Here is a 460,943-nt window from a genome sequence, read left to right as displayed (position 1 = left end):
GACAGCTTTGTAGTAGAGGCTAAAGTCTGGGATGGTGATACCTCCCGTTTTGGTTTTATTTTTCAGGATTACTTTGGCTATTTGGGGTCTTTTGTGGTTCCATACAAATTTTTGGATAGTTTGTTCTAGTTTTGAGAAGTATGCTGGTGCAATTTTGATTGGAATTGCATTGAATGTGTAGAGTGCTTTGAGTAGTAATGACATCTTAACTATATTTATTCTTCCTATCCATGAGCATGGAATGTTTTTCCATTTCTTTGTGTCTTCTTCAATTTCCTTCATAAGTTTTCTATAGTTTTCATCCTATAGATCTCTTGTATCCTTGGTTAGGTTTATTCCGAGGTATTTTATGGTTTTTTGTGCAACTGTGAATGGGAGCAGTTTCTTGATTTCTCTTTCTGTTGCTTCATTGTTGGTGTATAAAAATGCAACCGATTTCCGTACGTTGATTTTGTACCCTGCAACATGGCTGAATTCTTGAATCAGTTCTAGTAGGCTTCTGGTGGAGTCTGTCGGGTTTTCGATGTAGAGTATCATGTCATCTGCGAAGAGTGAAAGTTTGACTTCCTCTTTGCCAATTCTGATGCCTTTGATTTCCTTTTGTTGTCTAATGGCTGATGCTAAGACTTCCAGCACTATGTTAAACAACAGTGGTGAGAGTGGACATCCCTGTCGTGGTCCAGATCTCTCAGGGGGAAAGCTCTCAGTTTTTCCCCGTTGAGGATGATGTTAGCCGAAGGCTTTGATGATGTTTAAGTAGGTTCCTTCTATCCCAACTTTCTCTAGAGTCTTTATTAAGAAGGGATGCTGTATTTTGTCAACTAGCATGCAAAGCGAGAGCGAAAATGAAAAAGTTAAGAGAAAATATGGAGCAGGGAGGGCAAATAATATGGAGTATTAAGTACATAAAAGGGTCAAAAAAGGGGAAAAGGAAAGGAAAAAAGAAGATAACCGACGGACAAAGAACGGTTTAAAGCATATACCTAGATTTCCCAGCTACAGTTAAATAGCCGTGTATTTGCAGTGCTGGTTGAAGAGCATAGAGAAAGAGAGAGAAGGCAGGGCGGGATGAGGCAGAATTGGAAATAGAATGAACAGGCAGAAGGGATAAGAAGCTTTTTTCAAAGAGGTAAAGGGTAGAATATGTTTGGTTAGGTGAGAGAAGGATGCTGGAATTATCCAGAGAAACTATATAGTCTAATTACTCCTGAGAAAAAGAGCTGAAAATGTCGGTAGGTGTAGAATTTACATTTACACAATGGACTCGTTGTGTTTGTTTAAGCAAGCTGGCGACCAGAGTTAGTCAGGTCAGTGTTCTGGGGAAAAAAGAGAGAAAAGAGAAAGAAGAAGAAAAAAAGAAAGAGAAAAAAAGGGAAAAAAAAGAAAGAAAAAGAAGAAAAAAGAAAAAACAAAAAAAGGAGAAAAAAAAGGAAAAAGAAAAATAAAAATAAAAAAGGGAGGAGGGCACCTCTCAGGCAGGGATGGGCGTGGCGTGATCCAATGCCTCAGGCGGCAGCTCTGCCTTGGAGGTTGTGGGGAAGAGAGTGACGGTGCTCCAGTCCCTTCTTGAAGCAAGAGCTGCACCTCGCTTTTTAGGGCGTGTAAACTCCCCGTACCGGGGGCGGAGCCGAAGTTGGTTGCACTCTTCAACCCGGGGCAGTTCCAATCTCCAGATCCCCGTCCGTGTGCCCCGCTGAAGTTGCCTTAGACACAGCTTCCCAGGCAGCCCCCTCGGGCAATTCCAGGCCCCCTGTGGAGCTCTGGGGGTGGAGTCTGAATCGCTGCTTCCTTCTCTGGGTCAGGCTGGTGCGCATGGGCGGGGGCTTGCCCGCAGGGTGTTCTGAGCCCGATTCCGCTGGAGTGAGGAATACCGGGTCCCTCTATGGCTCGTCACCCGAAACACGAACTGACAGGCTAATATCCCAGTTTTTAGTTCTCTGCCTTCCCTCTGGAGTTCCAGCCAGCCAGGAGCGCGGACGCCCGGTGTCCGCGTGGCTCTTTCAGGGGCCCCAGCCGCCCAGGAGCTACAATGGCGGCAGGCGGGCCACCACTCTGAAGTCCAGCCACCAGGAACCAGTACAAAGAAGCAGTTTGTGTGCTCAGCTCCCCCCAGGACCAGTTGGCGTGAGGGGACCTGGTGTGCAGGTATTTGGCCAGTACGGTCTTTCTATGCACCGAGCGGAGGTTTTCCCCCCTCCGAGTGGAGGTTTTTCTGTTTCGGACTCTCTCCTTTTCCCCTCTCACTCCCCGTAGAGGGTAGAGGGGGATCGTCTCCCACCCTGGAGTCTCCGATCCCGGCCTGATTTTATCTTCCCCGGTTCGCACTCACGTTAGAAGTCTCTCTCAGTGGATTCTGCGTCCTTTTTCTCCCAATCTCTCAGGTTTTGTAAGGTTTCCAATGGCTTCAGATCTTTTCTGTGTGATGTATGGGCGTGAGTGCAAGTACGGAGCTCCTTACTTCTCCGCCATCTTGCCCCCTTCACATCATGTCATTTTCAGGTGTAGATTTTCCTGGTTCTTATTATGACAGATGATTTTCTATTAAATCCTGGACATTTGGATGTTATGTTACAAGATTCCGGATTTTATTTAAATCTTGTATTTTAACAGGGCTCATCTAATACTACTTCTGTGGGTGAAGGAGGACACTGCATTCTTACTCATGGGAGCAGAAGTCTGAAACCTTCACTCTGTTTCCATTGATATTCTGGTGGTGGGGAGGCTTCTTACTGCTGGGTGGAGGTGGTAGATCAAGCTCCTCCTTAGGCCTCCACTAATAGCACAGTGCTGGAAGAAAGAACTGAGCCTTGCTCCCCACACATCCTCTAGGGGAGTTAAAGTCACTACAGGATGTTGGTGAGATTCCTAACTCTTCGCTTGGCCTCCCTGATCACCATCTCAGTAAGCAGAGGGAATATGCGTTGTAACCACGGTGGGAGTGAGGGTGGAAGTTCCTCATGGGCCTCCCCTGAAACAGCAGGCATGAAGCTTTATCACTACCCAGTGATGAGCAAAGCCCCAGCTCCCCTCCCAGGCTTGTCTGATACACCCAGTAGGAGGGACCTAAGGGAAGGTGGTGAGGTACGTTGGTACAAACTGGTTGTCTCTTTATTGGTTGAATCTTTGGTGTTTTGCTGGAGTAGAGTGGTTGCCATCTAAATGTTTCTCTTTTGGGATGCCTGGGTGGCTCAGTCAGTTAAGCATCTGACTTTGGCTCAAGTCATGACCTCGTGGCTCATGCGTTCAAGTCCCACATCGGGCTTTGTGCTGTCAGCTTGGAGTCTGGAACCTGCTTCAGATTCTGTGTCTCCCTCTCTCTCTGTCCCTCCCCCACTCGAACTCTGTCTCTCTCTCTATCAAAAATATATAAACACAAAAAAATAAATAAAAGTAGAAGTTTCTGTCCTGCTAGACTACCTCGGTTGGAAAAAGCAGGCTTTGGCTAGTGTTTTTCTCCTCTCCCCATTCCTCAGCACTCTGTTCTCTCCTTTATCCAGTCTGAGATATATGGGACAAAAAGAAACCACAAAGAATTTGCCACCTTATCATTGCTCCATTTCCTAGTTAAACTGGCTCCTTTTCATCTTTCAGAGTTGTCTTATGTCAGAGTTGTTTTCTCTATAATGTTCAGTGTTTTTAGTTTTGCTTACTGGTGGGATAGGTTAAAAAGTGTGTCCATCTTTCCAGAGGCAGAAATCCTTTCCTATCGTTTTGTTTTCTTTTGTATTAAAATAGACACACTTTACTTTGTAATGCAGGATAAATTATTTTTATATGTAATTTTACTGATCTTTTCTTTTATTTCCTATGTTTAGTACTCAGTCCGAAAACTCATTGTTTTTATAAACATCATTCTTTTGAGATTTCAGTCCTCATTTCATCACATGTATTGTCCTCAGTTTTCCTAAAACACCACTCTATAGCCATCCATTATCTCTTTAAGTGCCTTTAAATGTTCCTATTAATTACATAATATGATCAGAATGTGTAATGATTTGAACATTTTTGCCTCTAATCTCTTGTTGGTTTTACCTCCTGCTGACATTCAAATTAATAATGTTCCAGTTCAATCATTTTATTTGTGATTGTGCAAAATTCCTAATGGGAATGCATGGCTTATGCTACTGATTCTCTCTAGAATGTTCTCTTACCTACTCTGTACTTATATATGTCCTAAGTTCTGTATAATTCAACATTCCTGAAGACTTTTCTGCCCAAAGCATTTGGAAATCAGTCCCCTTTTGAACTCCTATAGTTACCACTGTTAATGTTGTTCATTTAGTAATAATAATATGTGCTAACTCTAGGGCTAGCTATAAATATATATAATTTGCAAGTTTAATTAAAAAATTACTGAAGACTGATGAGCTTGGATGGCTCAGTCGCTTAAGCATCTGACTCTTGATTTTGGTTCAGGTTATGATCTCACGGTTAGTGGGTTTGAGCCCTGTGTTGGGCTCAATGCTGACAGTACAGAGCCTGCCTGGGATTCTCGATCTCTCTCTTTCTCTGCTTCCACTTGTGCTTTCTCTCTCTCTCTCTCTCTCAAAGTAAATAAATAAACTTTAAAAATTTACTGAAGACAGGGTCGTCTGGGTGGTTCAGGTTAAGTGGCCGACTTCGGCTCAGGTCATGATCTCACAGTTCATAAGTTCAAGCCACGTGTCAGGCTCTGTGCTGACAGCTCAGAGCCTGGAGTCTGCTTCAGATTCTGTGTGTGTGTGTCTCTCTCTCTCTGCCTCTTTCCAGCTCACACTCTGTCTTCTTCAAAAAAAAAAAATGTTTAAAAATTATAAAAAAATAAAAATAAATTATTGAAGACAAATTTCTGTTTGCATTAAAAATGTCCAGTATGCGTGTCACAGTGAGTAATTATTGTCTAATCAGCAAATATGTGTATATTAGTACATTTAACATTTGTTTAAAATGAAATCACATGTATTTATACATACCTGTATAAAATTGATTTAAAAAAACCTTTAGTCCCTAAAAAATTACTTGACAAATAGTTTTCTGGGTAGTGTTACTGTAACCTCCACAAAATTTAGCACCCCAAGAGAAGCACTTTATTTTCTTTCATGGCTACTGTGGGTCAGACACACAGGATGGGCTCAATGGCAGTTTTTGCTCAAAGTCATTCAGTTGCAGTAAGAGAGTGGCTCCTGCTGGAATCGTGGGACAATGAAGCGACTAGCTTCCTAGCTTTTCAGATGAACTTCTCAAGTCCTCAGGTGTGCTGGTTTGACTGTCCTCACAGAGTGGCAGCTTCATGGCAAACTATTTACATGATAGGTGGAGACTTGAAGAACAAGTGCTACAGGTCATACGTCAGAAGCTGCACTAATCATTATGACATACCCCCAAAATTAGACAGTATCAATTGGATGACATTCTACAGATAAAAAGCATGTTAAAAAAAAAACCCTGTTTATAGCAGTATTATCTATAATAGCCAAATTATGGAAACAGCCAAGTGTCCATCAACTGATGAATGGATAAAGAAGATATGGCATATATACGACATCTTCTTTATGTATATATGTGTATACACACACACACACACACACACCAGTGGAATATTACTGAGCCATAAAAGTAATAAAATCTTCCCATTTGCAAAGACATGGATGGAGTTAGAGGGTAGTATCCTAATTGAAATAAGTCAGAGAAAGACAAATACCATAGCTGTCACTCATATGTGAGGTTTAGGAAACAAAACAAATATCCAAAAGTAACAAGAAGAGAGGAGGCAAAGTAAGAAACAGATTTTTTTTTTTAATGTTTACTGATTTATTTTGAGAAAGAGTGCAAGCCATGGAGGGGCAAGAAAAAAAAAGAGAGAGAGTGAGGCACACCAAGAAACTCACTTTTTAAATATGTTTATTTATTTTGAGAGAGAGAGATAGCCTATGAGTTGGGGAGGTGTAGAGAGAGGGAGAGAAAGAATCCCAAGCAGACTTAGTGCAGAGCCCCACGTGGGACTCGAACCTATGATCTATGAGATCATGACCTGAGCCAAAATCAAGAGTTGAATATTTAACTGACTGAGCCACCCAGACGCCCCTCGAGAAACAGACTCTTAACTGCAGAGAACAAACTGATGGTTACAGAGGAGGTGTGCAGGGGGATAGGCTAAATAGGTGATGGGGTTAAAGGACAGCATGTGTGATAAGCACCAGGTGATGTGTGGGTGTGCTAATCACTATACTGTTCACCTGAAACTAATAGTACACTGCATGTTTACTACCTGGAATTTAAATAAAAACTGAAAAAAAAAAAAAAAAAGAACTGTGAAAGTCTAAGGGAAGGAAACTAGACTCTACTTTTTTTTAAGGCTTTTATTTATTATTGAGAGACAGAGAGAGACAGAGCATGAGCATGGAAGGGGCAGAGAGAGGGGGAGACACAGAATCTGAAACAGGCTCCAGGCTCTGAGCTGTCAGCACAGAGCCCAACACAGGGCTCGAACTCACAAACTATGAGATCATGACCCGAGCTGAAGTGGGGACGTTTATACGGACTGAGCCACCTAGGCTCCCCTAGACTCTACTTCTTAAAAGAGGAGTAGTGCATGGGCGCCTGGGTGGCTCAGTTGGCTGAGCGTCTGATTTCGGCTCAGGTCGTGATCTCACCATTTGTGGGTTTGGCCCCATGTCGGGCTCTGTGCTGACAGCTAGCTCGGAGCCTGGAGCCTGTTTCAGATTCTGTGTCTCCCTCTCTCTCTCACCCTCCCCTGCTCACACTGTCTCTCTCTCTCTCTCCGAAATAAATTAAAAAAAAAAAAAAAGCAGAGTAATGCATTCCTAGACGAGCATATGGGATGGGCCACAGAGATTGTTCACTTGGTGATAAAAACATGCTGTTACTAGCACTGTTTTTTTAACTTTTTACTTTAAAATAATTATACATTTTTAGAAAGTTACAAATTCTAAATGTTTCTTCTTATGATGCAGAGCAATGTTCATCCTCAGCATTGTTATTAAACTGTAAGTTTTAGATGGTACAAGAAAGCAAGAAAAGGTAATAAAATATATAATAATCAGAAAAATAAAACTGTCCGTGTTTTCAATTTATACCATGGCTTATGTAGAGAATTCCAAAGAATCTAAAAAAATGAATCCTAAAAATAATAAGTGAGTAAAGGTCAAAGGACAGAAAATCAACTTACAAAGTTAATTATATACCTATATTGTAGTAATAAATACATGAAAACTAAAATCTTATTTGAACTGTTCAAAATATGAAATTATTATGTGTCATATAACAAAAATGCACAAAACTTGTATGCTAAGGTGTAAATAACTAAAAACAAAGAAATCAAAGTAGATCTAAATAAATGGAGAGATATTTCATATCAATAGACTCAGACTCAGTACAAGAAATATGTAATTCTCCATAAATTTATATACAAGCTTAATACAATTCCTATCAAAATTCTAGCATGTTTTAGCTGTAAACAAAATAAGTTAAAATATTCTATAGACTGTCAAAGAAACTAAAATACATAAATTAATTCTTAAATCTTTTTTAAAAATTTTAATGATTTTTTTTAATTTTTATTTTTGAGAGAGAGAGATACCGAGTGCGAGTGTGGAAGGACAGAGAGAGAGAGAGAGAGACAGGAAGACACAGAATCTGAAACGGGCTCCAGGCTCTAAGCTGTCAGCACACAGCTTGATGTGGGGCTCAAACCCACAAACGTGAGATCATGACCTGAGTCGAAGTCAGACACTTAACTGACTGAGCCACCCAGGTGCCCCAATTAATTCTTAAAAATAAGAATTAAATAGAAATAATCACTGTATTTATTTCAAGAATTATTGATAGATACAATATTAAAGAAAGTGTGTTTTTTTCCTATTGATAGACACATAGATCAATAGAGTGGATTATAGAACTAAAAAGTAGCTCCACATAAACATAGCCAGATAAGTTTTGACAAAGTTATAAAAGAAATCTAATGTGGGGTCCTGGGTGGCTCAGTACATCAAGCGTCAGATTTCGGCTCAGGTCATGATCTCAGGGTTGGTGGGTTCGAACACTGCGTCAAATTCTGTGCTGGCAGCTCAGACCCTAGAGCCTGCTTGCGATTCTGTCTCCATCTCTCTCTGCTCCTCCCATCCTTGCTCTCTGTCTTTGTCTCTGTCTCTGTCTCTCTCTAATATAAAATAAAGCCTAAAAATAAAATTAAAAAAGAAATCTAATGAAAGGATAGTCTTTACACAATGGTACTGAAGCAACTGCATATATATATTTTCACATATGCAGCAAAATAATCAAATGCAACCTAACTCTCACACCTTAAGCTTTATACAAAAATTAACTTGAGAACAAAGCCAAAATCCAGCATAAGGAAAAAAATAAATATTAGAGCAGAAATAGATTAAATAGAGACAAAAGAACATAGAAAGATCAATGAAACCAAGAGCTGCTTCTTTGAAAAGATAAATAACTGATAAATCTTTAACCAGACTCTTAAAGAAAAAAAAAAAGAGAGGATTCAAATAAATAAAATCATAAATTAAGGAGAAACAATAATGGACACCACAGAAATGCAAAGGATTATAAGATAATATTAAGAAAAATTATACAAATTGAAAAACTTAGAAGAAATGGCTAAATTTTTAGAAACTCATAGCCTTCCAAAACTGACTCAGGAAACAATAGAATTTTGAATAGACTGATTACTAGTAATGAAATTGTACCAGTAATCAAAAAACTGCCAATAAACAAACATACAGGACCAGATAGCTTCACAGGTGAATTCTCCCAAACATTTTCAAAAAAGAGAATACCTATTTCATCCTACAAACCCAGCTTTATCCCGATATCAAAAATAAAGACATCACTAAGAAAGAAAACTACAAGCCAATATCTCTGATCAACACAGATGGAAAATCCTCAAGAATTATTAGCAAACCAAATTCAAAACCACATTTAAAAATCGTTCATTGAAAAAACTTTCACTGGTAATGTTAATCTACATATTTAGGAACACCTGCTCCCAATCAATAAACTTGGATTAGTATAAATACAAAAAACCCACACCCAAACACATCATAGTCCAACAGCCGAAAGTCAGAGGCAAGGAATGATCTGGAAAGCAGCAAGAGAAAAATGATTCATCACATACAAAAAATTCTTTTTTTAATGTTTATTTTTATCATTTTTTTGAGAGACAGAGGGAGACAGTGAGTGGGGAAAGGGCAGAGAGAGAGAGGGAGTCACAGATTTGGAAAGAGGCTCTAGGTTCTGAGACAGCAGCACAAAGCCTAATGTGGGGCTTGAACTCACGACTGTAAGATCATGACGTGAGCTGAAGTCAGATGCTTAACTGACTGAGCCACCCAGGCAGGAGCCTCTACAAAAACTTTTGAATAAGATAAAGAACTCAGTGCACACCAGAAACTTCAGCATCCAGAAAACAGTGAATACCATATGTGAAATAATAAAAAGCAAAAGATTGTCAACCAAGAATTTTTTATCCAGAAAAACTCTCCTTCAATAATTAAGAAAAATTTAATATTACCAGATAATCATAAACAGGAAATGTATTGCTAGCAGACCTATCATATAAGAAATACTAAAAGGGATCATTGAAGCTGAAATGAAAGGACACTAGATGGTAACGTCCATCCACATGAAGAAATAAAGAACAGAGCACCCTAAGGTAGTACACAGGTGAATATAAATAATAGTATAGACGCATTTTTGTTTGTAACTCCTTTCTTCTACTAACTGATTTAAAACATACTACATAAAAGTAACTGTAAAACTATGTTGAGTTTTTAACATATCAAGATGTAGTAAATATAAAAATAGCTGTACCAAAGAGAGAAGGAAAGGGTCTATACTGGAACAAAATTCTGCATACTATTGAAATTAATTTACTATTAATGCAAACTGGATTGTTTCAACTTAAGACATTAATCCCCACTGTAACTACTAAAATAATGACACACATCCAATAAGAGAATCAAGAGAGATGAAACAAAAGTTCAAAAGGAATGCAATAACGTAAAATATGATTTCTGAACCCAATGGAATAAAATGAGAAGTGGATAATGTAAAAAGGTGGGGAAACATATTATTATTTGGAAATTATAGACCCTTCTAATTTCTGGGTTTTAGAAGAAAAGAAAGATTAGAGCAGAAATAAATAAAATAGACAAAAGAACAACAATATGGAAAATCAATGAAAAACAAAACTTGGTTCTTTGGAAAGGTCAACATAGCTAGACTGGCCAAAAAAATAAGAAAGAAGAATAAAATTACTAAAATGAGGAATTAAAGAGGAAACATCTCTTATGCACATTAGAGAAATGACAGTAATTTTATGAGAATACTGTGAACAACTACATGCTAATACATTAGTTAACCTAGATGGACTGGACACATTTTTAGGAAGATACAAAGTACAAAAACTGATTCAAGAAGAAATATAAATATAATTAGTACTCTAAAAAGTAAGGAAATAGAATTATTCTAATCAGATTTAATTGAATTGGAAAACAAAATTATCAAGAGAAAAGTAAACTACAAACTAATATTTCTTATGAGTAATGAATCAAAAATCCTCAGTAAGATGCAAGCAAGTGGCTTCCAGAACTATATACAAACTAGTATTATGCGACACGGTAGCTGGAAATTATTCTTAGAAGACAAAGTTCGTTTTTCTTAAGAAAACCAATTAATGTTATAAAGCAGATCAGTAGAATAAAGAACAAATAAAATCACAATTATATCAATTAGATATAGAAAAAACACTTGACTCAATCAAAAAATCATTTCAAAATAGAACAATCAACAAACTAAAAATAGAAGGGAGCTTTCTTAACCACATAATGCATATGTAAAAGCACCTATAGCTAACAACATACTTAATGCTGAAAAACTGAATTATTTTCCTCTAAGATCAGGAACAAGACAGGGAAGTTTGCTCTTTCTACTTCTGCTCAACATTTTACTGAAAGATGTAGTCAGAGAAAACAGACAAAAAAAAAAAGTCATCCAGAACTGAAAGAAAAAATAAAGCTATCCTTACAGATGTCATGATCTGATTGTCAAAATTCCTAAAGGAACCCACCAAAAAAAAAAAAAAAAAAAAAAATCTCCAACTGGTTAGAACTAATAAACAAGTTCAGAAAGGTAGAATACAAGTCCAATATTTAAAAAAAATTGCTTTTATTTTTATGCAATAGTAATAAAAACTCTACAGTGAAATCAAGAAAACAATTCTAGTTACAACATCAGAGTAATAAATATTTAAGAATAGATTTAATAAAAAGATTGAAAGATTTTTATAAAGCAAACTACAAAACATTTGCTACAAGGAATTAAAGAAGACCAAAATATAAAAATAACCAAATGTCCATCAAAAGGTAAGTTTGTAAACAAAATATTATATTTATACAATAGAATATTATTTAATAATAAAAAGGAATGAAGCCTTGAGGTGTGTTGCAACATGAAACATTGGAAACATTATTCTTATTCAAAAAAGCCAGTGGAAAAAAGAGCATATATTTTCTGATTCCTTTTATATGAAATGTTTAGAATAGGCAAACCCATGGAGGCCAGTAGTTGGTTACTAGTTGCCACAGACTGGGAAAATAGGTGAATTAGGATTGACTGTTAATGGGTCTAGAGTTCCATTCTGAGGTGATGGAGATATTCCGGACTTTGACAGTGCTGAAGGCTGTAAAAGTAAGTATATTAAATACCACTCTATTGTATGTTTTAGCAAAGTGCATTTTATAGTATTAGAATGCTACTCTAATAAATCTGTCGTTAAAAAAATCTTCATAATACTTAAAAGCATTCGAGTATGTGAAACAAGCTAACAGTTGCTTAACTAATATAAATTTATATAATTCTTAAAATGTCACCTGTTTTATTGGTGATACTATTTATTGCTTGCCACTAAAAAATTTGTATAACAACATTTATGTGGTAGAAACTTAGAGGCACCTGGGTGGCTCAGTCGGTTAAGCATCTGACTCTTGATTTCAGTTCAGGTCATGATCTCACAGTTTGTGGGTTCACCTTTGTGCTGGGTTCTGTGCTGACAGTGGGGAGATTCTCTCTCTCTCTCTCTCTCTCTGACTCTCACTCATGCTCTCTTTCTCTCAAAAATAAATAAACTTTCAAAAAAAGTTAGAAGTTAGATTTATAAACAGATGCACACACGCACGCATATCAGAAACAAAAAAAAATCATGAAAATATTCTGCTTAGTTTATAGCAAAATAAAAACAAGTAATACCAATGGATATAGATATTAAGTTCATTGCAAAACTCATGAAATCAGTTCAATACACTCTTGTTTCTGTCATTAGGTGGCATATTTATGCTGGATTCATTTACTTTAACACATGAAATAGATGCACAGCAAGAAAAATTTCTGGATCTGAGGGCTTCATTGCTTAATTCCAGCAAACATTTAAAGAACTAAAAACCAATTTTTCTCATTTTTTTCCAAAACAGTTGAAGAGGAAGGAACATTTTGTAACTTATTCTTTGAGGCCAACATTACCCTCATACTAGAGCCAAAGAAGTACAAGAGAAGAAAAGTATAGACCAACATCCCTTATCAACATACATAAAAAATCCTCAAAAAAATACTAGCAGCTTGGGGTGCCTGTGTAGCTCAGTTGGACTGAATATCCAACTCTTTGATTTCAGCTCAGGACATGATCCCAGAGTTTTTGTTTTTGTTTGTTTTTGTTTTTTGTGGAATTTATCCCTGTGTCTAGCTCTGCATTGGACATGGAGCCTGCTTAAGATTCTCTCTCCCTACCTCTGCCCCTCTCCCCCACTCACATGCTCTCTCTCTCTCTTTCTCTCTCTAAAATAAAATTTTTTAATTAAAAAAATACTAGCTACCTGAATTTAGTAGTATATTAAATGGATTATACATCATAACCAAGTAAGATGTATTCTTCCAATGCCAAGGACAGATTTAAAATGAAAAAGCAAACCAAAACCAAAACAAAACAAAAATACAAGAATAATCATTGGTAACATGTCATATTGGCAGAATGATATAAGAAAAACACAAATGATTATCTCAATGGATGCAGAAAAATTTTTTGACAAACTTTATTTCATTACAAAAACACTCAACAAACTAAGAATAGAAGGAAAATCCCTTGACATAATAAAAGCATAAGAAAACCTCATAGCACACATCATCTTACTTGTGAAAAACTAAAAGCTTTTGCTCTAAGATTATGAGCAATGCAAGAATGCTAGCTTTGTGTCCTCTATTCAATATAATACTGAAAGTTTCATCAGAGCAATTATCCAAGCAAAAGCAATAAAAAGGACCCAAATTAGAAAGTAAAATTATATGTTTGCAGATGATGTTATTATATATGCAGAAAATCCACAGAAAAAATTAGAACCAGTAAATAAATTCAACAAAGTAGTAGGGTACAGAGTCAACATACAAGAATTAATTGCGTTTCTGTACACTAATGATAATCTGAAAAGGAAATTAAGAAAGGAATTCCATTTATAGTAGTATCAAAAAGAATAAAATTCTTAGGAATTAAATTCACTGACGTAGTCCTTATCATAATCCCAATGACTTTTTTTTGAAGAAATAGAGAATCCAATCCTAAAATCCATATGGAATCTTAAAGAACCCCAGGTAACCAAAACAAATTTAAAAAAGAAGAAGAAAGCTGGATGAATCACACTTCCTGATATTTAAACTTACTATGAAGGTATGGTAATCAAAACAGTGTAGTATTGACATAAAGACAAACATATAGACCAAACATATAGACCAATGTTTAAAAAAATAAAAACACACAGGAAATAACAATAGAGGCAAAGATGTGGATAAATTGGTACCCTTATGCATTTTTGGTGGGAATGTAAAATGAGACAGCTGCTGTGGAAAACTGCATGGTTATTCTCCAGAAAATTAACATAAAACTACCTTAAAATCCAGCAATTGCACTTCTGGCTATGTATTAAAAATCTGAAAGCAGGATCTTGAAGTGATATTTGTACATGTGTATTCAAAGCAGCCATATTTACAATAGGTAAAATGTGGAAACAACATCAAGTAGTCATCAACAGATAAATGGATAAGCAAAATGAGTTATATACATACAATGGAATATTATTCAATCTTAAAAAAGAAACATTCTGATATTTGCTAACAACATGGATGAATCTTGAGGACATTATGCTAAGTGAAATAACCCTGTTACCAAAAAACAAATACTATAGGATTCCACTTCCATGAGGTACTTAGAGTAGTTGAAATTATAGAGATGGAAAGTGAGATGGTGGTTGCTAATAGCTCAGAGTAACGGCAGATTGGGGAATTGTTGTTTCATGAGTATTGTGAGAGAGGAGAAATAACGTTATTTTCCTCTCCCTTTATCCTTCTCAGTTGTTAGATGAAAGCCCTGTAATAAAAGACAAATTAACATGAGAAAAACAGAAGTTTATTAACAAGGATACCCTATGTATGCATGGGAAATACTCAGGAAAGAAAATGAGTAATTCCAAAGTGGCTTAGAAATCAGGATTAAATATCATTTTACCAGGGAAAAAGGAAGAGGAGGTAGATCTCTGAGGGAAGACGAAATGATTGGGTGAAGGATGAATGAGCACTGAGAAACACAGATGGGAGGTAACTGGGGAAGAAGTCTGTGTGGGTGTGGTGTGGACTTCCTGTCTCCTCTGTGATAGCCAATGCTGCCTGGCTGATGACTCCTGGGGGGCGGGGCAGGATTTATGACAATTGAGTGCCTTTTGGATGCAGATAAAGGCAGATAAGGGGAGTTCAGAGAAACCTCTCCCTGCATTTGCTGTTTTTCAAGTACCTACAGCTCAAAATAATCAATAAGTCAGATCGGCATATTTTAGGGGGACATATTCTGCTACTCTTCAGTACAGAATTGCACTTTTACAAGAGGAAAAGAGCTCTGGAGTTGGGTGGTCATGATGGCCGTGCTCCGTGAATATACTTAATGCCCCTGAAATATACAATGACAAACAGTTAAGATGGTAAACTTGATGTTTGTGTATTTTACCATAATTATCAAAAAATGTTTATAGGTTAATGTAACTTCCTTACAAAAAAAGAAAAGGCAGTCAGTAAAAACCATTTCTGAAAAACTGATTAATTGATAAAGTGATGGTAAATAGACTTAAACTGCCAAAACACACAAACAAAAAATTTTTATTCTGCTTAGTATGTTCCAGGCATTGTCTTTCATATTATCATTTTATCATCACAAACATCTTAGCGGTCAGATATCAGCATTCTAATTTTAAAGGTGAGAAAAGAGAAGCTAAAGACATTGAATTTGACCAAAGCCCAGTACATGACAAACCATGGCTTGAGCACAACATTTATTGTCTTGTAGTCCTTGCTCCTAATATTTACTAAATTAGTTGTTTAAGGTCAAAACAAGCTGTGAAAGAGCAGCATTGTGACCCAGGTTTGCTTTATTTTAAGCATTAAATTCAAATTGCCTCCAACGAAAAATTCAAGAATAGAGAGGTTTTCTTCTGCTCCTAGAGCAGATTTTCTTTCACTCCAGGTTAATAAAGACAATCTCTCTCTCTCTCTCTCTCTCTCTCTCTCACTGTCTCTCTGGAAGGAGGTTTGGCAGACATGTCAGCCTCGTGTATATAAGATGAGCATCTTCCTAATCTCAACTTTTCGCTCCTTGTAACATGTCCCACTGATATGCAGGCAACCCCGGACCTCCCCTCACCTTGTGGAGACCAGAGCCCTGAGAACCAACTCGAGTTGCTAACTGTGGTGATTGCTATCACTGTGAGTAATAAGCTCCTCCTGAGAAGTCTGCATGTGAGGGAATAAAGAATATATAGATAGTCACAAAGAATACAAACAGCATGGGCAATCTGACCTACCAGATAGCAAGACCTGTTAGAAAGCTGTATTACTTAAATCCTTCAAATTGGTAGAGATATGGACCAGCAAAACAATAGAGCCACACAGAAATCTCCATGTGGAAACTAACATGTGGTGATGGCATGAATTATCCATAGGAAAAGGATGGCCTATTCAAAATTGATGGAAAGGGAACTGGCTATATTTCCACATAAAAACCGATTATTTTCATGTCATGCAGTTCATAAAAATCAGTTCCATGTTCCTAAAATGAAAACAAAAGTATATAACATTTTAGGGGAAAATATTTGATTATCTTCATAACTTTACCATAGAGAACAATTCCTCAAAACCGAAAAACATAAAAGTAGTCACTGATAAATATTACCCCGTAAAAGACAAAAGCAACTGTTCACTAAACAGACATCAAAATAAAGTTACAAATAAGTCATAGGGAAATCTTTGTTTCACATATGTAAAGCAAGGAGCCAGGGAGAAGTTGTTCACAATATGAAAACGTTCCAATTAAAATAAAGCCTCATTACTGAGCAAAAAATTCACAAAACACTAAAGAGGAAAACTGGATGGTCAATAACATTAAACGCACTGAATTAGGGAAATGCCGATGAAAACCAAAATGAGTTGCTGCCAGCATCTATCCTTTGAACCAGTTTCATAGTGGCCTGCAGACTCCACACACACTAATGCCATGCACGGAATATCCCTGCAGCGTTTGTAGAAAGAGCAAATACTTTTAAAAAATCACAAATGTCTATCAATAGGGGATTAAAGGATTAAATATCAACTTTGGGTAAACTTGATAAAGTGGATTAATATAAGCTTTCTGTGCCATTTTCTTCACTAGTAAATTAGACATAATACAGATACTGTTATCATGTGACTATCTCAGAAGTGTTGTTGAGATTAAATGAGTTAATATATGACAGTGTTCTCAGTTATATCCAGCATGTGTTAATTACTCATTTGTGTGTGTGCGTATGTGTGTGTTTTCCCTTATTCATCTCTGTTATAAATAAACTAGACATTCATGAGTCAGCATGCTGTATGGGTAAATCTCAAATGTTTTATTTTAAACAAAAGCACAAGTTGCAAAATAACATATGCAGTATATATTATACTTATACAATGATTTAAGACATGTAAACCTCTAAAATATCTTAAATAAGAGTGCATGACATGTAAAAATAAAGAAATTATAATAATGAGCACAAACAGAATTGGAGATGTCCCAGATAAGTGGCCTGCATATCATTGGACTGGATACACAGAGGCTTTAACTGTATTGGGATAATATATATGTTCGCAGAGTAATGACTACAGAAGTATTTTATAAAACATTTTATTTTTATACCTTTTACTCTGAAATAATTTATAGTAACTTTAGGTTAATGACTTAGGTTTAGATTAATAGATGTTACCTATTTACTCATTTGTCTGAATATTAAAGAGTGCCCAAAATTATTTCTTGAAGACAATCTTGTTTTATTCATGACTTTTCTATTATGTATTGTGGGACAGAGGTGTGCCCCTATATGGAAGCCCAGGACTTTGTTGGCTATACATTTTTAAAAATATATTCTTTTAAAAGAAGTGGTCAGCCATTTACCCAACTAAGAATGGGTAAATGTTTTTGTGCTGTGCACTTACTGACCAACATGTACATCCTCGGTCCAGTTACCAAGCAGAAAAAAAGAAATATCTTAAAGGAGCAATCAGCTCTGACTTGTAAAAATCTTTGTACGTCTAAATGATAGATACCAAGTCTAATGATAATCTACAGTCTACCAGAGGGTTAGCCAGACTTTCGAAAGCTGTATAGATTTATCATATTGCATTCCTGCCTCTATGCCACACCTCAATTTTTTCTACATGGAATTATCCATTCTGAATGAGCTCATCTCTGTATTTAATGAAGGTTGTTTCTAGCAGTATTTTTGTTTGCTTATTTGTTAATCAGTGTCTTTTCTCAGAGGAATATAATAAGATGTTTTTTACTGATGTAAATGCTTAAAATAGTTGAACATTTTATGAGCAATTAAAATGTTGTTCTTACAGACACTACCAGTGAATAATAACCGCTCATTATTTTAGTGACTACAAAGCTCATAGCAAAATCCACGAATGAGAATATGAAAATATGCACTTACACAAAATAAAGCAAAAAAAAAAAAAAACTCTTGGGGATCATTGACAGTGTAACATAATTGATTAGGCGTATGTTTACAAACACAGAATACAGTCATAATATATGAGTAGATGGGGCGCCTGGGTGGCTTAGTCGGTTAAGCGTTCGACTTTCGCTTAGGTCATGATCTCACGGTTCCTGGGTTCGAGCCCTGCGTCGGGCTCTGTGCTGACTGCCAGCTCAGAGCCTGGAGCCTATTTCAGAGTCTGTATCTCCCTCTCTCTCTGATCCTCCCCTGCTCACGCTGTCTCTCTCTCTCCTAGAAATAAATAAAAATATTTAAAATATATATATATATATAAGTAGAATAAAGAGACGCAGTTTTTAGAAAAAAATATTAATACTGTATTGTTGTGACAATGGAAGCATAGAGAACTAGTTTTTTCTTCCCACATGGCAGATACATGTATTCCTATAATAACACTAAAAAGGTCATTTTAACTCTTCGTGTCATCTAAATTTGAAAATGGATTTCTACTTGGCATTAGTCATAAATTTGGAAATAAAATAGGTTTGACTAGGTCAGTTGGAAAAAGTGAGTTTCTTAACATATTAATATTTCAGATTGGTAGAAAATTAGAAAATATCAATGATTAAACTGTATTAATCAGAAAAGACATGAACTGAATCTAAATTATGGAAATTAAGTTAAAGAAGCAATAATTTTGTACATACCCAAAATAACTCACATCCACAGAAATAAAAGATCATTCTCAGAATCTTTCATTTATATGTTGCCATAACTTTAGGAATTCCAAAAATTTAGATTTGAACCTACCATCTGCTGAAACTATTACTGTCTGAACAAGTACAGCTGTGTGCTCAATTAGCTAAACAATCATTAAAATGAATCATGTATAAAAAATGTACTCTTTTAAAATTAAAAGCTAATTAATACAAACGCTCTCTGTGGTGGATGTTCCCTTCCTTAGAGAAAAAGATGGCTGAAAAATAGCCTGAATCCACACACGCAGATAAGAGATATCACCCAAGAATTGCTTCTCTGACTATTTCCCCAAGAATCCTTAAATCCATAATACTCTGCCCAGAAGCTGCATGGAGATATACTTCATCTGAATACTGCTCTCCATGGAAACAAGTGAACATCTGTAAAATTAATAAGCCAGAGCAAACTTCTTGCTTCTGTATACTTTTAAGATGTTCTATTTCCTTATAAACCTTTAGATCTTGTAAATACTCTGGTAAATATGAAACATTTAGCATAGCTTGTTAATGTCAGTTTCTTTCAGCTGCTGAGGGACTGATGAGATTGAAATACATTTGAATGGTTCATTCAATCAAATCAATTTCAAAGAAGGTTCACACTTGGCTTGAGGTGCTACTATTTCATTAAATATTTGTTTTCCCTGATAAGAGTTACTGAATTGCCTGAAGTAAGCATTTATAAAGTTTGACATATTTTGTAAAATGTTGCTGAGAATTCCTTCCTGGTAGTTTCTATATTTAGAATTGAATTTCACTTGGATCATGTTTTGATAACATATCTATTTTCAATGAGATCAAGAAATTATTTCTTATTGCTCACATTTGTGCAAGTTTTATAACACAAAAGAACTACAAATAAGAAGCTCACCATAAGCAACTTTTATAAAATTTATGTAGGGGAGAAATTATTCATTTGAAAAGAGTTGCATTGGACAAAGTGATATAAAGTCTCCCACATCTTTATTTCAACATTTCATTCTCAATATTTAATCAGCATATAGTACTTATTAAATTACTGTAATACATCAAGCATTGTTCTTACACAGAGGATACATTGATGTATATGAAAGGACCTCAGGATTTATGCAGTCATTAATTTCTTGCAGACACTGGCACATGAACAATTAGAAGTATATTCTACAATCTTCTGCACACCATCACAGAGGTTACAAAAGCAGGACACATAAAGGAGCTTTCAGCAGGAGTTATAGGGTGGACAGAGGTCAGAAGTGCCCCCTCAATATGTGCAACCAGCAGAGTTAACTCTAAAGGATAAGAAAGAATAATACACATAGGAGAGGGCATCCCAGACAAAGAAGATGTATGTGAAGGCCCAGCATAAAATAGGATCTGACATATCAAGTCATCACCAGTAGTTTAATCTGATTAAAATATACTCTAAAGGGGAAGAGGCGAAAATGCCAAGAGGATCCAGGTCATACAATTTTCTCTGTGTCATATTAAATAATTGAATTTAAAATAAAGGTGGTGGAAAATGTCTGAGAAGTATCAAACATGAGGCAACAAAAAGGATCTTTGTTTCTGAAAGGTTGCTATTTGCAATATGGTGGGTTTTTAGAACAGGTCAAAACTTTTAACAAAGAGACAGAACAGGGAGAAAATACATATTCTGGGCAGGAGGTGGTAGTAGCCTGAAAATCGTGACAAATAGGAAGTATGAAAGCTGATGCTTCCCTCAGATCCCTTTACATTCCTTTGACTTCTATGAGCCGATCTCATTCACTATGTACTTTTGTTTGTAAGGTTCACCCCTAACTCCTGAGGCTGACATGTTAAACAATTCTGTTCCACGGAACAGCACACGCAGAGAACCTGGGTTCGGAACCAGCGACTCACTGGTTTGGAAGTATGAATGAAATCCCACCCCCTGTCTCCAAGACAAACTAGAGCTCCCCTGTGGATTCACACTAAAGCTGAGATTTGACTACAATCATACTTCTCTTTGTCTTTTTCGTTGGCCTGTCCCACTTTCCTGATTGCCCTTCTGATTTCTCTAAATAGCATGGTCTTATTAATAATTTGCACAGGAATCTTGGTCTCAAAGTCAACTGTATAGGAATGTGACCTCAGTGTTAATATATCAATGATGCAAATTGAGTAGTAGCAAAAGAATTGATTAATTGGATTTGTGTAATGAGGTAGTGGTTGAAGTCAAAGAATAGATTGGTTTCTGCTTGGCTGAGCTGATGATATTCTTCATTGAAAGGAGACATCAGGAGAAATGTAATCATGTTGTCTCTGCCCATATAGAATATTCTTCTTTTCTCTATGTATCTATCCATCTACATCAGTGTATGCACCTCGGAAAACTGAGCATGGGCTGGAGTTTAGTCAAATACCCCTGTACATAGCATCACTTACTTCCATGAAAGCTAGCATTAAAAAGTGTGCCACTGCTTATTTAAAGATACATTATATCTAGGGGTGCCTGGGTGGCTCAGTCAATTAAACTTTCAACTTCAGCTCAGGTCATAATCTCAGGGCTCATGAGTTCGAGCCTCGTGTTGGGCTCTGTGCTGACAGCTTAGAGCCTTGAGCCTGCTTCAGGTTCTGTGTCTCCCTCTCTCTCTGCCCCTCTCCCACTTGTGCTCTCCCTCTCTCTCTTTCTCTCACCTGCTTGCTCCCTCTCATATATAAATAAACATTTAAAAAATAATAAAATAAAGATACACTGGATCTAGATTGCAAACTTTGTGAAAAATACCCCTAAGGTTCTTGATGAATTACGGTTGTCCTTGATAACAATATTAAGGTATAATTGTTAACTGGGATATATACTCAGAAAAACCAGACATAAAAACATCTTTAAAATCTTTCAGAGGGGCGCCTGGGTGGCTCCGTCGGTTGGGCGTCCGGCTTCAGCTCGGGTCATGATCTCACAGTTTGTGGGTTCGAGCCCCACATCGGGCTCTGTGCTGACAACTAGCTCACAGCATGGAGGCTGCTTCGGATTCTGTGTCTCCCTCTCTCTCTCTGACCCTCCCCTGCTCACGCTGTCTCTCTCTCAGAAATAAACATTAAAAAAAAAAAAAAACTTTCAGAGATCTAGATATTAGCCTGATTTAATTTTATAACTTTTTTCAATATTTATTTTAGTTAGTGGTCATGCTTCTATTGGAGGTCAACAAACTTTCCTAGTTTTTCTAGGAAAAGTTTCTCAAACTTCCTAGTTTTTCTCATGACTAGACTGCGTTAATTGGTTTGGGGGAGGAAAACCATAGATGTGAAATGCCATTTGCACCAGATCATATCAAGTGTGCATATACAACATCACTTATGATTTTGATCATCTGATGCAGGTTTCTCCCGCTACAAAGTTTCTTTTTTAATCTCTCCTTTCCATATTATACGCTGCTGTTCTATCTACCAAAGGAAATCACTTTGCATAGCCTATGTTCTAGCCAAGCTCTCCAGAGAACAATATCAGTATATAATGGAGATTTATTATAAGGAATTAATTCACACTATGGAATTAATTATTATGGAGGTTGAAACATCCCAGGATTTACTTTCTATAAGCTAGAGACCCAGGAGAACCATTTGAGTAATTCAGTCCATCTCTGAAGGTATAAATGCCAATCCAAAGCCCAGATAAGATAAGATGTCTCAGCTCAATGATGCAGGGGAAAAAGGTGAATTCCTCAGTCTTTAGCCTTTTGTTCTATTCAGGTCCTCATTGAATTGGATGATCCCTAAGACATTGTGAAGGGAAATCTATTTTACTGAATCTACCAGTTCAACTGTTAATGTCATCTAGAAATACCCTCACAGATGCCTTCAGAAATAAAGATTAATCTAGTTATCCCATGGTGAGTCAAGTTGACATATAGAATTTAATCATTTACTTATCTCAGTATGGATATTTATTTATTTATTTTAAATTTTTTTAGTGTTTTATTTATTTCTGAGAGAGAGAGAGAGACAGAGTGAACAGGGGAGGGTCAGAGAGAGAGGGAGACACAGAATCCAAAGCAGGCTCCAGGCTCTGAGCTGTCAGTACAGAGCCCGACGCAGGGCTCGAACCCACAAACCATGAGATCATGACCTGAACTGAAGTCGGAGGCTTAACCGACTGAGCCACCCAGGCACCCCTATTTATTTATTTAATGCATTGAGTTATAATTTGATTACTTAAGGCATTGAATTATAATTTGACACTATGTATTTTGTTGTTCAAATGGCTCCAGCCTTGGTGAATGGAAGATAATTCAGTAGGCTTCTATGTCCCTTTGACATATGCTTACATGCTTACATGCTTACATGCTTACATTGTGGCACTACAAGGTACTCCAATCTCATCTTGTAATCTCCTGTCCCATTCCTAATATTAGTCATTTCTCCAAGGATCCTGTTTCTTTTTACTGAGGGTGGAGTTAAAAATTAAGATCTGGGTGTTATGTGTGATCATTACTAGTGGAGTGTTTTTTCTCTTTGGCAATTTCTTGCTGGGACAACAAAGAAATATGTTTGTATACTATCTACTGTATACACACATATCTCTAAATGTGTAATATTAACTGATCTTTATGATCAGTTTTTTTTAAGTATTTACATTAAGCTAACTATAAGTTCTTGCCGATGTCTTCAGCTCTAACCTTCACTATAAGGGTTAGTTTAGTATCTTTCCTTGTTTGCTTATAACTGCTCCCTCTAACATCAAGAGCATTGGCTCCCACTGTTTTCCATCCACTTATTTACTTGTTTCATTCAAGCACACACATATAACAGTATCTGAGAGTCAACTTTACTTCCATGGGAAATAACATTACTAACAAGCACCTGTTTTCTTTATTCTTACAGAATCTATTCATTTCCATTTACTTAGGTCAGTACCTTTCCACACCTTCTCCATCAGTGAGGATGTTTTATACATTTGCCATATATTTAGGTGATCTTATCAACATTTGCATTGCCTCTCCTTTACCTCTGAAATGGCCTTTTTAAATTGCAGGCATGAAGGTTCATTCTTGGTCCAGTAAAGTTCTATGGGTTTTGACAAATATATAATGTCAGGTATCCATCATTTAGTATCGTAAAAAATAGATTCACTGCCTGCTCTACACTGAATGTTCATGTCTCCTCAAAATTCATTTACTGAAATCTTAACCCCCAATGTGAAGGTACTAGGATATGGGGCCTTTGGTAGGGAATTAGGTCATGATAGCAGAAGCCTCATGAATGGGGTTAGTGCCCTTATACAAGAGTCCTCCGAAAGCTCCCATGCCCCCTCCTCCATGTGAGAACACAGTAAATAGATGGGTATTTATGAATAAGGAAGCAGGTTCTCACCAGATACCAAATCTGCTGTTGCCTTAATCTTGCACTTCCCAGCCTCCAGAATTGTGAGAATCATTTCTGTTCACTATTGCCAGCCAGTTTGTGGTTTAGCAGCCTGGACAGACTAAGACAGAAACTCCCCGTGTTTTATTTATTCAATCCTACACCCACTCTGTAAACCCCAAGCAACCCCTGCCCTTTTTTACAGTCTCTGTAATATTTTCTTTTCCAGAACATTATGTAGTGAGAAACCTATGATATGTAGTCTTTTTACACTAGTTTTTTTTTTTCACTTAGGAATGAACGTTTAGTCTTTCCATGTCATTATATGGTTTGATAGCTCATTTCTTTTTATTACTGAATGATGTACAGTTGTATGAATATATCACAGATTTTTAAAATCCATGCACCATTCATCCAATGCAGGTCTCAGTCTCACAAACCAAGAGATCATGACCTCAGCCAAAATCAAGAGTCAGATGCTTAACTGACTGAGCCACCCAGGAGCCCCTGTTATGGTGATCTTTGATCAGTGATTATGACTTACTGAAAGCTAAGATAATGGTTAGTACTTTTTGGCAACAAAGTAATTTTTAATTAAGGTATATACATTCTTTAGACATAATGCTATTTCACACTTGATAGAACATAGTATACAGTAAACATAACATATATCCACTTGGAAACTGAAAACTTTACTTACTTCACTTTATTGTGATATTTGCTTTATAGTAGTATTCTAGAATTAAATCCACAATCCCTGAGGTATGCCTGTATATAAATCTATCAGGTCCATCTAAAGTGTTGTTTGGTCTAAAGTGTTGTTCACGTCCAGTATTTCCTTATTAATTCCTTGAAATTCTTTCAAATTTATATGTGCATTACTGAAAGTGGGTATTAAAATTTCCACCTATTACTGTATTATTGTTTATTTATCCTTTTAGCTGTATTAATTTTGCTTTATATATTTAGATGCTTTCATATTGGGTGCATAAACACCTGCAATTGTTATTTCTTCTTCTTCCCCTCCTTCACCTTTTACCATTTGCTTGCAATGACTTTTTCCATTTCTTTATTCTCAGTCTATGCATGCTTGTAAGGTTAAAATGAGTTTCTGGTAGGAAGCATATTATTTGATCTTGTTTAACTGTTTTTTTTTTTTTTAATTCCATTCAGTCATTATATCTTTATATTGGGAAATTTAATCCATTTGTATTTAATGTAATTATGTTAGGTAAGTACTTATTTCCATTTTGTTAATTGTTGTCTAGTTGTTTTATAGATCCATCATTCTTTGTTTCTTATCCTATTGTTCTTTTTCATGTTTTGATGTCTTTTGGTATCAGTATGCTTTAACTTCTTTTTCATGTTCTTTTGTGTAATTGCTACAAATATTTGCCTCCTGGTTACCAGGAGCCTTACATAAAATATCTTAAAATTATTACCCCATGTTTTAAGCTGAAAACAACTTAGCTTCATTAGAATTTCTAAACTTTATAATTTTACTTCTCCTCCCCTTCACCTTTTACATTATTTTATTACAACTTACATAGTTTTTACATTGTGTATATATATATTTTGTATACAGATATATTTGTGATAACAAATTATTATAGTTATGCTTATTTTTCCTGTTTTTTAAACTTTTAAACTAGAGTTGTGGGTGAATTGTGGATAACCATTACCAAATTAACAGAACCTAATTCTGATCATGTGTTTACTATTACCAGTGTGTCTAATGTTACTTTTTAATAATTTTATGACTTTTATTAACATCTTCTAACTTCCATTGAAAGACCGCCTTGTAGCATTTCTTGCAAGGCATGTGTAGTGGTAATGAACTTCACAGTTTTTGGTTTTTTTGGGACAGACTTTATAACTCATTTCTGAAGGAAAACTTTACATAGAATTCTTGGTTAACAGGGTTTTTTTTTCTTTTAATATATTGAATACAGATCTATTCAATATTGACTATATCATTCAATTCTCTCCAGGCCTGACACATTTCTGTTGAGAAATTTGCTGACAGTATTATGGGGATTCTCTTGTATGTAATTTCCCCCTTGTCTCTTGCTGCTTCAAATTTTTTTTGTTTGTCTTTGACTTTTGACAATTTACTTATTATGTGTCTAGGTGTAGCCCTAGTTAAGTTCAACCTTTTTGGGGTCCTTTTGGCCTCATGGATCTTAATTTCTCTCTTCAGGCTTGGGAAGTGGTCAAGCATTATTGCTTTAAATATACTTTCTGTTCCTGTCTTTTTCTCTTCTCCTTCTGGAATTCCCAAATGCAAATATTGTTTTTATTATGTTCCATGAGTCTCTTAGGATTTATTTACTCTTTCTCTTTTAGTTTCTTTTTGCTCCTATGACTGGATGATTTCTAATGTCCTATCATCCATGTCTCTGATGTCTTTTATTATTTTTTTTGCATGATCAATTCTGCTTTTGGAGAATTGAATTCTTCACTTCAGTTATTGTATTTTTTAACCTCTAAGATCACTGTTCATTCATTTTAATTGTTTCTATTGCTTTGTATATCTTTTTGTTTTGTTCTTTCAATTTTTTTTTTTTTTTTTTAGTTTAGTTGTCTGTGTGTTCTTATTTTTCATTACTACACTTTGAGAGGTTTATTCTAAATTGTTTTTCTGACAGTTCATAGATATCTATTTATTTTTTATCCATTTTCTTCTGATCAATTATTCCAGCTATATTAGTGTCTTTTGTTGGTGTCATATTTACCTGGCTGTTCATAATCCTTGATTCCTTACATAGGCATCTGCACATTAGAGTTAATCAGATTCCTCTTCCAGACTTTATAGATTCAAAATGTGAGGCTAGGAAAGGTGGGAGATTTTTCCACTGCCTAAGACAGTTAGATAAGACTACAGGCTTGGTTCCCGTCATGGTGAGCTTTGCAGTTGCTTGAATTCTCTACTTAGGCTTACTAGATGGTTAGGACCGGGCACTATATTCATTTGTAGATGTGGTATGAAATAACTTCCCTGCCTGGGAAGGGCACCAAGACAGGATACAAGGCCTGTATGACTCACTGGGGACCCAAATTAGGCAAGAGTATACACTAAATTTCCTGGTTAAGTGAGGCCACTAGTTTTGGTTTGTAGATGAGGGAAGACACAGCCACAGAGAAACTTTGCTCTGTATTCAAGTGCTATTATGCATAGGGCTGTTGAATGAGCTTTGTGTTTTCCTGTTTGCTCTGGTTGAGTTCCCTGGTCCAACAAGCTGAAGGCTGTATTCAATGATATACATAGCTATGAATTAGAGTCTTTGCTTAGCCACAACAGGAGAAGCAGCTCTAAAAATGGCAACACTCTTTATTGTCTTAATTCAGTCTGTACATCAAGTTACCTTACAAAACAAGGCCACTGGCTTTGCCCTATAAGCAATGGGTTCTGCCTGTCTTTCTCTTTGCTTGAGCACCACTGTGGAGTAGAGCTTTCAGGTCTTTTTATCAGCACTTCTGTCAGTGGGGCCAAGAGCCACAGAGGGTGGGGCTATGCCCCAGCACCGTTGCCTGGGAAGGAAGGGGAGGGACCACCCCTGGCTATATTCCATTTCCCAATCTTTCTCCTTTATTCTTGAAGGATATTTTTACTGTATATAGTATTGAGGATTGATAAACCATGTCTTTCACACTTGGAAAGTATAGTCCTACTGCTTTCTGGCCACTATCATTTCAGAAGTGAAATTTACAATCTTCTTAAATGGGCTTTTTTCTCCTATAGACAAAGAGTCTTTTCTCTTTTATTACTTTCATTTTCTTTGCCTTTAGTTTGACAAAACAAATGTTTTCACTTTGATATAGTCTGACTGTGATATATTTTGTAATTTAATTCTTTGTATTTATCCTATTTGGGGTTCAGTCAGGTACGTGAATCTATATGTATATATATTTTGCAAATTGGGACAGTTTTCAGCCATTAGTTCTTCAAATACTTTTTAACTCCAACATTGTTCTCCTTTCCTTTTGGGATTCCCATGACAAATATGTTAGAGTTTTTTTGTTCTAAGCCCACAGATCCCTGAGGTTCTGCTCATTTGTTTTCAATCTGTTTTCTCTTTCTTTTTTAGTTTTTGTAATTTCTAACATTCTATCTTCACATCTGCTGTCCAAATGTATTCGGTCTTGCTAGTTTGTTCCTTACCAGGCCATGTGGCTAAAGTGAACATGCTTTCCTTGGAGCCTTTACAAATTTGTGTTCATTGGCATCCTGAGTTGCTGATTTCTCCATGAGCCAGTCTGAGACACATTGAGACAATAAGAACTCAAAGATTTCACTGTCATACACTTTCTCAAGTCCTAAGTTTCCAAGCCAGTGTGCATTTTCCCCTCCATGTTTATGTAGCCAAGAAACTTGCATTCAGCCTATTTTAATTACCCTTTGCCTAATCTCATGAAAATGAGTGGGCAGTTTTTCTCAGTTTCCTTATATACCAAAAGAAGATAATGAAATGTAACTCACAGGTCTTAGTGATGGTGGTGGAAAGGAGGGGTAGCAAGGAAAGCTTCACTGAAAAAAGTGACATTAAAAATGACACCTGGAGTGAATAGAAGTTATGCATGTAAATTAGTGACTAAGTTTCATGGTAGAGGCCACCCCAGGTTCAAAGATTCAAAGCAGGAAGAAGTAGAGGACAATAGTAATAATCAGCTAAAAGAAGTCTAGGGAAGTTGAAACCAAATGGTCTTGGTACAAAAGAACCTGGAGTTGTCACAGGTGAGCCATAGAGATGAGGCCAATGTCAACAGAGGTCTTGCTGTTACAACACCTGCCACTATATTACATAGATTCTGTGTGATATATTCTCAACTTATAAACTGCATCTACTCCTGAAGGGAGTACCTGCTTTCATTTCCATACATTACACTGTGAACATGCTGGTTGAGGTTCATGAGACCTCATGCATCCTATCAAAGCATGTTGTGAACAGAACAACACTTCTGAGTGATCCACAAGGTCAAATATGCAATCATTGAGAACAATCAGGATCTTTGCTTTCATGTCAGATTAGAAACAAAAACACAAGTAAAAAGCTTACCCACTCTTCTAATACCCCAATTTTTAGGTAATTACTGGGACTGAAAAAAAATATATATATATAGATTCACTCTAACAATATTCTACTTATTTTTGCTGCTTTTGTAATTTGCTAAAGGATTAGGGAATTATGGCTCAACTCTATGCTCTTACCCATAGATTAGGGATATTTTAAAACATATCTTAAAGGTTGTAACCTCATGAAGGTTGTCATGAGGATTGAATGAGTTAATATACGTAAACAACTCAGAAGCATGCTGAACACATAGTAAATGCTATAAAAGTGTTATCAATTGTCATTAATGTCCATCAATTTGAATTCATTCTGATTTTATTCTCCAATCTGTCTCTTAGCCTAATGGAATTTAGGGAATATGAATTTTGATAAAATACAGATAGGAATGCCATAATTTTGGAGCATATTAGGTGACTCTAAGCCAGGAAGGTTTGAGAAGGAACACTAGAGCACTACATAAATTATTCACTTCATGCAGAAATCATGCAATGAGGTGCAAGAGAAAAGATGGCCCATTTTCAGAGACAAATTGTGTTCATTTAAATATTTCATAGAGGCCATTCTAAATCCGATAATGGGCTTAGATTTTTCTTCATTTCCTCTGACCCCAGCACTATTGACTTTTCTGACTGGGATTTGGAACTCAAATGAACAGAATTATTACCTTCCTTTTGTGTGTTAACAGAGTAGTTTGATATTCAACCAGAAAAAGGAGTGAACTGTTTCACACTACAACATAGATAAACCCAAAGCACATTCTGCTGAGTGAAAAAAGTGAGACACAAAGGTCACATATTGTATCATTCCATTTATATGAAATATCCAGAATAGATTAAATCCATGAAGAGAAAGTGCATATTGATGGTTGTGACAGTCTGGGGGAAGGGAGGCTGGGAAGAAATTGCCTGATGGATAATGATATTTCTCCAGTATGATGGAAATGTTTTGAAACTAGATAGAGGTGGTTGATAGCACAACACTGTGAATATACGAAATGTCAATGAATTGTTTACTTTAAAATAATTTTACATTATGTAAATTTCACATTGATAAATTATTTTAAAACAGAAGTTGATCATCATTTGCCAACTTTTTCTATAAAAAAGAATAGAGTAAGTTATACATAATTACCATGCACTAGAGTTGTAGAACATAACTGGATCGTGAAGCTGAAAGTGCTTTGTATATAGCAGATTAGAGTGTTTCTGACAGAGGTGACCATGGCAACGCAATCATTTTTTAGGAAAGACATAATTTTGTTCTACATAATCATTTTGTGGGAACTGTCATAAAGCAGATCTGCAAATCCCATTACTGCACATTCAAAGTCATTTGGAAATGTCAACATAACATATTCATGGGTATTTGACTTTGATTCTTTGGTTTCACTTATCTTATTTATTGAACGAAATCACTAACTTAAGAAAAGAGGAGTTAAAGTACTTCCTCTCATCCTGAATAGTCTTAAGAAAGCTAACTGGTTACTGCCTGATAGCAAAGACCCTTACCCTCTCTGGATGCATTTTGATTATTTTTATCTTTCCAAGTGCATTTCACAGAATTAGTAAATTGAGTTCCTCTGTACAATTTTATATCTATATATGTTTTTCATTGTTTACTATACAATGTTTTAATTTTGAACTTTTTTCTTTTATCCTTTCTTTAGAAAAATTCTCTCAAAATAATTTAATTGTTTCATACAGATATGTACTGCTCAATTTAAAATTTGAAAAATTTTAAGATGTATTTATATATGACTAGTGACAGATTATAGATTACTATTTATAGATTACTAAAATGTATGTATATATGTACATACATACATATGTATATATAACTACAAGATTTTTAAAATTTGTTTTAATGTTTATTTATGTTTGAGAAGGAGACAGAGTGTAAGTGGAGAGGGGCAGAGAGGAAGACACAGACTCCGAAGCAGGTTCCAGGCTCTCCGCTATCAACACAGAGCCAAACGTAAGGCTTGAACCCAGAAACTGTGAGATCAATGACCCGAGTGGAAGTCAGATGTTTAACCGATTGAGCCATCCAGGTACCCCAAGACGTTTTTAATAAAATGATAATACAACAGAAGGAACATCAGTTCTAAAAATTTCAAAGAGAAAAAGTACAGAGGAATATCAACTCTTGTTTTCTCATCTTGCTAGCTATTATTTATATGATTAGCAGTTCCATATAAGAGCAAACTCTCCAACTATCTTCTTAGAAACATAAAAAATCATGTTAAGATAATGACTAAAATAGAATAATGTAGTCACTTTTGTAATGTCATCTGCTTTAATTCTGAACAAAACCTCACTTTTGGTTATTGTTTTTGTTAAAATCATTCAACAGTAACACCTTTCATTAAGCACTTCTGTGTTCCAGACCTGGTATGAGGTGGTGATATACAAAGGTAAGCAAAATGGACCTAGTCTCTGCCTTCACAAAATTAGAAATTAAAGCTTGATAGGGAGGATGGTAAATTAAACTACAGCAATAGACATGGCCAAGTGTGGTAAGTACATGACAGAAAGAATTTGTTTTTTCTGATGAAGAGAAAAAGCTGCTGTAAGGGACCTTTAAGTTGCCATTTAAAGGACAGTTATGTGTTGAAATGTGTTCTCAAGGTGGATAGATTAAAATCTGAGCCCCTAGACATCACATTCTGAAGTCTAGGGATTAAGATTTTAACCTATCGCAGATGTAGTTAGTTTTCACTAACACTGCATATATAGTGAGTTAAGATGATGTCATAGTGGAGTATGGCAGACCCCCTAATCCAGTTTGACTATAATTTTTTAAATGTTTTTATTTGTTTCTGAGAGAGAGAGAGAGAGAGAGAGAGAGAACGTGAGCAGGGGAGGATCAGAGAGAGAGAGGGAGATACAGAATCTGAAAACAGGTTCCAGGCTCTGAGCTAGCTGTCAGCACAGAGCCGGATGCGAGACTTGAACTCACGAACAGTGAGATCATGGCCTGAGCCAAAGTTGGATGCTTAACTGAGTGAGCCACCCAGCCCCCCTCCCCCATTTGACTATATAAAAGGACACACACACACACACACACACACACACACACGGAGAATGCCATGTGAAGATTGCAATTATGTTGTCAAGGAAGCACCAGGCAGTGGGAAATAATCCTAGAACACATCTTTCCTTAGTGCCTTCACAAGGTGCATGGTCCTACTGGTACATTGATCTTGGATTTCTAGCCTCTAGATCCGAGCTAATAGACTTGTGTTGTTTAAGCCACTCAGTTTGTGGTACTTTGTTACAGCAGCTCTCACAAACAAATACAAGGATGATGAGGAACTTCAGGCTGAAATAGTTGGGAAGAATAGAAGCTACTGGACACTGAGAACTAAGAATCTTATTGTGCTTATGGTTAAATAAGGATACTATTACATACCTATTAGAAATACCAAAATCTAGAATATTCACAATAACAGTTGGGGAAGATGTAGAGAAAAGGTATTCACATTTATTACTGCTGGGAATGCAAAATTGGAAGAAATCTGGATAATTTCTAACAAAATTAAGCATTCTTACCATATGATCCAGCAATTATCCTTCTTGGCATTTCCTCAAATAGGTTAAAAACTTGTGTTCACATAAAAGTAAACTCATGGAACCTCTTAAGTTTAAAATAAAATTACCGCAGTATATTTCTTAACTGTAATTTATATTACATGAATATGTTTCTTTCCTTCTCTCCATACTTGCTCATGTAAGAGGTAGTACCTCTTTCATGCCTAGAAGACTCCAAGGCTGATTAGAGGCGCCTATGACAGAAGACAGAAGGGGTACAGTGGACAAAGAGCAAAGAAAGGAGAACCTTTGTGGACACAATGAAAGGATCAAGATTGGTATTCTTTTGAAGGAGAGCATACCAAAACATATTTTCTATGGAGAAGTGATCTCCCAAAAGAGAGGGAATAATATCAAAAGATGAAATATTTCACATTTCAGTTTTGAAAAAAGAAAGCTATGGGGACAGAAAACAAATCAACAGTTTACAAGGGTTGGGGTTAGAAGGGGTTGCCTACAAAGTGGTGTTTATTGATGAGATTGAACTATGCTAGGGGCGCCTGGGTGGCTTAGTCGGTTAAGCGTCCGACTTTCGCTTAGGTCATGATCTCGCGGTTCGTGGGTTCGAGCCCCGCGTCGGGCTCTGTGCTGACTGCCAGCTCAGAGCCTGGAGCCTGTTTCAGTCTGTGACTCCCTCTCTCTCTGACCCTCCCCTGCTCACGCTGTCTCTTTCTCTCTCTCTCACCTAGAAATAAATAAAACATAAAAAAAAAAAAAGAAAAAAAAAGAGATTGAACTATGCTATATTTTTATCTTGGTGGTGGTGCACAATTATATCCATTTATCAAAATGTACAGAACTCTATTCGGGAAAGTTGATACTTTTGTATTTAAATGTGAATGAATCTTTAAAAATTAAAAAAAGAATATTCTTGAGGTCCTGATCCTTTTTAAAATTTTTTTAAAATGGTGACTTATTATTGAGAGACAGAGTGCGAGCATGGAGAGGCAGAGAGAGAGAAGGAGGCACAGAATCTGAAGACTTCTCCAGGCTCTGAGCTGTCAGCACAAAGCCCGACGCGGGGCTCGAACCCACAGACCCTGAGATCCTGACCTGAGCTGAAGTCGGACACTTCCACAACTGAGCTACCCAGGCGTCTCAGTCCTGATCCTTTTAAAATATACTATGATTCTACTTTTTACTAATAGGTAGTCAACTTTTAAAAATCCACATTTTGCTATTATTGTTCATAGATTCCCCCAAAACACGGTTACCTATTTATTTTATATTGTACTTTTTGAAGGAATTTATTTATAGAAGCATTTAAATCCATGCACCTATACATCTTTATTATCAACTAATTATATTTCTCTTTGCCTCTATATAAATAAGGATGTATATATAATATTTATCTAAGATGAACTGTGTTTATTTTGTGGTGGTAAGACTTAATATAATATCTACTTTGTAATATTTTTTCATTGCTTAAATTACTTATGATGGGCACGCGCTATTTTTTCATCAGTTTTTTCTTTTCAGAACAGGAAAAGAGAATATCAAAGATGAGAGATGTTCATATAACAACTAGAATAATATAGATATGAGAATTGTCTTGAGCGATTTCTGTGATCGCTCTCGCTTATGGCACTAAAGTTACCTGACAGACAGCTGTGGTCTCGCATGACATATGTGACGCGCTGCTCCTCAGTTACAAATGGCCAGATGATGACGACTGTCAGACCAGTCCTTTCCCTGCAGACTCGGCTCTCCACGCACCACTGTGAAAATACCAAAGGTGTCATGTTTTCAAAAGCCATTATTCTGGGTGTTTAAGTAATTTGGCAAATAGTATCTTTCTTCCATCTTTAGGGCCTTTAGAGGTCAGATGTGTAATCTTGGTAAATAATCATGCACCAGAACAGATTATGCCCCAAGGGGTCTGCACCCCAAGCTGATAGCTCACATTTGTCCCTGTTCATTGTGGTTAAGTCCCCAGGATCATGCTCTAAACACACGTGAAGCTTACAGATCAACCCCAAGAAGTAAAAATACAAAGGTAGTAAAAAGTATTTGCTTTTATTTTCCAGTATGCTTCATTAGAAAAGGTACAGTTTTATCAGTAGTACATTAATGAACTGAAAGAATGAAGTGACAAGTCATTTGTCACAGATATTAATTTACATTTTACAAACATCCACCAAAACAATTAAAAATGAAATAAATATATTTACATTTCATATTTCTGGTATTTTCATTGCATTTTTAATATGTATAAAATATATAACATTTATAATATTTTATTTATTTTCAAAAGCAACTTCAAATGTGCAAATAAGTGACTTATGACTTTAAAGTATTAAGGAATAAGAATAAATCATAAACAAGAGTTTAGAGGTATGAATAAAGCAATTCCTTAGAAGAGCTCATGAGTATAGCGCTATTAAGAGTAGCAAAATGTTTGTTATTAATATCAGAACGTGTACACTTACCTTAAAAAGTTAAGCACAAGATCGTCCTTGTGCTTTTAAAGCTTCTCCACCTGCTGATTTCTAGCAGTAATTCTAACTCGTTAGAATTATTACTTTTTCACAATAATAAACCAAGCTTCTCTCAAACCCAGCATTCCATGTAAACAGTGTATGAATAAACTTTGTCATTGTAAATGAGGGAAATGTCGATCTATACACCAATGCACCCAAAGGAAAATTTCTCTGCATTCATGGTTAATATGAACTTGATATTTATTTTCAAGTAATTAATTTTCTTCTTGCTTCATGACAGTTTTGTGAGCAAAGACTTTAAAACTCTAAGTTGGTACCTGCCTGAAAAATGGGCAAAAATGATCAGGTGGTTATTTTCCCTTTAAAATAGTATTCAATGGTAAATGTTAGGGTACACATTACACTTATATTATCTTAAAGTATTTTTGAAATAAAGACTTGCTGCAGTATAACAAATTAAAAAATGTCCCTGCTTTAATATACTTCAGCTTAAATGAATTGTTATTCTTTATCAGGCAAAATACATTATTATAGTAGTTAGCAAATATTTCAAATGATATTTGAACTCCCTTCTCTGACCTAAGTACCTATAATAGAATATTCCCTTTGAGCTTGCACTATGTACACTATAACGAACACTTTAATTTGCATACATATGTATGCATACATGTGTAATGTGTACACACACACACATACACACATATCCCAAGGCACTGGAGGGGTTAACTCATAATGGAGCATTCTGCTATTAAAATGTGCTCTAGTAAAAACTAGAATTTGATGAATAAATCTCATGCACCTAACCCTAATTTACATGAGAAATAGAGATTTATCTAAGTATTTTGTTCATTTTTTATCTTTCTCATTCAAATAGCCCACATTAGAACAAATCACAAGGGCTAATCATTCCACTGTAAAGGAAAGTGTTAAATACTATTGGTAACTGATGAACATCAGAATAATATTTTTCAAATAGGTAGGTGCTCCACTAATGTCAAGTAGCAATTTAGTCCTGTTAGTTTTTTTATCAATGGTATCAAAAATAAACACAATATTGTATTATCATAAATTTTAATTCAAGCTACAATTTACAGTGTAAATTTAAAGTATATTAAATATATATATTTGAAATATATTCATTTAGTATAATTTGTGGGTGACATTTTATTATATACATATACACATGTGTGTGTGTGTCTGTGTGTGTGTTGTACAAGGAGATATATACCCATACATGTCTCATTGTGTACCTTTTCCTTCATACACATAAGCACAGGCTAGAAGATTTTTATTATATAACAAAAAGGTTTTTTTAACTAAATTGTTTTTTTGTATATTTAAAATGGAGCTTTTAAAAATCTGACATTACTTTTTAAAAATGATTACATTGCACTTAAGTAAGGTTTTAAAACTACTCCCCCCCACCCCTTTTGGGTAAGTGAGCCCATTTCATACTCCCTGTAGACCAGATGATCTCACTGTGAACATATAGATGTTGCCCCAATGTGGGGTGCTCTAAGGTCCAGCTCCAATTCACAGCAGAGACTCCATAATGAACTAGCTGGTACTGCTTCCCACCCTAAGGTAAATGCCTCCGTCTGCTAGTCCTCTAGAGGCTCAATAGGGGCTTACTGGAACCTGATTTTGATGAGCTTCTACTTTATAATGACTGTTCCATTTGTTCAATATATAGTGAGCAATAATTTCACAGTGTTCTCCTAATTATGAATATATATTAATTTTATGGTCAAAATAAATTATATTAAAACCATGTAGTGTACAATTTGCCACAATTCTTTCAATAAAGTGTTCTAGATGCAACTTAACTCTTGCCAATTACAATGAGAAGCCTTCACTTTTTCAATTTAATGTGCTTGAGAATTAACCAGACACAAAGTGAATTAATAATTTAGGATGATTATGAAATAACTTAATAAATTTTTAAGTATAGGGATCTTGTGTCCTTTTTGAAAATAATTTTATTCTTTCTTTAGTAAATTTTTTGTCCTATTTATAAAAAGAAAATCAGAGGCGCCTGGGTGGCTTAGTCAGTTGGGCAACCGACTTTGGCTCAGGTGATGAGTTCCTGGTTCGTGGGTTCAAGCCCTGCATCAGGCTCTGGGTTGACAACTCAGAACCTGGAGCCTGCTTCTGATTCTGTGTCTTCCTCTCTCTTTTCCCTCCTTCCACCTCATGCTCTGTCTCTCTCAAAAATAAACATTTAAAATTATTGAAAATTTTAAAAAGAAAATCAAACCACCTTATTACGTATTTCATCATCTTCACGAGGAAATATCCAATGTTTGATTTATTTGGGAACACATATATTAATAAAAATGTAATCTTTTTCTTTTTTTAATAGGCAGTTGGTTGTTTAAAAGCAGATCTCAGTACAGCTGTAGTAAAGGAGAAAGTTTTCCACCTTAACAAATGGCATGTAATGCCTGGGATTTGTCATGTACACATACGTCTGATGTTTTCAAATTTCCATTCCCTTTTATTCACTAAGACAAGATACCTAAAATAACCCACAGAGTTTGGCATTATATAATCATTTTTATGACATGGTAAGTTAGAAATTTAAAACTTTATTTTCATATCTCACCCTATTTTCTCATAAAATATTACTAAAATGGGAAAGTGTCATTTACCTAAAATAAGTAAAACTTTGAGACTATACCCTATGGTCATTTTAGTTCATGAATAACTATTATAATTAGGATTACAAAGAATTGTTCCACATAGCACATATGTTGATATTACTTTCTCTACAAAAGTTCTTGGGGTCACTGAAAATTTATGAAACTTTAATTTGATAAAAATCCCATTATGTAAGTATAAATCTCCTTAAATGAAGGAAATGACAAAGGGTTCATGAATATTTTCTTCATTCAGAATTAAATTAACATATTTTGGCATATTTGGATGACACTAGCAGCGATCACACATTGGTGTCAATGATTTATCGAAAAATGGTACATTTTACATTGTGACTATCATAGAATCAATCAATTTATTCTTTTGAAATTCTTAAGTATATTTGACAATAAGATAAGCAAAATTGGAGTGCCAGTGTCATATCGCGGAATGAGAACACACAGAAAAAGCTACATCAGGAAATTAAAGTGCTTTCTTCTTTGATGAAATTTTTGCATGCTTTTTTCCTTGCCGTCGTATGGTCTTTTCGCCTCCTTTATTTTACTTATAATTTAATGATAGGGCATTAGTTCATGATCTGGCCCAACATGTATTTGCCATACAAAATAATCTAAAATACAGAAATAACTATTTAAGTGGTATTTTTATTTCTAGGTAGCTTACAATTTTTATATTATTTACATACTTTGAATCACTCTTTTTTTTTTCTTCACTTTTGATGAAATACCTGTAGAAATAAACTGAGTGAGAACGAGCCATTATGTTCTTTAAGATTATTCACAAATGCTTCCAAAACAGAAATGCTTTTGAGATCCCTTATGATCTTCTTGTTTTCTGCTGAAATTTCAAATTGAATTCACTGCTGACTTGGTGATACCTTTGCTTCTCCAGGGTCTACAATGATGACTGCGTTTAGTCTGTTTATAGAGTCACGGTAAGCGGCGAAACAAAGTTCAGTGTGTCAAGTTGTGTACTTGGCTTTGCTTGTAGTAGCAGAGCTGGGAGCAGCGGAAGCAGTAGCCTGATTGCCTAAAAAGAGAGGGTCCAAACAAGCTACTTTGGCAGCAAAGAAGGAATGAATGCAGTGAAGAACAGCAAATAGATTTGAAAATTCCAGCTCCTGAAAAGGAAGGAGAAGAGCTTCAGATAAAATAAGAATCAGTTTCTTTTAAAAGTTGATAATAACTAGATGACTTGATAATAGTCATTTTTTCAAGCTCAATAAACTCAATTAGAATCAATTATATCATATATATATAAATATATATATATATATATATATGCAGGCCTTTGTGTTCAATATATAAATTTCACGTGTATTGAAAATTTACTTCAAACCGTGGCAGTCTAAGACTAGAAATACCGAGCATTCTTATTATCTTAGAAAGTCACCTCAGTATTGATAAATGCTGCATGGAATTATATTTGGTCAGAATAAGATTTTATTCTCAGTTAAGTACAAGGGAAACATGGGAGTAACTTAAAAAGTATTTTCAATCACTTTATACACATTTCAAATGATAAATTTGGATTAAAATATTTTTAAAATATTCTTCATTATTCTATAGTATAAGTTACAATTTGTCATAAAACACTTAATATGAAATGCTGAAAGCAAGGGTATATTAATATTTATTGCACTAGGAGCCAAATGGTTCAGTTCCAAAATATAATACATGATTAATTTTAAATGTAATTAATTTTAACTGTTGTATTTGATTGTTTAAATTTGTTGTATCTGCTTGTTTAAAATAATCAAACATGTGGGGCGCCTGGGTGGCTTAGTCGGTTAAGCGTCCGACTTTCGCTTAGGTCATGATCTCGCGGTTTGTGGGTTCGAGCCCTGCGTCGGGCTCTGTGCTGACTGCCAGCTCAGAGCCTGGAGCCTGTTTCAGTCTGTGACTCCCTCTCTCTCTGACCCTCCCCTGCTCACGCTGTCTCTCTCTCTCCTAGAAATAAATAAAACATTAAAAAAAAATTAAAAAAAAAATAAAATAAAATAATCAAACATGTTATTAATTGAATTAAAAAAAAAATGTTTCCCATTTGGATCCCTAAGGAAATTTGTATCCCACATTGCATAAACAAAACAAAACAAAAAAATAACAAAAAACCACACACAGAAAAGAGAGTTTTTTTGTTGTTTGTTTTTTCAAGCACAAATGGTGTCAGACTGGCTGTAAAATCATGAGGTGATGTTCAGGATAGATTTTAAAAGCTGACATCAAAAATATTTTTTATGGAAAACCATCCCGTAAAAATGTGTACTTCCAAGAGAACGGAGAGAAGACAAATACATACATGTGCTTAATGGAATCTGTATGATAAACTCATCATAAAGAGGATTAGCTAGAGGGTAATAAACCATATGGAATTGCTGACAAAGTTGTTGCTCTATCATTACATGTTTGTAATAAAGGATCCAGAATTACAATAGATATGCACATTAATAGCGTTTGCAATTTGTAGTATGTGACAATGAAAAACAATACAAAGTATCTATTCAATGGGGACATATTATAATATCTGCCATGCACCAGGAAACTATGTAAGTACAGTAATTCACCTGAGGAATATTTTCTCAGGTCATGCAGTAAGACACACTCAAGCACAACTATTAATTCATAGTTCTGTACAGTATAGATAAAATTGTTTTTTCTGTTATTTTATCACTGTATCATTGGCTTCTTTTAAGTGTGTGTGCATATAAATTTTAGTTTACTTGCTATTTTCTATATATTTAGTTATCTTATTATTCTGGAGAATATAATTAACAATTTAATCTGGTTCAAATCAATACGAATTTAATTCAACAGTCTTTAAAAATTTGTTCCAATTTACCTCAGTTCCCTTCTCCTTTTATGCTGTTGTCTTATGAATTACATCTTTATAAATTATAAGCCCAATGATAGTTTTATCATTTTTATTTTATGCAGTTGTCTTTTAAATCAGTAAGAAGAATAGAAAAATTACAAACAAAAATGTATGTATACAGTCAATTACATTTGATTATGGAATTAGCGTTAAAAGTATGCTTAATTTGGGGGCACCTGTGTGGCACACTTGGTTAAGTCCAATGTCGGCTCCGGTCATGATCTTACAATTTGTGAGCTGAGCCCCATGTCAGGCTCTGTGCTGACAGCTCAAAGCCTGGAGCCTGATTCAGGTTCTGCGTCTTTTTTTCTCTCTGCCCCTCCCCCAACTCACACTCTGTCTCTCTCTCTCTTTCTCAAAAATAAATAAACATTTTTTTAAAAAAGTATGCTGAATTTCTTCATGTGTATGCAAGGTACTATTCTCCTATTTTGCTCTGAAGGAGTCCAGGGTTTCCTGTAGTGCAAATCTCCTAGTGACAAACTCCGTGGTTGCTCAATCTAGTAGAGATTTAATTTCTTCAATTTTGAAAGGAAATTTATTTAGCTAGATGGAAAAACTATTGTTTGCTAATTCCTGTTCCAGAACTTAAATATGTCACTCCATAGCCATGTGGCCTGTATGCTTATTGTTAGAAATCATGTTACCCTTATCGTTGATCCTATGGACTGCTGGAGCCATTCTCTTGCCACTTCCAAGGTCTCTATTTGGGGTTTTGAAGGTTCAATCATGATGTTTGTTTCTCTTTAGTTTTCATTCTTAGAGTTCATGAAACTTCTGGGTTTCAGCAGTTCATGTTTTTCATCAAATTTGAAAAGTTTTCAGTTGTCTTATTTCTTCAAATCATTCTTCCCTTTTTTTTTCTCTGCTTTCCTTGGATTCCCACTATGCATATGATTGATGCTGACATACATGTAAATTTCTGAGAATGTTCATTTTTACTCAGTTCTTCATTTTCTGTTCTTTAGACTGGATAATTTCAGTTGACCTAGTGAAACTGAGATGTACGGAACTCTTCAGGATCTCTCAATTTTTGTTCAAAACATCAAATCATCCTGTTTAATTACTCCACAGAAATTCTTATTTCAGTTATTTCACTTTTATACTATAAAAATTGATTTCATTCTCTTTATTATTTCTATCTCTTTTTTGACATTCTATTTAGCATGGCTTCCTTTAACCCTTTGTACATATATATGCAGCAGACAGCTCAAAGTTTTGCCTATTAAGTCCAACAGGTGGATCTCCTGAGGGAAAGTTCCTACTGAAAATTCATTTTCTGATATAAGGGTCACCATTTCCTGATTCTTTAAATGTCTCATAACTTTTGTTTAAAACTAGATGTTTCAAATAATATACTTTGGAAATAAGATTTCATCCCTCCTTAGGATCTGCTATTTGATACAGTTTGCTACTGTTCTTTCTTCCTTCCTCATTGCGTGTGTGTGTGTGTGTGTGTGTGTGTGTGTGTGTGTGTGTGAGACCCTCCTGCAGTAATTTGTACCTCTATAAAGCCTATATTTCCCCATCAATGCTGCCAGTAAAGTCTCCTAGTGGTCACCACTCTTTCCCTGGTTTGACTCAACCAGAGCTGATACTGGTTCATACACACAGCCCTGCATATCCATATCCAAGCATGTCATTCTAGGTTCTCAGGAAAAATGTGGAGTTTTCCAAAGCCAAGATTCCTCAGATCTTAGTTTTAAGGTCTCCTTAGCTTTTTGTTTGCCACTACTAATATCACTAACTCAGGTAGCTATAATGGGCTGCTAATCGTCTCCAATAAATATCTTGGGGTTGGATTTCCCCAGTGAACCAGGTTTGAGACATGTCAAGTAATGAAAAGTACTGCACATGTGCTTTTCCATGGAGCTTCAGAAACATCAAATAATTACACTTTTCTGGGGACAGGGTTTTCTGCGGAGCTCTAAGCCCAGCCTATACCCTTCCGTGGCTCTGGGCTGCTGTTTTTCACAGCAATCATGTTTTCTAGGCTGCTTGTTTTATGTTTTTTGTCTGTAATAAATACTTTACAGTTATTGCAAACATTTGTTTAATTTCAAAGTCTGAAAAAGTGAATTCTGATCATTTTGACTGGTTTTTAAAACAATTCTTTCCCAGAGAAGCACCATTTTAGAAGACCTTATTGTGACATTCTGGAAGATGAATCCACATTCACATTTGATTTTACAAGATGCCTTAAGGTACAGTGATTTGTAAAATGTATGTGGTTTGGGTTATTGACTTATTATTTATCTTGGTCTCTTGACTTCTATTAAAAAGCTTGGTGAATAAAAATAAAAACTAATTTAATTCCCAATCTATACTAATACGCTTACTTTCAAAGTCTTAAGTACTCTTAAGATCTTGATGTAATATAATCTGGTTTAATAATATCTTGTGTCATTCCTTTAAGTGAATTAAAAAAGTAAGACACTGATATATATTAATACCACATTTATATCATTTCTCTAATATTAAGTTATTTAATAAATGATAATATGCCAGCCAATGTCTTAATACCTGGGACCATAAATTTGAAAATGACATGACTGATGCCCTTAAGAAACTCAAATGGGACAATTTAAACATTTGATCCTAATGCAAATGTAAAAAGCTATGAATAAAATATGTATATATTATGAACAATTCTACAGTACCTGTTTTCAAAATCAAATAATTAAATTTTCAACTCAAAATATTTTTTCATTTTCAAATGATTTCATGATTACTGTAATTTTTAAGCATTATTTATTTACTATGAAAGATAATATAGTACCTGATTGTTATACTCTAAGTTACTCCTTGAAAAATGCTTTCAAGTATATCATTATTTTTAACATTTTTTCAAAATGTTTTCACTTGAATGATTAAAATAAAAATGTAATTATATTTCTTCTATAGGTAAATAGTGACTTTTACTAATTGAGTCACTAATTAAGTGAAAAAATTAAAAAAAAAATCCCACCATGGACATATTCCCCTTGACAGTTACTTAGTTTAGAGGCAGGTAATATATTTGTTTTACCCTAAAGATATCAATTTAAATTTACAGTTTACCAAGTTAAAAATGTTTTGGACTCCTAACACATGAGAAAATAAAATTCAATATCCCTAAAAAAGATAATAGAAGACTTGAAAAATAAATTATATAGAAAGAAAAAATTTCTCAGTTAGAAATAAAAATGGTTCCACATCCTCAGCAATTCCAAGTTTAGAAGCCTATGCTGCCGAGATATCTCCTTCACCACAAATTTCTTTTCCTAATTCAGTCAATAGTTGTAAATAGCACTTCAGATAAAGCAATGGGTATATAAATTATATACACACACACATAACTGACTTCCATGTTTTCTCCCTGATTTACTTCCTGAGGTTTCCGTTTCTTTTACAGTTGGAAGCACTACTAACATGGATTGATGCAGGACCCGCACTCTCAGGAAGGTATCCTTGCCCCATCCTCATTCTTTTCTCCATAGTCATTTCCTGTCAATAATTTGTAGTGAAAGGAAAAGGATCTTGGAATTTTATAGAACCTTTGGTTCCAGATGCCAAAAAAAGTTTGAAATTGTGCCAAGCAGGATAGAAAGATTACCCTTCATTTCCAATGCAGAGGCAGATTCTTCATGCCAAATACCTACCCTGGCTTCCCTCACCTATGAGATCTCAATGCTAAAAATGAATTTGTTCAAATGGTCCGTCATTCTCTAAAAGGCAAACCAACACATCATGTATTCTTTAATAAGAATCTTTGACAGCCGCTTACTGAGCCTACAAAATGTTCCATCTCTTGTTATAGATTCAGTCTGTACCAACAAACCACCGAACATTTTGTCCTTTAGAGCACTTTTAAGGCAGACACTTTTATCCACAATTTATAATGACAAAAGGAAGATTTATAGAGATTAGCTAGAAAGTGGTATTACTGGAAGTCAATTCTCGATGTCTACTTGAGTCTTCCTGAAACATGTATTTGTGAAAAGGCATCTCATGGTAGCATAGAGCCTCTGAGACTGTGGAGATTATGGGTAGGAAATGGTTTTTGGGAATGACCAAATCAATGTAAAAATGTTTCTATACCCTGCACTGTTCCACTAAATAAAAAAGCAATTACTTTTTCCGTCACTTATTATACTGTGCACAAAAGCACTACCTTGGCTTCCAGACCTCAAATTTAGTAATTTAGGATTAATATACTATATACGCTAGCTTAGAAAATATTTTAAGTGTTCCCTTGGAGGGGAATTGTTATGAATTTCAATGAATAAAGCATCTTTGATGTTTTTCAAAGACAACCTATTTTGAAGTCAGAGGATTGTCTGGCAATATCACATCAAAATATAATTTTAAAATACATACACATAAATATAAAAACAAAATATTAGAAGTAGTGAGGAAAAAACATATAGCTGGAAAATTTAGTGAGAACAACTATGAGAATGTTAGTAATCCTTGATATACTAGTGTCTATATTAACATCATATATAAGCCACTTTTTAAAAAAGTTCCCAGTAGCAATAATGATTTTTTGGTAAACTGACAAATAGCTACAATATTGCTCATGACTTCAACTGGGAACCATTCCCCGTTTCTCCTAGGAAAGTTCTGAGGAGTTTAATGAGGCTTTGGAAAGCAGATGGCAAATTTATTAAGCTTTCTGTGTAATGAAGTGAGAATTTATGAGTTTCTGCTTTCAGAGAAAAATGTATAATGGGCTTTTGTATTATGACATTGATCTCATATAACGATAAACAACAATAATAACAAAAACAAACAAACATAAAACAAAGTTAGCTCCCCCAACTCCCAGGTAAATCCACATGACTTTCCAGTACTTTTGAGACCTTTTCACAACCAAAAAGTTTATTAGAACTTTTTATCTTGTAACACATATGGCAAACTCAAGCAGTCATTTCCCCCAAACAAATCATATTACTTGTTAAATAAGCTATCGTTATAATGCCTTCACCTTGTAACTGGGAATTTACATATGTATTATCAAATTAAAGCATGTTGTATCAATTATTATCTCCTTATTATTACATATTGCAAGTTATGAGTCTACTGTCTAAACTATTTTATCACTCTTTAAGTCATTTTCAAAATAAAAGAAATGCTGTAACAGCTTCCATATTTATTCATCTTTTATGACCCATATTTTAAGTTCTGGGTCACCTTCTTCTTTTATTACTTTGTACAAGTTTTTTGTGGTATCTTTGACATATAAAGTTGTATGCATTTAAGGTTATGATTTAACGCTTTGATATTTTATGCCATCCTTATCAAAACCCTAGTGAAATTATGCATATATATAGACAAAGTAATTATAAAATGTCTATGGAGACAGGACCTCTGCTTCCTCAGAACCGGCTTTGGGGGGCTACAGGAGGAGGTGGGGCCTCAGCAACAGAGACAGGAACCGGGTCTCCTCAGGACCCGCTGTGGAGGATTCCAGAGGACTTAGTGCCATGTCCACTCAGACAAAAACCCGGCCTCTTCAGGACCCTCGCGAGACGAGCAGAATGCAGAATTTGCCTGAAGGTTTCAGATGAAGCCCCAGAGCTCAAGGAAGACTCAAAGTGTGTCCTCTTCCCTGACCAGTGTGCCCAGCTGTCTGGATGCTTCCTTTGGGGTACCTTCATTTCCAAAAGTCTATATTCCTCAATTCCCAATCCCTGGGCTGAGGTATTAACAGCCTTCGTTGAATGAATTTCCATGAACATTGTTTTTGATGATCATTGTGTGGTGGTATCTTATTAAAACTGTGAGCAGGCTGTACCCCACGACATAGGACACAACAGAACCTGATCATGTGAACACAAGTGAAGGACATGGTGGGGATTTGCCACACAGGGCTACCTCAAGAAACAAGCCAAAGTACACATGGTGGAGGGTCCCAAATACCACTACGAGTAGGAAAATAAAATAACCAAGGTCTCAACAAGAAAGACCAAGAAACACCATTCAAAGAAAACTTTGTGAATGGACAGGCCCTGGACAGACAAAGAGCCCTCTTTGGTACGGCAGCACTCGCAGGTGCAGAGTGCATAACAAACTTTTAAAACTAACAAGTGATAGAAAGCTAACCAAAATGATGAAACAGAAGAACTCTCCTCCAAAGAAATTCCAGGAAGAAATGACAACTAAAGAACTACTCAAAACAGATATAAGCAAAATAAGTGAACAAGAATATTGAACAATTGTCATAAAATTAATCGCTGGGCTTGAAAAAGGCATGGAAGACATCAGAGAAACTGTTGCTACAAAGACTACAGAGCTTAATAATAGTTGTGATGAATTAAAAAATACTATAATTTAGATGCAAAATAAATGAAGGCATCCAATGCACAGATTGAAGAGGCAGAAAGGAGAATAAGTGATTTAGAAGACACATTACAGAAAAAGAGGAAGCTGAGAAAAAGAGAGATAAACTGATCCAGGAACATGAAAGGAGAGTTCGAGAGCTTAGCAATAAAATCGAATTGAATAATATCCATATCATAGGAATTCCAGAAGAGGAAGAGACAGGGAAAGGCACTGGAGGAGTCCTTGAACAAATTATAGCAGAGAACTTCCCCAGCCTGGGGAAGGAAACAGACATTGAAATTCAAGAGGCACAGAGAACACCCCTCAATTGTAACTTGAATCAATCTTCTGCAAGACATATCATAGTGAAACTGGCAAAATATAAGGACAAAGAGAGAATTTTGAAAGCAGCTAGTGAGAAAACTGCCCCAGGATACAAAGGGAAACCTATCAGAGTGGTGACAGACCTATCTACTGAAACGTGGCAGGCCAGAACGGAATGGCAGGAGATCTACAAAGTGATGAGCAGAAAAAAATATGCAGCCAAGAATTCTCTATCCAGCAAACGTGTCATTCGGAATAGAAGGAAGGATAAAAGTCTTAGCAAATAAACAAAAATTGAAAGAATGTGTCTCCACTAAACCACCCCTACAAGAAATCCTGGGGGGAACTCTCTGAGGAAAAAGATACCAGAGACAGCACCACAAGCATGAATCCCACAAAGGACACAATGAATCCAAAGCCATGTTTTTCAATAATAACACTGAATTTAAATGGATTAAATGTCCCAATCAAAAGACATAGGGTAGCAGAATGGATAAAAATCAAAATCCATCTATTTGCTGTCTACAAGAAATTCATTTTAGACTGGAGGACACCTTCAGATTGAAAGTAAGGGGATGGATACATATCTATCATGCTACTGGAAGTCAAAAGAAAGCTGGAGTAGCTATACTTAGACAAACTGGACTTTAAAGTAAAGACAGTAACAAGGGATGAAGAAGGGCATTATATAATAATTACAGGGTCTGTCCATCAGGAAGAGCTGACAATTGTAACAGTCTAGGCACCAAATATGGGAGCACCTAAATATATAAAACAGTTAATCACAAACAGAAACAGTCTTATGGATAAGAATGTGCTAATAGCAGGAGACTTTAATATTCCACTTACAGCAATGGATAGATCAACTAGACAGAAAATCACTAAAGAAACAATGGACTTGAATGACACATTGGACCAGATGGATTTGACAGATATATTTAGAACTCTACATCCTGAGGCCATCAGCCATAGCTGATGAAAATGCTATGACCAGAGGCTGGCAGGAACTCAACCCTCTATTTCCTCTACATGCAATGTTTCAATATTTTCTGAATTACTGCTCATGAGGACTTTATAGCACATCATTATCATGAATAACAAGAATATACTGTATTTATGAAGTTCTCCAGTTTTCTTCTTTTGCTTATTCTAATTTAATCTCATATTGATGAGAATATATTTTATATGATTTGAATCCATTTGGATGTATTGAGGCTTTTCTATGTCATAGCATAGGGTGTATCATGAAGAACATTCTATGAGTACTTGAGAAAAATGTGTATTCTGCTGTTGTTGGATAGAATGCCCTCTAGATGTCTCAAACTAGCTGTTTTCTTCTATTTTCCAAGTCTTTCTGTTATTCATCTTCTTCCCAGTTGTTCCATCCATAATTGTAAATGAGGTATTGAAAATTGCAAATCATATGGTTGAGTTGTCTACATCTCCCTTCAATTCTGTGTGCTTTTGCTTCATACATTTGAACTAATATTACTAGATGTATGTATATCTACAATTCCTGTGTTTTCTGGACAAATTCACTTTTTCAACACTATAAAATGCCCTTTTTTCTCAAGTAAAAATTGTATTTTAAAGTCTATTTAAATGTCTGATATTAGTATAGCCACTTCAGTTCTCTTTTATTATTGCTTTTATGGTATATATAGTATATATATATATACATTTTTCCATTTTTAACCTTCAATCTATCTGTGGTTTTGAATGCAAATCCTATCTCTTATAAACAGCATTTAATTGGACAATATTTTCATCTATTTTTCCAATTTCTACCTTTAACTGAGGCATTTAAACATTTTACCTTGGATGCAATCATTCTAAATGGAGTATTTTCATCTTCCATTTTGCTAATTTTTTTTGCCATGTTATTATTATTATTATTGATGATCCCATGTATGTGATTTTCTCTTGTCTTTGATTTTCATCAAATTGACTATAATAGTGTAGATACGGTTCTCTTTGAATTTATCCTACTGGAGTCGTTTTTTGTTTTGCTTTAGTTTGCTTTTTGTTTTGTTCTGTGTGTTTTGTTTTGATGGTTGACACACCAATGTGACAGTTTCAGGCATACAAAACAGTGATTTGACAAGTGTGCATTATGTTCAAGTGTAACTACCATCTGTCACCATACAATGATATTACACTATCATCGACTATATTCCCCAAGACTTCATTCTTATAACTTATTCATTCCATAACTGGAAGCTTGTTTCTTTTACTCCCCTTCATGTATTTGCCCATTGAATTTAGTGAATATGTAGATTATTTTTTAATTTATTTTGAGAAGTTTTCAAGTATTATTTCTTCAAATACTTTTATGTCCATTTCTATTTTTATTCTACCTCTTGGACTCTCATTATACACATGCAGGTATGTTTGCTAGCCTGCCACAGGGTTGTGAGATTTTAGTCATTTTCTTTATTCTTCATTATTTTCCTGTTGCTCTGATTGGTTATTATCTATTGGCCAATATTCAAGATTGTTGATTCTTTCTTCTACCAACTCAAATCTTCTTAAGTCCCTGTAGTAAATGTTTTATTTCACTTAATGAATATTTCAACTATAGGCACTCTGTTTTTAGGTAACCTTTCCATTGTTACTTGCTATTTGGTAAGGCACAATTGTCATATTTTTAAAATTCTTTACACATTTTTTTCTCTAATAATTTAAACTTTAAATAAATTTAAAATTATTTCTCTAAATAATTTAAATATTGATTATAGCTAGTTTAAAGTCTTTGTCTACTGGATCCAAAATCTGAGCCCCATTCAAGGTATAATCTGTTGGTTGGTGTTTATCCCGTACCCACTTTCCTGCTTTTTGCACATCTTAATTTTTTGATGGAAACTATTTTAGATAATATCTTGTAACAACTTTGGCGTTCAATTCTTCCGCTTCCCCAAAGTTTATTGTTGGTATTTTAGTTGTTGTTGTTTTTTTTCTTATTGCTATTTTGTTTTTTAGCTCTTTTTTAGATCTATAGAATTTGTGTTCTGTCTAGTGTGTTGATAAAATTCTCTGTTTTGTTTTGTTTATATTTTTTTACATGTTTAAGCCTCATTGCCTATTGGTTACATCTGGGTCAGTCAACTATTGGTCAGACATTTTCCTTATATGTTTTGCCTATAAGTCCATTACTTTTTACTAAGGAAATCTGCATAGGAAAGCACATCTTCCACTTTTAGGACATTTACAAGACAAATTTAACTTTAATCTCCTGACTGTGTGTATTCTCCAGTTCAGTCAGAGGAAGTAACTGTCATCTTTTGTTTTCCCAGGTCTTTCCTAGGCATTCACACAGCCTTGGTCATAAATCCCCAAGGATACATCAGAGCTTTTCCTAAATTCATAACCATTGTTTAGGTTTCCAAGACTTTCTTTTAAATTCCAGCCTAGTCATTTGCTTGTTCCAGTTGATATCTCAGGCTTACATGATCAGATGTTGCTGGAGTTTACTACTGTTTTAGTTAAGTCCTGGGGTAGATCCTCTATTTCCTTTTCTCCTCTCCCCCTGCTGAGTTAAACTCTGAGTCACACAGTCACTCCATTGAGAATAGAGAATTCTCAGGAAGCTGTAAATTAAACCAAATCATTGACCCTGGTCTGGATGAGGTCAGATCTCTCAATTCTCTGCAATGCCACTGGCTTTTGGCTACAAAGCCACTGCCTAGGAAGGGAGGGGTGTTTGAATATCTTCAGATTCAAACTTTAAGATGAACCTTGTTATGTTACTGAGTGAGGCCCAGTAGTTTCTCTTGGAAATTTTCAGTCCATTCTGTGATTTTGGTTATTTTTCATTTCTGTCAATTTGGCTAATTTCTGGAATGCTTGACAACAGATGCTTGATTCCAGATGCTTTGCTGGCATTTCCACTGTTTTTGAGGCAGGCCAGTTCACTGAGGCACTCCAGCCACTATTCCACTGCAATATTAAGTTAAACCTCAATGATTTAAAATTTTGTTTTATACTTGTAATTTGAAAGTTTTGGGGTGTGATGTAGTTTTTTTCTTGGCTAATCGGAACTCAGTTTTCTCTTCCACACTGAAAGCTGAAGTACATCCTCAGTTTGGGGGGATTTTTTGGTAAAGTTACTGTTTTTCTCCCCTTCCCTTACTCTCTTCTACTCCTCCTTAATGCTGGTTGTCCTTGCAGTGGATTCCAGGACTGTCTCTCATCTTATATTCTCCATATTTTATGCTAATGCATTTTGAGACAGTTCCTCAACTTTAGCTCTTTCTATTCTGCTATAGCACTTTTATTTCAAATAAGATATTCATATGTCACAAAATCCATTAATTAGGAGCTAGTTTTTAAAAAGCAGCTGCAAGTCTTTTTAAGTATTCTTTGGAGGTTAATGTATGTTCTACTTTAGGGAGCTTGTCTTGGATGATTGTTGAGGATATGACGTCGTGGCTGAAGATAAGGTGGAAGTCTGTCCTACGGAATAAGGGCTTCCATCATTTCTAGAGATTCTTGGGGCACTCAGAGGCTGATCCACACTCACAGCTTCAGCATGAAATAAACCCATTATTCTCTCTGCCTCAGAACAAGCTCATGGGGAAGAAGAGATTGATGAGCCCATAAACTCAAGAGGGTTTCCAAACAATTCTCCTGACAACTGAACCACTGTGTACTGTCAGTCCCCACTCCCTCACAATGTATACGTTAAGAACCTCCTGAGTGGGAAGCATTCAATTGAATCTTTTTTAGGGTGTTCTATCTTTTTTGGGATTATGGGTTCTTCTGTGAATTGATCCCATCTTTTTACTTCTATGTTGATGGCACAAATTCCATTTCTACTTTTTCTCTACCTATAACTCTCTGCCAATTCTAGGATATTTTAAACATGTAACAGACATACGTTGGTATTCTCAAGCCTTCTGAGAAAAGCACATGTGCTCTTATCCTTATAAAAACCACGGATTTAATACTCTCCATTTTACGCTAAAGATGCCGAGCTGGAGCTTACATAACAGCTCAACCTAGATAACAGACATCATGTTATACGTGGAAGCCTGAGTTCTTTAACTATTGAGTTCATATACTACAGGGCCTTGACTAATATAAAAGTTAGATAAACAGTAAGTGGTACATAAAGATAAGCTGCATTATAAAATTTTTAAATTTTCAATAACATATTTATTTAGTTTTGCTTTATTTACTTAAGGCAGGGACAAGTGAGGTAATAACTTATTTTCTTCAAATCTTTATTCACCAATGTGTTTTTTATGTTTAACTTAAAAAAGTTTTTGGGGGCGTGCCTGGGTGACTCAGTTAGTAGGGTGTCTGACTTCAGCTCAGGTCATAATCGTGAGTTCAAGCCCTGTGCTGGGCTCTGTGCTGACAGCTCAGAGCCTGGAACCTGCTTCAGATTCTGTGTCTCCCTCTCTCTCTGCCTCCTCTCTTTGCACTCTGTCTGCCTCTCAAAAATAAACATAAAAAAATAAATAAATAAATTGGGGGGCACCTGGGTGACTCAATTGGTGAGGTGTCTGACTCTTGATTTTGGCTCCCTGCATTGGCTTCTGCACTGTGGGCTCAGAGCCTACTTGAGATTCTCTCTGTATCCCTCTCTCTCTGCTTCTCTCTCTTTCTCTCAAAATAAATAAATATACATAAAAATATTTAACTTTAAACTTTTTATACGAAATTAATGATTTTAAGAAAATATTCAGAAGTTACTCTCAAAGATTGTAAGTTTTACAATGTACTTATAAAAGTACATGGAAGCATCTTAACACATAGCTTTCAAAAAATTTCTCAAAATACTGTGAGTAGAAATCATTGTAATTTTAATCTCTTTTATGTTAATCTAACTCATAAGGAAGCCAATCTTTATAGGTAAGATAAAGTTTTCTTCAAACAACATGGAATTTTATGTCAGTGATTATTTTTGAAACTATGTTTATCATTTCTTCTCTTTTATAAGAATATTTAAGCAAATGAAATTAGGAATATGGGTAAATATTATTTTTACTAAATATTTATTTATGTACTATCAGTCATATTAAATTTTTATTCCATGTTTTAGGTCTCTACCAATATGTCAAAAATTGTATATATGTAATTACTTTTGTAAAATAAAATATTTTTTAAATCCATGGACTAAAATATTATGAATGTTTTCACTTGTTGAGTATTTTTGTTATTTTGCTAAAATTATTTTTCACTAGTTACAATTTAATTAATTAATTGATTTTTAAATTTTGGTTACTTAGATTATGCAATTAAAAGTGTACAATTGTCGGATTGCCTGGGTGGCTCAGTCAGTTGAGCATCTGACTTTAGCTCAGGTCATGATGGTGCGGTTCATGAGTTCGAGCCCCACATCAGGCTCTCTTCTGTCAGCCTGTCAGCACAGAGCCCACTTCAGATTCTCCTTACTCTGTCCCTCATTAGTTTGTGTTCTCTCTCTTAAAAAAATCATTAAAAACATTTAAAGAAATAAATAAGTGTATACAATTGCCAATTATCATAAACAACTATAAATTTGAAGAACTGTCCAATAAAACAAGGGGTGAGGAATTTGGAGTTAGAGGAACAAAAGTAACATTCCACAAGTACATTTTGAAAAGTGCTTAATATCATGCTGATGTCTGTGATTTGCTTTAAAATGTGTCAAGATAAGATGGATTGATGGGCAGATAAAGGGATGGGGACAGATTTGTGATACAGAAGCATAGTACAATGTGAATGGTAGAATTTCGATAGTATGTATAGAGTGCTTACTGTAAATTATTAAAGTATGCTATATGCTTGAAGTTTTTCATAATAAAATACTGAGAAAAGTGCTTACAATCCTGAACTGCAAAGTAATGGTCTAGTGTAATTAGGAAATTGTTATTTTATCCCTACAGACACATTCACAAATATTTCAAAATTTTCATGGCTTTAGTTCTGTTTCTGCATTGGTAATCATTTTTATATGCTTATATTTATATTCATATACATATTCATACTGATTTATATTTATATTTCCAAAATGTTATTTTTTAATGTCTGTATATCTGTACCATTTTACTTCTGTTGAAGGAAAGTGTAAGTGAAACCAAAGCAACAAAAAATGAACAAAGAGAAATAATAATCAGAATAAACTGATTATTATCATGATAATTCAGCAGAGTTACTCACAGTAAATGCCAAATACTTCTTTAGATCTTCTAACATGCATTTATAATAGAGGCTTTCATAGTCGCTTCATATTATGGATACTTTGTCGATTTTGTTTGACTAAATTACAAAGAGATTGGGAGACTGACTACATACTAATACCAAGAAATATTCAATTAACCAAAACAAGGGGCGTCTGGGTGGCTCAGTCGGTTAAGTGTCCAACTTTGGTTCAGGTCACGATCTCACGGTTTGTGAATTCGAGCCCTACAACTCAGAGCCTGGAGCCTGCTTCAGATTCTGTGTCTGCCTCTCTCTGCCCCTCCCCTGCTTGTGCTTACTCTTTTGCTCTCTCTCTTAAAAATAAATAAGTAAACATTAAAAATAAATACATTGATTAATTAACCAAAACAACATAGTCATTACCTGTTTGCTCCCAGACAAGCATCAAGCTAGTCCTTAGGAAAAAAAATATGTCTTTGCATGTATTTAAAAGTCCTTGATCTAGTTAAGAAAGCATGCTAGTGAACAATTTCCATGCAGGATGGTTATCAGTGCCAGAATATATATACATTTAGAAGAGTTATATAATATACAGGAGACATTCTCATCCCTATTTTAGAGACAGGGGGTCAGAACAAATTTCCCACACTGAACTTCTAAAATTTAATAGAAATTAACAAGACATAGAAAATGTCCCAGGCATTTAACAGAAGACATAAACTTGAGTTATGTTATAAACTTGATTTCTTTTTAAATGTGGGAAGGACATCAAGTTTATATATGTTAATCATATTTACTTATGTATCTACTAATAATAAAAGCAGCTATATTTTTTTGGATATTTCCTTAGTCATTATGCTAGATTCTTGAATGATGAAATCATTCATCAGTGATTTTTTGAGTGTCTTCTTGTGAGTGTTTATTACTATACTTTCCCTGTGGGATAGAGGCTGTAATTTGGTGATATAATCACCAAATTATATCCAGGTAATATAGATAGAAAATGATAAAGAAGAGATTTTTAAATCAAGGCTACTTGATTTTAATTTTCCGTCCATTGTAATTTGTTGTCTATTCCCTTATTTAAGAAAAAAAAAAGTCTTCTAACACAGAAATGTTGAATCCTCAGATGACATCAAGTTCAACCGTAAGCCATCCTCATGATGGGTAAGTCCAAAAATGTTATACATGCTAGTATTCTCCTTGATGTTCTCTTGTGATGGTACTTTTTATTATTGCTCACAACTTGCAATTATAAAGGTTACAAAATAGCAATTGTACTGGTTTTAATTCTTACACAATTTCTATGTCAGCAGAGGTGGTACAAACCAGTGTGGCCAAACAATCCTATAAAACTGACTGGTTAGTTTCATCTGTGTTAAATAGTCTCTATATTTAATCAGCATTTTCAATGTTACCCTTAGAGGTGTTATTATAGCTCATTTTAGAGAAGGACATCGTGCCTTTGAAAAAGTTCTGTAACTCGCCAATGGTCATACCCTGTTATTATTTTGAAGTCTTCTCTTTATTCTATACAAAAATGAGTGCCCATAAGTTTAAGAAACACATTCAATGAATATTTTCTGAAACTAGGTCTTAATGAACGAATTTATAAAATATTGCTTAAAACATTATAATAAGGGTGGCACCTGGGTGGCTCAGTCGGTTAAATGTCTGACTTCAGCTCAGGTCATGATCTCAAGAGCTGCATCCGGCTCTCTGCTGTGAGTGCACAGCCTGTTTGGATCCTCTGTCTTCCTCTCTCTGTGCCCTTGCCTCCATTGTGTTCTCTCTTTCTCTCTCTCTCTCTCTGCCTGTCTCTCTCTCTCAAATTAAATAAACATCTTTTAAAAATTTAAAAACACACTATAACAAGAATGAGTAATATTTAGAAACAGATGGGTAACTAATAACTAGTAAGTATAATTAACTGTATATATAACATATGCCACATTAAAATAAGGTCTAAATATTATAGTTAGTCCTTACATTGCAATTATTTTTGCTTCATGTTGTCAACTAAGGACTCATTTGCACAAGAGAAAAATTAGAAGTAACATATTAAATGCTAAGCTGCTGGCAGCAGCTTGTGGTTGAGGTCCTGCACCAGTCAGAACACAGAACTGATGATATTAACAACATTTGCCACTGTTAGAATACGTTTTGAAAGCTTGAGAAACCTAACAAAAGCTAAATACAAATAATTGGGGACAACGGTAATGCATTTTTTCATGGTGCTACTAAGAACAGATTTAAAGAGCACTGTGAAAGGTCAGCACTAAGGAAATGGTCAATTAATGGAAGTGAGAGCAAAAAAGAGGAGGAGCTGGAGCAAGGGATAGAGAAGAAGGCAATTGCATAAGATGCATCTACATTTAGGGAAGAGGCAATGATGGAAATGTAGAATTGAAATTTATGAAGGAAGTTAAAGGGAGTGGCTGAAGTTATGACGGTATTTGTCTAAGTTGATGGTAAACAAATATAAGGCAAGGCCATGTGAAACCTCAATGCGTTAGAGAAATGCAGTAGGAAAAGACCCAGCAGAAAAGGGCTATATCCACATTTCCCTCTTTAAACAACTTATAGTCGGGGTGGAGATCGTAAGGTAAGTCCAATAAGACATAAATGGGGTATCCTCTGAGCAATTCAGACAAAAAGCTAAGGAGAAAAGTTAAGAGACAAGTATAAGCAGGCCTATAAGAAATAAGTCATCTTACTACAAGAAGTCATCTTGTTAAAAGAAGGGGAGGGTCTGATATGGATATAGAGCAGTATTACAGGATACATGTAGCAGGATGTCAAAGAGCATCATTCCTTCAAAGATTTTGACTGTCAGGCTGACATCTCCCCATCAATTTAAGAGGTGGAGGTATGTAACACAATTATGCTAATTTTAATCAACAGTTAAAAATTATATATGAGTTTTCATTTCTATTTCATTAATAATTTTTAACTTTGACACTTGTTATACCTGTTATTTATCCTTTTCTCCACACTGGAGTAATATATTTATAATTTATTGTACCCCAAACATTGTTACTGTGAATTTCATTGTAGAGTAACTGAGATAATTTAAAATTTGAATATATACAAATGTAGGGGTGCCTGGGTGGCTGAGTCAGTTAAGCATCTGACTTGGGCTCAGGTCATGATCTAGCGGTCCGTGGGTTCGAGCCCAGCATCCGGCTCTGTGCTGATAGTTCAGAGCCTAGATCCGGTTTCAGATTCTGTCTCCTCTCTTTCTGCCCCTCCCCCTCTCAAAACTTAATAAACATTTAAAACAAAACAAACGTGTGTAATAAGAAAAATAAAAATAAAGATAGTGAATCTTTCTGATGAGTTTAAAACAACATAGTTGATATATTTCAGAATACTGAACATTTGCATGAGCAAAACAAAATCTCATTTATTCATTTTATTAACACATAATACCATAAGGAAAACAAGAATTGATTTAAAGAATATTTTTGTTCTGGGATTTGTATTCATATCCAAAGAGGGAATAGATAATGTAAAATACAATCAGAATTTCGTTGAAAGGTTGCCACTGAAATCTCAAAGTGATTTTATTCTTTTGGCCTTGGGGGATATTCCAAAGTAAACAGATAATGTGTGTTATTGCTCTTTTGGTACCCCTAAATATTCTCCCCTTTGCTTCTTAATGGTGTTAATGTAACTGGAGGTGGTTACAGCGATCAACTTGGGTTTACCTTTGCTTCAATCTGCTTAGTATCTGGATTCTGAAACAAAAATTTGATTTTGCTTTTGCCGTCATCTGAAGAGCCCTTCAACTGAGAAAACTTAAACCTCCAAAGTACAGCCTAAGGGGAAAGAAACATAACACAAGTCAGCACAGTTTATATCCACTTTCAAGCCAAGAAATAGTACTTTTTTAAGTAGTAAAAGTTATCATTTTAAGTTAATATGATATCCCAGTATTAAAAAGTCAGTGAAAACATATTACATATTTTATATTTATATTTATACCTATTACTCATTTATATTTATAGCAATATAATATTATATTGATCAATACATATCAAAGGCTATAATTTATTATTCAACATATCCTTTAATTTCCAGAAATAACTTTATTACCGATGAAATAATTACTTCAAAAAACATATGCAAATAAATCAATTGAAATGTCTTGCTTTATATTATCATGAAATATAATCAAGCTCAGTTAAAGCATATATCTATGCTAGTGAGTAAGCAAAACATTATAATTTGTTTCCTTTTTCTGTTAATAGAAGGGATAAGGTGATTTTGAATTGATAATTCTGTAGATACTCTGTGGTATTTTCTCTTAAAGCTCAAACAAATCATCTGCAGCTTTGTCAAGATGAAAGCTTGAATAAATAATTATGACAAAAATTACATGGCATCCCCATGAGACTGAATGACAATAAGCATTTTACAAAAGTAGCCCATCTGTCTATCTCAGTCAATATGATTATTTGACTAAAAGTCTTCTTTCAATATTGCAGAAGGAAGTTTAGGTAGTATGAAATATACCTAATAACCAAAATGCTCATTACAACATAACCGTGCACTTACTGTTTGGATACTGACATGGGACTCCAATGACATGTCCACAGATTTTTTTTCGAGTGAGATGCATGTATATTTTTTATTTAAAAAATTGAGAAGCTTGTACAGAGAATTCTTATCATACAATTTGTTCTATTATTAATATCTCAAATAATATGGTACACTGTCATAGTTAATGAACCAATATTGGCACATTATTCTTAACTAGAGTCTTAAACATTTATTCAGTTTTTCTTAGTTTTAACATAATGCCTTTTTCTTGTACAAGATTCCACCCAGGAATTTATTCATTGTGCCTTAGGCTCTACTTGTCTGTGACAGTTTCTCAGATCCTTGCCAGACTGTCCATGATAATTGGAGGAGTACTGGTCAGGTATTTTGTAGAATGCCCCCTATTGGACTTTGATGTATTTCTCATAACGAGGTGGGCCATAGATTTTACAAAAATGAAATAACACTCTGTGATTTTTGTTGCTAATCCCAGTGTATATTTCTGAGTGAGATGTTACCATTTAAGATATGTTGTTACAGTGGAGTAAAGTATTAAACTTCATTAGGTGGCCTTAACATGATCAATAATTCATTTAAACATAAAGATATGTGAAAAAAAAGCGCATGGCTTTATATACGAACTCCATTTCTTATTATTCTATTATTTATTAAAGTATTTAATAATACTTTGCATGTTTTCAACCTTTTAAAATTTATTACTATGTGTTTTATATTCTTACATATGGTCTTTTCTAGAGAATGTTCCATGGACACTTGAAAAAAAATGCATAATCTGTTCTGGTTAGGTGGTGTATTCTGTGTATGTCTGTTAGATATAGTTGGTTATAGTTTTCTTCAGATTCTGCATTTCTATATTTGTCTTTTGTTCATTCATTATTGCAAGTGGAATATTAAAACTTCTAACTATTTTTATAGAATTGTCTACTTCTCCTTGTATGTTGAAAGTTTAGCAAAGTTACTACATGGCATTGCTGCCTTAGTATCCATTTAGCTTGGTCAGTGGCCTGCAGGACTCACACTGACATTAGCCCCCTTGTGCACGTGCACACCCTAGATAGCAGCCGCACAGTCAGGGACATGTTAATATCCTGATACGACCCCCCAGCAGCCTTTGTGATCAATGTAATCCCTTGTCTCCTAGGGTTTATATGCTTTGTGCACCACTTAGGTAAGACTCCTGTCCGACTTACCAAAACCTTGCTCTTTGGGTATGAATTGACCCATTCAGCCTTAGCCCAGGAACCCTCCAGCGCTCCACCCATGGGCCCTAAAAAGGCATCCCAGGTCTAGTCTCGCTGTCAGTACTCCTCTTTGACCACTACGTGTGATTCCCCAAGACATGTCATGTCTTTCTTTCAGGACTTGTGAGTAAAAACTCCTGTATTTCAAGTTGTCTTGTAGTCTGTTGTCAAAGTTGTGGCTCATCATCTGGAAACCGTGCTCCACCTAAATGTTAATTTCACAAAGCATAGCACTCCAATTCCATTAGCATTTAATATAGTTGGGGACTCTGATGCTTGCTGCCTATATGTTTATCATTGTTAAATCTTCTTTTTGAATTAATCCTTTTATCAATATATAATACTTGTCTTTGTCTCCTATAACAGTGACATGAAATCTATTCTTTCTTTTATTGGTTTATCCACAAGCTCTCTTCTAGTTCCATACTTTGCATGGAATATCTTTTTACATCATTTTTATCTTAATCCACTTGAGTCTTTAGATCTAAAGTTAGCCTCTTGTAGACAGCACGTAGTTGGATCTTTTTTTTTTTAATCCATTCTGTGCTGAGAAGAAAATGGCAGTTACTGCTTAATGATTATAGAGTTTCTGACTGGAGTGAGTATAAGTTTTAGAAACAGGTCACATGAACCAATTAATGTCATTGAATTGTACACTTAAAAATGGCTAAAATGGGAAATTTTCTATTATTTTAATACAATAAAAACAAAACTTAAAAAACTCTTTTTGAAAACAATATGTCTCCAAAATCCACTCAAAGTAAATGCTAATTAAGAAGTTCCCACTTTAAAAAATACAATGAAATAACAAAATCATAAATTCCTTAAAAATAAAGATGAGAAAATTATCAATAATAATGACACATAATTAATTTCTACAGCATCTTTTGATTCTTTATATATTTATTCCCTAAACAATTATGAAAGGTTATTATATATTAAGTATTTTGTTAGGTTTAGATAAAAGAAGAAACTGTCACCATCCTGACGACATTAATTTCTGTACAAATAAATGATTTTCCTTTCATTCTTACTATGGACTACACAATTTATAAAGAAACAATATCCAATATTATAAATTGTCTTAAATGTTTCTTTAAATCTAGTATTATACAGAATCCTCTAACAATAAAATTACCTGAGACAGTTAATTTTCTGGAAAAATAACACAAATTAAACCTTTAACTCACAATTTCCTCTAAATAAAATTCCTTATGTTTTAATGAGTAAAATAATTTAAACAATCCACATTATAAGAATATTACATAATACAAGTGAATATTGAATAACTTTGAAAAGAGGGAGTTCTAGACTTAGGAGTAATAAGAAATTTTATAGTCATTATGTACAGGTAATATATATTTACTAAAATGAAAAGGAAAGCAACAAACTTCATGGCATATAGCAGGATCTATGGTATAGTATAAGTATTCTAAACATAAAATAAAGAAAAGGATAATATGGAGAGGTCTTTCGAAAGAATGAAAAACAATTATTTTTAATAAATATGACAGCATTTTTTATCCAATTAAAGTGAAGAATAACTAACTAACCTGATGTAAATTAAAAAAAATAAAAATACAAAAGTGAAATAAAGGAAAATAATATTAAAATGATACCCCTTTTTCTGAACATTTAATAAAAATCACTGAAAATATAATAACTAAAGTTAGCAAGGTTATATTGAAACAAGCATTTGCATAAAATTGCTAGCAACAGTGGTTTGAATTCAAGACAATAATTTTTTAAATAAAATTCATTTTCAAATTGGTTTCCATACAACACCCAGTGCTCATCTGAACAGGTTAAGACAATAATTTTAATATTTATTTTAAGCTTTAAAAATAATAATAGTATTTGATCCAGAAATTCCATTTCTAAAAACTAACTGTAAGGAAATATGGTATATGAAAAACAAAGGAAAGTGTAAAACACATTAATAGTAAATATCAAAAATGGAAATTCTGAACATTTACATTAAGGCAATGCTCATGAGAATCATATATGTATACAGAAAAATGCAAAAATATTATCGTAAGGAAGACCATAAACACATGAAATATCCTTTATATTAATAATAGATGAAATAATCATATTAAAACCAAGGAGCTTGTAAAAGGGAACATGTCTGGAAACTATAGCATCTATGTGGCTCAGGTCCAGACGTTAACTTACTATTAAATCAAAACTTTATTTTTAGCTTGTTTGGCTGTAAAACGAAAAGCTTTCATATTCTCAAATTATAATTTCAAGTATATTTGAAATAATATTTCATATGAAGTGATTATAGTGTAAAACTGGAATTTACTATTTCAACTAGATGAATTTTCAAGGGGTCAAACAGACTTCAAAAGTTTATTTTTTTAAACAGAATAACAAAGTTAATCTGGGTAAAGAAGGCATATTATAGACCTATAAAGGAGTTTTGGAAACCTTTCAGCATATGGAGCATGAATCCTTGGCTGTGAGTAGGACACTCCAAAAATGAATAAAGTACTCAATGAATCTAATAACGATTGACTGAAAGATTTGACAGTTAAGAGGTAATGATACAAAGTTAATATAACAACTTCTGTGACAGATGATAGCCAGCTTTATTATGGTCATCACCACCTAATGTATATAAATGTTGGATCACACAGCATATGCCTAAAACTTATATAGTGTATGTTAACTACACTTCAACAACAACAGCAAAAGTAAGTCAGTAGCAAAATAAAGCAGCCACCTAAAACACTTTATGTGGCACCTGTTCAATCAATGTTTGTAAATATTAAACAAACAAAAGTTAATGCAGTAACTTTGTCACTTTGTGAATTGGTAATTCTCACAGAAATTCATTAAGGCCAATTTGGGAGAATTTGAATCTGAAAATACTATCAGTAAAAGTTTCACAGGCTTAATTCAAGAACTCATTGACAATATTATTTCTTATGCCAGTATTTTATTTTCAAGTTTCGGATAAGCATTATGGAAACTATGTTAAGAATACTAATAATGAGGGGTGTTGGGTGGCTCTGTCGGTTAAGTGCCTGACTTCAGCTCAGGTCATGATCTCACGATTCCTGAGTTTGAGCCCCGCGTCCAGCTCTGGGCTGACAGCTCAGAGCCTGAAGCCTGCTTGGGATTCTGTGTCTCCCTCTCTCTCTCTGCCTCACACCTGCTTGCACTCTGTCTCTCTCTGTCTCTCAAAAACAAATAAACGTTAAAAAATTTTAATAAAAAAAGAATATTAATGATGAAGAAGATGAGCAGACATCACTGTGTTTTATAACACATTATTTATATTGCTCTGGTGAGTACAATAGTAGGTTCCTTATAGCTGGCTCTGAGGTGGACTGAGATAGGATGGCATTGTGAGGTGTGTATGGAGAGTGGAGTTGTTTGTGGTTTGTGATTTGATGTTCTTAAGAATAAGGTGCTAGTGAAGAATGACAGGAGCAGGTGTTCTATGCTTCAAGACATTTCCAGTCATGACAGAAAGTAAACCAAGATGCAGTGATAAGTTCTCTATGAAATACATGCAGAATTTTGTTGTGAGCTAGCATGATGCCACAATAAAACTGAAAAAATATATGAAATTTTTGTCTCCATTTTCTGTTATTCTAGAAGACTATATATATATGCATATATAAAAAATATATATTATATTGTATTATATTATATTATATTACATTACATTACATTATACTCACAGTGTAATAATCACTAGTGACCAACATGGAATGACAAGAGAAGGATTATAAAGATTATTAACCTCTCCTCCTTAATCACTTATTTTTGGTACCCTATTCTCCATATATGGACTGAAATTCCATCACCAGTAAGATATGAAGATCTTTTCCCTATTACATGGGGCACCTGGGTGGCTCCATTGGTTAAGTGTCCAACTTCTGCTCAAGTCATGATCTCATGGATTGTGTGGTTTGAGCCTCGAGTAGGGCTCTGTGCTGACAGTGCAAAGCTTGGGCCTGCGTGAGATCCTGTGTCTCCCTCTCTCTCCGCCCTTCCCCCACTAGTGATCTCTTTGTCTCAAAAAAAAATTTAAAAAAGATATTTTCCCTATTATAATGCATATATCTCAGAAAAATAATACATTTTGTAGACAATGTACTGAAATAAAGATAAATCCTGACCTAACAGCCATAAGTATTTAAATGTAACGCAAACTTTATGCCCTACTTATAAGCCACATGACCTTGGGCAAGATTCTTAATTAACTGGAGTGTAAGTATATTCTATTATAAATGAGAAGTAGTAATACTTCAGTATCCTACTTAAAGGCTTAGTGTGAAAATAGATGAGATGATAATGTCATGAAATTGCTTTGTATATAACAGGGTTTTTTTTTTCCTATTAGTTAAAATTAGTTTAAGACAGTTTTTCCAATAGAACAGTGTAATGTGGCAAAGTTGATGTGAGAAGGCCTCTGAACACAGGTAGCAATAATGATTCTGGGAGAATATGGAAGCAGAGGTGAGAACTTCCTGAAGACAAAGACGCCTTCTGGACCTGTCTGTAGTCTTCTATGAAAAAAAAAAATCTTTATATTTAATTTAAAATTAAAAACTTATTTTATCTTAAACACAAGTCATAAAGTACATTTCATTTTGAGAAAACATGTCTCAATAAATGTCATCATGATTCCCCATTGCCATGAATGGTATTGCACAGACTCCTAGTTATTGTTATACCAGGTCTGGAAAACATCCTTCCTCTCCATCTGCCCCTATGACTTCCTTGTGTTTCTTCTTCTTTTTGTGTAAAGTTTTGACTTGTAATGACCCTAAAGTGGTGAATAATGGAAGAATCACATGGAACTAGCAAGGACAGGGATAATTTTTTAATTTTATATTTATTATTATTATTTTTAAAATTTATATCCAAGTTAGTTAGCATGTAGTGCAACAGTGTTTTCAGGAGTAGATTCCTTAAAGCCCCTCACCCATTTAGCCCATCTCCCACCCCTCATAACCCCTCCAGTAACCCTCTGTTCTCCATATTTAAGAATCTCTTATGTTTTGTCCCCCTCCCTGTTTTTATATTATTTTTGCTTCCCTTCCCTTATGTTCATCTGTTTTATATCTTAAAGTCCTCATATGAGTGAAGTCATATGATATTTGTCTTTCTGTGACTGACTAATTTCACTTAGAATGATACTCTATAGTTCCATCCACGTGGCTGCAAACTGGAGAACAGGGAGAATTTTTGACTGAGTACTCAGACCCTTTCAGAGACATGTTTATTAATTATTTTTCATTTATTTCAAAACTTTTTAAATGATAATATTTTTGTCATACTGCTTAATGCTTCCATCCAACTCTGTCCCCTAAGTAGGCGATGTACCCCGCTCCACAGATCCACACTCAACAGAGAAAGCCAAGCTTATTTTTACACCACCCTCCTTCCCACAGTTCTGCTGTATTGAAATACTGGCCAATATGGGAATGTCACACCAGAATATTTTACTGATCAGCACAAATGGCACATGCAGGGTCTTGGCTGATAAAGTTAAGGGCACTTGGACAAAGGGTTCAATAAGGACAGCTTGTATCTTCAGGTGTTATGTGGTGACAAGGATTCATTATTTCTGTGTACATGAGCCAGTTGGTGTTCACTCCTACATATTGCAACTTGTCTCCTGGTATCTGAGAAGAATAAAACTGTCAGGAATTTTGTCAGAGGGGTCAGTGGAAAATAGGAAGTTCTAGATGGTGGTACACAAAATATGCACAGGAAAAAAGAAGGAGTTCTGTAGGGTTTCTAGATAGCGATCTGAATAAATAGAGGTCTTACTTACTTTATGATTGAAAGTCTTCCCCCAACTAATTTCATGGCTGGTCCATTCTCACCATCTAGGTCTCATTAGAAATACTAATGCCTCCAAGAGCCTTTTCCCTTCAAAATCTTAAAAAGCCTTTCTGAGGTCTTCTGTTTCATAATACTTGCTCATTTCCTTCTTAGACCTAACTGCAGTCTGTGATCATCCTGCTCTATCTCTCTCCACTGTAAAGAAAGCTTCAAGTCTACAAGTAGTTGGTCTGAGTAGTTGACTCGTTCATCAGTGCATCCCTCACTTTTAACAGAGTAGCTGGTATGCAATTGACATGATGAAACTAACTTTTGTGAAGTTAGGCAGGATAACTATTAAAGGCAGAATAAATACTAAAGAAGAAAAATCTCCCTTCTCTTCCCTCTTATGTGGTTGTCATGTTATAGTAAAGTTGGGGAAAACATACCCAAATGAGAATTTTATTTAAAAATGTGAATTTTCCAATTTTAGAATTCTATCAACCAGAGATCAAGACCACCTCTTGATTTTCCAAACCATGGTCTCTGTCTTCTCTAGATAACTTTGACCAAAGGACCCTATTTGGGGTTGAAAAATTCTTGCCACCAGTTGTGAGCTTCATCTGTTGAAACTGATGGAGATCAAGTACAAAATGAGTAAGAAAAAGAAAAACACACACAAAAAACCCAAAACACTACTAGCATTATATAAAGAAATATCTGAATGTTTTTCAAATGTGGAATTGACCCAAAGACTTCATTATAAATAATCACACACTAGATTCCCACTTGCCCAAATCTTTCCATGAATCACTACTTCTACTTGATGCTGGAGAAAAAGGTCAAACATGGTCAAGTACATTTGGTGAGGTTCATTAGCTCAATAAATTCTGAAGATATTTTCAAAAATGAAACTCATTTAGCTTAGTTTAACCAGGTAGTTTTCCTCATGGAATACATTGAAAATAAAATTGCACTATAAAATAAAATGTTTAATGAATTTAAGTATTGTAATAAGATATCTGAAATGCCTTATTGTTAAAAAATTTGTTTTTAATAGTCAAAAACAATGTTTAACTCAAAATATTCTTTGATTATATGGAATGCTAAATGTAAAATGTATGTGGCATTTTGGAGGGATGTTTAAATATTTTTAAGTGTCCAGAAGCTGCAAGTAAAGTTACTACATGTATGAAGAAAGAACAGCCCGTTGAATCACAGCATTTTCAATATTATAGTGATAATAAAGTCATTGAAGACAGCCAAAACAAAAAGCAAGTAGTATGAAATATATAGTAAAATATTAATGACCAAAGTGCTATCACAATTAACGATTATGAAAAAAAAGCTCTGGAAAAAAATCACTTGCCTTTGAGGTACTCTTTAATAAATGCTAAAAACCTCTGGTCCAACCCATTTGGAGTTTATAATTTAAGGTCATTGTTCTCAAACCTGCGTGTAATCCTTATAAAATGTACCTACAGATGATAATTGAACATGAAATGTGGAACTATTATCAAGCAAAATATATCATGTGAAGATAATGAGGCACATAGCATGTAATCTATCGTTTGTTCTTGACATCGAGTCACTTGATGGGTAAATGTGTACGGATCATAAGTACTATAAAAATACTTTGCTCAGTGCCTAGGAAGCATTCTGTATGTCTGGTGTTGTAGACATATTATTACAATGAGCATAGCACTGTTCTAGGTAGGTTCTTTCATGCATTTCATCTAATCCCTACAAGAGTTATGTAATAGTCACAGTATTTCCACTTTCCAGATAATACAATCAACGAAACAGCATAAACAATCATAATATATAAAAGCTAGTAAATGGGAATCAAATCTAAATACATCATTATCCATGGTTCATATTTCTGCTTTTATCCCAAACTGCATCTTTGATCTTCTATAATTATTTGCCTAACTGAAAAAAAGCACAGACCCATTTACTGAGCATGACCAATTATAAATGAACTTTCATTGCAAATGCCTGAGTCCTGTCTTAAAGTAGAAGAGAGACCTAGAGTCACATTTGGTATAAAACACTAAACCCAGGAAAGTACTGATTTTCTCCAACATATTGTCTTTGAGAAGGAAAGCTGGTAATAGCTGCCCCCTTCCCTTTTTCTTTTTTTCACTCAAGGCCCTGCAGTCCCATCCAGAAAAAGAGGCCGATGCCTCTTTGGAGGTGACTCAGCTGGGCTGACACTTGTGCAAAATAAAGTCTTTCCTGATTCCCCAAGTCCATGTGGCTTGTCTCTTCCTGGGCATGGAGTATTTGCTGTAACATTTTTGGTGCATTAGCCAGGAAACCGACATCTGCGCAGGCCCCTTGAGCCACTGTTATCAGAGGCCAGCAGAGAGGCCAGTCATCGTGGGCCCTGCAACGGAAAGTAAGGCATGCCACTGGTGATTTCACTGGACCCCAACCCTTACTAGGCCAGAAAGAGCCATGGCAATACTATACTATGTCAGGAAATTAACTTACCCTGGCCAAGTGTACTACCCCTAGCTTTCCTCCAAATACGCCGTACACCCCAGACAAAAATAGAATACTCCCCATTTGAGATCCTACATGGAAGGTGCTCTCCACTAGTCAAATTCAAGGGAGACCTGACAGAACTAGGGAATTTAGAAATACACAAACAACTACAAGGATTAGGAAAAACTGTATTTGTGATACATAGATGAGTGACAGACAGGATACCTATTTCCCTAGGAATAACTGTGTACCCCCACAAACCTGGGGATCAGGCTTAGATAAAAGATTAGGAAAGGAACTGCCCGAACCTACTAGGAAGGGACCCTATTTACTTGTGCTCACCACGTCCACAGCCCTCAAGGTTGCAGGACTAAACGCCTGGGTCCACCATTCTAGAGTAAAGGCAGCCCACCTGTCACCTGACAACCACTTGAACCAGAAAGTGACTCTCAACCAGAAGAGTCCTCTACGGATCATTCTTAAGAAGAGAGTGGACGATAAGCAGCCTGCAGCCAACACCTGAGAACTCTCTATAACCAGAAGCTTGAGGAAATCACCAAGCAACTTAAATGAACCCTAACAAGTCATTCTCTCTCAGATTTCATTGTCACCCCTACCTATTTCTCTTTCCTTACTTGCTGCTATACTCTTTGCTGTAGGGCTAATCCAAGTTACTGCTTCAGATTGGCACCTCAGTCACTTAGCCTTCCTCTACTTACTAGTGTCAGGATACCTAATTCTCCTTAGATGTATATGATCTGAGTTATGACTGATGTCCTTCTCCGCACGCTGTTCTCTGCCTATAACCATCTTCTTCCCCAGGATGGGACTGTCCCATCTCCTGTCCCTGTGGCACATATTCCTTTTCCAAACCTGTTTAAAAAGGACTCTTCTCACTTCTGCGATGCAAATGCATGACCTATCGCTCCCTGCTTGTCCTGGAAGGTCTAAAGAGCCACCTTATGATCCCAACCACTGAACCCCATCTACTGTCTTCGTGAGGGACAAACTTATGTTACAGGCGCATGGAGCTGCACTGCCTGCTACCCTGCTCAGCCTCCTAAAGAGGCCATTCCTCTCCCTGTGCCCTTCCTGACTCTTGCTCTGACCCCTCCCCCTTTACCAATTCCGGTCTGCAGAGGTAAGATGACACTACCACCACCTACCACCATGCCCTCGTGCCACTGTGTGCCTTGTATGCCGAATAGACGTTATGGTACCGGGAAGGCCACTCCCTGTACCAGGAACAGGAAAACATATTGGACGGGAAAAATAAAAATACAGTGTTATTGGGGACTGCCTGATCCAACCTGCCCTGATGTTCCTCATGTCTGTTGTGTCACTTCTGACCTAACCCTTCAACCTCTGTTGGAACACAACTCAGAGAGACCACTTGTTTTAGATCCCCATCTAGGTCAAATGTTAAATGCAACATATCACCTCCTTAATGATACCAGTCCCGGCCTGGTGGCTCTGCGTGTCCACGGGGCCCCTCCATTACACAGCTACTCCAACAACACAGGCAACTGTGAATGCCTGTTAACTGAAGACCCAGACCCCCACATGGTGAGACTGTACTAACCAGAGTCGAACTGTCCCAAACAGCTCCCAGGTGCCTGGCAAACAAAATGGGAACCAAGCGAGTCAGCAATCTGGCCATTGGCCAATGCGACCAGACTCTTGATAGTCAGAAACTCAGTCATCTTTCTGCAACCCAACCTTGCTGTTGACCCCTTCCTGGGCTTTTCTTTGTGTGTGGGTCAGATGCCTACCTGGGTCTACCTGCCAATAGGATGGGCATCTGCATTCTGGCCTTCCTCACTCCTCAGATAAACATTGTACCCAATAATCAGTCTCTTATAGTACCCTTGGCAGCATATACTCGATCAAAAAACCCATTCAAGTCATACCCCTGCTGATTGCCTTAGGAATAACGGCAGAGGTGGGCATGGAAAGGGGAGTAATAGTCTCCTCAACCACTTATTGTCATGAGTTATCCAAGGACTTAACAGATGACATAGAGCAGGTTCGAATATCTCTGCTGCTTTTACAAGACCAAGCAGACTCTCAGCAGCAGTAGTCTTACAGAACACAAGAAGGCTGGACCTGTTAACTGCCGAAAGGGGAGGACTGTGTCTCTTCCTAAATGAAGAATGTTGCTTTGATGCCAACCAATCAGGGATAGTTTGAGATATGGTCAGCAGTTAAGGGAGCGAATCAACAAACAGGCGGGAATTAGCAGACCCACGGAATTCTTGGAGCAATTTATAGAATTGGGTCTCTTGGCTCCTCCTTTTAGCTGGTTCTTCTTTTCATGCTTTTCGTAGCCTTCCTGTCTGGTCCTTGTATCATCAATATGCTAAACAGGATTGTTTCCTCTTGCCTAGAAGCTATAAAACTCTAGAGGATGCTCCAGTTGAACCATTCTAGCTGTCACTACTGTCCTTTGGATGGCAAAGAATCCTAGCTTTCACATTCCTCCCTTGACAAGAAGAAGCCAGAATGGTCTTCACCCCTCCTCCTGTGGCAGCAAAGGTTCCCTGGCCCCCACAAACTGATATTCTCTAAGTCTGCTACATCAGCTTGAGAATCAAGAAGGGGGAATGAGAAGGAAAGCTGGTAAAAGCAAGGTAAATGGGGCTAACCATACAGCTGAGGCAGGACATGCTTTTGGCTTCGGTGATCTTGAAATAAACAGTCTTTCCTGATGCCCCAAGTGTTTGTTACTTGTCTCTTCCTGGGCACCAAGTATTTGCTATAATGTATGTTTTGAGTCATTGTTTCTTTTTTACAATACTTCGTTATTTTAAGTTGTTTTTCCCTCCTTCTACAAGTCAAAAGCTTTCTGTATGCTACTCATTTGTTTAAGACCTATTACTAGAACTGGCTTACAGTTTGGGAATGCTAGTGATGGACATTTGTATCATCCCTTGAGGGATACAACTGAATAACTCAGGTTAGTGAATGAATTCACATTTGTATAGCATCAAGAATGTCTTAGATGAAAACTATTCAAAAACATAATCCAGTAGTTACATATAAATGGAAAATGAAGCTATGCACGTGATAGTGAAAAATTTACATGTTGAACAAAAAAAAAGACAAAACCATCTCAAACACAAACTTTCTTAGTTTCCATATTTGTTCATGATTTGCAAGCATCGATTTTTCATGCCCCCAGAAAAATTCCTCTTTTGAATAATGGAAACAACTTCTACCTAAAAAGATAATGTAAGCATTGTGTCATCTATCTTATGAGAAATAGAAGTAGAACCTTTTCTAATATGGGGGGCAAAAACAGCAGAAAAAACAACCTATATGTATTACACTTATTACATAGATCATGTTAACAATTACAGTAAAAATGCTGTGAAACCAGGATATAATTTTACTCTTCCTAGAACATCAAACACTTGGCACTTGGCATTTAATTCATGTTTGCCCATCAATAACCACAAATACATTCTTTGTTTCCTTGCAAATTGTCTTGATGGGCCTTCTATTTAAGCAGTAAATCAAACTTTCCACTCAGCCTTGTTCTCATTTTGCATCAGCCTTCAACTTTGGCAAGAAGCCCAAGCACACATATCACCTCTTGCCTTCCTTCTACCCACCCTCCCCAACCCTGAAATTAATTTACAACCTTTAATGTTTTAAAAGTGGCACTTTCTTTCCCCTTGTTTCGGGTTTGTTAGCAATCATATTTGGTGGAAAACCAGAAGAAACCTCCTTAAAACTATTTCTCTTTATACCTCTTTACACTTCTCATCTGTTCTTCGTTCATGTAGATATATCTTTGGACCTAATTACAATTTTACTTCAACTCTATGTACTAATTTAAAACATTTTTAAGTTTGAACCGTGATGATAGAAGGATAAAAAGAGCAGTATCAAAAGATCACAGAATTAGATGAAAGCTTATGCCTTTTGCTTATTTCTTCAGGTGGTATCATGTTCATCAGTATATTCAGTACTAGTCACTGAATTAATTCTGTGTCTTTGAGCTGTGCTTGAGTCTAGATCAGAGATTACAGTTAATACCTCCACCAGACTTAGTAGTAATACATTATGTTAAGTGCTATGCTGGGGTGTACCTACAATTCTCTGCTCTCAAAGAAGGGACATCTAAATCAGATGGGTGAAAGAAGGCTTTCTGGATGAAGATTTGCACTCAGGGATGAATGTAAATTGTGAGAGTATTCTGTGTAAAAGCGTAGAATATGGCTGAGTCACCAAATGCTGGGGGATGGGGGTCTATGCAAGAGATAATGCTAAATTGCAGGCAGAAACTAGAACATTAAGAGGCTTCTGTACTATGCTAACAAATATTGTCTTTAAGGTGGTAGGAAGCCACTAATTTATCAAGAGAACCTGAAGACATGGCCGAATCTACACTTTAGAAGTATTATTAATCTGGCAATGGTGTGAAAGATGGACCAGAGAGGGATGCAAGTCTATGTCTTTATAAGGCTTTGGCTTCCTTCCATAGTATCCAAAAGTACCCAGTTCCAGACCTGCTTTCATTTAACTATAGATTCCTTGAGAGGAGGGACTGTATCCCTTTGTGTATTCCTAGTGTCTGTGGTCAAGGCATAGTTAAGGCATGAAAAGTGTCTGTCCAATATGTAAATTAAAAAGGACTATTTGGATGATATTGCAGAAACCCAAATGGGAAGGAATTACCCAAGGTAGTTACCAAACATCTTTTAGATTAATTTAGGAGGAGTTGTTGAGGAAGAGACAGGAGTATGGCAGATAATTCAGACTTCTTTGATAACTGAGAATGGAATGCAGAGGAGTCATATCAAAATGGACAGCAAGTTTAGGGTTGGGCACGCTGTGCTGAGATGTGTTTCACATGCAGCCTTAAAGATCAAGATGTACATTTGGGTTGTGGGTAACTGAACAGAAATTATTATCATCAGGCCAGCTACTTGATTAAGGATTGGATGGAATAGCCCAATCAAGCTCAGAGTTACTCTATCAAACATATTTCATTTAAATTTATTCCCCTTAAATGGACTCTACATACAGGGAAATCTATTAAGAACTAAAAACAATTTTTTAAAAACCAGGAAAAGTGTTTTTAAAATTCAGACTTGGTGAGTTATTTCATAATAGCTTAAAACCATCAATCTGTGAGTTGATATACACAGAGTACTTATTTTAATCAGATCTACGTAAAATTTTACAAAAGACAAATCAAAATATATGTAAGAATGTACTCATATGTTTCCACATATACTTGGACATGGTGTGGCTATTTGTTATTATTAACATACTACTTTTATTTTGAGAAAACTTATATGTCGTGTGCCTAATAAGAACTGGCAAGGGTCTTCTGATTGGTTTAGTCAGTTGAGTGTCCGACTTTGGCTCAGGGCACCATCTCCTTTGTGAGCCTGAGCCCCGCATGGGGCTCTGTGCTGTCTGCTCACAGCCTGGAGCCTGCTTGGGATTCTGTGACTCCCTCTCTCTCTGCCCCTCCCCCACTTGTGCTCTGTCTCTGTCTCTCTGTTTCTCTCTCAAAAATAAACAAACATTTTTTAAAAGTTAAAAAAAAGAACTAGTGAGAAATTTTGGTCTTGTTGGTATAAATTGCTCAGATCCTCAGGATTTTTGCTTGTTTGTTTATTGTTGTAGATGTTTTCTGGCAACATGGTAAAATTCAGCCATACTTTGATTTCATATTACCAATCCTCTATACAAATCAACTCTTTTCTAGTTATTTCTTTGTAATGTATGCACACACAGTCAGGTGCCAGTTCAGTGGATAGTAATAGCTCTAGAGAGAAAACGAAATGAGATTCCTAAGATGCCACATCCTAGGCAATGTGTCTGTTTTGTGGTCCAAGCTGTTACTATTCCGTCTCCAGGTTGTCTGCATGCTGCTCCTCTGACAGAGACAAAGCAGGTTATTAAGCACCTGCTAAGTTAACACATAAGTATCAGCATATCTTTATTTTTGGGGTAGCACTGTCCTTCACATTAACTAATTTGATTTCTAAAATTTAATTACGAACTTTATTTGTATGAATCAATCATTTATTTTTTTCTCCCTGAGCAAATAGAAAATCCCCAAATTCAAAGAAATTCATATTTCTAGAAATTGACAGTTTACTTCTTTTTAAATTTTATTAAATTTTTAAAAAATTTTTATTCTGATGGTTTACTTCTAGCTCAAATATAAAAGGCATCACTGGGAAACTATTCAATTCGTTAAATTGGCAACATAATGAATTACCTTGGGATACATAATCTTCCTCTTTTGCACTGAAACATTTCTATTTAGGTAAAAAAGCCATGCAATTTGGGAAGCAGTTGAAGAAAGTCGGAATTAGACCTGAGGACATGTGTAAATGTAATGTTTGTTTTTTTTTTTTTTAATATTTTTTATTTATTTCTAGGAGAGAGAGAGAGACAACGTGAGCAGGGGAGGGTCAGAGAGAGAGGGAGATACAGACTCTGAAATTGGCTCCAGGCTCTGAGCTGGCAGTCAGCACAGAGCCCGACACGGGGCTCGAACCCACGAACCGTGAGATCATGACCCGAGCCGAAGTCGGACGCTTAACCGACTAAGCCACCCAGGCGCCCCATGTTTTTAATGGGGCTACACAGAATGGGATATATGGAGGACCCCAGCTAGAACCTAAACGTTGTTTACACAATGAATTTGGAATAATTTCCTATCTCAGTTCAGTGGTGAGTGAAGCCTGCCTGCTGGAAATTAACTTGTATTAGAGACCTGGATGTCTCTTGGGAGAGACGGTGGTCTGAGAGGAGTAAAACCAGTTGCACAGCCTTGCATAGTACAGGGGAAAGCCATCCGAACTACACCTTGGAGTTAATTCTAAGTTCCCAACATGCATGGTCTGTGCATAATATCTGAATCCTATGGTATATCACACGACACCAAAGAGTGTTTTCCCAAGAAACTTAGAAAAGTCACTTAACTAAGGACAAATTAAGAAAGGGATCTTCTCATTTTTACAATGAACATAGAAACTCCTCAGTGCCTTAGCTATTTTCCTGAAAATAATTCAACAGATGTCCTGCAAATCCACTACTTTTCCAGTATATTTCTTTTTTTCCCAAGTAGTTGCTCAGGTCAGAAACTCTGGTGTTATACTCACCTCTATCTTCCCTCTCTCTCTAAGCACTCCTGGATATCCTTATAATGAATTCTCTGCTGTTCTGCATTCTCAAGCCTCCTCCTCCAAACCTAATCTAATCCCTTCCTTCGCAGCCTCCACTTATCTTTCTCTCCAACGCATTCTCCACAAGGGTGCCGGAGTCATCATGGCTTGCATTGTGTTACTAAGATAAACCCTGTTGGTGGCTTTCCATGGTCCTTGTCACTACTGGCATTTCAGCCCTAATTTGCATCATCCCAGTACCCAAGCTTATTGCAGTGTAATGCCGAGGGACCTGCCTTTTCATTGGTTGTGACCACATCTTTGGCCAATGCAATTTTGTGATAGTTCCAGCAGCAGGTGCTGAAGATGAATTGCATGTTAAGGTTTGTTCTCTCTGCCATCACCATCTACAAGAAAAGGATGTGCCTGGACCAACCTCCTGGTTCAGAGAATGAGGAACAGCTAGAGCAGAGTCAAATCAAATGGGTTCGAGGGACCCATCCAAACTGCAGACTCGCAAAGGAGCCCTGTATAGATCGGTCATCTGATCCCATACAAGAGTATGAGGAAAACAAATTAAAAAAAAAAAAAATTACTGCAGTAAGCCAGTGAGAGTTGTCATTGTGCGTTACAGAGCAATTTTGTGGCCAACGCTAACTGACGTGAGTACCAAATCTGTACTGTAAGGACCATGGCGTCTTACATGTGGAGCCTGACTACTTTGGACCACTGCTCTCATTCTCTCATTCTCCTGCTAATGCGCTGCTGAAACTGTCTGTCATCTCACATCTCAGGGTGTTCACATACGCTGTTTCAACTGCCCTCACCGTGTGCTTTGTTAGCCGTTCATAACCTAAGAATTTTCTGGTGAAATGTGATTTTCTCCAAGTACCACCCATGGGCCCTTACCTATCTTACAAACTTTCATGCCACCCTGAACTCCTTTTGCTAAGAACCATTACACTTAGGATTACTTGCTTAATGTCAATCTTCTCTACCAGGCACCATGAGAACAAAGACCTTCATGAAAGCAGAGACCCACAATGACTGGATTGTAACAGACAAATGTGTTGATTGATGGATCCAGGATTCTAAAAGTGACCTTTTGGGAATGGCGGCACAATAGCAAGGTGTCATCAGTGCTGGTGCCCTGCCGTTGTGACAGCTCCCCAGCAGTGTGGGAGAGATGTAAGTATTCACCTCGTAGGAAGGCTCCTCTGTCCCACTCACAATGCAACACTCTCCACACACGTTTTATTTAAACTTTGCAACAATCACGTGGAAAAGATGTCATTCGCGTTTCTATTTTAGACATGAGGAAAGCAGGCTCTAGCGTCTATGTGATTTGCAAACATCCTGGGGTGTTAAGGGTGAGAGAGGACAAAGGTGGCTCATTAAGGAGTTCTGAGAAATCTGAAATAGAAGGAGGAAAACATGATGGATTCCTGGGACTAGATGAAAAGACAGGATCTATGGTTGAGACAAAACCCACTGAAAGATGGACTGGTTGGATTAATGCTTGAGGACTTCAGAGTCTATACTTCCTATTTGACAATTTACTATGTTTTCCCTTTTCAAAAACCTATCTCATTTAATTTTAGAATAATGTTGCAACATAGAAACACAGCTATTATTATTATTCCCATTCCCTACATGGTAGTTGCAGAGGTTAATATACTATATTAACAAAACATTTCGTAAAAATGAAGGCTGATGATTGAAGAAAAGACAATCTAAGACAGAATGAGAAATGATATTCTTAATAATGAAAAAAATGAATCTAGAAAAAAACAAGATATATCAAAAAGCCCATTTAAAAATTTAAATTTTAGAATTTAAAATTTTTTAAGACTGAGGAAGAAGGGGAAAAGGATAGAAAGTAGAAAAAGTATATAAAGCATATAAGCCAAGAATTTTTTACTCTTACCTGCTTTTGTTCTATATATACTTTGAATTATAAATATAGGCAATAGAGCATGTGTTAGTTTCCATGTTACTTTATAATGTCCTTATATTGTAAGAAATGAATTAAAATAATCCAGGAGTTTATTATTCTGTTACATTTAGCTGATATACTGGCATGAAAACTTGGGTTATATTTCTCTTTTGAACACTTACTTTAGGGCTATATTTGGAATGCTTGAGGGTTAAAAAAAAATTACCTGATAGATTGTTTCCCTAAATGTCTGAGTTTGTTTTGCAATAAATGCAATGTTCTTCATTCTCCTAAAAGCAAAGAAGAAATAATTTATCTGAAGAAGAATGTAAAAACTCCATGGAATAGAATTTGATGTCTTTGTCCATGTTTGGGGGCTGTAAGTTACATAACTGGAGAAGAAAAATGACTGAAAGTTATTGTAAAAAGGAAAAATGCTAAAGTTTATATGAATATCATTGTAATTACATCATAACATATGTGTATGTAAGATTTCTACTTATGTAGGAAACATTTCAAGAAAACATTCATTGAAATAATTTCAAACTTTCTTTTTGGATTTTTAATATCAACCTTTGATATGAAATAGTTGAAATATCATAGGAAAATAGCATAAAATAGAAAAAATGAAGGTTTATTCTATTTTGAGAGATTTAACCTATGGAATTCATATGATAATTGTGTTATAATTATATAAATGCTTTTTAGAAAAATTCAAACAATAAGGAAATGTGTGTATGTATACATGAAGATCCTCTATCTTACGAGAAACAGTAGCTCAAAGATTTTGATAATTAGTGACCTTCAACTTACCCAACCTATATCAAAGACTCTTGAAAATGAAAAGTCTAAATATAGGTCACATCAACTTCCTTTCAAATTCTACCTTGAAACACTGTAGAAATCAGTGTCCACTTAAAGGTATAAATGGATTGTGTAGGTAAAGGTACTTCATGAATCAATATGTTAACAACAAATTTAATTCTGAAACACAATTATTTGGGAAGAGAAAGTCCTCTAATTTTATACAGAACATCTCAAAACCAAGAAGGAAGTGATTTCGGTTACGGTGACATCTTTTACTGCACAGACTATAAGTTCCCAAAATGCAGGTCACCATGCACATGTATGAGTTTTACAAATTTCTTCCAGATAATGTTTCCAATATATCATCAACGAGAGTTAGTAATGAATACAAAATAAAACATACAATCACTATAGTATCTTCTAACATATGATAGTCAATTCTTTAAAATGTTACCTTTTTATTTCATAATTTATCATCTGCATAGATCTGTTAGTGAATCATTATTCCAAAAATGTTTTTAATACGCTAATAAACAACCTTTGTTAGAGAAGGCTTTTAAGTATGTTATCCTAAAATTTCTCTAATTCAACCATTAAAACATTAAAAAAAAAACTATCAGACAATAGCAATTTGAGGGAACCAAAAGACTGTCAGGAAAACAGTAATATGAGTAATAATTGTCTTTTACTTTTCCCCAGGTATAAGAGTCAGGATTTACAGGGTCTCATGAATTGCAATGGGCATTTACATGGGATGAACTCCAATTATAGCCCATGGAGGCTTTGAGGTTGAGTTATACCCTGGGCTGCAGAATAAGGGGTGGGGGTGGGAGGGCTGAGGTGTGGAATCCGATGCTTTCATCTTCATTTTAACCATTAGAGTTCAGGTGTCATCTGACACAGATAAAAAGAACCCTCCTTCATTCTTTTGCTTACAAATTTTCATAGTTAAAAAGAAAAGTTTGAAAGTTGTTCTTCTAGGGGTGCCTGGGTGGCTCAGTTGGTTAAGCATCCAACTTTGGCTCAGGTCATAATCTCATGGTTCATGGGTTCGAGCCCTGCATCAGGCTCTGTGTTGACAGCTAGCTCAGAGCCTGGAGCCTGTTTCAGATTCTGTGTCTCCCTCTCTCTCTGACCCTCCCCTGCTTATACTGTCTCTCTCTCTCTCTCTCTCTCAGAAACAAAACATTAAAAAATTTAAAAAAGAAAGTTGTTCTAAATTATCAAAGGGAAACAAAAATTAATTCCATTAATGTCCATTCATTCAGTCTTGCCTCCATCCAATCAATGCAATCTGGATACCTTGGCTAAAATGACCTTTCTGTAGTTATAATCACATTGGGTGAAACATGTATTAGACCATCATCAGGGGACCCAGTTTTTCACCCCCACCATTTTCTCCATTTCCTTCCTTGTAATTATCTTTCATGAAGTTGAATACCTCTTACTTCTGTTCATACACTGATCATTTTCACCCTAACTTGTAATAGTGTATTTGCCCTTGTTAACCATGTATGCCGTTTTCTCTGGAATGTCATGGGCGGGGGGTGGGGGTGGGGGATGGAAGCCCAGAGGAGGACCGATCATGAGAATTTGGAATCCAGGGTTTGCCCACGTTTTCTCCATCTCAGTTATGCACTGTTCTACTGGGTTTCTGCTGCCAAACACACTTCTAATCATTTGCTTTCTGTGTCTCAAACCCTTCAAAGGTTCTTCTTACAATCAGATGTAAATTCTTTACTAGGATGCCTTTCATCATCTGGCTCTTGGCTACCCACAAACTTGATCTCTCATCTTCTCTGACCTCACGTTCAACGTTCTTCCTTGCAGGTTTGTCTGGATGATTTGACCCTTGGTGTCTTCATTTCTAGGAAGCTTTCCTAGAGCACCCAAGACTGATCCTCTTGTATCTTTCAATAGACAGCAAGTATCCAGTTAACTACTTACTTAATGTTACTGCTGAGGGCTCTGTTAATTTAGGAAGTTAATTAATACATATAATTCATTAATGCTTATGTGCAAGTTTAAAGGGATGTAATGGCAACAAATCTATACTCTTAGCTATGGGAATCATATTAGTACTGCACTCTCATACTTTGACACATTAGTGAGAAAACCTTTTCTAACACTGAAAAGGCTACATTTTAATCAGAATGAAGATTACTAAGAACAACCTAGGTGTTATATGGCCACACATTTCTATGAGGGAATTTCCCCAGCAACACTAAGGGAAACAAAGGAATGTATAACCTCCTATCATGTTGCCAAGGTAAACCGAAGTGTGGGAAATGCAATACTCTTTAGTGTGTTTTGTACTGTCTGGAAAACTCAGGGAAATGATTTTCCCTGGAGACCTTCATGCACGAGGGACAAATAATGATAAGCTTGAAATTCCTAGACTTCACTGCTTCCAAACCTGTAGTAGTCTACTGTAGACTGAGGTCACAGTGACTCTTCTCTTAACACGAGAGTCTCTGATCTAGTCTTCTACTAATTTTTTCAAAGTTGTTTATTTTATTTTTAAAAAATTATCTTGTAAGAAATGATAAATATGGTTGCATATAAGAATTGTTCATATATATATACATATACATATATATATATGTATATGTATATATATATATATATATATATATATATATATGCAGCAATTCTCCCCTTTGCCCCTGTACTAACAGTGCAGGACTTGCTTTACAAGGAGCTCAATTAACCACTTAGAACGCCAACCTCCTCTTTCCTGGGATCTGTGCTTTACATAAGACCTTTGGTTTGCTTCCACAGTCACTTCGGGGCTGGAGGCCCTGAGCAAGAAGCAGTGCAGACAGACAAAATGTGAGCAACTAAAGGGTATCAGTAGTATTGTTGCCGTGGCCCTTCTCGAGCCCAAACATTTAAAAAATCTTCTGTACATATATTCTTAAGGATTCTTTCCACATTCATATCAAGTAGAGAAAATGTTTTACTATCATTTAATTATTTTAATAAAATATTGGAACAAACATATTTTAATGAAGATATAAAAATTACTTTTTTTTCTTTTTGTATTTAAAAATAACTTTGGGGCTCATTCCACAAAGTGAGTAAGACCTTCCTGCAGTTAAGACCAGCCCAGTGGTTTGCCCAAGACTCTCCTGGCTTATGCTTGCTGTCCTGACATAATTATTAATAGCTCCCTATTGCTGTGCAAGTGTCACAGTTTCAGCAATGAATACTCTCTTCATTATTAGCAGACAGACTCTTTCCTTCCCTCCCAATTCTCAGATCGGCTTGAAGTTAAGAACTTCCAGTACAGTCAGAAAATGGAAAAAAGGTGATTACTACTCCCAAAAGCCTTTAGTTTTTCCTGCATCAAGCTTGTACTGACTAAAATCTCATTCTTCCTGGATGGTGTGCGCAGATGGCATCAGGACAATTTGCTTAGGGTCTCCTAACTCCTCATTCCTTCCCAGAAGGGAATACCTCGACATGTCATAAAGAACGTCCACATCTTGATTTTCTCCCTTACCACACCAAGAGACCCTTGGTGGACTCTGAAGTGGATTTGGATTATACTCGCCTTAAAGAAAACTTGAAACAGATTCAGGCTTTCAGGTCTGTATTCAGATGAATTTGATTTCCGTCTTTCTCATTTACCAGGTAGGAGACTCTTTCATGTTCATAATGAGAGTTTGGGGACAATTGTAGCTATAATATTTTCTTTGTTAAATCACACTTCAGGGGTGCCTGGATGGCTCAGTTGGTTGAGCGTCCGACTTCGGCTCAGGTCATGATCTCACCGTTCATGGGTTCGAGCCCCATGTTTGGCTCCGTGCTAACAGCTAGCTCAGAGCCTGGAGACTGTTTCAGATTCTGTATCTCCCTGTCTCTCTGACTCTCCCCTTCTCACGCTGTCTCTCTCTCTCTCTCAGAAATAAATAAAACATTAAAAAAATTTAAAAATCACACTTGAGCTTTTTTTCTACCACCCTAATCATTTTTAAACTTATTTATTACTTTAGTTTAATACTTATGAAATTGAAGAATATTTAAATTGATAAATGTGTTAAATTAATGTAATATCATGAGCCTACCCTGAGTTGAATATTTTATTCCAAAGAAAATCTTTAGTCACAGGAAAAGCTTATGGCAGTCTTATCTGAGAGCCATCAAAAGAGCCATGAAACTGAAAGTTCCATATTTAGAGAAGAATTCTTTTGGCATTAGACAAAGGCAATGCACGGACAGTGAAATCAGACCAGCTATGTGTACCACCTATTTTCACTCTGTCAAAAAAAAAAAAAAAAATTTGGCCGTCCTTTAATAATGTGAGCTCTTGTGTGACAATCTACATTGCGGGATGGTGGAAAATCCTAAGAGCTCCATATACCCCCCTGCATCATACTCGGCTTGGGCTGTGGGACTGCGGTATGGACTCCCATCTTCCCCAAGGTTCAAACCCTCCCACTTTCCATATGTTGCCTTCCTTACACATTTATATCACTATTTTGTTGTATTTCCATTTTTTAAATTGAAATTCTGTACAACCATTTATTTTAAGGTGAAATATAAGTTTCCCAGGAATGGGTTACTCATGAAGCCTTAAAATTAGTGGTAAGGAATATATTGGTTTATTTCTTAGGCCATACTCTGATAAAGGAGAAAGTGGAGTGGACCTTAGGAACTGATGTATAATGAGAGGGAAAAGTTGTCCTCCATGGGGACCAGAGCCCCAAGTCAGAAACTGCAGCAGTAACTCTAGCACTGGGACAAGATTAGCAGTGGGTAAGGGGTCCATTGTGTTTTAAGGTTTGATTGATATGACTAACTGTGAGGATGCCTTTCATCATTTAATATGCATCACTCTCAGAGAAAGATCCTTTGTGGAAAAGGCACCCAATTAGACAATACAAGACCTTACTAAGTCAAGTAAGGATGACTACCATTTACTCCCTGGCTAGAAACTCTAAACCCCACAATCCCTCCCCACACTACGATTCTAACATATTACCAATACTGATAAACTAATACACTAAAAAACAAAAAGGTTTTCCCCATTTGGATATTGGAGATGTTGATGCAAAACACTAGTAAAGAAACACTTGTTTAAAAATATTGTGTTTGGGGGAAAAATTTCCCCTCAAAGGCTATATCTTTAGTGAGAATAATGTATATAATATATATTATAAAATAGAATGTATATATGTCATACATATATATTCACTTTATATAGTTATAATGTTTTATGTAAATGTGTTTGTCTTATTAAATTCAAACTTGTTTCTCTATCATCAGAATAAAGCATGATTTATCTTCTATTAACAAAAATGAGGATCTAGAATATGATACGTGATCATCAATGAAAATACTGACAGGAGTTAGAAGTTATTTCAGTCATTCTTAAATTACAATGCCCGCAGCACATTTCTTGGAGCTGACTTTCACATTACCTTTGTTGCAGCATCAAAGCAGATAAATCCTGTGCTAAAGTCAATCGTGAGTCCCATGAGGTGACTTTCTAGCACACATGCATATGTCTTGCACTAGATAGAACAGAAAACACTGTTACTTTTTGTGTGATTGACCCAATATCATTATTAATAGCCAACATTTATCAAAGACTGTGTGATGGCTCCTGTAATAAGTTGCTTATACAGTAAACAACATAATATCAGCAATCATTGTCTGAGGAGCAAAATAATATTGACAACTCAGTGTTAATAAAACTGAAGCTGAACACTTTTTAACCTGCCAAAGGGTCTGCGGTGCCACGTTTCCAACCCTGCACCATCTGGACGGGTGTTTACCCTGGCTGCACTGACACCCTTTGCTATATCAGCAATAAGACTGCTATAAAAATGCGTAGGTGTAGACAAGGTTATGTGATGCTGTTACATTCAGAAGTTAAACACCATTGCATTTTCATTAAACCAAAAGTGAAGTATTAAAGGTTAAGGTATTAATTCAATTCTTGGCCTACCAATTTCATAGATATTATTAAATGAGAATCTCGGGCACGCAAACACAGATTCAGTAACCAAGGCAAAAAGTGTAAGAACATCTTTACCTTAAGAGTCTCTCATATAATGTTCATCCATGTGATGCAAGGTATTTCCCAAAGGCATTTACCCCTTGTTTCTTATTTGTATACAACTACTTATTCTTCACAAATCAATAGAAACTTTTAACCCAGAGATCAGATTAAATTATAATTTTACTTATATAAATATTTTGGAAGACTAATAAAATAAAGATACTTAAATTTAACTTAACAAATATGAAATAAAAACTTAGAACTTATATGCCACATGATGCATTTTTATGCCTGCAGGCCAATTTTAGTTGCATTTAATTGCAAACCGTACTGGGATATTTAAATGAAGAAAAATACTCATAATTCACAAACGAGGAGGAAGAGAGGAAAAAGAGAGAGATGGAAACTTATCTCAAGCAAACTTTCAGTACCAATACTTACATGATATTTGTTTTATAATACTCTATGTAAAAGTACACTACATGAATTACATTCTGATGTTAACGATGGCTAAATACATCAAGCTGATTTCACCAAAAATCTATATTCATAACTTTAAGCCCAATTTGCATAGGAAAGTTATAACTATGCCAAATTGTTCCTTTGGAGCAGACGCTTTCAAAAACCGGCTCAGAAAACAAACTTAATGGGCCTTGTAAGTTCATTTTTTGGTGTAATTTTGTTTAATGCATGGACATCTTCCATGAGTATATCCACCCATCACCACTTTATTATTATTATTTTTTTAATATTTTTATTTTATTTATTTCTAGGACAGAGAGAGAGACAGCGTGAGCAGGGGAGGGTCAGAGAGAGAGGGAGACACAGACTCTGAAATAGGCTCCAGGTTCTGAGCTAGCTGTCAGCACAGAGCCCAACACGGGGCTCGAACCCACGAACCGCGAGATCATGACCTAAGCGAAAGTCGGACGCTTAACCGACTAAGCCACCCAGGCGCCCCCATCACCACTTTATTAAAACTACTATCAATAATAAGAAATGTTTGGGGCACCTGGGTGGATCAGTCGGTTGAGTGTCTCACTTTGGTTCAGGTCAATGATCACATTGTTCATGAGTTCGAGGCCCACGTAGGGCTATGTACCGACAACTCAGAGCCTGGAGCCTGCTTCAGATTCTGTGTCTCCCTATCTCTCTGAACTCCCTCACTCATGCTCTGTCTTTCTTCTCTCTCTCTCAAAAATAAACATATTAAAAGAAATTCTTCAAAAAGAAATGTTCAAGCATATCTCATTCCCTCTAATTTAGATGTAAGTGTTTGGTATTCTCAATTACTGTAATTTAAAACAGTACATCAGGTGAAAACACCTTCAGTACAGAACATTGAAATTTATCTCACTGAAGTTCGAAATTACAAAGAGAATCAATTTATCAATAATTAAATTGAAACAGGTATATAAATTTAGACTCACTGAAGTTTAATTCTATAATTTATAATATTTTAATAAACCTATACAATGACTATAATTAATATGTTTAATATAATATTTGATTTACTGTTTAATTTCTACATTTATTTCATAAAGAAAGTTGAATTATAGTTAGAAAAAAGTGAAGACTACACTTTGCAATATTTTGAAAGATTTTTGTGCAATTATATACTTTTAAACAATATTTGAAGATACATCACACATTAAATATTTTTAATATGTGCTTTTGGATGACAGCTGAATGTCTATAGCTGGATAAAATACGTAATAATAATTAAAGAAAATCAGTTTTGTAAGCCACATCCTTTTTCATTTAAAGTCCTATCTTAAGGGGCGCCTGGGTGTCTTAGTCAGTGAGCATCTAACTCTTGATTTCACCTCAGGTCATGATCCCAGGGTCATTGGATAAAGCCCTGTTCTGGGCTAACAAAAGCTAAAAAGGCATTAAATGTTTTTAACGTTTATTCATTTTTGAGAGAGCAGGAGAGAGAGGCAGGGAAAGAGAGAGATGAATCAGAAGCAAGCTTGCAGGATTGAGCTGTCAACACAGAGCCTGATGTGGGGCTAGAACTTATGAACCATGAAATCATGACCTGAGCCAAAGTTGCACACTCAACCAACTGAGCCACCCAGGTGTTTCAAGGCAAATGATATTTTACTTTTCACTTGCTATATGCATGGTAAAATGGTATTGTGAGATGGTCCAAAGAAATGCATTGCTGAGGACATTACCTTAGAGAATATGAAGCCCAGAACCAAAAAAACAGTATTAAATTACATTAAATAACATAATATTATCTCATTGTTAACCACCAGGAGACTTAAAATGAAATCCTAAAACCATCAAATGGATAATGTCCATGTAGTTGTTTCCAAGTGAAGTGTGATATTCTAGGATGTGTGATATTCTATCATTCTAGGACAATAACAATTAGGAAAGCTTAAAAGTATCATTATGAATAACAAAAATGTCAACTCCTATTCAACCAACATATTTTTGTGCTTAAAATATTCTTGGGTGTTGATTCTTAAATAAAATAATGTAGAAGATTTTTCATCTTTCCTTTTTTGATATTAAAATATTTATTAAATTGAGGTTCTATACAGCTAAGTTATTTAAACAATATTCCTCAGTTACATTAGGATTTTAAGACATACGCAGATCAGCAGAGCTGCTAGAAAGGGTCAGTTGAGCAATTAAACCAGTGACCTTTGAGTCTTCTCCCTATCCTTTTCTCCTGATTGTCCTGCTGCACTGGTGGAAACTAGTATGTTCAATATTGAAGGTTATAGTCAGAAATAAAGGAAATTAATATATGTTACAAATCAGTTCAATGTGTTGCAAATATATGCAACCAAGTCTCCTAATATAGGCAAGCATTCCAGGTGAGTCAGTTACATTATCATCATTATACATTTATTTTTGAAATGAAGTGTCCATGTGTCTATTTAGGTCCTGGCTCTTTGAGCCCATTTACATGGGGCAAGGTCATCGCAATTGCTCAATTTTCCATTGGTCTCTGTCAGACTTCAGCCATAGAACCTGTATTTGGGAGCCTCTTCTATTCCATGGCCCCTTGAATTGCAGAGGCTGAAGGCTCTATGAAGCTTGATCTAGATATAACTTCAAACTTAAGAACTAAAGCTTAATAAATACCTTCTGAATACTTGCAATGTACAAAAGGCACTGTATTCAGTGGGTAAATGAATAAAATAATCCCAAGCAACCTATAAGTTAGTGTGGGGAATGACAAGCATACATCACTCCAATACAAGATAGAGTGTGAACAGACCTAGGAAAACAGGCACACAAGAGTGATATTGGTGTGCACCTATGGGACGGGTGTGAACAGGACTACTGTGGTAATAGTGGTAATAATGAGCAGACCGGGCTGGAAATCAGGAAAATCTTTGTGATGACATGACCTCTGAAAAATGTCGCAAATTTCCTGTGTGGTTTTGAAGGGTACAGATGAAGGAAATTGTTTTGAAAGAAAGAGCATTGTGAGAGAATGAAGCCATGCAGGCTGCATGTAAGGTGGTCATAATCAGAGAACAGCCAGTGGCTTTGTAAAAAATTAATTAAAAGTACAGCATTTTCTATTTGAGATTTGAACTCTAGGGGCCAGTCATTTTTGGGAGTCACAGGTCCTAAAATCTCACATACTCTCACCTGTATCCGTTCCACTTCCAGAAAGGTTGCTGTTTGGAAGGCTCGTTCCCACTGGGCGAGGTCAGAATCTAACTCCACGGAGAAGTAGAGGTCTTCCCCAGACTCGGACTGCACGGTGAAGCAGTGTTTCCGCCGGTCCAGCAGGTCACTGTCCTGATGAAAACCTGGAGTTACACAGGCTGGCATACATCAATCCATATTGCTAACGTAGCCATACCTTGAATCAATGCTGACTAACACGTGGTGGATCACCAAGGTTATAAGGATTACATTTTAGAATACCACTAAGTCTTCATTAAAAATGGTCATCACAGCCTAAACTGCACACCTCCAAGTCCATAACTAATGTGTTTCTTCTCTGTATAAAGACAGAAGCGTACTCATGAAACAGAAATGAGGGTTTCTGGCTTCTACGCTTATCAGTAACATAACTTTTAAAGTGTTCAAAACGTGAGATTCAGGTTTTACTGTATGAAGGGATAACACACAATCTTCTTTTCTTTTTCCTTACAGAGCTGCCAAGATGATGAAGTTAAGTAATACACATCGGTATATTTGCAAAGTTTAGAAAGGTTAACAAGCATTATATTTTCTATTGAGTTGATTTCTTTAACCCTTAAAGCCACATGAAATTATTCATCTACACAAGAAATGAAAAAACTTAGTCTAGGTTATCTAAAAAAAATGTATCGCTTTTAAAAAATACATATTTGCCTTATTTATGTAACTTTATTGTATTGAGTCGAGAAGACTTTGACATGGCAATTTCTTGGTTAGAAGTTTTCAACTGTGTTCACACATCAACATGTATGTCAATTTCAGAGGTATTAAAGTAAAATTCAGCTAAGAATTGATAAATAGGGTAATCCCACACAGTATGTCAGATATGGCCCTTGAATTACATGTGGAGTGTACAGAAAATGGTCAAAGCGTAAGCACTGGGGTATTTCACCATTTCTCATACAGAGCTCTATAAACGTATCATTAAACACTCGAGAATGTTAGAAGGAATTCCCTGCTCTGAAAAGTGTTTTCAAAATAATAACTATTTTATCAATAAATTCAATTTTCTGTTTTTCCTATTTGGATGCTTAAAATATTAGAGGAGAGTGAATGAATGGCAGTTACTTCTGATTTAAGAATTTAACTTTGATAACTGCTGTCAGGAGATACTCAGAAACTTAAAGAAAGTTATATTCTCTTTGTATTTACTCATTTTCTTATACTATCTTAAAGTAAAAAAATGAAAGCATAGTATTGTCAAAAATATAGTCCAGTGATAAGTAATTGTAAGGTATTTTTTTTAATCATTCAGAGCCTACAATGTCTATCTAGTGGAGTCACAAAGACAAATATTAAGTCAATTATTATAAGTGCCATTAATGGAGAATAAGAATGTAGCTCACACCAAATTGGATTGGCAAATCAGGAAAATGTCCTCTAGGGTGTAAATTTTAAGCAATGGCTGAAAGATCAGTGGAAGACTGACGGTAGATGGACAAGAAGAGAACTTTTGCCTACAGAAGCATTGGTGTGCGCAGAGGCCTGATGCAAGAGCTTCGAGTTCATCCCAGAAATCCAGAGAGCAGGTGAGAGAGAGGTTGAGAGCCATTGCTGAGACAAGAGATGGGTCACTGGAAGGTCATGAATTTTGGACTTTATCATAAGCATAATGACAATCTGTTCTGTAAAATAAAAATTAGCAAATCCTTTATTTATGTTGTAAATATTTCAACTTCTACATTACTTATTTAATTGGTAACATTGGCACAAAAAGTGTAGATAAATAGGGCAGAATTTCTGGAAGCCTTGCTAATTTTATGGTTTATTCAAGAGGTCTTAATTTTCCTTGTAATATAAAATTGCAACATAAAATAATCAGTGTCATTAATAGTCAGAAAACTGTTGATATTTTTCCTTCTCCTATGTTGCCATTAAATCTTAAAATAAACTTCATTTAAGATTTTATGTTTTCTTGGCAGCTTAACTATTTTGCTCTTTTAAATTTTTTTAATTGTTTAAAAATTTATTCTTGAGAGAGAGAGAGAGCGCATGAGCAGGGACGGGGAGAGGGAAAGAGGGACACAGAATCGGAAGCAGGTTCCAGGCTCTGATCTGTCAGCACAAAGCCCCATGTGGGGCTTGAACTCAGAAGCCATGAGATCATGACCTGAGCTGAGGTCGGAGGCTTAACCAACAGGGCCACCCAGGAGCCCCACTATTTCGTTCTTTTAAAATTCGAATTAGCATCTCCTATCACATTAACCAAGCACTGAAGCTCTCAAAGATAGAGAGTTCTCTATTCAATTCTGCAAATGTAAATTCAACACCTATGAACACTTGTGATCATTGGTTAATGACATTTATAACACACTCCTCATACACTGACTCAAGCTACAACCCCTATGGGCATCCAGGCACTTGGGCCTCACAGTTTCCTGAGGGAGACAAATATGTAAAGTTATAAAAAGCATCTTGAAGGTGCTTATAGCTAAAGTGCTTAAGGAAATAGAATAGGAGCAATTAATCATTCTTGAAAGTGGGAAGGAGGAAGTTTTGTTTCGGGAAGAATGTCTTTCTTATCTTCAAGGACAATTGGTTGCAAGCCTGAATGGGCTCAGGTGCTCCTGCTAAGAAATTCAAAAGACTGCCTGTGCCATGAGGACCCACTGGAGGGTTTGAGGTAAGAAAGAAGAAGAATCCATGGCTTTAGATAGAGAAGAGCAAAAGAGGCTGATGATGGAAAAAGTAACATGTTGGAATCCTTTTTTAGAAGTTTAGTGAAAAGGGATTATAGCTCAAGCATTTGAAAGATCTGCTTATAAAGTAATCATCCAAAATATACATATTCCTCTGTCTCCCAAGTAATTCAATTGCCTTATTGATAAGAACACAGGCAGCAGCTTCAGATGCTCTCTGGATTCAAATCTCAGCTCTTCCATTTATTGGGATGCACTAAGATAATGCATACAAATCTTAGCATTGTTTCTGATATAGAATTCTTAATTAACATTAGAAAATTCTACTACTAAAGCTGATATTCAATAAAATAAATATATATGTGGTTCCCTAATCTCTATTTCTTTAACTTGCTCCCTGTACACTTTATCTTTTGTCAGTGTGAGTTTGGCCCCAGTAGAAACAATAGCCTCCATAATACCTCTGACTCACTGGAAAGTATCATGTAATTAATGGTAATAAAATAATAGCTACAGAAATCATTAGCACTATTTTTGTGCATTGATCTCATTTACAACTTCTCCTTCAGAAGTATCTTCTTATTTTTTAGATTTATTCCAAGTCTTCTGGACACTTTCTGCAGACGAGTAGCCAAATGCTGTCCTTCTTACGGTTTGTCTCAGATTCACAAAGCAAGATTACACAGAAACAACACATTCCAAATATGTTTGCTACTAATGTATATACTTTTCTAAGATATTCAGAGGTCAATGGAATAATCAAAGTGGGTTTTTTGCTTAAAAAGAAAAAAATAAACTATGTGTTCAGAATAATTATTAAGATGGTAGGCATAACTAGCCATAAACTTTCTATTGTATTTGTTTTTTAAACTTTTTAAAATGTTTATTTATTTTTGAGGAAGAGAGGAAGTCACAGTGGAGGCAGAGAGGGGCAGAAAGAGAGAGACCCAGAATCTGAAGCAGGCTCCAGGCTCTGAGCTGTCAGCACAGAGCCCCATGAGGGCCTCAAACCCACCAACCTTGAGACCATGACCTGAGCCAAAGTTGGAGGCTTAACTGACTGAGCCACCTAGGCATTCCAATTTTCTATCATATTTAAAACATGTAAGTTTAAAGGCTGAAAAATGTGCCAAAACTCAATGAGTTATCTCTATGGCAAAATTTCTACATCTAACAATATGGCTTCTTCTCTCCTTCACACTATAATCATTTTATCTAATATTTGTTAATATGACAAGTTACTTGTTTCACACTAGTTGGCATTATGTTATTAAATATAAATTAATCTATAAATATATGACCTAACATGTTTTTGACTGCTATGTTTGCTACTGCTTTCTTTACTTGGACTCAGAGTGAATCAGGAAATCATTCAATCATTACGCATGATTATTTAAAACAAACACAAATGTAATTTTTAATGAAACAGGAAGAACAGGCCCACCAAGGGTTCTTCAGCTACCAATAATAGTTTCCAATTTTCGTGACCATTCTAATAGCTAAAAGTGAGAGGGAAAAACATAGCATCAAAATTAAATTTTGCCAATTAATTTTGACTTAGACTTTCAAGAATGACAGAGGCCCTAAAGGGGCTTATTAAATCTACATCAAGTCTTGTGCAAAAAATAAAATACTGTTTTAAAGACGTTATAATACTATTTTCATTTTTTTAGGTTCATTTATTTGAGGGAGAGAGAAAGAGAGAAAGAGGGCAAGTGCTCGAACTGACAAGGGGCAGAGAGAGGGTGAGAGAGAATCCTAAGCAGGCTCCATGCTGTCAGCACAGAGATTGATGTGGGGCTTGATCTCACCAGCCCGTGAAACATGAGCTGAAATCAAGAGTTGGATACTTAGCCCACTAGCCACCCAGATGCCCCACTACTACTTTCATTTTTATGAAATGGATTCTTAACATTACTGTGTGGTGAAAATTTTCATATAAATCAAAATATTGTTAAGAATATTTTCTTTTATTAAATTTTGTAAAAAAGAAAGTTGGAAAGTTCACTCAAAATATTTTAATTATGATTCTGTCTATCTCAGAAAAAAAATGACATTTGTGTATTATTCAGTCAATATATTTTTTAATGTTTTATTTATTTTATTTTTTTTAATGTTTTATTTATTTCAGAGAGAGAGAGAGAGAGAGAGAGAGAGACAGTGTAAGCAGGGGAAGGTCAGAGAGAGAGGGAGACACAGAATCTGAAATAGGCTCCAGGCTCTGAGCTAGCTGTCAGCACAGAGCCCGATGTGGGGCTCAAACCCATGAACCGTGAGATCATGACCTGAGCCAAAGTCGAACTCTTAACCAACTGAGGCACCCACGCGCCCCTCAGTCAATATAATCAAAATGGAAAAATAACTTTAGTTTTAAGTTATACTAGCAGTAATTACATAACTTCCATTTTCTTTATGTAGGAATACATCAGAAGTCAGTGAAGGTAATATACATGAATTTATATATTTCCAAGATAGAAAAACTTAACTTTTCTTTTAAAATATCACCTAATGCCTGTCAGAGTAATAATTATTGAACATCATCTAGCCTTTTATTATTGCTTATATATTCATAAGTAAATCTCATGATCTGAAAAAGTGCTAAAGTTAAACTTCTGAAAAAAGTAATTTAAATAAGTATTTACAATTGTTGATTTTAAAACGATTTAAAATGAAACTCAAGATGTTTTAGGTGCTAAAAATAAAATAAAGCCAAGTGAATATTCTATATATGTCAATCAATTCATTTTTTAAAATCTTAGTTGCCTTATCTGGGAAAAAAAGGAATAAAACTTTAAATTTCTTTGTTCTTCTTAGGCAATTGGAATTGCTGATATAAATGGACATGATAACACATTTTAGAAAAAAACACAATGCATATTTTTCAAATGAATCTCTACATTAATCTGTATAATAATCCATCAAAATAGGCTACCATCCTTATTTCCTTGAGGAAGCAGCTAGCTCTTGGATATATTTGTCACTTTCCCCATTTTTAGGGTCCCTGTTTGGCCCTAGGGATTATGATTCCATCAGTTTGGGAGTTACTTAGCTCAAATATGAATGTCAATTTTACCACTTCTTTTCAGCTCTCCTATAATCAGTTCATGCATGTAAAAAAAGAAAAAGCTGATAATACCTGCTTCAAGGTTCTTGTGTATATATATATGTACATGCTATGTATATATATCACTTAGGAAAGTAATGGGCATATATTATATTAAGTTCTCCATAATATCACTAATGTTACATAATATCACTAATAGTCACAATATTAGCCATCACGAATGTTAGCTATAACTAAAAATCTGGAATAGATCAGACCCAAATCCTATGTACACTCTAGTATATTATACACACACACACACACACACACACACACACACACCTTTCTCTGTAAGACAGTATAATATTGCTATGATACAAAGTAAGATATATAAGGAGAGTCAGGAACACTTCATTTTCTAGCAAAATTAACTACCAGTATTCACACTGAAAGGGAAACATGCTTGCCAGAATTGTTTATTATATAGGCCAATTTGACTCTCACCATTCTCTAGATATTTGTGTGTGATGTAGCTGCCCTTACAGGTGTGTGAATTCTGACCCAGTTTAAAATGGCTTCCTAACCATTAATTAACCCTGATCCTTATAGATATTCATTTATTGTTCCCATTAATAAAATTTCCATTTGAAAAATCTTACATATATTATCAAATTCTTTTACAGACATTATCCCACTACCCCTTTTATATTTGGGAAAATTAAAGCTTGGAAAGGTCAAATAACTTAGACAAGTATACAGTAGAAAATGCAGTGATTCTGAAACCATGCCCCATGGAGTTAATGAGGCTGAAACTAGCAGAAAGTTTAAAGCTGGTTTTTCAGAGAATGGTTTTCCCCTCTTCAGCTATTGCGTCTTTTCAGACCCCACTAGCAAACCCACTGGCTGTCTCTGAAGAAGGCTGGATCAAGGCTAACGTGGTTCCAAGCCCTTGCACAAGAAGAACCCTGCCTATGACCCCCTCCAGTTTACACCCTCCTTAGGAGCAAGTGCATGGCTCTCTCCTTGTCCTAATACAAGCTCCTGAGCTTAGGGTCTGGACTTTGTCTCGCTCTGATGTTAGGTCTCTACCTCAAAGGGAATGGTGGTATATGTTACTTATATGTTTGTTCAACCCACATGATCCGTCTTTCCTCATGAATAGTAATGGTTCTCCACCCTTTTCATCAATATGCATGTAATCTCTTACCCTGAATTTCTTCTTTAAATAGCTCTTCCCCTCCTAGCCTGGAACACGGGAGACAGTCTGTAGACATCAATCTGCCTTCTCCTCAGGCTTCTGGAATTAGAACAATCTTTTCTTTCCAACCAACATATGACTTTTGACTATTGGCTTTCAAGCAGCAAGGAACTGAACTTGGGTTGGTAACAATTCTAGGGTGTAGAGGTAATATATGTTTTTAAAAAATATACTCATGATTCACAATGTTTTTTGATTATTGGCATTATAATACATTTCTGAAGATTAGAATTCTTAGGTTGAGAAATATATGTGGTGGAGGGAGTAGCCTAAATATGGTAGGTGTTGGACACATTAACCCAGACCACATGACCCCAGCAGAGTGGCAGTCTCAAAGAACAGAACTCTCCCTAGCATGATCCCTTCTCATGGAATTAACTTATTTCAGATGCAAATACATTAACTGTTATTTTGGAGCAAAATCAAGGTTGTTTTTCTCCAGGGCTGTTTTAGGCAGGGATACAGTGACCCTAGCAACCTGTTCTTCCAACCTGCCCTTCAGTCACAGCATTTATAAGAATCCTGTTGTTTAAATCTACCCACACTGCAGGGCTTAATCTCATTCTTTGGCTTAATATGTATGAGATTTAGCTTTCTAAAGGAAACATAGGGAAGGAGAGCCCTATTTGAAGAAAAAAGGGAGGAGCATTCCAGGAAACACAACTAGCCCATGTGGTGAAAAAATGCTGTGCACCTTCAAAGAGAAAATGGTTTTTATACGATAATGTTTTTAAATTTTTTTAATGTTAGTTTATTTTTGAGAAAGCCAGCGAGAGAGAGAGAGAGAGAGAGAGAGAGAGAAAGAAGAAGCCGGGGAGGGGCAGAGAGAGGGAGACATAGAATCTGAAGCAGGCTCCAGGCTCTGAGCTAGCTGTCAGCACAGAGCCCAAAGCGGCGCTTGAACCCACAGACCAGGAAATCATGACCTGAGCTGAAGTCGGATGCTTAACTGACTGAGCCACTGAGGCGCCCCTATGATAATGTTTTTAAAAAGTGGATGGGATATAAACAGCATATGATTATCAAAGGAAATTTTTAATCTTTGTATTTGATTTGCTTACTTGATTTCTTATCTAATATACTTGAATCAGTTTTCATTACCATTTTGATTGATATCAGCATTTTCCCTAAGACTGTTCTTGAAATAAGAAAATTTACTGCTATAAACTACAGTTACTAGAACCAGAAAAGCAAACAAGCAAGAGACACACAAAACAATGTAGTTAATTTCTTACAATATTATTAAAAGAGATGGCTTTCAAAATTACCTATTGAGATTAATGATTTTAATTAACAGCTATAAGATTCATCTTCCAGATTTCAATTCTAATATTCCACTTCTGAGGACAATTACATCACACTGAAAAGAGCCATCGGCTCAGGTTCAATCTCACAGTTCATGAGTTCGAGCCCTGCATCAGGCTCTGTGTTAACAGCGCAGAGTCTGAAGCCTGCTTCAGAGTCTGTCTGTCTTTCTATCTGTCTGTCTCTCTCTCTATGCCCCTCCCCTGCTCACACTATGTCTCTGTCTCTCTCTCAAAAGTAAACATTAAAACAAAACAAAATGAAATCCATGCTTCCATTGGAAGAGTATATGGTTTTCTGGAGAAAGCTTTTTTTTTTTTTTTTATTTTGGGAAGTGGAAGTATTACTTGTTACTATAAATGTGGACATCCTAAGGTTATAAACAGTAGGAATTGTGGCTGGCCATTCGGTCTTCCAATCAAAAATTAATCCAAAACATCCCACTTTTAAATATCTTCAAAGAGGGGCTGCCTGGGTGGCTCAGTTGGCTAAGTGTCCGACTTTGGCTCAGGTCATGATCTCACAGTTCCTGGGTTCAAGCCCTGCATCAGGCTCTGTGCTGGCAGCTAGCTCAGAGCCTGGAACTTGTCTTTGGGTTTTGTATCTCCCTCTCTTTCTCTGACCCTCTGCTGCTCATGCTGTCTCTGTCTCTCTCTCAAAAATAAATAAAAGACATTTAAAAATTCTTATAAATAAATAAATAAATAAATAAATGTCTTCAAAGAATGAAATCCCAGTCCTTTGCTTTTCATACTGAGTATATAAAGATCATCTTTCAATCTTCTACTATTCCTTTTTAAAAAAAAAATGGAATCCTTCATACTGCAATTTATACTAATTTTTTCTTAATCTTTCTTCAGACGTGATTAAAATCAGGTGGTCACTACTTTTTAAAAAGTAACCTTTATATTCCTTGAGGGCAATTATCAAGTTGCCTCTTGGCATTTCCTTTATCAAACCAAATGGTGCAGATCATGTTGTCTTTCCTCATAGGTGCTATGTTTTAGCTATTTAATTATGATAGTGTCCTTCCACTGCAACCTCTCCAACTGTTTCCGAATCCCGCAAGTAGTAAAAGCCATCAAATAGCCAGAATGGACTCATATGGATCTGACCTCCATGAGATATAAGGGAACTACTGGTTCACCTAAAATTACATTTCTGTTTATATGTCCTGGTATACTGTATTAGTGTTACGTCTGGGGAGATATAAAAAGTGCAGATCATTGTGGGAAATGGTATATGGCTAGCAAACCTCTCATAAAATGTGTTCAATTAATCCTGCTCATTTTGTCAGATGAAGGGGAAGTTTTGAGGCCAAACTGCTCAATGAATACTCATGAGTATAGTAATATAATCTCACTCCTGGCTTCTGAGTTCTTTTCTAAAGAGCAGCTCAAGATAAAATAGAGTTCTATTTACATCCCAGTCTCATAAGATGTTGCCTTTTTTTTCTATTGTTTTTTTAAACAACACAAATAACTTTCAACTTTCTGAAAAGAATTCCATATTGTACATACCCATTGCTGCCTCAGAACACATTTTACTCATGGCCTATACCAGTGCCCATAGCAGATACTCAGCTGACATTCAATCAAAATAATATTGTATGCCTGCCATTTACCAGGCACTGTCCTGGTGTGGGGACAGTCCTCTGAGCAAAACAGATGACCTCTCTGCCTCATGGGAATTTATTTTGAGAGTGGATAAGACAAACCATACAGCAAACCAGAAAATGTTTAACTATAACATGTGAGAGGCTGATAAAGCTGATTAAAAGCATTGGCAATGATAACCTCAAGGGGCACTGTCATTTACACAGAATTATATATATATATATATATAACTAATTATATATATATATATACATATATATATAAAAGGAGCTCTTTAAGGAGGTGACATTTGAAGAGAGGCATAAAGTAAAAGAGAACACTATTTAAGATATTTGGGGAGAATGGCAGCCAGTTCAAAGAACCTGAGGCCGACGTGTGCCCAAACATCATGGAGGGAGTTTGTGGCAGGTAGGAGGAGACTGGAGCAGACAGGTGGGAAAGCTCAAGGAAGTACACAGGAGGTCTTACGGTCCCTGGAGTCATTGTGGAAACCTTGGATTTTACTGTGAGCCACGTTGAAAGCTAACAGGGGGCAAGGTGTTATGTTTGGAAAACAGACACAAAAAAGATAAGATTAACATGGGTGAGACATGAGCCTGACCAGGGTTGTGACAGTTTAGAGTGTATTTTGTTTGTCAGATAAGGATATGAGAGAAAGAACCTTCAGGCTGGTACTAAGTTCTTGAAAGTGAGCGATCGGAATGCCGAAGTTAGCATGGCCATTTGCTGAGGTGGGTACTTGGAGAGTGGGAGAAGAGGAGTTTGAGGTGAGTTTCAGACATCTATATGGAGGCATCTAAAAGGCAATAAACTCCTTTATTTGGAATACAAGAGAGAGCTCTCAATAACTTCATTATTATTGGGATATATATGACATCTAAAGCAATGAAATTGGCAATTGGTTGGGAATATCTAAGAAATGAGAGTCCACAAAGAAATTAGCATTACTGAATTGTTCTGAGTAATGTTTGGTCCTTTCTCGTTATTGTACATAATAGCGCAAACATCAAAACATATGCTAGGAATAGATTTTCTTTCATACGTACAAAAAGATCATTATTGACATTTTTACACAATGCTGTTTAATAGAAAACAGGTTATATATGATATATATAAGTATATATATCAATGCATAATTTAAACTATATAAAATACTGCATATATATACATACAAATGTATGCTAATGAAATGTTTTAATACACATAACATTGTTGGAAAACTGATGTGATAAAAACAATGAATATGGCATAATTCAGAGCCATTATTCATATGGGGAAGAAAACATATCTCTCTCTCCTATTGTATATAATTCTTTTCTATTCCTGTCATTTGAAAGATCATAGGACCTATAATATTCATTGTATCAGCTGATGTTTGTATGTCAATAAAATACAACCATATAACCTTCATAACTATGATTTTGTATAAATATAAAGCATGCAAGTATTTTTTGTCCAGATAATTTTTATTTCTGAAGATTGGGCAAACTCCTAGTTAATACCTACAATTGATTTATTATATAGAATTTATCGTATTCACTCTCAGATTATTAGATCAATTAATAAATATTTTCTTTGTTAATTTTTTTTTACATTTAGATGGTTATGACTTCTGTTCAGTTGAAAGCATTTTCCCAGAGACACAGAAGTATAGGAAGGAGACAAAGCAAATAAAATTATGTTTGAATATTTGTTAAATTCTCACTTTTCATGTTTGTACGCACTGTCTTTAGGGTCACTCTGATGGAATTTCACTGCAGAGAGGAAGTCTGTACCCTCTGTAGGGTCAATGCAGCCATTTACTGTCCTGAGACTCACCTGGGCTGGAGTGTGAGCTCCTACCTGCTCTGTTCTCACCTTCAGTGCCATTTCTATTCTGCAGCCCAATGCCTCCCTATCACCAGGGCCCTAGGATACTGTACTTGAGGACCATCGGTCACACTGGAGGCTGAAGACAAAAGACAGCATGTCTGGGAAGCGGGGACAGAGTGACTGCTGTCTCTCTGATAACAGTGCCCTCTCACGTTTTGGTGTGTGCAAGCTTAAATTGTCTCCAAGAAGAAACGGATAGCAATACCTACTAAGGACAACACTCCTTCATCCAATGAGAAAAGGTGAACTGATTATTCTTAGTGATCTGATGATATTCGCATAATCTTACACTCAGTATATTGGCCAACTACAGTTTCATCAGTCTTTTATCCTTCAGTCAAGAAGCTGAAGTCTATAAAGAGGTATAGACCCTGGAGATATTGCAGGTTCAGTTCTTGACCACGGCAGTAGAGTGAATATCAGAATAAAGAAAGTCAATGATTTTTTTTTTTTTTTTTTGGTTTCCCAGGGCATATAAAAGTTACGTTTATGCTATAGCATAGTCTGTCAAGTGTGAAATATAATTCTGCCTAAAAAATGGACATGCCTTAATAAAAAAAAAGCTTTACTGCTGAAACATGCTAGCCATCATCTGAGCTTTCAGTGAGTTGTAATGTTTTTGCTTATAGAGGGTCCCACCTCAGTGTTGATGGTTGCTAACTGATTAGAGCAGTGGTTGCTTAAGGTTGAGGTGGCTGTAGCAAGTTCTTAAAATAAGATAGCAATAAAGTTTGCCACATTGATAGACATTTTTTTCATGAACAATTTCTCTGTAGCATGTGATGCTATTTAGTAGCATTTTACCTACAGTAGAACTTCTTTCAAAATGGGAGTCAATCCTCTCAAACTCTGCTCCTACTTTATCAATTAAGTGTATGTAATATTCTAAATACTTTGTGTCATTTCAACAGTCTTCACAGCATCTTCACCAGGAGGAGTTTCCATCTCAAGAAACCATTTTCTTTGCTCACCCGTAAGAAGTAATGCTGCATCCATCGAAGTTTTGTTATGAGATGGTAGCAATTCAGTCACATCCTCAGGCTCCCCTTCTAATTCTAGTTCTCTTGATGCTTCCACCACATCTACAGTTCCTTCCTCCACTGAAGTCTTGAGCCCCTTCAAAGTCATCCATAAGGGTTAGAATCAACTTTTACCAAACTCCTGTTAATGTTGATATTTTGGTCTCTTCCCATGAATCACAAGTATTCTTAAGAGCATCCAGAATGGTGAATCCTTTCTGGAAAGTTTTCAATTTACTTTGCTCAGATCCACCAGAGGAACCACTTTGTATGGCAGCTATGGTTTACTGAATGTTTTTCTTAAATAGTAAGCTCTGAAAGTTGAAATGACTCCTTGATCAATGAACTGCAGAATGAACATTACGGTAGCGAACATAAATGCAATATTATAATAGTAACATCAGAGATCACTGATCAAAGATCACCATAACAAATAATAATAATGAAAAGTTTGAACTACTGTGAGAAATACCAAAATGTGGCACAGAGGCATGAAATGAGTGAATGATGTTGGAAAAAAATGGCACCAATAGACTTGTTCAATGTAAGGTTGTCAACACTTTCAATTTCTAAAAAATATGGTACCTACAAAGATCAATATAAAACAAAGTGCAATAAGATGAGACATGCCTATATTATAGAAAGATTTGCAAGTAATATACGAGGATAGTAAAAGGAGAATACTATTGGATCCATACTCTTTGAATTGTTATATTAAGCAAGTCTTTAAAATGAAATTGCATGTTACACACAATACCCTTTTTGAAGAATCTATCTGCACATCATGTCTGTTGTCCTCCTCCTACTGGTATTTGAGAAGACGGATCAATGAGTTGTAGGAATTACAAATAATGGAATCAACTACTGACCTCGAAAACATTCTTATAACTGAAGACAGTGGAGAAAGAACAGTTGGTGTTCAACTGGCCAAGGTTATATTTCCATCTCTGCTGTTGACTGTGCAATGATGTCCTGGGGAATGGATGCCACCAAAGTTCCCTATTGCACAGATAGAGGTGCCTGTTCATGGCTTCCACACAAGATATGGTTGCTGATACGTATTTTCCATTGAATACTAGCCTTATCTCTGGTCTCTGGGACACTCTTAATTTCTCTTTCTACAATGTGTAAGGTTGTAATAGAACTGATGCAACACCCAGAGAAAAGTAACCTTCAAGAGTTATAACGATAGCCAAATTCCAGCTCATCATCAAGGAGTCCATTTCCCTTAATTTTAAGCACTTGGTTAAAGACTGTCCTATGATTTCAAGGATGGAAAGGACCTCTCATTCAAATACTTATTTGTACTAACGTAAAACATATCTAGGCTTTTACATTTGCCAGAAAGAGATATCATTCAGAAAATGACTAAGGGAACTTTCATATATTGAACAAAATTAAACATACTGCCTTGGTGGATAAGAATAATCCCACGTTAGGGTGGCATACTTTTCAAGAGCAATTTAGAGATAGAAATCACTAACACTTATTCAATGCTCATTAAGTACCCTTTCTTATCATACTTATTTGTACCAATAACCTTATAAGGTAGCTATCATTATAATTCCTGATTAAAGAGTGAAGATTCTCAAATAAAGAAAATGAAGCAATTAATCAATGATATACTGCTGGGAATCATTTGATCCAGAAGTCAAGTCCAGGCAATCTGATGCTCATTCATTCTAACATGTCACTGCTGTTTCTCTCAACCAACTAATCTGGCAATCATGTTAACATGGCATATAGAAACTAAGCAATAATAGCACATAATGAAGGGCTGAAGTATAAATACACTTTAGGGAAACAAAAACAAAAGTAGTAAAATTATCTATTGAAATAAAAGTAACCATAACTCCATTCATAAGAATTGTCTTGGTTCCTATTAAGACCATTGATTGTTGTTCAGAGCAAACAATGACAATAGTAAAAGAATGAATAATTTGTATAATAATGTGACAGGAAAATTGAACTTTATTCCATGTTTTGATAAAACAAAAATATATCAAATAGTTAACTATTATTTCCAAAACATCATAACCAGTATCTCCAGAGTATAAAATGATAAAACATACTCCCCTACACATGCAAATACACAGGTACCCATGTGTGTGTTTATATATTTATATCTTTAGAAAGGAAAATATTTCACAGAGATGTACATTTTTCTCTCACACTCTGTTGGCCACAACAAATAGGAACCCTATAAAGGTTTTTCTTAATATTATTTTTTAAGTTACAAAGAAGGTCACTTTGACAAGATCTAACTATAGATAGATTTAAACCCCTTATGCTTTTGGTGGGAATGCAAACTGGGGCAACCACTCTGGAAAACAGTTTCCTCCAAAAGTTAAAAATAGAACTATAATATCATCCAGCAATTGCACTAAGTATTGACCCAAAGCATACAAAAATACTAATTCAAAAGGATACATGCATCCCAATGTTTATAGCAGCATTATCAACATAGAAAAATTATGCAAAGAACCAAATGTCTATTGACTGATGAAAGAATAAATAAGATGTGGTATATATACACAATAGAATATTACTCAGCCATCAAAAAGAATGAAATCTTGTCATTTGCAATGACATGGATGGAGCTAAAGAGTATTACACTAAACAAAATAAGTCAATCAGAAAGATAAATACCATATGATCTCAATCCTATGTGGAATTTAAGAAATGACAGATTTTAATAGATGAACATAGGAGGAAAAAAAGAGAGAGGCAAACCAGAAAATAGACACTTAACTATAGAGAAAAACAGGGTTGCTGGAGGGGTGTTAGGTGGGAACAATGAGTTAAATAGGTCACGGGTATTAAGGAGGGCACTTGTGGTGATGAGCAACTGGTGTTATATATAAGTGATGAATCACTAAATGCTACACCTGAAACTAATATTACACTGTATGAAAACTAACTGGAATTTAAATAAGAACTTGGGGGAAAAAAAGATGTAACCTCAAATGTAAAAATTTTTTTAATTTTTATTTAATTTTGAGAGAGACACAGAGAGTGAGGGGGCAGAAAGACAGGGAGACAGGCTCTGGACTCTGAGCTGTCAATACAGAACCCAATGTTGGGCTCAAACTCATGAATCGCAAGATCATGACCTGAGCTGAAGTCAGATGCTCAACCGGCTGAACCACCCATGCATCCCTCAAAGGTAAATTTTAATGCTTCTGATTTTATTATTTGAATAAAATGTGTTGGTTGAAAATATTTCAGTAATTTCAGAGCTTGGCCAAAACTTTTCTCCTTACAGATGTAACATAATTTTAAAGCTGCTGAGCTGATCAAACAATGGAATCTAATATAAGTAAATTTAATAAATCTGATTCATGTATGTCTTAAGAAACATGACCCACTTCAAAGTCCATTTTCAACAGTATATGTCCTGACATATTTCAGGTCAACATCATAGGCCTACACAGCCATTCTCTCAAGGTTGAGAGTCTAGTAAGGACAGAGAGCAGGCTGGGTCCCAAGAGATCTTCATGTGTCCCTTCTACAGCAGTGACTGAGGAGTCATCACCTAGAAATGTCTCTAATCGTCACTTCAACTTCAAAAAGTAGGGTGTGAGAAATAGGTGCAATTTATTCAATTCTTTAAAATATGCAAAGAGTAAGTAACAAGAGGTAGACAATATTCAGTGTATGTTGCTGGGCTTCTCTAGAAAATAATATTAATCATACAAGTTGATATAAATCTTGTATATCAAACAATAGAAACATATAGAAACATAACAAACAATAGAAACAAACAAAACAAACAAAACAATAGAAAAATAACTAGCAGTATTTTATTAATAAAATGTATAGTAGCAAAAATATAGTTATTAATAATAATAAAATGATATTAAAACTAGAGCTACAAATTATCTATGAAACTATATTTTATAATATTTATTTAGTTTTGAGAGAGAGCACAAGTTGGGAGCGGCAGAGAGAGAGAGGGACAGAGGATTCCAAGCAGGCTCTGTGCTGACAGCAGCAAGCCTGAAATAGGGATTGAATTCAGGAACCATGGGATCATGACCTGAGTGGAAGTCGGAAGATCAACGGACAGAACCACCCAGGTGCCCCTGATACTGTATCTTTAAAAATAGATTCTAGGGATGCCTGGGTGGCCCAGTCAGTTAAGCATCTGGCTCTTTGTTTCAGATCAGGTCATGCTATCACAGTTTGTGAGTTCAGGCCCCAAGTTGGACTTGGGCACTGACCCTGCAAGGGCCTGCTTGGTGTTCTGTCTCCCTCTCTCTCTGCTCTTCCCCCTCTCATGTGCTCTGTCTCTCTCTTTCTCTCTCTCACACACACAAAGAAAAAAAAAAGAGAGAGAAAGACATTCCCAAACAATTTCAGGGAGATTTCAACACATTTCTGCAATATTCCTTAATGGATAAAGGCCTCAGAAGGGGCTTACACCTGGTTTCCACTAGTATTAAAACTTTATTTGCATCTTTGAAAACAAATATAAGATTTTGGAAGGCCAAACAGATTTAAGATTTTGTACAATAGTAAATTTGCAAAGCATAAAATTTCTGTAAACAAAAATCCAAAATTATTAAGTCTAGAAAGATTACTGAAAAACCTAAAATATACCTGAAGGAATTTATACTGAATTCAGGATTATAAATAATTCTTTTCTTACAGGATGATTCCTTGAGATTGGCATCAAATTGATTTGGGCAACAAAATTAATTTTTCTAATTTCTAATTTATTTCTCCTTATAGAAAGGGTACGTTCTAATTGCCCATACAAAATTTTACTAACCAGAAAATTATTATAGAAGTAAGTTTCATTTATTTTAAATACTTTTAAAAATATTCAACTTTTTCATATTTTATGAATATTACATAAATTTTACCTGGAATATGTTTCAATTGGCAGATTTTCCTAACATAGTTATATTCTCATGCTTTATTAAGTCTATTGGAGTAAATTATAATATTAGGATTTAGAAGAGCAATGCTCCTAAATGCTTATTTTCAGAATTAGTCAGGTTATGGTTTTAATCAGAATGAAGGGGTATAGATTTCCGTAACATGAAGCTGTAATAATTCATAAACATATTGTCTTAAATCCACTTAAATGGGGAAGGAATGTCCCATAAATAATTAGATATTGAGAAAGAGATAGAGTGTTGGCATTTGGAAAATAAGATTAGATATTTTTTGCATATAATGTTCTTAAGGAGGAGAAATGACTAAATCCTTTTATTTCCACATCCCATTGCTAAAAGAAGATACTTGTTTCCTTCAAATAAAGACTCTAAGTTGTTTTAGAAGCTTTATGAAAGCATTTGAAGTCTATGAATTTTATTAAGAAAAAGTATAAACACAATTTGAGGAATCCAGATAGGTTATAAGAGTCTTGTATAATTATTTAAAATACTTGACAAATTCATGTTTTGTTCACGTCTGACATAGAAAAGGCAGTACTAACGGTGTAAGTTAAAGAAAAAAATGTAAGAATGTAAGAATGAGGCTGAAACATGTGTCATTACATTGGACAGATGAAAAAGGTCAGAAATCTCCAGTCTGAGAAGAAAACAAAGCAGGGAAAGAATATTGAACTATACTTTGAGCTTTTAAGAGCATGCAAAGCTCAATAAAACACATTTCTACAAACGAGACTTAGGGGCATCTGGGTGGCTCAATTGGTTGAGTATCCAGCGCTTGATATTGGCTCAGGTCGTGATCTCGCAGTTGTCAGACAGAGCCCCGGGTCAGGCTCTGTGCTGGGCATGGAGCCTGCTTGGGATCCTCTCTCCCTGTCTCTCACTGCCCCTCCCCCTCATATGCCTGTGCACACACCTGTACTCTCTCTTTTTCAAAATAAGTAAACTTTAAAAAAACAAAAAATAAAATTAAATTAAAAATGAGATTTAATTAATATCCTAGGACTTAAAGATGTTTGGGGAAAACAGTTTTAAATTTATGGAATTCTAACAGAAGAGAGAATACATGCTAAAATATTAATAAATCCAGGAAAATTCTAAAATAACAAAATAAAAGATAAAGCCATGTTTTTATCAATGATATTGTTATATTTTATTAAGAAAGGAGGCTGGATGTGAAGTAGCTGGCACTGACACTATGGATGGCAGTCACTCTCTTTGCTGTCTCTATGGCATTCCCAGAGACAGAGATCAGGATTAGAGAAGCCACAGTTCTTACCCAGAGCAGACCCCCTACCTTAGTTTATAGCCCATAAGCTTCTTAATAGTCCCCAGGAAAATGTTCTATTATCAGTGGGAAAAAAATAAAACACAGTTAAAGAAGTTTCAATTTGGGAAGTGATTTCACATTTTGGGGAAGTTTAATTCTGTAGTGATACACTAAAAAACTCAGAACCCTGGGGCGCCTGGGTAACTCAGTCGGTTGTGTCTGACTCTTGGTTTTGGTTCAGGCCATGATCTCATGGTTCTCAAATTCGAGCCCCACATCAGGCTCTGCGCTGACAGTGTAGAGCCTGCTTGGGATTCCCTCTCTCCCTCTCCCTCTGAAATAAACCTTAAAATTTTTTATTTATTTTTTTTAACTTTTTTTTAATGTTTTATTTATTTCTAGGAGAGAGAGAGAGACAGCGTGAGCAGGGGAGGGTCAGAGAGAGAGGGAGTCACAGACTGAAACAGGCTCCAGGCTCTGAGCTGGCAGTCAGCACAGAGCCCGACGCGAGGCTCGAACCCACGAGACGCGAGATCATGACCTAAGCGAAAGTCGGACGCTTAACCGACTAAGCCACCCAGGCGCCCCAAACCTTAAAAATTTTTAAAGAAAAAGACTAAAAACCCTATTCATTTGTAAATGACTTAATAAAATGCAAACCGATCAATACGTTTTTAAAGCCTAGTTATTACTCAAAAATGAAAACTGATACACATATATTCAGAAAATGCAGACACATCTTTTTTACTGAGGTAGTTTCCCTGAAGAAATAGGTTTTGTCAAAAATGGTAATTTCAGAGTCATATAGTCTCCTTTCCATGAATATATGTCATTGACATAAATTTCTACTAAAAAATGATTCTTTAAGTTATAGTCTTTGGAAGAACTTTTGTCTCTAACAAATCATTAGCACTTGCCTAATAATTTTATCATTACACTCTGATGCTACCTATTACCTTCTATATTTTGTTTCTCACTATATCTTCATTCATGTATATATTATATACCTGTGTATTATTGTATATTCATTTATCTTTGCTTTTATTTTAAATTATTTGATACAAAATTTTGAAGCAGCTCTTATCTGTTCAAAATGCTAGTAGTGAGAGTGAAAGGAATGATAATATGGGATTTAGTGCTTTGATCACCAATATAATTAACTATGAGGTTCAGTAAAATATTTGATATCAAAATACAAAGATCATGAATGAATTCACTTATTTAAAAACTTTTTATTTAATAGGAGACTAGTCCATTATTTTAAATTGATAAAAATACTTTTTCCATTTATCTCTTTATTATACTCATTTTAATAATTGTTTTTAGTTACTCTGTATGTGAGCAAAATTTTAATCAGCCTTGTTTTAGAATGCTCCTTACCAGCCAGAATGCCTTTAGGCATGATTTGTTGTATCTACTCTACATGAGGCAGATTTGTTTTTCTCGTTCTCTTTATTTAGCAAGTCCTGAAACGTAATATTTTTGTTAGAATCACACAAAGAAATTTGCATGTGAATTATAAAGATTTATTTCTTGGGCCATTTGATAATTGCCAATGTGATACCTCATCACCCTCCTGCCCCGTAATTTCCTGTGTAGTTTTAACAAAAAGAACATTAGGATATTCACCCATATAACTACAATAAAACCATAAAAAGCAAGGAATTTGATATCGTATATTGTGGTCCTTACACTTCATTCACGATTCCCCAGTTCAGAAGCATTGTGGCGTGGAGTTTTCATGGCTCTTTGGCTACCTTGATGGGAACGTGGTCTTGTCCTGACTCTAATGACTTTGACACTATTGAAGACTGCAGGCAGGTTATTTTGTAAACTGTGCCACGTGCGGCTTTGTCTGACATGTCCTTATGGTTAGAATAGATTAGATTCAATCACACTAGATTAAATTTAATTATGTTAGATTTCCCTCTTATTACATTAAATTGGATCAGATGTTTCCTCATGGTTAGATTAGGTTGATTACACAGCCACAGGAAGAATGTCACAGACCTGATTTTCTTCTAATTGTGATATTCTACTATCATACTCTCAGACATAATGCTTTTGATTTGTTCTTTAATAAAATGTTCATTTTGATCAACTTGTTAGGACTGTGAAGTACCCTGAAAAGTGACTCTTTTTCCTTTTGAAGTTGTAGTCAGTACAGTGTAAGGAGGTACTTTGAAGCTATATAAATGTTGTGCTTCTCATTAGATTTTCCAGTTATTGATTTATCTTTATGAGGATAGATTCATGGTTTCCTATTTTAGACACTGTATTATCATCCATTTCTACCATTTATTTTGAGGATCAATTTGTCCCAGATTTGCCCAAGTGTGCCCTTGAAGCAGCTTCTGCATCTTTTGACACGTCTCCATCATTCTTTGAGTACTTTCTGTTTTTCTGGGGCAATAAAATGATTCAGTCTTCTCTTTTACTTTTTGTGCTGCAGTCAAGCCATCAGTGATTTTTCTCAAGAGTTCTGGCTCTTTGTGTTGGAGGATGGTATTAAGAAAGAGAGAGCTTGATGCTGGATATGCTCTTTGCTTTGGGAGACTCTGGTCTAGGTACCTTCAGAGGGCAGGTAAGGTCTGTATGTGCACACACATACACACACACATATGCACATCTGTATAGATGTGTATAAACACATCTGCATTTATTTCTATAGCTAACTCTACACACACACACACGCACGCACACAATCAATTGCATACCAGTATTTATAATTATAATGCACCACTGCTGGGCTTATTCAACTCTGTCCTGCCATAAGTGCAACGCTCACATCTGACAGTGAGAATCAGGCTCCTGTTCCCTATTCCCCGTATCTGCCTAGTTGATTCATCCCTTCCCCCATCTCCCACCTATACACATCTGAAAGCTCTCCTCACTCAGCCCAGCCAGCCATATTTTTTTCTGAAAATGATTTTGTAAGAATACCGCTGTGACTACACCAATCACTGTGTATATTTTATTAAGAATTTAAACTCAATAAATGTGATGTTCGTCTGTAAAACAGCACCTAAAAATTAAAAGGGAAAGATGATCTTTCAAAAAGGCTTGTTTCTCCTCAGTCTAATGCTGGCTCTGAAAGGGGTAGGCTTGAAATATCTACAAACCAAGTAGTCCTCCAGCTTTGCAGGGTTTGCTAGCCACTTGATGTTGGGAGGTTCATTTCTATTAATAACAGCATACAGTTGAACTATTTTGAACTAGGTTAGATACTCCATTCACTCTTCCTGTGCTTCCCCATGCATGACCTGTTGGGAGGACAATTATTGTGCCTTCTCCAGATAGATCCTGTCATTCTCTCACTAGGAGAATCTGACCACTGGAGTTGAACTCCTAACATCAGCTGTAGGATGAGACCCAGGTTACGTGAGGAGCTGTACCTGAGCATAGGAGTCCGGGTGGCTTCCAGGGGACATATAACATAGATGCCCGGTTGGGTATGAACTAAACACAAGGAGTAACTTCTTTTTCCTATAGAAGCCAATATTGTAAAGTTGTTTCCCTTTGAAGAGATGATCAGAGAATATACCCCACAATCATAGGGGGAAAAGTGCTAAAAACTGTGTTAGATGGTTAATAAAAAAATATAATGTACTTTTACAAATTTTCCAATCTTTATGGCATTTCTCAACTTTTAAAACTATTCTGTATTCAGATTTTTTCTCATTCTAAATATTCACTTTCATGCCCAATTTTATATTCTTAGTTTTACAATTTTTTTTTTAGTAACGGGGCTCCCAAACTGAATAAGTGAGAGATTCCGTGATGTCTGGAAACACCTCCGTTGATCAGCATGTGAGGTCCTCTAAAGGCAGTGTCATCAATGCCGAGAATCAGTAAGGTGTCAGTTAACTGTCTAGAGTACTGCTTTTGCTGCTTTATATAAAGTATCTGTCGGCCATTGGTTCTTCTTCTACTAGTTTCAGAAAAGGTAACAGAATTCTAGCGTTTTTTTTTTTTCTTTTCCTTTTTACTCTGATCTCCATGGTGTTTGTTTCCTCACCAATTGTCCTTCCTAAATTTGAGACATGTAACATCTGAGATTTCCATCAAGCATGCGACTAAGCAGGTGCGGTGGGCTCTGGGAAGGACATGCACCCTGGAGGTGATCAGGGTAGGAATGCTGTGTGCCCGACCTGCCGGCTGGGGAAGTCCTTTTACATCGGAGGACACACAAGTGAGGAGAACCATACCTAGACAGACCTGCCAGTGGGTATTGGCGAAGCTGACAGGCTTTGTAAAGTAGGAAACAGGATCATCAAATAAGATTAAGACTGAGAAGTATATGTTAATTTTGAGGCTAACAAAGAAGGTTTGACCTAGGTTTTGGTAGATTAGGCAAGGGGACAGAACTCTGTGAGACAGAATTAAAGGCTTTCTTGAAGTGCAAGTCCAGAATTCAACACACAGTGAGTCACTTCCCAGCCACATTCAGCTACGCTGTCATCTTAGAGTTAGAACTCAGGCAATCATTTTGCCCAGAGTTGGATAAACCAGAGCAGTCAGAGAGGACGGGCCTCTATAGGTATGTGGCTGGCATGAGTGTAATGACCACCGCTGGCCCTGGCCCGTCTTCTCCTCTGCTCCTCTCTTTGTCCTGCACCTCTCCAGTCCACTGCTCAGGACTTGTTGGAATGCGTGTCTCTGCCCCGGGACCTTTGCATCAGCCTTGGAGCTTTCCCCTCCCCCACTCCCACCCAACTGGTGCCTCTAATCTTGTCCCTGTGGCAGTTAGGAGGACACTTGTGGGGATGAGCACTGAGTGTTATATGGAAACTAATTTGACAATAAACTATTTGTAAAAAAAATAATAATTGAGATAAAATTATTAAGGAGAAAAAAAAGAAGTTTTGAAACTTTTGAGGAAGGCAAACTCAGTCACTACTCAGGCTTAAAATCCTTTGGGGGCTCCTTTGTTCTTCTTATAAGTTTTATGTTTCTTATTATTGTCTTTTAACAGCTTTTGCCCACCCAAACGCCAGCATCAGCTTCATACCTTAGGTGAATTACAGCCATGCTGAATGCTTTTTAGTTATTTAAATGACACATAGTTATTTATACACCTGACAAATTTACATGTTATTTCCTGTGCCCACAATGTCTCTTCTTCCACTCACCAAACCTGAATCCCAACATCATCTGAACCCTTGAATAATCATTTAGATTTCAAGTTCACTTAAGGCCTCCTCCAGAATGCCCTTCCTAAATCCTTAATCAGCAAGCCTTCTTTTCCAGTTGTCCGGAATCCCTAATTCCGAGTAGAGTGCTTGGCACATAGTGAGTACTTCATGAATATTTGTAATGTGAACTAACTAATAAAAATATATAGATTAATGAATTGCTAACCTTCACAGCAACCTGTGTTTTCTTAGCGCCATTGAGAGAAAAAATTCAAGTCTAAAATGCCTAACGTATTTGTGAAAGGTAACGTATTTGGTAACAAAATTGTCATTTTTTGCCAAGACTCTTGTTTTGAAGCCTTTGTTTTCTCACCAGTACCTGACTGGCTTCCTCATTTTCACCTCTTCCCAATTTATCAATGCTTATACTGACAGAGAAAAAGGTAATATAGTATAATATTTAAGAGCACAGATTTTTGAGACAGACTACAAGATTTAAATCATTGCCTCAGACATTTACTAGCTATGATGAGTTTGAGCTATTTATTCAAACTTCCTTTGCCTTGGTTTCCCTATCCGTAAAGTGAAAATAACAACTGCCTCATAGTGATGTTGTAAAGATTAGATAAATTGTTATATCAAGAAACTGAGAACAATACCTGGCACATATGTGTGAACTGTCTATTCTGGGTAACTATTATTTAGCTTGATTTTTCTGATTCCTGGTACAGCATCATATCAGAAGAGAGAGGAGAGGGTTTTCTCTATTCATGGTCCAGGCCAGACGTTTTGTGGTTCAGATCATTAACTGTGTCTTCAAAATTGCCTGAGAGGGGCGCCTGGGTGTCTCAGTCAGTTACGCATCCGACTTCAACTCAGGTCATGATCTCACGGTTTGTAAGTAATAACCTTGCGTCGGGCTCTGTGCAGACAGCTCTAAGCCTGGAGCCTGCTTCAGATTCTGTGTCTCCCTCTCTCTGCCCCTCCCCTAGTTTCACTCTGTCTCCTTCTCTCTCAAAAATAAATAAACATTAAAAAAAAAAAAAACTTTAAATAACCTGTCTGAGATATCCCTTTCTGGAAACTGAAGTCTACAACATACACATCTGCACAGGACTGTTACCTGAGGACAGTAGGTAGCTGGATTACAGAGGACCCCACTTCATAACTGCTCCCCAGACCCAGCTGTCTGAGAAGGGGGTTCCTTGTCAAGCCAATCATATGCTCTGAATGCAGGAAAGTTATCCATTTAGCACTGAGTCTTATTCCACTTCTCTATTTTTGTGTTATATAAAATTTTCATTGGGGAAAGAATGTATGTCAAAGGTAAATGCATGAAGCACAGAACATTAGTGTTATTTGATTAATGGTAGGAGAGCTTTCTTATTTGCGTATCACAAGTAAGAGTAGAATTGTAGTTTATTGAATGTCTAAAAATATTTATCTCCAGGCCTCACTAACTTCTGTAAAAATTTTCCCAAAGCAACTAAGGAGCTTATAGAAAATTTTATGTGAAAGGATAAATGAGAAGTGCTCTTTGTTTCTAATTTGGGTAGAGTGCAAGTGTATGGGCCCTTCTAGATATTTGTATATCTTATAATGGCCGTATAAGTTGGTATGGCTTTTCTAGGAGGGAATTTAGTAGCTAAGCCTAACATCTTGAGTATGTTAAAATATTTTGCACTCAGGATTGCCAAAACTCAGATTTTTGATTAAAGGAAATAATTAGAAAGTTACATAAAACCTGTGGCCAGAGCACCTGGGTGGCTCAGTCAGTTGGGCACCAGACATTGGCTCAGGTCATGGTCCCATGGTCGATGGGTTCCAATCCCGCTTCGGGCTCTGTGCTGACAGCTCAGAGCCTGGAGCCTGCTTCGGATTCTGTCTCCCTCTCTCTCTCTGTCCCTCCCCTGCTCGTACTCTCTCTCTCTCAAAAATGAATAAACATTTTAATTTTTTTTAAAAAGTATGTGGGCAAAGATCAATTTTTTGCTATTTGTGTGTGTGTGTGTGTGTGTGTGTGTGTGTGCACATGCGCCTTCATGTTAACTTAATGCCTGTGTCACCTTAATAAAATGTAAACACTGAAACCAGGGACTTTTTCTGCTTTTTTTTTTTCCAACCATACAATGAGTGCTTAGCAGATTATCTGATATATATCAAGTATTCAACCATCATCCATTATATAAATCAAAGAGTCATTGTTGTGATGTTTGATAGAACAAATGAGGAAGTATCTAAGCAGCAAAAGCAAGAGATTGGCTAAATAAATATGGCCGAATGATGGGACAGATGAAATCCACCAAAAGGTCAACTTTTTTTCTATGTATATTGATTGATGTTTAAAAAATCTTAAGACATATTTTTACATGAAAAAGGTTACAAGCCATATAATTCTAATATTGCAAACAGTTTTTAAAAGAGAAATAAAATATTGAATGTTTAGATGGAACCACACATATTCTTACTCTCTCCTTTAAAATTGTCCTTACATTGTCCTTATTTCAAGTATTATGATAAACTGCATTGTTTTTAATGTTCAATCAGCGTTTGTTTGTTTGTTTGTTTAAGAGAGGGTTATAAAGACCATGTAGCTACTTGGAAAATGGTTAGGAAATCACTTAAGTCTAAACAAGAATACAGAAATGTGTGCTGGATTACCACTATAATAAGGATACATTAATGTGGGGCTTCTGGGTTTCTTTCTGTATCTTTTCTTTCTTCCTCTCTCCCATCCTTCCTTCCTCCCTTCCTTTCTTCCTTCTCCCCCCTCTCTCTCTTTAATTCTTTCTTCTTAATGCCGCCATTTTTTCTAAAAAATTCAATTAGAATCGCATTCAATCATATTCAATTAGAATTTCATTAGCCATTTTGGTAATTATTTTAAAAAATTGTAGTTCAGTATGTTCTCCTTTCCTTCACACACTAGTACGTCTTTTAGAAGTTGCCAGAACCTGGGGTGCCTGGGTGGTTCAGTCGGTTAAGTGTCCGACTTCGGCTCAGGTCATGATCTCACAGTTTGTGGGTTCGAGCCCTGCATCAGGCTCTGTGATGACGGCCAGCTCAGAGCCTGGAGCCTGCTTCAGATTCTATGTCTCCTTCTCTCTTGCCCCTCCCCTGCTTGCACTCTGTCTCTGTCTCTCAAAAATAAGTAAATGCAAAAATAAATAAATAAATAAATAAAAAGGAAGTTGCCAAAGCCTTCTTTACTAACAATCGAGTCAAGTAGCTCAGAGTGGTTCTTCCTCCATAAATCCCTAAATAGAACTAAAATCATACCCGGTGATGAGCAAACAACGACCTATATTTTTATTTAGCTCTTGCGACGCTGTGAATGTCAGTTTTAATCTAGGATTATTTTATAGTCAAGAACAATTATGTACTCTTTTGATGTAATCATATTTTTTTTGTTTCTCTGCCATCAGACACTTTTGATACATTTCATTTATGTTGTAAATGTTCCAGCATTTTTTACTGAGTCTTTAACTAGAAGAAAATAACTGACATAAAATGCAGGGAACTTAGTTCTCCTTGGTTACACAAACAAGGTCAACCTTAACAAGGATTTAATTTTCATCTGTAGTATTTCCAAGCTTACAGAACCCAGAGTAGAAACTGAATGCAGATTGTTATTTAGGTTTTATAAAATATTCCCGTTCTGATTCTTAAAAATGGCTCTAGAAACCATTTGAAATTTTACAAAATTCACATGACTTCTTATTCCAATACTCTTGTGTATAAGACAGGACTTTGTTTTATGTAATAAAGTGTATATTCTTTGCATACTCATAAAGATAACCTAACTCTGAGATTAAAAAAATTATCTTTCTTTGCACATGTCTTTATATTTTCTGCATTTTCTCAATCATATTGTATCCAAGACTTTTTCTTTTGTATTTTACTTAGAAAAAATATGATAATAATTGAGGCTGAAATTAGGACTGTTTTCAATTGAACTTTCTACTTCTCCCTCAATTAACTCTTCCCAAGTTCCTTCTTTCCTGTCCCCAGATCAAGGGGCTGCAGTATCTTCTTTGTAATTACCCCAGCAGATATGAGGGTGTTTATATACTTCTCTGCACTCTGTCTTTTATATATATTTTTCATTTTCTTTGTCTTTATATTTTATGTCATTGCATCAGTTGTTTTCACAAGCTACTTATGCGCTCAGAACTACTGCTAAGGAAGAGCCAGAAAAATGTTCACTACTTATTGATCCTACCTTGAGAATCTTGCACATAATCTCATAAACTGAAAATGTTTTCTCTGCTCGGGTCCAGTCCCACGTTGTCACCTTTAAAGATGAGAAACTAACATGTCATTTGTTGTAGAGAGATAACCTCTATTTCCCCTCTTTATTATACTTCTATAATATGGTACACAATGACACATTCCCATGTGCATTACATAGTCTCTGTTGTGAAGCTATTCTCATAGAAGTACAGGTGTGGCATTTTGGTTTCCTGTCTCCTAAGCTTTATTGCCATTTCTCTTTTTTTCTTTCAGCAAATGTTTTATGCTATATGTAACCATGTCCATTTGCCCAAAGTATCTACTTATTTATATAATGTATCTACATATAAATACCAAGTATTTATATTTCACATACAGTAATTTACCTCCCAGTTTACCAACCAGTTATATACAAAGAAGAATGCTAAATATAAACACTGGCTTTAATTTTTTATAAAGGCATCATTTATATCAGGAAGTTATTTAAGATGTGAACGTCTTATAACATTGTAAAGACAACAAACAGTACAATGAAGTTACTTCACTTTCTTACATTTGAAACATGTACTTGTCTGTCTAGTCATAAGAAATTATTCAGAGTAGGGATATAGTAAAATATATCAATATTAATGGCTTTTTTCTTGCCTTCTAGGTGCTTTGAACCTTGTGTAGACATAGTCATACAAAATAGCAGCAGGTCAGACTTGATATTTCCAACACCCTATGTAATATTATACCTGTAAGTGAGTGGTCTGGCAATTGATATTTATGCTCAATAAATATTTATTAAAAATCTACTTTTGTATAAGGTACATGTTTCCAGAAGAAAGACCTTAGGTGAAATAGGTACCCATACATATTTAATACAAAGCCCAATGACTAGAATACAGGATATCAAAATGCTGTTTTTTTATTTAGGCAAACCTGTGTCACATAGATAATAAACATATTTTGACTCTCATAAATGTCTAAATAGAAATGCCTTCTAGATTTTTCTGGGATTATAAAGTAAATATTTAATGCCAGAACATATATCTTTAGTAAGATATTTTCAGAAACTTTGAACTGTTTTCTATTTTTTTTTCTGTATCTTATTTGCAAAATACAGGAAAACTTTGGTTTGTGTACCTAATTTGTTCCAGAAACATGGTTGTAATCCAAAGCACTTGCATATGAAAGCAAATTTCAAGAACCATTGGCTCAGTCGTGATCATGTGACATTCGGTGTCATGTACTACGCATATTACAAGTTACTCGTCATCCAAGGTTTTATTCTGTATTGGTAATATGCTATTTACCATTATTAAATTGATGTCACTCTGTCATAATATGGGAAACATAAAAAATGTTGGACAGAAACACTTACTGGAGGGGCCAGAAACTTGTAAAGACATGATCCCCTCAGGGCTAGAAACGTTGGAGAGTACGCACGATCTTGCAGAGGATCCTGCTCCCGTGCTTCACACCAGCCCATGTAGACTATCTGCAAGAAAATTGAGTATGATTAACTGTCAAAAGAAGTCTCATTACAGATGTGTATTTTTTGTATCTTGTGTATTTTAATTCTCCCGTAAAATTATCAAATTAATTGATGCGAAAAATACATTAGCCACATATGCTTTCCAATAAGTGAAAGCGAACCACTCTTAAGAGGTTACATTTCCGCCAGCACTTATCAAGTGTTTGCTTATGCAGTCCAACTTGACATAAATTATATCTCCCACTCTCCACCACTGCTACTATAAAAATGTTTCTTCATAATTAAATGTGTTGACTTATCCTATCAGTTTCTCAATTAGTGGCATTTTACAGTGAAGATGCGCTCCCAGGATAAAATATTTAAATGGGTAAAGGAGATAAGTCAAAAAGAGGTACCCTATGTGATTACCACTGGTGTGGCATACTACACCTCCCTTCTACCTGACAGGATGGGATGATAACATTTCTTGTTTTAGTAACCAATCTAAGATGAACATAGATTATTCAAACATTATTCATATATCAAATGGCAATGATAAGAGCTCCTTTGTCTCTAGATCTGAAATATTGGTGGATCAATTTCCAAAAAGAAATAATGTGAGATAAACCACTCCTCCTTCATGCACTTGATTGTTCTGAAGCTCAAACATGGACAGAAGCATATATTCAATGAATTTTATATTCCTGACAATGGATTCATATGTCATTTCATTTATCTCTTACCACAACTTTATGTGGTAGAAAATCTGGGAGGATATGTTTCCCAGCTCATATAATTTACTTTGGTTTTATGGTCTTTCCTACTCTTACGCTTTTTTTTTTTTTTTTTGCTATGAGATCTGTTATGATTAATGTGATATTAATGCACATGATAAAAGGAAGTTGGACTTAGTATCTGTACTTCTGCCATTACCCAAGTATACCCAAGATGGAAACCTATGGAGCTGGCCAGAGTGAAACCAAGCCTAGCCAAGTCCAGCTTAGAAGCTAATTCCAAACAATTAGCTCACTTACAAAGAAATGAAACACAGAGAAATAGACTTCCTATGTTCATGTATAGAATAATTATGTTTTAAAAAATATTCCTAATATCCAAATTGACCTACAGATGCAGTACCATCCTTATCAAAGTTCCAATGCCATTCCTATGGAAGTAGGAAAAATTTCTTAAAATTCATAGGGTACCACAAAAGACTAATAGCCAAAACAATATTGAGCAAGAGGAACAAAGCTAGAGACCTTATTCTTCATGATTTCAAAAAATCTTACAAAACAAAGTAACTAAAACAATAAGATACTGGTGTTAAAACAGATATATAAACTAATGGAACAGGAAAGAGAGCCCAGAAATACATTTATGCATTTAGGGTCAGCCGATCTCCAACAAAGATGCAAGCATACACAATGGAGGATGTATAATGGCTTGGGAAAACTGGATAATCACATATAGAAGAATCAAATTAGATCCTTATCTCACACCATATACAAAAATGAATTAAACTCAACTCAACTAAAAATGAATTAAAGGCTTAAATGTAGGCCCTAAAGCTATCAAACTATAATACAATTTTAAAACATTATGCCTTTTCTGTGTATATCTTCCAAACTGCCTACAGTTAAGAAGACAGGAAGTGACACATTGTCATGAGGACATGTAGTAATGTGAAAGCTTGTGTGAATCTGGTAAGAGTCTGATTCTTTACTTCTAATATCAACTCAACACAAGTGTGTACACTTGTGCACTGAGGCGCATGTGTAAGAATATTTATGCAGTGTTATTCTTCTTAGTTCCAACTATGTATCAATAGTTTGAAATATTAATAAACTGTATACCCTCAAAATATTTTATAGATGAAAATAACAATAATATATGGTATAATAAAGTAATAGGAAACAGCAGGAAAATTAGTAAATTATAGTTATATGGAACAACATAAATGAATCTCACAGAACATAATGCCAATTGCAAGAAGTTGATATGGAATAATACATATGCACAAATTATTTGTTTCAAATAAACTAGCCTTTTGAATTGTATTTTTCATTGGGAAAAAAAAAAATACTAGAGTGAAGCAAGAAAATTATCACCAAAATTGTCAGGATAATGGTTACCACAAGCCAGTTGTGACTGGGAGAGTGCAATGTGGGGAGAAAATGTGAATTGCTAACAATCTACTTCTCTTGACCTAGAATGTAGTTATGCGGGGGTTGGCTTTTGAGTCATCAAAAGTCCACATCTATGCTTCATGAACTTTCTTTACATGCATTATGTTTTATAAAAACTCATTTAAAATAGCACTCAATGTGTATTATTGGTAATGGTTCTATATCAATTTTAAAATGACAGAGTTTTTGAGTTTTATCAAAAGAAAGTATTCTTTTTTAAAAAAAAATGTTTTATTTATTTCTGAGAGATAGAGAAAGAGAGGCAGCATGAGCAGGGAAGAGTCAGAGAGAGGGATACACAGAATCCAAAGCAGGCTCCAGGCTCCGAGCTAGCTGTCAGCACAGAGGGTGATGCAGGGCTTGAACCCACGAACTGTGAGATCATGACCTGAGCCGAGGTCAGACGCTCAACCCACTGAACCACCCGGGCATCCCATATCAGATGAAAGAATTCTGACAAACATGGTTAAATTGCACTGTCATTATTGGGCCACTGCAATGGGATGAGATTTTTGTTATTATGGATTATATCAACTTTAATCACTACATCACTTCATGATGGGTCAGAATCTTTCATTTAAACTCATTCTTATAAAACTTATCTCTATGCTTATGACTTTGTCTCTATTAGCAAGAGGAAAAAATCAAGTGGTATACATAACCACAAAAAGGAAATATTTAAGCTTCTTAAGGCTGTGAAATTTGAGTTTGTTTCCTCTTCCCACCTCTATAAATTGCTGGAAGCTGAAGTATTAAGAATGAAATACTGATATTTTCAAGAAATATTAATGAATATAATTTATTATTTTGAATGGAGAGTAGTTTTGAGGATGAGCTGAGGATATAGCTAATAAAAATGGGATTATCACATCTGTAAGGGGAATTTCTTCATGCTTGCTCTCCAGGCTAAGGACTGCCCTCATCATCTTCTGTTCCAAAACAAGGAAACAAAGTTCTTAATTGTACAGAGATTTCTGAGGCACTTTTTGATTTTCATCATTACCAGGACTCTTGTGAAATAATTGTAAGATTGAGGAGACCTAGTCATTTTTAGTAAATTCTTCCCACATATGTCATAGCAAATGATAATTCTAAAGAAAGACTGCATCACTTAATCTTTAAAAAAATTTACAAATCCAAATGGGCAATATAAGCAGGAGTATTTCAAAGGGGATGTTTTTGAAGCAAGAATAATTAAAAGGAATGGTTTTCCTTGCATATGAAATGACAAATGGACTTCTGCATGTATAATTTTAAGATAAATATTTTAGAAGCTTGCCTATTTTTCAGCTTTATTGAGGTATAAATTGACCAATAAAATCATAAGATATTTAAAGTTGCACATTGTGATGATTTGACGAACACATTTATTGTGAAAGGATTTCTCCCCTCTCCTTCACACATCCACCAGCTCATCTATGTTTGTATTTTATTTATAGAGAAAAGAACATTTGAGTTCTACTCTCAGCAAATTTCAGTTACACAATACAATGTTAACTACAGTCACCATGTTATATATTCGATCTTCAGACCCTGCTCATCTCATAGGTGAACATTTGTACCTTTACACAAACCTCTCCCTAGTTCCTCCAGGCCCTGGTAATCACTTTTTGACTCTCTATTTCTATGAGTTTGACTTTTTTAAAAATTCCACATATAAGTGACACTATGAACTATTCATCTTTCTCTGCCTGGCTTATTTCACTTAACATGATGCCCTCAAAGTCCATCCATGTTGTAAGAAATAGGATTGTCTTCTTTCTCAAGGATGAATATATGTCTCACATCTCCTTTATCCATTCATCTGTTAATGGACACTCAGTTTGTTTCCATATCTTGGCTATCGTGAATAATGCTACAATGAACATGAAAGTGCAGATATCTCTTTAAGGCCCTATTTTCATCTCCTTTGGGTATTTTCCAAAAGTGGGCTTGGTAGATCATATGGTAGTTCTATTTTTAATTTTTTTGAGGAGCCTCCATACTGTTTTTCACAGTGTCTGCACCAATTTACATTCCCACCCAAAGTAGACAAGGGTACCCCTTTCTCCACATCCTCACTAACTCGTGTTATCTCTTGTCTTTTTGATGATAGCCATTCTAACAGGTGAAATGTTTAATGACATATACCTACCATTATACTATCATACAGAATCAGTTCCCTGTCTTAAAACTCCTCTGTGCTCCTCTGCTGATTCATACCTCCCTCTACAATCCCTAGAAATTACTGATTTTTTACTGTCTACATTATTTTATGTTTTCTGGAATGTCATATCTCTAGGATCATATAGTATGTAGCCTTTTTAGATTGATTTCCTTCACTTTTTAACATACATTTATGGTTTCTCCATGTCCTTTCATGGATTGAAAGCTCATTTACTTTCAGTGTTGAGTAATATTCCATTCTTTGGATACACTGCAATTTATGTACCCATTTATCTACAAAGCTATCATGGTTGCTTCCAAGTTTTGGCAGTATGATCAGTGGTGCTATAAACATCAACATGCAAGTTTTTGTGTAGACATAAGTTTTCAGCCCATTCAGGTGTACACCAAGGAGGGTGATAGCTGAAATGTATGATAAAAGTATACTTAGTTGTGTAAGAAACTGCAAAACTATCTTCCAAAGTGGGATACCATGTTTTATTCTCACCGGTAATGCATTAAGTTCTTGTTTTTCCTATCCTTGCCAGCATTTGGCACTGCCAGTGTAGCAGGTTTGGCCATTGTAGTAGGTGTGTAGTTCTTTTTTAAAATTTTATTTATTTTATATATATTGTTGTTCTTTTTTTTTTTCATTCTGCTGCTGACATATGTGTTATATCTTTTCATATGTTTATCTGCCTTCTGTATATCTTCTCTGATATCTATTACTATCTTTGGCTCATTTTTTAATTAGGTTGTTTTCTTATGGTTGAGTTTCAAGAGTGCTTTGTTTATTTTGGATAATGGTCCTTTACTAGGTATATGTTTTGCAAATGTTTTCTCCCACTTTGTGGCTTGTCTCATTCTATTGATACTGTCTTTTGCAAGGTAAAGGTTTTAAGTTTTAATGAACTGCATGTTAGCGATGGTTTCTTTCCTAGATCCTACCTTTGGTGTCACATCTGAAATTTTATCAACATAGGCAAGGTCATCTAGATATTCTCATCTCTGGGAGTTGTAGAGAGTTGTATTTTACATTTAGGTCTATAGTCTACTTTGAGTTACATTTTTTGAGAGGTGTATGGTCTATGTCTCGATTCTTTTTCTGCACATGGATGATCAGTTCTAGCATCATTTCTTGAAAACACTATCCAGAGAGGATCCTCAAAAAGTTTTGTAAATGGATTACCTTCTGAGAATAGCAATTAGACAAAAAGAATAAAAGATGAGATACCACCAAGTCTGACTGAATCTGTGACCATAGCTCATATTCTGAAGGTGATAAGAATTTTTTTATTTTGGCTTTCTCCTCTAAACAAATTGAAGATAATGCAGTTGGATGGGTGGATTAAGTTAAGGTGTTGTTTAAGTTACAAACCCATTATTTGAGGTATTGTAATCAACTGTCCTTATCTTACAAATCTTTGCAAAACTAGAAATGCAATTCCAGAGGCAGTTAAAAGTTCATCTGTTCCTTTTTATAAATCCCAAAACATCTTCTACTTACCTTTTTTTTTTTTAATGTTTTATTTATTTTTAGGAGAGAGAGAGATACAGCATGAGCAGGGAAGGGTCAGAGAGAGAGGGAGTCACAGGCTGAAACAGGCTCCAGGCTCTGAGCTGGCAGTCAGCACAGAGCCGGACGCGGGGCTCGAACCCACGAACCGCGAGATCATGACCTAAGCGAAAGTCGGACGCTTAACCAACTAAGCCACCCAGGCGCCCCATCTTCTATTTATCTTAAAAGGCTTATAACTTGCATTCTTCCCTGTGTCTTTGAGATGTAAATGTTCTAGTACAAACTTCAGGGAGGTAATTCTTACCAGAAGAAAAACATATGATAAAAGACCATTTAAACCTAGTTTTAGCCAGTGGAATAGACAGCTTCATTTACCAGAAAAACAACCTAGAAACAACTTCTATTACAACTAGTAAAATAGAAGCTGTAAGAGCTCTGTTTAGATGTGTCTGTATGCTGAAGTGTGTCTATAAATGTGCATTGTAGATGTCTGGTATTTTCCACTGGTGGATAGTACTCCAAAATTAATCTGTAAATGATCTCTATTTAATTGATTTATACAAATAAGCTCCAATGAATTAATATTCATTAAAAGTCTCAAAATATAATAGAAACTAACCCAAATGTTTTTCAGGGTCACATGTCTTGGCACAGTTTTTGACAAATAAAAGCTAGTTTAAAAAAAAAATTAAAAAAAAATTAAAAAAAAAAGCTAGTTTAAATTTGTTGTAATTAAAATAAGCATGTATTCAGCACACCAGCAGGATATATATTGCAGACACACAACTATTCTACCAACGTTGTGTTATCTGTTTAAAAATTTGTCAGTAAGAAAAACAGCTTTGAACAATGGCTGATTTTGTTGAATTTCTCATGAAATTTTTGTGTGTAATCTAAACATAATTGTTATGAACAAGTAAATTAGATAGATGTAAGTAGGGTAAAATGTTTTTAGGTGAACTTTTTATATAGTTTCCCCAATTTATTATAAAACTTGAAACCTTAAAGTTTTGCTAAGTTAAATGATAAGTTAAATTCAATGAATATTCATTTATTTTTATTTTTAAAGGATTTTTTAAAGTTATTTGTTTATTTTGAGAAAAAGAACATGAGCAGGGGAGGGGCAGAGAGAGAGGGAGAATCCCAAGCAGGCTCCATGCTGTCAATGCAGAGACCCATTCAGGGCTTGAAACCAATAAAACTGTGAGATCATTCTCTGATTTGACATCAAGAGTCTACACTTAACTGACTGAGCCACTCAGGTGCCTCTCAATGAATATTTAGATTATTTCCAAATAGGATAAAAAGCTGAAACATAAATTACTAAACACGGTAATTTTTGGTTTCCTTTTACAGAGGAATTAAAGATACTTGAGTCTATTAGCAAACATGTATTATGCTATGCTGATGAATTTTCTATCAAAAAAGCACGTTTCTAGAAATGTTAGAAAGTATTTATACTTTCACAGAATGCTAATGTAAAAGTTAGTTCACAACTGTTTATTTCTTAAAGTTCCTAAAGGTTAAGAAGTCTAATTAATAAATGTCATTAAAGTTAGTAGGGAATAACAAGGGAAGAATTTCCATATGCAAGAAAAGTAGGATGCATGCTTTTGGCAAAAGAAAGTACAAAGTATGGAATACATTCTTGTTGAGGGAAAAGAAAGTAATTTTGTGCTAAATCGAGGCTGGTTATTAAAAGAAGGAAAACATAGGGTGAAATCTGAATGTAAAAAAAGAAAGTTGTAGAATGTGGAAAAGGAATCTTTGAAAAAGAATTTTAATGTGTAGTCAAGTTGGCTAAAATTAAAATGAATTTATCTTTTTTAAATATGTTTTTAATGCTTTTTTTCTGAGAGAGAGAGAGAGAGTGAGACAAAGAGAGACAGCTTGAGCAGGGAAGGGTCAGAGAGAGAAGGAGACACAGACTCTGAAACAGGCTCCAGGCTTTGAGCTGGCTGTCAGCACAGAGCCCGACGCGGGGCTTGAACCCACTAACTGTGAGATGATGACCTAAGCTGAGGTCGGACGCTTAACTGACTGAGCCACCCAGGTGCCCCTAAAATGAATTTATCTTATAGTAAGTGTTAGTTAGTATCAAGAGCTCACTGGTGCAGACTGGCCTCAGAGAGTATCCCAGGAAGGCAGCATTCACAGATATGCTTCTCTGGATACAGGGGAGTGGGCCAGTGCCATTTCTCTCCCCTGTCCCTCAGCGTAAACACCAAGTCCCCAGTGGGAGGCAACACAGCGCCAAGTCAGGCTGCCTAAATTCCAAGTCCCACAACCCTACACTCTGGTGGTGTTGCCCTTCGCAGGCATGTCTGCTTCAGTCCGAGCACAGCAGGCTCCCCTCCAGAAGACCAGCATAAGTCCCTGCTCACATGGCATCTCTAAAGCCTGGAGTTTTAGAGGTCAGCAAGCTTGGCTGGGATAATGCCAGGGCATCACTGTGCTGTTCCTGGAGAGGAGGCAGGCAAACAACCTGGGCGCAGACATCATGGAAACAGTGATCTGAAGAACACCTGGGGCACAGTGGGGAGATTTTCTGCTTGTCTTGGAGAGTGTCCCTGAGAGGTAGCATTCAGAGATGACTCTCCAAGACCAGGAAGCTGGCCAGTGGCATTTCCCACCCCTGCTCCTTAGCATAAACACATAGCCACCTCTAGGAAGTAGTGTGGTGCCAACACAGGCTGCCTAACTTGCCTAAACCAAACCCCACCCCTACAGCTCTGGAAAGATTACCCTTCTAAATCAAGCTTGCTTCAGTTAAGTGTGCACACTCCTCCCCCAGAAGACGAACACAAACTCCTCTCCACACCACGTCTCCCAACCAGAGAGCGAGTTCTGCAGGGCCTCAACTCTGGTGAAGGTGGTGTCAGGTCTTATTTCACAAGTAGAACAGAGCACACTTACTTAAAACTCACCACATTCAGGCCAGGACCAACTGATGCCCACAACACGCAAGGAGAGCCTCTGCATATGGCCTAAAGGATAGAACATCACCACACAACAGCAGAGCACACAAACACACACCTAAGACACCCCTGAAGCACCAGGCCTTGGGCACTACATGATCTCTTCTTGATTAAGCCATTACTTTCAGGAGCAGGAGACATAGCTGGCTTTTCTAAATAGAGAAGGTGGCAGAGACTTAGATAAAATGTAAACATTGGGGCATTTATCCCAAATGAAAGAACAAGATAAGGCCACAGCCAGAGATCTAAACAAAACAGATATAAGTAACATGCCTGATGGAGAATCTAAAGCAACAATCAGAAGGGTACTCACTGGGCTTGAGAAAAGAATAGAGGACATCAGGGAGATCCTTACCATAGAGATGAAAAGGTTAAAGAAAAATCAATCAAAGATGAAGACTGCAATAAACAATATTGGAAACAGGCTTAATGCAATGAACAGCAAGCTGGAAGAAGTAGAGGAACAAATTAGTGACCTAGAAGACAAAATAATGGAAAATAATGAAGCTAAACAAAAGAAAGAACAATTATGCAACACAAGAATAGACTTAAGGAATGCAGTGACTCCATCAAACATAATAATATTTGTATTACAGAAATTCCATAAGAAGAAGAAGAGAGAAAAGGGGACATAAAATTTGTTTCAAGAAATAATAGCAGAAAACTTCCCTAACCTGGGGAGGAAGAAAACAGACATCAAGATCCATAAGGCATAGAGTACTCCCATCAAAATGGGAAAAAAAAAAAAAAAAAAGCAGGCCAACACCAAGACATATTGTCATTAAATTTGCAAAATACAGTGATAAAGAAAAAATATTAAAAGTGGCAATAGAATAGAAATCTTTGACTTACAAGGGAAAATCCATAAGGCTAGCTGGACATTTCTCACCTGAAACTTGGCAAGCCAGAAGGGAGGGGCATGATGTATTCAAAGTGCTGAATGGGGAAAAAAATCTGAAGCCAAGGATATCTATCCAGCAAGCTATCATTCAGAATAGGAGAGAGAAGAGTTTCCCAGAAAAAGAGTAAAGGAGTTTGAGACCACTAAACCAGCCCTGCAAGAAATATTAAAGGGGACTCTTTGAGTGCAAATAAGAGACCAAAAGTGATACAGACAAGAAAATATCAGGGAAAAGCTCCAAAAACAATGGCAAAGCAAGCAATAAAATAGCAATAAATACATATCTATCAATAATAACTTTGAATGTAAATAGACTAGATGCTCCAATCAATAGGGTGTCAACAGGGATAAAAAAAAAAATAAGACCCATCTGTATGCTGCCTATAAGAGACTCATTTCAGACCTGAAGACACCTGCAGATTGAGAGGGAGGGGGTGGAAAAACATTTATCACACAAATGGATGTCAAAAGAAAGTCAGAGTGGCAATACTTATATCAGACAAACTATACATTTTTGTTCTTGTGTTGTGTTTATCCTGCTTTTGTATCAGTGTAGCTCTGGCCTCGTGGAATGATTTTGAATGTGTTCCCTCTATTTCATTATTTGTAAGGTTTTGATGAAGACTGACATAAATTATTATTATTTCGTTAATGTTTGGTAGAATCCACAGATGAAACCATGTGGACTTGGGCTCTTCTGTGCTGGGAGAGTCTTGATTCAACTTTCATTCCTGTTACAGCTCAAAGAAGGTTTCCTATTTCTTGAATTAAAGATTCATGATTCAATCTTGGAATTCACTCCTCTTTTTCCCCTAGGTTATCTGATTTGTTAAAATATACTTTTCTATAGTTACCTATTATCACACTATGTGTTTTTGTGGTTATCTATTTCATTGTTTCTTCCATTTCTCATTTTGATGTTTGAGTTTTCTCTTTTTCCTAATGTAGTTAGAAAGCACTGCCAATTTTGTTTATTTTTTGCCAAAAACTAGTCATTACTTTTAATGTTATGTTGTTCTTTATTCTCGTCTCTATTTTATTTATTTTTTTCTTTGTTATTTCTTTCCCTTACTAAATGTCAGCTAAATTTCTTCTTTTTCCAGTTCCTTGTAGTATAATGTTAAGTTCTTTAACTTTTTTTTAAACATATTTATTTTTGAGAGAGAGAGAGTGAGCATGAGTGGGGAGGGGCAGAGAGAGAGGGAGACACAGAATCTGAAACAGGCTCCGGGCTCTGAGCTGTTAGCACAAAGCCCGATGTGGGTCTCTATCTCACAGACAGCAAGATCATGACCTGAGCCAAAGGTCAGACACTTAACCGACTGAGCCACCCAGGCGCCCCTAATTTTTTTTTTTCTTAATACAAGCATTTATAGCATAAATTTCACTCTAACATCTGCTTTTGCTGCATCCCATGGGTTTTGAAATAACGTGTTTTCTTTTCCTTTGTTTTGACACATATTTTGATTTGCCATTTGATTTCTTATTCGGCCTATTGCTTGTGCAATAGTGTGTTTTTCAATATTCACATATTAAGTATTTAAAATTTATACTGTAGATTTTCCAGCTTTTAAAATTGTTGATCTTTAGTTTTGTACCATTGTGGTTGGAAAATACACTTGGTATAATTTCAGTCCTCTCACATTTGTAATATTTTTTTAAATGTTTTATTTATTTCTAAGAGAGAGAGAGAGAGAGACAGCGTGAGCAGGGGAGGGTCAGAGAGAGAGGGAGTCACAGACTGAAACAGGCTCCAGGCTCTGAGCTGGCAGTCAGCACAGAGTCCGACGCGGGGCTCGAACCCACGAACCGCGAGATCATGACCTAAGCGAAAGTCGGACGCTTAACCGACTAAGCCACCCAGGCGCCCCTCACATTTGTAATATTTTTATGTCTCTTTTTGTGTGATTTATCCAGGGGATTCTTCTATTTGTACTTGAGGAAAATGCGCATTTTATTTTTTGTGGATGGAATGATATATCTTTTAGAACCATGTATTCTGAAGTATGCTTCAAGTAAAATATGTTCTTGTTGAAAAAAAAAAAACTTTCACTGAGGGTGCTCATTTAAAATAAAACATATCAAGGGTGCCTGGGTGGATCAGTTGGTTGAGCATCTGGCTTCAGCTCAGGTCATGATCTCACGGTTCATGGGTCCAAGCCACGCATAGGGCTCTGTGCTGACAGCTCAGAGCCTGGAACCTGTCTTCAGACTCTGTGTTTCTCCTCTCTCTCTGACCCTACCCTGCTCATTCTGTCTCTGTCTCTCTCAAAAATAAATAAAAAATATTAAAATAATATAAACCATATCAGAGGGAAGGTGGGTGGGGGATGGGTGAAATAGGTGATGGGGATTAAGAGTACACTTATCATGAGCACTTTGTAATGGACAGAATTGTTGAATATTGTATACCTGAAACTAATGTAACACTGTATGCTAACTATACTAGCATTAACATTAAAACCTTAATTTTTAAAAAGTGCACTGGTGAAAACCTAGAATTTTATTTTTCTCTGCTAAAAGGAAAATGGTTTCTGGGGTGCATAAGTGGCTCATTCGGTTGAGTGTCCAACTTCTGCTCACATCATGATCTCAGTTTGTGACTTCAAGCCCTGCATAGGGCTCACTGCTGTCAGCCCAGAGCCAGCTTCGGATCCACTGCCCTCCTTTTCTCTCTGCCCCACCCCTGCTTGCACTCCCTTTCTCAAAAATAAGTAAAACATTAAAAAAAGGACAATGTTTTCTTACATTATTGGTCTCCTCTTATTAAAGCATTCTTAAAAAAGTTTTTTCTTTACCTTTAATGTAATCTCCCTAGAAAAACAAAGATTCTAAAATTTGTCTTTAAGTCATTGATTACTTGTTCAATTTTTAAATAGCTAAGACTTTTTACAAGGATTTAACTTTCCATATTTGCTTATGAAGTCTTTGATTGCCACTTTGGCTAAATAATAGCTAAGTATTGTCTCCCAGTGACCTAATTGCATTTGACCGAGTGTCCAAACATTTTGATATTGTTGACAAACTTCCCCCAGATTCATATTCTAAATAATAGTCTTTTTCACCTTGAACTTTGTTTTTTTTTTTTTCCCCTCCAGGGGATCCCTGGGCTATCTCAAAAGATTTATTCTCTTGCCTTATGAAAAGGGAGACACTAAACTAATTAGGCTTATTTGGCATGTTAACTTACATGTTAAGAATTGTGAAATAGTTGATTCCAAGCCTTCTTTACTTATATTGGTGTGGATATATGTTATAAATATAAATGTCCCAGTAACTGTAAGAAATTCCTAAAGATCTGATTGGTCCTAATGTGGTGTTAACACTTATAATTCTAGTTATTATCTTAAAATGAATTTCACTAAGATAACCAAATTTCCTTGTCAAGTGCATTATAATGAATATTCATCAGACCTTTAACCATGCCATTTTTACGTCTTTTGTCATTTACCGACAGTTATTGCTTTATTCTGATGCTTTCACAAAAAAATTTTCCTGCAAAAGTATTTCATCTTTAAGAAGATTCAAGGAAATGACTTTTGACAAGTAGTGTTTTATGGTAATTTTAAAATCATGAAATTTAACTGGGGAAAAATTTCCAGATCTGGTGGAAAAACTAGATTCAACCAGAAAAAGAATAAATAACATGGAACTGAATTAACTGAGGAAGATGATTATAATTTTTATGACCTCCTCTTTAAAACATTGTTGGTTCTCGAATATTTTTCTTTTCCAGGCTTTAGGAAACTTTTGTCTTTTTTTCTCTTAAGCTACAATCTTGTAAGACACACCATTATGAACAAAGGTATAACACTTTTTTTCTCCCTACTTGTTCTCTCTAGAATTCAGAAACTTTTAGTGAGTATTCTTATACTTATAAAAACGAATTTATAAATACCAATATAGTTATTGGCATAAGTTCACTAAGAATCTACTCTATCTTCCTTGTAAGAGAACACAATTTAAAACATTGGATATATTATCAAAGCTTTGACTGGAATATCATATTTGAGAGAGATGTGCGTACACTCAGATATGACCAGACAGTTTTAAGGAACTGAGATTGACTTTTCAGAGTCAATAAAGACTGTTGGGGAAAAAAATTGACTTGGTAATTTGCTTACATCAAAGCAAATTGTTCCAGCAAAATAATCTTGAAAAAGAACATATATGATCAGTTGTTATTCTTTCTACATTTGTGTAAATAAAACAAAGTTTAATGCAAACTAATTGGTCTTATTTTTTAAAGTGACAGTAATTATAGAGAGAAGAAATAATGTTTATACCTTTGTCTGTATTAGATCCTAATCCTGTTTTTATTTAAATATTTTTTTAATTTATTTCTAGGAGAGAGAGAGAGAGAGAGGCAGCGTGAGCAGGGGAGAGTCAGAGAGAGAGGGAGACACAGACTCTGAAATAGGCTCCAGGCTCTGAGCTGGCTGTCAGCACAGAGCCCGACGCAGGGCTCGAACCCACGAACCGTGAGATCATGACCTAAGCGAAAGCTGGACGCTCAACCGACTAAGCCACCCAGGCGCCCCTAGATCCTAAACCTGTTAATTATCTTCGAGGTTCTGTTAATATACCTGCAAATTGGACTGGATCCTGCAGGCTTTTAGTTTCCTCAAAAATCTGGCTATGACTTGCCAAATTCATGTTTCACATTTTCTTCCACTAATTTGGAATCACTAAGAACAAGGAGTGCTCTTGAATATCTCTGGAAGAGATTATACTAGGTCCCTCTCATTACACAGATGAGAGCCAAACTTCAGGTACGTAAACCTTGGATATGCATCTCACAGCCAAGAAGGCTCCATCTGCCAGCTAGTCCTGTATGAGCGTTGGAGGCCTCTCAATCAAATTGACTAGGAAGAGAAGTAGCTGCTGCTGAGGTAGACTGCTTCCTCCAAACACCAGATCAAAACTTCATACTTTAACTGAACTTAAAACCATTTGTTCCTTTTTTTCCCCTTTCCTTTACCTTGGCATTGATCTGGAAAGATAATGCCATCATCTGTTTCTCCCAAGGCATTACTAAATAGGGTAACCTTTGCCTTTCAGACTGCTAGATTTGTCATCAAAAACCCCTATCTGTCCATTAACATGCCACCTTTGCAGGAGTGATTGGTGCCTTGGCAGGATTTATCTGGGTCTGTGGTGGTCATCATTCTCCTTGGGACTTTAAGTGCCTGGGTAGCTGGTTAAGTTGTCAGTGACCCTAACTTTCCACAAACAAGATACTTCATTGACTGACTCCCCTAGATTTAGATCATTGAGTTAGAAATGAATTACCAAGAGACTTTGAGGATTTATGATTCACTTCCTTTGTGGCCATACTTCCCTGGTTAGGAGTAAATGTCTTTGAGAATATGATCTTAAACCTCTCCTAACTCTTAAAAAGATATTACAGAATCTTCTAACACAATAGCTGCCCCCACAAAGATCTTCAGACTCTGTCCAAAAATTGTTTTGTTGTTAATTAAATAATCTTTCATTATCTTTTAGCTGAGCAATAGTCTATGCTATGGGAAACACCACCTGCTGCACTTGAATTAACATTTATGATTTCTGGTCATTACTTATTCTTTCCTCCCTCCTCCATCATGGGGGACATGAGTGCTGGGAGAGGTTCTTCCCAGCACTGAGGGATAAATATAGACAACAATATTTCATGTGAAATGGACAACTTGAGGCTTCAACAATGATGGCTTCAGAGAAAAAACTGGATCAAACAGATGGAGGATAAGAATGAATAAAGGAAACCTCACTTAAAATAGAGTCAGGAAGCCACGAAAGGAGAACACACATCACATATCAGGAACAGGGAACATTCTACACGCCTCAGCAACACCACAACCTCAAACTCATTCTTGTTTAACGCAACCCTCCCAAATTTTGTCCTAGCACCTAATAAAAGCTAGCCTCCCCTCTGTCTCTCAGAACTTGCCTATGGTTTGCCATAGTTTGCTTGGCCTAAATTGCAATTCCTCTGCTATTCTTAAATAAACTCATCTTTGTTTAATTACATTGCCATTTGTATTATTTAAGGTTGACAATATGTTTTCCCAGTATTTTGGGGAGGGGGGGGACTGAAAGGGAAGGGAAGGTATTTAAGAAGATAAAATATAGTAGGTAACAACATGCTCATGATGAATAATAAAACAGAGGCAAATAGTATATTCTCACAGCAAAATAATTATAGGACACTAAATCCATTACATTTTTTAACATAAATCTGAAGATTTGTCTCTAACTTTCTCTCAGCCATCAGCTCATCTGATCTGCCTGTGATAGAGAGGTCCATGGCAGAAAGACGTGATCAGCCTGACTTTTGATTACGAGGAAAACTCAGGCGTGTGAGTCACCTTCAGTACACTTGCCCCTGGTCTCTGTCAATTATCAACCAACTGCAAAGGGGCTAAAACAGTAGGTTTCTGCATATTCAAAGATTTAAGGAAAACATGTTGGATTTCAGAGCCTTCCAAGAAAAATATTGGCGGAATACAACAACATGGGAGTAAAAATAAATGAATACTAGGCCCAGCTCATCAATACTGGAGCCTCGTTCATAAGCACTCAGTCCTGATTGAGAGAAGATAAACTATAAAACTATACTTCTGATTTTATTTTCCCAGTAATAAAAGTGAATCCTCCCTAGTGGAAGAGAGGACCTCACTCAGAGCTCAAATTGTGTCTATAATGTTTATATGCAATGTCTACTTTTTTAACCAATATGTAGAAGCCATAAAAGGATATAAGAATAAATACAATTCAGAAAACCAGGAGATAAATCAGGGAAACACACACACACACACACACACACACACACACACACACACACAGGTTCAGATTTTGGAGCTATCAGACCCAGAACTTCAAACTACTTTGTTCAAAATAGATGCTCAAAATTTAGATACCAGTTCAAAAATTATAGGAGTTAACTGGAAAATCCAAAATAATAAAATGAGTATCTGGAAATGAAAACTGAATAACTGTAACCACAATTCAGACCATGGATTTGCCAGAAGTTTCTATGTAACTGAATAGAGGAGCACAGAATTATGTGAATTTAGCAGTCACTGATCCAAAATCAACAAAACAATCAATTGTGTTTCTACACTAAAAAGACCATTTTTTAGCCTTCATGTGTATGTGTGCATACATGTGTGTACACACCTTGTGAGCAGAAGTTCAAATATTGCAACTAAGAACATCAGCCTCAGCAATCAAAAATACCTACGGAAGGCAAGAGAATAAGAATTTAAAAATTATTTACCAAGGAGTCCTGATTTGGTGGCACCCTCATCCAACACTCTTATCCTGCAGAACTTCAGAATTCATCTCAAGTCCCTAAATCAAGGGAGAGGAGGTGTATAGCTCCCGAATACAATCATCTTTATATTCCACCAGCCTCCTTTGCTTTCAGACAGCCACATCAGCACCTACCAATTCCATCTATCTGCCTTGAACAATATTTCTGGATTTCTAACAGAACCACACCTACGCCGACCATATCATGCACCACTGTAACCACTGTGCACCTCAGAGTACTTCCACCAGTATCCACTCCTGCTGCTTCTTGGAGAGGAGCCTTCCTGGGGTTGCATCACCATGGACTGGCTCACCCACCTTCTAATTTGTAGGCATCCTTAAATTCCTTTCATTGTTCTTCACACTCACAGTGGACGCCACTCTTAGGAGCTGAAGCCATTCATCCCAAGTAACAGGTCAGATTGTATCATCACAGCCTTTGATGTATTTATCTCAATAATACACTAGTTCACCCTCCCCTTCAGTCCGGGAGGCTAGCTTGCTTCCCAGTCTGTCCCATTTAGGAAATCATCCCTTTGTCCAATTTCATTGTATTGTCAATTACCTACTGTTTGCTACACATTTCACCAGGTGGTTTTATTTTTGTGGTGGCTTTTACAAGACTTTTGCTGAGTTAATGTTTATCTAAGAGAAATTGGAATAAAACGAGTCTCAAATCTCAAGGAGAGGTTTAAATGAAAAAGAGGTTACAAAATGAGCTGCATGTACCCTGAGTGCTCTGGTATAAGCAGAAAGAAGTAATCTTCACTTTGGGGAGAAGGGCGCATGGTTGATTCTGAGTTTACAAATGAACCTATTGTTATTTCTATATGAACTGTAAAAAACCATCTCCTTTCCCTCTTGCAGCTGCTTCCCTGAAAACCACTGCTGAGCCAGCAATTACTGGAGCAGCACAAAGTCCCCCAAATGGAGGAACCATAGCAATTATCCTGATTTGTCACTGCAAAGGGTTGGCTACAAAGTCTCCTTTCAAGACACTGAAATTAAGCATCTTGGGACTGTGCCAGGGTATTTTGGAGAGTAGCAATCAGGGAAGAAAAAAGAGACGCCCTTGTCAGCACCAGAAAGCAGGTAGACCAGGTGGCAGAGGCCAACTATGTTAATAGGAAACAGGATGGCTATTTCCTGCCAACTTGTCAGTGTTAGCTGAAATACATTGCTCATAGTAGTTTGACTTTTCTCTGACCATTAAAATAATTCTAGGTCATCTTGATTCACAATTAGGGAGTAAAACTCAATTTATTTTTTGGCTATGAGATTTGTCACATATAATAGCATCCAAAACTTCTGCACATAAAGGTAACATTTTCCGATGACTGATAACTTGAACATTTTCCCCAACACGCACACAAAATACAGGAGTTTGGTCAAGCCTCTATTACAAGCACTGGAGATACAGCAGTGAACTAAATACACGATGCAATGATGTAACTTAGATTCCACTTTGGAAGGCTGAAAGTAAAAAGATAAAAAATAAATAAACTCTATGTTATGTCAAGGAGCAAGAGGTCTTAAGGGAAACAAGGTAAGGAAATGAGGGAAGGGAAAAATGGGAAGAACTGGAAAGGGGCTGAGATTTTGGATGAGACTGCCAGAAGGTGTCATGGGGGTTATATCCTAGTACAGGCTTGGGGGAGCTGAGGGAGCTCCCCATATGGATGTTTTTGGGAAAAGCACTAAGGCAGAGAAGCCAACAAAGGCGAAGGCTGAAATCCAGGGCTTGCCTGGGAGGTTTGGGAGGCCCTGATGGCCAGAGAAATTTGGAGAGGGTAATTGATGGTGAGATAAATTGGAAGGTGACCTCAGATGTAATTGCCCTTAGGACTACTGTGAGGGCTGTGGCTTTTGCTCTGAGTGAGATGGTAAGTCCTTGGAGGGTCTGAGGAGAGGAGAGACGGAGTCTAAGTTGTGTCTGAGCTGGAGCACTAGACCCAAAGGGAAGGGAGGCAGGGAGGCTGGAAAGACACTATTGCCTTGACCTCGGGAAAGAGGACAGAGACTATAAAAGATGGGGAGGTCTTAGGAGATTGTTGGACTCTGATTGAATTCGGAAAGTAGAATTTCATCATAAGGTGTGAAAGAAAACTGAAGTTAAGGACGAGACAAGGTTTTTGACCTTTAAGAACAGGAGAATGGGGATGTACACTGTGAGATGGGAAAGGCTCAAAAAAAATCGTCTTTGGAGGGAAAAGCGGGAGCTCAGTTTCACACGTTGTCAGAGTGCTGTGGGCATATGGAGAGACAGAGTGTATAAACCACTGTGCGGTTTAAGGGAGCGGTCGGGTCTCCTCACGTGGGGTCCTATCTGCTTGTTTAAGACTGGTACTGAGTCTGGAAGCTGAACGGATGTGTAGGAGAGAAGAGGCCCCACGCCGGGTCTGGAAGCAGCAGGTGTTAGTATTGGGGGGCGGGGCGCACAGAAGGGGAGAAAACAGCAAGGCACAGGAGAAAATTCCTGCAGTTTTGATATCTTGAAAGACGACTGAAAAGAGAGTGAGCAGCCGCATCAAATGCCTCTGACCACTCAGATGTCAGGAGGACCGAAAAGATCAGTGATCCTGCAATACAGCGCTGCTTGGTGACCTTTGGGAAAACTGCAGTTGGGTTGGTCCCCAGAGAACATGGCCAGGCTACCTGGGGACGGTGGACAGAGCCCCTCTTTCAAGGATGTTTGCCCTGGAGGAGAGCAAAGAACGGAGCGGCCCTGAGAGACCTTGGGCGGAGAGGGAAGGGCGCATGCCAAAGGCACGTGGGCAGAGGAGGGGCTGCGGGGCTGGGGGGTACAGGGGGCACAGGGAGAGCTCCCAGCGCAAGGCTCCCAGGAGCAGCCACACAGCCGGGCTGCAGGGAGTGTGCAGATGTGCTAAGCTCTCTGATTGCTTCAATTCTCTCAGTGGAGCAGGAAGAAGTAGTCTTCTGATTCTGAGGCTGAGGGCAGTGGTTCGGAGGTTGAAAGAGATGGGGGAGATTGATTGGAAAGGGAGGGAAAGACGGGACTGGAGAAGAGATAACTGAGCCCACTTGGGGGTCAGTGATCGGGCCTCTCCTGTGAGACGTCAGCAAGGCTGTTTGACTTTCTTTAGCTCTATTTAGTTAAATGAGAGCGGTCATGGAGTAATAGGAGGGTTGGGTTTGATGTGAGTGATTTTTCCCTGACAGAGAATACAGAAGTAAGTGAGGGAATGGCAGTGCTGACTGATCGTGGGATTACATCTGTCAAGGGGCCTTAAACTCAAGAATGGCATCAAACAGTCCAAGACGCCATTCTTGTGGAGTATCCTGGAGTTTGGATGCCAGCAGGGCTGCGGTGGAAGGGTGGGAAGCTGAGAATGTTTGGAATTACCATCACATGGGAGGTGCTCACAATGGCAAGGTGCAGGGAACAACCAAGGATGCATAGTTTTGAGAAACTGTGAACATCAAGGTGATTGGTTGAGAGCAGGTCAAGTAACTGAGAGGCCAGGACACCGTCCTATATCTTTTTTCATATGGAAAGAAGTCTGAAGGGACTAATTGTGGAGATGTAATGAGCCAGGGACTAAAATTACCACCTGGCTGGGCAGGTATCTGAGAAAGTGGATGTCCGTGGAAAGAGCATTGGTGAGAGAGAGAGACAGATGGAAATGGAGACAGATGGAAATGGAGAGGAGATTAGAGGGACAGTGCAGTGGGAGCCAGCAGTTTGCCTCTTCGAGTCTAGTAAGGTGAGGAGTAGGGAGAGGAGCCAGATACCACCAAGGAGAATTACAAGATCAAACAATTCTCCCCAGGGGAGCTGGGTTTCAATTAGCACAGGAAGGAGAGACACTTAGACTAAAGAACCAGGGGAAATTTACAGAGGACTGACCTTAAATTGTTTATATAAATCCTTCCTCCTCTGTTCAGAGGTCAGAAAGTAGGAAAGGAAGAAAAAAGCCTGGAGTATAAATCGTACAGAGCAACAAAAGCCATATGCCTCTTGACAGGTGAAGGCAGAATGTATAGTAAAGGAAGTCAAATTTCTTTCTTCCTCTACATGTATTATTAGCTCCTACAGCTAAGATTTTCATAAGACAAATTAATGTGTATTAATTAAATTTTCAATATTTGCTTTTGTATTGCTGAATCAACCTCCCAAGCAATTTGCTAAATTCATCTTTGACAGTGAGATCCAAGTGTCCTCAAATCTGCAATGACAGCACGACCTCAGAAGAAGTGGCAACCACTGAAACATGAGGACACCTCATGACTAGTCAATGGAAAGTAACAAACAGGGATTTTTGAATGGGAAAGCTTCTGTTGATAAATATCTATGGGGAAGGACTCCTCATTTGAATGATTTGTTGAAAATATCAGAAGTCTTCTATCATTATACATTTAAAAGATAAGATTTGTTAATACTTATAGGTTTTCCTTTATACATAAGCCTTGGCTGGAGGTTTAATTGATACATTATTTGAAGGTATCTTTACATATTACTATAGCAGAGGTGTAATTGAATTTTGCTGTTGATACTATGTATAACTCTGCAAATAGGACATTGTAATCCTCTATAAGATTATAGAGGATTCAGTTGGGATCAGCAGTATGTGTCTTAGTATGATTAGAAAATATATACTATTTGAAATTAATATAGAAGCAATAAAATCAAATCGCACATTTTATAAGTCATTTTCATTTCATTGTTATACTGGCATGACTGTTTTTTTTTCCTCCTACATAACTTCAGAGAAGAAAAAGGCAGTAAGTTCCACATATAAAAGAAGCATATGAAGGAAATCAAATTATTAAAAATTTAGAGAGCTCAGTGAGGCATTGGCCATAATTTCCCATTCCGATAAAGGCCACTGGCTAAGAGAATGCTGTGAAAGTAATTAAACCATTGAAATAAGGTGAGAGTTTTATTTCTGAACAGCATTTCTGTCACTAACAGATTATTTTATAACAGAGAATGATTAGCTTTTCCTTTTATAGAACATTAAAGTTGCATTCCATTTAGTTTATTTTTAGTTTCTGCAATACATTCTCCTTAATATCAGGCTGTAGTTAAGTTCTCACGCAATTGAAGTGGTATTATATAGACCCCAGCAATTGAATAGTTAAAAAAAACAAACAATAACAATGAGCATTTTTCAGCTTTTTGGGCATAACAGTGATTGTTTCCCCTAACTTCAGTCAATTCAATTATGAATCTCAATCTGGACAGAGGGAATCTATGTATATAGTAAATATTTAGGACTTTGTAGACATCTGATTATTTTGTTGGTGCAGGAAAACTGTTACTATTATAGCATGCTCTATTCTAAACTCCAATTTTAGTCACCAAACTAATTCTCCATGAAATGAAATAGCGTCTAAAGTGGAAACTTGACAGGGTTTTCTTCTGTTGGAAAGTGTGTCTACTGAGATACACTATGGTTGTTATTTCCTCATCTGGAGTGGAGAAGGGTATTCATAGGATCCTAAGAAGATTCTCAGGAATAACTCAAGACCTCAAATAATAGTTGCCTTTCTTCCTTATCTGAATATATCAGTATTCGGTGAAGCATTTTCTACTTAGACTCCTGAAGAGAGATGTTAGCTTGCTCTATCTACTTCCATTGGACTACTCAATGTTCTGTCAAAGAAATTCTTGGGGCTCCACCCCTTACTTTTTAATTTCACAAAGTGTAGCAGAAGGCAGATGAGTAAAATTATTACCATCATATGAATCTTTGAATCTACACTAACTAATGAATAATTATAGATTTGCCACTTGTAGTGGCACCTCACATCTACATACCAAATCTGCATGCATTTCTTATTATAGCTACTAAAATCACCACAGACTTTGTGGCTTAAAATGACACAGAGTTATTAAATTACAATTCTGTTGGTCAGACACATGTCTTATTAGACTAAAATCAAGATGTCAGTAGGCTGCACTCCTTTCTGGGGGCCTTAGAGAAGGATCTATTTCCTTGCCTTTTCCAGCTTCTAGAAGCTACTTATACTCTGTATCATATGACCCCCTTCCTCTATCTTTAAAGTCAGCAGCAAAGTATCTTGGCCATTCTTCTGTGGTCACATTATCACTTCATTCTCTCTCTTCCTCTTTCTCTCATTCACTTCTCTGAGCCTGAAAACTTCTCAGCTTTTAAGGACTCATGATTTATTTGGACACACCTAGATAATACAGGATAATGTCCCCATCTCAATGTCCTCAACCTGTATCATATCTGAAAAATCTCTTTTTCCAAGGCAGGTAATGTATTCATAGATTCCAGAGATTAGGATATGAACACCTTTGGTGGTCATTATGCGACCCATCCTATTATTGGTAATATATTTTTGGAAAGTAGTCTAGAATAAATGTGTTGAGACAATGTTCTCAAGCAAATTATCCATAATGTATTAGTGTGGATTAAAGGAAGTATTCACAAAGAATTACACTATTTGATTTTTTTGAGAGAGAGAAAGAGAGTGTGAGCAGAAAGGAGCAGAGAGGGAGAAAGAGACAGAGAATCCCAAGCAGGCTCTGCGCTGTCAGCGTGGAGCCCAATAGAGGGGTGAAACCCATGAACCATGAGGTGACGACCTGAGCCGAAATCAAGAGTTGGACACCTAACCAACTGACCACCCAGGTGCTCCTACACTATTTGACTTTCAATTAACTCTTACACCTTAAAATATTTTAATTAGACAGCAAAATAATATTTAGATAGATAAATTTGAATAAATTATTTGAAAAACTAAACAAAAATCAATATGATGTGACTCATTTAAATACATTAGCAAGCAATCCAAATTAATCCTGGGATTTTTTGTTACCTTTCTTTCCTATGTCAATAACCTAAAGCGTTCCATTTTGTGTCTTGCTTGGATCAAAAACAAAACGTGAAACGTGTATCCTAAGTCTGATTCTAAAATTCACTTGCTCTAATGGCCTTGGGTAAGTCATTTAATCAGGGCTATATTTTTAGCTTCTAGAGATATGATAATGTATTCCCATTCAAAACAAAACAAAGCAAAACAAAAACGGTGGAGCTTATTCAAGTAAACTTGAAGATTACAAGAAATTGGAAATATCAGAGACACATGACTGCTGTCCTTGAAGAAGCAAAGGGCCATGTTGTGGAGAGGGCCCTGTGCTAGGAAATGGCAGGCAGCTCCTTGTAGCTCAGTCTCACAGTCTGAATCGAACCTCTGATGAGGACTCCAAGCCTCACATAAGATCATAGCCAGGGCCAGAACCTTGACTGCAGCCTTGTAGGACCCTGAGTGGAGGACTCACCTAAACCGCATTTGGACTCTTGATGAAAGTAACTGTGAGACAGTAAATGTACATTGTTTAAAGTCAGTACAGTCGTGGTATTTTTTTATGCCACAGTAGAACTAAGACAGATTTTGGGACCAGACGCAGAGTGCTGTTTTGATAAATCCCTAAAAGGTGGAGCAGATTTGGAATTGGGAAGTGAGTAGACAGGAGCTGGAAGAGTTTTGGGGGAGCACTTTAGAGCAAGCCTAAATCACATCGCAAAAAGACAGTCAATTTGAACTGAGTCTTAGAAGGAATGTGGACTTTAAGAATACTACCCATCAGTGAGAGCTCAGAAGGGAAAAAGGAACATGTTACTGGAAGCTGGAAGAAAGGAGATCTTGCTAGAATAGTGACAGCAAGCTTGGTGACAGTTTTTCCTGCAGTTACGGGGAACCCAAAACTTATAAAAAATAAATCTCATTAAGGGTGGCTTGGTGGCATAGTCACTTAAGCAGTTGACTCTTGATTTCAGCTCAGGTCACGATCTCACACTTTGTGAGTTTAAGCCCTGCATTGGGTTCTGCACTCTGACAGCACAGAGCCTACTTGGGATTCTTCCTCTCCTGCCCTTCCCTGCTCGTACTCTCTCCCTTTCTCTCTCTCTCAAAAATAAATACATAAACATGAAAAAAAAATGAACCTGGTATTATACTTAAGGAGATTTTTGAGCAAAATGTTGAAGCTGGTGCCTGGTTTTTGCTTATTGCAAAATGTGAGAGGAGAGAAAGAAGGGGGGAACTTGCTGAAAGACTATTCAATAGGAATTAAGCACGTTTGATGATTTTGAATATTCTCAGTTTCCCCAGAAGGCAAGATATGCCAAGAATTGGGTGGCTCCTAAAATGTTAGCAGAGAGGAAAGCCTAGGTGTGTGACTACACAACCTTGCCCCTAAGTCTTAGAAAGATGAAGGTTTCACACACAGGATCCTTTCAAGACGTTAGGAATGCTATTCAGAGATCTTCACAACTAAAGTGGAGGATCTCTCAAAATACTGAGAATGTGGTCCCCAGGCCTCTCAGTAGGAGGCCAAGATACAGAGATAATCTCAGAGATATCTGTGAAGAAAACTTATCTAATGACATGAAATCTGTGAGCATCCTCCAAACAGGAAAATCATTTTAATAGTAGTACCGCCAGCTTGAATTCTAAGAGGGACAGAGAGAACCAAAATTAAAGGAGACTCTTGGATTCTCTAAATTCCAGAAGCAAGAAGCAGCTGCCACTATGGATACTGGCATAAGATGTAACATTTTTGGTTCAGAGACAAAACTTCATTAATCATGGCACAGCAAACATCATGAGTATCTGCATATTCATGTAAGATGCACTTGCACAGACAACACATTACCTTCCATGAGAGGACTCCTGAGTTTAGGGAGCCTAACTAAATCATTTATGATGGACAGTAGGCATGCCTCCTTTTTGCTCTATTCTCTAAGCAATTCTTCCCCTTGCTCTGAAGAAAGACACTGTTTTCTAAGGCTGTTTACTATGTAAATATCCTTGGAAAAAGAACCTGAATATTAATGTTTCTCCTCAGAAGACATGCAAAAGGGCCATAGAGAAATGTTTCCAATACTTGGGTACCTTTTTGGTGATGGTCTTTCTCCTCTCTTTTCCCTGATCATACAGGATCTGGAAGCTCTATTTCTGTTATTCTTCAAAGGAAAACTGACATGGGCTACAGTCCTTATGCTAAATACTCATTTCCTTCCTATGTCACTGGGGCCAATGGATGCCTGCCATGATGATGGCTTTTCATTTGAAAACCAAGTCTTCGCCTTCATTGGTATAAAAGGTGTCTTTCCCTTACTAACGCATCCTGCTGTGTACAGTTCCTCTTCCCTGGAAGCCATTCTTCCTCATCATCCATAGATACAGAACTGCTGTGTACACACACTGTAGACAACTTGATTTCACTCTCCCACCAATTTCACTCTCTCCTTTTTGACTCCTCTCCCACCAATTTACTCAACTGACACCTTGCTTCTCATATTTAAATGTTGGGTTTTTACCTCATTTATTGTATTTATCACTTAGCAGCATTTTTCAGTAATAACTAGTCCCTTCCCTTGCTATGGGATCTAGATTAAATGGGTTTCTCCCAACCAGGGACTTGGTTTGGTGCAATTGCCACAACTTCATGTTGGGCCAGCGAGTGCAAACAAACAGTTTCAACCTTCATTTGCCATATAATCACAAATTAGTTTTGAACGTGATAGTCTTGTCCATAGTTTTGGCTTTGAGTTTGCAAATAACATACTCGTGTTATAATTCTGGCTCACTGTTATACGTGATTTAGCTCTTATTATTTCATCATGGTAATATTACACATATTTTTGAGCTAAGAGAAGATAATAAAAAGTCTATTACAAAATATTTATCATTTTATAATATATTTCCCCACTTCTCAAACTTATACCAATCTTTTATGGTAGAATATAACTGTAAATACAAATATAATTTAATAGACAGTTGTGAATTTTGAGCTGCTTTGCCCTTCAGTTAATGGCATACACCATGCCTGTGAAAAATAACCACTGTTGAAAAATGTGTTTCCTAAACAGTGCAGTATTTCTGTTTAAAGTGAGCCTGTTTTAAGTACAAATAGAAGAATCCCTGGATAAATCACACAAAAAGAGACATAAAAATATTACAAATGTGAGGGGCGCCTGGGTGGCTTAGTCGGTTTAGTGTCTGACTTTCGCTTTGGTCATGATCTCTCTGTTCGTGGGTTCGAGCCCCGCGTCGGGCTCTGTGCTGACTGCCAGCTCAGAGCCTGGAGCCTGTTTCAGAGTCTGCGTCTCCCTCTCTCTCTGACCCTTCCCTGTTCACGCTGTCTCTCTCTCTCGCCTAGAAATAAATAAAACTTAAAAAAAAAAAATAAAAGTATTTCTTAATGACATATCACTTAACAGATTAGTCATATTGTCAGAGTTCTGTTCGGATGCTTCAAATAGCACTAAAAACTAGCCTAGTAAAATCTAGCAGATGTGAGCATTGGTTTCGTGCCTACATCAACAAAATTGGTAGAATAAGGAATACTGGCAATAAACATTTGTGCAGGGTATGCATTATAGAGCATAGCATCAATCCATTAAACTCCAAATGGGATGAGTGAGTCTCTTAAACATTTCTTACTATGCTTTTCTGTGACACTAATCACTTGTCTTCCCTTCATGTGTCAGGGATATGGATCACAAGTTTGGCCAATTAAATCACACTTAAGGAAGTGATAAAGGAAGCAAAATACAGCTGTTGTCTTACTCTTACAGTATTTAAAAACATAAGCCTTTCACCTAGGGCCTTGTCTTTATTTATCCTATGCTAATTTGCATGCTTAACATGTGTTCACCCCCTTGCATAAACATTTTGTTTATGTGATTGAGACCCATTCATTGTTAATCTGATGAAGTCAATGAAATGTTAAAAGCTATTGTAAGGGGAGCCTGTTGGCTTAGTCCATTAAGCATCTGACTCTTGATCTCAGCTCAGGTCATGATCTCACGTTTTTTGTGGGTTCAAGCCTCACATCGGGCTCTGCGCAGTGTAGAGCCTACTTGGAATTCTCTCTACCTTTCTCTCTGCCCCTTCTCCACTTGTGCTCTCTCTGAATAAATGAACTTAAAAAATTAAAAAAGAAACTATTTCAAAATGCACAGGCAAGCGTACAAAAAGTGTGCCAGTTAGACTAGACTTATTCTAGTATTATAATCAGAATCATGATTGATGATTAGTGAGAAACAATGGTAGAGAAAATGTAATGTTAAAGACAATGTATTAACTTTCAAAATATTTGTGCCCACTTACCTCACTATGAAGAAACAAAACTCTGGCTTCCTAAGTGCTCTTATTAAAAACCAGAGCCTCCTGGGGAAAAGGAATGTTTACAAAAAAATAAAGGCAAGAATGTAGCCTTTACTTCTATACACAGTTCTCTTCTCTCACACCATAAGGACTAAATCTGCATCTATTTTTCTGGTTAACTGCTCTGATTTGAACTGAAATAGATAATAAAACTTTCCTTAATCTCTCTAAGAGGGCCAAATGGTTACAGACCAGAAAATGTCCCGAGACTAAGCCCCAAGGTGTGGGATAACTGAATTGCTTTCCCTAGATATGTAGATTTCAAAAAGAACACCCCTGGGCTGGCTTGATTAGTAGAGCCTGAGACTCTTGATCTCAGGTTGTGAGTTAGAGCCCCACATTGGCTGTAGAGGTTAATTAAAAATAAAATCCTAAAAAGAAAAAGACAAAAACCCAGAGTTTGGAGACAATTGTAGGTCATAAATCCAGAGACCCCTAGGGTTTATTTGGCCCTTGGAGAGAGATTTACATTCCAAAAGGTTAGGCAGAGAGCCCAGGATCTTTTCATTCTGTCCCAAGAAGATGAGTTTTCTCTCTGTCCTTTCAAGAGCAGAAGGGATAGTTTGTCTTTGGCCTGTGCATAACCAAAGAAATATTCTCTTCCAGGGTGTGCCATGAACTCAGGTAGAAAATTCCATCGGTTCTCTGGTTCTCCTTGTGTTTTGCAGGTCTAGGTGTGGTGACTGACACTCAGGCACTTCGCCTGTAGGTCTGGTTGTGAGAATCAGTGAAGGACTTGTTTCCAGGCCCAAGTGTCTCGTGTTTCCACAATATTAATATAAAGATATGTCATTAATATAAAATGACATAATCTTGTCATTGGGGTAGCGTCTCAGGTGTTTTGCAGTTCCTGACAAAGCACGTGTACTTCCTAAGTGCCAGACACAATGCCGTGCTATTTACATCTCTCATATCAAATCCTACTTTAAAACAACCCATTTATAGGTAAGGCAACAAGGAGACAGAGTTTAAGACAACTACCAAGGATGTTCATTCAGCCAGGAAGAAGTGTGGAAATAAGTTTGGTTTGCAGAATTCCAAATTCCACTTACTTACTGATGTCTTAAACATGCATGGATTTAGAAGCTTAAGGCAGATAATTTCTATTGTTTGTTCTCCTCTTAAAATCTTAAACTAAGTCTAACTCTCTGACTCTCTTTTTGAAATTATGATATTCTTCCTTTATTACCCAGTTATAGTAAGATACGGATACAGAAATAAATTAAAATTCCAAGCCACATTTTATATTTCATAATCTTACACACACACACACACACACACACACACACACACACACATGTATATATGGAATTATATAAGTAATTTAAGACTTTCATAAACCTTTTCTTGTAGAGGACGCTTTTAGACAACAGTCTTGAGCAATAGAATGTAGAAAGGACCCGCTGTCACCCCCTGGCAGAATACAGACAGGCTATCAGTGGACCCGCCTCAGAATACCCATAGGCCCTAACTGACCAATGGGCTACTTATAACCAGGCACAGTAACCAAGAAAGGGAAGAATCCATACATCACCATACGGCCTCATCTTCCCCCCACCCACTGCCTCCTGATAGTCACTCCCTTGTTTGCTGTCCTGTCCACAGCTGCCTTGCAGTGTATTCAATAAACATCCATCTCCTTTGCTCTGCCTCTGGTGAATTCTTTCACCTCCCAAGCCACCAGCTCCCATCTAATCATCGCCCCACCTTTGGGGGGGGCGCCATCCAATCGAGAAACTGTTCATTTGGACACCACTTCCTAGCTCTTGTTATCTCTGATTTCTCACCAACATGCCCAATGGAAACTAAATCTTGAAAGAAAGTACAAAATTATTCAGATATTAGAGAAAATCAACTGATTTATCAAATGAAAGAAAATCAAATACTTCCTAAGCATGGCCCTGGACTAAGTGATGAGGTCATGCATATTAATAATATTGGTAGAGCATTGTTAGGCATTTCCCTTGACACAGTAGCTAAGTCCATCAGACAATTTATCTTCCTAACATGCTTGGATAATGAGTAGTGGCAGTTACAGAACAGCAAACTAAAAAATAGAGAAAATATGGACTTTATACAGTTTTTATGAACATAGGAGATGACCCAATTAGCATGACTCTGAAATCACAAACTAATGTGTTCTGTGCATATCTTAGAGAAGTGCTGATAGCAGCTGAGTGCCAAAATGAATTTTCTATGAGCAGGGGTTTCATGCCTAATCTTAAGGACTCAGTTATTCTCTCAATAACAGGGGTGCATATTGCTGATGACACATTTAAGTCACTTCCAGGCATGAGAAGCACACAGGATTAGCAAATATTAGATATCTCCAAGAAAACAATATTGTCAAATGTTTTTATTTCATAACCAGAACTTGCTTTAATTATCTGAGTATGGTCAGTAAAGATTTGTTAGGTTACATCTATTTCAGGAAAGTTTCTGCTTGTCTGAATAGAGCTGGGTTCTCCACTACAGCCTTGACCAGGAAAAGTTCACTTCATTTGGAGAAATACGCATAGTTACTCCTTAAACTTACTATAGAATACAAGATAAAGGATGAACAGAAAATACCGTTTCAATATCAAGGATATTCAGTAAGAAATATTGCAGTAAAAATTAAATTATGATGATGATTTGCATAAATTAAAGAATTTGAGAAAACATCTCCCCTTTATGACAGGAAAACAAAGCAGACCTAAAGACCATGAGAAAGATGCTGAAGTGAAAAGGAGAAGAAAGATAGCTAGTCTATCTCAGAAGAGAAATGGAAACAAAGATTTTACAATTCACAGAAATGAAGGTGAAATGAAAGATATTATCAGATTAAACACTATTGAGAACTAAATTAAGAATAGAAGACAGGACTGAGAAAATGAGAGAAACAGGGGCACTTAGGTGGCTTAGTCAGTTGAGGGTCCAATTTTGGTTCAGGTCATGATCTCACTTCTTGTAAGTTTGAGCCCCATATCAGACTCTCTGAGGTCAGCACTGCTTCAGATCCTCTGTATCCCACTCTCCATTCTTCCCCCACTTGCTCTCTCTCTCTCTCTCTCTCTCTCTGTCTGGATCACATAAATGAAAAAACATTAAAAAAAGAAAATGAGAGAAACAAAACAGAATTGTATGAAGAATGGAAAAAGATTCACTATTCAATATCTGTGGGAGGTAAGTAAAGGACATTCATTATGGACATAAAGCTGGTGTACTTACTATGTGCCAGACAGAATACTGTACTAGTCAGACCTTTGAATAATAGAAGAATAATGAAAAAAATATATATAAAGACATATTTAAAGAAAATTTTGCAAAATATAATGTTATTTGAATCTACCAATTATATAGACACATGGTGTTCCAGGAATCATTGAACCAGAAGAGTGAATCCTGAGGCCTAAGTCAATCAAGTTGTTAAGCTTCCAAGAAAAGAAAATAATCTTTTGGTCAATTAGGCCAGGTCAATAAAGACATCTCCTAAGAGGGAAAAAAATCAATTTAGTCTGTGTCATCTTGACTGTAAAATTTAACAAGATAGTAGAATAATATTCTGAAAGAAAGAATATGTGAATATTCTTTTAATATGAACATGCTATTCAAGAGTAAAGGACAGAGTTTAAAAATTCTGAATATGAAAAAAACAAATGGCAACATTGTTTTTCTGAGCATTTCCTACAGAAAATGCCAGTAAGCAAATCTTTACCAACCATAGAAATGAGAGGAATTGAAAAAAAAAAAAAAAGCTGCAGCATCTGAGTGGCTCAGTTGGGTAAGTGTGGACTTTGGCTCAGGTCATGATCTCAGGGTTCATGGGTTCAAGCCCTGTGTTGGGCTCTGTGCTGACAATTCAGAGCCTGGAGTCTGCTTCGGATTCTGTCTCCCTCTCTCTATGCCCCTCCCCCACTTGCAGTCTGTCTTTGTTTATCAAAATAAATACATATTAAAAATTTTTTTTAAAAAAGAGAAAAAGAAACCATGTTGGTCCTGTATAGTAGAAACTATACTGTCTGTAGAAAGCAGGATTAAACTTGAATTGGCAATAATCGTTACAAAAGAAGATTTAAATGTTGCAAATTAAAATAAATTAACGGGGAAATTAAAATAGTTGAGAGTGGTTGGAGAAAGGAAACCATCAGTGGCATGGTTATGCTAACTTTATCATCCATTTTGGCCAAGTATCAAAATATATCATCCAAAGTTAAAAAATCAAGTAATAAGGAAGTAAATATTTTAAAGATATAAAAGTAATCTATTGAAGTAATGGGACATTAGGAAAGGAAAAAGGTAGAATAAATGTGTACATTCTCTTATTTTTCAAATTAGGGATTCTATAGCTCAAATCTAAGAGAGGAAAATGAGTGTAAGTTAGAAGATTATAATAGGCAAAACTTTTCAAGTAAAAGTACAAACAGGAAGTGTTAAATAATATGATTTGCTTATTAAAACTGATAAAGTAAAATATGATTATAGTATTAAACTACACATAACTATTATTTAATTAGCATAAGTGAAGTAAATTTTTATTGAAAACAGATGTCTGTCATATCCGTTCACTAAGAAAAACACAACTATGTAATATTTACAGAAATCATGTAAAGCAAAGTGACTTGGGAAAGTTGGAAACAGAAAGATGAACAAAGGCAGACAAGCTGGGTAAATGAGATAAAATGGAAGGGATACTGCTCATATCAGAAAAAATGGAACTCAAGGAAAAAGCATTAAGTAAGGCTAAGAACAACTCTTGAAAATAATAAAACATGCAGGCTACAATATCAGTACACAAATAACAAAAATCAGTAATGGAAAGAAATGGGAATACAATGAGAACTAAATGGACACTTTAATTTACATTTCTTTTCCCATGACAGACCAAATGGATTAAAACCTAAGAAATGACATAGAAGATTGTGTTCTTTCTAGTCCAGAAACATATTTTACTTAATTTCTTGAACTGAATTACATACTCTACAAGTACACTGCTGCCTTTGTTCTTTATTTCAATAGGTGATCAGGTAATAATACCTACAACTAATATGCTCCGCATACTCTTGAAATATTTTAACAGACTCTAACAAGAAATACATAGTAAAGGGAGGATTCAAGCAAAGGAAATTCAACATACATATTGTCATAAGTGTGGCAATGCCCCAAAATATATCCAAGAAGCTCCTAAATGTAAAAGAATAATTGGAAAAAACATATGTTCTCAGACAGGTAAAGCTGCATTTGAGTTCTGGTATCAGAAGAAGCTTTGAACACCTTATGGAGCCAGTGTGAAAATGTATATATAGCTGAAGGAAGGTGTAATCCCTCTCCTACAGCAACCCTGGGAAGAAAAGCAGATAGGAGATATCTGTTCTCTAAAAGAAGATTTAAAAAATAATTCAATAAATGTGTGTTCCTGCCCCATACTAGCTGTATGAATCATATCCAAACATATCAGAAACTCTAATCATGTTTAACAACTTTATGACTAATCTGGATGAAAGCAGAAAATATTCTTATCAGAACGGTAGTGGCACAAAGTTGGGAATATTAGCTAATCCACTGGAATAGAAAAGCAGATCCAAATACTTTTTGTCAGACTGAAATAAACTGATGGAATTTAAGAGGATTAAATGGGAAAGTATTCATTTACTTTCAGAACGTTAACTATGGGAGTATGAGTGCAGTCATCTATGGCAGAAACATTTTCAAAAAAAATTAGCTGCCTAAAAGATCAGTATAAGTAGATGATGTGATATGACTGTCAGTGTCTTCCACAATATTCATTTAATATAGTGCTTAAAGGGGAAGGAATTGTGATCTGCAAGGACTGCCATATCAGGAGCAATGCATGGAAAATAAATTGGGCAGGGTTGAATTTTCTGGGCCCAGCATCTAATCATGTCAATAATTAGCTGTGTAATAGGCTCAAGCTCCTTTACTTCATGAATGATAGAGTCCCCATATCGAATGAGGGGTAATAGAATTAAGCACATACTTGTGAGGAGGGATTCAGTAGGATAATATAAGTAAAGAATTTAGCAAAAGTCCATCATTACTGTCATTATTCTGCAATCATATTTTAATAAGGAAATTGACCAATTAAAGTATGCTCAAGGAAGCTTAACAGAAATGTTGAAGATTATGGAAGGCAATAGTCAGAGAAAACAGGTAACAAAATTGAATATGAGAAAGAATGAAATCTGGCCATGTGTAACAACATGGATGGAACTTAAGGGTGTTATGCTGAGTGAAATAAGTCAGGCAGAGAAGGACAGATACCATATGTTTGCACGTATAGGAGGATTAAGAGGAACTCAACGGAGGACCGTGGGGGAGAAGAAGGGGGGAAATAGTGGGGGAGAGGGAGAGAGGCAAACCATGAGACTCTTTAATGCCGAGAACAAACTGAGGGCAGATGGGGTGGAGGGGACGGGGGGGTGATGGGAATGGAGGAGGGCACTTGTGGGGATGAGCATGGGGTGTTATATGGAAACCAACTTGACAATAAACTATTAAAAAAAGAAATTGAATATGAATATGTTTAAATCACACAAGAGAAGATCTAGCAGAAAGAACACTTCTTGGCTTCTATGAATGTCTTACATGGTAGAGAGAGTAACCTTTCCTTAGCATCCTCTAGAGAACACAATATCCATTCGATGATACAGTGACATTATTGGATATTGGCAATGGATGTTGCCAGGAACGTGACTTCCTATTAAGAAAAGTTTTAAAAAATAATCTTTTCATGACTAGAAAGGACTAATTTATAAATAAAAGATTGGTTGTTGTGAAAGTAGACTGCAGAAATGAAGTGCTGGAAGTTAAAAAGATGGGATGTTAAGAAATGAGGGTCAAATTACAGAACATATGAGATCTTTCTCAAGACTAGAATCCTATTATTCAATAAAGGGAGTATCAATACAATTTTAGAATACTTAAGCTCGAACTATTATGTTTTCTAAGAGCACCACTACCATAACTCTCTAAGCTGGTGTTGACCTCATTCTCTCAGAGAATTTAGAGTATTGCATTTCCTTCATGCTTCCTCTTACTTAAGATGACCTCCTGGGCCATTTGCTCATCTTAGCAAAATTGACTACAATTGATATGTGGCCAGATTGACCCACTCAACAAACAGAAAATCCTGATGTGTGAGCAGATACCAAATAAGATTAAGAAAGCTACTCACTATTATTCATCAATAGAAGTAGTTTTCTGACAGAGATGAAGAAATAAATGATCATAAAAGGGAGAGTAAATACATGAATTCTAGTGTGAGGTACTGAAATTAAATGGGCACTAGTGGCCACTATAATGTGGCTGTAGAGAGACATTTTTTATAACATTTGTGAGGCTGATTTTGTGATATAAAACTATATACATAACCATAGCCATGAAAATCATCTCTGACCCAATAATTCTGCTAGGAGTACTCTAAGGAAGTGATCAGAAATGCATATAAACAAGGATACACAGGCTATTTATTGAATCACTATTTTAAATGTAAATAATAGAAACAATAAACTTATGTTAATAGCAGATTATATCTATACACGTTGATACAAATATTGAAAATTATATTTTAAAAGAATATGAGGAAAAGCTCACAATAAAGCAACTTGAGTATAACTTTATGATAAGAGAAATAGGATCTCCAGTAAAAATTATGTAATATATGATATATGCACAAAAATGTACTGAATTATTATTTGTTAATAACCTTAAGTAGATGAGATTAAAGTTACATTCACATGTAAGTTATTATATGTTATATTATTTACATATAATTTATAAAATTTATCTTAAATGTTTACTTATACTGTATTCTGTTTGCTAATAAAAGCAAAAATCTTGAAACTTTTGATTTAAAAATTCCAAGGAGTTTTGAATAGTAAACCTTAGGTTATAAATGTTTGTTATAAGAAACTATACTTGTAATTTTTTTAAATGTTTTATTTATCTCTAGGAGAGAGAGAGACAGCGTGAGCAGGGGAGGGTCAGAGAGAGAGGGAGTCACAGACCAAACAGGCTCCAGGCTCTGAGCTGGCAGTCAGCACAGAGCCTGATGCGGGGCTTGAACCCACGAACCGCGAGATCATGACCTAAGCGAAAGTCGGGCGCTTAACCGACGAAGCCACCCAGGGGCCCCTGTAATGTTTGTTTGTTTGTTTGTTTGTTTTTTAATTTATTGTAGAAAACTGTGTCTGTTCACTTAAAGTTTTATGTGAGACTTGCCACTTACTAAATGCCTTGTTAAAATTAACATCTTGACAGTAACCTCACTGTCTTATTTTATGGAACTCAAGAGATAAAGTACATTAAAGTTACGCTTGTGGCCTCTGGGTGGCTCAGTAAGTTAAGCATACAACCTCGGTTCAGGTCATGATCTTGCTGTCTGTGAGTTCAAGTCCCATGTCTGGCTCTGTGCTGACAACTCAGAGCCTGAAGCCTGCTCTGAAGCCTGTCTCCCTCTCTCTCTGCTCCTCCTTCACTCATGCTCTGTCTCTCTCAAAAATGAACATTAAAAATAAAATAAAATGAAATGAAATGAAATGAAATTAAAATAAAATAAAATAAAAACGTTGTCTTAAAACTATGGACATACGTAAACAAATTCCTTATAAAAATGAATCTTGTCATAAATATGAAAGCTTATATTTTTCTTCTATTCCACTGAAAACAAAAATGTATACCTTAAAGAACAAATTAAATCACAAATAAGCAGAAGGAAGGAAATAAAACCATTATAACAGAGACAAACATAATGGAAAATACAAAAGCAAACAGATAAATAAAACCAAGAGTTGGTTCTTCAGAAAGATTTTTAAAAAATAATTTTTGGCTAGATTGACTAAAAAAGAAAAGATCCAAGTAACTAAAATTAGAAATAAAAGAGAGACCATTTATACCAATTATATATAAATAAAAAAGTTAATAAGAGAACACCAAAAATAATTGTATGCCAAAACATTGGATAACCTAGATGAATTGAAATATTTTTATGGATGCCTGGGTGGCTCAGTCGGCTGAGTATCCAACTCTTGACTTTGGCTCAAGTCACCATCTCACAATTTCTAGATTGAGCCCTGCATTGGGCTCCATGCTGACAGTGTGAAACCGGCTTGGGATTCTCTCTCTCCCTCTTTTTCTGCCTGTCCTCCACTCATGTGTGTGCTCTTGTTCTCAAAATAACTAAACAAACTTAGAGAGGAGAAAAAAAATTTGAAACACAAAATTTCCTAAATCTACCAATATTGGATCTTAAAGAAACAGAAAATCTGGTGAGACCTATCTCTAGTAAGGAGAAAGACTTAGTAATCAAAACTTCCCAACAGAAAAAAGTCTAGTACTAGATGGCTTCACTGGTGAATTCTATCAAATATTTAAAGAAGAATTAATACCAACTCTTCTCAAATTATTCCAAAAAACTGAAGAAGAGGGAAAACTTCCAAACTTATTCTTTAAGGGCAACAGTATACTGATACAAATCTAGATAAAAACCCTACAAGAAAAGAAAACTAAAGACCAATATCCTTGATGAATATAGATTCAAAACTCCTCAACAAAATGCTAGCAAATAGAATTAAACAACACAATAAAAGGGTTATACACTATGACCAAATAGTATTTATTCTGGAATGCAAGGATGGTTCAACATATGAAAATCAGTCAATCAATCATAAATTTAATAAACCACATTAAAAGAATGGAAGGGAAAGCTACATGATCATCTCACTTGGTGCCAAAAAATAAATAGTTGACAAATCAAACACATTTTTATAATAAAAACTCTCAATAAACTAGGAATAGAAGGAAATTTCCTCAACAGAACAAAGCCCACAGCTAACCTCATACTCAATGGATCAGTAAGATCAGCAATTGGACAGGGTTGACTGCTTTTATCAATTTTATTCAACACATTACTGGAAATTCTAGCCACAGCAATTGGTCAAGAAAACTAAATAAAATGCTTCCAAACTGGAAAGAAGAAAGTAAAACTATCTGTTCATAGGCAACATGATCTTGTATGTATAATACCCTAAAGATTGTACAAAAATAAAAAAGGATTAGAACTAACAAACATATTCAGCAAAATTGCAGGATACAAAGTCAACCAATAAAGACCACTTTCATTTTATTTTTGTATTATAACAATAAACGGTTCAGAAAGAAAAAAAACACTTAAAGCTAGAGTTTCAAGAAATAAGTTGTATAAAACATTCTCCAATTAGTTTAGAAACATTTAAATCTGAGGAGATATATTTGCTTTGAGGATACATAATTGAAATTCTCTGAACCCTTAATTATTCAAAGATTCTTAATTTAGTATGTCCTTAGGAACTTAATTATAGTCTACTAAAGCCGTTTAAATAACAGGAAAGCAAAAAAAAAAAAAAGAGTTGGCACAATTTTTCAATATGATTTTATTTATGGTACATTATTAACTATTTTTGTCATTATAAATAATTTGCTATTTTCAGATTAATTTTTTCTTTTGGCCAGAATCACAATTTCTTTTTTTTTAAATGTTTTTTAATGGTTATTTTTGAGAGAGACAGAGAATGACCAGGGATGAGGCAGAGAGAGAGGGAGACACAGAATCTGAAGCAGGCTCCAGGCTGTGAGCTTTCGGCATAGAGCCTGATGCGGGGCTCTAACTCATGAACCGTGAGATCATGACCTGAGACAAAGTGGGACGTTCAACTGATTGAATCACCCAGGTGTCCCCAGAATCATAATTTCAAAAGGCATATGGAAATGCCATTGCCAACCTAATTTTTAAATCTGAATTTTTCTTATGCTTAATTCACAAATAATGAGACATCCTCACTATGGGACTCACTGAAAGAATGAAGTATGATGGTGAATTCCCAGGACTATAAAGACAAATACAAATCACACATTTTTTTTCTAAATTATCTGTAAAAATTAAATCTGAGGAAAGGAAATACAGATTAATATCAAAATATGTCATTGTAATAGCATTAACTCTACACAAGCTGAGGTGTCCGGAAGTAATGAAAATACAATTAGCATAATCTATGGGACATGAAGCGTTCTTTACTTCAGCAAATATTTACTCAGCACCACTTTAGCCCTTTAGAATATACCCAACAAATGTTTCTCTACTGTGTTTTTTAATATTCTAGAGGAAGGAAAAATAGTCCAGGACATGGGATGAGGTTAATCACCCAGTCAGGCAGGCTCAGGAAGAAAGGCACCTAAGGGCATATTCTTCAAGCAGATGACAAGTTGGCAACAGAGTAACCAGATGGAAGAACACTGCCGGCAGATGGCAGTCAGCACAAAGACGTAAGAACAAGAATGCTCGGTGTCTGAGGGATGGATGGCCAGTAGAGGGAGAGGCTGTGTGGCTGCCGCAGAGGGTGGCGTGGTGGAAAAGCAACTGGACATGAAATCGGAGAGCTGTAATTCATCATTTTCTCTCTCATCAACCTTAAGAGTTTTACATGATTGAAATAAGATGAATTATTTGTAGATTATCAAGATGTTAAAATTTGTTTCCAAATTAACTTCAACATCAATCAATGTTGTGTATGTGCCTGCAATTACCTGCCAATAAGTCCTCAGTGTACACTTGTCAGGGTCATTGATCAAATTAGTATTTGCTTTTGTCCTTTATGCTTTCTTAAGTTATAGAATTACAAATCAACAGCTTCTTTTTGATCAACGTTTAGGTTTCTGTTATTACTTGTTTATTATGCTCCTTATTCATCTGTTTTGTACGTTAAAAAATTAGAAAGAAATTGATATTGCATCTTTGTTTTTTATCATCTCTAACTAATACCCATTCTAGTACATTAGTAAAACCTGCTTAAATTTGTTTGAACAAAATATTTGACAGGAAATAAGGGACAAGAGCCTCCTTCCCCACCCTTACATCTCTTATATTTTGGAGGACCCGTGATATTACTACATGAATTCATCACTGTATGCCTGTGTCTTGGGCTAGAGATAGCCCCAGCCCAGTAGAGAGAATGCTTCTGAATATACGAGCTGTTGCCCCAACAGGTATGTATGTGATATAATCTGAGTCATTATCTCACAGAATGCTATATTTACCTGTATTTTTGAGAAAGAATCTTTTAAAAGTATAGAATTATGACTATCACAATTAAATACAATTGTATAGAAAGTAAAATTCTCATTAAATAACCACATCTCAAAGACTGATGTCTCTTGATGCTGACAGTTCCACTTAACACTCTGCCTTTTCATTTCAGTTAATGACTTCCAATCCCCTTGCCCTGGATTATAAAGCACTGCATAATCTAGCAGTTGCCTACCTTTCTACCTAGGACCACTTTCTTTGTCATCCAGTACGCTCTAGCCAAAACTACTTGGTTTGATTCTAGGAAAAACCCAAGATCAGTTTCCCCTGAACAGGATTGATGAGAACATTTCTTCATCTTTCAACATCTTTCCAGACTTACTCCTATGGGAGACCTTTATTTACCACACAGGCTAAAATGGCCCCCAGTCTTCTCTACAGGGACAACCTGATACTTTCCCTATAAATATCTATTTGTTCATTGTTTTCTTCTCTTAACTAAAATTATTATTTCCATTCTACAGATATGGAAACTGAAGTCCAGAAAGGGTAAAACACTTGCATAAGGCCCACAGCAAATATAACCTGTGCCAAGCATCAAATGTTGTATATGCTGTCTACTCTCAAACTTCATCATGGTGGAAAGAATTATATCTTCCAGACATGTCCATATGAATATGTTCCTTCACATGCCACAGGGACTCCACAGAAGTAATTCAAGTCAAGGACTTCAGGATACAGACATTATCCGGGATTATCCCGGTGGACTCAATCTAATCTCCTAAATCTTTAACCGTGCAAGATGGAGGCAGACAAGTCCACCACACAAATCTGGTAGAAGAAAGAGCAGAGATTCGAAGGATGAGAGGGACTCAATCCACCATTCCTGTTTGAATATGGTGGAAGAGAGTCAAGTAATATGTTGATTTGTAGAATCACAGGATGTCTCTTAGCTGACAGCCAGCAAGGAACTGGGGACCTCAGACCTATAATTACTGGAGCTGCACTCGGCCAAAAACCTTGGAAAGTTTAAGCAAGGAAACAAATTTTTCTTCAGATCCTCCAGAAAGAACACAATCCTGCCAGCATTTTAGTTGTAGCCTGATAAAACCATGTCATATTTCTGTAATCCAGAAATATGAGGTAATAAAAATGTGATGTTTAAGTTGCTAAATTTGTGTTAATTTGTTATGGTGGCAATAGAAAACCAATAAAACCACACTACTTTCCACAGACATGTCTATGAGGGAAGCTGAAGAGTATGAACCACTACATTCCAAGTAGAAACCTGTTAAATCAGGGGCCCATGAAGGCAAAAAGATAACAGGCATTTAGTAGGATGGACAAACAGGCCAAACTTTGAGCCACCACCTTGTTGACACCGTTCAGCCCAGGGAAACCCATTGTTGACCTCTGGCCTCAAGACCCATAAGAGAATAAATGTGTGTTAAAGTCACTAAGTTTGAGGTAATCAGTCACAGCAGCCATAGGAATGTCATTCATCTGCCAATGAGAAAAAGAACTATGACACATTGAAATTACGTAAGAAGTAAGCAGCAAAATCAGTTTGGGATTTATTTTTGCAGTGTTTGTGAATTTTTTATTTGTTTTTCAGGGTTTGGGAGTGAACACATACACAGGTGACTTCAAATGAATCACATCATAATGTGCTTATAAAACTTCCTACCCTAAGGGACCTGTGACTTGCTTCAAACTGATAGAATATTGGACTAGCAAAAGTTCACCTTGTTAGCACACTCTAGAGAGAATTACATACTGGCCTTGAAGGGACAAACATCATGTTGTGAAAACATGAACAGCCTATGAAGAGGGCCACTTGGTAGAGCATTGCAGATAGTTTAGTATTTGAGATCTCCAGCTGACAAGCAGGAAGAAGTCTCAGTCATAGAGCTACAGAAAACTGAATTGTGCCAACAACTTGATGAGTTTGGAAGTGTTTTCTATCTTAGTCGAGCTTCCAGATGAAAATACAGCTTGACCAATAACTTGATGACAGCAGAAGAACAAGATGAGTTATGGAGGAAGAAGATAAGTTATGGAGAAATCCCAACCTGGAGAGCCATGAGCTTATGTATTGTAAATCATTTTACGTGGCTTACTTCTGGATAATTTACCACATCAGCAATAAAAAACTAAAATAGGTTTCTAGTTCATTTTTTTGGGGGGGGAAACATTTTATCATAGAGAAGAATCTATTAAATGTTGAGAAAATAGTATGAATGTTGTATAGATTTTAAAATAGCAACCATGATTATAACAGGAGACAATGCCAAAGATATGCAGTGAACACACAGAAAATTCTTTGGTTAACAAAAAAAAGAAAGCACAAAAAATAACACCAAGTATTAATTTTTAGATTTATTTTTTTTTTTTTGCTGATATTTTTGCTGTGGTGGTCATTTTTTTTCTTTGTTGACTATTTTCCAGTTATTTGTAATTTTTTACGGTTTTATAATAAAACCCATAAAGTTGTAAATAGCATTTTAAACCTTATAACATTTTAAGCGCAAATAAGTACTCTCCTCTGGTCTCACTTTTCTTAATCAACTTAATTATGAAGTAGTTGCTATCTGTCAAACTTAGTTCTAGTATTCTGGGTACAATGATAAAAGGGTAGCAATTACTATTTTAAATTATCTTGATTTTCCCCAGCGGGCCACATTTTCAGTTGTTTCTTTGTTTCTTTGTTTCTTTTTTTTTTTTTTTTAAAGCATATTGTGAAATTCTTACTGTAACTTCCTGGACTAGTCACATTGACACTTGGGCTATTCATGCCAAGATTCATTTGCTCACTGAACAAATTTATTTTGATTCCACAGTCTGCCAGGTACAGTGATAGCTATGAGGAAACACTGGTGAACAGACAAGGCCCTTACTCTTACAAGTTTGTAATATTTCTGGTGAGGTACGTAATAAAGATGTCAGCAGATGAATAGTGTGGTATCACTTGTATAGCATAGTATGCATAGTATCATTTTATCCAGGGATAAGTGATGTGCAGAACAATAAAACAAGATGAATGGCATAGAGAACCATGGAGTGACCGAGTTGCTATATTAGTTACAATGTTCTGGGAAAACGTGCCCAAAAGTGATATTTAATCAGACCTAAATGAAGAGAGTGACTAAGCTAAGCGCTTTACCTAATAGAAGAGCATGCAGAAGGAAGCAAAAGCAAAGGCCTAGTCCTTCCATTAGGTGTGTGTTTGGGAAGTTTGGTGAGTGGCAAGGAGACAGCGCAGCTGGAGTTGCATGCAGGGAAGAATGAATAGTTGAGGAATGATTGTGAGTGGTGTCCAAAAGGCAGGCCATGTATATTTGCCACAGGCTTGTCTCAGGAGCAAGTCAACTACCCACTCTTTTCCATAGTATAGTGCCCAGAAAGCTTGCTCATCTTGACATAGTGCACGGTATAACACAGTCTACTACACTGATGACCTTATGCTAACTGGTTCTAGCTTTGTGTACTCTGGGGAGCAGGGGAGCTGAGCTCAAGAAAGAAATAACAAGGGTGAAGAGAGGACTTTGTTCTCCACCGTTTTCTGTTAACTGCTGGTGAACTTCCTCACTGTTCACGTGTCCTGTGAGAATTGCCTCAGGAAGGCTTCTTCACCTGAGCAGCAGTAATTCCCTCCTGTAACAGCAACTGCATTCCGTTTACCATTTTCCCAATATTTTCATGACGAGATTGGTGCAGCCCTTTTCCACAGGGTACCTACTCAGAGACACCAGCACTAGCCACGCAGTGCCCTCTTCTCTTCAGACATCTGAATTTCATTTCCTCAAAACACCATCTATGTTTTTATGTTTTAATTATTTCCTCCTGTGGTGGTCACTGAGTCAGGCCATGGAGCCAAATGTCTAGTCAAACATTAATCTAGATGTTGCTGGGAAGCTATTTTGTAATATGATTGATACATACAATAAGTTAAATTTTTAATTAAATTTATTTATTTATTTTGATAGAGCAGGCAGGGAAGGGGCAGAGAGAGAGAGAAGGAGAGCCAGAATTTCAAGCAGGCTCCCATACTTGCAGCCCAGAGCCCAAAGCGGGGCTCGAACTCATGAACCATGAGATCATGACCTGGGCTGAAACCAAGACTCAGATGTTCTGAGCTACCCAGGCATCCTCATAATAAGCTAATTTTAAATAAGCTGGTTACCTCCCATAATGTGTGTGAGCCTTTCTCACTAGTTGAGGGACTTAAGAGCAAAATCTGAATTCCTGGAGAAGAAAGAATTCTGTCTCAAGACTGTAACAGAAATTCTGCCTGAATTTTCTGCCTATTGGCCTGGCTTATAGATTTCAGCCCTGTCAAGCATAAAATGAACTGACTCTTAATAATCTCTCTTTATGAATAAATAGATAGATGATAGATAGATAGATAGATAGATGATAGATGACAGGATAAATTCAAGAAAGAGACGGCAAAGATGAAGAAGAAACTTAGTTGTTTGTTCTCAACTGCTTCCTATTACATTGCATGTGATACGTAATATTTAAAAATATATGTATATATATATATATGAAACATCTTATTGTTTCTGTTTTTCTAGAGTACCCTGACTCAGGTACTGCCTCTTTCCTTTTTTCTTTCAACCCTAGGTTTCTAGGCTGCTTTCTGCTACCCCTGTAACGACCCTATTAATATCTTTATTATCTTTTCAGTTAGTCTTTAATACTTCATATTTAGCTCTTTACATTAAATACTCTCCGTTCAAACAACTGGTGTGATTTCTGTCTCTTGATGGGACTCTAAATGATGCTTTTTGGTAAAGATTGGATATTAATCAGATTGATGGGAAGCTATTGGAGAGATCTTATAAACTGACAATTTCTACTCTCTCTACCACCAGCAAGTATTCTAACACCCGTCAGAGCTGTGAGATCTGTTATCCATGCCCTGAGCATGTCCATACTTTCTCCCCCATCCACTTTTCAAGTCTCCTACGAAAGGTATTGCAGAAGAACTTCTCCACACAGAAGCCCCAAGGTGCTTTAACTGAACAAAATGTCAAAATAAGCTAGGAGGTATTTATTTTTATCTTTGTTTCTCCAGCCATAGTTAATTCTGCTTCTAGAACTCCTATTAATGTATTATCATAGAATAACTAATATTTATTAACCTCTATTATGCTCTATCATTTTCTCTACAGAAATAATGGTTCCTTGCCATCTCTATCTTAAACTATTATATTATCATAAAATTTTAAGCTTTTTTATTATGTAATCATTTATATTTTAATATGTTTTGATACACATGATGCATTTATTGTTTGGCACATGGGACAAAATAGACTATGATACAGAACATAGGAAATCCAAGCAAATTTCATTTTTAAAAAATTTTACTGTTTCAGTCATTAAGACTAATATTAAGCATATACTTGGTAGTCATTCTCCTAAATCTGTCTGTTGTTGAAACTGTGTATAAAATTCACTCATGCCTCAGTGGGTAGGATTATGTAATTAAAATGCAAATTTTAGTTTAGGTCATTGCTCTTTGAGTAGTTAAAAATAACTATAAATATTATCATGACATTCTGCTGTATGCCAATATCTCAGAATATAGTTTGAGGCTTGACAAATTAATTCTTCCACTAGATTTCTAATATCATTTTTTAAGACAAAAAAATCAAAATTAACAAATCAGGAAAGTTTTCACATTTGGTGAAAGAAAATTATCTCTCAATTCCTTGTTATTGTAAATGGCATGACTCTCCATCTATGAAGATTGTAGGCACTCTAATCTGGCAAGAATTAATCTCCTTCAAGTTCAATATCCAGTGTTCCATTTCTGTATTTCAGAAATATGTTGGTATTTTTCCAAAATACAGATAAGGGTTGAAATTTACTTGACTCTTTAAAAATTGCTATGTCACAAAAAAGTATGCATCCTATCTAAATGTTCTTATTTTTATGTAAAATTAAAAGTAATATGTGATTATTTTTGTTTTATATTCCATTTTAAACTAATAAATAATATCTAAGTAAATGTTAGTTAAAATAAGTCAAATATAAAAATATATGAAATAAAACATGAAAGTGGGATCTCTTCTTCAGCTCCAGTGTCTTTTTTTAGTAAACATTCAAGGTTAACCATTTCAATAGAAACCATTCTAAAACTTAAAAAAAAAAAAAAAAAAAAAAACCTGTGCACAGAGGCATAGAAAACTCCACACAGATGAAACCACTGTATGTGTAAATGTTTTATTTTTGAACTTTTATTTCTGCACAGATAGACTTATTTGAGTATGAGGGCATTATAATTCATGGAATGATTATAAAACTTGTGTAACCATTTCTTTATTGTTGTAGCACAATTGTCTTGTCTTAATTTTTCTATTACGTGTAAATTTTTTCTAATCACAATATCCTTTTTAAAAAAAATTATTGAGCCAAATGATATGTGCAATTTACGTTTTGATACACAATACAAAACACTCTCTGTAAACTATAACAATTCACACTCTCACCAATAATATATGAGAATGCCTGAATATTTAAATGTATTAGAGTAAATTAAAATAAAAATGTAAATCTATCAGTTAATTAATGGTATATGTGCTTCAAAATTTTTTGATTTCTACATTTTATTAAGGTATTTATAAGAAAATGCATTTTCTTATATTTTCTGTGTCCTTATGTATTTTGCTTGACCACAATGAAATCATAAGTCATTGAATTCATACTTTTTCATTTGGATTTTTAAATACATAATTGCCAGTTATCATTGCCCTTTACTGGAAATACAATCTTGGTAATAAGTACATAAGCTCAAGGAAGATATTCTTTTGTTGTGAAAGGGGCTCTTTTCATTTGTTCCAAATCTCCAAATCAACATAACCTAAATGCTGAAAATTTGGAGCTATTGATACTACTCTATACTTCTCACCACAACAAGCTTAAATTCACCTAAATCTTTCATATACACTCTACACAGAGAAAGTGTGGATTTGAATCTACCAGATTGACACTTTTAGATTCACCTGAAACTTTGCAATATTTCTATCATTCCCATCAGACACCTACTTATGGATTCTAATCTTGTACTCAGATTTTGATAAAAATGGAAGATCCAACTTTATGCTTTCTAAAATAATGATGCTTTAACTCATTAACGGAAAAGTGATGGAATATAAAAGACAAGAAGAGGATTTACTAAGAAAATAAGAATAAAAAAATTAAAAAAATTAAAAATAGAACTATCCTATAATCAATAATCCAGTACTAGGTATTTGGTCAAGGAATACAAAAACACTAATTCAAAAGGATATATGCCCTCTTATATTTATTTCAGCATTATTTATAATAGACAAATTAGGGAAGCAGCCCAAATGTCATTCAGCTGATGAATGGGCAAGGAAAACAATAAAGAAAATTATGTATATAATAATATTATATAAGTTATTATGTAATACAAATATATACATATTATAAATATAAATATATAAATTAATATAAATATAAATAAGTGTTGTTTTATATAATATATATAATGTTATTGAGACATAAAAATAATGAAATCTTGCCATTTGCAACAACATAGATAGAACATAGGGAGTATAATGGTAAGCAAAGTAAATCAGAGAAAAACAAATGCCATATGATTTCATTCATATGTAGAGTTGAAGAAACAAAACAAATAGACAAAGAAAAGGGAAAGAGACAAACGAGAAACAGACTATTAATTTATAGAGAACAAACTGATGATTACCAGAGGGGAGGGTAAAAAAGGTGATAGTGATTAAGAAGTGCACTTGTCACGATGAACACAAAGTGACATATGGAAATGCTGAATTACTATATTGTATACCTGAAACTAATATAACACTGTATGTTAACTACTTAGATTAAAATAAAAAACTTTAAAATATAAAGCTCATAAGAGAGATGGAGCACATTAGAGAAAATAGACTTTAAGTGAGAAAATAAAGATAAAAGAAAACCCAGAAAGACATCATGATGACAAAAATGTCAATATCTTACAAATATGGCAATTATTAATGTATATGTACTTCACAGCAGAAACCTAGCATGGAATTAAGCTAATGACAGAACAAAAAAACACGTTTTTTTAAATAATAATGTTTGGAAATTTAGACATTACTATTGAAATACTTAATAAAACAACTAATCAAAAAGTAAAAATACAGATGACTTGAATAGCACTATCAACCTTTTGACATACCTGACATTTGAAAAATGTATTTTATCTCCAAACAACATGGCACATGAATATTCTGTATAAACACGTATGCATTATGTTCCAGTATAAATAAACTATAATATAAACCTCAGTGAAATTTAAAGATTTGGAATCACATGAGAATGTTCTGTGACTAAATCAATATTAAATTATAAATTAAAAACAGTAATAAATAGGGTAGATTAATAAATACTTGGAAATTAAACACTTCTCTAAAAGAATAAACCACATACAAAATAACAGAACACTGTGAGCGTACTGAAAATACAACAAATCAAACTGAGGAGAGTCAGTTAAGCAGTATTTGAGAAAAAATGATAACTATTAAAGTATATATTAGACTAGAAGAATAAATGTATGTCAACAACTTAGATTAATAAAATACAAGGAATGAATTTCTAGAAAGAACAAAATTACCAAATCTTACTCAAAAAGAAATAAATAGCCTGAGTAGTCCTATACTTTCAAAAGAATATAAATTTTAGTTATAAACCTACACATAAATAAAACTTCAGGTCTAGACAGAATAACTTGGAGAATTTTGAAAAATATTTAAAGAATAGGTAATCCCAGTGCTACACAAACTGCTCCAGAAAATTCAAGAAAAGTAAATATTTCCCAACTGAATTTCTAAAGCTATCATTACTCTGACACTAGATCATATTACCCTTAAATATTTAGAAATTAAACAACACTCATCTAAATACTTATGGGCGAAATAAAAACTCAATAATAAGTTAGAAAATGTCTTGAATGGAGGGGCCAAGATGGCGGAACAGCATGGAAGTTTTTTGTGTGTGTGTCTCTCACCCCTGAAATGCAGCGAGATCAACACCAAACCATCTTGCACACCTAAAAACTGATTTGAGGATTAACACAACAATCTGCACAACCTGAACCACAGAACTTGGTGGGTACATGGCGCTGAGAGGTGAACTGGGGGAGAGAAAAGCCGTGGAGGGCAGGGAGCTGTTTTTGCTAGCAGAGAGAAGACGGAGATGGGGGTAGAGTATGGGAAAGCATCCCCTGTCTGAAAGAAATTGGAGAGAAAAGAAAGCGTGGGAGGGACTGAAAAAAAATGGAGAAAAGAGAAAGGAGACGGTTTAAAGTCCATGAAAACTCTATATGCAGGGGGAGCACACGGTCTGAAACTCTGCAGTCGATACCTGGCAGTGCTCTGGTGGGAAGGGCGAATCCCCAGGAGCAGAGAGCAAGCTCCAAGGGGTCCTCGGGTCACACAGGGAGAGGCGGTTCCCCTGCTGGGAGAACATTTGGTAGAGGCTGTGTGGCCTCTCTACAGACAGAGGTCCCAGAGGACCCCAGAGAAAAACCACATTTGCTGGTACTGGAACAAGATCCGTAAGGGTGAAGTCTAGTGCCACACGTGTGTTGTGATTTTCTATAATTGCTGAAACACTGCAGCTACATGATCTTGTGAACTTTTTCTGCAGTTTCTGGGAATCAGCAGCAGCCCAGTCCTGTGAATGTTCCAGGGGTGGGCTGGCACCCGGCCATTACTCAGCAAGACCCTTCCCCAGATGGTATGAAGGGGTCAAAGCCATAGTCCCAAGAAGTGACAGGTTGGAAAACACAGCTAAACTCAGGAGGGAGGTGTGGCCTGGCAGCCTGATGGCTTGGACACAGACAGTGTAGAAGCAGAGAGTGGATGGAAGCCAGAGACAAAGGATGGGTGCACAATTGCTGGTCAGGGAGAACACAACGTTCTGATACTAGAGCCTGGGTAGCTGGGTGAAGCCATTTTCACCCCTCCTGACCATGCACATACATGCTCAACAGGCGCCACAACAATCCACCCCAGTAAGCTAAGCAGCACCATCTAGTGGGAAATGGAGCCATAACACTAAGCCCCATTCAATTGGGCCAACCACATTCTTGAGGAATACCATAAGTCTGTCCACCTGATTAGTTTACAGACTATAAAGGGCTTCATATTTTGATTTCTAGGGGAAACTAATGTAATTTTAATCGTAGGTTCGCTGGCCCATGTATTCAATTTTTTTCTTTTCTTTTCTTATTCTTGAATACAGAAAGAGAAAGAACTTATTTTTATTTTCCATTTTTATTAAACAGATTTTTCTTTAAAATTGCCTACTATATATTTTAACTTTTGTAAATTTTTCAAATTCTATTTTAGTTTCATCATTTAATTTTATTATGTTTTATTGTATTCATTTTTTTTCAAATTTGCAAACATTTTTCTTTTTTTCTTTTCTTTTTCATTTTTCCTTTTTTTCTTTCTTATCTTTCCTTTTTATCTCTACTCTTTCATGCTCCTTTCAACAACCAGACCAAAACACACCCAGGATCTAGCACCCTTCATTTGATGTCTTTGTGTTGTTTCTAACTTTTTCAATTTTAATTTTTTTACTTTATTAATTCCTTTTCTTGCTTCAAAATGACAAAATGAAGGAATTCACCCCAAAAGAAAGAACAGGAAGAAATGACAATGAGCGACTTAATCAACACAGATACAAGCAAGATGTCTGAATCAGAATTTAGAATCACTATAATAAGAATACTAGCTGGGGATGAAAACAGAGTAGCACCCCTTTCTGTCGAGATAAAAGAAGTAAAATTTAGGATGAAATAAAATATGTTATAACTGAGTTGCAATCTTGAATAGACGTCACAGCGGTAAGGATGGATGAAGCAGAGCAGCAAATCAGCAACACATAGGACAAACTTATGGAGAATAATGAAGCAGATAAAAAGGAAACTAAGGCAAAAGAGCATGATTTAAGAATTAGAGAACTCAGTGACTCACTAAAAAGCAATAATATCAGAATCATAGGGATCTCAGAAGACAAAGAGAGAAAAAGGGGTAGAAGGTTTGTGTGAGCAAATCATAGCAAAAATCTTTCCTAGCCTGGGGAAAGACACAGACATCAAAATCCAGGAAGCACAGAGGACTCCCATTAGATTCAATGAAAACTGACCATTAACAAAGCATATCATAGTCAGATTCACAAAATACTCAGGCAAGGAAAGAATCATGAAAGCAGCAAGGGGAAAAAAGTCCTTAACATACAAGGGAAGACATATCAGGTTCACAGCAGACATATACAGAAATTTGGCAAGCCAGAAAGGAGTGGCAGGATATATTCAGTGTGCTGAATTGGAAAAATATGCAACTAAGAATTCTTTATCCAGCAAGAATATCTTTCAAAATAGAAGGAGAGAGAAAAAGTTTACACAAAACTTAAAGCAATTCATGATCACTAAACAAGCCCTGCAAGAAATTTAAAGGGGACTTTCTGAAGGGAAAAAAATACAAGAAAAAATAAATAAAAGACCCAAAGTAACAAAGACTAGAAAGGGTTAGTGAACCGCCAGAAACTCCAACTCTACAGGCAACAAAATAGCAATACATTCATATCTTTCAGTACTCCCTCTAAACATCAATGGACTAAATGCTCCAATCAAAAGACATAAAGTAACAGAATGGATAAGAAAACAAGATCCATCTATATGCTGCTTACAGGAGACCCATTTTAGACCTAAAGATACCTTCAGATTGAAAGTAAGGGGATGAAGAACAATCTATCATGCTAATGGTTGCCAAAAGAAAGTTGGAGTAGCTATAATTATATCATACAATATAGAATTTAAAATAAAACCTGTAACAAGAGATAAAGAAGGGCATTATTTCATAATTAAGGGGTCTATCCACCAAGAAGATCTAACAATTGTAACCATTTATGCTCCAAAAATGAGAGCACCTAAATATATAAACCAATTAATCACAAACATAAAGAAACTCATTGATAATAATATCATAATACTAGGAGGCTTCAACACTCTACTTACATCAATGAATAAATCATCTAAAAATCAACAAGGAAATAATGGCTTTGAATGACACACTGGACCAGATGGACTTAACAGATATATTCAGGGCATTTCATCCTAAAGCAGTGGAATATACATTCTTCTCCGGTGCACATGGAACATTCTCCAGAGTAGAACACATACTGGGACAGAAATCAGCCCTCAAAGAGTACAAAAAATCGAGATCATACCATGCATATTTTCAGACCACATTCTATGAAACTTAAAATAAACCAAAAGAAAAAAGGTGAAAGATAACAAATACTTGGAGACTAAAGAACATCCTACTAAAGAATGAAAGAGTTAACCAAGAGTTTAAAGAGGAAATTAAGAAGTACATTGAAGTCCATGAAAATGATAACACCAAAGCCCAAAACTTCTGAAACACAGCAAAAGCAGTTACAAGAGAGAAGTATATAGCAATCCAGGCTGTCCTAAAGAAAAAAGAAAGGTCTTACAGTTACACAACCTAATCTTACACCTTAAAGGGCTGGAAGAAGAAAAGAATAAAACCTCAAACCAGCAAAAGATCAGAAATAATAAAAATTAAAGCAGAAATCAATGCTATCGGGACCAAGAAAAAAAAAAAAAAACAGTAGAAGAGATCAATTAAACCAGAAGTGGTTCTTTGAAAGAATTAACAAAATTGAAAAATACCTAGCCAGTTTGATCAAAAAGAACAAGGAAAGGACCCAAATAAAATCATGAACGAGGGGATAGATCACAACCAACATAGCAAAAATACAAACAATAATAAAAAAATATTATGAGCAATTATATGCCAATAAAATGGGCAATCTGGAAGAAATGGACTAATTCCTAGAAACATATAAACTACCAAAACTGAAACAGGAAGAAATAGAAAATTTGAACAGGCCCATAACCAGTAAAGAAATCAAATCAGTAATAAAAAAATGTCCTAAAAATTGAGAGCCCAGGGCCAGATGGCTTTCCAAGGGAATCCTACCAAACACTTAAATAAGAGTTAACACCTAATCTCTTGAAGCTGTTCCAAAAGGTAGAAATGAAAGGAAAACTTCCAAACTCTTTCTATGAAGCCAGCATTACCTTGATTACAAAACCAGACAAAGATCTCACTAAAAAGGAGAACGATAGATTAATTTCCCTGATGACATGGATGCAAAAATCCTCAACAAGATACTAGCCAACGGAATCCAAAAATACATTTAAAGAATTATTCACCATGACCAAGTGGGATTTATACCTGGGATGCAGGGCTGGTTCAATATCCAAAAAACATTCAATGTGATACTTCATATCAAGAAAAAACAAGAACCACATGATCCTCTCAATAAATGCAGAGAAAGCATTTGACAAAATACAGCATGATTTCTTGATAAGAACCCTCAAGAAAGTAGGGATAGAAGGATCATACCTCATGATCACAAAAGTCATATATGAAGAGCCCACCGCTAATATCATCTTCAATGAGGGAAAAACTGAGAACTTCTCCCCTAATATCAGGAACACGACAGGAATGTCCACTCTCACCACTGTTATTCAACATAGTATTAGACATCTTAGCCTCAGCAATGAGACAGCACAAAGGAGTAAAAGGCATCCAGACTGGCCAAGAAGAAGTCAATCTTTCACTCTTCACAGATGACATGATACTATATGTGAAAAACCAAAAGATTCCACACACACACAAAACCCTGCTATAACTCATCCATGAATTCAGCAAAGTCATAGGATATAAAATTAATGCACAGAAATCTGTTGCATTCCTCTAAACCAATAATGAAGCAACAGTAAGAGAAATCAAGGAATAGATCCCATTTACAATTCCACCCAAGAGCATAAAATGCCTAGGAATAAATCTAACCAAAGAGGTGAAACATGTATACACTGGAAACTATAGAAAGCTTATGAAAGAAATTGAAGAAAACACAAAACATGGGAAAATATTCCATGCCCCTGGATAGGAAGAACAAATATTGTTAAAATGTCAATACTACCCAAAGCAATTTACATATTTGATGCAATCCCTACCAAAATAACTCCAGAGCTAGAACAAACAATCCTAAAATGTGTATGGAACCAGAAAAAACCCAAAGAGCCAAAGGAATCTTTAAAAAAAAAAAAATCAAAGCTTGAGGCATCACAATTCCAGACTTCAAGTTGTATTACAAAGCTGTAATCATCAAGACAGTATGGTACTGAACCAAAAACAGACACTCAGATCAATGGAACAGAATAGAGAACCCAGAAATGGACCCACAAACTATGGCCAACTAATCATTGACAAAGCAGGAAAGAATATTCAATAGAATAGAGACAGTCTCTTCAGCAAATGGTGCTGGAAAACCTGGACACTGGCATGTCAAAAAATGAACCTGGATCACTTTCTTATACCATACACAAAAATAAACTCAAAATGGATAACAGACATGGAAGCCATCAAAATCCTAGAGAAGAAAGCAGGCAAAAACCTCTTTGACCTCGGCTGCAGAAACTTCTTACTCAAAATCTCTATGGAGGCAAGTGAAACAAAAGCAAAAATGAACTATTGGGACCTCTTCAAAATAAATAGTTTCTGCACAGTGAAGGAAACGATCAACAAAATATAAAAGGTAACCGATGAAATAGGAGAAGATACTTGCAAATGAAATATCAGATCAAGGGATAGTATCCGAAATCTATAATAAACTTATCAAATGCAACACCCAAAAAACAAATAGTCTAGTGAAGAAATGAGCAAAAGACATGAATAGATACTTCTCCAAAGAAGACATCCAGATGGCCAACCAACACGTGAAAAAATGCTCAACATCACTCATCATCAGGGAAATATAAGTCAAAACCACAATGTGATACCACCTCACACCTGTCAGAATGGCTAACATTAATAACTGAGACAACAACAGATGTAGGCAAGGATGCAGAGAAAGAGGATCTCTTTTGCACTGCTGGTGGGAATGCAAACTGGTGCAGCCACTGTGGAAAACAGTATGGAGTTTCCTCAAAACATTAAAAATACAACTACCCTATGACTCAGCAATTGCACTACTGGGGTATTTATCAAAGGGATACAGGTATGCTGTTTCAAAGGGGCACATGCACCCCATGTTTATAGCAGCACTTTTGACAATAGCCAAAGTATGGAAAGAACCCAAATGTCCATCGATGGATGAATGGATAAAGAAAAGTTAGTATATATATACAATGTAGTATTACTCAGGAATCAAAAAGAATGAAATCTTGCCATTTGCAACTACATGGATGGAACTAGAACGTACAATGTAAGCAAAATTAGTCAGAGAAAGACAGATATCATATGACTTCACTCATATGAGGACTTTAAGATACAAAATTGATGAATATAAGGGAAGGGAGTCAAGTATAATATAAAAAACAGGGAAGGGGCATAACATAGGAGACTCTTAAATATGGAGAACAAACAGAGGGTTGCTGAAGGGGTTGTGGGAGGGGGGATGGGCTAAATGGGTAAGGTGCATTAAGGAATCTACTCCTGAAATCATTGTTGCCTATATGCTAACTAACTTGGATGTAAATTAAAATAATAATTAATTAACTTAAAAAATCAAGTCAAATAGCTTAATATATAAAACATATTATTTGTATTGGCATATTGTCAAAAGGTTGCATTACCAGATAAAAATATTCTAAAAGTAGTATCAAAGAATAAATTATATATGTTCAAAAAAAAGAAACTATCTTGAGTGAAATATAAAGTGAAAATGTAGCACATCAAATTTGATTTCACATAAAGAAGAGAAACTTACAAACCAGTATATCTCAGAAATATAGATGCAAAAATTCTTGGAAATGTTTTTGAAAAATGAATCCAATAACTTGTGAAAAGTTTAAGCCATTTTGATCAAGTGGGGTATATTCCCAAAACGTAGAATTTTAATTTCTGAAAATAAATTAATGTAATGCACCATATTAATAGAATAAAAGGCATTTGACAATTCTAGTACTCATTCATGACAAAAGCTTTTCAACAAAGTAGTAATAGAAAGGGAGTTCTTCAACATGATAAAGGGCATCTATGAAAAATACACAGCCAATATTATACTTAACCTTGAAACATTTAATGCTCTCCCCCTTAGATCAGAAACAAAGTATAAGGGTCCACGCTCATCAAATGAGTTTGCATTGTATGGAAGAATGTCACAGTGCCATAAACCAATAAAAAAAAAAAAAAAGTATCCATGTTGGAAAGGAATAATTAAAAATCTATATATTCACAAACAAACATGATCTTCTATTCTGAGAAATTAGAATGATTTTGCAAGTTTACCGAACACAAAATCAATATAAAAAATCATTTTCATCTCTATTACATTAGCAAAGAAAAGCTAGCAATTGAATTTAATAAATAGTGCCATTTTTATAACATCTGAAGATTATGAACTACTTAGGGATAAATCTGATAAAATATATACATCTATACCTTAAAACATTAAAAATTATTTCTGAGAGAAATTAAAGAAACCCTAAAACATGGAGAAATATGCCAGGCTCAATCAAGGATCTCAAAACCCAATATCGGTAAATGTCAACTTTCCCCAAATTTAGTTACAGATTCAAAGCTATCCCAGTAAAAATCCAAATACCCCTAAAAATATGCATATAGTGGCAATTTGATTTTTTTAATGTAGAAATAGCAAGTGCCTAGAGTAACTAAAATAATTTTGTGAAAAATTATATAGCTAAGGGGCCTAAACTCCTGCTTTCAAGATATTAAAAAGCTATAGTAACCAAGATGGTGTGATATTAGTGTCAAAATATATAAACAGACCAGCTGAACAGAACTGAATGTCCAGAAATTGATCTGCACATGTATGGTTAATTTAATTTTTGATAAAAGCATGAAATAATTCAGTGGATAAAAAATAGTGTTTTCAACGAATAACTGGATCCAGTGGAAGAACTGGATATTCATTTAAAAATAACTTCCATCTCTATCTCATTCTTAAGACAAGCAATAGCACCAACTGGGTCAAAGGAGAAAATACTTTAAAACAAAAATATCTAAGAATAAACATAGCTGATAATTTCTGTTTTGGATTGGTAAAGTTTTCTTAAATATAATGCCGAAAGCCTGATCCATTAAAATAATTGGACTTCATCATAATTAAGAACTTCTCATTTGGGACAATGTATTTGAACAGACACTTCACAAAAGAAGATATAAGGATGGAAAATAAGCACATGAAAAGGTGTTCAACATCATTGATCCTTACAGAAATGCAAGTTAATACCACAGTGAGTGATCACCACTGGTCTATTACAATTTCTAAAATTTAAAAACTGACCATATCAGAAACTCTTTTTACACAGTTAGTGTGAATGTCAAATGGTCAAACCCTGGGGAAAACAGTTTTCCAGTTACTTATAAATTTCAACATACTTCCCAAAATTATCAACAATTCCATGACTAAGATTCAGCCTTCACCCCGCATAAACACAAATATGTTAACACAAAGACTTGCCCATAGATATTTACAGAAGCTTTATCTGTAATCCACCAGAATTTAGGACAGAACAAATGTACATTACCAGGTGAATAGACAGTCATATAAATATGATGGTATAGCCAGCAATGAAATACAACTCAGTAATCAACACAAAGATGAATTGATGCATACTGTAACAAGGGCCAAGCTAAAAATAACTACGCTCTGTGAAAGAAGTCAGACAAAAAAAATCATACGTATTGCTGATTTCATTTATATAAAAGTCTAGAAAGTGTAAGCTGATCTGTAGTGGCAGAAAGGGGGCTGGGATGGACTAAGGGTTGGGTGGAGGGAGGTCAACATTCAGCAAGTCCACTGGCTTACGCACAAGCTATCTCCTCTCAAGCCGGATTTTGTACTTCCAAAATTGGAATGTACAAGGACCTATGTATCATTTCAGGTCTGGAAAGGTAAGAGAGAGGAAGTCTTGAGGAGATTTCTTTGTGAAGCAACTGCTATAGGTGACATATTGCTGCAAAGAAAGTTCATGGAGATTTGGGCTTTTCCCTTTTAATCCTTGGGTGTAACTGCACACTTGATGCCATCCATATCTCAGTATCCCATTTCTTCCCCGTCGGCGCCTTTTCCTTAAATAAAATTCTGTGTACACTGGATCTTGTAGCTTTTTTAAATGTTCATTTATTTATTTTGAAAGAGAGAGATGGAGAGAGAGAATCCCCAGCAGGACCTCCACTGTCAGCACCGAGCCCCATGCAGGGTTCAAACGCACGAATTGTGAGATCATGACCAGAGAGGAAACCAAGAGTCTGATGCTTAACTGAGCCTCCCCCCGTCCTCCCCACCCCAGGCATCTCATTGTGTACTATGTCTTATCCTATCATCTTTCTATCCTTCTATCTACTGATTGGTCAGTGTATTTTTCCCACCAGTTAAATAACTCTCTTCCAAAATTTCTGAAACGCAGTTAGTATTACCATTATTTTAACAAAAATTAATGTTTGTTTATTTGAGAGACAGACAGACAGAGTGCAGAGCAGGAGTGGGGGAGGGACAGAAAGAGAGGGAGACACAGAATGTGAAGCAGGCTCCAGGCTCCAAGCTGCCAGCACACAGCCCGATGTAGGGCTCGAATTTGTGAATTGCAAGATGATGACCTGAGCCAGTCAGTCGCTCAACCGACTGAGCCATCTCGATGCCCCTTATCATTATTATAATATCTAATTTTATGCATAATTTGGTATGGGCTCAACTGTAAAATACTTTTTAGTTCTCTTTTTCCTATAAAGCCTCTGCCACTATCATTTCATACTGTTTTGTAAGCTATTTGCTTTTGAGAAGTTTCTCCTTAAATCATAGAATGGCAATATATTTTGTCACCAAATATAAAATGGACTAAAACAATGGCGGGCTCATTATCCCAAGATTATGGGATTCTATGGTTTGTGTCAACCTTTATAAAAATTTTTTTCCTGTTCTGTTGAAAAGAAACTGGGTCTTGAAATACAAAATAAAAACAAAGACAAATTGCCAATCTCATTATTAGAATACTTTGCTTAAAATCGACACATGGATGCACACATTTCGATAAAGCTAAAATGAATGAAAGAAATATGCATCTCATTAGACTATAAATCTTAGGCTAGCTGGTTAAGCGATGCCTGGAGTAGGCCTGAGCAGACAGACTGCACTAGGAATGTGAGCTGCCACTTTCAAGGTCAGTGTATTGCTGGAGAAAAAGAGGAACGGGGACTAGACCACATTAACATGCCGCCAAGCTCACTGTCTTACCAGGATTCAGTTGTTTTTTCTTGAATACAGGCACACCTTGTTTTACTGTGTTTTATCATGTTTTGTTTTGTAGATGCTGCATTTTTTTTAACAAATTGAAGGTTTGTGGCAACCCGCTGCTAAGCAAGTTTATCAGTGTCATTTTCAGTGGCATTTGTTACTTTGTGTATCTTTGTCAAATTTTTGTAGTTCTTGGGGTGCCTGGGTGACTCAGTTAAGCATCTGGATCTCAATTTTGGCTCAGGTTGTGATCTCATGGTCACAGGATTGAGCCTCACACTGGGCTCCCCACTGAGCATGAAACCTGCTTAAAATTCTCTCTCTCTCTCTCTCTCTGTGAGTCATGATTCCACAGTTTGTGGTTTTGAGCCCCACATCAGGCTCTATACCTATAGCTCAGAGCCTGAGCCTACTTCAGATACTGTCTGTCTATCTGTCTGTCTCTCTTGCTGCCCCTCCTCTGCTCATATACACACGCTCTCTCTCTCTCTCAAAAGTAAACATTAAAAAAATTGGTAGTTCTTGCAATATTTCAATCTTTTTAACTATTATGTTTGTTATAGTGATCTGTGATAAATGACCTTTGATGTTACTATTGTAATTGTTTTAGGGCATCATGAACTATCTCCATGTAACACGGGGAACTCAGTCAATAAACATATGTGTTCTGACTGCTCCATTGACCAGGACTGTTCCCCCATCTCTCTCCATTGTCTCAAGCCTTTCTTGACCCTGAAACACAATAATCTTGAATTTAGGACAATTAATAACCCTACAGTGATGTCTAAGACTTTAAGTGAAAGGAAGAGCCACACATCTTTCACTTTAAATCAAAAGCCAAAAATAATTAAGCTTAGTGAGGAAGGTGCATCAAAACTGGGATAGGCTGAAATCTCTTCCTTCTTTGCCAAACAGCCAACTTGTGAATGCAAAGGAAAAGTTCTTGGAGGAAACTAAAAGTGCCACTCCAATGAACACACCAATTATAAGAAAGTGGAACCGTCTTATTGCTGATATGGAGAAAGTTGTAATGGGCTGAACAAAAGATCAAATCAGCCAAAACATTCTCTTAAGCCAAATATTTATCCACAGCAAGGCCCAGGCTCTTTTCAATCCTATGAAGTGAGAAAGGTGAGGAACTTACAGAAGAAAAGTCTGAAGGTAGTTCAGACTGGCTCTTGAGGTTTAAGGAAGAAAGCCATCTCCATAATATCAAAGTGCAAGGTAGAACAGCAGTTGCTGATGTAGAAGGCACAGCAAGTATCCAGAAGACCCAGATGAGATCATTAATGAAGGTGCCTACACTGAATAACAGATTTTCAGTGGAGATAAAACAGTCTTATATTGGAAGAAGATGCCATCTAGGACTTTTATAGCTAAAGAGGAGAAGTCAATGCCTGTCTTCAAAGTTTTAAAGGACAGGCTGACCCCCTTTTAGAGGCTAATGTAGCTGGTGGCTTTAAGCTGAAGCTCGTTTACCTTTGTTACTATCCTACGGCCCTTCAGAATATCACTAAATCTACTCTGCCGGAGCTTGATCAATGGAATAACAAAGGTTGGATGACAGCACGTCTGTTTACAACATGGTGTACTGAATATTTACACTCACTGTTGGGGCCTCCTTCTCAGGAAAAGATATTTCTTTCAAAATATTAACTGCTCATTGACAATGCATCTGGTCACCCAAGAGCTCTGACATTATGACATTAATGTTAGCATGCCTGCTAACACAACATCCATTCTGCAGCCCATGGGTCAGGGAGTAATTTTGACTTTGAAGTCTTATTATTTATGAAACCACATTTCATAAGGCTATAGTTGCCATACATAGTGATTCCACTGATTGATCTGGGCATAGTAATTGATTAAAAAATTTTAATGTTTATTTAATATTGAGACAGAGAGAAACAGAGCATGAGTGGGGGAGGGGCAGAGAGAGAGGGAGACACAGAATCGGAAGCAGGCACCAGGCTCTGAGCTGTTAGCACGGAGCCCAGGGTGGGGCTTGAACCCACAAACCATGAGAGCATGACCTGAGCTAAAGTCAGACACTTAACCAACTGAGCCACTCAGGTACCCCTGGGCAGAGTAATTGAAAATCTCCTGGAAAGGACTGACCGTTCTGGATGCCATTACGAACATATGTGATTTATGGAAAGAGGTAAATTACCATCTTATAACCTTTCTTCTTGGTAATTACAGAAGATATTCATTGTAAAATGTTATTTTGTGCAAATAATGAGGTATGCTTTACAGTGAGGGAATTTTAGTTAATAATTATAAAAAATGATCAATTCAATAAATTATTACCTAAAAGATTTAGGTATATATAGCAGTATGACATAGGTCTGCTTGTTTAAATGATCTCTGATGCACTGAGTAAATCATCACATAATTTTATACCTAGCTGAGTATCACTAATTAACAGCAAGACCACTGGTTTTCAGTAAACACATGCTTCTCCCTTCCCATGCTTTTCAGTAAACATATCAACTAAAGCCAAATTTCAGTGCATTTTTTAAAAATAAATAATCCTCATCATAATCATAATAGAGAATACAGACATTTATGTTATAGATGCCTCGAGGAGATGAGAAGGTTACTCCTTACAAAAAGTGAACTAGGAGATACATAATTGTAATTTCAACTCTAGATGATTACTGAGATTAAACCAAAGCCATTGGGCTTAATACAATTCCTAACTTATTTGATTCCCAGACCTTTTAATCATAAAAATGGTTTAGAGTTTATGACGTACAATGGCATAAATAAATGGCACATATTGAAGGGGTAAGGTTTAATACGTTGTGTCATATGCATCCACCCATAAAACCATCACTACCATCAACAGAATGAAAATACCCATCACCCCAAAGGTCCATCATTGCTGTTTTATAATTTCTTTCTGTTGCCACTCAATCCTCCCATTTCCTAGGCAACTGCTGATTTGCTTTCTGATTTTGTACCTTAATTTGCAATGACTAAAGTATTATATATATATAGAAGCATGAAACATATTCTGTATTTTTTAGGGGCAGGGGAAGGGTGCCTGGTTACTTTCACTGAGGAAGATAATTCTGAGATTCACCTATGCTGTAGCATGTATCAAGAGTGTGCTTTTTACTGCTGAGTAACATTTCATTGTATAAATATGACACTGTGTGTCCATTGGACACTGTGTGTCCCAGTTTATATTAATATATAAAGCAGCTATGAACAGTTGTGAACAAGTCTTTGCATGAACACATGCTTTCATTTCCTAGGAGCTGACTGGCTGGATCATATGGTAGGTGTAGATTTAACTCTTTAGTAACTGTCAGACTATCTTCCAAAGTGGTTGTGCCATTCTGTATTCCCATCAGAAGTGTGTAACAATTCTAATTCTTTCTTGCCAGTATTTAGTGTGAGCAGTTACAATTAGCCATACTAGTATATATGTGGTGGTATTTCATTGTTTTTTAATCTGCATGTTCTTTAAGGTTGAATATTTTTTCATGCACTTATTTGATATTCAGATACTTCTCCGGTGAAGTGTCTGCTCAAATCTTGGCACATTTCTTTCATTGAGTTGTTTCATTTCTAAATATTCAATTTTCAGTTGTTAAAAAATATATTCTGGATTTAAGTCCTTTATTTGATATGGTTTGCAAATATTTTCTCCCAGTCTGTGCCTTTTATTTTTCCTTGAGTTTCTTTTGAAAAGAGAAAGCTTTAAATGTTGAGGAAGTCTCAGATTTAATCGCACTTCTTCCTTAAAGATATTCCCAAATATCTTTACATTGAGATCTCTACCAGAATCACAATTTAAGGTACCATTGTAGGAGGTAAGGATATAACAATAATACCTTTATCTTTAGGAGTTTACAGTTGAGTTTGGGCTGGGAGAGGGAGGAAGAGTTAATACAGAATACCATGAGATGTGATAAATGCAATAAGAAAGAAATGCTTAAAGTCTCATAGAAACCTGTTGTTTAGGTGTAAAAATAAAAACCTACAATGTCTAAACATAAACAGTGAAGGATTTTTTACTTAATCTTGAAATGAAAAAAAATTTAAGTACCAAACAAATACTATGATCCATAAAAGTTTCTTTTCAACTTAGGCAACATAGAAATACAAAGAGTAAATTTCCTTCATATGTTGAGTACATAGTACTTATAAATAAATAATATAGGAAGAAAATAGAAACATATTCAAAATTTAAAGACAGGCATATAAAAGTATATGCTGATGTTACTTAAAGATGCTCAACTTCACACATATTAGATGCATCTTAAATGCCAAGCACATACATTTTTCCAATTATTCCAATAGTAAAAACCAAAAGCCAGAGGGTGTTAAATAAATAAGGGAGGCTGAGTTGATTCCAATATGTAGAAATACAAACTAGAGTTAGTATCAGGAAGAACAGAATTAATACACATATGAATTCAAAACAAAACAAAACAAATGCAATTCCTTGTTACAGGAATTGAATAGGGAACTTCATCAACAAAATGAGTGGAAATTGAAATGAGAGGTTTCTCTAGGGAAAGGCATAAGACTTAAGCACAAAGGCTTGAGAATGAAATCCTCACAGTGGGAAGGAGCCTGGGCTGCAATACTTCTCAGAGGCAAATACCTTTATCAGATTCTTGTGCTCCTTCTCAAGATTTTTTTATTCCCACATAGGAATATGTATATGTATCATTCCAACCCCTTTATTAAAACACAATGGCTTCCTGTATTTCTTCTTCTTCACTTTGCTATTGCCACGTCATAAAATTTTTTGGATAACCTTCTATTCAAGTATCAATAGAATTGCTTTATCCTTTTAAAGGCTGCCTGTATTCCACTGACTGGATATCGAGGTCGTTTCAGATCCTTTGCTGGTGTGGATTTACTTCTATTTACCTTGCTCATAGGTTACTTTGTTCCTTTAATCTGAAGACTCATAGGAACTCTTAGCCATCATCTCTCTTCATACACTGCCTCTCACAGTCCTTCTGAAGATTTTTTTTGAGCTTCTCATTCTAAAGTTTATTTCTTACATTAACGTTTGTGTTTTTCACTCCTTTTTGTGTATACTGACATTTTCAGATATATTATTTTCAATTGTTTTTTATCGTCATCTTCTATTATTTAATTGGTTAATTGATTTTAATTTTAAATACACTCTTTTTAAAAAAAATGTTTGAACGCCTATTTGATTCTTTTGCAAATCCACATTTTTTAACACCATATCCTGTTCTTGACTTATAAGTACCATTTCTTTATTTTAAAAGGACATGATAATTAAAAATAATTTTGGATTTTTTAAATCTCTAAATTATGCTTTCCCCTTTTATGGCCCATTTTCTCAATAATTTACAATTTTGGATTCAAATTTCTTTAATGAGAGTGGTTTTACTGAAAGTCTTGTGGGTTCTGGACTGTGGGAGTGTCCCTACAGAAGTAAGCTCTAACACTGGCCCTGTTGGATGGTACTGATATCTTCTGCTCCCCTTTCTCCAGGTGGGTTAGCTGTTACACATAGATAGCACAATTTAGAAAACAGAATCCCACAGGAAGCAGAAGACTTCTGTTCCAGTGGATGACATTTTTTTTTTCTTAAAGACCTAGATATGCATCAGGGATATGAGGGTGCTTGAATTTCATTGTTTAACACTGGACTATTTTAATATATCTGTAAATTATTTAATCAAAAGCATATGGATAAATATATATATTTAAATCTAATCTAAGCTTCAGAGAATGTTAGATGAAAATTAAGTTAGAAAAGAATTTAAGATTAAAGCAACACAGTGTGGCTTAGTCCAAGATAATGGTTCTGTTTGAATACTAACTCTGGAGGAAAAATTAGATTATATGTGTTTTCAAATTTTTATTCATCATAAACAGGCTCACATTTTATTAAAGAGAGAATGTACCTGGGTCTCCTAATGCATTGCTATTGCATTATGCAGGTGAGTTTTCCTATGGTGTGGATATATGAATATTGAACTATAAATGAATCCTATTTTCTGGAAGTCTTCATTTCCATGATGGAAAATAGTAAGGGGAAAATCTATTAACTTTTGCTTTCAGTTTTTAGAATGCCAAGAATTTTAAAAATGTGAGATGTAAGAGATTTGAAATAAAATCTTGGTATAATAATATTAAAAGGCTAGCAAATAAAATGCTATGAATACTAATACTTACCTACATTTATTATATATATATGTGTCAGAATATTAAACAGTTTTTATTATTTATTCTATATGTAAGTTTTTACAAATTCTTATTTACTTTACCATTATTCAAATTCTAGATAAATGCAGAGTTGGCAAAAAATGCCACAGGTCATTGAAGGGAAAATGTAATGGCTGTTAAATGTAGTTGTCCTCATAAATAAGAATAGCAGTGGGGTTATCAGGGTTATGAAATATTTATAGTAATATAAATTACACTAACTATTAATAGTTTATCTGTTGAGGTTAGAAAGGGGAAGGAAGGATGGTAACACAGATCTAGAGTCATCCTTAAAGAAATATTCATCATTTATATTTTTGGCAAGAATTCTCCAAATGAATAGATCTACATTTTATATATCTGTCTATAAAATGACTACATTTACTGATGGACATTGCAACTTTCCCCGATGGCTGATTCTCCTTTCTACTTGAATAATTTCTCGTTAACGAATTTTTCCTCCAATACAGCCCTCTGAAATCGTTCAACTGTATTTCCTAAGTAATGTCCTACCAGCAGCAGAAGCACCTGGGAAGGGAGGCGAGCTACAGAGGGAGAGTCGGTGAGACTCAGCTCTAGTGAGTCTGTAGCTCTGGGCTAGAGCCCTATTCTCTGCACCCCAAACAATGGCCTCAGACATACCCACCGCTTGGGATGGAATGTGGTGAGACACATGACATGTACATCTTTCCAGCATCTGGCTCTACCTAAATCATCAGCATGGCTCAGCCGTGACAGCCTGAGGCTGGGAAGCAGGGTATGCGTAGGGCTGGGAAGACACAGCTCGGAGCACTGAGGACACACTGAGCTCTCCAGAATTGTTTTCATTAACAGTTCAATCACATATAACCTTGCAGGCTAGAATGGGCTAGTGGCATCATTAATAATATAATTTATACAGGAACATAAATTTTATGTCCTAAAAAACAAATTTAAAATTTTAACACATTAATGATAATAATGGCATATACTGAGAATTTACATTTGTTATTTTAATCTTCAAAAATATGAGGGCACCCAGGTTTAGGTAAGAAAAGTAACTTTGTTTTTATAAGTTGAATATTTAAAATTTTTACTATTGAAATTAACTTCTGATTGGCCTACCATTTATAAATAGATAACATATACATAGATATACCTATATATAGATATATGCACATATAGACATATAGATAACAAATATATATATTTGAGAGAGAGAACATGCTAGCAGAGGGGAGTGGCAAAGGGAAAGAGAGAATTTGCAATATGCTCCATGCTCTGCATTGAGCTCCATGAGGAGTTCCATCCCACAACCTTGGAATCCTGACTTGAGCAGAAATCAAGAGTGAGTCGCGCTCAATCGACTGAGTTACCCAGGTGCCTCTAGATGTTTAGATTTTGATCGAAGGTTGCACATTGACACTGATATCAAGAGTACGAAAGTCACGGCTGGTCTCTGCTGCTCTACCATCACAAAACCCTGATGCATGAGACCAAAACTGAGCCTACACTGAATTCTCTCATTGAAATGAATGTTTTTATGATGTTGATGAAGGCAATGCAAAAGTTAAGTTCAGCTTAATAAAATTATAGCTGGAATTAGTTATTATTTTCTACAATCAACTATATTATGTGATAATCAATTATTAGTCCATTAAATTGAATAAATTCCTGGCTGGATTAATCAGACATTATTATCATCCTATGCATTGATTTAGACTCATGTAAAACACACATTAGCCAATTTTGAAAATTCCTTCTAACTTTTTTTAAACATAGGTCTCCCTAGTTTAGATACAGTCAAACTTAAGATAGTTTAAATACAGTCAAACTTAAGATAGTTTGACTGTAAACAGCTCCCCTAGTTCTTTAACATTATATTCAAATAAATATATGTATTTTGTCAAATATAGCTTTGACTGAGTTTACTTAGATTAAATAATTTTTATAACTGTTTTTAATATGATTAGAGAAATAGATATATGACATAATATGAAAAAAAATCTAATATATTATGTATGCTCCTAAAGAGCAAATTAGAGTGCCTATTATTTCCACATAAAAATTAAATTCAATCAAGATTATTTTCTATAATAGATAACTGAAAGTAATATGTGATTTGTCTCTTGAAGTATGTTTTCACCTTACCTGCTGGTTTACAGGAAAGTTTCTGTTGATTTTTTTAATCTGCAATGATAAATAAATAAAAGTGAGAACAATCAACAAAGTTACACAAGAGCCCCCAAATTTTATGAGAATCTATTTTTAGTGAGTTAATATATACTGCTATTTTAAATTGACATACTAAAATCATTGCATGTCAAACATCAATTGCAAATTTTAAAAACTTTTGGCTACCAAAAAGATTCCAAATTTGATATATACACATTTCCAAAAATATTTTCTTTCATTTTTATTTTTTACAAATAGTTTATTGTCAAGTTAGTTTCCATATAACACCCAGTGCTCATCCCCACAAGTGCCCTCCTCCATGCCCATCTCCCCCCTCACCCCCCACACCCATCAGTCCTCAGTTTGTTCTCAGTATTCAAGAGTCTTTTATGGTTTGCCTCTCTCCCTCTCCCCCACTATTATTTTCAACTAATGATTTTCTCATTTATGAGAAACAAAAAGCCTGGGTGTTCCATACCATGTTAAATGACAATCTATCAAGAATATAGAACAACTTTTTGTAATTTAATTTTTCACTTTACTTTTTTTTACATTTACTTTAAGATAATTTCATGACTGACATTTCATAACATTTTAAAATAAATCTTCAGAGAAAGAATTTTATCTGTATTAAGTCATATTGATGAACTTTAAACTCCAATTGTAAATGAATATCAGAGTTTAGACAAATGACCTTATAACACAAAGTCTTTTGTTCAACAAAAGTTTACTAATAAAAACCAATTTTTATTTTTCATTGGCTTTATGGAGAAACTTAAAGAATACTAACTTTTTATAGTATAATCTCACATCAAGCTAAACACAGACTTTTCACTTAGAAATTGTTTTACTCATTTATTTGATTTTTCTCTGTTAGTTTTTAGTTCCCTTTGTCCTGTTGATAATTGTGTACTAACAGGAAATGCAATCGATACTAATCACAAAGTTGGAAAGTCATCAATTGGCTTATGTACAGAATTACTGGCAACATATGTATCAGTTAACATATACGAGAAGAGAAAATTTTGGAAGATTTATATGATTTCAACAGGGACACATACAAAAAAAATAGATCTTTCTTACATTACTACCGTTATTTTTAAATAGCTTTTGTCTCGGTGAGGAATCAGCTAAAGAAGTCTCTAAAACTACCGGTGTCTTTAGCTAAAATCAGGATAGTTTGGAGACACAAAGAGGAAAAAAAACAAACAACAGTTTCCTAAGCATCTTTTATTAATCAATAAAAAACCCATATGGAAAACCTGGCAGAACAATGCGTTTCGCTAGTTCTTACGGATTGTTATAAAAAATTGTAAAATGATACCAATAGTTTGTATGGACCTTTGTCCTCTGGCACAAAGTATCTAGTTTTGGAAATTTTGATGTTTTAACCTGAAAGAAAAATCCGAATAATCTAAGTAAACGTAACGATGCTCAGGCCACTGTGATGTACGGATGTAAATGTGCACATGAACATATATGTAAGATTCGATAAACGCAGTGGGAAGGGTGGAGACGGTCATTTAGTGTTTTCTAAAATCCTTTCAATAATCTACCAGTGTGAGTCACAGTGCTGCAAGTCCTGGAACACGAAAATGAAAGACATTCTCTTCAGAGGCAATAGCATAATGATGCTCGTTTACAGAGTCTGAAACGGCCAAGTTGCTGCAGTGTGAACGGATTTAAGTTCAGTGCAGGAGCTGCAGTGTAGACGCATAATAACTTTATCACGCTGTGCGGTCATAGAGACCTCCCTCTGAATTCAGCTGTACCTGTTACTGAATATCATTCAGGCAAGTTATTAACTACCCTATGTCTAATTTCCACCCTAAGTCAAAAGTCTTTAACTACATTAGCCACATATATTTGTTGGAAAAGTAAATGAAGTCACAAATGCCGTGAAGTTAGAGCGCAATATGTGACGATTATTAATATAATAATATTAGTATAATATTATATAATGATATATTTTATTATATATAATAAATATAATATTAATATAATAATAAAAATAATATATAAAATTAATATAAAAGAAGTCTGGATTTCCTTTGAAGACAATGAGGTTGTTTTAAAGAGGCTAAGCAATGATGGCTTTTTTCTCCTATACTTTGTAAATCCCCTTCTGTTTTCTTGTCAACTCTAGATTAATCCCTATACACCCAGTCATCAAGTGAGTGGCAAACATGTATGAACCAGCCTGGGGTCCAGAGCATAGGTTGCCAGCTGTTTACCTCCAGAACCTCAATCACTTGCAGGCATGCCCCAAGTTAGAAGGGTGAAAATCAGTTAAAGTTTCTTCAGATGTGAAAATCTTTCTTATTTGGAAACAGTATGCCTACTTTACCTAGGAATATTTTAGGAAACTTAATCTATAAATGAATATTCAGTGTGGAAAATGCTAGAAGTACTTTCTTTTAAATGACTCACTTAGTAGTCATAAGAAATTGTATCAATAAAACAGCTTAATAAAAGAAACATAATGGAAACATTAACAATAATTTAAATTTACTTTTAAAAATAAAGCTTTATGTCATACAATTGAAATAATGTTTAACTTATTAAAAGTAATAAAATATCAGGTGATAATATATTCTTTTTAAAGTTTATTTATTTATTTTGGGAGAGAGAGAGAGAGAGAGCCATGAGCAGAGGAAGGGGCAGAGAGAGAGAGAGAGAGAGGAAGAGAATCCCAAGCACCTTGTCAACGCAGAGCCCAATGCAGGGCTCGATCCCATAAACTATGAGCTCATGACCTGAACCAAAACCAAAAGTTGATTAACCAACCTACTGAGTAACCCAAGTGCCACTAAATAATACATTCTTAATGAAATGTATTCATTGAGCAAAGTTTTAAAAATTGTCTACTTTTGGGGAACATGGGTGGCTCAGTCAGTTAAGCGTTAGACTTTGGCTCAGGTCATGATCTCACAGTTCCTGGGTTCAAGTCTTGCTGACAGCTCAGAGGCTGAAGTCTGCTTTGAATTCTGTCTCCCTCTCTCTCTGCCCCTCCCCTGCTTGTACTCTGTGTGTCTCTCTCTCAAAAATAAACATAAACGATTATTTAAAAATTGTCTATTTTTGGCGACAATATTAATTCTTTTTTTTAACATTTTAGACTTTATTTATTTTTTATTTTTTACAAATATTTTATTGTCAAATTAGTTTCCACATAACACCCAGTGCTCATCCCCACAAGTGTCCTCCTCCATGCCCATCCCTCCCTCCCTCACACATCCATCAGTCCTCAGTTTTTGTCACCATTCAAGAGTCTCTCATGGTTTGCCTCTCTCCCTTTCCTCCACCATTTCCCCCTTCTTCTCCCCCTTGTTCCTCCGTCAAGTTCCTCCTAATCCTCCTATACGTGCAAACATATGATATTTGTCCTTCTCTGCCTGACTTATTTCGCTCAGCATAACACCCTCAAGGTCCATCCATGTTGCTACACATGGCCAGATTTCATTGTTTCTCATTGCCATGTAGTATTCCATGGTCTAGATAAACCACATCTTCTTGATCCATTCGTCCGTTGATGGACACTTAGGCTCTTTCCATGTTTTCGCTGCAACAATATTAATTCTAAGTAATGGAAATCCTAAATTCTCTGCATTATTTTTAAGACTGCTCTTCAAATAAGGAAAATTAAAATCTGTCGAAAAGATTTTTAATGTTAAACTTCTTAGAAACCAATGTTAATTATGTGTTATCAGAACCAGTTGTTTGTGTTATGAGAAGCCAAAAAATTAATATAATCTTGAACAAAATAGACTCAGTGTGAACATGAAGGCTCAAAGCGAGGAAAAGATATAATTGCATTCCCATCAAACTAGCTGCTTATGGAGTGGGATTACCTAAATTATTAATCCTGAGGCTGTAAAGGAAGCAGAGAGTGATTTTGACTAGGACTGCCTAAAAGTCATTCAATAAGAGTAGCAAGTGACATAGACAACTACCAGGGAAAGTGCATTTGGGTGAAGGAAATCCACATTAAGGCTTTTAATCCAAAAGAGAAAGGTAAACCTGTAAAAACTGAACGTTTAACATCATGTTGATTTAAGCTAAGAATGTAGAATACAATTAATGTCTACTTGAAAGAATAAGAGAATACAATTTGCATTGTGTATTTTTTTCAGGAACCCCTCATATCTTAACAAAAAAAAGGAAGTATACTTGAATCAATACTCATAATGTAAAGAAATGATTGAGATAAAGGAAGTAAGGAAGGGAGGGAGAAAGAAGGGGAAGAAGGGAGGGACAGGGGAGGGAGGGACAGAGGAAGGAAGGGAGGGATGGAGGAAGGGAAGGAAGAATAGGTAAATCTGCCAGGCAGAAGATTCCTAATAATTTATGTAGATATTCTATCTTGAAGGATGAGTATAGAATTAGAATTTATGTTGCTTCCTTAAGGAAAAATGTTTATTTCAAAGACAAAATTTTTATAAATCACTTTTAATCATATACCTTTTTACAAATCTGATGGAACTTATATGACCTCTTCCAGAGGATTTATAGATTCTTTAAAACTTTATAGAGACTTCTAGAAAAAAAGAGAAATTAATGAGATGGCTCAAGAGATAGAGTTGACTTGACTTTCTTGCATCAGGTAGTGAAGCATGATTGTCCTAATAGAGAGGATGACGACAGCGAAATGAGCTGGGACTGACAGTGACATGTCCACAGCAGGGTTCTTGCATCTCCAACAACCAGATCCACCATGAAAACTTTCTGAATCCTCTAGTGCAACCAACCAGTGACTTTCTCTTCAGTACTCCCTGTGGGTCTAGTTTTTTCATTGTTGTTGTTGCATGTGCTTACTGACCTCTCCATCATGTAACCCTCCATTGAGGGGCCTTTATCCTCCCCCAACAATGTGGCGGGGGGTGGGGGTGGGCAGGCAGTGCCACTCTTCCCTGGAAGTGTGTCCACATTACCTACCAAGTATTGTCAATCACAGTTAGCTATCGAGTGGGACATATTGCATGTCGCTCCTACCTTCTCAAACTTATTGATAATCCTATATTTCAATCAAAAGAATGCCAAGTGCTCCTTCTGTTGTTGCTGGTACTCTGAAGCTCATCACTAGGGCTCTGTGTGAGGCTTCCACTTCAGATGTGAAAATCTATAATTGGCTCAGCTATCCTCATTCTTCCTTAACTAGGATCTGATTTAATCTTCTTAGTATAATCTTGTAATTACAATTATTACAGAATTTGTAATTTATTGAAGGAACTCCTTTTTTCCACTTTGTTAATGATTTCCACATAAGTAAAATTAACAGAAAGGCAAAAATAATGGAAATCACTACATTAATATATATTTTGGGCTAATGAGAGCCATTGGTTTTAGGAACTGACATTCTCTCCCTCTGACAAAATATAACGTGTTTTAATTTTATCAGAAGTTCTGGAAATATAGTTTTATGACATATCAATACATAAATTTTCATTTACTTTTAATTTCAAAGCAAGTGAGGGGCACCTGAAATCTTGCTCTGGGCTCAGGTCATGATCTCATGCTCCATGAGACTGAGCTCCGGGTCAGGCTCTGTGCTCCGACAGTGTGGAGCCTGTTTGGGATTCTCTCTCACACTCTCTCTCTCTCTGTCTCTCCCCAGCTCTTGCACATGCTTGCACTTATACACTCATGTTCTCTCTCTTTCAAAATAAATAAACTTAAAAAAATAAAGTTAAACAAAATTTCAAACACAGTGAGGACTACACACAAAAACTTATTCATAAGTCCGTTATGGTTTATGGAAACACATCTAAGGACGGTTATGTTAAGAAGAATAATACTTTAATTTTGTAAATAGCTATGCAAAACCATTTCTAATGTAATTCCAATCTTTATAAAAGTAATGGCAATGGAAATAGAATAAATAAAATAAGAAATAATGATATTGGGGCATCTGGATGGCTCAGTCGGTTAAACCTCTAACTCTTTATTTCAGCTTGGGTCATGATTTCATGGTTCGTGACTTTGAGCCATGCATAGTGCTATGCGCTGACAGTGTGGAGTCTGCCTGGGATTCTCTTTCTCTCCTTCTCTCTCTGCCTCTTCCTTGCTTGCACTTGCTCTTTCTCTTAAAATAAATATATAAGCTTAAAAAAAGAAAATAATGTTTTTACATATATAGATTCAGCATTTATTTCAAATTAACAAATATCAGGATTAAAACTTAAACATATGAAATCTGTTTAACAAAAGCATATAAAAGATTGTCCTTGACATTATTATTTAGCAGTGACATTAAAACTATAGCTCAGATAATATGGTGAAAAACAGAATGTAAAAGTATGACTATTAAAAAGGGCAGAAAACATATATCACTAGAGGAAGATAATCTACTATATGATAAATACTCAAGACAATTAGATAAAAAAATAACTAAGATTTTAAGGTATTTGAATACCAAATTATATATCCAAATCAAGTCTTCTTCAGTTTGATAAAAAAAGATACAGAAACAGAACAAAATACGTTTTGATCACCCTAAGAAGAATAAAATTAATAAAAATTAACCTAATGTAAAATATTAGAAAGGATTCATTCCTAATTGTTAAATTTTTTCCAGAGTAAAATTTTTGTGTGATATTATTTAAGTGCAACTACATTTGGACCTATATGAGCCCATCAAGGATTAATGGTCAAATACACCCAAGGGTATTTAAGGTTAATCGCAGAGGCTATGCAAACGCATTTTGAATTTTAAGTTTATGCAGAATTACAATAAATAAAACAGGGTTTTACTACTGCAAAACTAATTGAGCCAATGACTTTTAACAGAAAAGTAATTGAATAAATAAAAACTGAATAACAGTATACAATAAAAACAGAACATATAAAATGTAAATAAAAGTACAAATTAAAATATACTAACAAAAATAATTGAATCTAAAATACATATTGAGGTAATGATAAAGACTGTACTTTAAATTTCAGTAGAGAGCTACAGTGGCGCTAGTGGTTAATTACTTGAAAAACTGTCACCTACTAGCTCCCAATGCTGTCCATCTTTAGTGCAGAGATTACACAAGAAATAAACAGAAATCCTTAGGCTCCTAAGTAGGATGAGAAATCATGAAGCACAGCCACCTTCCTGCTGGTAGTGACTTGAAGGGACAGGAGAACAGAGGCATGCTGGCCTGTAGATGCTGGATTGGCACTGGAAGACAGTGAGAAGCACAATTTGCCCAGACAGAGAAAGAAGGAGAGCACTCACTTTTCTCACAGGGTTCACATTGGCAGCATTTGTAATCCCTGGGGCTTTGAACACAACATTGGTTTTCACCTCAAGATATTTGCTGAATTCTGAGTCATGACAGGACAAATGGTTAAAAACAGTAATCTGAAAATCATGCAAAAGTAGACAACAGTTTTGGAAATTTGCTGTGCTGAGAGGTAGCAAGGAGGAATAAGCCAGCAGAGGAGAGCTCCCAGGAATAGAGTGTGCTCTCAGCTCAAATGCCTAGAGGGCTATCTGCTGGAAAAGAAAAAAAAAAAAGAAGTAAACAGAATCCTATAAAACTTCAACCCAGACTTGATCCAGTTGATCGGATTAAGACATCAGCCTTGGTTTGTGAGACTAAAATTGTTCATATTCTTTGATTCTTTTTCTAGATACTTCCATTAAGATGTAATCAGCAATGTTTTAACTGATTAATATGCCAAAAAATCCATAGGGCACTATTATTTAATTATATATTTTGAATGATTCATATGTCCAGTAATAATCCATTTACTAATTTTATTATATTAGAAGTGGGTGATCTCAGAATATAATTACTGTCATGGGAAAATGCTCATGATTAAATCTTAATTGAACAAAGGATAATATCATCTTTAAAATTTTTTAATGTTTATTTATTTTTGAGAGAGAGAGACACAGAGTATGAATGGGGGGAGGGACAGAGGGAGAGGGAGATACAGAATCAGAAGCAGGCTCCAGGCTCCGAGCTGTCAACACAGAGCCTGATGCGGGGCTCGAACCCACAGACCACAAGATCATGACTGAGCTGAATTCAGATGCTTAACTGACTGAGCCCCTCATGCGCCCCTATGATAAAACCAGCTTAACAAGAGGATGGTAATTTTACTTTATATGTGTCAACAGATGTACACATATTTGAACATATGTGTAATACATACTACTAATAAAAACAATAGCAATATATGTATTGTGATTACAATAAGTTTTCATTTTATAATCTTCTGCACTTTAATAAAAATCTAAAATTAAAAGCAAATGAAAAGACATTTTGAAATACATATTTTTTTACCAACTCTAATACCCCAAATGGCAAATGGGGTTTTGTATTTGATTCTCTAGAAAACAATATACCCAAGAGATATAAAAGTCAAGTAATGTACGTATACTGCTAAAGAGAGACGATTTTGAATAGTTTTTTAAGGAGAAGAATTAAAAACCCAACATGAGAAGAATCTTCATGTTTTGGATGAAATGGAGTAGAAAAGAAAGTTATTTTCAAGATTTTATCATTAATTAGTAAAACTTTTACTCACTATATGTCACCCACATATTTTTATAAATATTAGATATTGTTAGAAAAATTATGCATTCTACTATCTCAAACATTTTCACCATTTATTCTGTCATTTTTATTTTATTCTATTACTAAAGGATTTTTTTCTTGTAGAGATCTCTGCTATTGATGAAGTCTTAAGTTTAAATAAATAAATACTTTGAATCTCTATTATATGCAAGAATACATTCCTATAGTATTACAAGTTTAATTTAAATTCAGTAGCTTTTCATTAAACATTTTTCATTAGAACTTTGAATTTTGAGACTCTACTTGAAAAAAAAAACTAGAAGGACAAATATAAAGTCATTGATTGCTTATATTACACAGGTATTTCAGTAGAATTCTTATACTAAAGAACTGAAAATAATCATGGTAAATCTATTACTTTAAAATTTACCCAGCATCAAAAGTGAACTTCTGCTAAAATAAATACTATGAACTGTACTTTAAGGAATAATATTCACTTTGAGTAAATGCTGGGGGAAATGATAAATATGTGTCCTTTTACTTTGACAATATTCCTTTGAATGTTAATGATGGAAACCCTTTAAAGGAAACTTAATTATTATGGCAGATCTGTTAAATTGAGATAAGGGTAATAAACAGCTGGTATTAATAGATATCTGTTTGGAACTAACTGATGACAAATAGAATTTGGTGTAACAGAAGTATCCATTTATTTTAAATATCACTCCTATTTTTTGAATCCCTAATTTTATATATTTATTTTTAATATCATTAAATGTATCTAGAAACTAAAGCAGTAATGTTGTCTTGTGACTATCTCCTTAGACCATATATATATATGTATATATATATATATACATACACTAGGATATTCAAATATTTCTTTAAAAAATTGCTCTCTTCCTACTTTAAATGTCTTTAATGATAGGGTTTTTTTTTTTTTCCCAATCAAATGTTTGAAGATTGGTGAAGACCTTACATTAAAAGGTTTTATCCAAATTCTATTAACCTGTTATTTTTTAAAGCTCACAACCAAGTCCATTTTGGTGGCTAAAGTGGTGTTTTCCCGTGATGGATGCTGTAGGACCCTGTGAACAAAGTATATTTTCCCATGAAAATCAGTATTGAAGATTTACCAGAGGAAATCATTCCTATGGAAGCAAAAAACAATTCTCCAATTACTTTAGAGATTTGTGGCCAATGTTATTTAACAGTTGTGTGAGGACTAAGAGAGATCTTGGTTCTATAGATATACATCCACCTGAAGACTAATGACATCAGTGTGTGGGCACAGAAGGCAATATATCTACTGTGCAGCTGTTGATAAAACCCTGCCTCTACCATGTAGAGGGAAGAATTACAAAATTAGTTTTGCCTCAGGAGCCCACATTTCAGCTCATAATTTTCATGCACTTTTTTCAGGATTTGGATTCTATGTCCTTGCTACCTTGGTTATTCCCCATTGCTATGGATATAACTTTAAACGTATGCCATGTTGCTTTTAAAAACATATCCTTTGGGTTGCCTGGGTTGCTAAGTTGGTTGGGTGTCTGACCAGCTCAGGTCATGATCTCACAATTTGTGGGTTCAAGCCCCGAGCCAGGCTCAGTGCTGACAGCTCCAAGCCTGGAGCCTGCTTTGGATTCTGTGCCTCCCTCTCTCTCTCCCCCTCCCCTGCTTGTGTTCTCTCTCTGTCTCTCTCAAAAATAAATAAATAAGAATAAACATTAAAAATAAAAATTAAAAGATTTATATCAGGCTGATTAGGCATTATACGTAAATGAGTTTTCTTAAATTTTATTTTTCTTGTACAATTTTTCAATTTTATTATCATCATATTTCAGATTAGCATATACATGACACATGCCCTATATATAACACACATAACTATTTCATTGATCTAATCTTAATATGAATTAAAAGCCTAAAAGCTGAAAGTATTCAAAAAACATTCGGCAATGGGGCGCCTGGGAGGCTTAGTCGGTTAAGCTTCCGACTTTCGCTTAGGTCATGATCTCACGGTTCGTAGGTTCGAGCCCCGTGTCGGGCTCTGTGCTGACAGCCAGCTCAGAGCCTGGAGCCTATTTCGGAGTCTGTATCTCCCTCTCTCAATGACCCTCCCCTGCTCACGCTGTCTCTCTCTCTCTCTCTCTCTCTCTCTCTTTCTCTCTCCTAGAAATAAATAAAACATTAAAAAAAAACTTCAAAAAACATTCGGCAAATAATTCTAAGTATTTTTTTGGAAGGGGGCACGTGGGTGGTTAAGTGTCTGAATTTGGCTCAGGTCATGATCTCATGGTTCATGGGCTTGAGCTCCTCATCAACCTGGCAGTGTGAAGCTTGCTTGGGATTCTCTCTCTCTCCCTGTCTCTCTGCCCCTCCTCAACTTACACTTTCTCTCTCTCTAAAAATAAATAAATAACTTGAAAAAAATTTTTTTAAAATTCTAAGGTTTGGGGATGAGTGTTACAACAGGTAATGTAAGATGCTATAAAAGTAAAAAAAAAAAAAGAGAGAGAGAGGAAAATGGGTTGTAGGGTAGGTGTGTCTGCACAGTATAGGAACTATTGGCTTCAGAAACTGATGAAATTTAGTTTTTAATATGTCAGGATTAATCATAGGTGAAAACATTATGTTTACCATTGCTAAATTATTAGCCAGGACTGTTAATGAAGTAAATGCATGGTGTTGAATCTCAATAGTTCGGACATAATTCTCAGAAATGTTTGTAGCCACCTCTGCACCCCGGTCAGATATCCTCAGCTTTTAAGCTGCATTTTGGAATGAGAGGTCTTCTAAGATGTATTCAATTGAGCAACTGCAAACTCAAAATGATTTCATGCATAATTTCCTAATGGCCCTTCATCCACCTTAGGGCCTAAGGGTACTAAACTCACTTCATTTACACCTTCTCTCCCATACTGCACTCCTCAGGTAAGAATGTATCCTCCATGGAATGCTTAGTATCCTTAATGAACAGTTAGGGGTAAAAGGCATTTCCTTAGTCTTGCTTCCCTAGAAATAGCCTGAGGAAGTCATATATGCTAAACCTTTACTGAGGGAGAACGTTTAACCCCAAGGAAGGAAGAGTGAAAGGTAAAAAGAAGCAAGGCAGGACAGCAGAATGCAAATTCAAGGTGGCAAGTTGCCTGAGTCACTGAGCTGGCCTTGGCCTTGCTCCGAGAAACCTTGTTGGTGTTCAATCAAGTGTGATCCACCTGCAGAGCCTTATCAATGTCTGCATTTCCAAATAGTTCCTCTATTGAGGAAGTACAATCAAGTTGTAAGCTAGCTCCATCTTGGCCCTTGCCTCTTATTGGATAGTGTATGCGCCATGGGCACCAGTTGCTGCAGGTTCCTACTGAGTTACCATCAATGTAGGGGCAGCTGGTGGGCCCAGTGGGATCAGCTCCTGTCACATGGACATGTAGAAGGCCATCTTGAAGTCCAGCCCTAGGCATTGTGGGTGACTAAAAAGGGGTAAGTGTGTTAAGCTGAGGCCCCTTGGGAAGTTCCTATGGTTCTGAATCTATGAAAACATTAAGAACTGGGAATGCTATGGCCAGAAAGAAAGGCAAAAGAATGAGTCCTATAGGGTGATGGGGTTGGACTATGCAGGCAGAACCACGTGGATCAAGGGTGGCATATAATTGTGTCCAGTAACACTGCCCCGTTTTATTATGATTGTATTATTCAGCTAACACCAAAGCAGATGTTTGGGGTTGTGCAAATGAATATCAGCTAATATTCTCTAATATCAGAAATCTAAGAACTTTATTTAAGTTTTAGTTAGCAGTTTCTCAAGAAACAAAGTAGGCTATTTTATTGAAGTATCTCCTGACATCACATGCCAAACTAAAGTCTAGTTGTATAAAGCAAAAGTATGATTGTCAAAAATAGGCACACAGTGTAATGCCCAAACTTGCCCTTGGTTTTATTCTGAATTAAATTACTGACTCTGCAGTTGTGTGATTTCACTCTCTATGACCCATTTTCAATTGACACCTGTGTGTCTGACTTTCAGATTTTGGTGCATGAGGAAAAACAATGTAGGAAACAACAACGCGCTAACATGAAAAAGTACATCTAAGGGCTCAGAAATGTCAGCAGCTATAAAAAGGAAGAAAAAGTCGACTTAAGTGACATCCATGCCTGTCAGAACGACACTCTGTAACCCCTAATCATCGTCCTTCGTTCGTTGTCAGTAAATCTTCTTTGTGCTCAGCTTGATGTTGTCATGACTTTCAAGTCACCTACAAGCTTTGTCAAGTCTTTTCAGTGTGGCAGACACAATAGTTTTTCCTTTAGCTTTTCACAACCAACACTTTCAGGGAAAAAAAATATTCTAGTTTTTCAACTTGCATGTGTCTGCATTCAAATATTGCAGGTCTCTATGAATTAAACACATGACTCCCAAATGAATTTTGTTTTCATCTATGAAAGTAAATGTCTGAAATGTGAAAGATGAGTGAAATATCTGCTGAATCAATTCAGATAACCAATTAAAGGTGTGTGTGTGTGTGTGTGCGTGTGTGTGTGTGTGTGAGAGAGAGAGAGAGAGAGAGAGAGAGCGAGCTGAAAGACTAACTCACAAAAATCAGAGAGGGTATTGGTTATACACACATTTAACTTCACAATTACTATGTTTTAATATTAAAATTTTTAAATGTTTATTCAATTTTGAGAGACAGAAAGGTCCAGAGCATGAGTTGGGGAGGGGCAGAGTGAGGGAGACACAGAATCCAAAGCAGGCTCTAGACTGACCTGTCAGCACAGAGCCTGGCTCTGAGTTTGAACCCACGAGCCGTGAGATCATGACCTGAGCCGAAGTTGGATGCTCAACTGCCTGAGCCACCTAGGCGCTCCACTACATCTTTAATATTAAGTAATGTGGTAGATTATTGAGTTTGAACCCACGAGCCGTGAGATCATGACCTGAGCCGAAGTTGGATGCTCAACTGCCTGAGCCACCTAGGCGCTCCACTACATCTTTAATATTAAGTAATGTGGTAGATTATTGTTGGTTATCTGTCTCAAAAGCTGTTTACAATCTTCTTTTCTCAGTCATATCCCACTGTTAACACTACAAATGGTCGAGACTAACCACCTTCACATCCCTGCCCCAGCCCCCAGAATTGTCTTGGGACTGAGCTGAGGAATAGTCATGGGAATAAGAAGTGAGCAATAGTCCACTGAAGGGTTTCTGGGAAATTTTCTTTTAGCTTAATAAAAGGGGAGATATGTAACTGGTGCTACTTATCCTTCTTCCCTTTCTTTCCTGTTCCACACACTAAAGTGATGTTGAAGAACCGTTGAAGCCCTTGTGTGACCATGAGGTGCAAATAAAGTAAAAGTCAACACTCTAAAGGTAGTGGACGGTAATAATGTGTACAGCTAGAAGGTGGGTTCTTGGTGGCTACCTTGAATCACTGAAACAAAGCCAGTAAATGTCACCATCCAGAATTCTTGTCAGCTGGGGACAAAACCCAATTATTTATTCCTTCAGTAGCCACCCTACAGGGTTTCTCTTATTTGTCATTGATACAAACATCTGAGAAAAATAATATTTCTCTTTCACATAATGTAATGTGAATTATATATTTTGAGATTCTCACATGTGCAACCACATATTCTTATTTTTTTTAATGTTTTTTTAAAAAATTTATTTCTGAGATAGAGATAGCATGAACAGGGGAGGGTCAGAGTGAGAGGGAGACACAGATTCTGAAACAGGCTCCAGGCTCTGAGCTAGCTGTCAGCACAGAGCCCAATGCGAAGCTCGAACCCATGAACCATGAGATCATGACCTGAGTTGAAGTGAGACGCTCAACCAACTGAGCTACCCAGGTGCCCCAGATCATATTTTTTTTCAACGAACCTTTAAGGGTAGAAATACACAATTACCTATCCATCATCTACATGCACACACAAGTAGGTAATACATTTCAAGTGACATATTTCATTCCAATAAAGGAAATACATGCTGAGAATATATATATGTGTATATATGTGTGTGTGTGTGTGCATGTAGATGATAGATAGATAATTGTGTATTTCTAGCCTACACACACACACACACACACACACGTATATATGAAAGAAGTTAGAAAAGAAGAAGAGATTCCTTTATGTGCTGTTAACCTTAGAAACGCCAAATGAAACTGTTTAGCAGTCAGAATTATTATAATAGTATAGTAGTAGAAGGTATTTGGAAAGGTTGGATTTATGAGACACTGGCATAAAGAGAGCTATGCATTTGACCTGTCTCCTCTGTTTCTTTTAAACATGAGAGAACTGTGATGTAGACCTCTGGCTGGCCTCAAATCATAGCTGCTTAATGGTGTAGTCACTACCAGGCATTCATTTTAACCCATTATGTTCAGTTTCATCAATTTTCTGCTACCCAAACAACTGTCTTCCAGAATCTCAAATGGCTATTCAACAAAACAAAAAGATGCCACCTCACATACAATAAGCAAATCGATTCTATTATTGATGGCTTATGGATTAAATCATTATATGTAGAATGCAACTTGAGAGAGGAAAAAAATGGCAAATGTCTCAGCATCACTTAAGAGCTGTGATGTTCAAAGCACTCTCTTCATTTAACCTTCACATTGACTGAAGCTAACTTAGTGCCTCTTTATGAGGAGGTATATGAAGCCCAAACCCTGTAACTCAGGCACAGAAGCTAGGACTTCATATAAAGGCTGATGACACCAAAGCCCATGCTTCTTTCTCATTGCAAGGACTCCTCTGCAAAAGCATCCATCTTGATTGCCTTTGACTGATCAAACCACACAGTGTTTGGAAGTCATACTTTTTCCTCCGTTTAGGTCTAGCTATATAGTCTTTTCTAGTACCTTAGTCTTCTGCATTTATTTTTACTACTGTATTGTGTGTGTGTGTGTGTGTGTGTGTGTGTGGATTTTTTGTAATCTAGTCAATTAATATCACAAATGTTCTGGAGTTAGATGAGATCAGCCTTAGAGACATTTGAAGAATGGTCTTGGAGACTTTCTGAAATCCAACCTCTTCTTAATGATTTCCATCCAGCCTTTGAATTCAGTGAGTTGGGGTTAATAATTTTGAAGTTTCCGTTTATTTTAGGGCTATATCTAGACCTGTCCTATCTGGTAAGGCTCTATCTATTTCAACAATATGGACGTGTATATTTCCTGGAGCATTAAATCTTTAAAAAAAAAAAAGCTTTTAATTTATTTTTTAGAAAGAAAGAGAGAGAGAGAGACAGAGAGACAGAGTATGAGTGGAGAAGGGTCAGAGAGAGAGGGAGACACAGAAACTGAAGCAGACCTCAGACTCTGAGCTGTCAGCACGGAGCCCGACAAAGAGCTTGAACTCACGGACCCTGAGATCATGACCTGAACTAAAGTCGGATGTTTAACCAACTGAGCCACCCAGGCACCCCAAAACTTTAGTCTGGTATAATGTCAAAATATACGAATTCTTTTACTTTATTTAACATGCACATCAAATAAAACAAAACTTCTATGGATAATCATTATTTCATAAGAAAATAGGCATTTAACTCCATAGATATAAAAGGAATATATATATTTGTGTATATATACACATATATATATAATTAATGCTTTGTTCTTAAAAGGTAAATTGAGATTTATGAAAAAGTCACTTATCCTGAGCTAAACATTTTCATTTTATCTACCACGAGTGACAGCTTCCAAATTAAATGAGATTCATTGTTGTGATTAAGTCCTTTGACTTTTATCTCTTATATACATAGATACTATTATCTTTGCTTAAAAAGTCTTTATCCACTAATTTGCCTATTTTATTCTTATTCATTATTAATATATCAACTTTAGGAGATTATCCTCATATTTGTGTGTAGATACAGATTTAACCTCTCATAACACTTTTTCATGCCATCTGTGAATGTTGTTATTCCACATTTACTTGTGTGCTTATTTAATTGTTTCCTTTCCCCACTGGATTCTTTGCTCCACAAAGACAATCTATTTTGCTCAAAACTAAAGTACCAATCCCCAGCAAATTGACACTATATTCCCTGAAAAATATTTGACTAAAATAAATGGATGATTAAATCAAGGAGCTTGCAACTATCTCCAAATTTTGTTAATATCTGCTATTAATGTATATATATATAATGTAAATATATAACATATTTATTGGATATGATAACTATATATACATTTATATTATATAAATAATAATTGTATATAATATATTTATTATATTATATATAAATAAATATATATTTATATTATATATTTACATTATATATATTTATACCCACACACTTATGAATTCTTTTTTAAAATTTATTTATTTTTGAGAATGAGAAAATAGGGAAGAGGCACAGAGACAGAGAGAGAGATAGAGAGAATCCCAGGAAGGCTCTGTCCTTCAGTGCAGAGCCTGATGTGGGGCCTGAACCCATGGACAATGAGATCATGACCTAAGCCTAAACCAAGAGTCAGATACTTAACTGACTAATCCCTCCAGGTGCTCCATTTATGAATTCTTTAAAATCACTGTTTTGCTCTTGGATTAATTAATAATATGCATATTAGATTGCTTTTCTGATATATACAAGGGCATTTTATAGCTATTTGGAAAAAGCTAAATGTGATAAGACTAGAGGTATGCTTTTTAGATTAAATGGTGAGATTTAGATGAGGTGAAAAGAAATGTAATGAGTTTATCTAGATGCTGAGTTAGTTTTCTATTGTTGCAAGCACAAATTACCACAAACTCAGTGGCTTGAAAACAAAACACTACTCTCTTATATTACAGTTCTATAGGTCAGAGGTCCTAAACGGGTCACACTGGTGTAAAATCAAAGTGCTGCCAGGGATGTGTTCCTTTCTAGAAGCTCTGGAGGAGAAACATCCCCTTGTCTCTGGCAGCTTCTACTGGCCTCCTGGATTTCTTCAAGTTCTGGTCTCTTTCTGCATCTTCAGGGCCAGCCATGTCAGACCTACTCCTCAGGCTGTTATTTCCATAATTCTCTCTTTTTGCCTTCTTCCACTTTAAAGACACTAGTGATTACATTGGACATACCTGGATAATCCAGCGTGATCAATTGATTTGAAAGTCAGCTGATTAGCAAAATTAATTCCAGCTACAACCTTAACTCTTTTCTATGTGACATAACACACTCACAGGTTCTAGAAATTAGGACGCAGACATTTGAGGAGGCCATTATTCTGCCCAGCACAGATGCATAGAGTAAATATCTGATAAAACAAAACCAAGTTTAAGTGCTGGTTTTGAGCTATAGACTAAATTATATTTTAAATTTTATTTTTAGTTACTGTTTATAACTTATAAATTAAAAATTAAGAATATTTAAAATGAATGCATGTTAACCCTTTTTTGTGGGGCAGTTAACATTTTAAGGGTATATATGGAATTGGTACTGGACAGTGAGAATCTAAGAACTATTTTGGCCTTAAAGAATTGCAGTGAGAGAAGCTGATAGGTTTTAATAGCAGATAACTGCAGTTTGCTCCCGTCCTGGGGTGTTGTTGGGGAGGCATCCCAAATTCACTTAGTGCTCACTGAGTGGTTTAATGGGAGATTTCCACCTGTGTGTGATGGGAAAATGTGATAATGACCCTTTACAGGCTAAAATGAAGAGCTGCATGAGTCAGTTACTTTCCTCTTGTGATCTCACAGTCTGTAATATTTCTTTCCTTTTTTTAAAATAAATATGCGTTAACTATTCTGTGGTTCTAGCTCTGTAATTGTCCTTTTTTTTTCTCTTCAATCTCAAATGATAGCTACTGTTGATTCCATGTGACATTGACGTTTGCATTTACTTCCTTTACCTAGTGAATTAAATACTTATTATTACGAAGCAACCACCTCCATCTTTGGTAATGTATTTGCCGTAAAGTTCACCTTACCTGATAGCATCAAAGCTCCCACACCTATCTTTAATTATTGTTGGCACTGTATTCTTCTATACTCTTACTTTTCTCTTGCTAATATCTTGATTTTATACTTTCTCTTATAAGAAATACATAAATGTTACTTTTACTGATATTATTGTTGTCCAGTTGACAATCTTTATATATAACTAGACAGTTTGGTCCATTTAACTCTGTTGTAAATACTTGATATAGTTGGGCTTAAATCACCATCCTACTTTGTGCTTTCTGCCTGTCTGACTTTTCTATTTTTTTTTTCTTTTCTTTCCTTTTCTGTGGAGTTCTTTTACTGTATTTTAACAGGCTCCTCTAGAGTCTCCAGAAGCAGCCCTGATGACACTCTTATTTTGGACTTCTGACCTCCAGAACTGTGAGAAAATAATTTTTTTTTTCATTTGAAGCTACCAAATTTGTAGTTATTTGTTACAGGGGCCCTAGGAAACAGATGTCATTTGTTACCACTGGGTAACGTGTAACTCCAACACTTAGTGACTTAACAAAACATTCAGTATCTTATATTTTCTGGAGTTATCCAGGTGATGTTAGCTGAGTCCTCCCCCTCTGGGTTTCTCACAAGGTTGTAATCAGGTCAATCGAAACTGCAGTCTCTTCTGAAATTCTGACAGGGAAGCATCTGCTTCTCAACTCACTATCCAGCCTGCACATCAAGGCAGAGGGTTGTACAGGCAGGAAGTAGAGAACATAAGGTTGGAAGTAGAGAAAACAGAGAGCCATCTTTTAAAGGCTGCTAGGTGGCCCCCCATCACTCACATTCCTTCTACGTGCAAAATACATTCCCTCCCCAGAAAGGTTCCCAATAGTTTCACTCCATTACAATATCACCATATTTTAGGATCTTCAGTATTTAATATGGCTCGACCATGGAAATAAAAATTAATAACTTTCTACAGACACCTGATCATGTATTTGATAAAATAATAAAAGGTAGAAAAAGGAATTTAAGAAGTATTAACTTGAAGCAAGTACTGTTTTTTACAATTCATGAATTTTATGTTTACAAATCTCTTCAAGTCTACTTTACCCAAAATAATAGCAAATGCCCAAAGCGAGCCAGTTTTGGCCTTTCTGGAACCCAACCCAGTAAACCGTAGCCTCTGCCATTCCTTCCTTTCCAGTGTGTGAGCATAAAAGTTAAGTAGAATGAATGGGCTCCTGTGCAAGCACAGATTTAAGGCAGGTCCCTGAAGCATCTTCTTGTGCTAAATGCACTGTAAATATTTTGGAGTCACCTTGAATACTGCTAAATTGAAATAGAAAGTGTTGTCTACATATTTTGAACTATTATATTCAATGACCTTCTGAAAAAAGAACATTTTCAGATAGCAAATACAATGGGATTTCCACATAAAGCAGATATGAAAATCTTCCTATTTAACAATTTTTATTGCTGGAAATCAGTGACCAAAGAATTAGTAAATGGTTAGCACAGTGCTCTAGTAATTCCAGCATAGAGTTTGTTTGTTTGCTTTCCTCTAACCTTCTCCTACATATATTCTCCAATTAGTCCCATTACTCAAATGATCCATTATTAAAAAGTTTCTATAATAAGATTTTAATATTTCTCTTTTTTCCTTCTAATCATTATGAGTACATATGTCTTTATATTATTTCAATAGCATGATTTTTACTTTTACTTCTTAACATAATATTCATATGCATTTTCCAGTTGGTCTTTTTTTTTCAAATTTATGTTTATGCAGGCTAATTTCTTGAATGAAATTTCCTCAGATATCTATCAGTATTTTCCTTTTTGCACCTATTAATAGCAGACAACTTATCCAGATTTTACTTACATAAGCTTACACACCCTTGAAGCATTTGCAGATACAGAAACAAAATACTTCTATATCCTTCTGCCAGGTATATTTCTGTCTTTTCCAAAGTAAAAATTTCAGAGAACTGGAATGATCCGGCTATGCTGAAGAAAACCCTTCCAGCTCCTCTCAATTTGTACCATTTCTTTCTTCATAGGAACCAACCACATCAATTGTATCACCAGGGGAGCCATTGTGTTTCACGGAAGCCAACCTAGCTTTCACATATAATTATTATGCCTAATGACCTTTCTACATGTATGTTGCACCATAGAAACGTAAGAGTTCATTGCCAACAGTAGTACTTTAGCATGAGAACAGTTACAAGACCAAAAGGACATGCAGTTGGAACATAATCAAGAGAATGCGTAAGGCGAACGAAATTAATACAGCGACATTATCATGCTAGACACATGGATCACTCAGCATAGGGTGAGAAAGTCATCTCTCACAGCACGTACTTATCACAAGGGTGAAAAACAAGCAATAAAATCTGGCTTGTAATTCTCTATTCCTACAGAGAATAGAGACATTTGCATCTTCCTTTTCTTTTCATATGCTTGTCTTCTGGGTCACAGCATTCTAACTAAATGTAACATTCCGAAGAAAAAGCTTTCTTAAGAATGTTCCTGGGATTTGGGGTCATTGCAAATTTGGATCTAGTTAGAGAAACACTTTGGATTGAAAATTGAACATTCTGTTCTTTTAAAAATACTTTGTTCTCATAAACATAGGATCTTGGCTCATTTTTAGGCACTCTAGTGAAATAGAAAGTCAGCATTTTATCCCTAAAAACATTCCAAAAATGATGTAAGGGACAAATTGAGGCATGATCCTCAGAAAAGCACTGCATTTTTTTTAGCCAGTCTGAAATCTCTTGTCATCTTCTGCAACTCAGATATGATGAAACCAACAGATTGGCAAAGACTGGGTATTGTGGGGGTCACTCTTGCAACAGCCAGATATGTCCAGGCCAGGCCTCCCTGCTGAGCAATGTCCCTGAGTAAGGCTTGCTGTACTTGCTCCCATTTAGGCACCATAAAAAAAAAAAAAAAATCACCTTGCTTCATTAACACTACAATGAGACATAGTTTTCACACATACCAAGTAACCAAATTTAAAAGACAGAATGATGATGAGTGTTGAGGTGATCTATAGGAAGAGATCTGTGGTCATGAAGTGAAAAGGGCAAACTGGACAGCCATCTGAAAACCGTTCGGCATTGCCAGGAAATGCTGAACATGTACATGTCCCATCCCTATCAGTGTCACTCCCAGATAATCCATCCAACATGCACCAGGGAGACATGTGCATGGCCACACTCCTTCCGAGATTTCAAAGCAAAATCCATGCAAAGATAGTTGGGTCTGGAGGGCTATTTGTGTGAGGAGAGTTTTGTATGCCCATGAGTTCGAAAAAGAGTTACATATTTCTGCTTCGCCATTTACATAGTTGGCCTCTGAATTTTCTGTAGGACTGAAGGGCTTCAATATGGCATAGAAGAGTTGTGTTCAGAGGAGCATATAAAGACAAAAGTTTGGATGTTACCTGGTATTGTTTTTGCAATAGAATTTGGTTAAGATCAAATAATCTTTAATGACCTACATCAGTACTCAATGAAGTGAGAGTTTATAGTTTTGCATATTTTGATAGACTCTACTGCTAGACTTAAGTGGGGGGAAGGACTGATTAGGTCATGAAAGAATAGTGATGAAAAGATAGAGATAATGAAGAGATCAGAATAGAGAAAGAAAAGTTGGAGTAGAAAAATAAAGAAAAAGTAGAGAAGCCATTCTTGGTAATATAGACATGGTGCTAAGTGGAGATGTTGCTGGATTCTAAAATGCATCTTCTGACCATTCTTGTGTCAGAATCATCCCAAATGGGTACTTCAGTCTTCATGCTGACTCTTTCACCCTCCCTTCTCACCCCTTGAAATGGTTCCAGCTGCAATTCTAAAATCACTAAAGGAAACTCAGTAATGCTATCTCGAAATTCAGTACTGTTTTAATTCAGAATACTTTTACTTATATATACATATGTTTAGTGATTGCATGCTAAATATCTATTTTCACTTACTTAACTCATGTTGATGCTTATGATGTTTGTGAATAACAACCTAAATGTGAAAGTATTCTTGAACTGGATATATTGGGCTAAAACTCTCAAGATAAAGTAATTTTCTTTAAATAAGTATTCCTGAATAGCTTTCATGATGGATATAAAGTGTCTCACTTCAGATAAACACCAAGTAGTTGCTGTAAAGTTGCATATATACTGAAGACATTTACCACAGTTGAGAAACTCTATGGCCAGATATTCCTTGAATTACTACTTACATTGTGCTTTGTGAGGTTTGAAATATTAGTTGCTATTGCTTGTAGCCAGTCAATACAGTCTTCAGCGGAGAGGCACTGAATAATCCCACTGCAGACCCCGTCCACAGCAACGACTTGAAAAGCATTCTGCCTGCAGACATGTCAGAACAAATCAGATCAAAACATCATCTCATTTATCTGTTTGCAACTTGACATAGAATCTGTGGAAAGGTCTTCTATACAAATAGAGCTTCAAATTCATATTTGCTTATTTCTCTTTAAAAATATCTCTGTTTTTAAATGGAGCACCAAGTAGGAACCCAGATGACATATTTTGAATTAGTAGAAAGTTATCTTGAGATTCATATATATTTGGAGAAAACTTGAGTTGTAAAATATATGTTATATAAATGGAAGAATATTTAAGACATGTTATGATTCTTTTCCCAGTTTACCATCAAAATGTACATAGAAGTTTATCTATTACTTTGGCTGACATCATCTCCTCTTCACATTTTTCAATTCATTTTCTGGTTTACAATGGAAAGATCATAGAAAAGATACACAGATATTAAGTATCATATTAAAAAAAATAACCTGACATCACAAGCTGCATGATTTTGCTAGTTGTAAACCATGTTCAGCCCCCGTTTATTCCTCTTCTCAAAGATGATTTGGACAAGAGGTTCATAGTTCCACCTCAAGTCTAAACTTTCTCTGAATTTATGTACATGTCATGCATTCGATAACAAACAACCAGACTTCTCTTTAAAACCCAGTGAGCAGTATAAATATCCTTATGGGCTTTTTGTTGATTTGTTGTCATTGTTGTTAGAGGAAATTAAATGATGCCATCCTAAACTGTATACCAAAGTCCTATAGAATTCAAAATTGCTCCCTACAGCTTTAATGATTTTTTTTCTGTATCAAATTCTTGCATATTTATCTATGAGCTTAACAGACAGGAATTGATAAAAATTTAAAACGAATGGAAGCTAGCCAAATGGCTTGGGCTTGAGAATTACCATGTTGTGTAACATGATACACTTTGGGAAATGTACAAGCTATATTTAAATCTCAGCCAATTATGAAGAAATAGAAAAGTTCTGTAGTTCAGCATTCAAAGGCCTTGCAAATTATATACATTTATATATTTTTCTTTTAATAAATACCTTTTCTGTTTTCTGACACTTGTAGCTAGGTATTTATGGGTAGTAGGTATGATTTCACTTTCTTAAAGAAAGGACAGAGCATAGGACATAGATCTGGCTCAATTCAGTACCTGGGTCACCTTGCCTTCCTATGACTCTTGTTCATATCTCAGAACTGTGCACAAGCTACAGCTTTTGATTCTAAGGCACTCTGCATCCAAGTTACTGATATTTTTAGAGAAATATGCTCTCATACCCTTGACCAAGCACTTTCAACTGAAACAAGGAAGTGTTCCAATATACTTTATTTTTTGTTTTCTCTTAAAAATACCTGAAAAGACTTTAGAAAGTCTTTTAGAAAGTACAACTATTATCTGTCTCTTTGGAGTAATGTTCTTTTGAATTTGTGACAAGAAAAAATATGCAGGGCACGAAAAGAATATTATAACCTCACATGTCTTTCATTGCTTTAATTTTGATATTCTGCAGTGAAGAAGACGTTTAAAATATCTAGAAAGCTCAACCATCCGTGGAAAATGAGAACTGATTTGCATTTAGTAATATATATTACTTTCTGCTCTCTGATTATCATAACCATTGCTTCATGTACCAAAAATTAAAGCATATCTTGAACGTATTTGTCCTCTCTGCTTTAAATGAATCATGGCAGCTTTTGATATTTTTAGCTGATTAAAGTTAATACGCTTAGATCAAATCTGCAGTCTATCTAATCATATGTTACATAGTCCCTAGAAAGAATAATTCTGAGGGCCTAATCTTTATAAATGCAAGCTTATATGTTAACATATATATTACTTTTTACATTCTGTTTCAACTTTTTGGATTGATTTAATGGAAACCCTTTCAAGAATATAAGTATTTGAGCACTTTCTTTGCTTACATATGACCTCTTCCAAAATAGCCTGATCATAAAATTATAGTGTGAGTCATATTCCTGCCTCTGTTATTCAAATAATGAGAATATTAACAAATTAGTTCACTTAGTTGTGATACAATTTCCTCTATAGGAAAATGAGAATCATGTACTTTACAGATTTACCAAGTATTTATGGAGTAACTAGTGAGATCGAGATGATTTTCATATACCCCTGAAACTATGAATAATTTTCCTGTGAATAATCCATTAATATGTGGTTCTGACTGCAATATTTGAGAATGTTTACTGGACTTATTGCTTCATCAGCACTTAGGAAGAACTACAGTGCTTTCGCTTTTATTTTTAGCTTCTAGAAAATACATTTCTTTGACTAGAGATAATCAGGAGAAAAAACTTTTTTTTGTTTCATCTTATTTGATGGTATACGTTTTGAAATCAATAGACTGCATTAACCGCCTACTTGGTATTGTGAATCATTAAACTTGAACAATATTTGTAGCAGTCTTGAGGATACCCAGAAATAATTATGATCCTTAGTCTACCCTCATGCATGTACACACACACGTGCTGAAAAAATTTACAATATTGAGGTGAGATAACCTGAAGTTTTACATTCAGATTAATTTGTCCACTCTTTTTGCTCAACTTTTTTATATTTTTTGAAGAATTCTGGGTCATTGCTCTGGCAATGAAAAGTATTCTCAAACTTTGCTGAATTTGAATGCAGGTTTTGCTTTCTTTTTTTTTTTTATATATATACAAGCTTCGTTTTCCTTTGTATGAACAATATTCTACTGACTACAAAGTTTATACATAATTTTCAATATAACTTACACATACATATAAATTTACACACATGTCTGATTAACACTGTGAATAGTTCACATTTTAATTCACTGCTGATTTCATACCTCATGAGGGCACACATAGGAAGACATTAAATTTGTGAGGAGGGAACAGTAGAAAGCAGAGAGGGAAGGCACTTCTAGCACGAAGAACGAGAATCACAGGCACCAAAATGTAGCAGTTTGGAGCAGCTGGATTGCCACATCCAGGAGCAAGATGGCAGAAGATCAGCATGGAGTAGTAGACAGGCTCAGAGCTGGGGGGTTTTGTAAGCCACACAGGGGCCTCAAAGTCCCCAAGGACTCGACTTTCTATGGAGGGCTGTCAGTAATATGACTGCTAAACTGGGAGATGATATGGAACTGAAATAAGGTGTTCAACAGAATGAAAAATAAAACAATTATCTCAAGGGGTTTATAGAGGCATTAGAAAGAATATGACACCCTTTTTAAAGATAGAATTTGAGGAAGGGAGTAGAGTCAAAATTACTTCAAGGTTTTGGATCTCACTGGTTGAAGCTTTTCAATGGAGAAGAGAAGGGAAAGCATTTAGGTGGGAGATAGTTCATCCAAAACCAAATAGTAACATGTGGAGAGAAATGTGGGCTATTTGACTTAGACAATGTGCACTGGGGAAGTGGCAGGTCCTGAATCTGTTAAGTAAAGCTTTTTTTTTTTTTTTTTTTTTTTTAAGAGCTTTGCAAAGTATTTCTACCTAATCCTGAATCCTCAGAGGGAAGCGATGCAAAGATTCAAGGATTGGAACGAAAGCTCCTGTTTGTATCTTAGATCTCTCTGTGGTGGTTAATAAGATGGGAAAAATGATATTATATCCAACAGGGATGTAGGAGGGTATTGTGATACTCAAGATGAACAATGATATGAATCTGTTTCCAGAGAGTGGTTCTCTGTCTACGTAGGAGAGAACATTGACTCAGACGGTGTTGAAAAAAAGGCCATTTACTTGATTTGGTACTTAATTATTTGGGGAGGCAGTAAGGGAAAGGAAAAAAAATTAATTTAAATTTAAAAATTTTTAAAAATTTAAATCACTAGCCTTTAGATTAGTGATTCCGGCAATTTATTCTATTTCTTGTTGAGTTCAATTCACCTTCACCAAGTTCAGGATTATTTTTGCTCTGGGCATGCTACCTTGGTTGAATGCCTCATCAGAGCTTTTACTGTTCCAGGTCAAAACCTTAACTTTTTGGTGAAGCATGTGAACAGCTCTTCCAAACTATTTTGCTATCCATTTTCCAAGGTTTAATGCAGTTCATGATTTGAAACACAATAACTAATCATTCCCTAAACAAGCCCTGCAATTATGTGCAACTATGTTTTCCCCTCCCCAGTATTCTTTTTGTCTAAAAAAAATCCTCTATCCCACTCCATTTATTACCTGCAAAGTTATTGCAAATAACTTAATTCTAATAACTTCCTGGCCTCTAATTTCTCTGTGTGTAAAATAAAGATGGCAACATTTGTCTCTCATCTCTTGGATTTTTAAGACTTTTTTTTGAGAAGTTTTAGCTTCACAGCAAAACTGAGGGGAGAGTACAGAGCTTTCCACACACATGCCTAGCCTCCCCTAATATTGATATCCCTCAACTAGATGGCACATTTGCTACAAGTGATGCACCACTAATAACACATCATTAGTACCCTAAGTCTAAGTCCATAGTTTACATTAGGACTCACTCTTAGTGATCTGCATTCTGCGAGTTTGGACAAAGGTATGATGGGGTTTATCCATCTTTATAACATCATACAGAGTATTTTCACCGCTCTAAGTATCCTCTCTGCTCAGTTTCTTAATTTTTTCCCCTGCTTTCCCCTCCATATCCCTACCCCTGCAACCACTGATCTTTTTATCATCTCCATAGTTTTGCTTTTTCTAGAATGTCTGTCATATGCTTGGAATCACACAGTATTGTAGGCATTTCAGATTGACTACTTCATTTAGTAATATGCATTTATGGTTCTCTCATGTCTTTTCATGGCTTGATAGTCCATTTCGTTTTAGTTCTGAACAAATTCCATTATTTGGAATATATAGCTTATATATCCATTCACCTATTGAAGGATATCTTGCTTCCAAGTTTTGGAATTATGAGTAAAGCTTCTATAAACACCTGTGTGCAGTTTTCTGTATAGACAGAAGTTTTGTCTCCTTTGGATAAATACCAAGAAATATGATTACTGGATCACATGGTAAGAGTTCTGTTTAGTTTTGTAAGAAACTGTCGGGGCTAGACCATATTGAGTTCCCACCAACAGTGAATGAGAGTTCCTAGTGTCCCATATCTTCCTTAGCATTTACTGTTGTCACTGTCTCGGGTTTTGGTCATTTTGATAGGTATTCTGGTATCACATTGTTGTTTTAATTTGCATTTGCCTGATAACATATGATGTGGGGCATCTTTCCATGCCTTTACTTGTAAGCTGCATATTTTTTATGGTGAAGTGTCTATTAATATTTTTGGTCTCTTGTTTTAGTTGGGTTGTTTGTTTTCTTATTGTTGAGTTTGAACGGCTGTTCCTTCTTTCCTTCCTTCCTTCCTTCTTTCTTTCTTTCTTTTACTTTCTTTCTTTCTTTCCTTCCTTCCTTCCTTCCTTCCTTCCTTCCTTCCTTCCTTCCTTCCTTCCTTCTTTCTTTCTTTCTTTCTTTCTTAACAATCTTTTGTCTTTTGCAAATATTTTCTCCCAGTCCATGGCTTATCTTCCCATCCTATTGACATTATCTTTTGTAGGCAGGAATTATTAATTTTAATGGAGACTAGCTTATCAATTCTTTCTTTCACAGGCCATGCTTTCAGTATTATATCTAAAATCATCACCACACCCAAGTTTATCCAGTTTCTCACCATTGTTATCTTTTCAAAATTTTATAATTTTGGGTGTTACATTTAGGACTCTGATCCGTTTTGGGTTGATTTTTAGGAAAGGCATAAAGTCTGTGTCTAGATTCATTATTTTGCATATGGATGTCCAGTTGTTGCAACACCAGTTGTTTTGTTTCAACATCGGTTGATTTTATTTATGAGAGTCTATTTCTGGGTCCTCTATTCTGTTCCATTTGATCTATTTGTCTATTATTTTGCAGTACCACACTATCCTGACTATTGCAGTTTCTACTAAGTCATGAAGTAAGGCAGTATCAGTTCTCCAACTGTTCTTGTCCTTGAATATTGCATTGGCTATTCTGGGCTTCTGACTCTTTGAAAAAAAAAAATCACAAAATAGCTTTCTAGGATTTTGGCTAAGATTGCATTGAATCTAAAGATCAAGTTAGGAACAATAGGCTTTTGACAATATCAAGATTTCCTAGAGATGAACATGGACTATCTCTCTATCGATTTAATTCTCCTGTTATCACTTACTAGTTACATGAATTTTTTTGTTGGTTCATTTTTATTTTCTACATAGATGATCATGCCATCTGCAAACAAAGGGAGTTTTATTTCTTCCTTCCTAATCTGTATATATTTTATTTTCTTTCCTTTATTTTAGTATTTAGTAATTAATTGCCTTTGATAACTTAAGACCTGGGTGTCACTCAAGACAGTTCCACTCCCAGACATAAATTCTGAGGTTTTTGTTCTTTGACTCTAATCTTTTCCTTTCTATCACCACTTAATTATCTTATTCTTTTTCAGATTTTTTAGCCCTTCTAATTGTCTCTATCCATAAATCTATTCAACATATATTTGTATTCCTCCCTAAACTGAGTTCCTTGTTCATCCATATCAATTGTGGGGTTTTTTGTCCTCATCCTAGAAAATTCCTGCCATTTTGACCTCCAGCTGCTCTGCTTTATGAATTGCCAGCACTCAATAACTTCAGTTTTATTAAATGTATAGCTTTTTCTTCCTAATGTGTCAGAATTCCCTGGAGAAAGCAATAATTTGTGCAAAGGAGTCTCAATGCCATTGGTGTTTGGTTATCAGGATCCTTAGTACCTCTGATCTACTTTGCTATCTTTCTACCCTCACTACATTATATACATTGCAGATTCTCTTACTTCTCCAGCAGTCATCTTATTATCTCACACACCTGGATAATCCTATTCATTGTAACATCTCTCCTACAGTTTGTCTTTCTTCAATTTGTGAATCCTGCCTATCTCTATGTCATTCTGAAAAGATAGTCTTGAGTTCCAACTTTTGAATATATCTGGTATCTTTTGTTAAAATTTTAGGGGTCTTATAAACACATCTTTTTTTTAAATTTTACCAATCAGAAATCTCTTCTCTATGCCTAAAACTTAATGGAATTTGCTCTTTTAAGGGTTATTTCTTATTCATGTTTTCAATTTTCCAGAGATAGTCAATTTCATTGGGACTCTATTCTTCTATGGTTATAGAAAAAGTTAAAATGTAATTATTCAGTTTATATCACTGAAGTATCAATAAGTATGTCATAAACTTGAGAAATGAAGTAAGTAGAGAATATATGACAAGATAATTTTCTCTAGGCTGAAAAAAATATACAAAGTTGGTCTAGAGTTTCCCAAAGGAAGTTTGACATTTTCCAGAGAAAAGGAGAGTTATATATCTATTTTTAAAAACTTACCCATTTTATTTATTTATTTATTTATTTATTTACCTTTTCTTTGAGGGAAAGAGAGCATTAGTAGGGAGAGGGCCAGAGAGAGAGAGAATCCAAAGCAGGCTCCAAGCTCAGCATAGAGCCCAAAGTAGAGCTCTACCCCATGACCCTGGGATCATGACCTTAGCCAAAATCAAGAGTTGGACAGTTAACAGACTGAGCCACCCAGACTCCCCAAGAGAGTTATATATCTTAAAGAAGTTATTGCAATTTCTCCCTTAACCCCACAGGACAATTTTGTAAGAAGCAGTATTGGAAGGGGTAATGGAGAGGACATGATTGCCAGTTGACCCACATGCTAGACCCAGGCTATTAGAGGCTCCTTACCCTTGCCCTGTTCTGGAAAACTACATTCAGCCCACCATTCCCACAGTGGAAGCTGCTCCAGGGATATCACCTTGACAGAGTAAGGTGTTGGTGAAACTGTCTGGATGGCATGCATGACTGAACCCAATTAAAGCCTGTATATCAACTTTAAGATTCTGTTGAGTGGGTGTGGAGACCTACTCATTTTGAAGCCACCCAAGACAAACCTCATAAATAAGTTCCTTTAATATTTAAACCTGCCATCCACCAATTTGAAGTGGTCTGCCTCTTTCTTGGGTCTCTCCTTGCCCTTTATGTAAGGGGGCCCATTTGTAAACCAAACGGTGAAGGAGTACAGAATATATGAAGAATGTGCTAGACAAAGGGATACTTGTATGGCTCATGGGTAGGTGAAATCAAATAATGTCTTAATGTTATTTAAGTGAATATTCTTTGAAAAACATAGGTTGTTCCTGGTTTACATGAAGTACAGTCCTTGTAGACCTGCTGGCCTATCTGTGAAAATGGAAAAGAGTCAGACAGTTCACTCACAGTGGACTCATGTGTATAGGATCACATGTAACAGGAGAACAATGGAATAGGAAGGGTAATGATACAGCCAAATGGGGAGCTACTTCATCTCTAGCGTATCTGGTATTGACTCTTTCTCTTCAATCAGTAACGATGACTTGACCATGATATGCCTTGAATTTCATATCCCTCTTTTCCCCCTCATCACATTAGCATATCTTTTACACACTGTTTCCCTTTCTTTACTGTCAATATTCTTCTTATAACCCACTATTTTTCAATCCATTTAACTCCAAAATGATTCCAGCTTAAGTCACTTCAAAATTAATATGGTCTTGAGTCCTTTCAGTATTTCTTTTCTGTAGTTGATACAACCAACCACTCTCTTCACCTTAAAACCTTGTTTGCAATAGATTCTGTTTTTATAGTATTAAAGATAGGCTTTTTTTTTCTCATCTATTTACTTCTTTTCTATTTTATACAATCACCTGTTCTGCTTCCTCCAGAGATCCCCTAAACTATACATTCCTAAAAAGTCCCATCCTTCAATAAGCAATCATGGACTGAAGGTGGATTTGAGCTACATTCATATTTGTCTTCATTATTAGAATTCATTTCATAAGACCCTCGCATGGTGAAAGCAAGTTCTCATGGTCTCCATCCTTGCTCTCTGCTTGGATACTAAACTTCACCTATAGATGTCTAAAAAAAAAAAAGAAAAAAAAAAGGCACCGACTCAAATGTCCTCACCTCAGAAGAAAAAGGCTGAGTACTCTTGGGAAGGCACTAGGGATTCTGCTGTCATTGGAATTTCTAAATGTAACCATGCAAATCAGTAAACTTTATTTCAATATTATTAATTTCCATACTGTTTGAAAAGCATGAAGTAGATGATGGTCCTACTCAAAAACAGAGATATGGAATTCTTCCTTAATAAAACTAATTTAGGGGCACTGGGTGGCTTAGTCGGTTAGGCGTCCGACTTTCGCTTAGGTCATGATCTCGTGGTTCGTGGGTTCGAGCCCCGCGTCCGGCTCTGTGCTGACTGACAGCTCAGAGCCTGGAGCCTGTTTCAGTTTGTGACTCCCTCTCTCTCTGACCCTCCCCTGCTCACGCTGTCTCTCTCTCTCTCTCCTAGAAATAAATAAAAATATTTTAAAAAACCCTAATTTAATAAGAATTTATTGAGTGTTTTGATCCATAAAGCATACTAACCACTGAATGATATATGGAGATAAATACTATGTTTCTAAAATTCGAATATATGTATAGTACATATTACACATATAAAATTATATATTCAATTTTTTCATATAAGGAAATTTAAGCATAATAATTAAAAATAGCCAAAGTTCCCACAACCTCTACTTCCCATTTTTATACCCCAATGCTACAATTTTCTGCAACATTATGACACTTGAGAATTGAAATCTGATATATATATTTCTAAATCAGAGTCATTACCATAGATGAACATAAACTGTCTTATCACTGATAAAAATTTGTGATGTTTTAATTCATACCTACACAATAGTATATAATAATAACACAACTTTGTTGCAATTAAATATGAAAGCTATTTTATCACTGAAGCTAAAATTATGGGCTTTGGCAAAACCAACCAATGAATAACATCCTAGGTTTTGAAACAAGATGAATAATTTCTTACAGTTGTCATCACTGGCCAGTAATTTCTCCTTTATTTTTTTTTCTCCTCACGGTTGCAAATACCGCCTGTGAGATCCTTCAGGGAAAGAAGCAAACACAACACCTCCTACTTACAGGCATTAAATCAATATTTATTGAGTGAATGAATGAACAATAAATTAGCTCTTGAATCTGATTGCTGTGCAATCCACTCTGAATACTTCTATGTTTATAACTGCTTATTACTGTAATATTTATTGAGTGTAATTAATTCAACTGCTAAAAGCTGTTGATGTATTGCGGCATCATAAAAATAAAAATGTAGGGAGTCATCTGGACTCATCCAAACAAGTTATTTTTTCTCATAAATTGTTTTAGCTAAGTGATTCTACGTCATGTATCTATAATTTTTAAAAGGAAAAACAAAACAAATACATGCATTAAGATATATATCATTAATAGAAATATTAAGAGTTCTTAATGCAGAAGAAAAGTAAAATCAAAAGAAAGAAACAAATAAGAGCAGGAAGATTAAAGGTAGGATACATTTGAAGAGTTACATGAAAATAATATAATATGTTGATGAATTCAAAATACATATATAATTAAAACCATAACAGAAATATGTCCATAGATAGGAAAGAAGAAAGGAGTTAAAGTGTTCTAAGTTTCTAGCATTTTCTTAAGAAGGCAAAATTCATAGTTTTTTTATTTAAAAATTTTTTTTAATATTTATTTTTGAGAAAGAAAGAGAGACAGAGTGTATGAGGGGTAGTAGGGGCAGAGAGAGAGGGAGGCACAAAAACTGAAGCAGGCTCCACGTTCTGAGCTGTTAGCAGAGCCTCACGTGGGGTTCAAACTCACAAACCGTGAGATCATGGAGCTGAAGTCAGACGCTTAACTGACTGAGCTACCCAGACATCCCCACAATTAGTAAATTGTATTAAACGCCAACAAATCATGCATATGTGATGCTATGGTCTGAATGTTTATGTCCTCTACTTCCAAAATTTACATGTTGGAATCTTAATGACTACTAATGCGATGGCAATAGTATGTGATGGCAGTAGTGGGTGGAACCTTTTGGAGATGCTTAAGCCATGAGAGTGGAGCTCTCATGAATGATATTAGTGTTGTATAAAAGAAGCTCCAGAGGAATCTCTAGCACCTTCCATCTTGTGTGGACACAGAGAGAAGACGACATACATGAATAAGGAAGAAGGCCTTCATCAGAGAACTCTACCATGATGGTAACTCGATCTTGGATTTTCAGCCTCAAGAACTGTGGGAAATAAATTTATATTGTTTATAAACCACCCAGTTTGTGGTATATTGTTATTGTAGCCTGGATGGACTATGATATATGGTGTAATGTTTAGGCAATAACTAAAGCAAACAAACAAAAAAGATATTGTTTGTTGTATATAACAATATTATAGAGGAAATTAAAAACAATAACAATTTTCGTGATTCAAAAAGAATGTTTTAAAAATAGAGGAAATAAAATACAGGAATTAGTGTGTTGAGATGAAAAACTCTTTCCTTGAATAGAACTGAAACTCTCAAACCAGAACAGTAAAAAAAAAAACCAAAAAACAACTTAATTACAATATAGTCAAAGGAAAACAGAAACTTCACCCAAAAGGAAGCACATGAAAATAAGTTCAATATCATTAAATACACAAATTCACATCACAATGATATATTGCTACATACTCATCAGGATGAAAACTAAAAAGATGGCAACAATACCAAAAGCTGGCTAAGATCCAGAGAAACTAGATAACTCATGCAATGCTGGTGGGAATTTAAAACAATACAGCCTAAAATACAATGCACCTATTTCTTATAAAACAAAATATACTATTAGCATACAGCTCAATAATTGAGCTCTTGAGCATTTACCCAAAGAGATGAAAATGTATGTTCACATAAAAATCTATACACAAATGTTCAGAGCATTTTAATTTAGAATAGCTCATAACTGGAACAACCCAGATTTCCTTCAAGGAGTGAATATTTTTAATGTAGTATACCCATACCATGGGGTACTATTAGAAATTAATAAGAAATGAGCAATAGAAAAATGCAGCAACTTGGAAGATTTACTAGAGAATGACATTGAGTAAGAAAATTCAATCTATTAAGGTTACATGAAGCAAGATTTGATTTATATAATATTCTCTTTTTAATTTCTAAATGTTTATTTATGTTTGAAGAGAAAAGAGTCAAGACAGAGCATGAGCAGGGAAGAAGCAGAGAGAGAGGGAGACACAGAACCCAAAGCAGGTTCCAGGCTCTGAGCTGTCAGTGCAGAGCCTGATGGGGGACTAGAACTCACAAATCATGAGACCATGATCTGAGCCAAAGTTGGATGCTCAACCAACTGAGCCACCCAGGTGCCCCATTTAGATAATATTCTTAAAATGGCATAATAATTGACTTAGAGAACAAATGAGTAAGTTGTCAGAGGTCAGGGACATGGTAAAGGAGGACAGATATGACACGGTTATAGACGGGTAACAGAAAGGTTCTTCTGGTTCTCATGGAACAGTTCTTGACTGTGCCTCTAATGATGGATAAGAGAACATGAACATGATAACACATTCTATAGAACTACACACACACATACAATGATTACATGTGAATTTTGAATGAGTGGTGGATTTTATCCATTTCCTGAATGTGTTATGGTACTATAGTTTTGCAAGAAGTTACCATTTGGGTAAATGGGTAAAAGGTAAACAGAATCTCTATTTCTTACAACTTCATGTGAAAATACAATTATCTCAAGATAAAAGGTTTAATAATAAAACAAAAATCTAAAGTGTTAAACAGAAAACAAATACTAATATGGTAAATATAATCCTAAATATGCCAGTATTTACAAGTAATTAGACTAAATAATCCAACTGGAAGATCAAGATTGTTATTTTGAATTTAAGAAAGAAATACAAGAAAAAATATATACAGCTTAGAAAAGACACATTTTGTAGAGTATGACTAAATAAAGTTGAAAGAAAGGATAAAAGAATATATAATATAAATATTAACCAGTAGTTCTTTGGTGTAATTCTTGAAAGCAAGAAATAGTTTTGGAGATATAGGACATTTCATAATGATAAAGGTTTATATATCAAAAATTCATAAAGTCCTAAATCTGTTTATATCAAATAATGTAAATGTATACAGTAAATATTGACACACTAAAAAGAGAAACACAAAAAGCTACCATCACAGTGGGAGACTGAAATACACTTTCTCAATATCTCATACAATAAACAGACAAAAACACCATTAATGATAACACTATTAATGATAACACCATTAATGATACAGAGGATCAGAACCCTTAATGAAAAATATGAACTAGTTGAAATATGTATGATATTGCACTAAAGAAAACGATAATACACATTCTTTTAAATGCATATGGAATGTTTGCTGAAACTGCTTATATACTGGGTGAAATAAAGTCTCAATCATTATCAAAGGATTGAAATTATTCAGCATGAAATTATATTAGAAAGCAATAACAAAAGTGATAATTAGAAAATCCCAAAATATTCTGAAATTTTGCAATACACTTTTAGATAGTCCATGAGTCAAAAAAATAATTGTAACAAAAATTATAAAAAATTTTAAAGAATTACTAAAAAAAAAACCTTGAATATCAACGCTTGTGGACTTCCAATTCTGGTCAAGAAAGAGCAGCCCCATTCCTCCCAGATGCTCCCTAACAAACCAATGAACCTTGGATATAATCCAACAAAAGGTATGGATGGTCCATTAAAGGTAAAGGATAAGGCTGATTGTCTAGCACCTTGAAACTTGACGAATAACAAGGCAGTAAGTCTCAAGGATTTTCTTATTGCCTCCCATACATCCTCGACTGTGTGCTCTAGAAGTCTGCAATCCAGAATCACTAACAACACAACAAAATAAATAAATAAATAAATAAATCCAAGAAAGCCTGTTCTCCCTAACTGCATTCAGTCTTATTGTCAACATGCCCTAATACAATCATGCATCAATGAAGCCAGTGTCCCCTTTTCACTGGGGTTCAGCAGGGCAAGCAGGGGGCTAGCCTTCTGCATATCCTCTAATGCTCCTGGCTGGTGGAGTTCGAGGGGGCAAGCAGGAAGCTTATCCCCACCATGAAGAAGCAGGCAGAATTCCCATTTCCCTTGGGGTAATGTAAGTGGGGTCCATTAGGAAGTTTAACTCCCACACCTACCCTGCAGCAAGTAAGCTGAGTGAGGTGGTATGAGATGAGGTTAGCCAGTACTCTGCCTCACCTCCATGTTGACCACCATAGCTTAGCAGAATGCTCAGCTCCCACCTGTCATCATCAAGGTGGGGTGAGGTGATGGGAGGTGGGGCTCCTTCCCTCAGCTTTCCCTCCATCTCCTCCTCTGGGTCAGCAGGATCTCACATGGAGAGCTAAGCTCCTACCACCATCCTGTAGCTACAAAGCCACAAACATCAATCCCTACCCCCACCCTCTAGTGGGCAGCACAATCAACCAGGGAAATAAGCTGACACTCCACTCAAGGCAATGCGTGATGTGGTTGGCATCTGACTTTCACCAGGATTTAGGGAGTATGACTGAGGAGTGTGGCAGATATGTACTTTGGTCATCTTCATTGAGGAAGTATGAGTAGGCATTCAGGGAACTTGACATACACACCATCCAGCCCTCACACTACCTGTCAACAAAGCGATTGCCTGCTGTGAAAAGGAGACTATATAGAATCCAGAGTCTCATAATTTAATATCCAAAAAGTCCAGGATAAAACTTTGTTTTAAATTACTGGTTTTACCAAAGCCAGGAAAATCACAACCTTAATGAAAAAAAAAAAAAAAATCCAAAGACACCAACACTGAGAGGATTAAGATGTTTAAATTATCTGAAAAGTATCTTAATGAAGTCATCATAAAAATTCTTCAATAAGCAATCACAAGCGTTCTTGAAACAAACAAAAAATGGAAAAATTTCAGCCAAAAAAGAAAAAATATATATGTACAGACATATCAAATGGACGTGACAGAACTGAAAAACACACCAACCAAAAATTAAAATCATGCTGAATGGGCTCAATAGCAGAATGGAAACTAAGAAGATAGAATCAGAGAATTTAGGGGCACCTGGGTGGCTCAGTTTGTTAAGTGTCTGACTTCGACTCAATTCATGATCTCACGATTGACGAGTTCTAGCCCCACCTCAGGCTCTGTGTTGGCAGCTCAGAGCTTGGAGCTTGTTTCAGATTCTGTGTCTCCCTCTTTTCCTGCCCCTCCCCCACTCATACTTTGTCTCTCTCTGTCTCTCTTTGTCTGTCAAAAATAAATAAAACATTTTTTTTAAAAATTTAAAAAAAGAATTAGAGAACTTAAAGATAGATCAATAGAATTTACCAATTCTGTATAACAGAAAGAAAATTGATTTAAAAACAAAAGTATAGGAGGTGCCTGGGTGGCTCAGTTCGCTAAGTGCCCAACTCTTAATTTTGGCTCAGGTCACAATCTCACGGTTTGTGAAAACTGAATCACGCTTCTCACTGACAGTGTGGAAACTGCTTGGGATTCTCTCTCTCTGCCACTCTTCCTTCGCACTTTCTCTCTCAAAGTAAATAAATAAAGTTTAAAAAGTAAATATTAATTTTCAGGGACCTGTGGAAGAATAATGCAAGAGCTAACATAGTATTGACAAAGCGACAGGAGAGAAGAAAGACTGGACTGACACAGTATTTAAAAAAATAATCACATCCATAATTTGCTGAAAGTCATAAACATGCAGATTTAAGAATCCAAGTGAAGCCGGGAGAGAATAAATTCAAAGAAATCCATTCAAAGACACATGAGAATTAAACTTCTGAAAACTAAAAAAAAAAAAAAAAAAAAAAAAGAAAAAGAAAAAGAAAAAAAAATCTTGGAAAACAGCAAGAGAGAAAGAAAAGGGAAGCACCAGTTTGAATGCCCACAGAGGCCCACAGGCAGTGCACACCATTTTTCGGATATAAGGCAAAAATTATCAAGTCTGATTCCTATATCCAGGGAAACTATCCTTTGGAATGAAGATAAAATAAAGATATATTCTCAGAGAAAGGAAATTAAGAGAATTTGATGCTATTAAACAACCTTTAAAGAATGGCTAAAAAAATCTCTAAGTAGGAAGGAAATGTTAACAGAAGGTTTAGGACTTTAAATAACTTTCCAAATTTATTTAAGTTTTTAAGATCATTGTGATGATTGAAGCAAAAATCATACTGCCACCTAATATGGTGCTTGATATACATATAAGAAATTAAGATAATTATACTTACAAAGTAGGAGGGATTAAGAAACCTAAATGGAAGTAATGTTTCTATACTTTATTCAAAGTGATAAATCACCAATACTTGTGATGTGAATATGTATATTCAACCACTCAGGAAACTATACCAAATGATATTCTCAAAAGCAATGTAAATAAATCAAGATATAATCCTGAAATCTGTGAGTATAACTAAGGCAGGCTGGGTGGAAACGTGCACTTCTGACTACATATATTAGCAAAGAAAGTCTGAAAAATTAATGATCAAACCAAAGGTTGGCAAGCTGTAGCCTATTGATCAAGTATTGCCTGCCACCTGTTTTCATAAATAAAGTTTTATTGGAATACAGACATACCCAGGCATTTATATATTGTCTGTGGCTGTTTTCATGAAACAAAGACAAAATTCAATAGTTTTGCCAGAGATAGTAAGTCCTGCAAAGCCTAAAATATTTACTATTACTATAAACTTAACCTGTTACAGAGAAGTTTCTGGATCCCTCAGAACATCCATCTCAAGAAGATTTAAGATCAAAAAGTCAAGCTGAAGAATTTAAGGAATGAAAACAATCAAAAAAGAAGCAGAAACTCATTAATTATAATAAATACACATAATGAAAAGCTTCAACAAAACCCCAAACAGGCTTTTGAAAAAATAAGTTAATAAAAGTTACAACCCCATGGAAAAACTGACTAAGACAAAAAGAGAGAAGAAAATTCAAGAATGAAAAAGACATCACTTAGCATCTACATTTATTTAAAAAGATAGTAATATGAGAATATTATCAAGTACAGGAAGATAAATCTTGCTATCTAAAAGTACTGTACAATTTCCTTGAGTAAAAACAACTTATTAAAACCAAGATAGGAAATAAACAAAACTCAATAAATTTGTATCTATTAAGGACACTTAATCCAATATAGCAAGTTAGTAGTCGAGTCAGGGCAATAACCTAATGTTTTTTTATCATCAGATTCATAAATGTTTGACTGAGTTATACTATTTTTCTTATAGTTCTTCTTGCTGCTATTAGAATTGTGCTGAGAATAAAAAAAGGGAAGCCATATAATGTTAAAAGTTTGGTTCCAAGCCTCTTTCAGTGAACAGAAAATCAGAACTCACTAGGGTGCACTCACCGACTCAAGTCTGTCCCAGGCACATACTGAGAGAAACGTGAATGAAGCAGCGGAATCAGCCTCAGGTCACACCATCGTTTTTCCCATCTCAGGCCTGGAGATGTTGGCCATGAAGAACATGACAGTGTGTCCTGAAAACAATACAAACAATCAGTATTCTTTTTTCATTTCTGTGTTTTGAGTTCCTATGTCACAAATGCTTTTCATTTGATGGGTCATTTTTTTCCCCTAAATAATCAAAAGACATGTATAGAATGCCTCAAAAACCAATCCATATTCATCACCAATAAATTTGTATTCTTAACTTCTTTTTAATTTATTAATTTAAAATTTTGTTAGTGTTTATTTTATTTTTAAGAGAGAGAGACAGAGTGTGAGTAGAGGAGGGGCAGAGAAAAAGAAGGAGACACAGAATTTCAAGCAGGCTCCAGGCTCTGAGCTGTCAGCACAGAGCCAGATGTGAGGCTCCATCTCACAGACTGCAAGATCGTGACCTGAGCCAAAGTTGGATGCTTAACTAACTCAGCCACTCAGGCACCCCTTTATTTTTAATTTCTTTATTAACGGAATTGTATAAGAAAATGAGGAGGGAATAATAGAGATTAAGAATGGTAGGGAAAACATATGAAAAAAATGAAGTGGGGAGAAGGCAGAAAAGAAAGGGTGACAGAACTGAATTCTTTCAGGAATGGCAAATATGGAACAAAATACAATGAAGTAGTAAGTGACAAATATAAAAATAAGTTGTAGCTCATTTCATTGCCCAATATTCTCTGAGTATTGGCTAAGTGCTATAGTGTTATACGTGCTTGTAATTCATCAGTTACTTGTAAATATTTTTGAGTACAGTGAATGTTTTTATAAAACAACTCTTAAAAACTACTCAAGGAAATCTCTGTCCAGTGTTTTAAATTTGTGTTTATAAAATGTTTGTATTTTTCTATATTGCTTTAAAGTCATGTTAAATCACCCATTGCTGGTTTAAAATTACATGTATTTTAAGATTCATTAGAAATTTGGGTCTTTTCCCTCACCTATAAAAGAGACATATATTTGAATAAAATTTGGGCTTTTTACACTTGATGATGATTATTGCTTCTTTCATTATTTCAGCTTTACTTAAAAATTTCTTCTTGGCAGTGGTATCTAGAATAATGTTGATATTTAAGTTTGCATGGATTATAAGGGCCAAGGCACAATTTGGTTTCTTTGTATTCTATAATTTTTGAGTGATGATGTTAGAAAATTCTATTTTAGTCTAGATTTTGAAACTCCATTAGTCTCAATAGTATTATTAACATTTTTGGTAAAGATTTTATTTTTAAGTAATTTTTACACCAACAGGGGGCTCAAACCCAGAGCTCAAAGATCAAGAGTCCCAGGACACACTGACTAAGACTGTCAGGCACCACTAACATTTTAAGGTATTCATTGCTTCAAAATTGCTTCCATTGCTTTCACTAAAGGTTGCATGCTGTTTGGCATCATTATGTTAATTGTACCAATTTTGCCAATAAATGTCTTCTAAATCCTTCCAGTTGCAGAGAACACTGGATGGGAAGGCAAGAGTAGACCTGTTAGGACCATCCAGTGAAGGGCTACTTGTGGTTGGTTTCTAAGACACCTAGTCTTTCATGCTTCTCTTGTGACTGCAAAGGCACAAACATAGGTTTCATGGTCATCCTTCTTCTGGCCATGATGTCACATGTTATAGATGGTCAGCATGTGAAATGGGGTCAGTTAGGTGGCAGTACAACAGCGTGAGGAAGGCTCAGGCTATGAATCAGGATCAGACCACCTGGGTTCAAAACTGTCAATTTCCCAATTTACGATTCCTTTAACCTAGAAGTAATTTATATAAATTACCTGTGTTTTATTGTGCCTATCTCCAAAGACAAGGTTATCAAAAGGCTCTTCTCACAGAAGAAAAACCTAAAGCTTTTTAGGCCCATTAAATGATTGTTTTTCTACATGAAGGCACTTGAAGAAATAATGATCGTGACTGATCACACTAGGGTAAACAGACTAGGTTTCTGTGGTCGGCACAGACCGTAGGGAGTGTAAGTGTCCCAGGTCCACCAATGACTATTAAGCACATATAAGAGTATATCTGGAATCCACTCACAGGACCCATGCACCTGGTGCTCTACTGAGAAGTTTTACGGTAAATAATTGACCCAAGTCGACCAGCCTGCAAATGAAATGTGAGGCATATCCATTCAGACCTACATCTTTACGATTGTAGATCCACAAAATTTTTACTCATACTTGCAGGTGAAACTATGCAAAGAATAATTTGGATTTTTGTCTTGATTATTTCACTATTTGGCTACATGATTTTAGGCAAATTATTTAAAGATGATGGTTCCTCATCTTTCTTGAAAAGCACAAATAGCTCCCCTTACTTTATATGTTCCTTGAACAAAGGACATAGAAACCGTAAAAGAACATAAAGGCTTAAGCTATGGGTTATTGAGGACAATAATAATCACCAATACATGAGTATGATAAGTTTTACAAATTATGTTTTATATGACTTCATAGTCTTCTATGAACATATGAAATGAAATATTCAGGTATGAAAATGCATGTGATCTTTGACATATCTTTGATGTAGAACCTCAACTTGATACTTTTATGAATAAAGTTGTCATTGTCACTTTCTTTTAAATTTCCTCCTTATAAAAAATATGAAATAGGTCCCACTTCAGGGCCACCTGGGTGGCTAAGTCAGTTAAGCTTCTGACTTTGGCTCGGGTCACGGTTCGTGGGTTTGAGTCCCGTGTCCGGCTCTGTGTTGACAGCTCAAAGCCTGGAGCCTGCTTCGGATTCTGTGTCTTCCTCTTTTTCTGACCCTCTGCTGCTCATGCTCTGTTTCTCTCTCTCTCTGTCTCTCTGTTTCTCCCTCTCTCAAAAATAAATAAACATAAAAAAAAGAAAAAAGAGGTCCCAGCTATTGAACCTATCAGTGTTAATTTCATCTTACAGATCTGTTATTTATAACGGACTATCTAGTGTCCTTTGAAGATTATTTATCTTCATTTAATTGTGAAAGTGGAATATAAATTTTCTTTCTCTTCTCTCTCATTTTTCTTTAAGAGTAATCTTAGAGTTATTTTATATATGAGTTTTAATTACATATGAGCTAAAACCAACAATTTTTGCAATTTCAAGGATCATAACATTTTAAGAGCTTTATTATTCAATGTCAAGAATGTTGTTTCCCAGAATATTAATAATGTAAATGGTAAAAGTAATATTTAGATATTCTTTGCCTTAAAATAGATTCTTTCCCCAAACTTAACACATTTTAAGGCATGTTGCCATGCAATTGCCACTCAAGAATAGTCATACCAAAATAGAATCGAATACAGAGCAAAATGCTGATCCAGACTTTGTTAAGGACATGGCATAAGTGTATTCATTAAAGGTATACAATTATGAAAAATGTTATTCAGAATCTGGATATGTAATTATCTGAATTTAAGTCTCCTGCTGGACACAAAACAAATTCTTTTTCTCACATTGGATGGCCAACCAGAGGACTCTTGTATACCTGAAAATTGGTGACCTGGAGTCCTTAGAAGGATTAGACTATATTTTTAGTAAAAGGATGGAGCACTGTTAAAATATTTTCCCACATGCTTAAAATGCTGTTTCAGAAAACAAAAACTGTGCCTACTTACTCAAAATTTGCTTCAGAGAGTAATTAAGGCACAGAAATTTAAAAATGGGTTACCTGGGTTCAGGATAGACTTGAAGATTTAGACACCTGAGAGAATTGAATGTTTCTCTACAGGAGACTATTTTAATGTGCACACAGTCTGTGGAAAATGTGTTTCACAGTGCATACTTCTTTCCCAGTTTGCACTGCTCATTTATTTATTGATGGGTGAGAAGAAAGCATGCCTTTGATTGCTCCTAATTTTATAAATATTTGAGTAGAAATATCCTGTACTCTCCACACCTTATGGAGGAGAAATAGGCAAAATCCATCTGGGTAAGGCAGTACGATCCGATAGGGCCTGACACTTATCCCCTTTTAGGCATCAGAACAAACTTTGGTTTGTTGTCCTTCAATTTTTACTGAGCTCAATTAAGTCAAATATTCAAAGTCTCCAGCAGCCCTAGATATCTGATATCAGAAGGTTATATTCGTTGTTCTTTTTCTGCTTCTATAATAGTTAATTTCATGCATTTGTCTAGAGATCTGAATTTTAAACTTTTTGGGTCAGGAAACACAATTAACTTCTCCCTATGGTACCCAGAAAAGTGTTTCCACAAAGTAGGTTCCCAGCAGAAATTCATTTAATTGAAGCACATTGATTTTTTTAAGTTAATACACCCTATCTCAATTTACATATGTCTTGATTCTTATTCTCTAAAACCATAAATCTCATGAATTCCCTTTCACTTAAAGATCCTCAGCGATGTCAAAATAATGTTCAATCCTAATGCTAAAAACATAAGCAAAGGGCCTCTTGAAAATGGAAAGACATAATCCCTATAAGGGAAATTTATGACCTTTTTTTAAAAATGTTATATAACTAGGTTTACTTGGAACGGTCATGTTATAGGATTACTGAGTGATTTTCTTGCATTAATTATTCCTTTCTAAAGGAGGACATAATAGTAAGGGGCAACATAGAGGCACAGTTTATGAAACTAATTCCACACATGTGTTTGTGTATGTCAGTGGGATGAATTGAAAACAAGCCAGACTGATCCTTACCCATAGCCCATCCATGCTGACTTCCCTACGTCTCATGATCATAAAGGAATCCAAGGGTACAAGGACAAGAATTAGAATAAAAATATGATTAAAGAGCTTCCTCCCACTTGGAGGTAAAAGAGCTCTTCCTTCCTGTCTGAGGAGCAGGGCTAAGGTGAGGACTTTGGGTCCATGATATGTGAAGGGGAAGTTCTCAGGAGAAAGCTGTGTGGACAGAGAGAATCAGGATGAGACAGGGAGCAACTTTGCCAGAAATGTGGGCTCCTGAAGAGAAGCCTCAGGTGGTTAGAGTGGTACTTCCAGCTTCCCAGTCAGAGGCTCCTGACAAGACAGGTCAGCAGTGAATGGGACGGTTTGGGGGGCAGGTAACCAGCACTCACAGCACCTGGGGGCAGGTGCACCAGCCCAGAAAAGGGGAATGGAAGGGCATCGAAAGCACCAAGGGCATCTGGATCATAAGGAAACAAGGTGAGTGGTTCCTGAAGTAAGAGGTAAAGATTTATTTGTTTGGAGACTATAAGTCTATAGAACTGGGAAGTGTGCTAATGGCAGCACAAAATTTATGTATTTATTTACTCATTAGGAAATCAGTGTTAAAACCACTCTGATCGTGCCATCTTCTGAAAGATTGGTGTTTTACATATTATCTATAACGTAACAATTATTTCTCTGGCAAGGAAAAGAAAAGAGAAGATCAAAGTAAATACACCCAGATGTGCTTGGTTTATGCAGGGAGAGATATCCCTGTGTTCTAAAGAGGAACCTTTAGGATCAAAGAAACAATAACCTGTGAAAGGACTCGGGTACCTGAGGCACACAGGTAAGGAACAGTACCGGGGCACTGATGTACAATATAGGTTGGAGATGGCCAAAAGAACTACTCTGATGTAAAATGACACAATTAGGTCAAGAATTTAAAAGGGAAGATGAATCTTACAAGTCAGAAGCTACATGTGTTTTATAGCCTAATATGTAGAAATAGGAAAATAAATTTCTGCTTTGTATCAGTTCTGCTGCTTTTCAGGTCCATGATCCCAGGAAAAAGTCAGACACACGTAAGCCGAGAAAACTGCTTTGTTTTTAAAATGTGTGAATGTTTTGAAGGGTGAAATATAAGGTGTTCAAACATATTTATTTAAAAGAAAAACTTGTTTGCCACAAGTTATAAGTGGAAAAGGAAATTTAACATTTTATTAAATGTCTATAAAACAAACATACCAATTTTATCAATGAATAAATACACGTGTAGTTTAACATTCATTACGTTCTAATATGATGATAGATTTTTCTCAAATTGTGTTAATGTCCTGGTATGCCTGCAGATTGCTAAGAAATCCTACCAAAAGGAAAATTAAACAGCTACTTTCAGCTAAATGTGAATTTCAAAAGATAAAAATCATGTTAAATCATTTAGAGCATGAAATTATGTACAGAATGAATGGTTATAAAATGATTATATGATGTTATGTGTGATCTCATGAAGTTAGTCTCATTAGCTTGCAAAAGGCATAATGCAGACCTAGGTGGAGAAAAATGACATTAAAAAATAATTGACTGAGGCACCTGGGTGGCTCAATCGGTTAAGTCACTGACTTTGGCTTAGGTCATGATCTCATGGCTTGTGAGTTCAAGCCCCAAGTCGGGCTCTGTGCTGACAGCTGAGAGCCTGGAACCTGCTTTGGATTCTGTGTCTCCTCTTTCTCTGCCCCTCCTCTGCTTGTGTTCTGTCTCTCTCTCTTAAAAATAAATAAACATTTAAAAATATACAAAATAATAATTGAACTATTTATTTTTTCTTGGTTTACCCTAATTCTTTAAAGTTTACTTATTTGTTTTGAGAGAGAGAGCACGCGAACAGAAAGGGGACAGAGAAAGAGATGAGAGAGAGATTCCCAAGCAGGCTCCATGCTGTCAGCACAGAGCTTGATGCAGGGCTGGAACTCACAAACCGCAAGATCATGACTTGAGCTGAAACCAATGGTCGGACAGTAAACTGACTGAACCACCCAGGAATCCCCTGATTTATACTAATTCTTAAAGGATGAGGCAAACAAGGACTTCAACTATATCAGAGCAATGAGATTCAATAACACATTTTGCAAAACAGATACACACACACACACACACACACACACACACACACACATATTTGGCCTTTCTTTATGTTCTTTCCTTACTAATCTGAACTATGCCTTGGTCATCTTACTGTATTGTTGGGATGATAGTTGAGATGCAAGCCACTGTCACAAAGAGGAGAGGAGGTGCCACTGCTCTGGTCACTTGGAGCACCTGTGGGAAATAAAATCACAACACCCATTGGTCAGGATACCAAATATTCTAGACTAATGCACTCTACATTACATACTTCCATATACTCAATAATATCAAGAAAATCAGTTAGCAAAATAAAGTTTTACCTTACTTCTATCAAAGCCAGACTTTTGCAAGAAAGCTAAGTTACTAAAATGGGGCCCTGAGAGAGCCATGCATTTAACTTTGATTTCAGAAACGATGCAAAGCTTTATTAATAAAAACATACAACCTTATAGAACTGTTATTTAATTCCATTATCCAAAGTGACCTCTACTTATGAACCACACTTACAATTGTGCAGAATTTGTTTTGTCTACAAAGTTCTATTCATTGTCATGCTTCAACCTACCTGCTAATTATATCAGTAGATACAATAACTTTCCATGAAGCAAATAAAGTTGGCATGGACTCCTTTTGTATAAATGTTCTTGGCATGTGTTATAATTGGAAGTACCTTCACTGATACTATCTAAACTGGTGAAATTGAAACTAAAAAATTTCATAGCAGATTCCCATGAGAAACCTAAATATGAGTAATGGTTTCTTAAATTAAAATTTCACAATTCAGTAATTTTTCCAGTCAAGATTGTAATATGTATTTCTTGGTTTTTGATGAATCGCCTTATTTGAAAACATTATATATTTTGAAGGTGCAAATGTTGACAAATATGTACGATTAATATAATTGACTCCCAATTTTTATTTGAAATATTATACTTAAATTCAAACATCAGAGGTCATAGGTGACACTCTTGACATTAACTAATGTGTTGAAAAAAGTAACTGATTTTGTTTTCAGTTTTATATCACTCTAAAGTTCCATAACTTTCCTGGTGCCAAGACATAGATCACAGGATTTTCTCCAAAGTAGCATGAATATAATTTTTCTACTTTTTAAATCTTAAGCATTTCATACTTCATTTTAGCTAGTTTTTCTTTTGATGTTTACCTGCATTTGTCTCTTATGAGACAATGTTTTAATGCATAAATATATTACTTTAAAATTTATATCCATTTGGAACAGAATAAAATGATATGTCAAATTCTGTGACAGATCTAAAGCAGTTTTTTCAGTGATATTCAAAGATTTAAATAAATTCACAAAAGAAAGGTATAAAGTTAATAATCTATGGTTTCACCTTAAGAAGTTAGATATGAAAGAGAAAATAAATCAAAGTAAATAGAAGACAGTAATAATAAAAGAAGGGTAGAAAATAATAAGATTGAAACAAAAGAAGAGACAAAATTAACCAAGACGAAAATGGGTTCTTCAGGGAAAGGTTCATAAAACCCATAACAAAACTGATATAGCAGAAGAATGAGAAAATACAAGTTATTAATATCAGGAACAAAAGAGGTAGTATTAGTGCAAGCCAGCAAACCTTAAAAAGAAGACTAAAACAATATGATGAATGATTTCATGCATTAAATTCCTACGTTAAAATGGTTAAAACATTTGAAAAACACATTACCAAACCCTACAAAACAAAAAGGTATCAGAAAAAGTCCTATAAGCACTCAAGAGATTAATTCATACAAAATGAAAACTACGATTCTAGGCTCAGATTGCTTTTTGTGAATTTATTAAATTATTTAAGAAAAATATACTATTGCTGTCAAGAAAATTATTTGTGGAAATAGAGGAGCAGTTATCACTCCACAACTTACATGAAAACATTAAAAACCCTGGTACCTAAATCCCACTAAAGTATTTTAAAAAGGTATATATGGACATCCCTCATGAACACATTTTTTTCAAAAAAGTCTTAATATATTAAAAAATTGAAACCAGCATATTTTTTTAAAAAAACAATGTTTCATGCCCATGTGGTATTCAACCTTGGGAAAACAAGCTTAACTTGACATTCAAAATAAATACTTAAAAATACACCATCTCAGCAGAATAAAAAAAGATTAAAAATATAATCTCTCAGTGGATATAAAAAAATACTTGTGACAATTCAACATCAACTTATGTTAAAAAGAAAAATCCTCAGTAACTTAGGAATAAAAGAGCACTTCTTCAACTTTAATAAAGGGCATATGTGAACACATATATGAATATCATACTTAATGGTAAGAGACTGGAAATTTCTCTAATATTTGCTAATGTCTTGAGCAAAAGAAACATGTCTGCTCTCAATACTTTGTCCAACAGTTTACTGGAAGTTCTGGCCATTGCAATAGGCAAGAAAAAGGAATTTTAAAAATACAGATCATCAAGAAAGGAGAATTCAATATTTTCAGATCATATAACTGTATAAGTATAGAACCTTAAAGAATGGACAAAAAATCCTACCTAGACTAATAGGAAAATTAAGCCTATGATGCAGAATATATAAATGTATATCTATTTATTAGCAATATCTGGACATGAAAAATTTTTTAATGCCATTTATGGTAGAATAAAAAATGCTTAGAAATAAATTTAATGAAATATATGCAAGACTCTCCCACTGAAAATACTAAAATGTGGCTGAGAAAAATTAAAACATAAATAAATGGAAAGTTATATTATGTTCATAGAACTGAAAGATTTAAAGTTGTTAATATGTTAATTCTCCAAATTATCTATAAATCCAGCTTAGTCCCATTCAGAACTGTAACTGAATTTTGTAGAAGTTGACATGCTATTTCTAAAATATATGCAGTAATGCAAAGGGTCTAGAATAGCTAAATAATCATGAACAATTGCAAAATTGGAGAACCTATCCTTGGAGATTAATACTGCACTTACTGTGGAAGGATAAACACAAAAATTAATGAAAATAACAAGGAAATTTATTTTTGTAATTTTTTAAATATTCTTATTTATTTTTGAGAGACAGAGCACAAGCTGGGGAGGTGCAGACAGAGAGGGAGACAGAATCTGAAGCAAGCTCCAGGCTCTGAGCTGTCAGCACAGAGCCCAATGCTAGGCTCGAACCCACCAACTCTGAGATCATGACCTGAGCCAAAGTTGGATGCTTAACTGACTGAACCATCCAGGTGCCCCAATAAAGTAATTTCTTGATTCTAAATTCCTAGCACTGACACAAAATAATAATTCGTATAAGATGGACTCTAAACACATAAGCCAATGTCATAAAGCTTTCAGGAACATGTAGCAGAATCTCTTTGCAACCTTGGGGTAGGCAAGTATTTCTTAGAGAAGATTCAGAAAACAATAACCATATGCAGTAAGAGCGACAACAAGATGGCAAATTAGAGTTTGTCAAAATTAAAAACTTCTGCAAACCTAAGACACCTTTAAATAAAACATAGGAGCCCATAGACTGAGAGAAAAGTACTGTAATCCATAAAGCTGACAAAGATTATGTATAGAATATTTTCTTAAATCCCTGTAGTACAAGAATAGAAAGACATACCAATAGAAAAATGGGCAAACTATGAGCAGACACATTACAAAAAAAGATATGCAGATCTCCAATAATATATGCAAACACTACATGATAAGAATGAATCATAATTAGTCTTTGGGGAAATGCAAACTACAACTACAATAAGATACACTATACACTTGATAGAATAGCTAAAAAAAAAATACCTTTGACTATAAAATACTGGAATAAATATAGAACAGTTAGAACTCTCTCATACATTGCTGGAGTGGAGAGTAAGAGATTTTTAAATAAATGTCCTCTGTAGAAATACTTTTGGGAAGTTAACAAGTTACTTATACATCTACCTGATGACTCGGCAACTCCACTCCTAAGTACTTATGGAAGTGACATAAAGTTGGAAGACTTCTAAAAGCCTTGTACAAGAATGTTCATAGTAGCTTCATTTATAATGGCAAAGTACAGGAAACAAGGTGTGTTATCTATCGATAGGAGAATGATTAGCAAACTTTATTCTATTTATCTAATGGAATACTACCCAGCAATGTGAATGAACAATTGACTGAATTTATAACACAAGGATTTTTCATAGTGAAAGAAACTAGATGTAAAAGAGTAAATACAGTATGATTGCATTCTAAAAAAATTCTAGAAGAAAGAAAAAGAATGAATAGTGATAAGAAATTAAATTAATGGTTGTTTCTTGGACTGTTATGTATTGGGAAGGGCCACAGGGGAATCCTTCTGTTATTTTTTAAATTTTTTCCTTCTGTTATTTAAAGGCATATAGATTAACCAATCTGATTGTGCATTTAAGATCTTTGCATTTCATTGCATGCAAATTATGCCTCAGTTAAAAGACATACTCTTCTTTGATTTTTAGCAAAATGTTAGATAATATTTTATTTCTTAATGTACAAATTGATACAGATGTTTTAAAGTAAGTCTTATGAAAATTATTCCATTTCCACATAGACTGGTGCTTCCTTCAATGACAACTGTAAATGCTTGTTTAGCAAGTCCAGGAGCCAAGTATTATATCATTTTTTAGTTAGAGAAAATATATTAATCAGATATTATGAATGAAATTTAATAGAGATATACAATGTAGGTATTTGTTAGGATACTATTTTTAAAATAAATAATGTGTCCCCAGTTATGGGCTAGAAAATAACTGTAAATGTGCTGAATACACTCTGAAACAAAAATAACATCTGCTCCCTTTGCATAAGCAATCATAGAATGCTTTGTAATATAAAAATATTTGTATTCAGGCAGAAATCCCAATGTTAAAAAGAAATTATCAATTACTGTCAGGAAATAATGGTTTTGAAAATAAATCTGATGATGTGAGCATTTTACCTATTCTTCATAAATGCTTACATGCACAGTCTTCATTCAGTGGGAGTTTGAGGAAAGCAGGTGCTCTTTTTAAAAATGACACCGTCAGGGTCACTTCTTCTCCAGCATTCCGAAGAACCTGAACCTAAAATAAAAAAAGAGTAAAAATGATTCCGTCATCAGGATGCTCACAAAACATCTTATATGATAGCAGCACCTTGAAGTGATTGGGTGTCTCTTCACCTCTCTTTTTTTCCCTATTGGTAAGAAACATTTCATTAAAGATAGGGGGAATGAATGACGTAACATTGTAGGAATACAGCCATCACCTCCTTTCTCTTCCCACCATTTGGTGGGCCTTGTTCACTCACAATGTCATCATCTTCCATTCATATTCATAGATATCTCTTAAGTGTATGGTCTATATTAGGTGATATGAGAGATTATGGCTTCTATAAGAAGATGGGGTGCTCAAGTCTTGAGGTCATTAATTTAGTAAATATTTATTGAACCTCTATTATGAGCCACTTGGAGATATAAAAATAAACGACCCTGAAGATGTTGATGAAAGAGCTAATTCAGATTAAACAAATTGCCCTGATTCGCTCAAGCACTTTTGCAAAACAACAACAACAACAAAATACCAAAAACAAAAAACAAAAAAAACCCCAGACACCTAGGTATTCTTTTCCTGTCATATTATTGCATCTTTTATTTCTTTCTTTCCCTGCACACTTGGAGTAATGGTGGAGACAGTTATCATCAACTCTCAACATGTTTAAAATTTTAGACTAACAGGTCTAGTTTTATCACTTACAATAATGTCAAGTTCTTCAAAAATTATATCAAGATAAATGTAAGAAATAGCTAAAGAAGTACTAGAAGCCAAGGAGTTATTTGTAACAAACACAACTAGAAAAAGCATATGTGGATTTTAATTTAAAAATCTCACAACTAGGAGGGGAATTACAAATAATCAGTGAAGAGACAACTAATGAATATGGGAACACAGTTTGTTAGTAAACATCTAGAAAAAATGCTCAACCTCAAGTCATGAGAGAATTGGCTATCAAGATGATTTAGAACAACTTCTGGTCCAGAGAAAAGTGTATTGTTTCATCTTCCCTTGCTTCCCTCTCAGTAACTATAAACACTCAAGAACCTGCAAGAGATGACTGAAATGCAAGTCGACCTCTGAAAGGTGGAAGGAAGAAAGGACTCATTAGGGATCTCAGGATGGTAGGAACAGCTCAGAGGACACCCACCCAAGCAAGGAACTCCAGCCCACTGCTGGATAAAGCATCCCTTTGTCCACTTCGTGGCACCAGGGGGGGCCAGGCTGAGAAAGCTCCTTCCACTTCCTCAAATGGCATCAGCAGGGAACAGTGAGAAATCAATGAGACCAATGAAGCCAAGCAGGTTCTAAGAAGTATATTTTGAACCATAGCTTATAAAACTAGGCTAGGACCTTTGTGGTAGAATGAATTCCTGCTAAAAAGAAAAAGTTTTATATAAGAGCCACAATCTCAACATAACAAGCAAAGTAGACAGGATACAATAAAATAGCAGACTCCTCAAAGAACCAGGAAAGTCACAACTTAAATATGTAAAGATAGCTAACTCAAACTAGATGAATTACCTACTGGAATTGTCTGATAAGGACTTTAAAGCCACCTTAATAAAACTATATCAACAAGAAATTATAAATTCTCTTGAATCAAATGAAAAATTACAAAATCTCAGCAAAGAAATATAAATTATGATAAAACTCAAATGAAAATTATAGATCTAAAATGCATTAACATAATTTTTTTAAAAAAACACCTTATTGAGGGTACTGGGTGGCTCAGTCAGTTAAGTGTCCAACTTGGGCTCAGGTCATGATCTCACGGTTCCTGAGATTGAGCCCCGTGTCAGGCTCTGTACTGACAGCACAGAGCCTCCTTGGGATCCTCTCTTTCTCCCTCTTTCTCTGTCCCTTTCCTTCTATGCTCTCTCTCTCTTTCTCTCACATTCTCTCTCTTTCTCTCAAAAATAAGTACACATTAAAAATAACAATAATAAAAACTTACTGAATTGGCTCAATAATACAATGAAAATGACAGAAGAGAGAATCAGTAAACTTGATAACAGAACATTAAAATTTGCCCACTTCTGAGCAATAGTCAAGATACAGTCACACACAGAAAAAAATAATATATATCATCACACTGAAAGTAGAAAAAGTTTAAAAATGAAGAAAATTATATAATCATTTATATAGATGCAAAAAGTATTTAATAAAATACATTCGATAAAAACTCAAAAACTGAGCATACAAAAGAGTATCTCCATGTTATAAGGAAAATTTAAAAAAAATTAGAAACATCATAGTTAACAGTGATTTATTGAGACATTTCTCTCTGAGATCAGAAATAAGACCAAAAAATCCACTGTCTCCAGTTTTCCTTCATCTTTCTTCAGGTCTTAATGAAGTAAGGCAAAAAAAGAGCTAATAAAATGCATGAGGATTGAAAGAAGAAATAAAAGTTTTATTATTCAGAGATAAGATGATTTTTTATTTATATTTTGAGAGAGAGAGAGAGAGAGCATGCATGCACAGTTGGGTGGGGGGCAGGGAGAGGGGAGAATTCCAAGCAGGCTCTGCACTGTCAGTGCGGAGCCCAATGAGGGGCTTAAAATCACAAAGCAGGAGATCATGATGTGACTTGAAGTCGAATGTTTAACTGACTGGACCACTCAGGTACCTCAAGATAATTTGAGCATAGAAATTCCTTGGGAACCTATAGACATTATGCATGAGCTATTAGCAGTTGAATTACTAAGGGAGGTTAGCATGGGACAGTATAGATACAAAGTAATACATTGTTAAAAAGAAAAACTCAAGCCCCAAATGTAGTCACCTTTGAGGCTGCAGGGCTTAACACATAATCTAATTTCACTTTCAACCTCTCACAGTAATGTAGTGAGGAATTTTCTGGTCAGGACTAAGGAGGTAAACCTTCTCTGTCCTAAGGGAAGGTGACCTTGTCTCAAAAAATTCCTTCCTTCCTTCCTTCCTTCCTTCCTTCCTTCCTTCCTTCCTTCCTTCCTTCCTTCCTTCCTTCCTTCCTTCTTCTCTTCTCTCTTCTCTTCTCTTCCTTCCTTCTTCCTCTTTCTTTTNTCTTTCTTTTTTTCTTTCTTTCTTTCTTTCTTTCTTTTTCTTTCTTTCTTTCTTTCTTTCTTTCTTTCTTTCTTTCTTTCTTTCTTTCTTTCTTTCTTTCTTTCTTTCTTTCTTTCTTTCTTTCTTGTCCTTCCCCATACCTGCCTATAATAAAATCCTTCCATCTTATACAGAACCTTAGAACTCCTTTCTATTTGCTAGATGGAATGTTGCCTCATTCATAAAAGGCTTAACAAAGTGAATTCGATTTTAAAATTTACCTGGTTACTTTTTTTTAACAGCACAAAGGTCAACTGGTTTGATTCATTATCAACAAATATGGCCTTAATTTTTAAATAATGGAAGTCTACATTATGTCATGGACCACTGGACATAATACTGTGAAATGATCAATTCTCTCCCACTTTTCTGTAGATGTAAGACAACCCCATTCAAGGTCCCAATGTTTGTGGGGGTTTTTTATTCAAATTTCGGCTTAGTAGGAACTTATGAACTTGGCTTATGTTTTGCATTGACACTTAACATTGATATAATCATTATTATATCATTGTACTGGGAGTCTGTGAGTCAGTGAATAAATAATAAAAAAATTCTGTTCATTTAAGGATGAATATGAGAATAAACATGTAAGTTAATTATGGTTGCCTCAGAAATTGGCAATGGGCAAACTACTTTACATATGTACTTCAATCTTGAAGTTTTTATTCAAATGTAATTGAAAAAATAGAGAAAATAATTTTTCATTGTAAATTCTCACCCTACAGATATAATTTAGTTTTATTTTTAATAAAAGATCAAATATGAGTATCTTTGAGGGGCAAAAACAAGTTCAAATCCTTGACACATACACATTTCTTAATAACTGCAAGAATATTCATTTTTTCAGTGAACGGGATTGAGATAATGTGTTTAAAATTTTTCTCAGCTTTGCAAATATGCATTGAATGCATATTTCATCAGCCTGATACTGTCAGGCTGGAAAATATAGGTTCTACATCATGAGTAATGATGGATGTCATCTTCCTGCAAAATCAGATATCTGCACCAGTAAATCCAGCTGTCTTTTTCATTTTCATTCACATTTTATGATGCAAATCAAATGTGCATTTTGATCAGATAATGTAGTACCACGACTCTTCCATCATATTGCCTTGGGTATGTACATGAGCGAAGGGTGAGAGATTGGTGAAGGGTGGTAATCAATAAAAAAAAAGTGAGGCAGGGATTAAAATAGATATTTATAGGTTTAGTCTATTAAATCATGACAGACCTAACAACTCAATTTATGAACTGAATGTTTTTGAGTTCCACTCACCTGTTAAAAGGGAAACTTCATAAAATCATTTGTCTTCTTCACCCTTTTCTCCTTCCCCTTAGAGAATAGTCTATCTAATATGAGATATTAAGGAGGAATTTATCTATCTGCCACTGCTTTGGTATATATATGAAGTTAATTTTGCCCATAGCTTTGAAGTGGTTTATATATATTTTTAAGATTATTTTTATAGAGTAGTTTTAGGTTCACAGCAGAATTTTGGGTAAAACAGAGAGATTTCCCATATTCTTCCTGCCTCCACTCATGCACAGCCTTCCCCATCATTGACATCCTCCACTATACGGTACATGTGTTACAAATAATGAAGTGACATTGACACATTGTTATCACGCAGAGTCTATTATTTACCTTTGGGTTCTCTCTTGGTATTGTACATTCTATGGGTTTGGACAAATGTATAATGACATGTATTCACCTTATTGTATAATATAGAGTATTCTAAATGCCCTAAAATCCCTTGTGCTCTGGTTATTCATCCCTGTCTCTTACCCCAAACTTGGGGATTTTTTTTTTATGTTTATTTATTTTTCAGAGGCAGAGAGGGGCAGAGAGGGAGGGAGACACAATCTGAAGCAGGTTCCAGGCTCTGAGCTGTCAGCACAGAGCCTGATGCGGGGCTGGAATTCATGAACTGGGAGATCTTGACCTGAGCCAAAATCAGATGCTTAACAGACTGATCCCCCCAGGGATTGTTTTTACTTGATGAAAAGAAGGACTTCTGCTTTGCCTGGGCATATATTAAGCACACATCAGGAAACACACACAGATACACAGATACACAGGCACACACACTACACACACATGTACATGCACCCACACACACCTCACACATATCTTCAGTGGCAACAAAGACAGTGAGACAGCCTGTGAGGGTCACAGTCACCACCCTGGCATGATGTTGGAACAACCAAGTAAGATTTCGGTCTCCAGACAGTAAGATAAGTATTGCTGTTCACTGATGACATTGATGGAAAACAGTTACCTAGAATTTCACATTAACATTTGACTCGTCTGTCTTGACATATTGCTAAGTGCAGTACATCATTTTCTTAAAGCCCTGACTCCTGGCTGAAAAGGAAATTAAATTTGACTCTGAGGAATGATTTTAAACACGTTGCCTCACAGACAAAACAGGAGACACAATCACATGCTTTGCTGTTCATGTTAGGAAAGTAATTACATGTCAACACGGAATAAACAAACACTTTTTTATTATATATACTATTACATAATCACTTTTTGTTTATGTTAACTGTGGGAGGAAAGCGTGACTTATTACGTGTATTATAGAGTAAGGGTTTGAGAAGCAATTGTAATTTAATGGCTTTCCTAAATGGGGTCAGAGGGTCCTCTGGCCCTGTGCACCTGCCTTCATATTCAGGTTTCAAAGGAATCTGTGGAATGACAGTTGAGAGAACATATGCCCCTCCCTGTGGTGTGAGTGCAAGTGAAACATTAACACCTACAGATTGCACGTGGGCTCACAGTGGCTGCCAGGTGTCAGGCCAGGAGATAAAGCCTTCTGAAGAGAGGAACATTCAGCCAAGGGAGAAGTCTTGTTTTTTTTTGTTTGTTTGTTTTGTTTTTTAATTTTTTTAAAATGTTTTATTTATTTCTAGGAGAGAGAGAGAGACAGCGTGAGCAGGGGAGGGTCAGAGAGAGAGGGAGTCACAGACTCTGAAGTAGGCTCCAGGCTCTGAGCTGGCAGTCAGCACAGAGCCCAATGCGGGGCTCAAACCCACGAACCGCGAGATCATGACCTAAGCGAAAGTCGGACGCTTAACCGACTAAGCCACCCAGGGTCCTCAAGGGAGAAGTCTTTAATAGTCACGAGAACTGGTGCTATTGGTGGGGGCAGGGTGTAAATCAAGAGTAACAGCAGAGACTATCCAAATGGAAAATAAGGTATAGAACTGCATCTCTCGGAGGATCATATCACATCACCACCGGAAGTAGTGGGTGAACCAACAATGAGAAATCAATTATAATTTCGAATTTGGAAGAAGCAATGCAAAAGAAGAAAAGGATTTGAGATGACTTATAAATACGACCTTTCACCTTGAATTGCTATGACCAGGGGGACACAGAACAGTGCTGGAAGAGCCAGGAGCAGATGGAGTAGGGGTGGAGCAGTAATGGAGACAGAGATCCGAATTAGTATGGACAAGGCAATTCAAGAAGGGAATGTGACATTCCTGAGGATGCAGTCACTCATTTCTTCATCTTTTCTGTACTTGAACTTGTGAAAACAGTCCATATACATAAAGGAATACAACAGGAGCCTTTCTACAGGCACTTCTTTTCCAAACTTATGGTTGTTTTAAAATGAAAAGTCAGCAAAATGTATATCTGGTTTCTGTTTAAAAAAAGAACAACTGAAATTTTAATATTTTTGAATTCCCAAAGTTTCAACCTAAAGTAGTGGTGAAGGATGCAGTAATTTTTGGATTCTGGTAAATATTATAATCAAGATAAAATTTGAATGAATAAGAAATTTAAGCTCTAATAATCAGGATATAATAATAATATCAATAAATTTTAATATGCAAAAAAAACCCATTTACTTTAGTGAGGCAAAAATGTTGAAAAACTTGAGCAAATTTTCCTGGATTATTTAAAACTATGACTAAAAATAATTCCATCACTTTCAAAGACTCCACTGAAACGAGATTCTATGTAACTAAAGTGAGTGAAAAGTAGATGCTAGATGAATTGACCTTCAATGTAACAAGCAGAATACATTGTTAATTAGTTCACATGGCTATAGAAATGCTAGTACACCATTATTTTAATTCCAAGATGATTTCCTCAATAATTCAAGCAATATTTTACTTTGTCTTCTTACTGTTATATGGCCAATTGACTAGTTTATGTTCTATTAAGCAGACTTAATTAAATTTTAAAATTCATAAAAGCTTTACTTCACGAAAGGCATCAGGAACAGATGGATTCAAATTAAGTTTTATCTAATTCTTATAGAAGAAATTATTCCAGCATGGAATTATTAAAGTCTCTCCAATTCATGTTACTAAATGAAACCAAAATGAAAATGAATAATAAAGGCTGACATAAAGCATATGAAGAAACAAAAGATCACAGTTAATATAAATATAGACATAATAATTTAAATACACTCTTCACATATAGAATCCTATAAGAGACAGATGAAATTGTACTATAACCAAATAGCTTGTATTTCAAAATAGCAAACCTGGATAAATATCAAGAAGTTATTATCAATTTAATAAATTCATCAACAAGTTAAATATGCGTAACCTAATAATAATATCAATAACAGGCGAGAGAAAGAGGGACTTTTTATCTTCTCCATTAGAATCTTAAAGGGCATTTGGTCAAATTGAGCTATAATTTCTAGGAAAAACTCTAAGAAAAATAGGATTAGGTGAAAAATCTCATACTGTTTCTTGAATATCCCTGGCTGTTCCCTGAGCCTACCAGAGTCTCTCCGTAAATATTCACATGACTATTATCCTTACTTCCTTTCCTCTTACCTAAAATGTCATCCCAATAAGTCCTATTTAAAGTTACACCTCTCCACATACCTCTGTCCTCATTTCCATGTTCTACCTGTCATTTTTCATACCTATTAGCACATTCCTTCCTACCCCATAGAGTGCTGACATGTTATGTCTAATATTCTATCTCCGCACCATGAAGACATGTGCTATGCAAGAACAGCAAGCTGTATCTTTTTACGGTATATTCAAAGAGTCTGGCATAACACCTGTCTCATAAAAAGTCTTCATTAAGTAGTTTTGGGTGATTAAATTTAATACAATCATTTTAAAAAGCAAAAGAAAAAATTCTGTTTTCCTAAATGTTGAAATGGTGATACCATGTCAGTAAAAATCAGGCACTAGATAAAGATGTTCACTGTCTCCATTAGTTTTCAAAAATATTGTATGTGTTCTGCAAATATAGTAAAATAAGAAAATAATATTTTATAAATATTAAGAAAACAAAATAACTCGTTATTAAATATGTAATTGTGTACTTAATAAATTCTCCACAAAACACTAATTGGAATTTAAAACAAACGTGTTAGGATAGCTCCATTGATGATCAACTATGATGTAAAATACCTTTTTCCTAGTTAGCCATATGCACTAGGAAAAATATTAAAAATCAAGGGAGGGAAACTATCAAATCCTTAGATTTCAGGGGCACGTGGGTGGCTTAGTTGGTTGAGCTCCTGACTTTGGCTCAGGTCATGATCTCATGGTTCCTGAGTTCAAATCCTGCATTGGGCTCACTATTGTCACCCTGTCAGGGAGAGCCTGCTTCAGATCCTCTACCCTTTGCCCCTTCTCCACTTGCTCTCTTTTTCTCTCTCTCTCTCCCTCAAAATAAATAACTATAAAAAAGAAAAATCCTTAGATTTTTCAAAGCATATATTGCTGTAAAGTAATTTGTATTTTTTATTGAAGGAGAGAAACCAAAATCTAAAGCCTTGCAAGGATATGCCATATACTTGGTGAAATTTTCTATAAGAACAAATTAAGTCAACAGAAAGTAATTAAAATATCCTCCAGAATATCCAAAAATACCAAGAAGAACAGCATTAAGTTTTGGGAGGAGTGGGGTGATCCATGTCTGAATATGTTAAATCACTTAATCAAATCATATGTTATTGATATATAAATAGATGAACTAGTAGAAATGGATAAATCTACAAAGTAGATCTTAATGTATTTGAACTTTTTTTTTTTAATTTTTATTTATTTCTAGGAGAGAGAGAGAGACAGCGTGAGCAGGGGAGGGTCAGAGAGAGAGGGAGTGACAGACTCTGAAACAGGCTCCAGGCTCTGAGCTGGCAGTCAGCACAGAGCCCGACGCGGGGCTCGAACCCACGAACCGCGAGATCATGACCTAAGCGAAAGTCGGACGCTTAACCGACTAAGCCACCCAGGCGCCCCAATGTATTTGAACTTTTAATACATGATAGAGATTTTTTTAATATAAAGTGTTTAAAAGACTGGTTATAATAAATGGTACAAATATATCTGGCAACCCTTTGAGAGGCAAGTAAAATAGGACACAATTTTAAACAACATACTAACAATAAATCTTAATGAATTAAAGATGTAAAGGTAATTACTATCACCAAAATAATGTAAGAACCTATATGTGGGATTCCATGTAAAATCCAGGGGTGAGAATAACATATTAAACCCAACTATGAACTCAGCACCTCGAAGACACTGCTGCATTTGTAAAGCTACACATAGGTAGATAGCACTGTATATAAATGTACATTTTGCAGTATTTTTGCCCGTCCTTTGAATTCATCTGAATTAGTCACTTTTTTCAAATAGAATGAAGACAGCTGCTTTTTATTTTGTTTTTCTGCGTGCTTGTTTGTTTTGGTTGTAATTTTATAAGTAACTCCTAGACAGGGCCACTGTTAATTTGACCCTTAACACTGTTCTTTTGAATGATTTCAAAAGGAAACTACAAATATTTATTTATTTGCTACGACCAACCCATAAGGTGGCGCAGTTTCCAAATTCATCATTTCATTCTTGTGCTGGACAAAATAACAGGGAATAATAAGCTTGAATATTGCATCTCATTAAATATAGAAACGAAACTAGGTGCACACCCTAAAAGCTGCCTGTGTGATAGTTGGGGTATCGCCCACCGTGTCCTGACCACCACTGTCATCCTTAATGAACTGATACACACGTGGATGGTGCATTAAATACTATACTTTCAGGGGCGCCTGGGTGGCTCAGTAGGTTAAGCGTCTGACTTCAGCTCAGGAAATGATCTCACGGTTCCTGGGTTCAAGCCCCGCGCTGGGCTCTGTGCTGACAGCTAGCTCAGAGCGTGGCGCCTGCTTCTGATTCTGGGTCTTCCTCTCTCTCTGACCCTCTTCTGCTCATGATGTCTGTCTCTCTCATTCAAAAAAATAAATAAAACATTAAAAATTTTAAAAAATAAATACTATACTTTCAGAGATGATAGTGCAGCCTAATGCAATGCTGTGAAAATATCCCAACAATAATTCGTTATGACAATATTGTCTCTACTGAATATTGGATTATCTACAATATCTAACTAATAAATTATTTGGATTTGCTAATTTGTTTCTACTAAGTCTTAACAAGCAGTTGTATGTGTAATAATCCACAGTTAAGTAAATGAATACTGTGTCACCAAGCGTGCAAGCTCTAAAGCAGCCTTGGGTTTGGAAAATAAAGCCTGCGAAGTAAACAAGACAGAAGTCACTGCCTTTCTTTTTACAAATGAGAATTTGAAAACATTTCAAAGTTAAGGGACTTGCTCAAATTTAGCAGCTCAAAATGACAGACTGATAAGTCAAATGACATGTAGAAGCGAGTTCTCCTGGTTTTCCACTGGGCTCTTTTCCAAGGAGGTTAATGGCAAATCTTAAATAATTATTTAAAAAGCATATTTGAGTCTCATAGTGATTTTGAGATGATAATCACCACCTCTCAGCTTTCACATGGCCCTTATACACAGAGTCCAGTTACACTGTACCACCTCACTGCCCTAGTTCTGAGAAGGAAATAGAAAACACGGTCCCCTTGGGTTCTAGAACACAGAGTAATATGGAGAAAGTGGCTGCTCTGTAAATTGGTTAAGACACATTTATGTAAATTACTGACTTTGCATATGTTCCCTCTGGGCTTAATGAGTATGGAGTTTAAATCAATGCAAGGACATACATCAAATGTTGACTATATTAAAAACGCCACATTTTATAATACAAATCTGCAGTGTTGAGATGAAGACAAGAAAGCCCTTTAGTTCTACAGATTATCCAACCAGTGAGAAGACAAATGTTCTGAATAAAGTAAAAGGGAAACTAAGGTTATAAGAAAGGGTTTTAAAAGTAAACACCATGTGTAAATTACTCAGACCCAAATCTACTTAGCTTACCAGACGTCACAGAATTTTTGTCTAGTCGCTGCTAATATGGATAGCATTGAAGTTTTGCACACTCTTCTCGTTGCTTAGCATAACAACAGCAGACAAAAACAGGGACAGTGCTCGCCCTCACAATGAGAAGATCTCAGATGTTTTGCCATCAATCTCTCACTGGTCATACCTCAGAGATCACCAGTGACTTTGTCAAATGAGCAAGGATTCCATTAACAAACCAAATGCAATCAGCTGTTGACTGAGGCCTGAAAATATTTAAATCAGACCTTTATGTTTGAATAGCTCCCCATATTCCTTCAGTGATGGAAAGTGTATTTATAAAATACAGGCACATTAATAAAGCATATTCAGTTCAAATCTTGAGGGAAGGGAAAGAAAAGTCATCTTTAACAGGCTGACAATATTATAACTTATATTTTATGCATGGTTATAATGTCTGAGGCAGAAGAGTGAGGTACAGAGCCCCTCCATATTTATCTAAAAAAGTCCAGAGTGTTTAAAACACTGTTTCACGAAGATGACAATACTTCATAATCATGTTGGATTGAAATATCTAATGCACATATTTATTCTAAATTCGTATGAAAACCACAGCTCTGTGAATGCTTCTTTTGTCAACAGTGTTCCAGATTTAAGTCGAATGTGAAGGAAAAGGGAACTCATAATGCTTTTCCTATTCTTATAGAATTCTGCATATGATTATCTCACAAAAAGTGAATTGTTGCAATCTGAAAAACAAAGCTAAATATTATCACACCCACATTAGATTTGCAGCTGCAGTGTACAGTTGCTAAATATTTGTTTATGCATATTATCGCAACATGTTTGCGCAACATAGAATTAAGAAGTAAATATTTTACAAATGCTTGTACTGTTTCCTGCTGCAGTCTGTCATTTCAGTCTATTGCATGAATCATTTAAATATGTTATTCTAAATCTTAAATGCCACCCCCCTGTGATGCACACTGAGTACAGTATAAACACTCTGATACCATCAGCAGCATTGTTGGGGCCACCGGAGTACGCAGTGCTGTATTTCCTGGGTAACTGAAGTTTGCACAGGGAGCAACACAGCTGTCTGCTTTGGGGAACCGGTGGTTTCTCTGGGTATCTGGTAATTTCAATACTTGCAAATAGCTGTGTTATGTCTCAAATATAATATATTCAATAAAGTAGGGGAAATAATTTGCATTATATGTTGCCCAGGACGTGAAGAAAAAATACATCCGTTCTATTGCTTAATGATTACTTCAAATGTCAGCCTTCAGAGGACTCTGTCAAGCACAAAATATATTGGAGATACTACAGTTGTAAGGGCCATTATGATTATCTATCAAATTGTGCAGGATGCATGTACCTTATGAGATGCATGTTCCCATTTTACTTACATGGATATTACTGAGACTATATAAGAATGACCCTTGGCAAAATGATAAACTTACCACCTTCCTATTTTGTCATTGGAACTTCTCTCTAGTCTACTTTTCTACTTTGAACCTACTTCTTTCCCAACAGAGTCCCTAAAGACACTCTGCCACCTGGTACCTGAATGAGAAAAACAGGGTAACAGCTCTGGGAAATCGCTTTTCATTCACGCACTCATCGCCTCCTTCTCGAACTGCATCCAAAGGAAATGCGGGGAATGGAATATCAATGACAATTTGTTAGATTCTTCCCCTCATGTTCTGAAAACTGCATTTTGTCAGAGGCCATCTAGAATCATTGGATGGCCTCAAAGAAATGACTTAGCCAAGAGGAATTTAAGCTTTATCTATTTAAATGAATTGGAGTAAATTAATGCCAATTTAAAAAATCTATAGGCTATTCACTTGAGACATAAAACTGAAATGGTTTATGTTCCATTAAGAGATTTTAAATATAAATGTTCACTGAGGTTATGTGAACTCACAAATAGTACCTTCAGATGAAACAGCATTAGAGAAAACTACTGATTATAATTGTTACAAACATCTCCTTTGAAAAGCAGGTGGTACGTAGGTGAGAATAAGGGAAGCTGGGCTCCCTTCCCAGCTGGAGTATTAAACACACAAGAGCCACATGTTTTTTGAAATTCCTTTATTCACATCCCACCTGCTTTAGTTCTATGTGAAGTCCTGAGTAGGATAAGGAGTCATGTTTGTCAGTAATAAAAGGAAGGAAAAAAAAAAGTGCTCTGTCTCCATGGCAACGTGGGGCAGCAGTCCCCCAGACAGAGCTGCTCCACAGCCTAGTGAGAGCAAAGAAGAAGCATGGGAAAGGTATGTTGACAGATTGACTGGGGCCACAATTTGTCAGATCACTGGACTGGGAAATCGCTACAACAACATTGCTGACTCGGTTCCTATCGGAGCTTCATAAACTGGAGACTCAATAAATATGTGTGTAACACAGGGCACCCAGGGCCCAAAAAAATCCAAGACCAGCTCTGATCCTGCTCACCCCCTAGAACTGAAGGCCTCCGGATCATTACTGCGCAGAAATCAAAGGATGAATTAACACAACAAACACTGCATTGTAAAGGAGACCATTAAGAATAATAAAGTGTTGGGGAGCCTGGGCGGCTCAGTCAGTTAGGTGTCCAACTTTGACTCAGGTCATGATCTGACGGTACCTGGGTTCAAACCCCGCGTCAGGCTCTGTGCTGACAGCTCAGAGCCTGGAGCCTGTTTCAGATTCTGTGTCTCCCTCTCTCTCTCAGCCTCCCCTGCTCACGCTGTCTCTCTCTCTCTCTCTCTCTCACTCTCTCAGAAATAAATACAACATTAAAATTTTTTTAAAAAAGAATAATAAAGTGTTCCTTGTCCTTGGCACTGCTTTGTGAAAAAAACTCAAAGGAATTCTTAGGCATTTTCTGATGCAACTAGGAGATGTATAACCTTATTCTAGTTGTTAGTAAGAAAAATTCCTCAGAAAGATACTGTGGTTTCTGTCCCGAAGTCCAGAGTAACAGAGTAGAAAACCAACTGCAGGTGTCGGATATTAAATCTCAATGGTTTTTCAAACATAGTATACCTTTTGAATTTCACTGGATGTGGTCATAATTGTTGGCTACTCAATAAGCATAATACTTCACATTCGTTGAATAAATGAAGCATGGATAATTATAGGAAAAGAGCGTAAATGTTTCCCAATAAAGCACGTTATAAATTGTCTATTACTAGAATCTGATAATACTTTCTATGTTGTATATAATACCTTATATTGTCTGCTGTGTATAATATCATGTGTTATATGTTACATATTATACCTTATATTGTATATTGTATATAATATGTTATACTGTATGTTGTATATAATACTTGTTGTGTATAATATGTTGTATATAATAACTTATATCATATGCTTTCAAACTATTACTGCTTTGTTTTGTGGGGTTATCATCATCTTAAACTATAAGCCATTTCCAGGGAGAAACAGATTTTCTAGTATGATTTTCTTTTTTATCTAGGACTTTCTATATCTTATGTGTATATTGGATTTTCAATACAATTAGTATTTAATAAAAATAATAACAATTACAGTTTTTTGTCTCTCACACATAATTAGAACAATATCACTCTTGAAATAACTATGTACTCTCCCATTTTCACTTTTCAATGTTTTCAGTGAAATATTTTATATTGTTAATTATAGGCTGATTTATGTTGTAAAAGTAAAAATATTTTACTAATCCTTATTAGACCACATAAAGTATTCTATAACTGATCATCAAAACATAATTTTGTAACAAAAGTAAAATGCCTTTGAGTAAACTTTCAACATCGAGTCAGTGTGAAAAGAACACTGCCTGGATTATGAATCTTTTCTGGAAACTTTATGCAGTCAACATTTTTCATACCAAAAGACTATATCTCAAATCATTATTTTAGTGCTAACTGGCAGTTTATTTCCATTTATTTTCTAGTTTTTTTAATGAAGGTATATGTCAGGAACATATTAATTTCCCTGTGCAGCTTTCCAGGTAAATAGTAAATAAGTGTAAGTAAGCCAGGCATTACGGGTCCAGCTACTGAAATGGAATTAGATATACTTCTCTCCTGTATATTTCAAGGCAGTAAATGAAAGTGGCTGTGTCCATTTTAGGGGCACTACATACAACTGACCAAAGGATGGCCTGAAAGTTAATTTGTTCATGTTGAAAAAGATCTCAAGGAAGAGAAGACCATAGCAATTTCCAAAGCTATAATCAGGGCGAGTGTAAGTGTGTATGTGGTGAGGAGAAGGAGAGTGACTTACTAAAGATTGCTCTATTGAGGAGTTTGTGTTGTTAAGTCTTATGTGTTAAAAAATTATGAGTATTATATTTCAAGACACGTGACGTGTAGTTCTAGCCAGAAGTGTTCTTTCCTCGGGTAGATTAAGGTCTTATTTTTTTTTTCATCTCCATAATGAGTTATCTATTTTTATAACCTTTCCTCATCCAATTTATTATCCTAATCTAAAACCTTTCTTGAAACTTCTACAATGGAAAATGCAATCGCATTCATTAAGACCCCAGGAAATCTTGAAATATAGATAAATATCTGTAATTGTCAGGGTCTAGTCAATAGAAACTAACTTAGGCATTTCAAAGAAGAGAATTTAATCAAGGATGGGGGGGGCAGGGCGCGGAATCTCAACAGAGAAATGAGCCAATGTGTAGACTAGCTTTTGCAGAAACCCACAGCCAGCCTGATACTGGACACAAGTGACAGGGATGATGTTGGTTGGGCCCAGGAGCCACACTGGTACTCGCCCCAAGATTGGGGTCTCTGTGAAAACAGAGGAGGGGTGTCTCCATGAGTTACAACCAAGCCAGGATGTACAAATCTTATGCTACACGAAACCAAATTCTCTGCAGATGTTTGCTAAAAGTGTCATCTGGAACATTTAGAAGGTGGAGGAAAGTTGAATGAAAACAAACAAACCAACACACACAAAAAAGAATTCCACTTCCCAATGAGGAAATAGGTAGAAGACCAGCATTAAGAAATCCATTGTAAATGCTGCAGGAGAAAAAGCATTTTTCTATTAACACAACAGACTTCAGATTTGGAGCAGTTAAAAACACTATCAGCAGTTGGCATTAAATGAGATTCATATTCAACACAGAAAGCTGAATCAAGAGTTCTTTAATCCCCAAGCTCTATAACATTCCTGAATGAAAAAAATAAACCCCCAAAAAAAACAACAAAAAAGACAAAAACAGCTAAAAATTTCAACTCCCATTACATTTTGAGAAGAAATTATTGTAACAAAACCATCTCCAAACTATTAATCTAAGTGACATGTCCTTGTTAAAATTTGTGCTCTGGAGCTAGAGTCTATTAGTCTGAATTCTATTTCCACAATTCTCCAACTCTATAACTCTGGGCAACTGATTTAACTTCTCTGTGATACATATTTCTCATCTGCAAAATAATTATAGTCATCATATCTAACACGTTTTTGAAGAGTAAGTGTTTAAACAAAATGCTTAGACAAGAGCTTGGCACCATATCTACTTAATAAACGTTAGCTCACATTACTAGAAAACTATTTAGATTAAATGAAATAAGAATTCAATATAAAATGCTTCAATATGGAACTTGTATTTGTTTCTACAATGTGAGTGATTAAAAATTGTATTCAATAAATATAGGGGAGGCTCCAGTATAGACTCAGAAGTACACCTGACTTACACAGCCATTCACTTTCTTGCCTTAAAAACCCCAGGTCGAACTACACCTGACTATACACAGCCATTCACTTTCTTGCCTTAAAAACCCCAGGTCGAACTCCAAGAAGTCTTCAACATATACATAGTACAGCTGCTTGAAATAAGATGAATCCTCAAGAAAACCAAAGATAGTTTTGGCCATGTAGACACACGACTACCCTCTGATATAGACAAGGAAGGGAAAATTTGAAAACATACTTCCAATGGGTGTAGTGTACATTTTTCAGACATCCTGAAATTGGGAAAATAAACACAAACAAAACAGAAAACACCAATCGGTAATTAGGAAGTTGCTTTAGTAGTTGGAAGAGTGAAATGGCTGATAATAAGCATTCCATTTCCAAGACAGAGAAGAACTTTAAATTAAGTCTTATCAAATTTTACATGTCACTTAGAAATTTATAATTGGGACCCAGGAACAGATAAATAGAAATCCAAAAACCTGTAATTAAAGAACGGCACTAGATTAAATCCCAAAGCAACCAAATGTATTACGAATGACTTAGAGTCCAAAGAATTTTTCAAAGGGAGGTGTTCAAAATGATAGGTGAAGATTCAGCTTCTGCTGATTCATCTGTAATTCCACAGTTCTTTGTGAGAAAAGTAAAGACATATTTTAAAGCCTGTAGTCCAAGGGCTTGGTGTATAAAGCTTTCTTTTTTAAGTTGGCAAAAGAACTATTGTAATAGACAATTGAATAAAAATCTGTGAGAATTATCTTGAAAGAGTGAGAAAAAAAGAAACAAGACCCATAAGACAGGAGGAAAACCACTTCTTAGTGGAACAGCCTACTTTAAGGTGGAGAGGCCATTTCAATATTTCATTCACTATATATTTATTGACTGCTGGCATTGTGTCAGTATACAAAGCATTGAATAAAAGAAAAATTCTCACTCCCAAGGACTTGACATTCTGGATAGGAGAATGAAAATATTTTTTAAAAAAACAAAGAAAAGAAAAAAATATAAGGTTATTATATCATTGGATTTAGTTTTTTTCTAAATAAACTTTTTATGAGAACAGTTTTAGATTTATAGAAAGTTGCAAAGAGCATTCCCATATAGCGCACACCCAGTTTCCCCTACTGCTAACATTTTACATTCATATAGTTCATTCCTCAGAGGTCACGAACCAATATTGATGCATTCATATGAACTAAGTTGGCATTTTGCCATTCCAGGATTGCCATTCAAGTGGGTATATAAGCCAGACAGGCAAATGGATAATGGGGGAAGGCAGGGAACTATGCAAACAGAGTAAGTGTGTAGGCTTAGAGTTGCCAAAGCTGCTAATCTTTTCAGAAAAAGAAAACAATTCTGAATTTTTATGTAATCTCTTGATTTTCTTTAAAAATTTTAATTGTAGTAAAGTACACTTTGAATTTAATGAGTTAACCATTTACAAGTGTACAGTTTAATAGTTTTAAACATACATTGTTATGCAACAAATTTCCAGATGTTTTTCATCTTGTAGAAGTGAAACTCTACAACCATTAAAAAATACCCCATTTCCTGTCCCTGACATTCCCTGGCAACTACCATTCTACTTCCTATTTCTGTAAGTTTGACTAGTCTACATATATCATAAGTAGAGTCATACAGGATGTATTTATCTGTGTGTGTGTGACTGGTTTATTTCACTTAGCAAGGTGTTCTCAAGGTTCATTCATGTTGTAACATTTGACAGGGTTACATTCTTTATATGACTGACTACTCTTCCATTGTAGCTTTCTAGTTTTACTTTCCTTGCCTGGGTTTTTGGTGTGACATCCAAGACATCATTGCCAAATCATGTGCAAAGCTTTTCCTTTGTTTTTAACTTGCAGTTTTATAGTTTTAAGTCTTACATTAAGATTTAATCCAGGGCTGCCTGGGTGACTCAGTCGGTCAAGCATCCAACTCTTGGTTTCAGCTCAGGTCATGATCTCACAGTTTGTGAGTTCAAGCCCCACATCGTGCTCTGCGCTAATGGCTCAGAGCCTCCTTGGGATTCTATCTCTCCTTCTGCCCCACCTCTACTCTCTCTGTCTCTCAAAATAAATAAACTTAAAAAACTGATTTAATCCATTTGGAGCATCTGGGTGGTTCAGTTGGTTAAGCATGCGACTTCCACTGAGGTCATGATCTAACGGTTCGTGGGTTCAAGCTCTGTGTTGGGCTCTCTGTTGACAGCTCGGAGCCTGGAGCCTGCTTCAGATTCTGTGTTTCTGGCTCTCTCTGCTCTTCCCCTGTTCACACTCTGTATCTCTCCCTTAAAAATAATTAAACTTAAAAAAATTTTTAAAGATATCTAATCCATTTTTAGTGATTTTTTGTATATGGTAGAAGGGAAGATTCCAAAAGCATTTGTTGAAAAAATTGCCCTTACCTTATTGAAATGGTCTAGGTATTTGTGCCAAAAATTATTTGACCATGCACATGAGGGTTTATTTCTTGGCTCTCTATTCTATCCCATTAGTTTATATCTGTTTTTACAGCACTACCACATTATTTTGGCTAATGTAGGTTTGTAATAAGTTTTGAACATGTGAGGTTTTTTTGGATATTCAGAATCCTTTCATGTTTTTTTTTTTATTTCTGAAAAAAGTCATTGGGATTGTTTTAAGTTTATTTATTTATTTTGAGAGAGGAAGAGAGAGAGCTAGGAAGGAGCAGACAGACAGACAGAGAGAGATAATCCCAAGCAGAGTCTGCACGGTCAGTACAGAGCCCTATGTGGGACTCAACCCCATGAACTGTGATAGCATGACCTGAGCCAAACCTAAGAATCAATCAGACGCTTAAAGTTCTGAGCCACCCAGATGCCAGTCATTGGGATTTTGATAGAGATTGCATTCGATTTGTAGATTGCTACTGACATTTTAACAAAATTATATCTTTTTTTTCGAATGTTTATTTATTTTGAGAGAGAGAGTGAGGGAGGGGCTTCAACATGGGGCTTGATCCCATGAACCCAGAGGCCTCTGAGAACCCTGAACCTGAGCCTATATCGAGTCAGATGCTTAACTGACTGAGCCACCTAGACCCCAGAATGAAATCTTTCAATTCACAGACATGGAATGTCTTTCCACTTATTAATTTCTTCTTAAATTTCTTTGGGGAACATTGAGCCACCCAGGCACCCTGTGTTGAGTTTTTTTAATCAGAAAATGGTGCTGTATTCTGTCAAAGGTTTTTATTTCTTTTTTTTATTTTTTATTTTTTAAATAGTTTATTGTCAAGTTGGTTTCCATATAACACCCAGGGCTCATCCCCACAAGTGCCCTCCTCCATGGTGTCAAATGTTTTTCTACATCATTTGAGACAATCATTGCTTTTTATTACTGAAAAGTATTCCATTTCATGGTTGTGCTACACCTTGTTTATCCATCATATATTGAAGGACATGTTGATTGCTCTAGGTTTTAGTAATTGTGAATGAAGCTTTACTGAAAATTCCTGTATATATTTTTGTGTGAACATATGTTTCCATTTTTTTGGGAGGATAAGTACTTTTGAATGTGGATGCTGAATTTTACGTTAATATTAAATTTGTACCAAAGTGTCAAATATGGTTTCATCATTTTGCATTTTCACCTGCAATCAATGAGAATCCCTGTTGCTTCACATCATCACTAGCATCTTATATTGTTGACTTTGAATATAATAGATGGTAATTTTTAAACACATAGAACATAAGCATGTTGTAAAGGTATCAGCTCACAAAATTAAAGCAATGGGTACAGAAACATGTTCTGGTAGGAACAAGGGTATCTACACACACACACACACACACACACACACACAGTGATTTTTAAATGATGGCTTAATAATGGTGTTTATACCAGGGCTGACTAAGAAATTTACACCTCTGTGCTGGAGCCTTGACCATATTTCAATCACAAAACATAATCTCATACTAATATTTTATATTTTTTACATGCTTTTAGAGTTAAAATTTCTTCTTGGGAACCTCAAATTTGTCCAAAAGAAGTCCATTGTTTATATTCTACTTTCCAGGGAATAGAGTGAAGGAATATATATTCCCTCTCTTATTTTTTTGTTAGTCTAGCCACAGCTCTAGTTCTGAATTATTCTTGGAATGTTCCCCCTGTGAAACCAGGCAACCCAAAAGGGCAAATGACTCCTCTAAATGCAATGGAAAAGAGTCAAAATTGATGAGTGACTTAACCAGGGAAAGTCTCTGCCCAGGATAATTTTCTTCTGAGCTCTGGATGGAGGGCATGACCCACCATGAAGATCAGAGGAGACAACTGCTGGCAGACATGACAAGGGCAAAGTCCAAGGTGAATGTGAACCTGGCAACGTATGGGGCTAGTGGAATTATGTGGGGCTGGCCATGGTGTGCTAGTGGAAGACTGGTACCATAGGCTGTGGAAGGTGGGCATGCAGGTCATTCAGGCTCAGATAAATAGTTTTCACTCATTCTAATGAGCTGGAAAACCACAGAACATTTTCCACCATAGGTGACATGACAGCTGCTATGTGGCACGCTGCTCATTGTAGGGTAGGTACACATGAAGTCAGGGTCCACTGAGGTAGTCCAGGCAAACATAATAGTATCAAACACTAGGAGATGATATTTTTCACTGAGAGGAGGGAGCATATTTGTGTTTAGTCCAGAACAGTCCACAGGCTGAAAACTGTGATAGAAAAGAAAGGAATTATGGCTGTGTGTGCCTTGCCTTTTAGACTTAATAACTAAATTGAGTTATTTATAGCAATGAGGACAGCAAGAAAGCTTATTAAGACCTCTAGTTGGCTATGTTAAGTATAAAATGTGCATTTGATCTATGTGGAGGTACCAAGTTGGAATTGACAGAATAATATTTACTGGTATAAAGTTCTCTACACATATGTAAATACTAATAAGCAATATATGTAATTAAAAATAATTACGAATAATGAAAGTCTCTGCTTAATTTCTCTCTAATGTCAAAGGAAGATCTCTCCACAATTAAAATCAAAATATCTTAATCTTTATCTAATATAAAATCTTTATCTGTCACATTTATAAACGTCCTTTAGTGAAAAGATAAATAAGTAGGTCTTTGTCATTCACAAAACCTCAGACCGCAAAATTGTCGTGATACTGTGGTTTCACATGCAATATAATGACTACATGGGAGATACTTGCCAATGGAAAAAAGAATACAGGAATCGAAAGTCCTATCTCCTTTTTATGAGGTATCAATGAAGGAAATATTTATAATTAAGGCGAAGTGTCTTCTAATCACTATCCAAACTGTGACATTGTTTTCCCTTGAAATTCTGAGGAGACTCTTTTGTTTAAATAACAAGGGAGTGGGAGCCTGGCTCAGTTGTTTGGGCATCCAACTTTGGCTCATGGCTCATGGGTTCGAACCAGTGTCGGGCTCTGTGCTCAGCTAACTCAGAGCCTGGAGCCTGCTTCAGATTCTGTGTGTGCCTCTCTCTCTGACCCTCCCCTGCTCACGCTGTCTCTCTCTGTCTCTCAAAAATTAAAAAAAAAAAATTTTTTTAATCTAAAAAATTTTTAAAAATAAAAAACAGGGGAAGATGCTATTTTTTGTTCTCTAATTTATGGTAATCATTTTTCTTTCAAAACATTTATTTACTGAGTGAATCTTATGCACGATTGTTTTTTTGTAGCCTGTTGATCATAAACTTTGGAAGTAAGGCTGGATTTGACTTAATTCTGCCACCACTCAACTTTGACTCAACTTTTGGGCCAATTACACCTATACTATTTTAGTCTTTTCTCATTTGTAGAAATGAAATACTAATAATTTCTGTGTGCCTGAGATAATGGTATTGCCTGATGCATGGCTTGGCTCACATATGATCAAATGCCTAAGTAACCTGCCATTGTATAATAACTTTAATTATTTCTTCATATTCCTTGTTGAAAATTTAGAAATTATAAAAGTTCACAAAGTAGAAAATAAATACCATCTGTGATACCATATGCAAATTATGAACATTTGAGTTAATTTACTTTAAACTTTTATATTTTTATTTGTGAAAGTTAATTTAGACCAGATATATATATTCTTATGCAATCTGCTTTTAAACCTTCAACTATATGTGTAATATTTTTTTTATTTTTTAAGTTTTTATTTAAATTCCAGTTAGTTAACATTCAGTGCAACATTAGTTTCATCTGTACAATAATATATTTTAAATATTTTCTCATGTTAAAGTATCTATTTGTAAACAGACTACAATTGGCCTCGAAAAAGGGAAGAAATACTAATATATATCCAAGAAAAATAAAAAGCAATAAACGTAGACTTCAAGCACATATATCATTTACATCATCTCTACAATATCTGTCTGAAAAAATTCCTAATGAACAAAACAACGATTATCTGATTATTTTGTTTTCCATCCTTCCCAGTAAACATTTCAAAAGAGTAAAATGAAAGAATTTAATAAATCTCTTTATTTTTTCCAGGCTGAAAGGCTCAAACTTAGCAAGGAAGCTTGTACTAAAGACAGACAAAATAACATCATTCTTTTGTAGGATAAGCTAGTAGCATAAGTAAGCTATACACACACACACACACACACACATATGAATATATATAATACATATATAACATATAAAGTTGTATATAATAAGTTTCTATAAACATATATAAAATGCATTGATAGATAAAAGAGTTCTCTATTTTTATTGTAATTTCTTATATTGTTTTATCACTTATTTTCAGACTGTTAAATAATCATAAAGAAATTAAAAAAAGGGGCTCCTGGGTGGCCCAGTCGGTTAAGCGTCTGACTTCATCTCAGGTCATTATCTCACGGCTCATGGGTTCGAGCCCCACATCGGGCTCTGTGCTGACAGGTAGATCAGAGCCTGGAGCCTGTTTTAGATTATGTGTCTCCCTCCCTCTCTCTGACCCTCCCCTGCTTAAACTGTCTCTATCTCTCTCTCAAAAATAAATTAAAAAAAAAAAAAGACTAGGAAGAGGTCACAGCAAAACCAAGGCCATAAAATGTTTAAAAAAAAAAGAAAGAAAGAAAGAAAAGAAACATTTGTTTAACCTGAACCACTTCCTTAGGACTTACCTTTTAAGTCTCTGAACCATCAAAAATCATCCTGGCCAAATTCCAATATGAAGTATTGCAAACTAGGGGTGCTTGTATGGCTCAGTCAATTAAGCATCTGACTCTTGGTTTTGGGGCAGGTCATGATCTCACATTCATGAGTTCAAGTCCCGCTTCAGGATCCACAGTGACAGTGTGGAACCTGCTTGAGATTCTCTTTCCCTCTCTCTCTACCCCTCTCCATGCTCTCTCTCTCTCTCAAAATAAATAAATAAACTTAAAAAAATTTATTGCCAACTAGTGCTCAGTAAGTTAACAGAAGACTTGTTTGCAGTGTTCTCGCTTTTTTCTTCTTTAATTCAGAAAACTTGCCTGGGCTAAATATTTGATTACTTTTAAAAAATCAATAAAAACTGAAAAGAGGTTGTACATTGATGTACATTAATGAAAATGACAAACATCTACCTGTTATACTACACTGATACGAATAATTCTAGAGTCCTTGAATAGATGTTGAAGTCATATAGCCATATAAACATTTTCTGAGTATTAGGCTATAGTAAGGATTACCTACAGTTTAACCATTGCCATCAAAAAATAGCTGTATGTTTCCACTTTGAGGCTATTAGTGATATATCTTCCATAAACATCCATGCATGTTTTTTGTATAAACATAAGTCTTCAGACCCTGGATTAATCTCCAGAGAAATCCACTGGGAGAAAAAAGCAAAGCAACCTCCAAAAGGTTAGACTTTATGATCCTACTAATGCAACATTCCCGAAATGGCAAAATTATAAAAATGGAAAGCAGATCAATTGTTACCAGGTGTTCGGTAGTGAGGGGAGGAGAGAGGTAGGCAAGGTTATAAATGGGTAAAATGAGGGTCTCTTGGTGATGGGGATGTTCTCTATCTTGACTGTATCGATGTCAACATACTGGTTGTGATATTGTACTGTAGTTTTGCAAGATGTTTTCCTTAGAAGAAACTGAGTAAAATGTACACCTGATCTCTCTGTATTTTGTATTATAACTCATGTGGATCTACTTATCTCAAGATAAAAGTTTTAATTAAAATATAACTATACCTACAGTTGTGATATATTTCCAGAACATAAGGTAAAGTGATGGTATAAAATCATTGTGTACAATATCTATCCCATTATCAATGAACAATAAAGCAAAATTTTAGATGATGACTCCAGCAGAAGTGTGGAGATTAAAACTAAACTACACAGCAAATTCTTAAAAATAGGCAAAACTAAATGATATTGCATAGGGATTGAATAAAAATCACCCAAGTAGGTGATGTGAGTACAAAATTTAAGCTAGTGATTGGAAACCTATTCTTAAGTTGGAATACACACTGGGGCTTCTGAGTGGCAGCCAAATCCTATTTCTTAGTAATTAAAGGTTATTTGTTTTATAATAATTTACTAAGCTGTATATTTGTTTTATGTGGTTTTCTGTATTTGCCTTTTGTTTTACACAAAACTTAAGTGAAACTGTTACATCAAATAAAATTAGAGTAACATATAATCTATATTCAATGACTTCTACAACTGTATTTTCTTTTTTATCTAATGTCATCATTGATAAGTTATTTATAGACCCTAAAAATCACATAATTAAAATATCCAATGCAGTGGTTTTTAGTACATACATAGGATTGTAAAATGATGACCACTAGTTAACTTTAGACACTTTTTGTCAACCTAACAAGAAACCCTGTTACCTGTTAACATTCACTTTTTGTCACCCCCGTCCCTAGCCCTAGGCAGTCACTAATCTATTTTCTGTCTCCATGGATTTGCCTTTCTTGATATTTCATGTGAATGAGCTCATACAACGTGTGGTCATTTGTGACCAGTTTCTTTTACTTAATATGTCTTCAAGATTCATCCATATTGTACCCTAAATCAGTCCCCTTATTGTTTTTCTTGTCAAATAACATGCCATCATGTGGGCATACCATGCTTCGTTCATCCATTCATAAGCTGATGTGTTGTTTCGCTTTCTGGCTATTATGAATTATGCTGCTATAGCATTCATGTACGTATTTGAGTGGATATGTTATTTTTCTTGCCTACTTACTGCAGGAAATCAAACTGCAGAAAGTCAAAGACAAAGAAGAAATCCTGAAATAAGCCAGAGAGTGAGGGAAGTATTGTACTTAGAAATAAAAATCTTTATCATATACGCAATAGAGAATGAGAGTCCTGCATGAGTTGTTTTTTAAAGCATAATTAATAAAATGTGAGAAGAGGGATAATGGACTCATATAAAAAGCTTAATTTAATGAAGGAAGTAAAAATATAATTGTAGTGGAAGGGAGCAGAAACAGAACAAATGTTCAACAACTAGAAAAGTGTTGTAAATATGGTGGATATTAATTTAGTTTTATCAAAAATCAATTTATATTTGAACGTTCTAAATATATCTATTAAAAACAGAAATTGTCAAGGGGATATAAAAGATCTAACTCTAAATTCAACAAAAATATTTTAATATGAAGATATCAATAAGCTTAAAGTAAAGGCTTAGAGAAAAACGTACGTTGCTAACACCGAACAATAGAATATTAAAATATTGAGGTAAGTACTGGTAGAATTGAAAGGAGAAATAGACATATCCATTATGATGGTTGTAGACTTCAACAGCACTCTTTCAAGAGTAAAGAGTTCAAGCAGGTAGCAACTCAGTAATGGTATAGCTGAACTAAACAACACTATCATTTTGATTGATATAACAGACTTTTACAGAATATTTCATCCAAAAACAATGAAATGCATACTTTCCCCAAGCTCACATGGAAAATTCAAGAAGACAGATCAGACTGTTTTTCAGAAAACAAAACTTAACAAACTTAAAAGAAAAGAAATCATACAAAACATGTCCCCATAGAACAAAGACTTTAAAGTGGCAGTGAGTAACAGAAAAAGAGCTGGAAAATTCCCCAAATATTTGAAGGTAAAACAATACCTTTCCATATAACACATAGTCACAGAAAAAACCTTAAGAGAATTTTTAAAATATTTTGAACTCAATAAAAAAGAATACAACTCTTCAAAATTTGTGAAATGCAATGAAAGGAATGCTTAGAGAGAAATTTACACCATCAAGTGCATATATTAATAGAAGAGATTAAAATCAATGATATAAGCTTCCACCGAAGGAACTACAAAAAGCAGAGCAAAAAATGCCTAATGCACAAAGAAGAAAACAAACAATAAAAATTACAGAGAAAATCAATGAAATGGAAAACAAACAAAATCAACAGAGAAAAATCAATGAAACACTTGTTCTTTGAAATATTAACAATGATTAAATAAACTTGAACACTGGTTGATAAAATTGATAAATCTCTAACCAGACTAACCAACAAATAGAGAAGATATAAATTACTAATATCAGAAATGAAAAAGGGATCATCTCTATTGATCTCATGGATATTAAAACAAAGGTTAATAATGGAACAGTATGAACAACTCTATACACACAATTTTGATTCCTTGGAAGATACAGATCAATTCTTTAAAAGATACACACACAACCTCATAGAAGGAAAAATAGGTATTCTGAAATGACTATATATATTAAAGAAATTGAACCAACACTAATAACACAACAAAAAAGGATAAAAGATAAAAAGTTTCCTTTTTGAGTTCTATCAAATATTTAATCAAGAAATGATACCAAACCTCCATAATCTTGTTTGGAATATAGAGGCAGAGGAACCATTTCCTAAGTAATTCTTCAATGCCAGGCATTAACTTAATACCAAAAACAATTTTGAAAAGCATTATAGAGGAAAAAAATTAAGACCAATATATCTCATGAGCACAATGATCTCCAAAAAATTATTAGCACATCAAACCTAACAATCTATAAAGTGGATCATATAGCACACCAGAATGGTTTTATTCCAGGTAAGCAAGGATGATTCAGCATTTTAATTCAATCAGTGTCATCCACCATATCAAAAGACAAAGAACAAAAACAGAAGGGTCATTCAATTGAAGCAGAAAAAAAACATTTGAAAGAACCCAACATATATTCAATGATTAAAACCCTCAGCAAAGTAGGAAAATAGGAAAACTCACCAACTTCATAAAGATTATCTATAAAAACCTCACACCTAACATCATATTTAATGGTAAGAAATTGGACTCCTTCTCACTGAGACCAGAAACAAAGCAAGGACCTATTTTCTCCACAATGTCTATTAATATCATACTGAAAGTCCAGGTATGTGCAAAAAAGAAATAAAAGTTACATAGATTGGAAGGAAGGAAATAAAGCCGCCTTTATTCACAGAAATTATTTGTGTAGAAAATCCCAAAAACTCTATCAAAATCAACAATAACAACAACAACCAATTCCTGAAACTGATAAAGAAATAAAACAATGGGATAAAATGGACAATTAATGTCCAAAAGTTAACTGCTTTGCCATTTGCCAGTGATGATCAATTAGAGTTTGAAGTTATAGAAGCAATATCTTTGACTATAACACCAAAGAACTGAAATACTTAGGTTTAAATCTAACAAAATATATAGAGAGAACTTATATGAACAAAACTACAAAACCTTGAGGATAGAACAAAGAGAAGATAATTCCTGCTCATGCATTATAAGACTTAATATTGTTTAAATGTTGATTTTCCTAAACTGATCAATTTAATCAAAATTAAAAGTCATCAAAATCCTAAAAGCTATTTTGTAGATATCTGGACTTAACAGGTATATTGAGGACATTCCATCCTAAAACAGCAGAATACACATGCTTTTCAAATGTGCATGGAACATTCTCCAGAGTAGATCATGTATTAGATCACAAAACACATCCCAACAAATACAAGAAGACTGAAGTCATACCATTCACCTTTTCTGACCACAATGGTAGTTCCTCAAAACAGTTAAAAATAGAACTACCTTATGATCCAGCAATTGTACTATTAAGTATTTACCCAAAGAATACAAGAATACTAATTCAAAGGGACATATGCACTTCAATTTTGATAGCAGCATTATCTACAATAGCCAAATATGGAAGCAGCCCAAGTATCCACTGACTGATGAATGGATAGCATTCACCTGACACTGGATTACGTTGGAGGCAGCCACATCAATTCACATTCATCTTAATATGGACATAAATGCTTATCTACAGAAATGAGGTGAATGCATTTGTGCATTTGAACAAGTCTGTACACACACATGTTTTGTTGTTCCAGCAGCTGAAAGTATGTAGAAGGCACTTCTATGCCAGCAGCAATGAGCACATCTGGGAGTCAGATTTTGGTTTCTAATATATTCTCTAATCAAGGGAGCCAGGACCTCTAGGGGTAACAGCTAATGCTTGGATTGGCAGAACATATCAACAAATATAAGATGAGATTAAACACATTTTAATGCCAAAAAAGAAGAAGTGCTAAAAAAAATTCAGATGGAGTATTTCAAAGCCACATGGGAGCCACCTGTAAGAGCTCCTGAGAGCCAATGCTAGAACTTTCTGCACACACACACACACACACACACACACACAAAAGAGTAGCATTGGCTTATAATCCAAAGTCTAAATTAAACATTCACAAGTTTATGCTGAACAATCAATATGATTGAATAAACAAATAAGATGTATAGACAAATCTCCTATGTAGCAGAATCCAAAGTGTGATTGAATAAACAAATAAGATGTATAGACAAATCTCCTATGTAGCAGAATCCAAAGTGTGCAAGTAGACAGCACACCCTTTGGAGGTGAAGCATATTCCTCAATGTTTACTTGTGGGCTCTGCATAGCATCGTCCTTCCAAAGAGCATAGTACAGAAAGAAAACAAAAGTAACTTCAGAGTAGAGAAACTTGACAAACTCTATCTCAGCCAGGTGATCAAGGTTAATATTGATGCTAATAAAGTCATGTTGATAGTATGTACACTTGATATGATACGACAAAAATGCACTCTGCTTTTAAAGTCTTCCTCCCCAACACAGATAAACCAATCTAATCATAAGGAATACATTAGAAAAAACCTCCTGAGGTACATTCCACAAATATCTCACCAGTACTTGAATGGAGTGTCAATCAGACTTTCATTAATAACAGTGTGTAAATATTGGTATTATTAATTGTCAGAAATGTATTATAATAATGTAAGATGATAAAATAGGAAAAACTGGGTATAGAGAATATTACAACACTCAATACTATTTTTACAATTTTCTGTCAATCTAAAACTGTTCTAACATAAACAGTTTATTTAAAAATCAAGTATTTAAGAGGTGCCTGGGTGGCTCAGTCGGTTAAGTGGCTGACTTTCGCTCAGGTCATGCATGATCTTGCAGTTCATGACTTCTAGCCCTGCATCAGACTCTGTGATGGCAGCTAGGAGCCTGGAGCCTGGTTTGGATCCTGTGTCTCCCTCTCTCCCTGTCTCTCCCCCATTGGTGCTCTCGCTCTCTCTCTCTCTTACTCTCTCTCTCTCAAAAATGAATAAACATCAAAAAGTTATTTAAAAAATCAAATATTGAAAAATTAAAAATAAAAAACAAGTATAAAAACAATAAAATTTGAGAACTTAAAATTTTCAATTGCAAACCTTGCTGCAAAGTTACAATAATCACTGGTATGATATTGACATCAGCATACACAAACAGATTAACTGAACATAATTAAGTACCTAGAAATAAACTCTTACACTGAGCACAATTCATTTTTAATAAAAGTGCCAAAGCAAGTGACACCGGCACATCTGGATACCCATATGACCTTATCTCACACCATCTGTAAACATGAACTCCAAACTGGTCATAGGCATAACTGTAATACTTAAAATTGTGAAATCCTCAGAAGAAAACAGAGCAGCAAATCTTCACAGTCTTAGAATTATTAGATAGGACAGCAAAACCTGCAATCAAGTGATACAATTAAAATATCCATAAGCTGAATTTCATGACACTCAAAAACATTGAGATTCAAAAGATGCAATTAAGAAATTGACAAAATATGCCAAGACTGGGAAAGATATTTGCAAATTATATATTTGACTTGCAGACAGAATGCACAAAATAAACAAACTCTTCAAAATCAGTAAGTCAATAGCCCAATTAATCAAAAATATATAGGAATATCATAAACACATAAAAAGATGTTCAATATTCTTAGCCATTAAGGAAATACGAACTAAAGTCATAATATTATGCCACTTCATAGGAGCCATAGATATTTAGACATGCTTTCTTTTTCTTTTTCTTTTTTGCTTGACATTTCATTTATATTTGAAAGTATACACATCAAATCTAGATACTTCTCTTGTGTCATCCCTTCTATAACACCCAAACCCCATTCTACATATTTTCTTTCTGAAAATTGTATTATTCTTATGTTCAAATTCTTAAATAGAATATCTCTAATATTTTTCCTTTCTTATTGCCTACTTATTTGTTATTTTATTCCATTTTGGCCATTTCCCAACTTTATTTTGTAATCCTCATGTGTTCTATAGTTTTTTTCAATATTTTATCAAAGTTTTAGTATCTTCTTTTTTTAACATGTTCCTTTTATATATAATGATGGCTTTTAAAAATTATATAGTAGTCTCTGCCAGTTCTATGAAAATATTACAATATTGAGCCCTCTGGCTTTTTTTCTTGACACCTATGTTGTCTGTTTCCTTCGTTTTTTTTCTCCCTCTGCTTTAGTTTTTGTCTTTGATGTGGATGATTTTCTTCAAATATTGACGATCCTTTGGTATCAGCCAACATTTAAAAGTGAGGCACTGAAAATTGAATTGATAGCTTTGGGTAGAGGATGCATAGTTAAACCCACACTAGCCTGTATTATGGAATTATTAGTGGGAACTAAGAGTGCAGTGGAAGAGTCCAAATGTATTATTTATTCTCTTTTTCTTTTAGATCAGTTTCACCACAAATTTCACCTCCCCTCCTTAGTGGTAGGAAAAAAAAAAAAAAAAACCAACAAACAAGCAACACCTAGCTGCCAGTGTTCTGAGAGTTAAAAGAAGGAGAAAGGCAGAGAAGCTTGCTGTCCCTAATATCTACCTCACTTGATCCTCCCCCAAGCCCTCTACTGTGCCTGGGGCCAAATACTCACTTTTGCTGAATTCTAATTCAATCTTCTGTTCTTGGCTATAATACCCCTGCTTGCTCTGACTCCCATCTGATTTCTGTAATGTGAATGTCTGCCAGACATTGGCTTTTGCTTCAGCTTTCTCAGACCTCCTAGAAGAGTTCCCACTGAAGTGAAAATCTGCTTTCTATTTACAAAAAAAAAAAAAAAAAAAAAAAAAAAAATTATCAACAACTCTGTTATTGTCATTAAGCAGAGTTGCAGGAGGGAAAACACGAAGCATCCCTTTCAGCCCCCAATCTCTGTGCTTGCATGACTTGCTTCCAATCACGCACATATGGGAAGGTGACTTCGTTCCAGCTGCTATAACAAAACACCACAGACTGGGTAGCTTCCGAACATCAGGAGTTTATTTCTAACCATCTGAAGAAGCCTGATATCGGTATGCCAACATTGCTGGTTGGGGACCCGGTTTAGGGGTGTAGACTTCTTGTGTTCTCACATGAGGGAAGTGGGTAGCTGGCTCTGTAGGGCTTCTTTATGAGGTCACTAATCCCACTCATGACCCAAACACCTCCCAATGCTAGCACACTGGCATTAGAACTTCATCACATGTCTGCGGAGACACAGGCATTCAGAGCAGAGCAGAAGGCCCTCGATTTGACTTTTGATAGTTAATCCTGAAAGGGTCACATATGCTTTTTTTCTATGCTATTTCTATACCCAAAACTAGGGAGCAGAGGAAGTTTTCTAGGAGTTTGTTTATATACATAATGTCGGAACTACCGAATAAAGATAGGAGAGTTTCTATGGCAAATCCTATAGCAGGTGTTTTAGGAACTTTTGAACTTTGGAACTGCAACTAAACGTTGGGTATTCCGTTTCTGATGCCTGGATCTGTGATGCAGAGAATCACGTGTACTACCCAGCCTTCAGTGGTAGTTTGTAGCATCAGGATATGTCTCAGAACTGTTTCAGAACATACCCCTCCAGAGCTTCTCGGAAGGCTTCCAGTAGGGAACCGCTGTAGATATGATTTCTAGAAGGTTCCACACTACTGCAGGACCACAGGTTTTCACAATCTGGAGGATTCATGCTATTGTCCCTTCGTAGTGAGAGCTATCCATGTTGAGAATGACCAATGAGAGCATTTATTATTTCATTCCCCACACAACTGCAGAATCTCAACGTCCATAAAAAATCATCCGTCCCCCGATGGTTCTGACTGTTTCCCAGAAATTTAGTCCTTCCATATGTCCAGCGCTCCATCTCCCTTTCTTTCCTCTTTTCTGGCCACTTCTGTCAGATTCTCTTACTTATGGCAGACGCTGACAAGCATTATTGTTTCTGGGGACACAGCGCTGTTTCTACCAGATACCACCACCTTCACCACGTAGTGTGAGCGAGTGTTCTGAGGCACATTTTTTACAGGCAGCGAGGCGTCATCCCTTATGCCCTGATCTGTTAAAGGCATTTTCTCCAAAACATTTTTCTCCCCTAATGAGTAATGTCCCAGGGACAGACTGAATCCATGGGACTTATGGGTGTCCGAAAGGGGGAAAAAAAAAACCCTAAGCTGAGTAATTATGATAGCTCTCAGCATCATTTCTTGATTTCCACCATTTTTGATACACCTGATAGACTTGATATACACTTGATATATATATATATATATATATCACACCATTACACACCATATATATATATATATATACATTATACACCATATATATATATGGCTATATATATATATATATATAGCCATAATATTGGCATATATCCATTCATTCATGAAAGACTGCATGGAAAGTTGTTTTTTGTTCTTTTTAGGAACAAATGGATCATAAAAAGATCCATCTTTTTCAAAATGTTTTAAGGTTTACAGAAAAATTGTGCAGAAATTTCCTTCCCCATCTTCTCTCACACAGAGTATCCTCTATTACTGAGCTCTTGCCCCAGGTATGCATTTGTTTGCTACAAGTGATAAGCACATGTTGATACATTATTATCAACTAAGGCCCAGAGTTAGACCCACTATAGTTTACCCCTTGTGTTGTACAGTTCTCCAGGCTTACTAAAGTGTGTGTTCAATAAAATAATTCAATATTTTAGCTGAAAAAGGTATAAGACTGCTCTGTTTCAAACTCTCTGCCTTGCAGACCACAAAAATGAGGGCCAGAGATTTAGGAACTTTAGGAATATCCCATAGCTGAAAAGTGCCTGCAACACAATTTTTAACTCAGAACTTGAAATTTCCATTCTCCTATGCTTTCTTCTCCTTGACTTTCACTTTAATCATTTTGAAAATAAAATGTTAGTTTTGTGAAAAGTCTATAATCTGTATGACACATATCTCCTCATCATTCTCACCTGGGGAGCAGGAGTGACTGAGAAGTCTTTGCTAGAGGTGAAGAGTGGGTATCGACATGTTCGTTTCTACCTCACCAGTCACCTTGTCCCCTAGTAAAACATGGCATCCTATGCCTGCTGCTATGTAGTCTCTGTGTCCATTCCTCTAGATAAAAATTGGCTGAGGCTCCACTAAGTAATTGGTTTACCAGGATTTCCTTTGTTTCATTATTGAGGGAGTTGCAAAATTGGATCTTTGAGCTATGTTAGACAGCAAATAAGGATTTGATGAAAATCAGTAACCAGGAGTGAAGATCACCCATTTAATTAAAGTGTGGCCTGTGTTATCTATATGCATACCTAATGAGGGGACAGGTCCTTGTGTTTAGCAGAGAAGGAAGGCCTATTAGTATTAATAAAAAGCGAAGTCTAGATACCTTCTTTTCAAAATCAGAGATAGCATAAACAATACTTTGTACATTTTTGTCTTTGCATTTAATGTTTCCAAAACTAGGGGGAAATCTTAAAAGTGTGATTATTTCATGTACAGCCTCCCTTGGTAGTAGCTAATTTAAATAAAAAGACTCTGTTTTGTTAGAATTCTTAAGGAAAGTATTAATCAGTTAGATCTCAATACCTATTTACAAACTGATAACAAAGTGAGAGTTATTAGCAGTTAGGTAAAACATGATTTGCAACTCCGTTACATTTTAATCTTTTGTCAAGATGTAAAATAATGTGTGTTCCCAAATCACATCTTAAATATGTTCCTTAGTAACTCATAAAACCTCATAAACTGTTCCAATATATAAATTAATGCCTTATTTTCAGATGACAGGATATAGCCCTTATAGAGTTATTTTCTGATTAATCTAAGCTAAAAAAAAGAACATATTTTTTATTCCAGTGGAAACTAATTTAAGCAAATCATAATAATTAAAATGCTATTAAACAACATTTTACATTAGTTTTATCACAATTTGTTTTTATGGTGTGAATATATGATTTTAACTGACATAATTTGAGATACCCACTCTGCACTTATAAGAGGTATAAGAGCAGTTTTTTAGAGCTTGTTTTAAAATAGAAAATTGAGAACAAATTAGTTATTTGCATTTCTAATTATCTAATATTTTCTATCAGCAAAACCATGAAAACAAAAGGCAAATGAACCTCTTTTTTTAGAACCCATAAATCTCAAACATGAAACCAGAAATATTTAAGAAAGAAACCTCTGGAATCATCTATCCATCCATTCTGCTTCACCTAATGATGAGCTATTCTGTTTTGAAAGTCTTATTAGATGGAAATTTCAATTACACTAATAAATTCTCATTTTCAACTCTCTTTTTTGCAGACTTAAGTTGCATTTTTTTCTGCTATAGATAGATCTTATTTCCTTTTATTTCTCATGAGTATAAATAGATCCCACCGTTACATTTTGAAGACCATGATAAATCAACATGCCCTTTCCCGCTAATTTTTTGTACACTCTCTCAATTATTAAACTCTACAGAAATGATGTTCACATACCAATAAATAGAGACAAAGTTATTTATATAGTATTTCCTGTCACACAAAGGACTCCATCCCAGTCTATTTCACATAGATGATAGTCAGATTTTGATATGTGATCCGTTTATCTGTTAGTCAAAGATAGATGATAGATAGATAGATAGATGATAGATAGATAGATAGATGGCAATCAACTTAAAGTGTCCAGGGATAGGGAAAAGAATGCCAGCATGTGAAGCAATATTATTTGATGGCATAAAATAGTACATATTTTATTTACTTACCAGATCTGTGCTAGGAATTTCATACACATTATTTCCATTTGATCTTTATAAAAGTAGTTACTTTTTTTTTTTTTAAAATAAGTAAGAGAGGGACAAGCCAGTAAGTTCGTTTGCCTGAAATTACACTGTAAGCATTTGCATACGGTTGTTTGTGAGTGTGAAAGCTGTCTATACTGGACTCTGCCACCTTTCCACCAAGTCACATGCCAAGCTGCATTTGGTACTTGTGCTAATCTTTCTTAATGTAGAAACTTTGGAAACATGTCTTCTTCAGCAAACTTGCAGCAAGAGGAATGAATGCCTTGCATGGTGTGGGAGCCAGCCCTGAACTGACATACTGTATGCCCAGACTAGTGACATGAGAAACAGACAGACAAATGCTTCGAGGATCTAATTCTAGGCATTTGCCTAAAGAACTCCTTAAAGGTCCTCCTTGGGGCCACAGCGGACACTGAGATTCCCCTTCTACATGGATCAACACACACAGAGTCAGCAGGACTCCAACATAGACATTATTGTGGAGGTATCCGGAGAGTGAAACTAATCAGGGGCCAGATTCGAGATTTCTAGCAATGTCAATGAGTAATGCAGACGAATAAAAGGAAACGTCTGTGAACCACACCATATTGCCACACCTACTCAGTTTGTTTCTGAGTCTGGAACTCGGTGTGAATCACCGATTTGGAATAAGGAAAGTGGCACACCAGCAGGCTATTTTAAAACCATCTATATCCTCCGAGCTCGGTGCGGCTTTTCCTGCCCATTTGAGTCCATTCTTAAACATTTAATTAATATCTCAGCTCCACGGAGGTATAAGTCAGTCTATTTGCTTAGGTAATTAGCAATGAAGACAAAAGGCATCTAATCACTGTTGGAAAGTGAAAGATCGGAACTTAAGAATATTAGTGCCTATTTTTTCCAAAGCTGATAAGGTTAAGCCTGTCAGAAAAGAACACAAGCCTATTGTGAAGTGCCACATAAATTTGCAATATAATTCTAAATTCCTTTTCTTTGAAACAGAATGAATAGCGTAAGGAAGTGGCATTATTAGCACATTCTAATCGTTCTTGCCACACTCCTCTGTTTAATCACCGCTACAGGACAGCCTGTCTAAGCACCCAGCCCCCTCAGAAAAGCAAATTGCAAACACAGCCCCATCTCACAGCGTGTGGTTTTAAAAGCAAACGCACTTGTTTTTGCTCCCTGTATAATGAGTTTAAAATCAATTTGTATTTTTAAGCAAAGACTGAAGTTGAAATATATTTGTTTACGTGGCTCTGTTTACCATTTGCATATGAATCTGCAGAACAGAGTGCTCCGTGCTGTGCTCTCATTTGCCTAAAACCTGTTCTGAAACACTGCTTTTTCTGTATGTCTTTGTAATAAAGCTGAGACTTGAAATACTTGTATGTTAGAGGACACTCACCACAGAGTGGCAATACAGTGGCCTCAGTAAGAGTTTGGAGAAGACAAACACAAGTGAGGACTGTAACTAACTGTGCTTAGTTACCAGAAGCATGCGCAATTGAGAACTCCCCACCCCCATCACTACTCTTGGAACTGTGGCTTTTCACAAAGAACATCAACCTCCTTGGGTCTGAAACACACAAACAAACATATCAGAATAGTTTTCTCCAAGTAGCTTGGAGAGGAGTAATGCATGCAAACACAGCCTTTGCGCATAAACTTTTAAACATAATTTTTCTTTGGTCCTTTCCCTTGTGAGCTCTACAGAAATTCATTGAAGGCTCTATGAATGCTATTTAATCAGCCATGACAGATGGCTCCTGAATGCCACCACAGTCCTCTTCCTTCTGTACCATGATTTATGTCTTCTCACCGTCCCTAACAGAAGCCCTTTAACCTTCCAGCTTCTCCCCAGGTGTGGTTTACAGGGTACCTAGAGTCCAACCACTTGGGCCAGTTGTTAAAATCCACATTCCTGGGTCCACCTAAACTGACTGAATTAGAGTATCTGAGGTCTGGGCTTCAGATCTACGTATTTTACCAACATCCAAAAATATATACATAAGCAAATAACCACAGAAACAACAACAACACACACACACACAATTGGTGACTGTTCTACCCAGGGCTAATTCAGTGTACCTTAAGATTAACTCCTCTAAATTTTGTCTCTTTCTTTCTCTTTCTCTCTCTCTGTCTCTAACTCTCTCTGTCTCTCGCTCTCTCTCTCTCTCTCTTTATATGCTGTTCCAGTTGACTCTGCTACTGTGTAAGATTTTACAGACATAAATTCTATTGTTTATAAGCTTTTAAAAAATGTTGTTTTACTTATTTTGAGAGAGAGAGAGAGAGAGTGTGAGCAGGAGAGGGGCAAAAAGAAACGGAGAGAGAGAATCCCAAGCAGGCTCCTTGCTGTCAGCATAGAGTCCAACATAGGGCTTTATCTCACAAATCATGAGATCGTGACTTGAGCTGAAATCAAGACTTGTACACTTAACCAAGTGAGCCACCCAGGGTCCCCTGTTTTTAAGCTTTTAAATATTTGAAAAGTGTTACAGATGCTTTTCACCTAGAGATATATTTAGTGGACACTGACTGGCAGTGATTAATAGAAACCCTAAAAAAACATTACAAGCAACCTTCAAAGTATTTATTGGAAGTGCATTTCATCCTGGGCAGTGCTCACAGTTCTGTTTCTAATATGAAACACACACACATATAGAACAGCTAAAAGATCATCTGAAAATCTGAGCACACACTGGACCAATATCATATCTACCTAATGAATAAGCTGAACAGTGTTTAGCAATGCAGTGAATCTTCATTTGCACATGGGGAAATTATGGTATTATGAAAAAGTAAAGAAAACTCACCACTTCTTCATGTCTGCATTTTCTCACGTTAATTCCATTTATCTGCAAGGAAAAGAAAAGTGTGGGTTCAAGTGGGCTATGGTGAACTGAATTTATGTTTTGGTTGCACATAGAAAATAAGAGTAAAATGTATACCTGCAGAATTGCATCCCCAATAAAGAGCAGACCTGAAAGTTCCGCTGTGAAGACAGAAGGGCAATGATTATGCATAAACTGGTTTCTTCATACAGAAAGAGTTTTATTATTAAATAAAATCAAAATTGATACAAGGGAAAAATAAATGTTTTTTATAGATAACATCTTGAATGATCCACTAGTAACAAAAATGCAAAACAATCTTATGATTCCACCCAAATATTGAAAACCCTTTTTCCATTTAATTCTATCATTTTAGATCTTACAGTTGCTAAAACCTGGTGGCTCCTCTGGATGGATGACAAGATTTTGTCACGTACCTACAATATGCAAGTGTCTATGAAAAATTTGAATCTAGACATTCAATCGTTCAGCTATGGGATCAGCTCTGCATTTCTTTTTAAACATTACTGATTTCAGTAGCTTTACATCTGTGGTGTTTTTCTAGATGAAATTTCATGATAGACTGAGTAAACTGCATATGAGAACAAAAAAAATATGTATATCAGGAACTGACTATATTTGACGGGACCTTTTATCATTAAATGTGTGGATATGTTTGTCTTTAATGAAATAACTGAAAAACTATGCACTCCCTAATTTATAGAGTCACACTCTCTCTTATCTTTCCTCTTTGCTTTCCTGTGAGAGAAAAGCTCCCCTGAAGTAATAAAAGGAGAGCCTCAGGAATTAGACTCAGCCATTACTTCATGGTCATGGGGAACGTGGAGCTGGTCAATCATATCCTAATGTATGGTTTATAATGCAACTTATTCTACAGTAAGGACAGCTTACAGAGGAACAGGGAGTATGTAATTCTCTTAACATCTTACCTCTTTGCTCCTTGGAGATTTTTGAAATGACAACTGGAATATTATGTTCTGCTCCCCCCTGAAAAGAGAAAATCATACATTACGGTTTTTAATTGCAAAAAATAAAAATGCAGCTTTTAGTTAGAAAATCGTACATGCAATGAATAATCTGTTAATGGACCCCAGATGGAAATTAAATAAACTTCTGGAGTTTCTCTACTCAACAGATAGTGTTCCCCAAAAATATATCTACCTGTTTAGAATTTTATGGTAATATCCAATAACTAATAACAGTTGACTTTGAAAGCTTTTGTTTTCCATATAAAGATTGGAAATGCTTAAATAGGCATTCTCTTCAATGTGTGTCATGCTGTCCATTGTAGAAATTCTTTCTTAGCATTTGAACACCAAATAATTTTATGTATTTCCATTAACTGACTAAGTTGTTCTATGCTGCTGACCAACTACAGACCCCTTTGGATGCTAAGTGACTAGAGAGACCTTTACCTGCACAAAATGATACAGAAAGTCAGACTATGAATATGCAACATGGGAAAGGGGTCATCTGCATTTCTTTAATTAATAGTAGATTGCTCTTAGTGTGAAAGTACATATGAAACAATTAACAAAATAAAATAAACTGGCAAGAGCATTGTAGTAATTATTCATCTAATTGACCAAACAAGATATGAAAGAAAAAAACTGTGTGAGTTAAACTTATATCAAAGGAACTAAAATAAATGCCTGAAATAAACACATAAAACTTCAGTTTCAATATTATAGAATTGAGCAGGTTGGAGCCAATAGTTGAAAAATCAAATGAATGAATTAAAGAATAAAATATCACACATAAAAGAAGTTTAACATTTTTTAACATAAGATGTTGAAAAGACAGCCTAAAATCCCACTGGGTTTCTCTATCTTCAGAACAAGTAAACTTCCTAAACCGTTTTTATTTAAAGACAAAAATTATTTCAGAACAGATGCATTTCCATGAATATCAATTTTTAACACTGAATTGTCAATACACTTAAATATGAGATGGGCAATCATTGAGAAAAGAAATGATATTCAACTTTTTCTTAGCAAATATCTTTTTAACTTCTAGAATATTGAAGAGATATGATAAATAAAATATTCAAACAGTCTTACCCAGATTAAAATTCAAAACCAGTACTAACTCTCTTTTCTCACTATTTCCCACCAACCAAACATTCACCACTCACCTTCACTAGCTCTGTGAAGTCTCTGGCCTAAGCTACATAGCTCCTAATTGTGCTTTGCCTTTCGGTCATCAGGTCCCTAATAAGCACTAACTGTGTCTAACATGACTTCTTATCTGATCAAAGGATAGTGATTTGTGACTGATAGTTTAGTTGAAATGAATGCTTATTTAGCATACAATAAACACTGAATACAAGGTAGCTATTATCCTAATTAGTCTATCAATTAAGATTTATGATAAAATTACAGGGCATTGAAGTAGTATATAAGTTTAGCACTAATCCATTCTAAGATCTTTAATATTTATTATTTAGGGTTCCAAGTTCCCAATCCCCTATTTTTAATTCTATTCTTTCTTTACCATTTTAATTATCATCTTCCAATCTACTATTATCTTTATTCATTTCTTACATTTTTTTGCTTGCTTTCTCCTTCCTGCATCTGTAACTAGAATGTAAGTTCCAAGAGGGCATTGAATTTTTTGGTAATTTGTCTCATTGATGTAAACCCAAAGCATGGCATAATGTCTTTCTTTTTCATCTTTGAAGTGTTTGTCGATGAATGAGTGAATGAATGAATGAGATCAAAAAGTTTTTCCAGACCAAAGATAGCTCCATTCTTTAAAGCACATTGCAGAATGATTTTAAGTAGAAACCATGAAAGAGTGTACAATTATATAAATGCCCATGGTCACAGTTAGTTTCTAGAGATAACTTGGAATTTGGAAGAAATTTTAAGAACACATCTCCATTTCTAAGAAGAAAAAAACTGGTTAACTGAGATGAATCATCCATCAATGAAGTTTCAGGTGGTATAAAAAGAAGAAACAAACTCATCCAGATACGATCTGGTTCAAATATCTGGGGCAGAGAGTGACATTGTTTATATCGCTCTTTTCTGTGTGGCTGCCATCAGAGTGTTTTCCTTCAGCCATTTACTCTTCATAGTTTTCTCTCCTTGCACTATTGAATCCAAATATTTTCTTTCTACCAAAGATGTTTCATACCAGTTACTACGGTAAGCCACTGGGAAACCTCTCCCTGGGGTCTGCTTAGAGAAGACAGTTGGGATAGCAATTTCTGAGGGCCAACTCAGTAACCCTATTCCTCCCTCAATACCAGGAGACTTAGAATTATTTTTAAATGGCAGGATACAACTAACATCTATTTTGTCAACATTTTTTATATGTAAAATCTCTCCTGAAATTTGAATGATTTGAGTCCAAAGGTGTTTTTTTCATTTTGGGTCTTTTAAAATAGACTCTAAGAACTCAGAAAGAATTCTTAAACAAATTGCAGCAAATTACTATATTAATTAATTAAAGAGCACATTTTTAGACAGAACTCAGGAGATAAAATTGGAACTTAAAATTACAGTACCTTAATTTATTGGATGAAATGTGAGAGCAGTCCAGCTCTATTAAAGTTAATAAGATTTAGTTCTGGACCTAAATGGGGAAATGTAAGGTTTTCCAGTCAAGAATCAAATAATCCAACTCATCCTGTTGAAAACAGGTTATAGCCTTCCCATTACACTTAGAAAAAAACCCCCAATCTTCAGGAGCCCCGTGGCTTGTGGTCTCAGCCTGCCTTCACCTCCTCACCCTGGACATTCATCACTCTGAGTACCAGGGGATATACTATCCCCTCTGCCTGGACACTTTTTTCTTTTCCTCTTAACCTGGTAAACTCCTCCTCAAATTCAGAATTTCAGCTGAAGGACCCCATTCATCAATGTCTCTTTATATGAAAGAATTCACTTCTGTAACATGGGATCCAGGCTATGATTTACATTTATTTATGTCACAATTTGATCAATGTCTACTCTCCTACTAGATTGTAAAGGGCCTGAGATCCAGGCAGAGTTTCCTTTATTGTCTTCTCGCAACCTACCCTTAGGATAGCTTGGGTGTGTGGCTTGTGTTCAGGCTTAGAGAATAAATGAATTAATTGAACTCTGTTGTTCCAGTGTAAAATCAAGACTAGGGAAAATGTGAGGCAATATTCTACAGTGCATCCCAGAAAATATTAAAACATATACCATTCAATGCATAATTAAGCTCACAGCTAGTTTTATAGGAACCAGGATATAAAGTCCCATCTAAAACATTTTGAGTAGTATTCTATATAAGGAATTTGCCAATATAATTGTGAAATTCTACCAAATAAAACCCAGAATGTTTTTAGACCATTGGATATCTTGCCAAATAAATATTTTCAATTCAGTATTTTCATTATTCCAATTAATCAATCAATCATATTCTGGACTCTGGAGGGAAAAAAGATACATAGACCCCACCATTATATATTTACTTAGAGCAATAAAAATATTTGTAAACAGATAATAACAGCACAGTAATTAAGGTTAAAAACCCAAAGAACAAGTGTGGGAAAAGCACCTAAAGGAATGTGATCTGAAAGAATATTGGAAAATATCCTTATCTATTCAATTGCCATGCCTATCTGCTAGTATCACCTAGTTTGATTTCAACACAAATTAATGGTCCTTTCCACATACTATATGACTGCTTTCATATGCAAGTCTAAAATAGAGACTGAAAGTATACTAGTGGTTGCTTACAGCTAAGTTCGGGAGATAGGGGGAGAAGGGGGTGATAACTCAAGGATCTGGGGGAGATGAAGTGCTCCAAAATTGACTATAGTGATGGTTGCACACATCTGTGAATATAATGAAAGCCACTAACTTATATATGCGGTTAAGTTGCATGGAATCTAAGTTATATCTCAAGAAGCTACTTAATTAAAAAATGGTCTTTAAAATGACAGTAGTCAGTGATTTTTGAATTCATTCTTAGTACTAATCTGTTATTTTCAACTTAAGCTTTATTACCTGCCTGGTATCCTCTTATTTCTATGGTGGAAAGGAATATATCCATGCTGTCTGTGGTGGGACCAGAAGAATCAGACTCAAGTGAAAAGAACAGGGAACACAATCAGGAGTATGTAAGCATGTGCAAACTTGTACCAACAATTGCTATTTAAAGACTTTGCCCTGAAATCACTAATAAATTAAAAGGCAGAAATTTATTACAGCTACTTTGAAGACATATTTTATTGATAAATTTGATAAAAATAATATCAAGCCCTTGATATTAAATTCTTTCTTGATCCTGGACTTATTAATCCATTTATTTTAGTTTTGAATAAACCGTAACATAAATAATTTAGAGAGGAAACATTATTTGTGTTCCCAAATAGAGAGTTTGGAAACATTTTGGTCCAGTTTCCATATCCAGAGAGCATAGTTATTAAGAGTAAGGACTATGTCATCTGTTTCAGATGAAGTTTAGGTCCAGCTCTGCCCAGTACAATGGTGGATATATTTCTTAAACTCTTAATATGTAACTACACTGTCTATCGAGGGATAGCAATAGTTACCTACTTTGCTGGACACTAAAGGCCAAATGAAACAGGATATAAAATATTGAGCTCAGCATTTGGCACTTAAAGAGAAGTTGATAACTATTGCAATTATTGTTTATAAATTATAAAAATTTAATAATAATTATAATTTCATTCTTGATTGTTGCACAGTTAAAGCTTCCATATAAAAGTCACCTTTTATTGCAAACATTTCCTTAAGAAACAGAGATGACAGCCGTGTCTGTGGAAAAATACTCCATAAAATATTTTCTAGTAATAATATGCAAAACACCATTTCTCTAAAGGTGATTTGTTAAATGACAATGACCAGGGGCATGCTTTAACAATATGCAAATGTATGATGCTGTATTTGCAAAGATATGAAAGACAAATTAAAGGAATTTACTTTAAGGTGATTATCCATAGGGTGATTCTCAAAAGAATGAGGCAAAATACAAGAATATTGGGTCTTTTGATGCAAAACTTTGGTGATTATTAGAAATGTAGGTGTGGAGACCATGAAGTCATTTTTAGAAATGGCTAAGTATCAGGATAGTCCAGACAAAAGGGATGAGCATTCGAAAGAAAGATTCTACCAGAAGGCCAAAAGGTAGAGAGGTGGGAGAGAAAGGGGGCAGAAGCTGAAGAACTGGGACCAAGGGACAGAAAAGTCCACAGGAATTCAGGAGCTCAGGGAAACTAGACAAGAGCCCAGATCAGAATGACCTGTAGCAACAAGGAGAATATACACCAGCTAACCTAACAAATCTGAGATTTTAGGGTGTGAAAATCAGAAACAAATGGACACCAGCCTTGAAAATTCCAAGCAGACAAAACCGGTTAAGTCATATAAACAAAGTTTAGTTTAGTTTCTTTTGCAAGACTAACTTGACCCCAGTCATTTTTTGTTTATGCCTCCTGAAATCAAGCAAAACTTGACCTGTGACCTAAGGTTGACATGGATTAACTACTAACCAATTCCCTATCATTTAAAAAAATTGTAATGCATTATTATAACAACTCACTCTTAAAAACAGTCACTGCCAATAAATAAATAAATAAATATGGAAAGGAAAAAAAAAAAAAAAAAACAGTCACTGCCTTCCCGCTATCCAAGTTGCTTTATAATAATATACCCCTGAGCCTCATTCCAAGTTTTGGTTTGAGGGCTCCTGCTCTCCAAACTTTTTTTTTTTGGTGGGTGCACGATAAACTTTTATTAATTATGACTTGAACGATTCATTGTTTTTGCTTCTGTGATTTCTGAACTTTTTACAAAAGGAAGCAGTTTCAGGCTGACACCAGAGAAGAATATGTGATTGTAAGTGGAAAGTTTAGTGATCCTTTTGTTCAGTTTTTGGAGAATGATCTTTTGGAAATTTAAAAATATAAATAAGAAGAGCTTCACATTTTATCCAGTGACAAACAAACAAAAACAAATACAGGGGGAAAAACATGCACTGTTTTCTGAGGGACGTTTTAATCAAGAGAGACTGAATAATGGTAACAGACAGAAGGAATCATACGGAATTGTCAAAAAAGATCCAAAGTTATAGCAGATGCAAGAAGTGCTCTAAAAAGCAACACAAGGGTAAAAATAGCTTGAATGAGCAAGGCTTTCTGGAAGACAGCATAGAGTGAGCACAGTTCATAAAACCCTAGCACTGGTTCATGACTAAGTTTCTGATCAGAAAGCATGGCCATCATTTCTTTCTATTTTGAGGTCCTGGAGAAGGAGCTTGTGGGTGAAATGCTATTAAAGACAACCGAGAGCTGGGCCCTGTACAAAAGTGTGTACGTCATGCCTCCAAATTTCATCTTATTGTACCCTGGCTCAGTTACACATTGACTCCTACTACTTCACTAGATCTGCTAACTGGAACATGGGGCCATAAAAACACAGAAACAAGCAGGGATCCAGGGATGATCATACTCCCGGTGTTAAAAGGAATCCCTTTTATTTTTAGGAGCTGAAGACAAGCCATTTAGATAAATGGGAGGATGGGAAGACGGAGCAAGAAAGTCAGCCTTGTGTGTGGTACGTCCACCTGTCAGAACACCTGCTTCAACATATGCTGCATTAGCACAAAACTGCCATGTACCCAAAAGTCCTTCATTCAGTGGTCTTTTTTTCCTCCTTATTTAGAATTAACACGGATATATAGGTAAGTTTGGTCTCTACCTTTCATGGTAAAACACTCTTATGAAAAGATGGGATTTTAGGAATCTAAAAATAAATTTGTCTCTGGAGATAAATCTGATTTGTATATTAAATCTTAATGTGACTGATGCCAAAGGTCTTTTTGGATGACTGTGTTCCACACTGAGGGTCTAGCATCTTCAAATATGATTTAAGACAATAATTATGACTTTTCAAAGGAGAGTTTCAGGTCTTGTTAGAAAGTCCTAATTATGCAAAACTAAAATCTTCTTCAGGTGAAAATATAAAATAATAGGGGACAAGACAAAATTTGAATGGAAATGGATTAAAATTTCCTTAAACTGTATTTTAAAAAATTAGATCTTATACAATCTTTCATTTTTATTTATGATTTTCTCTTATTCTTTAGGATTTTAGGAAATTTTGAGATGGAAACTCTCCTTACTGTGCACTGCATATTATTGGCTTTCAAGTTGAGATGTCAAATCAAAGACCTAGAATCAAAATGTACAGGCATGTGACTCCCCCATTCTCCAAGCCACCTGGAATTAATCCACACAATTTTATCCCAGAAATTTCAACATTATCTCAATAATATGGTAGAGAAAATAAAAGGAGGTAAAGGCAGACTTTTTTCCCTCACCCTTATAGGGGAGTCTCTGCCTGGAGAGAATGTTGGGGAGCAAGACACTATTGTACACAGACAGGCAACATCAAGGTTTAATGGACATTGGTTGCTTCTGTGACATTATACTGCCAGTTGCCAACCATCTTTGTAACATTGGTCACCATGTGGGAAACCAGAGGGGTTGCCACCCTGTACAATGGTAACAGTTGCAAGAAAAACCCATCAGCCAAGATTTGGCAGGAGCACAGAACAAGGTCAATTGGCTTTGACTTGTAATAGCACATGTTGGAGTGTTTTAGTGTTTTCTGATAAAAAAAAAAAGTAACCATTTTGTTACCCTTTAGTCAGGCTTTTACAAATAATTTTTGAGAGGTAAAACTGAAATAGCATCACCATATGTTCTTAGTACAATGAATTTCAGGAGCACCTGTAGGAGCCTTCACTATATTGGTTTTTAATTGTCCAACATGCACTCTACCTTCTGTTATTTCCAGTTGAGATACACCAGGTTTTTAGTCAATAATTCTCACTACATAATCCCCAGTGAGTGCCAGCAGTGATTACTTAACTGAAACAAATAAGGAAAGAATATACGTTCATATATCTATGTGAATAGTTGTATTATTGGTTCAAACTGTTCTAGCAATAAGTATACCAAAAAATAAATAGAAAAAAATAAATGGTCAAACTAAAATATTAATTCTGCATTTAGGTTAAAGTGATATCTTAAACAGTTCATTTTATATATATATATATATAATATACACTATATATATAATATATATACATAATATACACTATATATATATAGTGTATGTAATTACACACACACACACACACACACACTTTAACAGAGTGAAAGATAGTTTAAAAATAAAAGACAAGTATCAGAGGTAACAACTGAGAAAATGAAAATGGAAAATCCTAAATGGAAACTCTTCAGAATGGCTGAGTAATAATCTAAATAATAAAGTTAATTTTTGTATTTCTGATTAGTGTATCAGAACTGTAAGATAATTTCCTGTTTTTCAGAATTCCTAATATATGACACAGATTATAATTCATATATTGCTTTTGTGGCTAATATTATGAATGGAAAATACACACTCATTTGATTTAGAAAATTAGTCTATTTATGTATAAGAGTTTTGTTTGGAATGAAATAATGAAAATATTAAATGGATATAATTCATTTGGAAAAATTCTTGATATTTTAGACTGTCTAGTTAAAATTGTAGCATTTTAGTAAAAATAAATAAATTATATTATTGAGTTTAAATTATAAATGGAAATAGAAAAGAAAATTTCCCTGCATAAAACTAATGTACCTCCACTATCAGAAAAAATGTCAGGCCTATTAGGTAAAAATGCTTATCTCAAATGAAACCAACTCTCAAAATTGTATTTTATTCACACTTAGCTTTTGTTGTCTCTCATGGACTTTTTACTATCTTTAGTGGTACCTTTAAATCCTTCAAGCAATCCCAATAAATATCACAGCAAAACCAAAAACAAACAAATAAAGTTTGTTTGTTGTATAATGTAATTCCCATGGCATCATTTCCACTTCTTATAACTTGTTCTTCATACCTCCCTGGTTTTAGCTGATGATAGATAAAGTGAAAATTAAATACACATTTTAAAACTAACGTTTTATATAGCAATATTCTTATCACTTGACAACACAACGTTAGTCCACACTGGTCCATTTTTCTAAGTCATTTTCAAATGTCAGCTAGAACTGATAGTCACCAAATTTAGAGTTCCACTTTCCAAGCATATATAAACTGAGTTGTGGTAAAATTTCATGAAATATATACCTGAATGTATGATTTTCACCCTACACGGACAAAATACCTAACCCAATGGTTCAAGATAAATTTCATTTATCTATGCAAAGATGTAGGTTTCTAAAGGTCATTTAAAGATAGTGGTTAACTTTTCCAATATTTATATAATTTCCCATCCTTTTAAAATTTCTGTTTTGTGTCAATGATGATAAATTGAAGGTATGGTACATCTTTACTAGTCAACCATATACACAAAAACTAGAGACCTTTAAAATTCATTAATAAATGAAAGTAAAAAGGTATGGTCATTTTAAAAATAAATCAGATGCTAAAATTCTGCTTATCCTATTTACTTGGCATTGTGACATGAAAATTTGCTGATTTCTTTTTTTAAAAAGGAAAACTAAACAAAAGAAAAAGATGAATAAAACCCTACTAATATTTAACTATTATTAGTGTAAAATTTGTTCTTATTCCATTCACTGTGGGGTGGGGTGGGGGGAGTAGCTCCTCTTCTGTCTGGTTACAGGAAGATATGCACACACCACCACCATATGTGACATTTTAGATGGTCCCAGGTAGAGAAAATTAATGACCTTTGTTCAATGCTAGGTGAAATTCCCAGATACTTTTTCTAAGAAACTTTCTAAATAAAAAGTTGGCCAAGGTTTTGTAAGAACCTACCTAATTTATGTCTTAGTCCAAATATCGAGGATTTTGCTATAGCCACTCTTGTCTAATTATTAATCATCAAAAACCAAAATACACACAAATGTAGGCATTATAGCACAGCCTTTACAGATAGACTGGAAAGACAGGATACCTTGATGCTTAATCCAAATCCTCCTACAGTTTGTCTTCTAATGGTCACCGTTCTTTCCTGAAAGACAGGATTTTAAAAGTGGTTAGCATTTTCTAATATTATACTTATACACCATTTTCCTCCTCTGGGTTCTGTTTCTGCTCCTTAAAAAAGAAATATTGTGTGACAGCATACGGGTTCTAATTCTTACAAAAAATAGAGCATTTTGTAATTTTCAAACCAAAGGTTACTTTATTTGTCAAGGTAAAAGGGTCTGTACTATTATTAAACTGCTAAACTCTCAAAAATTAAGTTCCTTTCAATGATTTTTTTTTGAAAATATTTTGGAATCTTAACCTTTCAACCTCTTCTTATTTTCACATTATATATTCTTGTTGTCTAAGGAATGACAAGTTTTGGTTACATAAAAGTAACCCAATGTCATGGTAAATATTGTCTTTGTCAACCAAGGTCTTATCTCCATCACGACCAAGTCATCTTGCTTGTGGAAATTTGAGAGCTGAGCTGGGAGGCTCCCATGTCCCAGCACATCAATGATTCATGTGCATGTCTGGGATTGAAACTGTGACTAAACCAGGTTCAAAACGATAAGAACTGATCTTACATAACCTAGCTAATAATGACAATGGAATGATCCATTTTCAAAGTCAATTCTCTTTTTCCTTCCACAATGGAAACAATAAGTCAATCGCTGGTGTATGAAATGAAAATCACAAAGATCTGCATTTGGACAAGCCCTTTAATTTCCAATAAAAATCAATCTTACTCAGTTTTGGGACAATCGTTTCTATGTTTTATTTAGAACCTTCTCCATTTATCTGTAACTTTCTAATTTTTTGCCCCCACCCCCCCCCCCGTCTCTTGCTCTACCAAGGATAGATGTTGATTATCTGGTCCCCACAAATGCCCAACATTGTGGCTATACTACTCATCTTCAAGTCTCAATACTGCTCTTTCTTACTCCATGGTTTTCGAGAGGCAGTGTGGAACAGATGATATTATTTAAAAAGAACAAAGAGAAAATCTGGAAAATGTGTGTTTCTGTTGGATCTTCCTAAATATTTTAAAATAATATAAAAACCAGTCATTTTGGCAGGTACAAGATACCTTCATTTAGTTAAGTGTTTATATTTCATAAATAAAAACAAAATTATGCTTAAAGAATAAGACCACTATGCCAGAAATTGAGGTATATTAACTGTTATTTATTTTGAACTAAAGAATAAGCTTTTATGGTTGCAGATTGGTGCATATTAAGAAAAAAACTATTAATGCAGATGAGTAGCACGTAATTATATAAATTTTCTTTTTGATAATATCCCAAGTAATTTGACCTATTTTAAAACTAAATATTTTACTTTTATAACCTATCATCCAATTATGTTTTCAAGCCAACATTAAAATTACTTACACAAATTAAGTTTATAGGTGTATTACAATTTATGTAAAGCAATATGAAATATAAAATACACTATTCATGTTAAATAATATCATAGACTCTACTTTTTTATTCTTTTTATTTTAAGTAGACTTCATGCCCAACATGGGGCCCAATATGAGCCTTCAACTCATGACTCTGAGATCAAGACCTTAGCTGAGATCAGGAGTTGGATGCTTAACTGAATGAGCCACCAAGGGGCACCACTACATTTTTATTCTTAAGCCAATACTAAATCACTCTGCACTGGGGAGTCATAAGAAGGAGAAGATCCAGTGTTTAAGAACTTATATTGCAAAATCTATGTAAATAAGCATACCTGCATGTACAAAAGCAAGAAGTGAACACATGCATTGTACACACACAAAATCTCATTTAAATAAATTAAACGTTTACTGGAAATATCCTTTTGTTGCACAGGATTAGAGAAATCTGTTAAATTAATTAGTTTTCAATGATTTCTCATTGAATGATTAATTAAAGGAAACCTGTACACTGCAAATAATGGAACTGAAATCAAAGAATCTATCAGTGACTCAAATATCTACAACTTAATATGTTTGGAATATTAGTTAAGACCTGAATCTGTTTTTCCAAATCTGTAAAATGGTGATAGATAATACATAGTAACAGCTTTGTTTTGAGGATTGATATTTGTGAAGGACCCAGGCATATACTAGAAGCTAATGAATAGTCACACACGCGTGCGCACACACACACACACACACACATACACACACATGATCTGTTATTCTAGACAGAAATTCTTACTTAAAGTCACTTAAATATCTGATTAATATTTATCCACTTTTTATTCCAATAATTAAATCACGGAGTAGCTCAAGTACTGGAAGACTCAGACTCAGCAATAGGTCAATTAAACGGTTCTCTTTACTCTTATAAAACAGACAGGCGAGCTACTTTCACAGTACTGCCTATCAAACTAAACAGGTTCTTAGATGGCAGAGTTATTTTCTTAATTCCATTTCTGTAAGGAATAAATGCTTGATTCCTTAAAATAGGATTCATCTTTATTTTCTCTAAATAAAGAATTCAGTCTTTCAGAGCAAATGCATTTTATTAGTAAATGACATCACTTAAATTTTCTACAACATCTTCAATGGCAATCATTAGCCACAAGGGCAACTTGGTGAGTAAATTCTATTAACCAGCCAAGTGTATGCTGAAACATTGCTTTCCTTTGAGGGGAATGGCAAGCATGCTTGCTGGGGTTATCAAAGGTCTATGCAATGCCTTTACTTCTTTACAAGACTGCCTTCCAATCTTTGGTGGAGAATATTTAGAACATGTTCCAAATCAAACTCAAAATTGCTGATGCAGAGAGTAGTTTGGAGAGTCTAAAGAGTCAGCAGTAACAGTTGAAAATCTCAGAGGCAGCACTTATTTTAATGTATTTTAAACACACGGGCACACACTCACGCACACGCAAACCCCAGCCAGCACCTCTATATACTATTGCTTCATTAGGTTACGTTTAAAAGGAGAAACAAGCAAGGCAAATTACTACTGTTTTAAAGCCCAAATTTTAAATTTATCAATTTTGGTTGCAGGTGGTACAGAAAGGCAAATAGCTGTTCCCAGGAGGGCACTTTGCTGATTTCTCGCCAACTGTGTACATGTTTGTGTTAGTCCTACTTTCTCCCCCCTTTTCACCTTTCCACATATGGTTCTTTCCTCCTGCCTTCCAAAATAATTTTTTAAAAGGTAATGTAATGAATTGTTTTAGTTGCTCATATTATAAATCAGAGAATATCTGGAACTTGATCTGAAGTTGTATTAGTTACATGTTGGGTATCATAAAGACATTGCCTAGGTATCAAAGCACTGTCTTTCAGGAAACCAGTGTATTATTATTTATTTTATTCTTTAAAACACAAAATCAAGAAAGGTGGTCCCATACACTCATATCTATCTATATCTATATCTATACATATACATAAATCCTTTTCTAAATCTTCCTATTCTTTATAAATTGTGAAGGATGGAGCCCAAGAATAATGTTGGATTTATAAAAGATGTGCTGTACACCTAAATAATTTACAGTAATTTTATGAAAAAATTTTAAATGCCTAATTTGCTTTATGTAAAAATCTAATTATTATCACCCCTGCCCTCTAGAATATATGTTTGAAATATGCCATATATATTGTAAACTATATGGGAACCAAAATACACATGTTACCAAACCCAAAATATTGCTATTATATCTCTTAAGTATAGAAATGCTTGAGATATGTAGGTGAAAAGAGGAGGAAGAAGTGAGAACAATGCAGAAACTAAAGAGATTATCAAATGGAAAAGGTATACAAGTAAAGAGGGAATGTCATTAGCTCTTTTTGACAATTCATGAAGAGTGAATAGACTTGAGAAAGGAATAATAATAAAAACAACATATTGGAGATCAATCCTGTGCACTGACAGGTCTCATAGCACTTATGGTTATTAAAATACACTGTGACCTTGACTTTTTTCCACTAATTTTCTGATAGGTGAACCTATGTCTCGTTCAGTCGAATACCAAGAAGTTAGCATAGGGCCTAAATTAAAATTAGGTATTCATGTTAAGTAGGGAAAAAAAGTTTTTGAAAGATTTTCTCAAGTAATCATCATAATAGTATATAGCATAGGCAATATCTTCTTAATTTGGAATGAGAAAACTAAAATGCAAAGGAGTTAAATTAACTTGACCAAGGTCCAAATCATGAATTAAATGAAAATATCTCTGATTCCCACTGTATTTTTTATAACAACAGGCCTAGGATGATGTGAAGAATTGAGATGAAAGAAACAAAGAAACTGGAAAACCAGTGTAAATGTAATAAAAACAGAGGGAATTGTGAGAAACTGAGTGCTTTCCCTCTAAAATCAGGAAGAAGGCCAGGATTCCCCCTCTCTTCACTCCTATTACATTATGCTCGAGTCCAAGCTACTGCCTATGAAGTAACAGGCATACAGATTAGAGAGGAAAAATGGATGGTTTGTTTTCATCTATGTAGAAAATCCCAAAGAATCAACAAAAACTCCTGGAAATTATAAGTAATTATAGCAAGGTCACAGGACATAAGGTTAATATACAAAATCCAATCGCTTCCCTATACATCAGCCATGAGAAATTAGAATTTGTAATTAAAATCACAATACCATATATAATAACTCACTAAAAAGTTTTTATTTTGTATAAATATAACAAAATAAGTAAAAATTTATATATGGAAAACTACAAAACTCTGAAGAAAGAAATGAAAGATCAAAACAGAGATATTTCATGTTCCTGCACTAGAAGACTCAGTATTTTTAGGATGTCAATTCTTCCCATCTAGATCTATAGAAGCAACATAGTCTCAATAAAATCCCAGCAAGCTATTTGTGTTTATTAATAAATTGTTTCTAATATTTACATGGAAGGCCAAAAGACTCATAATAACCACCACAATATTGAAGTAGAAAAAAAGTTGGAGGACTCAGGATGCCTGATGCAGGACTTACTATAAAGTTACAGTAATCAAGACAGCATGAAATTTTTAAGACCAAACACATAGACCATTGAATAGAATAGAATGACCCAAAACAACATAAAACAAAAACAAATACAATTAACTGATCTTTGACAAAGGAACAAAGGCAATTCAATGGAGAAAAGGAAGGATAATCTTTTCATCAAAAAAAGGAGAAAGAAAGAAAGAAAGAAAGAAAGAAAGAAAGAAAGAAAGAAAGAAAGAAAGAAAGAAAGAAAGTCTAGACATGGATGTCATTCCTTTAATAAAAATTAACACAAGATGGATCACAGATCTAAACATAAACACAGGGATGCCTGGGTGGCTCAGTGGGTTAAGCATCCGACTTTGGCTCAGGTCATGATCTCATGCTTTGTGAGTTGGAGCTCTGTGTTGCGTTCTGTGCTGACAGTTCAGAGCCTGGAGCCTGCTTGGTATTCTGCGTCTCCCTCTCTTTCTGTTCCTCCTTCCCTCACTCTTTCTCTCTCTGTGTCTCAAAAATAATTGAACATTAAGAAAATTAAAAAATAAATATAAAGACAATTATTATAAAGCTTCTAGAAGATAACATGAGAAAATCTATGCCTTTGAGTTTAGAATGAGCGATACAATATTAAATGCATAATCCATAAAAAAAACTTGATGTTAAAATATTTTAAAATTAGAAATTTCTACTTTGTAAAAGATACTGTTAAGAAAACAAAAAGTGACAGACTGGAAGAAAATATTTGCATAATGCCTTCTGATAAAGGACTTGTTTCCAAAATATATGAAGAACTCAACACTTAGCAAGAAAATAAACAATTAGAAAGTTGCCAACATATTTGAGCAAAACACCTCATCAAAGAATATATAGATGGCAAGTAACCATATGAAAATATGCTCAACATCATTTGTTATTAAGAAATCGCAGATTAAAACAATAATGGGGCACCTGGGTGGCTCAGTCCATTGAATGTCCAACTCTTGACTTCAGCTCAGGTCATGATCTCATGCTCATGAGGTCTAGCCCCATGTCAGGCTCCACTCGCAGCATGGATTTTCTCTCTCTTTCTCTCTTTCTCTGTCCCTCCCCCACTCATGCTCTGTCCCTCAAAATCAATAAATAAACTTTAAAGAATAAGATAACATTATACATCTATTATAAAGGCTAAAATTCCAAAACATTGACAATATGAAATGAGATATATTATCATAAGAATTGTAACTCCTTGCTGATGGGAATTCAAAAGACAGTTTGGTAGTTTCTGACGAAGCTAAACATAGTCTGAACAGATGACACAGGAATTGTACTCCAACATATTTACTCAACTAATTTTAACACTTGTGTTTACCCAAAAGCCTGCATGAAAATATATATAGCAGCTTTATTCATAATTGCCCAAAACTGAAAATTACCAGGATTTTCTCCATCCATAGAATGGACAAGTAAAGAGACAAACAAAACTGTGGTGCATCTACACAATGAAATATTATTCACTAATAGAAAGAAATATACTGTCTAGCTTCACAAAGACATGGTGAAACCACAAATGTATATTACTAAGTAAAAGAAGTCAGTCTCAAAAGGGTATATACTCTGATTCCATTTACATGCAGATCCAAAAAGGCAAAACTATACAGATAATTAAAGGGCCAGGTTGCCAGGGATTCAGGGAGAGGGAGGAAATGTTAAATAAGCAAAGCCCAGGGGATTTATAGGATAATGAAACTATTCTTTTTGATATTACAGTAATGGGGTAATTGATGTTATGCTTTAGTCAAAACACATAGAACATTAGAGAACAAAGAATGCATCTTAGCATCTCTGTGTTTAAAAAAGTCATTTAGGGAGTGAGGGGATCCAAAGAGGGAAGCCACCTATGACAAAACAATCTCAAATTATATTACAAATGTATTTCCTTAAAAGGAATAGGGGGGAAAAGTACTGACCTAAGTAACCTTGGAAATGAATGGAGTCTGTAAGACACAAATGCTAGACTAAAGACAAAAGGAACTGCGCATTGCACTGTATTCTTGTTGGTAAAATTGTTTCACATGAAGGTATGGCTAATAATTCTGATATTGCTATACATATATGTTGAAATTAAAGAATGAAGTAAGTGAATAGTGGAGAGAAGGAACCAGTTGCTCACTGTTGGAGTGGGATTTTATAGCAAGGGAAGAAGGCTAAAACAGTCCATGTGGGAATGGAAGACAGTTAAAGATAGCAGTATTAACTCTTGCCTGGTGTAATGCAGATACAGATGGTTACATACAGAAATATTTATAGATACATGAATATATACAGGTTATTTTGTCCTTTTACAAATAGTTTTACAGAGGCACAATTCATATACCATAAAACCAACCATTTAAAGCATACAATTTGGTGGCTTTTAGTATATTTACAGAGTTATACATCCACCACCACAATCAATTTTAAAACATTTGCATTTTTAAAATGTAACCCCATATTCCTCAGTCCTTAAAGCCCATCTCAGTCTTAGGTGTCTACTAATCTCTTTCTATTTCTATAGATTTGCCTGCTGTCAGCATTTCCCATAAATGGTATCACACAGTATGTAGTCCTTTGTATTTGACTTCTAACCATGATGTTTCAAGGTTCATCTATGTTGTAGCATGTTTCAATATTTCATTTCTTAATTTGTTATATAACATTCTGCTGCATGAATATACCACATTTTATTTATCCATTCCTCCACTGATGGATATTTAGTTTGTTTTACTCTTTGGCTGTTATAAATAGTGCTGCTAAAAAGTTTGATGTGCAAATTTTGTGTGTACATATGTGTGTTTTTTTCTTGAGTTTATACAAAGGAATGAAGTTGGGCACTGTTAGATTGTTTTCCAATGCAGCTGTACTGTTTGACATTCTCACAAGTAGTGTCTGAGAATTCCAATTTCACATCTTCACTGACACTTGTCTTTATCTACCTTTATGATTATAATGATCTCAATGGCTATAAAGTTGTATCACATATGACTCTGATATGAGATACACATGTATTTGACAGCTAACAATGTTGACCATCTACTCATTTGCTTATTGGACATTTATGTAAATGTTCTTTGGGAAAATATCTATTTGAATTATTCCAATGTGTCACTATGTTTTACACCTATTTTGTCTTCTAGGAGTTTTATATTTTAGCTCTTATATTTAGGGTTTTTTAAAATCTATTTTGGGTTAATTTTTGCATATGATATAAGTTTCCAAATACATATTTTGCATGTGGCTATCCAGTTTTCCTGGTGCCATTTGCTGAACAAACAATTTTTCCCTGTTGGTCTTGTCAATCCTGAAAACCACTTAACTGTAAATTTGAAGGTTTATTTCTGGACTCTCAATTCTATTTCAATTACTGTATGACTATCCATATGCCATATGTGGACATATCTCACACTGTCTAGATTACCATCTCTTTAAAACTGTTAAGTTTCAAGATCAGGGAATATGAGTGTCTCAACTTTTCAAAATTATTTTGGCTATTCTAAGTCCCTTGCATTTTGATATGAATCTTAACACTAGCTTGTCTATTTCTGAAAAGAAGTAAGTTTGGATTTTGATAGAGATTGGTCTAAAATCATTGTGGAGACCTTACTATCTTAACACATCATTAAGTCTTCAGGCCCATGAAAATAGAATGTCTTTCCATTTATTTTATTTTATTTTCTTAGAGAGAGAGAGACAAAGTGTGAGCGGGGGAGAAGCAGAGAGAGACAGTGATACAGAGTCCAAAGCAGGCTTCAGGCTCTGAGCTGTCAGCATAGAGCCCGACGTGGGACTTGAACTCACGAACTGTGAGATCGTGATCTGAGCTGAAGTCGGATGCTCAACCAACTGGGCCACCCAGGCGCCCCTATTTAGATATTCTTTACTTTCTTTCAGTCTTTATTTTTTTTTTTTTTTGTTTTCAGAATATATATTGTGTACCTCTGCAAATTTATTCCTAAGTGTTTCATTCTTATCTATTCTATTTTCAATGAATAATGTTACTTAGGGTTTAAAACTCCTTTGTTCTAAGGAAGTACCACCATTCTTACTAAGAAAGCTTAGGTATTAAACTCACTTCCCAGATCATTTCACAAAATCTAAGTCGTTAAGGGGAATACACTTTAAAATGTTCATTTTTAGGGATCATATTTAAAGAACATCTGGGGGGTATCTTACTTCCTTCACTTTAGTTGTACTCCTTGGCAAGCTTCAGAGCAAACTTCTCCTGCTACAGTGATGGTATAGAAAAAGGAGACTGACATTCCCCTAAGCCTATTGTCAAATATAATTTGTAGCCAGTCCTTCCTATCTGATTTAAATAGTTATACATGGGAGTTGTTTGAAATTTAAATATTTCCTGTTTATTTTTAAAATTACCATTGCAGGCAATGGGGAATTGTACCCTTCCACCTTCATTTTCCCCCTCCACATCTACAAAACTGAAATCTTCTGGGGTGCCTCAGTGGCTCACATCCAGTTGGTTGAGTGTCCAACTCTTGATTTCAGTTCAGGTCATGATCTCATTTTTCATAAGTTTGAAACTCTCATCAGTCTCAATGCTGACAGTGCAGAGCTTGCATGGGATTCTCTTTCTCCCTCCCTCTCTCTCTCTATATATATATCTTTTTAAAAAACCACTTGAAATCTTCTCTCTATATATATATCTTTTTAAAAAACCACTTGAAATCTTCTTATATTTATAGCTTAGCTCTTACAAATGAGCATTTATAATGTAAAAAGAGATAGAATGATGTCAACTAACTTGACCAAGGTCAGTCAGTGGTGAATCCTCTGGATTGAAATCCAGGCACTATGACCCACCACCTATATAGTGTTCCCCTACTCCATTATGTCTCCTATTTACTTACACTTATTAAGATTATGACAGCTCTGAGAGGTCCTGTACTAATCAAGTTACTTCTTTTTGTTTAATCTATTTTTTCCTTAGCTAAAAATTTGTGATGTGATTTTTGATTGATTCAGGCACATATATATTTAAAAGGTCATATGAAACAGAGATTCATTCATTTTTAATCACCTAATAAATTGTGTTTGAATATGTCATCTCCACAAAACCTCTTGGCAGATAGTAAAAAGAACATTTGAGTAAGTTATTTGTCCTAGAATATGTTTGAAATAATATGTGAAAATATATTTGAATATTTATATGGCCATTGTTTCTTTTATAATGTTTTCAATAGTCTAGTTTTCAAAGAAGGGAGGATTTATACATTTGTAAATAATGATATTAATAATAATCATTGTGATTACAATTTTGTGATATTTAGAAACTTAGTGGAATTAGCTTATAATTTTACATTATTATTATTAAATAACTTGTAATAGCTGGTTTTGTCATCATGCTGATTTAGAGGGACATTATAGGGGGGAGGGGCCAAGGTGGCAGAAGATCATGGAAGTTTTTTTGTGTCTCTCCTCTCTGAAATGCAACCAGATCAACACTAAACAATCTTGCACACCTAAAAAATGATTTGAGGATTAACACAAAATCCTGCAGAACCTGAACCACAGAAATCAGCAGATACATGGCATGGAGAGGTGAACTGAGGGAGAGAGAAGCCACAGAGGGCAGGGAGCTGTTTTTGCTTGTGGAGAGAGGATGGAGATAAGGGGAGAATATGGGAAAAGAACCCCCCAAAGCAGGTGGAGAAAAAGAGGAAGAGTGGAAATAGCCACAAGGGACTGAACAAAAAAGGGAGAAAGAAGAAAAAATAGGGCTTAGATTCCATGAAGACTCTATAAACAGGGGGAGCACAAGTTCTGAAACTGATACCTGGTAGTGCTCTGGTGGGAAGGGCAAATCCCCAGGAGCAGAGAGCGAGGTCCAAGTGGTTGTCAGGTCACACTGGGGGAGGCAGTTCCCTGCTGGGAGGATGTTTGGTAGAGGCTGTGCAGCCTCTCCACAGGCAAAGGTCCCAGTGGACCCCAGAGAATGGCTACATTCACTGATGTTGGAGCAAGGATGTTGAGGGTAAAGCCTGGAGCCAGATGTGTGTTGTGATTTGCCATATTCCATGAATGCTGCTGCTACACAATCCCGTGAACGTTTTCTGGGGCATGCTGGCACACAGCCACAGTCTCTGGGCATCAGCAGTGGCACTGTCTTCCAAATGTTCCTGGGAGTGGGCTGGCAGCTGGACATTGCTTAGTGAGACCCTCCCCCAGAGAGTCTGAGTGGGTCAAAGCTGCAGTCCCTCAGAAGTAAGGGGCTGAGAAACACAGCTGCATGTCAGATAAAACTCAGGAGGGAGGTGCCACCTGGTAGCCTAATGACTTGGTTGCGGACAGTGTAGAAGCAGGGAGTGAATGGAAGCCAAAGACAAAGGAGGAGTGTTTGATTGCTGGTCAGGGAGAGCAGAGTTCTGATACTAGAGACTGGGTAGCTGGATGATGCCATTTTCATCCCTCCACCTCATGCACATACACACCTGCATGTGTCACAACAATCCACCCCACTAAGGGAAGCAGTGCTGTCTTGTGGAGAATGAAGCTTACTGTACTAAGCTCCGCCCAACTGGGCTAACTGTTTCCTAGAGGAACACCACAAGTCTCTCCAACTGCTTAGTTTATGGACTGTAAAGTGCTTCATAGTTTGACTGCTAGGGGAAACTGATGTAATGTCAATCATATTTCATTCTGTTCACTGGTCCTTCTATTCAATTTTTTTTCTTATTCTTTTCTTATTCTTGAATACAGAAAATATTTTATTTTCAATTTTTGTTAAAAAGATTTTTCTTTAAATATTTTACTATATTTTTACTCCTTTGTAAATTTTTAAAATTCGATTTTACTTCCATCACTTCATTTGATACTATTTTATTTTATTCATTTTTTCAAATTTTCAAAGATTTTCCTTTTTTTTCTTTTTTTCTTTTTCCTTCTTTCCCCTAATTTATCAAGCTTCTTTCAACAACCAGACCAAAATACACCTAGGATCTCGTATTCTTTGTTTGATTTTTTATGTTGTTTTTAATTTTTTGATTATTATTTTTTTTAACTTTATTAATTCCTTTTCTTACTTCAAAATGATGAAATGAAGGAATTTACTATAAATAACAGATTAGGAAGAAATGACAGCCAGGGACTTAATCAACACAGATACAATCAAGATGTCTGTACCAGAATTTAGAATCATGATAAGAATATTAGATGGGGTGGAAAATAGATTAGACTCACTTTCTGTGGAGATTAAAGAAGTAAAGTTAGTCAGGATGAAATAAAAAAGCTAGAACTGAGCTCCAATATCGAATGATGTGTCACAGTGGCAAGGATGGATGAAGTAGAACAGCAAATCATCAATAGGGGGCAAACTTATGGAGACTAATGAAGCAGAAAAAAAGAGGGAGACTAAGGCAAAAGAGCACAATATAAGAATTAGCGAACTCAGGGACTCATTAAAAAGAAATAACATCAGAATCATAGGGATTCCCGAGATGAAGAGAAAAAGGGGTAGAAACCATAGCAAAAAACTTTCTTAACCTTGGAAAAGACACAGACATCAAAATCTAGGAAGCACAAAGAACTCCCATTATATTCAACAAAAACTGACCATCTACAAGCCATATCATAGTCAAATTCACAAAATATTCAGGCAAGGAAAGAATCTTGAAAGCAACAAGAGAAAAAAAGTCCTTAACCTACAAGGGAAAACAGACCAAGTTTGCAGCAGAGCTATTCACAGAACTTGGCAGGCCGGAAAGGAGTGTCAAGATATATTCAATGTGCTGAGTCAGAAAAATATGCAGCCAGGAATTCTTTATCCAGCAAGGCTGTCATTCAAAATAGAAGGAGAGATTAAAAGTTTCCCAGAGAAACAAAAACTGAAGGAGTTCATGACCACTAAACCAGCCCTGCAAGGAATTTTAAGGAAGACTCTCTGAGGGGAGAAAAAATGAAAAACAAGGCAAAAACAAATATCAAAAGCAGCAAAGACTAGAGAGGACAAGAGAACATCGATAGAAACTCCAACACTATAGGCAACATAATAGCAATAAGTTCATGTCTTTCAGTACTCACTCTAAACGTCAATGGACTAAATGCTCCAATCAAAGACATAGGGTAACACAATGGATAAGAAAACAAGATCCACTTATATGCTATTTAAAAGGAACTCATTTTAACCTAATAACACCTTCAGATTGAAAGTAAGGGGATGGAGAACAATCTATCATGCTAATGGTCGCCAAAAGAAAGCCAAAGTAACATAATTATATCAGAAAATCTAGATTTTAAAATAAAGACTGTAACAAGAGATTAAGAATGGTATTATATCATAATTAAGGGGTCTATCCACCAAGAGATCTATAAATTGTAAACATTTATGCTCCAAACGTGAGAGCACCCAAATGTATAAGCTAATTAATCACAAACATAAAGAAACTCATTGATAATAATACTATAATATTAAGGGACTTCAACACCCCATGTAAATCAATGGGCAGATCATCTAAACAGAAATCAACAAGGAAACAATGGCTTTGAATGACAAACTAAACAGGATGGACTCAACAGATATATTCAGGACATTTCATCCTAAAGTGGAATGCACATTCTCCAGATTAGATCACATACTGGGACACAAATCACCCCTCAACAAGTACTAAAAGATGAGCATCATACCTTGCATATTTTTGGATCTCAATACTATGAAACTCACAGTGAACTACAAGAAAATAGTTGGAAAGATAACAAATATTTGGAGACTAAAGAACTTTCTACTAAAGAATGAATGAGTAAACCAAGAAGTTAAAGAGGACATTTAAAAGCACATCAAAGCCAATGAAATGATAAAACCACAGCCCAAAACCTCTGGGACACAGCAAAGGTGGTCATAAGAGGGCAGTATATAGTAATCTAGACCTTCCTAAAGAAGGAAGAAAGGTCTCAGATATACAACTTAACCTTACACCTTAAAGAGCTGGAAAAAGAACCTAAAACCTAAAACCGGCAGAAGACAGGAAATAATAAAAATTAAAGCAGAAATCAATGCTATCAGAACCAAAACCAAAACCAAAACACAACAGTAGAACGGATCAATGAAACCAGGAGCTGTTTCTTTGAGAGAATTAACAAAATTGATAAACCCCTAGCCAGTTTGATCAAAAGGAAAAAAGGAAAGGACCCAAATAAATACAATCAAGAATGAAAGAGAAGAGATCACAACCAACACAGCAGAAATACAAACAATAATAAGAGAATATTATGAGCAATTATACACTAATAAAATGGGCAATCTGGAAGAAATAGACAAATTCCTAGAAACATATAAACTACCTAAACTGAAACAGGAAAAAGTAGAAAATTTGAACGGACCCATAATCAGTTAAGAAATTGAATTAGTAATCAAAAGTCTCCCAAAAAACAAGAGCCCAGGGCCAGATGGCTTTCCAGGGGAATTCTACCAAACATTTAGTAGAATTAACACCTATTATTTTGAAGTTGTTCCAAAAAAACAGAAATGGAAAGAAAACTTTCAAATTCATTCTATGAAACCAGCATTACCTTGATTCCAAAACCAGACAAAGACCCCACTAAAACGGAGAACTTTAGACAAATTGCCCTGATGAACATGGATGCAAAAATCCTCAACAAGATACTAGCCAACGAGATCCGACAATACATTTAAAGAATTAGTCACCACAACCAACTGGGATTTATACTTGGGATGCAGGGCTGGTGCAATATCTGCGAAACAATTGATGTGATACATCACATCAATAAAAGAAAGGACAAGGACCATATGATCCTCTCAATAGATGCAGAGAAAGCATTTGACAAGATACAGCATCCTTTCTTGATAAAAACCTTCAAGAAAGTAGGGATAGAAAGATCATACCTCAAGATCAAGAAAGCCATATATGAAAAACCCACTGCTAATATCATCCTCAATGGGGAAAAACTGAGAGCTTTCCCCCAAGGTCAGGAACAAGACAGAGATGCCAATTTTCATCACTGTTATTCAACAGTATGTGAAGTCAGCCTCAGGAATCAGAAAACACAAAGGAATAAAATGCATCCACATCAGCCAGGAGGAGGTCAAACTTTCACTCTTCACAGATGATATGATAGTCTATGTGGAAAACCAAAAGATTTCACACACACACACACAAAACTGCTAGCACTGATCCATGAATTTAGCAAATTCGCAAGATATAAAACCTAATGCACAGAAATCAGTTGCATTCCTATATACCAATAATGAAACAACAGACAGAGAAATCAAGGAATCAGTGCCATTTACAATTGCACCAAAACCCATAAGATATCTAGGAATAAGCCTAACCAAAGAGGTAAAGGGAAATTATAGTAAAATTAATTGCTGATTTTGATTTTTGCTTTTAGTGAGATCCTTATTCTGTGGTGTACACACACACACACACACACACACACACACACACATCTCCTTGTTCTTTCAGTTGAGAGGGCCTAGAAGAAACAATACTATGTGATATTGTTTTTTTCTTTTTTTTTGTTGCTGGCCTTGACCCAGTTTGAGGCACTGGCTAGAAGCTAGAAAGTTCCCCTCTGGAATAGCAGACCAAGTCTTCACCCAACCATCTCCCTTACCTCGGTCTCACACTCTGGTTCACTATCCACCTGCCCTAATCACCCAATACCAGGCACCAGACAATTCAGAACCAAACAGCTATGAACTGCCTATGCCTCAGAGTCTGCTGCAATCATTCAAACTAGCCAATTCTAAATCTGTTCACCTTTCCTAACTTGTTCCTTAAAACCACAATAAAGGTGATTGCCCATGTTCTAATTTTTCCTTTGCCTGTTAACCAATGCCCATTGCATACTGTGTTCTCCCCAGAGAACTGTAAATACATATAGCAAACTATGAATCTCTTTGCAGTTTCTCTCTTGATCTGCTCCCCCCACCTTACCACACCTCACCCAAGGAAGTATGATTAAAACAATTGGTGCAGTGAATAGGGTGGTTTGGCCCTAGACTTGACAGAGATGATGATGATGCAGACTGTCCATGGCTTGCTAATTATATGTGCAAAAGCAGACTCAGCCTGCTGAGGCACTGCTGCCTGGTGCACCTGCACTCTGGCCACTGCACTGTGTGCTGTTTATTTTGGGATTTGTCACCACTTGCCACCCTAAACTGTGCAACTGAAAACATAAGCTTTCCCTGAGTTTCCACCGCCTAAGACAAGTTAAGTAACCTTGTGCTAGTACCTAAGCTTAAGGGCAGTAGGGAGCTTCTGCATTATCACTTACGTGGATCTGTCACTCTCAGTCCCCAAGTGGGTCATCAGGACACACATCATGTAGACCAGTGGTCAGAATCTTATGATATTTATCTCTCTGCCCCCTAAGACCAGAGGTGGTCTCCAAGTTCCTGGATAAATGTAAAACTCCAAGTCAATGTACCTGGGGACTACCTAGTGCCAAGTGATTTATCAACAAGCTAAGAGCTTTTTTTATGATTAAAACGCTAGCAGTCCTACTTAGAACCAGAGCCACCATTGCTCTCCTGGATGCCAACCCCGACACTTTCAAGGTCAACTAAGAAACCCTGGAATGAGATACTAGCAAACATGGCCATTCAGGACCACAGGAGTTTATTCCATATACATCCAAAGAGTAAAAACAGTTGGTGACAAATAGGAGAAACAGTAACTAAAATTTTTTAGCTACGTGGAGATACATGACATTCACAAAGATTTTGTTCAAAAAGACAATAGAAGGGACTGATACTTCACACCGGGTGGCTAACTGCACTGTTCCAAGGACAGGCTGCTAAGGCTCTCTGTGTATAACTGTAGCCCCTGGGAGGTGGGGTGTAAAGCCTTAGAATAAGAAATGCCTCTTCCCCTCTCTTCTTTTTCTGTAATCACCTGAAAATTACACTGTGAATTCTCAGAGACAGAAAGTAAGAACCACAGCTTGAAGTGGCTTGAAGCCCAGGACAAAAAAAAAACAAACAAACAAACAAAAAAAAAACCACCTTAATACGGGGGAGAAAAAAGTAAATAAACTATATATAGTAAAACCTTGGTTGGCGAATGTAATTCCTTCTGGAAACATGCTTGTAATCCAAAGTACTTGTATACCAAAGAGAATTTCAAGAACTGTTGGCTTAGTTGTGATCATGGGATATTCAGTGTCATGTACTACTCATATTGCAAGACGTCACTTGTTGATCAAGTTAAAGTTTATTAGAAACGTTTGCTTGTCTTGTGGAACTCTTGCAGAACAAGTTACTTGTAATCCAAGGTCTTATTGTGTATAGAATTATACAGTATATGTGATATATATGATACACGTATATATTAAATGAAAATAAGTAATTTGACCTGATTGGAAATCCAAAATTACTAAAATAATTTAACAAAAATATGTAAATAAAATAAAAAGGACATAGGTTGGTTTTTGTGTCTCTACAACATATGTTCTAAATTAATACTTGTTAAAATTCACTAATCAATAAAGCTGTGTTAACTTAATCAACACGAGCTCAAATTATAATGGAAACATGCTATCTCCTAAAATCTTGAAAAGAAACTAAATATAGAGTAGAATAAAATTAGGTGTGCCTCACTTTAACTGCATGTAAACTTGCCTAAATTTCCCATAATGTTAGCATTCACTGCCCTAAAGTATTCCATAGTGTGCAAACTCTTTGACATAATGAATAATAAATTAAATGTAATCTCTGTCACTTATAAATTGGCTTCATAAAATGGGATCCCACAGTCCCCAAATTATATAAAAGCTAATTAATAAAGGAGTGACTATCCCCACATCCCCATTTCTTCTCCATTTGACAGCTCAGTTTTACCTGTGGTTAAACTTGGAAAAACTAAATGGCTTCTCATGGAGGGGAGGGGTCACTGCACTTTAAATCATCTGGTCCATTAGGTGTCCCATAACCAATACCCAATATTATGAAAATTACTGACTTCATCCAGTTTTGCTATTATATTTTGCTAGTATAGATTGGCTAATATGTTCTTTTTTTAAAATATAATTTATTGTCATGGTTTCTATACAACATCCAGTGCTCATCCCAACAAGTGCCCTCCTCAATGCCCATCACCCACTTTCCCCTCTCCCCCACCTCTCATCAACCCTCCAGTTTGTTCTCAGTAATTAAGAGTCTCTTACAGTTTGCCTCCCTCCCTCTCTGTAACTATTTTTCCCCTTCTCCATGGTCTTCTGTTAGGTTTCTCAAGATCCACATATGAGTGAAAATATGTGGTATCTGTCTTTCTCTGAGTGACTTATTTCACTCAGCATAACACCCTACAGTTCCTCCATGTTGTTTCAAATGGCCGGATTTCATTCTTTCACATTGCCAACTGGCTAATATGTTCTGTTCAGTGCCTGCTTCAACAGCCTCTCAGCTAACACCATATACCTTTCTGGGTGTGTCATATCACTCCTCAACAGCTTTATCATGGCACACAGTCTTTGCACACAGGATTTTAACTGCATCCAACTTTCTCCAGGAATACAAGCATGACATTCCATCGATGACATCTTCCTTCACAGAGATAAGTCTGACATACTTATTAAAGACACACAAGTCCAATATATTTTAGTCCTTTTTGAGTTCTGGTAGCAATATATTCCTCATTTACTAATTTTACTTAACCTCACTGGTATTGCTACTTACAAAGCAGCCCATCCTAAAGGGGTCTCCTCCAACAAAAGGTTCTAAGATTTGTCTAAAATAAAATCAGCAAGCCTTCCCAATAGTGCCCTTCACTAAAAAAGCTTTGATAGCTTCTTCTCATGCCTTCTGGAGTCTCTGGACAATCTATGATGGCCACAAGCTTCTCAAGGGCTTCTGATACAAGAAACTGCCCCTCGCAGCCTCACACTGTACATCATTAAACAACAAATGACTATTAACTGGTCTCTCCTGGAATCAGAGGATCTCACAGACTCTAGCCTATGGCCCTCTGCACTCAGCTGCTCATTATGCTTTGTGTCATAGAAATAGTCCCCCACAAGTTCAGCACGGCTACTGAGGCCTCCTTAAGACATGATGGAATCAAATCATGGATCTCTACCACATTCTACCTGCAAAAAGAGTAGCCTAACCTCTCCCCAGTCCTCTGCCAGATGCCATGAGGCTCAAAGAGTTCAGCCTTTTCTTAGACCTTGGCTACCTGGGGAGACTTTTAAGATTAAGCCAATATCAATAAAAGTTCATAGACTATAGTAATGACATTGCCATCTTCATTAATCATAAAGCTTAGTGGAATGTGGCTGGTTTCTATCCTCTAATCAAGATGACCCTAATAAAAGACAGGAACCAGACGCCAACACAGTTGGCTAAATTTCAAGTGGTCAACCCCTTAACCTCTTGGGGAGAGGGAAAATAGGCCCATCCACTCCCAAGTGACTTCCCTTGTTTGCTCTGTTGTATTCTGGAGAGAGCAATGTGAAGGAAAGTCACTAAGGTATTTTAGTATTCATCTTACCATTTCTACCTCCTTCACTTTTGGTGTGATCCCACTACAGCCTCACCTGATCCATAATTCCTGAGTCTCTGGTTCACCCTGTCCAAAAGCAAATTTCGTCTCTACTTACTGTTGGGATCAAAATGGGGAACAAGGAGCTGTAAGTTAATAAAAGGGAGCCAATTATTTAAAAACCCACACAGAGCTTCAATAAGTTCCTGTCTTTTAGCCCTTCCCTGCAACCAGGACTACATAGCAATCTCGGACTTTGAATTTTTGAGCTTTTTTTGCCACTTGTAGTTAAGATTTTGACTACTTTACATAGCATATGGTAGCCTTTCCAGCCCCATTTCAGGCACTGAGATCTTAGCTTTCTCTCTATTGTCAGTTGTCTCTCACCCCACCAAATTATTGCCAAATTGTTGGCAACTTACGGCTGGAATTTCTTTTCATTCTCATCTGGGTTATTTAGAAGTAATTTACAGATTGGTTCAAAAGGGAGTGCTTTGCCAGCTCACAGGTTGAGCATATGACTTGATCTCAAGGTCATCAGTTCAAGCCCCATGGTGGGCATGGAGATCACTTATTTAGATTTGCTCAAAGTAAAGGCTTCATGTGCTGAGCCTTACTTAACTGATTTCCACATAGGACACCCTTTTTTCATAGTTGAACTATAAAAATTGCCTCTGTGAGATGGCATTTTTCTGTGGCTTTTGGATGAAGAGGTTTGCAAGACCAAACGGAGAGGGAAAAAGAAATAAACCTGAATACAACATTAAAAGTTTTATGGGAATGTTAAGGGAAAAAATGTTAAGAAAGTCAAACTTTTGGAAAAAGATAATGAAAGGATAATTATTTAATATAGTTTATTTTTAAAATTTTTTTAAATTTATTTCTAGGAGAGAGAGAGAGAGAGACAGCGTGAGCAGGGGAGGGTCAGAGAGAGAAGAAGTCACAGACTCTGAAACAGCCTCCAGGCTCTGAGCTGGCAGTCAGCACAGAGCCCGACACGGGGCTCGAACCCACGAACCGCGAGATCATGACCTAAGCGAAAGTCGGATGCTTAACCGACTAAGCCACCCAGGCGCCCCTTAATATAGTTTAAATATAGAATTGAAAACCAAGACAGATGAGAGCTTCTTATTTTTTTTATTTTTGCAATGCTAAATTTGCAAATTGCTGATAAATGGCTGTCATATACAAGGCAATGTTTTATATGTTATACCTACAAAAGAGAACAAAGCTTCAAAAATCCCTGCCCATTAGGTGTTCACCTTTTTTAAAATTTTTAATGTTTTTATTTTATTTATTTCTGAGAGAGAGACAGCATGAGCAGGGGAGGGTCAGAGAGAGAGGGAGACACAGAATCTGACACAGGCTTCAGGCTCTGAACTAGCTGTCAGCACAGAGCCCGACATGGGGCTCGAACCCACGAACCATGAGATCATGACCTGAGCCGAAGTCGGACGCCCAACTGACTGAGCCACCCAGGCGCTCCAGATGTTCACATTCTAATTGGAAGGCAGGTTAAGGGCAATACGTGCTTTGTAGAAAAATAATGCCAGAGAGAACGTGATACCAATGAAACTCGTGAATAAATGATGTCTCTTTGAGATAATAACATTTGAGCACAACTGGTTTTGGCGAGAAGTGATAAGATACCCAGATAAAGGGTCTCCCAGGCATGAAGGGCCAACAAGTGCAAAACTCCTTGCACTTGGTATACCCAGGAAATATTAGGTATATTCAGACGATCATGTCATCAAAAAAAAAAAAAAAAAAAAAGGCAGGTTTCTTTCTTTTGATCTATATACTTTTAACTCCTTTTTTAGTGCCTTACTGCACTGGCTCAAACTTTCAGCATTACATAGAATAGCAGTGGTGTGAGCAGACATCTTTTGCCTTATTCACAAACTTAGGGGGTAAGCATCTAATCTTTCAGTATTAAGTATGGCATTAACTATAAATATGTGTAGAAAACTGCATAAGTTCCTCTCTATTCCTGGTTTTCTGAGAAACCAGGAATTTGTCATGAATTGAGTTCATTCATTGGTTTTTGGATATTGAATCGGCCTTGCATCCCTAGAATAAACCCAACTTGATCATGGTATATAATTCGTTTTATATATATTATTGAATTATATTAGCTAATATTTCAAGAGTTTTTGTGTCTATATTTATGAAGGATATTGATCCATAATTTTTATTTGTGTACTGTGTCTATCTGGTTTTGGTATCAGATTAGCAAGTTGGGAAAATGAAATGCTATGTATTAGCTTTGCTTCTCTTTTCTGAAGGAGATCTTATAGAATTTTTATTAATTATTCATTGGTTGAGTTCTCCAACTAAACCACCTGAGACCTGAGATCCCTTTAATGAAGTTCTTTCATTACAAATTCTATTTCCGTAATTATCAAATAATCAGTTTCACATAGCCTGTGTTCTTTGAAGAATTAGCCAACTTCATCTAATTTGTTAAACTTATGTGTGTAGAGTTCTTCATAGTACAGGCAGACTTTGTTTTACTGTGCTTTGCTTTATTGCACTTCACAGACACTGGTATTTTGTTTGTTTTGTTTTGTTTTTATAATTTGAAGATTTGTGGCAACCCTGAATCAATAAAGCTGACAGGCACCATTTGCTCACTCATGTCTCTGTGTCACATTTGAATAATTCTCATAATATTTCAAATGTTTTCATTATTATTGTGTTTGGTGTGATCTGTGATCACAATCTTTTTTTTTTTAATTTTTTATGTTTATTTATTTTTGAGAGAGAGAGAGACAAAGAGCAAACAGGGGAGGGACAGAGAAAGAAGGAGACATAGAATCTGAAGCAAGTTCCAGGCTCTGACCTGTCAGCACAGATCCTGATGTGGGGCTCAAACTCACGAACAGTGAGATCATGACCTGAGCTGAAGTTGTACATTCAGCAAATAGAGCCACCCAGGTGTCCCTGTGATCACAATCCTTGATGTTAACTATTGTAATTATTTTGGGGCACCACATACTGTGCTCATATGAAACAGTAAATTTAATCACTGAATACTGTATATGTTCTAACTGCTCCACCAACTAGCCATTCCCCCACCTCTCTTCCTCTTTTGGAGCTTCTCTATTCCCTGAGACATAGCAATATTGAAATTAAACCAATTAATAACTTACAATGGCCTCTCAGTGTTCAAGTGAAAGTAAGAGTTGCATGTCTCTCAACTTAAATCAAAAGCCAGAAATGATTAAGCTTGGTGAGGAAGTTATGTTGAAAGCCAACACAGACCAAAAGCTAGACTTCTTGTATCAGTTAGCCAAGTCATGAATGCAAAGAAAAAGTTTTTGAAGGGAATTAGAGCTGCCATTCTAATGAATACACAGATGATAATAAAGTGAAACAACAGTATTGCTGACATGGAAAAAGGTTTAGAGATCTAGATAGAAGACCAAACCAGCCACATGATTCCCAGAGCAAGACCCTAACCCTCTTCAATTTTGTGAAGTGAGAGAGGTGAGGAAGCTGCAGAAGGAAAGTTTGAAGCAGAGGTTGGTTTATGAGGTATAAAGAAAGAAACCATCTCTATAACACAAATGAAAGATGAAGCAGCAAGTAAAAGCTACAGCAAGATATCTAGAGGATGTAGCAAAGCTCATGCATAAAGGTGGCTACACTAACCAACAGATTTTCAAAGTAGATGAAACTGCCTTATATTGGAAGAAGATGCTGTCTAGGATTTTCATAGCTAGAGAGAAGGTGTCAATGCCTGGCTTGGGGATTCAAAGGACAGGCTGACTCTTATTTAAGGTCTAATGCAACCAGTGACTTTAAGTTGAAGCAAATGCTCATGCATCTTTCTAAAAATCCCAGGGACCTTCATAATTATGCTAATCTTACTCTATCTGTGCTTCGGAAATAGAGCAACAAAGCCTAGATGACAGCACATGTTTGCAACATGGTTTGTTGAATGTTTTAAGCCCACTGTTGTGACCTATTGTTTAGAAAAAACAGATTCTTTTTAAAATATTACTGTTCATTGACAATGTACTTGGTCAGCCATGAGCTCTGATGGAAAACAATGAGATTAATATTGTTTTCATGTCTGCTAACACAACACTCATTCTGCAGCCAATGGCTCAAGGGGTCATTTAGACTTTCAAGGATTATTATTTAATAAATACATTTTGTAATGCTATAGTAGCCCTAGACGGTGATTCCTCTGATGGCTCTGGGCAAAGTAAACTGAAAGTCTTCTGGAAAGTATTCACCATCCCAGAAGCCACTAAGAACATTTGTTATTCATAGAAAGAGGTCAAAACATCAACACTAACAAGAGTTTGGAATTTGATTCCAACCTTCCTGGATGAGTTGGAGGGGGCTCGAGACTTCAGTGGGGGATGTAACAGCAGATGTGATAGAAATAGCAAGAGAACTAGAATTACAAATGGAGCCCAAAGCTGGGACTGAATAGCTGCGATCTCATGATAAAACCGGAACAGACGAAGAGTAGCTGCTTAGGGCTGAGCAAAGAAAATACTTTCTTGAAATAGAATCTACTCCTAGTGAAGAGGATGTGAAGATTGTTGAAATGACACAAGATTTGGAATATTGCATAAACTTAGTTGATAAAAGCAGTGGCAGGGATGAGAAATGTGACTCCCATTTTCAAAGAAGTTCTACTGTGGGTAAAGTGCTAGGAAACAGCAGCACATGCTACTGAGAACTCATGCATGAAAGGAAGAGTCCATTGATGTGACAAACTTCATTGTTTTCTTACTTAAACAAATTGCCACAGCCACCCAACCTTGAGCATCCACCATTCTGATCAGTTGGCATCAACATTAAGGCAAGAACTTCCACCAGCCAAAAGATTATGACTTGATGAAAGTTCAAACGATGGTTACATTTTTAAACAATGAAATATTTTTAAAATTGTGGTATGTGCTTTGGTTTTTAAGAGAGAATACGTAACACACTTAAGGCACTACAGTATAGTGTGAACATAACTTTTGTATGCACCGGGAAACCAAAAAAATTCATTTGACTAGCTTCACTATGATACTCACTTTATTGTGTTGGTGTGGAACTGAATCTATATATTCAATCAATTTTCTTTATCAGTGTCGCTGTGGGGGCTTGTAAATTTTACTGATCTTTTCCAAGAACCAGGTTTTTGTTATATTTATTTCCTCTGCTGATTTTTTCCTCTATTGATTTTTATGTTTTTATTTCATTGTTTTCTGCTCTCATCTTTATTATTTCCTTCATTCTATTTGCTTTTTATTTATTTTGCTCTTGTTTTCTAGGTCCTCTGTGTGAAAGCTTAGATTACTGACTGAGACTTTCTTCTTTTCTAATGTATACATCTAAAGCTATTTCCCTCCCTATACTACTTTTACTGAATCCTGCACAAATTGACATGCTGTGTTTTTGTTTTCATTCAATTTAATGTATTTTTAAATTTATCTTGAGATATCTTATTGAACTTATTATTGTTTAGCACTGCATTGATTAGTTTCCAAGTATTTGGAAATTACCTTCTTTCTGTTTTTGATTTCTAGTTTGATTCAATCGTCCAAAAACACACTTTGCATTTCAATTCTTTTAAATTTCTGGATATGTGTTTTAAGGCTCACAGTGTGTTCTATCTTGATAAATGCTCTCTGTACATGCTGTAAACACTTACATAATCTGTTAAATGTTCTGTAAATGTTCATTAGATCTGGTTGGTTGATGGTATTATTGAGTTCAGATTTATTGTTAAATTGGCCTATCAGTTTTTGAGAGAGGATATCAAAGTCTCCAAATATAATTGTGGATTTTTCTATTTCCTTTTTCATTTCTATCATGCTTTGATTCATGTATCAGGCAGTTCTGTTGTTTGGTTCATACACATTAAAGATTGCTATGTATCTTTGATAGATTGGGCCTTCTATCATTATGTAACATATTCCTCTGCTCCTAATAATTTTCTTTGCTCCAAGGTCCACTTGCTCTGTTAGTAGTATCTACTTTACCTTAAGCCTGTTATTTTCTCAATTAATTGTTCCATTAATGGTATATCTTCATACCTTTTTCATAATTTTATTTTCAACTTATTTGTATCATTTTATTTGGTGTAAGTCTCACAGAGAGCATAGTGTGCATCTGTTATTTTAAATTTTTAAATGTCTATTTATTTTTGAGAGAGAGAGAAAGAGACAGAGCATGAGCAGGGGAGGAACAGAGAGACAGAGAGACACAGAATCCAAAGCAGCTCCAGGCTCCGAGCTGTCATCACAGAGCCTGATGCGGGGCTCAAACCCACGAACCCACAAACCACTAGATCATGACCTGAGCTGAGGTTGGACACTTAACTGACTAAGCTGCCTAGGTACCCCAATTTACTTTTTTTAAAAATTCACACTTTTAATGTCTGCCTTTTAATTTATGAGTTTGGACAATAAAATAGGATTACATTTAACTCAATACTTAATATGTTAATTCTGGCATTCTATTTTATTTTGTACTGTCTCTGGTTCTCTCTGTTCTTTGTTTCTCCCCTTCCTTTTGCTGCTTTCCTGTAGATACTTGGTTATTTTTTAGAATTACATTCTGACTTATCTACAGTGTTTTTTAAAAATGTTTATTTATTTTGAGAGAGAGTGAGAGAAAGCATGAGTAGGGAAAGGGCAGAGAGGGAGAGAGACAGAGGATTCAAAGCAGATTCTGTGCTGACAACAGAGAACTGAGTACAGGGCTCGAACTCACAAACCATGAGATCATGACCTGAGCTGAAGTTGGACATTTCACCAACTGAGCCACCCAAGCACATCTATAGTGTTTTGAGTGTGTCTCTGTATAATATATTTGGTGTTTCTACCCTAAGTAGTCAGTGCACTGTGAAGATGTAATATCACAGTCTCCTGGTGCCAATATTTAACCAGTTCAAATGAGATTAAGAAAGCCCATCTTCACGTATGTCCCTTTACTTTGCTTTATCTGTAGTATAATTGCCCTAACTATGTCTTCTAGGTTAACTGAGAACCATATTAGACAGTGCTACAATCGTTGCTTAGAACTTCACCCATAATTTAGAAAATTCAACAGAGGAAAAAGGTATCATATTTCCCATATTTTTACTCTTTTCATTGTTCATTCTTTCTTCCTTTGTGATGTTTCAGTTTCTTTCTTCATTATTTACTTTCTGCTTATAAAGTTATTTTCAGTCATTCCGTTGAATGTGTCTGCTGGCAACAAATTTTATTAGTTTTTTTCTTCTGATAATGTCTCAGTTTCCCCTTGATTCCTGATGATTTTTGACATATATAGACATTTGGGTTGACAATTGCTTCTTTTCAGCCATTGAAAAATAATGTGTTGCCTTTTTATGGGGAAGAAATATACTGTCCTTTGCAATATTGTTTCCCTCTGATTTCTAAGCAGTTAACTTTTTCTTGCTGCTTTTAAGATTTTTTTTTTCATCTTTAGTTTTTAGGATTTGACTATGATGTGTCTTGCATGGGTTTCTTGGGTTTATCCTTTTAAGATCTGTCACATTTGTTGAATATGTAGATTTATATTTTTTACAAAATTTGAGAGGGTGGGTCTCAGCGAATTTCCTTCAAGCACTCTTTGAGCTCTGAACTTCTTCTCTTTCCTGGGATCCTGATGAAATAAATGTTAGATCTTTTGTAATAGTGCCATGAGTCCCGTCATTTGTTTTTCAGCCCAATTTCTCTCTTTAGTTCAGAGGGTAAGTTCTGTTTTTCTATCTTCAATTTAATGAATGTTTTCCTCAGTCTTTTCTATTCTGCTCTTGAGCCCATCCACTGAGTTTTTATTTTAATTGTATTTCCAGTTCTACAACACCCATTTTTACTGAGACTTTCTATTTTCTCATTTGTTTCAATCCTGTTTGTAACATACACAAAACAATTTTGTGACAGCTACTTTATAATCCTTGTTAGATAATTGTAACATCTGTGTCATCTCAGGGTTGGCATCTGTTGATTGTCTTTTCTCGCCCAAGGTAAGAAATTCCTTGTTACTGCTGGTCATAGGTGGAATTCCAGCTGCTCGCCAGGCTTCCACTGAGAAGACCCTGGCTGAAGGCAGAGGAGTGTTTCATTACCACTCCCCCTTCCCAAGGGGTCTCAACTGATATCATAGTGAAGGGGGTCTCATTACCAGTGAGCTAAAGTGAATATCCTGACTTTCCACAAGGCCTCCTCATGTACCTCTCCAGTGGGATATGGAGGAAGAAAACATATTTTAAAGCATTAAATTTCTCTGTCTAGGGTACAAAACAATAATAGAAGTCCGTTCTAATGGAGAAAAGTGGTAAATATGCCACTGAAAGTGACAATTTTAATAAAAAATTTTCACTCTTTCTTATACTAAGTCATGTGGGATAGCAGTTCCACAAATTACATGGGCCTTCTTTTCACAATCTGATGCATTTCATTTCATCTGGTTTCTGTGATTCTCCATTTCCAGAACAATCCACATGTTTCGCTATCTTTCTCTACTCCATCTCATTGAAGTCGTACATATTTGTTTAAAATAAAGTTGTATAGAAGCAATACAACCTTCATAAATCTATAATCTTTATGATATCCCTAGGCTTTTTTTTTTTTTTTACCAATATCATATTAAGAACACTTTGGTTTGAAACAATAATAATGAAACTCCTTTGCATTTAAAAAGCATTCATTCATTCACAGAACATTTCTTTTGAGGTGACAAGTTTTGTTGTTTTCTAATTTTATACAGAAAGGCTACTGTATAAATTGTTCAAATTGGTCATCCAGGATAATCATTCAATATCATAGGCAAAGTGAACTACAGGAAAGAATAAATATCCAGATCAGTGTTTCATGCATTGTTTCAGGAATCAAATATGACCTCAGATAAGGTTTTGGAACTGAGATAAACATAAGTAAATAGTTAAAAAACAGAAAGTGAGAAGAAGGAAACCAACTTTAATTTTCACCTCTATCAGCCTCCAAAGTAATGCGATCTCATTTAATGTTGTCACAGTGAACTACGGAAATTAGGTGTTCTCTCTTTTTCACTCATGGGAACCAAGAATCAGAGAAGGTAATCAACTCACATAGGTTCACAAAGCTAGCGAGTGGTGAGGCTGAGATTACAAATCAGGAGTGTCTGATTTCAAAGCTAATAGATTTCCATGAAAAATACAAGCATGAGCACACTCACACACGCATACCCCCCACTCCCACCAATCTTGGGTCTGGCATGCCTTTGAGTCCAATATACTAAAATATTTCTCCATGACAGCATGCAGGAAAATGATGGATAAAATATAACAAACAAACAAAAAATAATGCCAAAGCATAGCCAGGGCAATAAGGGAAGAGGGAAACCTTTTTCAGCTGTTAGAATGATGACAAAGTGTCATAAGAAGGCTCTGCACAAGCACTGGCCCTGATTGCATTCACCCTGGGCCCTTGACTGACAAGACCCAGGCAAGGTGAGAAATGGCATGGTAACAGTGTATAAGCATGAAAAACATTTCTACCACCCAAAGGGTGATAGTGGAAAATGTGTTCATTTTGAATTCGCCTCTGGATAAAAGAATTAAAAACTAATTCTCCTGAAAATTTGTAAATGTTTATTGCCCCACAGGGTGGGTTTGAGTTGAGGTTAACACTACTTGTGTGGCCTCATATCCCCATTGTAGAATTTAGCTTACAGGTCTCTCTGGGCACCTGGGTGGCTCAGTCAAGCATCCTACTCTTGATATCAGCTCAGGTCATGATCTCACATTCATGGGATTGACCCCCACATCAGGCTCTGCACTGAGCATGGAGCTTGCTTGGGATTCCCTCTCACCCTCTCTTTCTGTCTCTCTCCTATTTGTCTTCTCTTTCTCAAAATAAATGGAAAAAAACATTTCTAATTAAAAAAATAAAGGGTATCTCATTGTTAGTATCCTGGGGAACTTGGCAAATGCAAAATGCAAATTTTATCTTTGTAACACATTATAGAACCAAGCCCAAGAAAACCCATAGAGTGCCAAAACACTTGAGCTCACAGAAAAAAGATCACAGGAGGAAATAAAGTGCAATGAGTGAGTCAGCAGAATAACAAATCAACAGACATGGAACAAATAGCATATTATGATCTACAAACACTCAGGTACTAGAATTCCAGGCAAACCACATAGATCTGATTTTTAATATGACGAAAAGAATGGGAAGGGATACGAACTGTATGACCATGATATACAATATTACATGACACATATAAAAGGGGGTGAGATAGAACTTTTAGAAGTGAATCACATCATTATCAGAATCAGAATTTCAATAAATAGGTTCAACAACAGAGTAAATCTAACCAGAGAGACCATTAATTTAATGAAGAGACGGGAACAGGAACTCTCTTAAAGATAGAGGACAGTAACTGAAGGAGTTATTGTCCATGATCCAGAGACAGATGGTAAAATATAAGAAAGTAAGAAAATGAAGAATCAAGGAAGATGATCTAACATCCATCTAAAAATTATTACTGAAGGGAAAGAACAGGGAGATTGGGAAATAGGTAGATTTAAAAAAATAATTGCTGATAATTCTCAGAATTGAATAAAAGCATAAATCCTCATACTCAAGAATCCCTATGCAGAGTAAATAAAACTCTTAAGCAAAGTAAATAAGAAGAAATCTTCATAGATACATCAGAGCAAAAGTGCAGGTCACCACAGACAGGGATTCCTAAATCCCCAAAGCATTCAGGAAGAAGGGACAGATTCCCTACAAAGAAAGTGTAATTAGATAGATGGCAGACTTTCCAAAACTCCAAACTCAAGCTCAGCATTCGAGGATAAAAAATATATCACAATAAGGCAAAAATGTTAACCTTTAAAGGTAAAGGAAAAAAAACACTAAAAAAAATAAATTTATCTATCTATCTACATCTATATATACACACATATATGATCCATATATGTAGATAAAACTTAGAGATAGATTTATATTATTTATGCGTGGCAAATAAACAAAATTAACAGGATTATAGACACAAAATGCAAATCTGTTTATCTTTGTGGGAGAAAGAGAAAGTTACCAGTGAGGGGAACACAGAGGGTATGAGTATCATTCTTCTTTTTAAGCTGATGATGGGCACATAGGTGACCATATCTTTCTTGCATTTTAAATAACAAATTATATTTTATAAAAACTAATTTACATAAATGTGATATATATGTTTGTACATGAAGGTTATAAATAAGAACAACATAACTGCTAAGCAAATTAACTAAGTATCATTGTTTTAATAAGCCATTCAGTTCTTATTTTTCAAAAGTATAGATGTGACCTACATTCTTAGTTCAACTTTGGAAATATTAATCTAGAAGGAGAGCACCTTTTTTTTTTTTTTCTCACTCTATGTACGTACTTGTAACCACCCACTGTCTCTTGAAGAACGAGTTCAGTACGTCACTTTTCATCTGCTCCTCAAGCTATTCTGATCTGGCTTCAGACTTTACCACATCTCTGAAACAGTCCTAAGAGGAACAGACTGGGGCCAGATTATAATAGTGTGAACAGACTGGCTCCTCTTCTGTTCACCACCTTGAATCAATTAGCTTTCTTTCTGACCTAAAATTTTCTATGATAAAACTCATCCCTTCACTAAAACTCCTCTCAAACAGTCTTCATGGTTGGTACATAGTAAGTGCAGGGGTTGCTAAGATGATTAAAACAAACTCCCTGCCCGCCAGGGACTCATAACCTTTGGGGAAAAACAAATACGCCAAACAGAGAACTGCAATCAATGTCATAAGTAGGCATAGAGAGACATATAAATAAGTCCAGTGGAACTCCAATCATCTCCAAGTGTGTGACGTCCATTCTGGCCTTACTTGCTTACTCTGTACTCCACACCCATGTACCCCCATGCACCACCCCGAGGCCGGTCCTCACGGGGTTTTATGTTCAGTTTTTGCTGAGTGTGCTTCAACTTCAACTCGTATCTTACTCCTCTCCGAAATCTGACATTTCTCCTCACATTCCTCCCTTCATTAATGTCAACACAACCCACCAAGCTGCTTTTCCTATGAGTTTGCACCTCATCTTCAATCCTGCCCCACTTCATTCCATAAGCAAAATGTCCCATGACTCACAATCTTTGTCTCCTGCATGTTCTTTCATAGTTTGCTAATCTTGCACGTATTTACCCTTTGATTACAAGTTCTGCTCTCCACATGTATCTTGCAACATCCTGCCTCAGATTTAAGACATGTTTCCTTAATTACATTCTTTGGGAGCAGCCCCTAAGTTAGACCTCTGTCCTCTGCTATCATCATATCTGTACATAGCTACATTGTGTCATGTTTCCTGTTCATGAAGATATTATTTTTAGCCCTCATTCTGTGCCATGGGCTGTATTGCTGGGTTACATGCATTAGCTTATTTAATTCTCACAATTACTCAGTGGAGTAGTTGCTTTATCCTCATTTAAGTGATTTACATGTGAAGAAATAAGGTAAGTCTTACTTTCCTCAGTTATATATGAGAAAACTGAAACAAGCAAACTAAGTGGAAGAATCTTGCCTAGAGTTAATCTCATTCCATCATTCCATGCTTTGTCTGTTGATATGGATACTCAATTCATTGAGCATGTGAGGCTCATTGAAGACTTGGAACAGTTTATCTACAGTTTAGTCCTTAATACCTATTCTTATGACAACGATACAGGTTATCTGGCCAGAGAGTAGATATCTTCTCTATGAAAATACATTCTCTTCTTGGATAATTTGGTAACAGACACCTATTGGGCCATAATCTAAAAGACCAGCTCTGTTCATATAAATCAAAACACTCTTCATATGAATCAAAAGTATTAAGATTAACGAAAAAATGATTTCATTATGAGCTATTTGAAACAATTAAACAAAAAATAATATTTTAAAATACACTATTAATTGGGGCACCTGGGTGACAGTTGACTCTTGTTTTTATCTTGATCTTGGTTTTGGCTCTTTGGTTTGGGTTCAGGTCATGATTTCACAGTTCATGAGTTCGAACCCTGTGTTAGCTGACAGTACAGAGCCAGTTTGGGATTCTCTCTCTCCCCCTCTCTCTGCCCTTCCCTTGCTTGTGCTCACTCTTTCTCTCTCTCTCAAAAATAAAAAACACTAAAAAATAATAAGTGAAATATACTATCAACAAAGGACATACCCAGAGTCCTTTGGTATTTGTAGGCTGATCCAACTAGGGAAATAAACTACATTTCAAGCCAAATAAATTAATAACCTGGATTTGTAAGTGATCTGATTAATGAGCCACATTTTTAAATGAAGCATAATCTATGCATTATGTATATGCTCAATACATAATATAATTATATTAATTCAACATATATTATGGTGATGACTTGTTATTCTGTTTGTTCAAGTATTTGACTCATGTTTTAAAAATGTGTTTGTTATTCTTATATACTTCTATTTCAGTAATTATGCATATCACTGATATAATATGTTCGAGCATCATTTGGATGTTTCTTACAGACTCAATGGCAATAAATTTATGTACTTAAATAAATACACAAAAGGTATATGATAAATAAATTATATGTTGGTCCTAGAAATGAAATATTAAGGACTTGTCAATATATTCATTTTATATATAAGAAAAAAAAAGCATGCTTCATGCTTCATGAAAAAAAAATGTTTCAAGCATTAAAAAAAAAACCCTTATGGTACACAATGGATAAATGCCCTTAACAATCTGCATTTAACAAAGCATTTGAGCATAACATCTATCCTTCATATGAATCATACCCTTAACAATGGTTTCATGAGAAAAATTAACTCCATTTATAAAGTGTACTTCTACCAGTGCTATTTTTTTCTTGTGTTAAGTGCTACCACTCAGTTTTCCCACCATCTCCCACTGCACCTGCTCTGTCATGACCAAAGGACTGCTAATAATCACAGGACTCACTGCCACTGTGATCCACATCAGTGTAGTTGTTGGTGATCAATCAGAACTGTTGCCTCCACTGTAGGTTGAGAGACAATGTTTTTACTCGAGTCACAATCCTCTCTTCCAGAGCTGCCATATCTCCTGAAGCTTAAGCCCTGAGAAATTTACAAACATCGTGGCCTAGTAGTGATTGTTGACTGTTTCATAAAGCAAAAGCCCCATAAGAGAAGGTTTTCCAGCACTGTCATATAAATGTAGCAAGCTCTATAACAATAACAGAAAAAGATGCCCTAGTTTTGAAAGTCAGACCTTTGTAGGTCCTTCTATAATAAAATCATAGCTATTGAAATCGTCTACCTATAACTATTTTTTTAATTTTGACAAATATTCATACACTGCTTTCCTAATCTTACTTGTAAAGACTGCCTCCCCCCAAAAGAACAGGTCCAAAAGGAGGAGCAAACACCCTCTATTGTTTCGTTCATACACATAAAATAAAATTTAAAAGGGATCAGGATTGTGTCAATAGCTTCTGTCTTAATTTTACTTACCAGTGACCCCTTGTACCTGTAAAACTAACTTGGGAAAATCATGTATTTACTTAGATCAAATTTGTTCTAAGAGGTGATTGTTGGTATTTGAGACTCTTTAAAAGTTCGAAAGATATCATGTACATGTTACATGTTAGTGCACATATGCTGATCTCTTTACTGAATGATCCTTTGCTATGGGAACCAGAAGAAAAAAAAACAAAACAAAACAATCTGAGGCTACACACACCGTCTGGTACAGGTGACCTAATAAGAATCTGTCACCGGTGAGCACGCCATCAAGCCTAGCTGCAGTCTCTCCTGATCAAGTTTTCCGTAGGTAATGAAGCTCACCCAGCCAGTTCTCATCCCGCCACCTCACCTGTGGGAGTTGGCACTAACTCCAACGCTAAAGGCAGCCGTTAACTTCTCTTAATGTTACCTTCAGGAAATCAGGGCTTCACTAGTGGGATCACTAGCTGTGTGTTTCTTCCACAGACATGACTAAAGGAAGCTGTTTTGTTTGTTTATTCTCAATTCTAATGACACCCATTAGAACTCTGCTAAGGCACTGATTGCAGCAGCGCCGCCACTTCACCTTCCCTAAGGTTTTGCTTTTCACCGTTTTCCACGGTCAACTGCCCTCAGAGAGCAAATGATCTTTCTTCTCATGTACCATCAAAAGGTCAAGAGCAGCCTGATGCTACATCGCATGCCTACGTCCTTCATCTCACTTCACCTCATCACAAAGGCATTTGATCATTTCACATCAATGCAAAAAGAAAGATGAGTACAGTATGAGATATTTTAGAGAGAGTGAGAAAGAAAGAGCGAGCCCACGTTCCCATAACTTTTATTACAGGATATTGTTATAGTTGTTCTACCTTATTAGCAGTTGTTTTTAATTGTTTTAATGTTTTATTATTTATTTTTGAGAGAGAGGCAGAGACAGAATGCACGTGGGAAAGGGGCCCAGAGAGAGGGAGACATGGAATCGGAAGCAGGTTCGAGGCTCTGAGCTGTCAGCACAGAGCCCAGCATGGGGCTCGAACTGAAGCCCCTTCGAGCTGAAGTTGGACCGTTAACCAAATAAGCCACCCAAATGCCCCTATTAACAGTTGTTGTTAATCTCTTACTTTGCCTAATTTATAAACTAAACTTTATCATAGGTGTGCATATATAGGAAACAAACCACAAGTTATATAAGGTTCAGTACCATCTATGGTTTCAGGCATCCGCTGGGTTTATTGGGATGCGTTGCCCTTGGATGGGAGGGCTACTCGTTGTTGATGCTACTTATCTACTTGGTCCTTCTACCATATCTGGAATTTAATCTCCAGGATTTTCTTCCACGGGCTGCACTTTTGAAATTGGTGTCTTCATGATAAAATACGTAGCCATCTCATATTAGCCTCAATGGCCTTCTAAAAATATTTCATCAATATTTAAAACTAGCGTAGACTAAATTTGATTTTCTTTCAGGGCAGCCCTGGAGAGGATGATATCACTGCGTCAACCACAGCCATGTCTCACGTAAGAATGGGAGGTCATTCAGAGGTTGACAGGGTCTAAATGGTTTCTAAGCACAAGGGAAGATGATTGCTTTCTTTTGTGTTAACTGAAGCTTTCGCATATCTATCTGACAACACTATGTATCATTCTGATCAGTAGTCACTGTCTTATCTCCATCTAAAGGTTTTGAGTAATTGCTGTTGGCATTTTTCTACTGTTTCCAAATTATCACAGATGGAACAGGCCTCATCTTATATGAACCTAATGCTAAAACTTCAATCATATAATCTCTGAACAAATCATAGAATGTTCAGAAAAGTAGTGAATACAAAGCTCTGGGGCACAAATCTAGCCTGTTTGCTGGTAGGAGTCGTAGTAACTGTATTGGATATCTTAGCTTCACTTCTCTGTCTGTCATTAATAATTGAAAATGTTTCCAAACATTCCCAAATGATCATCATTTTGCTGCAATGTACACATATAACTGGAATAAAAGTGTCAGATATGTAAAATATTATACCGAAGTACCTTTCCTTTGCTCCAGTCTCTGGCTCGGTTCTATTGTAAACTTGAAGCCTCCCTGAGAAGGAAGTGATGATGTAGGTTCAAGCCTCTGTCTGATGAGGGTGATTATTGTGTCCTCTTCATTATTAAGCTCCTACTGATTGCATTTCCAGAGCTCAACTCCACCTTGTTTGCTGATAAAGTTCACCAGGCCACGGTGTTTCCATCTTGACCTATAGTCCATGTGGCCTTCCCCATGGGGGCCTCCTCACCCAAACTCCACACCCCATTCTTGAAGTAAAGTCTCTTTCTTAGCTTAGGATGCTGCACTGAATGGGCTGAACGGCAGACATTTCTGGAGGCTGAAAGTCCGTGATCAGAGTGCCAACAGGGTTGAATTCCAGTGATGGCCAACTTCCTGGCTTACAGATGGCCACCTTCTTGGATTCACGTGGGGGAATGGGGAAGTTCTGCTGTCTCGTCCTCATCTTATAAATGTGCTTATCCCTTCATGGAGCTCCATCCACATCACCTCATCTTAACCTAATTACAACCCAATGGTCCTATCCCATTTGGGGTTAGGGTTTTAACATATGAAAATAGAAGATGAACATACATTCAGTCCATGACGGACTTCCCAGCTATTCCTTCACTATACCAATCCAGTATCTTCCCTGACTTCTCACAGAGGCACCTCTTCACATTCTCACGATTAATTTTCCAGTTGTTGATTTCTGTGACTGAACTAAGCCCCACCTGATGCCAGGGCCTTTGAAGAGAGGATCCAAGAGGTTCTTGTTGCCTGGGTGCCTAGGTTTTGGCCAGTCTGCCAATCCTTGATTTGCACATATTAACATTTTGCTTAACCCAAGCTCTCAAACGACTGAGCCCAATGTCTCATCTGTTGAAGCGAGCGTTTCCCCTGGGCTCATGTCTTAGTGTCTGTGCTCCTTTGTCAGTAGGCCAATTCCGGGTCCTGGGCCCCCTCCTATGTACTGCACAGACGTTCAGACATTGTCAGGCTCTGCTGCTACCTCTCCAGTTGGGGACTCATCCCATGGTGCCTCCTGAGCTTCATTGCCCAAGGGCTTTCTCCACTGGGCTGAGCTGGCCAGGAGTCATAGGAGATGACAACCCCAGTAGCAGGCCTACATAAATAGAATGGGCCTAGGAACACAAATTCCAGCTCCTCCTACCCCCCTGTCAGCGTGTAAGGAAATTTAAACTCTGAATTTCTATACTCTCTTCAGGTTTCCAGCAGAGTGGAGCTTCATTTTCCCTCACAGCTAAAGTGCCTGAGGACAAAGCTGTCATTCACTCCCTTGATGTCCCCTCTCACTGAGGCCCTCTTCCTACATTTAATATGGATTTTCTATTTCCACATTCTACACCCAGACCTTCATAACATTGCCCCCAGATTTCATACTGGCCTCCTTGCCTTCTGTCTCTACCTAATATCTGCTATACCCTAAGAATGGTCTCCTATCCTTTCCTCTAACATGAGGAGACTAAAAGTCAACAATGTTTCCATTGTTACACACAGATATGATTGTATTCTCACACAAGTTGGATCATGAACTCATTGGATGATGACCCTAATTCTCCACCCTCTCAAACTCATCACAAGTGAAAAGCCAAGCTATCATTGTAGACAGAAAACACAAAGACCATACATTGTGAAGGTCACGTTCAGAGAGGGTCTGGTTTTCAATGCAGAGGTGCCTAAGGGCTTTAGCAGTTGGGAGGTTTTAAAAAGCAGAGTTCTCCCAGAAAATAGCTGTAAGTCTGAGTGTAGGGCATAACATTCTTTCTCATAGGCTGGTTTGCTCCAAATGTCGATATAAAAGGTACAATTTCATTTGGGATGGGTCCCAAGAAGTGCTCCCAGGTGAGAGGAGGGAGTTGGAGAGGAGAAGGAAATGAAGCCAATGCAGGGAGTTTCCAGCAGGTTGCTGCTCTGTGTATCTGGCCCCAACCTACTGGGAGTCAGAATGTCCTTCAAAATACCCTCCCCAAACTGAAGAAGCTGGTGCTCACCCTCCAGCTGCTGTTGGTCACTGGTTGAAGGATATCTCTGGGGGAGGCATTTCCTAGCAACTCCCCTTGCCTAGTGCACAGGCTACTGTACTCCCACAGACAGAGAAAGTCATGAGCCCAAGTGGCTAGTGGCTGGGGAAGGAACCACCACTGTGTAGGAAGCAGAGCACCATGGTAGGGGCAGGTCCCTACAGCCCTGGCACAGCCTCCTCCGTCTTCTGGGAGGATCCACCAGGGGGTGGGATGAACAAGGAGACCTGAAATGTTGCTGTGTCCTTGACTAGGGACTAGTGACCTCTTATTTTGAGATTTCTGAAAGACAGTGGCTGAGCACACTCTAGACCTCGTTCGTGCCTATAAAAGTGCACAAAGGGAATATCTATTCCATTGTTGCAGCTGCTTTCAGAGAGAAATAACTGGACCCTCAAAAATTTTAGTGATTCTGCAAGAGTGAAAATGGATTATCTAAGTGGCAGTAGCTACCAGATGCTTTCCTGGCTAAATTCATTTGACCTGGTAAGTGAGGCATGTATTGGAAAGGAGATGGAGTCTGTTCATAACAGTGTACCAAGAGAAGATGGGCTTCCCTCCCAAGGTTCTTCCACTAGAAAGGTTTTTTTCCCCTGTTTTTAGTTTGTCAATGTCATGGATTACATTAATTGAGTTTTGAATTATAAACCAAATTTGCATACCTGGGATAAATCCCATTTGGTCATGGCATACAATTCCTTTTACACATGGTTGGATTTGATCTGTAACTATTTTGTTGATGAATTGCACACATGTTCATTAAAGATATTAGTCTATGCTTTCTGTATTTTTTCTCAGTCTATTTAATTTTAATCTGTATGAGTCTTTATATTTAAGATGGATTTATTGTAGACAACATGTAATTGGGTCTAAGTTTTTGATCCATTCTGACAGTCTCTGTCTTTTAACTGGCAGATTAATTTTATAGTGATTCCTCGTATATATAGTTGGAGTAACGGCTACCATATTTGTCAGTGTTTCAGTTTGTTGTTGTTGCTTGTAACCCACCACGCTTTTTCTTCCCTTTGTTGTTTAAATGGAGTCTTCTGCACTTTGTAGAATCATATTCTATTTTCTCTCCTTTCTTAGCATATCAGTTATACTTCCCTTTTTACATTTTTTAGTAGTTGACCAAACATTTGCAATATATACTTGCAGGCAATCCAATTCCACTTTCAAATAACACAACACTGATTCACAGGTGTTTGAGTACCTTATAACAACCAAATAATCTGAAACTTACTCCCATTTGCCTTGTCTAATTTCTGTTATTCATTTCACTTATAATAGTCATTCATAAATATATGCATATATGTATATAGTATTCATTAACACCTAAAAACATTTTTAATTCTATTATTTTGAGCTAACTTTTATCTGTTATGCCAATTAAAAATAAAAAGGATTATACTTTTCTTTCATTTATTTATTCTTTGTTGCTCTTCCTTTCTTTATGAAGACCCATGTTTTTTACCTAATTATTTTCTTCCTCCCTAAAGAAATTCTTTCATTATTTCTTGAAGGGCACATTTTCTGCCAACAAATTCCTTGGTTTTCGTGTGAGAAAGTTTTTGTTTGTCCTCCACTTCTGAAGAATAATTTTGCTGGGTGCAGAATTCTAGATTGGTGATTTTTTTTCCCTCTCAACATATTTCATTCCACTGTCTTATTGCATGCATGGCTTCTAAGGAGAAGTTAGTTATAAATATTTTAGAAGCTTATTGATTTATTTTGAGAGAGAAAGTACATGTGTGGGAGGGGCAGAGAGAGAGAGAGGGAGAGAGAGAGAACCCAAGCTGATAGCATGGAGCCTGACGAGGGGCTCGAATGTACAAACCAGGAGATCATCACCTGAGCTGAAATCAAGAGCTGGGCACTTAACTGACTGAGCCACCCAGGCACCCCAAAAGTTAGCTGTAAATCTGATTTGTGTTCCTCTGAAAGCAAGGTATGTTTTTTTCCTCTAGCTTTTTCCAGTATTTTTTATTTATCTTTGATTTTCTGTAACTTGAAAATGATATGCCAAGGTATAGATTTTCAGCATTTATCCTGCTTGCTGTTCTCTAAGATTTCTGCACCTGTGGTTTGGTGTCTAACATTAATCTGGGGTAAATTCCGTGTCATTATTGCGTCAAATACATTTTCTGTTCCGTTCTCTCTTTCTTCTCCTTATGATATTCCCACTGCACATATATTATACTGTTCATATGTGTCCCACTGCCATTAAATATTCTGTTCAGTTCTCTTCAGTCTTTGTTCTCATAATTTTTCAGTTCTTGAGGATTCCAATTATAAATCTTCCAACTCCGAGCTTCTGTCCTCTACCAATGAAGCTTTGAATGAATTCATCATTTCTGTTTCTATGTTTTTATCTCTAGAATTTTTTTGGTGCTTTTTTTAGGATTTTCATCTTTTGCTTATATTACCTATCTTTCCTCATGCTGCCTATTTTATTCAGTAGAGCCCTTAGCTTATTAATCCTAGTTGTGAGATTCCTGATCTGATAAGGCCAACATTTCTGACATGTCTGGTTCTGATGTTTGTTCTGTCTCTTCAGTTTGTGTGTGTGTGTGTGTGTGTGTGTGTGTGTGTTTAACCTTCTATGTGTTCCTTCTAAACTTTTCTTCGTTAGCTTCCCATGATGGACTCGGTAAAAGGAACCGCAGTCAGTAGGCCTTTAGTAGTTTAGTGGTACAGTTTCAGGGAAGGGGAAGCTTTCAACAGTCCTATGATTAGGTCTCAGGCTTTTGAGAAGCCTATGTTTATGGACCTGAACCCCACAAGTCTTTCTCAGTTTATTCCCACCCATTTGAGTAGAACAGGATGGCTAGAGTGTATAAGCTTTCGTTCTGGAGTTGGGTATTTTCCTTTCTCAGGTCAGTTAGTGGATGAAAATACCCAAGTAGTTTAGGCGCTGATTAACTAGCTTTCCTGAGAGCAGGCATCATTTAGAACATAGTGCTCTGGTTCATTTCAGAATGGTCCCACTTCTCCTTCTCCATTCAGCGACACCTAAGAGGATTTGCCTCCAGTTTTTTTTTTTTTTTCTGTGAAAAACTGGTCAAACTCCTGGAGGTAAATTTCACAGCATTGTGGGGACCCTGATGACTAGGTCCCCCTAAAGTTCTTAATTCTCATATTGCCCACACATGAGTAGTTAGCAATTTGTCGGTTATAGTTCAGATCTTCCTACTTTGGCCCCAGTTCCACTGTCTGATCTTGAGTCTCTGCTATGACTAGCAGCAACTCCCTGTATTCAACTGTCTTGTGTCTCCAGTTCTGAAGGTAAATGGTGGCCCTGGCTTCTCTGTCATGAATCCAAGAAGAGTTGGTGATTTTTCAGTCTGTTCAACTTTTTATTTCTGAGGAAGGAATGGTGACTTCCAAGCTCCTTACAAGCAGAACTGGAAGCCAGAAGTCCCCTGGAGTTTTGAACTCTCAGACTTGTCCACACTGAGCCTCCAGGAATCAGTTATACTTCTGGTTTTTCTACACTAGCACAGAAGGCTACGGTGGTCCCGGGGACAGGCCTCTGATTTGGTAAGCTGTGACTCTCTGTATTTGCGTGTCTGTCTCTCCAGTCTTTGGGGAAGCAGTTTGCCCTGTGTCCTTCTCTCATGCATCCAAGGACAGTTGATGATTTTCCAGTCGTTGCAGATTATACTTGTCATGACAGAGTGGTGATTTCCAAGTTCCTTAATATGTAGAGCTATAAACCGGAAATCCCTTATTTATTTTTTATTGAAAGAATAAATGAATAGAAATCCATTTTGAGAATGTACCAGAATTCTTTTATCAGTTCACAACTTGTTTTAGTTCATAACTTGCATATTCTTGTACAACTCTTTCTGTGAACACATATTTTCTTTAATCTTGGGTAAATCCCAAGCAGTAGATTTCTTCACTTAAGGGAAGGTTTATGTTTAACTTTATAAGAAACTGCCAGATAGTTTTCCAAAGTGGTTGCTCAACTGATACTTTAATGCATGTGATTTCTAAATGAACCACATCTTTGCCAAGTCCTTTTTTAAGCCATTATAATGAGTGTAAATTTGTAAATTATGAGATTTTAACCCAATCCACTGTTCCTTGATGACAAATAAATTGGACCATATTTTTATGCTCTCCTAAACAAGTTTCATATCTTATATTGAGGTCTTTTGCTCAGTCGTTGTTGTTGTTGTTTTCTTTAATTGGGTTGTTTATATCTTTTTTTAAAATTTGTGGTAGTTCTTTATATATGCTGGACATAAGTCCTGTGTCAAATAGGGAATATTTTCTCCTAATCTGGGGTTTGCTTTTTCATTTTCTTAAAAAAGGTATTTTAAAGATAGAATTTTTAAAATTTTGACAAAGTACATATTACCATTTTTAAAATTTTATTAGAATTTTTTGTCCTAGGAGGGGCAAGAAGGCAGAGAAGTCTGGAGCTCCGTACATTGCACTCGTCCCCATATCTCACATGGAAAAGATCTGAAGCTATAGGAAACCTTACAGAACCCAAGAGATTGGGAGAGAAAGGACACAGAATCCACTGAGAAAGCCTTTTAACATAAGTGCGAACTAGGGAAGATAAAATCCGGCCGGGATCAGAGACTCCAGGGACGGGGGCGATCCCCCTCTGCGGGGAGTGAGAGGGGAAAAAGAGAGAGTCCTAAACTACTCAAGACATGGTCTCTGTCACTGGGAAACAGAAAAACCTCCACTCGGGGGCACAGAAGGACCTTGCGTGCCAAATCCCTGCGTGACAACTCGTCCCAGAGGGGCTGCGCATGCGCACCGCTCCTTTGTACTCCTGGCTCCTCTGGATCCCTGGAGGAACCTTGCACGTACCTCCGCGCTCCTAGCTGGCTGGAGCTCTAGAGGGAAGGCGAAGGCCTTAAAACTGGGAGATTTGCCTGTGAGTTCGTGTTTCGGGTGACAAGACACAAGGGGGCCTGGTTTCTCTCCCTCCAGCGGGCCAGATGCACCCAGCAGACAAGTCACCGCCCATGTTCGCCAACCTGACCTGGAGGAACAGGAGAGTGGCTTCTGGCTTCATCTCCAGGGCTAGGCAAGAGGCTTGGAATTCCCCTGAGGGGATTGCCTGGGAGGTTCTGTCTAAGGCAATTTCAGTGGAGCATGCGGACTGGGACTTGGAAACTAGGCCTGGCCTGGGTTAAAGAGCACGACCCACTTTGGCTGTGACTCCAGCATGGGGAGTTTACACACCCAAAAAAGCGAGGTGCAGAGCTTGGTTCGAGAAGGGACTGGAGCGCCACTACTCTCCTCCCCATAACCGCTAAGGCAGAACTCTCTGCTGACGCATTGGATCACAACACGCCCATCCCTGCTAGAGAGCTGCCCTCCTCCTTTTTTTTTTTCTCTCTCTTTTTTTTCTCTTTTTTTTTTTTTCTTTTTCTCTTTTTCCCGGAACACTGACCTGATTAACTCTGGTCATGGGCTTGCTTAAACAGTCACATCTAGTCCATTCTGTAGATGTAAGTTCTTCACCTACCAACTTTCTCATCTCTTTCTCTCAGGAGAGATTAGACTATATAGTTTCTCTGGATAACACCAGCGTCCTTCTCTCACCTCTCCAACCATATTTCACCCTTTAGCTCTTTGAAAAAAGCTTCTTATCCCTTCTGCCAGTTCATTTTATTTCCAATTTTGCCTCATTCCCACCCTGTTTCTCTCTCTTTCTCTATGCTCTTCAACCAACACTGCATACACACGGCTATATAATTGTAGCTGGGAAATCTAGTTATATGCTTTAAACCATTCTTTGTCCATCGGTTTTCTTCTTTTTTCCTTTTCTTTGTTTTGACCTTTTACTGTATTTTATATTCTCTATTATCCGCCTTCCCTCCTCCGGCTTTTCTCTTAAGTTTTTCGTTTTCCTTATCGGTTTGCATGTTAGTTGGATTTGTTTGTGCGTTTGTGTGCCCCTGCTCCCTGTGTGTTTGTCTGTCTGTTTTCTTCTCCAGGGCTACCTCAAGAAACAAGCCAAAGTACACATGGTGGAGAGTGCCAAATATCACTACGAATAGGAAAGTAAAATAACCAAGGTCTCAACAAGAGATACCGTTCAAAAAACACTCTCTGAAAGGATAGGTCCTGAACAGTCAGAGAGTCTTCTTGGATACAGCAGTGCTCACAGATGCAGAGAGCATAACAAGTCTTTAAAATTAACAAGAGCCAGAAAGCTAACTAAAATGATAAAACAAAAGAGCTCTACTCCAAAGAAATTCCAAGAAGAATTGACAGCTAATGACCTGCTCAAAACAGATATAAGCAGCATAACTGAACAAGATTTTAGAATAATAATCATAAAATTAATTGCTGGGTTTGAAAAAATCATAGTGGACTTCAAAGTAACTATGGCTACATACAACATGGATTATAATAATAGGCATGATGAGGGGCGCCTGGGTGGCTTAGTCGGTTAAGCGTCCAACTTTCGCTTAGGTCATGATCTCGCGGTTCATGGGTTCGGGCCCCACGTCGGGCTCTGTGCTGCCAGCTCAGAGCCTGGAGCCTGTTTCAGTCTGTGACTCCCTCTCTCTCTGACCCTCCCCTGCCCACGCTATTTCTCTTTCTCTCTCCTAGAAATAAATAAAACATTAAAAAAAAAAAAAAAAGAATAGGCATGATGAATTTTAAAAATGTGATAAATGAGATACATAATAAATTAGAGGCCTCCAATGCACGGATTGAAGAGGCAGAGAGGAGAATAAGTGATTTAGAAGACACCATTATAGAAAAAGAGGAAACTGAGAAAAAAGAGACAAACTGATCCAAGAACATGAAAGAAGAGTTCAAAAGCTCAGCGATACGGTCAGAAGCAACAATATCTGTATCATAAGAATCCCAGAAGAGGAAGAGAGAGGGAAAGGTGCTGAAGGAGTCCTGGAACAAATTATAGCAGAGAATTCCCCCAAACTGGGGAAGGAAGTAAACATTGAAATACAAGAGGCACAGAAAACTCCCCTTAGATGTAATTTGAATCAATCTTCTGCACGACATATCATAGTAAAAATGGCAAAATACAAGGACAAAGAAGAATTTTGAAAGCAGCTAGGGAGAAAAGGGCACTAACATACAAAGGCAAACCTATCAGAGTGGTGACAGACCTATCTACTGAAACGTGGCAGGCCAGAAAGGAATGGCAGGAAATCTTCAATGTGATGAACAGAAAAAATATGCAGCCAAGAATCTTCTATCCAGCAAGGCTGTCATTCAAAATAGAAGGAGAGATAAAAACCTTTCCAAATAAACAGAAATGGAAAGAATTTGTCACCACGAAGCTAGCCCTATAAGAAATCCTGAGGGGGACACTCTGAAGGAAAGGTTGCAAGGAACAAAGATACCAGAGACACCACCACAAATGTAAACCCTACAAAGGATACAAAGACTCTAAACCCACATATCTCGATAATAACACTGAATATAAATGGGCTGAATGCTCCGATCAAAAGATATAGGGTAGCAGAATGGATAAAAAAACAAAATTCATCTATTTGCTGTCTAGAAGAAACTCATTTTAGACTGGAAGATACCTTCAGATTAAAAGGAAGGGGATGGAGAAATATATATCATGCTACTGGAAATTAAAAGAAAGCTGGAGTAGCTATACTTATATAAGACAAACTGGACTTTAAATTAAAGACCATAACAAGAGATGAAGAAGGGCACTACATAATAATTACAGGGTCTATCCGTCAGGAAGAACTAACAATCATAAATGTCTATGCACCGAATATGGGAGCACCTAAATATTTAAAACACTTAATCACAAACAGAAACAAGCTTATAGATAAGAATGTGCGAATAGCACAGGACATTAATACTCTGCTTACAGCACTGGAGAGGTCCACCAGACAGAAAATCACTAAAGAAATAATGGACTTGAAAGACACATTGGACCAGATAGACCTGACAGATATATTTAGAACTCTACATCCTGAGGCCAGGGAATTTACTTTCTCCTCAAGTGCGCATGGCACATTCTCCAAGATAGATCACATACTGGGACATAAAGCAGCCCTCAATAAATATAAAATAATTGAGATCATACCATGCACACGGTCAGATCATAATGCTTTGAAAATTGAAATCAATCACAGGAAGAAGTCTGGAAAACCTCCAAAAACATGGAGGTTAAAGAACACCCTACTAAAGAATGAATGGGCCAATCAGGCAATTAGAGAAGAAATTTAAAAATATATGGAAACAAATGAAAATGAAAACACAACAATCCAAACTCTATGGGATACGGCAAAGGCAGTCCTGAGAGGAAAGTACATTGCACTCCAGGTCTATTTCAAGAAACTAGAAAAAGCACAAGTCCAAAATCTAACAGCTCACCTAAAGTAACTAGAGGCAGAGCAACAAGAACGCCCTAAACCCAGTAGAAGAAAAGAAATAGTAAAACTTGGAACAGAAATAAACAACATAAACACCAAAGAAACAATTGAACAGATCAATGAAACCAAGAGTTGGTTTTTTGAAAAAATAAACAAAATTGACAAACCTCTAGCCAGGCTTCTCAAAAAGAAAAGAGAGAGCACCCAAATAGACAAAACTATGAATGAAAAGGGACTTATTACAACCAACCCCTCAGAAATACAAGCAATTATCAGGGAATACTATGAAAAATTATATGCCAACAAATTGGACAATTTAGAAGAAATGGACACATTCCTAAACACACACTCACTACCAAAATTCACATGGGAAGATATAGGAAATCTGAACAGACCCATAGCTAGTGAAGAAATAAAACCAGTCATCAAAAATCTCCCAACAAATACAGCCCTGGACCTGATGGCTTCCCTGGGGAATTCTACCAGAGGTTTAAAACACAATTAATCCCAATTCTTCTCAAGCTATTACAAAAAATAGAAAGCGAAGGAAAACTTCCGGACTCATTTTATGAAGCCAGCTTCTGATTCCCAAGCCAGACAGAGATCCAACAAAAAAAGTGAACTACAGACCAAAATCTTTGATGAATACGGATGCAAAAGTCCGCAACAAAAACTTGCAAATCGAATCCAACAGCACATAAAAAGAATCATCCACCAAGATCAAGTGGGATTCATCCCTGGGTAACAAGGCTGATTCAACATTCACAAATCAATCAATGTGATCCATCACATCAACAAAAGAAAAGATAAAAACCATATGATCCTGTCGATAGATGCAGAAAAAGCATTTGACAAAATACAACATCCCTTCTTAATAAAGACTAGACAAAGTTGGGATAGAAGCAACCTACTTAAACATCATAAAAGACATCTATGAGAAGCCTTCAGCTAACATCCTCAATGGGGAAAAAACTGAGAGTTTTCCTCCTGAGATCAGGAACATGACAGGGATGTCCACTCTCACCACTGTTGCTTAACATAGTGCTGGAAGTCCTAGCATCAGCCATCAGACAACAAAAGGAAATCAAAGGCATCAGAATTGGCAAAGAAGAAGTCAACTTTCACTCTTCGCAGATGACATGATACTCTACATAGAAAACCTGACAGACTCCACCAGAAGCCTACTAGAACTGATCCAAGAATTCAGCCAAGTTGCAGGGTACAAAATCAACAGAGAAATCAGTCGCATTTTATACATCAATAATGAAGCAACAGAAAGAGAAATCAAGAAACTGATCCCATTCATAATTGCATAAAAAAACATAAAATACCTAGGAATAAACCTAACCCAGGGTACAAGAGTTCTGTATGATGAAAACTAAAGAAAACTTATGAAGGAAATTGAAGAAGACACAAAGAAATGGAAAAACATTCCATGCTCATGGATAGGAAGAATAAATATAGTTAAAATGTCATTCCTACCCAAAGGAATCTACACATTCAATGGAATTCTAATCAAAATTGCACTAGCATACTTCTCAAAACTAGAACAAACTATCCTAACATTTGTATGGAACCAAAAAGACCCCGAATAGCCAAAGTAATACTGAAAAATAAAACCAAAACGGGAGGTATCACCATCCCAGATTTTAGCCTCTACTACAAAGCTGTCATCATCAAGACAGTATGGTATTGGCACAAAAATAGACACATAGACCAATGGAATAGAATTGAGAACTCAGAGCTAGACCCAAAGGTATACAGCCAACTAATCTTTGACAAAGCAGGAAAGAATATCCAATCGAAAAAAGGTAGCCTCTTTAACAGATGGTGTTGGGAGAACTGGACAGCAACATGCAGAAGAAGAATGAAACTAGATCATTTTCTCACACCATGCACAAAAATAAACTCGAAATGGATAAAAGACCTGAACGTGAGACAGGAAACCATCAAAACTCTAGAGGAGACAGCAGAAAACAACCTCCTTAACCTCCACCACAGCAACTTCTTACTTGACACATCCCCCAAAGCAAGGGAATCAAGAGCAAAAATAAACGATTGGGACCTCATCAAGATTAAAAGCTTCTGCACAGCCAAGGAAACAATCCACAAAACTAATAGGCAACCAACGGAATGGGAAAAGATAGTTGCAAATGACATATCAGATAAAAGGTTAATATCCAAAATCTATAAGGAACCCACCAAACTCTACAACCGAAAAACAAACAACCCAGTAAAGAAATGGGCAGAAGATATGAACAGACACTTCTCCAAAGAGGACATCCAGATGGCCAACAGACACGTGAAACGATGCTCAGCATCCCTCCTCATCAGGGAAATACAAATCAAAACCACACTGAGATACCACCTCACGCCAGTCAGAGTGGCTAAAATGAGCAAATCAGAGAACTCTAGAAGCTGGCGAGGATGTGGAGAATGTAAGCTGGTACAGACCCTCTAGAAAACAGTGTGGAGGTTCCTCAAAATATTAACAGTAGAATTCCCCTATGACCCAGCAATAGCACTGCTAGGAATTTACCCAAGGGATATAGGTAAGGGAGCACATGTACCTCAATGTTCATAGCAGCACTCTCAACAATAGCCAAAACATGGAAAGAGCCTAAATGTCCATCAATGGATGAATGGATCAAGAAGATGTCATTTATCTATACCATGGAATACTACATGGCAATGAGAAACAATGAAATCTGGCCATGTGTAGCAACATGGATGGACCTTGAGGGTGTTATGCTTAGTGAAATAGTCAGGCAGAGAAGGACAAATATCATATGTTTGCACGTATAGGAGGATTAGGAGGAACTTATCGGAGGACCATGGGGGAGAAGAAGGGGGGAAACGGTGTGGGAAAGGGAGAGAGGCAAACCATGAAAGACTCTCGAATGCTGAGAACAGACTCAGGACTCATGGGTGTGGGGGAGCAGGAGGGAGACGGGCATGGCGGAGGGCACTTGTGGGGATGAGCACTGGGTGTTATATGGAAACCAATTTGACAATAAACTATTTGAAGAAAAAAAGAATTTTTTGTCCTAAAAAATCATTGTCTACATTTGAAATAAAAAATATTTTCCTATTTTTTCCAGAAACTCATTTGATTTAGTTTTATATTTCACATACAATAAGATCAATCTCAAAATATTCATAATTCATTGTAATCTTATTTTTCCATATATTTATTGAGCTATTATGGCAGTATATATTGAAAAGATTTTTATTCCCCTTTGAACTGATATGACAATTGACCAGTGGCATTAAAGAAGATGGAGGAGGGACATCTGGGTGTCTCAGTAAGTTGAGCTTCTGACTCTTGATTTTGGCTCAGGTCATTCTCTCATGGTTAATGAGTTCCAGTCCCGCACTGGGGTCCACAATGACAGTGCAGACCCTGCTTGAGATTCTTGTTCTACTCCTCCCCCACTCATGCAAACACACACTCTCTCTCTCAAAAATAAATATATAAACATTAAAAAAAAAAAGAATGGGAACTAGGAAGCACCAAGAATCCTCCTTTCCCATTGACAATTGCACTGGTAAAATCTGCCTGGTATAATGATTTTTGAATTCTGGAGTCTACTGTAAGGGTTGTAACTTGCAGTAGAAATTTTGAATGGTAAATCATGGCTAATTTAGGTCAATTTCAGTTCTTAAAAGAGTAGCAAAACCCCCTCCCCCATCAGTCCAATGTACTTGTTTCTAGAGCAGTTTACATATGGCTTATGGGAAAGAGTTGGCAATGGGGACTATATACTCCAAATATTGGGGATCCGAGTTCTGATCACTGATTTCTACTTTTTTAAAGTTTAGTTCTTTATTTTAAGAGAAAGAATGAGAGACAGAGACAGAGAGACAGAGAGAGAGGGAGAGAATCTCAAGCAGCCAAGCAGGGTGCAGGGACCTGAGCTGAAATCAAGAGTCTGAAGCTTACCAGACTCAGCCACCCAGGCACCCCACTGATTCCTACTTCTGCTAGCAGAGGTGCAGAGAGAGACAAGCAAGCTACCATTGTTGCAATCTCCACTGGCTAAAGCAACTTCTTGGGGATTTAAAGAGCAAGACCCGTTCTTCCCCTTCATTTCTCTCTGTTAACTGTTTTGGGAGTCAGACACATAAGAAGTAAGATACTCAACAGAAACTGTATATACAGGTATGGGGGAATTAGAAAGTCACAGTGCATACCTAGGGAAAGTCACAGACTCAGGCGAGATCTGAGAAGACTTCGAGTTGACACTTTAGGTTAATCCCTGGCATAGCGATGGCCTCAGAAGTTAAAGGCTAAGAATCAAACAAAAGCAGCAAACCCTGGGAAAGGGAAGAATTTTATTTCCAGAGTTACCGCATTGTAAGAATCAAAAGTCCCGTTTTCAACAACAGCAACAACAAAATTCACAAGGCGTACAAACAGGACAGTACTGTCCATTCGAAAGCTAGCACTCTTCACAAGGGTACATGGCACACTTTCCAGGATACAGCATGTGTCATGCTACAAATTAAGTCTCAGTAGATTTTAGAAGGCATATAGCACACAAAGTACCTTCTCTGACCATAAGAGGATAAAGTTAGAAGTCAGTAACGAAGGAAAAGTGAAAGTTCACAAATTCGTGGAAATTAAGACATTTTTAAGAAGCCAATGGGAAAAGGAGAAATCACAAGAGGAAATAGAACATATTTAGAGATGAATGAAAATGAAAATACAACATATCAAAACTTTGAGCTGCAGTGAAAGAAGTGCCAAAAAGGGAAACTTTAACTGCACAATTTTACATTAAAAGAGATCTCCAACCAATAACCTAACCTAACCACTTAAGAAGAAAAGAAAAGAAAAGAAAAGAAAAGAAAAGAAAAGGAAAGAAAAGAAAAGGAAAGAAAAGAAAAGGAAAGAAAAGAAAAGAAAAGGAAAGGAAAGGAAAGAAAAGAACAAACTGAACAAAGCTAGCAGAAGGAAGGAAATAATGATTAGAACAGAGATACATAAAACAAAGAATAGAAAAACAATAGAGAAAAATCAATGAAATAAGAAGTTTGTTCTTTGAAAAGATTAACAAAGTCATAAATGTTTACCTACATTGGCTAAGAAAAAAAGAATTTTAAAGACTAAAAAAAAATGACTAAAATCAGAACTAAAGGTGAGGACATTACTACCAACTAACAGAAATTTTAAAAAAATTAAAAAGAGAACTAAGAATGAACTAGATAGTCTTGATGAAATGGACAAATTCCTAAGAACACAAAACCCACTCAGCCTGAATAATCAATAGAAAAACTGGACAGACTTAATACTAATAAAGAGACTAAATCACAATAAAAAACCTATCCACAAAGGATAATTTCACTGCCAAACTTGTCTACCAAACATTTAAAGGAGAACTAATACCAATTCTTCTCAAACTGCTTAAAAAATTGAAGAGGAGGGAAAACATCCTAACTCATTGTCTGAGTCCAGTATTTCTGGTTTCAGTACCCAAACCAGAAAGATTACATGAAAAGAAAGTTACAGACCCTTATGAGCATTAATGCAAAATCCTCAACAAAATACTAGCAAACTGAATTCAGCAACATATTAAAAATATTATATATCATGACTAAGTGGGATTTATTCCTGGAATGCAATGATCCAACACGTCAAATTCAGTCATTGTAATATACCATATTAACAGAATGAAGGACACACACACACACACACACAATTATATCAATTGATGCAGACAAAAAAAAAATCTGGAAAATTCAACCCCTTTCAACACTCAAAAAACTAGGAATTGAAGAAAAGTATCTCAATATAATGAAGCCTATATACGAAAAACCTACAGGTAAGACTGGACTCAGAGGTGATGGACTTAAAACGTTATCTCCAATGTCAAAAGCAAAGCCAGGATGCCCACTTTCACCATCTCAATTAAACATAGCACTAGAGGTCTTAGCCAAAGAAATTAAATAGGAAAAATTATAAAAAATATATAAATTGGAAAGAAAAGAGTAAAATTATCTCTGCTCACAGATGACATGATCTTACATGCAGAAAACCTAAATTTTGCAGCTAAAGTTTCCCTTCTTGGCTGCTTTCACTGTAACTCAAAAGTTTTGATATATCATAGTTTTCATTTTCACTCACCTTTATGTATGTTCTACTTTCCTTTGTGATTTCCCCTTTTACCATTGGGTGCCTAAAAATGTTTTATTTTCCACAAATTGTTAACTTTCACTTTTCCTTCTACTACTACTACTACTACTACTACTACACACACACCCATTAGAACTAAAGAAAAAGTCAGCAAAGTAACAGTATACAAAGTGAACACACAAAAATCAGTTCAACAATGAAAAGAAAATTAAGAAAACAACTCCATTTACAATAGCATCAAAAAAAATAAAATGGGTGAATTAACTAACCAAAAAAGGTTAAAGATATGCACTAAAAATCCCAATTCATCACTGAAAGAAAATAAAGATGTAAATAAATGAAAAGATATCCTGTGTAATATGGGTTAGAAGGCTCAATATTGTTAAAATGTCATTGTTATCCAAAGCTAGCTGCTCAGTCAATGCTATCCTCATCAAAACCCCAATGTCAATTTTTATGGGAATAGAAAAATCCATCCTAAGATTTATATAGAATCTCAAGGAACTCTATGTAGTCAAAACATTCTTGCCAAGGGACAAAGCTGGATGGTACACGCTTCCTGATTTCAACATTTGCCACAAACCTAAGGTAATCAAAAGAGTATGGTGCCTACATACAAACAGACATGTAGACCAATGCTATAGAATAGAGTGCCCTGAAATAAACCCTTACATACATGGTCAAACCAGTTTTGACAAGGGTACTAAGATATAATGGTGTAGGAAAGCTGGATACTCACCTGCAAAAAAATGAAGTTGGACCCTTAACTAAAATTATATGCAAAAATTAATTCAAAATAAATCAATGTACATGATGTACACATTAGAATTGAAATAGGAACTCTTAGAAGAACATGTAGGTGAAAATATTCACCACATTGGATCTGGCAATGATTTCATAGCTATCACACCAAATGTACAGCCAAGAAAAGAAAAATAGATAAACTTCATCAAAATTAAGAACTATGCATCAAAGGAAACAACAGAGTAAAAAGCAGCCCACAGGTGGGGAGAGAATATTTGCAAATTACGTGCCTGCTAAGAGATTGAACAAAAAAATGCTACAGAATTTCCATCTCATCCAGCAATTCTACTTCTGAGAATATATACAAAAGAATTAAAAACAGTGACTCAGATACTTGTGTTCCCATGTTCATAGTTACATTATTCGCAAAGGCCAAAAGGTGGAAGCAACCCAAATGTACACTGTTGGGTAGATGAATAAACAAGATAAACAAAATGTGCGATATCCATGAAATAGAATATTACACAGTCTTATTAGGAAGGAAATTCTGACACAGGCTACAACATGGATGAACCCTGAAGACGTTATACTAAATGAAATCAACCAGGCACAAACGGCTGAATATTGTGTGATTCCACTTACATTAGTCAAGGCATAGAAACAGAAATAGAATAAAGGTTACCAGAGGCTGAAGAGAGAGGGACTGGGAAATAATTAATGGACACAGAGTTTTAGTATGAGAGGATGAAAATTCTCCATATGGATAGTAGTGATAGGTTCACAGCAATGTGTATATGCTCAATGCCACTGAACTGTACCCTCAAAAATGGTTAAAATGATAAATTTTATGTTATGTGTAGTTTACTACAATAAATAAAAGCATTTGGCCATATAAGCATGGGTCTGTTTCTGGATTCTATAATGTTCCATTGATTCATATACTTGTACTTGTGACAATATTGCATTGCATTCATTATTGCAATCTTACAGTAAGTTTTGAAATTGGAAAATATAAACACTCCAACTTTGCTCTCTTTATTCAAGATTGTTTGGGGTATACTGGAACCCTTGCATTTCCATGTAGATCTTAGCAACAGCTTGTCATGGTCTACAAAAACATTTTGGGGATTTTGATTGATATTGAGTGTTTAAGAAGATATGAAAATTTAACAATATTTAGTGTTTAACTCACAATCATGTTACATTTCTCCATTCGCTTGTTCATTTTCATTTCATTTATCACAGTTTTGTAGTTTTGTACATATTTTGTTAAGTTTACTATCCTTTTGATATATTGTAGATTCCATTTTTATTTTGTTTGTTGCAAATTATGGAAATATGATTAACTTTGGACATAGTCCTTATTTCCAGAAACCTTGATGAATTTGTATGTTACTCTATTTTTGTATGTTTCTTAGAGTTTTCTACATACACCATCCTGGCATCTAAAGTGATGCTGTCTTAGCTCCTTTTTTCAACTGTTATGCCATTTATATCCATTTCCTGACTTACTGTACAACCAAATATTGCATAAAAATGAGGCAAATAATGATCTGTGACTTGCTTACAACCTCAGAGAGTATCTTTAATGTTTACAACAAAGTTAGTAAGGAGTGTTCATTAGAGGATTATTAGATTAAGAGAGTTCCATCCTCTCCAGACTTTCCTGTAAGTGTTTCTTATAAATGACTGCCAAATCCTGTCAATTTTTTTTGCATTTGTTGATATCATCATAGAATATTTCTCCTTCATTCTATCAAGTTCTTCCCAATAGCCTTTCAAAAGGGAGATTAGGTTTATGTATATTAGGTATTTTGATTGAATAGCTTAAAATCAATATTATTATTTCAATGTTGATAGTCTGGATTTTACCAAGTACAGCATTTTATTCTTCTAGGACTTGTGTAACATATTCATTCCAGAGAGTTATGTTGCAAATAATATTGCTTCACTGAAAAGAGAAAGACAAAGAGACAGAGGAGGAGAAGGAGAAGGAGAGGGAATGGGAAGGGGAGAAGGAAGGAAGGAAGGAAGGAAGAGAGAAGGGAGGGAGGAAGGAAGGAAGAGAGGGAGGGAAGGAAGAAGGAAAAAAGGAAAAAGAAAGAAAGAAAGAAAGAAAGAAAGAAAGAAAGAAAGAAAGAAAGGAAGGAAGGAAGGAAGGAAGGAAGGAAGGAAGGAAGGAAGGAAGGAAGGAAGGAAGGAAGGAAGGAAGAGACTATTGACTGCTATTGTTTAATTAACTAAAAGGAAGAAAGGACAACCCATGGGAACAATTTAATCAGTTTTGACAGCCAGACCAATGATTCAGGATGATTTAAATGGTCTGTGACAAAAGAATAGTTAACAGTCTGCAAAATGTCCATTATCTTTAGTTAGCAAAGGCCTATTGATTTATAGGACCTGGTGTGACTCCCAGAGGATTTTGGTGAGAAGCGAGATAGAAACTCAAGTTCAGCATTATTCACCACCAGCAAAACACTCCAAGGTAAGTCTGTTAATAAGCTACAAATTAAATCTTTGTGCTAAATAGCTAAAGATGTCTGGGGAATCAGGAAGCCGACTGTTTGTTATTTGCTATAATTTTTTACCAAGATCATATATGGCAACACTGTTAAAATAATGTCTTTGATGTTATTACACAATAAATGATAAACTCTAATAAAAGTTGTCCTCTTTAATGCTAAAGTTGTTTTGTGAAGTATAATCTGACTTCATTTAAGGATGTTTTCCACAGCTATACCTCAGCACCAGTTAGCTGACCAGTGGGTCTCAAGTGATCATTTATGGCTCTTTCTGAGGCTGGATTAGCTGCAAGGTAATGTGCTAACCAGCCACGGCATTAGAGGGACCTTGCCATGACCCTTAGGTATAAAACGTTTTAGGGAGGTTCATAGAATCATTCATGTACATTCCCCCAGGGAAAAGCATTGACGTTGAGTCCAGTGACTGCCACCTAAAGCCTTATGCTTCCCATTGTGAAGAATTGGGCTCTACCTTTGCACCCCCTCCAAAGTTCAATGAGATGCACCCATCAGGGTAGGAAATAATGTAAGATCAGGGTCAGAAAAACTGCCCTGCACTGTTCTCAGACAGTACTCTGTGTGAAAGCTGGAACGCACCTTCTCAAGATCAGATAATATGAGTGTCCCTGCAGTCCCCTTACAACAGCCAGGAGTCCCTGAGGTGCCATAATGTGGAGGGATGGGTCTTAACGTCTAGCTGTGGACCCACATTTGGTACTTCAAAGAGGACAGTGCTCACTTAATAATGTAAATAAAGACAACATGCAGAGGATTGACTAGGCTCTGAGGGTAAAAGACAATATATTATAAATTTTCTGGGAATAAACATTTTTATTAACAAAACAAACTTAAAAAAAAAAAACAACTTTAACAGAAGGAAAAGCTACTTACACCAGAATAGAAAGGCTCACCAGACACACATATCACATCTTGTTCCTGGATCATCAAAATATCTTTGGCTAGGTGCAGCCGGACTTTGAAAGGCTCCTGATTACCATCCTGCAGCAAACAAATCCCTGTCTTTGTCTTCAGGCAAGAAAAGAACAAACAGACAAAATAAATTATATTTAGTTTATAGAATATAATTTTGTGGCCTATTCACAGCAAAACATGATGAATAGCATTGGAGAGCTAAGGAAAATGCACTCTGATGAATCTGGAATTTAATACTTAATATGGGTGTAGACAAGGTTAACCACTTCGAGTGAGGTAACCTCAGGTAATGGAAACTATGTCAGAAAATCCGCGTAAGATGAAGACAGTGAGAGTATAGTTTATCAACTATATTTGAAAAATAATGAGTTTTGTTTAATACTTATAATCTAAATATAAAATTTTGGTAACAGATTTATTGAGATACAATAAACATACTTATAATTCAACACTTTAAGATGCACAAATCAATGTTTTTTAGTATATTCAACGTTGTGCAGGCATCATTATAATTAATTTTAGAACATTTCATCACTCAGAAAGGAAACCTATTATGCCCATCACCCCATCTCCTGCCCTAGTCCTAGGCGACCACTAACCTGCATTCAGTCTGTCATGGAATTTTAAATCTGAAACCATACCTACTTAACATCTTTTCAAACCTCCATGATTTCATCATTCCTAGTCACCAAACACAAAGACACACATACTTACACACATATACACATCCACTCACAATACACGTATACACACATGCATGCACATATACACAGTACAGGTAAAGAAATGAGGTAAAGATGTGAGGTGAGCTGTCTAAATTAATACAGTTAATTAAAATGGTGTGAGGCTTAAGACTCGAGATTCGCGATTGTCAGTCCACTGATTTGTTTCAGATTGTTTCGCGGAATTGTAAAAACAGCCTGTGAAGATACTGAACTTACACTACATAGCTTTGCACCAGCACCTCAGTAATCATAGAAGAAGGCTATGAATCCCGTCACTCCTGAAGCATGTCAGGGCATAACGTTCACCCAAAGCAACAGAAATACGCCCCCTAGCAAGCGTGAGTAAGGTTCTTATTTGTCAGAAATACAAAAGGAAATTCTTCTGAGACAGAAAATAATCCCCGGCTGTTATGCTGAACCAAAAAGTCAACAGGAACAGTCAAAGGAATTGCTCCTTTGGCAATTACATTTTCATTTAATAATTATTGAATCATTCTTAATTTGGATAAATGGATAAATACATAGAAAGACATATTTATCCTTGGTATTTAATGAGCACCAAATCTCAGGCAGTAATACCAGGCTTTCTCTTGGAATATAAATTTACATGTGGATCTCCAGGAGTCTGTTTCTTTAAAAGGATCTTTCATAATGTAAATGAAAATATACTTAGATACTGTGAGGTCTAAAGATGATGGTTTCTGTAAACTGCTTTATTCCATGTGCTAATACATACCATTATACCGTCTGTCAGTATGGCCTTATATTAGTCTGTAATTATTTTGTAAGGGTTATGATATCTTTTAAGGAAAAACAAGTTTTTTCCAGGAGTGAGAATGACGTGCTTTTCTCCTTTATGAGACTGGTGCACAGCAGGCACTCACTAAATTGTGTCGATTAATCTATTCTAGAGCATAACTCAAGTGGATATGTCTAGAGGACAAAAATATTTCAGCAAAAGCAAATTATATTTTCCTTAATATAGAACATAATTTTCTACATTTTTCACAGAGAAAAGTCTTTCATGCTTACAATGTGATATTGGCTGGGAGCCAACATCAGGACTCTCTGTGGTGGTGTGGGGAAGAGGAGGGTATAAAATAATATCAAAGCCAAGTGAACATAATAGAGCACATTTGCTGATTTTTTAATGTATGGTACATTTGGGCCAATTTTCTCCCCAAAGAGTAATGGACTAGCTGGACATCACAAATAATGCTCTGTCTCAATGTGAGGGTGAAAGAAGGGTTTTCCCTGAGAGTGCATCCATACATTATTGTTACACATCAAAGTGATATCAAAGATGATCCAGGGAACATGTGAGGGACAAAAACACAGCTATGATACTTCTCTCCTTACATCTGATGTGGTCAAAGCTCTGTCCACTCAAATAATGTATAAAATGCCCCCTAATTACTAGATACTTGTCTGCAAAACAAAATACTGACTTTGAGCTCACATTTGGGTCCTGAGAAGACACAATGAAAGAAAATAAAGAATGAAGTAACTTTTGTTAGAATGAATACACACACACACACACACACACCGATAAATAGCTGTTGGGAGAAAACAGAAAAGAAGTACTCATAAAGCCTACAACAAATTCAACTTAAAATACATTGTCTAGGGGTAAGAGATGATAAAAATATCTTATTATAAAAACTCAGCTGTGTGCATGCAAATATATTTGAAATTCCATACATACATCAGTCTTGCAAATATTTTGTAACAGTGAATCAGACGTGAACCAGACAATAGTCTCTGACCTCAGAGTATTCTTATTTACAAACAAACATGCATATATCCATAAGATGCAATGTGGTATCTGATATGGGATCAACATGGAGAAAAGAATGAAATATTTTTGAGGAAGTGAGGTGTTAAAGAAAACTTTGCATAAAGAAAAAATGTATGGTTTGTCTTAAAAAATAAGGAAATAATAATTAGAGGAGGTGGAAGTTATTGTATTCAAGAAGGAAGAATGAGTAAAGATATGAAAATATGAGATTGAATAGTTGACATGATAAAAGAAGAAGAGAGGAGCATGAAAAATGTATCCCCGATGCTAAGTCTAATGATCCAGTGGAGGGAGGAATGGGAGAGGTGCCATGTGAAGAGGAGGGTCAAGGCCCTGGTGTGATGTCCCAGGGGTTAAAGGTATTGGAGATGCTCTAGAGAAATCTGAACAGTGATTTATGCTTTATAAGTATATTTCTTATAGCAGAATAGGAGGTGGATAGGAATTGGGAGTTACAGCATAGTTTTTGTTGTCAGAAGTATAAACGTGGAGCAGAAAATATTGAGGACTGGTAAACACCTGCATTAGAATCAGAGGTGGTACAGTAGACTAAAAAGTGGGTAAAATCCATTGCAGGCCACTCTTCTGATTCAGAACAACACTGTTGGATTGGTACAATCTCTAGTGAAATGTGGTCACGTGTTTATTCATTGTTTAATAACCACTTCCATAGCGCTTACTGTGTGCCCAGAAATATTATTTCATTTGAAATATTTCATTTGAATCTCCTAACAACCCAGTGCAACTGCTTTCATAGACAGAAAAAGCACAGAGGAGCAGAGATGAATGGAAGGCGGGGTTTGAACCCAGACTGCTCGACTCCAGATGCAGTGCTCTTAGCTACTTGCTCTGGTTTCCTTCATGCAGAGATCATTTGAGGGATGCCTCCCTGATCCTCCTGTATACATAAGTGTCTCTCACAAGGAGGTAGCAAAAGGGCTCTTGGTGACCAAAGGGTCACCAAGAATTTCCTTGGGAATGCAAAGTGTTCTGAGAAGGACATCATCTTGAGCCAGCTGTTCTTCCTGTATCAAAGCAATGATGGGAAGTGGGGGGGGGGGGGCGTGTTAAGTGAGTGAGACCACTCTGAACTGCTGATTTTCCCACCAAAGACAAACTATTGAGGATGCATAGGACATTGTCTGATATTGAGAAGAGGCTTGATCTGAATGGTCTCATCCCCAATGGATTGCTTCGGGGTTAAGAATAAGAACCAGGACTGTGAGAGTGACCTCCGTTGCATCACAACCTAAGAGAATCCGGCCACAGTCTACATCTCTGCACCCAGATGGTTGAAAAATAAAAAAAATCACCTAGATCATTATTGGCTGCACATTTTAGTATAAACTGAAGACCTGCATTCATCTTCTATTTGTTTATTAACATCACCATCATTGGTCTTCAAACTGTGTGGACCGTGTATACATTGCCCATGAGTGAAGAAATGTATGGGCTCTATAGACATGTACAGTATATTATATAAATTGTAAAACATGCATAAAACTTGAAATTATAAAGGGATGATTCATAAAAAATGATGTAAATTCGAATTTTGTTTTCCTGTGCCTGATGGATGATACAATATTGCAGAGGGATTTTACAAAATCCACTTTGTTTGCTTAGAGGAATACTAAAAGGCCATCCCTCTTAATTATTTAACAGGAATACTTTTTAAAAATCTAGACATTGATTTCCTTTCTGTAAATCAATGAAATGTGTTTATGAATTTACATGGATTTACTCTGTTTTAAGCAAAAATACTTCACATTTAAACTTATGAAGAATTTTTGTTTGGCTTAAACCTACTACCTTGGAACTTTAAAAAATGGACTATAATTACTTTGACACTTAAAAGTTAAGGCCTCTTTAATTTAGGCTCTAGACATTGAAAGAACACAACATACATTTTCATGAAATTTTAAAATGTATGTTCCTTTAATCTGGAAACATAAAATTTGTGGGGCTCCTGGGTGGCTCAGTCAGTTAAGTAGCCAACTCTTGATTTCGACTCAGGTCACGACCTCCCAGTTCTTGAGATTGAGCCCTGCACTGAGCTCTGTGCTGACACTGTAGAGCCTGCTTGGGATTCTCAATCCCTCTTTCTCTCCTCTCTCTCTCTCTCTCTCTCTCTCTCTGTCTGTCTCTCCATAAACAAATAAATAAATAAACATTTAAAAAATAGAAATAAAAAATTTGCAATATTTTGGTTGTCAAATATAACTTAATTTGTTTTGTGAACTTACAGCTTTAAGTGATGTGTAGTTGCTTATACTCTACCATATCATAGCAACATGGCAGGAAATGCCATTGGATGCAATATGCCTCCAACTGCATTTGTCCTGCTTTCTAGGATCACTTACAATCATGGCCTTCTCTGTGGCTAAATTCTACCATTTGTCAAGCACTAGTACAAGACTCACTTTGCCTTGAGGCTTTCTAAGACTACCCATCCAAAGACAAGTGTTTTCTTTTCTGAACTCAGGGTTTTCGTTGAATAAATATATTTGCCTAACAATTAACCAGAATTCTATCATCATGTAGAATTCAATAACATTTCATTCTATATCACAGTATTCATCATATATTTTGTTATCATGAGAAGATCTTAATAAGTTATTACTATTTTTATAATTAAGGATTATTAATATGTAGACCTAGTATAGTATTAAATCAATAGTAGGATTTCTTTCAGTACATGCTGATTGAATCAGAATTCTATTCTGTGAGGGACTAAATTAAATTATATATGTAAGTAAATTATTGAATTAATAAATATACATTACATAAAAATATGTATTTTCATTGTCAGCAGAGATGTGGATTGTATTTTAAAGAATATCGATGTGAAAATGAAATATGAGGAATACTTAGACTAAAGACAGCATATTGGCTTCCTGAACACATCATTATTTTGATGGCACTTTTAAAAGTAGAAAATCAGTAATTATGCCTGCCCATAACATGTGACTTTTCCTTTAAATTGTGGATTTTGTACTTGTCCCAATTGTATTCTCTATCTTCACTTTTACATTTTATAGACTTCTAAATCCCAATTCCTTAAAAGTATTGCAACAATTTCTTTTTAAGAGGAGAAGCTTCTTAGTAAATCAACTTTCTTTTACAAAGGATCTGTGTTAGAAAATTAAGATATCTTAAATGGAACTTACTTGGACATACTTCTATTTCTTTTCTAAGAAGAGACTTCCTGGTATGTGCATGGTGATAATCTACCTAGATCTATCTGATGGACGAGAGTATCCGATTTCCAACTTTACTAGCTTATTAACAGTCAAGAGAAAACAAGTTTTATTTAATATGCCTTTGACTATGTTATAATTTCCAACAACATAATTTAGAGAAAGGCTCAAACTTAGACTCAGGAATTCCAAGCTCTACAGTATAGTTTTGCTTTTAGCTAATTAATTAAATGGCAGTCAGAATTTCATAAAACCTCTCAATTTCCTCACCTACAAAGTGAGAGAGTTAAATGAAATTATCTTTATGATTCCTGTCCATTTACATGTTGCAAGACTGTAAATTTCAGGCAAACTTAGTGCCCTTCTTTCCTCTGCAAGGGGATTTGATCATCTTTAGAGAATCTCACAGTTCTGTATTCCAGCGAACCCAGCCAGTGTGTGGAAGACACATGGCCACTGTTGCAGAGCAGTACCAGGACAGTTTTACTCCCCGCTGTGAAGAGTCTAACATGGTAGAGATGTCAAAGGGTTCATCATAAGGTAACAAGTACCTGTCTACAGAAGCAAGAGTAAGATGGTCGCAATGGTATTATCATTGTAAAATAAATCTCTGAACCTTAAATGGAACCTGATATATATTCCAAACCAATGAATCCAACAATTTTGTTTAAGAAAAAAGGTTGGAGAAGTCCATCTTAGCTCAGCCTCTGAAATCCAAAGTAAACCATGTGTTAAAATGGTACTTGGCCACTTTCCTGTGTCTATCACATGAATCACATGTTTTTCATTTTTATCTCATTCACACAAATATTTCAATAAGTGCTCTACTACCCAAAACATAAGAACAAACACTGTGATGGAAAGAGTAGACTTACTATATCCAAAATTAAGAGTAGGATTCTGTATTTAACACCAGAAATGGCACAGATTTAAGTTTATGTTTCTAAATGTAAGTTTCTAACTCATTCATTATTTTTTTAAAAGCATTAACTGATAGATACTGGGTTAAAAGGATGAGTAAATTATATACTCTCACCTTACAGTTTTTAGTGTAGCGTGTAAGAGAGATTTGTACATAAATAACTATAATGTAATTCTAAATGTGCTAGCACAAACAAAATCCTTTGGAAAATAGAAAGCTTAAATATTAAACATATAAAAGAAATTTATCAATTTTCTGAAGGTTCTTACTTATGTTCTAAACTTTGAACCAACTGTGACAAATACTTTTACAAAGAAGATATTTTTGCAAGAAACTTAATAAGTGACATCTCATAGTGTTTTTTCCTAAAATAGAATGGTTACATCCCCTGGGGCCTAACTCCATGCACTGTTGACTACACACCTGAATGGCCTCGAAAGAGCAACGTATCACTTTAACTCATACCCAACTGTGAGGACAGCTTCTCTACAGAGAATCTGAATTGTTATGTATCAACACTTAAATAATATTGAAATACTTAAATAATATTGGGATCATAAAATCATAGGATTTTAGTGCTGAAAGGGACATCAGATGTCTTCTAATTTATAACCATTTATGTGAAAAGAATGACTTCAACACTCCTACTACCTAAAATCATGCAGTGAGAACATAGTTTATGGAGAAGGACAGTTAAATCAAATATGCTCCAGTCTTTTTTTAAGGAAGAGTGAAAACCCGAGTCTTCCCGAGGCACTCTTTGGTTTCTTAGTCTTGCAGAAAGAGATCACACACTGGAAATGAAATGAACCTGTCACCCATCCCTCCCCTAAAAGCAGTGTTCCACTACCACAAAGGAGCCCCAAGCCCATCCCCTTTATAACCTGTTTTTCTAACTCAGAAAGCAGAAAGCCACATAACATACCTCTTCACAGGCAGTCCTGAAATCCATGTGCCACGGCACCGCAAAGGATGTCGTCTGAAAAGACAGGAAAATGGTAAGCCATCGAGCACAGCATGGAGCTTAAGAGTGGAGACTGCTAATAAAGCGTAAGCAATTATGGAGCAGCTCCTATGGGTCGACTGTGTTTATGGCCACCTGAAAGGGACATGAATTCCCGGGGTACAGTGAAAACAGAGGAAGCAAGAGGGAAAAAAAAGTCTTAACCCCTAGCTCTGTGAAGCATAAACCACTGTGATGGTTCAGTATTACCCACTCCACTAAGCATTCAGACAGGATCTACGATAGGATCAGCCTCCTCTCTCGAATGTTTGCTCATTCCCAGCATTCGTTTTGAAACCTGAGTTTGCAACTGGGAAAGAAACTTCAAAGGAGTAATTAAAAGTTGCCTTTCATTTGGTTATCTCTTGAAAAAAGGTTGACTAATCTTTCTCTTTTTAATTAAAAAGCTACATGCATGAATAATTCTCTCTGGAACTTAAAATTTTATTCACAAACAGTATGATGTAAGGAAACAAGCTATTTATCAGAGTGAATAATATTAAGATAAATCGATGTATGAAATACATAGTACAGTTTCATTTTGTGGTTATCATAATACCTAAACGGTGAGCACAGACTTAAGTGCACACACATGGGTTTCTTTTTATATGCTATTAGAGGATTTTATTTTAGTTATGGTTTTAAATCCAAATTGATACCCTGACACTACAAAAAAATTGAGTGCCAAATACAATACAATATACAATATAGCTCAGGCAAATGAGACTTCAAAGTAAAGTGTATGGTGAATTACACATTAGAAGACTAGGCTCCTCAAAATTACTCCTCCTCTCATTCCTTAAAACATTAACTTATTTTTTCCGTCTTTGTCATTTTCTGTTGTATTAGATGATAAACACTTGATCAAGTAAATGTGGGTGAAATAGAGCAAGAAGTTCACTTATGCTGTCACTGGATGATTATTACTGCCTCTGAAAGAAAAGAGGTTGACCATTTTCAATAGTTAACTGAATATGCAGCATAATATATTGAGTATTTTCCCTCAGTGAGTTTTGTGGGTTGTGGGCTGGTTCCACTTTATTGGAATGCATCAGTAGGCTGATTATAATAAGGCCAGGTAACAACAAATCATTAGCAAATGAAAGGCAACTTGAGAATAAAAATTACAATTTTATGATATAAGTTACTTAATTTTTCGATCTCCATGACAAATTGGTTGTTAGTCTTAACGATTATTTTTCAAAATTGCTCTTAAAAACTGTGTTTGAAGAAACTATAAATACCTTTTTATCTCCAACAGTGACATAAAGTTATTCCTTTACCAGAGAAGTAGAATTTCAGTATTAATTGATTATATGAAAACATAGTATCTCCAAGACCAATTTTCTGCTACTAAAAAGCTACTAGAGAAATAGAATATTTAGCCATCTGTCTAAATGTAATTTCATAGTTAGTTTCATATGCTGAATATTTTAGTTCACAGTTTTAGGTTGTCATTATTAATAATATGGCACATTGTGCCTACATCGCTACTATTTTTAACATTTTCCTTCTTTTTACTGAGCCTTCCATTATCTTTCATCAAAATATTAGGTAGTGATATCAGATGTTTCTTCAGAGAAAAATTATGAGATTTAATAACTTAATCACTAGGTAACAGTAAATTTAATAGCTATAATAGAACTATTTTCAGTGATCATAAATTTAAAAATTGGAGTAAAATCAGTTCTTTTGCTTCAAATATTTTGAGCTTTTTTTGGGGGGTATAAACTTTTATGTCAGAACAGCTTGAGATTTACATAAATATTGTGCAAACAGCTAGGTGAGTTCCATATACCCCATATTCTTTTATCCCTATTATGAACATCTTACATTAGTATACACATTTGTTAAAGCTGACGATCAATACTATTTTATTCTTATTATGTCCATACTTTATTCCAATTTTCCTGGATTTTTTTTATCTTTTGATTTTGTTTTGTTTGTTGTTGTTGTTGTTCTCATGTTCTTTTTCTGTGCCAGGATCCCCTGTAGGATACCACATTATCTTTATTTATCATGTCTCGGGCTCCTCTTGGCTGGACTATTTCTCAGACCTTGTTTTTTAAAAATAACTTTGGAAGATTTGAGGAGTACTAGTCAGTAATTTGTGGAGTGTACTTCCATTGGGATTATTCTGATGTTTTTCTCATGATTATACTAGAGCTAAGGGATCTGGGGAGGATGCCACGGAGATAAGTGCCATTTCACCACACTGTATGAGAGGTTCACACTGTCAACAGGACTTCTCACTGGGGAGGCTGACCTTGACCTCTGGGCTGGAATAGTGTTTGTCAGGTGTCCTCACTGATAAGTTACTCTTTTATCCCCCCTCTCTCCACACTTTACTCTTTGGCTGGAAGTCACTATGAACAGCTTATACTTAAGGAGTGGAGAGGTATGTTTTCCTTTCTTGAGAGTGAAATGTCTACATGAATTATATGAAATTACTCTGGATAAAAGAATGCCTCTTCCTCCCCCATTTATTTATTTAGTCAACCACTTACTGATGCCCTGTTAGCTGACAGCAAGGAAGTATACTTGCATATGATAACCCATGTTGTAAGGATGCACCACAGTAATATTTATCCAGGCAAAATTTTAGACCAAACCTCCACCTGTTCCTCCCAGTGAAAGCAAGTGTATAATTCTATCTGATCCCTTTAACCTATTCCCATTTATATAAAACCAGCATATGATGTCAGAAATAAATTATATTTAGTTGGGAGGGAGAGCCTTTATAAAACAACAAATATATCAGTAATAAAGTATCTGAGTTAGTAACAAATAAAAATAAGCTTGAAAAATAAAACACCACAGCAAAAGAATATCTTTGAGGTGAACACCATCATTTGGGTGAAAGTTATACTGATAAATGTTAGTTCTGTACAGATGCAATATAAGATATCAAGGCTATAAATAACTATAAGCTACAATATGCAAATGCTTGTGGGAGATTGACTGATTGACCCGGATTCACTCTTTCCTGGCATCCACTTCCATGCCATACATTTATCATGGAGTGTGTGGCTTTTCAATACATTGACTTTGGATTTGACCATGTGACTTGCTCCTGCCAATAGTGAACTGACTATTTATTGGATTTTTAATGGCCTCACATGTTCCCACCTGCTCTCTTGCACTTCTTGCATGAGAAGAGCTTTCTCAAGAAGCGGCATTCCACTTGGCCTGGCCCCAGAATGACATACATATAGGAAAACTTTCCTAAATGGCCCACAGAAGATAGGGTGAAGCAGAGACACCCTCACATTCTGCCTAAATAGACTTACTGACAGCCAACTTGCAGCCTCAGGAATTTAAAAAAAAAAAAAAAAGGCTTTGTATTTGTAAGAGTTAACTTTATATGTCAAATTGGCTGTGGTATAGTCCTTAGTTATTCAATCAAAATCTGATCGAGGTTATGCCATGAACCATAATCAACTTACTTTAATTATTGGTAATTATTCTTAATAATATGCATCAGCCTTTTCCAATCAGTCAGAGGACCTTAAAAGTAAAAGCTGAGGATTCTCTGATGAAGGAAATTAGCCCAAAGATGGCACTATCATCTTCTGCCTGACAGTTCCAGCCTGCCAGGCTGATGCAAAGGTTTCAGCCTTGCCAGCCACCAAATCATGTTGCCAATTCCTTAACATCTCTCATATATATATATATATGAGACACACATCTCTCATATGTGTGTGTGTGTGTATCCCCACATGCATACATATTTATATTTGTGTAAATACATACATAGGGGATTCTGTTTTTCTGGAGAATCCTAACTAATCACAGGTTCTGGATTTTAAAGGAATTTTAGAGAATTAGAACTTTTAAGGAGGAGTTGTCTGAATAGGTTCTAGGGTTTCCAAAATTGGTTCTCTTATCTGATTAGATTTAAAGGCACCAGTGACCCTATTTCCAGTATAAAAGACAACACTAATATAGCTATAGAAATATATAAAATATCAGCACTGGATACTCCTAAGCAAAATGTGACTGATGAGGAGGTAAACTATGCTGAAAAGAACTGAATATACTTTTTTTTTTTTGCAATTTATACAGACAGATTTCTGAGGAATATGTGTGGAGACAGATATTAAGTATGGAGACTGGGGGGCGGGGGGCACCTAGGTGGCTCAGGCAGTTAATCATCTGGCTTTTGATTTTGGCTCAGGCCATGATCTCACAATTTGTGAGTTCGAGTCCTGCATCGGGCTCTGTGCTGACAAACACATAACCTGCTTGGGATTCTCTCTCTCCCTCTCTCTCTGCCCCTCCCTGCTCGCACTCTTTCTGTCTCAAAAATAAACATTAGAAAAAGAATATGGGATAATGCTGGAGTCACGTAAAGTTGGGGTAGGCCGAATTTACTGACATGGCCCTATAACACAAATTCTGGATATAATGATTTATCTTGTGAGGTTAGCAGGGCTCTACCAGTTTGTTTGGCAGATTGGCAAAAACGTGGACCAAAAGATGGCCCATGTTAGTAGAGCTGGAAATGCAGTGGAATGTAGAGGAAGGGATTCAAAGGTTTAGGGAGATTGGCTTGTCAGAGTGGATTTATCACATGAAACCTGTTTGCCCACACCTTTTACCATGACTGTAAGACAGGAATTGGCTGTAGGAACCCAATACTGCTGAAGAGTCCTGTAGTCACCTCTGTAGGTTAGCTGTTACAGTGAGAAACGCGGACACTGAATTAGATCCTTAAATGCAGGGGAGTAATTGGATTCTGGGGGTTCAGGGTTATGTGGCAGCACTTACCAAAGATAAAGTGGATATGGTTACCAGAATGGGCATCAGAGTTTTCTAAGCAGAAATCAGATAGTCTGACTCTCAGAAACCTATGACATTGGCAAGCTGATTATGTGTTCCTAAAATTGAAATAGATGGGAAACCTATTTATTTCTTAACTTGAATTTAAAAAGCAAAATTTTAGGTCTAATGAACAATCTATTCTGATTCAGCAAAACAGTCATGTACCTTCAATCAATTCCCAGACTTGAACCAGTTTACAGGCCCAGAACTCCATGAATGAAGGGAGGCCAGCTTCCTTCAAAGAGGACCCTGGTTAATCTTTTTCATAGCTTTCCTCAAAAGGGCATATGTCTTTCTACCAGGATAACTGTTCATTGAAGAAAAGGAAATAATCAGACTTTCCAAGGACTACTGGATACTAACTCTTATCTGACATGACACTTAATTCCAGGAGATTCAAAACATCACACTGGTTCCTCAGTGAGTGGAAGAGCTTATTAAGGTTAGGTGGTAAGTGAAATTTTAGCTCAGGCCCATCTCACAGTGAATTCAGAGACTCCTGAACCCATCCCATGGTTACTGCCAGAGCCTCAAAATACATAATTGATGTAGACCTACTTAGCAACTGGTAGAATCCCCACATTGTTTCTTATTCTGGGGAAGGAGGGCTATTATGATAGAGCAGGCCAAGTGGAAGCCCCTACAATTGTCTCTACCAAGAAAAATAGTAAAACATTGGTACATTTCTGCAGGGATTACAGATATTAGTGCCACCATCAACAACTTCAAGAATACAAAGGTACTGATCCTCATTACATTCCCACTCAACTCCCCTATTTGGCCAGAGCAGAAAAAAATAGATGGTCTTGAGAATGACAGTAGAATGTGAGAAATTTAACTAGAGATGACTCCCAATTGCCGCAGGTATGGTTTCATTTCTTGAGCAAATTAACATGTCCTCTGGTACCTTCTGTGCAACTATTGATCCAGCAAATGCTTTTCTCTTCAATACTTGTCCATAAGCTCACCAGAATGAGCCTGCTTTCAGCTGACAAAACCAGCAATATACCTTCACTGTCCTATGTCAGGGTATATCAATCCCCAGCAATAAGTTATAAAATTTAGACTACAAAGATCTTGATCACCTTTTCTTTCCACAAGACATTACACTGGTCCTTTGCTTTGATGGCATTAGGCTAATTTGACCCAGTGGGCAGATCAGCACCTACTGTAGACTTATTGGTAAGATATATGTGTCAGATTGTGGAACACAAATCCAACAAAAATTGGTATTTTATCTTGGTAAAATGTATAGAAGTCCATTGGTATGGGACATGTTGAGATATTCCTTCTAAGGCAAAGGATAAATTGGTGTATATGGCCCCTCTTATAGCCAAAAGAGAGGCAGAATGCCTAATGGGCCTCTTTGGATTTTGCAGGCAACAGTCATCATCTGAGTGAGCTACTCCTGCTAATTTACTGAGTGACCTGAAAAGCTGCTAATTTCAAGTGAGTCCCAGAAAAATAAAAGGCTCTGCAACATGTCCAGGCTGCTGTGTGAGTTGCTCTGCACTTAAGCTATATGATCCAGCACACCAAGGGTGCCTGGAGTGTCAGTGGCCTGTAAGGATGCTGTTTGCAACCTTTGGCAGATTCCTATAGGTGAATTTCAGTCCAGGCTCTAAGTATATATATATGTATATATATGTATATATATACACATATATGTATATATATGTATATATATACATATATGTATATATATGTATATATATACATATATGTATATATAGTTATACATATGAATATATATTCTATATATCAATAATATATTAATAATTAATAAGTATACACATTCTTTATATATCAATATATTTGTATCAGATATATATATAGATATAGATATAGATATGTAGATATATAGATATTTGGATCGGAGCAGTCTCTGAAGGCACAAGTAAGTTGCATGAAGTAGTTCAAATTCCAGTGGCCCCCACTCCTGGTCCCATGTGCCTTCTCTCCCAGCCTGTATCTATGGCCTCATGTGGAGCTCTTCACAATCAGATGACTAAGGAAGTGAAAAGTCAGGCCTGGTTTACAGATAATTCTGCACATTGTGTAAGCATCACCTAAAATTGGACAGTTTTAGCACTGAAGCCTCATTCCGCAATACTTCTGAAGTTCAGTGGTGAAGAGGAATCTTCCCATTTGTCAGAACTTTAAGCAGTGTGCCTGTTTGTTCATTTTACTTGGAAGGACAAATGGACATAGTTATGAGTATGTATGGATTCATGGACTATGGCCAATAGTTTGGATGGATGGTCAGGGAGTTAGAAAATACATGACTGGACAAATTAGTGACAAGAAAGTCTGGGGAAGATTTATGGGATAGATCTCTCTGAAATAGAAAACAAAAAACCCATAAAGATAGTTGTATCTCATATGAATGCTCACTAAAGGGTGAGTTAAGCAAAGAAGATTTTAATATCCAAGTAAATAGGATGCTCTGGTCCGTGAATACCAATCAGCCTTTCCCCCCATCTACATCTGTCATTGCCCAATGGACAGATGAATGAGGTGGCATTTGTAGCAGAGGTAAAGGATATTCATGGGTCAGCAACATGGAGGTCAACCAACACCAAGGTCAACCTGGCTACAGTCACTGCTCAATACCTAATATTCCAACAACAGGGATCAATGTTGAGTATGATGTAGCCCCATTCCCTGTGATGATTAGCCACTTACCTGGTGACAAGTTGATTACATTGGGCTCCTTCCATATTAGAAAGGGAAATGTTTTGTTCTTATTGCAGTAAACACTTTGGATACAGACTTGCCTTTCGTTTATGCAATGTTTCTTTAAAGTTTATTTTGAAGGAGAACAAGTACAGGTGGAGGAGGGGCAGAGAAAGAGGGTGACACAGAATCCAAGGCAGGCTCCAGGCTCCAAGCAGTCAGCATGGAGCCTGAGCAGCGCTGGAGCCCACCATCTACAAGGTCATGACCTAAGCTGAAGTTGGATGCTTAACCAACTGATGACTGAGCCACCCATGCACTCCTCCTGTTTGCAATCCTTTAACCAAATCTACCCTTCGTGGACTTACAGAATGCCTTAACCGTTGCCATGGCAGTCCATACAGCTCTGCTGCCGATCGAGATACTCACCTAACAGTGAATGAAATGGGCAATAGATCCAAGCTCATGGAATTTACTGGTCTTACCATATGTCTCACTATCCTGGAACAGCAAGCTTTATAGAACAGTGTAATGGACTTTTGAAGACCCAATTACAGTGTCAGCTAGCAGTATCTTGTAAGACTGGGGTAAGGCTCCCCAGAAGGCTGTATAGGCTTTGAACTGGTAGCAACTATACGGTGCTCTTTTGCCTGGAGCAAGAATTGATGGGTCCAAGAATCAAAAGAGGAAATGGAAGTGGCACCACCCACTACTACCTTAGTGTCCCATTAGCAAAATTTTTACTTCTCATTCCTCAGAGAACTTAGGCTCTTCTGATTTAGAGGTGTTTGTTCCAAAAGGAGAAATACTTCCCCAGAAGACACAATGATTCCATTGAAATGGAAACGAAGACTGCTACCTAGCCACTCAGGTTCCTCATGACTGAGTCAAAAGACAAATGAGTTACATTCTTGGCTGGGGTGATTGATCCTGACTTCCGAGGGAAATTGGACTGCTACTCCACAATGAAGGTAATGAAGAATATGTGTGGAATATAGGAGATACCTTAGGGCTATGTGATTGAAGTCAATGGAAAGCTACAACAAACAACAAATAAACAAACAAACAAAACAATTAGAACACAACTGCTAATGGGTCAGACCCTTTGGAATGAAAATTTGGAGCACCCTATAAGATAAAGAACCAGAACTAGCTGAGATGCTTAGTGAGGCAATGGAGTATGCAAAGGATAGTGGAAGAAGATAGCTATAAATTAATAGCTGCAACCATGTTGTTCAGTTGCAGAAAAGAAGACTATAATTGTGTTTCTTTTTTCTTATGAATATGTTTGTGTGTGTATAATATATATGGCATATTATACAATATATATTATACATTACACATTAATGTGTTTAAATTTGTTTAAACATATATGTTTACATAATATATGTATCTGTCCGTCTGTATATATATGTGTGTTTGTATATTAAATGTCTTTGTTTTCTTCTCTCATCCTCTTCTCATCTATCATATAACTTGTTAATAATATAAACTTTCATATCACAGCAATTAAGTTACAGTATACCAAGGAGAAGAGTGAATATTGTTTAAGGACTCTGTGTTCCTTAAAACTAATGGCTAGTATTTTAGGTTGTACGAAGGATAGTTGCTTTTCTTGGTTGGAAATATGACTTTACAGATTCTATTTTGAGGTTAAGTAGGTTAAAGAGGGTGTTTGGGTGCCAAGGTGATAAGGAGTAGACTGTGATGGTTAGTTTTTATGTGCTAACTTGAACATACCAGTTACTCAATCTGGATCTCAGTTATTCAATCAAACATTAATGTTGGTGTTGCTGTGGAGGTATTTGGTACATATGGCTAACATACAATCAGTTGACTAAATAAATGAGATTATTCAAGATAACGTGGGTGAGCATCATGCAAACAATTAAAAGGCCTTACTTAAAGTCAAACTCAGATGTTTCTCTGATAAATAACTCCTGCTTCAAGACTACAGCAACAACTCCTCCTACCCAATCATTTCCAGGCTCCTAGCCTGTCCTTGAGATTTCAGACTTGCAGGCTCACAAAATAATGTAAGCCAATTCCTTGAAATTATTCTTAGTGTATGTACCCAGATATGTAGATGTGGAGCTGGTTCTGTTGGCTGGAGAATCCCAACTGATACAATAATGAATGCCAGTGAGATTTATGGTGTTACTCTGTAGAATTATTCTCACAGTAATTGATTAAAAGAGCATGTTTCTAGGTATTTCAGAAAGTGCATTAAGCGCAACTGAGAAATGCCAGCAATTTCAATAGCATGAATTTTAAATTATGTTACATATTAGAAATTTCTGATTTATACTATAAAAAACTATGAGAAAAGTATTTCATTTTGCAGTTGGCTCCTTTAACAAGATAACAATATCTTCATTGGAGATTTCAAATGTAACATTTTCCTCAGAAAACAAAAATTTCTTTTTTTCCCCTAGAGACACACTCATCATCTCCATACTATGTTTTCCTATTCACATCTGAAATTTTAAGACTTCCTTTGTATAACTGTCTTAAATAAATTGACATATATTAAGATATAATGCAAGAACAAATGTATGATTTATAAATGTTCTCACCTCTTTATCCCTCATATCTAGGGATAAAGAAAAATAAATTTATTCATTTATTAGTATCTAGTATACTTGTACTAGGAAGAAACAGTCTTTATGGAAATTAGTTTCTTAAACTATGGTTATTAGAAAATCTCACCACTTATAATATGAAGATGAGAATACAGATGCATAAATAGCTTGAATGAATTATGATAAAATTAATAATGTTAAAATTGCAGAGTCACAATATATAAATGTGACCTACTTCATTCTTGATTAATTTAGAATCCCCACAACCAGCTCAGTGGTAAGCTGTACTGCATGGAAAAGCCTTAGCCCAAAAAAACCAACTTCTTCTGTTACTACAAGAGTGACCCAACAAGTAGTGATGAAAGCATGGTCCTTGCCCAAGCAAAGAGAAAGCAGAGATGAGAATTTCTTGAGCACTTACAGTGTTCTACTTATATGGCATGGGTCAACAGACGTGGCCTCTGTCCAGAGGTCTTGCCTCCTATGGTTAAATCTATTACCTGGAAGTTAACAGGAACTATTTTGTCTTCAATTATGCTGAGAAAAGCACCAATTCCTATTGATTAAAACTAATTTTTATAACCAAACAGGAAGAGAAAACTTAGATAAGTACAGCCAAATCCATGCATGTTGCATATAAAATTTCAAAATGCTTCATTTGGCATGAGGCTGATAAAATAAAAAGAACATATCTCTAGAACAGCACACAGAGAAAAATGCTGATATGGAGAACCTAGTAGACAGTCATATAAAATAGAATAGAAAGCTTTAGTACAAAAATATTTGGACTTAAATTACTTAGATAATTTCCAGAATGCTTTATTTAGCGTATGTAAAAAAAGTCTTTATAATGCTCTGCTTACTATGACAGTTCAGTTTACTGAAGGGAAAAATGTTATCTATTTATAGAATTTGCCCAAGGCAAAATTATGAAATATGCAAAATTTATCTTCCATCTTTTTGTGTATCCCAAACTCAAACCCAGTTTATACTGTCTCCACACGCTTCCACATCTACACATGGTGCCTGACTGCAAATTATTAATTGGTCCTCCCTTCAAATTTTGTTAAACCAGTAGGATTGAAAATGATAGTTTCAGTCACTTGGGTTTCATTTTTAGTGAACGTTTTGTTCATTTAGGATCGTGTACCTTGAGGCAGCTATTTATGTATCTTTTAATCTTCTTTTCAGTTGAAGTACAATTTACATAAACTATCCTATTACTTTCAGGTGCATCTCATAGTGATTTGCTACTTTTATACATTATGAAATGATTCTCACATTAAATCTAGTTACCATCTGTCACCCGACAAAGTTATTACAATATTGTTGACTTATTTCCTATGCTGTACATTATCTACCCATGATGTAGTTTTTTAATAGTTATTTATTTCTTATTTATTTAATAGTTGAAAGTTTGTACCTTTTAATTTCCTTTACCTGTTTTGCACACCAACTCTATCCTTCCTGCGACCAATAGTTTCTTGTATTTGTGAGTCTGTTTCTGTTTTGTTTTGTTTAGAATCCACATATGAGTGAAATCATATGATATTTGTCTTTGTCTGACTTATTTCACTTAGCATAATATGTTGTAGATGTATCTATGTTGTTGCAAATGGCAAGGTTTTATTCTTTTTTGTGGCTGAGTAGTATTCTACATACATACACACATACATGCATATACATGTATATCACCTATGTATCATATATATATCTGTGAATATCACAACACACGTATATCACATCTTTTTTAAAAATTTTAATGTTTATTTATTTTTGAGAGTGAGAGATAGAGCATGAGTGGGGGAGGGGCAGAGAGCGATTGAGAGACACAGAATCTGAAATGGGCTCCAGGCTCTGAGATATCAGCACAGAGTCCAATGCAGGGCTTCAACTCGGGAATGGTGAGATCATGACTTGAACCGAAGTTGGGCACTTAACCGACTGAGCCACCCAAGTGGCCCTATATCACATCTTTTTTATCCATTCATCTATTGATGTACACTAAGGTGGCTTACTTCCTTATCTTGGCTATTGTATATAATGATGCAATGGACATAGGGATTCCTGTATTTCTTTGGCTTGGTGCTTTTGTTTTCTTTGGATAGATACCCAGAAGTGGACTTTATTGTAGATTTGTATGGTAGCTCTATTTTTAATTTTTTGGGTAATCTGTGGCTGCACCGATTAACATTCCCATCAACAGTGTGGGAGTGTTCCCTTTTCTCCACATCCTTGTCCATCCTTGCTTTCTTTTTTGATACTGAGCTGTATAGGGTCTTTATATATTCTAAATATTAACCCCTTATCAGATGTTTATTTGTAAATATCTTCTGTTCAGTAGGTTGCCATTTGTTTTTTGGGTTGTTTTTTTTTTGATGGTTTCCTTTACTGTACAAAATATTTTTGATCTGATATGATCTATTTTGTTTATTTTAAATGTTTTGCCTTTGACTGAGGAGATACTGGTAAAAAAAATATTGGGTAGACTGATCTCAGAGAACTTAACTGCCTATGCTTTCTTCCAGGATGTTAATGATATCAGGTCTATATTCAAATCTTTAATCCATTTGAATTTATTTTTGTATATGGTGTAAGACAGTGGTCCAGTTTCATTCTGCATGGGGCTATTCAGTTATTCAGTTATCCCAGCAACATTTATTTCTCCATGCATTTCTTTATGTACTTATTTCACCATATATTTTCTCTATGTATATTCTTGCCTCTTTTGTCACAGATTAACTGACCATATAAGTGTAGGTTTCTTTCTGGGCTCTCTATTCTATTCTATTTTTCTGTGTCTGTTTTTAAGCCAGTTCCACACTGTTTTGGTTACTGTAGTTTTGTAGTATAGTTTGAAATTGGGAAGCATGATACCTCCAGCTTTGTTCTACTTTCTCAAGATGTCTTTAGCTATCAGGGGCCATTTGTGATTTCATGCAAATTTGAGGGTTTGTGGTTCCATCTAAATTTTAGGATTCTTTGTTATAGCTCTTAGAAAAATACCATTGACATTTTGCTAGAGATTACACTGAATTAGTAGATTGCTGTGGGTAATATGGACATTTTATTAATATTAATTCTTCCAAACCATGAATGATGTATCTTTCCATTTATTTGTGTCATCTTCAATCTTTCTCATCAATGTCATGTTTTCAGAGTATAGGTCTTCCACTTCCTTGGTTAAATTTATTCCTGTTCTTTTATTCTTTCCTATGCAATTGTAAATGGGCTTGCTTTTTTAAAAATTTATCTTTCTAATAATGTGTAATTAGTATACAAAGATACAACTGATTTCTGTATGACCTTTTATGGTGGAATCTTTAGGTTATCCTATATATAGTATCATGCCATCTGCAAATAATGATTTGACTTCTTCCTTTCCAATTTGTATGCCCTTAATTACATAGAATAATGTAATTATTTTGACTAATTATTGTGGATAAGTCTTCTAATACTGTGTTATATAGGAGTGGTGAAAAGTGGCATCTTTGTAATGTTCCTGATCTTAAAGGAAAAGCTTTTAGCATTTCACCACTGAGTATGATGTTAGCCATGGGATTGTTATATATGGCTATAATTATGTAGAGGTGTGTTCTTTTTATACCCACTTGGTTGACAGTTTTTATCATAAACCGATGTTGAGTTTTGTTAAATGTTTTTTCTGCATCTATTGAGATGACCACATGATTTTTATCTTTCACTTTGATGAGGTGTATCATATTGATTGTTTGTGGTTATTGAACCATCTTTTCATCCCTGGAATAAATCCCACTTGATTGTGGCATATGATCCTTTTAATAAAATGTTGAATTTCTTTCCTAATATTGTGTTGAAATTTTTGCATCTATGTTCATCAGGAATCTTGTCTTGTAATTTTATTTGTGGAATCTTTGGTTTTGGTGTCAGGGTAATTCTGGTCTCATAAAACGAATCTGGAAGCATTCTTTTCTCTTCATCTTTTTGGGATAATTTGGAATAGGTAATAAGTCTTCTTTAAATATTTGATAGAATTAACCTGCAGAGCTGTCTGGTCCTGGACTTTTGTTTTGGGAGAGTTTTTAAATTACTCATTTAATTTTATTACTTGCAATTGGTCTATTCAGATTTTCTATTTCTTTGTGATTCAGTCTTAGAAGGTTGTATATTTGTGGGGATTTAAACATTTCTTCTAGGTTTTCCAGTTTGTTGTCATATAATTATTTGTTGTGGTCTCTTATGATCTTTTGTATTTCTATATGTCAGTTATAACTCTTTCCTTTCTGATTTTATTTATTTGTACACTCACTAATTTTTTCTTTATGAGTCTGGCTAGAGTTTTAATTTTGTTTTTCTTTTCCAAAAACCATCGTTTAGAGTCATTGGTCTTTTCTAATGTTTTATGGTCTCTATTTTATTTATTTCCACTCTGATCTTTATGATTTCCTTCATTCTACTCTTGCACTTTGATTGTTCTTCTTTTTCTAGTTTCTTTATGTGCAAAGTTGTATTGTTTATTTGGGATTTTTCTTGTTTCTTAATAGAGGTCTCATTATGAACTTTTCTCTTTAAGCTGCTTTTGCTGTACCTCATAAATTTGGAAATTTATTTTTCCATTATCATTTGTATCAAAGTATTTTTTAATTTCCTCTTTGATTTCTTCACATCCGTTGGTTGTATAAGAGCATACTGCTTAGTCTTCATGTGCTTATATATTTTCCAATTTTCCTCTTGTATTGATTTCTAGTTTCAAGCCATTATGGTAGAAAAAGGTGCTTGATGTTATATCAATCTGGTTCAATTTATTGTCACTTACTTGTTTTGTGGCCTAACATGTGATCTATCCTGAAGAGTGTTCCATGTGTCCTTGAAAATAATATGTATCCTTACAGTTTTTGGACGAAATGTTCCATTTATATCTTTGAAGTCCATCTGGTCTAATATGTCATATAAGGCTGATGTTTCCTTAATGGTTTTCTGTCTGGATGATCTATCCATTGATCTAAGTGGGGTGTTAATGGCCACCACTGTTGCATTACTATCAATTTCTCCCTTTATGTCTGTTATTATTTGCTTTAGATATTTAGGTGCTTCTATGTTGGATGCATAAATATTTACAAATGTTATATCCTCTTCTTGAATTGCCCATTTTATCATTATGTAATGCATTTCTTGTCTTTTATTATCTTTGTTTTAAAGTCCATTTTGTCTGACATAAGTATTGCTACTCCAGCTTTTGTTTCATTTCCATTTACATAAAATATCTTTTTGTTGATCCCTTTGCTTTCAGTCTGTGTATGTCTTTAGATCTGAAGTGAGTCTCTTGTAGACAGCATATATAATGGGCCTTGTCTTTGGTTTATTTTCCTCCCTTCATTTTTTTATTATTTCATTGAAAATCTTCTTGATGGAAATCTTATTGAGAGGATTTTAAAATTTTCTGGTAAATGAAACCTGTCATTTTAATAGGTATATTTCTTTACAATACTACCTGTTAAAGTCTGCCTGGCCAGTAATTTTCTCCATAGTTAAGATGTAAGGAATACTATGCAGATTGTACATCTAAGAGTACGAATTTTTCATGAGAAGTTGATAGTTATGATGAAACCAATTATATTAATTAAGTCTTGTGTACAAAGAGCCTGATTTGTTTTTATTAGGAGAAAAATTAACTTCATCTCTGGAAGCTTTAAGTGCTTAATTATTGTTATTTTCTTTTCAAAGGCAAAGAGAACAATCATGCCAATCAAAACAGAGTTCTATACAGAGGGTTTGGGTTCCATCTTAAAAAACTAGGCCCAAGAAGTAAAACTCTCTGGGGCTGACATTTATTAAAAATTAGCAGTTAGTACAGTTACCTTGGACATAAAGGCCAAAGCTTCTGCCTTTACATTTTCCACTGTGTTTATGTTATGATTATTTTTCCAGAAATTCTAATGCAGTGAGAAAGCCTACAGCTCTAATATCAGATTTTGCTAAGTAAGTATCATCCAATTATAACAAATGAAAGTTTCATCTGATTGCCTACCAGCTCTCTGAGAAAAGTCCTAAAGCAATGCAAAAAGTTGATATGTCATCAGGTTTCTTTATAGTTATACATATTCCTAAATATTGCCGTCACCTTCATTCTCATGCTTACACTTGGAGAGCTCAAAGGCAGTTTTATTGGTTTTACTGTTTTTAACTTATACTAGCAACATTAAAGGACACTAGCAAGTGTGTGTCATATATTCTCCAAGATTCTCGTGGAAGAGTGAACCCAGTATAAAAGCATACTCATGGAATATCTACACTGTATACAATGTCTTGTTTTTTAACTATTGTAATGTTTGTGCATTTCATTTTTTTGAACTGAATTGAATTCAGTCCAAACTAAGACAAATAAATAACGACTTTCTAATGATATCTCTATAAATTATGATTGTCTTTTTAAATCCATTTAGCCATCCTATGTCTTTTTCCTGGAGTATTTATTCCATTTATATTTAAAGCAATTATTAATACATATGTACTTACTGCTGTTTTGCTATTTGTTTTCTGTTTGTTTTGTAGTTCTTCTCTATTCCCTTGTTCTTCTGTTGTCTCTTCCATTGTGGTTTGATGGGTCTTTTTATTGTTATGATTGGGTTCCTTTCTTTATATTTTGTTTTGCGGTTACCATGAGGTTAATAGATATGTTGACATATATATATATGTGTCATATATATGTCTATTTTAAGTTCATACTTGCTTAAATTTCAGTGCATTCAAAAAACAATACATTTTTACTTCAGTCCCTACATTTTTAGGTGTTTGATGTCACATATTACATCTTCTTATTTTGTAGGTCTCTTAACTACTTATTATAGTTGATTTTATTATCTTTTCTCTCTTAACACTCATACTAGTTTTAAGTGGCTGATCCACTGCCTTTACTATATATTTGCCTTTACCATGGAGATTTTATCTTTCATATGTTTTCATATTTCTAGTTTCAGGAGTTATTAATTCCTCCAGTTTCACTTGTCTGGGAGACTCTTCATCTTTTTTTTCAGTTGCAAATGATAGCCTTGCCTGGTATAGTATTCTTGCTTGTAAGTTTTCCCTTTCAGCATTTTGAATACATCCTTCTGGTCTGCAAAATTTCTGCTGAAAAGTCACCTGATATTCTTTCAGGGTTTTCCTTGTATGCGACTGCTTTTTCTCTTGCTGTTTTTAAAATTCTCTGTTTATCTTTACAGACATTTTAATTATAATATGTCTTGATGTGGATATCTTTGGTTTTAATTTGTCTGGGGCTCTCTGTGATTTCTAGAACTAGATGTCTGTTTCCTTCCCCAGGATAGAGAAGTTTTCAGCTATGATTATTATTATTATTATTAAAATAAGTGTTCTGCTACTTCCTCTCTCTCTTTTTAGGTTCTGGGGCCTGTATAAGGTGGATTAGTACACTTTATGTTTATGGGGTCCCACAACTATCCTCATTAAAAGAACTTTTTTTTCCCCTCTTCTAATTGGGTGGTTTACACTATTTTGTCTTCCAAATGGCTGGACAATTCTCCTATATGCTCTAATCTGATTTGATTCCTTGTAGTGCATTTTTCACTTTGATTTGTATTCTTCAGCCATGATTTGTTCTTTTTTATAATTTTAACCTCTTTGTTGAAGTTCTCACTGTGTCCCTTTATTCTTCTCCTAAGTTTGTGACCTTCTATAAGACCATTATTTTCACCTCCTTATCAGATAAATAATTTACCTCCATTTAATTAGTTGTTTGGTTGTTTGTTTCTGGAGTTTTATCTTAGCAGTTCCTTTGGAACATAGTTCTCTGTTGCCACATTTTGTTTGACCCTTTCATTTGTTTCTATGAATTAGGCAGAAGAACCTAATTCTAGTACTACCTCTGCTAGTACTGAAAGACTGACCTTGTATACAAGTGTCTCCTGCATAGACTGTGTGTGCCTGGTAACTCTGGCAGGTTAGCTGGAACTGGAGGGGGTGCAGCTTTGCCATACCAGGGCCACTCTTGTGGGATGGCTAGACCCGGAGCAGGCATGCGCTGTAATGGGTACTGGGGTGTGCTGCTCTGAGGACACCTTGGTGGGGTAGTCAGGTTAGATGTAGACTATAGGGAAGATCAGGCATATGCCACGTTGAAATGCCCTAGTGGGATGGTTAAAGCTAAAGCAGTCACAGTCAGGGGGTTCCTGAGACAGGCTGTGCCAGGGCCGCCTTGGTAGGATAGCTGGGTTGAGTGCAGAATGGAATACATTGTGGAGCACACTGTGCCAGAGCTTTCTTGGTGAGACAGCTTGAGTTGGGGTGGCTATAGTCGGGGAAGGCCCTTGGGATGCCATGCAAGGTCCACATGGTGCAGGGGGCAGCTGGGTTTGGGGTAAGCCAAGAGCCTGGAACACAATGGATTGGCTCTATTAGGCTATCTAGAGAGCCTGGACCCTGCGCCTGCCTGAACTATCAAAGTGGAGGGGGAGGATATAAACAATGGTACTCACTGGTGCCTCCAATCCTGGAGAGAGTTCTAGAAGTTTCCTGGTTGGTGGATGCTCTAAGGTTCACAAATGGATTTCCTCTGTGTGCAGTCCAGTTGCCCTTTAAACACTGTTTTTTCATGGTATCCCAAAGCAGGTGAGACTATGTGCAAGCTATTTGGTGATATCCTTCCCTACTGCAAGTTGCTGCATTCAGGTGATGTTCCTGTCATCACTGAGTCTCTATCTCCCCACTCTTCTCTATGTGGCCATTCTGTCTTTCGTTGAGCAAAAGCTGTTCAGTCCCTCAGAAGGAAATCTTCTATATGCAAGTGTAGATTCATTGTGTCCATGAAAGGAGATGAGTCCAGGATCTTCCTATGCCACCATCTTGGACTACCCCTTCATTCATCTTTCTATATTGACTAGGATACTGGTTGGTTACTTTTTAAAAAATGCCAACATAATAATTGCTTAAACAGGATAGCAGTTTGTTTTTCTCTCCTGTAAGGTCTGAGCTTAATAAGAGGTGATTTCAAAGTGTCTGAAATCCATTTGTCTTCCAGCTTATTTCTCTTGCAATCTTCACCATGTGTGGTCTGAGAGAATCCACCTTTTGTTTCCATGTCCAATTTTGTGCCAGGGCAGAAAATAGGAGTTAAACACATCAAGTCCTTTCACATTTCATTCTTCACATCACAGGATTAGCACATTGAAACTAGCCGCATGGAAACTGTGGGATGCAGTGTTTAAGGGGCGGCCCTGGGGCAGGCCGCCATGTGCATCACACAGGGAGTGCAAGAGAAGCCAGCAGTGCACCGGGCCACACCTAATGTGAAAACTTCCTCTTCCCAGAGCGGCTCCTGTCACTTTTAACATTCACCTTCATTCCTTTAGAAAGAATGATACTTTTAAGAACATTTTTATAAGCTCAGAGACTATTGAGGAATTTTTATTTATTTTTTACTATTTTAAAAATTATTTCCCCCAAATATTGTATCAGTTTTGTCCAGTTATGCTTACTCTGTTTGTTTGCAAATTTGTCAAGAATTTTTGAAATCTCTGAGGGAACTTTCCAAAATCAATTTTTCTTTAAAAAAAAAAAAATCCAATCCCCTATTGATGTTGTGATAATTTTCATGAACTCAAACCTTCCACATTGATTTTATAACTCTCACATGCATATTCTGTCAGTTATGTCAGTCCCTTAAGTGATTTTGAGTTTTATGCTAAATTCATTTTCAGTCAATTAATCTATATAGTTAGATTGTTTATACTTTTAAGCAAATATAATTTAAATTATGCAATTTTGATAATACTCCTTAAAAGAAGAAAGTCTTGGGTGGCTTAGTCGGGTAAGCATCTGACTTTGGCTCAAGATCATGTCATGATCTCACAGTTTGTGTGCTCAAACCCGGCATCAGGCCCTGTGCTGACAGCTCTGTGTCTAGAGCCTGTTTCAGAATTTGTGTCTCTCTCTCTGCCCCTCCCCTGCTTGCGCTCCGTCTCTCTCAAAAATAAGTAAACACTAAAATATTTTTTAAATGTTTTTTATTTATTTCTAAGAGAGAGATTGAGAGAGAGAGAGAGAGACAACGTGAGCAGGGGAGGGTCAGAGAGAAAAGGAGTCACAGACTGAAACAGGCTCCAGGCTCTGAGCTGACAGTCAGCACAGAGCCCGACGCAGGACTCGAACCCAGGAACCGCGAGATCACGGCCTAAGCGAAAGTCGGATGCTTAACCGACTAAGCCACCCAAGCTCCCCTAAAATATTTTTTAAATAAAAAAATTAAAAAGGGTCTTTTTTTACATTTGATTCTCACTTAGAGGAAAAGAAGAAATTCTGGAAATTCATGAACACATTGCCAGACAAGCACTGCAGGCTAGTGGATTAGAAATATAGCAAATAATATGATGAAAAAGACATGCGTGCTTATAGAAGTCTTCTAAAAAGCTGAAGAATGCCCTATTTTGCACAAAGTATCCCTCCTTTGTATTCTTAAATTTGGTGGAGTCTAAAAAAGCCTAACAAATAAAAATAGAGTGAAATTGTGGTTACCAGTGGCTGAGGGGTGGGAGAAATAAGTATAAATAGATATTGTTTAAGGGTATACATTTCCAATAAGTAGATAAATAAGTCCTGGAGATCTCATGTACAGTATAGTATATATAGACAACAATATTACATTATAATCACCAGCTAAGAGATTAGATCTTTATTCTCACATCAACAACAAATAAAAATAATTAGGCAAAGTGATAGAATTGTTAACTAATGTGACAATGACAATCATATTACAATGTATAAATATATCAATCAATATGTTTACAACTTAAGCTTACAAATTTATGTCAAGTATATTTCAAAAAAAATCATGTAAAAATTATCTCCTCCTCCAAATCCAGAAAATGGGTAAAATATTTGAAATTATGCACAAACTTATAAAACCTTCCCATTGTGCACAGAATCAAGAAAGGACATATTTGTGGATATCAATATTCATACTGCTACACACTTGAGATTTTTCTTCCTTTTCCCCCCAAAGTTTTTATTGATCAACTAATCAGTTTCTCTATACCCAGATTTTACCATTTTAAAACTTCAGCATAACTCCATATACACACCTCCACAATTTCCAAGAGGCGTCTCATATAAATGTAATTATTTTGTGCCTATTACTCAGGAACATGACATTTTCATGCCACTTGTCTTGGTGTGATCATGGAGATCATGGTGTCTGGCCACAAGAAGGAACCCCCGGGGCAGGTCTGTTTCCCTCACAAGTTATGTAATTGCTTGGCACAAAGCCTGGCTCATTCAGGAGTACATTTCATATCTGCAGAAAGGACTGAGGGATCAAGATGTCTACAGGTTTAAAGTCTTAACACAAGGAAGGCATCTCTGACAGTGAGATTTTCAAGGTATGGTGACATATCTATTTTGGAGTTAATTACTTTATTGCTCTTTTCAAAACCTTTTTCCACATGAGCATGTCTATACAGCACACTGTGTGAGTCGTCTTTGTTCTCATTTTCAACAGTTCTGGATAAAAGATTTCATTTCACGGCATGAGATTTTAATCCTTTAGAAAGTAAATTCTAAATGTATATGTAAAGAACATGGGAACAATGATCGACATATGTAACTTACAATAGAAGGTGAAAACGAGTAACGCTACAGGGTAAGGAGTGCTCTTTTTAAACACTAATATATGTGTTTATTTGTAGGACAGATTAAAATGAAGCCCTAGAATACATAGAGACAGGTAGAAACAAGAATCCAATTTGATGAAGATTCAGAAAGGAGACAAGTACAGAGTGGAAAATACCAGAAAGCACTCAGGAAGCTCGCTACATCGACCATGTACTTACTTACTAAATAATGTACTCACACGGTCCAATTCTCAATGCTCTATTCTGTCTAATGTGGAAAGTATTTGCTGTCCTTCTTCTCAAGGATGATATAAGTTCAACTGAAACACAATGTGTGTAAGTATTTTGAAAAACTTATGAATTATATAAATAAGTCAGTCATGAGCATTATTACTGCTGCAAGGAAAGCCCAGGAAGATGATAAAGGAAACACTTTTTAAATTTTTTTAATGTTTGTTCATTTTTTGAGAGACAGGAAGACACAGAAACAGAGCATGAGTGGGGGAGGGGCAGAGAGACATAGAATTCAAAACAGGTTCCAGGACTGAGTTGTCAGCACAGAGCCTGAGACAGGACTTAAACTCACAAACCATGAAATCATGACCTGAGCCAAAGTCTGATGCTTCACTGACTTAGCCACCCAGACACCCTGATATAGGAAAATATTTTACCCATTCTAAGACATGTAGACACTCAAAACTCAATAGCAAGGATAAGGCCAAATTTTTACTAATTATGAGTTTTGTTTTAAATATGAAGTGAAGAAATATGAACTGAAGAAATATGAACTATGATCTGCATAGTTATAGTAATGTAAACTTCCAATTATTCATCATACTATAAGAAGGTTTGGTCAATAAGCCTAACCTGGTTCCCTTTAAATTGGGATACATTCCCCACATAAGTGCACCACTTCCCACAATGAAACCCAAACTTCTCCCTTTCCCTGCTACTGTTCTGTACTATTTGCACTTACCTTTGGTTGATTACAATTATGATTATTTAGCCCTCACTGTCAAATACCACCTTCCTGTTAGTCCTCCGATTTAGTCCCTCTCATTCACATCTCCTTCACTTGACTCCACCTCTAGTCATATTTGTTTCATGCACAAACTCTTGGCTCTGTAAGGTTCTGGGGTTTGTCACCTAGGCTGTCCTGTGACAGGATCCACCAGGTCAAGCCAGTCTGCCAGACACATGCTTGAAATGGAGGTGATGACACTAAGGACTCAAGGCTCCATGCCCACAGAAGCCAGCCTTAAGCACAGCATATTTTTTCACCAACAGGCCACACATTTCAGAGATGATTTTATGTTAGGACATATCATTTTGCCCTGCGTTTTCATGGAGCCTCTAAAAGAGTGATCTTCAGTAGCAAACAAAACACCAAATCTGGCCTGCAGACAGATTTTGTGTGTTAAATTTTCACTCTGGTAAGACATTCCTTCTTTAAAGAATTGATTACAGGTTGTTCTTATCTAGAATACATTATACCTCCATTTGTTAATTTATCTTCCAGGGTCTGAAGCACTTGGGCTGGTGACCCTTGCTCTTCACAATAAAAACATTTCATTATTGTAGAAAAAAAATTCCAACCTAAAACAGTTCTCCACCTGCTAAGAGAAAGAAAAAATCCACAAGGAATTGCATTTATTTATTCAGCCATGGGATGATGTGTTCCATCTAAATGCTATGCCGAAATCCAGTATGAAAAATGCATAATAGCTAAGCAGTTCTTTTTTGGTATGGGCAGAAGGTAGGCTCAGGTTCTCTGGTTGGCTGTCGTTACCACAGAAAATTAGACCATTTTTCTCAAACTCTGGATCTCTGCAGGGCACAGTTTAAGGACTACTGTGGTAGGTAACTTCTACAGTCCTTGACATCCTTATAACTTGGGTATGTGGTCTGAGACAAGGCCTGACACAGAGTGGCCAGAAAATCATGACTGTCTGCAAGCTTTATTGCAGCCATACTGTCTGTATGAAAATGTACCTTGCATTATACCCTAAACAAAAGATAATAGACATTTTTCCAACCCACACATCCAGATGGCCAACAGATCCGTAAAAATCACTTCCCACTTGTTATAACTGCTATTATCTAAAAGACAAGAGATAACAAGTTTTGGTGAACATTTGTTGGAGAAAAGATAACTACTGTATGATATTGGTTGCACAGTGTTGGTTATGAATATAAATTGGTTCAGCCACTACATTAAACAGCATGGAGGTTCATCAAAAAATTAAAAGTATACTTACTTTATGATCCATAAATTCCACTTCTAGGTATACACCCAAATGGAATGAAATTAGGAGTCTGAAGAAATATAAGCCCTTCCATGTTTATTGCAATGTTATTCACAAGAGCCAAGATATGGAAACAACTTAAAAGCTAATCAGTGAATAAATGGATAAAGATAATGTGGAATATATGCACAATATAATATAATTCAACCATGTAAAAGAAGACCATTTGTGCAACAGAAGATGGACCTTGAGAAAATTATGCTGCTGAGTGATTAAATCACAGACAGACAAATATTGAACTATAATCACTCTATTGAAAATATGTAATCTAAAACAGACTAAAATAGTATTTACCAGGGGTTGCGCATTAGAATAATAGAACAAATGTGGTTTAAGAGTACAAATTTGTAAATAAGTCCTAGAGATCTTATGCAGAGTATAGTGAATACAGATAACAATATTGTATTATAATCCCCCATATTGTTAAGAGACTAGAACTTATATTCTAACCATTAAAATAAATAATAATTATAATTTGAGAAAGATACTAATTATTGCTAGAGTGGGAATCATAATATAATGTATAAATGTATCAAATCAAGAGGCTTTACATATACAATGTTTTATGTCAAACACATTTCAATAAAACAACAAAAATCAAAATAAGTTACCCTACCACACAAAATACTAATACTACACTGAAGAATAAGAATGAAATTGAATAAATTTTAAAGTGCTGGTTTAATTTTATTAAACAATTTCCTTACTTATTAAAATCTTTTTCTATGACGCCAAAAATAACAACTCTGATATTTTGGCTAAGAATGTTTAGATATTGAGGGGAAATTTTTATCACTATGCCATTTAAAAATACTACCAAATTTTCCTACAGAAAGAACAATACTTTCATCAGAATGATTTTAATACCTGGCCCTCAGTTTTAACAATAATGGTATGTATTGACAGGCAATTGATTTATCTTTTCTCTTAACAACTATTAAAAGAAATCTTGTTATGAACTTAAAGATGGGAATATCATAATATTAATGGCTCTTATGAAAAAGTCAAGGACTGACATAAATTGGAAAAAAATGTATTATCATTTTTTTAAAAAGGCAAAACTTCAAAAATTATGAAGCCTTCACTCATTATGTGGCCCAAGGGAGGAATTGAGTTGTATTTCACAGATGCAATTTAAAATTATTGTGCAAAATAATGAATCACCATGGGATTCTGTTAACATGTAGGTTTCAATTCTGTAGCCCCTGGAGAAGGTCAGGTTCCCAGAAAATGGCCAAAGCCCTAGTGGCTCTCTCACCACACTTATTAGCAAGGCTACAGATTGTCAATATGACCTAAATAAATATGTGCTTTTATTAGAAGTCAAAGAAGTCTCAAGCACCTAAAAGGTGGTCCAAAATATGGCAGAATGGCATTGGCAATTTCCTTTTCAGAGTCCTTCACCATCAAAATAGGTCTTCTCCTAAGAAGCCATGTATATATATATATTTAACACAAGCAATTATCACGGTTCATAGCAGGGAACACATGTATTCAGCTCCATTTTATAAGACATAATATTATTATTCATTGATGCTATTAAAAGATACAAGATATAATGTTTAAATAAAGAAGAATAATTGTATGGTAGTAATCATTAAAATAAATTACTTTCTGTAACAGATTTATTAATAATCAAGCCTCTTAAATATTATCTCACTTTAAGCACTCAATTAGATTGACAGATAATACAATTTTAAGAGTAAGCACAACCCTGACAATCATTTTAATCTAATCTCCTCTTGATATTATTGAGGGAAGGGAAGTCCCTTTGAAACTCTGAAAATGGTGTACATTTTTTAACATCCTTCAGTTTTGTGCCCAAATTTTAAACAAAATCGATATTTTTAAAACCAAGTGGATGATTTCTCCTATTGTAGCTTAAATATTTACTGAAGCACAGTGTTGGGTTTGGTGTAAAATGAGAAGACACGTGTCACATTTGTAACTGGAAAGACAGAGCATACACAATATTAGAAAGGAAATATTAACTTTATAGTAAAGGACATTAAGGTTTGAATTAAGGCCATTCACTCACTAACTATAAGAAAATGTCAAATTGTTTAAATTCTCTAAACCTTAGTTTCCTCCACTATAATTTTCATGTTGATAATCACTACCTCCAAGGGTAAGTGGAAAAAGTTAGCACATATAAATAGATGATGCAAGTGCCTGTACATAATAGACAGTCATTAGTACTAATGGGAATGACATCTGCTTTACATAGTAACAAATACAATATATATGTAATATATCTGCTTAGATTAACTCCCAAATGGCATACACAGCAATAGATCACTGTGCACTGGAGTGATCTGAGAAGATTCATGCAATAAATTCAAGTCTCTGGATATTGAATAGTAAAGAAATTTTATTCTTCATCTCACCTCAGAAAATAGAGGCTGACACAGGGGTTACAGATCAAGTGACACCAACAAAATGGCAGAACAGGTGTTTTCTACCATCTTCTGCCCAAACACCAACTTTGACAATCACTTGTGGATGAGCATACTTTTGTGGAAATCTGGGAGTTCAGTGGAGAAGTTCTAATAATCCACTGGAGGAAAAGGAATCTAAGATTGGACAAAATAAAGAAAGTAGGAGGATGAGTTACTTTACCTATATCACACCTCACTCAAAGTGAGCAGCTTAGTTCCAAGAAAAACATTTTCAGCTCTTAATTTTTTCCATGGAGGGAGGTGAGAGTGTGTGAATGAGTTCCTGGCTTCCCCAGTGGTGTAGGACACTGCCAAAGAGGCCCTCTACTTTCTTGCCCCATAAAATACTGAGGTAAGCTGTATGACTATGGGAAAACACAGCCAGGGGTCTCAAAGAGCATCAAAGACACATGGACCCTACTAACCACTTTGCAGACTTATCAGGACACCCATCATTAGACCACTGAAGTCAATTCTCATGTGGGTTCCCCGAAATGGCCCATGAGTACCCATAGTACTCTGTGCACTTTGCCCACACAACTGACTCCTTGTATATGCTTCTGAGGGCAGTGAGTACAAGCCTTTGCAGATAGCTAGTGGGGACATGGAAAATGCCATCTCACCTCTAAAATTGGGAGAAACTACACAAAATTCAGCTTTCAGTACCACTTCATGGAAAATGAATGGGAGGCTCTGGCACCAGACCCAACTTTCCAGGATGGAGAGAAAGTATACAATCTTAAGAATTTCCCCACAAGAGGGAAAAAGAAGTGTGGAGCATGTGCACTCACATAAAAGGTCTAAAAAAACCTCAGTATCCTTCTTAAGGCTGATAAAGATTTTTCTCTTCCAAAGTCAGTCTTTACTGACTACTGATGGTGACTGCTTCTTCAAATGTGAAAACAGCAATGCAAGAAGGAACATAAAATATCAAGGACACAGGAGACCACCAAAGGAAAATAATAATTTCCCAGTAACCAATTCCAAAGAAATTGAGATATGTAAATTACATGATAACACAGAAAGAAAATTCAGTGAGATTAAGAAAACAATACATGTACAAAACAAGAAGTTTAACATATACATGAAAATCATAAAAAAGAATCCAACAGAAATTCTAGAGCTGAAGAATATGATGAATGAATTGAAGCATGGAATAGAGAGCATCAACACCATATTTGATAAAGCAGAAGAAAGAATCTGTGAAGTCAGACAAGTCATTTGAAATCATTTAGTCAAAGTAGAACAAAGAAAGAAGAATGAAAAGGAGTTAAGGATCTCTATGTGAATTACAGCTTATCACTCAAACACAAACAAAACAAAGCAAATAGACTCATTATAGGCATCCCAGAAAGAGATGAGAGGATGAAAAGGAAAGAAAATTTATTTAAAGATATAATGGCTGAGAACTTCCCCAAATCTGGGGAGCATCTGGATATCCAAGTTCATGAAGCTTATAAGTCCCTGTAAAGATATAACCCCAAAAGATCTTAATAAAGACATATAATAGAAATATCTAAAATTTAAAAAAAAAAAGAGAATTTTATAAGCAGCAAGAGAAAAAATAGTCCTCACATATAAGGTAACAATTATAAAGCTAACAGGGTTTTTATTTTTAGCAGAAACCTTACAAGCCAGGAGAAAATGGAATGGCATTCTTAAAGTGCTAAAAAGGGGGATCCTGGGTGGTTCAGTTGGTTAAGCACTAGACTTTGGCTCAGGTCATGATCTCATCATGGTTTGTGAGTTTGAGCCCCACATTGAGCTCTGTGCTGACAGCTCGAACCCTGGAGCCTGCTTGGAATTCTGTGTCTCCCTCTCTCCCTGCCCTTCCCTGCTCACACTCTGTATGTGTCTCTTTCTGAAAAATAAATAAACATTAAAAAAATTGTAAGTGTTGAAAACAAAACAAAACAACAACAACAAAGTAACACCTGATAACCAAAAATAGTTTGCCTGATAAAGTTACCCTTCAGAAATATATGAAAGATAAAATCTTTCCCAAACAAAAGCTGAAGGAGTTTATGATCACTAACTTACCTTACAACCAAAGGTGAAAAAAATCCTTCAAGCTTAAACAAAAGGACACTAATTAGCAACATGAAAGCATATGAAAATTTACAGCGAATGACATATATAAGTATGTAGTTAAACTCAGAATACTTCAATACTATATATAATATGATGACTGGAAATCATAGTTCATGAGTTCGAGCCCCATGTGGGCTCAGAGCTTGGAACCTGTTTCAGATTCTGTGTCTCCCTCTTTCTTTGCCCTTCCCCCACTCACCCTCTGTCTCTCTCTCAAAAATAAATAAACATTAAAAGATTTTTTAAATAACCACAGAGACAATTTTTTAATGGATATGTAATAATGAAAGATGTAAATTGTGACATCAAAAATATAATATGTGGAGAGGAGGAGTAAAAGAGTAGTGTTTTCATATAAATGAAATTAAGTTGTTATCAACTTAAACTGTTATAACTATGTTTACATTAACTTCACAGAAACTACAAAGAAACCTACAGTGCAATACAAAAGATAAAAAGAGAATCAAAACAAACCAGTATGGAAAATCATTAATTTAAAAGAAAAATAGCAGGAGAGGGAAAAAGAAACAAACAAACAAACAAAAAACAGCAAAATATCCAGAAAATAATAAAATGGTATTAATAAGTCCTTTCCTATAAAAAGTTATTTTAAATTTAGATGGATTAAATTCTCCAAAAAAAGGCATAACATGAATAGATGTATTATAAACAAAAAGACCCAACTACAAGCTACCTTCAAGAGACCCATGTCAGCTTCAAGGACACACAGAGGCTCAAGGTGAAGGGATAGAAAAAGATATTCAATGTAAATAGAAACCAAAAGAGAGCAGGAGTAGATATACTTGTTTCAGGAAAATAGACTTTAACTCAAAAACTGTTTATAGGAGAAAAATAAAATTATTACATAATAATACATATTTTGATTGATGGTAGCAGCTGGTACTAAGATGTGACAAATTCTTGCTAGGCCAGAATATAACATGGTGTTCTAATTTTATCAGAAACTCTGGGAATTTAATTTTAATGACAAATCTCAATATATAGATTTTTGACAACTTACTTTCAATTTCAAAGATAGTGGTGAATAAATAAATTTTAAAAAGCATATCTGTGAACCAGAGATGGTTTATGGAAACATATATATGAGATAGCATGGTAAGGAAAATAATTTAATTTTATAAATAGATATTCAAAATCACTTTTAAAAATGTAATCTCAATATAAATAAGTTACAGTAAATTAAATATAATAAGCAAAATAATAAGAAAATAGTGTTCTTACATCATATACAATTAGTATTTATTTCATATTTACAAAAATCATGATTAAAAATTGAAAATATGAATAACAACAGGAGATTACTGTGACTAATTAAGCCAAAAATTGGACAACCTAAAGAAATGGATAAATTCTTAGAAACATTCAATCCATCAAGATTGAAACATGAAGAAAAAGATAATATGAATAAGTCAATAATGAATAAGGAGATTGTATCAGTAATCAAAAACATCACACAAAGAAAAGTGCAAGGTCTGGGTCGTTTTCCTGGTGGATTCTGTCATATATTTAACGATGAACATGTAATAAGTTTTCTCCCTTAAATTTTGTAAAATTCATTTCACAAAATCATCACTGTCTTCATACCAAAGCCAGACAAGAACAACACAAGTAAAAAGATTACAAACCAGTATCGCTGATAACGTAGATGCAAAAATCTTTGACAAACTGAATATAAGAGTCTATGTGACAAGTCTAAAGGTGACATCATGCTCATAGGTAAAAAGCTGAAATTTTTTCCTCCAAGATCAGGGGCAAGACAAGCATACTCACACTTGCCATTTCCATTTGACATAAAAGTGAAGTTTCTGGACATAGTAATTAGGCAAGAAAATTTTTTTAAAAATCCAAATCTGAAAGGAAGAAATAAAATGATCTCCCTTTGAAGATGACATGGTCTTATATTAACAGAAAACTCTAAAGACTTCACCCAAAACTTGTTAGAAATAATAATTCAATTGCAGGACACAAAATCAACACACAAAAATCAGTTGTGTTTCTATGATTAGCAACAAACTATCAGAAAGAGAAATGGAGAAAATCCCACTTACAGCAGTATAATAAAGAATAAAATACTTCATAATAAATTTAACAAGGAGATAAAAGATCTGATACTGAAGACTCTGAGACCTTGATAAAAGAAATAGAGGAAAGTATAAATAAGAAGAAAAATATCTCTTGTTCATGGGTTAAAAGAACCAGTACTGTTAAAAATTCATACTACTCAACCAAAATGATCTATAGATTCAATGCAATCTCTATCAAAATTCCAATGGCATTCTCCACAGAAATAGAAAAAAAAAAAAAAAAAAAAAGAATCCCAAAACTCTTATGGAAAGACAAAAGATCCCTAACAGCCAAAGTAGTCCTGAGAAAGAAGAAAAGTTGAAGCATTATATTTCTTGATTTCAAGCTATATAACAAAGCCATAGTAATCAACAGTATGATGCTGGCATTAAAGTGGATACATAGATCACTGGAACAAAAGAGAGAGCCCAGCTATAAACTCATGCACAGATGGTCTACTAATCTTTGACAAGGTCTACAAAAACACAATATGGGGAAAAGATAGTCTCTTCAGCGGTGTTGGAAAAACTGACTGTCCACATGCAAAAGAATGAAACTGGACCTCCGTCTTCTACCAGTCTCAAAAATTAATTTGAAATGAATTACATATTTAAATGTAAGACCTGAAACTACAAAAATCCTATAAGAAATCATAGAGAGTAAGCTCCTTGACATTGGTCTTTGCAATGGTTTTTGGATACGATATCAAAATCACAGGAAACAAAAGCAAAAATAAACAAGAGGGACTATATCAAAGTAAAAAGCTTCTAAATAGCAAGTAAAAAATCAACCAAAAAAAACCCCCATGGATCTGGAGAAAATATTTACACACCATACATCTTATAAGTGGTTAGTATCCAAAATATATAAGATTTTATATAACTCAATAGCAAAAATCATGATCATCATCATCTGATTTAAAAATGAGCAAAGGACTTAAATAGACATTTTTTAAAAAAGACATACAAATGGCCAGCAGGTATGTGAATAGGTGTTCAACATCATGACTAATTGCAAAATGCAAATCAAAAACACAATGAGATATCACCTTATATCTATTAGGATGACTTTTATCAACAAGACAACAGATAACAAGTATTAGGAAGAAAAGGGAACACTTGGATACTGCTGGTGGAAAAGTATTTTGTACACTTATTATGGAAAAGAGAATGGCAATTCCTCAAAAAAATAAAATGAAAATAGAGCTACCATATGATCCAGCAATCCCACTCCTGGGTATGTATATATGTGTATGTATGTGTGTATGTGTATAATTAAATCATTGTCTCATTTATCTGTGTTCATGTTTATTGAAGCATTATTCACCATAGCCAGGATATGGAAACAACCTAATTATCCATGGATATGGAGACAACCTTATTTTCTATGGATAGATGAATGAATAAATAAGATATTGTTTGTGTACACACACAGAGATATTATTCTGCTATGAGAAAGAAGGAAATCATGCCATTTGCGACAACGTGGATAAATCTACAGAATTTTATGCTAAGTGAAGTTAGCTAGAAAGAGAAAGATATATACTGTATGATTTCATTTACATGTTGAATATGTAAATGAAAGAACAATTTAAACTCATAAAAATAGAGGGAAGAATGGTGGTTAACAGAGATTAGAGTTTAGAAGAGATAGGGAGATGTTGGTCAAAGGATACACGCCTTTCATTACAGGATGAATGAGCCTTGAAGATATAATTGCTGAATGATGATGTGAGTTAAGAATAGTAAGTTATGTGCTTGAAATTTGCTTAGAGAGTGAACCTCACACACACGTGCACGCGCACACACACACATAATAATTATGTGAGGTGATGGATGTGTTAATTAACCTAATTATGGTAGTCATTTCACAAGGTATACATATCTAAAATCTTCACATTATATACATTTTTTAAAATGTTTTAAAATGTTTATTTATTATGAAAGAAAGAGAGAGAGAGACAGAGAGAGATTGGGGGAGGGGCAGAAAGAGAGGGAGACACAGAATCTGAAGCAGGCTCCAGGATCAGAGCTGTCAGCACAGAACCCAATGCAGGACTTGAACTCACAGACTGTGAGATCATGACCTGAACTGAAGGTGGACACTCAACCACCTGAGCCACCCAGATGCCCCAGACATTATATACTTGAAATAGACCTCAGTTAAACCTCAATAAAGCTGAAAAGAAGAGCTTACCGTGCCCCGTGGGAGCAAAGAGGGATGGGGATGAGAGGGAGCACAGGAAAGGAGACAGAGATACAGAGAAACAGGAAGGACATATGAAAGACAAAAATGCACACTCCACCATCCCAAGCCAGCGGTGCTCAGCCTGGTGACTGCTGAGGAGCCGGCACACTGGTCCTGGAATTGCCCTCTTGAGGCAGGGAGGAAGTAGGCTCTTTGCACAGACCTGCCTTGTGGGCCCAGCTGTCCAGGGGGTACTAACATCCCTCCCCTCCCCTCTGGCATACAGCAAGAGCCATGCAGTGCAGTTGAGGCAAGTAGCAGGGCCTTCACCTTCAGGAAGTGTTCCCTCAGTGATTGCTGGAGGAAAACGTAAGCTGAGAGGATGTGAGGTTAAGATGGTTCTGACGCAGATACTTCCACTATTGCTGCCACCATTACAGCTACTACCAGTAGCACTACTACTACCACCACCCTTATTACCATTAATATTGCTACTACTAATGACTAGTTGTAGCTATAATAATAATAACTAGTGCTAAGTAGGCCTGCACTGTGCTAGGCCTGTGTTAGTTACAGTCTTGGTAAAATGCTCACACCATGCTACTCTTATGAATGAGAACACTGAGGCACAGAAAGCCTCAGCAATGAATCCAGGCTCACACAGCAAGGAAGACAAAGCAGAATTCAAGCCCAAACCCTTTGATCCTATAGAGTACCATCTTATCCACCATATTTATGGCTAATACTTGGGAGAATTTAGAAATAGAGAGAGAACTGAACATTCTCTGAGGAACAAATGATGCTGAGTTCAAGTGTGAACAGAATTAAGGAGCTGTTGAATTCTCAAGCTAGCTGAAGCAGAAGAGCAGACTTAACGGACACCATGTTATCAAGGCAGATAGGAACCACATTTGGAGAATTCTAGGCTTGTCAAGCTCAGTGTGTGTTAATAGTGTCACAGTGCTGTATAGTCTAGATTGGAGATCCCAAGACTAGAATGTGGAACACTAATGAGATAACTCTTTCAATGTCTCAGGAGTGAGAATATCAGGACAGTAAGTACACTCCTGGAAGTGTGAGACAAAATGACCTGGAGATGACCTGGTGATTAATGATAAAGAATGAGGCCTGGAGTCAGCATCAACACAGGCCAAATGACTTGACAGTCACTATCACCGTTATTACATATGGACTTAAAGACATTTGATTTTAAGAAAAATAATATTCAGCTGCAAATATATTGGCCCCATTAAATATATCTTCAAATGTACATTTAACTGTATTAACATTACGATGTCTCATGTGAGTTTGCAACTTCATACTTTTTTAATTTTATTTTTTAATAGTTTATTGTCAAGTTGGTTTCCATATAACACCCAGTGCTCATCCCCACAAGTGCCCTCCTCCATGCCCATCACCCACCTTCTGCTCTCCCCCACCCCCATCAGCCCTCAGTTTGCAACTTCATACTTTTCAAACGAGCTCCCATTTATGGTCTCTCTATCATCAGAACAACCCTGGGAAATAGATATTTATTATGAATATAAAGAAACTGAGCCATATATTATGTCTTTTAACTACTCAGTAAATTTTTAAGTTATTTATATCCATTTCACCACATAGTAGTAGACTTAAACATGAAATTTACTCATTAATTTAAACATAACTCATCATACTTGAGCTTATAAATTTAAATTAACCACTAGATTTTGTGAATATGCATTTGCACCCCTTAAATAATGTCATATTGGAATTTAATAATTTCCAATAAAAGAGAATTGCAACTCATTTATTCTCATGAAACAAAAAGGCTTATTATTTATGTTACAAAATAAAATTCACTATACCCTTCATTGGGGTGATTTGCAATAGGCAAGTACAATATTTTTTACCTACATTAGCACATTTTACTCCCTCCTTTCACTACAGAGACAATACTAAAAGTCATTTATAAAAACAAACATTCAGTATTGAGGATTTTTAAAAAATATGTAGGTAAAATTCATTTGTATATATACACAATGGATAAATGTTTACATTTAAATCTATTCCTTTGGAAGACCGAAACAGGAAGTCATTAACAATATAACCAGCTATGTTTACCATTGTTTCTTGGAAAGTCTTCAGTTAAAAAGTATGGGTTATTTTGTGATTTTATATATAAATGCTGGTAAGCATACATATTTGCCAGTCTACCTCCAAAAATTAATCCAGTATAGAGTTTCTTGGGATGGACTCTAGGACCATCTAGAGAGAGCCAGTTTCTCATTCTTCACTTTATATACACTTCCTTTATTTAAATTATTACATTAGATTTTAATGATTTTTTTCTTATTTGTTATTCCTTCCCATTACATTAAGTCAGAGATATGTCTTACTTTTCTTGGAATCCCCAGAGCTTTTCAATGAACTTGCCACAGAGTAGACATTTAGTAAAAATATGTTAAGTTAAATTATGATCATTTTTCCTTATTTGACTTATTTGTAATAGGAAATAATAACTCCGAATGTCCATTTAAAACCAGAGGCAGAAGGGAGAGCACACCACCAAGATGGGTGAATAGAGAACCCATTCCTTAGGTTCTCAAAGAGATAATGACTTAACAATAATATAAAAAGTACAGACTTTGTATGTGATAGAACTTAAGTTGTTATCAGTTTAAATAGATTGCTGTAATTATATGATGTTTTATGTAATAACTATGGTAACCACATAGAATGTACATATGGAAGATACAAAAAGAAAATGATAAAAGCACATTACCAAAAACAAACAAAAAAATAATGAAACATAAATGAATATAACCAGAGAGGAAAAAGAGCAGCATAATAATTACATGGCATACAGAAAACAATGAACAAAATGGCAATAGTAGGTACTTCCACATCTGTAATTATTTTAAATGCAAATATATTAAACTACCCACTCGATGGGGCGCCTGGGTGGCTTAGTCGGTTAAGCGTCCGACTTTCGCTTAGGTCATGATCTCACGGTTCGTGGGTTCGGGCCCCGCGTAGGGCTCTGTGCTGACTGCCAGCTCAGAGCCTGGAGCCTGTTTCAGTCTGTGACTCCCTCTCTCTCTGACCCTCCCCTGCTCACGCTGTCTCTCTCTCTCCTAGAAATAAAAAAAAAAAAAAAAAAATTAAACTACCCACTCGAAAGAGGTATAATGACTAAATGGATAAAAAAAAAAAAAAACCAACACAATCCAACAATATGCTACTTATAAGAGATTCACTTTATATATAAGGACATACCTAGGCAGAGAGTGAAAGGATGGGAAAAAAATCATTTCAATACTAGTCAAAAGAGAGCAGAGGCAGATACACCTCTATTAGACAAAACAGACTTCAAATCAAATAGTGTCATAAAAGCCAAACAAGGATACATAATAATAAAATTGAAATTAAATAATGATTAAAAAAAGTAATTTACCCGGAAGACATGACAATTATAATATACACATAACAGGAGAGAACTCAAATACCTGAAGTAAATATTTACAGAATAGAAGGGAGCAATAGCCAACAACACAATAATTGTAGAAGTAGGAGATTAAAATATTCCAATTTCAGTAATGAGTAGATAAACCAGACAAAATAAAATAAATGACTTGAACAATACTATAGACCAACTGAAGCTTATAGGCATATATATGAGACGCTATCCAGTAATAACTGAATACACATTCTTCTCAAGCTTTTATCCTAGAGCATTGTCTAAGATAGATCAGATGTTAGGTCACAAAACAGGTGTTAACAGGTTTAAGAAGATTGAAGTCATACAAACTATCTTTTCAGACAACAATGGAATGATGTTAGACATCAATAGCAAGAGGAAAACAGGAAAATCCACAAACATTTGAAAGTTAAACACTTTTGGGAAACCAATGGGTCAAAGTAAAAATCACTACAGGAATTACAAACCATCTTGAGGCTAATGAAAATACAACATACCACAACGTATGGAATGCAGCAAAAGCAGTACTTAGGAGGATACTTATAGTAGTAATGTCTACATTTAAAAAAAGGAAAAATATTTCAAATCTACAACATAACTTTACACCTTACAGAATTAAAATAAGAACAAACTAAATTTAAGTTTAGCAGAAGGAAAGAAACAGATGACATCAGGTAACTGAAATAGAAAAGAAAAAAATGAAAAAAAAAGTAAGTGTTGAAAAAAATAACAAAATTGACAAACTCTTAACTGGGTTAACTATGAAAAAGAGAAAAGATTTAAAAATCAGAAAAAAAGAGGAGATATTACAGAACGATGCCACTGAGGTAAAAAGTAAAGATAATGGACTAACAAATTGGACAACCTAAAATAATGGGATTTATTTCTAGAAACAAAGAACTTACCCAAACTGAATCATTAATAAATAAAACATCTGGACACACCTAAAACTAGTAAGGAGATTGGATCAATAATCAAAGACCTCCCAACAGAGGCAAGTCCATCACCAGATGGTTTCACTGGAGAACTCCACCAAACATTTAAAGAATTAATGCCAATGCTTCTCAAATGTCTCCCAAAAATTTTGAAAAAGAGGGAGCAATTCCAAACTCATTTTACAAGTCTGGTCAGCATAACTCTGATAACAAAGACAAAGACACTACCAAAAAAAAAAAAAAAAAAGGAAATTACTCCTGGTGAATATCAATGCAAAAATCCTCAACAAAAGACTAGCAAATCATATTAAAACACACATTGAAAGAATTACACACCAGGGGTTCTGGATGTTGCAGTCAGTTAAGAGTCAGACTTTTGATCTCAGCTCAGGGAAAGTTCTCACAGTTTGTGAGTTTGAATCCCACTTCAGCTTGGTATCTCTGCTCCTCCCTCACTTGTGCTCATGCTCTGTCTCTCTCTCAAAATAAATAAATAAACTTAATTTTTTTATTTAAAAGAAAAGATTACACACCATAACTAAGTGGAAAGCAAAAATGTTTCAAGATATGAATACATTAACAGAATGAAGAACCAAAATCACACAAATATATTGATTGGTGCAGAAAAACTCTCATGATTAATACAAACAAATTCAAAGTAGGAAAGGAAGGAAATTACTTCAATAGAAGAAGGGCCACATATGAAAAGCCCACAGATATGATCCTACTGAAAGCTTCCCCTCTAAGATCAGCAACCAGGTAAGGATGCTTACTCTTGCCACTTGTATTCACTGGAGTCCCTAGTCAAAGCAATACACAAGAAAAAGAAATAAAAATCATTCAAATTGTAAGGAAAGAAATAAGTTAACTCTGTTCAATAATGGTATAACTGTGTATATAGGAAATCCTGAAGATACCACAAAACCCTCGTTAGAACTAATAAACAAATTCAGCAATGTTGCAAGATACAAATCAACACAGAAAATCAGATGCATTTCTATACACTAACAATGAACAATCAAAAGAAAATTAAAAAAACAATTTATTTTATAATAGCATCAGAAAGAATAAAAGAGGAATGAATTTAGCCAAGTAGGCAAAAGGCTTGTATTATAAAAGCTGCAAAACATCACTAGCAGAAATTACAGACCCAAATAAATAGAAAGACATTCTGTGTTCATGGATTAGAAGACTTAGTATGGTTAAGATGTCAATACAACTCAAAGTGACCTACAGAGTCAATGAAATATCTATCAAAATACCAGTGAATTTTGTTATCCCAGTGATAATATTTACAGAAATGGGGGAGTCTAAAGTTTATATAGAATCTCAAAGACCTGATACAGACAAAAGAGTCTTGAGAAAGAAAAAACAGATCTGAAGGCCTCACAACTCTTGTTTTTAAAATTTACTGTAAAGTTACAGCAATGAAAATAGTATGGTACTGGCGTAAAGACATACTTATAGACCAAATGAAATAGAATAGACAGCCAGAAAATAAACCCTCATGTATATGGTCAAATGATATTCAAAGATGATGTCAGGCTACACAATGAAGTGATATTCTCTTCAACAAATGTTTTTGGGAAAACTAGATATCCATGTGCAAATGAACCGTCTACAAAACTTCGTTCAAAATAGATTGAAGATCTAAATGTGAGACAGGAAATCATTAAAATCCTAGAGGAGAACACAGGCAGTAACCTCTTTGACATCAGCCATAGCAACTTCTTACTAGATATGCCTCCTGAGGCAAGGGAAACAAAAGTAAAAATAAACTTTGGGTCTTAAACAAAATAAAAAGCTTCTGCACAGTGAAGGAAACAAACAAAGAAACTAAAAGCCAACCTACTGGATGGGAGAAAATATTTGCAAATGACATATCTAGTAAAAGATTAGTATCTAAAATATATAAAGAACTGATACAACTCAATACCCCCAAAATGAAAAATCTAATTAAAAATGGAAAAAAGACATGAATAGACATTTCTCCAAAGAAGACATACAAATGACCAAAAGATACATGACAAGATGCTCAACATTATTTTTCATTAGGGAAGTATAAATCAAAACTACAACGAGATATCACCTCACACTGGTCATTGTGGCTAAGCAAGATGGGAAACAATAGGTGTTGTCAAGGATGTGAAGAAAGGGAAATCTTTTTACACTTTTGGTGAGGATACAAACTGGTGTAGCCACTTTGGAAAACAGTATGGAGGTTTCTCAAAAAGTTAAAAACAGAACTATCCTATGATCCAGAAATTGCACTACTAGTATTCACCCAAAGAGTATAAAAATACTGCTTCGAAGGGACACATGCACTCTGATGTTTATTCATCATTACCTACAATAGCTCAGTTACAGAAAGAGCCCAAATGTCCATCGATTGATGAATAGATAAAGAAGCAACACACACACACACACACACACACACACACACACACACACACAGAGGAATATTACTCAGCCATAAAAAAGAATGAAATCTTGTCATTTGTAATGGTGTGGATGGAGCTAGAGAGTATTATGCTAAGCAAAAAAGTTAGTCAGAGAAAGACAAATAACCATATGATTTAATTCATTTGTGGAATTTAAGAAACAAAACAAATGAACATAGGGAGGAAAAAGAAAGAGAGAAACCAAAAAACAGACTCTTAACTGCGGAGAAAAAACCAGATGGTACCACAAGGAAGGTGGTGGGAGAACAGGTGAAATACTTGATGGGGATTAGGAATACACTTACCATGATGAGCACTGAGTAACACATAGAATTATTGAATCACTATATTATACACCTGAAATTAATATAACACTGTTAACTATACTATGTTAAATAAAGAACTTAATTAAAAAAAAACAGGAAATATCAAGTGTTGACAAGGATGTGGAGAAATTCGAAGATGTGTGCACTATTTGTGGGAATGTGTGATGGTGCAGCTGCTATAGAAAAGAGTATGGAGTTTCCCTAAAAAAATTAAAAATAAAATTACTGTATGATCTAGCAATCCCATTTCTGGGTATATGTCCCAAAGAATTTCATTTACAATTAACCATCAATTACAAAACAGGATCTCAAAGAGATAGTTGCACACTCATGGTCCTACAGCATTGTCCACAATAGCAAACAGATGGAAGTAACCTAAATGTTCATTGATAGATGAATGGATAAACAAAATGTGGTGTATACGTACAATGGAATATTATTCTACTTTAAAACAAAGGAATTAATCTGGGATTATAAGATAGATGAACCTTGAGGACATTACACCAAGAGAATAAGCCAGTCACAAAAAGACAAGTACCAAATGATTCCACTTGCAATGAGATATCTAAAGGAATCAAATTCTTAGAGACAGAAAAGAGGATGGCGCTTCCCAGTGGCTGAAAGGATGGGGAAAAGAGAAGTTGTTCAACTGTTTTGAAAAATAAAAAGTTACAGAATACAATTGCAGAATCATGTATATGTAGTTAACACTACTGTGTTGTACACTTAAAAATGGTGGAGATGGAAAAAAAAAAAAAAAAAAAAAAAGACTGATTTGAGTCATGTTAGGTCAAGTCCTGACAGTCACTAAGCCTATTGCTGTGTTCAAAATTTAGGGATGGTAGGATTATAAAGTTGGAATGTTGGAAGAGATTTAATTAACACAGGCCATAACTATAGATTTCATTCAGAATGTCTGATGTTGTTGATGATGATGGTAGTAATCACCAAGATAATTCAATGTAAGAGAAAAAAGAAAAAGAAGAAAGAAATAGGAAAGGGCTATACTGAGGAAGTAAAAGGGAGCTTTGAGTTATGGTACTGACATGTATCTTGATTGTGGTGGTATTTACATGAAGCCACACATGTGATAAAAATGCACAGAGCTGTACAAATACACACACACACACACACACACAGACACACACACAAGATTTTATCAATGTCAGTATCCTGGCTTTGATATTAAAGATGCTAATATTGCAGAAGGCTGAGTGAAGAGTGCAAAGGACTTTCCTGTACATTTCTTTGCAAAATCTTGTGAACCTATAATTATTCAAAATAAAAATTTATTTTTATTTAGTGATTAAATTTAATAAAGTAGTTTATTTTTATTAAAATTATTTCAAAATTTAAAAGAGGCAAAACTTTAGGGCACCTGAATGGCTCTGGTGGTTAAGTGTCTCATTCTGGCTCAGGTCATGATCTCATGGTTTCGGAGTTTGAGCCCCGCATTGAGCTCTGTGCTGACAGCTCAGAGCCTGGAGCCTGCTTCAGAGTCTGTGTCTCTCTCTCTTTCTTTGCCCCTTCCTTGCTCACACTCTGTCTCTCTCTCTCTCAAAACTAAATAAACATTTAAAAAATATTAAAAGAGGCAAAACTTTATCATGTACATATATATGTATAATGAATTTATTCTTGAATATTTTCTGATCAATTTTCATTTTAAGATCATATAAATTTGGCAAGCAGATATTTTCAAGCATCTAGATTTTTTAACATTTAACATGTCCTCAATAGTACCTCTGAACAATCTATTTTATCCCTTATTTTACCTCTGTATTCCTCTATTTTAGGGGATAATATCATAATGATAGATTGTTCTTTTGAGGCCAGTATAAATTCCTAGTCAACAAATATTTATTAAAAGTCTACTAGATTACCTATACCATGATAAATAATGACACACATGACTTGAAATCCCATGTCTAATGTGTTGGTTATATAAAACAATTTTCTGAAGAAAACTGGAAACACATTTTGGTTAGGGAACTTAGCCAAACTCAAAAGTGACGAGCCAGCATATGCAAATCCAAGTGGTCATGCCCTTTGCAAAGACTGATTTTATTTTGTCCACTTTCAGAAACAGGAGGAGTAACGGATACACATAAAGAATGTATGAAAATACACAAAATGGTTATATTTATTAACTTGTTCCTGTATTACTTGCCCCATGGTGGACAGATAACAAAATGTAGGAGTTATTCTACTTGCTTGATTTAGCCTCATTAAAATGAAAACAAACATAATTCCAAACATAAGCAATATACAAATTTAAATTGAAATCTCTATGACAGAAGAATCTATTCTGTATGATTTTTACTTAAATATACTATTATGTTACATCTGTTCTAGCAAGAAATCACTAACTGGCAACGTTCCAGTATGATCTCAACATCTAATTTTCTGTAAAGGCAAAGCATATGTACTTCATTAAAGATTATATGATAGAAAGCAGATCTGTGCTTTCTGTTCTTTGTAATAAAAGTGAGCTGTAGTTTACATAGATGGGTAGGTGGCATATTGCTCAAGGTTCTCAATAGAAATAGAACCAAAAAGATGTATGTATGTGTATGTATGTGTATATGTGTAAATATTGTGTATCAATATCAAATATTGATATGTAAATATTGTATATGTGTATATGTGTAAATATTGTGTATCAAATATCAAAAGTTGTAATATTTTGAAAGACCATGCATACAAACACATATTTTATTACTAGTATAAACAAGATAAAAATGATGAAGTTTGGATATAGAATTAAATTATAATTGATATCTTTTAATCTAACTAAAATCAGGTACTTGACACAGAAACAAATAAAATTAATGTTCTGCTAATTAAGTTTATTGTAGGAGCTTTATATATTCTACAACTATGTACATTTTAGTACTGCTAAGTAGGAAAACAGCTTTACAAAAAGAATTATACATTTCAAATGCCTAGCTGACACACTTGGAAGAAGAAATGATGCCATCACATAGAAAAATGTTTTCCAAAAATGATTAAGTCTTGGAATCACTTGTGCTGACGACCAGAGCAACTCTCATACCTGGGATAGGCTCTAGGAAGCTACGTTATTGTTACTGAAAATGTCTCCCAGTGATTTGATGGTATTAGTTATATCAATGACACTGACCAAAAAATTGATTGCTTACATCTGTATTTTACTCCTTAATGTTTATATTTTTTAGACAAACATATATCTTATGTACATAAGACAGTGTTACAGGCTGATTGTTAATTATGCATATCTTACCACTGATTCCCAGATACCAGTTTGATTCAGAGGATTTGGAGGAAAATTCAAGAATATGAATTTTTCACAGGCATCCAAGTAATTTGGATTTGGGATCACATTTTGAAAATACTGATTTAGCAGTGCCTGGGTGCCTCAGTCAGTTAAACGCCCAACTCTTGATCTCAGCTCAAGTCTTGGTCTCAGGGTCATGAAGTCCAGCCCCATGTAGGGCTCTGGATGTGAAGACTACTAAAATTATACAGATTTAAGTATATGGTCACAGCATGACAGAAAAATCATTGGGTTAAGATATAATTCTGTTCTGATTCACTTTGTGATCTTTTAATTTTGGTCTAGTCATTTCTAAGCACAGGGATTAAGTTCTGTTCTTTTCTGGATTTGAGGTCCTAGAAATAGCATGCCTTTTTGGTGTTATCGTGGCACGTTACCTTTACCATACTTCAAGCTCATGAGGCCATACAAAAGTGGAAATGCATTTGGAAATGATTTTATCCATTGGGTAGTACCTAGCTCTCATTCTATCATTGTTCATTGGAAATGTTTAATATTGCATAATAAAAGTTCCATATTACTCAAATGCTTGGATAATAAATGTTTTGTTAATAAATCAATAGTCATGGCAACCAATTTAACTGTTTTATATGCAGCCAATTGATGAGGTATTTTAGAAAAGCAGGAAACACTCAGAAAACAGCTTTTATAACAGGTGTCCAGAATCAAAACTAGATTTTAAGCAGTTTTGGAACACTTTGCAAAAGAGAGGTTTCAAAATTTATGTTAACAACTAGAGACCAATAAGCTTTTGAAATATTTTATGCAATTTAAAATGAATAAGCAAGAACAATTGTGCTTAATTCTCATGTTTTATGATTATAATGGTTCTTAATCAACAACCATAATTAAGAAGATACCATAAAGTGCTCAGGCATTGAAATAAATAAGAACACAAAAAATGGAAGGAATTGGTCAAAGTAACTGAATTTAAATTGCTGTATCCATTCTTCTAATCTCACAGGCTATATATGATTTTTAAAAAGCATTTACTGATTTATTTCTGAAAGATTTTTAAAAATGTATGATTTTCTAAAGTCATCTCATAAGTACTTTTGTTCAGATATGGCAAAGTTTCCTACTGTCTGACTAGCAACTCTCAAAGGGAAAATGAATAAATATATATAATCCATGTATATATATTAACTTTCAGATATATATGAAATATATTTTATAATATTTAAATATATAATATAATACCTATTTATCTGTAATATATAGTGCTTAATAGATATAAATGTATATTTAATTATAACATATAATATACTTTATAAAATATATCACAAGCATATTAATTTAATATAATATGTACATTAAATATGTATAAATTCATATATATATCCAGTGCTAAAAAGTATACTAAAAATAAAAGATATAAAAGTAAATTCACCTATCTTTGTCTTTATTTTGTCTTTGGTTAATTTTGCCTTAAAGAGAGATTTAGATAACCATATCACTATGTCCTTCTGTAGATAGAATAATGACACCACCAGAAAGATAAATATTTTTAGGGGAAAATCAATGCACAAAACATTTAGGTGATGATAACAGCATCATGGTCATAAGATATTCCTCTCTTTTATCTCCCCCCCCCCATTTTAACAACAGAATAAGCATCCATTCCTGAAGAGAAGCACACTTGTGGATGTTGAGGAATCCAGTACCATATACCAAGGAACCAGGTTTTCCAGTTGTGTATCTGGTAATAGCAGATACCTCTGTAAGAGCCATAGAACCAGGAAAGCCAACAACCTGCTCAGAACCCTCTCTCTGCTATTAGAAAGAAACCTGAGGAGTGCTGACCAGTACAAGTAGCCATACACAAAAGAGAATTTGATTTTCTGAGTGGAAATTCCAGCATGCCATTGAAGAAGGAAAAAAAAATATATGAGTTTGTTCACAGTGGGGATACTGTTGAAAGAAACTTTCCCAGGGTTGCCCCATTCCAAAAGGAAACAGCACATGGAACTGATTTATTTGACAGTAGTGACCTCTCCCACTGGGGGAAAGGCATTGGTCAGTGGGTGCCCAGCTAATCCAATTGGGTAAGACATGGCTGGAGAAATGCGTTTCTCTCAGTCAGTACTCAGACTATGACTGGGGGCTGGGGAAGGGAGAAGATTGAGAAAGAGGAAGAAAGGGACATGGTTCTAACTGACTAACACAGATGGAAGTCCACCCATGAACCTGTGGCAGTATCATACCTGCAGATCTCCCCACAGGTTGACAGGCACATCCAACTCCCCTAAATCCACACCTCCCACCAAATCACAACCATCTGTTGTGTGCATTTCCATGTACAGCAGGAAGAGAGAGCTTTGGTAGATAGAGAGTGTACTGAGAAAACAGACTTTGGTCTGTGGGCAAAGGAGAACCCGTGAACTTTGCTATAATGCCACCTTCTGAAGGAAGGAAGGGAGGAAGGGAGGAAGGGAGGAAGGAAGGAAGGAAGGAAGGAAGGAAAGAAGGAAGGAAGGAAGGAAGGNGAAAGAAAGAAAGAAAGAAAGAAAGAAAGAAAGAAAGAAAGAAAGAAAGAAGGAAGGAAGGAAGGAAGGAAGGAAGGAAGGAAGGAAGGAAGGAAGGAAGGAAGGAAAGATGGAAGGAAGGAAGGAAGGAAGGAAGGATGGATTCCAGTAGCCAGCCTTGTATCTTGTAAGAACCAGAGAAGACATAAAAGTAAGAATTCTGCTACCAAAAGGATCAGAAAAGTGGAACAGGTGTATCAATACAAAGATATGTAAAACCAGAGGTATTAACACTATTGATCAGAATACTCCATCTGAAGGCAGCCAGAAAACATGTAAGGAGGTATGTGCTATTCTAAATGTAAAAGCATCAATGCAAAACTACAAGGAACATAAAAAAAAAATCAAGGAAATGTACAAGAAAAAATAATGATTCTCCAATAACCATGTTCCAATGCATGGAATTTTGTTACCTAAATGATAAAGATTTGAAAACAGCTGGTTTGAAGAGACTCAACAAGCTACAAGGATAAAGAATAAAAAAGTGAAGAAAGCATACGTGATTAACAGGAATTCATAAAGAGAACAAATATTTGAATAATCAGGGAACCAGAAGGAGAATGAAGCAGAACATTTATTTAAAGAACTAGTAGCTGAGAACTCCCCAAACCTGGGGAACAAATTGGACATCCAAGTTCATAAAGCATCATATCTCAATGCAAAGAGACCTTCTCCGAAAACACATTATAATGAAACTGTCAAAAATCAATGATAAAGTAGAAATCTAAAAGCAGCAGGGGGAAAATAAAAAGTAACATACAAAAGAATCTCTATTAGTCTATCAGCAGATTTCCCTGCAGACACCCTGTAGTCCAAGAGAGAGTGGAATGATATACTCAAATTGTAGAAAGGAAAAAAAAAATGCCAGAAAAAATACTTTATTCAGCATAGTAATTCTACAGACATGTAGCAATAAAGGCTTTCCCAGACAAACAAAAGCTAATGAGTTCACTACCAGTACATCTGCCTTGCAAGAAATGCTTAAAAAATGTGAAAAAAAAAGAAAAAGAAAATTAAAAAAAGCTCTTCAAGCTGAAATTAACAGCTGCAGTTCAGCAATATAAAAACATATAACTCTATACCATACACTGGTAACGGTAAATACAAAGTCACACATAAAAAACTCTAAATCAGGAATAGGAGGATGTGTAAATCACTTAACTATAGTGTAAAGGTCAGAGAAAAAGCATTAAAAATGATTATAGCTGGGGCGCCTGGGTGGCTCAGTCGGTTAAGCCTCCGGCTTCAGCTCAGGTCATGATCTCACAGTCTGTAGGTTCGAGTCCCACGTCGGACTCTGTGCTGACAGCTCAGAGCCTGCTTCAGATTCTGTGTCTCCCTCTCTCTCTGCCTCTTCCCCACTTGCTCTCTGTCTCTGTTTCTCAAAATAAAATGAACACATAAAATTTTTTTAAAACATTAAAAAATAATTATAGTTGCAGTAATGTGTTAAGAATATATAAAATAAAAAGAGATAAAAACTATGAAAGGGAAGAGTAAAAAAGGTGAAGATTTTGTGACAACTAAATTTAAGTTACTATCAGCTTAAAATGGACCACTTTACCTGTAAGGTGTTTTATGTAAGCTTCATGGTGACCACAAAGCAAAACCCTACAACAGATGTATAAATGATAAAGAAAGGAGAAACAGAGGATAATATCTCAGAAAATCAACAATTTACAAAGAGGGGAAAAGAAACAATGGAAATACAAAACAACCAGAAAAAAAATAAGATAGCATTAGTAAGTCCTTACATATCAGTAATTACTCTAAAGGTAAATAGATTGAATACCCCAGTGAAAATGCACAGAGCAGTTGGATGGATTAAAAAACAGAAACAAAAACAAGACCCAACTATATATTGCCTACAAAGGACTCATTTTAAGGTCACACATAGACTCAAAATGAAAGGATAGAAAAAGATACTTCATGCAAGAGGGAACCAAAAGAAAGTGGAGGTAGCTATGCTCATACCACCCCAATATAGACTTTAAGCCAAAAATGCTAACAAAATACAAAGATCATTATATAATGATAAGAGTCAATTCATCAAGAAAATATAACAAAAATATATATTTATATATACATAACAATAGATGACTGAAATATATTAAGAAAATTCTAATGGATATCAAGGGAGAGATAGACCACTGTACAATAAGGTACTTCAATACCTTGCTTTCAGAAAGGGATAGATCATCCTGATGTAAAATCAACAAAAAAGCAATGTGCTATAAATAATAAATAAATAAATAAGATGTTAATTCAAGCAAGGCAACGACCACTCTTATTTGCTTTCAACTCCTAATATAAAGTCTTACACCTAATAGGTTCTTGATAAAGTATTTGTTGAGTAAAGACATAAAAGATTGACCAAAGTGTTTTTAGCTAAAAATTGATTATTTAACAGCTAATTCTGGTTAGAACTTCTGCTTGGCTTTGGCACTGTGATTAGAAAAATAGACTTTCACTTAGTCTTGAAAAGAAAACATATAAAGTAAGATTAAAAATTCTATGTCCTAATTGGCCAAAGAAAGAATCTATTAATTTCATGTATCACATGTTCTGTTTCCCAGTGGCTATAGTTCTGCTAGCATTTCAGCTACTTATGTTTATTAATGAAGATTAGACCTTCATAGATTTTAGTGATATGGTTTATGTTTTGACTGTATATTTTATTTTATTTCATTCTGATGGATATTTGTGAAGCCTTACTTAAGATGGAGAATGCAAGAATACTACACATAAAAAATAGGCATGGGTTCACTCATATGTGGAATTTAAGAAACAAAGGGGAAGGGAAAGAAAAATAAAATAAGATAAAAACAGAGAGGGAGACAAACCATAAGAGACTAACTATAGAGAACAAACTGACGGTTGCTGGAGGGGAGGTGAGTGGGGTGGTTGGTTAAATGGGTGATGGGCATTAGGGAGGGCATTTGTTTTAATGAGCATTGAGTATTGTATGTAAGTAATAAATCACTATATTCTAGTTCTGAAACCAATACTACACTATATGTTAACTAATATGAATACATATATATGTATGTATATATGTATATAGTGTTGTATCTTATGTATCTTATGGAAATTAGACCATTTATATGATAACAACTTACTTATCACTTACACATGGTTCTAAATTCTAATAAAATACATTTTTAAAAATCAGTAAATACAAGCTACTTCTATGTGATAGGAATAAAACTGGGAAGAAACTTTATAATGACTATTTAATATATGTGTGACCCTTGTGAAGTCATTTAAAAGGTCTTGGTTTGTTCATGTGAAGAAAATTAAAGTTATGCTAAATCATTTCTATATCTTTTCCTCAGAAAGAAAGAGAGAAAGAGAGAAAGAGAGAAAGAGAGAAAGAGAGAAAGAGAGAAAGAGAGAAGAAAGAAAGAGAGAAAGAAAGAAAGAAAGAAAGAAAGAAAGAAAGAAAGAAAGAAAGAAAGAAAGAAAAAGAAAGAAAGAAAAGAGGAAAGGAAAGAGGAAAAGAAAAAAGAAAAGAAAGGAGAAAAGTAAATGAATTACCCTTCAAATGAAATATGTTGTAAATGGATAAAAGAAAAACAAGTAAATATATGAAGGTATCTGATATTTCCCCTTTCCCTTTTTAAAGGAATCCAAAAAGCTTCATTGACCAGATTAAGGGTGCTATGTTGATTTATTGGACACGTATTCATTTTTGTGTGTGTGTTTGTTTTATTGTGGCTTTTTTTTGTAGAACAACATTTGAAGATGTCCTATTTGTTTCTGATTATCTTCATGTTCATATTCCGAGCATCGGGAAACTCAATGCAGAACAAAATGTGACAGGTTTGGTGGGACTTGGGGAGAAAACTTTTCTCTCACCCAGGAGACCACATTGAGGTTTTCTCCTTCTGTACTTCCTAAACTTGTCCAAATATAAGTCACCTGAGGAATTTCTTATACTACAGACCCCCTTATGTGAATCATCAAAAAGACTCCTGGAAATCCACATGTATAAAAGTATTTCCAGAAGATTCTCACAAGAATGAAAAATTGGACAACATTGGCCTACGACGATTCTTGCTTCTCACAATGTGGTTTCATTGGAGCTGCAGCATCAGAAACATCCAGAAGCTTGTTACAAATGAGGACTTTCAGAACCTTCCCCTGGATTCCTGAATCTGCTTCTAAATTTTAACAAGTTCTTCAAGATGATTCATAAGTGCATTAAAGTTTGAGAAACACCTTTACCTAGACCAATAGTTTTCAAAGTGGATCAGCAGCATGAACATCACTTTGGATCTTGTTAGAAATGCTCATTTTCAAGAGTGCCTGGGTAGCTCAGTTGGTTAAGCAACAGACTTTGCATTAGGTCATGATCTCACAGTCTGGAGTTTGAGTCCAGTGCTGGGCTCTATGCTAACAACTCAGAGCCTGGAGCCTGCTTTGGATTCTGTCTCCCTCTCTCTCTGCCTCTCCCCCACTCAGAATCTCTCTCTCTCTCCCTCTGTCTGTCTCTCTCTCTCTCAAAAATAAATAAACATAAAAACAAATTTGAAAAAAAAAAGAAATGCAAATTTTCAGGCACAGTCATAACCTATCTATTGAACCAGAAACTCTGGGTGATGAAGCCTAGCAAGGTGTGGTTTAACCTTCGAAGTGATTCACACTACAGTCTGAGAATCATTGGCCTAGACAGTACATAAACATTCAAGGCCATGGCAGCTTTTTGCAGACAGAAGATGAACACTTGAAGTTAACACAGGGAGCCTGAAGATGAGCAGAGCTGCTGCTGGGGAATGTGACCCAGAAAGGTGTAGACAACTGGACTGTCTCTACATCATGCGGCTTGCTTGATCTAAACTACTTTACCTCCAAATTTCTCAGTTCAGTGAGGCAATTTGTAATTGGTTTCCTGTCATCTGAAACATAAAGAATCTTGATGGATACAGCTAATCCTAAAACAGAACTCACCCTGGAAGATGAAGACTGGAAGGAGATGGTTTAAGAGGTCAATAGAAAGCATGAGCTTTGATATCATGTTAGAAATATAGCGCAAAGGTAGCGCCACACACATGATCCCAGCACACGTGAGCATTGTGCATTGTTGCACGAAAATGGCGGTTTCAGAAGCGACTTCCATACTGTTTGAGTCCAAGAAGACAAATTTGTGTGTGTGTGTGTGTGTGTGTTTAATAACAAAAACCCTGTGTACGACTGAACCAGGGTGGGGATGGGGTGGAAAGGTAGTTTCAGCAACAGTCAGTGTTACATATGTATTATTTCTATACGAAAAAATTATTTATAAGAGAAAAGATGATGTCATTATGATAGAATTATCTTTCCTTAAGCTTAATTTATCCATTCTCATACGAGAAGGGTGAGTTCTGGCAAGGCTGGAAAATACACTACCTTTCACCTCTGGTCCTGCTGAGGTGGTTGTTTTATGAAACCAAGAACTAAGAAAAAGGTACACGTAATATTCTGGAAAGGATGACATCAACTACATCCCCCAAATTAAAGTGCTCTTACCAAAACTAAAAAACAACCTGAGATATTAAGAATCTATGGTCTTTTTTCTTTCTTTAATCCAAAAAATCTGGATGCACATATACATGTTTTATTTGTAGGTACTAATGTGTGACTTCACTGTATGAATAGTCTATATTTAAACTTTTCTTGTAATATATATACATGAATGTATACATATGTAAACATATTTGACACATACATTTTAGGCAAATACATATTTACACAACTTTGGGTAGTAATACAATCTAATAACTTTTTGATAAAAATTATTTTAAAATTTTGTTGGATTAAAGAATTCTAGAATGTACTGATTACTTAGTAATAAACGATCATCTCAGGGTAAAGGTTAGTGCCCATGCTTTACATCTGTTAAATGGTTGTTACTTTTCAGAACATTTTCAATATGTGGCATTGTATTCCCAAATAAATGTGAACAGCAGATATCTTTGATGTTTGTATAAAGCTGTGAGCACAAATACATGAAAAATATGAAATCAGAAGAGGTCTCAACTATTTTTTCAGGTATTCATTTATAATGTATTCTGATTTTACTTGAAACCCTTGAAAATGTTTTCCTAGTTAACTTTTATTCTCCTATTAAATTTGGGTTCTACATTGCTTTTCTGAGGTGCATGAAAAATGAAACCATTAGATAAAGGCAATGGATGGCCTACCAGAAGACAATGATTCCTTACTTTGCTTCATCGTTATAGATATTCTAACACATAGAGTTATAGAGTTTATTTGTGTGGTTTGGTAGGTTTTGGTTCTGGAGGGTTTTCTTACCAAGATGTTAAACTCAAAATACAAAATACAAAATACAAAATACAAAATACAAAAATGTATTTATGGGGAAAAAACTATGTGGACCTAATATATAATATACAAAAACTATATTTCCATTTTTAAAATTAATTGTGCTTATGAATTCCTTACAAACAATGTGAGGCATATGTGTACAGATAAGTCATTCGCTTTAAGTGAAACTACAATAGTAACTACTAAAATAGAACACTCACAGAATACAACTCAGTGATCATGGAAACAATTTAATTTTTAACTAAAATATCTGCAATACTAATTACTTATGAATAGTTTTTAATTATTAAAGGTGACTCAGATAATTGTAAGAGAACGATAGTTAGCCCAGGACCTGGCTGCTAAGAACTGTGAAGAGTCAGACTTCCCACGCTTCTCACTTACTCACAAGCTAACATTTTGCCTGTCTCCATGTGTTCTGACAGAACACGGGAGACTCCTGGGCCAGAGATGAAGAACTTCATTACGCCCTCACAGCACAGTAAGCGTCACAGTATCAGCATGTTGTGTCAGTTCTCCTCATCCTAATGTCCCAGGGGGGTGGTACCAAAGGGTCCAGGTGGGAGACACATGCATGCAGTGGGTGGCCTCACAGTAAAGAAATCTTTATCTTAGGGAGCCTAAATCCTTTAAAATGGGCATGAGGCATCCCTGCCTTCTGCTCTGTAAAAACACATTACTTTTCTTATGCTGGACATTAAGCATCATGACTTTGCTTTGAAGGCAGATGCTATATCTTTTTCCTAAGGCTATTTGGAATGAAAATATTCTGGAAAAGTTACTGGAGATAAATTGCAGTAAAAGCACTTAGGGGTAAATAAGAAAGAAAGAAGGTGCTATTACTTAAGCATGTCAGAAAAAAATGATGATAACCCATCAGTGTTTTCCAGGATACCACACAAGTGCCATGATGATAAGACTGACAAATACCTTTCTTCAAAGGAAAAAATAAATAAAAAATAAACATTATCCATCTATGGATAGAAATGTTGATAGAAAACTGTATTCCTAAGTAGAAGCTAAGCAATCCAGGTGTCTGGGGTTAATTTATATACTACTACATACATATGTGCGTGATGTGTGTGTGTAGTAGTATATTTTGGAGTTGTGATGGGCTGCCTAGCATATGTAAATCACTGCTGAATTTTTTTGCTAATGTGGTTTGATTCAAGGAGGTACCCTGGAGAGTCTGTAGCAATGATGATCTATTTGTGTGGGTGTGTGTTTAGTATTTCTGCATGGATAATGACATTAGTTGATAATAGCTGTTGATTATCACATTCAGTGAAATATAGAATTGAGCCAGGCATTAGTGTATCCTAACAACTCTTCTACACAAATATCCATATTTCTAAGAAAACTATCTGTTATTTCTTTAATACGAACACTTAGTGAATTTACTGGTTACCGACATAGTCAGAAAAGGGAGAAGAAAAGCATCACCGTGGAAAAAGTAGAAATAAGAGAATGAAAGATGAGGTTTAAATGTGGAACAGAGATTAAAAGAGGCCAATAGAAAGGAGAAAAAAATGAACTAGAAAAATACTCTGAAATCAGATTTTTACAATCTTTAGTCTTGAAGCTTTCTACCTTAAGATTTACTCCCATCGTACTGAAAGATGTTTTAGAAAGAGTTTAGGATGAGGAAGCTCCCTTCACACATTTAATTTAGTACAAATTTGTTTTCACTTGCAAGACAGTAGCATATTTTAGACAGATTCACTTTGAGATTGGAAAACATTACTCCTATCATTGATGCAAGGCTAGCTCAAAGCTACTTTCTTGAAAAAGATGATCACATTGGGAACAACAGGGGAAATAGAGACACAAAAAATGGGAGATAAGCCAGGATTATATTGAGTCATAACATGCAAGGCTAGCAAATTCAGGACCACTTAAATGCCAGCAGTTTACAATGTACAGTCCCAGAATGCAAATTGCAGTGTAAGATCCAGCCTAGTCCGGATGTCAAATACATGCCGATGAGCTGGGGAGTATGAAGACTATAAATGTCGGAAATCTAGAGGCCCCGTTGAGCAGGGAGCAATTTCAATGGAGGAAGGCTGTAAACTCAAATGAACAACGAGCCTCCCGCAGAATACAAGGCATGCCTATTTTGGGAAATTTTGATGCTCATGTACCCATGACAAGAACTTGCTGACAGCTTCAGTTATGACAGCAAAGGCAAAAGGGAAAACATGAGGACTTCTGCAGCTGGAAGTCAGAAATGGTCACTTTCACCGACACGACAGGGCAGTGTGGTGATATGTCTGTGGATTATCGACGATGAAAATGTCAGAAAGGCCACTCTGAGGTCACAGTTTACCGCTATGCATAGCTCTTTAAATATTTAGAGACAAAGGAATACCCAACTGTGTGCAAATTCACATGTAATAATAATAAGGAATAAAAATGTCAGGCACGAAAATGGTCTGTTGCCACACTTGATAGTTTGAACCTGAATAATTAATCAAGGTTTAAGAAACATTACCGTATCTGCATAGAAGGTGGTAATTTTCCTCAGTAGAAGATGCTAATTTATTGACTGAACTTGAAGTCTGTGAAAAATAACAGCACTAATCCCAATGCTGCTAAAAGCAAATTATATTTTCTTTACTTCTGGTAACGTCATTTGGTGATTTACAATGGTTAAAATTATCCCAATAATCATAGAGGAATTTCTTAAAAGAATGAAGTTATGAAAGTTAAACATATGATTATTGACTCAATGTTTTCTAGGGTCTATATCATTACAAAGCTTGCTAGCAATCTTGCATTGTGAACTGGGACCCTGAGTCAGTCCTCTCCATCCTTCTTTATTCAATTCCCTCCTTTGGTGTCACAAATGTAAACACAGAACTGGTTCCGTATACTGTCTCTCAGGATTTCCTAAGAACACATGGAGATAAATGGCCCTAACCTTTGCTTTTATCCTCCGTTAGTTAATGAAATTTAAAAATATTCCAATAAACACCAAACAAATGCAGGAGCATAAGCATTCTTCCAGACAAACTGGAAATGACCTGGAGTACAACTGGTATAGCAAAACTAATGTTTCTTAACTTTCATTCCTATAAAGTTTGAGGTGACTTTGGAAACGGCCCATGGACTCCTTGCTACCCACACAGCACATGTGGTTGCCAGCTACAAGGTGGAGGCATAAATATTTGAAAGAGACCTCATATCATGTCAGCGTGGCTACAAAAGGCTTTTATGGATAAACTGAAGTTTGGATGTTGACAGACTAAGCTGTACTTAAAACAGCATGAAAAGAGAAAATGAGTGCAATTTCCAGTTACACGTGTACTCAGTGTGGACACAATCAAATACCAGCCACCTTGCTTTGTGAAGGGAAATGGGGGCCACAGTTTGCTTTGGAGCAACCCATACAACTTGTCTCTTATGAAGCCTATTTCAGCATTTTTAAAGTACTACAAGATAAAATTACTTTATATTCTTTAAAATCACATCACTAAGCAGTTATTAATGTACTGCAAAATATTCTAGGTGACAAGAGAAAATCATTTTGGGGATACAGATAATATGAATGTACTGACAAGGACAGTCAAGAGATGAAGCATTAAACCTGCTTCAGCATCAGGGATAGTCAATTTCGTTTTAAGTCCAGTTTTATTTCACGGAAAACGATGTTTAATGTAATATAAAATCTATTCAACTTGGTAATGGGAGGAATAGTGATAATTCCCAAATGCCAGGAACATTTATATTGATTTTGGAATGTAATTTTGAACTTCCCTTAGAACATGAACATGTCTGATGCTCTGAGAATTCATATCACTTCAAAGTAGTAATAAAGCATGTCTCAGAAACAATATGTATACTTAGTCTTTCATTTTAATTCAGTTTAACTTAGCACTCATTGATTGACTTCTGCACACCTGCATAGTGGCTGAGTTGTAGAGGACTAAATCCCCACCCTCCGAGAAATCTGGATAAGGAGACCAAAGAGAGAAACACAACTCCCCAGGGGTGTGGGATATGTTGTGATGGGGCCACATTTACAGAGCCCACTGCCCACTCGCTGAAGGTAGAACAGTTTCTCAGGCTGAGTATGGAGGGAAGGCTGTCCAGAGAGAAGAAACTGTGTGCTGAGGCCCAGGAGGGTGATTTTAGATATAACTCAAGCACAATGATTCACTAAGATTAGAAAATCAGAAGCAGAGGGATGGCGCATAGGGGCCCCTAAGTTGTGCCACAGTGTTTGGGTGTTTGAGGACCGGCAGAGTCATCTTAATGAACGTACAAACACTTATAAACACCATCTTAATGAGTTCTCATAAGAGTTATTTCTACCTATGAAGATAAAGAAACTGAGCAAGTATAGAACATTTGCCCAATATAACACTACATTTATTTTTATGGTAGAATTGAATATTTCTTTTGGACTAAAAATCCCTGGTTCTGTCCACAACAGCACTCAGATCCTTGCTTCTTTATTTGAGATTCATGAGGCAAGATGCAAACCCAGGCTAACCGAGGCCTGCTGTGTTTCTATGGGCTGCTTTCATACCTTCTCCAGGAAGATGAATCCAGTAGCTTGGCTTAAAAAGACTTGAGGCAGTACCTTCAATATGGTGAACTGAACAGGAGTTTGACTTCCACCCCTCAAAAGCCCCCTCACATACAAGTGTGGAAACCTCAGCCTCCCCAGTAAGGAGGACACGAGCATAGAGAATCAGCTTGACAAGGGCAATTCCAGAAATGCTAAAAGACGTGGAAGATTCTGGCAGCAGAAGAATCACAGCCCAAAATAAACTATGAGGAGGCTGCATGGGGTGTGCGGGGAGGGCCATTCCTCCCAGACTGGATGGTGCTCTGAGCTTAGAATCAGCAGTTAACACCTGAAGCCTGAAATCAAGTCACCTAAAAGCTGTGATTAACTCCAGACAGATAATCAGAAGCTTTTTCAATGACCAGATTACATCTATTCCTGTGACAGTTAAGGCTAAAAATGAGGATATTGTTGTCCTAGGATCAAAACTCTTTATTCGTACAGCATAGGAATCCCACACCCTGAGGTCAATCAATTCTTCAGTGAAGGTGAACATTTAGGGGGTCAGAGGTCTTCCGGCTGCAGCAGCAATGATGCTAAAAGACAATGGACTGATGTCTTCATGCCTCTGGGGCAAAATGTTTTCAAACTATCTTTCAAATGTTAAGTCAGAATGAAGACATTTTTGTACCTTAAAAGATTCACACATTTTATCTTTCATGTGTCCTTTCTCATGTAAAGCAAGTGAGTATATAAAGAAACTGAGTATATACAGAAGTATATTAAAAACTACCATGTAATCCAAAATAACTAAGCATTCTCAGATTGTAGAGGAATAGTGGGCAGCATGAGGAGACAGTAGAAATGACCTCAATTTTCTTCCTTCGCTGGATAACATCTAATCATCAGACATCATGAATTAGATGTAAGCATATCATTTGGATTAAAACTGGCAATCTAATTATCGTATCTAATTGATAAGAAAATCATATAATTATGAGAAGATCTAGCTAGGTTCTTCAATTCTCACAGTTTTTAGTAAATAGCTGTTTGGCTTACATTTCTCTATTTCTTCATTTGTAAAATGCAATATTTGAACTAAAATTCTCTGTAAGGGAACATATATCAGGGAAATAGTGTAAGTGTTGATAATCAGCAGAGTCACATTTTAATGTTCCTTCTATGACTTTCAGGCTTCAAGTCTTCTTGGAAGAAATAATATATACTTTCTGAGAATGCCAGGTTTTCTTTTGTTAAAAGATACCTGAATATTACATCTAATTACATTTGCCTATACACTTCCACTATCAAGAGGCTTGGTACCATCAAAATTGTAGTCCAATTTTATGTACTAGGCATACATTTCTTTGTGCTCATTTCACATTTAATTGTGTCACTTCTAGCCATAAAGAAATTGGGGAGCTCAGTGCTGCACCTGCCAGGAGCTGAATTTGCCAACAGCCACGTAAGCTGGGAAGAAGCCCCAAGATCCACAAAAGATGCAGCCTGACACCTTGATTATGGCCTTGGAAGATGGTGAACCAAGAACCCAGCTAAACTGTGCTTCACCTCCTGATGCATGGAAAATGTGACATAATAATGAATGCCGGTTTAAGCCACTAAATTTCTGGTCATCTATTATACAATAGAAAATGAATACAGCAGAAGATACGGTTAGGTCAACCCTCAGGTTGCAAAATTTGCTTATAGGTAATCAGGACGAGGTGAGACAATCCATTATTGCAGCTAATTCCTTTTTAACCACTGCATGGAGGATTCACTAGAGATACAAGGTATAGAAAAGGTGGTCTTTGACCACAAGAAGCCTAATTCTAGTAACATAAACAACATAGGAAAGAAAGAGATTGTTACGAATATTATGCAGAGTATTCCAAGATACAGAGTATGCTAGGCCTGGTGTGAAGATGTTGCCAAGCTTTTTGATGGAATCTGATTTAAATGAAGCTTGGCCATGTTTTAGTTTGCAGAGTCAATAATTCCTTTTAATAAAATGGTCGATCTGTGACTGTTTGCTCCTATTTTAAACTGTTTAAAGAATTGTCTGTATCTTTTAAAACTTTCAGAAGGGAAAAGTCAAGACTTCCTTGTAAAATCTAATAAAGGTGGTTTGCATCAGCAGGAATGCAGAAACAACAGGCAAATGGAGCTTTCTGGACAGAGTTCTCTGAAATGAAAAATCCTGCTTTAGAATCATCCAGTGCATTTTTCATTCTTAGATCTGCCCTTTCTAGCTAGGCCCACTCCCTGCTGAGGGCTCATGTGCCCTCCTCATTCTGAACCCTAGGTGCTGACTATCAGTTAGTCCTTCAAAGTCCATGGGTTTTTTCTGGGACCAGTTAAAATACTAGACACTTTTTAAAAGCATGTGATTCGTCACTAAGTCCTTCAGCCTTGCATTCCCGGAAGGTCTTCAATCTTGATTTAGCACATCTTCACCCATTCACATTTCTGTTGAAAGCATCACTTCTGTTATCATACTGCATGTGGATTTTGTGGCTGAAGTTTACCTTGTGTGAATGAAAGGGATGGTTTCTGGCCTCAGTGTGTCATCAGTGAACGACGTGAAAGAACACATTGTGCATGGGCAGACACACACACGAACATACATCACTGGCTGAGTGCACTTGAAATAAAATCTCATTCTGCATTTGATCTGTGGATCATACAAAAAAAGCCCAAACTAACTTGTCATATCCCATTAAAGGGGGGTATTGAAACTTGAATCACTTATCAAGATAGCATCCTTATTTTTTATGACATCAGTGAGTTCTACTTGCTTGGATTAATAAATGGGCTTCTGCCCATTTCTGGTGCTACTTCCAGGGAGCAGGAGAATTGCTAAAAGGTACTATTTTAGCACAGGTATTCTGAATGGTATAAATACTGTGAATCTAGGGAAGGGAATTTCAACTGCTTTTGGAAATCTGTTTAATAGCTGTCTTAATTTGTGTAGTCACTGTTTACCAGAAGGGAAAGGGTAAGGATTTAGGCTGTTTTTTAGAATAACTGTGAGCCAGGTCTCCTCCCCTCTCCCTGGGGGTCCTCTGCAGGAAAAAGAAGCTGTCAAAGCCCTCTTCCTAGGGAGTCAATTAAAACAGGGGTGTATTGGTCCAACTCTGCTTTGAAAATTACTTTCCAATTTTAAGCTAATTATCTAATTGTATTTACCCTTAGCAGTTAATTTGAGTTAAGTTTCTCTTTCTGAGTTGCAGGCAACATCTAAGATGAGATGGTGATAAATAAGATTCCTTAGTGTCTGCTCCAGATCAAAATTCTCCGGGTTCATGATTCAATTTCACATGTAATAGAAGGGAAGAGAAAGTGATAGGTATATTTGTCCTTCTTGTTTAAAAGAAAAATAATGAGTTAGGGAGCCTGGGAGGCTCAGTCAGTTAAGTGTCTGACCCTTGATTGTGGCTCAGGTCATGATCTCCCAGTTCCTGGGATCCAGCCAGCTTAGGGCTGTACACTGAGAGCACAGAGCCTACTTGGGATTCTCTCTCTCCCTCTCTCTACCCCTCCCTGTTTCCCTCAAAATAAATACATAAACCTTTAAAATAAATAAATAGCAATTTTAAAAATGGGTAAAAACAGACTCCCCAGAAAAACTTAAGGAAAGTTCCAAAATCTCCTTTATTTTCCCCAAATCTCCTTTACTTGCTACCACCAAAACACAAAGAGACATACAAAATAATATAGGTCAATAAAATTCTTTTTTTTTAATGTTTTTATTTATTTCTAAGACAGAGAGATAGATACAGTGTGAGGAGGGGAAGGTCAAAGATAGAGGGAGATACAGAATCTGAAGCAGGCTCTAGGCTCTGAGCTAGCTGTCAGCACAGAGCCCGACTCGGGGCTCGAACCCACAAACGGTGAGATCATGACCTGAGCCGAAGTCAGATGCTTAACCAACTTAGCCACCCAGGCGCCCCTATAAAATTCTTTACAAGAAGGAATTTTTCAACATATAAGATATAAGTAATATCTAAGGAAAAAAAACAATATCTTAAGATGGTTTCCACATAAAACAAAAAGAACAACCCCTAATAAGTTCTTAGGGAGTCCTAAGTAGGCATGTATAAATACCATGAGCAAAGGAGGCTTTGGGGAATTAAAAATATCGTAAATTTAGCTATTGTGATGTAAGAGATGTTATAATGTCATATCTTGAGAAGTTTAAGTATGAGCCTTTGGGATAGTTGAGGAACTCTGTGGTTACAATTCTCACAACCAACATTATAGGATGCAAGTCTCTGGGTCAGGCCTTCTATCTGAAGCATGTTTCAGAGGTACACATGTGGTGGACCCATCATATAAAAACAGACACTATTGTTGACTTACAGACTTTACCATACGTTCGACACTGTACTGTAAACTTTCTTATTTTCAAACGTTTAACGGATTATCATTTAAATATCTCACCAAATTAGAAGCATTAAGACCTGTTAATATGGGGACCCTTTCAAGTTATTATAAACTATGCAATATCTCTTTTGATGTCATACCTGTAAGAGCTAAACAACACATACTATAAAAATGAAATTAGGTTTAAATCCTACAGGGCGATAGCTATAATCACATGCATGTAGAGAAAATGTACTAAGAGACTTCCTTCCTACAAAGTCCTAACCTAGCAATGCTATTAAAAAACAAAACTTAATCTACATGAGGTGCCCACAAAGTAGGCATGATGATGGACTATCTAATTGTGGGACATTTAATGTTCATCTTTATTCATTTTGTTCTGAATGAACACACAAGGTATTCCAGGTCAGACAGATTTCTGATTAATCACCTTAGAGTAAATATTAGGTGCATTGTCTCTCCTTGCCTCAGACCTTACCTTTAGGGCAACAATGAAAGCCAAGCCAAATGTCCTCCATAAGTAGCTGGAGACCTATATGCAAGCAATGAAGGACATGAATTTTTCCCACTATATGAAAGAGAGAGAGTCATTCCATCTCCCCCAAAGGAGGGAGAGTGTAGGGGGGACTCTTTTGCTCCATTGAAACTATATCAGAAGGACTCTGAATTCTCAGTCTACTATTTTGGAATGTAAATATACCTTCCAAAGGCTAAATTCTTCTGTCTCTGACTTCTAAGACCTAGAGATATCTCATACTTTCCTGGCCTCTCTCCTCCTTAAAATGTGCATACCTAGGATTTCAGCCACCCTGCCATTTTGGGTGCTAACCTAAGTGCCCAGCACAAGATGTATCCAGTTGCTTTGGGGAGATGAGAAAAGTTTATTTTTCTGTTGCATCACAGAAATTAAGTGATTATTAGAGAAACAACTGGTTACAGACCTGATCCTTATGATATGTAAGAGGGTTTCTTAGGAAACGGTTAGTAAATATTCTTTGACTTATATTTCTATGACTCTTATAGGGTTTTTGCAGGCTCACTGGCAAATCCACAGTCCTATTTAAAGTACATATGCATATGTGAATATTTATGTCTGTATGTCTTACCTATCCAATTGAACTGGAAGCTCTTTCAGGGACCCATAACTTCATGCTTTCTTGAAAAGAATGAAGGCAGGAAGTAACATTTGTTGAATACTTACTATGAACTAAGCACTAGACTGGTTCAGGGGATACAAAGATGAATAATGTGTGGTCCATACCCTCAAGGAGCTCACAGTTTAGTGTGTTTTCAATTTTGTATATGTTATGTGTCAACTACATAACAAAGGGTTCAGAATAAGCAAATCAATAAATGGATCCAAGATCAAGGTCTAAGGAAGAACCAATACAGCAAAACTATATCCAATGTCATTTATTGAAGTTATTTAGAAGGAAATACCTACTTGTCTGTGGTTAATATAGCATAGATATCTGTTTAATAACACATCATAGGTCTTTTGTCAATTACTTAGAATGCCAGTTTGCTCCATTATTGTCTCTCATCATGTCAAAGAAAATAATAATAAAATGCAATTGAATTAAAATAAAATATTTACATATTAGCATTAAAGTTAACTAAATTCAGTTAATGAAATTAAACACAATTATATTTGGTAAAATAAGGTTATTAAACTAAAGCAAAGATGGCTGAAATTAACTGAATGGACAAAGATAACAGGCAAATGAAGATAAAATGAAAGAGGGGGTAAAAATATCAACTAAGAAAGCATACCTGAAGAAAAATCATTATTTTACATAAAGAAGTTTTAGATTTATTTAGATAAAAATGTACCATTACACAGCACTGAAATACTAAAAGCAATCTTATAAAAAATATAAAGAAGCCAATACTCATTGCATTCTTCGACTTTTGTCTGAACTTGGTAAATCAATTTTATAATAAATAAACATAAATTACAAATGAATATCCCCTAGCAAACAATTCTAATTGAATATAAATACATCTATAGAATATATATATGTGTATACATGTATATACACACACACTCAATTTCCTGTAAACCAAAGATACATATTTTAACTTCCCAGGTATCATATATTAGAAGTATGAGTCAGAGGGAAAACCCAAGATTCCAGAAGGCAGAGCTGGGATCCCACAAGGCAGAGCCAAGAGGTCAGAAGTAAAAAACAAGATCATTCTGTGATAAGCAGAGCCGTCCTAAAGGGCAGAGTCAAAAACCAAGTGGTTCATACCCAGGCACTGAAACTGAGCCCTCATCAAGGAACTGACAATGTATGTATGCCCCATGGGCTTTCATTATTGCTATGAGCAGTGACAGCTCTAGGTCTCCAATATTCTCTCTGCTTGAACAGGGTGGGGGGGGGTCTATGATGCCTAGTCTATTCTTGACCCCCCATTATATAAAGGTTGTGGAAGAAGAGAAAATAAATTGTTTCTTTGGTGCAAGAATACATTAGTTAACTAGGGCTACCATAACAAAATTCCACAGACTGGGTAATTAATAACAAATTAATTTTCTTACAGTTCTGGAGGTGGGAAGTTTGAGACCAAGGTGCCAGCAGTTTTTTGCCCTTCTGGAGCCTCCCTTCTTGGCTTTCAGGCTGGCTGCCTTCTCCCTGTGTCTTCACATGGCTTTCCCTCCGTGTGTGTACATATCTGTGTCCTAATCTCTTCTTCTTATAAGGACACTAGTCAGACTGGATAAAGACCCACCCTAACAACCTCACTTTAACATAATCACGCCCTTAAAACCCATCTACAAACACAGTCATATTATGAAGCACTGGGAACTGGGGATTCTACATACGAATTTTGGGTGGCTACAATTCAGCCCATAGCAACCTCTTTAAGAACCAGAGGGGCAATACTCAAGAAATCAAACATGAGAAGCCTTATATGCACCTAGGTCTGAGCTGAATGATTAATTCTTGTCTTGGAGCAATAATGGGATGAAACTTTTTCAGGGTTTTGGGGACAGGAGGCATATTTTGCATGTGGGAAGAATGTTACGAATTGTGGTAGTCAAAGGGCAGAATGTGGTAGATTATATTATCTAGAATGGCCACAGCAATATTTCTGTTCCCACGTCTTCCTCTAGAATCCTGCCACTACCCACCAAAAGTTGAAGTCCATGCCCACTGCCATTGAAACTGGATAGCAGTGTGGAGACAGTTTCAGTGAACAGAATGAGGCAGAAGTAATGCTTCATGCTTTCCAAGTCTGCATTATAGTATGCATGGTGGGTTCATCTTGGTTCTCTCCCTCTCTCTGACTCTGTTTCTCCCTTGTCTCTCAGGACACTTATCCTTGGGACCCATTCACCATGTTGTGGATGCTGAGACCACATAGACAGGCCACAGTGGTGGTATCAGACTAATCGGTGAGTGAGCCTTCAGATGAGCAAAGCTTTTAATATGCCCCAGCTAATGCACCATGAAACAAACACTGTTGTGTTGCCTTAAGCCACTAGTCTACAAGTTACTTTTTAACAAAACCATACTAACTGGAACACTGAATTTTTTGTTTTTCAAAAGTGATCACATACCAAGATTCACAGAAAAACCATAATAAATTCTGAGTATAATACAATCAACCAGCAAATTAATAAATAGTAAACTTCAACCCTAAAACTTCTTGGACAGAAAGTAAAATGTTTTTGACCTTGTAGTTTATGTACTGCCTTCTGGAAGATTGTCACTGAAGACATATTCTGTCAAGAAGAAAAACCACCTGCAGGACTGAGTTATCATCTTCGCAGGGTGCTAACACCAGTCATCCTGATGTCTCCTTTCTATTGATTGATGTCTTATTCCTGAATTTGCCAGCTTGAGAGGCATCCATATTCATCTTTATTGTGATGACGTTAACACCCAGGGTTCAACTCTTTTAAGTCTCGAACGTAACCTGATAAAAAATATGCACCTCATATAGTAGTCATGACTATTTTTTATTTCAAAAATCAATAGGAATATTGTCTTGGTTTTCATTATATGATAGCCTCACTATGTTAAGTGAATGTGTTGGTCACATAAGAGTCATATATATAATATAAATGATTAGTTATTTTTATGCAACTATAGACAAAACACAGTAAAATAAGCTATTTCCAGATCTGATCTAGTTTACTATTTGTTTGTAACTTACATTTCTTCATTTGCAAATCCAATGCAGCATAGGTAATCCTGTTGAAAATAATTTGCTGGGCTTTATTTTGTTTGTACTTTGCAATCCTTTAAAATGTTTTTACAAAGCAAATCAATTGTTAATTGCTTTCAGCCATTCACGACACATTGATGGTTCTTACAGAAATATTCCATTTAACTATTCTAGACTTAAAATGTTGTTTCATAAGCTCAGGTAAGGACTTTGACCTACAAATCATAATGATGATATAAAGGTTATCCATTTACTAGTTGATTCTTAAACTATTTTCTAATTAATGTCATGTAATCTACTTAATCAATGCTTATGCCATTCCTGTCTATCTTTCCCACCTTCTACTATTTATTGTAGGTTTGAAAGATCTTCACTCACTGAGAAGTTAAGCTTGTTCAAGTTTAACCAAGGGCAATCTGGGCTGACTGACATACACTCATTAGAAATTAATGTTGATTATGGGGCACCTGGGTATATCAGTTGATTAAGCATCCGACTTCAGCTCAGGTTATGATCTCACATTTCATGAGTTTGAGCCCTGCATCAGGCTCTGTGCTAACAGCTCAGAAACTGAAACTGTCTTTGAATTCTGTGACCCCTCTCTGTCTGTCCCTGCCCTGTGCACACTCTGTCTTTGTCTCAAAAATAAATGAATGTTAAAAAAAAAAAGAAATTAATGTTGATTAAACAGCAAGGAAGGATAATTTTTCACTGACAAAATTTTGTTTGGTTTTTGTGTTTTTTGCTTTCTGATTTTGGTTCCAATTTTGTTTCCTAGAATTAAAATCTTAGGTTTCCCTAAAACGAACTTTGAGTTAATAATACAGAGCCACCGTACTGATAGATGTGTCTAAGACTTACAGGGAGATCATCTGAATTCTCTGGAATTCACATGCTTCAACTCTGAGAAAGATGGATTAGACCAGATAACATGTCAGTTCTCTTCCAACTCCACAATGCCAGGGCACCTCAATGCTTGCATGATGCACAGAGCCTGTGAGCCCTGTTTGAATATGTGGACATGATTCTGTTCTCCATTTTACACTTCCATCCATACTGAGATTTTAATAAGCATCTCTACCTTCGTTCTTGTATTTCATCTGGGATAATGAGTTCTGCCTACTTCTTGTTATAAATATTTTTAATGAAATAAGATATGATGTATTGAAAAACATTTTGCTAACAGACATTAAGATGTTAATAGTCCCTTAGAGGAAATATAGAGAGTTTAATTGCAAATATGAAAAGAGAAAATACCAGAGATTAAAGTAACATATTTTATGACAAAGCATGTCTTAAAGTTAGAGATTGTATAGACTGAGGATCAGAACAGCAGATAAAAGGAAGGTTTTTTTTTTATTTTCAAAAGGTAAAGCAAATATAAAGGCTTGTTTTTGCCTAGAAAGTCTCATATAACTATTTGCCAGCAAGCATGCATACATATGAATACAATTTATGTCTTCTCTCCACTGATTGTATTTGTTTATTACAAGTTAGCATAGAGGCACAAACTAATAAATGCCAGACCTAGAAAAGACCAGAAAATATGGCATTTGGTTAAGAGAATTGGTTCACTATCACATGAGAAACTATTAATAAACTGGCATTTCACAAAAAGATTTTTTTAAGTTGAGAATATAAATGTATCCTTAAATGAAAATTAACAGTCGATTTTGTGTATAAGTATTAGCTTAAATCATATGAGATTGCTGGTATCAAGAATTTTTTGACCCACAAAAATGGCAATTTTGTATGTTTCAACCTTACCATAAAATGTCCTTCCAATAGTTCTTAGATTTATTTTAAACACAAACACATGTAAACAGAGAGAAAAATTGCAAACTATCCACCTGTAGATTGTGATGTGCTTAAAGACAATATTTTCTTTTTCCAATAATGGGGACTATGTTAAAATATAAATCCATAGTGTATACATTGAGAAACTAATTTGAATTCTATTTTGTTTCTAAATAAAAATGAACAGACTGAAGAGTTTTGCCTGAACCTAAGGTAATGCAAAAATACATATGTAGTTTCAATTCTCAGTGGCACCTTTCAAATATTTTGAATGATCCTACAAAAAAGAAATATACATTATATTTATAAATATATAATATGTATTATATATATAATACACATTGCTGATGCTAATGTTTCTAAATACATTTGGAAAAAAATACAAAGCTTAGGTTTTGAAATAAATGAGTTTAAGAAAATTTTGAATAAGATTACCTCATGCAAAGGAAAACACATTTGTAAAGATCCAGAAGTAGACAAGTTGAGTGTGTTCAATTAACTCAGACAGGGCTGTGGGACTGGAGAAGGCTAACCAATAATTCCAGATTCCAGCACTGCCCTGCCCAGCAGTTATGAAGAATACTCTATCATTTTGTCCATGGCCAAGAAAGAATCTCAGATAGCCTCCAGGTAGAGAAAACCTTTATGGTAATTTTACTTTAGTTTTCACAAACAATCTTAAAATCAGACAAGAACAACTATGTCCTTCCCAGATTATCCAGATTTTTTTCTGGAATAAAAAGATTTTGTTTTTGTTGTTCAGTTATTTATTGTCATAAGGAGTAGGGAATCATTCCCAGTTTACTGCATAGGAGAATGCTTTCATCAAAAAGCCTTCAGTCAAAAGTGGTCATTTATTTAATAAACATTTACCAAGCACTTCCTATGCACTAGACCTAGAACTAAACAGTATAGGTTTAAAGATGTAAACAAAATCTGTCCTCAAGAAGCGTTTAGTCCTGTAGAAACATATTTCCAGGCATTGCTGTAAACTTTTGTTCGACCCTGAATAGGTATGCCCCATGGGTGTTTTGTCTGTTTGTTAAATCTAGTCTATCTAGTTTCATTACCCAAGACAGGGAACTGTGGAGAACTGAATCATACCAAGCTTTTCTTTGCATGAGACTAGCATTGATCTCATCATACAAGCATGCCATGATTTTCCAATTCCACCAAAGAAAGCAAGCTCAGTGCAGGGCCTACGAGCTTCTGTACATCTCCTCTCCCTTGAGCTGCCCCCTGAGCCACTCCTGCAAGCTATCCCAGAGGGATAGGTTCAGATCCCAAAGACTAGGTGATATATTAGTTTAACTTAAAACTGGTCTTCCTGTTGCCCCTGTGGATCTTACTACATTTACCAGTGTTTATTCACTTTTATTCAGAAATAGAAGGGAGTAAGGGTAGAGAAGTACATACAGTGCATCATACTTAGTTTATGTTTAGTTTGTGCAAGGCCCTGAGTTAATAATATCTCAACCTTCATTTCCAGTTTTCTAAGATCATATCAGTAATGAGAAATGGGAACAATGCATTTCTTTTTGCATCAATAACAAGCAATGTAAGAATTATTTTGCTATAATTAATTACTACCAAGTTCAGGTATATATAACCAAGACAAGTAAGATAAGTTTAAAGAAACATTACCATGAGTGATCACTTTTTTCTTTCAAAGTTACTTTTAATTCATTTGGACAATTGTTCTTCTCCATTAATAATCACGTGGTTTCCTAGGTTTCTTTTCCAACTGATTGGACTTCAATGTTTCTTGGGGAAAGTAGGTGACAGATATAAATTACTTACAATATGATGCAATTGAACCATCAGCAGATTAAATCAATTGGCATATTTATAACTTTAGAGCGAACACCTCTTACTGGTTTGTCTGCCTTAGTAAAATATTTTTTCTATCTATTGATTTGCAGGTAAAGAGCTATTTTTTGTAATGCACAGAGTATAATTAGTTTCTGGTTAGCTATGACATGGTCTTGTCTTTAAAACTTAATACAGAAATAAGCAGGCAAATTGTTTGCATAAAACAAATCAAAGTTTTCTTCTATTGAATTTGTGTGTGCGTGTATTTGTGTATGTGTGCATGTGTATGTGTGTTCAGCAAGATAAATATTGTATGTTTTCACAAGAATCTTTAGATATTTAGTCTATCTTCCAGCAGGTGGCAGTCTGTGATGTTAAAAGGGTACATGGTATTATTCTGGAAGCTTTTAAACTACTTCACGCAGAACTAAAATAAGCTGAGGGGGAAAAAAGTGCCTTTTATAGCTGCCAATTTATTCTTTGGAACAAAACCATGTTATAAATTTATTGCCATTCTGCAAATAGTGACAAAAGTGTTACTGTACAAATAGTGATTATGCCATTTTTATGGCCGTACAGACTGTTAAGAGTGGCTTGGACGAAACGAAGTTGAACACCACAATATTTGGAATAGTATATTTAATTTGAGAGTAGAAAGATCAGCAGCCATGCAAACATTATTTTGAGGAAAATGGTCAGTTCCTTGACTGTTTTCTAAAGCATAACTAACAATGAATGAAAAGATAACTCTATTTACGTTTAGCCTATTATTATTCTACAATGATAACCATCTTGTCGTGTCCTGAGGGTTATTCAGGCTCTCATTATCAAGTGCCTTTCCCAGGAAAAAATGACAATTGTCATCTCCAAACTGGTATCACTATGTTTGAACATAACTCTACTGATATTAGTTTTCTGGTAATATGTTAAATTCCATTCTTCTGGGCAGCAGAATTAAATATTTTAGTTGCTGTTCTCTTTTCTTTCCAATCGTTTAATTCCTTCCTCTCTGTCAATCAAAATTTATTCTCAGCTGTGAGTCTTGTTTCTTGTATCAATATTCACTTAATTTCATTTTCTACATCTATTGGTATTCAGTACTGAAAGAGGTGGCAAACAGTAGATAATTCTAATGAACACTATTGGATAAATTAATATAAATATTTGTTGAATAACTAATGTCAGACTAGCCCAACCTTTTGCCTAGAAGTGAAAGTAGCAAATATTCACTAAGCTTAAAGTGGAGAAAGAAAGATGGAGAGAGAAAAAAAATTCCACTTAGGAAACAGAGGGAAAAAATCAATTAGGGACCATTCATCCAACTCTTATTTGTCCTTTGTTTGAACTCCAACACATACTGTGCCTATTTTTATAGTACTGATCACTTCTCAGTGTGCCACGTGGAGCATTTGGTTATATATTTCTATAGTGAAAAGAGAGACAGACCAATCTCTCCAAGGAAGCTTGAGCCTACACCTCCTACCTGGGTAACATTGCACTGGGTTGGCCCAACTGTTATTTAGCCAGAAACAAAGAAGACAACAACAAATAGCCCCACCAATAAAAATTCAAATAACCCACACCTCTTTGTTTTCATCGATGATTGTAACATCAATGTACTACATTTGAAAGTTTGAATTAGGTTAATTAAGTCTCAAATTCAAGAGTAAAATGTCATTCTTTTGTGAACAAATTAAGTAGTTTTGCTACATTAAAATGAAAGCTACTCTATAATCAAACTCATTCAACAACTTGAGCACCCGTTTTGAAGCAGGGAGTGTTTTACATTTTACAGATACTGCAAAGGTGAAAATAACGTCTCTGCCTAAACATCTCTGCCTTACATATGATGTTATTTTTAATCTACTTGTAATCAATGGCCCAGAGGCACCTACTAACACAAACATGGGTATAATAGAAGAAAAATCTGTTCTCAGTTAATGAAGACAAAAGAGATGGTGTGATTATAAGTCACATACTAGCAGTTTTTCAGAAACACATGAACTAATTTTAAGGCTTTCATACATGAATGCTTGAATTACGGAATCGCAGATTCTGAAAAGCTAATGATGTCTTCTTGTTCTCTGACAGCAACATACCCAATTCAAAAATGATAGGGGAAAAAAAAGGCAAGTACTGCTCAAAAATCCTTTTTAGTCAGTCAAATATTATTTTAAGAACAATAGTGTTTGTAAAAAAATAACACTCCCAATAAATATCTTTTTAGTATTTTCCTTGTGTGCTGGCTAATAACCAAGCAGTCATCATCCTTAGGACGTGGCTTAGTGTCATTTTACAAGACATGTTGACTTTTTAAAAGGGAAAGTATTTGGGTAGGAAGGACTGAGCCAGAATCCTGACTCTGCTTCATACTAGAGGCATGAGTTAATCTAAGCATCTTCTTTTTATTTTTTCTTGTATTTCTAAATTTGTTTTCAATGTTTATTTATTTTTCAGAGACAAAGAGAGACAGAGCATGAGCGGGGGGAGGGACAGAGAGAGAATGGAGGGAGACACAGGATTCTAAGCTGCCTCCAGGCTCTGAGCTGTCTGCACAGAGCCGAACATGGGCTCAAACTCACCAAAGGTGAGTGAGGTCATGACCTGAGTCGAAGTCACACACTCAACTGACTGAGCCACTCAGGCACCACAATTTTTAATTTTTTAAACATTTATTCATTTTTGAGAGAGAAAGATACAGACAGAGAGAGACAGAGAGACAGAATGAGTGGGAGAGGTGCAGAGAGAGAGGAAGGCACAGAATCCGAAGCAGATTCCAGGCTCTGAGCTGTCAACACACAGCCTGTCAAGAGGCTCAAACGGACAGACTTCGAGATCATGACCTGAGGCCAAAGTTTGACACATAACTGACTAAGCAGCCAGGCACCCCAACAATCTTCTTTATAAATTAATATACTTTATTTTGGGGGTTTTCAACATTTTTTATTGAAGTATAATTAACATTCAATGTTATATTAGTTTCAGGTACAAGACAGTGGTTCAATAATTCTATACCTTACTCAATGCCCACCATGGTAACTAGAGTCACCATCTACTACCATCACACTTTACTACAATATTGTTGACCAAATTCCCTATGCTTGACTTATTCATAACTAACAGTTCATCAAAAAATTAAAAATAGAAATGACATTTAATCTGGTAATTCCACTATAGAGTATTTATCCAGAGATAATGAAAACACTAATTCAAAAGGATATTTGCACCTCTATGTTTATTGCAGTATTATTTACAATAGGCCAGTTATGTAAGCAACTCAAATTTCCATCAATAGATGAATGGATAAAGAAGATATGGAGTGTGCATGTAGTGTGTGTGCGTGTGTGTGTGTAAATAGTGATATATATATATTTTGTGGCAACAAGGATTAACTTAGAAGGTATTGTGAAAAGTGAACTACGTCAGAGAGAGAAAGAGAAATACCACATGATTTCACTTATATATGGAATCTGGAAACAAAACAAATGATTGAGCAAATACAACCAGACTCTTAAAGACAGAGAACAAATTGGTGGTTGTTGGAGGGGAGGTGGGTCAGGGGATGGGCAGAATAGATGAAGGGGATTAAGAGATAATAGGGTTTTTTTGGTATAGCAGTTTTAGGTTAGTAACGTTGAGAAAATACAGAGAGATCCAATATACCCCCTCTTCACCATACTTAGTATTTCCTATTTTTAAATCTTGTATTAGTGTGGCATATTCATTACAATGGATGAATCAATATTAATACATTATTAATGGAATTTCTTAGTTTATATCAAGGTTAGGGCTCACTCTTCATGTTGTACAGGTCTATGGGTTGTGACAAACATACTATGTCATAGACCCACCACTACCATGCCATAAAGAATAGTTTCACTGCTCTACAAGCCCCTTTGATCCACCTATTTACCCCTCCTTCCCTTTCCTCAACCCCCCTGTAAACCACAGAACTTTATAATGTCTGTATAGCTTTACTTTTTACAAAATGTCAGATAGTTCGAATCATATCATATGTTCCTATTTCAGACGGAATTATTTCACTTAACAATATGCACTTAAAGTCCCTTCAAGCATTTTTGTGACCTGATAACCTATCTCTTTTTATCACTGAATAATGTCCCATTTTATGTAGGTACCACATTTTGTTTACTTATTCTCTTATTGAAAGATATTTCAGTTGCTTATAGCTTTTTGTAATTATGAATAAAGCTACTATAAACATTAGTCTATAAAATTTTGTGTGGATGTAAGTTTTCAATTAATTTGGATGCATTGTAGGTATGTTATTGCTGGATCATATGATAAGGGCATGGTTATTTTTGCTAGACATTGTCAACATTTCCTAGGTCTTCTTGATTTTTGCCCACTTTGGTGCTCTGCCTTTCAATTGGTGTATTTAGTTCATTCACATTTAAAGTCATTACTAATAAATATAGTGACATTCACATCTACCACTTTTGTAACTGTTTTCTATTTGTTCCCCTTTTTATTTGTTTCTGTTTTGCCTTCCCTATTTTTCTGCTTTCTTGGTTTCAATTAAGCATTTTTACAGTTCCATTTCCTCTTATATCTTAGCATATCAATTTTACATTTTCAATTGTTTCAATGGTTGCTATAATATTTACAATATACATTTACAACTAATGTACTTTCAAATACATTATGCCTTTCCAGGTAACACAGGTAGCTTATAACAGATATTCACAATTTCTGGGGCACCTGGGTGTCTCAGTCAGTTAGGCATCGGACTCTTGGGTTTTTGCCTCAGGTCATGATCTCACAGTTCGTGAGATCTCCCCACCTCTGCCCCTCCCTTGCTCATGTGCAAGCTTTCTCTCTCTCTCTCAAAATAAATAAATAAACGTTTAAAAAATTATAAACAAAGATATTCACAATTCTTCCTTTTACCTCTTACTGCATTGTCATTCATTACACTAGTATTATCACCAAATATATTCTTGCCATTCATATTTTGAATAAAAAACTATCGATTAGACCAATTAAGTGTAAAGAAAATAATTATTTTATCCTTCTTACATTTATTCCTTCTTTAACATTCTTCCTTTCTTTCTATAAATCCAAGTTTCTGACCTATGTGAGTTTTCTTCTCTTTGAAGAACTCATTTTTGTTTATTTGTTTATTTTGGTTTTGTTTTGTTTTTCCCTATAGTTTCCTTCATGATTTTTGTCTTCTTTGGTTTCCTGCAGTGATGGAACTAGGTATAGATTTGACTTTTTTTTCTTAGTATTTATTTTGCTTGATGTTCCCTGAACTTCTGAATGAGTGGTTTATGTCTGTCATTAACTTTGGAAAATTCTCAGTTATTAGTACTTCAATATTTCCTCTGTTCCTTTCTCTGTCTCCTCTTCTGGTATTTTCATTATACATGTTACTTCTTCTGAAATTGTCCCAGAGTTCTGGGATACAGTGCTTCTTCTTCTTCTTCTTTTTTTTTTTTTTTTTTTTTGACCCAAGCTCTTTGATTGTTTGATTTTTAAGTCTAAAAATTTCTTTTTTTAAGTATTTATTTTATTATTTTTAAGACAGAGCGTGAGCGGGGGAGGGGCAAACAGCGAGAGGGAGACACGGAATCTGAAAAAAGCCCCAGGCTCTGAGCTGTCAGCACAGAGCCCAATGCAGGGCTCAAACTCACAAACTGTGAAATTATGACCAGAGCTGAAGTTGGACACGTAACTGACTGAGTCACCTAGGTGCCTCTCAGTCTGAAAATGTCTGATGGTATATCTTAAGGTTACTGGTTCATGCTTTGGCTCTGTCCAGTCACTGATAAACTTATCAAAAACATTATCACTGTTGCAATGTTTTTCATTTTTAGCACTTACTTCTTTTTTATAAAAAATGTTTAATTATTTTGGGAGAGAGAGAGAGAGAGAGAGAGAGAAAGTACAAGTGAGGGAGAGGCAAAGAGAGAGGGAGAGAGCATCCCAAGAAACCTCTCACTGTCAGCCAAGACTGACACAGGGCTTGAACCGTGGATCATGAGATCCTGACCTGGGCCAAAACCAACAGTCAGACTCTTAACTGACTGAGCCACTCTGGCACCCCTCCTAACATTTATGTTTGATTCTTTACTGAAGTTTCTATCTTTATTCTCCTCATATTGCATGTTGTCCACTTTTCCCCATTAGATTTCTTAGCATATTACAGTTATTTTAAACTCATAGTCTGATAATTCCTAAATCTCTGCCATATCTGATTTTGCTTCTTTTATTTGCTCTTTTCCTTCTTTCTCTTTCTCTCTTAAGGTTTTATTTTTAAGTGATCTCTACACCCAACATGGGGCTCAGATACTCAATCCCAAGATCAAGAGTTGCACACTCCACAAAGGGAGCAGATCAGGCACCCCGTTTGCTTTATCTCTTCAAACTGTGTTTTGTTTTCTGTTTTGTGTGTGTGTGTGTGTGTGTGTGTTTGTCTTTTAGTATCCGTTGAAATTTTTGGTTCAAAGCTAGACAGAATATATACGTAAAAAAGAACTTTAGCTCTTTTCTAAATTTATTTATTTATTTGCTTGTTTTTTTATCTGGTGTTTACTGTCTGCTGCAGCAATAGGTGTCTGAGATTTCAGTTTCCTCTAATGTCCTTGTTTTTATCTCCTATGTTATTTCTGAATTTCTGGACAGACTCCTTTTTTAAATAGAGTCCTTTCCTTGGCATTCTCTCAGCTGCAATCCTCACTGCTCTTTTACTGGTGGCTGTTATGGTGGTAAGGTGTGAGAGACAGTGAAGCATTCCAAGATCCTCTCGTTAGGAATTGGTCATTTAGTGAGCTCAAGGCCCCAGGCTGTGACCTTCACAAGTGTTTCTCAACTTTTCTTCTCTCCCTGTCCTTGGATGAGATGGGAAATCTTGAGAGGCCTGGAGGCCACTATTTGCCTTTCCCCAGGTTCAGTTAAACTCTATAAAGTTGTTTTTCTTGAGGAAATATCTTCGTTAATTAGAAAAGAATGCTCTTAGTGTATTTCAAAATAGTTACTTTTCCCTTGGCACTGCAGGAAGCAGATGGGAATTTATTTGTCTGTGATCATTATTGTGAGAACCAAGTGGGCTCTTAGAGATAAAACACAAATGTTCAGTGGCCCCTAAAGGCTGGAACCCCCGGGAGTATTTGACTCCCAATTTAGTCCACGCTGAACTTTCAGCAATTTGTCAATTACAGTTTAACATTTCCTCTCATTTGCTGGGTCCAATGTTTTATGCTCCTAGCAAGCTGTGATGCCTGCCATTTGCCTGTGTCGCCAGTCTTGGTGGCATTTTTCTCTGTGACCACAGTTTTCTAATGGATCTAAGAAGAGTTGTTGACTTACCTTTTTTCATCATTTTCTTATGTGAGAAAGTGAGTCTAAACTGTTTATATATTAGGATAGGAACTAGCAGTCTGAGTTCTCAGTTTTGAAATCTGATACACCTCTTCTGCAGGGAAGTTGTGAAGATTAAAAAATAACGAATATTCCCAGAGCAACATTTTTGCCGTCTGGCACATAATAAATACAGAAAAGTAAACACAGCTCTGTCTTTAATAATGTTGCTATTAAGAGACATGTCATAGTGAATAGTACAAACTCAAAAACCAAAATGGCAGGGTTCAAAGTGTATCTCTACCAATCCATGGGACGTGAATTTATGCAGTGATATAACTTCTCAGTGCTTTCATTCCCTTAGTGTAGAACACTTGGACCTGCCTTATAATAAGGCCACTACAAAGAGAAACTATTATAATTAAGACACATGAATTCAATAGGTTTATCTGACATCTACTGGGACATTCATTCATACACATTTCCTTCATTCTAACAACAAACATAATGTGGGTTTACCAAGCTCATGGGGTTTTGCCAAGGCTGGTGTGCACAGATGTAATCTCTGCCCTGACAAAACACCTGCATTCTGAGGGGGCAGACTATAGCCATGGTTCATCTGGTAGATAATATGCAAACAATTCACTATGCAAGGACAAGAAGCAAAATAACTCAGTGGCTCTTGGAGAACCTCACAAAGCCTCCAGCAATGCCACAAAAGGAGTGACATTGATAAATGAGTGTTACCTCTACAAGCAAGAAAATGGAGATAGAGCATTCCAAGAAGAGGGCACCGCATGAATGCACAGAATCACTGGGGATGGGATAATATGTTGAGGGGAAACCTCTGAATAAATCCTAGCATGCAGGGGAATTATCACTCCTAATAGTAATGGTAAGTAGTAATGTGAGTTCATCACAAAAAAAATGGCAAAAGTTGGCTTTGAAATGAAAAGGTAAGCTGAAGTATTATTTGATGATATCTGTTATTCAGATAGAAATTGAGACCATAAAATTCTGAATACTAAATCACGTAAGCAGATCTACAAAGGTCTGGGGAAAATATAAAGCACAGATATTTAGAAACATGTCAGTAAAAGGCAAAACAAACACTAAAAGAGCAATGATAGTAATTGAAAAATATTAATTCTTTTAATCTCTATATGACAACGCTGTGACATAGGCACTTCTACTGTTCCCATTTTGTAGATGATGATGCATAGATGCAGAGAGATCAAGTTACGGTGCCTAAGACCTCAGCTGTGAAGTGGTCGGGCTGGGACTTGAGGCCAACAGTTAGACTCTAAGGCTTGTCCTTCCACTGCTCCTTCATGGTTTAAAATGTGCCTAGGATGGGGCTCCAGGGTGGCTCAGTTGGTTAAGCATTGGATCTTGGTTTTGGCTCAGGTCAGGTTTTCTAGTTCAAGCTCTGCATGGGCTTTGCGCTGACAGGGAGGAGGCTGCTTGGGATATTCTCTCTCTCTCCTGCTCTCTCTCTCTCTCTCTCTCTCTCAGAATGAATACATAAACTTTAAAAACAAATAAAACGTGCCTAGAAGTGCACAACATTAACCATCATTGAAACTTATCATAGATACCTAAATAGAATAGTTAAGCACAAACTCATGGGGAAAGTTGAGTCATTCTTCAAATTATGTATTAGGAAAATGACTGGAGGACTCCCCAAAACATTAAGTTTTTTACCAAGTTAGCAGGGACTCTTTAAAATACCTTTTCTTTGTCTTTCCTTTCTTAATTGTTTGTTTTTTTCTTATCATTGTTTCTTACAGAAACTTGTTTTAGGGCTAATAGTCAGATATCTAAAGTGATATCAAACTACAGTCCGTTGACATCAAATGTAATGGATTTTACCTACTTGTATCAGCCTCCACACATTTACGGCCTGAGTACATGAAGAAATGGACCCACTCAAATGAGAACTTTGGTTCTCAGAAGGGAGGAATAGCACTGCAGCCTGAAGTAGCCACTCCAACTGTGCTATTCTGTGACTGAGCTCTTTCCTGGTGACATTCTCATCAGTTAGCGCTGAGTGCCTCAGATGCCCTGACATCAAAGAAGCAACTGCACACTTCTTTGCGCTGAGGGGACTGGTGTATAATCTGTTCTAATGATGGCGGATATGAATCGCTGGCAAAGCTTTCATTTTAATTTTTGAGACAGACGGCTGCATTAGTGGACCAGTCATGCATACACCTGTGGCATACATTATTAATAGTAGATGAGATGAGATCCTGACATAATAGCGGCTTCCAAGAGGAGAATCATACAATTAAGCACATATTGTTAAACATTTCACACATGACTCTCTATATTTTAACATTTTACTGCCCAAACAAGCTTGATTGTACCTCAATGGAATTTATTTTACTATTAACTTAATTATGGAAAGAATACATACCCCCAGCCCCCACCACCTACACACGCCCAAGGAGTCATTTTCTCCTAAGAGTGCTGTTCTTTTGAAGCTGGTGGGAGTCATGGGATCACTAGAGGGACCTTTGTAGAGAGAGGTTATGAAAATGATGTTTTGGCTTGTTGTTTTTTTTTTTTTTTCTCAACTTCAAATGTTCTCTTCTGTGAAATGAAAATAACCACAACTATTTGCAGGTTAGAGGAAGGACTAAAAAAATGTATGTAATAAACATCATATAATGCTTATAATATACTAGCTCATTAGAGTGGATGTGGTGATTAAGGAAATTTTTTCATATTTCATAAAACTGTGTGTCTGGTTGGCTCCATTGCTCAATAGTTAAGAACATATGTTTGGTAGTCATGGAGGCCAAGAATTAAACTGTGGATCTGTGGTAATTAGCAGTGTGGACTCAGATTTCCTTGTCCAGCTCTGTGATTTTATTTACTGATGATCCTACCTTTATTGTTTTATTAGCCATCTATATCTCCCCTCTTGGATTCAAACATGATTTAGTTACTTGATAGAATCGGAAAATCAAAATATTTCAATTGAACACACTTTCTTTTTTTTTTTTTTTAATTTTTTTTTAATGTTTTATTTATTTCTAGGAGAGAGAGAGACAGTGTGAGCAGGGGAGGGTCAGAGAGAGAGGGAGTCACAGACTGAAACAGGCTCCAGGCTCTGAGCTGGCAGTCAGCACAGAGCCTGACGCGGGGCTTGAACCCACGAACCGCGAGATCATGACCTAAGCGAAAGTCGGACGCTTAACCGACTAAGCCACCCAGGCGCCCCTCAATTGAACACACTTTCAATTGTTTTCTCCACGTGGAATAAGGGCACCTCTATCCGCCAGTTGCTCCTTCCATAATTTCGACATGAAGAAATTCAGAAATCTCTCTGTCTCTCTCTGTCTCTCTCTGTCTCTCTCTCTCTCTCTTTTTCACCTTCTACGTAGAATCCACTGCCAAATCCTACCAACTGTGCCCAACAATATCTTTCTCCCACTTCCCGGGAAATTCAAGCTGCCACCATCTCTCACTTGAACTACTCTTTTTTAATTTCATCCTCCAATTCTTACCCACTAGCACTCATTGTCCAAAAGTTCTGTTAAAGCACACATTTGCCTTGCCACACTTATGCTTCAATGCCACCGGGGCTTCCTAAGAACATAGAAGAAAATGCAAAAAAAAAAAAAAAAAAAATTCCTTCCAATGACTGAATCTGATTCCCAATGGACACATCTTTTTCCTAGGTTGGGTGTTCCAGCCCGGCAGGCTTCCTTCAATTTCTAAAAATGCCAAGCTCTAGTCTCCCTTAGTCTATTTCTTCCACTAATCGAGTACCCTTTGATCTCAAGTTAATGGAACTTTATCAGCATTTCTTATTCTGATTCCCTCAACCAAATCAGCCCTCAGCTGCCTTCACCTTGCCTGAAGATGATGCATCGCTCCACAGTGTTGGCTGCTTTGACCACAACACAGTCTGGCTTATAGCAGCTACTTTTTAAAAGTTTGTCTAAATAGAGGGACTTGAGAGCAGTACTCATTTTGTCAAGTACGCAGTCTTCTCTTGTATAAAATAGGTCAGATAATATCTGCCTGACAGAAGAGCTTAAAGATTAAATACGTGATGTTTGTAAAACTCTTCAGAGAATCTCGCATACACCACCTATTACAGTTAGAATTCTTGCCTAGAATAGCTCATTAAACCTATCCCATTCCAGTGGAGACTCAATCTAGTAAATTCAAATCACTTTTCATAATCTGTTGTGAAATCATTCAAAAGTTGTATAAATATATTTATATTAATATACCTAAAATACATATAAAGACACATTTAACATATAAAATGGTTATATTCATACAAATATATAAATAATATAAATACATGACATATGTATAAATATATGTATGCATTTGTAAGTTCTTACTGAATTGATGAAAGCCTTTTTTCATTAGATGAATGAATTTTTATAATGTGACAGTTTTATAATACTACATGTCTATAATCTGTTTCATAGGACATAACTGTCCAATTCACCCTTTTGTTTAAATAATATGTCATTAAGGTGAGTAATGATGATAGGGATTTAATTTAATGTTGGAAAATATGCTCATTGTTTGATTTATATTTTTAAGATTTTGGCTTCAATTTACAGAAAGAGTATTATGAAATTTTAGTTGTATATATGATCTTAAAGTAAAAGATTCTGAGCCATATAGCTGAATGACCACTATGAATGGAGCCTTATCTTAGTGAGACAGACACTGTAATCTATTATCTATCTACATATCTATCTCTATATGGTGATATATCTGTGTTTCCATCTTCCTACCCTCCTACATACTTACTTATCTACCTATTATCTTGGTTGCTGTGTATTGCAAACTTTCTTTCCAATTTTTTTCATTTTAAATTTATTTTCCTTTATGGCTTTTACCCTTAACATTTTTTTAAAAAATTTTTAACGCTTTTATTCATTTTTTTAGAGACAAGAGAGACAGAGGACAAGCAGGGGAGGAGCAGTGAGTGAGGGAGACACAGAATCCTAAGCAGGCTCCAGAGAAAAGAAAAGAAAAGAAGAAAAGAAAAGAAAAGAAAGAAAAGAAAAGAAAAGAGAAACAAACAAAAAAAATAGGCCCTTTAAGAACATTAAATTATTTTATTTTATTTTATTTTTTTAAATGTTTATTTATTTCTAGGAGACAGAGAGAGAGACAGCGTGAGCAGGGGAGGGTCAGAGAGAGAGGGAGTCACAGACTGAAACAGGCTCCAGGCTCTGAGCCGGCAGTCAGCACAGAGCCCGACGCGGGGCTCGAACCCACGAACCGCGAGATCATGACCTAAGTGAAAGTCAGACGCTTAACCAACTAAGCCACCCAGGCACCCCAAACATTAAATTATTTTAAAAGCTTTCTCATTTTATTATTTCTGATTCTGTCTTCTTACTGGCTTTTCAAATAATCTTCCTCTAACATAAGCCTCTAGTTTTTTTCTTAAACCTAGGGAAAATATGGGCCAAATAACAATTTGATATTCTGTCATTTTGTTTTTGAATCTGATTAAAACAATTATTTACTAAAATCCCCAATTGTGTAAGAGAAATTTTTATTGCTATGAAGGAAAATATCATATAAAATGTTTTTCACTTTTAATACACCACTTTATTAAATTATTTGAAACACTCCATTTTTGGTGACCATGGGAATACCAACTATGTGTTTCTCTTTAGGGATCTCATACCCTTTCTCTATTCAGTCACAGCCCACTATAACTTGCCACTGTTTCAATATGTCAATATTGAAATAAGAATGTTAAACTGTTTTTTAAAAAGCCTGCCTGAGATTTGAATATTAACCAAGAATAATACTCATTTATCCAATAATAACTGAGTGCTTCCCCAAATTAATGTGAGATACCAAACCACAGTTCCAGGAATCTCAGAGAATAAAGGTAATTTCCAAAAATGACAAACAAACAAACACAACAGCAACAAAACTACATCTAACATATCATAGTCTAACTAGAGATATAAAAGAAAAAGAAAAAGAGATCTTTAAAGAAAATAAAGGGAAAATTATGTCTCATTTACAAAGAAACAAAGACAAGAATTGTATCCATCTTCTCCTCAGAAACCAAACAAGCAAGGGGCACCATGGTGGCTCAGTTGGTTAAGTGTCCAACTTCGGCTCAGGTTATGATCTCATGGTTCATGAGTTTGAGCCCTGTGTCAGACTCTGTGCTCACAGTTCAAAGCCTGGAGCCTGAGCCTACTTCAGATTCTATGTCTTCCTCTCTCTTTGCCACTCTCCATTCATGCTCTCTGTCTCTCTCTTAAAAAATGAATAAACATTAAAAAAGTAAAAATAAAAATAAATATATGTATAAAAACTAGGAAACCAACCAAGCAAGAAGAGAGTGGAAAGAAGACAGTTGGCAGGGGGAAAAAATAAAAACCAGAATTCTTTGTCTGAAAAAAGTATTATTTAGTAGTGAAATATAAATAAGGGCTTTCTCAGGCAAATAAAAATTGAGGGAATTTGTTGCCAGTTAGTGCCTTACAAAAATATTAAAGAAGATCTTAAGAGAGAAGAAAAATGATGCAGATCAGAAACCAGATAAGAAATAAGTTAAAATAGGGGTGCCTGGGTGGCTCAGTCAGTTAAGCATCCAACTTTGGCTTGGGTCATGATTTCAGGGTTCGTGGGCTCAAGCCTTGTGTTGGGCTCTGTGCTGACAGCTCAGAGCCTGGAGCCTCCTTCAGATACTGGGTGTGTGTCTCTCTCTGTTCCTCCTCCACCTGCACTCTGTCTCTCTTTCTCAAAACTAAATAAAGGTTAAAAAAAAGAAATAAGTTAAAATAAATCTTATTTTTCTTATTCTTAATTGATCAAAAATATAATATTTTGTTCAAAATAATAACAACAATGTATTTGGTGACTATAGCTCATGTATAAGTGAAACGATTAACACCAACAATACAAAGAATGTGATGGATGATTAGGAATAATTTATTCTATGTTATTTACACTACCTGTAAATGGAGTAGAGTTATTTGAAGTGGAATTGGATCAGTTGCAAATGTATATGGTGAACTTTAGACAATCATTGGTCAAATTTTAAAAAGAAGTGTAACTAATATGTTAAGAATGGAGGGAAAATAGAACCATACAGTGCTTAATGAAAACCACAAAAGGCAGAAAAAGAGCAGAAAACAAAATAGAAACAAAAATAACACAAATAAATAGAAACAATAAAATATGTAGTAGACATTAATCCAAGAATAGCAATAATCATTATAATGTGAATCATCTGAATACTCCAAAGACAAAGATAATCAGAATTTAAAAAAAAAAAGCAGGATGCAGCTGTATGTTGTTTATAAGAAACTCATTTTAAATATAAAGAGGCATACCAATTAAAAAGAAAGGGATGGAAAAAGGTGTATCATGTAAACACTAATCAAATCTGGAGTAACTATATTAATTTTAGGCAGAGAAGACACCAAAGCAAGAAAAATGAACAGGGACAAAAACTGGCATTACATAATGATAAAGGGCTTAATTCTCCAAGAATACATAACACTTATTAATGTATATGCACCTAACAACATGAAAAAAAATTGATAGAATTTCAAGGAGAAATAAACTAAGGCACTGTAATTAACGATTTCAACACTTGCCCATGAGAAATGGACAAATCCAGTGAGCAGAAAATCACCGAGGACATAACTGAACTAAAAAGTGTAATTAATGGACTGAATGTAATTAATAGACTACTTCATCCAACTACAGGAAAACAAGTTTTCTCAAGCTCACAGGAAACATTCACCAGAACAGACCACATTCTGGGCCATAAAATACACCTTTAACAAGACTAGAAACCATACAGTGTAGGCCCTATGAATACAATAAAACTAAAGAAGAAATCAATAACAAAGAGATAGCTGGAAAATCTCAAACACTTGGTGGTGGAATAATACACTTTTAAATAGCACATAAGTCAAAGAAATAAAACTCTCAAGTGATATTAAAAATGTTACAAACTAAATTAAAATAAAATACAATCAGAGGTTGTGGGATACAGCAAAAGCAGTGCTTAGAGAAAAGCTTATGAATCAAAAGCACATATTAGAAAAGAAGAAAGGTAAAAATCAATAATCTAAGCTTCTACCTTATGAAAACTATGAGCTTTCTTGCTCATACCGGGACCAAAGCAAGAATGTCCTTTTTCACCACTCATTTTTAACATTGTACTGGAAGTCCTATTAACACAGTTAATCACTACAATAGAACAAGACAAAGAAGTAAAAGGTATACACATTTAGAAGGAAGAAATAAAATTGTCTATATTCACAAATGACTTGACTATCTTTATAGAAAAATTGAAATAATTCATTTCAAAACTCCTGGAACTGATAAGTGATCGAGCAAGCTTGCAGCAATACAAAAATCCATTACTTTCTTATATATCAAAAATAAACAGGTGGAATTTGAAATTAAAAACAAAATACCATTAACATCCATATTCACGATATGAAATATTTAGGTAATCTAATACAATATGTATGAGATCTAGAGGAGGAAAACAAAATTCTGATAAAAGAAATTTAAAAAGAACAAAATAAGTGGAGAAATAAATTCCATGTTTACGGATAAGAAGAACCAATATTTTCAAGACATTGGTTGAAATTGCTTGCTCTTTACCAACTTGATTTGTAGATTTAACATATGTCCAGTCAAAAAAATCCCAGCAAGTGATTTTGTGGATATTGATACACTAACTCTAAAGTTTTATGGGGAAGCTAAGGAAGCAGAATAGCTAACATAACATTGAAGAAGAACCAAGCTGGAGGACCAGCATTACCCAATTTCAAGACTTACTATAAAGCTACAGTAATTGGGATGGCTTGGGTGGCTCATTCAGCTAAACATCCAGCTTTGCCTCAGGTCATGAGCTCATGGTTTGTGGGTTTGAGTCCCACATCAGGCTCTGTGCTGACAGCTCAGAGCCTGGTTTCTGCTTCAGATTCTGTGACTCCCTCTCTCTCTCTGTCCCTCTCCTACTTGTGCTTTATCTCTCTATGTCTCTTAAATATAAATAAACTTTAAAAAAATTAAAAAAAAAGAATAACCATATAGATCAGTAGAACATAATACAGAGCCTAGACATAGATGCACATATCAACATAGTCAACTAACTTTTTATAAAGGAGCAAAAACAACACAATGGAAAAAAACACCATCTTTTCAACAAATGGGGTTGGGACAGGTGTGTGTGTGTGTGTGTGTGTGTGTGTGTGTGTGTGTGTGTATACAAAAAAATTAATGGAAACAGAGACTCTTACTCCCTTCACAAAAAATTAACTCAAAATGGATCACAGACCTAGTGTGAAATGCAAAACTATTAAACTAGAAATAACATGGGAGAAAATCTAGGTGGTCTTGGGTTTGTCTGCAACCTTTCAGATACAATACCAAAGGCATGATCCATGAAAGAAATAATAGATAAGTTGGATTTTTATCATAATTTAAAAATACTGCTATGTGAAAAGCGTTGTAATAAATGAGAAGACAACAAGATTGGGAGAAAATAATTTATGAAACATGTATCTCTTAAAGGACCGTTATCCAAAATGCACAAAGAGCCCTAAAACCATGGCAGTAAGAAAACATACACTGCAACTGAAAAGTAGGCAAAAGATGTGAGCAGATCTTCCTCCCAAAATAAGACATACAGACTGTGGATAAGTATATGAAAAGATGATCAACATACATTAGAGAATTGCAAATCAAAACAACAACAAGATACCACCACACAGTTATTAGAGTGGGAAAAATCCAGAAAATTGACAACATGAAATGCTGGCAAGGATGTGGACCAAACATTTTTGTGGGAAAGAAACACAGTACTGCTACTCCGGAAAACAGTTTAGGAGTTTCTTACAAAGCTATACACAGTCTTACCATATGATCCAGCAAGCTCACTCCATTGTATGAAAATTTATGTCCACGCAAAACCCTGTGCACTAATGTTTTCAGTAACTTTATTTTTAATTACCAAAGATTAGAAGCAACCACTATTTCCTTTAAGGTGAATGGATAAACAAAGTGTGGTCCATCCAGAAAATGGAAAATTATTCAGCAATAAATAAAAATGAGCGCTCAAGACATTTGAAGAGAAATCTTAAATGAACATTGCCACAGGAAGGAAGCCAGTATAAAATGGCAATGTACTGGTATGATTATAACTATAACGACATTCTGTACAGGTAAAACTATATAGAGGGTAAGCAGGTAAGTGGCTACCAGTGGTTTAGACTGAAGAACAAAGGTACAAATGGGTCGGGCTTGGAACTTTTAAGTTGGGGACACTACTCTGTAAGATACTATAATGGTGTATATATGACATTATATTTTGTTAAATCGTAGAACTGGAAAATACAGAATCAACCCTAACATAGACTGTGGATTTTAGCTAACAGTAATATCGGTTCATCAACTTTTAACAAATGCACCACAGCAATGCAAGATGCTTGTGACCGAGAGAAATATGGGGTGAGAGTTATATGGGTCTCACTATACTTTCTCCTCAGTATTTCCATAAACTTAAAACTGCTCCAGAAGCTAAAGTCTTTTAATTTCAAAAGTTAGGCCTTTAAAAATATCTGCAGACAATGTAGGCAATTTTATATTTAATTGCATCACATACAACATATGATTTGCTTCAGTGTTGAGAAATATCTTTAAGATTTATTCTTTTCATAGATAAAATAAGAGCAGGCTAAATAAAAGCACTGAGCCATTGTGGTTAATTTGCTTTTTTCCCATGTGAGAAAAAATACGTTTTTAAACTGACTCTGTACTAAAGATAGACTGTATTCTAGCTTTCCAAGTTACTGCATAAATCTTCCAGGCTAAATATAAAGAAGATTCTCCAGCCCTTGTGAGTCTTAGAACAATCTGGTTGCAGATCCATGGATTACCTATGACGAAAGATTCATGCCAAACTTCTGCTTTTGGAGAATTTATCACAATTTGAAGTAATTCCTTAGGAGTATTAAATGTGTAAAAATATGCATTGGGAATTGTAAATACCAGAATCAGGTGGCCAGAAGGGATATAGCGTTTTAGAGAGTTACCCCTGGGTATTTCTTTAGTGTGGTGGTTATTAGTGGGGCTGTGATACTACTTCCTGTACTGTTTCTCATGGCGGACAGGCTGTATGAAAACAAGTAGGATAGCCTTCAAATTTATAAACTACGAGTTAAAAAAAGGAAGCTGAGTATATAAAAACTATTTTTTAAACTATAATTAATATACCCTAAGAAGTGGGACACCTGGGTGGCTCAATCAGTTAAGCATCCAACTCTGACTCTTGATTTTGGCTTGGATTGTGATCTCACAGTTCATGAGATCGAGCCCCGTGTCTGGCTCTGCACTGACAGCATGGAGCCTACTTGGGATTCTCCCTCTTTCTCTCTCTCTGCCTCGCCCTCTACCCCCACCGTGTGCTCTTTCTTTAAATCTAAGTAAATAAATAACCATTAAAATATATGTATATGTATATGTCCTAAGAAGTGAAATAGAATACCACACCCATGGAAAAAATCCAGAAATAATGAAAATGTTCAGTGTGGGCTTCACGGAAAAAAGTAGATGGATTTTTTTTTAAAAAAACCAAACAAATACAGAAGAGATATATGGAAACCTGGAATTATGGGGTCAATCAATTCAGAAAGGTCAACCTATATTTGTTACATTTATCACTGGAATAGACAGGAATACTAAAATTAAAGGAGTTAATCAATTTAGGGAAAGATGAATGTAAAACATCTAGATACATAACAGTCAATGTTCAGAACACAAATTGCTAAGAATAATGACAAAAGCTTCACAGAGAAAAGTGATAACAAAAGTAGACAGTGCTCACAGAGAGGCGGGCGGTAAGATTGGCATCAGACTGCATGTACAATGCTGACACTAGAAAGGAATGGAGCAATATCGTCAAATATTGGGAAAATGTTAAGTAACATTCAATTTTGAAGAAAAATAAAATTTTGTGCCATGACTGTGACCCTGTCTAAATTAATATCAAGCATGTTCTTCAGCAAAATTAAATGTGTGTGTATGTGTGTGCGCGTGTGTGTATGTGTGTATTTAAGGGGTAAATAATGAGGTCTAACACAGAGCTTTATATGATTGATTCTTACTCTATAAAATAAATTATAAAAGAAAATACAAAGTCACCCAAGGATTTTATATTCAGTCAAATTACTTCAACTATCATGTATATAGGTAGTTAACCAGCATGAAACAAATCAATGAATTCTTTCTGAGCAATGGGTTTATAAAAAACTTCAGATAACAAAAACAGCTAGAGATACATTGTCATAAGGACTGATGGTGAGCATTAAGTACATGAAGAGTTACAAATGCTATAAGGGAGAGATTTTCATAATGACTACATACATGGGCAGTGAAGATTCATTGCAATTATTAAAGAAGTAATAAGAACATTATCCACAGTAGTAAAAAGTGGGAAAAACCCAAAGGCTTACTACCAACAGGATTCTTGTCACAAGAGAAAAGCTGAATAAAATATAAAAGGCTAAGTAAAATTTCTTAGAATTGTTTGCAATCAAATATATGAATGAATGCTGAGATTTATGTATTAAAAATACGTTTCTTTTTTTAACTGAAGTCATTTTGAAACAACGATCAATCCAGTAAAAACAAGTATTCCAAGACTATGAATTGATATTCCAAAATATCACTTCTTACTTAAAGGATGTGCTATTTGAGAAACAGTTGATTTCAAGTTTAGGGTAGGAAATATTCAAGATGTGTCTAGAATATCATATCAAACAGCAAAGAAGAAATAAAAACTACCATGCTAGTGTAAAAAAGGCACAGGAGATAAACAAATAAGAACTAATTTTAAGCACAAAACTTAAAGTAAAAAAAAAAGACACAGGAACCACTTGAGCAGACAATTTGAAGATCAGCAAAAACAATAACTGTCAAGAATGCATGTGTATGTTCATGGTATTAGCCATTATATGTAAATTACATTTTACAATTATGTTATACTTTACATACTTTCTAAGAAGCCTTCAGTGAAGAGTTTGAGGAAGAAATATTCAAATGGGGAAATAGGAAGTTCCCTACACTCCTGAAGACTCAGGCCACATAGAATCATCCGTCCTAAGGAGTAACTAGAAATCTAACTGCTGTTACCAGAGATTAGTTTTATCTGCCTAAAACTTTACATAAATGGAAACGTACAACATGTAGTTTTTTTTCCAACTTCCTTAACTCAATGTTATATTTCTGAGGTTTAACCAGACTATGGTGTTATTGGTAGCTAATTCATTGAATTGCTATACAATATTCCAATCTATGTATACAACACAATCCATTTCACCACTCTATTGATGGGCATTTGACTTATTTCCAGCTCTTGGCTATTGTGAAGACAGCTACTATGAGAATCTAAACTATTTTAATGGCCACAAGGATGTATTTTTACTGAGAAGAGCAAATCATGTTTTGAATACTCTTAAATAAATGGAAAGAAGAATTTGCCTTGCCTTTCCTATACAAGCTGTAACACTAGATACCCAAATAGTAGAAGGGATATTTCTTTTCGTAGGAATATTCCAGTTTATTAAGAAAGGTAGAATGACAGAATAGGAAATATATGTAATAGCAACTTTGAGAAGTCCTTTGAAGAAGAAGTGCATTCACATATGAAGTTGCCAGTTGGATGTATATTTTTTTCTTATAATAATTCACTGTCATGGTTCACACACATACACAGAACATAACTTTCAGGATTTTAAGACTGATATCCATGGGTCTATAAATCTAGATTATCACAGATAACATAATTCAGGTAGTGACAAGAAAGACTGGCAGCGTCTTAAATCTACTTAAGGACATTTACCCAGCAGTACTGGCAGCAGGGCTCTTGGTCTTCCGTTAGACCCTTCCGAGATAAATAGTACAGAGTATTACCAGGGGAGTCCCACAGCGCCATTTGTATTATGGGTAATTGAGAGATTAGTTCTGTGCTGTGAAGTGATGGAGGGTAATGAATCACACATTATCTTCCTTTCTCCTGGGGAAATGAGTAAGAAAATTTAACAGATGGAGCTCCAGGGAGGTAAACAAGATCTAGACCACAAGGAGTGTATCAATACGCGTTCTCAAGTTACAGAAAGACGGATGCTCTTTATGCAGTTAAGCATAGCAACCAGGGGATTCCACAGTGGCAGTAATGATATAATTGCCTTGAAACATTCTTAGCACATGTTCGTAAATTGTATTGGTACATGCAGGGAGCAGTTCCTAGTACAGACTGAACAAAAGCGAAAAGAGACAGTCCCTGTCCTCAAGCCCAGTGAGGAAGACAAACAGTCCTATAGTAATTACAAGCCAGGTAGTAAGTAATGTGCTTTCAGTCAGGCAAGGATGCTGTGAGGACACAGATACAAAAGAAAGGTAAAATTATTTAAAATCTTTGTGAATTCCATTTTTAGACAGACTTGCTGTATAATGACCAAACATGAAGTTACATAAAGAACACTTTAGTGCCTTACACTGCTCTTAATTGTTTTGTGGGGTTTTGTAAAAAGTAACATGTGCAAAGGCTCTGATTTTCCTTCTGACACACATGCTTTACTTTTACATGCAATGAAACATGCAAAATTAGTCCAAAATTAATTAAATATACATAGCCACGGTCACATGGTGAACCGGAGCAAGAGCTGCAATGACCCTGAGAGGTTCTAGCTGCATCCTTTTATGCCTGCTTTGTGTCTATAACATTTCGGCCTCTCACAAGCACCTCTCATGATGCACTATTATAATTATATTTATTTATGTATTATATGAGTGGCTAATGAGCTTTTGTTGTGACCTTAAAGGTAGTTAAGGTCAAGTTGCACCCCTGTGCACGTGCTCAGCTCTTGGAAGCCACCTGTTAGCTCTTAGAGGTGGCTATGAAGGTGTGGCTGCTAACCCTCCATGGTGGTGGGGCGGGCTGGGGGCTAAGGTGGCCAGCACCTGCTTTATCCCTCCTTCCTCATGCTTAACTAACTCACTGCCTAACAATTACAGAGGCTGGGACTATGCACCAAACTCTCAATGCCCAGGATTTGCATTTTCTGTTCTTAATAAACATGTACAGACATCATCATGCATTCTACGATGTCTACCAAATTCTATAAACTAGGAGAATGTGTACACTTTTACTATGCTCTACTTAATAGATCAGCGGTTTATCGCAGGTGAAAAATTCCCAAATATGTTGTTTTAAAAAAGTATATCAAAGCTCTAGTCTAGTAGATTTTAAAGATTATCTGGCTTAATTAACTCCATCTAACAGATGAAGTATTCAAATTGTGTTGTGCTTCAAGGTACAACATTTATTAGGCAATAATTATATAGAACCAGAATATAGATTTAAGCACTATTCTACTAGATATGTTTTTGAATTAATTACTTGCAATTATAAGACTAAGAGAAAGGAAGATTAAATATAATCTGAAATACAGGGAAATAAGGTAAGGTAAAACCATGACACCTGAAATCTGAAGGAAAAAGTATGATTTTCAAATTTGGTTCCTTGAAAACCAAGTGAATTGTGATTTAAATAGAAAGAAATTGGGGATAGCATTTGAGTAATACTGTTTCCTTTGAATGATTTCTTCTCACACTAATTTTCACTTTTCTCAATTTCTTGGTAGTGCTTCTTCAACTAAAATTCAAAAGGTAGAAAGAAATATGCTGTCACCAGTATATTTTCAGTTTACATCTGAGAATTATTGAGCTGAATTGCAATACAGATGTTAATGATATGAACACAAAGAGCAAGGCTTTGATGGTTTGGGATGCTGAGTATTATTGTTGTGGTACTTTTCTTGTTGTTCTTTTTGGTTTTTCTTTCTCTTTTGGTGATTTTGAATGAAAGTTAGCTATGAAGTACATCTATTTTCCCTGTGAGTGTCCAAGAGAAAATAAAAATCTTGGAATGACTACATTAACATAATTCTGTCTAGTCTACATTTCATTCCAATGCTACAGGTATTCTACTTTGTTTTCTGAAGCAATCTACATTTTCTATCCAAAATTCAATAATTTTCTGTTGTTTTCACTGCCTACAATATTAGTTTACTATATCTTAAGTGTGATTTTTATTGCCCTTAAACAATTTGCTAATAAAGTTGCATACTACAATCAATTCATTTATTTTTTATTTGTTTTACTATTTACAATATAATTTGTAAGGAATGTCAACAAAAGGCATACGGATTTTGAATGATATTAAGGTATTTGTGAAGTAAGAAAAAAACATTATAATCATTTATCTCAACTTGTAATGTATCTCCTATTAGCTCCTGAAAACCAATGGCATTTTCTCCCTGTAGGTCGTACATGGGAAATGAAGTTGAATTGCATTGCATTCTGCCTGCATCACATATATAACAAATTGAAGCTAAACTCCCATCCCTAAGTGATGAATACAACCCAGCCCCTTGATCTCACATTATAGTAATCACAAATAATGGACACTGGGACACCTGGATGGTTCAGTCAGTTAAGCTTCCAACTCTTGGTTTCAGTTCAGGTCGTGGTCTCGCAGTTTGTGAGTTCAAGCCCCACATCGGGCTCAGCGCTGGCAGTGAGAAGTCTGCTAAGGATCCTCTCTCTCTCCCCTCTTTCTATCTCTATCCCTCCCCCCGCTCACATGAGCTCACATGCTCTCTCTCTTTCTCAAAAATAAATAAATAAACTAAAAAAAATTTAATAATGTACATAAAAGAATATTGTAATAACATTAAAGTTCAATTTTTTCAACTCACTTTTTACATGAAGTAAGTCATTCTCAATCTCTAATGGTTAAATTTTTATTAGTCAATCATTTAATAAACACTGCACACTCAGTGAATTCAAAGTAAACAATTTATCAAAATACTATAGTTAAAACCACTACCATAAGGAATGCAAATAAAATCTACTGGACCATCTGTCTCTCAAAGTAATAATCATCCAGCAGACAGTATTCATCAGTACCTACAATAGAAGAAAAACTAAAACTACTGGTATATAAGATATAAGCCAAATGCAGAGATGGATGTCATTATATTTAATTAGATTATAAGCATTTTTATTAAACAAGTGACATTTGAATTTGTCTAGAATTTGACACACAATAATGGGACACATGACATAGATCATTCCAGAATGACAAAATAGCACAAGGCAAAGCATGATTTAGACACTATAGGCACTTTCAGAAAATAACAGTGTTCTAAACTCCTTCAGGTGATTTGGAGCCCCATCTTTGCCCCCATTGTGTTTTCTTCCAATGGACTCTGCTTTGTCCTGTGATAGGAGATGTGCCTAACAAAGCACTCAACATCTTCCACTGATCATCATCTCTTTCTGACACTCCTGTAATCTTGATACCCATTTCTAAGTCTTCCCTTTACATCATCTTCTAAAACTAAAGATGATCAAGTTATATAGATTTTATTGCCCAATGACCCATGCATGGATTCTTTCTTTTGCATAACAATTACATCACCTTAAATTACACTGTGGTGTCATAAATATGACTCATTTACATTCGAATTGTCATATCATTGAAATAATCATAATACAAGATAAAAATTAGCTGTTCAGACTAATTGTGATTTAGGCATCTGGCCAGGAGAGGGTACAAAGAGAAGATTTTACTCTCTTGGATGAAACAATGAAAAATAAATATATGAAACAATGGTTTTCTAACTAATAGGCATCAAGTAATAAAATCGGTGATCCGTAGTAATGGGAAGAAATCAAGTGACCCCTATGATTGCCCCAGGTGACTGCCTGAGAGAGTTTCCAGGCCGTAGGACAGGAATATGTATGTGAAGAAATTCCTCAAGGCCAGGAAAAAGGCACCTCATAGGATTAGGTTAAATAGTACTCCGTCCCCCCACTGGCCAAGAAGAGTGCCTCTCTCCTCACCCAGTCTACATGAACACTGGGTAAATTATTTGGAAGGGGCATGACTCAGCAATGAGGTAGAATTAGTCCTTGTCTGTACAGGGTTCTAGTCCAGCCTAAACCAACCTAGTCCAGCCTAAGAACCCTTACAGCAAAATCCAGAAGGATCAAACTCCTTCTAAATAATTATATTCCAAAATAGAGCTTAGTCATATTTATAAGAATAGAGAACACACCTAGCACATAGTGAAATACAATTCATATCTAAAATTCAATAAAAAAGGACTAGGCATGCAAAGAAGTGGGGCAATTCAACTCATCATAAAGAGATAAAAAATGGGTCTAAACTGACTTAGAACTGACACAGATGTGAGAATTAACACAAGGACTTTAACACAATAATTATAACTAGATTCCATATCTTCAAAGTGGTAAGTGGAGATACAGGAGATAGAAAATAGGTTCCAAATCAGATTTGAGAGATGGCAGATATCTGCAGCCCTAGAAATAGTTTTAAAGTAGTCACATCAAACTGATTAAATTTCACTGGATCAATGCAGATTAAATAAAAAACAGACACAGAATTTAATGTAATGACAAATATAAATGAAATATACTAAAAAATAAGTACCTAAGTGCAAGAAATAATTTAGAATATTTTTATCTTTCCCTGTGTCCCACTACATTTTGCATGGTTACTTCCACACACAAACAAAAAAATTGCTCCACAACTATTTTTTGATGAAATAATAATTGAAAAATCTATAAGCATATTTTGATGTGAAAAAGTTACTTTAGGTGCTATAACCTAAAGTACCTATAGGGAATTAATTGTGGGAAAATATGACAAAATCTTATCAATGTCAATGCTACTTTTACTTAACTGTATACATTGGCTGCCCATTTTTAAAATTCCTAGTTTATCTATATGATGGAATACTACATGGCAATGAGAAATAATGAAATCTGGCCATGTGTAGCAATATGGATGGACCTTGAGGGTGTTATGCTGAGTGAAATAAGTCAGGCAGAGAAGGATATATACCATATGTTTGCACGTATAGGAGGATCAGGAGGAACTTAACGGAGGACCATGGGGGAGAAGAAGGGGGGAAATAGTTGGGGAGAGGGAGGGAGGCAAACCATGAGAGACTCTTGAATGCTGAGAACAAACTGAGGACTGATGGGTATGGGGTGGGGGAAGGGGGGTGACGGACATGGAGGAGGGCACTTGTGGGGATGAACACTGGGTGTTATATGGAAACCAACTTGACAATAAACTATTTGTAAAAAAATAAAATTAAATGTAAAATAAATAAAAAATAAATAAAATTCCTAGTTACCCATTTAGCAGAGGACAAAGGTCTTTACGAGCAATACATTGAGTCACCACATTGCTCTACAAAAGATGGGGTTCTTCTTACCAGCACCTTTAGCCTATACACATTTAGTATTATACACTATACTATTTGGTTACAATTCACATTGAGCTTTTGGGTTTGCCTTTGTTGTTGTTGTTATGCTCCTTTCCTGCTTCTTTTTGGTTTATTCAAGCATTTCTTTTTTAAGTTAAATTTTCTTTCTTTTCTTTTTTTTTAATATTTATTTTGAGAGAGAGCAGGGAAGGGGCAGAGAGAGAGGGAGTCACAGAATCCAAAGCAGGCTCCAGGCTCTGAGCTGTCAGCACAGAGCCCGATGTGGGGCTCGAATTTGCTACCAGTTGAGAGATCATGACCAGAGTGAAGTTGGATGCTTAACTGACTGAGACTCCCAAGTGTCTCTTTTTCTTTTCTTTTCTTTTTAATTGAATTTTTTGTCTCTACTGTTCTTTCAATTCGTACTTTATTTTAATTTTTTATTTCTGCTAACATATTTACAGGAAAGTGACCCTTATTTCCCTGACTGACTGTGGCCTACATTATGTTTAATGGTTTCATGACATTTTAGTTACATATTATTTTAATAATGTTACATATTTTTCATTATATATTTTTGATAAATTATATCACTATGGTTTCAGTCAGACAATTTTACATTTACTCAAATTTTTCTATATCCCTACACTTAATTCATTCTTGCACCTCAGTCCTTTATTTTAATGTTCAATGTTTCTATACATTATGAACAGTCTTTAAAAAGTTCTATAATGAAACTGTATAATAAGTAAACACCCCCACGTATACTGTCTGAAAAAATTTTGTCATGCCCTCATATTTTGAATAGTAATTTAGGTAAATATAAAATTATAGGCTGGTAACTATTTTATCTCAAGTACTTATGATTATTTTGTCATTCAGTTCTGGCTTCCAATTTGGCTACTGAGAAATCTACTATTATTCTAATATTTGGGGGGGGGGTGTTTGTTTGTTTGTTTGTTTGTTTGTGTGATTTGCTCTTCTCTCTGTGTGTTTTCCAGATAATCTTTTTGCTTCTGATGCTTTATAATTTCATTCCAACATCTATTGGTGTGGGTTTATGTCTATTTATCCTGCTTGAGAGTTTTGTCCTGTCTTTAATCAATTCTGTAAGATTACTTGCCTTTGTTTCCTATCATCTGAATTTTTAAAAATATGAAATAACCTCAGCCTTTATAATTTTGTGTATCCCTTCTACCTTAGTTCATTTGCCCTTAGACAATATGGAATGACTTAGTCACATGACAGGCAAATTTAAGAAGGCTACCTGGCCATGACATGATCATTATTGACTTTGTTCTTTTGGGAAGTTTCTTACTGTTTTATTTTTAATCTGCAAGTTTTACCTCACAATATTATGCAGTAAAACACTGACTGCTGATGTGTCGGTATTTCTGCCCAATACTAAAGTTTCATTCATAAGTTTATTTTTTTCTTACACTAAGGTCCATTATAGAAAATATTCTCTATCAATAACAAAAGTGATATTTTACTTACACAATTATATTGTAAAATTTTTCATGACACATTTAAAAGAATACTGTCATTTATTGGGGAATCCCTTAAAACTCCAACTGTACCCATACCTTCAAATAAATATCTTCTCTCTTTTCGCTATATTTTCTCCTTTAGAATTTTTATATGATATGTGACAGGCATATTTTCCCATAATTATTTCTCTTAAGTCCTCTGCCACATTTTCCATCTTAAATCATAGCATAATTTGTTCAGTCTTATACTCCAACTTTCTAATTACCTCTTATATTGTAACAGCTTTGTTTTATGTTATTTACTGCACATATTGAGGTCTTAATTACAATGGTTATATTATATTTTTCACGTTTCAGATTTCTATGTATTTCAATTCTAAGTCTTACTGGTATATTGCTTGACAGTAATTTGTATTCTTTAATCCCTCTTATTTGGTCACTTATACATATTGATTTTAGATTCTGCATCTGATAATCTTATTATGTAAACACCTTAGATTAACATTATGTTTCTTGCTGTGTTCTCTGACATTCATACACTGATCTTGGAAGCTTCCTCGTGTGTTTTGCAGTTTGGATTGTGAACTCATGTGTTGGTGGTTGTATCTATGGGAATTGTGTGTCCTCAGTCAAAGATGGAAACTGCTGGCAGTATTTTCAGTGTGGAAATGATTCTAAATGTTCATTTGGTTGACTGCTTCTTCTTATATTATATAGAATTCATAAATTTGAATCCCAAATCCATGCAATAGCAGATGTATAGCTGTGAGTATTAGAGACTATTTTCTCCCAGAGACCAAGTATAATAAACAAACTGCCTGGATGTCTTCCTTTACTGTATGTAGTTTTTCAAGTAGACTCCTTCACTAAGTCTCCTTTAGGATTCCATTATAAAAGCCTTAATTAATACATAATTATTCATTTTAAACTCCTCAAATTTGAAAAACAACTGACTAATACTGTTAATTTCCGGTAAAATCATTATATTTAATTATATTTGTTTTAAAAACCCTTCTATTTCATACAAAGCTAGGGAAAATTTTAGAGAAGAAATCTTATATCATCTGTTTTTTGTTGAAAAATAACCAAGGTAAGGTATAGGGAGTTGAGAAAAGGTAAATATAAAACATATTTTGTTATTTACAGGTTCATTTAGATGTATATGGTTGTTTATTATACTATTTTCTGTATTTTTGTATATACTTAAAGTTTTCTACATAGTATTGTTTTTTAATCCAAAGCCTTGTTTGGCTAGTGGAAGATTCCTTCTGTCCACATTTTCTTCTTTCACTGAGGCAGGACAAGTGCAGGCTTTACTTACAGCTCTAATTTCTAATTTTATGCTGGTACTCACCATACATGTTTTTGAAATCTGATATAAACTTAAAATCATGTTATATTTTATCTGATAGATATAAACATTTTATAGATATTTTATACCAAACTTTTATAATTTTCAAATTATTAAATTTGACTTATTTAGAAATAAAAAGGAAGAATTTAATTTGGATTATTAGAGAATAAGCTATCTCTGGTTAGGGCCCTTATGTCTAATACTTTTCAGATCATAACTAAATATTGACCTTTTTGCGAACAGGTATGGGGGTAGGAACTGAAAAGTATCTGTTGGTATGTTTTTACAATATTACTTAAATGATACGTTATATTCTGACTAATAACTTTGGATTTATTACTTAATCAAATTTTCACACTTTGAAGATACAAACATTAAATACCATAGTAAAATCCAGGGTAGGTGAGTAACTTATCCATTGTCAAACAGCTAGATTATTGTCTATTTTTAAAAAAGGAAAAATATTCTCCCTTTCATCATAAAATATATTTCGAAATCACATATGCATAACTCATTTGCTTATTAAGTAACTTATTAAGGAGATCTACTCTTCCAGTCTCCACCATTTATGAGGGTAATTAAGACTCCACGGTTGTCCCAGGAGGTCAGATAATGCATAAATGTCAAATAATTGAACTAGATGAATCAACTACAAAGACTAGTGTTTGGTTACCTTGACAACTTACTAAATATTCACACTACTCTGGGTGAGTCAAAAACATACAAAATGTATTTTCATGCATTTCTATAGAATATTTTTCAGAATAACCTTAATCTATATGGTTTTCTAACTTCTATCTACTTTTTAAAATGTATTAATTGTAGGATACAATCTGTGCAAGTGTGTGTGGAAGTGTGTGTGTGTGTGTTTGTGTGCAGAGAAAGAGAGAGAGGAAGAGGAGGAGACAGAGAGATTGGGAGAGATAATTGGCCCAGCTGTAGGTGAAAATAGTTGTAGGTGAAAATTGACCCAGTTGAAGGTAAAAACATATTTCTAAAATTTCAAATTCCATGGTTCAAAATTATTTGTATTTGCACTCATGTTTTATATATATATAAATATAGATATTTATGCATAAACGGTTATTTGTAACTAGACACACAACCTACTTACAGTGTAACTATTGCAAGTCCTCATGCTAATAAAAAGTTACTTTTGCGTTCAGTCAAATGTCACATATAAATACAAACCACATCAAAACATGATTATAAAAGCACTTTGGTTCTGCATTTACAATGTGACGTTAGAGGTTAATCCGCAAGCATATTGATGATTACAATAGAGCATAACCTTTACTGAAATGGCTCCTTGGGAATCCTGCAGTCCTTATATAAATGCTGAGAGAGGTGTGCAATTACTCAGGCCAGCTACAGCCAGACCTCCAAGCCATGTTAGATGAATGGGGGGGGGGGAGGAGTGTCGGGGGGAAAATACAAAGATAGAACACAACCTTACTCATTAAATTACAAAACCAAAGAAATACAATTTCAAAAACAAAAGTTAGAAACAGTAATTTTTGAGTTCATAAACATTCATAAAACTTTTCTTAAAAAGCATGCTTTAGAGAAATAATGAATCAGAAGTCAAGACATACTTTCGGCTCTTGCCTTAAGTAGCTGTGAAATTTGGAAATAAAACGTTCTGAATTTTTGTTTAAAGGCAGAGGCAATTGAGAATTGATACAGATTAGAAGACCCTTGTTAGCTATGACAGTCTGTGATTCAATTACATATGCATACATACATATATATGAAATATACAATATATACACACATATTTTTATGCATGGGTAAACATCTTTTTATAGTCACATTCATACCTTTATCTAGATAAACATATTACTTAACCAGTATAAGTTATAAACTCCGTGTCAAACAGTACTTTAATACAACTGCCATTTTTCTTTAAGTTTCTGGAATTCTACTGTTAAAATTGCTTTTAGAAGGCATTCCTGCAACTCTCCTTGGCCATGTCAAATCTTTATCCTTTGAAATGGAAATTTTAGGTGTTCCATCATATTCGTAAAATCCATTGTATTTAATGGAACTAGAGAATAAGCTGGGTAACAAGTTCAAAAAACAAACAAAAAGAACAGATATCTTTAGCAATTATGATATCATTGTAATAAGTAAACTCATTTCCAAGGTGACCAATTTGAAGGACAACATTCATTTGGAACTACAAGTTTAGTTGTATTTTTTAGTTAATGCATCTGCCAATGGATATGCACACAGGACAATGGAGTTTAATCAATATGCATGAAATAAAATGCACATTCGTTTGCTTATTTTTATAAATGTAGAAACTGACCTATCACTTTTAATATCTATATGACAAAAGTAACAAAAAATTATGGTTTCCAGTGAATTGTCTAAACTCAATATCTCTTGGTTACTGGCCAATACATTTGTGGATAGGGAAGTTATGCAAGGTATTGAAATGAAAAACATTTTACTATCATCCTAAGTATTAAACTGTTTTTGCTCTAAGGAGTTAAAGTGTTTTGGAAGAGAAATGATTAGAGCTAAATGAGGTAGACTTTGGCTTTACCTCTCTATTCCTCTTTCAGGCATTTGAGGCAGCCATCTTTGAAAGAGTGGCACATTTAAGCCAACAACTCAGAGGACTCAAACACATGTCCCTTTTGTAGGTTCTCAAATCTTATCACCTAAGACAGGTATAGTCAATCTGCTCTGAATGAATGTCAAATTTCCCACTCATCCTATTGAAATTCAAATGCAGTGCAATAAAGATCAGCTTCCAAATCCATTTGTTAGCTCAGCAGTAGTTTTGCATCAACTAATGTAGAGGAATATATCAAAACCACTAGGCTTGATTTTTTAAAAAATAATCATACTTTTTTTCCTTCAAAAGATTAAAAGGCATAGCCTGTTTAATATTTAAAAATTAAAAAAAAAAAACAGAGCCAAGAGTAAATACACAGCTGACTTCTAATCATGAAATTTTGGTTTGGAAAATGATAAACTGGTTTTAAAAGAAATTTAAGCCTAGATGCCCTTTAAAATATATAACAATAGTTAAAAGCATGTGGTTCATCTCTTGAACTTTAAGCTTGATTAAACTCAGTAGAGGGCCATTAACACCATCAGAGAGCTTTAGAAAAATATTTTTTATTAGTCCTTTCCAGATGACTGTAAATGCCAAGAATTCATGAAGATACATGTGCTTTCTTTTGTGAAAGTTATTTCAAGTCATCTTTGATGTATAGATCAAAACTATAGCTTCCTGATTATAATAGACAAAATCTGGTTTATGAATAGAAGCATCTTTTAGAAAAAAATACCACTACGTCTGTAATTATGTTGCTCTGGAATGCATTTTCTAAGAAAATGAAAGCAAGAAATTACCAAGAACAAAAAGATCTAAATAGCACATATAACTTTAATAGTCAATTGCTAATATATATCTAATATCTATGGATAGTTATGAAGTGATAGCAACTTTAGTTTTTAGGTATTCAATATACATGAATGAGTAAGTATAAACGTGAGATATTAAAGAAAAATGAAGTTAACAGTAGTGTATTCTATCCAGCTTATGATGTAGAACTTGGAATATTATATATATATATCTTAAAGAAAATAGAAGGAAGATAGAGGTAATGCAAATACAACCTTTGGATCTTCTTAAATTCTCCCTAAAACACACAAAGTGACTGATATACACACATTAATAATAACATTAACATATTGACGGATCAATAGATGAATAATATCCACAGCAATGACAACCTAGAAAGAGATGAGGTAGACTCATACATCCCAAACTGTGTTTGGTGGTGGAGAAAGAACCCAGGAACAGTTCTTTGTTATAATCCATCCTGGCACTATTATCTGTGTGGAAGGAAGCAGAGAGATACAAAAGAACAGAAAAAAGAAAAATCTCATAACTATCAGGAACTCCCAGGAGAGCAATACAGGCTCATTTGAGAAAAACAGCGGAAGTTTGGAAGATTTTCTGTTCTCTACAATTAATAGGTGAGTAGAAGGGAGTTTCTGATAAGGTCTGTAGGGGCTGGGACAGTAAATTCCTTTAGCACTTCAAACTGCCCAGCTGAAGCCCCCTTCTAGGATAAAGCCCTGAATTGAAGAGAGACCTCTGGGGATATATTCCTCACCGAAAGGGCAGAGAACAGAGAACATAGTGGCAAAGAAAAGGGAGCGTACAGCAAAGTGGGAGAAAAGGGCAGACCCAGAACAGCTCAGAAAGCATGAAAGCATTCTTGAAAAACTCATATGGCAATGGAAGACTTGCTAAAACCACAAACTTAGAAGACCAAAATTATGGATTCTACTTCCTAAAAGTTCAGGGAGGAAAATGAATGCTTTATAAAAAATTAAGAGTAGGAAACAAATCAAAGTTGAATCGCACACAGGGTTACTATAAGAAAAAGAAAACCAGGAAGAGAATAATGTCTTTACAGACAGTAAGACATGCTTACAAATAGATAAAAAGCATTACCTAATTCTTCAAAAGGAACTAAAATAAATTAAGAACACAATAGAAGAAAAAATAATGAAATAAATCATAATGAGAAAAACTGAGAAACTAAATGATAAATCAGGAAAGAATTAAAACTGAAATATGTTTTGTAGAAGTGAAATTAAGTAAGAAAAAAAGCAGAAGTAAACCAATCAGAAAATGCCTTTAGAGAAATAAAGATTGGAAACTTTTTTTTTTTTAATAAAAAAGACACAGGGAAAGAAAAGAGAAAAAAATGCAATGCAGTGCTAACACACACAGGTAAATAAAAAAGTAAAAAACCCAAAGTGCTCAATCATAATTGTTTACATAAATGAAGAATAATTACATATGTCATATAACACAGGTGGACAGACAGTACCTACCAAAACTGGCCATATCCATACTCTAAGACCAGCAATCCCATTTGTAGGAACAGGAGAATGCTTACATATGTTCACTGAGAGACTGGTACCTTCAAAGTCATAACAGAACTATTCGTAATTGCTAAGAACCTGAAAGAGCCCAAATTTCTTTTAGCTATACAAAAATAACAAATCATGACATGTTAATTCAATGGACCATAATATATAAAAGAGACTTAATGAACAATCATACATAGCAACATGGGTAAGATTGAGTGAATTAAGTCAGACACAAAAAAGTACACACTGTAGTTATCCTTTACATAAAATGTAAATGCATGTAAGATGTTAAAAGTCAAGATGACAGTTGCCTTTACTGATGTTAGCAATTAAATGAAGATATGTGGCACTAGTGGGGTTTTGATAACTTTCCATTTCTTATCTAACTACTGTTTACATGAGTATATTCAATTAATTTAACTGTAATCTTTATTACATGAATTTTAATATATGTTTCACTTCAACCAAAATTTCTTCAAACAAATGAAATAAAGGAGATTTTTAAAATATTAAAAAGTAACATATTGAAGAAAGAAAAAATGATGTAACACACATAAGGTAAGACTCTACATAGAAAAAAAGTAAAGCAAAAGAATGAAATTATATATACAGTATATATTTTCCTCGAATTAAAAAAATAATATTTGAAATTTAAATAACCTGAAATTTCAGAAGATTACATCTAAGATATATTCTTAGATACATCAAGATATATTCTAGAAAAATACTAGACTTTAACATAGTTTAAAGAGATTTTTAAGAATCATTTCATCACCTGAGGAAAAAATCGAGCTCGTCAAGTATAAAGGAAAGAAGATAATATTGCCTTGAGATTTCTCAATCACCACACTTTCTGCTAGAAGAAAGTGAAGAACATTATTTAAGATTCTTATGAAAAGAAAATGTGAGCTGAAGACAGGATACTGAACCAAATTGGCTTTAACAAAAAAGAGCCATAACCCTAAGAGCCCAGTGAAGTATTCCCATGGGCACCTCTTGAGGACTCTCATAGAGAAAAGCACAGATAAACACAATGGCAAGAGAGACATTGATGAGAAGACTGAGGATGAACACAATTATGTTTGCCAATGGATCACAATTAAATGATGGTACAGAATATGGCATGTCATAAATGTATTTTCAGAGAACAAGGATATAGGTCATATATCAAAACAAAGGATGCAAGGAGTTAATGGAAGAAACAATTGAAAAAAGAGAATTGGCTTAATCCTTGTCTTATAAATATATAAAGAATAAAAGGGTATTCCTTCAGACTGGTTGATGAGGGAGAAGGCTGGAGTAGGGAGAGGTTATAACGTGTTGGAATAATGCTCTTTGTAGAGAAAAATAATAAACCAAGCCAGAGAGTACTAAGGAAATTACATAAATATATTTATATTAATATACGAGTAGCCATTAGAACAAAAATTTAAAAAACTTCTTAATGCAAAAACAAAATTTTAACGAAAAAGAAAGAAAATGAAATACCAAAGTGGATTTACATAATACTATAGTCTATTATGTAAGAGATGTGAATATGCATAAGGCTGACAACACACTGAACAGATTTAATAAAGCAGGATATCACAAAGGTAAATGGACTCAAACAACTTAAATGTGTTTTTTTTTTTCATACTTTTAGTCGACAAAGCAAAAATGGCTCCATCCTGTATTTAAAAGATACCCCCAAAAAAGACAAGAAGGTTAAAATATAAGCGTAGGCAAAGATGCCCGGCGAATACAAATATAACGAAAATGTGAGTCACAAACTTGGTAGCTGACAAGATATATTTCAGAGTAAAAAAACATGCAAAAAATAAGGTGTATCCTTATCTTGCTAAGGCTATAATTCACAATGATAGACATAGGTAAGGTAGAGGGAAATGTGTGTGTGTGAGAGAGAGAAAGACAGGGGGAGACTTGGGAGAGGAACAGAGGGAGCAGAGAGATGAGAATAAACAGACATGAAATAAGTGGGATGAAATGCTAACTCTATTGACTAATCTAATTCAAGGGTACAAACAATTTTTGTACTACTTTTTTCCATTTCCTTTAGTAATTTTGAAATTATTTCAGTTTTATCTGAGAAAATCCCTTATGTTTCCAAGAGGAGGAGAAAAATAGATACCATTTTGAAATATGTCAGAGCATTCTGTATTTCTGTTCTTAACAATCTCTGCCTTGAGGAGAAATATTTAATCAGAGATTAAATTCCTGGGCTTTTATCACAGATCTGGAGGAAGGGAGACACCCAGCTTTAGCCTCCTTTGGACTTCTTGTTCTATATAAAGTTTGGGGGGGTGGGCTGAGATGCAGGTGGGAATCACATCCAGAAGCAAAAATTCATTATAAGACTGAGATCTAATTATGCTACTATATAACCTCTTCACACCTGACATATTGTTGATGTCCTATTTAGAGTTGTTCCTTTTATCTGGCACATCATATGTGGCTAGCAATTAAAAATTAAAAGATATACAAAAAGAACACAGAACATAGCTTGAAGAGATAGAGAATGCATCAAAACCAAACTCTGCTATGACAAGGATGTTAGAGTCATCAGACTGGAAATTTAAAACAACTTTGATAAATATGCAGAGGGCACTAATGGATAAAGTAGACAACGTGTAAGAACAGTTGTGCCTGTAAGAAAAGAAACAAAAAATCCTAAGGAAAAACAATCAAACAAACACAAAGCAAAAACGAAAAACAAAAAGAAACTCTAGAGATCAAAAATACTATAACAGAAATGAAGAATGCCTTTGATGGACTTATTAGTAGATAGGATACAGCTAAGGAAAGAATCTCTAACCTTGAGGATATTTCAATAGAGACTTCCAAAAATGAAAAGCAAAGAAAAAAAAAAGATTGAGAATAAAAACAGAAACGAATATTAAAAAACATTCAGACAACTACAAAAGGCATTATATATATATATATATATATACGTGTGTGTGTGTGTGTGTGTGTGTGTGTGTGTGTATACACATACATTTACTTTTAATCACTGTGTTTCCTTACTTATAAGATGAGTCTACTTAAGACAGTATATGATTTGTTTGTTTGTTTTGCCTTGCTCTGACAATCTCTGATTTTAATCGATGCATTTAGGCATTGACATTCAAAATGAAGATCAATGCCTAAATATATATATATGCATAATGGAGATACCGGAAAGAGAGGAAAGAAAGGAACAGAGCTATCTGAAACAATAGTTACTTAGAATTTTCCCAAATTAAGGTCAGATGCCAAACCACTGATCCAGGAATCTCAGAAAACACCACTCAGGATGAGTGCCCTCATTGTCCTTCTTAAAAAAAAAAAAAAAAAAAAAAGACAAAAACAAACAAATAGACACTATATCTGGGCATGTGATATTCAAACTAAAAAAAAAAAAAAAAAAACAAAGATAAAGCAAAATGCCTACAAGAAACCAGAGGGAAAAACAATTTCCCTACAGAGGAGGAGAAATAAAAATAACACCTGAATTTTCCTCAGAAATCACGTAAGTAAGAAGAGGGTGAAGTTAAATATTTAAAGTGTCGAGAGAAAATAAAGTAGTAGAGAGAATTCTGTAACCTGTAAAAAGATTTTATTCTTACCCATGCTTATGTGAAAGTGAAATGAATGACAGCAACAATACAAGAGAAGAGGGAGAAATCAGGATGTTATTATAAAGTTAGTACCTGAGAAGGAGTATACTGTTACTTGTAACTCAACGTGGATTTGTTGTAATGTATATTGCACATTAAAGCACTTTAAAAAGTTAAAAAACAAGAGTAGTATAAATGATACAAAGAAAGGGAATTCATGCCTAAATGCATGAATTAAAATCAGAGATTGTCAGAGCAAACAAAACAAACAAACAAACAAACAAATCATACTGTCTTCAGTACACTCATCTTATAAATAAGGAAACACAGTGACTAAAAGTAAAAGGATGGAGAAGATATATCAATTTAACACTAATCAAAAGAAAGTTGGAGTAGCTATATTAATAACAAACAGAGCAGACTTCAGAGCAAGTCAAATGACCAGGGATAAAAAAGAGCATTACATAATGATGAATGTGTCCATTCTTCAAGAAGAATTAACCACTCTTAACATGGATGTGATTTACAACATGGTGCCAATACACCTGAGACAAAAACTGATAGAATTGCAAGGGGAAATATATAAAAGTATCATTATACTCGAATACTCGCACCCTTTATAAGAAATGCACAGATTCAGCAGGCAGGAAGTTAGTAAGGAAATAGTTCAAGTTGACAACACCATGAATCAACCAGATAAAATAACACCTATAGACTACTTCATCCAAAACAGTAGAATACACATTTCTTCTCAAGCTCTGTTGACTATTCACCAAGAGAGACCACATTCTGGACGATAAAACACATCTTAACAAATCTAAAAGGATGGAAATCATAAAATTGCTGCTGTCAAGCCACAAGAGAATTAAACTAAAAAGAAATAACACATAGCTGGAAAGTCCCAAATTATTTGAAGATTAAATAGTACACTTTTAAATAATATATGGGTCCAAGAAGAAATCTCAAGAGAAATTTTATAATATCTTAACTAAATAAAAATGAAAACACAAGTTAACTAAACTTATGGGATTCAACAAAAGCAGTTCTTAGAAGGAAACATACCATTGAATACATATATTAGAAATAAAGATCTAAAGTCAGTCATCTAAACTCTAAGGGAATTTTAAAAAATAAATTAAATCCAAATAACACAAGAGAAAATAAATTATAAAAATTTGGATAGAAATCAATGGAATTGATAACAGGGTATCAATTGAGAAAGTAAATGAAAACAAAAGATGTCTCTGAAAATATCCATGAAATTGAAAACTGTCTTGAAAGTCTAACTAAGAAAAAAAATAGAGGACAAAATGTACTACTATCAGAAATGAAAGAGGGATATCATAATAGATGCCATGGACACTGAAAGGATAATAAAGAATTTATTATTACGAACAACTCTATGCTCACAAAATTGATAACAAACAGACCAGTTCCTTGAAAGACATAATTTGTCAGAATCCTCTAAAGAATATATAGGCAAACAGATTATGCCTATATCTATTAAAGAAATTGAAGCAATAATACATAAACATTCAAAGCAGAAAGCATCAGACTCAAATGGGTTCACTGGTGAATTATACCAAACATTTAAGAAAGAAATTATATCAACTCTCTACAATCTCTTCTTAAAAATAAAAACAGCAGGATAATTTTCCAACTCATTTTATGAGATAAGTGTTACCCTAATATCAAAACCAGATGAACATTAGAGGAACAGAAAAGTAGAGATCATTATTTCTCATTATTCTAGATGCAAAACTCCTTCGAAAAATATTAGCAAATAAAATCCAATAATGTACAAAAAGGATTGTATACCATAACCAAGTATGATATTTTAAGTGTATTTTATTTATTTTAGAGGGAGAGCATGCACTTGGAACCAAGTGGAGAAGGGGCAGAGAGAGAGGGAGAGAAAGAGAGAGAGAGAAAGGAAGGAAGGAAAGAAGGAAGGAAGGAAGGAAGGAAGGAAGGAAGGAAGGAAGGAAGGAAGGAAGGAAGGAAAGAAGGAAGGAA

General features: G+C 35.6%; 1 protein-coding gene across 2 annotated transcripts; it reads right to left on the bottom strand.

Moving 5' to 3' along the window:
* Positions 1 to 38,592: 38,592 nt before the first annotated feature.
* Positions 38,593 to 352,079, bottom strand: SNTG1 (syntrophin gamma 1). Of its 2 annotated transcripts, XM_039217478.1 has the most exons (17): positions 352,027 to 352,079; positions 344,418 to 344,552; positions 287,844 to 287,900; positions 277,856 to 277,913; positions 277,023 to 277,066; positions 276,888 to 276,929; positions 237,694 to 237,796; positions 232,863 to 232,945; positions 225,925 to 226,055; positions 208,510 to 208,639; positions 185,861 to 185,899; positions 117,826 to 117,942; positions 116,449 to 116,520; positions 88,109 to 88,261; positions 83,904 to 83,996; positions 58,222 to 58,332; positions 38,593 to 38,999 (listed from the first exon to the last, which is right to left on the bottom strand). In XM_039217478.1, exons 1-17 carry the CDS (start codon positions 352,051 to 352,053, stop codon positions 38,841 to 38,843), a joined length of 1,554 nt encoding a protein of 517 aa, XP_039073409.1. In that variant the 5' UTR covers positions 352,054 to 352,079; the 3' UTR covers positions 38,593 to 38,840. The 2 variants fall into 2 exon arrangements, with proteins under 2 accessions (XP_039073409.1, XP_039073411.1); XM_039217480.1 differs by lacking the exon at positions 58,222 to 58,332.
* Positions 352,080 to 460,943: the final 108,864 nt, after the last annotated feature.

Source organism: Hyaena hyaena, unplaced genomic scaffold (genome assembly GCF_003009895.1).
Source record: "Hyaena hyaena isolate Hyena2069 unplaced genomic scaffold, ASM300989v1 scaffold_697, whole genome shotgun sequence".
Lineage (NCBI taxonomy): Eukaryota > Metazoa > Chordata > Mammalia > Carnivora > Hyaenidae > Hyaena > Hyaena hyaena.
Note: the sequence above shows the minus strand (reverse complement) of the source record. Positions and strands in the feature narration are given on the sequence as shown.

Excerpts from the sequence above, each read along its gene's own strand:
- SNTG1 (XM_039217478.1), bottom strand. The coding sequence starts at position 352,053 with ATGGATTTCAGGACTGCCTGTGAAGAG. Across the intron at positions 237,797-276,887 it reads AATGCAGACATGAAGAAGTG|GTTCAGGTTCTTCGGAATGC; the intron begins GTGAGTTTTCTT and ends TTTTTATTTTAG. Across the intron at positions 116,521-117,825 it reads ACAAGTTTCTGGCCCCTCCA|GTGACAACGTGGGACTGGAC; the intron begins GTAAGTGTTTCT and ends TCATCTTTAAAG.